The following is a 576,716-nucleotide window of genomic DNA, read 5'->3' as shown; positions in this document are numbered from 1 at the left end:
TATCCCAGAGGGCTTTTTTTCCCCCTTGGTGGGGGAGGTGGGAGCTTCTGGATTGGCTGGTTCAACAGTCTGTTGTCCAGAGTTGGTAGCTAGGAAAAGGGCAGGACCACAGGAGGGATTTCAGAATAAAAAGCCCCCTTCCTACGGGACAAACCAGTAAGTACTGAAGACTGCCTGGGTGGGGATACTTACAAGGCAATGGCTGCCTTCTGACCCTCCTTTGGGGATCTCTTCACTTGTGGTGGAAAAATAAAGAATGCCAATGGCCCTACAGTCCTCTGTAGAAAAGGACTAAGCCTGAGGTTGCTACAGGGGAATGGCCTTGTGGGATGAGTGAGCTTTAGCTGTGTTTTCCAGCCCAAACCCCATTCCCATCCCCTGCACCAAGAAGGGTGGCTCCTGTGGGATTCTACCACTATCAGCTGTCTGGGATGTAACACCTTCCTGTTTACCCACACGAACTTCTGCCCTGCACTGGTGTGTTCACTGCTCCACAGACTTGTTTCGTCCCCACCTCTGGACTTCTGCCTGGGCCAGTCCCCTGCCCGAATGCTCGGCCCACTCCTTACTCCTGTGACTCATCGTGCTCAGGGCCCAGATCCAGGCCTGCCTCCTCAGCCGAGTCTTCCCCAAGGGCCCCGGCCTTCTTGGGTCACTTTCTATTTTCGACTCCAGGGGTATTTGTTGTCTGCTTGGGAGCTGATTGTGGTATTTGCCATACAGCTTCCGGCAGGACTTTGTTTATTGCCTTTTCAGGCAAGCTATGCCAGAATTCCCCATTCTGAGGGCAGGGCGGGCAGGGTGGCTTGCCGGACCATGTAAGGCTCTGGATGAGAGGGAGAGTTGGGAGCCGGCCTGAGAACATGTTCCACACGACACCATGATTCTTGTGCTCATAAAACATCCTCAGAGGATAAGCAGCAGCATGTCAGTGAGCGCTTCTCTCTTTGGAAGGGCCCCCATGAGACAAGAAAGCTATCAACTGCAGACTGTTGGGCACCAGGGACCCTAAAACAGGAGTTGGATGGAGGGAGGGAGGGTCTTCCGAAGTGAACTAAGGATGTTGGGACTGGGGCCACGGCCGTCCGAGTGGCGGCACGCTCATGCTGTCCATACCCGCCGACCTCACTCCGTCACCATGCTCTCGGTCCTTACATTCCTGGGGCCCAATCTCCTGTTTTCCTCTCCTCTCGGTCTGGGTCCGTCCCGTGGGATCTGCCTGTGCTGCCTCCACAGACACACACGGCAGACAGATGCTCTCCCCAACCAGCTTTCCGGGAAGAGCCAGTGTGTCAAAGCGGGTGTGCGGGCCACAGGGAGGGCGGAGGAAGAAGAGGGCCAGGGCAAGCGAGGGTGCGGACTTTAACCACGCACACAGGCTTTTCATAAGAACTTTATTTCTCAAAAAGGGGGAAGAGTCCAAAGTATTAAAATAACCCTCTAATTTTTGTTTTGGAGGAAAAGGGTAGGATGACAAAATAATTTATATAAAAATTTCAAGCATAATTGCTGTAGATACTTCATCCTGGGACTCGCAGCTCCAGGTTCCAACTGTATCCCGGGTCATGCCGAATCTTCTGGGTCCGGAGAGGCACAAGCATCTGAAATGCTGCTTTATCTTTACTCCACAATAAATATAAAAGGTCAATCTTCCCAGTGGAAATGATTCAGTCCACTTTTGTGACTGTTTCTGATGAGAATGCTAAAAAGAAGAGCTGCCCCTCTTCTAAATTCCAAACCTTTCCTTTTTGAAGACGAGTGTGAGCAAAAAGAGATGAAATGTGGAAAGACAGATTAGGTGTGATGGGCCCTAGTGCCAACCAAACATCAGGGGAGACGTTACCTCACTGAGGCGATAAAAAGGTAAAAGCGTCCATGATTTTCCCGTTGGCTTTTTTGTGGGGAAGCTGCACCTTTCTGTTCCTATCATGAGGGGAACTGGACTGTGTGAAGCGAAGTCCCTAACTGCAGCAATTAAGCAAAGTCCCCATTCACAGCGATTATTTTCTAACTATGAAAGAGAAGGGTGAATTGGAATATGCACATTAGCCAAGACTGGTGTAGCCAAATGGAGCCCAGAAGCATCTTGGTGCACTTTCTAACAGGCAGACCCTTCCAGAAGTGGGAGATGAGACCTGGCTCATCCCCTGAGATTCTTAAGACAAGTTTAACTGTGAAGACCTCTTGAATCTTTCCCTGCTCTTCTTGGAATGCTTTCAGTTGGTATTTCTCTGAGGCACAGGGAGGTTCTCGTGAAGGTATTTTAAACTTCCATGCTCTGAGAAATCTGAGACCACGTGGTCCTGCCCTCGCAGCAGCCACTTAGTAGTGAGCAGTCCCTCAAGTCCTACCGGTCCCCGTGCGTGGATCCTCGATGTGCTGATGCCCACTTCGGCTCCTGAGAAAAAGCATGGATGAGGATGCGGGTTTTCCCAGCCCTGCTTCCTGTCCACCCACCAGACCCACAGCTCTTCCTTCTCCCCACGTGGCACCCTCTCATCCTGCCCACTCCTGCTCCATCCTCCCCAGATCAGCTTGGGTTCCACGGTCCCCGTCAACGTGTCCTCCGGTCGCTATGAATCATGACCAGCCCCCTTCTAATGAAACACAATGTGTGGGCTCTCCTCTGCACTCTTATCCCAAATGCATTTTGATAATGCTAGGAGTGCTGGCTGATATCTGCTTAGTGTCTAGACTGTGTATCATAATTTGACATTCAGGCATTTTTTTGAGGTATACAACAATGTCCAGTATTGAGGTTCATCTCCTCAGATATTCTCTAAGTCCCAGAATGGAAGGGCTGGGACATGTTCTCAGTATCCTCCAGAATTCTTAGCACAGAGGCACTCACTAGACAGTTACTGAATACATGAAAAGGGGTCAGTTCATTTTCCTTCCCTCTTGCTCTAAGCTTAGACTTGGGGCGTTAGAGGTTTTCCTGGGTCTGTCTGGATGTTCTGCATGGTATATAGTGGAGGCAGGGTTCCCTTGTCTGTCACAACTTTACTGAGCATGTACTATGTAAGAGGCACCACGCTGGGCCCTGGGGAGGCAGTGGTGAATAACCTATGCAAGGTCGTGTTTTCTTGGACCTCATACTTCTGTGGGCAAGGCAGTCAAAGAACAGTTGAGCAAATAATTTCATGTGGTGATGGGAGCGCAGGGAAGGGTGCTGGGACAGACTGCGTGGGTCGGGGGGACACCACACTGGTAGAGTGGTTAGGGAGAGCCTCCCTGAGGAAGGGCCTTTCCTCTGAACCCTGAACAATGACAAGGATCCAGCCAGCAGAGGGGCAGGTGGAGAGGCGCTGCAGGCAGAGACCAGCAGGGCAGAGGCCCAAGTGGGGACATGCTGGGTAGTAGTGGTTGGCAAGGAGAGTGTGACCACCAGATTCTAATTCTGGTTTAACAGCATAGGGACCACATGACTTTGGGCACATGACCAAACCATCTCCCGTGCTTCAGTTCATTTGGAAAATGAGGAAAAGAACAGAACCCATCATGTAGAACTAAGTGAGACAATGCATGTGATCTGGGAATATGTAAGTGCTCAATAAACACCATCTGTCACGGTTATTAATGCACTTCATAGGAATTTAACTCAGCCAGAGTTTGAGCATTTGCTCTGAGCACGTGATGGAAAGACAATGGAGTGGTCTTTTGCTCTTCCCCAATCCTGGACTTTTGCTTGAAAGCTAGGTAACTCAGCCCTTAAAAGTACGCTGCTATTTCTTCTTCAACAACATGAAAGACAAAAATCAATGCAAGGGATGTGACAATTAAATCAAAACCCCAACATAACAAACAGGTAACCAACAGTAAAGAGTCTAATGACTAAGAATAACTGAGTAAAATTCTCTTTAACAACCTTTACTAATTCAGTGAGAACTATTCTCTAGGCAGATCTATTCAAAAGTTCAGAGTTTTAAAATGTCTTAAGTGGTTGAAATAATTCTCAGATGTGTCATAAATACCTATTGGTGCTCTTTATAATGGTACCCCTGAAAACGAGGGACTGTCTGAAAAATCTCCACACTGGGGAATAGAGATTTTCTTTCTTTCTTTCTTTCTTTCTTTCTTTTTTTTTTAAGATTTTACTTTTAAGTAAGCTCTACACCCAACATGGGGCTCAAACTGACAACCCTGAGATCAAGAGAGTTGTATGCTCCACCTGAGCTAGCCAGGTGCCCCTGGAGATTGTATTTCTAATGATGGAAGGGGAGAAGGGAGGTCTTTCTTTTATTTAAGGGTGCTTTTCTGAAGCTTTTTATTTCAAAGGTGTGCTTTAGAAATAAACCTTGCACCTCTGGGCTTACCTGTTTGTTTTTGATGCTGCCTATTTAAGCCCAGCATATGTATTAAAACCTTCTTTTGTCCTGTCCTCATGGGGAATCCCTCCTCTCAGGCAACCTGGCTTTCTCTTTGAAGAAGTGAGTCTGCAACAGCTCCCGAGGGACCTCGGCACGCACGCCTGTCACGACCTGTGCAGTAGACATGCTGTGCTCTGCCCGTACTGTAGTGGGAGCAACCAGGCTCTGGCCCTGTGTAAGTGTGGGTCTGAGAGACAGCTGGGGGGGCTTTGGGCAAATTACTTCACTTCTCTGAATCTCAAAGATCTATGGAAAAAAAACAACAACAAGCACCTACCTTCTTAATACACAAAATGCTTAGAGCACAGGACTTCTCCCGGCCCAAGGTTGCTCTGAGGATTCTCTCTCATCAACTACCCTCCCATAACTCTTCTATCTTAATCAAGCATGTGACTTCATGTGTCTCCTCCACCCTCACCATGCTCCTTGGACCACACGGTGATTCACAAAGGGACCTCTTTTTCTCCTGACCAGAATCTTTCTTACCCAGTCCGAAGCGGTAGCCATCAGAGAAGCGGGTGCTGGCGTTCCAGAACACACAGGCACTATCTACGTGCTGGAGAAAGAACTCTGCTGTTTTCTCTGCAGCATAAAGAGAAGACACTGAGTTAGGGCGACCCAGGGAAAATATCCCTCCTTCCAGTCACACACTGGTGGCTGACCAGGGCTGAGCCCAGGCCCCTGAAGAGCTTCCCTACACATTAAACATGCAGACTTGTGAAAAATCTGAAGAGGAAGAAGGCTAACCAGCTTCCTCAGCCCTGTTATGGAAAGAGTAGTTGCCTGGGAAAGACTGGGCTGGAACCCAAATCTCCCCCTGTAGACATACCCTTAATGCTGCAATGGCCTGACTATATTATCTCTTTATAAGGCTCCAGAGCCAGAATGCCTAAGTCTGAATCCCAATTCCATACCCACTAGCTAGGTGACCTTGGGCAGGTTTATGAACCTCTCTGTGCCTGAGCAAAATGGGGACTGACAATATTACCTAGCTCACAGGGTTGTGTGGAGGATAAAAGGACTTAACACACATAGAGCACTCACCCCAGAGCCCAGCACACGTAAGTGCTCAGTAAACGTTAGCTATTATTATTGGTGGTGTTGTGACTCCCCAATAAACCGTCTGCAGATCCCTTGAGGGGCCATGCTGGCTGCCTGTCCTGCTGGGCCTCCAGTGCCTGACAGCTCGGTGGTTTCTCGGTACGTATCTGTGCGGTGAATAAATGTATGTGGAGAGCTGCTTCTGCCCTCAACCTCCTAAGCCTGGGTTTCCTCAGCTGTGAATGGGTTTATTCCAATAGCCTGGAGGGACTGTTGTCCGGATTAAATGGTAATCCCTGTGGCACAGAGTGAGTCATCTCCAGAGTGTAGCTAACCATCTCTTCCCTGCCTCCTCCCCTGGGGCCGCAGTGACAATACAATGAGGCAGCAGACGGGAGAGCACTCAGTGAACCCACAAACACAACCGATGCCAGGCATTACCATTAGCCCATTCGGACTATGTTTTCCTGCAGCCAGAGGGGCTGAGAGGAGCAGGACCCCATGGAGACCAGGATGGAAAAGGGCAGGTGCCGTAGGCCTGAGGCACGTGCGCACTGACCATTTTCCGTGACGATGACATCTGTGTGCGAGCTGCCATACTTGTGGATGTGGTCGATGGCCTCCTGGACGCTGTCCACCACTTCAATGCACAATTCCAGGTCCCCATACTCCGTTCGGAGGGACTTCACTTCAGAGGGGCTGAAGGTCAGGTAGGAGGCGAACTTGGGGCCTGCGTGAATTTTCACCTGGAACAGAGGAAGTCGAGCGGTGACAATATAAACCCGGCAGCAGGAAGCCAGCTCGCACTTCTTCCTCTAGGACCAAACAGCCGGATGAGCCTGAAGGTGAGGAGCCTGTGGCTGCCGTGGCACGGACGATTAAACCAGCCCTGCCTTCCTTTCAGAAGCAGCCCACCACCCTCCAGGATGCTCCGCTTTTGAAAACGCCGCCTGGCCACTTGCCGGCCAGGGGCCCTCAGTAAAACTTGAGCAGGGATTTAAGCAGGAAGCCTCTGAATGTTAAGAATGTGCAAGGCATTTAACAGGCTATCGACATAAGCCCTTGACTGCTGGCATCTTGCTGAAATGAACACTTGACTATATAAATCCCGTCCCCTGCAGAGTGGACCCAGACATGGACTCACATGGAAAGGGGGAGATGGCTCATATCTATTTCTACTCCCTGCCCTCCAGAGAAGTCCTAGGTGTGCTTCAGAGGAAAAGAGTATTTAGCTGGTAGCCACCTCAACCCGCGGTTACCTGTCAGACTTCCAACTTTTGTCAGTCAGGCCCCACCTCGAGGCTCAGCTCAGCAACAGACTCTGGGGCTAATCATGCTCCTGGCTGGAGGAATTTAAGTTATAACAAGCAGTGTTTGTCCTGTTCTTGTTGTTCCCGAGGCCCTTTTACCTGGGACCCCGCTTCCTCCAGGCCTGGGGTCCAACCATGCTCCTCAGGGACAGGAAACCCATCCCTGAGCCCTGCTCTGGGCAAGTCACCCTGCTGATTTACTTCCTACAACACAAAAGTGTTACATGAAGTACACATATTGACTGATTTTGATTTAAAGAATTTCAAGGCAATCTTGATAATAACTAAGGATATCATGGGTTTGTCTGAATCAGGATTGGAGTTTTATTCCTGGCTGCTAAAGGAAAATTTTCCTCCTGTCTAGTCCAGTCCAGTGTGGTGTTTGGCATACATAGGTGGCCCATCAAATAGGCCAACAGTGTCAAGGAAGGCCCTAAACATGAGTGATCATGTGAGTGAACTCCATTTTAATTTGTGGGGTGCATTTTCATTTTCAAAACAATCCTTTCAGGTTCTCATTGGGACCGTGCCCACCCATCTATAAGCTGAATGGAGCCTTCCTTTCCAGCTAAAGGATGAAAGCAAAAAGATACACACAGGATCAAAGCAACCAAGGCCAGCAGTCACTTTCTCTAAATGCTGTGCTTGTTTATGTAATTATGAAAGGGTGCCATGACATCAGATGTTAAAGTTTACAATGTGTTCTGCCAGAAAACTTAAGATTGTCCATTTTTGCCTGGAGAGCCTCTATTCTTTTGCAATTAGTAATTTAAGATGGAACATACATTTGTCTGAAACTTACCGGCACTGGTTTTTACAACCTCAACAAAATGGTAATAAAATAATCCAGAGAAAACATTATACAAATTGTTGACTCCCAAATATCATTGTATGAAGTACATTAATACTGGTAATTGAAGACACTGGTGGAGGGGTGGACACATATATATCTCTGTTTGAAAACATTTCTGCACAATTTTTTCAAATCAAATCCAAACAGGAATGTGTGTTCAGAAACAAACTTTAAACTATGCTGCCTGAATAAGAGGTTCCCAGAAACAGGACTGCCACGTCTTATCTTTGACCTCTCTTAGCACTTACCACATTCCACTTTGTAACACAGCTATCTGAGTATGTGACAAGGCAGGGATGTGTCTCACTCTCTGTGTACTTAGCACAGAACTCTGTACACAGTAAATGCTCAAAAACACTGCTTCTTAAATTGCCTTAAATGGTATGGCACTTGCTCCTGGTCTAATCCCACAGGCTTCTAAATCTCAAAATGGAAGACAGGAAGTGATGTAGGAGTCCTGGAACTTGTCATACCTCTTCCACTCTCAGCATGTCAATGATCTGGTCAAATAATGGAGTTCTCAGCAGATCTCGGTGGATTAACAGAGTCTCCAAAGCATTACAGGCAGCTGGATATTCACATTTAGAGTCTCGGACTGAAAGAAGGAAGACAAAGAACTGTTTCTAGTAACATGCTCCCGAGCCACACAGGATCTGATAAATATCCTGCCTGCACAAAGCAGGGGCCCCATCTGGCTCACCCAGTCTGGTGACTTTATCGACGCTGGCCTCTGAATCCACATACATGTGGCAGATCCCCTCACTGTGCCCCATCACTGGGATTCCCTTAGCAGCTTTCTGGATATCTCTGACCAGCTGGGAAGAGCCACGTGGAATGATCAGATCTATCATTTTGTCTAGGCGACAAAGATCTTCCACTTCTTCTCTGGTATTCACCTGAAGAGGTACAGAATAAAAACAAAAATGACATCTGACCTCACAAAATACAAAGTAGCAGCACCCGCAAGTGCTACTGACCACTTCTACCCTGGGATGAAACACTTGTGTCAGGACACTAGGGTGATGGCCTTTTTCCCTCCTCTTGATTTTTAATTTCACCCATATGGTCACGTTACTTACAAAAGAAATACAAATACATACGTACGAGAATTTTCATAGCAACTTTATTCTGTGTAGCCCCGAACCAGAAACAACCCAAAAGTTGGCCAACAGAAGAAAGGATGAACTGTAGCATATACATATAAATGGAATATCACATGGTTATAAAAAAGAGAAAACGACGGCTGGAGGTAAGTAACATCATGGATGACCTTCAGAGACATAAAGATGAACAAAAAAAATACAACACAAAAGAGTGGGGGTGCCTGGGTGGCTCAGCTGGTTAAGCGCCTACCTTCAGCTCAGGTCATGATCTCAGGGATCGAGGCCCTGCATCAGGCTCCCTGCTCAGCAAGGAACCTGCTTCTCCCTCTTCCTCTGCCCCTCCCCCCCTGCTGTCTCTCTCTCTATTTCTCTAATAAATAAATAATAAAAAAAGACCTAACAACACAAACGAGTGTATTTTGTATGATTCCATTTATAATGAAGTTCAAGAATAAGCTAAACAGATTGAATGTGAAAGAAGTAAAGAAGTGGCTATGAGGAAGCATACTGATTAGGAAGGGCACAGGAACCTTCTGGGGTGTGCAAACGTTCTACAGCTGGATATGGCTGGTGGTTACGTACGTGTGTATGTGGATCCAGGAAAAAGTCATAGAGCTGTTCACAAAAGATCTGCATACTTTACTGTATGGATGTGATACAGCAGTAGGAAGAGGGCTGGAAGGACACCTATCTAATTAAGCTAGGATGTGGTAGAGCTGGGATTTGAATCTCTAAAATCTGTGCCCTTTCCACCCCTAACGTTGCCATAAGAAAAAACCCAATTCTTGTCAGTGAGCATATAATGCAGTGGGTTTATACACACTGTCCCAGCAGCCAGCAGAATCCTGGCATGTTGGAGTAAGTGGGCCTCAATGCAAAAAGAGAAGGCTCTGGAGTTAGCTGAGGTTCAAATCTATACTCTGCCACAGAGTGTGGGATTTTAGGTGAGTGACTTTTAGCACTGAGCCTGTTTTTTCCCTAATAATAATGGTACCTTCCCGCTATGGTTGTTTTGAGGACTGAATGAGGCAATAGATGGAAGCTGCCTTGCCTACAGCAGGTGCTCAGTAACCTCTGGCTATTATGGTCTAATTTAATGACTCCACTTGCTGGTTCAGGAGAGTGAGACGATTGAGCACAATAACAATAGTGATAATAGCATGACCTCATACTCACATGCTGCATAATGGCTTCATGTGTTTCATCTGACTTGCCCTAAATCACTCTGCCAGTGAGCAGAGCCCTGACCTCATACTCTAGGTGGGTATGCCCCAAGAATGAAGAGCTAACAGGCATTCTTGTAAATCACAGTGCCAGGACACAGCTGTATGCGAGCGGCCTTCCCAAGCCACTGAAGGCCCACCTGGGCAAAGGAAGCCTCTGGCATCATCCAATGTCAGCAGGTGCACAGGACCTGCCACTCTTCCAGTCAAGCTTGCTTGTACAAGTGGCTTGGACTTAGGTGACCTAAGCTTTGCTTCAAACACCCGAACACCTGACCTGGCGTTCTGGGCCTGATGTGGCTCATTCCCAAGGACCTACCAGCTGTATGGCCTCTTTGACTCCATGGATTGATAGGGCCTCTTGGGCCAAAAGGTGAAGAATCCGATTGCTGTGTGTGGCCTCCTTCCCTCCTTTGAGTAGCAAGCCGTTACCACTTGCAATAGCCAAGGCTGCCACCTGCAGATCAAAGAGGGGAGCAGTTAGCCCAAGGGAAAAAGCAATCACTGGAACAGTCAGCACTCACGGAGCACGCCTCCCGTGCCAAGCACTGTGCTCATCACTTATGAGGCCTAATCCGTTTAATCCTCCAGCACTCCAGTGAATTAAATACTCGTTTCATCCCCTGCTTTGCAGATAAGGACACTGAAGCCCAGAGAAGTTGGTGACTCCCCAAAGACACATAGCTTATAACTGGCAGGGCTAGAAGCCTTGACTCCAGAGCCAAAGCACCCGATCTCAGGAACTAAACTGTACGGCTTGCTCAGCACCATTAGCAAAGTAACCTAAGCGGCCAGCGTCACATGGCCCTGTCCCCACTCTGGCCATGGTGGAGGACAGGCAGTTTGGCTGCCTCTGGCTGAAGCTGGGTGGCATCTCCAACTGTAAAATGTACACCTACTCTGGCCCTGTAACTGTTCTGAGAGTTCTAAATGCCTGGTGCTGAGAACCTGGAGAAGACCAGAGCTCCTGCCAGCCCCCAGACAAGCTGTGGCAGAGACTGCTGGGAAAGGAGCACAAACAGGGCGCATAGGATGAGCATGGGAGTCTGATACGCCCTAAAACCAGCTTGTTCATCAAGGACTCCCATACCACCGAGATACTCCAGTGAAAAGCAGGCCACCCAGGAGGAGGGTTAGCTATCCTCTTAGAGCAAAGAGCTAATGACTTGATCATCCAAGGCCTGAAGCTTAACTTTCTGAATGTTTTTGGGATGAATGAAAATCTTCCCATTTTTATAACGTAATAAAAGAAACTACTAAAACCTTGCCTGAACATGTTAATCTCGATTAGTTTTTAATCCTTTTTTGTTCTTGTTGCTCATGGACCCCTTATAAAATTAATGTAAACCTTCTCTATTTAAATGCACTAGCACACCAGGCTGCATACAACTTTTAGAATACATGGATTCTGTGATGCCATCCAGAGATAAGAACCCAGGCGAGGAACCTCAGCTGTAGTTGGCTAAAGAAGAATCTTTGTCCATGTGAAGTATCAGCTAGTGTGGATGAAAAGGAGCAGAGAAATGTCATGGACCCATTCCTACTAGCAGATTAGGGTTCTACAGTTTCCACTGGAGTATCTCTGCAAACAGGAGTGTGGGCAATGGGGGCAGTGTGCCAGCACCAGGCAGGGCCTGAGGACAGACCCCGATGATATGGGAGTCCTTGATGAACAAGCTGGTTTTAGGTCACGTCAGGGAGTATTCACCAGAAAGCATGTCAGACTCCCATGCTTACCCTGTGCCCTACAGTAAAGAGATGCTGGTTTTTTGTCTGTTGTTTTTAAGTAGAACTTCGGAGACTTTGAGGCTAGTGCAAAGAAAGAGCTGGTATCATCCTGCTGGTCAGTATGGTGGGAAAATGGTCCCAGATTTCTGGAAGAGTGGGTAACCAATGGGGCAACCCTCTAATGCCACCTTGTAAATCAAGGCATGGCTGCTTCAAAAAATCTTTTAACACATGGTTTCTCAATATCAGACAGTGATATGTCAAATTCCTTAAAGAGGGTTGCATTCTAGTTTCCATGAACTACTGAAAGTTCTTTTTCCTGATTTACCTACAGGAGACCATCTGTGACACTAACAATAAAGGGTCTTTTTCACATGGGCAAAACCGGCTACTAGATGAATTACCTTGCAGGAAGCTAGAAGTGGTCAGGGAACAAAGTGCCCCAGTGAGCTAAGACATGGAAAAGTGCTCCTGCATTGTGCTATGGAAGTTTCATCTGGGCTCCAGTCCCAGCTCCACTCTTTACAAGTGATAGGAATAGTAACTTCTATAAGCTTCAGTTTCTTCAACTGTAAAATGTACATATGAATACCTACTTTAGAATCACTGGAAGAATCAGTAACATAAATGACTTTAAGAACAACCTGAAAAGTCTCAAAAATTATCTTTGGGGGAGGAAAAAAGGTAAGACTTTCTCACCAAAAAAAGAGAAAAAAGGAAACTTTCTTTGGGAGACTTATGTCGAATCCTGAAAACACACTCTTCTCCTACCCCAATGGCAGGCACATACCTGGGGCAGACAGTCAGGACGGGACTCAAAGATGACCAGCAGGACTCCAATCGGGACAGTCACTTGTTCTAGTTCCAAGTTTTTGGCAATTCGGGTTCGGCGCAAAACACGCCCCACGCTATCCTGTGAGGAGGCTGCAATCTGTCGCAGACCGATGGCTAGGCTGTTCAATTTGGATGTGGAGAGGCTCAGGCGTTTCAGCAGAGGGGCTGCGAGTCTCCCTGAAGAGGTGTGAAGAACACAAGATAAAGGAGCAGCTCTGGGCAGGCTGCAGCTGCTTTACTAAACACGCGGCACTGTGTTAGGAACAGACATGAACTTAGGGGGTCTCGAGAAGACAACGACATGCCACTTATACGGCTTCTCTAGGGGGCTTTTGGTAGGGTAGCTCATCATGTAAAGGCACGTACGCCAATACCCATTGTGCCGGCAATTTCAGTTCCCGAAATCTGTCATGTGCACGAGCAAACTTGCACGTAATGAGGATACTTGTCACAGCATTTTTACAATAGAATCAAATTCAACTTAAAAATTTAGACAATGAGCTACAATGCAGTTATTACAAATAATAAATCTATACGTACTGATATGGAAAGCTGTCTAGGATATAGTTTGTGAAAAAGGCAAAACTACAAAAAAACATGCATGGTAAGATCCTGTTTATCAAATTTTGCATATATGCATGTGCACACGGAGATATCTGCTGATGATCTCTATCTTTCTGCACTATTTTAATTTTTTGTAATGACTGACTTATTTTTATAATCAGAAGCAATAAAGATGTTTTCTTTTGAAATAAAAACTTAAATAGAATTATTATAATTTCACATATGGCATATTCTTTAAATTTAAATACAACCATTTGCATGGTGTGATTCTCTCTACACACACATACACACACACACACACATATTCCTAATACACATGCATACACACCAGGAAAATCACCTGGAAACACATACCACAAATCATTACTATCGTTAATGTTGAGATGAGATGATAAAAAATTTCCCTTTTTTTCCTTCCCTTTCTTTCTTCCCTTTATAGTCACATCCACCAAGGTAAAATAATAAAAAGTTTTCTACTTAGGAGGGAAGGAACCAATATTATATTAAGAAAAAAAGTTGTATCATCATTTTACCAATAACATCAATCCATTTTCTTCACTTTTCCCTATGTGTTAACAAGTTTTAAACACAGTGTATTAAATGTTGCATTCCAATTTTCCATCTCACAATGCATGTATGTTTTCCATGTTGCCAAAATTGTTGTAATTACTGCTAAATACTCCGCTGAGCTAACATAGCTTAATGCACTTAACCAAACCTATGTATTAAACACTGAGGTTTGCAGTCTTCAGGGTGATAAATAACCCTACTCCAAGAATCTTTGCATACAGAGCAGTTTTCTCTTCTTGAAATAGTTTCTTAGGATACATTTCCTGAAATGGACTTACCTAGTCAAAGGGGACCACCATGCTCATGTATACCCAGGACTTTGTTCTTAAGCCACTGTGTGTCCTTATGAATTTCCAGAGAGATATAACTGGGATCAAAAGTCAGAGGTCTGCCAACAACTAGCTGTGTGACCTTTAGCAAAAGCTTTAACCTTAGTGGATCCTAATTCTTTTACTTTTAAACAACTGGGTAAGATTATCATCAAAGATTTCTTCCATTTCTGAAAATCTATTTTATGACTTTCCAATACGGCAAAAATTCAAAAGACCAGATGTATACTCTAAAGGAAGTTCCAAAGCAATAGCTACAAAATGTTTTAAGAAATCAAAGTAATGTTGATGAACCTTGCAAGGTTTCTTTGAAGGGAACACCACTAATCTGGATGTTTAATTTAAGGCACATTTATTCAAGAGAAAAGGAAATTCAAAACCCCATAAAATCATCCCCCAATTTTTAGGGTGGAGATACAGAGAATTAGGAAGGAGAGAAAGACTGAGGGCTGACTTGACTCTCTACATATTTAGCTATCTGCAATGTGAGTTCGGCCATATCACTCACTCTACCATCTGCATGTTAGGGCATTTGTGGATGGCATCTGTTGCTAACTCTGGACAGCCTATGCACTGATTAATTAACTACGAGATACGCTATCTTTCATCACAGGCCCCACAAACTACTTCCACAACAATTTTATATGCACAGTCCATATGGGTTTGAATCCTGGATCTGTCACTGGCCATATGGTTTTAGGCATATGACAACTTGTTTGTGCTTCAGTTTCCTCCTCTATAAAATAGGGATAATAAATAGTAACTAACTCAAAGGTCCCATGCTATAAAGATAAAATGATATCCTGTCTGTAAAGCCTTTAGCACAATGCCTGGCAACATGGAAAGGCCTCAGTAAGTGTTAGCTGCTATTAGTGGAATGTCTAAAGTGAAGCAGTCCTCAGTCTTTCTTTTTTGTCCTGAAACTGCCATAGAATACATGGCTCATGACCTTGGGTACAGAAAAAGCCCTTTGGAGGGTATCTGGGAAAGGAGCTGGAGATGGTATGTATAAACTGAAAAAGCCCAATGAAGGCTAGCAAGCAACTCTTAATAAAAATGATGTATGATGTATAATTTCTTCTATAACAATCTTGTCTTTCGGCAGACTATAAGAATTATTAGTAAAACAAAGAACAAAAACCAAAACAAAATCCTCCATAACATTGACTCCGAATCACTTGGTCTTTACCCTCTGCCTCCTCCAAGTCTTTTTTGTTGGCTAACAGGATCTCATCACGTTGGTCCGTCAACAGATCAGCCAGATGATGGATAATCTCTGCTCTCTAGGAAGAAAGGTAAAACATTAAACAAACAAGCAAATACATTAATCCAAGAAGAACGCACAGCATATTTTTAAACCTACTCCTCTGAATGAGCCAGGCCTTGCTCCTAAATTCAAGGTCACCATTGACTGAAATCTCCTTACCTCCTATCATTCATTCTCCACCTCGGCTCTCCTCATTTTTCCCTTCCTCTCTCACTACTAATCTTCCTGATGAATGACAGACACAATCTGTTCCCAAGAAAGGGGCCAGCATTTTGAATCAGCATGATACATCCATCTCCACATACTCAAATCACTGGCTGTATAGTTTATTTCCCAGGTAAGTTTTCTTTTACACAATTGTTTATTTAACGAATTCCGCCAAAGAGAGAAAACCCAGTCCTGGATGCTTGAAGAGACCCCAATCCTTACCCACCTAGATTAAGAAGTGTGGCAAATGAGTGTGATTACTGAAGGAGCAGAGGGGAGTGGTTTAAGAGACCAGCTAAGCTCTTCCTTTGCTTCCCTTTCTCTACTTGTAGTTATTTTAAATTCTCTTCTTTCTCAGGCCAAAGTGCTCCCTTGAAGAACCTAAATACACTCTCAAATCCATCCTTAATAACACAAGCCTTGAGAAGCCAATCCCCAGCTTCCACCTGACTGCCTTGCATTTCCAGACTCATCGTGTCTGCCAATTCACTGTGGGCAGGACCCTGACTAGAGAGCAGGCTCCTGAGCTTGCATGTAATAGGGAAGTTAGATGATTCAGATGGGTTAGGACAAGCAGTTTTTCTCCATTTCCATGCCCGGGATGTGGCAGGATTAGGGAGCCTCCTTGGTCTCATCATTTCCATGATGTTTTTGATCAAAACATCATAGTGATGAAAAGCAACCTTAGGCCTCAGGCTACAAAAGACAAAAGGGAAAATAAAATTTGGAGAAAGAACAAAGGCAGAACAAATCTGAATCACACCTGTAACTAGAATAACTCTGTGGGGCCATGAGGAATGAAAGGGGAGACAGGCGTGACTGTGCACTAAACCTTACAGAACGACTCACTTTGAAAACCAACAAAACTATTAGCTAGGGTTATTACCTGCTCAGGTTCCAAAGTGGCCAACATTCTTCCTCCTGATCGAGCCATTTCTCCCTGCTGCTCAACGGTAGGACCTGTAAGAATATTTGCAAACATCAGATCATGGACAGCTACCCCAGCATGTGCACAGAACAAATGCTCAGTATCTTGGTATGCTTGTTTCCCAGAGAATCACTTGGACCAATAAAATGGCAAAAGAATATACTAGATTAACTCAGGCATAAATATAAGAAACGTCTATATTTCTAAAGTGGACAACATAATTTACATCTTGTAGAGTTCTTTCAATTCCACTTTGGCTTATATTCTCTAATGTGTTTGCGTTTCTGAATGTAAATTATATGGCAATTCTATTTTTGTGAACAATTGAGAGTACATATCATATCTTATGCATCTTTGCATCTCTAGGCATCCAGCATGGGCCTAGCAAATGTTTCTTAAGAAAATGGATGCTTATATTCTTTAAATTAGTGGTTTTAGAGAAAACAGGAAGCCTAGTTGGGCAGGTTAGCTAAATTTTACAGAAGCAAAGCAAAATCCAATTTTAAACAAAGAGTGTTTGAAACAATACCAGAATTCAGGATATCAACACATTGATTTTGTGATCTCTATTCCTAGAGACGAGCTCAGTCTTCAGTCTCATCTAGGCCATGGTGTGGCTACCTATCATCCACAGACCATGCGACTCTATGAAGAACTACTTACCTGCAGGCTTTACTTCGGAAAAGAAGGTGCCAACTTTCTTTCCCTCCACGATGTCTGTGATGACATGCCCAGACACCTTTGGGTGGGTTCCGTTGGCAATAACCACAGAAGTGCCACCTTGCAAAGCCCAGAGGGCCGCTTTCACCTAATAGGAGAGGTTAGATTCAGACCTTTGCAGGGTCTAGTCATCCACACTTTAAAGTTGCAAAAACAGAGAATACAATGTAATATTGAGCAATCAACTGTTTCCAACAGCTCAGAAGCTCTGAAAACACACCCAGCCCGTGCCCTCTTTCCAGCCCAACTTCAGCGTGTGCTGCCTGACAACGAGCCAATCTGCCCTTTGTGCTCAGTGTTCTAAGACTCTCTAGTACCGGGACTCATAACTTCTACGTTTGACTTACTGTGCCTCAACTTAGTGTCCAGTCTGGTGTTTGGTCTGACCAGAGTCTGATCCTGAGTTCTTTTAGCCTCTGCTTGCGTATCTCTTTTGTATGTCTCTGCCATTGCCACATATGATGATGTATCTTAAGGGTATCACTTCTTAGAATAACGAGAGGGAAGAATTTCTCAAAGATTTCATAAATATTTGAGCTGGGGCACCTGGCTGCCTCAGTCAGTGGAGTGTACGACTCTTGATCTCAGGGTTGTGTTTAAGCCCCATGTCAGGTGTAGAGATTACTTAAAAAAAAAAAAACAAACTTTTGAGCTGATAACATTAGAGGGTTTATGAATTATTAAAAATATATAGACCCTGCCCTTCACAAGTTTACAGCATGACTGCACTATGTAATCTTAGTAAAGAGAATACATACACAGACACGACTAAACATAGGTAAACAATATGCATTAAACCCATATTTAGACGTACACATTTAAGTACGTATGTGCTTAGTATCGTAACCATTAGTCCCCAAACACTCACAAAGTAAAAAGGGTAAAATACTGTTTGGTTTTACATCTGTTATAGGCAGTAAGAGCATCAAACCCTTACCTTGGCTTCCATGCCACCCATTCCTACTCTTGACTTGGTTCCAAAGGTCACAGACTGCTGATCTCCGGGATAAAATATATCAATGAGCTTTGCATCATCTGACCCTGGAGGACTGTCAAAAAGACCTAAAAAGCAGACAAGAGTCAGTAATGTTGCTGTAATGGAAGTGAGTGTCCCCTAATACAGACCCCCTGGGCACCTGCCAACCACTCTGTACGTGACTGATGAAATGAATTCTGTGTTCTACCAGCTCTAACCAGAAAAGGGAAGAAGGGATCTGTACAGTCTACCCATGCTGAAAATCAGCAACAGGAGGGCTCTCCTTACATACTTTTATAACCTGGCTTAATGAATGAATGCTTGCCAGCGTCATGGCATGACCATATCCTTGGCACAAAACTTACCAGCCCTGCCCATTGTCTACTGGGAAGCTGTCCTCACTTCTGCCACTGCTACTTATGATGCTGAATTAAGGAAGTAACTGAAAAGGATGAGTAGCCACTGCAGAAAACACACAGCAGCTGTATACTATAATGTGATTGTCTCCACGTGGGATGAAATGGGAGACAGGTTTTCATTAACTCTCACAGCACCCTCTGAAACAGCCACTGACTACACTCTCCATATTATGGGTAAGCCAATGTGAAGGTTAGGCTGAGTCAGCAGAAGAGCACACGACTCTCAGTATTCAGTCTGGATTTATCACCACAAAGCATATGTCCCTTTTATAACTGAATAGAATAACATAAAATATGAGTTACATGAAATGTTATATGCATACAATCCATGATTAAAAATCTTCACAATTTGGCGCCTGGGTGGCTCAGTTGGTTAAGCGACTGCCTTCGGCTCAGGTCATGATCCTGGAGTCCCAGGATCGAGTCCCGCATCGGGCTCCCTGCTCGGCGAGGAGCCTGCTTCTCCCTCTAAAACCCTCCCCCCTCTCGTGTACACTCTCTCTCTTCTCTCATTCTCACTCTCTCAAATGAATAAATAAATCTTTAAAAAAAAAAAAAAAAATCTTCACAATTTCACTTGTAAAAAGAGCAAGTTGGAGGCTTGGAAAGAAAAGTCATGGGTCTGTGAAAATGGAATCACTTTAAGGCCTTAGTGGGACACAGAGAGGAACTGCCCAGGGTTGGGGACTGGCTCAAGGACATCTAGGCAGTGATGTTTTTAAGTTACTGCTTTTCCTGTGTGAAAATACAGCCTTCTCTGCTTCATTATTCCAAATCTCTAACACAACCCTGCTATAAACGTCCTCTCTAGGAGAAAGGAATCAGAGGAGTGAGGAAAACGGTGTCCGGTATAGAATGAAGCAGGGCTAACCATGGCAGCAATTACAGGGAGAGAAAAACCACCTCTCACAACCTCTGTCCACCATAGCCCAGCACTCCACAGCTCCTGGATTCAGGGCTGGAGTCTTCTCAGAAGGCACTATGCTATGAGATCACAAATTTGGATTGTGAGGCTGTTTTGGTTTCATACAAAAACAGCATGGGCAAGGTTGTACAATTCTAAGCCAGACCTCCAGAGACACTGAGGAGCGCCTAGCATTCTGATATTCTGCCTACTCCTCTTTTTCCCTTATGGCAGCTTCTCAAACCCATCAAGAGCATATTTAAAATTCTAAAATTGTGCTAAAAATCAACATTCAGTGGATAACTAATCAGGGTTAATAGCCCAAGCTTGTTTTATGTACATGAATGTTCATAGCAGGGTTAGTTATAATAGCTCAAGTGTCTACCAAATGATGAATGGGCAACTAAAATGCGGTATATCTACAGAGTGGAATATTATTTGGCAATAACAAGAAAAGTACTGATATATGCTATCACATTGATGACCAATTTTGGTGTTTGAGGCTGCATTAAAAATGTTTACTAGAGTCTAGTTCAAATTGGGCTTTATATATTGATCTTTTAAACTCATGTCCTTTACCTTGCCAGGCAGCATAGAAGAGAGGGAAGAGTATAGATTTTTAAACTGAACAGTTTTAGTTTTAAAATTGGCTTCTGCTAAGTACTGTGTGACTTTGGATATACCATTTAACTGGTATGAACTTAATTTTTAATTTCTTCATCTGAATAGCAGAGCTAACCTACCTACTTTGCAAGATTGCTATAAGGATTCAAAAAATTGACCTTTATAAAGCACCTAACACAGTATTTGTGCATAGTAGAAATTTAATAAATATCTGCTGATTAACTGAAAAGCCTTCTTCTCTAGAGTGGCTCACTCTTATCCCAACCTAGCTGTTCCTGTACTGAGATTTCAAATTTACAGTGGATAAACATGGTACCAAGACTTCTTGCAGGTAAAGAAACTGATACATACGTATGATATATCAGACTTCCCACATGGGCAGAAGACAGCTCAATCAATCTATATCTGCCCCTGCCTCCACTCGGTAGCTCCCTGCTCTTAATCTTACACCACGGGTGTGTAAATGGAAAACAAGTCCTGCCAAAGGAGCCTGCCCTGGGTGTGGGCTGGGAACAAAATAGGTTTTTCTGATCTCCTGGGAATGTAATGGGGGACTTTTGGGATCCTGTTAGGTTTGGCCTATTTTAGACACAGTTACCATATTCCTTATGGGTCAAAATGTAAAATGGGAACAGCTTAAGAGAGTGAGAAGAGTGAACCAAGAGGGACCCCTCTGAGGAAGGTAAAAGCAGGGAAGAATAGATTAACATATAGGACCATGGTGGCCACATAGCCTGGACTTCTGCAGTGTGGCTCCAATTTAATATCATCGGTCTCATGATTTACATTAAAAACTGAATGTGATCAAAACCACAATGAAATAGCACTTCACTCGAATGGCTATCAGCGAAAAGGCAGATTGTAAGAGGTAAGTGTCGGCAAGGATGTGGAGAAACTAGAACCCTCATACAGAGCTGACAGGGATGTAAAATGATGCAGCTGCTTTGGAAACCAGTCTGGCACTTCTTCAAAAGGCTAAACATACATAGAATTACCAAATGATCCAGCAATTCTACACCTAGGTAAAACAAAAACATGTTCGCACAAAAATGTAGACATGAATGTTAGAGCAGCATAAGTCTATCCCCCGATGAACGGGTAAACACAATGTGGTACGTGTGCACAATGGAGTAGTAGTTGGCAATAAAAAGAAAAGGAGTACTGACAGATGCTGTAACGTCCATCAATGAACCCTGAAAACATGATGCTAAATGAAAGAAAGAGGTTTCTTTCATTTAGCACACATATTGTGTGATTCCACTTTGAAAGAACGTCCAGAACAGGCAACTCCATAGAGACTGAAGGTAGACGAGAGGTTGCCTGGGGCTGGAGAGTGGAAGTGAGGAGTGATCGCTAATGGGTATGGGGTTTCCTACTGGGGTGATAAAAATGTTCTAAAATTGTTGTCAGGGTTGAGCAACTGTATGAATATACTAAAAATCAATGAACTGAATTATAAATCTTAAATAGGTGAGCTGTATGGTACTTGAATTATATCTGTATGAGGCTGTTCTAAAAAAACAAACCTGAAATGCCTGGAAATTACAACATTTTAGCATTCAAACTGCATCTCCCAGATTCCCTCACCTTCTTTTGAGCCATAAAATCCCTTTGTTAGACCATATGGATCAGAATATAATGGTCCATAGTAAAAAAAAAAATCAAAAGGACTCAAAGAGGGGAATTCATGTGCTCACCCATTTAGTATTTAAAGCAAAGGTTAGATAAAAGGAAAGGGCATTACTTTGTACCTTCTACATCTGAAAGAACAATCAGGAGGTCAGTTTTCATTTCCACAGCCAGACGCGCAGCCAGACTATCATTATCTTTAACACTAATAACCTGGAATGCAGGTAAAAAGTCAAAAGTGAGTGAACTAGGCAGTTCAAGGTGTTCACAGCATTCTGCTAGGTTCTGGCAGGCAAAATTAATGACCGAGTGCATGGATGACAGCTTTTATAGGCCCCTTCTGTCTGCAAAACACTGTGCCTACTGGCCACCCCATTTCCAAACACGCACCCTTCGCTCCACTGCCATGCCCAAGCCATGCTCACAGCACCACCTGAAATCACTGTGGCACCTCACCCTGTTAAACGAGACCCCCCTGACTTCAGAGGAGCTTATGCAGCCACTGCTCCGTGAGGCCAGCTTCTGTCCCAATTTCTCCATCTTGTTTATGCCAAACTTCCGGTGTTAGTACATGCAGCATAGCATTAGTCTCCAGCATGCTCAACCCTTAGGAATACTTTACCCACATTTACCCCCTGGAGATCACTATTGGGCTCAGCTGGGGGCACGACAGCATCATTTGTGTTGACAATGGGGACGATGTTCATTCGGAGGAGCTCATGAAGTGTCCCATTAAGGTTCCGGCGCTTCTGCTCGTCGTGGAAATCCAAGTTGGTCACCAAAATCTGTAAGTTATTAAATGGATTGAAAATGCAGAAGGGAGGGAAATTATGAACATCACAGCAACAACATACAAAAGATGCTAAGAAGAGAGGAGTTAAACTCTAGGTTTCTGGATCCCATACAGATCGGAATGGAATACACATCTCTGGATACTTATCTAATTCATTTAGAGACGGGAAAAAAATACATCACTTGGAATATTTAAGGATGCTCAAGACTTCTTGTAAAAGTACTTTAATTCTCAAAGAGCTACTAAATCTCTTCTATTTACAGAATTAAGAAAATTAATGTATGAACTTTAGAGAGATACACTTTGGAGGAAGTGATGGCCATCCATTAATTTCTAAAATATCTCTGTATCCTAGCATTGGATTCAGGGGCTAGCCACAGTAGGCACTGAAACATGAGGTGCGTGAGCGAAAGAACAGTTTGTCCTGCCCAGAGAAGTGTAGGAGACAGAACGGAAGAGGGCTGTGCTGTCCCCATGGCTCCGGTCAGCAAAGACTGTCTGAGCGTGTGGGATTGGTCTGAGAGGTTTATGAAGGCGAGTCTTCAGTCAGAAACTGAAAGAAGGGCTAGACATAACTTAGTTCAGGGGAGGCGATGAACATAAGCTACTCAAAGGTCCAGGGGAGAGCTGGATGTGGGCAGACAGCTCCACTTCCTTGTTTAAATCAGAGTATTAGGCAATGGTTAGCAGGAGAAGGTAACTGAGGATAGCAAGAAACTAATGGTAATAAGCCCTGAAGCTCATGAATAAATGTTTCAATGAAATCTCTCTGATGTTTAAGGAAAAAGGTTCTTGCAATGTGGCTGAAGTAGGAAAGGCGGCAGGCAGATGGTCAAGAAAGAAGGTACCCAGACAGTGAAAGTAGGCATAGTTAAGCACTGAGGGTCTGGTTATGGTAACTGAGAAGATAACAGCAGCCTTAATGATACACAAAATGGAGGTAAGGAAGACAACATGATAACACAACTAAAGGAAATAATCTACTCATAAATTGGGAAAAAATTTATTCAGTACTTCAGAAATGTCAGGCCCTATATGAGCTGCTGAGATAGAGAATAAAACTGTTGATGGTTTGGGGAAGGTGGAATGGGGCACATTTTTTGTAAGGCTAGATCACGAACTCTTTTTCAGGAAAGTCAGTCCTGTAGGAAACAGGACCAGGTCAAAGGCAAGCATATAGATTCTAGCCATGGGGGGTGAAAGGTCAAATGATAAAATAAACATGTGTGTAGGATAGGCAAGCAGGAGGTATTAAGGTCTAGTGAAAATACCTGTTGCTCAAACAGTTTAACAAAGAAGGAGTAGAAGACAAGAGCCCTAAGAGAAAAGTATATGCGTGGAGAAGGGCAGTCTGTTAGGATGCAAATCAATTTCATTTTTATGAAGAAAAAATAAGCTGCATTACTCGTTTAAGTCTTTAACCTGACAAACAACTTGGTGGAGATTTCTAAAAGCCACTGATAACCGTCTTTATTTTTTTTTAGATTTTATTAATTTGGGGCACCTGGGTGGCTCAGTCGTTAAGCATCTGCCTTTGGCTCAGGTCATGATCCCAGGGTCCTGGGATCGAGCCCCGCATAGGGCTCCCTGCTCAGTGGGAAGCCTGCTTCTCCCTCTCCCACTCCCCCTGCTTGTGTTCCCTCTTTTGCTGTGTCTCTGTCAAATAAATAAATAAAATATTTAAGAAAAAGATTTTATTAATTTATTTTTAGAGGAGAGAGAGAGAAAGAGAGAGAGAGCATGCGCGTGCACACAAGCGGCGGGGGGGGGGGGGGGGGAGGGAGAGACTTCCAAGCAGACTCTGCTAAGTGTGGAGCCCGATGCAGGGCTCAATCCCATGACCCCAAGATCATGACCTGAGCTGAAATGAAGAGTCCGATGCTCAACCGCTGAGCACCCAGGTGCCCCTGATAATAATCTTTAATACAGGATTACTAAAGACAAAAAGGAACCACAGGAAAAGGTACGAAGGGCAAAGATCAAAGATTTCTTGCAGATAAGATCCTAGGGAAGGCAAACGTGTGAGATGGACCCATGGATGGATGCCTGTTGCAAACTGGAGGGGACAGAGCTCTTTCACGTCAATATTAATGGAAGCCACGGCTGATGTGCAGCGACTTTCAATGCTACTTTCATTAAAACCAAACCAAAAAAAAAAAAAAAAAACCCCTCAAAAAACATCATACCCAGGAAAAAACAAAACAAAAGTATAGTTACTAGACCTAAGTTTCCTCATCTGGCTCCAGATACTTTTAAAAAAATTAAAGGCTGAAATTGCCACTGGATTGTGGAGAAGAGGAGAGCTGATAATAGTGGCTGACAGAAATTGAGATTTCTATTATATTTATGCTAACAGGAAGAAAAAAATCTAAGAGAGTGGGGTCCCCAGCTACAGACAACAGGTGGACAAGTCCATGCCTTTCTGCTGCAGTTCACCTACTCAAGGACACTTTGGAACAATACCACAACGTCACTGTGGATAACACTGTGAGAATTATGAAGAAACAGAAAAGCAGTAGGAAATGAAAGACCAAAATCTGAAAGGATGTATATATAACAACATCAAATATGTAAAATAACATCTGTGTAAATGGTAGGATCAGGGACAGCAAACGAGTTGGAAGACAATAACTTGGGGAATTCAATTTTTTTCAACTATTTTGTGAAATGACTTAGTTGTCTTGTGATATTTACGTGTTTCTAGTGTGTAGTTGTATTGATGATCAAAGATACAATTGAAAAAATTCTGGAAATTTAGGTAAAAAACAATGTGGAAAGAAAGTTCTAGAACATTCAGGGGCAACCACTAAAAATGTACACGTTTCATAAGGCCTGGAACCATGGTTGATTTGTTTATCACAGCATCTCCAATGACTAACATACTTCTTGGTATACCATAAGTGCTCAATAAATATTTGCTGAATGAATGAAAACCAATGATAAGCACTCCTCTCTCTTTTCAATGCTTGGTAGAAATTTATTATATAAGGCAACCAGGTACAAAGAGAAGCAAGCTGCCTGAGGTCAAAGAAGACAATGAAATAAAGATATCTAACTTTCCTGGGGTGCCTGGGTGGCTCAGTTGTTAAGCGTCTGCCTTCGGCTCAGGTCATGATCCTGGGGTCCTGGGATCGAGCCCTGCATCGGGTTCCCCGCTCCGCGGGAAGCCTGCTTCTCCCTCTCCCACTCCCCCTGCTTGTGTTCCCTCTCTCACTGTGTCTTTCCCTGTCAAATAAATAAATAAAATCTTAAAAAAAAAAAAGATATCTAACTTCCCTGTCTTCAGGAGAAGGATAAACACTTAAAGTAGTACCCATAACAGTTACTAGCACAATTCCAAGTGCTAATAATTACTGGAAACAACGCTACATTAAATGCTTTTCCTATATTTTCTCACTGACTTCTTCCGAAAACCCTCTCAAGTAGGCACTGATATTATCTTCTTTTTTCAGATGAGGAGACTGAGGCACAAAAAGGTTAGACCTAAAGACTTTCTCTAAATTTCCCAGCTAGCAAGTGGTGAAGTTAAGGCAGTCTAGCTCTAGAGCCTTGCTCATCACCCCTCTGCTCCACGGGAATCACCTTCACAGGTCCCACACCTCTCTGCAATGGCGAGCCTCTCACCTGGGCAGCACAGATGCTGTACTGGGTAAACATGGCCTCATACAAGGCCATCAGTCCACTCTGTCCGGCAGCTGCGCAGGCTCGTGCTTCTAAGACTGGAATTGCCTGTAACACACAAATAGATATGGTGTGGTTGGGAATGAGGGGAAGAGGCCTGCTGACCAGTTACAAGGGCTGGGGAAGCAGCACTCACCATCTCTTTCAGCTGGTTCTGCCCCGAGTGCAGGGCCTGCCGGACGCTCTGAGACAGAAGGATCTCATGGCGCAAGCGCTGCTTGCCAAAGGCTACGGCTCCACTGGTCACCAGGATCATCTCTCGGCCTTGATTCTGGAGCACTGACACCTGACATTGAGGAGGGAAAAGGCATGAGTCACTGGATCATCTCTTTCCTCTCTTCACAAGAGATTCAGGTAGGGTAGATAACTGAGTGGATCCCAAATGCCGGTTTATGGACCAGCACTAGGCTGGCTCTGGAAGAATCACCCAGGTTGTCTGGTAAAAATACAGATTCCTACACGCTACTCAAATCTGATAAATAGAGAATAGACAGAGATCAGAATTCTGAATACGGGGATTCTGGTGTGCAGGCAGCTTTGACATCCACAGCACTTGATGGTATCTGTGGGAGTCTAGAATGCAGAAGGTCTAGCAGTTCCAGAAAAAGAAGTCTGGAGCTAAGAACTGCAGTGTAAACTTAGCAGATGGCTTCTCAGGTTCTAAGGCATGATGTGGAAGATTGAGGCTCTTTCTGAGTTATACTGATCCCTATGGGTCACTTTAGCTAGACCAAGGACAGATGCTGACCCTGTTCTGCTCTGTCTGCCCAGATACAGCTGTGGTCACTTTGTTCCCTACTTTGGACAGATCTACATTGAAAGAATCAAAGATTCAAGCTGCAAATAGAGTCCATATTCCTAAGATGTCCGTTCCTCCTGATGTTTGAGCCCTAGAAGCTGGCTCATTCAGAGGAGCATGCGACTCCTGATCTCGGGTTGTGAGTTCGAGCCCTACGTTGGGTATAGAGATTACTTAAAACGAATGAATGAATGAATGAATGAATGAATGAATAAATAACTTACTTTAAAAAATAGAAACAAATGTACCACGGAAAAAAAAAGAAAATTTCATACTTAACCACAGTGCTAAGAATAGTATTATAAATCGCCATGTACCCAACACCCAGCTTCAACGACTATCTCTCATGCCAATTTCCCAGTCTCTAGTACTGCCTGTACAGTAGCCCTGCCATTATTTTAATACAAATCCCAGTCCCCAGACATACTGTTTCATCTATAAATATTTCAGCAGTAATTGCGAAAAGACAGAATATATATGCATACATCCAAAAACCTAAAACATTTCGGGTGCCTGGGTGGCTCAGTTGGTTAAGCAACTGCCTTTGGCTCAGGTCATGATCCTGGAGTCCTGGGATCGAGTCCCGCATCGGGCTCCCTGCTCAGCGGGGAGTCTGCTTCTCCCTCTGACCCTCCCCCCTCTCATGCTCTCTCTATCTCATTCTCTCTCTCAAATAAATAAATAAAATCTTTAAAAAAAAAAAAAAAAACAAAAAAAAAACAAAAACCTAAAACATTTCAATAACTCCTTAACATAAAAGATCTAATCAGTTATAACACTGCTCCAATTTTTTCAGCTTGCCAAATGACAGTGACTGAGAGGTCCAAAGATGGGAAAGTCAAATCAGAGTGTAGTTATTCTTGAGGCCTCCTCGGAGAGAGCTGGGACTCAGCCTGGGCTTCCAGGACTGAGAGGATTTGCAACTGCTGCTAAGTACACGGTGTGAATGGTGCCCCTGGAGTTGTGCAACCAAGGGGTTCTGAGGAAGAGGAGGCTCTAAGAGTGAATTCCAGGTGGGGGACAAGGAAAGGAATGAGTATGACATGCTGGTGGGCCAGGGAGGAAGTAAGCTTGAAAGCAGTAGTGGTGGTCTCACCAGGGAGAATGGGAAATAAAGTAGGTCATTCCCTGAGGCAGTTACATGTCAATGAAGTCTCTCTCTTTTATAAATATCAGCAGAGTCAAATCTCACCTGCACCTGGTTTTGTAAATAAAGTTTTACTTGAACACAGCTATGCCCATTCATTTACATATTGTCTATGGTTACTTTTGTGCTACAATGGTAGAGACAAGTAGCTGAGACAGAGACCATCTGGCCTACAAAGCCTAAAATATTTACTATTTGGCCTTTCATAAAAAAAAAAGTTTACTGATACCTGCTCTTGGCAAAGATAGGTAGTGGGATCTGTAATATGATGTTTAAAGTCTAAAACTCCCATGTCACCCCTTAAGGTCAGTTTCTTTAGTGATAGTCTACAGTCAGCCTTGCTTGCTCGCATCCAGTGGGGCATAAAATCCCCACTGGAAACTTCTGCTTTGAGCCCTTCCAAAGGTAAGATTCCCTGCACAGATCTCTTAGTAATTCAGTCTCGAGACAGACTGCGGTCCCTGTGCAAATAAAAACATTGGAGTGCTTGTGCATACATGTCTCTCAGACCCCCAATGCCTGCTTGCACTCTCTCTCTTGCTGCCTGGTATCCTCTGCCTTTAAATGAAAGTCTTATATGGGTATTCTCTGTGGAGTCTGCTGAATCCTTTCAAATATCTGAACTTGGAAAATCTTTGCAATGATAGCTCATATTTATTTCAATATTACTGGCCTAATTAAAAAAGGAAAAGCCTAGCAAAACAGGAACAAAAAAAGCTCAATATTCACAAACATCCATCTGGATACTCAACCTTGGGTGCTCAACTCAACATACCAGTCACCTGGGGAACTTTAAAAATCCAGGTGCTTGAGCCCCATCCCAGAGACTGAGTGTGAAGCCTAGGAATCTCTACACCCCTCCAGACAATTTTAATGTGTAGCCAGGATTAAGAATCACTGACATATGTAACACCTTATCACTAAGAAGCCTGAGGGATGAACTGCATGAAATCAACTTTACTCCTTGACATCCCCTTTGCTTGCCCTGGGATGCTAGGTCCACTTGTACCTTTACTGGAAAGGTAATTTTCAGATTGGGTTACATCTATTGTACTCAAATTATTTTTACGAGCTGATAAACCTGAACTGATGGTTAGGGTGGGTTAGGGATAAAATTAGGGTTGAAAAAAAGCCAAACAAACCTGAACTGACAGCTTAAAAACTCCGTATTATTTTTGTTCACCAGAATCTTCCATCTTGGCAATTACCTGCTCAACAATAGATGCGAGGCGCCCCAGGGCAAGGCCACACTCATCCCCCCGGGTTACTACAGCACTTCCGAGTTTCACCACGATTCTCTTGGCATGCTTCAGCTCACTGCGGTGGGCAAAAGACTTGCCATGTGTACGATTGAGGGGTACAGTGATAAAGGGGATGTTGCTCCAAGAACGAACATGTCTGATGGCTGAAGGCTGGACACGATCTGTAGCTCCCAAACAAAGTCAAATGCAAGAAAAAAGAGAAATATTTAGTATAAATTTCTCATTAAAAAGATACACATACAATATTAACCAGTTTAGCCAAAAAATAGTTTTATCATTCTTAACTGACTAAAACCAGTAAATCAGAAGCCAGTATATCCAGCATGTTCTTATTCTAGTATTACACCCAGTACATAGGTCCCAGATACACTCAAACACTGTGAAGAGTTTAAACACAACAATCTTTCCTCAAGACAAGCTGGCAAAATATATCAAAAGTCTTAAAAATGTTCACATCTTTTGATCCAGTAATTCTTTGTTCGGAAATTTATTCTAAGAAACTAATTAGAGATGGAAACAAAAAGATTTATCAGAAGGCTTTTCATCAGTGTTATTTGTAACAGGAAAAATACAAGCAGAGTAAACATCCAAAAAAGGCAGGATTAATTAACTTTTTCATAATTTTTAATAACAGGAAAATGCTCATGAAGTTTCCTATGTGTCTAAATGCACAGAAAAAAGATGAAAATAAATCAAAATGTTAATGTTTTATTTTTGATGGAATCACAAGTGATTTCAATTTTCTTCCTTATTCTTGTCTATGTCTTCCAAATTTAAGCAATAGAAATACACTGCTTTTATCATCAAAAAAATGTGTGCTTTTAAAGAAACCACACCACTATAAAAAGAGAGTGAGCCTGACTAGCAAAGACAATAAACAGCGAAGTAATTGGTATGAGTAGTAAAAAATCATGACTAACCCACCTACAAATTTTCTCTCTGACATGGTAGCATGATTCCAGATGTCTGTTAACAATGGTTAAAAAAAACGGGATAGCTTTCTGAAGGACAAGGAATGTTGGAGTCAGATATTTTCAATCCTTCTGGATATCTGCCTCTAAGCAATCCTTTCCTGATTCTTTTTTCTTGCAATGCTATACAGGATTTCTAAGGAAGCAAATATTATCTATGTATATATACCCACACATACACACACACACTCATATATAGGTATACACAGTCTTGATTAAAAAGCTAAAGATTTATCTACATAAAGCCAAAAGTAAAACAGTAGAAGCTGAATGTCAGCCACTTCTCAAGGGTCCAACTCCTCCTGCTGGCTGCTTACGAATTATGCATTAGCCCTTTCTCTCACAAATGAAGAGACTTTTCTACTTTGAGCAGGGCACACCGCCGCCAGTCAAAAGACTACATTTCCCAGACTTTTTGTGCAGCTAGACATGGCCATGGGACTTAAGTTCTGGTTAGTGATATACATGTGAAAATGTTATGTGGGACTTCTAGGAATTTCATTCAAAAGAGAAGTGCTTCCTTCTTCCCTTCATCCATCCTGCTGCCTAGAACATGGGTATGAGGCAGGAGCTCAAACATAATTTTAGACTACAAGGAAAACATCAAGAACTTTGGAGTAACAAGAAAGGAGGAGTGTGGATGCCTCATGATTTCACAGAGCTATTCTGAAAGCCCTGGACTGCCTCCCTTCTTAGAGAACCCCAGGTTCCTTTTAAAAGAGAGAGAGGGATGCTTGGCTGGCTCCATGGGTAGAGCATGCAACTCCTGATCTCAGGGTTGTGGGTTCGAGCCCCACATTCGGTGTAGAGATTACTTAAAAATAAAAATCTTTTTAAAAAAGAGAGAAATAGACTTCTATCCTGTTTGAGCCATTATTATTTTGGAGTTTATTACACACACCTGACCTAACTGTAACTGATACAGCAGAAAGAGTGCCCAGGCAGAGGGGCAGGTGAGGCCTTGCTAATGGACGGTCTCACTCACAACAAATGGACCTTCTCTTGGAGGGATTCCCTGATTGCAAGAAGCAAGTCAAGATGAGTAGTACAGGCCCTCAGCGGGACTAAACTTTAGGTACTTCCTCCTCAAAGAGTTCTCTATGTGTCATTACAGGCAATTAATAAATACTTGAATGAATTACTATAGTAATCATTCCAAGCCACTACTCTACACTGGTACTATTGCAGAGTAACTTCCTCCACTCGGATCAACCATTATCACCTCCCTTTATATTTACGGACAGATTTCCCAGATTTCTCTAGAGCCACTACCTCTAACTCCTGACCACTAACTCCTCTAACTTTAATGTAGCTTCTATTGTTTTCTCTATGCTGTAACAATGGAGGGTAAAGTGAGCAGAATCTTATTCTCATGGACCAGAAGATCATTGTGTGTTCTCCTCCCTGCCTCCTTCACACACAAATCTTAGAATGAATATTTTTAATGAAGCAGTAAAGAGTCCTTTCTTCCCTCTCTTAAATGACCACTTTAAAAAGTGATTATGGGGCGCCTGGGTGGCTCAGTCGTTAAGCGTCTGCCTTCGGCTCAGGTCATGATCCCAGGGTCCTGGGATCGAGCCCCGCATCGGGCTCCCTGCTCCGCGGGAAGCCTGCTTCTCCCTCTTCCACTCCCCCTGTTTGTGTTCCCTCTCTCGCTGTGTCTCTCTCTGTCAAATAAATAAATAAAATCTTTAAAAAAAATAAAAATAAAAAGTGATTATGTTTCAGGTTTGTGGAGACACAAGAAAGATGATATGGTCTTTTCTTCACAACAGGCTTGCAGTCCAGTTCCTCGCACAAAGTAAGTCCATCTTCTGGGATGGAACTGGGACCTGCCACCCTTGCTGGACCCACAGATGGGTTGTCTCTTCCTGCTGGGGGAGTCCCAGGGACTACCAGGCTGGTTTGTTGTCGGGGCTAAGTTCTGTGGAGAGTTCCCTTTCTTCAATAAGTTCATCAGTCTTCAGTGATATTATTATAAGCAATATATACACCTCAGTCTAAGCTTAAAAGTTGTATACATAGTAATTCTGGCCTCATTGACCTGATAGAAAGAGGGGTGGCAGAGGGAGAGACTTACTCCCCTAAGGTTTGGACCTGGGATCTTGGTGGCTATTTGCAAAGCTCAGAGCTACACCCAAGTACCAAGTATCCCTTTGATAGCTGTCAGGACTAGGCCTGATAGCCATTTTCCTTTCCTGTCCCTGCAGGCCTTACCCTGTCCTGGAGAGTGCTAAGCATGGGTGGAGCAGGGTAAGACACAGATAGTGGCAAGCATGTCAGTCCAGGTGATCAAATGGCAGAAACCAATCAGAATCTAGCAGGCCAGGTTAGCATGAAATAGGCTCCTGATCCACAGTCTTTATCAGCAAAGATACCAGCACACCTGGGCGCCAGGCAGTCAAGGGTCATTCTGGCTATAGGCAAATGGATAACAGCAGACCAGGGCTGACAAGGTTCAAGAGGAAACAACTATGAATAAGGTTTCAAGCAAGTAAAGGATCAGTTACATCCAGTGGATTCTAGCACCAGGGAGAGTTCTATGGGATCCACGGCTTTTTGGGCTTCCTGTTCAACAATGCAGAGGACCTGTATTACTCCCAGATTGATCCTACCTTTCTTGGGGGCATTTTTTTTTTTTAATGTTTTACAGTGTTTCATACTTTTTAGAGTCCATATTGAGGACTGAAAAGGCCTTGATTAGTCAGGAAAAATCCAAGGCTTCTGGAGGGGCAATCTCTTCCCATCTTCTAGTGAACCTTTAGGCTCTAAGTCCCACAGAAAAGCTATCTCCTCCTGGTTAGTATGAGAGGTATGTGTGCGCACCGTATTGGGGGTGGGGGTGAGAAGAGGGTTGTCCATATTCCTCAAAAATGCCATGCACCGTACTCCAAGGGAGAAGTCTGTTACCTTTTCAGCATCAGAGTCCTTATGCTCAGCAATCAATGAGCCTGTGTTCCAGGCCTGAACAAGAGAGGACCCTGACAGGATTTCTATCTCCCTTCCTGGCCTTCCATTTTCTTCTGTGTTTATATGTATATGCTTTCTCCTTGGCCTTTCTAGGGCTCCAGAATCTAGAGAAATCTGGATACAAAAATTGAAAAATCTAGAGAAAAGATCAGAAAGTACCTCTTTCTGTGAATTAGACTAATAAGAATAAACAATAATAACAATAAAAATACTGAATACTTACTATATACTAAGAGCTGTGTTAGGTATTCACACATCTTTTACAGAGGCAGAGGATATACAAAAGGACAGGTGTAGGTTCTGGAGCTAGACTATCTGGGTTGGAATCTCAATCCTTCTGCTTATTTGCTGTTACCTTACCTATCTCATAAGGTTGCTGTAGGGGATAAAATGAATTGATGCATGAACAAAAATTGGCACAAAATAAACACTCAATAAGTATTAGCTGATATTATAAAAAAAAGTGTCCACTATTGCTGTCATCATACTGAATTCTCATGACTTAAGTCTCATGAGTTAGGTATCAGTTAGTTGGTGTTATTATTAGACTCATTTTATAAATAAGGAAACTGAGGCCAGAGAAGCTGAGTAACTTGCTAACATTACCAGACTGCAAAAATGGCCACAATACTTTGAAGCTTCTTCCACCAACAGGTAGAATCTGTTCTCCCACCCCTTGAATCTGGGCCAGCCCTATGACTTCTTTTATTTTTTTATTTTATTTATTTATTTATTTTAAAGATTTTATTTATTCAACAGAGAGAGACATAGCGAGAGAGGGAACACAAGCAGGGGGAGTGGCAGAGGGAGAAGCAGGCCTCCCGCGGAGCAGGGAGCCTGATGTGGGGCTCGATCCCAGGACCCTGGGATCACGACCTGAGCCGAAGGCAGCCGCTTAACCGACTGAGCCACCCAGGTGCCCCTCTATGACTTCTTTTAACTAATAAAATGTAGCAGAAGTAACACTGCATAAATTCTGAGCTTAGGCCTCAAGAGGCCTTGTGGCTTCCATGCATGCTCTATTTGGGAACCCTGAAAGCATCCTATGAAGAAGCCATGTTTAGTCTGCTGGAGGATGAGAGACCACATGGAACAGAGATGATCCATCATCCCAGCAGAGGTCGCCCAGCCCCCAACAATCAGCCCTGAGCCAAAGAGTTCTGACACAGACATAGAACCACTGTGCAGCTGAGCCGGGTCCAACATAGAATTGTTACTTAAATCTATAGTTGTTTTAAGTCACTAAAGTTACTTAGTAAGTAAGTAGCACAGCTAATTTTAAAACCCAGGGCCCCTGGCTCCAGACCTTGATCTTTTCTCATATTCTTTATGTGAATGGGAAATAGAAATTTTTTTCTATTATGATGATGATGATAAGCTTCATTAGTTGATAAGCAAGTTCTCTTACAATAAGGTCTGGAGACAGACTATTGGTAAGATTTAATTGCTATCAAGGAGACAGCCACTCAAAACATGATACACAGCCTTTCAACAAATGCTGCTGAATAACTAGATGTCCACAGGCAAAACCATGAATTTTGACCTAAACCCTACACCTTATACAAAAATTAACTCAAAATGGATCACACACTTAAATGTAAAATGTAAAGCTATAAAACTTTTAGAAAAAACATAGGAGGAAATCTTCAGGATGTAGGGCTACACAAAGCTCTTAGATTTGACCCCAAATGTACAATCAATGAAAGAAAATATTGATAAATGGGACGTCATCAAAAAAAAAAACTTTCCTCTGTGAAAAATCCTGTTAAAGGAATGAAATGATAAGCTATAAATTGGGAGAAAATACTTTCAAACCACATATCTGTAAAGGACTAGTATTTAGAAGAGAAAGAACTCTAAAAATCCAAAGGTAAAAAAACAATCTAATTAAAAATGAGAAAGAGACATTTCACTAAAGAGGATATGAAGATGGCCAACTAGCATAGGAAAAGATGTTCAACATTATTAGCCATTAGGGAAAAGCAAGTTAAAACCACACTGAGGTATCATTACACACTTATCACAATGGCTAAAATTAAAGAGTGACAACATCAAATGTTGATGAGGATGAAGTGAAAGCGGATTGCTCATACACCACTGGGGTGAATGTAAAATGGTACAGCCATTCTGCAAAAACAGTTTGGTAGTTTCTTATATAACTAAACATGCAACTGCCATATGATCCAGCAACTGAACTTCTTTGGCATTTATCCCAGAGAAATGCAAACTTTGTCCACACAAAATCCTACACACAAATGCTCATAGCAGCCTTATTCATACCAGTAAAAAATAAACAACCAGATGCCCTTCAATGGGTGAATAGTTACACTAACTGTGGTATACCCAGTAATAAAAAGGAACCAACCGAGGGCGCCTGGGTGGCTCAGTTGGTTAAGCGACTGCCTTCGGCTCAGGTCATGATCCTGGAGTCCCGGGATCGAGTCCCACATCGGGCTCCCCGCTTCGCGGGGAGTCTGCTTCTCCCTCTGACCCTCCCCCCCCTCACGCTCTATCTCATTCTCTCTCTCAAATAAATAAATAAAATCTTAAAAAAAAAAAAAAAAAAAAGGAACCAACCGATACACACAACAACTTGGATGAATCTCCAGGGAATTATGTTGAGTAAAAACACCCAACCCCAAAGATCACATACTGTATAACTTCATTTATATAACATTTTTTGAAATGACAAAATTATAGAAATGGAGAACAGATTAGTGGTTGCCAGGGCTAGGGATGGGGAAGAGGGGGACAGCCATAAAAGAGAAAAGTGAGGGATCTTGTAGTAGTAGAAACGTTCTTATCTTGACTATATCAATGTCAATATCTGGATTGAGAAACTGGAAAAACATGTAAAGGGCATAAGGAATCTCTCTGTATTAGTTCCTACTATAGCACATGAATCTACAATGGTCTCAAAATTAAAACTAACTACAAAAAAAAGGTAATGAACAAAAATAGCCTGTAAAAAACCTTGGAAAACAAATATAGGTAACATCTTACTTGAAAAATTTTTAAATTTTAAATTAATTAGGCTTACAAAAAGCTGTACAAAATTAATGTGTACAACTTGATGATTCTGTAAGTAAGTATACACCTGTGAAACCATCACCACAGTTGATGCCATAAAGCTATCACCTCCAAAAGTTTCACTTTATTGATAAATACAAACATTCAGAACATTTCACCACTGGCTGCTTCCTTGCTTACTGTCTTTGTCCGATTCTGCCAAATTATGTTTTTTTCTCCTTTAAAACCTTGCTTGAAACACTTCCAAACTTCCCACATCCTTCTAAGTTTCCTACGGTACATACGAGATCTGGAGAGGGCTGTGGATTGGACCCAGGGCAGGAGACGCTGGCGGAAGGGCTGGGACCCGGAGCAGTAGACTTGACTCAACATGCTGCGATGTGGTCAATGATCAAAGTATCTGTAGAACGCATTTTTAAAAGATGAAAATGAAAATAATAGGCAATTAACTTTATTTTCTTCCACGTCCTCATACTCTCAGAGTAAAAGCTTGACTCTTCTGCTCCAAACTCCTTTGTATTAGGGACACTCCCACCTGCTCTGTATATAGAAAAGAGAGAGACAAGAAATGGCTCCTTCCCAGGTCCCACCTCATCCTTCCTTTCCTAGAACCTCCTTAGTTTCTATGCAAGCAAATGACAATTAAGGATTATAAATATTCTGAGTGACAAAAAAAGTTAAAGTACGGTGTTTCTGTATGGATACTAAATCTTCACTACAATTCCTACACCATTAGGGAGTCTCAAACAAATCAAAAACAGATCCAACATCCAATAAGCGGCCATCTCCACCTTCCTGCTATCACCTCCCCAAAGAGCTCTGAAAACCACATATTTGAAATGTCTGTTTGACCCCTGCTGACACAAGAAGAGGATGGAAAGGCCAAAGGCTACTGTCATCTTTCTTCTTGCTGCCCACAGGAATCTAAAGCATACTCTTGCATGCCTGGAAGGAGTGCAATGCCTGCAAATGGTTGGCATCTTAAATGACTACAGGCATATCCTGTAGAGGATGAGTACATGGCTAGAGACCTGAGCTGCGAATATGGTGGTTATGGGCATTTTCCGGCCCTGGGTCAAACCTGAGGCTTTAGATAAAGAATAGTTTATTTCACAAAAAGTTAGGGGGCTCCCTCCTATACATGCACAGAGAATAAGCCATTCATTATTGCAGCTCTCATGCTACAGGGACATTGCTGTTTTCACAAGATAAGAAAAACACTGCACCCTCTTTGCCTGCAAGCTTCTTTTTAACTTTTGCTCTATGGATTGGTGAATATATTCCAACCCTCTTAAATGTGTCTCAAAAGACTAGCAATTAGCCCCATAGTGAAGAGAAACAAGGAGTGGCATGTATGGCTCTTCAATTTATATTGCACAAAGGCACAGAAAGGGGAGAGAAGAGATTGGCAGGATACATCTGCTGTAAAAGATATGTCATCCAATAGGCAACAGAAAGTGTTAAGTGCTGTCTTTGTTGACTTCAGTTTGTGACAGTCTGGAAGATCCCAAGAGAAAATTATCTGCATAACATTTAAGGAGGACATAAGCCCATGGTCTTTGTGTGCTGCTTATATAAATTCCTTTGGTAATTGTTTGTTTTTTAAGGATTTTATTTATTTGTCAGAGAGAAGGAGAGAGAGAAAGAGCACGTGTGCACAAGCAGGGGGAGCAGCAGAGGGAGAGGGAGAAGCAGGCTCCCCGCCGAGCAAGGAGCCGGATGCGGGACTCGATCCCAGGACCCCGGGGTCATGACCTGAGCCGAAGGCAGATGCTTGATGCTTAAGCAACAGAGGCACCCAGGCATGCCTCCTTCAGTAATTGTTGCTAAACAATTATTTACATATGAATTCTCTAACAGGAATGCCAAGAGGGTAAAAAAATCAAATTGAGACACTAAAATTCTAGTTCTGTCTCCTTCATGAAAACTTTCTCAGCAGCTCTAGCATTCAAAATTAGATATAATCCTACAGGTTAGCTTTTAACTGGTTTATGTGTTACTGTTGCTTTTTCCACCTGGATTATAAACTTCCCACTGACAGCATGGTAAACTGGAGAGGGAACATGGACTGTGGAGTTGGACAGATGGGGTTTCAGCTCTGCGCTTGCTATGCTAGCTGTGTGCCTTTTGGAAGGTTACTGAATCTTTCAAAGCCTCAGTTTCCTCTTTTGTAAATAAGGGACGGTAACAGGAAGAACCTCTCGGGATTATTGTGAGAATTAAATTAGACAGTGCATGGAATCTTGGGTACAACAGATGCTCAACAAATGTCAGGTGTGCTTCTTTTAGGCACTAATGATGTCCTACAACTTTCTCTTTATTTCCTTCAGGATGTGCCACAGGCATAAGAATTCAATAAATATTCTCTGATGGATATAATCACGAAATATACTTATGGATTGCTTACCTCTCTCTTATCTAAGAATAAGTGAAAGCTCTTAATGTTCAAGGTCACTAACTTGTTAGGTTCAAGACTGACCTAGAAACCAAGCCTTCCTGGCCTCTCCCCTATACCACACCTCTGATTGACTGCAATGAATGGTTCTCCTGTCAGAGTTTATTACGCTCTTAAAAAGCAGACAGCTGATTCCAGGGAGCAAAGGGTATGTGTGCGTCTAGACTCAAGCGCCGTCGGTTAAAAAAAAGTTTCCATGTTTTGACTCAGGCCATTTCTCAAGTACCTCTTTTACTCGTCTTAAACAGAATGCCTTTATCTTACTGATTTGGTCAAAGAACTGAACTTTAGTCCCAACAAACTTCACCCAGAAACACAGGCTTGGTAGATGGTTCACTATCCAAAGGCAAAGACGGTGCGATAAATCTCGCCGCCTCAGAGAGCAGGGGATAATGATGGGGGGCGGGGGAGTCTAGGTGCTCCCTGCTGTGCCACGGAGGTACTACTCACAGACCGTGTGCCACACTGCAAAGGGCGGTCGTGAGCGAACTCCCCCGCTGCTGGGGGCCTGGTTTTGAAAAAGAGGGTCACGAAAGCCCGGGGGGGGGGGAGCGCAGGGGACCACTCACACAGGCCGCCGAGAGTCGGCGTGTGGCCGGTTATAAACCAGGGTACATCACCAGCAGCGAGGCAGATGCCCTGGAAGCTGACTCCGGACTCCCGGAGAGGGGTCCGCTGAGCCCTCAGGCCTCCACCTGGACCAGTTCCTCCACGTGGGAGTAACCAAGGGCGGCCGCGGAGGTCAGGTGCCCCAAGCCCCTCGGACCGTGGAGCCTCCCGCCCAGGCGTATGGGACCACAAGGGGGGCCAGGGCGACCTGGGCCGCCCAGCCAGCCGCCATCGGTCGCCGCGAGCCCACCCCCCAGTCGCGGGCCCGGCTTCCCGCCCGGCCGGCGCCCCCGCAGCCCCCTGGGTAGCCCGCGGGCCGGCGTGCACCCCTTCCTCCGCCGCGGCCCGCGCGCCCCATCAGCCCCCGCGGAGGCGCCAGCGCCGCGCCATCCCCGCCGCCATCCCCGCCGCGTACCTGCTTCACGCCGCCGCCAGACCTCACTGCCCGGCCCCGCCGCCTGGTCCACACTCCACGCCGGGCAGATTCTGGCGCCGGCTTACTCTCCTTTTTCTTCCGTCCACGTCCCGCAAGATGACGTTACGTCAGCGGCGTTGGAGTAAACGCAGGCCGCGGAGCCTCCGCTGCTGACGTGGGGCAAAGGGCCGAGTCGGAGCTACGTCGCGGCAACAGCGTAGGCGCCTTGGAGAATCTGGTCTGCGCTCCACGTGGCGGGCCCCGCCCGCCCAGGCCCGGGCAGACGTCGGGAGGCGGGGCTCGACATCTCGGGGTGCACATCCACGTCCCGCTAGGGGACAGGGGCCCCACCAGTCTTCACAGGGAGGCGGGAAATATGCCTCGCTCCCGTAGCTGCTGGTAGATGCCATAAGGTGTGTCTGTCAGTGTTGAGCATTATATCCCAGGCGCGCCTCAGAAATAGGTTGGTGCAACTTGCACGTACTTGTATTTACAGAATCCACATTTCGGCAAATTTCTGCTGTTTAAATGCGAACATTTTGTCACTGCGATAAAATGATTTACCCCCTAGTCGTCTGGAGGTTTCCCCAAAGGTCCCAGCCCAACTCTTGTTCGGCAAGCGCATTGGTGAGAGTATTGCATTTAAAAATAGTTGTATTAAAAAAAAAAAGTTGTATTTAATCCCTGACAATTGGAACTATTCCAAAGGTGAATGCAGATCCACCCTTAAAATTAGAACTCAGAGGGGCGCCTGGTGGCTCAGTCGTTAAGCGTCTGCCTTCCGCTCAGGTCATGGTCCCAGGGTCCTGGGGTCCAGGCCCGCATCGGGCTCCCTGCTCCGCGGGAAGCCTGCTTCTCCCTCTCCCACTCCCCCTGCTTGTGTTCCCTCTCTCGCTGTGTCTCTCCCTGTCAAATAAATAAATAAAATTTAAAAAAAATAAAAAAAATTATAACTCATTGTCTCCTCCCTCTTTCCTACTTGTATTTTCCTCAGAGGGCACGTTTTGTATAGGCACAGGCAGGGCTGAGCAGGTGTGGGGGTGGGGAGCTGCACAGCACTTGACTGGAGGTCAGTGACAAAGTGTCTTCCTCTTCTTGAGAACATTGCTGGGCCTACTTACTCATTTCCTCGTTCATTAACATTGCCTACTTTACATGCCAGGCATTCCCTAGATGTGGAGGAAGACATTGTCCCTTCCCTAAATGAATTCACAGCCTTATGGGAGAGACAGATATGTGAGCAAATGATTACAATGCAATATGATTAATGCTAGAGGAGGGGGTGCCCAGGGATTCAGGCAAGGCTTTAAAAAGAGAGTAGACATTTGAATTGTGCTTTGAAGGACAAAAAATAAGTCGTTCACCTAGAAATGGGAAGAAGGATCATATGAGGAAGAAAAGATGCAATAAGCAAAGCCATGAGATGTCCTATGAGAAGAGGCTGCATGCAGGACATGACAGGAGAGGTGTTTGGTGGGGGGCCACCTTGCAAGAGGATTTCCGTGCCACACCAAAGAGCTTGAATTTTATCATCCTCAAAGATAGAGAACCATGACTTTTAAAGTACTGGAATGGCACAATGATAAGATTTGTGTGTCTGAAATCAGTTAAGAAGGGTAGAAGCTGGGAGGCTGTTTAGCCTAGTGCAAAGGCCCAAGTAAGAAATGATGACTGGAAAGGAGGCTCCAGCAGTGGGCATGGGGAGCATAAAGTGGGGAGAGCTGACATCACTTACTACTTCAAAGTTGGTGGGGATGGTGGTGAGAGAAGAAGAGGGATACTTGCAAATCTGGTGATGTTGTACTATAGTAAGTTAGGAAACAGATGAAGGGAGTTCTTTGAGGTGAACGATGGGAACACTGAACATGGGTTGAGTTGTCAGCTCTTTGGGTTTGAAGTAGGCTGGAGGATACAAAAGTAATGAAAGTGCTTTCCAGTAACTTTCATCTGGTACTTCAGCTTTTAAGATTCTTACCATGAACTGTGGTAACTGTTGGGGATAGCCAAAGCCATTAGAGACAGGCCTTCTCCACTTGGGAAATCCTTTCCTAGTTCTTCTCTTAAACCACACATCGCCTTAGGTAATTGCTTGTCTGCCTTCCCTGCTAGAATATAAGCTCTTGAGTGTAGAGAAGTATGTTCCTGGCACATAATAGACAATAAATATTTGATAAATGAATGAATTTAATTCCTTTGGGTTTAGTTTTCTCAAATAAGAAATGGACTAATAACACTGCCATTGTCTATTCCATAGGGGTTAAGAGGAACAAATATAGAAATCTTTTAACACTGTACATTTTCTTTTTTATTACTGTTATTTTTTATTACTATTTTACTATTAATATTCTACCCCACCAGTGAGGAGAAAGGAGTGGGATATGTGACTATGGATTGGGAGAAACCAAATCCAGAAATATAAGCTAGTTTGTGCCTCTGCAGAAATAGAGGAAATAGCCATGGTATTCTTCCTCCATATGATTTTAAAAATGATTTTTTTTTTTTATTGGAGGGACCTAAATTTTGTTTCAGCAAATGGAAATAGAGCTGGCCATGACTAGAAAGTCACATAGAAAGTGGATTATTTAGAATTGGGCTATAGGAATACAGGATTGAAGACTACTTCTTTACATGCTATGGAGTATTGGTTTGTTATCTTAGTTTCGGGTTCTTTGATTGATGATAAACATTCAAATAAGGCAATTTACTAGAAGGAGTAACTTACAGTCTCCAAGAGCAAGAGGTAAAACCGAATCTCATGAGAGATGGGTACAAGGCACTGGAAGTTGAGAACCAAAACTACCCTTCCTCTCTGGGTGTCTTATTTACACTTCTCTCTGCACATCTGTTTCTTTCTTTCCCCCTTTTAAGGTAGGCTCTTCATCAGTGAACACTTGGTGGAAAATGGCTTCCTCAGCCCTCAAATATCCTTAGTTAGTGCTGGCTCCTGATTGACTTCCCGTCTTAGTCCCAGTTCCAAAGTCCTAGGAGAGAAAAATCTTACTGGCCTAACTTGGTCCAGGACTCCACTTTTGGACTGGTCAGCTGTGGCAAGGAGAGGCAGGATCATGCAGGTAACGTGAGCCTGGAGGCTGGGCCCACCCTTGGCAGAACTCTGAATGATGGGAATTCTTAGAGAAAAGGCAGTAGGCTAGGCTGATGGACATATCACATGAGTTGGCAATGACAGGACAGATGCTTTCAATGAAATCCATTTCAGCCACACTATGCAACATCACTTTGTAGTTTTGCAACCCAGGCTGCACATCAGAAGTACCAGGAAAGCCTTTTAAACATACAGATTCTTAGAATCTCCTTTTCCCACCAGTGAACCAGAATCTCTAGGGGTAGGGCCCAGAAATCAGTATTTTTATAAAGTACCACAGAAGATTATGATGTGACTGGCATTTCAGAACCCCTGATTCCAAAGACAGGCCGAGAATCCCAAATAAATCTATCAATAGAAAAGGGAAGTTACTCATAAATATAGAACATTCTTACATACACTAAACAGGGAGGTTCCTTTTGGAGAGCATATATTTTCTTCAAAATATACTTTTATTTTCTCTCATTATAAAAATCACGAATGCATTTATTTTTTTAAAAATCTGCATTTTGACATGCTAGCTTTCTAGACTTTTTTGTTTGCCTAAGTATACATGTATAGCTTTTGTTTAAAAAAAATGAGATCACAGAATATGCCCTACTTTGTAGTCTGTTGTGTTCACTTAAAAATAGATCATATTGTAATTAAGGTAAGTCTACTCAATTTTCAGTGGTTGTACAACATTGCAATTTATGGATATATTATATTTACTTCTCCACTGTTGGATATTTTTCCCTCCTTGAAAATGTCCAATAAGTGGAATTGTTGGAACAAAGTTTATGAACATTTTTAAGGCTTTTGATATATATTACCAAATAGTTATCTGCCCTTCTCTCCAAGTTTCTACCAGTTTATAATTCCCCAAAAAGCTTTTGAGAGTACTTGTTTCTCCACACCTGCAATGTCTGCCTAGGATTTCAATTTCATTCTATCCAAATTGTACATACCCCTTTACAATAAAACTTGTTCCTTAAATTGAATACATGGTTACAATACAGACCTTTTGTGCAGTAAGTCAAAGAGCTGATAACCTGTATAGATAAAAGGGAGGGAACTAAGAAGACTGCATTGTTCTATAGATGGTTTAAAAAATGTATTGGAGGTCTATTACAAGGAGAGTGACTAGAGATAACCATAAAATCTTATTTAAGGTATATTAAGTAGTCTTGTAATGGAAACTTGGTTTACAAGCTAATGAAATTAGCAGAGAGGTAGAGAGGAAGAGAACACTTGAGGTATTCCTATCTTGGAAGAACAGATATGCTGATTTCTGGGGTTTAAAAGGGCATGGTAGAGCACATGAGATGCCACTGCACACCCCCTAGGATGGCTAAAATAAGAAAGACAATAACAGGTGTTGGCAAAGATGTGGAGAATTGGAATACTCACACACTACTGGTGGGATTTCCACTTTGGAAAGTACTTCGGCAGTTTTTCAACAAGTTAAATACAGAGTTACCATATTACCCAGAAATTCCACTCCTAGGTATATACTCAAAATAATAAAAATCCTAAGTCCACAGAAAAGCTTGTACATGAATGTTCAAAGCAGCATTAATCATAACTTCCAAAAAGTAGGAACAACCCAAATGTCCATCAAGTGATGAATAAATAAAATGTGGTGTAATTATACACTGGAGTTTTATTCATCTATGCTACAACAGGAACCTTGAAAATATTATGCTAAGTAAAAGAAGTACAGACACAAAAGGTCACATATTGTAGGATTCCATTTATATGAGACGTCCAGAACAGGCAAATTTATATGGAGACAAAATAGATTAGTAACTGCTAGGAACTCAGGGGAAAGGGGAAATGGGAAGTGACTGCCAATCAGTACGGGCTTTCTTCTTAGGGTGATGAAAATGTTCTGGAATTAGTGGTGATGGTTACATAAATCTGAATATATTAAAAACCACTGAATTGTATACTTTAAAAGGGTGACTTATGGTGTATGAGTTATATTTAAATTTTTTTGGTAGAGGCATAGAATAGTTTCATAGCACCCGGGCATGGGAATAAGCATGTAAATGAAGAAATAGAGGGACCAGATTCTAAGGACTTGTAGGCTGTTGGGAGTAAATTAGATGTCTCCTACGCCGTAATATAGGGTTAATTGTCACATAAGTTTATTCCCCTTTAAGAAGCTCAAACTGGAGACCCTAAATAGTAGCTTTGTGGTCTGTTTTGGTACAGGCCTCTTTGGAGGCAGGGTTGCTGAATTCACATTAAAATCTACATAATGGACTCTAGTGGGAACCATGCCATCAGCTTCCCAGGTCCCAACTCCCCCTGTGCAGAATCTCCCCTGTACAGAAGCACTTCCTCCTCGTTTGGTAGTAACTGCTACAAGAACCTTGCCACTTTCTTCCAGGGAGGTAGGTTACTTTCAGGGTACTTTGGAGCAGGCAAAATGATAAACCCGTCAGAGATGGCTTTTACAATTAGCATTTTCTGCTCATGAAGTAGAATTTATTACAACTAAGTGTATGTTTTATTAAAAGGCAGTTCTAGATTCAGATAATTAATACGCTGTGGAAAAAAACAGACGATCTCCCAGTTCTCTCTGCCTAGCTTTCAAGTCCTCATATAATGAGCTCCCATGTTACTCCCCATCTTAGCACCTATTTTGCCCATTCAGTGTTTCTACTACAGTCACTTTAGGCTCCCAACCCTCTGGCTCCTGGTATCACCTCCACCTTTCCACGCTCCCTCCCAATCTTACCTATCCTGCTATATTTAGCTCCAATCCCAGGAAAAGAACCCAAGTACTTAGATTTGAATGCTATTGTGCTATGTATGAAAGGTTTTTTTCCCCCTCTTTTTAAGCCTCATGCACATAGATAATCATGAGGTGATCACGTCAGCTTCTGTGTGCTGCTGGAATTAGTACAACAAAGCTCTCAATCAGTTTTATTTCTCTCACCACAATGGAAGGGAGGAAAAATACAGAAATGACTGGTAGGATCATTTGCTAGTAAAAAGGGGAGGCTGGGATTCCACATTCATTTTGGAAACTGACTAGAAAGAACTGCTCTCCTCACTCATGCTCCAGCAGAGTGTGGCCCAAGGGAGTGGGGAGAAGCCAGATGAAATCCTTAGCCAGCAGTTTTCTGTTCCCAATAGTCAGCTCCTCTTAAGTCCAGAGGGCATCTATTCCCAAGTTCATCCGGAGGACAGCAGGAGCATGTTCCTTTCTATGCTGGGTCTAACTGTGCCTGTAAGCAGATGGATGAAGATCTTGCAAAACTTTAGTGAGGCATAACACAACCTGAAGGGCTGCAGGAAGGGCTCTTTGTGTTCTTCCTAGCTTGAGAAGAACCTAATGTGTACTTGGTGGTCTGCAGAGTCCTAAGCAGACAGCCATGACAAAGAAGATATTTTTATTGCTTTTTGAAAAATCCCTTCTTTCACATACAAACATTCCTTCAGTTAGGTCCTCTGTTATCTTAAAATACTCACCTCTGGTCATGAGCAGGTATGGACCTATTTAGCCAAGATAAGTAGGCTGTCTCAGAACTTCCCACAGGGAAAATTAAAATCTGATTCTTCTTGTTTCACTTGGTTTCTAGCTTGAGAACTCCAAGTACTAAGAGACACAGGATAAGGATGGGAGAAGCTGAGCCTTTCTGAGAGTCTACTCCTCTGCTGAATGCCACTTTGAAGGGAAAAAAGAAGTCGAATGGCAGTTTCCAGTCTATTCTAGGTTGGCCCCTTGGAGGCTCTGGCTTCTGGGTAATGTCCACAAAGGTCACAACAGTTGTCAAAGGTATTTCTGTTACTTGTTGGGAACCCTGCAGGAAGAAAGTCCATGACAGGTCAGTGCTTGGTACCCATTCATATAGCTCTCTAACTTGACTGTGATTATTACTTTCCCTGAAAAAAGACCAAAACCAATTTGCTCTAAGCAGAATATGCCTTTTTCTCATATTGGTCCTATGTAGTTCTCATTCTATGATACACAGAAAAAGAATTTCTTAGCAGCAGTCCATGACACTAGAACTGTGAACAGTTACACCTACCGCAAGCTGAAAGACTGACTCTAGCTTCCCCCAAATGGGGAGTTGGCTGGTATCAGAGAGGCCAGATGGGGAAACTGTGCTGTTACGTGCTTAGCAGCTTTACCTTATCAAGTCCCAGAAGGCTCCAGGCTCTGAAGCAGCACACATGTGCAAGTAGTAGTGGCAATTCTATTCCATCTTCAATTGCAGAAAGAAACGTGAAACTTCATGGAAAAACAAAGAACTCCGTAATGTAGATAAAAAGCCCATCAGATTCACAGAATCTCGGGGTTAGAAAGGATCCTCTCAACCACCCAATTCAAGTCAAATGAAACAGATGCTCCAGGAAGAAGGGACCTCGTCAAGCTGACTCAAGTATCTGATCGAATAACATGCACAGCTTTTGGCAGGTACAGTTGTAGCCTGATGACTGAGACAAGTTTACGTAAAATAAATTCCTTTTGTTCTGACTCTGTGCTTACCAATCAGACTTCTGATTATAATTTGGCAGTAAATAACATCTTGTTGAACCACAAAGGAGTATTTTCTCCACTCAACTTTGTTTACCCTGGTGCTATATACTATCTGCTGTGGTCTTTGGCAACAACAAATACCAGCCTCTGGGAACACAACTTTGCCTGGAATAACCTTTCTAGGTACTTAAAAAAATGGGTATGGGGCCAGTGCTGTGATAATCTTGCATGTCATATTAACTCTTTGGAATCTTTTTTTTAAAACAGTGAAGTTCCTGAGGGACTTTGCACAGAAGTAATGTAACTTCTGAGGCACTGAAAGAACCACATGCATTCCAGGACAGCCTGCCTAGGCTAAGGCTGAAAAGGCAACCTTGACTCCAGCCAGGCATGGAAGGCTGGCTGAGACTAACCAGACAAAGAAAATGGGGAGGATAGGATATAACATGGTGGCAGGCATGAGGTAGGGACAGAAAGTGCTTACTGAATGATACCCCCTCAGTGTGATCAGGCAACTACCCCTTCCCCACCTCAACAAGAGATTGGACAATTTAAATAAGAGAAATTCTGGATTTAGGGACATTGGGCATAAAGAAGGGCAGAATGATGTATGGGACTAAAAATGGGAAAATTATTCTGTATAATGAAATCTCTTCCCTCATCTAGCTCCAAAATGCTGACAGATGGCCTTATATCCACACCCGTCAGTCAGGAATCAGGAGGGTCTTTTCTGGAGAAAATGATGAGTTTCAGCAACAAGTTCCATAACCCCAATAGCAACTGCACCTAACTGCCCTACTATGAAGGCCACCAGTCAGCAAGTCTCATTCATGAGCACAGAGCTTTCAATTAGCTTGACAGCTTACTCTTATGTTGGACAGACAGCTAGGGACTGCCAGATGTATGGGGGAAGCTTCTCACATTAAAGAGAAAAACTGTACCAAGTGAGCAGAATAAATAAGCTCAGAAAAAACAGAGAAGGAAAGATAAAGATGAAAAGTTAAGATCTTTATTTTTTATTTTATTTTTTTAAAGTTTTATTTAAGTAATCTCTACACCCAAGGTGGGGCTTGAACTCATGACCCGGAGATCAAGAGTCACGAGCTCTTCTGACTGAGCCAGCCAGGTGCCCCAGATCTTTTTTTTTTTTTTTTTTTTAAAGATTTTATTTATTTATTTGACAGAGAGAGAGATAGCGAGAGCAGGAACACAAGCAGGGGGAGTGGGAGAGGGAGAAGCAGGCTTCCCGCTGAGCAGGGAGCCCGATGTGGGACTCGATCCCAGGACCCTGGGATCATGACCTGAGCCGAAGGCAGACGCTTAACGACTGAGCCACCCAGGCGCCCCAGATCTTTAAATATATATAAAAAAGGATATTATGAAATGAAATAGAAAGTAAGAGCTCTTAGATTTTAAAAATGGATAGTCAGAAAAAATCAGTAAAAAGGTTAAAAAAGAAAGGTAAGGAACTCTTCTAGAAAGAACAAAAAGGTAAAGAAAGAGATAGACAAAATGAGAGAAAAGAAAAAAAATTAGAGAACCAATCTAGTGACCCTGTAACAGATTAACAAGAGTTACAAAAAGAACAGAGAAAATTGTGTGTGTGTGTGTGTGTGTGATTATTAAACAAATAATAAGAACTGAAAATTCTCAGAGGTTTCAGAGTAAAAAAATCCCCAAAATTGTTTGGTATAATGAAAAAAAGAATGCAGAAAAAAACCTACCCAAGGCATAATATTGCAGAAGCTTCAGACTACTAGGAGCAAAAGATCTTAAAATAGCTTCTGAACAGGGTGCCTGGGTGGCTCAGATGGTTAAGCGTCTGCTTTCGGCTCAGGTCATGATCCCGGGGTCCTGGGATCGAGCCCCGCATCGGGCTCCCGCTCAGCGGGGAGCCTGCTTCTCCCTCTGCCTCTGCCTCTCTCTCTCATTCCCTGTCTCTCATGAATAAATAAATAAATAAAATCTTTAAAAAAAAAAAAAACTTCTGTACAATATTGAAAACTAGAAGACAATGGAAGAATGCCTTCAAATTGTGAGTGAAAATCATTTCCAATTTAGAATTCAATCTAGAATGCCCGGTCAAATGATCAATCATAATTGATATGATAATGACAATGATGATGGTTGAATAAAGCTATCCTTAGACATGTGAACTAAAGTAAAAATGTACTTTACATGTGCCTTCTTTTCAAAGAGGTTATTAGATTTTGAGCTCCATCAAAACAAGAGAATCAACCAAGAAGGAAAAAGTAGTGTCTAGTAAACAGTGAATCTAACAGAAGAAGCAAGAGGAATTAGGATGACAGGAAAGTTCCATAACAACTGGTGGGCAATACATAGTTTATACTACACCAGGTAATAGAGGTCACTATGAGGAAAATACATAGGAAAAAGTAGAATTGATAATATCGCATAGCAAGTTCAACTGTTCAGAAAACTGCATTAAGAGAAACTTTAGATTGGAGAGTGTGAGACGTCTTAGCCCTTAGCTCAAAGAAAACTAAAGAAACGAAATATGAGGTAATTATTAATTTCAGAAATGAAAAATTTTGCAAAAATTTAACGACCTGGCTTAGCATATTTATATAATCATAATAATGAAACACTGAATATTGATTTAATAAAGTATTTTGATGTAACTATATTGGGAGAGTGGTAGGAGGAGAGAAACAGGCTAAACTCATCTACAAAAATAGGAAGTCAATAAATAACCTATAAACTCATGATTCAAGAGGTAACTGTTCAATATTGCTTAGAATCAAGGCGATAGGGGATATCGCATTTTATTTTTTGTTAAGAGATCCTCTTTTCTGGTATTTTTTACTTTAAAAAACATATATATGTATTGTTTCGATAAATTATGCAATTATTAATTAATTTGATGAATTATACCATTATCTAGCATTAGTCAAATCTGTAGGGGAACTCTGAAATATAAGGTAGGTTTCACAGTCCCAACAAGTTGTGTTGTCCTAACCCAAAGCAAGGGGGTTGGGCTTTTCTATTCCTGCATCCTTCAGGCATTGGTTAAGGGCCATTTGGGAAGAGGTATATTTCCAGGCACTTTACAGGCAAAGTGGGTTCTAGTAGGGTGAAGGCAGTCTTCCACAAAGACATAACAAAACAAAACAGAAAGGGGAAGGAAACCTCAGGCATACCCACCAAATTAAAAAAAGGAGAGGGTGAAAAACAGAAAGGTAACTGCAAAAAGCAAAATTATAGTTGGTAGTCAACAGGGTATTTATCACGTGTAGGATATAAAATAAATGAATGAAATGCCCAAACTGAAAACCTATCTATTATCCTTGACTCATTCTCTCTCAACTTCCACATCCTAGCAGTCAGGTCCTATCTGTGACACCCCTAAATCTCCTGAACTCTGTCTACTTCCTGCAGCCCTCACAGCCCCCACCTGGGCCCAGGCTATCAGTATCTCCTGATGATTTCTGTAACAGTGTTCTAAATTTTATCTCAGTATTGCCCTATACCTTCCATAAGGGCAGGGATGATGTCTATCTTGTTTACCATGCATCATACCTAGAGCATCCACCATAGTACTTGGCACAAAATAGGCACTCAATAAAGATTTTTTTTTTTTTGACAAATGAGTACAGGTATTTTTGGAGATAGGGCACTAATACAAAATAGCAAGAGATAATACAACACAAGGAAGAAAGTATGCCACAGCTATTTATTTATTTTTTAAAAATATTTTACTTATTTGAGAGAGAGAGAGCAAGCAGGATGAGGATGAGCAGAGAGGAGGGGCAGAGGGAGAAGCAGACTCCCCGCAGAGTGGGGAGCCCAATGTGGGACTTGTTCTTAGGAGCCTGGTATCATGAGCAGAGCCGAAGGCAGATGCTTAACCAACTGAGCCACCCAGGTGCCCTGCCATAGCTATTTAATAGTCAGCAATTACAGATCACTTTGACCCGTTATTCTCCCCACAACACTGTAATTAGGATCCCTAAAAGTTGTTCTTCCTTCCTTCCTTCCTTATTTATTTATAAATTAATATTTCAAATGAAATACTTTTCTTCATATATTAAGAATATTGCCTCCATAGTTGTGTGGAGGTTTAGAAAAAATACAATCTAGTAGACAGTCCATAATTAAAAGGAACCTGAGGGGCGCCTGGGTGTCTCAGTCGTTGTGTCTCTTCGGCTCAGGTCATGATCCCAGGGTCCTGGGATTGGGCCTGCATCGGGCTCCCTGCTCAGCGGGGAGCCTGCTTCTCCCTCTCCTTCTGCCTGCAGCTCCCCCCACTTGTGTTCCCTCTTTCACTGTGTCTCTCTCTCTCACATAAATAAATAAAATCTTTAAAAAAAAAAAAAGGAACTTGAATGCACTTGCCAGGTCGCTGGATAATACTGAATGTTATTGACCCATTTTAGAATTTGTGTTTTAGTACCACATGAAGAAAAAGGTTTTTAAGTTCAGTGTGTTATACATAAAATCTGAAGACTCAAGTTTTTCTATTTGCATTTTAAAAGTTATGTATAAAAGTTATGTATAAGCAAAATTAGAGAATTCACTCTTTAATGAATGTGTAGGAAGAACATTGGGAAAAAAAAACCCACCCTCAAAGTCTGGTCATCTCATTTCTTTTATCAAAACAAACAAAAGATAGACAGCCAAGTCAGCACATTTCTTTTACTGTGGATCCGGTTCTGTTATGTATGGTTGATTTAATTTATTTCTACCTTAAACTATAATATTTTATGATGTTTATTTCCGAAATCACTACCAATAATTCTGTTTTAACACTTTGTGAGGTTTAGGGGCTTTATTTGTTTCAATCCAGCTTACATGCAGCAAAATCCTTTGTCCCCAAATATGATTTACTTTGTAACAACATGAAAAGTCTGGATTAGGTTTCATTTGGCTTTGGTAATAATAAATACACCTGATATATTACTATATTACAACTTTATAATCACAAATTTTAAAACATTATATGTTAATTCTCTATGTCAAATCATTACAAATGAAAAGAAAAAAACTATCATTATTAGAGGAAGAGCCATGGATACCATCTCTTAGATTTACGTTTTTGTAGCTGCACATTTCATGAACTAGAACAATCCATCTTTGCTCAAGTATATAACTCATAACTGAGCTCTGAAAGCTCCCTATTTTACATACAAGAGCTTTGTTAGATACAGGTATTGCAAGTATTTCCCCTTAATCAGTGCCTTTCATTTTCATTTTCCCTGTGTATTTTCGTTTTAGCTTTTTATTGAGGTATAATTCATATACAATACCATGTATACATCTTCAGTGTTCAGTTCAATGAGTTTTGACAATTGTCTATGCTATACAGACAACACCCAAAACAAGATCTGGAATATATCCATCATTTCAGAGGGTCCTTTGTGCCTCTTTCCAGTCTATTCCCTCTCTCCCAGAAGCAACCACTTTCTGATTTTTATGACTAAAGATTTATTTTTGCCTGTTCTTAAACTTTGTATAAATGGAATCTTAAAGTGTTATTTGTGTGTGTTTAGATTCTTTCATTCAAGACAAATGTTTCTGAGATTCATCCATACTGTTTTGTGTATCAGTAATTCAGTGTTTTGTTGTGAGAATTCCAATATGTGAATATACCACAATTTACCCATTCTCCTGATGATGGATGTTTGGGTTGTTTCCAGTTTTGTGCTATTATGAATAAGGCTGCTATGAACATTCTTTACAGGTCTTGTTTTGGATAGGTTTCAATTTCCTTTGGATAAATACTCAGGAGTAGAAGTGCTGGGTCACAGGGAAGATGATTATGTAAAAGACTAAATGGTTGTAACATTTTTCATTCCCATTAGCAATGTATGAAAACTGAGATTTCATGTAATCAGTCTTTTTGATTTTAGTTATTCTAGTAAATATTCTATTGAATTCCTAGTGGGTGGTATCTCATGGTTCTGATTTGCATATCACTGATGACTAAAGACTTTGAGCACCTTTTCACATTTATTGGCCATTTGTTTATCTCCTTTTGTATAGTTATCTGCTCAAATCTTTCCATTTTCAGTTTGTTTATTTGTTTATTTATTTTTGGGTCCTTGCATTATTTATTTGTAGGCATTCTTTTTATATTTTGGATATTAATATTTTGTCAGATAATGCATTGAAAAGTATTTTCTCACAAACTATAGCCTGCATTTTCACTTTCAAAGAGGTGTCTTTTGATTAGCAGATATTTTAAATTTCGATAAAGACCAATTTATCAAATTTTTAGTTTTATGGTTTATGATTTTTGTTTATCTAAAAAATATTTACCGACTTCAAATTTGCAAAGATATTCTCCTATATTTCTTTTAGAAGTTTTGTGACTCTGGGTTTCATATATAGGTTTATGATGCCAGCCTAAGTACTTTTTGTGTATGGAATCAATTCATTTTTTTCCCCAATATTTATCTAGTAGTTCTAGTTTTATCCAGTTATTTTAGCACCCACTGTTTTTTAAAAAGTCCTTTTCTCGTTGAATTGATTTGTGGATCTATCTTTGGGCTGTATTTCTCCTCATTGGTACAAATGTCTACCTTTATACCAGCACCACACTGTCTGAGATTCAGAGTAGATCCTGAAATCAACAGAGTAAGCCCTCCAACTTTGTTCTTCTTTTTCAAAGTTGTTTTGGTTAGTCTAAGTCCTTTGCATTTTCATGTAAATCTTAGAATCAGGCTGTCAATTCCCACAAAAATGCCTGCTAGGATTTTCTGGGGTTTGCTATTCATTCCATAAATCCATTTGGGAACAGATATCTTAATGTTGAGTCTTCTCCACGAACACGGTATATTGCTTCATTTCTTTAGGTCTCCTGGAATTTCTCTCTATAATGTTTTATAGTGAACAGGCTTTTTGCTCTTTTGCTAAATTGGTTCCTAAGTATTTTATGTTTTTCATGCTACTGTAAATGAAACTGAATAAATTCATCTTTAAAGTCACATCTAGTTATTTCTAGTGACCTTAAGAAAGTTTATCACACAAGCAGTAAATCATAATGTAAAAAGTTAAGACTATTGGTAAGTAAAACTGAGAAATAAAAACACCATTATTTCCACCTCTAAGAATACCACTACTAACATTTATATCTTGACCTATACACACAGACATCCATGTGAAATCATATTGTGCAGGCTGTTTACTAACCTACTTAAAAAAAAAAAAAACCTCTACCTTTTCCTGTTAATAATATTTCTTTCTAAAATATAGTCCATACTCAAGTTTCCCAACTATCCCAAAATGTGATTTACATTTGTCCAAATCAGAATCCTATGCAAAAAAATGAACTGCATCTGACTGTTTTATTCATGAGTCTCTTTAAATCTAACACAATCAGGTATGATGATTTCTATTATGATGATTAGAACTTACTTAACTATAAAGCATATTGTAAAGGCCCATGTAAAAGTAATTTTTCCTCATGTAAGTACATGATCTTTAGGAAGTTAGGTGATATCTGATATTGACACTATAACTTTAGGAGAACTGATGACTTAAATAAAGTGAAATTAAGGAGAACAATAATTTCTGGGGGAAAAAAAGAATTCTTTATGTACAATATTCTGCTAGATAATGTACACATTATTTCTCCATATTTTCTTAGGGCCAAACACATATTTGAGGGAGAAACCAATGAAAAATTATAAATTTCCTCAGTATTTTAAAGATGTCAATGAAATTACCAAGATTTTCAAATGAGTCAAAAAGAACAAATATGTTAAAGAAAAAATGCGGTTAAACATCATGTATCAGGGAGATATCTCAAGTGGTTATATATTTTAACATATGGAACAATGAGCATAACTTTCACAATTCTTTTTTTTTTTTAAAGATTTTATTTATTTATTTGACAGAGAGAGACGGAGAGAGAGGGAACACAAGCAGGCAGAGTGGGAGAGGGAGAAGCAGGCTCTCCGCTGAGCAGAGAGCCCGATGGCGGGGCTCGATCCCAGGACCCGGGGACCATGACCTGAGCCGAAGGCAGATGCTTAACGACTGAGCCACCCAGGCGCCCCCAACTTTCACAATTCTTAACAACAACAAAAAAGAGGTAAAAAGAAAACAACCCAGTGAACTAAGTAAAGTTCTTCTATAAAGGCTATTAAGAACTATAGAAGGGGGTCAAGTACTTCTATAGTCTTATCATTCATTAAGAAATAGAAGCAAACAGTGGTTGATTGACCCTTGATAAAGGAAGACTTTAATGACAAACTTTACAGACTGTCACAATGACCCAATGGTGGTGATCCAATCCAGCCACTTCCTAGCCCTTTCCCTTATAGCAATTATTTCTAAAATCAGTAAATTTCATTCTTATTTTATTTAGTTTTCTTTATCTTTCTTAGTATAGTTCTTAGTCTGGCTTTAAGAAATCAATAAATCCCTTGAAACTATATAAAGAATATTATGTGTCTGTGCATTTTTCTAGTAGGTGAATAGCTTCCAACAGATTCTCAGTGGGGTCCATAAGATTAAAAACCACTATGACAGATTGGGAGCTAGATTGGCAATCATTCTAGCATATGCTATGATTGATATATAAAACACTGCCAACCCTCAGTTATAATAAATAAGAGGAATTATTAAATAATATAATTAGCTTTAAAATGTAGTCACAGATGCATTTTCTCCAAGTGTTTTTCAAATTGCAAATTGTGACCCATTAGTGTCTAGCATTAAACAAAGAACAGAATCAACAATAGAATAGACAATATCACACAGTGCATTGCATAAAATACTGTTTCCTAAAACTTTTGTTTCAGCTTTATATATGTGTGTGCTATAATGTGGGTTGTACTGTAAAATATATTTCTTACCATGGGTGATGGCCAACAAAGACTGAAAAATACTGCTCTAATGCTTGCTTATCTCTTTGGTTTTTTGCTTTAAACCTTCTTGATATGCTACTTCTATGCAAATTTGGAACCAAAAAAGTTATGATGATAAAAATAATGATGATATGATGAGCAATATTTACTGAGTATTCACTATGTGCCAGGAAATATGTTTTACTTTTATGATCTCATTTAATCTGTATAATCCAATGAAATATTATTAATCTCCACTTTATAGATGACAAAACTTAGATTTAGAGAAATAAAATAACTTGATTTAGACCTATGTCTCACTGACTCAACACCCATGCTCCCTAAACTGCAAAAAATAGGTCTCCTAGATAATCTAAAAAGCTTGATAATCCATTTAAAGATAAAGATGAATTGAATATTATAATTCTATAAAGGTTCAGAGCCTTGATCCTGTGATGCTACATTGTTCTTGTCACTCACTTATTGTTTTGGTTTTGACTGATCTAGAATATTCTGCAAAAGTAGTTGTTTCTTTCTAGAGATAATTTTCTTTTTAAACTAAAAAAGTTTCTATTCAGGGGCGCCTGGGTGGCTCAGTCGTTAAGCGTCTGCCTTCAGCTCAGGTCGTGATCCCAGGGTCCTGGGATCGAGCCCCGCATCGGTGGGAAGCCTGCTCAGCGGAAGCCTGCTTCTCCCTCTCCCACTCCCTCTACTTGTGTTCCCTCTCTCGCTGTGTCTCTGTCAAATAAATAAATAAAATTAAAAAAAAAAAAGTTTCTGTTCAGAGAGCAGACATATTATATTTTATTAATTCCCAAACTTAAAGATCCCTTTAAATGCTCAATTAGTACAAAATTATAAGCAGCAAAGTACCATGTAAGTAAATCCTATTTACTTCATGGGTTTGTTGTGAGGATGCAACATTTATTAAAAAAAAATTGTAAAAAACACTACCAGTAACTATCACTAAGTAAATGAAAATAAATGTTTAGCTATTATTATCATACAAGAAGACAGGGAAGTCTACACAGTGTTTTGCTTAAATTCTTCCGTGCTTTGTAGTTTGTCCCTGGGGACTTTCCAAAATTTTGCTACTTCACTTTCTATAGTGAGAGGAATTTAAAGTGTTTCTAAAGCAACATCTGTACAATGAAGTCATTCAGACAGCTCAGTTCAAAATTTAACTGACCACCTAGCAGCTTCATCCGAAGCGTCATAAACACAAATGCTTACCGCTCTAAGCAGATAACCGCAATGAAAGTGGGATGGCTAAAGGTGGGTAGGCGCAGGTTGTGTGAAAGGGGCACTCTATTTAAAAGTGGAAACCACCATTCAGTGACAAGAGATTTTATGCCACGCAGGACTGCAGGATCACTATTGCTAGATTTTCAAGAGAAGTCAGAAATCTGGATGTCAACATGAAATTTCCTCATTTTTAAATGTGGCACAAATTTAAACAAAACACTGTGGGCAAAACGAAACAAGTGTACAGGCTAACTCTAGCCCACAGCCTACAGTTTGCCACCCAGCTTTACTTTTATGCCATCACTCAGATACACCAAGCTGACTGACACAGCCTACGTGAGACTGCTATCAACTATGTGGCCAGTGGGTAGGGAGAAAATCATAGAACATTTATCTTCTGAAAGTTTAACTCTTCTTTTTCCTTTAGAAGCTTTGGGAACATGTACACTAGCTTTCTCACAATAGTCTCTTGCTATTCTAAGAAAAAAATTTCACAGGAAGTCCTGAGAAACAAGCCTGTGTGGATAAGGGTTTAAAGTTAAGGACAAATATGGGGCGCCTAGGTGGCTCAGTCATCAAGCGTCTGCCTTTGGCTTGGGTCATGATCCCAGGGTCCTGGGATTGAGCCCCGCATCGGGCTCCCTGCCTGCTTCTCCCTCTCCCGCTACCCCTGCTTGTGTTCCCTCTCTTGCTGTCTCTCTGTCAAATAAAAATAAAATCTTAAAAAAAAAAAATCTTTAAAGTTAAGAATAATCAAAATATAAACACATAAAGAGAAAAGTGAGTATGTTTATAGGACTTCAGGAGAAAATTTCCACTCATGACTGAAGAAGTAAAAAAGTCTTTCAATACAGATGGTAAGTCTCTTTATTATAGAAATAAATATTCGTATTTGCTTAACTTTTTCTGATATGACACTATTGTTTCACAACTCCTTTTATGTTTACAGGGGCATGGCAACTTTCATGAGGGCGAGTTTCTCAAGTCAGCCCTTAAAGTGAAAATTTTTGTATAGTCAAAATTACCTTTGTACATCCTTTAAATTGTCATAAGTAAAGGCACATGATTTTGTATATCCCATACCACTTCTCAGTAAGTTCAACACAGTTAATTTTTGCTCCATGATTGGAATAGATACTGTCTTGTTACACATGAATGAAGCACAGCTGAAATTCTCAATTGTCAACCATTCAGGCCAGTTAGATGTGAATGACTGTAAAGTGTGATTTTGTAGAGGGGGAAAACTAACCCAAAAAGCTAACCTCTACTAAGTAGTAGAATAAGATAATGATTAAAATATCTACATAAGAGAGAAGAACTGGGTCGCTTCCATGCCTAAGAGAACCACAGATTCAGAGAAAAAAGAATAGTCCTGTGGGTATCTTCCCAAACTACATAGGTACTTGCAAATAAAGATACAGTTTAGAAAAATAAAACAACATATTCGGTGTAGGATCTGTAACAGATTAAAAGAGTCTTACAGAAATAGTGCTATTTTATTCAGTAAACCAATACAGAGAAAAAATGGAGTGCTCTCACTAACAATTTCTGGTAACCTGAGTTTTAACCCCATTTGTAGGCAAAGAGAGCTAAGGTACTCAACCCTGTTGTGAGAAGGAGCTAAAGATATTTTATTTCTGGCCTAAATGTAGTCTCTAGTTTCTTTCTTTTCTGGGATGTAAATGCAATGACATATAGGTAATAATTTCAATTAGTTTTAATTTTCATTAAAAGTTAATAAACTAGCATGCAATTTAAATGTGAATCAGTTCACTGGGACTTAATCATTTTTGTTTTCACAATTCTAAAGCTAAGGATTAGATACTAAAATCAAGGCAGATGTGTTAAAGGTGAGCTAACACACATCATAAACAACAGGTATATGTTTACTACATAGTAAAATTATTTATTTTAATGGAGTGCAACCAATCAAGAATTGATGACTACCAACTAGCCCCAGAAATATCTTTAAGCAATCAACGGGCTCAGAGACTCTGATAAGTATGTGACTGTCACACTGAATGCACAGTTATGGAAAATGTTTTCTGTAGTTAAATCAACTGGTATAGTAACACTGGTATGATAATTGAAAAGAAATTAACCTATACTATAGCCTGGGTTCAGGAAATTAGAAGAGAAAACAAACTGGGGAAAAGGATATAGATTGTGTTTATCATGACAACATGCTAATTTCAATAAGCAGGCAGGTAGGATTGACTTAAAAGCTGTGTCAGCTCACTAAAACCAAATGTTGGCTGGTAGCATAAATTGGCTCTCACTGTCAAAAGCTTATCATACAGCTTATAAGACAACTAAGCATTGCAAGGTAAGCCACTGCCAGGTAAGCCAGGACTTACCTTTATGGACTGGCACTGGTATAGGAACCGGGCTCCTGACACATGAGCTTGTGGGTTGGACTGGAGGCCTACATATGCCCACAACACCTGGACCTCCAGGGAAACGGGTAGGACACAGCAGGAAGTACAGCGTACAGCCTGTAGAAGGGTAAAGAAGCATCTGGTGAATTGCTGATGGTCGCCTAGTCAGTTACCATGCATTAAGTAGCCACTGCTTCTTAAACATTATATATAACAGAGAAGGTAATATGACTTAAGAGAAAGAACACAAAAGTTCACAATAGATCATACCATTGTCCTGGATCTTAAAAAATTAATATTCTAAAATGGAAATGGGAAATGACTAACACAGAGATTAATAAAATGTAATAAAATGTACAATGGCTGTAAGAAGTGCTCTATGAGTGATGCATAGTCAGTGCTGTGGAATGCCAGAAGAAACAGCCACTTCTGGTTGAGGATGGCTTCATGGGCCTGGGATGAGTAATATGTGACTGGAAGGAATGGTGATGATAAAGGAAATTCAGGTAGAGAGATGGCATATAAAAAGGTGTGCAAGTAGAACAGCACATGATGCCACAGAGGGACATTCATTGATTAACCTGCGTAACAGTGACTGAGTGTCTTCTATGTGCTAGGTGTGACGGAGGCATGGCCTTGAGTAGACCACTTGAGTGAAGCAAAGGATTTGGACACGGAAGCAGCGAAAGGTTAAGGAAGACATTTCAGGATTAGATTATGACATCCAACCAAGCAGTCTGACTCCAGGAGGATTAATTCTAAGAGGTAAGAAGGATTGACGGAAGTGAGTTACTATAACTTAGCAAATACAAACTATCCTCAAATATGCCTTGTGCTTTTCCAGCTTCATACCTTTTTACAGTAAAGCTCAGACACTGGCAATAACATATATAAACTAGGAATGGGGGAGACAGAACATATTTAAGTTTACTTTATTCAGGAATTATCAAACTGTTTTCCAAAGCGGCCGCACCATCTGCAGTCCCATCAACAATGTCTGAGGGTTCCAGTTTCTCCACATCCTTGACAACACTTGTTGGTGTCTATCTTTTTAAGTATAGCCATCCTAGTGGGTGTGAAGTGGTATCTCACTGTGATTTTGCATTTCCTTAATGGCTAACGGTGTTCAGCTTTTCATGTGTTTGTTCCAAATATTTTTAAACATCTTTCTTTTCATTTATTCTATGTTAGGAATACTTTTCTATGTTGACAAATCTTCTTTGAAAATGTGATTTTAAAATATAAATAGTAGGTTAAAGAAAAAAAAAAGAATAAAGAATAGTTCCAGTATAATCTCAACCTTGTCACTAACCATCCTCTTCCTACTATGCTCAGTCACAATCACCCCAAACCACAATTCCTTTGTAGGGCTATACTGGAGGTTTAAGAGAATTCAATTTGACTTCAGTTGCCCAAAGGCTGGATCAAGTACATGTGTTTACTTATCCCTCCCATCTTCTTAAGAGGAACAAAGTATATAAGGAATAAAGTCATAATAGTGCTGAGGAAGGGAAAAAGGGCACTTCCAAAATAATTGCTAAGGAGAAAGGCCTTTCGAAGTCTGAACCAAAACTCAAAAGTTAAAAAAAAAAAATTGGTTATCTTTCACAATATAAAAATCAGTGTCTGCATGGCAAAAAACCATAACAAAACAAAACAAAAAACCCAACAGAAATGAAGTCAAAAGACTAATGACAAACTGGGAAAAAATATCTACAAATCATACCACAGAAAAAGGTCCATTTCTCAAATTTGCAAAGATTTCCTATAAGTCATAAGACCAATAATTCAATAAAAATAGGCAAGGAATATAAATAAATAATAGTGAATAAAATACAAATTGTTCAACCATGTATCAAAATATAGTGAGAGAAAAATAAAACTCTCTTACTCATAGTGAGAGAAAAATGAACTATACTGGGATACTATTTTTCACTTATGAAAAAAGATTAAAGTTTCATAACACTGTTGCTGAGAGTAAGGGGAAAAAGCAGTCTCACAGATGAATGATGGGACTGGATACTGTATGTATGGGGAATAAATTGACATTATTAAAATTTTAAATGCATATACCTTTGATCTAGCAATTCTACTTCTAGAAGTTATCATATAGGCTTATTCTCTCATGTACAAAATGGTGCCTGAGCCAGGTTACAAAATGCCACATTGTATATAATAGCAAAAGACTGAAAACAAACTGAATGTCCACCAAAAACTCTGGCTAAATGAATTCTGGTTCATCCATTTAATGGAATACTATGCAGCTATATTTCCCAAAGAATGAGGAAGCATATTATGTACTGATAAGGAAGAAACTCTAAGATCAAGTGAAAAAAGGAAGGTGCAGAGCAGTGTTTATGATATTATACCATTTGGATTAAAAAAAAAAGTACAAGAGTATTTACTTGTGTGAGCATGCAGGATCTGTGGAAGGAAAGAAACTAGTAACTTCAGTTGCCTGTGTGGAAGGGAAGAACTGTCTGAGAGATTTTTATTTTGTACTTTTTGAATTTTGAGCCAAGTGTATACATTACTTATACAGAAAAATAAACAATTGAAAATTAGAAAAGAAAATTAAAGGTATGGCTGACTACAGTGAGGAGATAGGGGGTAGGCAAGAGGAAGAAGACAGACTAGCACAGCAGATTTACTTATTTCACCTGGGTTGGAGTCAAGAGATACACCCGTTGGCACTGATCTAGGAGGCCACCAGGAAAAGTAAAAACAGAAATAGCTATGTGCGGTTCCTTCCAGGGCAGGGGTTGTTGGGATTTTTACTTTGCATTTAATACCATTATACATAGTTTGAATTTTTAACCTGTTAATGTATTTTTTTTTTTTTTTTTTTTAAAGATTTTATTTATTTATTTGACAGAGAGAGAGAGATAGCGAGAGCAGGAACACAAGCAGGGGGAGTGGGAGAGGGAGAAGCAGGCTTCCTGCTGAGCAGGGAGCCCGATGTGGGACTCGATCCCAGGACCCTGGGATCATGACCTGAGCCGAAGGCAGACGCTTAACGACTGAGCCACCCAGGCGCCCCCTGTTAATGTATTTTTATTAAATGTAAATATGTAAACTTTTATAACAGAAAGAACACAATTTCAACCTGAAAGAATCTATGTTGACCAAACATTCAAGAATATAAGAGAATATTTGAAATATATATGAAATAAATACATTTATTTTTCTCTTACTATGAGTAGGTTGATTGTGAACCACAGAACAATCTCTACCTTCAAATATTTTTCTACCTTCAAATTTTTTTTCCAAGTAAGGAAAATAAGTTAGGTATAAACCTAACCTGAAATAATGACTTTAAATGGGCATGATTTCTTGTACTCTTCCTTTTATGACTACATTATCTTCCTTCTATGAGAGTCCCATCATCTATAGAAACAGGGCTGGTTTTAATTCTGATATCCATAATTTACACACAAAACGGGAAGTGAGTTTTTGTGAGAACATGTATTTCTCTCCTTACTGAAACACTGCAGTTCCTGCTGAGAATCCTTGTCCACTCTCTCTTCTGGGCTGGGACAGCATTACCAAAGATGGCAACATGTTCTGGGCTGGTCTTTCCATGAAGAGTCTCATAAACCTCCTGCTGTAAGTGGCTGCAGTCCACCTTTTTCAGCCTGAAATGAAACACCACGGAGGCTGGAGTCCAATGCTAACATATTAATCCAAAGTTTAAAAATGATATTATAAAATAAATAGAGGAAATAATCCTTATTATTAGATATAGAACACTGTCAGAAAACTTTCAGCAATATTAACATTATTTAGATTATAAAACTACTCCTAACTAGCATTGTCATTCAAAATATAAAAGTTGTCATATCGACATATTCCCTAGAGAGACAAAATTGTGGGAAATGATGTGGAAGCAAAGAGTTACCTGAGCTTGCATCCAGATACTGCATTCACTCCAAATTGTACTTCATATCTCTTAACAGAGCAAATTCCATCACCCTGGCTCTGTAAGAGGGTCATCTGAGGTAGAAAGCGATGGTCAAGGAGAGTGTAACAGAATAAAAAGAAGGCAGGTTGGAAAATTTATGCTCTTGTTTCCTTAACACTATATTTGACCAATGTCACGACACTGTTCAAGTCATAAATACGTTTTTTTCCTCTAGTAATTAAAAAACACACAGAGGCGGTAACTATTTTCCCAAAAAATGGCTAACCACATAGCAGTATAAAAATGTTTCATTAAAACAAACAGAAATGAGTCATGATCCTTACCTTCATCAGTTTAACACATTTTAAAGCCTTTGGTAGCAACAACTTTGAGAACATAATGTATTAATGGTTCAGTAAAGAAAGTCCTGAATACCTAAAAAAATCAGGGGACCTCAGAATTGGGAAACCCAAAACATCAGTAGCCACAGCTTTTCTCATTAGGCTGTAACAGGCTACACAGCTCCAGAAAAGGATACAGAGTGACTTATATCGCCAGTTAGGACCAAAAGTGGCTTCCCAACAATATAGCCAGGATTCCCACTTCTAGGACCAGGAGGAGAAGCAGCTGTGCTCTGTTGAAAAGCCTGCAGAAAGAGTGAAGGAAAGTCACCTACAGAGAAAAGCATGCTCTCACACCTTCCACTGCTTGGCTTCATACCCTTCTTTATGGCAATGCAGTAAGTTAGCTGCACCAAACAATCTGGCTCCCTTCCACAGTGGAGCATTTTGCAGAAGTTTCTTGCAAAACTTCCGTGTTTTACTTTTTATTCACTAAAATAGGTGCTGAGTGATCTAAAAATTGAAATTCACTACATGCTACTTCTACCAAGGATTACAACCAAGGATCGACCAACCCTGTTTCTCAAAAATTACTATCAGTTGATGCTATGTTCAGCCTAGCTGAAATGAGAGGAATTTAAACATAATTTAGAAATATCTTTTAATTAACTACAGATGTTCCAGAGATAAACTGAGAGGCATGAGACTTGGTTGATCACTTGAGGGCAGAGTGGAGAAGAAACATGATTCTGCTGGGTTCAAAAAGAAGAAAGTAGTAGAAGAAAGCCAGAAGATGGTGATCAAGATTGGAAAGTTAGATTAAGTGGGAAATGAGTAAAATGCTGAATGCTGTCACATTATATTTTGACATGTTCATAAATATATACAAGTAAAAATTCATTATAAGTATATAAACTCAAATAATGCAGAAATATAGAGTAAAAGTGAAAAACAAACAAAAATCTGCTGAATGCCCAGAAATATGAGAAAAGCTAGTTAAAGAATTTCTGTGGGAGGTAGGCTGAGTTTATGATTCAAAGTGACTATTCAAAAAAAGAGTTTGGATTTGAGACAAAAGTCCTGCTTCACTGGGGAGCCAGATAATGTGAGAAAATGCTACTGAATAAACATTGCTGAATCTCTGTCATTTGTAGTTAAATTATGAAATACGAAATGTTGAGGCCTCAACTGACAGATTGAACTAGGCCTTCATGTTCTTTCTTTTTTTTTTTTAGGCTGGTTGTGGAACCCTAGGCCTTCATATTCTTAATCTATTTTGCATGTATCACAGAAGCACGGGCACTATTTCTAATCCAGTATTTCCTCCCCTCTCAATCCCCTATAGCAGAAGGGCTCTAACCCTGAAGCGAATGAGAAAGTGTTGTTGTAAGGAAGTGCCTGGCTCGACAGTCAGGTTGGTTTGTCCAAAACTGACAGAGACTTTCTGGATTCCAAAAGTCCCATTGGTCTCTATCTCATAGATGACCTGAAATACAAAAGTAGAATTAATAAAAATTATTTAATGGGCCAATTATACCGAAGATTTTCTGTCTTAATAAGAGTTTTATTATAAGTGAATGAGGGTACAGCATAGTGACTAGTTTATTGTATATTTGAAAGTTAAGAGAGTAGATCTTAAAAGTTCTCATTGCAAGGAAAAATGTGTAACCGTGCGGTGATGAATATCAACTAAACTTACTGTGGTAATCATTTCACTATATATGTGTGTGTATATATATATGTATATATGAAAAGATGTTGTACACCTAAAACTAGTGATATTATATCTCAATAAAAAAAATAACTGAATGAGGGAGACTAAACAAGTAATCTTAAAAATGCCAAACACAAATACCATGAAAAGACAGAATTCATAATCTATCTACACATGCAAAGAGACTGGATAGAGCTCTTTGAAAGGGTTCATGGGAGAAGTAAGTTTATGGTAAGGATTGAAAGGGAAGAAAAATGAGTTTTGAAGATGTGCAGAGGACGTGAGTAGAGAAGGAGCATGGAATGGACACCCGGTTTACTTGGCTCTCCCAATGTCTGAGGATGAATGAAGATAATAGCTGGAGATGGAATTCATAAGCAATTGAAGGTAACCTTAGATTTCTGAGCAGTCTTTACAATGATGTTTAAGATAATTCTTCCTTCTGTAGGGTGATCAAAAGGGAGAATGGAGGAAAAGAAGTTGACTCTTCTATTTTAGATTTTCAGATGATACTGATTTTGTCAACAGAAGAAAATGTGGTAAGAACTATAATAAACCACAAGTGGGTAAAGAAAGAGGAGTCAGAAGTAACTGTAATCTTTTGTACATGAAATACTAGAGGATGGTAGTAATGGAAACTGAAATATGGTAGGGAGGAAGGTGATGGGCTCAATTCTTGACATGTTAAGTTCCATGCACAAAAATTCATGTGGGGTTGGTCTGGTACTTAATGGAAGATGAGGCACCTTTGGTAATGTTGATCAACAAACATCAGTCCAGAATCTGAGGTCAGCGTCCTCACCTGGTAAACCACATTCTGACAAGTGTTTCCAGACAAGAGAGGAGAACCAGCTTGTGAGATAAGGGTTACAGGAACCTGGAACTAGCAAGGGAAAGAAGCAAATCAACTGAAATGAAAGCAGTATTTTCTCTTCTAGCTACGTATTATGCTGAAATGAGTATTTTTCATTTTTGACCACCTTCCTCTTTCCTTCCATTGCCAGCCTACAACTTAAGATCAAAAATCATTTTAAATCAGCACTTCTCAAAACATATTTCTCAGAACATTAATTCCACTAGATATAAAATAAAGGTTCCGTGGTCAAATAAATTTTACAAATTTGTGTGTTTTTTTTTTTTTTTAAGTTTTTATTTCCTTTAAGTAATCTCTACACCCAGTGCGGGGCTTGAACTCACAACCCCAAGATCAAGAGTTGCAAGCTCTACTGAACCAGCAAGATGCCCCCAAATAAATTTTAGAAATATTATATTTGGTATTCCCCTCTTAGAGAGTACCAAGTCCCTTCAGCACATTAAAGACTCTAAGAAGTCCACTCTAAATATAGTATTTAACTTTACTTAACCCAACGTTTCCCAAACTTATCTAACACCTTATGAATTCGTATTTCATGTGATGCTTATTAATCATATAGAACATACACGGGAAAACAATGTTTTAGATTCACACTTAAGAGTTTGATACATCACACATAGATTTCCTTTCACAATTAGTCTAGATTGAAATTGCCTCAGATGCAAAAGGACCAAATAGTCTCCTTCCTTTTCCGTGATAAACAGTGTCATACCTTCATATTCTGCAGATCAGTCATACCTTTTGGAACCTAGAAAAAGAGAAGAGCAAGAACCGTGAGTGTGCATACACCCTCAGAGAAAATCTCCAGGAGCTTGTGGTTTCACGTGTGGGGAGGAAAAATCAACATATTAGAATGATTCTTCTCTTCTACCTGACTCTTCTTTATACTAAATGCTATGAGTAAAGCTGAGGAGAGGCTGGGCTATGACACACCTACTCTGTGCAGAGCTCTACTGAACAGCAAAAGCAAGAGGTTTTGGTGAGATAGTGAAATGTCATCCCTTGTCACCCTCCCAAGCCAATCCCATTATCCAGGAGGGTAGAATCTCTTATCCTGGATATATCCCCCAACTCTTTCATCTTTCTTCAGAGGGTAGAGTTTCTGGGCCCTCTGTTTTTTATGTAGTTCTTAGGCATTCTGACTTTCAGTTCAGTGCTTCATCCACAACCCAATAGCAGGAAGCATGCTGACTTTATATCCACAACAGTGACAGTGGGGAGGGAAGGGATACCACCTTCAAGACTGAGAAATTATAGTAAGAGGCAGCATTGAGGGCTGGATCCAAGGTGCAGCTACTTGTCAGGTTCTTGAAGAAACGAGCACAGGTTGTACTTTTACTCTCCAGGAAACCTTAGAACACAAAGAATTAAGGGAGTGATAAAAGAAAAAGCCCATTTTATTTTTGTGAAAAACAATTTTTTTTAGGTTTTTTTAAAGTGATTTCTAAGAAAGCCCATTTTAATTTTTTTTAAAAGATTTTATTTATTTATTTGACAGAGAGACATAGCAAGAGAGGGAACACAAGCAGGGGGAGTGGGAGAGGGAGAAGCAGGCTTCCTGCGGAGCAGGGAGCCTGATGTGGGGCTCGATCCCAGGACTCTGGGATCATGACCTGAGCCAAAGGCAGACGCTTAACGACTGAGCCACCCAGGCGCCCCAGAAAGCCTATTTTAAATGGAACAAAAACATTGGCACTTCTGTTTTGGACTCACCTGCAGGATTGCTCTCGGCACAGAGCCCCCCAGCTCCAACTCCCGCAGGCTGCCTCAGCAAGCTGATTACAGACCACTTGGGGAAGTAAGTCAAAATGGGGTCCCCAGCCTGAACAAAGTATAGTAGAAATTTATTCAAAGTGAGATTGGACTGAACTCCACCAGCAAAGAAAAAGTAGAAACAAAAATTAACTCAAGGGCTTGTGAATGTGCATAATACTGTCTTCTAAAAGAGCTTGACAGTGGTTGACCCAGTTGCAGGGGTGTACCTTAAAGATACCTGGTCAACTGTCAGCCATGAGGGAGAAACCACACCAAACAATCCCATCCCTATCCCCAGGCTCACCCTGTAATGAGGTGGTGGCAACTGGGTTTGGAATGTTGAAGTGAATGATCCACCTCCAAACTCTGTAGCCAGGGTCTCGAAGTGGGTTGCATTGACCTTTTGGAGCTTCTGGAAATAGTTTAATTTTGCTAAAATGTTTTTTAAAAGATAAGGGGTTTAGATAAAAGAAAAATATTTATTTAAAAATATCTGGCACACCAAGTAACTGCTTTTTTTTTTTAATTTTTTATTGTTATGTTAATCCCCATACATTACATCATTAGTTTTAGATATAGTGTTCCATGATTCATTGTTTGTGCATAACACCCAGTGCTCCATGCAGCAAGTAACTGCTTTTAAAAAGTATTCTTATTGGGGCATAATACATACACAGCAAAGTTTGTAAATGCACTCATCTTAAGTGTAAACTCAAAAAAATTTTTACACATTGCTATACTTTTATTCCTACTACTCAGATTACGTTATAGAACATTTTCCCAGAAGACTCACAATCAATAATACTCCACTTTTAAAGATAATAATTCTGATTTTTATCACCTTCTACTGCATGTATATTCTGTTAAAAGAACTACTGTTTTATTATTAAGATCTAAGGTAAGAATATGGCCAATGAATGCCAGGCAGTTCCAAGTCCCTGATGCCAGGAATGTGAGTGATTAGCAATCTGTGATGAAAACAGGAGGTTCAATAATGCTCACATTTGCCCCATACCAGATTAGTCTCTAGCGCAATAAAATGGTACTGTTTCTGTTGGAACATGGCAAAGTTAGAGATAACATTAAATTTGTCCTCTCCTTCCTGTTTCTTCTAAACTTCAACTGACCAGTCCTAATAATAATGTTTCCATCTCTCAAGTATATGAATTTGTTATGTTTCCCTCCTTTCACTTCATAATTTCTACATTTAAATTTTCAGACACTCCAAAGAGGTATATTCTCTAATAAGTCTATAATTTATATTATAACAATATAGAAATCTATTCAAGTTCCTGCAGCCATGTCCTTACGGCTAACAAGGATGACTGAAATTAAAGTTCTGTATGGGTTTTCTGTTCCACAGCCAAGAGGGCATAAGAAATTGCAAATGTTCACTAATAAGAGAGAGGGGGCAAGTAGAGAGGTAGAAAAGGGCAGATGATAGAAATTCAACAGACAAAAGAAAAGTTTAAAAACAAAAGTTCAGACACAAAGCCAATTTTCAACAAATGTTAGGTAACAAGAATAGCCAACACATTTCTACTCACAGTTGTTCACATGGACACAAAACTGCCTAATTCCACTTGAATCCATGAAAACTCTTGAAGGAAATGGGGAATTACTCCTGAAGATAAGAGAGTTGTCCACGCACATCCAACTTGAAGACCTGAGAGGAAACAGGATGAAGAACAGATTAGAAGCGGAGGGTTAGGTCCAAAAAGGTGCTGCACGGATGTCAGTCAATGCCTAAGAGAGGCCTCCTTGGGCGGCCACAGGCCAACACAAAAGTCCTCTTCTATTGGACTGCCCTGCTCTAGAGAATTCGAGGAGGAAGTTCAGTCCTGGGAAAACCAAGGTAATTCCACTTATAGAAATGGAAGTGGGGGCTGAAGGCAGGAAAGGTAACTCTTCCTACTTCCAAATATGACCTATTCTAGGGTCCCAGTTTTCTTAGGATTCAACCGGCACACGGCAGCTCACCTCACGCTGCCTGGAAGGCAGAAGGAAAAAACCGTCCTCGGATGGAGAAGATAGCAGTCCTTGTCGCAGCAGCAATTTATGTCGCAGGTACCAGGAGTCAAGTCACAGACACAGATCGGTAAGACTATGAAGATAAAGCAGAGCGAACGGGATGAGGATTCCCAAACTTCCAAGCGCGAATTCCCCTCTTCCGATAGCCCCACTCCTCACTTTGTGGAAATCCCCTTTGCTCACAGAATTTTAAGATCCAAGTCAGTGGTTTCCATCCCCACATCTCCTCTCCTCACCTGGGAAGAGGTCTGCGGTCCCATTCCCAGGTGCAGAGGGGGTCAGGACCGTAGGGCCCACCGTAGAGATCCCAGACACAGGCCAGGGAGTTTCAGACCCCTCCGTGGAGGACTGAAGGGTCCCGCCCGGCGACGCTGGCCCCACGTCCGAAGGGGTGGGCACAGCCCCTAACGGGGAGAAAGAGGGCTGAGGCCAGATGCCCTCGGGGACCATCAGGAAGAACACCTGCAGTAGCGCGAGCTGCGAGGTGCACATGGGGCGAGATGAACATGGGGAAGTCAAGACCCCTAGGAGATCAAAGCCGGTTTCAGCGGTCGCCAGGCGCTTCGCTAGAAGGTGGATGGGAGGAGTCGCATCTCGTCTGACGTCATCCGCATGCATCTGCTCATTGGCTCAAGGCGATGGCTGAGAGCTCTCCAGCCAATAGAAAGCGGCGTTGTTACACTCTTTCCAGCAGCTTTTAGTGTGCGCCCTCCTCCTTAGGCCAGGCCGCGCACCGCCTCCGTCGCTTGGTAACGGCCAAACTCGCGGAGGAGCTCTTGCCTCTTCTCTCCGCTAGGTGACAGTAGAAGGTCAGCGGAACGAGAGGGGCCGCGGAGCGCCGCGCGGGAGTAGCGGCCCAAGGACCGAGCCCTTCCTCCAAGAGGGAAGCCCCAGAGGCTGGAACGAGAATTGCTTATCTTTTCCACCCCGGATTCTAAAGGTGAGAAACTCTAAGGAAGGATAATGATCTCGGGGAGGAAAATACACAGAAGGTCATATACACCTAAAAAAAAAAAGAAGAAAAGAAAAAAAAAAATCTCCCTCTAAATATTGTATTTTTTTGGAAACAGAAAGATTAAATTTTAACGTTGAGAAATATCAAAGAATATAAACCTCAATAAATGCTGCAGTCATTAACTGTGGACTGCATAGTTGTTATTAGAGAAAATAGAGAAGGGGGTGAGAAATGGGGTAGGAAAAAATGTGAGAAGCTAGGGAGAGAAAGAGTAAGGAAAGGAGAAGACAGATTTTCTAGGAGCTGAAGGGAAAATAAGACGCAGGGATGGAAATAGCCAAGGGATAGAGAAGAAAACTTATCTTTTTGCCATTATAATCGCCACCTGTTGTAACCCTTTTCGGGAAGTTTTGGTCCTTCCCAGGAGTGGCGGCGTTTTCTCCTGATTCTCTGGAGCCGCGCTGTCTTCCTGCAGCGTTGGAGACGTTCTCCGCCTGCACCGTTCAGCATGGCAGCCGCCGGCTCTACGTGGCTACCGCGCCCTGGAAACGTGGCTCCTGTGACTAAGGAGCTGAATTTAAAATTTTTGGGTAATTCAGAGTTGAATAACTACATGTGACTAGCAGCTACCATATTGGACAGTACAACTCTGGATGATCAAAATCTTGCTCCCGCTAGACCCAGTGTTTTCCTCAGGCCGTACAGGTCCGACATCTGGATTATTTCAGTTGCTTAGTTCAGAGATATAAATGGAGATCTGTTAAGAGTTGTCTAAAATCTGGTATACTTACCTAAAATCTAGCCAAGTGAATCACTTAGGCAGATAAATTTTAGGACCCCTGACCTTTCTCACATTTTCTGACAAGGTATTGACTTCTAATGTTTTAAAGTCAGTAGCTAAATGTATTTCTGTGTTATAAATGTTCTCAAACATATTTATTGATTTAATTTTTATTGAAGCATGAGTAACATAAATGTTTCAGGTGTACAGCGTATTGATTCAACAATTCTGTATATTACCCCATGCTCACTATGGTAAATGTAATCACCATCTGTCACCCAACGACATTATTATGATATTATTATTATTTTTTTAAAGAATTTATTTATTTGACAGAGAGAGAGCGAGCACAAGCAGGGGGCGCAGCAGAGGGAGAGGGAGAAGCAGGCTCCCCGCTGAGCAGGGATCCCAACGTCGGGCTCGATCCCAGGACCTTGGGATCATGACCTGAGCCGAAGGCAGCCGCTTAACCAACTGAACCACCAGGCGCCCCTACGATGTTATTGACTATATTCCCTATGCTATACTTTTCGTCTCTGTGACTTATTTATTTTATAGCTGGAAGTCAAACATATTTCCATATGATTGTATGATGGACTGCTATAAGAGATATGTATATTTGTGTTTGGGCGTAAAACATTTATCTACTTTATTAGTAATTTCTGTAGGAAAGGACCAAATTGAAGTTATTCAAATTATATATATTGACTAGAATATAAACTCCACAAACCAGGGGATTTTGTCTGTTTTATTCACTGATATGTCCCATGCCTAGAACAGTACCTAGGACATGTTAGATGTGCATTAAATATTTTTCAAAAGATTGTTTTGTGAACTCTTTGGGTTTAACTCAAGAATATTTAGAGTTTATATTATTTCAGGATTGCATTTATTTATATAAAATTTCTATTGTACAATCACCTGGAGATTATTTTAGATTTAAAAATTTAGAATTTACACTGTAACAATCAAGGTAGATCAATGATAAATTATTCCTGAATTTATTAGTGTTGGCAAAAGAGTCTGTTGATTGAAGTAATTTTAGGGCTGAGTACAAGGAAATAACATCTCAGGATCTTTTTTTTTTTTTTTCATCTCAGGATCTTTCTGAATTGCTTTATCTTATTTTTAACTTTAGCACTTAACAAATTTTTTAAAATAGTTACTTTTCCCCTCATTTTTGTTATAGTTGAGCAATAATACTCTTTCTGTTGTTGCTGTTGTTATGTTTGTAGGAATCTATGATACAGAACTCTCAATTCTTTTGAGATCTAATATTAAAATCTAAAAGGTAATTTTGATGAGGGAGAATGGAATTTATTCACATATGTCCTGCAGATGCCAGTTTTAACATGGAAACCATGTCTTAAATTGAAATAGCTTAATATGACATCACTTCAGAGGCAAAGATTTCCAAATTAGATCATATGATACTAGCAGCTGTCTGTGTTTGGTATTAAAAGAGTTCAATATGTACTTAAAAATTTAACTGAGATTGAATCAGAATGGCCAACTGAGAGCAAGTTCTAGCCTCTAGCCTCTCCCAAATCCTCCCCTCTTTCCCAAATCTAAAAATTACAAAAAAAGTTACATGGGTACACAAACTCATATGCATCCATGCATGTACCTTAATATCGAAAAACACGAAGGGGTGCTCTCAGTGGACCAGGCATTATGAGAATCCTTGAAAAATAGGAAGCAGATGGGATTGGATTGAAGGTAGACAAACAAAAGTTGCATAACAGAGGCTTAATGCAAAAATGCAGGTGGCTCTTGGGGACATTCTAAGTACACAGGAAAAAAAAAAGATTGACATCAGTAGGGCCCTTGGACAACGTGTGAGTTATTGATTGAGGTATTGCTATAAGAAGAGACAGTCTGCCTCTCAGCCTTACTCCCACTTGCTCATGCAGTGGGTAGCAAAAGAACTTGCTCTAAGGGGGGCAGGGGCAGTCCATGTAGGTACTTTTGCTGAAAAGCTGTGATGGCTTTTGATATCTGGGAGGAAGAGAGAGACTTCATATCTTGAAGACTGATACTAGTTCACCTTGTGAAGCTGCACATGCAGCATTCCTCCTTCAAAACACTCAAGGCAGAATGAAAAAGAGAAAATCCACAAAAAATATAGGTTAAAAGACATTACCTTAAACAGAGAATAATAAGACTTGAACTTTTTTTTTTTTAAGATTTTATTTATTTATTTGAGAGAGAGAGAGCATGAGCGGGGGAAGGGGCAGAGGGAGAAGGAGAGGGAGAAGCAGACTCTCCGCTGAGCATGGAGCCCGACGCGGGACTTGATCCCAGGACCCCAAGATCATGACCTGAGCTGAAGGCAGACACTTAACCAACTAAACGCCCCATTGAACTTGACTTTTTAACAGAAATGAGGAAAGCCAGGGCGCCTGGGTGGCTCAGTCTGTTAAGCATCTGCCTTGGGTTCAGGTCCTGATCCCAGGGCCCTGGGATCGAGCCCCGCGTTGGGCTCCTTGCTCAGCGGAGAGCCTGCTTCTCCCTCTTCCTTTGCTACTCCCCCTGCTCGTGCTTGCTCACTTGTTCTCACTCTATCTCAAATAAATAAATACAATCTTAAAAAAAAAAAAAAGAAATGAGGAAAACCATAAAAAGTTGAGTAAGGTCTTAGAAGAAGCTACACTATAATTCTATACCTAGCGAAAAATCCTTCAGAAATGAAGATAAGATAAAAATGTGTTTAGAAAACAAGCATTGAGAAAGAAGATCACCACCAACAAACCCACACAAAGAATTGCTAAAGGGAGTTATTCAGGCTAAAGGGAAAATGATCCCAGATGGAAGCACAGAAATGCAGGAATAAGAGCAATGAGAAAGATAAACACAAGGTCAATATATAAACTCAATTGTATTATAAATATCACCTAAAGTTTTAGATGGTAAAATTTATAATAAAAAATTAAATACCTAGGAATAAATCTATGATAGTGCAAGATCTCTGCATATCAAGCCGTATATGATTTCTGAGAGGAAATTAAATAAAACCTAAATAAATGGAGAGCTGCACGAAATTAATGGCTAGGAAGACTTATGAGTGAAAACATGTCAGTTCTTCCCAAATTGATGTATAGATTCATTGCAGTCCTAGTAAAAATCCCAGCATTTTTTGGTAAAAATGGAGAAGCTGATTTCAAATGTCATATGTAATTGCAAAAGACCAAGAATAGCCAAGAGAATCTTGAAGAAGAACAAAGTTGGAGGGCCTGTTCCTACTATATATTACCTCTTATTATTAAGATTAAATAATTACTAGAACAAAATGGTATGGCTTTGGCTGTAAGATAGACAGACCAATGGAAAAGAACGGAGTCCAGAAACAGACCTACACATATGTGGTCACTTGATCTATGACAAAAATGATACTACAGTGCAGTGAGGGAAGGGTAATCTTGTCAGTAAGTTGTGCTGGATATCAATTGGATATTCATACAGACAACAGTGTATCTTGACTCCTAGCTATACATACCCAAACGTTAATTTCATATGGACTGTAGACAATAAAACAATAAAACTGCTACAAGATAACATCGGAGAATATTCTTATGATCTTAGGGTAGGCAAATATTTCTTAAACTGGACAGAAGAAGGGGCACCTGGGTGGCTCAGTTGGTTAAGCAGCCAACCCTTGATTTCAGCTCAGTCATGATCTTAGGGTCCTGAGATGGTCCTGTTTTTGGCTGAGCACAAGGTAGACAAAAGATGATATTTCCCAGCCTCCTTTGCAGCTAGGTGGGGATATGCATACAGTTCTGACCAATGAGATATACATTAAAGAACAGATGGGACTTTGGGGGAAATCTCTTGGGAAATGAATGCTATTCCTCTTTTTCCTCCCTTCTCCATCCTGCTGCTTAAATTCTGAGTGAGATGGCTGAAGCTTGAGCTGTCATTTTAGAACATGAGAAGACATATTCATCATCTAAGCCATAGGGAATGGGTTCCCCATGATAAATAAGAATTCTGTTACCAGGGTATGGGGAAAGAGATGCTGAACAAAAAACAACATATATCCACACATAACCCAATAGAAAAGCTATTGTAGGTAATGGATATGAACAAACAAACAATCCTAATAAAACTATAGATGGCCAATAAACATGAAAATAACTTCAACCTCACCATTAATCAGGGAAATGCAAGATGATTCTTTTTTTTTCTTTCTTGCCCATCAAATAAAAATTATCAAATGTAGGTAAGGCTTGTGGGGAAATGAGCACTTTCCATACACTTGCTGAAAGTAGAAACTTATGCAGACCTTTGGGAAAGCTAAGATGGGTCTGTCAGAAAGCACATCCTTTGACCCAACAATCTACCTTATACAACTCCATCCAAAGAAGTTCACACACATGCCCACAAATATATGAAAAAGATGTTTACTTTGGCAATGCAATAGCAAGAGAAAAAATAATAGTTAAATATTGGGTTTTTCATAGTACTGAATCCTATTTTTAAGAATGAAGGGGGGAAATCAGAGGGGGAGATGAACCATGAGAGACTATGGACTCTGAAAAACAAACTGAGGGTTCTAGAGGGGAGGGGGGTGGGAGGATGGGTTAGCCTGGTGATGGGTATTAAAGAGGGCACGTTCTGCATGGAGCACTGGGTGTTATATGCAAACAATGAATCATGGAACACTACATCAAAAACTAATGATGTAATGTATGGTGATTAACATAACATAAAAAAAAAGCAAGCTGTGGAACAGTACATAAAAATGATCCTATTTATATAAAAATAGTATTTATATATGTATGTATATTCATATGGAAATGTATGGAAAGGGACTAAATGGATGTACATAAAACTGTGGGCGGTGGAATGTAATTGGAAGCGTTGGAGAAAAGTGTCTCTCTTTGCTCTTATACGAGTGTATCACTTAAGTTTTGTACAATGAGATGGTAGTCATTTATAATTTCATAATTAAAAAAAGAAAAACAGGCAAATGCAATTCACAATAGGAAATGCAAATGGACAATAAACATATGAAAAGATGTCCCCCCTTATCAGTAATCAAAGAAAAGAAAGATAAGCTTTGTCTATCTGAGTGGTACAATTATTTAAGGATTCAGGATTGGTGGGAGTGTAGGCAAACAGTCACTCTATTGATGGGGCTGTACGTTAGCATCATCTTTTTGGTGATATTTCTCAAAATGTTAAATGTGCACATTCTGTCATGCAATAAATCTATTTCTAGCTATTTATACTATAGAAATACCCACATAGGCAGCAAAATATATCTAAAAGGATGTTAACTATGCTTTTATCTATAATCAAAAATTGGAAAGAACCTAATTATCCATCAATAAGGGGTTGGTTAAATGAATTATAGTATATTCATGCAATGGAATGGTACATAGCCATAATCAGCAATGTCTCTCTACATCAAAGTGGATTGGAAGGCAAGTTTCAGTGCAGTGAAAACAGTTGGTGTCTTTTATAAAATTATTTCTCCTACCTATAAAGGAAGTTCAGAGGTAGGAAGCCCTAGGCAGCCTTGGAGTTTCCATGGCTGTCAGAAATCCAAGTTTCTTCCATTTTGCTGCTTACCTTTGTTTAGCATGTCTTCTCATGTTCTAAAATGACAGCTCAAGCTTCAGCCATCTCACTCAGAATTTAAGCAGCAGGATGGAGAAGGGAGGAAAAAGAGGAATAGCATTCATTTCCCAAGAGATTTCCCCCAAAGTCCCATCTGTTCTTTAATGTATATCTCATTGGTCAGAACTGTATGCATATCCCCACCTAGCTGCAAAGGAGGCTGGGAAATATCATCTTTTGTCTACCTTGTGCTCAGCAAAAAACAGGCTCTGTGTATCTGAGAGAGAAGGAAGAATGGATAGTGGTCAGCAATTAGCAGCCTCTGCCTAGAGTAAAACTTACAGTCAGACTGGAGAAAAGATGGGACTACAGAACAGTCTCCAGAGGATGAAATGAGGTAGAAAAGGGGGAGGGGGGAAGAAAAGAAAAGAAGTAGATACCCCCCTCTTATATTAAAGAAAAAGATAGCATCACAAATGAGTTTTTTTTTTTTTAAGATTTTTAAAAAATTAATTCATTTGAGACATAGATATACAGAGAGCATGAGCAGGGGGAGAGGCAGAGGGAAAGGGAGAAGTAGGCTCCCTGCTGAGCCAGGAGCCCGATGTGGGGCTCGATCCTAGGACCCCGGGATCGTGACCTGAGCCAAAGGCAGACGCTTAGCCATCTGAGCCACTCAGGCGCCCCTACAAATGAGTTTCTATTGAGGAATGGTAATCAATGTCTAATTAGTACAGTGCTTATGACTCAGGTCTTCCTGAGTCCCGCAGCTCCTTAGCCACAGTGGTGAAAGAATGGGCATGTAATTCAAGGCAGGCTAAAAAGAGCTTTCAACAGAACTTCTACAGGGACTATTGGTAAGAAGCTTCTGCAGAGATCCCACAAACTAAGGACTATGTAAGCCTGAATTTGTACCATGTGCAGAGTCTGAGGAGAAACTCAGAGGCTAGCAGAAAGCAATGAGAACTAAGTTCTGTTGTCATTTTTCTGGAGGCCCTAGATCCAGCTGTGCCTAAAGCCTGCCCTGCTTCTGAACTTTAAAGTTTTGAGAGCCAATAAAGTCCCTTTCTTGTTTAAGATAATTGAATTGGGTTCCTGTCCTGATTAATACAGGTTATTTGTATTTTCTTACTGATTTCTAGAAAAGTTTGTGATTTTAAATTCTAGACTTACACTTTATGTATTATATAGATTAATAAAATTAGCATGGCCTTCCAAAAAAAAAAAAAAAAAGACACCAGCTATTTAAATCATAACATATTTTAGTGGCTTACTTTTACTTACATACTAATTAGAACTCTTAAAGACCAATTCACATGATAACTTTAAATATAGTTAGAACAGGGGCATCTGGGTGGCTCAGTTGGTTAAGTGGCCGACTCTTGATTTCGGCCCCGGTCAAGATCTCGGGGTCCCTGTGCACAGCTCTGCACTCAGCAGGGAATCTGCTTCAGAATTCTCTCTTACCCTCTGCCCCTCCCCCCCATGCTCTTTCTCTTTCTAAAATAAATAAGTAAATCTTAAAAGAAAAAGAAGGCACATAGTGTCACTTCCACTGTACTCTGTTGGTTAAGGCAGTTATAAGCCCATCCAGAGAGTATATGGACCCCCTATCTCTCTATGGGAGATATGTCAAAAAATTTGAGGCCAACTTTTACAACTGCCACAAAAAATATATAAAATTTGAATATCTTGTTATGCAAAGTATATCAATTTAAGTAAATGTAAAAATCTTTGAAATTCAGTGTCTTCCCTCACTGATATGAGGAATTCTTAATCTCAGGAAACAAACTGAGGGTTGCTGGAGTGGGGGGTGGGGTGGGAGGGATGGGGTGACTGGGTGATGGACACTGGGGAGGGTATGTGTTCTGGTAAGTGCTGTGAATTGTGCAAGACTGTTGAATCTCAGATCTGTACCTCTGAAACAAATAATGCAATATATGTTAAGAAAGAAAAAAAGAAGAAGAATGTAGCAGGAGGGGGAGAATGAAGGGGGGGAATCGGAGGGGGAGAAGAACCATGAGAGACGATGGACTCTGAAAAACAAACTGAGGGTTCTAGAGGGGAGGGGGGTGGGAGGATGGGTTAGCCTGGTGATGGGTATTGAGGAGGGCACGTTCTGCATGGAGCACTGGGTGTTATGCACAAACAATGAATCATGGAACACTATATCTAAAACTAATGATGTAATGTATGGGGATTAACATAACAATAAAAAAAATAAAAAAAAAAAGTATGGCATCAATGATTTCTTTCAATGTTGAATTTAAAAATTATGTGGTTATACTAGAATAAATTTATTTTATCCTGATTAAAAAAAAAAAAAGAAATTCAGTGTCTTCAAGAAATTACTTTTCTTCTAATATATTAAAAATTACCTGCCAAATTTAAAGGCAAGGCAAAGCATAAATAATAATGAATATCAAAATTTAAATTTATTTAAATGTAGTTGAAAATTTTAACTCAGTTTTTAAAAGCTTAATTAGGTCTTGTTAAATATTTTTATAAACCTGAAACTATTTATAATTGTAGTTGCCAATGAGAAGAACAGGTGCTGTGTCTCATATATGTTATACCTAGACTTACATGTGTACAAATTTAGGATATAACTGTTTAATATCACAAATTGTTCCTCAGCTGCCACGTGCAACTGTTGTAAAAAACTGTGCTAAATTTTGAATGGTGGATATAAGGAGTTCAAGAAAATGAACACTTTGCTCTATTGGCAAATATTTCATTATTCAAAAACTCTACTGCAGTTTTTTAATTTGAGAGGAAAGATATGATGATTTAATTTTTTTTCCTAATTATTTCTCTAACTCAAATTCTCCCCACACTCTGAAACAATGCCCATCTCTGATACCAGCAGTGCCTCAGTCTTCAATTCTTCATTTGGATACAGTCATCTTTTCTTCATGGACACAAGGCAAGAGATATGCAGAGCTTTTTTTCTGGGGCTTGAACTGTGTGAATCACAGCAGCAAATGTGTAACGTTGTGAGTTGTCCAGTGCCATCACTGAGCACTGGTCTCCTGAGTGACAGAAGTGTCCGTGTGATTTTCACGAAATTCATCATTTTGGGTTTCTGGTTTATGGGTCCCTATAAGATGTAGGAATAGGGCAGGGGCCTCTTACCTCGTTTGGAAGGTGGTTCCACTTCTCTGGGAGCATGACCTTTTAAATTTTGTCTGTCTGATCACTCTCACTGCTAGCTCTAGTTCAGAGTTTATAATCCAGGAAGCTTCCAAGAAATGTGAAATTCCTTCAACAGTGTTTCCACAATAAATTATGGCCAGTTCAGGTTCAAAAGTTGATGGGCTGCCAATTTGTCCCCTATAGTGCTTAGTCCAACAAATCCAGTCAAATGGTGGGATTTGTTTGGGCAAAACATGGAGCTCCAACATCTGGAGATGTGATCACACTTGTACTCACAATGTTTCCTGACCTTTAGATTTGAGTAATAGTTTTGGTTCATTGAATTTTCTTATTTATTTAAGAGGGAAAAAGGGACTTGTTTAACCAAGAGAAACCCTTGTATCAATGGGCCTAGACAACCTCCAAAAGATGAAGCCTCCATTTACATTTACCTTCTAGAAATTTCCTCTCCATATCTGAGAATTGTAGTCAGAATTCATTCTAGAGATGATTCAAGATCTTTACCTCCTATTTGCAAGTTGTTTAGAAATTTCCTCTGGTTAACTGTATGCAATTTGTACTTCATATTTTTAATTAATACCCATTTCTTTGTGGAAAGATTCTCTCACTAGTCAATCAGCCATAAGGAGGATTCAAAATGTGTTGTGGGGAGAATGCAATCTCTCTACCCCCTCTTTCACCATTTATTGGTCAAATTGATATTTATATTCAATGTCAATATTTGTTTATTTGTTTTTTAGAAGGGTGGAGGGGAGAGGGAGAGGGAGAGAGAGAGAATCTTAAGCAGGCTCCATGCCTGATGCAGGGCTTGATCTCACAACCCTGAGATCATAGCCTGAGCTGAAATCAAGAGTCAGACACTTAACCAACTGAGTCACCCAGGTACCTCTCAATATCAATATTTATAATTCATTTAAATGCAGACATTTCCTTCTATTTTAAACCTAGAATCTGTTGTTACTTTTCTCATGGCTATTTACAACTAATTGTGGAATAAAATAACTTGTCCCCATTCATAGTTAAGGAAATCTAAGATATTAGCAGCCATGTGGTAAACATATTTTTATTTTGATTGGGTCTCTCTTAGCAGTGATGAGAGCAAAACTCTCCAAGGCTTGATATATATGGGAAACTATAAGATCTTAGATTTCTTTCTAAGTCAGTATGAGTGTACATAAACTTTGTTTAAATCAAAAGCCTGACTTATGGCCCACCAAGCATACATTGTACACCTGCTTTGTAAATGAATAGCCTAAAGGAAAACTGTCTTGTCCTTAAGATATTGATCAACACTCCTACCCTGTGCATTCCTTGTTAAAACTCATGATTCCTGCCTGTATGTTAATCTATAATCTTTTAAGCTTTTACAAGTTGCTCATACAGGAATTCAGTAAAGTGGCAAGATACAAAATCAATGCACAGAAATCAGTTGCATTTCTATACACCAACAACGAGAGAGAAGAAAGAAAAATTAAGGAGTCGGTCCCATTTACAATTGCACCCAAAACCATAAGATACCTAGGAATAAATCTAACCAAAGAGGCAAAGGATCTGTACTCAGAAAACTATAGAATACTGATGAAAGAAATTGAGGAAGACACAAAGAAAAGGAAAAATGTTCCATGCTCATGGATCCCAAGAACAAATATTGTTAAAATGTCTATGCTACCTAGAGCAATCTACACATTCAATGCAATCTCTATCAAAATACTATCAACTTTTTTCACAGAAATGGAACAAATAATCCTAAAATTTGTATGGAACCAGAAAAGACCCCAAATAGCCAAAGGAATGTTAAAAAAGAAAAGCAAAGCTGGTGGCATCACAATTCTGGACTTCAAGCTCTATTACAAAGCTGTCATCATCAAGACAGTATGGTACTGGCACAAAAACAGACACATAGATCAATGGAACAGAATAGAGAACCCAGAAATGGACCCTCAACTATTTGGTCAACTAATCTTCGACAAAGCAGGAAAGAATATCCAATGGAAAAAAGACAGTTTCTTCAACAAATGGTGTTGGGGAAATTGAACAGTCACATGCAGAAGAATGAAACTGGACCATTTCCTTACACCATATACAAAAATAGACTCAAAATGGATGAAAGACCTAAATGTGAGACAGGAATCCATCAAAATCCTTGTGGAGAACACAGGCAGCAACTTCTTCGACCTCGGCCGCAGCAACTGCTTGCTACACACGTCTCCAAAGACAAGGGAAACAGAAGCAAAAATGAACTATTGGGACTTCATCAAGATGAAAAGCTTTTGCACAGCAAAGGAAACAGTTGACAAAACCAAAAGACACTAGAGAGAATGGGAGAAGATATTTGCAAATGACATATCAGACAAAGGGCTAGTATCCAAAATCTATAAAGAACTTATCAAACTCAACACCCAAAGAACAAATAATCCAATCAAGAAATGGGCAGAAGACATGAACAGACATTTCTGCAAAGAATACATCCAAATGGCCAATAGACACATGAAAAAGTGCTCAACATCACTCAGCATCAGGGAAATCCAAATCAAAACCTCAATGAGATACCACCTCACACCAGTCAGAATGGCTAAAATTAAAAAGTCAGGAAATGACAGATGTGAGGATGCAGAGAAAGGGGAACCCTCCTACACTGTTGGTGGGAATGCAAGTTGGTGCATTCACTCTGGAAAACAGTATGGAGGTTCCTCAAAAAGTTGAAAATAGAGCTACGACCCAGTAATTGCACTACTGGGTATTTCCTCCAAAGATACAAATGTCGTGATCCAAATGGGCACGTGCACCCCAATGTTTATAGCAGCCATGTCCACAATAGCCAAACTATGGAAAGAGCCCATATGTCCACTGACAGATAAATGGATAAAGAAGATGTGATATATATATACAATGGAATATTATGCAGCCATCAAAAAATTGAAATCTTGCCATTTGCAATGACGTGGACAGAACTAGAGGGTATTATTCTAAGTGAAGTAAGTCAACAGAGAAAGACAATTATCATATGACCTCACTGATATGTGGGATTTAAGAAACAAGGCAGAGGATCATAGGTGAAGAGAGGAAAAAATGAAACAAGATGAAACCAGAGAGGGAGACAAACCATAAGAGACTCTTAATCTTAGGAATCAAACTGAGGTTTGCTGGTGGGGAGGAGGGTAGGGGGATGGGGTGGCTGGGTGATGGACATTGGGGAGGGTATGTGTTGTGGTGAGGGCTGGGTGTTGGTAAGACTGATGAATCACAGACCTGTACCCCTGAAACAAATAATACATTATATGCTAATTAAAAAAAAGGAAATAAAACCAATTGGAAATTAAAAAAAAAAAAAGTTGTAAAAAAGGACCTACGCCTGCAAAAACCATTCATTCTCTGGAGCACTTTCTTCCCTGTGAAGAGTGTGTTCCCTCGAATAAAACTCTTGAATAAAACTCTTTTTTTCTTTTAGAGATTCTAAAAGGTTTGTTCATGTTGTATTGACAGCAGCACCCTAAAAATAACACCAAAAAACCATTATCTATTTGATTACTCTTAGCGGTCTGATGCCAAAACCCAAACAAATTTAAAATTTCCGTACTGGAGTGACAGTTGTATAAATATCAGAGAATTCACAAAAATATTATGTGTAAATTAAGTTATTTGAGTATCCATTCCACAACCCCCCCATTTTTTTTAAATCCTAATGTAAGTTTATTGTTGTTTAGGTATTACAAACCAGAGCAATCTTTAGCAGGTTTAGGAATATAAAAGTAGTAACTTACTAAGGCTATCTATCACTGAATATATTTAATTTTATTTGAATTCTCAGTTCTCCTCCAGTATTTCTCTCTCCCCCCCCCCTTCTCTCTCTTTCTAAACACATATTGGATATTCTAGCATTTTAAATGGAGTTCCTACCAATTGTATTTCAGAGAAACACAAATACGGACAATGAAAATTACCTACATGGAAAATGGCTTGTCAAGTCCTAGAGAGTTTTAAAAATTCGTTTCCTTTAGCCTTACAGGGAGGAGGGTCTATGCAAAAACTTTCTTTGAGTAGTCAGTCCTGAGCTGTTAGGCTTCTCACCAGAGTTCAGGAGGGCAATATCTGTTTCCTCAAGATGGTGTGATAATGGGGTATTACAAAGTTCCTGGTGTGAAGTAAAGAGATAACAGCCAGGAAGTTAACTAAAAAGAGTAGATTTGCTTTAAGGAAAAGGGCAAAGTCTTTTCCTTCCCTACACTTTAAAATCTTCTGTCTCCCACCTACACAAAGACTTGAAACAATAGAGTCAACAGTAAGAATGACACCTTTATGTTAACTCTTATGAAATATCTTCTTTTGTTTCCTTAATGAAACATTTGTCTCCATCTTCCTGTACCTTCTCCCTTGGGTAAGAACTGACTAATGCATTTTCTCAGTGGTGGTACATTTAAAAACAAATCATCTCCTCTCCCCCAAAGTTCCTTTTGTTAAAAACTTTAGGCTGGCCAAGTGAGGGACTACACTGCTATACTGTTTGGGATCTTTTTTTTTTTTTTTTTTTTTTTTTAAATATTTTATTTATTTATTTGAGAGAGACAGAGATAGTGAGAGAGAGCTCGAGCAGGAAGGAGGGGGAGAAGCCGGCTTCCCGCGGAGCGGGGAGCCCGATGCGGGGCTCGATCCCAGGACCCCGGGATCATGACCTGAGCCAAAGGCAGAGGCTTAACCATCTGAGCCACCCAGGCGCCCCTACTGTTTGGGATCTTAAGGCAGTAACAGTGTAACAGTAACAATATAGCCCTTAAAGAAATACTGTCTTTTGTTAGGATTAGGGATATCATAATTCCTGATTTGTAACAAGGCAGAACCTCTGAAATCCCCATTTAGGAACAATAACTATAATTTTATTAATTCCTTGAATTTGGTGATTTCACATAGAAGATGTTCTGCCTAGCATTCCTCACTATAACCTAGCGGTATCCTGTCATTAGGCTTATTTTCTACATTAGAAGGGAAGTGAAAAGAGAAAGGACAAAGAATCGTGATCTTTGGCATAATTACTGGATCATCAGAAATGTTGAATCATATAAGGATAAAAGAGGAAGTGGTTAAAAGAGTGAAACACACTGTCAAAAATAAAAGGAAATAACTAGGGGAAGAAATGACTATTTGTTAGAAACTGATATGTAATTAATTGAATATAGTTTTTTGGTGAGGGATTAGTGGTCAGAAAATACTTGTATATAAATACATGTTATTTATTTATGCGCTTTCTCATTTAAAAAAAATCGTAGTAGCAGATATTTGTGTAAATGTCTTCTTAATTGAAAAAACACAGTGAAATAAAAATAGTGGCCTTTCCTTCCTGAATGTGTTTAGAAGTGGCATTGCTTCTCATCTGTCTGGAGCAGTGTGGGCATACTAACACCTCACATTCGTAATTACAATAATCTTTGTAATTACAGAGCATTCACATTCTTTTGATTTTTACAATAGCTTCGTTAGATGTTAGATCGATGACCTAACAAGGAACACTCTGAACTAAGTGACTTGTTTAAAGTGGTATCATTCCTAATTATTAGACTGAAATCTCTTCTCATTCAGGTAGTGCTGGAACTCATTTCTGCTGCTTGAACTCAAGAGAGAAGTTTTCCAAGGTCCTTTCCAGTTACAAGGTCTTTTCTTTGGTTTTAGCAAATATACAAATGTATCACAATATTTTTATTTTTATATTTTTATAGTGCTCTTATAGTCAAATAGTGTAATATTTTATAGTCAAGCAGTGCTTTTAAATATAGAAATTTGGAAACAGTGGAAAGCAGATGTCCTGACTACTCGTGGCCCCACAGATCTGCTGTTCATTCTCCTCCACCCTGCTCTGTGTCCAGAGAGTGGACTGCATCAGTGGGCTTCTGGTTAGGTTCAGCAGGAGATGGGAGAGTAGGGAGAGCAAGGTTGGGTATTTATTCCTCAGCTTCTTTCCCTGCTGGGCCAGATTGGCAGTAGCTATCCTCTTTAACTGAAGGTGTACCCTGTGGGGCCCCCACCCATGTACCCTCAGTCCTCACCACTCCTCATACATGGTGGTGGCTCTTTCCTGTGTAAACATCTGCCACTCTCTGCCTGAGGCCCTTTGTGGCATGGGAGCATGCCCAGCCCATGCCCAGAGCAGGTCAGTGGTGCGAGACGGTTGATCCCCAAGGAGCAGCTCTTAACCAATGATGTTTGGGAATAGGTGGATAAACACTGTGGCTTCCTCTCCCCTAGGTCAGGACAACTGTGAGCTGTATTCTTTATCATCTCCCAGGGGTTCCTATCAAGACTGAGCCCCAGCTGCACTCAGTGGTGATCTACTGATCAGTGCACCCTGTCCTGTCTCACTTACCCAGCCCCTTCCAGTGCCTCCTGGGATTGCCTCCTAAATAAACTACTTGTGGTGGAATCTGAGCTTCAAGGTCGGCTTCTGGGTGACCCCAACCCAATAAAGAAGCCACAGTTCTTATCAGGCAGCTGTCTCCTACAACCACAGCTTACTCTTTGGGTTCCAAGGACCTCTTCCTTCCTTCCTCTCCTTGCCCCTTCAGGCCAGACTTAGTCATGGACACCCATTGTCGCCAGCCCCAAGGTGATTCACCATCCTATGTACACACAGCTGCCAGACAGGCTGGGCACTGTAGTCTTTATGATGGGCAGCTAAACAATAGGTATTCTTTTAGTTAAGAAGAAAATTAGAATAAGAAGAGTGAACACCCAGCAGCCACAGAGGCACACTTCAAATTCTAAAAATTTTTGAGACATATTGTGTGAGAAAATCAAATGATTCAAAGCAACACTAATCAGGCCAGCAAAAATTTCAATGCAATGGCCACCATAATGTCAATAAAAGCACCACGGTTATCTACAGGTTACTCTTGAGGATGATTGCTGTTTGAGAAACTCTGGTTCTGCTTCGGCTGTGCTCTTCCTCTTGGAGGCAGAGTTCTTGCAATGTCTCTGTGGTGCTGACCTGATAATGTTGATAATGTGCTAACCTAATACTCTTAGTTACAGCAAAGCTGTTCCCACATCCAGCTGCCTGATGTGCTTAGTTTCGTATGTCAGGCATTGCTGTGACAGTATTTGTACCTAATTGTGGCAAAAATAAATTTTTTTACATATCAAGAAAAATTTGAGGGCTTTGATTTCTTGAGCACAGTGGGTAAAAATCCCCATGTTAGGTATTTTAGAGGAATGAAATGAGTAATAAACAGTCCCTTCCCTCCAGAACTCTAGCTCTTAATAGTGATGGAGGGTGGGGTGAAGACTGAAGGGAAATTTGGGGTGGGAAGAAATGATCACCAGCATTAAGTGGCGGGATACTTCGTTAAGATGTTAATTATAGCAGGTTCCCAATCTTACCTTCACTTGTTGAAATTACCCAAGGTGCTCTGAAGCATAGAGTAGTGAGGAAGAGATAAAGGGGTACCCTTGAGGGCCAGGAAAGAGCAGAAATTCTGGAGCACTGGGAAGGGGATGGAGGTCGGGGGGCCATGGGTAGGAGGGACTCTTGCTTGTTCTGTGGTTGTGTCCTGGTAGGTAAGACCTCAGAAAAGGAGGCTGTATGGTGCCTTGGGGAGGCTCCACACTAGGTACCAGGGCTTCTAGCTGAGGCAAAGCCCCCTCTCAGCCCTATCCCATTCAGGCTTAGCATTGGAACAGAAAGCCTGTCACATTTCAAGTTGGGCAGTGAGAATATCACTAGTGATTAAGGCAGGTGAGAGATTAGAAGTCCTTCCCCCATTTTCTGATACATGCGCTTCTCCCAAATTCTGGTGTAAACCACAATTACGATTGTGATGGACTTTCTTGCCAGCTCAGAGGGAGCTAATATTGGCCTTAAACTGATATAAAGAAAATAAAGACAAGAAAAATATTTGGACACCTAAGTGTCATGGCGTAAGATTGAATCTGTCCCATGCATAAATGAGACAAAAAGAAGAATATGACAAGGTTTCTGCAGGAGCCCAAGCAATGTAACATAGCTATAATAAATCATGGCACATTATTAGCTGTCTGGGAGCATTGCTGTCTCTTTTTCACAGTTTTTTTTCCAGGCTAGGGCAGTTAAATAGAGGAGGGGGAAATAATTATTTTCCTCATTGATTCTGTTCTGGCTTGCTCCCATTTCATAACACAAAGCATAGTAACAAATAATTGTACATGTGGTAAAAATTTATGTATAAGTCAAGTATTAATGAAGTATTCTCTGGTAATTCCTTCTGCCTTGCCCTAATCATATATATCATTTGAGCATATTCTGCAAAATCCATGTTATTCATCCTCTGGATTAGAGAGGCAGAAAAAGATTAGTTTGTGAGGCATTATGGCACACAGAGTACGGATCCTTTTGCTCCCCCATCCCTTCCTCCCACAGACACCTTTCTTAACTGGCAGCTTTCTCTTTGTCATTCCAGAGGCTTCCGAGCAGAGACCTCTATGCAATTTCTGTTTTTCCTCAAGAAATTATGGCGAACAGTCGAGTGGGTAGGCTTAGAGACATTTTCTATATATAGTCTGTATATCCTTGATTCTAAAACACTGGATAAAAACAGATTTTTATGTTTTGAAATTCAGAATGGGTCTTGCAATCAATGTCAAAAGCAATCTGTCTGTTTCCAGGCAGAACTGTGAGTTACGCTGTGTTTGTCCTTGTGCACGAGCATGCTTAGTGTTGTGTGGAAGCTCTCTTTTCGTCTGATTGCCAGCTCAGATGAGTTATTTGTAATGGTATTTAATGCAGATGATTTTTATTTTTTACATTTTATTTTATCTGATTAAATAATTTTTATTTTTTACCATAGGTATTCACATTTTTTTTTTCATTTTATCTTTTCACTCATCCCCCACCTCCCACCCCTAGCCTCTGGCAACCACCTATCTCTTCTCTGTATTTATGAGTTTGGTTTTTTGTTTTATTTTAGATTCCACATACAAGAGAGATCATACAGTATTTGTCTTTCTCTGTCTAACTTATTTCATTTAGCATAATGCCTTCGAGGTCCATCCATGTTGTCACAAATGGCAATATCCCATTCTTTTTTTTATGGCTGAATAATATTCCATTGTATTCTTTATCCATTCATCCATTGATGGATACTTATGTTGCTTTCATATCTTGGCTATTGTAAATAGTGGTGCAATGAACATGGGGTTGCAGATATCCTTTTAAGGATATCCTTTTCATTTTCTTCAGATAAATACCTAGAAGTAGAATTGCTGGATCACATGGTAGTTCTATTTTTTATTTTTTGAGCAATCTCCCTACTGTTTTCCATGGTGGCTGCACCAATTTACATTCCTACCAACGGCGTGAACAAGGATTCCCTTTTCTCCACACCTTTTCCAACACTTGTCATTTCTTACATTTTTTATAAGAGCCATTCCAACAGGCATGAGGTGATGTCTCACTGTGGTTTTGATTTGCATTTCCCTGGTGATTAAAAGATGCTCTTTTCATGTACCTGTTGTCCATTTGTATATCTTCTTGGGAAAAATGTTTATTCAGATCTTCTGCCATTTTAAAATCACATTGTTTTTTGCTGTTGAGTTGTATGAGTTCTTTATATATTTTGGATATCAGCCCTCTATCAGATATATGATTTGCAAATATTTTCTCTCATTTGATAGGTTGCCTTTTCATTTTGTGGATGGTTTCCTTTGCTGTGCAGAAGCTTTTTAGTTTGCTGTTGTCCCACTTGTTTATTTTTGGTTTTGTTGCCTTTGCTTTTAGTGGCACACTCAAAAAATCATCACCAAGGCCAATGTCAAGGAGCTTACTGCCTATGTTTTCTTCTAGGATTTTTATGATTTCAGGTCTTGCATTCAAGTCTTTCACCCATTTTGAGTTAATTTTTGTGTATGTTGTAAGATAATGAATGAATTTCCTTCTTTTGCATGTGGCTGTCCAGTTTTACGAACAATTTCAGGTGAATTTTCATTTAATTCTAGACTCCCAATTGGCTTTTAAAGATTATAATTCATAAACCTAAACTCGTTTTTTTTTTTTAATGTGGAAGATTGCCTGTTATATGTCAAGCCATGAATTTAAAAAAGGGGATTGTCATATACTTTGGATTGGATCAGAAAACTTTCAGAGTTGGGAGAGATTTGTGTGACCAGTTCATGTGCTGACGAGTTTTACTTGGGAATGGTACATCTGTTGAAGCATTCTAGCTAACCTTTTCCCCTAAAGTTTTTATGAAAATGTTTAATATTTACTGGAAACAATATAAAAATGTATAAAGAAAAGTCAGTAAATGAATGCACAGATGATGCTCATTGGGGTAAATTGTGCATGAACTGATCAGCGGCCTCACAGGAAAAGGAAAGGTGCTATTTTGCATCAGGCCCTGGACTCTCTATGTGAGCATAACAATCTAATGATTAGAATTTTTTCTGGTAATTCCTGTGCCTGCCTGGGTTTCCAAATGCTAACGGCTCAGGTAAGAATACATACCATCCTTTCTCAAGATGGGGGAGGTATCAGATATGAATGAGATGGGGGGAGTGGGGAAACCCAGGGCCCTGGCAGGGGTGAGGCTGGGACTGAGCTTCCAGGGTTGGGTTCATTTTGCTGGATCAGACCAGGGGTTACTGTCTGGAGGCTGATAACATCATTTTCCTGCACCAAAACCAGATGCAGCAGTCAGTTGTCTGGGAACCAAGGAGTATTGTGTAAGCAGAATTGTGAAAGACCAGTTTGGGCAGGGAAATGCATAATCCTGTTGGTGACTGCCAGAAGACCTATTTCTTCTCACCTCAAACCAAGTCTCACCATAAGTAGGCTGAACATAATCATGACAACCTTCTGGCTATTTTGAGTGGCTATCCAGAAGGATAAGATATAAAAAGGATCTGATTTATATTTAATGTTTTTAATGGCAATTTGAGGGAGATCAGAATAGCCACTCAAAATCAGCTATTTATTAAGCATATATGCAAAACACTGGAGGAGGTGCTATGGGATATGAAAGGATATGGATGGGGAGGAGAGAAAAAGAATTTGCAGTCAGATTCAAGAATTTGAAGTCAATTCTAGGCTATATATACAAGATGTATTACATATGAAAAGAAGCCAGCAATGCAAAGCATTAAGCAAGTGCCAAGCAACTTGACATTTGTGAGAAGAGAATTGTGCTCTCAGAATTTGGAGGAGGGAGGCTTAGCTGGAAGACTAAAAATTTAAGGTTTGAAATAGACCTTGAAGGATGAACTGGCAGAACCACCTAGGCTAAGTAGTGCTGTCAAAAGTCTGAAAACCACTATTATCTTTTCCTGCTCTCCTATTTATTCAGATTCAGGAACCTGCTGTCAAAAGTCTGAAAACCACTATTATCTTTTCCTGCTCTCCTATTTATTCAGGTTCACTATTATCTTTTCCTGCTCTCCTATTTATTCAGGTCCTGCTCTCCTATTTATTTATCTCATCCACCCAGTGGATGAGGGACCTAAAGTAAAGGAGAGCAGGATACCTGACTTTGGCTTTGTCCCCAGGGTTTGTCACCCCTGGCTGATCTCTGCAAAGGCGGAGGCAACATGCAAGCTTCCTGCTATGGACTGGCCTGGTATTGTGGGCTATTATTGTCTTCAAAAACTGGGCGTGTGAGCCATGCTGTGAAAGTGTTGAGCATAAAATTCTAGAGGCCATGTGCTCTTTAAAAATTTCCCCTGCCCCCTAGGACCAGTGATGTCCAGAATTCAAAGACAGAGACTTACGCCCTTTGGAGTCTTGATTGCCTAGCAAGTACAATCCTGGGCACTTAGGGTTGGTAAAGTGTGGTAAATTTTTCTTAACTCCAACTTTTCTCCTTTTCAGAGCTACTTTAAGTTCTCTGGCAGTGTTCCCATTTAAGGGTGGCCCTCTGGAGAAACAGGCATTTTCCTTCCTTTTATTATTATTATTTTTTCAAATCTGGAATCAGCCGTCACTATTCCTTCCTGCCCTCCCCTGGTCCCAGAGTTTCTGACTTCAGCCTTCAGACATTTGGAAACTTTTTGAGTCAGTGGAGAATCAACTTAGAGGCTTTTTTACTTTTAGACCAATGGGAATATTGTGTGTCAGGGATAGAAAGATTTGAGTAATACAATTATCACATTGAGTCTATATAACAAGGCTATTTCCATGTCTTGGCATACAGCCCGAGTTAACTTTGCTTTGCTGGATGTAGATACAATGAATTTTGTTTGAACAAGAAATCATGTGTAACAAATGTTTTTGCAAAACTATGTCCATTTAGCAGTTACTTTAATAAATATGTTCTTCAGCAACGGGTTTTTGTACAACAGCTGGGTTTTTAAACACCTATACAGTGTTTAACTTAACATTTTTAAAAATGAATATTTATTTTATTTTTTAAGATTTTATTTATTTATTTGAGAGAGAGAGAGAGAGCACAAGCGTGGGTGAGGGGAGAGGGAGAGGGAGAAGCAGACTCTCCGCTGAGCAGGGAGCCCGATGTGGGGCTTGATCCCAAGACCCTGAGATCATGACCTGAGCCGGAGGCAGATGCTTAACTGACTGAGCCACCCAGGTGCCCCTGAACTTTTAGAGTAGTTTTTGATTTACAGCGAAGTTGTGAAGGTAGTATAGAAAGTTCCCGTACACTTCATACCCAGTTCCCCCTGTTATTCACATCTTAAATTAGTGTGATACATTTGTTACAATCAATGAACCAATATGATACATTATTATTACTAAAGTTCATACTTTATTCAGATTTCCTTAGTTTTTATACAATGTCCCTTTTCTGTTCCAGGATCTCATATTTCATTCAATCCTCATGTCTTCTTAGGCTCCTCTCGGTTGTGATATTTTCTCAGACTTTCCTTGTTTTTGATGACCTTGACAGTTTTGAAAAGTAGTGATCAGGTATTGTATAGAATGTTCCTCAGTGGGGATTTGTCTGATGCCTTTCTCGTAATTATACTGGGCTTATACAGTTTTACCACAGAGGCAAAGTGCCATTTTTAACACATCACACCAAGGGCGTGCCCTCTCATCAGCATGACCTATAGCTGTTGATGTTCTCTTGGTCACCTGCCTGAGGTAGTGTTTGTCAGGTTTCTCCACTGTGAAATCACTCTTTCTTCTTCCCTTCCCACAGTCCATTCTTTGGAAGGTAGTAACCATGTATAGCGCATGCTTAAGGAGTATTAGGCTCTACCTCCTAGAAGGCAGCATATCTACATAAATTATTTGGAATTCTTCTTGTCAGGAGATGTGTCTATTCTCCCTCATTTATTTATTCAATAATTTATATCAGTATAAACTCAGGGATATTTATTGTATACTTTGGGTTATAATTGAATGCTATTTTATTTTGTTGCTCACATTCTTCCAGTTTTGGCTATTGGCTCCTGTGTCAGTTTGATCTACTATATCACTGTGCGTTTTTTGATCACTCCCTTACTTCCTGGCACTACGAGACACTCCAGGCTCGCCTTGTATATTTCCTGCCCCAGTCCTAGAATCAGCCATTTTTCTTCAGGGAGTCCTGGTTCCTTTTATTGGAGAATGGTTTTAGAACAGAAAGATCTAGGGGCACCTGGGTGGCTCAGTCGTTAAGCGTCTGCCTTTGGCTCAGGTCATGATCCCAGGGTCCTGGGATCGAGCCCCGCATCGGGCTCCCTGCTCAGCGGGAAGCCTGCTTCTCTCTCTTCCACTCCCCCTGCTCGTGTTCCCTCTCTCGCTGTGTCTCTCTCTGTCAAATAAATAAATAAAATCTTTAAAAAAAAAAAAAAAAGAACAGAAAGATCTAGGGGCCGGCCGTGTTTATTGCTACTTGAGTATCATTGCTTAGAGGCCCTTTCAGCTGCCCCAGCAAGGAAGTACTTATGTACTCTAAGTATTTATGTACTCTAAACCTTGTATATACACGTGACTAAATATTGCTTTATTAAGCAATCTGCATATTAAAGTAAATATGAGTTCATACTGAGGTCTCCAGCTGTAGCGCATTACCAAGTGGGTCATTCCAGCCACTTCCCCTTGCCTTTGTAACCTTCCACTCCAACAGTGAGAACATCGACTCCCACTGTCATCCATTTACTTGTTTTATCCTAGTATGTATAGTGGCCTCAGAATTATGAACCTGTAGCCCCATGGGAAGCTTTATCAAGTAATGCACTTTTGTACAGTTCCTCTTGCTTTTAGTCTTGCAAACTTCACTTCTTTCCAAATTTAGCACTCCTTTTCCCTTCCTCCTTCAGTGAGGTTTTTCTTTCTTTCAGTTTTTAAGATTTATTTATTTATTTGAGAGAGAGAGAGAGAGAACATATGTGCATGTGAGTGGGAGAGGGTGGGGCAGAGGGAGGGGAAGAGGGAGAATCTCAAGCAGAAACCCTGCTAAGCGGGGAACCTGATGCAGGGCTCAATCTCAGGACTCTGAGATCATAACCTGAGCCAAAATCAAGAGTCAGATGCTTAACTGACTAAGCCACCCAGGTGCCCCCAGTGAGGTTTTTCCATGCATTTGTAATACCTTTGGTACATTAGATTCCTTTGTTACAATCTACATTCCATTCTGGGTTCTTAACCTCCTGAATGATTTTTTTTTTTTAATTTGTATACATTAAGTTTCATTCTTTGTCCTCTAAAGTTCTGTGAGTTTTGACAAATGCATATTGTCATGTATCTACCACTACATATTATACTGAGTAGTTTCACGTATGGTATGCGTGAGGGGAGGGAGAGGGAGAAGCAGGCTTCCTGCTGAGCAGGGAGCCTGATGAGGGGCTCCATCCCAGGACCTTAAAATCCCCTATGTTTCACGTATTTAACACTTTCTCCACCCCCAGTGAATTTCTGGCAACCACTGATCTATTTACCATCTCTATTTAAATTTAATGTTTAAAAAATATTTAAATTAAAAAATTTTTTAAGTTGGAACTTTTATAAACTGATTAGACTTTCATAGGTAAGGAGTACTTTTTTAGAAATGAACCTCTTTCACCTAAAAGAAGTTATAGCTGTTATTAGTTATCATACCTGATTTGGGGGACTGCCTCTTAAAGTAGCCATAAAATCTTATCCTTGTAATAAAGTGACAGTTCACTCATTGTTTCTGCAGACCTCTGAGATGTTTAGAGGAATCAGGACACTTGGTATTAGGGTAATAGGATGAAGGAGGTAAACAGGATGTTTCCACAGAAAATGTAAGAAATTTCAATTCATGCAGGGGAAGAGAGGGGTAGTTCTTGTAGCTCAGATAAGGGTGGTTATGAGTCAATTGTGAGATAGTTGATGTAAACTATGATAATCCCTGTGCCACAGGCTCCATCGAGCCCTGGGGTCAGGTTACACATTGACCTGTAGTTTAGGATCTTCCTTTCAATTCTGCAAACTCCTTCTTGAGTATCTGCTCTGCTTGCAGTTGCTGTGATGTGTGCTTGAGGCCTGCCTTTTTCTGGTGCTACTGTTTGGCCACATACTTCCCTTTTGGAAAAGATGGACATTCTGCATCATGCAAGGGTTTTCTCTAGCTCAGGGTTCAGGACATTCCTCCCTGACTATTAAGGCTTATCCTGGAAAGCCATGGGTCATCTCAGGTCATTCTTCACTACCCATTCCCCTCTCTCAACATGGCCCCAGTCCCACAGCTGCTCTTGAATATATAGCATTGCTTTAAATTTGGGGAAGGGGAGGATGGGGAGATTCTTTGTGCTATAGGATGGAGGCCCAACTGAGCCACCCAGGCATCCCATGTGTTTCTGTTTGATAAGCCATGTTTGATAGATTATCAAAGCATGATGTCAAATAGTGTCAAGAAAATTTCATATGATTTTCTGGATGCCTGGGTGGCTCAGTCGGTTAAGTGTCTGCCTTCGGCTCAGGTCATGATCCCAGGGTCCTGGGATGGAGCCCCTCATCAGGCTCCCTGCTCAGCAGGAAGCCTGCTTCTCCCTCTCCCTCTGCCTCTGCCTGACGCTCCCCCTGCTTGTGCTCTCTCTCTGTCAAATAAATAAATAAAATCTTTTTTTAAGAAAAAGAAAATTTCATATGATTTTCAAAATGTGCTGGCAAATTTTGTTTGCTGAATATTCATACACCAACACCAAATAGTACTGACTTAATATCTTGGTTTATATGGAGTGAAAGAAGATGGAGCTTGGGTCTATTGCTGGTGGAAAAAAAATGTATGAGTTCCTGAATTAGATCTGTCAATTGCCATATAAGATGTAACATTTTACCCCATGATTCTTAAAGTATTATGATTTACCATGCCTCTGGCATCCCTATCAATTATAAAAACCCATTCTTTTATAGTCTCCTTTTAGCCTTGAAAGCAACCACAAGCAAGGACTGTTTAAAAAATATCAAAAGGACATTACATTACATCAAAATGACACGTTAGATATTATGAAGAACATTTTAGTATATTCAAATATAACAAGAGCTAAATGGATAAATACAGACATTCTTGGAATTGGAAAAATGTCATTTTTTACAATAGTTACCCATGGCATTTATTTTAAGATACATAAAACCAGAGTACCTCTTTTCATGAATTTTATCAATAGACTTCTGTTTTAATGAAGAATTAGAAACAGTGTAGAGACCAGAATGCCCCTCCCCCACCCCATCCTACCAGCTACCTTCCCAATCATGATCCACCAGTGATGCAGATGCTACCAACCCTACTCTGTCCGAGTTACGTGATTCCTGCCTGCTGGGTCATTGTTGGGTATATAGAGAGTCCTTCAAGTTGTCAAACCACACTGTGGATATTGCACATTGGAGAGAGTGCCTGATTATTGCACTACAAACTGCACAGTGAATATATTTTTCTGGCTTACACTGGTGTAACAGCTTTTTAGTTTTGACCAGTTTGTTGTTCAATTGCTTTTATCTGTCTTGCAGATGATCTCTTTCATCTGATTATTTGCTCCTTAAATGAAATGCTCAGCCTATTTTGTGATCATCATCTTGCCAGATCATAGCAATTTTTTTCATTGAACCTTGTCATCTTTCAGCCCCAAGCCAGTTTTGCATATGGCTTACTGACTCAGTGAGTATTCATCCGTGTTCTTTAAGTCCCTGGAGCAATTCCCTCATATAACTATTGCATATTATCAGATAATCTCCCACTTTTTGCCTGAGATTTTTTTTTATCAGAAAATTTCAAACACACGAAGTAGAGAAAATAGTAAATCAAATCCCCATGTACACATCATCCAATTTCAGCAATGATCACCTTATCCCCACTCTTGTTTTAGCTGGGCCTTACCGCCGTCTCTTCTTTTTGATGCTCCTCCCAGATTTCTTTTGAACATATTTCAGTATATATCTTCAAAAGATACGGGTTTCTGAAAAATTATAGACACAATACTATTAAACACCTTTAAAAATGAATAGTTTTTTAATATTATAAAATACTATTCAAGTAGTGTTCAAATGTCTTCAGTTGTGAAGTTTCTTTTAAACTGGTTGAATCAGAATTTCATGGTCCAGATAGTACATTTGCTTAGTATATGTTTTAAATCTCTTTTATCCTATAGGTACCCCATCCTCTTTTGTCTTCCCTGACATTTATTTGTTAAAGAACTTGAATTGTTTTGTAGTATTTCCTCCAGACTAAATTTTACTGATTGTGTTCCTCAAGTGTCTTCTAACTTGGTTTTCTGTGTCCTATATTTTCTGTAAACTGGTAGTTAGATTTAGAGGCTTCAGTTTTTTGGCAAAACTACTTCAGAAGGTGTGTGTGTGTGCTTCCCTCAGAAGGCCTTCAGTGAATGCTTGTACCTCCTTTTGTGACGTCAGCAGCCATTGACGATTATTACTCAGCTTCAGCACTTTATCTGGTGTTTGTACAACAGTGATACTCTAATGCTATCAATTTTATGCCTTCATTATTAAGCCTGGGAATAACATTATCAGGTATACACTTCAGAAAGATCATCTGGGCAGTTCAGTGAGAGAGATTGGAGGTATAAAAAAATGAACCTTCAATCATTCTAAGAATTTATCAAAGATCCTTTTATCATTAAAAGAAAGGTAAATATCTTCACCCCTTTCTAAGAACTCCCTCTGTCCTTCTGAGTATAGTTTTTATTTTCTACTTCCTATTACAAATAACAATAACATGAATAATGATGATGATAATTTTTTGTTCAGAAATACGGTTTATTTTTTAAGATACATTTTCAGGCCTTTAAAAGACACACATAAACCCCATCTGTTTTGTAATTATTCTTGGATGAATGAGAGGCAATATTTACTTAACTATATAGTGTTTTCATATGCCAAGGAGGATGTGAACACCAGACAGTATGTTTTAACTGTAGCACAGAACATGTTACCATAAGAAGCATTTGACATTTAGTCAAAAGCTTCTCATAATTTGAGTTGGAGGCTAAAACCATGATTCTATTACTGTATATTCAACTCGAGTGAACTTCAAATCTTTATGAGGTACTAGTTAATATAATGAGATTTTATCTCTTCTGGTTGAACCAGAAGTTGAGTACTTTACTCTTGATAGCTTCTCTCTCTGTGATGACATTGAAAGAGAAATGAGTCAGTTGTCAAAGTAACCTTTAGTCAATAATATGATGTCAGAATAGAACATGGTAGGAGTTGCTTTGAATTTTATTTTATTTTATTATTTTGAATTTTATTTTTGTTTGAAATAGAGAACTATTGCCTCAGTGCCCAGTGTGGGTGCTTGAGATGTTCGGTGCTTGTTGTTTGTTTCTCCCACCTAAACCTTCATCCGCTATGATCTTCCACTTGATCATTCTTTTCTCCTTCTAGCATTGACAGTCTGTTTTCCATTCTGTAGTTCACAGGGTATTTTGGGGACATGCTGTTTTTCAAATTTTTCTCCAAAACAGTGATGCCAAGACAGTCTTAACCCATTATAAAAATTGTTGATATTTACAAATATCTCATTATCTTACTTAAAAATAATTTTACCACAATAAGATAAATATCAAACCAATACTCTTTATTAGAGATGGAATCTAAACTGGCTCTGGAGAAGGCATCCATTGGATTTTTCATTTAGCATAATTAATTGTTAGTATAAAGGTAAAATCCTGTAACTATGAACCACATAGTAAGATAAAAGAAGAATTTTGTTGTACAGACTCAGATTTATTAAAACATCAAACATTTATTGAGCACATACTTGTGCCAGTCACTGTGCAAGTTAACAGAGATGCCCGAACTGAAAAGTCAGCCCCTGCCTTTATTAAAGTATCATGGAGAATATATTTTCTATATAGAGTCAAAAACAATTTGTAATGGTCACTAATTTAATGGTTTATATGAAGGGAAATGTCTTATGGTATAACTGGCTTTAGACACAAATTCTCACGTTAGAGAGGCAATGTAGAAAAAGCATGAAGTAAGAATCAGAAAACCATATCTACACCCCTGCTTTGCTGCTATTTATTCATTAATTCAAACATTTATTGAGAGCCTACACAGTGGAGCAACTGTATTAGGTGCTGGGGAGCATGATAGCAAATAAGAGAGACCATGGTCCTCCCTGCTGGCACTCTCTTTCTCTCTCTCTGTGAACATGAGCAGATGGCTTAACTTTTCCTCGCCTCTAACCTTGGTTAGACTAGATGTCTGTGTCTCTTCCCAAATCTAAAATGCTAAGGTTTGTTATAGCTTCGTGGAGGGAGAATCTGCCCAAGGGGCCTTGGGTCTTGAGTACTTACCTTCCTCTGGGAGGATTAGGTCTTGTCCCAATTTCAAAATAACATCGAATATACACAGTTTGAAAATGTTTTGGTCAGCCTCTCATCTGCATTTGGGTCATCTTGGCAAAGCCTGGGTGTGGCAATTCATGTTCATTAAGACTTCAGAGGTAGGAGGTTAAAGTTCGGGAAAGGTGGACGACTTGCATCAGCACAGCTGGATAGCTGTTCCCAGCGAGCAGCCTCCTCTGCCTTTCCGCCAATAATGCAGCTCCTCCTGCCACAGCGCCCATCCGTGACAGGACCTGTTGCTCTTCTGGTCTAAATGAGCCTCGAAAAGGGATTGCTCATCAGAGGACCAGAGGGAATCGGCTTTCAGGGGCGGGAAGGACTGTTCTTGAGTCCCACAGTTTTTCCAGTGAGTATCAGGAAACAAGCTTCTTGTTATCTGGTCTCAAAACTGCAATAAATAAATAGCTTTTTTTTTCCTTTTTTTTTCTTGCAGCCAAGATACATATCTCAAGGAGAAAAATGATTTCTGTAGCAAAGAGAGAGGGAAAGAGACATACTTGAACATACATTGCTTTAAGAATTACAACCGGGCAACTCTTCGTGGTCTTTAGGGAAATGAGCAGCTGGACTCAGCCAATCTCTTCTTTCGAGTCGAGTCAATGAAAGAGACATAGGGTTTGAGGTTCCTTCCGAAACGGGGCCGGCTAATTTAGCCCCTCCCATGAGCCCGAGGGTCTGTTATATCTCGGTTCCTTGAGTACCTCTCTCACTGAGACCGACCACAGCAAGCAGAGGCTGAAAAAAATAAAGAGCAAAGAGGAAGAAAACAAAAGCTGCCAATTATGGAAGATAGAAAGGGTAAGAGCAAATTGATTTGATCTAAATCCTTAAGGACAACAAAAACAAAAAAAAAAGAGAAAAAAAAAAAAGCCAAAAAACAAAACTCCCGAAAAGCCCAGACCAAAAGCAAGTACTTGAAAGAGCAAGAGGGATAAATCCCCAAATGAACTTTCCCACCCTCTCCTTCTGAGAGGAGGCAGAGAAAGAACTTTGGGAAACTTTTTAGGAAGCAAAGCCGGGGGGTTTTAGTCAAGGGTGGCTCTTGAGCAAGCTGGAGGGGCTCATGCATATTCATAATCAATTTGCATTCGGATCTGGTGTTTTAGCGGCAAATGACTTCTTCCGTCCCTTTGCAGTTTAAGAAGGAGCTGCCTCATTTATAGTCCAGAGTCATCTTGCTTCGGGTCTGTACCTCAGTGAGTTTGCTTGAAGATGCTGGGCTCTGTGTGTAGGAGATTTGTTTTGTTCTCGAATTTCCTGCATGCTTTCCTGTTGTGAAATTAGCAAAGGCTTCTCGGCCAGGAGTTAGATAGAGAAGTTAATGTGGCAAGAGGCTGTCATAACAGGACCCCGGAGTATGTCCTGCAAAAGACTGAATGTTTCTTGGATTGTGTGGGCGGGGGGGGTGGGGGGGGGCAAGTGAAGGGTTGGAGGGATGAACAGTTTTATCTTGAAAAAGCAAGGCATATCTGAGTGACTATATTTAGATTTTGTCTAAAAACTGTAAGAGCAGCCTGGTTTTTACAGATGGTGTGCCGTCTCTGTCTTTTACCTCTTTTGGGCATTTTCTGCCACTGCGGAGAGCCAGCTGCTTGCCAGCCCATGGGAGCCAGGAAGAGTCTCCACAGCAGTGTGGCTGTGTAGGGTTGTAAACCTTCTTCATCATCTCCAATTTCTGATATCCCCACACGTTTTTATCACATAGAATGCAGAGCAATGGGATGAGTAGCCAACAGATTCTTAATAATGATAGCAGTCGTAGCTGTTAATGTTTACTAAGTCTCTACTCTGTGCCGGGAGCTGTTCTAAGCACGTTACCCATATTATTTATTCCTCGCATCGACTTAAGAGGTGAGTGCTATCAGTATCATTCCCATTTTCCAGGTGGTGGAGTTGATATACTGAGCGACTGGCTTGCCTTGGGATCCCACGAGGGTGGTTGGACACAGGGTTTGTGGGCCTTTCTTTCTGTATGCTGCCACACTGTTACTCCACCTGAAGCTCTGGCTACTGCTCTGACACGGTTGATTCTGGGTTTCAAAGCCTTGAAGCTACTGGGGAAATGATACTTACTGAAATCTCAAGTCTGAGAAGGAATTTGTGCTTTGCTGTCGGATCACGTTCATTTTTCTCATTTGGTGCTCACGGCCATTTTCTACGGTAGAGCTCAGCTATTGTTATTTTTACCCTTTTACAAAAGGAAGAGACTTTGGCTAGGAGGGGTTCGGTGACAGTAATCACGCAGACCAGAAATCCCCTGCCTCTGGTTTCTCTTCTAACCTGCAGAGTAAGCCCAGTCATCTCAACTTCTAACCCCACCCCCAGCCACTTTCATTTCCCCAAGTGACCTCGCTCCTTTCCTCCCCCTCAGACTGTTGCATGGCACTTGCCTCTGCCCTGAAGGCCTGTCTGGCCTTCTCCTTCCCCTTCAATCTGGAGCCATGCTGCCTAGGTTTGAATCCCAGCTCCACTACCTACTAACTGTGTGCCTCAGTTTCTTCATCTGTAAAATGAAGAGAATAATAATATCTACTTCATAGGGTTATTATAAGGACTAAATGAGGGATTCATGCAAAATTCTCAGAACAGGGTCTGATGCATAGTGTATGTGCTCAATAAATGTTAGCTGTTGCAATCATTCCTTCAGGCTTCATCTTGGTTGTTAATCCCTGCGTTAAGCTTTCTCCAACCCTTTGAGCCTTAGATTAGCTCCTGTCTTGGATGTTTCTACAACACCTCACTGTTTACTCCTAAACTGTTGCTCATCACACTCATCCACATTCCTGTCGTCTGAATTGCTTCCCCCTTACCCTGACTATAATTTCTTTATCCACCTTCGGATCGGCAGTGTCTAGTGCAACAAATACTTAATAAACTAAGTATTATTATTTTAGTTGATGTTTATCCAAGAATCAGGAGGCTGGTTTCAAAGGGGACCTGTGACTTCTCTGGTTATTGCGGTGCAGGGCACCATGAGCAGCAGTGTCCCACGACACCCTGTATGAGCAGTGCAGGTGCTGGAAGATTTTGAAGACAGTGGAGCTGCAGCTCAGCTTGAAGAGCTATGACTCTTTGAAGGACATACACTTCTCAGGCACCGTCTGGCTTAAGTCTCCTCCCCGCCCAAGTTCTCCATATGTGTTTTGGGGGACCGGCAGCACTGTGATGAGGCCAAGGCTGTGGATATTCCCCACGTGGACATTAAGGTGCTGAAGAAACTCAACAAAAATAAAAAATTAATCAAGAAGCTAGCTAAGAAGTATGATGCCTTTTTTGGCTTCAGAATTTCTGATCAAGAAGATCTCACAAATCCTGGGCCCAGGCCTGAATAAGCCTGGCATGTTCTCTTCCTTGCTGACCCACAATGAGAACATGGTGGCCAAAGTGGATGAAGTAAAGTCCACAATCAAATTCCAGATGAAGAAGGTGCTGTGTCTGGCAGTGGCCATTGGCCTGTGAAGATAACACATGATGAGCTTGTGTACAACATCTGCTTGGCTGTCAATTTCCTGGTGTCATTGCTCAAGAAGAATTGGCAGAGTGTCCGGGCTTTATACATCAAGAGCACCATTGGCAATTCCCAGCATCTGTACTAAGGCACAATTTAATAAATCCTAGTGCTACGAAAACAAACAAATGAGAACTAAAAGGGGACCTATGAATATGTAATAGAGTTCCCACTGGTACGTACTGTTCTTTTATGCACTCTAGTAAGACATCCCTCTAAGTGAATACACTGAGAAACGAGATGCATCCCTTCTCGTGGATGGGCTTCAGAGCTGATGTGGTACCCATGCCAGAGTACCCAGTTCAGCCAGTCCAGCTCTGGCAGAACTTCAGCCCCCACTCCCCATTCAGCCAGGGGCCAAACTGGAGATTTCAGATGCCTCCTAGTACAACCTTGCTATCTCTGAACAGAACATCTGGTTCCAGAAATAGTGCCTCCCCAACCCCATTAAATAGCAACCTTATAGTCTGAGACAATGTACTCTGGTAATAGAAGAAAAACATACACTGCAGAGGTTGGCCCTGGGTAAAATCATAAAGTACATTAAATTTGTTTCCAGCACCCTCCCTTTCCTCTTCCTGGCATACCTTCAAAGCAATTTGACAAATATTGTATGTCTACCATTATGTCCCTATGCCAGATGTGTGGGGTATAAACAGTTTGCTCACAGTCTAGTGAGGAAGACAGATTTATATACAACCAACTCTAATCGAAACCAGACTCTCTGAAATGCTAATAATAACAGCTAACATTGATTATTATGTGCCAGGCATTGTCTCATATAATCTTTACAACAAAGCTGTGATACAGGTTTCTGCTTCTTATAGCTGTGGAGAGAATGACTTGGCCAATGTCACAGAGCTAGTATAGGAAGAGGGAGAATTTATTTTATTTATTCAAGTGTCATTAACATATAGTGTTATATTAGTTTCAGGTGTACAATATAATGATTCAACAATTCTATTTTTTTAAAAGATTTTATTTATTCATTTTTAGGGGAGAGGGGCAGAAGGGGAGGGAGAGGGACAAGCAGACTCTGTGCTAAGTGCAGAGCCTGACATGGGGTTCGATCTCATGACCCTGAGATTGTGACCTGAGCCAAAATCAAGAGTCAGATGCTTAACAGACTAAGCCACCCAGGTGCCCCAACAATTCAACAATTCTGTACATTACTTAGTGCTCATCATAAGTATATTCTTAATCCCCTTCACCTATTTCACCCATCCTCCCACCCACCACCCCTGTGGCAATTACCAGTTTGTTCTTTGTATTTAAGAGTCTATTTTTGTCTCTTTTTCTTTGTTTCTTTGTTTTATTTCTTAAATTCCACATGAGTGAAATCATACGGTGTTTGTCTTTCTCTGACTGACTTATTTCATAGCGTTATACCCTCTGGATCCATCTATGTTGTTACAAACAGCAAGATCTTATTCTTTATTATTTTTTTATGGTTGAGTAGTATTCCATTGAATATATATACCACCTCTTCTTTATTTATTTTATTTTTTTAAGTAAGCTCCACACCCAGTGCAGGACTTGAACTCACAACTCTGAGATCAAGAGTTGCATGCTTCACCAACTGAGCCAGCCAGGTGCCCCTACCACCTCTTCTTTATCCATTCATCTATCAGTGGATGCTTGGGTTGCTTCCGTATCTTGGCTTCTGTAAATAATGCTACAGTAAATTTAAGGGGGCATATACTTTTTAAATTAGTTTTTTTGTTTCCTTTGGGTAAATATTCAGTAGTGGAATTATTAGGTCATATGGTAGTGTTTTTATTTTTTGAGGAAGCTCCATCCTGTTTTCTACATTGGCTGTACCAGCTTGCATTCCCACCAACAGTGCATGAGGATTTCTTTTTCTCTACATCATCCCCAACACTTATTATTTCTTATGTTTTTGGTTTTAGCTAATCTGACAGGTGTGAGGTGGTATCTTATTGTGGTTGTGATTTGCATTTTCCTGATGATGAGTGATTTTGAGCATCTTTTCATGTGTCAATTGGCCGTCTGTATGTCTTTGAAAAAATGCCTATTCATGTCCTCTGTCCATTTTTTAATTGGATTATTTAGGTTTTTTGATGTATAAATTCTTTATATATTTTGGATATTAACCACTTGTCAGATGTGTCATTTGCAAATATCTTCTCCCATTCAGTAGGTTGTCTTTTTGTTTTCTTGATGTGTGGAAAAGCTTTTTATTTTGGTATAGTATCAATAGTTTAATATTGCTTTTGTTTCCTTTGCCAGAGGAGACATATCTAGAAAACTATTTCTAAGGCCGATGTCAAAGAAATTACTGCTTGTGTTTTCTTTTAGGAATTTTATGGGTTCAAGTATCACATGTAGGTCTTCAATGTATTTTGGGTTTATTTTTGTGTATGGTGTAAGGAAGTAGTCTAGTTTCATTCTTTTGCATGTGGCTGTCCAGTTTTCCCAATATCATTTGTTGAAGAGACCGTCTTTTTTCCTTTGGATATTCTTGCCTCCTTTGTCATAGATCAATTGACCATAAAAGTATGGGTTTCTTTCTGGGCTCTCTGTTCTATTCTCTTGATCTATGTATCTATTTTTGTGCCAGTAGCATATTGCTTATAGTACCACAGCTTTGTAGTATATCTTGAAATTTAAGATTGTGATACCTCAGTTTTATTTTTCTTTTTCAAGATTGCTTTGGGTATTTGGAATCTTTTATGGTTTCATACAGATTTTAGGATTGTTTGTTATAGTTCTGTGAAAAATACTTTTGGTGACTGCATTAAATTTGTAAATCTGGGTAGTATGGATGTTTTAACAATATTGGTTCTCCCAATCCATGAGTATGGGATATCTTTCCATTTGTTTGTGTCATCTTCAATTTCTTCCATCAATATTTTATAGTTTTCAGAGTACAGGTTTTTTTGCCTCCTTGGTTAAGTTTATTCCTAGGTATCTTATTCTTTTTGGTGCAATTGTAAATGGGATTGTTTTCTTAATTTCTCTTTACGCTATTTGATTATTAGTGTATAAAAATGCAACAGATATCTGTATATTAATTTTGTATCCTGCAACTAAACTGAATTCATTCATCAATTTTAGTAGTTTTTTGGTAGAGTCTTTAGGGTTTTCTATATATAGTATGATGTCATCTGCAAATAGTGAAAGTTTTTCTTCTTCTTTACCAATTTGGATGCCTTTTATTTCTATTTCTTGTCTGATTGCTGTGGCCAGGACTTCCAGTACTATGTTGAATAAAAGTGATAAGAGTGGACATTTTTGTCTTGTTCCTGATCTTAGAGGAAAAGCTTTCAGTTTTCCACCATTATGATGTTAGCTGTGCTTTATTTTATATATGGCCTTTGTTATGTTGAGGTATGTTTTCTCTAAACCTACTTTGTTGTGTTTTTATCATGAATGGATTTTGTACTTTGTCAAATGCTTTTTCTGGATCCATTGAGATGATCATATGATTTCTATCCTTTCTCTTGTTAATGTGATGTATCATGTTTATTGATTTGCAAATATTGAACCAGTCTTGCATCCCTAAAATAAATTTTGCTTGATTGTGGTGAATGATTTTTTAAATATGTTGTTGGACTTGGTTTGCTAATATTTGTTGAAGACTTTGCATCTATGTTCATCAGAGATATTGGCTTGTAGTTCTCTTTTTTTGTAGTATTTTTATCTGGTTTTGGTATTAGGGTAATACTGGCCTCATAGAATGCATTTGGAATCTTTCCTTCAGCAGAGGGGGAATCTAGACCCACATATTTATGCTGCAAAGCCTGGATTCCTAATGGATAAATTCTCTTACCTCCCTAAGAGCTGTAATAGAAGTCTAAATAAAATGCCATGAGAAACAGAATAGGGAGTGATGATTTCTGGGAAAACTTCTCAAAGGATGGGAACTTCATTTGGACCTAGAAAGATGAGTAGTCTGGTGTGCACAACAATCTCCTTTCAAGTCCCAGCAGTGCTTAAAGACCTTTTCTCTCTCTTTTACCAAAACTACAGCCTATATTTAAGAGTAAAAAGCTCTTTTACCTTTTTTAAGTTCCAAGCAGGGAACCTATTTTCATGTCCATCCTGGAGATTTGAAGGCAGAAGTCCAAAGTGTGGTCTTGAATGTGAGGTTGGGATTACTTGTAATGTAATCAAATAAACCTTTGCAAAGTAATCAGCTGCATATTAAATGATTTCCTTAATCATGATTGTCTTCCATGGTCATTAGGCACATGTGATAAAGAGGTTTTACAAATGATCGTGATTGGTCCTACTTTTACTTGGCCATACCACATTTTAAGAGCATTTTCTTCTTTGTGTTGTCTTATTGGTTGCCTCTGCACTTTAAAACAGTGATTGTGCCTAGGAGCATTGGCATTTAATTCCACCTGCCATGAGGTTGAGCAGTAGTGCTGAGCTCAAGCCTGTGCAGAGTGAAGGTGAGGCCTGGGGAAAATCATACGGTCTGTTCTTTGTGAGTCTTTGGAGGGAGGCTGGAATTGAGGGAAGCTCCTGTGGTAAAGAATCATCAAACCTCTTGATGGTTTGATGGAAGTACAGAAGAGCAGAGGCACTAGCTCTATCTTGGTGAATGAGTATGTGTGTGTTCTAAGGCAGTATTTCTCATACTCTAACGTACATGTGCTACATTGGGGATCTTGTTAAAATGCACATTCTGATCCAGTAGCCCTGGGGTGGGGCTTGAGATCCTGCATTTCTAACAAGCTCCCAGGTGATGGTAATGGTGCCCTCCATAGACCACACTTCAGCTAGCTGTATCATAAGATCACTGCATGCCTTAGTCTCAGGGCTTATTTTGGTACCAATGACCAACCCCTTCCTCCCTCAGTGCCACCTCACCCCCACCAAGCTGCCACTTTGGGTCCCTGCTATATGTCATTGCAGGATCATGGGAAATCGAATTCACTCATTCATTCATTCATTCATTCATTCAGTATATATCCTATAACAGGAAGTTGAGGCCTCCAATTTGCCATAAAAGAAAGAAGTCTGAATCTTTATTGCACACAAACTATTATTACACAAAAAGGCCCTGTGTTGGAGTTCCTAAACATCTCCCACCTTTTCTCCATGGATCCAAGTTTCCCTAAGCTGCTTTCATTCCTTGCCTTCAACCTGAGAAGTATCGGAGCAGAACATTTGGCTGTCTTTAGAACCCTTTGCTGGGTGTTTGGAGTGCCAGGGACCTGGGGTAGGACTCAGGGCTCTGAGACTGGGAACAGCGTGCCTGGGCATTGTCTCCACTCTATAGAAGTGAGGTAGGAATGACTCCAGGTGCAAAGGGAGGAAGTGGGTGCAGAGAGGACTAATGGAATTCCTTTAGTTTGAAAAATTTAGGGAATATGAGGAAAAAGGAAGCTGGTGGAGAAAAGAAGGCAGAGAGTTTGTGTAACATGCTTCCATGTTGCCAAGTTACTTTCCCTAAGGGTAGACCCTTCCTGCTCCTGCAAGCAGTTCCTGTTAAGCATTCCTGACAGCTTCCATGTTTTTTTTTTTTAAATAATCTTATCTACTTTTATGTTGTTTTAATTTGTATTTCTTTAATTACCAGTAAATTCAACATTTTTCACATAATATATGCTTCTTATTTTGTATACTATTTCTATCCTTTGCCCATTTATTACTTATTTGGATTTTATGTTTTCAAATTAATTTATGTGAGTTCTTCATCAAATAAAGATACTCAAGTTTTTCTGCCATATCCACAGCAGTTTTTCTGAATCTTCCCTTAGTGTCTTTTATACAAAGACTTATAGCTATAAATAGATCCAATATACTTTTATCTGTGGTCCTGTGGTTTGGTTTTCAAAGTAATTTAATATTGTGTTTTTATTGTCTCTTTAATGCAGGATAATATATACTTTTTTAGTTTCAAGTGATTTTTTTTTTTGTTTAAACCATTAATTTTAATTGATCTTTCATTTTATTTCACAATGGTTAGAGAATATGGCTTTATAATCTCTGAGATTTCTTGTGCTTAAGCATGTAGTGAAGTTTTATAAATCTATGAATACTTATAAAGAAGATATATTCTGTTTTTAAGATATAAAAATGAGTATTTACAAGTCTATCCAGCCATTTCAATCATATGGCAATCTCTCCCCAACTATAATTTTCTGCTATGTGAAATTATAGTCTATATCCATTATTTTCAGTTCAAGGGGGAAAAAATGTGATGTGAGTCATTTTTATTGTAGCTTATTAGAAAAGTGGGGGCTGGATGGAAAGTTGGGAATACGGAAGGAAGGTAAAGTAGATGCAGAGAAGGAGTAATGCAGTGTTGGGAAAGAGAAGGAAGGTGAGAGGAAGTTCTCAGATGGCTTCTGAGGCAGCTGAGCCTTGCGTGGCGACCTAACTTTAGGAAGTACAGAATGGGTGTGAGAATTACCAAGCCTTTCCCTTCCAACTAACGATGGCAGGCCCCAGGAGGCCGGAACCAGGCCCTGGGTCTGGTTGGCAGGATTTAAGAGGTGGGGTCAGAATCGCTGAACCATAAATTGAAACAGTATTGCTTAAGTGGATAAAGACTCAGACACATACACAAAAAGACATCTGAAGCAATGTGTCATCAGCAAAATAATTCTTTTAGGCTTTATGCTGAAAAGGCAGGGTAGGGAGTACCTGAACACCCTGGTTCCCAGTGAACAGGGTTAGTTAACAGAAATTAATAGTGCAGTACTCACATTTTCTAATTTAAGCTATGTAAAAACGTTGTTGATACCATCTTTTGCTTAATGTCTTCTTTTTATTGCTTTATTTTGGTGAACTTAGAAAGATTTCTTTCATAGAAATAGAGCTTTTTCATAGATTTACTTTCTTTTTCTTCTTTTTTGGTCAATATAGTAACTAAGGTAGGCTGCAAGATTACAGCTCCTAATCCCTAGAATTCATGTATGTTATCTTATATTGAAAAAAAGTCTTTGCAGATGTGATTACCTTAAGGATCTTGAACTGGGGTGGGGGGCGCCTGGGTGGCTCAGTCTGTTAAGCATCTGTCTTCGGCTCAGGTCATGATCCCAGGGTTCTGGGATCGAATCCTGCATCGGGCTTCCTGCTCAGTGGGAAGTCTGCTTCTCCCTCTGCCCCTCCACCTGCTTGTACTCTCTCTCTCTCACAAAAATAAATAAATAAAATATTTTTTAAAAAAAGGATCTTGGGGTGCCTGGGTGGCTCAGTTGTTAAGCGTCTGCCTTCGGCTCAGGTCATGATCCCAGGGTCCTGGGATCGAGCCCTACATTGGGCTCCCTGCTCAGGGGGGAGCCTGCTTCTCCCTCTCCCTCTGCCTCTGCCTGCCACTCTGCCTACTTGTGCTCTCTCTCTCTGTATCAAATAAATAAATAAAATCTTTTTTAAAAAAAAAGGATCTTGAATTGGGGAGATTATCCTGGATTATCCAGATGGGCCCTAAATGCAATCACAAATGTCCTTGTAAGAGGGAGGGAGTGGGAGATTTGACATAGAAGGCAATGTAACCACTGAAGCAAGATGCTACTCTGCTGGCTTTGAATATGGGGGAGGGGGCCACAAGCCAAGGAATGCATGGAATGTAGTTTGGAAAAAGATGGAAAAGAAAGAGCGGCCCTGCCAACACCTTGATTTCAGCCCAGTGAAACAGAGTTCAGACTTTGGACCTGTAGAACTGTAATAAGAGAGTAAATGAGTATTTTGCTTTAAGCCACCAAGTTTGTGGTAACTTGTTATGGCAGCCATAGGAAACTAATGCATTAACTTTTTAATAAATGGAAGTGGTGGTGGCTTTAGTTAGTTTATCTACAGGTTTAGTGTGTATTGGGCCACCTCCTGCTCTTACAGATGTTAACTCAGTTCTCAAATAAGTGTTTGAAATTGGTACTGTTTACTCTCCCTATCTTACAAATGAGAAACTGAAGAATGAGTAGTTAAGTCACTTACCTAAAGTCTCTCCATTAGTAAGTGTTGAAGTTGAGATTTGAGCCCGTAGTTGTTGATCCTATTATTATTTTGAGATATAATTCATATACTACATAATTCACCCATTTAAAATCTACTTTTCGGTGGTTTTTTTAGTATATTCACAGAATGGTGCAGTCATCACCTCAATCAATTTTAGAACATTTTATCACCCCAAAAAGAAACCCTATATCCATTAGCAGTCACGTCTATTTCCTCTCTATGCACCCTTTCTTCTTCACAGCCCTTGGCAAACACCAATCTACTTTCTGCTATAGTTTTGCCTATTCTCAACATTTCATATCACATATTCCACGGTGTGGATAAACTACATTTTATCCATTCATCAGTTGATAGATATGTGGGGTGTTTCTACTTTTTGACATTATGAATAATGCTGCTCTGAGCATTCATGTATAAGTTTTTGTGTGGACCTATGTTCTTAATTTCTCTTGGATATATACCTAGAAATGGAATTGCTGGGTCATGTGTCTATGCTTAACCATTTGAGGAACTGCCAGACTGCTTCTCAAAGTAGCTGCATCATTTTACATTTCCACCAGCAGTGTATAACCATCCTTACCTAAACCTTTTATAATTGATCTTTGATTATAGTTATCCCATTGAGTGTGAAGTGGTATCTCGTGGCTTAGATTTGCATTTCCTTGATGGCTATTGATTTGAACATCTATTCATGTGTTTAATGGCTATTTGTGTATCTTCTTTGGGGAAGAAACCTTTGCCTAATCCAAAGTCATGAAGACTTGCACTTATGTTTTTTTCAAACAGTTTTGTAGTTTCAGCCCTCACATTTAGGTCTTTGATCCATTTTGAGTAATTTTTGTATGTGCTGTGAGGTAGGGGCCTAACTTCATGTGAATATCCAGTTGTCCCAGCACCATTTGTTGGAAAGACTGTTCTTTTCCTCAGTGAATTTTCTTGGCATCCTTGTTGAAAATCAATTGACTATAAATGTGAGGACTCTCAGCTTTATTCTGTTGATCTGTATGTCTATCTCTGTGTCAGTTCCACACTGTCTTGATTACTATAACTTCGAAGTAAGTTTTGAAATCAGAAAGTGTGAGTCTTTCAATTCTGTTTCTTTTTCAAGATTGTTTTTACTATTTTGGGTCCCTTGAATTTCCTTATGAATTTTAGGATCAGCTTGTCAATTTCTGCAAAGAACTCAGCTGGAATTTTCATTTTGTTTTCCATGTATCCTCTTTTAAAATCCAAGTTGAGTCTGTTTTCATGTAGGAATTTAAATATATTAGTTCACATTTATTTTACTTGCCATTCTTGTTTTATTCTCCCTGGTATTTAATGTTTTCTCATATTATGCTTTTTGCTATACAGACTCTGCACTTCTGCTTTATTTGTTTTTATCTATATTTCTACAAAGCTGTGGATAACAGGCATCTTATTTTTATTTTTATCTGTGGCTATCTTAAAAGAAAAATATTCCTGAGCTTAAGTTTATCTTCATATCAAAGTAAAAACAAGAGTAATTTTGACTGTGTCATGAAAGATAAGAATTTAAGAGCTTTTGCTTCCCTGGGTCCTCCTTTCTTATTTTAATTATTTAATCTGATAATATTATTAATTCCAATATTGAAAACTCTATTAGTCATTTATTTCATATATTTTTCCTTTTTATTTAGATATTAATAATTATACTCATCCCTCCATGAATTTAATTGGTTTCAATATAGTTTTTTTCTCACTATGCCTTTAAATCCCATCCTTGAGTTCTTAATTTTGCTTCCCTTCACAATCTAGTATGCATACCAAAGTAATTTTTTAGAAAGGGCAATTGTGTGGTAGGAGAGTGACAACTTGTCTAAATATAGAAATCTTATCCCCCTCAAGTAATTGGAGATATTCTTCCATTGTCTTGAGATGTTCTGATGCTGAAAAGAAGTTTGGACAAACAGGACAGCTGTTTTTCAGCCCAAACTTTTTTCTGTTCTCTATTCCTGACATTTATACTTCTTACAATAAGACAACTGAGTATAGACTTCCTTTCATAGATTTTTGCCTAGCATATGGTAAACCCTCTTGATTTCCAAATTCAAGACCTCTTTAGGAGCAAGAAAGATTTCTCTTGTCATAACTCTGATCAGTGTTCCTGCTTTGTTTATCTTTTCCTTCAGGGACGTATTATTTGGATCTCTAATCTCTGAACACCATCTACCTTTCCCTCCTCCCCCCTTCATTTGTTTTTCTTTGTATTCTGAGAATATTTTCCTAAGACTGTGTTCTACATCACTGATTCAATTTTCCTTAATTATCTCCAATATAAACTTTCATTCAGCTGCAATATTTTTGGTTACCATGAAATCTTTTATCTTAGTCTGTTCTCTTCTCATAGCAACATCCTCTTGTATCCAACTAAAAAAATAAACAAAGAGAATTTCTTTCTCTTTCCTGCATCATATCTATTTTAGAGACAAGCTTTTCCTTCATTAGTCTTTCTATTTTACTGCAAAATTTATTTAACCTGAGGCCTTACCCTTAAAAAAAAAGAGATTCCTTTTGTATGTGTGTACAAATGAATGTGTGTATTTTTCACTTTATTCTAAAAAGAATTTAAAGAAGTGTTAGGGGAAATTCATCCTAGTCCAATGTTAGAGATGATTGGAATGCATGGTCTACCCTTGGCTTTCCCTCAGATTCCCTTTGGATCCTGGAAGAATGCAGTCACCAAGTGTTAGATCCCCTTCTATGTGTGGGATGACATTTTAATCCTCTAGCCAAAATAACCTCACTCAGATCCAGGGAAGAAGGCAAAAGTCCTGTTGCCATATAGTCATGTTTGAGAGGATAGTCTACAGTTGTCAGAATTCTCCCAATATTGTTGTCCAGAGGCATAAAGACATCCAGGAAGGACCCGTCTCAAGACCCATTTTCTTGCTTTTGTCCCTTCCCCACTGAGAGCAAATTTATGTTGAGCTGGAGAGTGAGCTGAGTAATGCATTTTTATGGAGATCAATTCTAAGGTCTCTTTATATTCATGATAGACACATGGCTGCCAACTCACAGATGCAAAAGCAAACTCAAACAAACAAAACAAAGCAAGACAAAACAACACACCTGGGGCTTCCCAAAGAATTCCCTCCCCCCGCCCCACCTCTCCCATCACACCCTGCTGTTCTTCTCCCATAATGCTCATTTTTTTGTTTCCAAGTTAATGGGTGTTGGGAGGGCCAACTAAGGCCTCTGCTTACTTGCCCCTGGTTATGCTGCCATGTGTCAGAAGAGATGATCCTGGCCATTAGTGTCATGTCTTTTTTTTTTTTTTTTAAGATTTTATTTATTTATTTGAGAGAGAGAGAGCACAGGCAGGGGTGGAGTGGGAGATGGAGAAACAGGCTTCCCGCTGAGCAGGGAGCGCAATGCAGGGCTGGATCCCAGGAACCTGGGATCATGACCTGAGCTGAAAGCAGATGCTTTAACCAACTGAGCCACCCAGACATCCCCATTAGTGTCATGTCTTAATTCTAATGCATTCGCATTTCATTTGGGGGAAAAGACCCATTTCTTTAGGGAATAGAGATTTTCACAAGAATGTGGTGAAATGTATTTTCACTTATGCTACCATCATGCTCAGTGGCCATAAGACTTGGCTTTGTGAGATCACCCTGACAGCAGTCTAGGGAATGAACCAAGAAGCTGGTGAGCAATGGGGGGAGACTAGTACTGGTTTTCTGCAGTAGTTTAGTAGGTGAGAGATGATGGGGATTTGCACTAAGGCATTGATGGTGCAAGGTGTGGGGGCAGGGGAAGGATAGGAGGAGCTGGATTTAGACAATATTTCTGAGGTAGAGTCTGAAGTAGAGGGCTAGGTGGTTTTTTGGGAGAAAAGGGAGATATCAAGAGTTATCCTAAAGTTTAGATTTGAATAATTGGGTTAATAAATGTTTATAAAGTAAGGCTGGGAAGGGGGCGGGAAGGAGAGTAGATTTGGCAGGGGAAGAGAGAGATAACAAGTTCATCCTGGCACGTGCTAAACATGAGATGTTAATGACATCAAGGCAGACATATTCTGTTGGTTGCTAGAAATTTGGATCTAGAGTTTGGAGAGGTCTGGCTGAAATCCAGAGATAATGAGAGTTGGAGTTGGAGCATGGAATCAGTGGCTGAAAGTATGGGCATGAATAAATCTCCTGGGAAAATGTCGAGAATGAAAACAGAAGAGGATTAAGAATGGGACCTAAGAAACACCAATATTAACAAAGGGATGGGAAGAGAAAGGATTTAAGAAAAGAGATTCAGAATTTCTTCTGGTATTTGTGCTTACACTGCTAATTTAGATGTTATTCTGTTATTTATTTTGGTAGCTGAGTACTTTGCTTTCTTATATTCCTGCAGGGGTGCCTTCTCCACACCATCCCTGTATATGATACCACAAGTTTTGGTTAAATTAATATCCAATGTTTCCTTTAGCATGACTAGGTAAGTATTGTTTGTGCCTTAGATTTTCTTTCCTATATGATTTTTTTTGTTTTTACTGGCATTAATAAGGCCTCATTTCTTTATCTGCTTAGTTTTCTATGTTTCTATATTACTAGTTCTTTTTTGCAAACCTGTGATATAATTTCTTAGTCAATAATTTTTCTTTTTGTCTTTCTTTTCTTGTCTGTTCTTTTTTTAAAACCTCCTTTCTGTACCTGCTGTCCAATCCCTGTCTAAGGTGGTTGCTCTCCTGGTCTGCTGCATAGCTGTCTTCCTGGGCTTCACCTGACCTTTCTCCTGTGTTGATTCTCCATTTGTACTACATCTCTTCCTTTTCCTTGGTTCACTACCTCATTTGCATGGAGCACATCCTTTGGTAACTTCCTGAGAAAAGGTGCATTGGAGTAAAAATATTGAGGCTTTTGTGTCTTTTGGATTTTTGAGATCTGATGCTATTCTATTCCCAATTATTTGTATGTCACTTGTTACTCCCACCCAGCCTCTGTTTTCTAGGAAGGATTTAGGATTTTTTCTTTATCCCTTAGGTACTAAACATTTATGGTGATGTACTTTGGTGTTTGTTTATTTTCATCTATTGTGTTGGGCACTCAGCCCCTCCCATCTGGCAACTCAGATCCTTCATTTCTGGGAGGTTTTCTCATATGGTTTCTTGGATAATTTCCTTTCCATGGTTTTCTCTGATCTTTCTTTCTGGAAGGTATATTAGTCAGATGTTGTCTCTCTTGTATTAATAATTTTAATTTCTTATGTTTTCTCGCCATACTCTTTGACAGTTGGCTCTATCTTCTAGGATATTTTCTCAACTTTATCTTTCAAATTTCAAAGAAATTTGTTAATTTCTTTTTTTCAGTTATTATAAATGTTTAAATACTAAAAACTTGTTTTTATTTTCTGATGCTTAATTTAAACAAAACTGTACACACTTTTGGTCTCATAGATGCCATATTTTCTCATCTCTATGAGGACAGTAATTGAAGATTTCTTCTCTGTTTCCTCTGGGTTTGTTTGTTTTCATTTCAGTCTTTCCTGTTGAAAGAAGACTTGTCCCACAAATTATTTTTATCTTTACACTATTCTGTCAGGTTGATATTATTATTATCTTCATTTTATGGTTAATGTGTCTTAGAAAGCATATCATTGTTTTATTTTTCTTACAATGGATGTCTGAAAAAGTTATCACAAATCAGCCAAATCCACAGTCCAGCTTCTTGATCAAGTTGCATTCTCTGTTGAATCCTAAAGTCTCTTCTTACCTTCCTATACACCTTCCCCAACCCCCAGAGACAATTGTCTTACATATTAGACAGCTCCATTTGAAAGATTTGCTCTTTTTAAAGTTTAATGGAAATATTTCTTCTTCCCTGCATCTTCCTTCTGCTATTCGCTATTCTGTTCTTCCCTCTGAGCCATAGATATGGACAGTTCTGAATCCCTTTCCATAGGATAGTCCCTCAGATATTTGAAAGGTATTATCATGACTCCTCCATGTCTGCCATTCCCCAACTGAAGAGGCCTTGGCTTTCCCACTGTATTTCACTGTTTTGTCAAGCTCCCATTGGCTAACATTTTTAGAAAGCTTCGGATCAGCTCCTGGCTGTCAAGACCTCACTTTAAGTGTGTTGTCTGTAACTTAATACAGAGTCCAGATGTGCATTGAAAGCCCGAGCCTTGAGTGGGAGTACTGTCACTTTATTAATGTGTCTTGAAGCTTAGGTTTAACCTACAAAGTTTCCGTGCTCTAACATCTTTTCCTAGTAGGCAATAGTTTTGATAAGTTTCACACAAATTTTAATTTCTAGGACTCTGGGCTGCTTACTTCTACTTACTTGCTGCTTTTTTTTTTTTTTAAAGAGAGAGAGAGCATGCGTGAGGGGTGGTGTGGGGAGCACAGAGGGAGAGGGAGAGAGAGAGAATCTCAAGCAGACTCTGTGCTGAGCGCAGAGCCTGATGTAGGGCTTGATCTCACAATCCTGAGATCATGACCTGAGCTGAAATCAGGAGTCGAACACTTAGCCGATTGAGACACCCAGGCATCCCTACTTACTTTTTGATTATGGTTATGGTTGTGTTGTTCTTCTTGGTTACTGCTTTTACTTCTTAGGATCTCCTTTACAAGGCCATTTGCTCTTGACCTTAGATATTAACTCCAAATTGAGGTGGTAAGGTGATATTGAAAAATGGAAAGATCTTGTTAATGTAAAGTACACAAATAAAAACTAACATAGGCATATTGGAAAAGGAAGATACAATGTAAACAGGGGTTTTCTAGGCACCATGTTAACCACTTTGTACACATTACCTCATTTGACCTTTATGACAAACTTATGGTATGAGAAATACTGATTTTCCCATTTTAAAGCTGAGGAAGTGAGGCCAATGCCATATAACTAGGAGGACCAATGGTGTGATGCAGTCCTAGGAACGCCAGACTAAAGGGTGACAGTGCTGTTACCTAGAGAATTGAAGTGCACACATTATATTTTGTGCTAATTATAGCTAATATTATTGAATGGAATTATTTTATATAACCTACTGGGGTGTATTGCATCTTTCTCTTTCTTTTAACAGAGCATACCAAGTATAAAATGTTTTATTTGAGGGGTACCAGGGTGGCTCAGTTAAGTGTCTACCTTCATCTCAGGTCATGATCCCAGGATCTTGGGATTGGGAGCCCATGTCAGGCTCCCTGCTCAGTGGGGAGTCTGCTTCTCCCTCTGCCCCCCCCGCCCCGGCTCATGCTCTCTCTCTCTCTGTCTGAAATAAATAAAATCTTTAAAAATAAATAAATAAATAAATAAATAAATAAATAAAATAAAAAAGTTTTATTTGATACGTCAAGGTGATGACATTGACATTCTGAACATGAATTCTTTTTTTTTTTTTTTAAGACAGAGAGAGAGACAGTGAGAGAGGGAACACAAGCAGGGGGAGTGGGAAAGGGAGAAGCAGGCTTCCCGCCAACCAGGGGGCTCGATGCGGGGCTCGATCCCAGGACCTTGGGATCATGACCTGAGCCAAAGGCAGACGCTTAATGACTGAGCCACCCAGGCTCCCCATCTGAACATTAATTCTTATGGTTCTTTAAGAGCAGGGATTAGGTATTATTCATATTTATATATCCAGTATCAAGCACATTCCAGACAATTGTTACTCAAATCAGTGCAAGTATGAATATATGAATGAGTACATAATGAATGAATGAAATTATAAAATAGCAGTGACTATTAAAGTTTTTAGGCCTATTAAACTTTTTAGACCTGTTTGCCCCTATACTAAATCTTCAACAGACTGCTTTGCTTTATGAGCTCATATGTTTGCTCTTTGTAATATTTTTCATTCCTCATAGTCAGTGTACTAAATGGAACATCCATAGATACGAGATGTGCCTGAAGCTCTTTGTAGATGGGGGAGAGTAAAAGGACGTTGCCCTAGGTAGTCCAGATCATTGTGTCCAAGCGAGACAAATAAACTCATGTTTGATCCAGGCCATGGTTATATTCAAGGGCTTTGATCCAAGGTGTGGGGTCCAGCTGCAGGGGCATCTGAGAAGTACATTCTTGGTCTGTTGCCAAGTCATTGGGCAGGAGGTCTGCCTGAGAGTCACTAGAAACTGAATTCAGATCCTACATGAGAGGAGTGGACTGAAACCAGTAAAGGAAGTCAGCCTCCTACCAATTTGGTCAACATTTGTGGTCTGACTCTAGTCCTAGAGTGGAGATGAAACAAGGACCAGGACTTGGGTAGCTAGACAGACTCTTATATACTCTGGGATGGATTTAGCTAAGGAGGTTTTCCCAGATTCTCCCAAAGTGGGGGTTAAATTCCTTCCAGGACACTTGACCCAAGGCATGGAAGCAATCATAGATTTTCAGATGCTCTCCCATTAGGGTGAAGAAGTTTCTAATATACTGCAGGAATTAGGTAGAGTTGATCCTCAGGAGATAAACCTATTATGTCTTCACCAGAGCAGGGCAAAGCTGGATAGGCACAGAGAGGGACAAATTGCTGATGGAAGTTCTATGAGTAGGAGTTTCTTTCTCTCCTTTCAACCTTCTGCCCTCCAATTTAATGTCTCTCTCAAAATACACTGCTCTGGACTGAAGATAATACTGCAGAGCAAGTGCCATGAAGGCATTGATTTGCAGTGGTCCATAAAGGACTTATATTGTGCTAGGCCCCATCCTAAGTGCTTGACTCTCACTATCTCATTTATCTCTACGATACTTTTTGTCCTCATCAAGCTATAGAGCATTTCCACCACCCCAGAAAAGTTCCCTCAGGATTCAATACTTATTTGTTTACTTTTTGTTGATTCATTGAGTGAAGAACTGGAAATCACCATGGGTGGTACATTCCCTTTCTGCATCACACTGGAAGTAAGATATTGACAAACTGGGTGAGTGGGTATGTCCAGAATGGGAAAGGATTCAGAGATCATGATGTATAAGGAAGCAGTGACATGAATGTGACTGGTACTAATATGGTAGTTCTAAGAAAAATTGGAAACTTGCTCCTGGTCAGTTAGGAAGATTAGCCAAGTATTTTAAGAGACTATCCAATATTGGAGGAAAGGGTTATTAAAGGGCCATTTGGGAGAAGTCCTATGTCTTAGGACAGACAGTCATGAGCAGTGAGGATGTGAAGGAAGGAGTGAGAACTTTCCGTGTTGCCTTAGTGACTACATCCTGCATTAGTTCATCTCAGCTCTTCCTGTTTTCTCTTTTTTTCCCCCCCACAGTCGTTTCATTATTTTATCTATTTATGAATCGATGCTCTAAAGCTCTAAGTCTGTTTTCTTGACTCCTGGTCTTCTGTATTACAAATTCTACTGGTTTCAGGATTCTTGGATGATAGTGCGGATGGTGAGGTGGAGGCATAAAGAATATCTAGGATAAAAAGACACGAGACTGGAAGTAGAAAGCTTGGTTGAATTGGACACCCAGCCACAGACAGGTTGAGCAAGTTCCCTTGCTCTTTAGCCTCAGCTTTCATATACCTGTAAAATGGGATTGTGTGTGTGTGTGTGTGTGTGTGTGTGTGTGTGTGTGTGTGTGTATCCTCTGTGTCCTAGGGAGTTTCTCTGAGGATCAAAAAGAGAGGAGACATAAATCTGTTTGCAAAGTGTTGTTGAGACCATTGAAATGTAAAGTTTTCTATCACTATTGCTATTGTGACACTACCATTTGCAGGATCTCCTTTAAATTAGAAGCCCCCTGAGCCACAATGACTTGTGTAGTGGGGTCATTACTATGTTGGAATCTTAAATGGAGACTTTATCCATGATTCTGAAAGGTCATCCACTCCAGAGTCACAGGAGAACAGAAAGCAAAGCTTGTTAATTGGTTTCAAGTTCTGTCAGCTTCAAATGGAGGTCTCTGGGAGTCCTTGGCTGGCACATCAAGGGGGCATTTCGAAGGAAAGAGGCTAAATCCTGACAAGACCTCAGAACAAATAGGCACTCTGCTATTGCCTTTATAAAAAGGAAAACAAATTCTACTTGTTTGGGTGCATGTGAGCATATATGTACCAGCTTGTTCGAATCCTTTTCCCCACATGCCTTCCTTTGCTTGTTTCATTTTAAAGGTAGAATAATCTAACACTGCACCTTTTATATAATCTTCTACTTTAGAACTTTCACAGCATTCCTGGACATTTTGCCTAAGTAACATTACACATTCTTTATTTCACAGGTATGCATAAAAAAAATATCCATATACATTCTTCATGGCATTTTGATGGTAGGAAAAATATCTGAGTTTATTTTTAGGGGAAATCACATGGCAGAAAGAATAACAAATATTTGTGGTTGCCTTGGGAACTCAGCTTCTAGATATTACTGACTATGGAAAGGAGGAACAGATTTGGAGCTGGGGCAACTGGTGACCAAGTAATAAAACAGCTGGAGGCCCTGAAAGAGAGGTGGAAAGAAGTAGGTCTGTGTAAAAAACGGGTGCCTCATCAATTTTTTCTTTTTGTCTGTTTCTGATTACTAATATTCTGCCTCCTGAGGGAGGAATATGATGAGATGCTTAATATAACCAAATGATTTTTTTGTTCTCTTTGTGTGTGTGTGTGTGTGTGTGTGTGTGTGTGTGTGTGTGTGTGTGTAAAGATCAGGGTAGCAATTTGACCTTCTGCCAAATTGTCCTCATAAGACAGGGTTTCAAAGGGAAGACAACGAAGCCAGGAAATCCAGCTTTTTATATTCCTGGATCTTTCTTGGAATAGCCTCATATGTGTGACATTACAACGTCAGCTGCTCATGGCTGTAAGTTCCTCAGAATACACAGACTTTATGGGAGCACTAAAAATGTCCTCTGTGGCTCCTTGCCAGCATTTCCAATACTGACTACTTACCAGCAGCTTGTTGCTCTGACCACCCTCTAGACAAGGGGATTTCTGTGAGCTCTGATGTCTCTTGTAAACAGTGGGGCTAACTGAAGAGTATGAAGACCTGGAAAAAGATTCTGGCTTCATTCCCTACTCACTTCAAGGCCTTGGTGGACCCAGGACATGGAAGTTCTGTACTTGTATGACCTTCTGAGTTGCACACTGCATATGACTTGCTGTTCCCCCAGAAAATATTTGATGTACACCCCAAACACTCAGGGCCTGTTGGAAAGCACCCTTAGGCCTAATACTCCTTCCCCTAGAGCTGGCAGACAATGAAGGAGGGGAAGAATTACTTGTTGGAGAAAGAAGTAATGCTGGAGGTCATAGTGGGGGTAGGACTCAAGCATCAGAGCCTACAAAGCTCCAAGGCTCTCACCACTCCATTCCAACAGGCCAAGATAGTGATGGGGTATGTTACTGGGAGTTTAAGCCTATGGGGAGTGTGTATGTGTGAGGCAAAAGTGACAAGAACTGGGTTAAGTTATTTGAGGTGAGAGGGGTTGACAGGCCCATTTGGAGAAGTTAGAAAACAGGTAACAGTTTCTATTGCCGCCTATCAGCTGGCAGGGCCCCTTTGATGAGGGCATCGCATGACTAGCTTGCATGACTAGACAGCCACTGTGGAAGTCATCCCTCTGACCCCTGTTCCGTTGCCTGAACTCAGACCTTCTTTGATTCTGTACTCTGGTCTGTATCTCCCGCGGCAGTGGCTGGACAACTCCCTTCTGTTGTCACAAATTGCATTTAGGAGAGTCTCTTATTCCAGAACGACTCCACTGATCTCCCAAGAAAAAGATGTAGAGCAGAATGTTCAAGCATTTGGATGAACCAACCTTCCAATCCTAGTTCTGCTCTTACTAGCTGTATCACCTCAGGCAGGTAACTTAACTTCTCTGCGTCAGTGTTCCCACCAGTACAATGCAATTAATATTGTATTGATTTGTTAAGAGGATTAAGTGAGGTAATGCAAGCCCAACCCTGGCTTTGGCTCAAGCAGCAGTTGCTGGAACAATCTATTGTGGCCAAGATCATGAGGTCACAGGACTTGAAAGGCAGCCATAAAACCCAATCTAGAAACTTATGAGGCAGAAACCACCTGTGGTGACCTTCCTAGAAGATGGCTATGTAAACTGGCCACACTTGACCGAAGGAAGCGGATAGGTGGGTAGGTGGGGGAGGATAGGGGAAAGTAGAAAAGGGAAGTTAAATGAGTGTCAGTTCCTCCTAATAACTAAGAGCATAGAGTTCCCAGCATCAGACACGCTTGTGTTCACATTTCAGCTCTTCACTTACTGTGTGACCATGAGCACATTATTAAATGTTCTGACCCCAATGCTCCTCAAGTGCAAATTGGGCTAATGATATCTACAGTGTTGTGCGGATTCCATGGATAATGCATGCAGTGTTTAGCACAGTGCCTGGTACCCAGCAACCACATAACAAATGATGACTGTGAGGATGACAGTTTTTCTGGTCTAGAGTCTTGCGGTGCTGCTCTTTCCATCCAGGGAGGCAGGAAGGAGACAGCATGGGTACTTGGTAAAACTGGGTGCTGGTAAAGTAGATATGGTATCTGAGGGTTTCATTTATGGGCCTCTCTTCTACCTCCTGAGTCTTATGTCCTTCCACACTACTGCCCGGTGCCTGGGCGTTGCCTAAGGCCCTTTGCTCCAAACCATCCCAAGGGATAGTACGCCCCCTGCTCCCTTCCTATGCTGCCTCCAAAGCCATGTTCTTTCTTTGAAGCTTTGCTGCAGCCAGGTTTTGGGAACATTTCACTTTAAGATGTGAAGAACCGTATAACTCCCTTCTACTTTTAAGGCCACCAGAAGTATTTCTTCTTTACTCCCCTGAATGGGAAATGAGTGAGAAGTAGTGGAGTAGAGAGGGTACTTTGAGCCCAAGGACTTCAATATTGCCCTGAAAGACAAGCCTGGAGGAAGGGCAGGATCAGCAGGGGAGGAAAACGGTGTGGGTTTCCCCAGCCTCCCTGTAGCATCCCCCTTCTTTGCCTGAGAAGGTGAACCCTGATTCTAGAACCTGAAGGTGATGTTGCTCCCCAAGGAATAGGGTGACTCAGGACTGAGAGCCACCAAGCTAGGTTCAGTCCTGGATTCTGGCTCCCAACACCCACTGTCAGCAGCAAAACCTGGCTCCTAGGGGTGCCTGGGGGGCTCAGTCGTTCAGCGTCTGCCTTCGGCTCAGGTCATGATCCCAGGGTCCTGGGATCGAGCCCCGCATCGAGCCCCGCATCGGGCTCTCTGCTCTGTGGGAAGCCTGCTTCTCCCTCCCCCACTCCCCCTGCTTGTGTTCCCTCTCTCACTGTGTCTCTCTGTCAAATAAATAAATAAAAATCTTAAAAACAAAAACAAAAACAAAAAACCTGGCTCCTAAAACACCAAATCTAGTAGGGAAAAGTATCAGCAAAAACTGAAATGACAGGAATCTTCTCATCCTAGACTTTTCTATCATGAGAAAAAGAAGAACGTTGGAAATTTGGGAAATTTTAAAAATTTCCAACACCATTTACAGCTGTAAAAAAAAAAAAAGCCTCTGGGAGCACCTGGGCGGCTCAGTTTGTTAAGCATCTGCTTTCTGCCCAGGTCATGATCCTGGGGTCCCGGGATTGAGCCCCATGACAACAACTGGGCTCCCTGCTCAGCGGGGAGTCTGCTTCTCCCTCACCCTCTGCCCTTCCTCCTACCCTCCTCCTCGTGCGTGCTTTCTCTCTCTCTCTCCTTCTCTCTCAAATAAATAAATAAAATCTTAAAAAAAAAAAAGAAAAAAAACCTCTGGTTACTTGGGTATTACACATTTGTATATTTGATTTTATACATTGATTAAAAATGAAGTTTTGGCCTTGCAAACTATAATTATCATTATCATAATAATCATAATCATTGGATTTACAGTTCATATAGCAGTTTCTGCTTTTAGCAGCCCCATCAAATAGGTATTACCGTTAATCCTTCTTTTATAGTTGAAGAAACAAAGGCTGAGAATGTGACTTACTCAAGATCCCAGATCTAGTAACTTCTAGGTGTTGTTTTGCTGTTGCTTTTCCATTTAGGTAATGAGCTACCATCATGAGAATGATGCAATGATGCATGGAAAGGTCTGGGCTATGGATTTTGCCTCTCCTAATGTGAAGCATAAGCTGCATTAATTTTCAGGAAAAGAGCTGAGAGAGAAAAAAGGAGAATAAACCTATGATTCATTGATACAACTTTTAAGGAAATTTGATCCAGAATTCCAGGCTTTATTTTGGTCATTTTTTTTTTCCAAATCAAAGTTTAACCTATTGAAATTATTGCTTCTTCCACTGTACATAAACACAAGGATGGGTCTCCTAATTGATTGGAGGCAATGAATTCTATTTCTTATTCAAAGTTAAACATTTTAGGAGAGGGAGGGAATGTTAAGATATTGTTTGTATGAATATACAGAAGCATGAGATTGGCAGCTCGATGCAGGGCTTTGGGTGAGGCTACAAAGGAGGGAGAGTGAAAAGGACACTGTTGTATGAGTATAAGATAAACAACCAAAGGCAAGTGGAGGCTTTGGATGAAGTGTTTCTAATACAAATTACAAATCAAGGACAGAAGCAAAATAAATGATAAATGGAGTTTTTCAACTAAAGGAGGACTTTGCAAATTGGATATGCTAGTTAACATTTGAAAGATACTATACCACCTAGTCTTGGGGAAGTTGCTTAACCTATCTTATTTGTATTTTCCTTATCTGTAAAACAGGAACTAAAACAGTACTTAACTTATAGTTCCTTTGAGAGTATTAAATGAGAGAAGACATGAACAGACATTTCTCCAAAGAAGACATCCAAATGGCCAACAGACAGATGAAAAAATGCTCAACATCACTCAGCATCAGGGAAATACAAATCAAAACCACAATGAGATACCACCTCACACCAGTCAGAATGGCTAAAATTAGCAAGTCAGCAAACAACAGATGTTGGCGAGGATGCAGAGAAAGGGGAACCCTCCTACGCTGTTGGTGGGAATGCAAGCTGGTACAGCCAGTCTGGAAAACAGTATGGAGGTTCCTCAAAAAGTTGAAAATAGAGCTACCCTATGACTCAGCAATTGCACTACTAGGTATTTACCCAAAAGATACAAACATAGTGACCCGAAGGGGCACGTGCACACCAATTTTTACAGCAGCAATGTCCATCATAGCCAAACTATGGAAAGAGCCCAGATGTCCATCAACAAATGAATAGATAAAGAAGATGTGGTATATATACAACGGAATATTACCAGCCATCAAAAAAAAAAAAAAAAAAAAAGAAATCTTACCATTTGCAACGATGTGGGTGGAACTAGAGGGTATTATGCTAAGTGAAATAAGTCAATTGGAGAAAGAAAATTATCATATGATTTCACTCGTTTGTGGAATTAAAGAAACAAAACAGAGGATCATAGGGGAAGGGAGGGAAAAATAAAATAAGATGAAATCAGAGAGGGAGACAAACCATAAGAGACTCTTAACTATAGGAAACAAGTTTGCTGGAGTGGGGGGGGATGGGGTAACTGGGTCATGGGCATTAAGGAGGGCATGTGATGTAATGAGGACTAGGTGTTATATACAACTGATGAATCACTGAACTCTACCTCTAGAACTAATAATTTACTATACATTACTTAATTGAATTTAAATAAAATAAAACTTTAAAAAAGAGTATTCAATGAGAAAAAAAAAAATTACATGATGTGCCTAGTACAGTGCCTGGCATGAAGAAGGTCACAATAGATGTTGGCAACATTTTCCTCCATTACCCCCACCCAACCCCTTTCAATTATGAAATTCTGAAACATTTACTAGAAATCTAATTTTCCAAAAATGGAACATGTGGAAAATTCTTGATATTCCTTGCAGATACTTTTTGCAACTTAGAGAAAGATTTTAGTGCCCTTCTTCCTTGATTTAACTCTGGTTCAAAAGAAAGATATGGTTTAGAAGTAGGAGAAATGACTAGTTCATTTAGGCATTAATAATCCTGAAGGAGGAAAACATAAGGCAACCAGACACAATAAAGAAAAAATCAGAAAGATGATAGGTGAGATCTCATGGTCAGATTTACCAAAGAATATGGCTCAAAAAGGATAAGAGTCTAAAAGTGAAATAACCAACTATGTGAGAAATCTGATTATGTGACCCTAAGTAATCTTAATGGGTAAGAAAAGCGAAAGGCATTTAAAATACTTATTTGACCTGAGGGACTTTTGAGAAGGAGCTTAGAAATTATGGGTGAGTTTAATTCTATTTTATATATTTCTCTATTTTCTAAAAATGTCTATGATGACTATGGCTTTTATAAAATAAAATTTCCCCTCAAGGATTTGTACAATAGAGAAAAAAGATGGCAGGTAGTTGAGAAGAATGTTTAGGAGCTAGATTCTTTTAAAGGTAGCATCCCTTGGGCTAAGTATCACTTGGAGATGAGGTGTGCAGGAAAAAATGCTAAAGATAACAAAAAAAATTATTTTGATTACGGTTCAGTGCAAGACATGAACAGGAAGAGGGATTCACAATGATAATGGATTATGCAAAGGAATTGGCACCTCTGAACTTCTATTTTGCTTCAATCTAGAAAAAGCAGTTCAATCAATTCAAAGTAAAATATGCATCATTAAGAAGTCATTGAAACAGATAGGAAGTTATTAAGAGAGTCCATGACTTTTCTAAATGAGTTTAAGGAACTTTACAGATGAAGGGGTGCTTGGGTGGCTTAGTCTTTAAGTGTCTGCCTTCGGCTCAGGTCATGATCCCAGGGTCCTGGGATGGAGCCCTGCATCGGGCTCCCTGCTCCGCGGGAAGCCTGCTTCTCCCTCTGCTGCCCCCCCCCCACTTGTGTTCCCTCTCTCGCTGTGTCTCTGTCAAATAAATAAATAAAATCTTAAAAAAAAAATAAAGAACTTTACAGACATGATGGTCTTTAAGTTCTAAGAGTTAGTAATCTAAGTCACAAAATATGGGAGAGGATGGATTCAGGAAACTTCACATGAGGTTGATTCTTGGCAAAATCTTTAAAATAAATATGGAAGATTTGTTAGCACCTAGAAAAGAAAGCCCCAATCACTTGAAACTGGCATGGATTTATTAAGTCAAGTTATATCAAATTACCCCAATTTGGAAAATGTGTAGGAGGGTTGTTAGAGTTAGTAACTTTTGACAGTCTCTCAAATTCATAGAAATAGTGTATTTTATTTCAGCAAAAGGTTCATCATGCTTTTTATAGAAATTTTGAAACAAACCCAAAAAGAATAATATGATATACCTCTATATACCCATTACCCATCTTTAACAACTACTAGTATTCTGAGATTTTTGTTTTCCCTATTACTCTCCCCTCTACCAGGTGTTTTTATTGTTGGTATTGGAATACTTTAAAGCAAATCCCAGGTATTATATCATTTGTAAGTACTTCACTATGAGAAAAATGTATAACATACAACAGGATGAGAAAGATGTATAACAAAATCTTTCATGATATGTTTAAAGATGAGTTGGATAAACATGGACTGGATAAGAATGAACTTAGAGGATTGGCATTAATGTGAATCATGGCTAAATCATGTCAACAAATGGTTTGAGATCACCTTGAGGCAAGGTTATAGGGGAATATACCACAAAGTTCTGTCCTTGTGTTCCGGAACTTGGACTGGATCGCCTGACGGAAGAACCAAGCGGCACCTGGAGATCTTGGAGGATAGGAGGTTTATTTAACGCCGGTGGGCTCAGAGGAGAGTGGTCTCCAAAGGCCGAGCACAAAGGGGGCAATTTATACACTTCTACTTCCACATACTTGGCACTTTTGGCATGTGCATGAAGCGGGGCAGGGAGAAGAACCAGATTGGTGTGCGTGGGAAGCAGAGCAGGGAGAAGAACCTGGAAGAGCCCTGGGGCAATGACTGGGACTCTCGCTGGCTCGGTGGGCCATCTTAGGACACAGATTTTCCTTATCAGTTGTCACAGTCTTATTTGGCACATTTTATCAATGATTTGGATGAAACCATTGGAAGCATGGTTAGCAAATTTGCCAAAAATACATAGCTTTTAGTGAGAGTGCAATATATTACATGAAAGATTTTTTAAGTATTATCAAACTGGAAAGATGGGCTGGAGCTACAAGGCTGACATTTAAATGATACACACATAGAGAGAATCCTGACTTGGAGATTATTTGAAAAAGATCTATAGGTTTTACTGGACCACAATTCTCAATATGAGTATCTAAAATAACTAGTCATATTAGGTGGCATCAATTAAAGTTAACTTTCCAGATAAAGGATGTAATAACTTCACTCTCTGCAGTATTATCCTCAGTTCATAGCAGTGTGTTTTGAGAGCGATATTAACAAATGGGAGGACATCTAGTGGTGGGTAACTAGGGTGACATGAGATCTAACTATCATGATATGTAAAGAATGGTTAATGGAACTGGGGCTATTTATCCTCAAGAATGGGAAACTGGAGGATGGGATTTGTATACTGGCTATCTTTGAGGATTTGGAAGGAAATTTGTTAATGTAGAAGAAGTAAACATACTACATTGTGTTGTAGCTTAAAGCTGAGGTCAATGGGTGGGAGTTAGAATGAAACAAAATTTGGATCGCGATAAGAGCTTCCTAGCAATTACAAATGTCTGGCAATGGCCTGGACTACATGGACGTGCACTTCTTTCAGTGGAGAAGGATACTGCAAAGGTTAAATACCCAGCTTTGAGAATTCCGTAGAAGTAGGTTTGCTGCTTAGAAGAAGTTCGAAACCTTGGCTGCACATTAGAATCACCTGAAGGGCTTTAAAAATGACCAGTGCCTGAGCCCTGTCCCCAATTCTGATTCGGTTGCTCTGGATGGGATTGAAAAAAGTCTCAGGTGATTCTCCTGTAAAATTGGGGCTGGGAACCTCGCAGTGCGTGGACTCTAGGATTCTTTCGACTTAGAGATTTTTTTGATCTGAAGAAGACGTACCACATTCATGGCATATTAAAAAGTCAAAATGGTGGAAAGCCTGAAGATGACAGTGAAATCAACTACAAAACTGAGCTCAGGGAAGAAAAGAGAATTGTTTAAGTGAGACTAAAAGTGCCAGAGGTTACCAGGAGAGACTGCATCTTAGAAGGGGGGGTGCCTGTGTCTTCAGGAAAAAGGTAGGAATGAGGCTGAGTGGGAATGGTAGAGGGGAAGAAAGCATGACTGAAGAATGTGGGGGTCTGAAGAAGATGCCAAATCCAGGACAGTCCCAGGCAAACTGGGATGGTTGGTCCCCCTAAGAAGGCTCCACAGGCCCCTAAATGAGGATAGTACAGGAAACGTTTTGTTATCCTAGTCCCTCCCCCTGCAGAGTGAAGCTGTGTATGTTGGGTTTTTTTTTTTTTTTTAAGATTTTATTTATTTATTTGACAGAGAGAGACACAGCGAGAGAGGGAACACAAGCAGGGGGAGTGGAAGAGGGAGAAGCAGGCTCCCCGCTGAGCAGGGATCCTGATGCAGGGCTTGATCCCAGGACCCTGGGATCATGACCTGAGCCGAAGGCAGACGCTTAACAAGTGAAGCCACCCAGGCGCCCCTAAAGCTGTGTTTTGTATACACCTGAGTGCCTCACATTGGCACAGTGAACAACAGGAGAGGTTACAATTCATGCTCCTCTAGCTGTTGGTTCCAGTGATGGGGACTTGCTTGCTCGCTGGGCATCTTGTCAGGGTGCACCCCCTTTGGGGTGCCTGGGAATCCCTTACCCTACCTCTCTCTGAAGCTCCTGCTGAAACCTCTTAGAGATTTTGAAGCTTGTTTCTTTGAAGAGCTTCCTAGTAGTTCTCTCACTGTTATTTCAATCCCCCTCCCACCATGGTGTTAAATAGTCTTGAAGGTGACTTCACAAAGCTAGCTGGCTTCAGGGAGAGTGCAAGGTCTACCTTTAAAAACTAGGCTAGACACATGCAGAAGAATGAAACCGGGCCATTCCCTTACACCATACACAAAAATAGACTCAAAATGGATGAAAGACCTAAATGTGAGACAGGAATCCATCAAAATCCTGGAGGAAAACACAGGCAGCAACCTCTTTGACCTTGGCCGCAGCAACTTCTTGCTACACACGTCTCCAAAGGCAAGAGAAACAAAGGCAAAAATGAACTAGTGGCACTTCATCAAGATAAAAAGCTTTTGCACAGCAAAGGAAACAGTCGACAAAACCAAAAGACACCAGACAGAATGGGAGAAGATATTTGCGAATGACATATCAGATAAAGGGCTAGTATCCAAAATCTATAAAGAACTTATCAAACTCAACACCCAAAGAACAAATAATCTAATCAAGAAATGGGTAGAAGACATGAACAGACATTTCTCCAAAGAAGACATCCAAATGGCCAATAGACACATGAAAAAATGCTCAACATCACTCAGCATCAGGAAATACAAATCAAAACCACCATGAGATACCACCTCACACCAGTCAGAATGGCTGAAATTAACAAGTCAGGAAACGACAGATGTTGGCGGGGATGCGGAGAAAGGGGAACCCTCCTACACTGTTGGTGGGAATGCAAGCTGGGGCAGCTACTCTGGAAAACAGTATGGAGCTTCCTCAGAAAGTTGAAAATAGAGCTACCGTATGACCCAGCAATTGTACTACTGGGTATTTACCCAAAAAACACAAATGTAGTGATCCGAAGGGGCACGTGCACCCCAATGTTTATAGCAGCAATGTCTGCACTAGCCAAACTATGGAAAGAGCCCAGATGTCCATCGAGAGATGAATGGATTAAGGAGATGTGGTACACACACACACACACACACACACACACACAATGGAATATTAGTCATCAAAAAAATGAAATCTTGCCATTTGCAATGACGTGGATGGAACTAGAGGGTATTATGCTAAGCAAAATAAGTCAACCAGAGAAAGAAAATTATCATATGATTTCACTCATTTGTGGAATTAAAGAAACAAAGCAGAGGATCATAGGGGAAGAGAGGAAAAAATAAAACAAGACAAAACCAGAGAGGGAGACAAACCATAAGAGACTCTTAATCATAGGAAACAAACTGAGAGTTGCTGGAGGGGAGGGGGGGTTGAGGGATGGGTAACTGGGTGATAGGCATTAAGGAGAGCACGTGATGTAATGACCACTGGGTATTATGTAAGACTGATGAATTACAGACCTGTACCTCTGAAACCAATATACATTATATGTTAATTAGTTGAATTTAAATAATAAAAAAAACCCTAGGCTAGAGCTGGCTGAGGGATGGCCTATTAGGAACAGGCTAGGGGCAGGCAGCCTCCACATACTTTCACAATATCTTTCTCATAAAAAGAGAAGTATGGGTGGGATATGTTGAGTTGTTTGCAAAAATAGCACAGAGAAAATCCCTCTGAAATCATAAGAGACGTGCCCATGGTCGTGCTTTAAATATAAAGAATAAATTGTATAGTCTTCACTCACTGTATCCCTGAAAGGCCTCACAAGTTCTCTGCTCTTTTTTTTTTTTTTTAATATCAGTCATTAACTAGGAAGTAGTTAAAGTGCATTATGAATTAAAGCAGTAGTTTTCCAAGTATGGTCCCTGGACCAGCAGCAGCAGTATTACCTGGCAACTTGTTAGAAATGCAAATTCTCTGGCCTTAACGCAGATGTAGTGAATCAGAAACTCTGAGGACGGGGTCCAGCAGTTTTGTTTTAACAAGCCACCTAGGTGATTCTGAGCAGGTTTATGGTTGAGAACTGGATTACAGAAACTGTGTCTTTAAAAGGTTCTCTAAAGGATTTGTCCAGAGCCTGCTCTTTGACACAGGGCTGAACTCGAAGACTGCAAACCGAAGCAACTTCAGTTCTAACCACTGAGCCAGGGTGGGGAGTGGGGTTGACATTTGCTTAGTATAATAGGTCATGTGATAGGAGAGAAAAACTAACAGGGAAGAGTAAAATCAACTAGAATCAGAGTGACAAAACAGTGGCCAATCCAATTAATTCATGTCATTACGAAATTACAAATTACATTATTCAAGTGACTATAATTAATAATACATACTACATAAAAAGGAATTGTATAATATGAACTGAATTTTTAAATATGTTGTATTTTGTTTCACCTTGGAGATGTGGCTTATTGTGAGAACATTATGTCTTGTAGGTTCTAGTAGGTTCCTTAATTAAAGCCCTATGTTGACAGGAAAATAGAAACTCGCTGAATTTTAAGAAGAGAATTTGGGTGCTATAGGTTTATTTTCTTGGAGTTAGGTAGTAAAGAATCACAGATAACAAAAATGTGAAAAAATTATGATCATAATCATAACCATATCAGCCATAACAATAACAATCACAACTACCATTTACTGAGTGCCTACTGTATGCACACACTGCTGTGTGCTTGGCACTAGGGATGAAGTTGTGGATAAGCCAACTTGGTCCTTGCCCTCCGAACCAGTGGTTCCCAACCTTGGCTGCACGTTGGATGCACCAGGGAGCCATTAAATAACAGCAACGTCCAGGCCCCACCTCTCACATTTCTGATTTAATTAGTCTGGGGTGGAACTCAGGAGTTGGTATTTTCACAGAGTTCTCCAGTGAATCTAATATATAGCCAGAATTGAGGCTGGTGTGATGGAAGACCCAAGAGTGGAGATAAATAATTACGAAGCTTTAAGTGATAGAAAAAGTTTAGAGTGCCGTGCAGAGTGCCAGCTAGTGTGGAGTTCATAGAAGGGGTCTCTGAGGCGTCCTTGAGGAAGTGACTTTCAGTTGGGATCTGAAGGCTGAGTAAAAAATAGCTAAACAAAGGGAGTGGGAGGAAAATGTTCGAGGCAGAATAAAAAAATTGTGCTTGGGGGCTGCAGCAGGGGCAGAGTGGTGCAGTGAGGCTGAAGGGAGGCAGAGTGAGGGGAGGGTGGTGATAAGAGAGGCTGGAAGCCCGGGAGGGTAGAGCATGTGGGACCTATGGTATACAAGAAGGGCTTTGGCTTTTATTCAAAAGCTCTGAAGTGTTTGAAGTAACTAGTGGGTGATGTGATCATACAGGCACTTTGAAAAGATCACTCTGGCTTTAATGTGGAAAGTAAATTGTTGAGAGGCAAAAGTGAATGCAGGGAGATCAGTTAGGAGCCTGCTATGGGAGGTGGTGGTGGTTGGACTAGGGAGGCAGCAGTGTGATGGAAGGGGATGGGTAGGCATCAGAATCTTTGGGAAGCAGGACCCAGGACAACACACAAGGTCTCAGAAATATTTCCTGAATGAGTGTGTTGCTTGGATGTGAAGGATGAGGGTGAAAAAGAAATTGAGGATGATGCTGTTGTTCTTGATATCACAAATGGATGAGCTGTGGAGATGTTCACTGAGCTGTGGATGTTGAACTATGGGAAGCTGGAGGAGGACCAGGTTTGGGGGAAGGCGGGGCGAAGCATGCATTCTGTTTGGATTGAATAGGTTTGAGGTGTCTATGAGTCATCCAAGCTGAAAGGGCAAGGAGGCAGCTGTAAATTAAAGAATACATGTTTCTGGACTAAATAGAAGTTAGACTATTTCCCACATATGGACAGTAGTAACTGAGGCCACAGGGCGAATTGGGATCACTCTAATCACTCTTTTCATACAGAGCTCACTACATCGTCACATCAGCTTCCCAAAGTAAGTGACAGATGTTTTAAAAACTTTAGTCTAGAAAATGAAGATTTAGAAAGTTAACTTGCCCAAGTCAAACAGCTAGTAAGAGTCAGGGTTGAGAGTCCATCCTATGAGATTATTACATACTCATAAATAAGAAGATGCATTACTACTTAATCATACCGTAACCTCTCTTTAATCAGAATGACTCATTCCCAGAGACAATGTAGAGTTAACTGTGTGTGCTTAGAAAGAACTAGCTAAATGTGGAGTTCCTTCTATTATAAACCTATCATTCGGGGCTATTATTCTTTGTAATTCAGTGGGAAAATATTCCATGGAGTTTATGACTAAGCCCTGGGATCCAGATTTGGGATTTACTACCCAAACATTTGTCCTCTTGCTTCCCACAGTACATGCAGACTAAAGCTGAGGTTTCCTGGCAGCTCACTAGAAATAGAACCATGGAGTTGAGAAGTTAAAACACATTTGAAATAATCAAGTCCCCTACCCCTTTTCTTGATGGAAAACATTGTATACTAAAAATTCAAATCAATCTTATCCATTCATTTATTCAGCTGACATATGGAGTACTGACATAGGCCAGACCCCTTTGCTGGTTTCTGGAGATCTAAAAGATACACTGTGTTCTCAAAGTACTTGTTCTCACAGAGGACACTGACACAGGTTAAAGGCCATTGCAGCACTGTGGGCAGGTGCCATGAGACAGATGCAAAGGAGGGTATTTATATTTTATCCATCATTAGAGGAGGGGCAAGAGGCTTTCTGGAAGACTTTCTGGAAACAATGACACATAAACTGCTTATTCTCAGCCTTAATTTCCTCATAAGGTAGAGTTACAAGAAGGGAGGAAGGAAGAGTGTTTTAGGCAGAAGTAAGAAGCAGAAACATTGTGCAAGGCATGAGGATATGAAAAAGAAGGGCCAAAGTAGAGACTAACACCTTGAATTGTACCTGGGGACATGTACACAAAATTGTTGTTAAAGAGTGTTACTTTTATTTTGAGACACATTGCTCAGAGAATCAGAAGTTCACACTGGTAGGGCTGTAGAATCAGGTTTGCATTTTTAGGATGATCATGCTAGCTCTGAAGTAGAGAATGAATTGGAAGGGAAAGAGCCCAGATGTGGGAGCCTTTCCGAAAGCTGTCATAGGAGTCTGGGCAAGGAATAAGGAGATAAATGAAAGGATTTGAGAGCTATTTAGTGGGTAGAATCAATAAAACTTAGAGGTTTTTGTTTGTTTGTTTGTTTTTGAGTTTGATTGGAGGGAGAAGGAGGAGTTTAGGGAGACTGGTGGTATGGTGGTGACCTTCACTGAGCAGATTATGCAGAAAAGTTAGGAAAGAAAAAGTTAAGTTTTAGACATGGTGATTTTGGCTGTAGAACATCAAAGCAAATATGTCTAGTAGGTGACTAGAATTATAGATTTGGAGCTCAAGAGAAAGTTCTGGACTGGAAATAGAAATGAAAGCATCATCACCATAGAGATTAGGGAGTCATTTTCATACAGATTAGGGAGTCATCACCATTGAGTTGGAAATATGTGTATGAAATGAGATGAACCAGGGTTCCAAGATGGAGCACTGTGGAATGTTCCTATTTAAAAGGTATGATGAGAAAGAGAAGCCAGCAAAGCAGGGGTCAGAGAAATAGGAGGACTATTACAAGAGCCTGGTGTTATGGAAGCCAAGAAAGAAGAGACTGTGTGTAGTAAGAAATTAACTGTGTCAAATTCTATAGGAAATGCAAATACTGAAAAGCATCCATTGGCTATTTCTGTGAGTGGCTTTAGTGGACTGGTGGGACAGAAGCCAGGTGTGGTAGATCAAGGAGGGATGCATTGTGAGGAGGTGGAATTTAGGAATACACGGAGTATAAGGAGGAAAAAAAACAAGTTAGAGGAAGTCAGAGCTTAGGAACTGCTGTGGCCTGGGTCAGCTCACTGGGGATGCTGGAGGGGGAGAGCTGGATGCTAGAGAAGTGGAATGAACATACCAGTTTCATAGAAAGTTCTAAGAAGAGAGGAAGTGGCCTTTCCCCACCCAGTCCTGAGAGAATAGGTGGAGGGTGGGCCTAATAGTGTCTTTGTTATCTAAACTATCCCATCCTTAAAGATGGGTCTACCAGTGTGTCATTCCCAGAGGTCAGTTCTATGCAACAAAGACTTTCCCAGAAGGTGGAGTAAAATTTTCCTCTTCAACTCATGTGTTCCCCAGAGCCTTTGGGTTTGCAGGAATTTCTGTAAAGAATTTGAACTATTTTAGCCATCATTTCCAAGGACCCTAACGTATGTTTCCTTTTGTGTGGAATCCTGAGCTTTTGCTGAGGTGGAGACACTTTCCCTTCCACTCAGAACAATATTATAATTCCAAAGAAGATAAGGCATATGGAATCACTCTTGTCTGCTTTGGCCCCCCAAGTCTGTTTCCTTCTTTGGCTGTACCCCTCCTACCTCTGTGTGTCTGAGCAAGTAAAATAGCAGACTGTCTGGCTGTGAGCAAGAAGTGCATGGAATGTGCTTCACACATTGCTCTTGTGGTCTCCACATTGCATAGTATTCTACAGGTGGCCTCTGTCTTTAAGGGAAAGACAATCTATTTCACCTAGTGGGATAAAAAGAATGAGAATCCTATGAAACTAAACATGCAAAAGATGAGTATATAAGGCATAATAACCACTTATTGTTTAACAATGATCAGCTTATTTTTACCCTGTTAGAAAAATCATGGCAATTGGGGCGCCTGGGTGGCTCAGTTGTTAAGTGTCTGCCTTCGGCTCAGGTCACGATCCTGGGGTCCTTGATCGAGCCCCGCATGGGGCTTCCTGCTCGGCGGGAAGCCTGCTTCTCCCTCTCCCACTCCCCCTGCTTGTGTTCCCTCTCTCGCTGTGTCTTTCTCTGTCAAATTAAAAAAAAGAAAGAAAAATCATGGCAAGACAGCTCAGTGGACATGAAATCACAGTTGGGGGAGTTAGTCTTGTTATCTTAGAGAGGACATCCTTCATTACTCTGGAGAAAGAACTTTCAGGGAAATGGCATACTTGATTCCATGGGCCAAGGCATCTTTACCCCTAGACCATGCTAGAGACACACACCACACTGTTCACTTCTTTTAGTTCCCTTTCCACTCCATGCAGATGACCCCCCTCACCGTATTTACACATTCTCTCTTCACTCAGCGTGCAAAACTGAGTAGGACACTACATTCTTAGTTGTATTCTGGATTTGAGGAAATACTCAAGTCACAGTGATGCAGGCAAGACATTTGTGTTCAAAGCCGACAGCCAAGAAAGGATTCTTGATATGTCTTTGGTACAAAAAGGTGGTTTTATGAAAGTATGGGACAGGACCTGTGGGCAGAACAAGCTGCACCAGGGTCATGGGGAGTGGCCCATTATATACTTTCAAGTTGGGTGGGAGTTAGGGATAGCAGAAGCCTCCCAGGTATTTTGAAAACAAGGTTTCCAGGGTCCTGAGGGGGCTAGCTATTGTTAGGAAAAGATCATTTATTACTATTTAGTAAAAACTCAGTCATGAGACTCTTCAGATGTATATCAGTGGGTCATATGCTTGGAAGATGATTGCCAACATGTATCTTAGGGGGTAGAGATAAAGGAAGTTTCCAAAGGAATTTTTTTTTTAAAGATTTTATTTATTTATTTGACAGAGAGAGCACAAGCAGAGGGAGCAGCAGCAGAGGGAGAGGGAGAAGAGGACTCCCTGCTGAGCAGGGAGCCCGATGTGGGGCTCGATCCCAGGACCCTGGGATCATGACCTGAGCCGAAGGCAGACACTTAACCAACTGAGGCACCCAGGCGTCCCCCAAAGGAATTTTTATATGTTAAAGTAGACTTACAGGATCCTGGGGATTGGGCTAAGATTGCCTTTTGCCCTTCGCGAAGTATTAACATTGAGGCAGCTGAGTTCCTAGAGGAATGTCACTCTGCCTGGTTCAAGGACTTGTCAATGGGCTGTAGGTAGTAAGGACATTCAATAATTTTTCTTCTGCCTTTGTTTCCCACATCAACAGGACTGAACACACATTTTTTAAAAAGTGTGGGCAATGTTGGTAGGAGCTGCTCTCATCTGTTATGTGTTGATCTCACTAGTTTTGCTCTAGGAGGACACCCCTTTCTCCAAGGTCCAGGGACCTTTCTTTAACCCCTCCTTCCTTCCACCACACTAAATGAATACAGAAAATAAGCTAAAAAATCTAGGGGATTTTTAGATTGTCCTTCCCAAATATCAATTGTGTCTGTTACACCCTTGACAGGAACTAGATACTGATCAACTTAAGGTTGAGTTCTCACGTAAGTATCTAAAGTGCAAATACTCTGTGTTGATCGTTAAAGAGAAAGAGCCAGCTGTTCAGTTACTGATGATCTATGACAAAGTTACCATGGGCATTTAGAAACTTGACTGTATCTCATCCAGAGAGCTCTTCCCTCTTGTTTTGTTACATAACAGCAGAGGTGCCTGAGAGGAGATGCCAAATTTCCCTCAGAATAAAGCTCCGAATCCACCCAAAGTCTGGCCCAGTGACACCTGACGATTCTGCCCCAAAGAATGCAAAAGAGATTACACTGACCTAGGAAGAATGAATGAGTGGGTACCCAGAGATGGCTGCTTGGCCTTATCAGGTTGGTGAGTGGGTAGAAGGGTGGCAGAGCGGGCAGAGAATCAGCAAAGTCCGCATCAAACTACCATCAAACATACCAAACTTTCTATTTACCCATTCCCTACCTTCTGGGTTCCCAGTGTCTTTGCCCCTTTACTCTAAACTGGAAACCCTCTGTAAATTTTTCTTCTTCAGCACAAAGCCTTTGGGTTTTTAGGAATTTCTATTAAGAATTTTAAATTATTCAGAGAATCAGTAAGGAAGGAAGGAGGGAAGGGAGAAAGGAAGGAGGAGAAAGGAGGGAGGGAAAAAAGGGAGAGAGTAAGGATGGTCACGTGGTAAAATATTTTAAGAATTGCTCAGTGCAGAAGGGAATCAACATGCAAGCCTGGGACTTCTATCCTTGAGGGGACCTGCTTGCTGGGTTAGCCCTTGGATGTATCTGGATTTCAGAAGGGTTCTCACCATTCTGAGGATTGGTGGGGATGGCTCACTGTGTTGGGACTGTGCAGGTAGTGTGGTTTGTGCTGGGTACCTGCTTTCCTTCTGAGAGTGGAATATTGCTGAATGCTGAATGGAAGGTGCCTTTGTAGCTGCCCCCCAGTGAAATCCCTGGGCACCGGGTCTCTGGTGAGCTTCCCTGATAGACAATATTTCACATGTGTTGTCCCAACTCACTGCTGGGGGAATTAAGTATGTCCTGTGGTCTCCACTGGGAGAAGACCCTTGAAAGCTTGTGCCTGGTTTCCTCCAGACTTAGTCCCATGCTTTTTTTCCCTCTTAGCTGATGCTTCATATCCTTTCCCTGTAATAAATCTTAGTTGTGAGTATGACCATGTGCTGAGTCCTGAGTCCTAGCAAATCCATATTCTTCTAGAGATGTCTATGCCTTTACCCAATGAGAACACACTGTATATATTATTTCACATTTTGCTTTTCACATATAAAATATTTCAAAGACAATCTGTATCAACATTCATAAATCAAAATCTTTTTCATGTCTGCATATTATCTATAGTGTATTACAATTTATATATCCAGACCCCAATTAATGGACCTTTAGTCATTTTTAGTCTAGCTATTACAAATAATGCTGTACCAAACATCCCTATACGTGCATCTTTTTGTACATTCATAAGTATTATCAGGAGGTTAAATCTTCAGGAGTAGAATTCTTGGGTCAAAAGATATATGTACTTTACTCTTTCATAGGTATTACAAAGTTGCCACCCACCAAAGAGGTTATATGAATTTTTACTCCCACCAACATGTAAGAAATGCCTGTTTCCCCACATCATTGTTGATAAATAGAATTTCTTTACTGAATTTCCTTCCTGAAAATTCACCCTTCTTAGATGTACAGTTCTATGGATTTTAACAAATGTATATAGTCATCTAACTACCATCACAATCAAAATATAGAGTATTTCCATCATCTCTGAAAGTTCCCTTGTGATCTTTGGTAGTCAGTCCTCTGTCTCTGAACCTCTACCCACTGGTCTGATTTCTGTCCTTAGTTTTGCCTTTTCCAGAATGTCATATAAATGAAATCATGCAGTATATAACCTTTTGAGTCTGGCTTCTTTCACTTAGTGTAATGCTTTTGAGATTCATCCATGTTGTGGCAATTATCAGTAGTTTATTCCTTTTTTGTTGCTAACTAGAATTCCACTGTATGGTTGTGTCACAATTTGGGTACATTCACTAGTTGATGGGCATTTGGGTTATTTTGAGTTTTGTGTAGGCATATGTCTTAACTTTCCTTGGATAAATCCTCAAGAGTGGGATTGCCTGGTCATATGGCAAGTATATGCTTAACTTCATGAGAGACTGCCAAACTCTTTCGAAAGTGGCTGTGCCATTTTGCGTCCCCAGTAGCAACATATGAGAGTTCCAGTTGCTCCACATCCTTGCCAACATTTGGTATTGTCAGTATTTTTTTTTAAATTTTGGCCATTCTAATAAGTATGTAGTAATATTATACATTTATCAAATTAAAAAAAAAATTTTGCTATTCTGGTAAGTGATAAAAGCTATCTCATTTTTTCATTTACATTTCTTTAATTAAGGACATTACAATACACTTAATATGTTAAGAATATATGTTTTTCTTCAAATTGCCTATTCATGTTTTTTGCTTATTTTTCTATTAGGTAGGTTGATCATATTCTTAATGATTTTTAATGACTCTATATGTTAAGGAAACCAACTGGTTCATAGTTGTTGCAAACATTTTCCTTAGTTTGTAATTTTTTACTTTTTAAAAAATTTTATTTTATTATGTTATGTTAATCACCATACATTATATACATTACAAATGGTGTTGGGAAAATTGGACAGCCACATGCAGAAGAATGAAATTGGACCATTTCCTTACACCACACACAAAAATAGACTCAAAATGGATGAAAGACCTAAATGTGAGACAGGAGTCCATCAAAATCCTAGAGGAGAACACAGGCAGCAACCTCTTCGACCTCAGCCGCAGCAACTTCTTCCTAGAAACATTGCCAAAGGCAAGGGAAGCAAGGGCAAAAATGAACTAGTGGGACTTCATCAAGATAAAAAGCTTTTGCACAGCAAAGGAAACAGTCAACAAAACCAAAAGACACCAGACAGAATGGGAGAAGATATTTGCAAATGACATATCAGATAAAGGGCTAGTATCCAAAATCTATAAAGAACTTATCAAACTCAACACCCAAAGAACAAATGATCCAATCAAGAAATGGGCAGAAGACATGAACAGACATTTTTCCAAAGAAGACATCCAAATGGCCAACAGACACATGAAAAAATGCTCAACATCGCTTGGCATCAGGGAAATCCAAATCAAAACCTCAATGAAATACCACCTCACACCAGTCAGAATGGCTAAAATTAACAAGTCAGGAAATGACAGATGTTGGCGAGGATGCAGAGAAAGGGGAACCCTCCTACACTGTTGGTGGGAATGCAAGCTGGTGTAGCCACTCTGGAAAACAGTATGGAGGTTCCTCAAAAAGTTGAAAATAGAGCTACCATATGACCCAGCAATTTCACTACTGGGTATTTACCCCAAAGATACAAATGCAGTGATCTGAAGGGGTACGTGCACCCCAATGTTTATAGCAGCAATGTCCACAATAGCCAAACTATGGAAAGAACCCAGATGTCCACTGACAGATGAATGAATAAAGAAGATGTGATATATATATATATACAATGGAATATTATGCAGCCATCAAAAGGAATGAAATCTTGCCATTTGCAACAATGTGGATAGAACTAGAGGGTATTATGCTAAGCGAAATAAGTCAATCAGAGAAAGACATGTATCATATGATCTCACTGATATGAGGAATTCTTAATCTCAGGAAACAAACTGAGGGTTGCTGGAATGGTGGGGGGTGGGAAGGATGGGGTGGCTGGGTGACAGACATTGGGGAGGGTATGTGCTATGGTGAGTGCTGTGAATTGTGTAAGACTGATGAATCACAGACCTGTACCTCTGAAACAAATAATACATTATATGTTAAAAAAAAAAAAAAAGAAGATAGTAGGAAGGGAAAAATGAAGGGGGGGAAATCGGAGGGGGAGACGAACCATGAGAGACTATGGACTCTGAGAAACAAATTGTAATTTTTTACCTTTTTAATGGCATATTTTGCTGCAGAAATATTTTTATGTTTTATATTAAATATATCTCATGGTGCAAAGATGTGGAAGTAGAAATGAGAGAATTTATGAATGGAAGGTATAGAACACAGGGGACTATAAGGCCAGGCAACCTGGGTGAGTCAGTTTACCCCACCTTGGCTGCGACCCCCATACTAGTGATATGTGGCCAGTACAGATTTTCTTAGTCTGTCTCACTGGCTACAAAGAACCAAAGCTTATTGACAAATGCAGCTGCTTTGAGAAAGGGTAGAATCTTGAGGGTGCAATTCTTCGATTCAGATGTGGAAGAGGATTCATTTAGTGGAAGCAATGTACTTATTGCAGAGACCATCAATACATGAGATTGTTACGCGTGTTGGCTGGGACACAGGGAATTCCTGTCTGCAGTCTCAGTGATATTTTGCTGGAAACAACCCTCCTCCTTGCCAGCCCTATACTTGAATATGGAATTCCATGATGACCACAAAGACTTATTGTGCTCCATGCAGTCTATGGGCAAAATAATGCAGGAGAAGCCAGAAGGGGTATGGGTGAGGAGGTAGATGGTATGGTGGGAGGAAGTAAGGAGAACGAGAGTGAGGAAGGGACTCCTTTGCTTCCTTGTTTCCCACACACAGAGCCCCTGTTGGCATTTGATTTTTGCAGTCATTAACATTTTTAGAGTCAGGCATACCAAGTGCAAAGTCAGTTACTTGCTGCTAATCTGAAAAGAGCACAGCTCACAGCAAGAACTGTGGGGTGGGGAGCATGGGATTGGCAGAATCTGATTTGCAGGAAGAGCTTGTTCTGCACCCCTACTCCCATTTCCACTGCCTGGTATCCCTAGATGGGCTCATCCCACCCAAAGCTGAATCTCTGAAGGGGTTCACTCAGGATCAGCCAGGCTACTTTGTTAAGATAAATGCACTCCTTTTCTAAAGAGCTGTGAACTGAGATTAACAAGCTAATTAACATTTCAAAGAGTAGGAATAAAAGATCATAAATAAAAGCAAATGACTTCCTCTGAAGTCTGTGGTTCAAGAGATCAGTGGGACAGGACGTGGTTAATCTACTCAATTATCCATCTCTACCTCTCTTTCCATTCCATCTTCCACCTTTCCCTTCCCCTCTTATTCTGTCTTCTTGCACGTGTCTCCCAAGCCTGAGTAAATCATGTTTTCCCTCCCTCTCATTTGCCTTTTGCCCTGTAACTGACTGGCCTTGCAGTTTATTTTTAGCATTTGTGTACTTAGTGACATTGTACAGACTTCCTTGACTTAAAAACACAGGCAGGAAAAAACCCCACCAAATTAAAGTGCTCTGTCCTCAAACTTGACTCTGGATTTATTAATTGGAAAAATATGGGTGGGGGTGTGAGATGGAGTAAGATCTTTCCATTTGAACAGAACTTGGGGTGAATTCTTTTGCATTGAGTCGAGGAACAAAGCTGAGTAATTTCTACACGTCCCTAATGCAGAGCAATGGCTGAGGCAGTGGAGCGGGCGTGAGAGACCCAGATTGGATTCCTCCCTGCTGTTTGCAAGATGTATGACTTTGAGCAAGTCCCTTTACCTCTTGGGGAATTATAATGTCAGCCTCTGTTACTTAGCTCCAAGCTTCTATCATGGACCGAAGACTCTGTTTTAAAAGGTACAACATTGTCTGGTGTCATCTGTGACAACATCCCGACAACCCCTCCAGCCAAATCCTCAAAGTCAGTCACTTTTCACTTCTGGATGATGGGATTGGCTCCCGCATACAGCACTATTACTGTGTGCCAGGCACTGTACTAAGCCTTAGTCATGTGGTCCAGGATGGGGCAGTGGTTAAAAGCCTGGCCTCTGGGTCCAGAATACCTGTGCTTGCTTCTACATCAGTGTAACTCTGAGCAACTTCCTTAACCTGTGACTTAGTTTCCTCATCTGTAAAATGACAATAATGAAGATGATAATAGTACCTGTAATTCTGACCTTATTTAGAAAGGTCTTTGCCAGTGTAATTAAAGATCTTGAGATGAGATCATTCTGGACTTCGGGTGGGCCCTAAATTCAATGACTAATGTCCTGATAAGAGAAAAGAGAGGGAAATGTGACATACACAGACATAGGGAGAAAGGCTGGATGCAGACAGTGATTAGAGAGATGCCCCCCAAGCCAAAGAATGCCAGCAGAAGCTGGAAGAGGCAAGAAAGGAATCATCTCCAGAGACTTTGGCCCTGCTGACACCTTGATTCTGGACTGCCAAAATTGTGAGAGAATAAATTTCTGTTGTTTTAAGTCACCAAGTTTGTGGTAGTTTGTTGTGGTAGCCCTAGGAAGCTGATGCAGATGATAATAGTACATCTACCTCCCAGGATTGTTGGGTTAAATGAGTGGTTATATTTAAAGTGCTAAGAGTACAAGGCGCCTGGGTGGCTCAGTCAGTTGAGCATCTGCCTTCGGCTTGGGTCATGATCCCAGGGTCCTGGGATCAAGTCCCGCATTGGGCTCCCTGCTCAGCAGGGAGTCTGCTTCTCCCTCTGCCTGCTGCCCCCTCTGCTTGTGCTCTCTCTCATATAAATAAATAAAATCTTTAAAAAAATGGAGTGCTAAGAGCAGAATCTGGAATACATGAAGTAAAATTTTAAGGTATTACATCTTTGGTATCATGAAGTGAGATGGCTGGGATTTCTCTGGCAGAATTTTGATCTTCACTTTAATAGGATGCTATTATGTCTAGATGTCAGGATGACTGTATAAGAATCAAAAGATCATTTTTTCTTTTTTGTTCTTTTCCTCTGACATAGCTAGTTGGCTTGAAATCAATCTGTTTTCTCAAAGCTTGGGTTTCCTTCAGTTTTGTCTCTCAGGTGAAGAGCTGAACTTTCTACCTGACTCTCACCTTAAATAGAAACATTTTCTCACTTGTCATATGAAAGGGAAAAAACGGGAGGGAAGTGGTAGTCTTAATTCTCCAGTATAGTGAGACAATTCAAAAGAAAACAAACACAACACTTTGCCATTAGATATTTTGATAAAAAGTGCTTCTCGAAATTGTTTTTGGAAATGCCATTTCACATTGTGTGATAGAAACCGAATTTCTGTTATCCACAAGGCAAATGAAGGGCTCTCAGGGAAGTAGGGGAGAGACAGTCACTGTGAATTTTCCATAACAGAATTTGACTATAGCAGTCATGGCATCTGAAAGAGCTCTGGGGACCAGAGAAGAGGGGGCAGTGACCTAAGTGGTTCCCTTTTTATAAGTACATCCCAGCTAAGTCCCCCCCGTACCCCCACATCTAGTGGTATGGCCAGTACCACCTCCTAAGAAGAGTCTGGCTTCCTGCATGTATAGGGCTTTTGAAAACTACCTGCCTTAAGCCATAGAAAACATGGTAGTATTTTAATTACTCCTCCCTGGTAATCTAGCCAGTTATATGAAAAACAAACTTAGCCATTATTATTATTATTATTATTTTGGTAATAAAGCTTTTAAAAATTGTGTATGAAAAATTCCTAAAGTTTCTCTCCCATCTAAGTTCTTTTTCTCGTCATATCTGTAATAAGAATATGATGAAAGTCTTCAATAAATTCTGATAATACGGATGTCATTGCAAAAGTTGGGCAAATGTGGAAAAGTATATTTCCAACTGTTCAGGAATAATAATGTTAGCAAATAATCTCATTAGGAAATGGAAGAGACAGAGTCATGTCAGGCTATTTCCCACCTCAGGGCTTTTGCAGCTGCTGTTCCTTCTTTCTGGAATGTTCTTACTCCTTCTCATAGCTGGTGTTTTCTCATCATCCAGGTCTCAGTCAAATGTCACCTTCTCGGAGAGGCTTTCCTGACCCTCAGTTGAATCCTTCACCCCAACTCTGCTGCATATCCCATTCCTTGGTTCTAATTTCCATTAAACTGTATAACATCCCTTAGTTTTAATTTCTTCTTAGTATGTATCATGACCTGGATTCACTAATTTATGACTTCTGTTCTGGCTTATTTATCTTCCCAGTCAGATTGTGAACTCCAAAGAGCAGGTATCTTGTTGGTCTTTGTCACTACTAAGATTAGTGTCCAAATAGATGTGGAAGGAAAATGAGGTCGCAAAATTGTCATATTTATGAAAACAACTAGATTTTTTTTTTAACAGCTTGAGAGAGTAAAGCATTCAAAATTCAATTAAAATAGAAACTGCTGCAATGTGCTGCCCTTGGATATTAGATTTGTAATTGTTCATCCAAAGTGCTGCTTGTTATGAGCTGTGTTTGTCAACAGCATCACTTTGGGAACTGAGGCAGGTAGTACCTAGGGCGATTCTTTTCCACATTCCAGAGCCCTGGCATCAAACAGGAGACTTCTGGTATACCAGTTATATCAGGATATTTTGGCTTCAAAGTATTAAAATCCAGACTCTAACTGGGTCAAAGCATAAGTCTCCTGGGAAGATTGGAGCAAGGATTATTCTTTTAGCAGTTCAAAATGGTATCAAATACTCAAGTTCTGTCCATCTCTCTGTTCTGCCATCACTGAATGTCATCTTACCCAGGCAGGGCAATGTCTGAGGAAGACGAGAATGCTGCCTTTCTTTTCCTAGACTTGCTCCAACAGACTTCCTCCAGGGTCTCATGGGCCATTTTTGGGTACATACCCATTGTTGAACTAATCATTGGTGAGGGAATGAGATTGTGCACAACAATAAGGCCTGACCCTGAGCCAGGGGCTGGTGGGGTGGGGGGGCGTGGGTGGTGGTGGAGTGTATCCTTTTCCCATGAGGTGTGTGGACTGCTTGGGGAGTGGCAGTCATCTGAACAAAATTGAGGTTCTTTTGGGCGGGGAGAAGGAGGGGAAGTGCTGTATATTTCATCTATTGTTCCTATGTTTGGAAGCAGTAGCTAATGGTGTTGCTAAAACTTTTCTCCTAAGTTTTGTACTGTTTGGTCTGATGAGTAAAGACTGGTTCAAGATTCTAGAGGTTGATGAGCAGACTGGAGACCCATACAGTTACAGTCCTTTGGATTAAGTCCAAGCTTCTGCTCAAGAGCTTGCAGAAGAGCTCCTGTTTCAGCATGCAGTGGGGGCTACTGCTGTTCAAGAAGGAGACCTAGAGGGGGAGAGTCAGTTGGGCTCCTCTTTCAGCTGCTTTAATCCCATGCCCTGTCTTTAGAGAAGTGCAATCTGTTCTGCAGAGCCCATCTCATTCCATGTGTTTCTTTATTGCTTTATCCTATCCTTCTTCCCCAAAGCCTAAGAAAAAAGTTTAGGGATAGTTTGGGAAGTTGAGAGAGGAAGAGAGTGAGTTGTCAGAATGGAGGGCGTGGGGCAGCTTTCCATTTCTTGTTTATTTCTGCTATATGCTCTGTTTGTAATGATCAAAGTAACTTGTGCCTTTTATATAATTCTCTGCTTGGAGCTTTATTATGTTCCACAACAGGATGAGACTAAGAATAGATGAGATAATGTGAATGTTGAAATGTTCAAAACTCCACAGCCTCTACACCATTACCAATTACAACATATAAGTGTGGTTGAAATGCAAGGGGTATGTCAAGCCAGAAAATGGCATGGAATGTTGGGACTTTGATGTTTGATGATATATTCTGAATACTTTTTAACATCTTAAACATTTTGTGGTAGATTTGAAAAATGAGGGCAATCCTTTTTTGTTGTTGCTTGTACCCTCATAGACCGGTATGACCTATTAAACTGCCAATTTGGGATTCTTCCCTGTTCTCATTCCTTATGTGGTCATTGACCTAATTCTGTCCATTCTCCTTACCACAGGCACTAACTCAGTCTTGGCCCTTATCACAGGACAGACAAATCCTTTTGTTCTTGAATTATTTCCCTATTACTTTGCAAGTGTTGTATGGATAAAGATGAACTTTTACCTATCTTTGATGTCTTCAGATAGCTATCACAAGACCTTATGGAAAGTGGAGGAAAATCAATGTTTGTTGATTTCTTGTTGATATTTCCTTTTCTGCTTTTGGTTTTAGAGTCTGAACTGAAGAATTTTTGTTCCAGAAATATACTGATCATCCTTGGCTTCTCCTCTATCATGGCTGTGATTGCCTTGATTGCTGTGGGGCTGACCCAGAACAAACCATTGCCAGAAAATTTTAAGGTAACTCAAATCTGAGAGGTTCTGGCTGGAGTGTGGTGGGGGAGGGGAAAGAGGTTGTGGTAAATCAGAGCAATACAGGAGGGGTGGAGGTTCTGGCAGCCCAGGAGCAAGTCAATATCCACTGAATTAGGGAGGTAAAATGGAATGATGCTCATTCTGGAAGAGGAAATGTCTTGAATCAATTAGTGGTAGGAAGATAATTGTCTTTATGCTTGTTCAGCAATAATTATTGTTAATACTTTAACAGAAACAAATACTTTATGGGGCGCCTGGGGGGCTCAGTTGTTAAGCATCTGCCTTCGGCTCAGGTCATGATCCCAGGGTCCTGGGATCGAGCCCCACATCAGGCTCCCTGCTCCGTGGGAAGCCTGCTTCTCCCTCTCCCACTCCCCCTGCTTGTGTTCCCTCTCTCGCTGTGTCTCTCTCTGTCAAATAAATAAAATCTTAAAAAAAAAAAAAGAAACAAATACTTTATTCACTACATCCAGATATGTGCTGATACCATGTGGTGATATTTTGTGCTGATATTCTATGATCTAGCACTATCTCTCCTTCTTATTCATTGTTTCACTGTGGATGTGTCACAACATTGCACTCTTTGATCTTCTTAATCATTATTACTATCACGAAAATAATAAAATTTATTAGAGAACATTGTACAAAGCACTTTGAAAGTCAAAGATTGTGGAGAAGACTTGTTCCTCATCTTCAAAATATTAAAGAAAGTGGGGCGCCTGGGTGGCTCAGTCGTTAAGCGTCTGCCTTTGGCTCATGTCATGATGCCAGGGTCCTGGGATCCAGTCCCGCATTGGGCTCCCTGCTCAGCGGGAAGCCTGCTTCCCCTGCTTCCCACTTGCCCTGCTTCCCACTCCCCCTGCTTGTGTTCCCTCTCTCGCTGTGTTTCTCTCTCTGTCAAATAAATAAATAAATAAAATCTTAAAAAAAAAACAAAAAAAAAAAACCTCCAAAATATTAAAGAAAGCAGCAAAATCCATGGAAAAAAAAAACAGAGCACATACATGTATCAAATATAGTGATTTGAAATGAATTCATGGGTGGACAGATTTCTTGGAAATTTCCACATTTGAACAGATAGTTAATATCATTAAAAATAATTAGGATCGTTAACTCTGCTGTGATTTCTGCTTCCTTTCAAATTCATCAAAGTAAAATTTCAAAGACATGAATATCTTACAGATAGCTTTTAATATCATTATTTTAATCTGTTAATTAAAAAGCATGTGGAAAATTTAGATTTATGTTGTAAGTACACCATTTTAAACTTTCATTGAAATTAAATAAATGTATAAGTAAATAAATCTAAAAGGGCCCAGAATATGCCAATATGCTAATGTTGTACATATTGGCACATATGTACACATAGACGATGCCTTATCCAGAAGTTAACTTGACCATGGAGGCTCTGAAATACATGGGCAGAAGTTTATTTTCTTGTACTCGAAGATACTAAACTGTGAGACTGGGAAGATGGATGCATATGCCAGGCTTCTAAAACTTTTGCCACCCACCCAAATCAGTTGCTATATAGCGGAGGCCTGGAGTTACATCAGCATCCCTTTGCGACATGAACTCAACTCAGTGTTGCTGTGCACAGCAACCCCTTTGTCAGCTCAGAAGGCCGATATTATCTCATTGTCAATGGTCTCTTGCCTTTTAATGTTGGGTGATGTTGGCTCTCTTGGCAAAACTTCACTCACAGTTGAAGCCTCGTGACATCTTGGTTCTGCTATTTGTTTACCAGCTGCTAAAGTCATGATTGCCTTCTTGATTTGACCTTTTTACATGTTCATTATTGCATCATTGGAGAGGGGCACTGCCTAGGAGGCAAAATCCATGACAGACTTGAGCTCTGTGTTCCCCGTGAATACTTCTGGTCATGGGTGACCTTCCTGCATTCACAGTGGTCATCATTTACTCTGTTGTGATTCTGTGTTGTGCTGGCCCCACAAAATGGAACAGGTCTTTAAATAAGAGGTATGAGTATTTGAAGAGTAGACAATGGCATATGAAATGAATCTTCATAGCAATATCACTGGTTTATTTTACACAAAGATCATTTTATATATGCAAACTAGTCATTTATTAAGGTCATACACTAATCTTAATAAGATTGCTGGCATATATTGAGGGCAAAAATATTTTAGGAACTTGTCTTTGGTGATGGCTTTAAGCTGTGTATGCTGCCCAATATAATAGTCACTAGCCATATGTAGCTATTTCAACTTAATTAAAATAAAATAAAATAAAATAAAATAAAATAACTTTGTTCCTTAATTGCACTAGCCACATTCCAAGCAGTCAATAGCCTCATGTGGCTGGTGGATACTAAACTGGACAATGAAGACACAGAACATTTCCACTGCTGAAGAAAGTTCAATTGGACATTGCTGCTTTAGAGCATACTCTTTGATAATATCTCTGAAATCATTTAAAACTAAGTTTGAGGAATAAGGTATATGATAAAACATTATAAAATCTAAAATAAGGAACAAGAAATGAGACTTTTTCTTATGTGGTTTATAAACTAATACCAGGACCATCCCAGATATCCTGGGCTACTAAAGTGCTTTGAGTAGTTTGTTGGAATAAATTGATTTTCTTTCAAAAATTATGATTTAAAGGATAACACTTATTTCGATATTTGTACATTTGTTTTAAAAACATAACATCGAACTTCCAGGGAAGATGGTGGAGTAGGAGGATCCTAAGCTCACCTCATCCCATGGAACAAGGTAACACCCACATCCATGTATATAACCCAGAAAACGATCTGAAGACTGACAGAACGGACTCTTCACAGCTAAATGAAGAGAAGAGGCCATATCAAAGAGGGTAGGAAGGGTGGAGACATATTTGGAAGCTAAATGGACCTGTCTGTAGGAGGGAGGAACAATACAGGCATGGAAAGGGGAGAGGACCAGACTGTCACACCAAGCACCCCACGCGCACAGGGATCCTACATGAAACCAGAGGGGCCTAATTTCCCAAGTTCTTATAGTCAGCAGGGATTAATGCCTGGAAATTTGAAAATTAGTGGGGTCAGTTCTGGAAGAGCCAGGAGGGTGAGAGGAAACGGAGTCCCCACCCTTAAAGAGATAGCACCCTTAAACAAACAGCCCTGTGGAGATACAGCATAGAAGCAGCAGTTTGAAAAGCATCTGGGGTGAGCAGGAGGGAGATTTGTTTACTAATCTCAGAGCATGTGCTTGGAGGGGCAGGGATCATTGGGAGACTTCTCTAAGAACAAAGGAGCTGGTGGATGCCATTTCCTTTCCCCACCCTCCAGCATAAACACATGGACACCTGTGAACCAGCACTTCTCCAACACTACCTAACTTGCTAACAGCATGCCTCGCCCTTGTGTTCTCCTGTGGACATGCTGGCTCCAGCCAGGCCTCACTCCAGGTCTTCTATCACAACAGACCTTACTAATACCACCCACCCTGCCCCCAAGTGCTTCTTGGGATCCACCCCCTCCAATCCAGCCACCCTTGGTTCTGGTGGCTACCGGTCCCCTTTCACAACAGACGTAAACAAACCTTGCTAACGCTGTGTGCCCCACCCCCCCATCCCTGCTTTCTCCTGTGTACCTGCCCCCTCCAGTATGCCCTTGGCCAAAGCCCATCCAAAGTGGTGCCACAAGCCTGGCAGTGGGCAAGCAGCCCTGACAGGCCAGCACCACTCCAAAGTGACTCCTGTCCTGGGGAGAGTGGAAGATAACCACACACACCTATCTGACTGCAACCCCAGCAGTGGGCTGGCAGCAGATGTCTGGTCTGACTGCAGGTCCTGCCCACCTGTGAAAGGCTCTCAGAAGACAACACCAAGGAAAGTGCCCTACAGTTTGGTGTTACTGCATCTCTGGCAAATTCCTGGTCTGACTCAACTCAAGCTGAAAGTGGCCCTATACTGGCCCACTAACAACACATGGACCAAACTCTGCCCACAACAGGCAAAGAGAGCCATCACAAACAACTGGACTGAAGGCAAAAGCGGCTAAGCCACAACAGCAGGACACATGCATCACACAAAGGAGATACCCCTGAAGCGCCAGGTGAACAGGGGACACTGCGTGGCAGGGCACTACGGGACCTCTTCTTCATAAGGCTATTACTGTCAAGTACATGAGACATAGCCGTCTTTCTTAACACAGAGAAACAGATGCAGAGAGTTAGACAAAATGAGGAGACAGAGGAATATATCCCAAATGAAAGGACAGGACAAAATCACAGCAAGAGAGCTAACAAATGGAGATAAGTAATATGCTTGTAGAGAATTTGAAGTAATGGTCATAAAGATACTCACTGGGCTTGAGAAAAGAGTGACCCTCTTAACAAAGAGAGAAAACAAAAAAGAGGGTCACCTGGGCGGCTCAATTGGTTGAGCAACCAGCTCTTGGTTTTGATTCACGTTGTGATCTCAGGGTTGTGGGATCAAGCCCTGTGTCAGGCTCTGTGCTCAGCTCAGAATCTGCTTAGGATTCTCTCTCTCCTTCTCCCTCTGCCCTTCCCCCTGTTCTCTCTCTCTTTCTCTCTCTCTCTTTCAATAAATAAATAAAATCTTTGGGAAAAAAAAAAGGAAAACAAAAACAAACCAATCAGAGATGAAGTACTCAATAACTCAAATTAAACCTACACTAGATGGAATAAATAGTAGACTGGAGGAAGAAGAAGAATGGATCAGTGACTGGAGGACAGAGTAATGGAAAGCAATCAAGCTGAACAGGAGCAAATAAAGAAATAATAAAAAAATAAAACCAGGGAATTCACCGATACTGTCAAGCATAAAAACATTCGCATTACAGTGATCCCAGAAGGAGAAAAGAGAGAAAGGGGGGCAGAAAATTTATTTGAAGAAATAATAGCTGAAAACTTCCTGAATCAGGGGAAGGAAACAGAAATCCAGATCCGGGAGGCACAGAGAGCCCTCAACAAAATCAACCCAAGGAGGTCCACACCAAGACATATAGTAATTAAAATGGCAAAAAGTAGTGATAAAGAGAATTTTAAAAGCAGCAAGAGAAAATAATTACTTATAAGGGAAATCCCATAAGGCTGTAGCTAATTTTTTAGCAAAAACTTTGCAGGCCAAAAGGGAGTGGCATGGTACATTCAAAGTGCTGAAAGAAAAAAACCTGCAGCCAAGAATACTCTATCCAGCAAGGCTGTCATTCAAAATAGAAGAAGAGATAGTTTCCCAGACAAACAAAAGTTAAAGGAATTCATGACCACTACCAGAAATGTTAAAGGGGACTCTTGAGTGGAAAGGAAAGACCATAAGCAGGAGTAAGAAAAATAGGAAGCACAAAGGCAGTTAAAATAAGTATATCTATAAAAATCAGTCAAGGGATTCACAAAGTAAAAGGATGTAAAGTATGACACCATATACTTAAAACATGGGGGAGAAAGGAATAAAGAATGGATTCAAACTTAAGCAACCATCAATTTAACATAGATTGCTATATGTATAAGATGTTATATATAAAGGTAATGGTAACCACAAATCAAAAACCAGTAATAGATATGTGGAAAATAAAGAGAAAGGAATCCAAGTATATCACTAAAGAAAGCCAGGAAACCATGAGAGAAAGCAGCAAGAGAAGAAAAGAAGAACTACAAAAACAACCATAAAGCAAGTAACAAAATGGCAATATGTACATATCTATCAATAATCAGTTTGAATGTAAATGAACTAAATGCTACAACCAAAAGACATAGGGTGACAGAATGGATAAAAAAGCAAGACCGATCTATATGCTGCCCACAAGAAATTCATTTCAGACCTAAAGACATATGCAGATTGAAAGTGAGGGGATGGAAATGCATTTATCATACAAATCGAAGTGAAAAGAAAGCTGGGGTAGCAATACTTATATTGTACAAAATGAACTTTAGAATAAAGACTGTAACAAGAGACAAAGAAGGATGCTATATAATCATAAAGGGAACAATCCAACAAGAAGATATAACAGTTATAAATATGCACCCAATATGGGAGCACCCAAATACATAAAGCAGCTAATAACAAACATAAAGTAATCAATAGTAACATAATAATAGTAGGGGATTTTAACACTCCACTTACATCAATGGATAGATCATCCAAACCGAAAATCAACAAGGAAACAGTGACTTTGAATGATACATTGGACCAGAATAATCTAACAGATATATTCACAATATTCCATCCTAAAACAGTAGAATACATATTCTTTTCAAGTGCACATGGAACATTCTCCAGAATAGATCACATATTGGCCACAAAACAAGTCTCAACAAATTCAAAAAGATTGAAATCATACCAGGCATCTTTTCTGACTACAACACTGTGAAACTAGAAATCAACCACAAACAAAAATCTGTTAAGAGCATGGAGATTAAATAACATGCTACTAAACAATGCACAGGTCAACCAAGAAATCAAAGAGGAAATAAAAAAATACATGTAGACAAATGCAAATGAAAACATAATGGTCCAAAATCTTTGGGATGCAGCAAAGCTGTTCTAAGAGGGAACTTCATAGCAATGCAGGCCTACCTCAAGAAGCAAGAAAAATCTTAAACAACCTAACCTTATACCTAAAGGAGCTAGAAGAAGAAGAACAAACAAAACCCAAAACCACTAGAAGGAAGGAAATAATAAAGATTAGAGCAGAAATAAATGAAGTAGAAACTAAATAGACAATAGAACAGATCAATGAAACCAGGAGCTGGTTCTTTGAAAAGATAAACCAAATTGGTAAACCTGTGGCCAGACTCATTAAAAAAAAAAAAGAGAGCTGACTCAAACAAAATTAGAAATGAAAGAGGAGAAATAACAACTAATACCACAGAAGTACAAAGGATTATAAGAGACTATTATGAAAAATTATATGCCAACAAACTGGACAACCTAGAAGACATGGGTAAATTCCGAGAGACATATAACCTCCCAAATCTGAATCAGGAAGAAATAGAAACATTGAGTAGACCTATTATCAGCAATGAAATTGAATCAGTAATAAAAAAAACTACCAACAAACAAAAATCCAGGACCTGACCGCTTCCTTGGTGAATTCTACCAAACATTTAAAGAAGAGCTAATACCTAGTCTTCTTTAACTATCCCAAAAAATAGAAGAGGAAGGAAAACTTCCAATTTCATTCTATGAGGGCAACATTACCCTGATGCCAAAACCAGATAAAGAAAAAAAGAGAACTACAGGCCAATAACTCTGATGAACATAGATGCAAAAATCCTCAACAAAATATTAGCAAACCAAATCCAACAATACATTAAAAAAATTATTCACCACGATCAAGTGGGATTTATTCCTGAGACACAAGGGTGGTTCAATATTTGCAAATCAATCAACATGATACATCACATTAACAAGAGAAAGGATAGAAATCATATGATCATCTCAATAGATGCAGAAAAAGCATTTGACAAAGTACAAAATTCATTCATGACAAAAACTCTCAACAAAGTAGGTTTAGAGGAAATACACCTCAACATAACAAAGGCCATATATTAAAAAACCCCACAGCTAACATCATAATGGTGAAAACTGAAAACTTTTCCTTTAAGATCAGAAAAAGACAAAAATGCCCACTCTTACCACTTCTATTCAACATAGTACTAGAAGTCCTGGCCACAGCAATCAGACAAGAAATAGAAATGAAAGGCATCCAAATCGGTAAGGAAGAAGGAAAATTTTCACTATTTGCAGAGGATATCATACTGTATATAGAAAACCCTAAAAGCTCCACCAAAAAAACTACCAAAACTGATAAATGAATTTAGTAAGGTCAGAGGATAAAAAATCAATATATAGAAATCCATTGCATATCTATACACTATACATCTATAATGAAATAACAGAAAAAGAATGTAAGTAAACAATCCCATGGGGTGCTGGGGTGGCTCAGTTAAGCATCTGCCTTCAGCTCAGGTCATGAACCTGAGGTCCTGGGATCGAACCCCATGTCGGGCTCCCTGCTCAACAGGGAGTCTGCTTCTCCTTCTCTCTCTCTGCTTCCCCCATCCCCACTGGTGCTCTCTCTCTCTCTTGCTTGGTCTCTCTCTTTCAAATAAAGAAATAAAATCTTAAAATTAAAAAAAAAAAGAAAGAAAACAATCCCATTTACAATTGTACCAAAAAGAATAAAATGCCTAGGAATAAACTTTCTTTCACCTTTCAAGGAGGTAAAAGACTTGTACTCTGAAAACTATAAAACACTGATGAAAGAAATTGAAGATGACATAAACAAATGAAAGATATTCCATGCTCATGGATTGGGAGATGTCCATACTACCCAAAGCAGTCTATGGATTTAATGCAATCCCTATCAAAATACCAAGAGTATTTTTCACAGAACTAGAACAAACAATCCTAAAATGTATATGGATCCAAAAAGACCTTGAGTAGCCAAAGCAGTCTTGAAAAAGAAAAACAAAACTGGAGATACCACAATCCTAGATTTCAAGATATACTACAAAGCTATAGTACTATAAACAGTGTTGTACTGGCACAAAAATAAATGCACAGATCAACAGAACACAATTATATGGTCAGTTAATCTTTGACAAAGGTGGCAAGAATGTGCAATGGGAAAAAGATAGTCTCTTCAACAAATGGTGTTGGGACAACTGGACAGCTACATGCAAAAGAATGAAATTGGACTGCTTTCTTACACCATACACAAAAATAAACTCAAAATGGGTTAAGGACGTAAATGTGAGACCTGAAACCATAAAAATCCTAGAAGAGCATAGGCGGTAATTTCTTTGTTGTCAAGTGTAGCAACATTTTTCTAGATATGTCTCCTGAGGCAAGGGAAACAAAAGCAAAAATAGTCCATTAGCTTCTGCACAGCAAAGGAAATGATCAACAAAACTAAAAGACAGCCTACTGAGTGGGAGATGATATTTTCAAATGACATAGCCAATAAAGGGTTAGTATTCAAAATATATAAAGAACTTACACAGCACAACAAAAAAAACAAATAATCCAAATAAAAAATGGACAAAAGACATGAACAGACGTTTCTCCAAAGAAGACATACAGATGGCCAGAAGACACAAGATGCTCAACATCACTCATCATCAGGGAAATGCAAATAAAAACCACAGTGAGATATTACCTCACACCTGTCAGAATGGCTAGACTAAAAAACACAAGAAACAGTTAAGTGTTGGTGAGGATGTGGAAAAAAGGGAACTGTTGTGCACTGTTGGTGGGAATGCAAATTGATGTGGCCACTGTGGAAAACAGTATGGAGCTTCCTCAAAAATTAAAAATAGAACTACCGTATGATCCAGTAATTCTATCCTGGGTATTTACCCAAAGAACACAAAAACATTAATTTGAAAAGATATATGCACCCCTGTGTTTATTGCAGCAGTATTTACAATAACCAAATTGTGGAAGCAACCCAAGCATCCACTGATAGGTGAATGGATAAAGAAGATGTGGTACATATATACAATGGAATATTATTCAGCCATAAAGAAGAATGAAATGTTGCCATTTGCAACAACATGGATAGAGCTAGAGAATATAATGCTAAGTGAAATAAGTCAGAGAAAGACAAATACCATAGGTTTTTACTCATATGTGGAATTTAAGAAACAAAACAAGCAAAAAAAGAGACAAACCTAAAAACAGATTCAACTATAGAGAACAAATTGATGGTTACCAGAGGGCAAGTGGGTGGGGGAATGGGTGAAATAAGTGCAGTATACTTACCATGATGAGAACTGAGTAATATATAGAATTGTGGAATCACTATGTTGTACACCTGAAACTAATATAACATTGTATGTAACTATACTGGAATTAAAATAAATAAAAACTTATCATCTCTTTATGACCATACCTCATTCAGCAGCTCTTCATTTGTTCACAAATTCATGTATCAACAATTATGTATTAAGTATCTGTATTAGGTACTGTATTTTAGCTACAGAATTGGGAAGCCAGTATAGATATGATTGAGCTTACTATTAAACACATTTAATAGATGATACAAATTATTAATTATAGTTGTGATGGGTGCCACCAAGTAAAAGTTTTGGGAGCTAGGGAGTCTTCCCTGAAAGAAATGACATTTACAGTAAAATTTGAAGTATGATTAGAAGTTAGCCGAGATAGAGAATGATAGAGAGTATTCCAGGCAAAAAGAAAGCAAGTCCAAGAATCTCACAGATAAAGATGGTGAGGGAGGTGGTTCAGTCAGAGTCTTGCAAGTCAGGTTGAGGATTTTAATTTTAATCCTAAGAGCAATGAGAAGACAGTAACTTGATCAGATTTGTGTTTTGAAAAGATCACTCTGGCTGCAATGAAGTAGAGGGTGGGGTGATAAGAGCAGATATAGGAGAGTAGGCTATTACAGTAGTTTGGAAGGAGGAGAAAGTTTGGAGTTAAATTTTTGAAGAAAATTTTTTTGTTTTTGAGGTATTGGATATCCAAGGAGAAATGTCAAACAAGCAGTTGGATAATCAGATCTGGACCTCATAGAAGAGGTACAGACCCACAGTGCTCCTTAGAAATATAATGCAAGTCACATTTTAATTTTTCCAGGAGCCACATTTTTAAAAAGTAGAAAGAGATTAAATTAATTTTATTTTTTTATTTTTTTAAAAGATTTTATTTATTTGTTTTGAAAGAGAGACAGAGAGAGAGGGAACACAAGCAGGGGGAGTGGGAGAGGGAGAAGCAGGCTTCCCGCAGAGCAGAGAGCCTGATGTGGGGCTCGATCCCAGGACCCTGGGATCATGACCTGAGCCAAAGGCAGACGCTTAATGACTGAGCTACAGGTGCCCCTGAAATTAATTTTAATAACATATTTAATGCAATTCATTACATCCAAAATATTATTTCAATATTTCATCAAGATAAAGAATTATTAATGAAATATTTTCCATTATTTTTTTATGCTATCCTCAAATTCCAGTGTGATTTTTTAACTTAAATCACATCTCAATTCAGACTACAGTTGGCCCTTGAACAACATGAGGGTTAGGAGAGCCACCCCCACCACATAGTCAAAAATCCACATATAACTTTTGACTCCCTCAAAACTTAATTGCCTACTATTGACCAGGAGCCTTACCAATAACATAAACCATTGATTCTCACATTTTTTGTATGTTATATGTATTATATACTGTATTCTTACAATAAAGTGAGCTACAGAAAAGAAAATGTTAAGAAAATCATAAGGAGAAAAAATACATTTATAGGACTCTACTGCATTTATCGAAAAGAATCCATGTATAAACGGGCCTGCACAATTCAAACCTGTGTTGTTCAAGGGTCAATTGCCATTAACATTTCAGGTGCTCAATAGCCACATGTGGCTAGTGGCTGCCTTATTGGAGAGTACAGGTCTAGACTAAAGATATGTCTCTGATGCCTTGATGTATTGAAGCCCTAGACATGGATGAGATTAGAGGAAGAGGGTTAAAAGCAACAAGAGGGCAAGGATCAAGTCCTGAGGAATTCTAGCATTCAAATATAGTGCTTGCAGTTTATAAATCATTTATATTTTTTCTTTCCAGGAATACTGTGAGGAATGAAAGATTATCCTCATCTTATGTAGATAAGCAAAATGAAGGCCTTTGAGGTTCTCTTGCTCAAGGCTCAATATCTCATAGATTACTACAAGAATTAAGTAGGATTAATAAATGCAAATGTGAAGTGATGAGCAGGTGTCCTGGTCCACTGTGGACACTCAGTGATTGATAGCTCATATGTTACCATCTTTGCAGCCTGTCTGCCTGGTCACAAGTTGCCATTTTATCCCCCCTTCTTCCCATCGAACTCACCCTTGTCTAACCCAGCTCGGGTCAGTCCTCCCATCCTGATGATCCAGTCCTGTCATCTTGCTGCCTGATCCAGTTTGGGTTCAGCCTTGCTGGGGTGGTGGTGGCCTCATGCCCAGGCCATATCTAGCAAAACACAAGAACTCCTTATTGTACTGATGTGTTGTTTACTTGCCCAGCTACTGAGATGGTAAGGGTATTGAGGATAGGGCCTGGGTTTCATTTGTCTTTGTATGCATTTTATTATTCATTCACTCAACTTACTCAACAAATAGTCATTGACCATCTACTCTTATTTTAGGTCCTAGGTATATAGCAATGAGCAAAACTGGCAAAGTCCTTACCTTCATGGAACTTAAGGTCTAGTGGAAGAGATAATCATTAATCAAATAATCACAAAATAAATATTAAATTACAACCAGCAATCTGACTTGGCTGGTTGCCTCATGGAAGTTTGCTGACTCAGTGAATAGAGTAACATCTTGAACAGGTAAAACTGCCCCCTCCTTGGATGTGAAAAGCATGTGAAGGACCAGCCTGATGACAGAATTTGTCAATGTGGAAGGCAGGACCCTGCCTCCAAATCCCCTGGAGACCAGGTTCCCTATTCTCACCCCCAGGCCCTAATCAGTTTGAACCTCCAGATTGTAGGGTCTGAGAATCTACACATTGAACAGGCATTCTGGGACATTCTCGTGCCATTGAAGTCTGGGAACCACTATCCTATAGATATGCGATGAACACTTTAAAAAAAAAAAAAAGGCCTTAATGAACTGAAGAGTCATTTAGCTATACCTAAGTGTCCCCTTGGAAACTGCCTTTGTCCTGGTGAACCCAGGTGGGGAGGTAGCTTTCAGATCTGTTCAGTTCATCACTTCCTTAATTTTCTGCTCATTAGTGAACACTGGCATTTAGTGAGTTGTCAGATACTCCTTTTAGCACAAACATTCCACATTCTGGCACACACAGATCCCCACAAGGTTCTCTCGAAGGCACCAGACTGACCCAATACCAAACTACATGCCTTCATTAACAGCTGCCACTTCTGTGGAATGCCTGTTGGCTCAGGGACCAGATGATTTTGATTTCAGTCCCAGATCTGCTACTTTCTGCTATGAGACTTGGGCAAGTAAGTCTCTCTCTCTATCCCTCAGCTTCCTCATATGTCAGATGGAAGTGGTTGTGAGGATTACATGGAATGATACTAGTGACTCCCTTATCAGAGTATACAGCACATCGGAAGCCCTCAGTGGAGACCAGCTGTCCACACTGCTTTGAGGGAGATGAGTTTTAGGGAAGGCTCTTTGCTGCAAATGTGTTAAGGTCCCCGAGCTGGTGCTCCCAGGATTTCCAGCTGCGGCTAAAGGGTAGTGACCTGTCTCCATACATCTGCTTTTTCACAAGGAACTAAAGTGCTATTCTTCGTTAAGCATTTGTGATTGTATCTTTTTATGGAGAATTTGGAAGGACATGCTCCAATTTTCAACCTCAAATACTCCTGGAAAATATCTGTATTATTTTTACTTCACTGGATTTTAATGTTGTCTTGTTTAAAAAACAATACCTGGAGAGGTGCCTGGGTGGCACATTTGGTTAAGTGGCTGACTCTTGGTTTTGGCTCGGGTCATGATCTCATGTTCGCGGGATTGAGCCCCACGTCGGGCTGTGCTCTCAGCGTGGAGCCTACTTGACATTCTCTCCCCCTCTCCCTCTGCTCCTCCTGCTTGTGCTCTCTCTCTCTCTGAAATAAATAAATCTTAAAAAAAAAAACAAAACCTGGAGCTGGATGGTGGTGATGGTTGCACAAAGTGTGAATGTACTTAATGCCACTGAACTGTACATTGAACTGTACACTTGAAATGGTAAATTTATGTTTGGTGTATTTCACCACAATTAACAAACCAATAGCAATAAAACTGTGGTTTGTATTGAAGGTCTAGTAATTCCAGTTAAAGAAAAAAGAAAAGCAGAAAATGATCTCTAACTGTTTATAGGCCCTGCCAGCATTGCTGTAGCTAATGGAGACCTGATTTGTTTATAGAGTACTGGAGTCAAATTCGAAAGGATTAGCTTTGTTTATTCAAAAGGACTCACTGAGACAAACTGGTGACGTTGCTAAAAGTACAGTTAAAGCTACAGGTACTTTTAAGAAAGATTCTGAAGAACCAATATGTCTGAAGTGACTGAGAGAAGTTAATTATCTTACTGTTGCCTGTGTTCCCTGGCTTCTGGGGTTTTTTTTTGGGTGGTGGTAGTGGTGATGGTGGAACGCAACCCCGATGGTACTACTTTATATTAGACTGTGAGTATTAAGTTCTTTTGGACTGGAAGGAGTTCAGGAATCATACAGTTCTAACCCCCTCATTCATTCATTTGATTCAACAATTGTCTGTTGAATTTCTTCTTCGTGCCTAACATGTGGTAGGATATCCTGTGGTGGAGGCTGGATATACCATGGTAAGCAAAACAGACCTGCCCTAATAATGTAGCTCACATCCTATGGGGAAGACAGATATTAATCAAATAGCCACATAGACATGTAGTTATGCATCATGGTAAGTGCTGTCTTTAGAGCAAAAATACAGGTACTCTGAGCCATGGATTAGGAGGGTAGAGTCAAATCTGAAAAGGTCAGAGAAGACTGGGATCTCAGGTGAAGGGCATTCTGGGCTAAGGCTCTGGAACAGAAGCTATGTGGCTTATAGGGAACTGAGAGCTGGCCAGTGTCAGGGGAGGAATTTTCTGAATGAGAAGACTCACAGGGTTGAACATCCCACTTCTGCAGAGCCAGGAATAGAAGTAGATCATATGATGCTCAAGTTTTCTATTTCTTTCCACATCTAGGGAGATTTACTCAGATGCCTGGACCTATGACATTTATGCAGGTAGAATTACTTCCATCTTAGATTTTTATTTTATTTTATTTATTTGACAGAGAGAGAGAGACTGCGAGAGAGGGAACACAAGCAGGGGGAGTGGGAGAGGGAGAAGCAGGCTTCCTGCGGAGCAGGGAGCCCGAAATGGGGCTCCATCCCAGGACCCTGAGATCATGTCCTGAGCCGAAGGCAGACGCTTAATGACTGAGCCACCCAGGCACCCCTAGAATTACTTCCATCTTAAGGAGAGTCTTGGCCCACCTCCCCATGGCCTCCAGTCTCTGTGAGCTCAGGGTCTGTGGCCACCCACATCTCCAGGTCTACACCAAAGGCCCTACATTGGTGTCTCCATGAACCAAGCAAGGTCATTTTTATTGTTCCTTTTCCTGGAACACTGCTTCTGTTCACTCAACCATAGCTTATGAAGATCAGTTATGATTGCTAAAATCATGTGCATGATCAAAAACGAGCTTAGGATAAAGTTGTATATACACAGTAAGATTGCAGCCATATAAAAATTTATTTAGGAAAGACTGGAAGGAGATAAATCAAAATAACAGTGATGTCTAGTTGGTAGGATCTTAAATGCCTTTTTTTCCCCTTTTCCCTTCATTTTATAGATGCTATTTAGTAAATTTTTAGTAGTCTTAAAATAGAAAGTAATATTGAAATAATATTAGGGGAATGTCTTATCTCTTCATCACCACACATCTTTGATTTTTCTTTAATGTGAAGAATGTACTCACAGGGGCTTTTAGCAGTGTTTTAAATATGAGCTACAGAGAAACACTGGATAGGAGTGATAGCATGGTGCAAAGCACAGCATTGGTCAAAGCATTTCTGTTGGGTAGAGATTTTTATTTTAGACAGAATTCTGTTGTCATGGAGTCTGGGGAATGCTGGCTCAAACAAAGGCAAGTTTCTCCACTGCCAGACTCTCTGAAGCATTCACTACCTAATGGGTTTGTGAGCCCAGGAGAGAGAGAGAGAGAGAGAGCGAGGGATCGAGAGAGTGAGAGCACTCGGCATCCCCCAAACTCCTGGGAAGGCTTATTTGCCTAGATCCTTGCAGGCTTAGTGTTCTCTGGAACATGATTGGAAAATGCTGGTATGGTGAAAAGGAACAAAAGATGGTGGCTGCCCGGGCTCCAGATGGGTCTTTGAAGGCTTTCACCATCTGTACCTTTAGTTAGATCCTTTAACTATACTGGACACAATCTCTCAGCTCTCAAATAAGATTACATGGAATGAACTTATAGCTCTATGATGGGCCAGCTAGGAAAATGAGTAAATATGCTGACAGTTCTGTAACAATGAAAGGCAAACTTCCAAAATGCTCAAACAGAATTTTCACACGATCAAGCTTTTATCTGTCCCTCAAGCTGCAAACCATTTCCGAAGAGAGAAAATATTTGGCACATTTGGGCAGGTTAGCATTCGTGCCCTCAGTTCCTGGGTCACAGTATACACTGCCTCCCCCTCAAACACTTGCCAAACCAAATGGAGCGAAACTTTGATTTCGCAACCACCTGTGTAAGGCCTTCGAGAAACAGGCTGATAGAAGCAAGTCTGATTCCTTTGCTCTGAGGGAAGAGTGGCTTTCATGTCAACAAAGACAGACTAGAATGTCCTGATCCCAGATAAAGGCTGCTTGCTGCTGCTGTCTCAGATTTTATCATAGGCCGCTGTGGTTGGAACATTTTCTGGCAGGAAGAATTCACTGACCCTGCTAGGGAACAACAGAATTTTCTGCTGTGTAACCCCTGAGCCTCTCTCTCCACCCCAGGAGGCTGCCCATGGTTCCAAAAGCCCCAGACCCCAGGCATTCCCCAACGGGCCTGCGATAGTCACTACCTAAGTCAGTTCCTGGTTTCCTCTCACTGCAAGCCTGTTTGCAGAGGAGTCCGTCCAGCTTGCTTTCTTGCCAAGTATACAGGCCTTTTTCTTTTTAAGGTCATAATGCTCATTGCCATAGGGAGTCCTGCTGTGCCTAACTAGGCCGAGGACATGAGGTTACAGAAGGCCAAGGATCTGCCCCCTGCTGCACACTGATACTCTCCTAATCTGGAGAAACAGAATAAAGCTGGACGCCTCAGCAGACTCAGCTTTTAGCTATTGCCAGTGGTCCAGGGCGGTCTCTTGAATCCTCATTCTTGTCTTCTTTCCTCCCTGGAAGTTCTTAGGTTCTTACCAGGTATTAAGACGGTATGGAAGGATATATATCAAACAACTGCTGAGTTAAGTATTATCAAGAGGCAGATGGCACTTTGAGGTCCACAGCAGTGAAGTGTGGTGAAGAGTGGTTGGCTCACATTTTAGACGTGCCTCCTTTTTCTCTTCCTTCTGCTTCCCCGTTTACTTTCCTCCATGTTTCTCTCTAGTAGAGGGATGATAAATTAAAGTACAGGTACCATCATGCTCTCCTCACAAGCCCATGGCAGACACTTGTTACTCAACCATGGCATTTTTCCTGTTTAAACTTAGGGATGTAACCAAAGATGAACATCAAATGATCAAAAGGGGCATTCGGCAGTCTACTCCTAGGTAAATACCCAAAATAAATGAGAGCTTATATCCACAGAATGACATGTGCAAGGATGTTCCTGGTGACTATATTCCCAATAGTCCCAAACTGGAAGCAACTCAAATGTCCATCAACAGTAGAATGGATAAAAACACAGTGCATATAATAAAATAGGAAATATTCTACAGCAACAGAAAGGGATGAACTATGGCTGCTTCACACAGTCTGGAGGCATCTAAGAGATAGGGTAGAGCAAAAGAAGCTAGACATAAAGGAGGTACACTGTGTGAGTCCCTTTTTGCAGCTCAAAGATAGGCACAACTCAGCCGTGGTGATAGAAATCAAGACAATGGTTACCCTCAGGAGGAACTGACTGAGAGGGGCAGTAGAAAATGTTCTGGATCTTGATCTTGATCTTGGTGGTGTGGTGTATATGGGCGTGCACATATGCAAAAATTCACTGGGATGCACTTTGCTGTAGTTATCCCTCATTAAAAGTCTTTAAAAATGATTGTTCTGCCCTTGGTATATGGAGCATAAGGTCTTGGGTCTGACTCTGATCCAAATCCAGGCTCTGTCACTTATTAGCTGTGTATCTTGAGTAAACTACTTAACCTCTTTGTACTTTAATTTCTCACCTATATAGCAGGGATGAACAGAGTACCTACCCTACAGCACTGTTTTGAGGGTTACATCAGATAATTCTCATGAAAAGCCTGGTACATTTAATGTTCTCGTGAAATGTGTTGTGGGGACTTGGTTCTTTCCCCTTTCCCCTCTGACCAATGAGTTCTTTCTCATACTGTCTTTCCCCTTCTTTCTTCCCACCTTCTTTTTTCCTTTATTCTTCCTTTCATCCCCCCTCAGTCATAAGAGCCCTGACCATGAAAATACATATCTTTTAAAATTTATTCAATACAATGATTAGTTACATTCATAATGAAAAAGCAAGCATGCTTAGTATTTTCCATGTCTCTCTTCCAGCCCAGGCCACATACCAGACCAATTAAATCCCGTGTCTGGCAGAACACAGGCATCTCTAGCTTTGGGGGCTCTCCAGGTGATTCTGACGATTCCAGTGTGCACCCAAGTTTGGGAACTACTGCATTCATGACTTTCTATTCCCTCCATGTTGTCTCAGCTGCTTCAGCATCTGGTTCTGATTCCTGGCTGCCCATCAGAATCACCTGAGAAGCTTCTAATCAGTAGTGAGGCTCAAGCCCCACTGTGGGTAAGGCCTGGCTATTTCTAATGTGCTGCCAGCACTAAGAGCCACTATTCTAGAGGGATTGGTGTCCTGGTAGTTCTTGTGATCAGGGCGACACCAGGCAACCCCTCCTCTCTCCACATGTTCCTCTTGAATTAAAATACGTCTCCTCATGTTTTTGAAGACTCTTGTCTTTGTTTCCTTTCTGTTGCAAGCTGAGTATGGAGAAGCATAATGTAATCCTGATAAGTTCTTGATTTGTTGTTTTACCCTCAGTACGGGATTGTGCTCGACGCAGGCTCTTCTCACACAAGTTTGTACATCTATAAGTGGCCAGCAGAAAAGGAGAATGACACAGGGGTGGTGCATCAGATAACAGAGTGCAAGCTGAGAGGTAAGATGAAGGAAAAGGGGAGGGAGACAGTGGGGCATGAGAGGAACATATGTGAGAACATGTATGGCAGGTGGGGGAACACATGAGAAAAAGGAAGTTCAGTGAAGAACATAGTGGAGCAGCTGCTCCTGTTATTTTATTGTCACTGTACAAATAATATTGAAATCAGTCCTGAATGATGGAGCCCTTGAAGAAGAAACAAATGTAAAAGTCGTCGAGTCATAGTGGCTCCCGTCAACAGGACACATCTGTGGGCCATGCACCAAGTACTGAAAATACATGATTTCATCTTCACAGTCTCCCTGGAAAGTATGTCTTACTATTCCCATTTTTTAAAAATGAGGGCACTGATGTAGAGGGAGGTTATGCCACTCGTTAAGGTTACTTGAGCTAGTAAGTGATGGAACTGGGGTTCAAATTGCTAAGGAGACACAGATTCTATACCTGTTTATTCTAACAAAGGAAGAAACTCCACTTCAGAAATTTCAGGGGACTGCCATGATCACATAGCTAGTTAGCAGCAGTTACTGTTTCTTCAGTGTGCCTGGTGCTTATTTTAATTTCTGTTCTAAATTTCTTATTTCTCCTTTTAGGTCTTCTAGGAATTAGTGGTGTTAGTTACAGTTTTGTAGAAGAAACATGAAAAAGCAGATATATAGGGTAACTATAAGATCCCCATTTAATTTTTTTAATTCAATTTTTAATTTAAATTTTAGTTATCCCCCTTAAAATGTGAGAGAACCTGTTAGGGAGGTTATGCAATTAAATGTGAAAATTGCGCCATCCAGCGGCAAAATTATTGAACGGTGGACAGACCCAGCCTGAGGTCTGAAAATAGATCCTACCAAGGCCAGGTTCAGAGAGTTACCCTCTAAGTATAGCAACCTAATCTATATCACATCAAGAAATTGTCTTCTTTGATTTTTCTCAGAAAACACCAGTATTTTGCTCTAATATTGTCCAGGTGTGTCCTGTACTTTTAAAAAAGATTGTCATCTGCTTCTACATCTTTCCTTAGGTCCTGGAATCTCAAGATATGCTCAAAAATTAAGCGAAATAGACATTTATCTGACTGCATGCATGGTAAGAGCCACTCAAGTGGTTCCAAAGTCCCAGCACCAAGAGACCCCTGTTTACCTGGGAGCTACGGCAGGCATGCGCTTGCTCAGGTACAGCACGTGGGCACACAGAGCGGCTGGGGGTTAGGTGGGTAGTGAGAGCCTTTGAGGTTACGGGATAGCACCACGCTTCCCTAACACCCCACATTCTAAACATCCTAACGGTCCACACTTCAGAAAGAAAATCTCAGTAAGTGGGTAAAACTCCCAAACATTTGGTATGTGTAATGGTGGGAGTTTAAGTATATTAAAAAAAAAAAGTCTTCTTGCCCATCTCCCCACAGAGAATTCAAGGGGGAAGGGGCACAAAGAGAAATGTTGAGCCTATGTACTCTGGGATTTGAGGCTACCAATTTAGCCATCCAGTATCTGGGAGGAGAAAGACCAGAGGAGACCCACAGATGTCCCAAGACACAACTAATCACAACTAGCACATCTTCACCGGTCACCACTTAGTACCTGTGTGCATAATTTGTTTCTTTGTTCATTCATTCATTCAGCTTGTATTGACTGCCTACTCCGTCCTAGGACATGAAAGTAGGCGACTCAGCTCTCAAGGAGATCAGAGTTTCAATACAGGCCATCAATTCTTTAACAGAGGAGTGCTCAGAGCTGCTATGGGAGCATACTTGGCCCTGCCCAGAATGGGGGGAGAGAACATATGAGCTGAATCACAAAGGAGGAGTTGGAGGGCGGAGGAAGGGCATGTTAGAGGCAGAGAAGACGTCATGCATTCCATTACCTATGAACTTCCTATAGTTCTTCCAGAACTATAAATAGTTCTGCATGAATAGAACATAGGCTACATATACTAAAAAAAATAATAATAAAATGATGAAGCAGCTTGTATTTGTTGAGCCCTTACTATGTTGTTAGCACTGTGCTTTAGTCATCATAATTCTATGAAGAGTTATTATTAACTTTTATTAACCAGATAAGGAAGCCGTGGCTTACAAATGTTGAGTAAGTCACCCCAAGGTCAGTCACATGCCTGGTAAAGTGGTAGAGCCAGGATTCTGAGTGGAATTCAGAAGAGGCAGGGTCCAGCTCACAAAGTGCTTTGTGTGCCACGCTGGGAATTTGGTGTTCATCTGAGAGATAATGGGAAGCTCTTATAGGATGGTACACAAATGGTCACATTGGGAGAGAGGTGGATTGGGGGTAGGGGATGGGGGAAGAAAACTGGGGATAGGGAAGCCAGGGGTAGGGTGTGGAGCTATTCAGATGAGTGGTGAGAGGGTTCAACGCTGGTTGGAAGACAGCATCCTCTGACCCGGAGGCTCTCAATGTTGGAAGTAATTGCATCCCATATTCACTAGGACAACCCTGGAAGATTCCTTCTTTAGGTCTCAACATCTCAGACAGACCCAAGAACTGAGATACAATATGAGGAAGATTTTTTTCCCAGTCTGGCCCCCCAGTGGAAGTTGGGTATCTGTCCCAGGACACTTGCCACCTGGTATCTGCTACAGCCATAATTAAAAACCTCAAGCAGAGCCTGACTCTGGAACCAGCTGGAAGCCACCAGTGATGGCTAATGTAGCATTCGTCATCTCTAGGTGTAGCATTCATCATCTCTAGGTGTGATGATTAAATAACATCCAGCCACCACCACCACAAAAATGAACATTACTTAGATAATATTTTGGAGCCAGGGAGCAACAACAAAAATGGTATTTTAGGAAGAGCAGCCTATGTAGGGACTGGAAGGATTTGGACTTGGAGAAGAGGGCCAAAAGACTAGTTCTGCCTCACCCAAAAGGAGGGCTCCTCAGACAGCCATGTGTGGGAATCTCCACGTCTCTGTTTATTCCAGGGAGTTATGATTCGCTTGCTAGGAGAACTGCTGGAAGCTGAGTACTTGTAGTTATTCAAACGAAACTGGTAAATGCAGCTCTTCCTTCGTGCAGGATAGAAAATGAACAGTTGGCAGACAAGGTCCTGGCTGCGGTGGCGAGGAGCCTCAGGAATTACCACTTTGATTTCCAGGGCGCCAGAATCATCACCGGCCAAGAGGAGGGTGCCTACGGCTGGATTACTATCAACTATCTGCTGGGCAAATTCACGCAGGTGATTATCTCGAAGCACCCAGGGAGGGAGCTGGCTCCCTGGGGGTCAATGCCATTGCTGTCTCAGGCAGTATTTGGATCTGTAGCCAGAATGAATGTTGGATGAATGGACAAATTAATTTATCCCCACATTTGCAAGAACTTTATTACAAGAACTTTTCTTATTGAAGAAGAAGGAAGTCATATCTTCCCCTTAGGGAGACATAGAGGAAATTAAAAATCTATCATGTAAGAAAGAAGGGGGGGAAAGGAAAGAAAATATATATGTATCTTACTCATTTTTGCAAAAAGAAACACAGGAAGGAGAAACCATACTAAAGAGATTGGTTACCTGGTAGGGGGAAGGAGTAGAAAGGAGCAAAGGAATGAGAGGGGAGGGGGATATCTGACAGGCCTTTTATAAAGTTTTCTTTCTTTTAAGGGGCACCTGGGTGGCTCAGTCAGGTAAGCGTCTGCCTTCAGCTCGGGTCATGGTCCCGGGATCAGGCACTGCATCGGGCTTCCTGCTCAGTGGGGAGTCTGCGTCTCCCTCTGCCCGCCACGCTCCCTGTTCATGCCCTCTCTCTCTCTCTCAGTCAAATAAATAAATAAAATCTTAGGAAAAAAAATAACAAAAAAAAAATAAGAATAGCTAATATTTGCCTAGTGCTATGTGTCTTGTGTTGTGCTAAGCACTTCTCATTACTGCCTGATTTCATCTTCAGGACAACGACATGAGGAATTCTCTCATTTTCAAGTCTCAAATTGAGGCCTAGAGAAGGTAGTTATCTGCTCAGGGTCACATGGCTATTGAGCGAATGAGTGGAGATTTGAACTTGAGTCTTTTTAGCCCAGACTCCTTGTTTGTGAACACTGGCTGTGCCAATTCTCTGTTGCCGCAGTCTGAGCTCCATCTTTGAAGCCCCTCTTTTCCTGCTGATCGGAGGTTTCTTGTTGATCTGATGCAGACTCAGGAGCATCCAGTGAGCTTTGTGTCACCTTATGCCCCCCTTCCTTCACCTTAGCAAGTCCCCGAGTCCAAGATATAGTGTGAAGCGGGTGTCCAGAGACAGCTACCACTGGTGACTGTACTCTCTTTCAGAAAGTGAGTTGGCTCAACCTGAAGCCAAATGAAGACAGTGATCTTGAAACCTACGGGGCTTTAGACCTTGGGGGAGCCTCTACACAAATCACTTTTGTGCCCCCAAACAAGAAGATCGAGTCTCCAAGCAACAGTCTGCACTTCCGCCTTTATGGCAGGGACTACAGCGTGTACACGCACAGCTTCTTGTGCTATGGGAAGGATCAAGCCCTCAGGCAGAGACTGGCCAAGGACATTCAGGCAAGTATAACTGAATCCAGACCCACCCTCCCCATATCTGGGCCACCAGCCCCCACATCCTGTTGTTGTTTCTTTCTACTTCAGTAATTGGTCTGAACTTGGTTACTGTACTTTCCAAACCTTTACAAGCAGAATATCTAACTACATCTGGTCAACCCCTGTGAATTGTCCCATCCAGACATCACCTCCTGTGTTTGTGTACTGCACTGTCTCCAAGGACACGACTCAAATCCTTTCTTGCAAATAATTTCTCACCCCTGTGGGCTTGACAGTGAAAATTACATGCTCGAGTATTGTTGGGATGGGTGTGTAATTTATAAGCTCTTTAGCACTTTTTAGTCTCCATTTCCTACAACTGCAGAAAACAGGGTTGTTAGAAGCAACCTGGAGGGGAGGAGAAAACACTCAGGGAAAACGCAGAGTTTATCCATCAACACTTCATGTCTTGTCCCCAGATGCTTTTTGTCTTCTGAAGATAAGAAAAGTTAAACACACTCAAAATCATGTGAGCACCAGGCACACCCTGACAAACACACACAGAGGAAGGCTGTCACATCCAGCTGTTCCCTGTCTCCACTGAAAGGACAACCAGTTCTCTGCTCTCCTCCGAAGTTCCTGCTCTGGTTCTCAGAAGCACTGTCAGTAGGTGACCCCCACTGGAGTAGGCGATGCTGAGAGATGCCTACTGAGCCCCAAGGCTCCATGAAGCCTTTTATCCACAGCAGCCCCCTTTCTTCTCTTGAACATATTAGGTTGTGGGTTAAAAATCATTTTGATACTCCTGGGTTAAGGCACTTTCAAGGCATGTTGCTTCTGATTTTTTGCTTGGAGGTGGGGTTGGGGTATGGGCAGACTCCTCCTGGAGAACTACCCCCGGCTCAGACTTGTGAGAGCCTTGAGAGTGTTCCTTGTGAATCTGCTTCTGACCTATGTATTTCATTCGTACTAAGCACTAGTGGACATTCCAAACTAATGGCATTTCTGCCAGCTTAAGCTCTATTAGCTTTCTATGAATAGCGAAAGTTGATTCACATTTGATACCATTTCTGGTGGCTATTATACAAATCTGACTGTTCCCAAGGGTGAAAAAGGCATGGCAGGGGCATACTGATGCCAAAGCTATTATAAAATTCCTACACATTAAGGAAGTCAGAGTGGTGCTTTTTGTATCCAACACGTTTGCACATGATGTCTTCAAGTGATTTTTCCATTCAGGGTACAAACGGAATCCTCAGGGACCCATGCTTTCACCCTGGATACGAGACAGTAATGAATGTAAGTGATCTCTACAGCAGCCCCTGCACCAAGAGATTTGAGATGACTCTTCCATTCGATCAGTTTCAAATCCAGGGCACTGGAAACTATCAACAATGCCGGCAAAGCATTCTTCAACTCTTCAACACCAGTTACTGCCCTTACTCTCACTGTTCCTTCAATGGGATTTTCTTGCCACCAGTTCACGGGGATTTTGGGGTAAGTTTGTAAAATAATAAGGTATATTGGTTAGGATGATTTGGGTTGCAAGTTGTAGAGCAGATGCCTACAAAGGGTTTAAATAATAGGATTTATTTTTCTCTCATATGATAATAAGCCTTGAGGTAGATAATTCAGGGTTAGTTCTTTGATTTAACAATGTCAGGACTTGGGATCAGCTTTTCCATTATCTTCTTGGCCTTTTTTTGTGGTGCTAAGATGGCAGCTACTGTTTCACATGCAAAAAAAGAAAGAAGTTTCTCTTGCATACATTTCTGTCCAATTTTTCAGTAGTGCCAACAAAAAGATGCCATTGGCCAGAATTTGGTGAAATACACCCACTTCTAAACCAACCTGTGATAAAGGGGAATGGATTACTATGTTTGGTTTAGACTAATAACTGTTCATCCCTGGAACTGGGGAGTCTTTCCTACACATATTGCTTTCCTCTACATGGGTGAGATCAGGAATCTGTAAGCCAGAAGAAGGAGCTGGCTGTTGGGTAGGTGCACCCATTGGGATCTGCCATAGTTGGCTTCTTAATGTCAGAAGAAGGAGAGGCAGCAGTTAGATGTCTCTGCTAAAGGCTTTCCTCTATAAACTGGTTAGAAATTCAAGAAATCCCAAGGAAATATTGAAGATAGCATCATTTACATTACATTTTGAACAGCTGGGGGACTCTTTGAATCCCAGTGCCAGTTTCTTCTTAATTACTCTAGAATAAGATAAAATATTTGAGCAGAGGTAGAAGAGACCCCTTGATCTACTCATAATTCAGATTTCATATTTTGGTCCTGGAGATGAAGCATTATTGTAATCATAGTTTAGTAGTATATTGCAAAATTAGCTACCATCAGTCAAGAGGCAGTTATTGACTAAATAATGTATATATATTATCTCATTAATTACTTAAGATATCATGCATAGAAACAAGGGCTTTTGTCTGCCTTCACACTCCTTCTCCCTTTTTCAGAAAACAGATCAGCATGTGAGAAGGGAGGTTCGACTCTCCTATGGGACCCCAGCAGGAGAGTTTCTCCCAAGTCTCCTGGCTCAGCCCAGTGTCACAGAAATAGCTCCCTGGATAGAGCACAGGGCCTGTAGTAATTGCACCTGGTTTAAAATCTGGCTTTGCCACTTGTAAACAATACAAGCTCTTCATTCCTGTCATCTCTGGGAAAACAACAATGGGCGGTACCGTGGATCCAGGCTAACCTTTACCGTGGCCCAGACCACAGTTACTCCTCCCCTCAAGGTTCCTGAGGGAAACAACATGCCAGGACAATGCCTGGCAGAGTAATACTTGGTTATTTAGCTCCAAACCTAAATTCAGAACAAACTAGAAATTCACCTGGTTGCCCTATAGCTGAGCTGGCACTTAAAGCCCATATTGGACTTTTTTGGGCCAACGCCCTTGCCCTGGATCTAACTGCTGGAAGATAAAAGAGGGGGCCACAAAAGGGAGGAAGGTGTCTAGGGGTGCTGGGGACAGCCAAGAGCCCTTTTCATTCCAGTCCTTGATAGGAAGTACCTCTGAAGGAAAAGAAATATACTGTTGTGTATTGACTTTTTAACTTTTCTGAAAGCTTCACCTCCTGGGAAACATAGCCCAATTCTTGTCTTCAAGCTTGAGCAAACCCTTTCTACTTGAGGGTGGCAGTGGTGGAATTTCTTACCTTTGAAAGTGATCCCTCCAACCTAGGTAGGGAGAAGTGGAGAGTTGGAAGGGGTGAAGGAGACTTGCGCTCTCCTTGGATGCCTTTTTGTTTGGTCTCTTAGCCCCTCACTGAAATTGTTCTCTTCACAGCCTTCTGCACCTCAGCTTGGCAATCTCCTTACATCAGCTCATCGCTTTCCTCTGAGTGGGATCTTTCCCCTCTGAATACAGCCCCCAGGGTTCGCAGTGTACTTGTACCCACTCCTGCTTTGGCAGTTTCTGTTACAGAATTGTTTCCCCCTCTGTAATTTCTCCCTAAAGCCTGAAGATTTTTTTTGGGGGGGGGGTCTATTTCCTCATTTATAAAATGAGGACAGAAATGCCTATCTCCTTGCTAATTTTGAGTAATAATCCAGACAATGGTGGTGGACAGGTGTTTACCAACCAGCTCTCTGGGGATGTAGGGGCTGGTTTGTGACATTTGCCAATTGACGTGGTATAAGTACTCCTACTGTGGTCTAGTTTAATCAACATAACATCAGCTGGCTCACAAAACTCTTGAAATTTTAACAGTTAGCTCTTGTGAGTGGGTAAGAGCCACCTCCAGCATATGACTGTCAGTAGCAGAAAGCTAACATACCCTAGCACCAGGTGGGCCCTTAGTAAGGTTAGTTCTTTCTCCTAACAGTCCTTTTTCTAGGCTGTTATACCTGCAGAAGTTCCCACTGCCCAGTCCTGCATCTGGAAGCATAACTATTTGCAACACAAAAATCCAGTTGCATTCCAATTATTTCCAGGACCAGTTAGCCTGGGTATTCTCAAGCCACAGAGAATTTGCAGGGAAGGAAGGTTTGCCACAATTGCATTCAGCACTGGTGATTTAATTCTTACTCTGTAAATAGAATATTAAAAACTGTCAATTTTTTTTCTCAGTTTGGCTACATTGGTTGCTAGACAGAATCCAATTTGTAGGCAAATTAGAAACACCCAAAAGGAAGAGGGAACATCTGCAGGGAATTATTTATGAGGTAATTTAGGAAATTTTTAAAAGTTCACATCGTATCATTTATACAAACAAGAAAGAATATAAAACAAATTCAAGAAGGAACTGGAATTAAAGAACATTAAAAACTTGTTTGTTTCCATATGTATACATATACTTGTGTGTGTGTATGTGTGTGTGTGTTTAGCTCTGAGCTTCCTAGTAGCCAAGGGGAGAAAATCAGATATAGTTTTTATTATGCATAGCATGCCAGGTCCCAGGGCAAAGCAGAGCTATTCAAAAATTGTTTCTCAAGGATATTTTATAAAGGAGATTTTATTAGACAATGTCTTTGACCATATTTCTTAAAATCACAATTTCTTATAGCAACTGTCACCTAGAGGCATGATATTAAAAAAACGACTCAGTCACAGCAATTCTGTGATGCACTGAGGCAGTATAGGTCTTTGATAGACATTCAACTTGATAGAAAGAAAGAATTCAGAGTGGCTGAAAAAGGGGGAGACAAATATCTTTCATCTTCCATAAATATTAATTATCTAAGCCGGAAATTGGAAGATGAGGAGCTGAACTTTTGAGGCTCTATGTTCTCTAAAGATGGCCTAGAGTGTTACTATTCTCAGTTGCTGCTTAAATATGGGACCACAGGTTATAGATACCAATCAAGTAAAGGTTTATATGGTAAGGTTAATCCCTAATATGGAAATTAAGAAGCTGATCACAAATTTTGACCTCAGTAGTTATAGGGCATCTCCCCAGTACTGAAAGGCAAGGTCAGGGATTCTTAGAGCTGAGTCAGCATTTCCCTCGAGAATCACCATTGGGTCCATTTTGGCAACAGAATATCTGATGTATTGAGTCTCCCAAGTCACACCCCAAGAACAGAATCAGGATGATTTTTTTTTCTTCAAGACTTTCAAAGAGTCATCTACCACAGCCATAGGAAGAAACTTGGTGATGTGTCCTTGAACCATCTGATTTTGATCAGTGTATCCTTATGAGGTATTAAGAGAAGAAGGTGGGTTTTGTCATTCAGTATCATTCTTGGGATTAAAAATAGAAGCATTCTAAATAGGGTTAAGGTTTCTTTTTCATCACATAATATAAATAAATCAAGGAAAAAATATTCATCCTAAACCTCATCATCCCATCCCATTAACACTTAATTTTTCTGGGTTCAGTTCTACTGCATGTTAGTGTAAACAATATTCCACCCTAGAAAAGACCTTTCCAAGGGATTTAAGAGGCCACATTAGATATTAAACTCAATTGAGTGTGTTTCTGAAGAGCATATACAGACAGGAAGACTATCAGGCCTCGACACATGGAAGACTTTCAGAAAGATTGACAGGTAGATAAAATGAAAAAATAAATATGAATATGAGTATGAATGGACTGGTTCTGGAGCAGGGGAAGAGAAATAGATGACCTTATTCTGGAGCACAACTGTCCAAGAAAGAAAGATGAATAGACACATTCCCAGCTCAGACAACAAGCAGGATTTGCCCTTGATTCTAATTCTAAGACTTGATCTCTACTGTGGCTACAGAGAAATAGTCATTTCTATATGGAATAGAAAAGTAACATTATTATCTGAGAAATTTTTAAAAATCTATAAAGGAGAGAGTTTTAAAACATTACTTCAAATTTGATTCAGGTGTTTGTAATAGTTAGAAGGGCATATTTGTATTTTTTTTAAAGATTTTATTTATTTATTTGAGAGAGAGAGAGTGAGAGAGAGCACGAGCAGGGTGAAGGGCAGAGGGAGAAGCAGATTCGCCATGGAGCAGGGAGCCCAACACGGGGCAGGATCCCAGGACCCCAGGATCGTGACCTGAGCCGAAGGCAGACACCCAATTGACTGAGCCACCCAGGCGCCCTGGCATATTTGTATTTATTTTGTTTTCTATTCCTTATATAATGGCATTATTCTCCAGTTGCATATTGCTTATTTGATTCTCTTTTGAGAGAGGACCTAAACCTTAACCTGCACAATCAAGGCAACACCTGGGAGCAAAATATCCAGGTTGTCTGGACAGCCATCCGTGTGTGTGTGTGTGTGTGGTGTGTGTGGTGTGTGTGTGTGGTGTGTGTGTGGTGTGTGTGTGTGGTGTGTGTGTGGTGTGTGTGCGTGTGTGTGGTGTGTGTGGTGTGTGTGTGTGTGCGTGTGTGTGGTGTGTGTGTGTGTGGTGTGTGTGTGTGGTGTGTGTGTGTGGTGTGTGTGCGTGTGTGTGGTGTGTGTGTGGTGTGTGTGTGTGGTGTGTGTGCGTGTGTGTGGTGTGTGTGGTGTGTGTGTGTGTGTGTGGTGTGTGTGTGGTGTGTGTGTGGTGTGTGTGCGTGTGTGTGTGGTGTGTGTGTGGTGTGTGTGTGTGGTGTGTGTGTGGTGTGTGTGCGTGTGTGTGGTGTGTGTGTGGTGTGTGTGTGTGTGGTGTGTGTGTGGTGTGTGTGCGTGTGTGTGGTGTGTGTGCGTGTGTGTGGTGTGTGTGTGGTGTGTGTGTGTGGTGTGTGTGCGTGTGTGTGGTGTGTGTGGTGTGTGTGTGGTGTGTGTGTGTGGTGTGTGTGTGGTGTGTGTGTGTGTGTGTGGTGTGTGTGTGTGGTGTGTGTGTGTGTGGTGTGTGTGTGGTGTGTGTGTGTGGTGTGTGTGTGTGTGGTGTGTGTGTGGTGTGTGTGTGTGTGGTGTGTGTGTGGTGTGTGTGTGTGTGTGTGTGGTGTGTGTGTGTGTGGTAAAATATGCATAATAGAAAATTGGCCATTTTCACTACTTTTAAGAGTATAGTTTTGTGGCATTACATACATTTAACACTGTTGTACATCCATCACCACCATCTACCTCCAAGACTTTTTTGTCTTCCCAAACAGAAACTCCATCATTAAAGAAAACACTAATTCCCAACTCCTCTTCCCCCCAGTCCCTGACAATCACCATTCTACTTTCAGTCGCTATGAATTTGACTATTCCAGGTATCTCATATAAGTGGAATCATATATTTGTCTTTTTGTGATTGGTTTATTTCACTTAGCATAATGTCTTCAATAGACCAGTCATTCTTAGCTCTTCAAGGGATAACAAGACTCTGGAGAATGTGTTGAAAGCTAAGGATCGTCTAAACAGAAAAATAGACATTTAAAGGCGTGCTGAAATTTTTGCATACAATTTAAAAGACATCATGATTCCTTGAGATGGACCTGTAAGCCCCATGTTAAGAGCCCTTAATCTAGAACAAAAGGTACACATAAAGTAGAGATTAAAGTAGAACCATGAGCCCAAGTAGGGCAATGGCTGGGATTAAACACCACACAAATGTTAGAGGTCAGTCTCTTTACGAGTATGGAAAGCAAATGCAGACACATGTGCCAGAGACAGATGACCCTGAAACTGATGCCACATCTGCCTCTGAGATGCATCCTGCCAGGGCAGAGCAAACCGAGTATCTAGTAATAAAAGCAGGCAGGCCATGCTAGAGAAGCGAGTTAGCATGAGTAATGAAGTTAGATGGGGGAGGGGAGGGGAACATGTCAAGTGGTCAGTTTGGGGCAGAACGTGGGGCTGGACTGTAATACTTGTCCCTTCTGTGACTATGAGGGCTTCATTTAGTCTTTACTCCAAAGAGCTAGAAATATGTTTTTGATTGGATCTTTGGTAAATGACTTGACAAACCCCCTTTCTTCCTTTACAGACAAATTTGGCTTTGGGTTACTTTTCTGGATTTGTTTCCCTGGAAACGTGATAAAGATGGGACTGTCAGTTGTATTACTAGGCAACAGTTCTTATGGAAAAAAAAATGACCCCTGAAATTAATTGTATCTGGATTGGAAGAAATTAATGAACCATGCCTATTCTGTGGACTTCTCTAATCTGAATAAAGGCTCTATATATGTAGAGTATGTAACGAAAGGCTTTATTTTTATAGAACTTATTTATCTGTCCATCATACCATCTGTTACTTGTTTGAGTTGCGCTGTCTTCCACTAGAGGGTGGGGATTCTCATATGTTCCACTTCTTGGAACATAGTTGTTATTCAGCCAATAGTTTTTGAACGAATGAATGCATGCATGATATGCAGCCAAAAGTCAAGGAAGCGGTGGAATGAAAAAAAAATGGCTATTGATTTTGCCAATTAGGAGGTTACTGGTGATTTTAATGAGCATAGTTTTAGAAGCCATGTGAAAGTAAACAACTCCCTGGGAGATGTTCTAAAGTTGGGGGAGCAGGGAGGAGAGTGGGCAATTGATACTACAAAAACAAGAAAATTTTGAGAGAGGATAGATGCTGCACTGAAACCAGCTCAGTTAAATTGAACAGGAATGCCTGTATTGCATTCTGTGTAGGTTAAAAGTTGCACAAAATTTGGCTGGCAAGAATGGGTATTGTCTTTATAGGTTGATATATCTGTCTCCCCAACTATGTCCTGAGGCCCTGGAAGGCAGGGATGGTGTACATATCATCTTTTCATTTTTAGGCCTGCTAGGTATATTACTGCTAGGGTGCCTGGAATATTGTATATTCTCAGTAAAAGAACTTCAGTATTTGGAATATTCTAGTGAGATGTCCAGCGTGCACAGAAGCCTGGAGGTGGGAAAACATGAAGTGTGTTCCGAGACCCAAAAGTAGTTCAATGGGTTTTTCCATGTGGGCAGTCCAGAGACTTGCCTCTGGTATTTTAGAAGCTTTCTCCCCTAAGCTTAAAGATCACCCTTGTGATCATTAGATGCCTTTGTTTGAGGTTTATGATCTATAAACTCAGAGATTCCTATAGTACAGGAAAATGGTGGTAATTTTAGGAAGAGTAAAGATGAAGATATGATTCAGGGGTTTGGAAAGAAATGATTCCAGGTTTTGGAAGAAATGAATAACGCTGTTTGAGGGGCATATAATGGACCATTTGTGGGACTCACAGAAAATAGAACATATTTTAAGCTTTAGGGAGAAATTACCTCCTACAGTTATAAAGCGATCCAACATTTTTGAAAGAAGAGTCAGATGCTTAACCAACTGAGCCACCCAGGTGCCCCACTGGGGAAAACTTTCAAGAGTCCATGGCATGCAGGGCTATGGGGGTACGCGGTAGCACAGACCAGCAGTTCCTGCTGACAAGCTATGTATCCCACTGAAGGCTCGATATTTTGCTATATCTGCCTACACAAATTTTCTGTTTGTTAATTTTTTTTTTTTAAAGATTTTATTTACTTATTTGAGAGGGATCACAGAGGGAAAGGGAGAAGCAGGCTTCCCGCTGAGCAGGGAGCCTGATGTGGGACTCGATCCCAGGACCCTGGGATCATGACCTGAGCCGAAGGCAAACGCCTAATGACTGAGCCACCCAGGCGTCCCTGTTTGTTAATGTTTTTAAAATAATTTTTATTTCTTTAAAAAGCACATGTCACACCTTAGCAAAAGCAAGAGAATTTCTAGGTGCTTAACTCATTCAGCCCTTTGCTGGTAGAATGAGCTCTAGGAGTAATATCAGGAAGTCTTTTGAAATGTAACAATTTAAGGAAATGTTTATTATAAAAATTAAGACATGCTCATTATAAAAAAATCAAACTGTACAAAAAGTTTAAAGACCCAACCATATGTTCCACAAGAAACTCACTTTAGATTTAAGGAACTCACATAGGCCAAAAGTGAAGTGATGGAAAAGATATTCCATGCAAGCGCCAACCAAAAGAAAACAAGGGTGGTCATATTATATCAGACAAAATATACTTTAAGTCATAAATTGTCACAAGAGGCCAAGAAGGACATTATATAACGATAAAGAGTTAATTTATCAGGAAGATACATTAATCAAAAGTATATATGTACCCCAAATCAGAGCCCCTGAATCTTTGAAGCAAACATTGACAGGAGTGATGGAGGAAGAGACGGCAATGCCAGAATGGTAGGAGACTTTGGTGCCTCACTGTCAGTACCGGATAGAACAATCACAGATTCGAACCACACTGTAGACCAAATAGATCTAACAGACAAATATAGAACATTCCACCCAAGAGCAGCAGAACATATACTCTTCTCAAGTGCACATGGAATATTCTCTAAGACAGATTACATCTTAGGTCATAAAACAAGTCTCAACAAATTTAAGACGACAAATTATACCAGGTATCTTTTCTTTTCTTTTTTTTTTTTAAAGATTTTATTTATTTTTTTGACAGAGAGAGACAGCTAGAGAGGAAACACAAGCAGGGGGAGTGGGAGAGGGAGAAGCAGGCTTCCCGTGGAGCAGGGAGCCGATGCGGGGCTTGATCCCAGGACCCTGGGATCATGACCTGAGCCGAAGGCAGACGCTTAACGACTGAGCCACCCAGGTGCCCCATCAGGTATCTTTTCTAACCACAGTAGAATGAAACTAGAAATCAATAGCGGAAGGAGACTGGAAAATTCACAAGTATGTGGAAATGAAAGAACACACTTTGGAACAACCAAAATAAACAAAAGACTGGCAAGCTGAATTCAACAGTCCATTAAAAGGATAATATACCATGACTAAGTGGAATTTATCCCTGGGATGCAATGATGGCTCCACATACAAAATCAATTAGTGTGATACACCATATTAACAGGAAGGACGAAAACCACACATCTCAATAGATGCAGAAAAAGCATTTGATAAAATTGAACACTCATTTATGATAATAAGTTTCAACAAAGTAGAAACAGAAAGAAGTTGCATCAACACAATAAAAGCCATATGTAAAAACCACACAGCTACCATCATACTCAGTGGTGAGAACTGTAAGCTTTTCCTCTGAGATCAAGACTCAGGCAGGGACGCCCACTCTCACCACTTCTATTCAGCATAGTACTGGAAGGACTCACCAGAGCAATTAGGCAAGGAGAAATAAAAGGCATCCACATCAGAAAGAAAGAGGTATAATGATCTCTGTTTACAGATGACAAGACTTGTACATAACGAAAACCCTGAAGTCTACACACACAGCAAAAGAAACCTGTTAGGCTCATAAATACAGAGAATAAACTTGGTGGTTGCCTTCACCAAAATGGGTGAAGGAGAATGGGAGATAGAGGCTTCTAGTTATGGCACAGCATAGGGAATACAGTCAATGGTATGGTGATAGTGTTGTACGGTGATGGATGGGAGCTAACGTGCGGTGGGCCTAAGGTAATGTACAGACGCACTGAATCACTGTTGTACACATGCAACTGATGTAAAGTTGTGTGTCAGCTGTACTTCAATTAAAAAAAAAAAGAAAAAGAAGAAAGCTGTTAGAACTAATAAATGAATTCAGTAAAGTTGCAGGGTACAAAATCAGCATCCAAAGATCAGTTGCATTTCTATACATTAACAATGAACTATCTGAAAAGGAAACTAGGAGAACAATCTCATTTACAATAACCTCAAAAGGAATAAAATACTTACTAATAACCTTAACTAAGGACGAGAAAGACCTGTACACTGAAAACTACAAAACAGCGATGAAAGAAATTAAAGACAAATGCAAAGACACCCCATGTGTTCAGTGAATAGAATGGTGGCCAAGGAACGGAGGAATGGGGGGTTGCTAATTAACAGGCGTAAAGTTTCAGTTATTCAGGGTGATTCAGTTCTAGAGATCTGTCCTCTAGATCTGTCCTCACTGTCCTTAGAGTTAACAATACCGAATGGTACATTTAAAAATTTGTTAAGAAGGTAGATCGCCTGTTAAAAGCTCTTACACAACAACGTCAACAAAATTAAAAGTACACCCTAAAAGTCCTCCTCTCCCTCCTGGCCCACGGTCAGTTCACTAGAGGAAAATGCTCTGCGTGGTTTTAATTAATAGGGGGGAACATTTCTGGGCATTAGCTATGCATACTGGAGCTATCCAGTCTCTGGAGCTATCCAGTTTCTCAGTCAACAGAGATCCACCCAGCGTCTCTTACATTCGAGGCCGCGCTCTAGGAATTCGAGAGAGAGCGGTTTTCTGCCACTTACACATCTGTAGCGCTCCCCAGTGTGCCAAGTGCCATGCCGGTGCAGCAGATTCAGCCGAGAACAAGGCAGCGGTGGTCCCTGCCATTGTGGAGCTGGCATTCTAGAAGGCAGGCAGACGGAAGACCGGAAACACAAACAAAAGCGAATTAGACTGTGGCAACCACAGGGAAGAAAGCAGCAGGGTCCCGTGAGAGGGAATAAGACAGCATCCTAGTCCAGGGCGATGATTAGAGCACCTCTCTGAGTCAACGTGAAGGGAATTGCAACAGCTGGGAGAGCAGGAGTGCCCCGCTGGGGAAGCAAACCTTGGCAGTGACCCAAGGCCTGGGGGGTGGCGTGTGCAGGTGGGGGGGTAGGAGGTGGGATTGGCAAGGTGGGAAGGGTTGGAGCATGCCTGGCTTTGAGAGACCTGGTAGAGTTTGGACTTACTCTACGTATAATTAGGAGTCATTGAAGCTTTTAAGTAGAGGAGTAATCTGATCCACATTGTTTCTAAGTGGGTAGGTTAGTGGAGGAAGGGCACGAAAGTTCAACTGAAGGGTTAGAAAAGGAGTGGGAAGTGAAGACATGGAACTCAGTATTGTAGAAAACGCTTCCAAGCACCTATCCTGTGAAATTTAATTGAATATTTTCCTTTTTACTCATTTGTACCCTTTTCCACAGTTCTCAGGTATGGTCATAATAATGATTTTTAAAAAACATTTCAGTTGTTCTTAGTTCATGATAGATTTCAATAAATATTTGTTAAATAAAGATTGACTATTTAAAGAAAGCAGTGCATGGACATTCTAGAAATAGGCCAAAAAAGCAGAACTAAAAAGGAAAACGCCTTACAATTGCCATTCAGAGATAACTCTTAATATCTTTGTATAGAAGTTCCCAGTTTTTGTTTATTAAAAGCTCATATATAATACACAGTTTTTTAAAGATGGGATTTTTTTTAACCTCTCTCTCTCTTTTTTCTCCCCCCTCATTTTTTTTTCCTCCCTGACTCTTCCATTAAAATTATAGAGACAGTTAGTGACCAGGTGGCTCAGAAATGCAGGTCAGCGGTAAAGCAACAGCAACAAAGTGACACGTCTTCCAGGAAAGAAACAACTTTTGGGTCTGGAATATTACTTGGTTCATTAATTCAACAGAGATGTCCAGGCACCTTCACCAGGAGTTCAGCCTTCTGGACAGTGAGTCAGTGTCCCTCTGTGTTGGACACAGTGCAAAACTGCATTTTCTCTTGCAGGCATTTTCGGCTTATTACTATGTGATGGAATTTTTAAATTTTACATCAGAGGAAACCCCCTCGCAGGAAGAGATGACGGAGACTATGGAAAAGTTCTGCTCTCAGCCTTGGGAGGAGGTAAGTGATGAGAAAGAGCAGCTGTGCCCTTGGCGGCACGGAGGACGGGAGTCTGCTCGCCAAGTCCTGCGACCCGGACCGAGATCCAGCAAACAGGGTAGAGGAGCCCAGAGGGTGTACTCGGTCCGGAGTGAGCGCACGGGCCTTTCTTGGTAAGTGGGCATACACCGGCCGAAGCCAACACGGTCTTACTTTCCTCACCTGACACCGAGCCTGGCAGCCCGCGGCTGCTCGTGGGAGGTTAGCAGCTTGACTCTGTCTCAGCCATTCCTTCTTCAATTCTGTCGTTAGGCCTGTTTTCTTCACGGACACAAGATGTGGCTTCAGAGATCACTTATGTTCCAGGTCAGAAGAAGGGTAGAGCCAGATACATCTGTTCCATTTAACAAGAAAGCATAAGCTACCCCAGAAGCTCCGTAGCAGTCTTTCTCTTACGTCTCATTGGCCGGGACTGGCTGGGAAAGCAGGCTGCGGGATTTTAGGACTGGTTAGAGCCTTAGATCCAGCCTGAGCTACTCTCTGGGGCTGGGTACATTGTCGCACATTCCTCTCCCCAAGCCCCCAATCAGAGTTTTATTAGCAAGGAAGACCGGCAGTTCAGAGTCTGCTATAAACACCATCGTGGTAAGACCCTTTCTCCCCGCCTAGGTCCCAGGTACCTCCTACTTGTTCATAAATTTGAAGCACAACTGTTTCTTGTCTGAGGCACTGAGTCATTCAAGATCTAGTACTACCTGATGGAAGTTTCCAGGGAGGAGCGAGGTATGAGGTCTACCCTAATCAAAACAGATCAGCTAGGGGTGGCTCCCAACGGCAGCTGTTTTAAGTCGACAGCATTGCCCACATGAGTGGTACTTTCATTCTGAGGAGGTGTAATTAACTAGAAATGGATGCGGTCTCCTTGGCGCTGACAGAGGAAGGAAGGTTGTGCAAGAGCCAGAGGCATGGACTTCTCCCTCTGTATTTTGTCTGCGTTAGAACAGGAAGGAAGAAGATTCAGGGCTTTCCAAAAGAGCCCCTCGAAATGCCGCAGCACTTGACAGTTTGCAAAACACTCGGGGGAGGCTTTTTGCAGCTGGTAGTGATCTATGGAGGAAGGTGAGCATCTTGGAGCCGAGGCAACTTGAAACAACCCCAGTGTATGCCTGTGAAGGAGGTAGATTTAAGCGGCTTTTTGGAAAAAATTCTTTCTTTTTTTTTAAGTAAGCTTCACGCCCAGCGTGGAGCCCAATGCAGGGCCCAGACCCATGACCCTGAGATTAAGGCCTGAGCTGAAATCAAGAGTCGGACACTTCACTCACTGAGCCACCCAGGTGCCCCGGGAAAAAAATTACTTCTCGTTCAGAGTGAAAGCTCTATCACATTTTTTTTCCCTAACCCTCGTCTGTTTTTTTGTTTTGTTTTGTTTTAATTTCATCAGGTTACATTAGGTTGGCAATGCCTATATGCAGACCTGTACGGGTCCTGGAAGTAGACTCATTAGGGCCTGCACCGGGGAGAAATTCTGAAATCTTTGGCAGGGGGTGGGGGGAGGTGCAGGGTGAGACCTAGACCTCACCCAGAGCCTTGATGTTGAGGTGGGTGTTATGACCCAGGGTTCATTTTCCCCAACTGCATTATCCGTCCATATGGAATGCATAGGTTTCAAGTATGCTCTTACAGGGCAACTCTTTTCCTGCTACTCCTGTGTGACTGGAGTTTGGGAAGGTCCTTTCTAGACATCTTTGGCCAAGAGAGAATTGACAATTTTTAGGCATATATTATGTGCTGAAAAGTGAGCTAGAAGCTTTATACATATTATATCGCGCTGCCTGTCCCTGCTTTGGCAGGAGAAATAAAATGCAAACTACACCTACTGATGTCTTTCAAATCCTTGCGGGTGCCCCCAGTCCTTGGATCCCTGAGGAGGAGAGGTTAAGAAAGCAAGTGAAAGGGACATTTCATGCTTGTCTTCTAATAGGTTTATTAGAGGGTTGGTAACCCTCTAATTTTGACAACTGGAATAATCACTTCTCCACTCAGAAGATATGTTCGCTCAAGATCTCTGGTCAGCCTACAATGCTGTAAGATTCTGTGTATACTACTAACTAGGGTTTCTCTATACATTATGGGTCCTGACATTCAACCTCATGGACTTTTACCCTTTCTAGGGAAATGCATCCCGTTCTTGAAGACTTGCCATGCCCCTTCATATGGGGGAGTGGTAAGGGGCAATGGGCGAGGAGGAGAGAAGCTGGTACTGTCCCACTGCCCTAGGAATAGAAGGGAGAGAGGAGAGAGACACAGAGAGAGGAGTATGAGAGAGAAAGGCAAACCATCCCCCATATGGAGAGAACATAGTGTTGAGTCCACACAGCATTAAGACAATCAGATCTGGACTGATGAACCAGGTAGATGCCTTTGGCTTCCATATTTTTTGGCTATTATCATAATTAATCCTCAGCAGATCAGACTGCTTGGCAATGTACACCTTTCCAGGAGGAGGAGGGGGTAGGACTGTATAGAATTCAGGAAAATTAGACCAAAATGGCATTCCCCCAAGGGATAGGCCAGCTTTTAAGGACCTGTGGGTTGCAGCAGTTTCAAGTCTGGCCTGAGTGGATTCTTGGACTTTCATAGCGGTTTTTTGTTTGATGGGCCTGCTGAGACTACATTAAATAGGAGAAGTCTTTCCATGAAGGAAAAAAAGAGTGCAGTTACTGTAAGAAGGGGGTAGGATCTGGATAAGCACTGATGTTACACTAAGGTCTTGGGAGAATGTCCCATGCAGAGGAGTTGATCAAAGAGTAGTTTCTAGGACTGTGAGAAAAAGACAAGTTCCAGGTTGGGTCATTCAGAGAACTCCATCAGAGCAGGCCAAGGCAGGCTAGGTGTGGACTTAGCCTTCCGGAGATTGGGGGCTGGCAAAAACCAAGTGAGATGGGGTGTTTCTTGAGAAGAGAGAGAAATCTGGGCAAAAGTGGGGTGGTGGTGGTGGGTGGGCATGTAGCCAGGAGGTCCTACATATAAGACATCTGGCCTGATTCTTAGCCCTTGATATATGCTTAACAAATGTTAGTTCTTTCTCTGCCCAGGGTGCCCAGGAGGGAATGCCTATTTCAAGGGCTGAGGAATAGGGCAGCAGACAACTCTGGGCTGAGCTAGAGGTGTTCTGGCCTGTTGTTCTCTTACTGACGGTCAGAGAGGAACAGAGCAAGCTGTGGGCATCTGGGCATATATTTACAACAGGAGGAGAGGTAAGGGTCAACAGGCAGCCTTCGTTTGGGAGTAGGATGAGCAAACACATGAAGGACTCAAGAAGACCCCTTTGCATGACTCATAAGCAAAAAAAGAGGTCAGGTAAGGGCTGAGGGCAGAAGGTGAGATGTTGGCACTGTTAGCAGTCCTGAGCAAAATGCATCCTAAACTGTGTTGTAGAGTTTCTCAACCTTTACTGTGCATGTGATCACCTGGGGATCGCATTAAACAGCACATTCTGCATTGGTAGTTCTGGAGCGAGGACTAACAAGCTCCTGGGAGACCCCGACGCTGCTAGTCCAAGTGCTAAACCGAATGCAAGGCTTTTTTTTTTTTTTTTAAGATTTTATTTATTTATTTGAGACAGAAAGAGCATGAGTTGGGGTAGGGGCAGAGGGAGAGGGAGAAGCAGACTCCCCGCTGAGCAGGGAGCCTGATGTGGGGCTCCATCCCAGGACCCTGGGGTCATGATGTGAGCTGAAGGCAGATGTTTAACCTTCTGAGCCACCCAGGCGCCCCAGGAGTGGCAAGGCTTTTTATGACACTCTTTCCTTAACATGCGTCAGATGCACTAGTTCCTTCAGAGGCTCTGAACTCAGACTCTGGTAAAGAACATACAAAAGTCAGGGGCGTCTGGGTGGCTCAGTCGTTAAGCGTCTGCCTTCAGCTCGGGTCATGATCCCAGGGTCCTGGGATCAAGCCCCATGTCGGGCTCGCTGCAGAGCAGGGAGCCTGCTTCTCCCTCTCCCTCTGCCTGCCGCTCTGCCTACTTGTGCACACGTGCTCTCTCTCTCTGACAAATAAATAAAATCTTAAAAAGAGAACATAGAAAATCTTTTAAACAGACTGATGGATTTCTTTCATGCAAGATTTTTCAGTTTTTAAAATGCTAACGTGAACGGCAGTTTCAGAAGGGGTGAAGCGGTATCCTGCAAGTCCGTGTTTCGGAACCTACTAGGTCACGGAAACCACTGTTTTCCTGGAGCACTTGTTAAGGTCCCACAGAACCCAGTGGAGGAAAAGTTTCCTTAACAGACCCTAAACTATAGCCCTGCCCCCACTGAAGGAGTGCAGCCCCACCGCCAGGGCTCTCTGGAGAAGCCCGCGCTCGCGCCTGGGTGAGCTGGGCCTTCTCGTCTTGATCAGCTCTAATGGCGAAGAGGGCCGTGAGGAGGTGACTGTTGTACATGTGTGAGATTTCCTTCCCTTCCCTTCCAGCTGAAGACCTATTTTGGTGACGTGAAGGAGAAGTACCTGAGTGAATACTGCTTTTCCGGAGCCTACATCTTATCTCTCCTTCTGAGTGGCTATCATTTCACAGCTGAGTCCTGGAAGAATATTCATTTCATGGGCAAGGTAATTTGGGTACTTGTTGGGTTGTGGGGAGATTGGGTGACGGAGGCAGCTTTGGGCTTGAAAGAGGTAGGAGTCAGCCTGATGTCCTGTTCTACCATTTCACCTCTAACCCAAGCGGACATTGTGTGTCAAGCCTTCCTATGTTGAGGATATCCTGTCAAAGGAGAGCTACCTGCCTTCTCAGCCTCGCCTTTCTGCTCATGTAACAGTGACTAGTTCCTTATGAAACGAACAGTGAGATATTAAACGTAACCGTATTTCAGTAGCCTCAATGATTCTGTTCGCTGACTTCAACATCCATCCCAAAGGCCTCTTCCATGATCCGGAACTGATTATTATGGCTTCTCATAAGGGCTGACGGCCTTGTTGGTTGTAGCTTCAAGGTTCACTAATCTGAAAGCTTAGCATAAAGAAGGAGATGAGTGACTGTGAGTGGGGGGTCTTTGCTTAGAAGTCAGGTTTAGCTGGAGCCTTACACAAGCAACCTCACTGCGGTGCTTTGCCATAGCGCCACCTGCAGGCATCCAGGCGTAGAGAAACATTTACATTGATGAGCAACTCCTGCTTGAAAAGTATCCAGAGCAGTGCTTCTCTGCCTTTTAAACCCATACCCACTAATGGCAAAAACAATTAACTCCCTTTATTAAATATGGTGACTTCAAGCAAAGCAAAATATTGAGGCAGAGGGCTGTAGCAGGCTAAAGGATACTATTTTCATTACACTCTTGTTGATATTGACCTTGCTAATCCAAATACTAATCTTTTCCTTGATTTAATCCTTAGTCTTCCTTTCATCACAATTTTTTTTCTCTGAAGGATATGTCTATGTCAAATTTGCGAGTGACTTATATTCTTTGGACTTCAGTGAATGATCTAGTATTTCTAAACCATAGGTGGTAACTCCTCTAACTCTGGAGCTTTCCTTGATACAAGACGTCAGATAAGGTTCCTGCCCCCTATAAAGGGAAGTGGACCTTTCACAAATTATTAATTCCCGGTACTGGTAAGGGTTTAGGGGAGAGGAGCATTTCCACACGGAAACTGGTTGGAATGTAAATTGGCACAACCTTTGGGGAGACTGTTTTGGCAATATGTGCTAAAAGCCTTAGAATATGAATGTCATTTTATCCAATTACTTCATTTCTAGGATTTATAAATAATTGGATAAAGTGAGTAAAAATAAACATAGAAGGCAGTTCATGCAGTGATTATCCTTTGAGACATGAGATGATGTTTAGAAAGGTATTGTTAAGTGAATAATTCTACATATAACATGCACAGAGAAGACTGGAAGGATGTGTCACAAAAAGATAATAGCAGTGACTTCTGTCTGAGTGGCGAAATACAGCTGGTTTTTATTTTCTTTTTTAGGATTATCTGTATGTCCTAATTTTTCTACCATGACCATGCACAACTCATGTAATAAAAACACTTTCAAAATTATTTATTATTCACAGACTATCTACATTCTAATATGTTTGGAGGTGACTGGAAAATACTCCTAGGAAGATGGCAGGGCCAGAGCATGTCTTATCATTTAGGAAGAATCCTTTCTCAAACATGAGTACAGTCATCCAACTTCCATAAAGTAACACTGACTTGCTGGGATTATTTCCCAGTCTTCCCTCATTGAATCATAAAGACGTCCTGGTTACATAAGGATGAGATTCCTGGGCCTGACGTAGACGTAAGAGACCAGGGACAATCATTATTCTCTTATCCTTTGCCTGCTTTCTGTCACCACCCTGCCTTCTACACTTTTCCCTCCACATTCACTCTAACAACCAAAGAGGAATGCAAATCTCCAAAGGCCGTTTGAAGTAAGTTCTTCTAGGCAGAGGCAGGAGACTTGGGCAGTTATTCACCAAATTCCTCTGAATTTCGGGAATAGAGCAGCGAGACTCCAAACTCTCCTTCATCACTTGCTCGGGCTCCATCTTCCCCACAACCATATTCCCAGCTTAGAATGTAAAAGTAATGCAGTTAGAGAACTGAACGTGGTGCTCTCCACCTCCTGTTGCTCAGTGTTATGGATGCGATTGCATGAAAGCTCATTTCATCTTCAAACCAGAAACAACAGCCTCTCCCCACTGTTTGCAGATCCAGAGCAGCAATGTCGGGTGGACTCTGGGCTACATGCTGAACCTGACCAACATGATCCCAGCTGAGCAGCCGTTGCCCACACCTCTCTCCCACTCCACCTATGTCTTCCTCATGGTCCTCTTCTCCCTGATCCTGGTTGCAGTGGCCATTGTTGGTTTGTTTATCTTTCACAAGCCTTCATATTTCTGGAAAGACATGGTATAGCAGGAGCAGCTGAAATCTGCTGGCTAGAGTGAGAAAAAAACTTGCCCAGGGAGCACTTTCCTCCACAGTGGTGTACAAGATCATCCTTCCTTGCTCACCAAGGCCAGTCTTGACCAGCATGAAGCTTCCTTGGCTTTTGCTGAAGCCTTTCCATGGAAGGTATTCACCACCTTCTGCCTCAAGGACTACCCGGAAGACATCGTCTCTTTTGTGAGTCCTTCCCAACTCCCCTTTTCTCTTTTGTACTCTGTGCTTGTGTAGGTCTTAAAGACCTGTTACCTTTCATGATCTCTGCTTTATAAAAAAACAATCATGACTTTGTCCCGAAGAACTCAAGAGTCCTGAGTCCTGCACTGGCAAGTTGTGCCGGCTAAAAGAAGATCTCAGGAACTGGTTCAGTTGTACTTATACAGACCCTTTCTTTCTCCCTTTGCCCATTTATTAAGAATGCCATACAATGCCTTTGGAGAGGGCAGACACACATCTCATTCCCATCCTGCTGTTTGCACAGGAGAATTTTCTAGACTAGACAAATATGTGCTAGGGCCAAAGAGTCTTGCAAGGGAATTTATGTGCTTGTATCGTTAATACAATACTCAATCCAATCCAAAACAGGGATGTGGATTAGTTATATATTCCTCAGTGATGCCAAAATGCTATGGAGTGGGACCCCCCCGCCCCCACCCCAGACCAGAGATTTCTTTAAAAGCTGATGTAACATATAGGCATTCAGCTATCAGGGCATACTACATGGTAGGTATACATGTCAGGAAGAAAAATACAATTATAATGAAGAGTTTGGAAAATGCATCCTTCAATGCATCTATTGGGGTTTTATTTTTATTGTAGTCATACATATATAACATAAAGTCCACCATTTTAATGTGTACAGTTCAGCCGCCTTTCGCATATTCGCAGTGTTGTGCAACCATCACCACTGTCTAATTCCGGAATATTTTCCCCACCAAGAAATTAGCTGGAGACAAGACCATCCCTGGGTGGGTTCAAACCACCAAACTTTCAGTTAACAGCCAAATATGCTCATCAGTTGTACCACAAAGATGCCCATTGAGTTTTAAAGCCATGCCATATCTTTTTGTCCCAGGGTTTAATGTAGTGGGAGAGCTGCAACATGCCTTTCCACTGTCATGGTGTTTGCTCATCAAAGTGTGCCAGGAACCAGATCTGAAAGTGTGCTTGCCACCCCTGTCACACAAGTGTGGGCTCTATTTACTTATTCCATGAACTATTTGGTGGGAGAAGCAGCAGCTATGGACCTTGTCACAGAAACATGAAGAGACCCTATACTTTCTTCCTTTAATGACTGCTGTGAGCAGGTGGAGTGGTGATGTGTCAGTCTGAAGTTGTCCCAAGCTCCCCATCTCTGGATCTGAGGACTGACTGCTGAGCTGATTGATGTAGGGTGGGACTGGGGTGAGGAAGGAAAAGCTTTCCCACAAACTGGAAGCCAAATGTCCTAACACTCTTGAATAACCAAGTCATTTTTTTACAACATCCAGGTGAATACAAGCTAATAAAGCTGTGGGCAGGAAGTTTTCCTTTTCTGCTACTCACAGTTGAACTTGTTGTACTTGGATTAGGAACCGGAAGCCAAATTTGAACATGTTTAAACTCTTTCTACTAGTGCTAGTGGTTATATTGTTACACTTAGTATTTATTGAGCGTTTTGTAGTGTCCCATGCTCTGTGCTCAAGTGCATTACATTCATTTTCTCATTTAAATCCTTACAACAGTCTGAAGGGAGCTACGACCCTTCCCACTTCATAGAACCAGAAACTGAGGCTCAGAGAGGTTAAGTCACTTGCCCAAGTGGCTGACCTAAAAGCCTGCAATGCACTTAACCATTATTTTCTTTCCCAAATATACTAGACTGTCTCCTTGTAACTTCTAAGCACACACTGAACTCTGTATGAGTACAGGGCTGATGGGCATGGGAGAGAGGGAAGTAGACAGATGACCTGTTCCCTGATGGACCCAGTGATTTAATATTGCTTTAAGTCCACAAAGGCTGTCATGGCAACACTGATCTTCTGTTCACATACTGTGGTAACCATGGCGTAGGATGCTAATCAAGGATTTCCCCACATTCCTGGTTTCTTATTTATAGTGCTTGCTCCCTGCACAGCAATTCTGCATCAAATAAAAATGAAAATAAAAGGTCAAAAAATAGAGCCAACAGCAGCTCCTTTCTTCCTTATGTCTACATGTACAAAGCACTGTCATGCACATTCTCTATTCTGATTCTAATAAAACCCCATGAGGGTGTAAGTACTATTTCCATTTTATGAATGAGGGTCACACAAACTAGTAGATGATCGAGTAGATATGCAAATTCATGTCTTTTGCCCCAAGTTTATTGTTTTGTCTTTTCCAAACACTGCCCCTCAGGAAGTTAGAATTAGAATTCACCAGTTTCCTTCAATAAACTGAATTCTTATTCCATTTTTGTCTTGCAGCCTGGGTCCAAAAAAAAAAAAAAAATCCATTAAGGTATTTGGGAGTCAAATTCCACTTGTTTTAAGTCTCAACTCATGGAGATGACCACCTGGCACAACCTAATCTCATTTCCTTTGGAGGGAAACATGGTTTTGTGTCAGATTCAGGAATCTGCTTTGAGCCATTCTAGATGAGAAGGGCCAAATAAAATGGGTCACTGTCAACTGATTTTAATATTGAATTGGCCACTGGTTATAAATGATCACCATTCCTTCCTGGCCATTCACCTAAACTTGGTTCCACCATTCCTTTAGAAGGTGGGAAACTTTTTTCTATGAACCCATAAGGGGAAAACATCAGAAATGGTTACTTCTGTAGACAAAAGAATGAAGTTACTTAAGTAGGCTGTGTGTGTGTGTGTGTGTGTGTGAAAGAGAGAGAGAGAGAGAGAGACAATTTTCACCTTACCCAATTCTTAAATTAATAAGAAATATAAAATGTAATATAAATAAAAGTTTTTAAAAGTATACTTTATTCTGGGGCGCCTGGGTGGCTCAGTCAGTTAAGCGGCTGCCTTTGGCTCAGGTCATGATCTCAGGGTCCTCGGATCAGGAGGGAGTCTGCTTCTCCCTCTCCCTCTGCCCCACCCCACCCCACTCGTGCTCACTCTCTCTCTCTCACTCACTCTCTCTTTCAAATAAATAAAATCTTTTAAAAAAGTATATTTCATTCTAATGTTGTATCAGTCAACAAGTAAAAGAAGGTGCAGTCAAACCAGAGAACTAAGAAGAGTTTAAGAAAGTGACTATATCCGGGGCGCCTGGGTGGCTCAGTCAGTTAAGTGTCTGCCTTCAGCTCAGGTCATGATCCCGGGGTCCTGGGATCGAGCCCCGCATCAGCTCCCTGGTCAGCAGAGAGTCTGCTTCTCCCTTTCCCTCTGCCTGCCGCTCTGCCTACTTGTGCTCTCTATCTCTCTGTCAAATAAATAAATAAATAAATATCTTAAAAAAAAAAGTGACTATATCCAAGGCATTATCATTTCAACATGTAGTTTACATAAAAACTATTAATATTTGTTTTTCATATTAAGTTTTGAAAGCTGTTGCATATATTGCAGTTACAGCACATCTTAATCAGGACTAGCTACATTGCAAGTGATGGAGAGCCATGTATGACTAGTCACTACTACACTGGACAGCACGTGTCTAAAAACACATTCAAAGCTAAAAAGACACAGGCAATATTTTGTCTTTCTATTGAGGGGAAATTAAAAAAAAACAGCTATAGATACTGTAACATCTTGCTATTATTTATTATATATGAAGTTAAAATATTCTTAGACATTATTCTTCTTTAAGATCTCAGCTCAAAATTTCACTTTATTCCTCAGGTTTTGTTGCCTTTTTTGTGAAGGCAGAGATGCCTGTTATTCAGGTCAAGACGCCTGATGAAAGACCTTTGGAAAATGCAATCTGGATTCAAAGATGATACAAGATAATTTTGATGATTATATTCTATAATCAAATTGTAAATTTGAATATTAAAATAAATATTAGTTTCTTAATAGCTCACAAAGATTACCATATTGTTATATTAAAATTACTATTAAAATATATTCTCATTTATTGTCAGTTTGAAAGATGAGCTGAATTTCACCCAGATTGGTCTGGTCCCTCTCTGATTCAGATTCTAATAGTTCCTATCTTGTTAGAATAGGACAGTTGCTTATGGTTAGTTGTGCTCACTAACCATATTTCTTTTCAGTTTGTGTGAGTTTTATCTTTTAAATTTATTATAACAACCTTAGAGTTTCAGTGGCTTACCACAATCAACTTTGATTTTCATGTTCATGGATCTGCGTCAGCTGGGTAGTGCTCCTTCAGGTGGTAGGTCTAGTTCAGGCCTGCTCCTGTATCTTGCATCTCTAACAAAAAATGAATGGCAAGGACACCAGAGAGGAAGACAGAACAGGATGCGTCTTACAGCCTTGGCCAGGACAGGCCCCTGTCACTCTCATCTACATTCTACTGACCAAAATAAGTCATACGACCAAGCCCAACAATTAGCAAGTTGGAGAAACACTGGAAGGAATGGCTAGGTCATATGGCAAAGGACAGGGATGACTCATTCTAATACAGAAGAGGAGTGAAACAATGGGCACAGTGATTGAACCTACCACAGTGTCTCATTAACTAAAACATAAAGGGTGTTTTCTATCAATTACAGTCCACGTATCTTGCCAAGGAGTATTCTTTTTTAAAAATGTCATTACTTCCAAGATGTCATCAGTCTGCATTTCTTTCCACAGCCTTCATCTGGATGATGTAGCAGCTCACAAATTAGCCTCATATTCTAAGAAAGCCTCTCTATTCTGGATTTCCTGAGAGAACATAGATCTGTTTAAATTATTTTGTGTGTTTAGGACAATGTGTAGTTAACTACCCAAGTTTTTATTTGTACATGAATCTAATACAACTGAGTACATTTGGTTTTATCACAGGGAGAATGGATTTTTTAATAATGGGGAAAGGAGTATCTCCATGAACCTTCTCTAGAAAAGTAGCATTTAAGACTGTACATGTGATAGAAGCATTGCTATACCTTTTGCATTTATCTATTTTAAATAAATGTCTAAATTTAAATTGATGATACAGCGATGGCATCACCCTCATCAACACCTGAGTTGACTTTTTGTTTTTATATCCCTATTGAATGTATAGTGAATAGCAAAGCTCACCAGAGAACATGGATCAGTCAATGACAAATGAGATACGGTCTCCTAAGAAACAGCATCGCTCCTTACAATGAAGTTCTAAGAAGAAAGGGGAGGCAACCCTGGGAGCTAGCTGGGGAACAGTGTGTATTTAGAATGACCTAAACCAAACTCTATTTTTCCTCCTAAACCTGCCCCGCCTTAATGCCACCACGGTGTCAAGTAACCAGGACTTCATCCACTTCATCAACAGCACCTGTGTATTATGCCTTTGCAACAGTTTTCATTTTGATTCCCCTTTCCAATCTTACCATTATCACCCCAGTAAAGACCTGACACCAGGAATGGTGGTTGTGTCTCCAATCTATTAATGCCAGAATAAGCTTTATAAAAAACAGGCTTTAGGGCACCTGGGTGGCTCCCAGTCCGTTAAACGTCCGATTCTTAATTTCGGCTCAGGTCATGATCTCAGGGTTGTGAGACGGAGCCCTGCATCAGGCTCCATGCTCAGTGCAGAGTCTGCTTGTCCCTCTCCCTCTGCTCTGTCTCAAATAAATAAATAAAATCTTAAAAAAAAAAAAATGCAGGCTTTATCACATTGCCCCCTAACTAAAATTGCCAGTCGCTTTCCATTGCCTACAAAATAAGGTCAAACTCTCCAAGAATTTAAGCTTTTTGAGCCATGCCTGTAAGCTCTCTCCAGGCTTCATCCCACTCCACCCCTCTGATGTTACCTACACTCCAGACAGGGCAGACTGCTTCTTCACCCAACACTGTTCAGGTTATTTGCTCCACTTAGAACACCTCTGCCCCACTCTACCTCAGCTCAAATGCCTGTAGTGAAGCCTTGGTTCACATCTCCAAGTCATGTGCTATTGCAGCCCTTGGCCTGGGCCTGCATTAGACCTCAGACCCTTCTATTCCGTGTCTGGCTTAAGCTCCTCAGAGAAAGATAAGTGACTTATTTCTTTCTGAAAAGTTGGCCTCATGGGGTATTTTAGCAGGAACTAAGGTAATAGTCCTAGTTAATCTCCCTCTCCACTGCAGGAAGGCTGGTCCCTACCACTATTTCTACTTTGGTATACTCATTTCATTATCTCTTGACATGACCTGTATCTTCCTCCAGCTCTTCAGGACCAGCTCAAATCCTGGTTCCTCAATGATACCTCCTTGCATTACCTACATTGAATGTTTCCTTCTTGGACCATGCATTAATTTCTGTATAGTTCACCACACAGCACTTGATCACACATATTATTTAAGTAGAATTTTAAGGATAAGAATATACCTTAAACGGTCATGCTTATCAGAGCACACGGGTGGCTCAGTGGGTTAAGCATCTGCCTTCGGCTCAGATCATCTCAGGGTCCTGGGATCGAGCCCTGCATTGGGCTCCCTGCTCAGCGGGGAGCCTGCTTCTCCCACTCCCACTTCCCCTGCATTTGTTCCTGCTTTCGCTATCTCTCTCTCTCTCAAATAAGTAAAATCTTTAAAAAAAAATGGGTCATGCTTATCAAAATTTAATGTGTATGTAACTCACCTAGGAATCTTGTTGAAACAGAAATTAATTTTAATTAATAAAAAATGATTCAGTAGGTGTGGGGTGAGGCTGAGGTTCTCCATTTCCAACAGGCGGCCTGGTAATGCCAGTGCTGCTGTCCAGGCACACTTTGAGTATCAAAGGCCTAGACTACTTAGCATCCCATGGAGTTCCTTCTACCAGCTCTCAGGTAAGTGGTCATCTTCCGCCTGACTGCCATACGTCATTTGGCAGCCTGTTCCAGGGGCCAACTCAAGGGCAATTTACAAAGCTTCCTCTTTCTCTTACACAACATTCCTCAAGGGTTTCTTTTTTTGTCAGTTTTCTGTGCCTCAGGAGATTTCTGTCTGCCTTTAGGGAGTCACTGCCTAGCACTCAGTGACAATCTGGTGGGCCTCAGAGGGATTTCTCCCAGCTCTTCTGCCAGGGTATTGTGCTTTTGGTAGAAACCCATGGGAAAGAGCTGGTAGGTGACCCATAATGCAAGCCTACATGGAAACTTTAAAAAATTCTATAAAGTTCAGGTGCTTTCTTATTCCGTCTATGATGGATTTTTCCTTCTCCTGTCACTACCAGGGATAAAAGAGTTATTGACTTAAAAATTTAGTTCTGATGGGTTTTTGAACTCTATGATTTTGTAGCTTAACCAAGTAGGTGAAAGCTATAATCTCTTGCTATACGCACACAAAAACTACTTGTAAAAGGAATAAAAAAATCATAAGGGAATTATTTATTTTTTATAAAGTTTGCAACCAGAAATGCAATTCATTAGCATATATAACTAAAAATAGAGCTTCAATAAATCAAATTTTCAGTTCTGAAAAAGCAGTAATTATATATATTCCACATTATAGTTTCCTTATATTTATAAATACTCTTACAAAAAATTGAAAGATGTAAATGGCTAATTTTGTAATAACATAGGTTGCCTTTTGACATACAACTTACTATGAAATGATTTTTGGCCCAGTAATAATGCAAAGGGGGCAAATATAGATAAGCAGTGGGCAGTTTTTAAAGTGAACTACTCAGTACCATTTGCAGTTTTTTCTAATGGTAAGTCATAATGCTCTCCAGCTCTGCAATTGACAGGCATACTATAATTATAAGCAGCAGCTTAAAAATATGACCTCTTGTGCTGTTCCATATCTCTTGGATATCTGCCTCTACAATAGTCAATTGGATTATGTTCTTGGAATACACATGGAGATGGAAGTTCCTGTGAAGAATGTGTTGTCAGTCTGCTCTGTCTCCTGCAGTTAAATCCATGTGAAGAATGTATTCTTCGATCATCTTCTGGATACACCAGTCTAATAATGTAACAGAAAGTTATTTTTAATTTTTTATTATTAGAGTTTTCAAACATAAACAACAGTAGGATAATACACATCCATGTGCCCATTATAGAACTTCATCCAACTCTTGTCATCACTTTGCCAGTGTTGAGAAACAGTGTTAATTATAATCACAGAACAGGATTCAAACTTTATGGGGGTCACTGTGCTAAAAGAAGTGAGTGTACCCTTTTACCAACAGTCAAATGGTGAAGGGGGGCAGAATCCCTGCATGATGCAACATGGTAAAAGTAAACAGAGGGCTCCGGTCCTTAAATGCATGAAAGAATGCACCTCACATGAAAGGAGGTAGGCCCCTCTTCACCCTGCAGAGAATTAGGACCACAGCAGCTATATCTGCCTGTTCCTTTTTATATTATGAAGTTAAGAGAGATTAGCAGAATCATTTTGGTGTAGCAGCAAATCAGTGGGTTATGTAACTTATAGTCTCTTTTAGAATATTTCTTTGACACCGAGAACCTGAAGGCTAATGACTCACCTGTTTTAAATTGTTAAGTTTTGCTTTTCATATATGTTTAAACCTAAAATCTTTCAGTTAACCTCTACTAAAATATACATTTGTGGGATAATTCCAGCAGATTTTTAATGTAAATATTTGATAGTGTTTGTAAAGAACTCTTATTTTTTTCCTACTACAGTCCCTTCTTCTCCAAGTTGCTAATATGCTGTGTTATACTTGGGCCTGTCAGTAGTGGGTAAGTGGAAAGGAAGAGGACAGGTGGAATCTTGTCTTGGCTGTCATCTGCCCCTTCTTCCCCTCAAATCAAGGTCTCTTTTGGTCTATCTCAATTTTCCCTTTAGGTCTCTCCATTTGATCAGAATACCTTTGAGCCATTTTAATCCTGTTAACAGCTGAAGAAGTTAGTAAATTAAGAAAAACTACGTAATTTAAAACAAAAACTCCAATCTGATTTCTGTTGAGTAGTTTAACATAAATCAGTATGGAATATCCTTTTATACTGAAACTTATATTCTTTCACATAGGATGCTTATAATCCTGACCCCAAATTTGGTACTAAGTGACAAGATGGGAGAAAAAGTAAGCCTAACAAAGGCCTTTTCTTTTAAATGCCCTCTTTTGAATACTATAATCCTCCTAAACTGTCATCAGTATTAGAGAAGCTGTCCTAAGGGGAGTGAGAGATTTCTATTGACCAATCTTGTCTTTTATCTTGTCCAATGGAAGACAGTGGGCTGGGGTTAGGTGTAGACTGATAATCATGGAATAGAGCAAAATTATTATAAAGGAAATGAAACAAATTTCTAGCTTAGCTGGTAGCCACTGGTAACCCAGGTGCAGATGAACTGATTAACTGGTTTTGCAACCCCCAAACCACAAGGGAGACAGTGACAGTCATTTCCAGAGGCAGTGGCCAGGATGTGCAGAGGTGGTATATAAACCCTGCATACATGTGGATTCATGAAATGCGTGTTTTCTAACGTGTTTACATGTCACTGGTAGCAATCAGGGATAGGATTGAAAAGGATGGTTTCGCGGCTAAATCAGTATTTCCTCAGGCCCTGTGATGTGAGGAAAGTGAGGAAGGCAGGAGAGAAAAAAAGAAAAGTTTCTGAAGAAAACCAGGATAGCCAATAGCCCACAGGTGGAAATTCACATCTCTCCAAGTACGTGTAGAATAATGTTGTACAATTGGAGGAAACATTCTGAATTGAAAGGGGAGGCACATAATAACTTTCTAGTCTTCATCTCCTTTCTCAAACCTTTCCCCTTTTCTATAGCCTTATTCTCCAACCCAGCACACTGCTCTCTTTTCCTGGCTTGGCTTTTTATTTCTAACCCTTTTTCTCTGCTTTCTTATCTTGTTCTTTCCCTTTCGGATGTCAGGCTTCCCCTCTCTCCTTCCTGCCTTGCGCTTCAGGGTCACTGTGCTCCCTGCTCTTCCGATGACGCTCCCATCTAACGGCACCAAGAGACGATTATTGCGTGGCAGAGAGAGGACTACTGGTGCGTGTATATGAAAAAATAATTTGTAGCAAACAAAGACAAACCAAAAAACAGAGAACAAACTGATGGTTACCAGAGGGGAGGTGGGTAGGGGACAGGTGAAATCGGTGATGGGGATTAAAAGTACTAAACTTAAACCTGATGAGCAGGTTAAGGGTAATATATATTATTCCTGTATATTACTCAGTATATTACAAGAGGAAACAGATTTCAATAACAAGATACATGGAATAAGACCGAGACCATTTCATGATCACCAGCCTCACAGTGGTGAGGGTAATATACTGAGTAATATACAGAATCGCTGAATCACTTTATTGTACACCTGAAACAAATTTAACACTGCATGTTAACCATAATGGAATTAAAATTAAAGAAAAAATAATTTGTAGCACATCTAAAAGGAATACAGTTGACCCTTGAACAATCTGGAGGTTAGGGGCGCTGATCCCTGTGTAGTCGAAAATGCACGTGTAACTTTTGACTTCCCCAAAACTTAACTACTAACAGCCTGCTGTTTACCAGAAGCCTTACTGGTAGCATAAACAGTTGATTAACATGTGGTCCTATGCTATATGTGTTATATACTGTGTTCTTACGATAAGCTAGAGAAAAGAAAACGTTATTCAAAATCATAAGAGAAAATATATTTACAGTATTATACTGTAAAACATCCACATATAAATGAACCCACACAGTTTAAACCCATGTTTAAAAATCCTTATCTAAAAGTCATGGTATTTCTGTGAAAAATCTGTTTGTTTTTTTACTACTAGCTTACAGTGAAGGGTTAAACCATTTAAATCTAATTTGTATATTTACTGCAATCTTGGGAAATAAAGGTAAATTTATAATTCACAGCATCAGAAATAAACTTTGATTATAAATTGAATCTATAAAAGAATAAATCTGAATTTTAGCTTTGGGTGATAATTTATACCACTTTTATACAAATACCTAATTTGAAAGAAGTCTGAGTGTTTTGTTGGAGTCAAGTACTGTTCCTTACTGTGCAAAATAAAATGACTCACTTATCTAAATGCCAATCAGGATTTATGTTATCAGGAAGTGGGGAGTCCCGAAAAGATCGTGGCCTTTGCAAGGATGTTTCCTGTTCAAAATCCAAGTCTTCCAATAGAATCTGTTCTTGTGGATCATGAGGTGGGTGATTACAGGAAGATATTTGCCATGGTCCTGTTCCACTGTTGAAATCAAAATTACTTGACTGCCTTTGTTTTTGAAACTTTGGAAAAGGTGGTAGTCTTTGTCCACGACCTCTATTAACATATTTTTTCAATGACATTTTCTCTGAGAAATCATTGTTGGAATGATCACGTAGAGATCCTCGTGTGTGCGCTGATACTTCATCAGTATATTCTAAATCTTCCAAATTCATTTCATCATGAAAATAGTCCTGGTGGGAAGGTTTTTGCCTTTGAAAACCACCACCTCTGTTGAGAAAATGAGAACTTTGTACAAGTAACTGGTCCTGAAAATCACCATGAAGTGGGTACTCACGGTGGTTATAGAAAGGTCGTCGTTTTTGTCCCCAGCTTCTGTTAATAAAACCAGAATCTTTCGTTGGAAATGGTTCCCAACAGTTACTATAGGCCTGGTATTTCTGAATGGAATGTCCCCTTTGTCCACCAACTTTGCTAACAAAATCAAAATCATCTCCAGCATCTGGTTCATGGCAGTCACTGTGAGGCTGGTGATCATGAAATGGTCTTGGTCTTGTTCCATGTATCTTGTTATTGAAATCTGTTTCCTCTTGGAAGACATCATAACACTGGTGATTAGCAAAGAATGAACATCTTGGTCCTGGTCGTTTGTTACCCAAATCCCAATTTCTCAGGTGTCTCTCTTCTGGCATGCTGTCACTACACTGGTGTTTATAAAAATCCCCATGCTTCTGGGCAGGTCCATTGTTGACATAATCATAATCCTTTATTTGTACATCATTTCGAGGGTGCTGGTCATTAAGAAGCCTTGACCTTTTCCCAGTCCTGCTGGGGGGAAAATATGCTATAAATCCTAAGTATTTGAACAATAAAGGATAAATGCTGTGCCATTAGCAAAATCTCCCTTTGTTCAGTTCAACAGGACATAAATTGTTGTGATGTCCCCTGAACTGAATTGTGCCACATTTTCATTTTTCTCCTTTGTTTGTGCTTATGAGCCCCAAACTCTCTCCTGCAACTATTAACTTGTAAATTTCCAAACAAAAGTGTGTTGGTGTTAAAGAGTAATTTTTTCCCCTAAAAACTAGAGCACAACTCATTTCACAGCACCTTTTCATCTAGAGGAATGTCATAATCAGATCACTTTTATCATAATCTGTCTGAAGGGTTAAACAAGTAATCTTATAAATATGGCTGATGACATGCTGGATTATTGTACTGACTTCATGTCAGAAAAAGTAAAAAACATATATTGATTTTTACGTAATTACTCCTAAAAACTATTAATGGAGTTTATAATATAAAATAGTTTGGTATAAATAATATATTTTGGCTACTTCCAGTTTTTTACTTTTATAAATAAAGCTGCTATGAGCATTCATGTTATTTCTGTGTGAACAAGTTTTCAGTTCTCTGGGATAAATGCTCAAGAGTGCAAATGCTGGGTTGTATGCTAAATCCATTTTTAGTTTCATAAGGAACTGCCAAACTTCTATAACATAAAAAACACACCAATTTGAAAGAGTTGAAAAGAGGAACAGACAGCATTTAGAATAGAAATAACTATTTAAAAACCCAGGATGAGATACTATAATTGACTACAAAGCTAGAACTTTGTTTCCTAGCAACAAGAAAAGGAAAGTTTCATAAAAACAAAACATAACCTAAACAAAAATAAACAATGAAACCTCTCAATGTCTGAAAACAAAATTTCTGGCACCAAATTCTGAGAGACTTTCACAAGGATTTTATTCATTGAAGATAAACAAATGCTTCCTTGGAATGGGGGTGCAGACATTATGTGCAGGAAGAGCCTGTTTCAGAGCAGACGGGAACTGCCCTGGTAAGTGGAAGAGCTCCGTACAACCCCTCATGTGGTTCATGCACATCCTGTGATGTTAGCTAACGACTAACACGGGGCCTGGCCCTGCTCAAGTAAGGACTCCTTCTTGGCGGGTGGGGGTGGAGAGAAAAAGCAGTACCACTCAGGTGGCAAAATGCTTCATGTTTTTTTTGGGGTGAGATTTGAAGCTAGAAGGAAAAGTAGGAGAACAGGAGAATATTGTCTAGTCTAGCTTGTATTAAATCAGTTCACAGTAGATCATTTCAATTTATTGCTACATAATATTTCAGGTTAAAAATACAAGTACCAATTATTCCTCTTGATTTAAAATAGTATTGTGTATCCTGTGATTAGTTTATAGAGAAAAATGCTAACAGCAGAGAAGTCTAATTTTTTTTAAAGAGAAAAAAAGATTTTAAGATAATTGTTAAATTCTCTCCTATCAGTTTATAAAGATACACACACACAGATATATATGTAGATATGTAAGTTATAGAAGAAATTCTAGTACCATTTGATAACCTTAATCTACTTTCTGATATATTGGTAGAATAAATACAAATTATTACTTAGAATCATAGCATTTTAAACTTTGAAGGGATCACAGAGATTACCTAGTTCAATATTTGCCAAATAGCTTGGAGAATATTAGTTTCCCATATCATGTTAATGCTTGTTCTGTCAGGGGGAAAAAACAGTTTTGTGCTTGAATAAGTTAGGGAAATGTTGGGTTCAACAAAATTTAATAAATTTCTTTACTTCAGGAATTCTAAGGGCTTTTATTTTATTTTATTTTAAAGATTTTGTTTATTTATTTGACAGAGAGAAAGCAAGAGAGGGAACACAAGCAGGGGGAGTGGGAGAGGGAGAAGCAGGCTTCCATCAGAGCAGGGAGCCCGATGTGGGGCTCAATCCCAGGACCCTGGGATCATGACCTGAGCCGAAGGCAGACGCTTAACGACTGAGCCACCCAGGTGCCCCTAAGGGCTTTTAATAAGCTAGTGTTCATGGTGACATCAGCTTGCATTTCCAAAATTTATTTGACTTAACACTTTTTATTCCTGTAAAACTAATAATACTTCATAAAATACTAGTTACCTATCTCCTTAGAATACAACTTAAGAAGAGCTAACTGATCTTGTCCAATGTTTTATGTTATAAATTAAACAACACTGGCCTGAAAAGGTTATGTCACTGGCTCTATATTGCCTATAATTTATAAGTGGCAGAATCAAGATTTGAATGCAGACTTCCTGATTGCCAGTCCTGTGGATTTTTCCCCCTACTGTATCACTATTAATATGTATCTGAACTTTCATAAAATATTCATCTACAATCATGTTGCTTTTACCCACGAAAGTCTTCATTTGGGGACCAATCTCCAGATTCTTCCAAAGAATTAGATGGGGGATTTACATCTTCATCAGAATCCCAGACATCCATTCCAAGATTACTAGAGGAAAAATATCAATAAAAAAATTTTAAATTCTATCAGAAACAAGGTCATATGCTTTTTGACACATAAGTTAAGCACAAAATAAGGAAGAAAAAAGGCGTATCTGCACACCATTTGCATCTTGGAAAAATCTGTGGATATTCTGCCATTTTGCCTTAGTGAAAAGAATAAAGCTTAAGAACGATGAGGTTAGAGGTCATCAGTCAAGCAAAATTTTAGGATGTTAGGATTTTCAACTTTGAGGATGTAAACAGTATCTCCTGCGGCCAAGAGATCATAAAAATTAAGGGCTTCAGGCATACGCACTGTGAGGAAGGGTTAATGGGAGAGATAAAGGGGGTGCGGGAATAAGGTCAGGGGTACTAAAGTACTAGACATCAGACTTCCCTAACTCTCCCCTTCTGTACACCTCCTCTGATTACCCACACTTCCACTATCTGAAATTACCTTATTTGTTAATGCCTTTCTCCAGTACCATGCAGCCAATCATTGACTCTTCCATTCAGCAAATATTTGTGAGGTGCCCAAAATGTGCCAGGCACCGTTCAAACACTTAGACGTATGGTAATGATCAAATCAGGCAAGTCCCTGCTCTCAAAGGAGGAGTAGACCATAAACAAGTACATAAATGATATCATTTCTGATAGTAATAAGTGCTTTGTAGGAACTCCAAGGTAGTATAATAGACAGTGACTGGGAGAGAGGGACAATATTAAATAAGAGAGGAAAAGCTGACTCTCTGAGGTGGTGACATTTGAACAAAGAAGTCAGCATGCAAAGATAGAGCATTCCAAGTAGAGAAAATAGCAGTGCAAAATTCCCTCACATATGGCCTTGTGAGACTGCACAGAGACTTAGAAGCTTCATGAGGAAAGGGAAAGAGTCTTGTCTTATTCACTGTTGACTTCTCAGAGCCAAACAGAGTGCCAGGACACAGTAGGTACTCCATAAATACTTGTGGAATGGAAAAGGATGGGTAGTGTGTTCTGTATCGTAACACCTAACCCTTTGTTATATATGAGGGCTTTACTCACTGCTCTTCCCAGCCTCTACAGCTGTTTAGCACTATGCCTGGCATATAGAAATGCTTAACAGAATTCCTGAGCAGTATATCAGAGATGTTGAATGAATACTGTATCTTTACTGGAGAAGATAAAATTAAATGGGAGGTATTCTTTAGGAATACCTCACTGAATTTATGCTAAAAGACACTTAAGATTTTTGTACTGTTACAATGTTGTTTAGTTTCAAAAAGTAGAAAAATGACATCTGAACATGCTATAAAGGCAATCTTCTCAGAGATAAAGGCCAGAGAAGACGGCAAGAAGAGTTATATCTTAGTGTCTATAAATGACAATCACTACCTTAGGAGAATATTAATATTGAGTTCAAAAATTATTTTTCTGAATTCTAGTAAAAAGGATGCTAGCGTTGTTATGGTACATACGTTATCTATTGGGAATAACATTTCCTCAGGTAAAGCCTATAAAAAGCACCAGGAAAAGATTTCAAATGGAAGAAAAGCACAAGAGAGAAAACTTAATTGAATAGCTCCTGTAAGAAATAAGAAATGAATAACCAGTAAATTTTCCTCCCAGAGTACTTGAATAAATACTAAGAAGGAAATCCCTAGCTCTCAGGCCAAATTCAGTTTTTGGTTAAATTTTATTTAGCCTCTTAAACTCTGAAAGAAGATAATGCTTTAGTGCATTATAAAACAGATGTCATCTTTAAAAAACAAATATAAAAGCCATTCTTTTTATAAGCTATTATATAAACTTTCCCAAACACCTATGATTTGAAAAGAAAATGTTCCCTACATAAGGGTGAGATTTTGTATGAAGTTCAGGTGTGAGAAAGATTTGGGGGTCATATGGTAAAAATAAGAGCTGAAATGACAAGAAAATGGAGTACAGGAATAAAAGCCAAAGACAAAAGACAGTCTTATCAAACATCTACAATAGGAAGAAGAAGAGGAGACAACTAAGGTGAATGGAGCTATGAGAATATTAAGAGGCAAACTTAGTATTTTTTCCAAAATAAAACATTTAAAGTATATGTAGAGAGTGGTTAATGATGCCAGATGTTGCAGAGAAAAGCTGGTAGGAGGTGGCTAGGTTGTTGTTGATCTCTGAGAAGGAGATTTTAATTAAGTAGTAAAAACAAACTGGATACATTTAAGCAGAGAATAAGAAGGTACAGAAATGGAGGCAGTGATCCCAGACAAGTGTTTTTAAAAATTGGATAATGGATCAAGAGAATAGAATGGTAGTTTGTACAAGATGGAGAAAACAATAGAACACTTCTAGGTATTTTTAAAATTCTGTATACCTAAGGTATAAAATGTGATGATTTTTTTTTTTTTAAAGATTTATTTATTTGACAGAGAGACACAGCGAGAGAGGGAACACAAGCAGGGGGAGTGGGAGAGGGAGAAGCAGGCTTCCCGCCGAGCAGGGAGCCCGATGAGGGGCTCGATCCCAGGACCCTGGGATCACAACCTGAGCCGAAGGCAGACGCTTAACGGCTGAGCCACCCAGGCGCCCCTAAAATGTGATGATTTGATATACATATACACTGTGAAATAATTGTTATAATTTAGGCAATTAACACATGCATCACTTTCACATGTGTGTACGCGCGTGTTAAGAATTTCAAGTATACAGTACGTTATGGTTATCTATAGTCACTATGCCATATGATAGATCTCTAGAAATTACTCATCTTACCTAACTGAAACTTTGTACCCCTTGACTGACAACTCCCTATTCCCTTGCCCCCAACTCAGCCCCTGATGACCATTCTACGCCCCGCTTCTATGAGTCTATTTTAGATTACACATTTAAGTGAGACCAACAGCATTTGTCTTTGTGTGTCTGGCTTATTTCACTTAACATAATGTGCTCCATGGGGTCCATCTATGTTACCGTGAATGGCAGATTTTTTTTTAAGGCTGAATAATATTCTACTGTGTGTATGTACTGCATTTTCTTTGTCTATTAATCTGTTGATGGACATTTAGGTTGTTTCCATATCTGAGCTATTGGGAATAATGCTTCAGTGAACATAGGAGTGCAGGTACCTCTTCCAGATCCTGATTTCAATTCCTGATTTTCAATACCCAGAGGTGGGATTGCTGGGTCATATGGGTAGTTCTATTTTTAATTTTTTAAAGTAATCTGTGTGCCCGATGTGGGGCTCAAACTCATAACTCCTGAGATCAAGAGTTGCATGCTCTACCAACTGAGGCAGCCAAGCACCCCCATTCTTAATTTTTTGAGGAACTTCCATACTGTTTTCCATAATGATTGTGCCCATTTACATTCTAACCAACAGTGTACAAGGGTTCCCTTTTCTCCATATCCTGAGTTTTTTTTTTTAATAATGGCCATCCTAACAGATGTGAGGTAATATCTAATTGTTGTTTAATTTGCATTTCTCTGATGATTATTGACATCAAGCATCTTTTCATATACCTAATGGCCCATTTATGTGTCTTCTTTTTTTTTTTTTTTTTTTTTTTTAAAGATTTTTTATTTATTTATTTGAGAGAGAGAGAATGAGAGAGAGCAAGCACATGAGAGGGGGAGGGTCAGAGGGAGAAGCAGACTCCCCGCCGAGCAGGGAGCCCGATGCGGGACTCGATCCAGGGACTCCAGGATCACGACCTGAGCCGAAGGCAGTCGCTTAACCAACTGAGCCACCCAGGCGCCCCCATTTATGTGTCTTCTTTAGAGAAATGTCTATTCAGGTCCTTTGCCCATTAAAGATTTTTTTTTTTGCTACTGAGTTTGCAAATATTTTCTCCTATTCTTAAATTGCCTTTTCAATTTATTATTTCCTTTACTGTGCAGAAGCTTTTTAGTTTGATATAGTCCCACTTGTTTATTTTTGCTTTTGCTGCCTGAGCTCTTGGTGCCTTATCAAAGAAATCACTGCCAAGACTAATGTCAAGGAGCTTTTCCCCTATGTTTTCTTCTAGGAATTTTATGATTTAGTGACTTATATTTAAGTCTTCAATCTATTTTGAGTTTATTTTTGTGAGTGGTGTAAGACAGGGGTCTACTTTCATTCTTTTGCATGTGGATACCCATTTTCCCAGCATTGTTTATTAAAGAGACTATCCTTTCCTCATTGTGTATTCTTGACACCCTTGTCAAAAATTAGTTCACTGTATATGCAGGAGTTTCTGCGCTCTCTATTCTGTTCCATTGGTCTATATGTTTGCCTTTATGCCAGCACCATATTGCTTTAATTACAGTAGCTTTGTAATACAATTTGAAATCAGGAAGTGCAGTGACTCTGACTTTATTCTTCTTTCGCAGGACTGCTTTGACTATTTGAGGTCTTTTATGGTGCCATATAAGTTTTAGGATTATTTTTTTCTATTTCTGTGAAAAATGCCATTGAAATTTTAATAGGGACTGCACTCAATCTAGTATGTTTGAAAGCAAGAGAAAAGTGGCAAGGGAGGTTTAAGATATGAGAGGGGAAAGGGACGGTGACAATGAGATCCTACAGTTAGAGGAATCATATTCTGTAAAGATGGAAGTTTAAAAAAAAAGGAAACTTTTTTTCTAAGAATGAGGTAGAGACTATTAAAAAGAGAAGGGGGTAGTAAGTCATATATGAGAGTGACAATTAGACTCTATTGCTGATAATCATAAACCCTATCATACGAAAGCAATCTGAATGAGGTAAAACAAACAGAAAGCCACTCTTAATTTAGGAACACAAAATGTATTATGTCTATTAATCATTGGGAAATGTAAATTAGGGGCGCCTGGGTGGCTTAGTGAGTTAAGTGTCTGCCTTCGGCTCAGGTTATGATCTTGAGGTCCTGGGATCGGAGTCCCGTGTCGGGCTGCCTACTCAGCGGGGGACTGCTTCTCCCTCTCCTACGCTCCCTGCTTGTGCTCTCTCTTTCTCTCTGTCAAATAAATAAATAAAATCTTAAAAAAAAAAAAAAGGAAATGTAAATTAAAACCACAATGAGATACCATTTCACACCCACTAAAACAATAAATAAAAAAGATAGACAGTAAGTACTGGCAAGAAAGTAGAGTAACAGGAATCCTTATTTGGGAAAACAGTTGAGCAGTTTCTTAAAAAGTTAAGCATGATCCTGTCATTTGTGGCAAAACAGATCTTAAGGGCATTATACTAGTGAAATAAGTCAGACAAAGACGTGTATGATCTCACTTATATGTGGAATCTAAAAAAGTCTAATTCATAGAAAGACAGTATAATGGTCATTGCCAGCAGCTGGGTAGTGGAGTGGGTAGATGGGGAGATGTGGGTCAGAGGGTACAAACTTATAAAATGAAGAAGTTCTGGAGATCCAATGCACAGTAATATGACTATAGTTAACAATCCTATATACTACTTGAAAGTTGCTAAGAGAGTAGATCTTAGATGTTCTCACCACAAAAAAAAAAGCAAATATAGAAGGCCTGAAGACAACAGAATTTAAGCATTTAAGGGAGCTTCAGAGTTTGATCCAAATCGTTCAGTTTACCCCCGAAGTAACTGCCAGGAAAAAGGAAGACTTGACCAAGGTCACATGACAAGTTAGTGGCAGAACTAGACAATAACTCAGCTCTCCTAACTTTCAATCTAATATTTTTTTCATTATACTCTGCAACCTCCCGCATTTCACAACAGAACTGAGAAAAATTAGGAGAAAAATAACCCAAATTCATGGTGCTGTATATTTTGGCATTGATACAAATATTCTTTTTTTTTTTTTAAAGATTTTATTTATTTGACAGAGAGAGACACAGTGGGAGAGGGAACACAAGCAGGAGGAGTGAGAGAGGGAGAAGCAGGCTCCCTGCTGAGCAGAGAGCCCCATGCGGGGCTCGATCCCAGGACCCTGAGATCATGACCTGAGCCGAAGGCAGACGCTTAATGACTGAGCCACCCAGGCGCCCCTTGATACAAATATTCTTGAGCTTTGTTTTAGGAGGCAGATAAATTACTTGGAAATAATTTGATCCTTTTACATGTTGCTTTTAAGAATTATTAGACGGGGCGCCTGAGTGGCTCAGTTGGTTAAGCGACTGCCTTCGGCTCAGGTCATGATCCTGGAGTCCCTGGATCGAGTCCCGCATCGGGCTCCCTGCTCGGCAGGGAGTCTGCTTCTCCCTCTGACCCTCCCCCTCTCATGTGCTCTCTCTCTCATTCTCTCTCTCTCAAATAAATAAATAAAAAATCTTTAAAAAAAAAGAATTATTAGATAAACTAAGAGTAGTGTTCAGTCTAGGGCTAATTATTCCCCATCAGTGAGACAAGACCCTTTTGACTAGTAACCTGTATTCTATCAACTAGGCCATTTTCCAATCTGGCTGGTGGGAAAAAGCACTACTCCTGGCTCTGTGTGAAAACCATTCCCTCTAATCTTCCAATAGTTCTTACCCTGGCCTCAGGTAGTTTCCTTATATGCAGGCACCTCTCTGCTGATCTAGAGAATTCTCTCTCTGTGCAGCTCTCTGCTCTCCAGCATAGCTGCGTTGGTCTCTCTGATCATTCTGTCTCCTTAACTTAGGGTATCCATCTGGCTCTGCCATGACTCCCCCTTTCCTGTGCCATGGCCTGGAAACTCTAAGGCAGTAACCTGGAGCAATCCTAGGTCATCTATGTCCATGGTTTGCCATTTCTCAGAGATAACTGTCTTTTATGCCTGATATCCAACTTCTTAAAAATTGTCTTTTCATATATTTTCTCTGCTTTTTAAGTTGTTTAGTTATTTAACTGTTAGTTAGGTGGGAGAGTAAATCTGGTTCCTGTTACTCTATCATGGCTGAAAACAGAAAGTCTGGTGCTATCATTTTTTTCCTGCTCTGAAATCTTGAGTCTAAGAACTCTCCTACTTTACGAATTGGCTAAGAAAATTTCCTCTTTTTTAATAGCCTTTTGTTTTACTTTTATCTTTTTTAAATTTTTTAAAAAGATTTTATTTATTTATTTGACAGAGAAAGAGCACAAGCAGGGGGAGAGGCAGAGGGAGAAGCAGGCTCCCCACTGAGCAGGGGGGCCTGATGCAGGGCTCGAACCCTGGACCCTGGGATCATGACCTGAGCTGAAGGCAGACACTTAGCTAACTGAGCCACCCAGGTGCCCCTACTTTTATCTTTCAATAATCAGAAGCACAATTAAACTCTTAGTGTACAATGCCTAACCTACTGAGCCACCCAGGCACCCCTCTTATAAATTCTTAAATATAAATAGTTCAGTAAGAAATACTTGGCAAAAGTAAATACTGGATTTAAGTATGGTGACTACTATGTCCAGTTTTACATAAAAATCCCTTTATAATAGCACACATAGAAATTGTATTATAAACATCTAAGCTGGAAACAGTCTTTCATCCCTTAAAATTAATATTGTATAGAGGTGTTATGTCAGCAAGATGGAGGGCTAGGAGGTGCCAATGGTCATCTCTCCCCAAAACAACAAAACAATAACTGACTACAAACTGATGAAAATGGCCTGAGAAAGCTCTGGACTACACTGAGGAAGCAGGAGAAACCTTGTGGAGCTCAGAAAACCAAGGATGGCCACATAGAAAAGCCTAGAAAGCATTTTACCTGCATCACCCCATCCCCCATTTCAGAGCAGCTCGGTGCCAGGAGGGATCCCTTTGGAAGGATTTCACCCCACGAGGGAAAAGGAGAGCAGCAGAACCCCAGCAAACCTTATCTATGTAGTTGTTTGTGCACTATGGTGGGAATGTAAATTGGTACAACCATTACGGAAAACAGTGTTGTGGTTCCTAGAATAATTAAAAATAGAATTACCATCTAATCCAGCAATCCTACTCCTTGGTATTTATCCAAAGGAATTGAGATCATCATTTTGAAGAGATCTCTGCACCCCATGTTCACTGCAGCATTATTCACAATAGCCAAGATATGAAAACAATCTAAAAGTCTTTCAATGTATGAATATAAAGAAAAGCTGGCAAACACACACACACAGGAATATTAGCCATAAGAAAGAAATCTTGCTATTTGCAACAACATGGATGAATCTGAAGGGCATTATGCCAACTGAAATAAGCCAAACAGAGAAAGACAAACACTTTCTGTGGAATCTAAAAATAGCCCAAAAAACAAAAAACCCCAGCTCATTTCAAAGAATAGAATTGTGGTTGCCAGGGGAGATAGTGGCAGAGGAAATAGGGAAAACGCAGTTCAAAGGGTACAAACTGTCAGTTATAAGAAGCATAAGTTCCAAGATTTAATGTAAAGCATGATGAATATAGTTAACAATATGGTATTGTAAACTTAAAAGATGCTGAGAGTAGATCTTAAGCATTCTTACCACAAAAAAAGAGTTAAGTGAGGTGGTGGATGTGTTGTTTTGTTCTTAGTAATCATTCCACAATATATACATACATCAAATCACTATGCTGTACACTTTAAATATATACAAGTATTTGAAAAGTATTGCTCAATAAAGTTGGAAAAATATTATATAAATATTGAATTTTATAAATTGTTAAAGTCTTGCTGCCTTTGGCTCTAATTTTAGGCTCTGGAGCTACATCTCTACCTGTGTGCTTCAAAAAACAAACACCTGATGTGTTTATGTCCCATTTAACACTTCCCACACTCCCTTCTTGTACGCTGGGAATTCATTTCTATAAAAGCAATAACCAGGGTCAATGAAAATTTTGTTCATTGCATTTGGGAGCCGAAGGGCACCTGAAAAATCTATTACTAATTTCTCTCTTTGTGGAGGTCAAAAACCAAAGTGCTGAGAGAACTTAACTGCCCAGTGCTATGTTACAGGAGAGCTGAGACTCGGTTATCACTCACCTTTGGTTTCTCAGTGATTTAAAATTGTGATCTATAGAATTGAACTCAATACTTGAAATGAGGCAGAACCATATGTATAGTAAAACTACTATCTCCTTTGACCTCAATCTGAAACGTTAAATGCCAACCTTTAAAGTACATTGGCTTTTTAATCAGCTGCATCATACTACATCAAGTAAAATTCCTCTTTTTATCATCTGAACTACTAAGGCCTCCACATCTTGTCAGTGCAATTTAAAAAAAATCAACAATTGTAGGATTATACCTCTTTTTCCATAAATCTCATCATATTGGTTTTAGCTCAGCAATTTGGCCTATTAATTTCAATTCTGAAACCTAAGCTTGTTATTATAGTGATTCTCAAATGTGACCTATTGGCAACAGAAATCATTCTGAATGCATTAAAAAAACATAAAAAATTCCTAGGTCCTTCTTCAGACATTCTGATTCACCACCAGATATAGGTGAGCTAAAGAAGTCTACATCTAACAAGCCCTCAAGTAACCCCCAAATAGCCATATTTGAGAATCACTGGTCTCTCATACCCATTAATCCAAAAATTGAAGACAGGTACTCAAATAAATACATATACACATATATTCATAGTAGCACTATTCACAATAGCAAAAAGGTGGAAACAGATGGGGTAAACTGGGTGATGGACATTTAGGAGGGCACGTGATGTAATGAGCACTGGGTATTATATAAGACTGATGGATCACTGACCTCTACCTCTAAAACTAATAATACATTATATGTTAATTAATTGAATTTAAACAAAAAAATAATTATCACAAAAAAATAAATAAAAAGTGAGGTTTAAAAGGTGGAAACAGCCCAAATGTCCATCAACAGATGAATAAACAGATTGTAGTACATATACAATGGAACATTACTCAGCCATAACAAGAAATGAAGTACCGATATATGCTATACATAGATGAATCTTAAAAACATGATGCTAAGTGAAAGAAGCCAGTCTATTGTATGACTCCATTTACAGGAATTATCAATAGGTAAACCCATAGAGACAGAACACAGATCAGTAGCTGTCAGGAGTTGGGGAAAGGGGTTAATGGTAAGCAGATGCTTTATGGATATGGGGTTTCTTTTGGGGTGATGAAGATGTTTTTCATTCAATAAAGGTGGTGGTCACACAACACTGTAAAAGTACTAAACACCATGCAATCATTCACTTTAAACTGGTTAACTTCATGTTTTACGAATCTCAACTCAAAAAAAAAAAAAAAAAGATAATGTGAGCCAGGTATTTAAGACATCTAGAAGGTTCAGGTAGATACCAGGAGAGTAACCTGGAGAAAGTGACAGTATAGCATATTCTTCATGTTATAACAAGACAAAGTGCAGATGTATTTTATTCCAGCACCAAGGGAAGGAAATAAAATTAACCCACAGCAAATGGGAACAGTTTAGAACAGGGGTTAGGAAGCTAAGCAATTTGTTTTTGTAAACAGGTTTTACTGGAACACAGCCTATTTGTTTATGTTGTCTATGGCTGTTTTAAGGCTACCGTGGCAGATATGTAACAGAGACAACATGGCCTGCAAGCCTACAGTATTTACTATCTGGCTCTTTAAGAAACAGTTTGCTGCCCTTTACAGAATGTACAATCTTTAGGGCCAAGCCAGGTTCACACTGAAGCAAAGACCCAAATGGAAAAGGCAAGAAAAAATAATAAGCCCATAGTCATGATGCCCTGTGAAGAGTTTCTGAAGTATTCAAAGCTTAAGCTTTGAAGGGTGGAGTAGACAATGATTAGGTGTTTGTGAATCTAATGAGAAAAACATCAAGTGAGCACTCACACCCACAACAGGGAGGTATTTAGCTGTAATCTAGTTGGCTACAAAAACTTTACTAAAGCTTTGGAAGAAAGTTCTTACTTTCTCCAAGTCTAAAGTTCTCAATAAATACAATCCTTTGGGAGGGTAGTAGGTAGAATTTTCTGTGAGCCAGCTGAATTCTGGATAGTTAAAAGAAGTTGAACGAGAGATACCTTCTTTTTACGAGTGACTAATCATAATGAGACTATTTTTTAAAAAGAATTAGCAATTAGCTCAAAGGGAAGCAGAAAACTTTCAGATTTTGTTTTCATCTTCATTCATAAGAAGTATCTTCAGGGGCACCTGGGTGGCTCAGTCGTTAAGCATCTGCCTTCTGCTCAGATGGAGCCCTGCACTGGGCTCCCTGCTCAGCGGGAAGCCTGCTTCTGCCTCTCCAACTCCCCCTGCTTGTGTTCCCTCTCTCGGTGTCTCTCTATCAGATAAATAAATAAAATCTTAAAAAAAAAAAAAAAAAGAAATATCTTCAGACTCTGAATTTATTCATAGGAATTTTATAAGAAATTACCTTCAGACTCTGAATTTAGTTAGTCTCTAAAGACAAGGATATAAGTAAATAATGTCTACTTTCCCTATTTGGTACATGAATTTCAAGAGTCTTACAAATCACGATCAGATCAAAGAATTTTCAGGAAAAAGGTAAAGGTGGCAGCAAATTCTCTCCAAAAAAATTCTCTCTAATCCACACTGCTTTCTCCTTATATGGATGTGAACAGTTATAGTGCTGGGTTAAGGAGAGGGATGGAACTACAAATAGGAAGGGACTTTGGGTCTTTATTTCAAATTTAGAATTTACAAAGTCTTTCCAAAAGTAACTTCCTCTTGCATCGGTTCAGTCTGGGCACAGCTTTACATCTCTTGTTTTTTGCAACCAGTAGTCTCTGGCTTAAATTTACATACGTTATCCTAGGATCTTAAGGGCCAAGGCTCTGGGGAAGTAGGTCACAGTCAGTTGGTTGTTTTTATAAGATGGCAATGTTGCTTAGTCTCGTATTTGCAGACAATCTGCAAAGGACTTTAAAGCACAGAATAGCAGATATTATATTATTGCTTAAATTCTGGAATGGTTAGTCAGAGTATCACTCACATTTGTTGTATGGTCATAGTAATGAGCAAATAGATCCTACAGTTTCCTATGGATGTTTTTCCTCTTTCCATTTCTTGCCAAATTTCTTTAGCAAGTGGTCTCTAACTGCCCATTTTCTTACCTTTGCATTTTCTCTCCACTTACTTTTCTTTAATCTGTCTAGTTTAACAAACATCAGCAGTAAAGGAGTATTACATAATTTTAATTTATAGCTAAACTTAATATAGTTTGACTATGATACTTATCAGCTCAGGAAGGGAAGCTGTTGAAAATTCCCCAAATTGGGAATTACCATACTGGCCAAATGGAAAGTCAATGGAATGAACAAATCTAGGGTCCTGGTAAGGACATTGAAGATGGCTGACAACGGGGTCCACGCTGGGTAGGGTCAAAAGTCAAACCTAATCATAGGGATTGCTCCCTTTCTCCCTTCAGGGCTTTAGTCACATGTCACCTTTTTAGTGAGGCCTTCCTTGGTGATCCTTCTAAATCTCAACCTTCCCCACCATCACCTTGACATCCTCCATTCCCTTTTCCAGGTTTACTTTCTTCCATAGTAATGAACACTGAATCACAAGCTACATATTTTACTTATTTAAATTGTTTATTGTTTGCCTCCAACTAGAATATAAGCTCTATATTTTACTCTGTTCTGTTCGCTGCTATGTCCCCAGCATCCAGAATGGTGCCTAGAATATATCAGATATTCGATGAATATTTGTTGAATTACTAAATTTCACTCTCAAAGTGAATAAACAAGCAAGTTGTATCCTGGCCCATCTTAAATTTTTTGTCTAGGTAACTTGCTTGGTGTAGTTTTTTTTAAGATTTATTTATTTGAGAGAAAGAGAGACAGAGACAGAGAGAGCATGAGCAGGGGCGGAAGGGGCAGAGGAAGAGAGAGAAGCAGACTCCCCGCTGAGCAGGGAGCCTGATTCAGGGCTCGATCCCAGGACCCCAAGATCATGACCTGAGCCAAAGGCAGACACTTAACCAACTGAGCCACTCAGGTGCCCCTGCTTGATGTGGGTTTTTTTGTCTGTCTGTTTAAGTAGGCTCTGCCCAATGTGGGGCCTCAACTCACGACCCTGATCAAGACCTGAGCTGAGATCAAGAGTCAGACGCTTATCGACTGAGCCACCCAGGTGTCCTGCTTGAGGTAGTTTTTAAAGTGGGCAAAGGATTTCTTACCAAAGAAAAATATGTTCCTCTGTGATGATACATAGTCTTAGTACCATGAATCAGTATAGACCTCAAGAAGCAAATGCATCTTTTATCTATTTACTATTAAAATAAACTGTGCTATTTCTATTTTTTCTAAGATTCCTTTATTTATTTGAGAGAGAGAGTGAGAGCGTGAGCACGCGTGAGGCAGGGAGGGGCAGAGGAAGAGGGAGAGAGAAACTTTAGCAGACTCCACACTCAGCACAGAGCCCCATGTGAGCCTCAACTCACGACCCTGAGATCACGACCTCAGCTGAAACCAAGAGTCAGACCCAGGTGCCCCTGAGCTGCTATTTCTAAAAGGCAATCTCAAACTATTATAATAGATGATGATCAAGAGTTCTATCAAGGAAGTCAAATCATTTACTTACTTTTTTTTTTTTTTTTACTTACATTTACTTACATTACTAAAGGGTACATTTTTCAGTTTACTAAGGTTCGCAGTCCATGAATTACTTAGTCAATGTATATGGTCTAGCACATTGGCTCCCATTCATGAGAATCTTTTAAAAATCAAATTCCTGACACTTCTCTCCCTAAACACCACACTAAACCTATTAAATTAGTAGCTTAAATGGTGGGCCCTAGGAATCTGTCTTTTTAAAACATTCTCCAGTTATATCTACTATATCGCCAAGTCAAAGACTACCATTTTAGGAGAGGCATCTCAAGGCTCCTCTGATATGGTAAAGGTGACTGACTGGTAATACCTGTATACTTAAAGCTTTTCCAGTTCAAAATAATTTCTTCCATGCCCTATGATGCTCAATTTAGGAGATGACAAAGTCTGAATTTTTTGACAGGGTAACAATGGTAGATTTTAACTATGATTAACATTCTTTAGGATAATTTCCTAAAACTTCTGAATATATTTAACACAAAAATCAGTTATGGCCAGCAGAGTGTCCTAATGATATGCATATTAGTTTTCTTTTGGTTTTTATATTTAACAATGAGAGTGTAACAAAGGTTTTAATTTAAGAAACCTGCAAAGGATAAGAAAGAAATCTACTAAAGGAATAAGATCCTTGGATAAGATACAACTCACAGTCCAGTTTAAAATTTACCTTCTCATGGGTCGAGTTTTGAGATCCTTTAAGTACACACATCCATCTATTCGATGACCACGGGCCTCACCAAAAGCTAAGAATAATCAATGAAGGATTAATGTTGATCAAATAAAATTAATGAGATAAATTTTTTGACAAGATCCTTGGATTTCGCTCACCAACTAACAGATTATGTAATAAAATGATTTATTATGGTAGCAGTGATGAGATCCTAAAAATGTATAGATATTTTAATATAAAAACATTACTACCTTAATTTTTAATGTTCCCATGTTTTCTTTTCTTTTTTTTTTTTGAGTAAATAGCTATACGAAAAATCTAGTTAAAATGTATTAAGTTGAAAAGGTATTAACGGAAAGGCAGTAACTAGAATAAAAAAGAAAAAATCATTATTATCCATATTTTAATCCATATTCATTTACATGGCACTAGACATTTTCATAACATTGGTCCTCGCTTTTAGCTGAACTTTCTAAAAATACCTTGAATTGCTGTATCTGGATCCCAGCCTTCAACATCGATAAGGTACCTGAATTAAAAATATCATTTTAATTTTACAGGATAAGTAAGCCTGAATTTTAAAATCTTCTTCTCAAGAAGACAGACTTGAAAATTTAGCGCCTATATCATTCTTACCTACATATCAGGTATCCTGTTCTGTTAATTCCATTGGTACAATGAACTCCAATGAGTTTATCTATAAAATGTAAAGAAACATTAAAAAGTATGAAAAAAATTAAGATGAGAAAAGCATAATAAAATAACATGTTTTATAAACAATTTATAATATAATTTTAAATAAAAATTCTACCACTAGTAGGATTCTTAGTCATTAAATTTAAATCTACTATGTTAAAGGGACACTATGAAAGATTCAGGAAAGACACAGGCTTTCCGTGTTGACCCTGTCATATTAAAAGGTGAATTTTTAAGGATAATCAAATGAAGGACAAAGTTTATAACATGATCATGAATAATGTTTTAAACATTATTCAGAAAGAAATAATTTTAAACTTACTTCTTTGATCTTAATTAATTGCCTCTGCATTCAATGAAATGTACTAAGACTTTCTGATTAATAGAAATACCTATGACACCATTTCTACTGTAAGGCACATTATTTGAAACCACAGTTGAAGAATTAAAAGTAAGATGAATCTACTGACCTGTGTGGATGGGCCAGGAACATTTTTCTGCATGGTGGAAATGACCTATCTTAAAGAGTTTCCCTACTGTGAGGTTAAAGATTGAGTACTTCCCTAGAGAAGATGGATTTTGAGAGTCATATTCAAATTGGGTATCAATTCTGAGGAAATTTTTCAGTAAGATTCATGCTCTAGATGTTTTTTTCTTCACTTGTATTTACCTTACATTCACCTTTCCTATCCTGTCAATCACCAGAACTTCTCAAAAGAGCTGATTTGCCACCTCTCTTCAGGACCATGTGTGAAGGAAGATTCAGGAAGCATTCATTTAGTGTTTGTTAGGACATTGTTTTCAACTGACACTGAGTTAAAAGCCACATTTCCAAGTCTTTAAATTATTTTCAAATACCATAAATTTCTGGGTGAACATATTTAGAATCAGTTACAATAAGAGATTTTAGAAACCCGTTTTCATTATTTTGTAGTTTGAATGAAATGGAATTCATTTTTGTAAATAATAGAACTAATTTATGGCCTTTTTATATTAGAAGGATGATTGCTATCTGAAACACTTTTCCTGATATGTACATATTTTTTTCAAATATCTCCATATGGCTTTACACACACACACACACACACACACACACACACACACACACACACACTCACACAAGGGTGAGGTTTTCATTTGAGCAATGATAGCTGAGGTAATTCCAGCTGAATCTATCTGGCACCTCAGAGTTCAGAGTCTAGTAGGGGAAGAGCCATAAGTAAACAAAGCATTTATCATAATACATGATGAATGCACACCAATGTGTTATGAGAGTACATAAGAAAGAGCCCTTAAATTTACATTGGGGCAGAGGAGGTTTCAGAGTAGTTTGAAAGAAACACTGAGATAATCTTGAGAAATGAGAGGAAGTTCATCAAAAACAAGATGGGAAAACATTTCAAGAGAGTTGAGTGTGCAAATGCTAGGAGGATAGCACTTGTGTGGGAAATAGACATGTGAAACATATGTGAAAAAAATGTAGGAGGTTTTTAGAGGGGCACTGACTGGCTCAGTCAGAAGACTGTGCAACTTATGATCTCAGAGTCATGAGTTTGAGCACCATGTTGGGTGCAGAGATTACAAAAAACAATAAACTTATATAAAAAAGAGGTTTTTAGAAAGGAAGCCAAGAATCAGGTCATGAAGCATCATGTTAAGGAATCTGGTGCTTATTAGATGGGATACCACTGAAGGATTTTAAGCAAGAAAATGACCTAATCAGATGTGCATTTTACTTTTATTTTATTTTTATTTATTCATTTGAGAGAGAGAGAGAGAAAGCACAAGGAGAGAAAGCTGCAGAGGGAGAGGGAGAAGCAGGCTGCCCGCTGAGCAGGGAGACCCACGTGGGGCTCGATCGCAGGACCCCGAGATCATGACCTGAGCTGAAGGCAGTCACTTAACCGACTGAGCCACCCAGGTGCCCCAGATGTGCATTTTAGAAAGATAAATTCATGGACGTCTGGAGGCATGACCAGTGGGAGGAGAGGCAAGAAATCTATGCAGGAGGCCATCATAATAACCCAGATCAGAGAGGGTGAGAGTAGATGTGGGGAGGTAGGGGCAGAAGAAGGAAGATTAAGAGTTCAGTTTTGACGTGTTCAGTTTACTGGTGCCAGATGAACCCCTTGGTGGATACAAGGTACATGTGAACAGTGACATGGAGCTCAGGAGAAAGGTCTGTGCTAGAGATACAGATTTAGGGGGCCAAAGTTGAAAATAGGAAAAGATGAGGAAAAGTGAAGTGAAAGACTTCTTTTTTTTTTAACAAACCATTTTATTGAGGGGATTGGGGAAGGAGTGGAAGGACTGGGAGGACAATGAGATCTGACGTCCAGGATCTCCCCAGCTTTGCAGTTGCCAAAAGCAGGACAGATTCTTAAGAACAGTAGGCATCAAGGATTTGAGTAGAACAAAAGGCAGAGAGGAAGCGGGGGGTGGGGGGGGGAGGTGGATTATTAGCAAAGAAAAGAAAACTTGAAAAAGGAAATTATTAGTTAGAAAACTGAAAAACACTTAGGTAGGAAAAAAAATGAGGAAAACAATATCATAGAAGCCAAAAGGAAAATTTTAAGGAAGGAATGAACAGCAGAAGTTAAGCTTACAGAGATTGAAGCAAGATAGGGATGGAAAACTATTCTTTGAATTTCTACAATCTTCCAATTGAACTACAATTAGAGAGCTGTAGAAATCAGATTATGGGTGGTCAATAAAAATCTCTTTAGTGAACAGTAATGGAATGGACACAATGAGTGGGGACAACTCTTCTAAAAGTGTAATCAGCAAAGGAAGGAAACAGAGAATGAAAGAAAGAATTAAAGTTGCAAGATGGAGAAGAGAGGATGATTTTAAGATACAGGAGAGGCCCGTGCTTGTTTATATGTTGGTATTACAGAGTTGAGAATAAATGAAGAAAATGTCCTGAAGAAGGCAGGATTGGAGGAGAGGTAGGGGTCTGGTCTGCTACTCCTAGGAAAGCAGAAGGAAGATTATGCGAGTATGGATACAGGTGAGAGTAAGAAAGGGACCTCTGAGAATCGGGGAGATATGCCACCTGAGTTGAGGAAGGAATGTGATGTAGGCAAGATTCAAAAACAGAAGAGCGAGCTGGCTGGGGACAGGGAGAGGACTGCCAAGCAGCAGTAAGAACCCAGCTGAAACCCTTAACCATTGACCCATGGTGGCACCCAGCCAACACTGTGGAGGTATTTTCTCTAACATGCGGAGAAGGGAAGGACTGTTGAATTAAACTAGGGTTGAGTATTTTTGCATTAGAATTTAGAAAATATTTCTTAAAGATCTACTGGTGACTAACTTTTGGAATAAAGACAAAAAAGGGATATGTACTGTTAAAAAGGAGACAGCAGGCCCAAACTGGAATCACTTATGCTAAACTCCACCAAGATTTAATACCTAGCCTAAGTGCAGCTTCAGCTTCTCCAAGAAATGTGACTTTTCACCAGTCAACTTGGAATTTCCTGGGCAGCACAAGGAGATAATCTGATAGACCCTTTGCGTTCCCTATAGGAGGGTGGCCTTACCTAAAACCATGTGTTCTTTGCTAATAATTTCCTCTCTGCATTTAAAAACCTCTCCTTTTCTGGATGGAGCTCCTTTCTATTTGCTAGATGGGATGCTGCCCATTTCATGAATCATTGAATAAGGCCAATTTGCTCTTTAATTTACTCAGTTGAATTTTTGTTATTTAATAGTATCTTTTCAGTCTATATATGAAATCTTTTTACAGATTTTTTTTCTGCACTTGGTTTTTAAAATCAAGAACTTAAGATCATATCAATGTTCTAGTACCCAAAGCATCACAAACTTTTGGTACCACAGACTAAAATGTAACTTTACACTGCTCAGTAGTATCTAGATTCATTAAATCTGCCTTCCTAAGATAAACAGTTTAACTAATAGCAATTAGCCCCTCTCCCCTCTGCCTAGTCTTTGGGGAAAATAAGCTTATGAAGCTGTTTTTGATTTGTTGGGACAGACGCAGTAAGAAGTAGAACCTGGAGGCTCAGATTAAGGCTGCTGTGCGCAGCTGGCACTGTAACCATTCCCATCAGCCTGAAACCCTGAAATCAGTTCTACTTCTCAGGCTCTTACTGTACAGCTGGTTCAAGGGGAGCCGTGAGCAACGCATCACAAATAAGCCACTTCCCAAGAAGAAGTAGGCCTTGTCTCCTGAAATTCTTCCCTAAGTCCAGGAAACTAGGTAGGCAATACCAACCTCATTCTTTTCTTTCTGTTCATTTACCCCCAAAATGGGTTTCTTGTCCTTTTTATATTTCTGGGTGTAAAAGATTTGCTTAATTCAGAAGACTGATGCAGGAAAGTAAAGGAAAATTGGTATTTATTGTAATTACTTAGCTCGGGTACAAGGAAAGGACAATGAGAAGAGAGAAGTTAGGAAAACTAGAAGTGTTGGGAAAACAGAGTTGATTTTATCAGCCAGTGGGCCAGGCAGGGTAAGAGACATAAAAGAAACCAGAAGGACTAATAGGCAGGGAGAGAAAGGAAGGAGTCCAGAGAGAATTAGATCTAGTGGGAGTAAGAGAATGAGAAATCTGAAGGGTGTAGGTGTCATCAGAGAAATCTACGCTATAGCCATGCTATCCATAAGTAGCATCTACGAGCCACTGAGACTAATCCTAGGTACACTCTAGTTTACGAATTTTGAAGTTTAGTAGCTCTTATGACCCAGACAAACAGGAAATCACTAGAGTGAAGATGTTCATGTGGCCGGATCACCTCTGAGGTCTTCCAGTCTACGAGGAAGCCTCTACCAGAGTTAAAGGTAAGTCCTTGACCACTAAGCATTAAGAACACTTGGATAACACTTTGTTTTTTTAAAGCAACCTTTTAAAACTATGAAATACATTTCCATTATAAAAAAACACCTGAAACATAGGAAGTATAAATATGAAGACAAAAATCACAATCAGATGCCACTATTAACATTGTGATGTTTATCCTTTTGGATATGTTTGCTCATGTTATTTATAAATATAATTATACAGTGACATTGTCATTTAAAAATATCTCACAAGCATTTTGCCAAATCACTGAATATTTTTCTTTTACTTGGTTTTTAACAACTGCCTATTATTCCATGTGTATGTAAATGCCATAATTTAATCAATTTCATGTTAATGATCCTTTAGGTGTCTTCCAATATTTCAATATTATAAACATATCAGTGAACATTCTTGTTCACATGTTTACATATACTTCTGTTTATTTAGGGAAGACATTCCCCAAAATACATTCATGGAGTTAAAAGTTTTCCAAAAGACTTTTAAGTTTTATCTTTCTTTTCTATATGAAGCCAAACTGTACACCAAAAACACTAAGATGTACCTTACTTTATGCTACATATTCTTTCAAGAAAAGTTATTTCTAAGTCAATTTTAAAATACTGAGTTATATTTTTATCTGTCCTGAGAGTGTCAGCATTTAAGGAATGCTGTAGGGAATCCATTTGTAAAGCAAAGAATCATCCTCCAATGTACCTTTTCTGTATGCTTTACTTTCTCCAAACCAAGTTTTCTTTAAGTGAGGGGCATGCATACATTGCAATCTAAAGGGAAATCTTTGATAATGTCCTTTTAACTAGAAGTATTTAAGTGAAATATGTATATTATATCATCTTTAAGTGGTCTACAATAATTTCTATTAAAATAATCTTTGTCAATTAAATAAAAACATTTTGATTACATTAAAGGTTATTAATTACCATTTTCTGCATTTTCCCACAGGAACTTTCTGACCCACTTTTTGAACTGCAGAATAGTAGCATTGTCAGGGACTTCAAGTCCAACAGTATAAAGTTTTTTATAATGAATACTTTTAGGTAAATCCTAGAAACAAAGGATATAGAATACAACAATTATAAGTTATTAAAAACAAATTCTTCAACCTAATGAAACTTACCATTCCGTATTTTTTAAATCAGGCACAATGATTTTACTGAAGGCACACTTTAGATCAATTTGTGTAGAACTCTCTTGTTTTTTTATTAAAGATTTTATTTATTTATTCTGAGAGAGAAAAAGAGAGGGTGAGCGCTTCTGCGCAAGTGGGGGCACAGGCAGAGGGAGAAAGAGAATCTCAAGCAGACTCCCCGCTAAACATGGAGTCTGACATGGGGCTCAAGCTCATGACCTTGAGATGGTGACCTGAGCTGAAATCAAGAGTTGGAAGCTCAACCGACTGAGCTATCCACGTGCCCCTATTTTTGTGGAACTCTTTTGTAGTCTACACGAAAAGAGGCTATAAAAGAAGCCCAATTCCTACTGGCCAATGACAGTCATGAGTTAAGGATTCAAATGATTAAGCAGACACAGGTTCAACCTAATATACAAGCTTAAAGTGTAAACTCCAGGGGCGCCTGGGTGGCTCAGATGGTTAGGCATCTGCCTTTGGCTCAGGTCATGATCTCCAGGTCCTGGGATTGAGCCCCACGTCAGGCTCCCTCCTCAGTGGGGAGTCTGCTTCTCCCTCTCCCTCTGCCTCTCCCCCTGCTTGTGCTGTCTCTCTCCCTCTCTCAAATGAATAAATAAAAAATCTTAAAAAAAAAAAAAGTGTTAACTCCATAGTTGGTGTTACGATTCTAGATATCAGCTTAGGCTATGTAGTAAGCCTGTTTGAATGTTTCCCTGACTCATTCTTAAGTTTGCAAGGGAGTCTAAAGTGGAGACCCTAAAAAGAGAAGGGCTAATTTCATCATTTAAGTAAAATCAATTAATCAACTAACAATATTCATCTAAAGAATATCAAGGTTGGTGATGAGTATAAATGCATATGGTCAGATCCTAGGAGCGGATAATAGTTTTGGAAAAATAAGGATAATGACCTCTGAACAGTTATATGTCAAAAAATATGGATAACAGTCCAGGAGAAGCTGTAAATGTTAGGCCTTGAAGAATAGGTAGAGTTTTGGACAGGGAGGGAAAGAAAAAAAATTCCAAGTATCTGGAATAACTTGAGGCACAGAATCAAGAATGTTCACGAGATAGTGAAGAGATGGTTTGTGTAAGAAACAGAAGAGCATGATGAGAAGGGGGTCAGATTAAATTGGGCCTTGAAAAACAGAGAGAGGAGTTTAGATGTGATGTATTCAAACAGTGGGGAGGGCAGGGAGAACTGAGATGTTTTTTTAGGAAGGACCTGGAATGGGCATGAAAATTATGTTTAGGCACAACTGGTCAAAGAAGGATAAAAAAGGCTAGCTATTGAATAATGAGGTAAAAGATCTGGAGAATATGAGACACATTTAAGAAGAAAAAAATCTACAGGGTTTAGTCCTTGACCTGATGTAGGGTACCCAGAAGACAGAGGACTCAGGTGATTTGAACCTGACTGATAGGCTCAATAGTGGTGCTTTCAGGAGAAACAGGAAAGCTGAAGAGATTGCGAATTTGTATTTTTGGGAAGGAGTGGTGTGGAAGTAAAGAAATGATGGTGTGGGGGTGCCTGGGTGGCTCAGTCATTAAGCGTCTACCTTTGACTCGGGTCATGATCCCAGGGTCCTGGGATCGAGCCCCGCGTCGGGCTCCCTGTTCAGTGGGAGGCCTACTTCTCCCTCTCCCACTCCCCCTGCTTGTGTTCCCTCTCTCACTGTCTCTCTCTCTGTCAAATAAATAAATAAATAAATCTTTAAAAAAAAAAGGGAAGAAATGATGGTGTGTTTAGTTATATGTATGTTGAAATTTGACAGGGCAGCAAGATATCCAAGACTAAATGTCACCTAATCAGGGCAGGAACGAGAGATGACATCTTTGATGGCACTAATCCAATTAAATAGCAAGGCTCAAGAGTTATTCTCCTCTAGAACAAGGTTTTAAAATTCTCTTGCTCTCCACAGCCCTTAGGTAAGTCATGTTGCTAAGACTCAGGACAGGGAGGGTAGGACTGGAGGATGAGGAGGCCTAGTGGATCTTAATATCCTGCTTCAGCCAGCACAATTCCCTGTTTATCTGCTTTATATAATGGGCTTCAGAACAAGAATTAATTGAAAAGATTTTGCTGCAAAAAAAAGTTCAAAAAACGCTGTTGAACAGTAATATGCATCTCATGTTTTTTCTTTTATCATTTTTCTGTTGCTTTCTTTTCCATCATGCTACTCTTTCCCTCTGTTTCCTTACTCCCTTGGTGCTTTTCTTTTTTTATTTCTATCTACAATCATTTATTCTATATACTTGTTCTCTCAGAAGAAAAACATTCCATTTTTTTTCCTCTCTGCACAATCCATGATTTTAGAAAAAAAGGTATTATATGATTATGTGAAGAATTAAGAAGATTTCTAAGAAATTACACATGGGAAATTCTGAAATTTATATTAAAATAACCATGAGAGTTACTTTCTAAATGCAGTATTAAAAAATCTTTTCTATTTCAAGACATACCTATGATAACAAAATACATCTGTAACTTTACCTTAACTTCATAATATCTTGTGGTGTATGTTAGATCGATAATTAATCCAAGCTCCACATTTAATGCTTTTATTGCACTAATCAAATCCTTTGGTGTAAACTTCTGGGTTGGAGTAAGTCTCTGATTAACTGCCTATAATGAAAAATGAACAGTAAGGTTACGAAATACAGGTAAAATGTACTTAACATAAAACAAACAAGGAAGAGAAAAAACATAAGAAGACAAAAAGAATCAGTGAAAACTGTCATAGCTTTAAGAACACTGGCAAAGCTCATAATGAATTGGAGCTGTGAAAAGAGCCTAAACATATTTACATCATTTGCTTCAGTGATTTTACATATGTCCTGTCACCAAGGACTCAGAACACTTCAAAAATGGACTGTCCTGCTTGGATCCACTGGAATTTTCTTGCACCAAATTCAGTTTGAATAAATTATTAACCACGAGTGAAAAATACTTTTGTAGTAGAGTTCTCATTTGAACTGAGGCTTTGAAAAGTTAAATTACTTGTCCAACGTCACAGTCTAGATGGCAGTCAAGATTTTAACCAGAAATTTTTACCTTATCCAGCTCATGATACCAGTCTGACTCGTTTGATTAAATGTTCGTTTTTCTCCCAGATATAAAGGTTCTAAGTTTCCATGTTTATATTAAACAGAGTGTAGAATTTTTAAAACGTTATCAGATGTTATATATGGATTGTCTGGAGATAAATCTATAGTTTTGGTCAATGTCTATAAACTTAGAGGCATTCTTCTAGACTGCTGTATTTGTTATTGCTCTCAGTGGTGTGTGCTGATTGTACAACAGATTTGATTTTTGTATTATATGATTAATAAAAACAATTAGTTAACATAATGTACTACAGAGCCAAATATAAACAATTTTAAAAAATTAATTCAATATAGCACTGGGTGTTATACGCAATCAATTTGAAATAAAAAGCAATGAACTGTATGCTACAACATGAATGAATCTTGAAAACATCTAAGTTAAAGTAGCTAGTCACAAAAGGCTGCAGACTTTATGATTCCATTAAATGAAATGTCCAGAATAGGCAAATCTACACAGAAAGTAGATTAGTGGTTGCCAGGGGCCAGGGGGAGGGGAAATGGGGAATGACTACCAATGGTTACAGGGCTTCTTTTTGAGGGGATGAAAATGATCTGGAATTAATGTCATTGATTACACAACTCTGTGAATATATTTAAAAAACTACTAAATTATATACTTTAAAAAGGTGAATTTTATGGTATGTGAATTAAAGTATTAATTATATTAAGCATATTTAAAAAGTAACTTAAAGTTACTTCTCAATATATTAAGGAAGTAACTTAAAGACTTGTGAAAGAGAAAAATCTGAGTTAAATTAGGAGGCCAGTATAAAAGATTCTGAACTATGTGCTCACACATTCCCAATGTCAAAGCAAGTAGGAGAAACTAAAGCTGTCATGGATCTGAGGCCATATAAAACATGGCATGGGTTTCAAGTATCTTTTGATTTTTTTAGGAAATGCTATGCAAAGGATTTGACGAATTAGTAAAGGAATGCTGATTTTTGCGGGGGGAGGTACGCAAAAGTTATCTATCTTTATCTTTGAACCAGAGCATTATATAACTTTTAAATAGGTCAAAATACAAAAAGCAGAAATAACATTAGGATTCAAGATACTTTCTTTCAAAAAGTATTTAATCTTGTTAAATGCTTTTAATAAAGTAAGTTGAACCGTTAAAAAATTCAACTTGGCAATAGAAAGAAATGAAGTATGATACACACTACAACATGGGTAAACCTTGAAAACATTATGCTAAAGAAGCCAGTCACAATATTATATCATTCCATCTATATGAAATGTCCAGAACAGTCAAATCTATGAAGACAGAAAGGAGATTATTGGTTGTCTAGGAGGTGGGGGGTGGGAATGAGGGATAAAGGGGAGTGACTGCCACTGTCCATGGGTTTTTGGGAGGAAGTGAGGGTGATGAAAACGTTCTAAACTTGTAGTGACAGCTGCCCAACTCCGTGAATATACTAAAAACCACTGTATACTTTAAATAGGTGAATGTGAATAGGTGAATTACATACCAATAAAGCTGTTATTAAAAAATTAATCCAAAACTACTCCCTTACACTAGCATGAACAATTAATAATTACATGTGTGAAAAAGTTTACTGTTACTTCCATAATGTCAAACGTTTGCTGGAAATTTCACATATTTTCATGAAAAACAGCATAACATTAAGTAAACATGGATCACATTAGTCCCAATTCTCCTTATAAAATAGATGAGAAAATAATATACATACTCCCTTTAAAGGAACTTTAAAAGCAATAAATCGTGTTCCAGGTAGAGGATGTCCAATTGGCGTCACAGTCCTCCACCTGAAATGAAAATAAACAACTACAATTATAATAAAAATATTTTAATGACTCAAGATGGTAAATAAAGAAACTATTTTTTTTAATAAATAGAGCCTCATTTGTTGGTTAGTTGCTTTTTGAGTGCTATCATGCATGAATTTTAATTTACTGCTTCCTCCCTCAAAAAACACAAAAACAATGGAAGATTTTACATATGTACGACACTTCTACAGTAAATAAGGTAGCATTCATTCCTGATATAAACTTCCAATACCCAAAACAATATTGTCTTTATTTTTCTTGGGCAACAGTAAGAGAAGGAAAATAGTGTCACAGATTATATATTAAATAAAAAGTGGTAACAGGTATTTAATGTGGGAATAATAAAAGTAAAGTATGAAAACCTACAGTGTTTTAGTAAGTAGGAAACAAATCATTTTCACGACATGATTATTTTGGAGATGTCTTGTTTTAATTTCTGATTAATCTTGAATTAAGAACTATAGTTCATTAGCTTTAAACATCTTGATTTATCTATGATGACTTTTTATGAATAACAAAGAGAAATCTGGTATTAAAAATAACTTTGTCATATAATTATTTCCAACTTATTTTTGATAAATTCCAATTATAACATATGAAGATTTCTTAAAATGAGCATTTTAATTCCCTGCTTACTTCTCCAGCTTCATTTCTGTACCATCCTTTCCTTCACCAGGCTCTGGCTTCACACTGTTTCCTTTCCTTAGTCCTTCCAATGCTCCATGCTATTCCTTCAGCCCCCTTCTCCCATTTCACTCCTTCAGTCACCCTCAGCTTGCAGCTCCAGTATCAGTTCTAAGGAACGTGTCTGTCATTCATCACCGAATCCCATTAGACATAACTTTCACTTTCTTTCCTGGCACTTAACAGTTTGTAACTATACACATGATTATGTAATTTTTTTTTTGACAAATCGTGGTTTCTCTCTTGATCATAAACTGTGAGAATGACCATGTCTGTCTTTCCTCACAGTACAATGCCTGCCACACCACACATATGCCATAAATATTAAATAATATTGAGTAAGTTTGGTTTCATAAAATCACTATTTAATGTACTGATTATACATGATTAACAGCTGATTTCTCATTAGGAATAATGAAGGTCAGAGGTAGTAGGATGACATTCAAATGCTGAAAAAAATATATAGCCAACCAAGAATTCTATATCCAGCAAAACTATCCTTCAAAAAAGGAGTGATAGGGGTGCCTGGGTGGCTCAGTCATTAAGTGTCTGCCTTTGGCTCAGGTCATGATCCCAGGGTCCTGGACTGAGCCCTCCATCAGGCTCCGTGCTTCACGAGAAGCCTGCTTCTCCCTCTCCCACTCCCCCTGCTTGTGTTCCCTCTCTCACTGTGTCTCTCTGTCAAATAAATAAATAAAACCTTAAAAAAAAAAAAAGAGTGATAACTATGTTCCAGTAGTCTTTTGCTCTGTAAGAACAGAAATTTGATTTTGATAATTTATCTGAAGTTGAAAAATATAGTTTCTCAAGTTCTTAAATACAATCCAAATGCTACCAAAATCCAATAACAAAGCAATGATGTTGGACTAGGTTTCTTTCTCTTTAAAAATTAGAAAATGAGGGGAGTCTGGGTGGCTTAGTCATTAAATGTCTGTCTTTGGCTCAGGTCATGATCCCAGGCTCCTGGGATCAAGCCCCACATTGGGCTCCCTGCTCCGCAGGAAGCCTGCTTCTCCCTCTCCCACTCCCCCTGCTTGTGTTCCTGCTCTGACTGTCTCTCTCTCTGTCAAATAAATAAAATCTTTAAAAAGAAATTTTTTTTAAATAAAAAAAATAAAAATTAGAAAATGATTTCTAGCATAATAAAAGGCTTCATTTCTAAATAAAAGGCCTCATTTTTACCTTTAAATAACTCATTAACTCTTAGATTTTTGCTTGTGACATTTTTAAAAGATCATTTCTTTGATGGAATTCTTCACTTGTGGAATAAGATGCCCTTGAATACTTAACATTTATCCTTTCCTCGACAGCACATATAATTCCACTATTATGAATGACATTCAATTATGACTATGATAATTCTATAAACATGTTCATCTTTGGTTTTGACATCCAGTTGGAAGCTGTTCTTTTTGTATTAACAATATAAAGGAACCATATGGAAGCAATTTTGGACCATTTGCTAATATTGCCAACATTATTACATATATTACATATATTACTATAATATGCACTTTTTTCAATCCATTTATTTCAGCAACTAATGTTTCCACAATGACATAAATGATGGTATCTAAATAAACTAGTACTTCATTTAAATGATCTATTCAGCTACTTTAAAAAAAAAAAAGTAAGTGAATCTATATACATTCCCAGCATTTGCTTCTGGAATGCAATACTTCTGGGGGTCTGGTTTTCAGACAAATAAAATTTTATTAAGCTCCGAGAGAAGACAGAAATCTTTAGAGTATTCTATATAAATAAATTTAAAAAAAACTTGCTTACAGAATTCTTGGACACAGTGTAAGATAAAAGACAATTACCATTGCAAAATTAAACAAATAAATAAAAAGTAGAGACTGTATGGAGAAAACCTATAATGTTCTGACTGCTACCAACAGATCAATAAGTTGTTAAGCTATCAATCATTCCAGCCATGTGAATGGATGAAGATACTAATTTAGGATTAATAGAAGCAGGAACAGAAGAATGTTACAGACAATGTCTACTAGAAAAATCTTTCCACCTATTCAAATACTACCCTATCCTTGAGGATTAGTTTAAAACATCATTTCTTTCATGAAGTCATCCTTTATTACAAAACGCCCCCATGACTTAACATCACAAAGAAGAGGACAAACTGACCTCATGTGTCTCCTGATGTAGTATATGAGAAGGCTACAACAATACCAATGTAGTGTTGTTGCCAAAAAAACACAAAAAAACAAAACAAAAAGTTCAACCTGAATATAATTAAAGAAACAATCAGCAAACTCAAAAAGAGGGTCATACATAACCAACTGCCTAGATTAGGGATCAACAAACTTCCTAAAAGTCAGGTAGTAAACATTTTAGGCTTATGGGCCACACAATCTCTGTTGCAACTACACAACTCTGCCCCTGTAGTGCAAAAGCAGCTAGAGGCAAAATGTGCATCATGAGTATAGCTATTTTTCAAAAACACTTTATTTATAGAAACAGTTGGTCAGCCCATGGGCCATATTTTGCCAACCACTGGCCTAGACTGAATAAATGACAATGTCATGAAAGACCAAAAAAAGACTATTGTAGATGGAGACTAAAGAGACAACTAAATATATGCAAGACCTTCTTGGGATAAAAAACAAACTCCATCATAATTATATTGGGAAATCTGGATATGGACTATAAGAATATTGTGTCAATGTTTAATTTTCAAAGTTTGATTATTATGTGTGGTTAAACAGGGAATTATCTTGTTTTTAGGACATACATGCTGAAGTATTCAGGAGTGTACTGTCATGGCCTCTGTAACTAAATCAAATGGCTAAAAAAAAAGTGGGTTAAGTGTATATGTATACATATGAAGATCAAGCAAATGTGGCAAATTAGATTCTAGGCAAAGATTACAAAATATTTACTGTATTATTCCTACTTTTCTGAAGTTCTGAAATTTTTAAAAAACAAAAACAAAAAACAAATGATGGCACAATAAAAAATGTAATTAGTAATACTCTACCCTAAAAAAAAATCTCCTTTGAGTTCTTTCTTCTCTGAACTGCCATTTCTATTTACTCAATGAACCATAGAGTTCAGCAAGCTATTATTATGTCTTAGTCTCTATAAATTTTTTCTGGTAAGTCTTATCCTCACAAAGCACTTGGCATGGCAGTATGTACATAGTGTATGTTCAATAAACTCTCTGTTAATAAAAGATTAGGATGGGGCCATAAAAACAAACGAACAAGTATTTCCCTGAGCCATAAACCCCACTAAAAAATGACAAGTAGCAATATCTTACTTAACTGAAATAATATCTGTACCACACACCAAATAAGTAACAAATAAATACAGTAATCCTAATAGAAATTAGACAGAAAGTTGTAGAAAAGTAAATGAAATTACAGATAACTGTGGTAATTTTACTAATACTGATTAGCCTTTCTGGAACCAGAGTTGAACCATATTCTGGTGATAATTACAAGGTAGTAGTAATAACAATTTACATTCCCAGACTTCAAATTTTTTCAGAAACTTTCATTAATATTATCTCATTTGTTCCTCATATGACTCTGTATGAGATAGATAGAACAGACATTTTTTAAGGTATTTTTTAAGGTATTTATCCTCACTTGATAAATGAAAAAAATGAGGCCAAGAGTTGGAGTTGCCTAGTATCCCAGTATACTAATGGTAAAGTCAAGACTTGAAGCTAGGTCTTGTTGCTTCTCCTCTAAGGCACATTCTATATTTGAGGCAAAAGACGCAGGAGAGCATAAGCAACTTTTAGTTTAGGAACCAAAGGCAAGGGGGGTAGTTTACACTCGAGTTTTTAGCTTTTTAAAGAGAACAGTGTACTCTACAGGCAATGAGTAGGAACTAAAAAAGATGAAGCCTCCACCCCACGGTGGGAATTTAAGCTTTTTAGAGTTTCTTCTTGATTCCTATGCTATTTTCTTAGGACTCTGCGCTTGATTCTATTTTTATTTTTTTAAAGATTTTATTTATTTATTTATTTAAGAAAGAGAGAGAAAGTATGGGCAGGTGGGAGGGACAGAGGGAGAGGGAGAAACAGACTCCTCATTGAGCAGGGAGCCCTCCTCATTGAGCAGGGAGCCCAAGACCCTGATATCATGACCTAAGCTGAGGGCAGACACTTGGACTGAGCCTCCCAGGTGTCCCTTGATTCTATTTTTTAAAAATCCCCCACACCACAATCTTATTACGGACCCCTATGAAAATAAAATTTGGTTATAATTTGCATTCATAAACAATGTGTGTATATATATATATACACACACACATACACACATATATATAAAGGATATATATTTTTGAATAAATTTTTACCTACCTTGCTAGATCGATCTCATCACATACTTATGCTTAAATAAGCACATATTTTTTCCCATTCTACAGAAAAGGAAACTAAAGCTAATTACTATATAAAATTATTTATCCAAAGTTATACACCTCACTAGTTGGAGAGAGAAGATAAAACAGAATCCAAAGTACTCCCATTTCAATGGTGTCCAAATTCTAGGCCGTAACATAAAAATAAAAAATTTTCTTAACCATTCTATCCTATAGGAATAGCTATACTTTTTTTTAGATTTATTTATTTGAGAGAGAGTGTGTGTGTGTGTAGGATGGAGCAGGGAGGGAAAGAGGGAGAGGGAGAGGGAATCTTAAGCAGACTCCCCACTGAGCATGGAGCCCAAGGTGGGGCTCGATCTTAGGACCCTGGGATCATGACCTGAGCTGAAATCAAGAGTCGGACACTTAACTTACTGGGTCACCCAAGTGCTCCCCAAGTAGCTATACTTTTAAAAGAGGATAAGAGGGCAACTGGGTGGCTCAGTCAGTTAAGGGTCTGCCTTCAGCTCAGGTCATGATCTCAGGGTCCTGGGATCAAGCCCCGCATCGGGCTCCCTGCTCAGCGGGGAGTCTGCTCCTCCCTCTCCCTCTGCCCCTCCCCAGGCTTGTGGTCTGCTCTCTCTCGCTCACTCTCTCTCAAATAAATAAATAAAATCTTTAAAAATAAATAAAAGAGGATAAGAACTACTAAGATCTTTTTCCTCAAATATCCTACCCAAATCGCTAGTAATTTAGTGCATAAAGAAATCAATTTTCCATCTCAACAGACATTGGGTCACTGGTAGGAAGGGATGTTTTCAAAGAAGGCAGAAAACCAGTCTTAACATCAAAACTTTACCTGCCAAGTTTTGAATCCCTCTTGAAACCGTACATTTTTAGTCTGTACCACCTCCTTGGTTAAAATGTTCCATAAGTTTTCTACTCAGTGGATAAAGGAGTAGGTGGACAAAGAGAAGGTTAGTCATAGAACAGAAATAGCAGCTGCAATGACACAGATGATGTATTAGAGAGGGATGGATGGGGAAATTCAGTGATTAGAGCACTAGAAAGTGGCTTGAGATCAAAAGAAAAGTCACTTAGGTCCCCTTCCTTTCCTTAAACTCTCAAGTGCCATTGTTAACCTTAGCTGTTGAAACAAATTTACATCTAGCTCTTCCTTTCTGTTCCTACCACTGTGCTCTCTACTTATCACTTCATCACTGAGTAACTGCAACAGTCTCCCATAGTGTGTCTCCTTTGCCTTTCAGATTCTCCCCCATTTATCCCTTCCTACATGTCACTGTTATAGAATCTTTCTGTAAATACTATCATTACAGGATAAATTTCAAATCTGTTTTTTAGACTCTTTCAAGGCCATATCATACAGCCTTATCCTATATATTGAATCTTACCTTTCACCACAGAGCCCACCTGGAAATTGTGTCTCAGTCCAGCAGATCTCCTTAGAATCCCACAAATACAGAAGTTCATTTCTCTTTCTGGGTTTTTGCCTTTCCTTAGGCTCTTTGGCCATCTAAATCATGGTTTCTCAACTGAGCACTAATGACATTTGGGGCTGAATAATTCTTGTTGTGGGGAGCTGTCTTGTGCATTACAGGATGTTTAGCAGTATGTCTGGCCTTATCCACTAAATGCCAGTAGCACCCCCTACCCCAAGTTGTGATAGCCAAATATAACTCCAAATAACCAAACATTTCTTGAAGGACAAAATCACCCCTGGCTGAGAACCAATGATCAAAATCCGAGTCTTGCTTCAAGCCCTAACTCAACCCTGTAAGAAACCTCCAATCAATACAGCCCATAGTCACCTCTCCCTTTTCTAAACCTATATGAAATGCTTTGTTTGCAAGGGACTAATTTTTTTAATGTTTCTTGATGACAGGTTCCATCAAAACTAGATTTCACGTATATTATGTCTTTACAACTGAAATCATTAGGCCTGAAAATAGGTCATTACTAATAAATCCAAGTGTAGAACATGCCCAAATATCCTCAGAATACAACTATGTGAAAAGTATTCTTTTAAAGCTCCCGAGAAAGTTGAAAATTAACTCATCAGCTATTGCAGTAATTCAGGTAAAAAGTGAATAATCAGACAGAGGCATCAGATCTTAACTCCATTTAAAAAAATTTATTCTAAGCCATTTCAAACATAGGATTTCATTTTACTTCCCATCCCACTCTACAATCCAATTATCAAAACTTTTGTTTAATGCTGCAGTAATTTGTATCTTACGATGAACTGAAGTGCCAGACATTTAACTTAATGTAGATACACTTATTTCACAAAGAATTTTAAAGAATTGTACTTAAAGTACAAATAAAACATAAGTAGAAAATCAAGAACATGTAAACATCAAAACATACAGATCATAAAAGCCAGATTCAATGTTAACTAAATTTCACATTCACCTCTCAGCTTCTAAGAAACAAAAGCAAAAGAAGTGAAATAATTTATACATTACATATTGATAAAATATCAAAAAGAGACAACAGCAAAAAGGAAACAATGTCTATTACTGAGTCCTAAAATAAATCATTCACATGACTGGACATGACATTTAACATGACTGGGCATGACTCAGTGAAAATAATTCTTCAAGGAATTAAGGCACTATAGTCCAAGCACCTAAATTCCAAGTGGTTCAGCTTGATCCACTGGAAGAAATGGATGGACTACAGACCCTTGAAATGATCTTCTCTTGGTCAACTTCTTTTAGTCAAGCTTTTGAGAAGAAGTAAAGAAAGGACAATTCTGGATTCTACTGTCTCATAAGAATCTGGAGTGCTGGTGTTTTATATTTCTTGTTGGTAACAGATGTATATAAGCTAGAGGCTTTACGTGTACACCACAGATATAAAGACCCAAACCCATTAGCATTAAGCACATGGTGGTAATTAATCACTATTTTTTCTTAAATACAGACAGACAATAAAATTGGTACCTTACTGAGCAAGTAAAGGAGGTAGAACTCTTGCCTAGATAGAGGAAAAACCCACCTAAATGTAAATGCTTAAATAAGTACTTGATTGGGGTCTTTCCCTTTAAAGAGTGGATCTCTACCACAGGTATACATAAAAATTTCAAAAATTCTTTATAGAAATATTAGATGTCTTGGTCCCAATCTACGCATGCTAAATCAGAATTTCCAAAGGTTGGGCCTACTAGAATTAAAAGTAGTTAAAAGTAGTTTTGGCCTGGAAAAATTTCAGTTACCAGTCATAGTATTTATTTATTCCCCCTTTCCAGTTAGTCAACCTAACATTCACTTTTCCATAGTAATCAGCAGCCTCTGTTCACACCTTCTGTAGAGTGCCATTATATCTTTAAGTTAGGGGAGATAACTACCTGTTAGGGCACTTCCAATCTCATGGAGAAATGTCAGCAATTGGCTGGGCCTCCTTCTCTTCTGAAACCTTAACATGTTCTCACCTTCAACCACTAAATGTAAAAGAACCCTTTTGAAAATCATCACCCTCTCCTTCTGTCTCTCTCATAGACACACGCAACAATCTCACTGAAAAATTCTGAACTTCAAGAGTACTTTTTAGGAGAGAAGTCTTGCTAGGAAATGAGCAACAGCAAATTTGAACTTCAATTAGTTTTTGTTCTGATTACTATGTAAATTGGTGTCAGTTTGCTTTTATTTTTTAAGTAACAAAGATGAAAATCATAAAAGATGTATTGAAAGCTTGTGATTGGCAGTTTACTAAAACAGTTCCTTTCTCATCTTAGAAAGAATATTTTTCTTCTCCCCTCTCTCTCTCTCTCACACACACACACACACACACTCTTTGTGTGCTTGTTTTATAGAGGAAGAGTATGGGCGGGGGGGAAGTAGAGACTAGTTTCTTAGGTTAGTAGGGTGAAACTGCAATTAAAATAGATTTCTTGGATTCCCTTACAGAGACGGACTGAGAAATTCTGTGATGGCGGCCAGGAATCTACATTTTATTTTATTTTATTTTATTTTAAGATTTTATTTATTTATTTGACAGAGAGAGATAGCAAGAGAAGGAACACAAGCAGGGGGAGAGGGAGAGGGAGAAGGAGGCTTCCTGCCGAGCAGGGAGCCCGATGCGGGGCTCGATCTCAGGACCCTGGGATCATGACCTGAGCCAAAGGCAGACGCTTAACGACTGAGCCACCCAGGTGCCCCAGGAGTCTACATTTTAAATAAGCATTCCTGGGCGCCTGGGTGGCTCAGTTGGTTAAGCGACTGCCTTCGGCTCAGGTCATGATCCTGGAGTCCCGGGATCGAGTCCCACATCAGGCTCCCTGCTTGGTAGGGAGTCTGCTTCTCCCTCTGACCCTCTCATGCTCTATCTCATTCTCTCTCTCAAATAAATAAATAAAATCTTTAAAATAAATAAATAAATAAATAAATAAATAAATAAATAAATAAGCATTCCTGGTAATTCTGATGCTGGTAGTCCAAGTACAACCCTGAAATAACAAGATCCATAGACAAGTAGCACATGGCCAGGTAGAACAGTCCATTCTAGGCAGAGGGAAGAGCAAAAACAAGATATGAAGGCATCCATGCATATGCTATGCCTGAGGAACAGGTGCTTCGGTCCTTACTGGTCCTCAGTTTCTATATCTGATAAATGAAGAGCTGGACCACATTGTCTCTGGGGGTCCTTCCCAAAGTTAATATTTGATCATCACCCAAACTATCCAGGAATCATGGTTCACTGTTACCTGAAGATACTGTGCTCATTGCTATTCATTTATTCATTCAACAAGTTTATTAAGTACTAATGAATGGAGAAATTCAGTGTTAGCCCTCAAACAATGTTTAAGTCTGGTGGAGAGAGAGACAATTACCATAAAGTGCCATGAAAGAGTGAATTAGGGATGGCATCACAAAGAAAGCTTGAGTAGAAACTTTATGGAGGAAAAGGGGTGGCATTCCAGGAAGGAATGGCACATGAAAAGGCATGCAGGCATGATGCCACATGCTAGGCCTACGATACAGTGAGCAGTTCGGTATGGTTTTAGTATAATATGCATGCTGGAGAGTAATTAAAAAAAAATGAAGCTTATGGGGTGCCTGGGTGGCTCAGTCGTTAAGCGTCTGCCTTCGGCTCAGGTCATGATCCCGGGGTCCTGGGATCGAGCCCCACATCAGGCTCCCTGCTCAGCGGGAAGCCTGCTTTTCCCTCTCCCACCCCCCTGCTTGTGTTCCTGCTCTCGTTCTCTCTGTCAAATAAATAAAATCTTAAAAAAAAAAAAAAAATGAAGCTTAGAAAGAAAGAAGACAGTTCATATATGCCATGTAAAGAGCTCAGATTTTACCAGATGGAGGAAATGAAAATAGGGAATCAGGCCTGCATTTTAGGAAGACCGTTTGGTGAGAGTATAAAGAATGAACCAGAGATATCACCCTATACCTATCAGAATGGCTAGAATCAATAAGACAAGAAAGAGTGAGTGTTGGTGAGAATGTGGAGAAAAGGGAGCCCTTGGTGGAAATGAAAATTGGTACAGCCACTATACAAAACAATATGGAAAAAAAAATTAAAAATAGAAACACCATATGTTCCAGTAATTCTACTACCAGGTATTTACCCAAAGAAAACAAAAACATTAATTCAAAAAGATATATGAACCCCTATGTTTATTGCAACATTAATACAATAGCCAAGATATGGACCAAGTGTCCATCAATAGACGAATGGATAAAAAAAAAGATGTGGTATAAAAATGTACAGACTTGTCCAATCACTATGTTGTATACTCGAAATTAATGTAACATTGTGTGTCAACCATACTTCATTACTTAAAAGATGTAATATATATATGTATTTTGTATATATACAATGGATATTACTCAGCCATTAAAAAGGATGAGATCTTGTCATTTTCAATAACATGGATAAACCTGGAGGATATTATACTAAGTGAAATAAGTCAGAGAAACCCGAATACCATAGATGGTATATGTGGAATCTAAAAAACAAAACAAATGAATAAACAAACAAAAAGCAGAAACAGACCCATAAATACAGAGAACAAAGTGATGGTTGCCAGAGGAGAGGGGCGTGAGTGGATGGGCAAAATGGGTAAAGAGGAGTGGGAGATACAAGTTTCTAGTTATGGAATGAATAACATGGGGATAAAAGGTACAGCACAGGCAAAAGTCAATAATACTATAATAGTGTTGTACGGTGACAGATGGTAGCTATACTTGTGGTAAGCATGGCATAATGTATAGACTTGTTGAATCACTATGTTTTATAACTGAAACTAATGTAATATTGTGTCAACTATACTTCAATTTAAAAATTTTTAATTAGTGGCACCTGGGTGGCTCAGTCGTTAAGCATCTGCCTTTGGCTCAGGTCATGATCCCAGGGTTCTGGGATCGAGCCCCACATCGGGCTCCCTGCTCTGCGGGAAGCCTGCTTCTCCCTCTCCCACTCCCCCTGCTTGTGTTCCCTCTCTCGCTGTGTCTCCCTCTGTCAAATAAATAAATAAAATCTTTAAAATTTTTTTTAATTAATTAATTTAATTTTTAAAATGAACCAGAAAAGGACAACTTGGAGACAAACACATCAATTAAGAAGCTACTATGAAGAGATGATGGCTGCTAAAGCAGAACAATAAGGAGAAAAGTAGGCTCCAAAGAGCAGCTATTTAGGAGATAGAATCAAATGACCTGCAACTGTGTGTGGGATGTTAAAAAAAAAAAAAAATGGAATTTCAGAATTGTTCTTAGTTTTAACTTGGGTGACTGAATACTGGCTTCATTCAAAAAACAGGAAATAAAGAGAATAAGTTTTGTGAGGCAAGGTTGGTTTTAAACTCTGCATATTCAGAGTTTTAGAAATTGGGGTAAGGGTATCCATAGTCAGTCTGGAGCTCAGGTAAGGAGTGTGGGCTAAGTATAGATTTGGAATTTATTATCCTACAGATGGTAGTTGAGGCTATGAGACTAATCAAGAGAACAAGATAAAGGACAAAACCCTAGAAAGCAACAGTCAATGTTTGTTTTTTTGTTTTATTTTTTGCTTTTCTTAAGATGAACTTGAACACGTTCATATGCCAAAGAGAAGAAAATGACTAAAAAGGGCGCCTGGGTGGCTCAGTTGGTTAAGCGACTGCCTTCGGCTCAGGTCATGATCCTGGAGTCCCCGGATCGAGTCCCGCATCGGGCTCCCTGCTCAGCAGGGAGTCTGCTTCTCCCTCTGACCCTCCCCCCTCTCATGTGCTCTCTCTCTCATTCTCTCTCTCAAATAAATAAATAAAATCTTTTAATAAAAAAAAAAAGAAAATGACTAAAAAATCATAGAAAGAAGGGATTAGAGTGAGATCCCAGAGGAACGAGTATAGAAAATTTAAAATGCTCTAAGAGATGGGAGAAGAAAAGTAGAATCTGATGTTAGAGAAACCAAAGAAGGAAAGTTCAAGACTGGGCAATGGTCTACAGAACCAAGTGCATTTAAGAGGTCTAAGAAGATACACTGGGTTTGTCAATTATAAAGTCCTTAATGGCAGGTAAGTGATAGAAGCCAGAACACTGCAAGTGGAAGAGTTAATAGACTTGGGGAGTGGGAGATTACTCTTTCCACAAATTTGATAGTAAGGGAGAGGAAAGAGAGAGCAGAAATCAGAGGATAATCCAAGTGGAGGCATTTTGTTGTTGTTGTTGTTTTGTTGTTGAACAGGGAAGATGAAGCTGGTGCAGGTGGGTGAGAAAAGGTATACTGAAGATAAAAGAAAAGGTTAAATGATGAAGCAAGGGCCCCGGGGGAGACAGAATGGATGGGATCTAGCATACATATAGGATCAGTTGTGGATAGAAAAAAAGCGTACCTCTTTAGCTGAGATAGGAGAGAAGGATATCTGCTGATGAATTTAAGTTGTCCTGGCGGTCACTGTTACAAATTCACTTCTGAGAGTCTATTTCCTCTGAAAAAGCAAAACCAGCTGCTGAAAGTACAAGGTCAAAGATGGGATAGAAGGTTTAAACAGTGATAAAAATTAGAATAGTAGCTGTAGGTGGAAAAGGAAAAGAATGGCTGAGCTCTATTATGGACTGTGACATATCGTCATGATGATAATCTGGTTTTGTAAATTTCAGTACTAGAACTTAATTATCTTTAAATATATGAGTTGAAAAAACAAATGACTAAACTGAACTAGAGCAGAGAGCAAAAGCAGAGAAAGACAAAAGGCAGGGAAATTTGAGTAAATAATGAACCAAGTAGTGTGGCTAGACAAGGAAGAAAGTTAATCTAGGTAGAGGCTGATGATGATAAAACAGTAGTCGAAGGACAGGGTCTTTATGAGGTCACAGATTAAATATAGAAAAATAAGGAAGAGGGAGAGATGAATAAACAGAAATATGAGAGGAGAATGCTAGAATTTAGGATTTTTAATATGGAATAGTCTTAGACATTAAGGTCCCACAGACAGTCATTTCAGGTGCTGGAACTGTGATGCACATGACTGCTTTAGTCCCACCATGGTCTTGTAGGACTTGAGTAATGAAAACTGAGTTGGGTGCTAAATTCTTTTTAAAAAGTGAGGGAGTGACCAGGGAGCTGATAAATGATGAAGAGGAAGGTAAACGGTAATTACACAAGGGTTTCCATTATGTTTTACAAGGGTAGGATGGAGTGGCCTAGCAATGGCAATGAGGAGATGGAGCATATCAATGCCCCTGTGGTATGTGGGGCATGACTTCCAATGTAGTGAGCTGCTGGGAAAGCAGTGGCCTTATGGGAGAGTCAGGCTCCAAATATCAGGAGGAAGAATGTTATGTAAGAAGAAGGGGATAAAGAGGAGTTTATTTATATCACGTATGGGGAGTCCAGAGAAAGAGTTAATGTCTCTGGAAGAAGGCTGATGATCAAGAGAGAGAGAAACTGTGGGCATAAGGCTATGAAAAATTATCAGTGTGGTTCCACGTATGACAGAAACTAGAAGTAGAATGGGATTTATTGATCTCCGATCTTAAATGAAACTCTCATAATACTCTTCCAGTATCAAGCTGCCCAAAACACTAGGACTTTATTTGGTTGCTGAGGTTAAACAACAGTGTTAGTTTTGGTGACTATATTATTAAAAAGTAAAAAGAATTTCAAAAAACCCAGGCAATCAATGAAACTCGGAATAAAATTAATGATGTTTACACTCATCTGTCATTAATATGGACATTCAGAAAATAAAATTAAAGCTTAAAATCTCATAAGAAACTCACAAATTTCAAAGGAGAACTAAAGGATATCCCTAGAAGCATGAAAGAGATAGTTTGGAACGTAAGGCAGTATTTTGACCTCCAGATAGTATGTTTATAGAATACTGCTTGAAAATACAAATCCATTCTGAATATTTACATTACACAGTGGTCCCAGCTTAAATTCACTCAATGTTTGGCAAGAATCAATATGATAGTAGTCCGCTCCCAATTTCAGGATTCAGGGACTTTGTCCCTCCACCCCCATACATACAGCTGTCCTTCTCACAGCAGACCCTCTGGTTTTGTGACAGAAAAGCTCTGAAAAATGGGCAAATGGGTGGAGGAAGACATAGTGGTGTTGGATTGAGGATCCAAATTATTTTGAATACAAATATAGTGGAATGAGGGATAAAAATCCTCAGTGTGATTACTTTGTCACAACATATATAATACCTACTAGGATTCATATAGCAATGAACAGCATTTTACTTGGGAAAAAAAAACTAGATCCAAAATGTAATCACCAGGAACTGACCTTCTAACAGAGGGAAATTTCTCAAAGAAAAAAATAATAAGGCAGAGAACTTAATAAAAGAGTATTCCAATCGGATCAAATAAAGAGAGCATTTCTGAAAAACTCATGTTAAAATCCTGTGTAATTTAAAGGGGCAACTGCACATTTAAAAAATTTTTTTAAGGTTTATTTGTTTTAGAGAGGTGAGGAGGGGCAAAGGGAGAGGGAGAGAGAGAATCTCAAGCAGACTCCCCGTTGAGCGTACAGAGCCTGACTTGGGGCTTGGTATCACCACTCTGAGATCATGACCTGAGATGAAATCAAGAGTTGGATGCTTAATCAACTGAACCACCCAGGTGCCCCATTTTTAAACTCTTTTCCAAATCAATCCCAATTAGAGTATCTCTTGTTTGTAGCCATATATCTTTTCTTTCTTTAAAAACAAAAAACAACAACAAAAACCAAAACAAGTTTGGGAAGAGAGATCATTGGAAGATAAAAGTAAATCTATACCTCCAGATAAGAAAATTGCTATTTTAGAGTTATTGCAACTAGTTTGTTTAGAGGCTCTTCAGTTTACAAGTACTTTCCTATTTCACTGTCACGTTTCACCATCCTCCCAGGTAGGAGGTAGAACCGGGAATACTACGATCACCCAGACTATTCAGATGCCAAAACTGCAACTCACCAAGTTAAAGGACTGTAGGGATATTTGAAGTGGTGTCATCTTCTGGGGCTCACAATATGGAAGGTAACCATGCTTTTTTTTTTTTTAATTTTTTTTTTAAAGATTTATTTACTTGACAGAGAGAGACACAGCGAGAGAGGGAACACAAGCAGGGGGAGCGGGAGAGGGAGAAGCAGGCTTCCTGCGGAGCAAGGAGCCTGATGCGGGGCTCGAGCCCAGGACCCTGGGATCATGACCTGAGCTGAGGGCAGACGCTTAACGACTGAGCCACCCAGCAGGCGCCCCGTAACCATGCTTTTTGACAAAACAGTCCACAGCACTGCCCGGCAGCACTCAAAATGACATTTTGGAAACAAGTAATATAATAAACTAAGTTCCTTCCTCCCATTTACCCTCTACAGCTGGACTTACAAAATCAAATGCCAGGCCGGTTGACATACCTAAGAAAAACGTGTCCCAAATTAAAAAAATGATAAAATAATAAAGTCAATCAACTCTAAGTCTCAGTGCTTCGGAGGCTAAAGGGGGATGGGAAACTGGAGAGGCTTACTCTTTATAGAAAAGACAGCTGCAAATCACTTACTATTGCCATGTACAGATCTGGTTTCCTAAATCTGATTTTTCAAGAAATCTAGATTTTCATGTGAAAGCTCTGGACCTTTAAATGACAACAACTTAAAAAAAAAAAAAAAGAACTGAAGCAAAACACTTTGGCAAGTGAGATGTGGATGACCAATCTGAGTGAGATATCTGCTGGACTGAGACGATTTTCCTTTAAACTTGAAAATATTTAGGGTTGGTTTTTTTTTAGCTCTTTAAACTACAAAATGTCCAATATTAGATTTCAAATCCTACACTACTTCACTTTAGCCTGTTCATTATTCGGGCCTACATACTTTATAACACATATGAAAGTGTAATTATAACAGTATATCTCAGTAAATACATGCTATATGTATTTTTAAAAACACTACCCCTGTTGGGGCGCCTGGGTGGTTAAGTCCGTTAAGCTTCCCACTCTTGATTATCTCTCTGGTCATGATCTCAGGGTCATGATCTCAGGGTCCTGAGATGGAGCCCTGCATCAGGCTCCCAGCTCAGCAGAGGGTTGGCTTCAGATGTTCCCTTCCATCTCCTTCTGTCCCTCCCCCAACCCCTCTCTAAAATAAATTAATAAATCTTAAAAAAAAAAAAAAACCCCACAAAAAACAAAAACAGTACCCCTGTGTGATAATTATTCCAGAAATTAAGTGAATTTAAGGAACAGCACAGATTACATATTATTTGCACATGCACTCCTATTCTATTTAGCTTATAACATTGCTATTTACTCAAGTATTGCTTGACTTTGTCCTTCTTTCACCACTATCATTGTTCCTAAATTCCCATAGCAGAAGAGCCGTAGAAATTCAAGATGGGAGACCCGGCAAGGATTTTACTCAGAATAACAACATGGCCAAATGATTTCGAGGCTCGGACACATTTAGCGATATGCAGTTATCTCAGATGAGAAAGCGAGCAGAACTTCCGAGTTCTATTTCTACGTATGCCACAATGTACCAACGTATCCTGGAACATTATTTTTGCAGCAGTTTCTTCACTTCCACATCTCCCCTTTCCCAAATATACAAGGCTGTCAGAAGTCTGAACCCCCTTCTAAGATTCCCTGGGGTCCAAGCGCCAAGCACAAAGCCTGGCGCAGAGAGCAGCTAGAAAACATCTGCCGAATGTCTGAATGAATGAAAGCCTCCCTCACACCGCAGAGCTGCTTTCCTTACTAGCAAGTTTCCTAACTTCATGCCCGCCAGTTTCCCAGGACAAGTTTCAAAACAGAACATTTTCACTTAACTCATTATTTTAACTCGGGGTGAGTCACTGGGAAAAGAAATGTAAGCTGTTTCGTTTATGAAGCAAAGATGACACGACACGAGTGAGCATGTCCTGCGTGCCCTACTTCAAGGCTTTTAAAAGTATTAAATTGGTTACACTCATACCAAGCGCCGGAAAGAAAAAGAACCCCTGGCATCTTTAGGACGCCCCTTGGGATGCCACCCCCAAAGCACCCGAAATCAAAGAAGCCCTCTACTCCCGGCGCGGTCGAAGCGGCGGGTCGCGCGGGCGCCCGGAGCGCCACCATCCCCGCCGCCCGCCCCACAGCCGCCCAAGACCACAGGGCGCACCTGGACCGCGGACAGCGGGCTCGCGAGCGTGTCCTCCGGGACGCCTGCCACTCCGGTTGTCGCCGCGGGCCCGCGTCCGCCGGGGAGCTCACGGCCGGTACTCACCCGTTGGGGATACTATTCTTCTTCACCATGACGCGAGAGGTGCGGGGCTTCCACGCGCCAGGACACCGCGCTCCCAGCTCTCTCCCTCGGGCAGCTGCGGCCACTGAGGCACACACCCAGACCGCAGGTGATCAGAGCCAGCGCTCCCGCAGGCGCTATAGGCCCAGGCCAGGGCGGGAGTGACAGGCTCCGACGCCTCAATTCTAGTCAGAAGCCCAAGCAGCGGGTGAACAGACGTAGCGCACCGAAGATTCCCGAGGGCGCACGCTCTGCGCTCGCCGGGGACCCAGCCGGCTCAGGGGCCGCACCGCGCATGCTCCCGGACGGCCTTGACGTCAATCCCCGAGGAGGGAGCGCTAGGCGGGCGGCGGGATGTGACCGCGCTCGTGAGGAACCTTGCGGGGCGGTTAATGACCTCTCAGAGTCCGCGGTAAATGGTGCGTCCTGCCTTAGCTGTTCATAAGTAGCAAGAGAGCCCTGTCCATCCAGGTGAATGTCATACTGCCTGTTAAAGCCCCCTGACCCTTCCCTGTCAGACACCCCGGTATCTTGGCTGGTTGGAGCCCTGCTCTCTGGACTAAAACTAGCGGCAGCCCCCTGGAACCGGACACAAACCCGCACAGGCCGCTGGGACTTGTAGTCCCCAGAACCTGGCCGACCCGTCAGTCATTCCCTTGGGAAATTAAGTGGGTTGAGAACTACTCCATTTTGCAGCATTCGAGAGTAGTGCTTGATTTGCATCAAATCCAAGACCATGTTATTTATTGAGTGCCTATTTTGTGCTGAACATCTTGCTAGGATTGGTGGAGGATAGATGAGTTTGGATCCCAGCTCTCGTCCTCTCTTTAGGGTAGGCAGAAAGATGAACTTGCAGAGTAGGATGTAATGAACAAAAATAATGCTTTTGGAGGTCACAGAAGGGCCAGAGTCAGGGAAAAAAAAAAAAAAAAATCCCGGAAGATGTGGGATTTGAATCAGGCTTTGAGACGTGGAATGCTCTAGGTGAGAGGAAAGTTGCAAAAATCCAAGGATGGATGTGGCAGGGAGTATAAAGAAGGTTGATCAGGCTATAGGCAAAGGTTTATGTTGGAGAGTAGTGAGCAGGGCTTAGGTGGGAGAGTAGACACGGCGGTCTTTTGGCCTCACTTTTCAGGAAGGGCCTCGTTTTGACTTTCTCTCCAGTTGAGACTCTAAGTACAGGCACTGAGATACGTCAGGTTTAAATAAAAGGCAACATCACAGGATTTACCTGTGTCCAGTTTCTGGACATCATGGCCCGTGTTGCTCTATGAATTAATACATTTTTATAAATCCCGTAATTAACTTGAGAGTGGCAAAATTACATTACATCGTGTGTGTGTGTGTGTGTGTGTGTGTGTGTGTGTTAGATATAACCTTTCAAAATATACCACAGTTTTTGTAACCTGTTTTGGCATTAATCGATCTCTATGTACCTAAGCTCTCAAGGGAAGTGAACCCAAATCTTTCTTGACCTATAAGAGCAGGTTATGGTGATTTGGGGGCTTAGTCCTGTATGCAGTGGATGATTTCGTTTTGATGCCTTTTGAAGACATATATAAATTCACAGAAAATCCTAAGAGCAGGTTATGGTGATTTGGGGGCTTAGTCCTGTGTGCAGTGGATGATTTCGTTTTGATGCCTTTTGAAGACTTATATATAAATTCACAGAAAATCCTTTGTCAGGCCACTGTTCGTAGTTTTTTTATTTTAGAAAATAAGATTATAGTTAACTAAAAGGTATTCATTTTCAAATTTGTCAGGTAATGAAACACCTGGAAGTCATGATGCTCTCTGGAAAACATTGTGAAATAATGCTATTATATTTACCTAATTGTAGAATTTCTTTTTGTTAAATTCCACCTTTTCCATACCTTAGAACCAGTATATTTGCCATATATTTAATAAATTTTGATTTTGGCAAAATGCTATCCATTGCCTTAATTTTATCATAACTTTGAGTGAGACTTTAAGTTTTTTGTACAACATCACAATGCAAATCAAAGAAGTGTGGAAAAGCATGATTTAAGAAACACTGCTATAAGGGAGTTCAGAAGGAACTGATCATACTATGTGACAATAGATGACCTAAAATAAAGTTGGATTTGGGCCTGAATTCAGTTCCGCTAAGGAAGGAAGGTGGATTAATACATTTGGAAAGATTTCCAAGAGCTGGGAAAAAACGAAAAGAGAAACAAATTCCTAGTTAGTTCGTAATTAACCAAAGAAATATTACTAGATATCAGAATATGCATGTTGTGACCATTCCATATGTTAGAGATTTTTCTGTAGTTTTATTCTGCTAACGCTCCTGAAACCAAATGGCATATGACAGAAGTAATCAAGGTAATTTAATGTTAAATTTACACACAGCATAAAATTTAATTTCAGGAATCACCATAGTGATAAAGGCACAACTGGATAAATTTGCAGAACCTAGAGATTTCTAAATGCTACACGAGAGGCAAACATTTATACACATAAACTGCCTTCTGTTTGCTGTGAATCAGAAAAGGCTGAATGAACTACTTGACTTTAATTCTCAGGTTTTGACTATGGACCTCCAGGTCATCTGATACAAAAATAGCTAATCCTCAATTTCCTTACCCTTTAGAAAGAGCTTTAACTGCAAGAATTGCAAATTAGCAATAGCCTTGAAGAGAAGATTGGGTTTAACTGTTGGATCGAGTTTTTCAATAAAGAGAGTTGAATTCTGTAAGAAGGTAAAAGTCTGAGTCACAATTTTTCCTTACTTCTGCAAGATTTTCAAAAAAGCAAATGCAATTTTCTTCCACATCTTCAATTTTATTTATTATTTTGTTTTATTATTTTGTCTATAATCATTTATCTTATATCATTTATGGAATGATAAATGAACCAGGTTAGAAACATCTCCAGATCTACAAAACAGTACCTTGTTAAAAATTTTTAAAATTTATTATAATTTAACTATCTATGGGATGTGCTGTCACTAAAGTTTCCCCTAGTGTAGCAGATAAAATTTTAGATGTACATATCAGCAAGCTAGGTATTGATTTGAAGGTTATTTTAGATGTTCTTGCAGAGTGCAAAATAAATTAAAAACTCTCTTTTCCTGGCATTATATTCCTGTTGTGCCTAATTTTGGTATGTTAGTAGGAAGAATCTTAAAGATATTTTAAAGAGTCTTAAATCAACTTCCTAAATGTCTGTTTACTGATTAAACAAAGAATTTAGTTAACTTAGACCTGATTTTCTTCTGTTTTCTGTTCTCTTCTATTACAGTATTTTTAATCATCTGGATTTCTCACCTGAATGTCCCATAAAGATCCATTAGCAACATCCAAAAACTGAACTTATTGATCCCTACCCCAACTACATTCCTACTTTGACAATACTTGAAATGACGCTACTTCTCAGTGACTCAAACCAAAAACCTGGTTTGGTTCTTCCCTCACTTTGTCTTCTCCATGTAATTGCTCATGAAATCTTGTGATTTTTATCTTTTAAATGAAGCTCTTTCCACTCTCCATTCCCACTTCCATTTTTGATTCAGATCTCTAGCGTCTCTCTTTGAGACTATTATAATGGCCTCCTAACCAATCTTCCTGCCTCTGGTATATATCTCCATGTTTAATGAGATATTTTTTCTCACTAAAGTTTTATAGTTCTCAGAGAGTTTCCACATATTTTAACTGAAGTTATTCCTAAGTATTTTGAAAATGTTTTTGTTGTATTGCTATTATGAAAGTGATCTTTCTCTATTATATTAACATATAGGGAAGCTATTAGCTTTGACATATATTCCTCTTGTATTCTGCCACCTAACTTTCTAATTGTGTCTAAACTTTTTGATTGAGTGTCTTGGCTTTTCTATGTATAAAAACCTATCCTCTACAAACAATGATAACTTTGTCTTCTCTTTTCTAATAATTATACTTCTTACTTCTTTGATGTGTCTTATTACATTAACTGGAATTTTTACTATATACTAAAGGTGATAGCGTATTTCTTTGTTTAATTTCTAGTTAAATTTAAAAAATTAAGTAGCATACCTTTAAGTATAACATCATACTTTCAGTAATATATCATCCTTAAGACTATTTCTTATTTATTTAGGAAGTGGAAATGAAAGAACCATCATGAAAAAGATCTCAAAGAGGAAAGAAGATATGAAAAAAAAGGTAAGGTATTAATGGAGATTATAAGGATCTTGATTATACTAATAGCCCAATTATAAATATAGGATAGTCCTGAACAATGTGATATATTTGGTTCTATATTCAAATCACATAGTTCGCATGTTAAAAAAAATAATAAGCTTAAGAATGAATTATACTCTTTGGTGTGTTAGTTATGCCATAGTATTAGAGGTGAGTTATTTATTTATTCCCTTATGTAAATATTAATTCATTTACCTGTTCTCTCAGCCAGTGGTCCATTTTCTGCTTTGCTCCAAAAAAAAAAAAAGTTTTTCTTTTTTTAGTGAATAAATAAAACATATATAGGACCAATATCTACAGGTCTTTTAGAGTAACTCTAGTTAAGATTCATATTTTATCCCTTTTGGGGGATGGGAAGTTATGAAGAAGTGTGCAGAATCCTGGGAATGCTGGTTGAGATTATTGGAAACTAAAGGGAGACCTCTATCAATCACTTACTGTCCCTTGGTCCAGAATTGAATTAGGTATTTTTAATTGTGTTGAGGAAGATGCTGAACATCTTAGTTTATGTTCTTAATAGTTCTTAAGTGTGATACAGTAAGCACTGGTGGATTTTGAAGTTCTTTCAGGAAGTCTGTAGACGAGACTCTTATTGTGATAATGTCTTTTACTTTAGTTGTTAGTTAAGGAGTCTTTTGCTATTGTATTTAAACTTAAAATGAAAAACTCATAATCTATATTGTTCTAAAAACAGACTTGACATTGCTAGTATGGTTTAATTTCAGAATATTGAAGCTTAAAAAACTTAAAAGGAAGTTTGAACATATCGAGTTTTTTTATAATGGTAGGATATTCAATTAGAAATACCAATAGGCAACTAGAAATATGGTATTCAGGATAGCAGTCAAGGTTGGAAGCCTTGGAAGCAAGATTTGGGAAGCCCTGGGAATACATCCACTCTCCAAAGCCTTGGAATGTGCCTGCATGTAAGCTATGAAGAGAAGTGTGACCATTGAAGAACACAGGGAATAAGTGGCCAGAGAAGTAGAAGAGTAGAGAGCAATGATATAGAAAGTTTTCAGAAAATAAAGGTACCCAACATTATCAGATGCTACGGAGTAATCAAGTAGTAGCTAACATGGATAGAGTGTTGAGTTTCAAAGTATTTTCATATGTCTGGTCTTATTTGGCCCTCCTAAAAGATGTGTAAAGTTGACAGTATACCAACACTAACAACTAACCATTGGATTTTATCATTAAAAGGTCCTTTTTGATATTACAGAGAGAAATTTCTTAATTTAAAAATTCACTGTATTTAAAGAGTTTATACCAATTGATAAAAAGATGAAACTTAGGAAAACAGGCAAAGGACATGAATTGGCATTTTAAAGGTGATGACTTTCAAAGGGCTGATGAACATATGAAAAGATGTTCAATGCCAAAACAAAAAGATATAAGGTAACCTGCTCTCCACAACTTTTTTGCAGATGTCAGAAGATAACAGTGCAGAAGAAAATGTAAACAAGCATCTCCAAAAAGGTTCTCAATAAGTATACCACAACTCTGATACTGCTGGTTTCTATTTTTTAAAGATATAAATGACTAATCCTATCCTAGGGTTTCAACTGGGAACACAAGTTTCTTAAGAAATGCGTTCAAACAGAAACTAAACTTCCTAGATAATATAAGACGGGCATAAGAAAATACATAGTAAAGTCAACACATGTAATAAAACCAAATTTTGTTTTCTCTCCCTTTCTACAAACATGAAGAAGCCACTAGTGCTTGAGACTGTGTTAGTCCATAAACAAGCATAGATACGGAACCTGCTTCAGGAAGCTCCAGATCTCAGGGAGAAACATATATAAATATGGTTGAAACCTGGTTCATTCATCCACCAAATATTTATTGAGACCCGACTTTGTGGCATCTGCCATTCTAAATTCTGGGAGTAGAGTATAAATAAACCAACTAGTAATTTTTAAACTTACCAAGGAATACTGCAATTAAGAATGAAGATTCTTGGGGCGCCTGGGTGGCTCAGTTGGTTAAGCATCTGCCTTCGGCTCAGGTCATGATCCCGGGGTTCCAGGATCGAACCCCTCATCAGGCTCCCTGCTCAGCAGGGAGCCCGCTTCTCCCTCTGCTCTTCACCCCGTTCATGCTCTCGCTGTCTCTCAAATAAATAAATAAAATATTAAAAAAAAAAGAATGAAAATTCTCATTACCTGTAGTGATTTAGTTTTATATTTACCCTTTATTTCCATTAGCCTCTATGCAACCTTTGAGTACTCAAAGAAGAAAAAGAAAAATGCAAGGCAGAATAACCAATAGGCCCTCCACTTTCTACTGTACATAGGACTGCACAACCCCTCTCTTTCTCAGTCCCATCTGGTGGATTGTCTGGTGGATGAGCAGAAAATAACACATAACTTGGAGTGTACACACTACCTGGAACCTTGTTTATGCTCTATGTTTCATATCCTTTAAGAGCTGGCAAAAGGAGGGGTTGGCAGTATTGTACTGATTTTTCAGAACTGACATAAGTAGTTAAAATGGGTACCTAGAGACTTCTCTCTATTCCTTTCTCTCCAGTTTAATCAGATTGAAGTAACCTGGCTTTGTTATTTGTATACTCTGCAGAACAATCTACATAGAATATGACTGTTCAGATGCTTATCTGAGCTTGCTTTTTTCTTTTTTTTCTTTTTTTTTGACTGACTGTAAAGGACTGTCTCCAATAGCTGAGGATATAGAAGGTAGGGGAAAAAGTCAAAAAAGAAGCAAGTTTCAGTCCTATTTAGTCCAGATTGGAAAAGAGGGAAGGGACAGCAGCCACTGGTCTTAGGTTCTAAGCTCACATGGGGCAATGACCCAGCCTTTGTAATTGTCATGATCTTTAGAAATCCATGCAGTTTAGCTATTTAAGCACTTTTGCCGCTATTGCTATTTTATTATAAGAAAGTGTCATGAACTCTGTATTATGTTGACTTCTTGATAGATTTAGATGCAGAAGAAAATCAAAATGTAATAGGAACGTTGAGAGGCAAAGTAAGAGAGAAGCTAAAAAATGCTAAGGTAATGCTTCTTTTTTCTTTCCTGTTTTCATATTTACTGTTTACTGCAATATGTATGATAATAAACTTTTCTTTGTCAAAAAAGAGTGAAAATTCAGCCTTAACGTAGCTCCTTAAGTCCCAAAAGCTTCAAGTTCTTTTCCATACTTTTTTTTCCAAACCTAAAGCCTAGAAAAGTTGAGTTGGTCATGGTAACTATATATGACATCTCAAGGGAAAACATGTATATAACTAGTTAAAAGAAAAGCATTGAGAAATCTTGATTTTTATCCATTTTGAATAAAAGACTTATGAGCACAAATATGTCTATATTTGTGAAGATTAAATTTTCCATACCATTTACTTATGTTGTGTTTCAGATTAATCAAGGTGAAAAATCCTCACCTCAGCTACTCATTGATGAGAAGATATATCAGTGGCCTAAGGTAAATAATTTTTTATATTTTTTAGAACAGCTTTATTGAGGTATACTTTATATAGCAGAATATCACTCATTTCAAGTGTATGATTTAATGATTTTTAGTAAACTTACAGAATGATGCAGTCAACACTATAATCCGTTATTCTCACTCCACAAAGATCCCTCATACCGATTTGCAGCATTCTCTATTTGTACCTGACATTTTTTTTATCCTAAAAAAATTATAATAAAATATTATAGGTGATCCCCGACTTACAGATTTTGTTTTACAGCTCAATGTGTAATCACATTTTGAAACTTGAAATGACAAAACAACTCTGTTTTGGCAAACTATCTTATTTAGGGTAAAGGTTGCTGAGCACCTTTAGCCAAAAGATTCCAAGTAAAATGTCTTAATTAGGATCGAGGTTTCATTTCTCTCTAGTTGTAAAAGGTAAGTAGTCTAAACTGCTAGGAGAGTTCTGCCATCTTCAGCAGATGGTTTCTATCTCAGAGTCCAGTGGGAAAGCTTCAGTGCCTTTATTTGCTGGCCACAGGGAAAGAAGGAAAGAGCCAGAGTGTTGCAGATTGATCTCTTACAGGATAAGACCTGCAAGCTGCACACATTACTTCCCTTAAAGGAATGTGGGGAAAATATTTAGGTCCCCCACTAAAAGTAGATTCTGTTATTAGAAATGGGGGAAGACAATAATGGACAATTAGTCATTTCTTCCATAAGCAACGAGACTAACTCTACAAATTTTAAAATGCAAGGAATTTTTAAAAAATCATCTTTGTCTCCCCCACAATGCTCTTCTTGGGTGTTTAGTAAGAATTAAATTTAAAAATAAAAGCAGACTAAAAAAAAAAATGTGTATCTGTGCTATTCATTCAACAAAAGAAGTGTGCCTAATTTGGATTTATGTAACTGTGAATAATAAAAAATTGGAAGCTTGTCAAAGTTGGTCCAGGAGTGTCAAGAAAAGAGGTGAAAAAGAAGAGATATTGGCTTCTAAGACTCCCCATACCAACTGCTAGATAAGAGTATCTGCTTAGCAAGTGGTTTTGTAATGAGCAGAGATAAAGGGAAGTAAAGTACATACTGACAATTTTGATATGCAGCGTTGTTGCAGGGTGAATAACTTTTAAAGTTAATGTGATAGCTAAATTGTAGATACAAACAGGATATAAGATAAGCTTTGTATTTTATATATTTTTAAATTCTTTGACTTCTAGTAACTATGAGTTTTACTTTTTATTATAGAATTAATTCCTTCCCAAATCTCCCTAAAAACAGTTCATTTTTAATATGTGTGTGAGAAGGAAGTGGTAAGTGATTTACATTTAAAAGATTCAGACTTGACAGTACTGAAAAATGAAAGCTTATTTATCAGCAAATTTATAACTAAGGATATGCCCCCTTTAATACCTCTTTTTTTTTTTTTAAAGATTTTATTTATTTATTTGGCAGAGAGACACACAGCAAGAGAGGGAACACAAGCAAGGGGAGTGGGAGAGGGAGAAGCAGGCTTCCCCCTGAGCAGGGAGCCTGATGTGGAGCTCCATCCCAGGACCCTGGGATCATGACCCGAGCGGAAGGCAGACACTTAACTGACTGAGCCACCCAGGCAACCCCCCCCCCCTTTTAATGCTTTTAACTGTCTATAACCACAAAAGAATGTAGGTGGACTGGGTGGTACTTGTGTGTGAGCGCACACATCCATGAGAGCATCCAAAAACAGGGAGAGAAAAGAAAGATTTGCCCTGAGCCCCCATTTTGATCACACTGTAAAGTAATACTCTTAGTACTCTGGCTAGAGTGAAGAGATAGTTTGGGAGGCAGAGCATTTGGGCTTTACTTTATTCTGTTTCTTATTGTAGTTACCAGAACCTTCAAAACAAAACCCAAAAAACGTAATGAACCGAACAGACTCTTGCTGCTCCTTGCTCATGAATAAGATGACAGTTACTGTTTACCATATTACAGAAAAGTATTTCTTCCACTGATAAGCAGAAAAAATACTCTTTTCCACCCTAAACACTGGTCTACTGTTGTTTACTCCACAGATTGAAGTCTCCCTGGATGAAGGTCTTTGGTTTTTCATGCCAAGTGGTGAAGAAGGCTCAGCTGTGGGCCGGTGTTCAGAGCAGGTCAGATCTGTTCCCTTCCTCTCATGTCCCAGGCAAATTAGCTCTTTATTAAAGGCATAGAATGAAATACTTGGATGGGAGATGAAATTTTTATTATTGAGCCACCCTCTTCTCTTTGAATTAAGAATCTGTTCAAAATGATAATTCCAAACATTTATTGAGTACTTACTGGATGCCCAATGTTGTACTAAATTTTTAATACGGATTACATCATTCAATCCTTATAGTAATCGCATGAGGCAGGTGTTACTATAATGTCTACTTTAAACGTGAGGAAGCTCAGGGATAGAGGGTGAAACATCAGTAGAGCTGGAAGCATTGGCTGTCAGCTCCAAAGCCTGTATCTTCTTTTTCTTTTGTTGTTCCTGTCCTTCTCTCCAAGTGCCTCCCCCCACCCCGCCCCGTTCTCCGTAATCTCCATTACTCTCCATAGATGCCTCATTCTTCATCCCTCCCAGTCGGATCCCAGACCCTTCTAATTTCTAGCAGTTCTTCCCCATGCCTCCCAAACTCCTCAGCCCCCTGTTATTCCCTGGTGGTCCTCTCCTCCCATACCAGTCGGTCTCATGGGTCTTTTCCATGACCGTCCATCCCTCTGGTCTCCCCGTCTGCTCCTGTTCCTCTACAGTTTCTCCAGGTCCTCTCTGCCTTAAGTCTCTGCACGGTTTCCTTGGTCCCCTCCCCCAGTGCTACTATCCCCTGGAGTTCTACCCAGTATCTTCTGACGCAGCTTAGCCTTGCCTAATCCCTCAGGCCTCCTGAGTCCCTCTTGGACACCCAATTTACTTTCCAGTCCTTTCCATCCCCCTTTCTTTGCAACCTGCCCAGTCCTTTCATTCCTTCTTTGTTATTGTTGGTTTTTCTACGATAAAAAGAGCTTTATCTTTTAAAAGTTTAAGGTAAGTATATACATTATTTCTTAAAATGCAGAAAACCATGTGAAGAACCGAAAAATCACATGAAATTCCACTGCTCTGAGATAAACCACTATCATTTTTCACACATTTCTCAGTGCTTATGCCCAGACTTGCACATACATGGACTTTTATATGAATAGAATCATATTTGTAAATGGCAATTCCAGTTTTCCAGTTGCTCCGCCAAACCCTCGTGTCATCCTTGGATCCTCTTTTACTAACAGACCTCATATATAATTCATCACAAATCCTGTCGGTTCTACCTTCAAAGTATTCCAGAATCTGACCCACTTTTCACTACTTCCACTGGTATAACCCTAGTCTAAGCCACCATAACCTCTCATCTGGATCATTGCCAGTGTCTCCCTCTGTTTTCACTAGTGCCCCAACAGTCTCTTTTCTATATCATACAGTGGTCAGAGTGCTCCTGTTAAAATCTAAGACAGATCATTCTTTTGCTTACACCTTCTAATAATTTCCTATCTCACTTAAAATAAAAGCTAACGTCCTCCAAAGCCTATGTGACCTGACCTCCTTGGTACCTCTCTGACCTCATTTCTTACCACTTTGCCCTTCTCCCACCAAACTCCAGCCAGATTGGCCTCCTTCCTATTCCTCACAACATGCAAAGGACTTTGCACCTTTTGTTTGTCTAAAAAGCTCTTCCCTTATCCTCATGCTCTCTCTCTCTCTCACTACCTTTGGGTCTCTGTTCAAATGACACATCATCATTTAAGATACTGTATCTGACAACCCTATCTACAGTAGTACCCCCCCCCCCCCACCTAGCCTGGTATTCTCTATCCTTTTGTGTTGCTTTTTTTTTTTCCTTCAACACACTTATCACCACCGAGCATATATTTCTATATCTTTTTGTTTATTTTCTTCCTGAAGCATATTAGGCACTCAATGAATATTCCAATGAATATTGAATAAATGAGTTTCAAACATGTGCATGCTCTGCCAAGTCATCTGACCTCCTGGAGTCTCACAATATGGGTTAAGGAATGAGCTTCTCTGGGAAAACAAGAGAAGATCCACCCAGCGGATACCAGGGTCAGGTACTGTGGTTATGGCTGCTTTTCCTTCCCAGAGGGCAGGCATGAGAGAAATTAGATCAGTGAGGCAAATAGGCTATTTGGGCTTTAGTAAGTCAGGTTTAGATGTGGGTTGTTTAGAGGCTTTGTCTTAAAAAGCCATTGCCCTGTACCTGGTGACTTTGAGGTCCATAGGAAACTATTGTCCTCATCACAGGAGAAAACCACTGTTTGTGAGGCTGAGTTTCTTCCTGCTGGGAGAAAGGGGAGTCCTGGTCCCAAATATGTTGTCTGGGCAGCCCAGAGTGAGGTCCAAGGTTATTTTCTGACAGTTCTACTTACACCACAATTAGCAAGGTGTGTTCCTGCGACATGGGGGGGGGGGTAATATCTCTTTTTTACCACACCATGCTCAGGTGTATCCATCTAGAGTTATGAATGGAAAGTTAGATGGATGCCTTCTGGCCTCATACTACCTGTCACACAACACCTAATAGCACAGACACTGCTTTGCTGTGAGCTGCATAGTACAGACCAGGAAGGTGATCTGGGAGAGCAGCTAGCCTTAGATTAAATGAGGAATAGTCGGTCAGATGGGGCTTATATTGGTTGAAATCACAGTTTGTCTCAGGCTAAAAATATAGGCCAATTGAATAGAGTAAGGTTTATAAAAGTGACTTGTTTGGTCACAAATAAAAGGCTGGGATCCAAGATGAGGGCTGACCTACTCAGCCTTCAGGACAAACCTTAGCTCTGAAGGCCTGTTGTAAGCCCTGGTCCACACAAGGGGTATTATGAGGATGCCTGATAATGGGAGCTCAAGCCCCTTTTTGTAGGTGATTGGAATCTTCAGAGATCCTCTGTGTAGAGATCCCTCAAATCTTGCTTCTAGATGTCAGTGTCATACCTGGTTTGAATTCTGGAAAAGATGTCACAAAGGTTTTTAGATATAAAATACTTTCTTGATTTCATGATGGGGATAAGAGAGAGGGTGCGATGTTGTGATGACTTGTATGAACCTAAGTGTTGATTAACTATGTTAATTTCTTAATTTTGTCAGAGCTGGTCAAAGCCATGTAAGGCTCTCTACTCAAAGGAATTCTGTGATTATTTTTTAATTTAATTATTTATCCACAAATGTATGTTTTGGAAAATTGAGGGATTTTATTTGCATGACACATACACTTTCTGTCTCCTTCTGTTTTTCAATATATATAGATTTCAAATTAGATAAGTAAAGTCAATCAAGAATAAATTGGTGAGGGGCGCCTGGGTGGCTCAGTCATTAAGCGTCTGCCTTCGGCTCAGGTCGTGATCCCAGGGTCCTGGGATCAAGCCCCGCATCAGGCTCCCTGCTCAGTGGGAAGCCTGCTTCTCCCTCTCCCACTCCCCCTGCTTGTGTTCCCTCACTTGCTGTGTGTCTCTCTGTCAAATAAATAAATAAAATCTTAAAAAAAAAAAAAAAGAATAAATTGGTGATTTTTTTGTGTGTGAAGAGACTCATATAGAATTTCTGATCCTGATATAAAAGTATCCATTTTTATATTTAGTAATACATGTGTTTTGATACCTATATTCAGATTGTTTATAGTTTTTATAGTATCTATCATATTTCAGAATTTCACTATAATAACTCTGCCATAGACTTCTATGTTGAATCTTTTTTTTTTTCTTTTAAATACCATCCAGAGGGCACCTGGGTGGCTCAGTTGGTTAAGCGACTGCCTTCGGCTCAGGTCATGATCCTGGAGTCCCGGGATCGAGTCCCACATCGGGCTCCCTGCTCAGCAGGGGGTCTGCTTCTCCCTCTGACCCTCTTCCCTCTCGTGTTCTCTGTCTCTCATTCTCTCTCTCTCAAATAAATAAATAAAATCTTTAAAATAAATAAATAAATAAATAAATACATACATACCATCCAGAAACCAGCATGACTGCTCCATATAATTTTAGGTAATACTGCTTTCTGAATGGTGAAAAAAAAATGCAGTTTAAGACTGCATGGCCTGATGTCTCTGGGCTTTGCCTTACACTGTGAATTCTCAGTGGTTGAAATGCCATAGTCCAATATCTCAGGTCATTTTCCATGGGCGAGGAGGGACTTGAACTGTAGTTCTATTTCAGTTAGTCCTTTATTGTGAATTGCAAAGAAAGGTTATAGAAAAATCATACTGTATACTATTAAGCCTTAAATGAGTTCTTCCTATGTTCAATGAAATTTTATTATAACAGTTTCAGCTTGAACTTGAACTAGGTGGCATGGCTCAGAAAGACAATTCACAGTAAGGTCCCATCTCACTTATCTATATATAATCATGGGGACAACATATTTACTTATTTTTTTCTTTTTGTATTCAACAGAGATCAGTAAATGATAGTTATCCCAAACATTTTTCACTTGGTGATAATTTACAAAATTTTGCTGAAGGCCAAGATGAAGATTTTATGGAGGAAATCATTTTCCTGGATTTACTTGAAGTAAAAGCTGCTGAATATGAAGATGATCAAGAACAAATAAAAAAACAACAGGCAAACATTTTTGTACCAAGTAGTTCTCCAGGTAAAATTCTTTACAACAAAATATTTAAGTCATTAATGAATCATATTATAGAATAATAGCTTCTTTGTATGTTGGATAGATAAAAAGTACTGATCTAAAATTACAGAAAGTTTTATTTGTTCTTCAAATCTTCTCTGACTTTAAGGAAACTGGTTAAAAGAAATCATTTATCATATATATATATTTAGACTTCCTACTAAACTTTAGTAGTAGGGTATATGATAGTTACCTTTTTTTCCTTGTTTTGTCAATACCAGTTTAATAATTTGGACTTCAAAGTAATATCTAGGTTTTGTTGTTAAGTGGTCAACCAGCGTAAACTGCCAAAAGATATGATTCCACGCATTTTAGAAGATGAAGGATTCTATATTCAGAGAAAGCCACAAATACATAAAAAGACCTGCAACAAAATGGAAAATCGCCTGCTTACCCTAGAAGAGGCAAGTGCGCCAGCTAATAAGTTACACCACTCATTGCTAGTATGTGACATTTGTTTTTAGTGAAATATTTTATTACACTATTTCTTGAATATTTTTGATAGGGAAAGTGTTGGTTTGAAGAAAGTGGAGAAATTATGTCATTACCTTCACCCATTAGACAGTCATGGAATTTCAGGCTAACCACAAGCAAGGGATCTTTAAATCCAGCGCTAAAGACCATATACAGAAAGGTAACCAACAACAGTTTATTTGTGATTATGGTTAGAAGAATTCTTATAATATCAGGTATAACTTATGTGTTTCTGGTGTTAATTCACCCTGTAAAGATATTAGTAAATCTAGTAATGTAATGGCAAAACTATGATGAAATGTAAAATAGCCATTAAAATTATGTTTTTGAAGAATATTCAGAGATATGGGAAATACTCAAAATGCAAAGTGAAAAAGCAGAATGCAAATCATATATGATCCTAATTTTATAAAACAGATAATGAATGAATTAATCAGTGAATGAATAAATACATACATATATGGGTAGATAGATTAAAAGAGTGGGAAAATATATCAAATAATTATCTCTGGATAGTAGGACATAGGATTATTTTATTTTCTTCTTTCTTTCTTTCTCTATTTTCTAAATTTCAAAAATGAATGTATATTATACTCATAATCAAGAAACAAAGTTTATATGTATTCTAAGACATTATGAAAATTAACAGTCCATTAACCTAATGAGAAGAAATATTTAGACAGAAATAGTTATATTTAAAAATTGGCTTGAAAAATTTAAATCAGAACTATGTACAAAAACTCAATTGCCCATTCATTTGCCTTAACCATTCCATACATAAGAAATATGGCTGTAAGTAGATATAAAGTGGAAAAATACCTACTAAAAGTACTTATAGGATGTTATTCTTTATTCCCTCTGTTGCTTTGAACCTGTGAGTTACTTCTGCTCTCCCCAGTAATTATATGCCTTCCATCTGTAGTTAATGCTTCTTCTTTATAATTGTTACTGTTAGTTCTTGCATATTCCAATAGCAGGGACATATTAATAGCAAGGGCACTTAGGTTGATACTTCTCAGCCTGAGGAAATGAGGGCTCTCCCTCAACTGAAGAGATTAATAGTTTTAGGAGTCTCCTTGTCTTTCTGTAACATGTAAGGATCTTCTTTATATATGATATATGCTCTTTTCTTCCCTAGTTTCTATTTCTTTCCCAGAGAATTCAGGAAATCAAAAAATTTTTTCTTATATTGTGATATGTTTTTCATATCTTTATACTGCTTATAAATTGTTCTCAGGACCTTCTAAAAATATACCAACACTTTGTGCTGCTAAGAAAACCTTTTGTCATTTTACTATATAAAATGCATTTAAGTTTTAATTTTCCCACTTTTATAAATTACAGACATATACAGTTGTCTACCAGAACTTCTGATCATTTGATGAGCAGAATTCTACCCAACCAGAAGCAAAGAAACTCAATGATGAGGATGTATAATTAGGTCCTTGGTCTTTTTATGTTCTTTTTCTTCATGCTCTTTGCCTGATAATCCCAACTTCCATGGCTGCTACTACCATGTACTTGCTGGTGACTCCCAAACATGTATCTTTCCCAGATCTCTGTCCTGATCCTCAATTGCATATACAGAATTGCTTTTAGAAAGCTCAATCTGGTGTCTTTTTTTTAAGATTTATTTATTTTAGAGGGGGGAGGGGCAGCAGGAGAGAGAGAGAGAGAGAATCTCCAGCAGACTCCCCACTGTGTGCAGAGCCTGATGTGGGGCTCTGTTCTTACGACCCTGAGATCATGACCTGAACCAAAACCAAGAGTTGGATGCTCAACCGACTGAGCCACTCAGGGGCCCCTTAATCTGGTGTCTTAAGATCAGTACACCTAAAAGAGAATTGCCATTGCCTCAATCAGAGGCAGTTTTGCTGTGAAACTAATGAATTTTAAGGTTAGGGTCCCTAACTTTGCAGAAGTCCCTTTCCAAGGCTCTGAGAGGGATATTAGCAATGTGTTCATTTAGTTATCTTTACATACAGAAATATAAATATATCCAGTATATTAGCTTGGTCAATTTACATGAAGTCAACAAACCTGTGTAATCACCATTGAGATCAAGGATAGAATATTACCAGCATTCCAGACGGCCCCCTCATGTCCTTTTCCAGTAACTATTTCCCCTCAAGGTAACTACTATTATAACTTCTACCACTGTAGATTACTCTTACCTGCTACTTTGCCTGTTTTACATAAATGTAATAATAGAGTAGGTATTCTATGTTGCTGCATGCAATAATAATTTGCTTAATCTTCTTGCTATATAGAACTCCATTGTATGAAAAATATATTTTCTTTTTCTCTTCTCTGGGGAGAATTGTACAATATTGGTGTTATTTATTTCTTAAGTGTTTGGAAGAATTCACTGATGAATCCATTTTGGCCTGGAAATTTATTTGTGGGATTGTTTTTAATTATAGTTTCTTTAAAAAAATAAAAGACTGTCTCATGGAAAGAATCACATGTTCATGGATTGGAAAACTTAATATTGTTAAAATATCCATACTACCCAAAGCAGTCTACAAATTCAATGCAATCTCTATCAAAATCCCAATGGTATTTTTCAAAGAAACAGAAAAACAATCTTAAAATTCATATGGAACCACAAAGGACCCTGAATAGCCAAAACAATCTTGATAAAGAAGAATAAAGCTAGAAAGAATGGTATCATCATAATGGCAGAATAAGAGTTTTCTGTTGTCTTCCTCCCCAAAGTACACTGATTCTGACAATCGCCCATGGACAAGAGTGCCTTTGTGGAAGTTCACAAGTCCAGTGGAGAATTCTAGCACACCCCTGAAGAAAAAATAAATATATAAAATAAAAATCTGAGATGGGGTATTTTTTGTTAGGTCTAGAGTTCTAGATTGGATGTTATTTTGCTTTTAGCACTTTGAAGAGAGCTTTCCACTCTCTTTTGAATCTCATTGTTTCTATTGCAAAGCCATCTTTTTAAAAAAGTATTTATTTATTTAAGGGGGGGCTGCTGAGGGAGAGGGAGGAGAGAATCTTAAGCAAATCTATTCTCTGAACGGAATCAGACATGGAGCTTGATCTCACAATCCTGAGATCGTGACCTGAGGTAAAATCAAGAGTCAGACACTTAACTGAGCCACCCAGGTACCCTTTGAAAAGCCATCTTAAAGTCTTATTTGCATTTTCAGTTTTTCTCTTTGGTTTTCAATAATTTCCACTGTAATGTGTTAAGCTGTGAGTTTTTCAATATTTATTCTGCTTTAGGGTATTAGAACTTCCTGAATGTATGATTCCATGTCATCCATCAGTTTTAGAAAAATTCTCAGTCATTTTCTTAGCAAATATGTCTGATACCTCGGTCTCCTCTTTTTGTTCTGGGACTTTAAGTACACATGTCCCTTGTGTCTTATTTTGCTTTTATTTTTAATTTTTTATTCCTTGTCTTCTCTCTGATCCTTTAGACTGAATATTTTTTATTTGATCTGTCTTCTAGTTCACTTATCTAATTTTCTGCTCTGTTTTATCTCCTGCTAAATCCATCCAATGAATTCTTTCTCTTTATTCATTTCTTTTTTATTTAGAAAGATTTCCCCCTCTTCACCTTAAGAAAAAGTCCATTTTTGTGGTGTTTCTTTGCCCTTGTGCTCCTTCTATTTTAGGCTTAATTTCTAAAATATTTTTTATTTTTAATTCTTTCTGTCACTTTCTGTCACCTCATTTCTCAGTTTTTCTAATTCTGATTTATGTTCTTAAATGTCATAAAAATTTTCTCAATGTCTTTTAGCTCATTCGACAGTACATTTCTACTTTTTAAAAAATATTTTATTTATTCATTTGAGACACAGAGATACAGAAAGAGAGAGAGCATGAGCAGGGGGAGAGGCAGAGGAACAGGGAGAAGCAGGCTCCCCGCTGAGCCAGGAGCCCAGTGTGGGGCTCAATCCCAGGACCCTGGGATCATGACCGGAGCCAAAGGCAGACACTTAACCATCTAAGTCACCCAGGCACCCCCATTTCTATTTTTTTTATCTGTTTTTTAGATTTCTTTCTGCTGTACTTTATGGGAATATTTTTTTGCTGTCTATTCATTTTTCTTATTTCTTTCTTTTTTTTTTTTAAAGATTTATCCATTTATTTGAGAGAGAGCGTGCACACAGGGGGAGGGGCAGAGGGAAATGGAGAGAGAGAATGTCAAGCAGACTCCCTGCTGAGCAGGGAGCCTGATGCAAGGCTCCATCCCAGGACCCAGAGATCATGACCTAAGCTGAAATCAAGAGCTTTTGGGTGCCTGGATGGCTCAGTCATTAAGCATCTGCCTTCGGCTCAGGTCATGATCCCAGGGTCCTGGGATCGAGTGCCACATCGGGCTCCCTGCTCGGCAGGAAGCCTGCTTCTCCCTCTCCCACTCCCCCTGCTTGTGTTCCTGCTCTTGCTATCTCTCTGTCAAATAAATAAATAAAATCTTTAAAAAAAAAAAAAAAAGAGTCAGACGCTTAACCAACTGAGCCACCCAGGCCCCCCCGATAACTTTTCTAATAATGTCACAGAACTATGTTGTTTTTGTGTAGTGTTAAAAATATATAGTGGCTGGATTTCTGAAATTTCTTGGCTGTATTTCCCTTCCCGGATATTTTTTTGTATCTTCTCTTCGCTTAATCTCTGTGATCCCTGGCCTTCTCAATTTTTATTCCACTCCTAGCAGTTTCTCTTTAGTGTGAAGACTTGTCCTAAAAATTCTGAGGGAGTAGGTTCCTCTAAGCCCCTTTAGTCCTCTCCAAAAGCCCTTGCACTCCCCACAGTTGGAGTAGACAAAACCTCTTCCAGTTTTAGCTGCTGTTTTTGAGTTGGCATGCTGCACTTTCTGATGAGCAACTAACTGTTGTCTCTTTGGGGTTCTCCTGCTGTCAGGACCTTCAGATGCTTCACTGCTTCTCTGATTTCTTCCAAACAATCACCAACACTATGCAAGCTTTCTACTGTTGGTGGTTTGTCTCCATCCACTTGTATTTTGGGTTTCACAAAGGATTCTTGGAGATGTAGTTTTGTTATGGATCTTGTCCATGGATTTTTGGCTTTGCTATCTAGTTGCTCTGCATGCTTTAATGGTAGAGATTTGGGACTATCTAAAACTATAGTGCCATCATATTCCCAGAATCACCTGTCTAATGAATTCTTAATTTAAAATGTTGATTTGACATTTGATTCTTATGTATATATTCCAGTTTCCTCCTAGAATATGCCATGTTTTCATGTATTTTCTCTTTTACTCTGTTTTTTAAAACACATTAATGATAGCCACTTTAAAGTCCATATCTAGTAACTACAATATCTGGGTTCCTGAGAGTCTGTTTTTATTTTTTTTTTCCTCTTCATTTTGCTCATTTAGACTTGTCTTTTATTATGGTCGATGACTATTGTATTGCAAATATTACATATGAAAAGTTATAAAAGCTCTAAAGATACTTTCTTTCAGAAAGGTTCTGTCCTTTGCTTTGTTAGGCATATTGAGTGGGGATAATCATTTTAATCCAATTAGGGACTTAACTGATTTCAGCTGGGTTGCAGTTCTGTCAAGGCTCAGTCTGTATGTCTTCTGTTTTCCTAATCTCTTTACTGCTTGACTGCAGAGTAGGGTCTTTCTTTCTTTCTTTCTTTCTTTCTTTCTTTCTTTCTTTCTTTCTTTCTTTCAATTGCTAACACATATCCAAATGCTTAGCATATAGTAGACACTCAATGAGTGCTTATATTATCTGTAATGCGACTTTTATGGTCCTAGTATACATTAGAAGAGAAAGACCTCAGTTGACTGGCATAATCTTAGAAAAGATTATTTTTTGCATGGTGCCTGTCATACCATGAGAAACTGGCAATGTCTCTGCCCCATCCTAATTTATAATATAACACATTCACTGACATTTTGTAAATGAGCCCCCCCTCCCCAATACACATACACACCCAACATTGCAATATCTTTCTGTTTTCTCCAGTTTGGTTACAAAAAACACCCATCTCCATTAAAAATAAAAATAAAAGAATGAAAGAGGGAGGAGAGAAAATCCCTAGTATTTATCTTATCTTGTTCTTTGCTATTATGTGGCATAACTTTTATACCTTATGGTGACAATATGTTTCATCTAAATTTTGCTGAAGATAAAGCACAGATATTCTAACAAAATTATATAACTGAGACCATTCTTAGGGAGAGAGATCCTTGAAACAATGGCAGTTTGTTGAATGAATGAATAAATGCATGCATGCATGCGTGAATGAATGAACAATTGTGAATGAATGATAACAAATAAATGCAAAATATACAATTTTTGGAGAAATATTAACCACCATCCGGATTGACCTTTGTAACCACCAGAATCCCAAACTAGAAACCACTGGGCTGAACAAGTACCTTTTTCCTTAAGTGCATCTGTTCTGGCTTCATCCAAGCATAATTTCAGTATTTCATGGACTTTTAGACTTGGAAATAAATGGAAATGTCACTCACCAAGCATCTAAACTGAGTATTAAAATTCATTCTGTAGCATCCTTAACAGACGATGTTCTGGAATTTGCATCAGACAAATGCTTCTGCCTGCTTTTCCCTTTTATCTTCTCCACATTTGTTACTCTGTCCAGCTAGCCTTAGAGGCAAGGCTCATTTGGGGTTTCTCACCAGAATAAATGAAATATAAAGGCGACTGAAGCACAGGTAAGAGCTGCCCGAGTACCAAAGTCCTCTCTTTGCGGTTGCCTCTGCCACGTTCCTCTGCCCCAGGTCTTATTTGCCTGTGTGAGTTTTACCTGACCATTTGACTATGCCCTTTACTCCCTCTTCTAACATTCTCTTATGTGTTTACGTAGATTTTACACTTGTCATCAGCTTGGATGTTTTTGTGCGTTTATCTGGCCTTTGACTTATTATTCCTAGATCTTTGTGCTTTTAGTCTAACTTAGTTCTAGAAGTTCACTTAATCCCCTCACTTAACTGATCAGTGCAGAATCTGCTCAATAAGACAGTCCTCTCTAGCTTAGGAACTTTAATTTTTAAAAGTTTATAATTTGGTTGCTTAATACCAAAACTGTTTATTTCGTTGGTGTTTATGCCTGGTAAATGACCATTTTACTACCAATTGACTAAATCCTATAAGTGGAATCAAGAGCAGGTTTTCCCCTCTGAGTTGGTCCTTCCGTAGAGAATAGAAATTTATAAAGTAAGGATGAAACAAAAACAAATTTTATGACTCTTCTCTTGCCTTCCCTCAAAGCAGTGAGAAAATGGGAAGATTCTTAGCTCAGGAGAGAGTAGGGAGGGAGAAATGCAGGCATCATACTGTGACCTGCTGTCCTTGAGAATCTGCCATGCCAGGCAGAGGTGGGACAGCAGTTTTTCAGTGTGACAGCAGCTGTAATAGCAATGGCACAGACAGGAAATCATGTTCTATTACACCAGACTGGTACAGAGAGAGGGCTTGTGCTCTCTTTTTCAGGGGGATTCAGTCATGGATCTTACTGGGAGTGGCTAGGCATTCATAAACTAGACTGTACATGCTAAGTGACCCATTAGCCGTCTCAAATTATATCGCTAAAAACAAGTCACATACATATTCAAACAAATGTGCTTAAATTCAGAATAGGGTACTAAAACATAATTGAATCATTTTGTATATAATTTAAGGCCCACAGACTTCAACTAATTTAGGGGCAATCTGTCAATTGCTAACACATATCCAAATGCTTAGCATATAGTAGACACTCAATGAGTGCTTATATTATTTATATTTTTTGTATTATAAGTGGAGACAGTCTCATGTATAAAGAAAGATGGTCTCCTTAGCACTTGCTTGGAGGGTCCGAGCCCCTCCAAGGAATTTTCCAGGGGATTACCAATATATTCACATAGGAACAGCGTTTTAGTAAGGGTTTACCACTTAACACTGGCCCATAGATGACTATTAGACCATAAGATAGTTGGAACTATTGACCCAACAGATCTAAACACCATTTGTCATAGTGTTGCTATAGGAAATCGTTGCAGGGCTTATAACTTGAAAGTCTAAACTCTACCAGCACACAACAGTAAAGTATCTGATAATAATTCATAGCAAGATGATTAAAGTGGATGTAATATAAATATATTTTATGAAATCAAGGGCCATAATCAATTTCAAGGAAGGATAAAATTATTGTTTATTGCTTTCTATATCCCTTAATTTTCTTTCTTTCTTTTTCTTATTAACATATAATGTATTATTTGTTTCAGGGGTACAGGTCTGTGATTCATCAGTCTTACACAATTCACAGCGCTCACCATATCCCTTAATTTTCTTACAATTAATGTGTTACTTTTACAAGGAAATTTATAATTTCAAAAGAAAGAATCAACATTGTGTACATATTTTTCTTTAAAAGGCAGTGAAACCTGATCTGGAAAGCTCTATTAGGAACAAAATGGAAGGTCAAAGGGAAATGTACCAATTAGATCTCAACATTGTGGGTTTCCAATTCAGCCATCATCCTCTCTTCAATCAAGAACAAGTATTATGTGCTAGGCTGCTTCAACTTTATGAGTGTTTCCAGGACAGACAGCAACAGAATTTATCTCAGCTGCTTTATGAGAAGGTGAGAATGGCTTTCATTATATTTATAGAGCTGAACATTTAATATCGAAAGGGAAAACAAATAATACAGAGCAAGCTATCCTAGAACATATTCCCTTAGCATTTTAAATATTTAACCAATTAGAACAATAGTTGCTTTCAGTTTTTCTAAAAAGAAACTCTGGGTGTTGACTGGCCAGGGAGGTAGCCTCAAACATATCCTGCAGGACATTTAGTACTTACAAATGGTTCACTAATCAGTGGTATTCTTGGTCCTATGATTCAAGAAGAGTATTTGAAAAGATTAAAAGAGCCATATGGTTGTTTTAAGTCTTCTAATAAAGTATTTTTGGTAAAAATATTAGAGATCTTGATGGGGCGCCTGGGTGGCTCAGTCGTTAAGCGTCTGCCTTCGGCTTGGGTCATGATCTCAGGGTCCTGGGATCAAGCCCCACATCGGGTTCCCTGCTCCGCGGGAAGCCTGCTTCTCCCTCTCCCACTCCCCCTGTTCCCTTTCTCCCTGTGTCTCTCTCTCTGTCAAATAAATAAATAAAATCTTAAAAAAAAATATTAGAGATCTTGAATCTCATATAAAATGTGAAAAGTCTTGGTCTGAGAATGATTAACCCAGTCATCCAATGACAGCATAAAGGGTACATAAAAGTTTGGAAAAAGAAAAAAGAAAAAAAGAAATCAAATGAGTGCCCACTGATTATTTTTATGAATTCGTACCTCTCATTTACTTGCTTTTTTAGTTTCATTTTTTGTGTCTGTTGGCAAACATTAAAATTTTTCTGAGATCAAATCTTTCAGTCTTTTCCCTTGTGTATATTAGGTTTTGTCATTTGCTTCCTAAGACCTTCTCTACCCCAAGTGTATCAGTCAGCATGCCTTTGGTTGCAATTCACAGAAAACGCTCTCTCAATTGCTTTAAACAATAAGGAAAACGTATTACCTCCTACATCACAAGTCCCAAGTTAGGGCAACTTTAGGGTTGGCTGATTTGGTGGCTCAACAATATCATCAACAACCCTAGCTTTTTTCCTCTCTTTCTAATGTTCATCTTCAGCAAATTGACTTGGTTAGCTCCTGTCAGGTGAACTAACTGGCTGTTCCAGTTCAAGGCATGCTGACCAGACACACAGTATGCATAGTATCTCGCTTTGAGAACCCTCTTCAGCCTCTCCCCCACGTATGGGCGATTTCCCCTCCTGTCTCTTTGGCTAGAACTATATCACATGATTATGCCTAAACCAGCACTAGCAAAAAGAATGAAATTGCTACAAATGGCTAATCAGGGTTTACCTCTGAAACACGTGGAAGATGATTAAGCAATTGAACAAAATTGGGGTTCTGCCAAGCAAAAAAAAAAATGACCTTTCAAGGGCAACCAGTAGTGTCTAGAAGACCAAAATTATAGTTATCTTCTTATATATTCTTCTAATAATATACATGTGTGTGTATGTATAATTTCTAGGCTTTTATTCGGTCTAGAGTTTATATTTGTGTCTTGTGGATTGGGCTCCAATTCAGTTTCTTTCCCCCAAAAGGTTAGCCTAATATCCAAACATCATAATTTCCTACTAATTTAAGATTCTGCCTTTATTATAAACTGGCTTCACATATTTACATAGATTAAGGACTATTTATTCCATTGACATATGGCCTAGTCCTGCCCTGTTTTAATTACTATATTATTAAATTATAATGTAGTAGAACAAAGGACTCCTCGTTTTTTCTAGAATGTTTTTGTATGCTCTTAAAGATTTGATCGTCCATATGAACTTTAGAATTAGCCTGTCAACTTCTATTTTTAAAATTCTATTACCATATTTACTGTGATTACATTATATTATTATATTAATTTTGAAGGAAATTTTATCTTTATAAAAATTGTGTTCCCTCATTCAGAACTATAGTATGTCTTCCTATTTGTTGAGGTCTTCTCTGATTTCTTCCAGTAAAAGTTTATATTAATTGACTCTAGTCTTGGAGTTCCTACAAACTGTTCCTAACTATGACAGATTTCTCCTACATATGTTTTAGGGTACAGGTTCCTCCAGTTTTATTTCTGTATGGACATTCTCTGAGGATATTTCTATCTTATGCTTTCCTCAGCATATCATTTTCTCTTGATTTTATTTTTTCTTATTTTCCTATGTTACGCATTCATTTTTATAGACAGATATAGATATAAACACAGTTATAAATATACATGTATAGATATGGATGTAATGTTGGTAGTGGATATGGATAAAGACAGATAAACAGCTATTTTTTCTGTAACCATGGGATTTTAGGGGAAAGATAAGGTAGATTCCTGGGCTCAATCTGCCGTCTTGATTGACTCGCATTTTTTACATTAATTGAGGAACTGATTACCTAGAAAGTTCTAGGTATAATGTTTATTTCTTAGATATTGAGGCTCTTCTCAGTTCTACCCCAAGGTGCTTATATGAAATATATTTTGGAAGATAAGACAGTAATACACAAAAAGTTATACAGTTGTGCTTCTGCTGCACACACCTAGACCTTTGGAGAAATTGGAGTGCGAGTAACAGTGAATGGAATATACGAAAAGCTCTTTTCTTTGTTGTAGCTGAAAGCACTGACAGATGCTACCAAATTAGCAAACGAAAATTTGGAAATAAGCCAACTGACCAGAAAATCTTTACAAGATTATTATTGGCAGATAAGGTAGGTTTGGGACCATTAATGTATTTATCAAGCATTTATCGAGTAACTTCTTTAAACTGAGTATTGCACTTGCTATGGAGGATATAAAATAAGAAAAAGAGAAGGTCCCTACTCTTTAGGCAATTACAGAAATGGCTCCAACCTTTCCTTTAGACCCAGTTTTGTGTAAAAATATTTCATAGAAGTGTCACATGAAAGTAGTTGTAATTTTAATATCAATTGATTTAAAAAACCACAGGTTGGGGCACCTGGGTGGCTCAGTTGTTAAGCATCTGCCTTTGGCTCAGGTCATGATCCCAGGGTCCTGGGATCGAGCCCCACATCGGGCTCCCTGCTCAGCAGGAAGCCTGCTTCTCCCTCTCCCACTCCCTCTGCTTGTGTTCCCTCTCTCGCTGCGTCTCTCTGTCAAATAAATAAATAAAATCTTTGAAAAAAAAAAGAAAAAAGATATATGTCTCAAATCAATATAAGAGGAAAATGAGACAATATAGAAATATTCAAACAATCGAAAGGAAAGCAAGAAAAGAGAGAAAAAGGAACATAGAAGCAGATGAGACAAATAGAAAACATAAAAGAAAATGGAGTTAAACCTAAATATATCTAAATGGGCTGAGTGCTCCATTTTTGTCTAGATTGATAGACTGGATTAAAATTTTAAAAAAGCCATATGGAAGCAACCTAAGTGTCCATCATTAGATGAGTGAATAAATAAGATGTGGTATATATACAGAATGGAATATTACTCAGCCATAAAAAAGAATGAGATTTTGCCATTTGTGACAACATGGATGGACCTAGAGGGTATTATGCTAAGTGAAGTAAGTCTAATGGAGAAACACAAATACCACGACTTCACTTATATGTGGACTCTAAAAACAAAACAAATAAATGGAGCGCCTGATTGGCTCAGTCGTTAAGCATCTGCCTTCAGCTCAGGTCATGGGGATCGAGCCCCGCATCGGGCTCTCTGCTCAGTGGGAAGCCTGCTTCTCCCTCTCCCACTCCCCCTGCTTGTGTTCCCTCTCTCGCTATCTCTCTGTCAAATAAATAAATAAAATCTTTAAAATATATATATTTTATGATTGAACAAAATATGATTGAACAAAAAATATTTTATGAATGAACCAAAAAGCAGAAAGAGACCCATAAATCTAGACAATAAACCGGTGGTTGCCAGAGGGGAGGGGGGTGGGGAGTTGAGGAAGATGAGTGAAGGGGAGTGGGAGTTCTAGGCATCTAGTTATGGAATGAATAAGTCATGCGGGGAAAAGGTGAAGCATGGGGAATATAGTCCATGGTATTGTACTAGTGTTGTATGGTGACAGCTATACTTGGGGTAAGCATAGTATAACTTCTAGAATTGTAGAATCATTATGTTGTACACCTGAAACTAATGTAACATTGTGTGCTAACTATACTTCAATAACAAAATTTTTAAAAGGAGAAAAAAAATCCCAAACCAAAATCCAGTTATATGTTATCTATAAGAGACTTATCTAGATCATAAGGATATAAAAAGTTAGAGAATAGAAATAATGGGAAAAAAAATCACACAAACACTGACAAAATAAAGATGGCATAGCTATATCAATATAAGGTAAAATAGATCTTTAAAGGCAAAAAGCTTTACTAGATATAAAGAGGGCCACATCAAAATGATGCAGTTTAATTAACATGTATTCATATATATGCATATACACATATATACATATATGCATACAATAAAATGGCTTCAAAATAAATAAAGCGGGTGCCTGGGTGGCTCAGATGGTTAAGTGTCTGCCTTCAGCTCAGGTCATGATCCCAGGGTCCTGGGATCAAGTCCCGCATCAGGCTCCCTGCTCAGCGGGGAGCCTGCTTCTCCCTCTGCCTCTCTCTCTGTCTCTTATGAAGAAATAAATAAAAAAAATAAATAAATAAAGCAAAACTGATAGAAGTGCAAGGAGAAATAACAAATTCATAAACATACTGGGCAATATTTACACACTCCTCTCAGTAAATGATGGGACAAGTAGACCAAAAAATTCAGTATGTATATAAAAGATTTGAACAACATGATGAATAAACTTGACTTAATATATAGTTAGAGAACGTTGTACCCAACAACTGCAAAATGCCACTCTCTTCAAGAACATGGGGAACATTTACAAAAGTTGATATTCTGTTATTTCAATAAATCTCAAGGTCTCAATATATTCAACAGATTTAAATCATTCAATGCAGAAAGAAATCTAATACAAAAGTATAGCTAGGAAATCTATATGATTGGAAATTAAGAAATGCATGTCTAAATAATCTATTTTTCAAAGAAGATATCATATTGATAATTAGGATTTTTAATTTACTGATTAAAAACTAATATATATGAAAACTTGTGGTACAGTTAAAATAGTACTTAGAGGAAAATTTGTTTATTTAAATACACATGAGAGAAAAAGGAAAGGTTGAAAATTAATGAGCTAAGCATTCTTAAGTTAGGAAAAAGAATAGAAGGAAATAAAGAGCAGAAATTAAGAGAGCTATGATAGAATCAGTAAACTCAACTGTTTGGTAAAAATTGATAAACTTTGGCAAAGCTGATCAAGAAAAGAAACAGCATGGGGTGCCTGGGCGGTTCAATTGGTTAAGCATCTGCCTTCAGCCCAGGTCATGATCCCAGGGCCCTGGGATCGAGCCCTACATCGGGCTCCCTGCTTGGTGGGGAGTCTGCTTCTCCCTCTTCCTCTGCCCCTCCCCCTGCTTGTGCTCTCTCTCACTCTCTCTCAAATAAATAAAATCTTTTTTAAAAAAACAAAAGAAAAGAAACAGTACAAATATACAATATACAATATCAGGAAGGAAAGGGGGACATTATTACCCATGCTGTATACTTTGAAAAACTTCATGCCTAAGAATGTGAACATTTACATGGAAAGGACAAATCTGTACAAAAATACAACCAGAATTGGGGTGCACGGGTGGCTCAGTCAGTTGAGCATTGACTCTCGATCTTGGCTTAGGTCTTGATCTTAGGGTCATGAGATAGAGCCCCATGTTGGGCTCTACGCTCAGCGGGGAGTCTGCTTGAGAATTCTCTCTCCCTCTCCCTCTGCTCCTCCCGCTTGTGCTGTCTCTTTCTCGCTCTCTAAAATAAATAAATAAAATCTTAAAAAAAATACCCATACATCCAACAAGTGAAAGAAGAAGAAGAAGAAGAAGAAGCAGCAGCAGAAGAAAAACCCTAAGTAGTTCAATCATTGTTAAAGAAATCAAATCGGTAATTTGAAATCTTTCTGCAAAGAAAACTTGAGGTTCAGATGACAAAATTAGGATTCTGTAGAACATTTAAAACAGTGATTCTCAAAATGTGGTTCCCCAGACCAGCAGCATCAGCTTCATCTGGAAACCTGTTAAAAATGCAAATTACCAGGTCCACCACAGCCTTACTGAATCTGAAATTCTGGGGGTGGGGCTTGGCAATCTGTGTTCAGCAGGCCCTCTGGTGATTCTGATATAGGAAAGGTTGGGAGCCTCTGATTTAAAGATAACTTCTATTTTCACAAATTCAAAGAATAAAAAAAAAAAAAGGCCACATTCTTAACTTCATTTCTGAGGTTGTTTTATCCTTGAAATTAAAACTTGATAACAATACAAAAACTGTTGCAACCCAATTTCATTCATAAACATAGTTACAGATATGCTAAGCAGAATTCTATCAAAAAATACAGTGAAGTTGGGATCATTCCAGGAGTGCAAGGATGATTTAACATTAGAAAGTCAATTAGTGTAATTTGTCATACTAATAGTGTGTTTGTAAAGTCATGAAACAGAATAAGCATCTTTTAAAACAGTATATTACCTCAATATCCAAATAATATGATCACTACCCCATCCAGCAAAGTACCTCTAAATTTGAAGCAATGGTTTCAGTCGTTAATCTGAAAAAAATATAATAAATACACTCCAGAATGACCAGATCATCTGGAAAAGTCTGGATTTTAGCAGAGCACTTTTGAATAGTGAAAAATCTTCAAGTCATAAAGGAATTAATTAATGGAATTTCAGTAGCTATACCAAGATGTGGGTAAAATGAAAAAAAAATCATAAGGTGGGGGTATCCAGAAGAGTTAGTTACATTCTCCTAGGCCATTTTTAATGATTTATAGTTCTAATCCACCAATGTATTTTTGATCTACCTTTATTGTTGTAGTAATACAAAACAGCTCTATGACTTAGAAAGGGGAAAAGACTTCTCTCTATTACACAGTATATTACGGACTTGGAAACAAATAAAATCCCTTCGACAACGGCAAGGGTTTACAAGCACCCCAGTAAAGTTACAGTTTCAAAGGTGAGTGGCTTGTCTATTTGTTCTGATAGGACTCCTGAGGAACTGCCCACGAATAACTGGGAATTCACAGTCACTGGGAGAAAATCCAGAAGCTAGACAGCTATTTAATGTAGTCAACAAAGGACCTGTACCTTGAATATATGAATAATTCTTATAACTTAATAAGACAACTCAATTTTTAAAACTGAACAGACACATCACTAAAGAAGGCATATGGATGGAAAATGCAAACATGAGAAGAAGTTCAGCATCAAATCCTGTCAATAAAGAAATGTAAATTAAAACCACAATGTGAGGGGTGCCTGGGTGGCTCAGTCATTAAGCGTCTGCCTTCGGCTCAGCTCAGGTCATGATCCCAGGGTCCTGGGATCGAGCCCCACATCGGGCTCTGTGCTCTGCGGGAAGCCTGCTTCTCCCTCTGCCACTCCCCCTGCTTGTGTTCCCTCTCTCGCTGTGTCTCTGTCAGATAAATAAATAAAATCTTAAAATAAAATAAATAAATAAATAAATAAAACCACAATGTGAATATACCATACACCATTTAGAATGACTAAAATCCAAAACAAAACGAAATTTAAAAGACAATAACAAATACTGACAAGGATATTGAGCAACAGGAACTCTCATTGATTGCTGATGGGAATGCAAATGCTACAGCCATTTGAAAACAGTGTGGCACTTTTTATAAAGCTGCACATAGACCCATCATACTTCTGGGTGAAACATACAGTCATAAAAACATGGTTAGTGGAGAAGATGGTTACAATTAAAAACTGTACTTGTTAATCACTTAAGCTGTTTGTGAACTCAGTGAAATAACTGGTTTCCTCCCCACAACCCATGGTCTTTTTTCAAAACTGTAGATTAGTGTAACTTCAGCCTATTAAGAAAGATGTTTACTTTGTTGACTTTTTTTCCCACTGCAGTGGTTTTTAACGAAAGTGCTTCTGACAATTTTTAAACCTACCCAGCATGAAACTTTATATGGTAGAGTCCTGAATTCATGTAAACCTGCTTACTTCCCTCCATTTCTTTAAACGAGTCTGATACACACATGCATTCTGAACCCCTGAGCAGAAAAGGAGAGCCATGGATGCCATAAGCTTGTTCAGAACCATAGCTCTGGACCTGTGCCTGCTCACCACTCACTCTTATTCTCACTACGATCGTCCTTGGGATGTAGAATTGTTTGTTGTAAGCGATTGGTCGTATGTGTATATGTGTGTTAGCAACACCAGTAACAAATCTCAAATACTTCCACTATTTCTGCTTCAAATAATTATATTTATTATTAATTAGGATAAAAATGAATAAATGTGATGAACAAAACCAAGAAGAACTGTTAGAAATGTCTGAAACTGAGAAGAAAACTGAAGGAAAAGCATTTAAGAATGGGGAAAAACAGGAGGTATTTATATTGCAAAATAACATTCAACTCCTCTTAACTGGTTATAATATTTAATTGCTTGGTAGAATAGGAAGTCTTGGTATTTGTAACAGTTACCCAACAAAATGACCATAAGAAATAAAAGTTTAATTTTAAGAATGGTTGTCTTAAGCAATGAACTTACATTGTATATTAAATATTTATATTTTGGCTTCTAGAGCTTCTCATATTTAGCTTCAGAACTTGAAGAATCAGATATTAAAAGAATAAGGCCAATTACCTTGATGCCACAACTCTCTTTCACTGCAGAATTAACAAACTTATCCAAGTGTTCACTGTAAGCATTTTAAAGGATTATTTCTTCATTATATAGTATCTCTTTATTGTATTGTTTTAATAATAGTGTTAGATTTCTTGAGTGAGTCCCATAGCTGGGCACTTTACTAAGTTTTTAAATACATTTGCACATTTAATTGCAACCATAGCTCTGTGGTATTATCCTCATCTTAGATATGGGGGAATTTGTGCTTATGGAAGGGTAAATTGTCCAGGGTCACACTTCTAATTCATGACTGAGGTAGGACATAAACCTGTTTGGTTTAATGATTGTTTTTTTGTTTTGTTTTGTTTTGCTATGGCAGTAATTTTTGTTCAGATATAGATAGGTAGGATATAAAGCCACTGTAAAAAATAAGGTTATGTGGTTGCCCTTGCTTACTAAGGGGACCTCTTGCTTTCATAAAAAGTATTCTGTATCTGGAGGATCCTCTGGGCAGTTTTCTACTTTGACACAAACTTCTTTCCTTCCCAGTTGTGACTTTTTCCTTGAGCTGTTTTCTCCCTATTCCTAGGACTTTCATGCAAAAACAGATCTAATATAGATCCCCATTTCTCCCATCTCTGGGCCTACGGATCTCATCTCCTTTAAAGAAGATATGACAACTTAGAACACGGAACTTAAGTCCAACTTTTCGACATCCCTGTCCCATGGGACACTTTGTACCAATTCATCTTTGAGTATTGTGAATGTGCATCATTTAGCACAGTGTTGGAGGGTAGTAAATGCCCCCAAAATATTCATATTTATGAAATGATTGGATGGATGATTACATTTAAAATGACATAAAGAGTGGCAGACACAAAAGCACAATTACCACTGCTCTCTTTCTGACCAGCAAAGTACAGCAGTGGAGGAAAGCTTTGTTTGTTCTACACCTACTTCCCAAGAGTGCCTGAGATAATTATTATGTGAGACATGCATCCAAAAGGACCACCTACATGAGGATAAGAAAACAAGAGCCATAAAATGGAAGTTAGAAGTAAGAGAAGGAGGAAGATAAATGGAGGTTAAAACTTAGTGGAAGTCAAGGCAAAAGGAAATGGGATGTGTTCTGTCTTTTCAAAGTTATTGCTGTTGTGAGGCGTTGCTGTCTTTATCCATTTAAAATGTCTGGTTGAATAAGGATCGATTCTCTAGGAAAGAAGAATATACTGATGGCAAGGATAGAGATGAAGGGAATACAGGGATTAAAGAAGAATTATAAAGAGTTTATAGGTGATGAAAAAGGCAAGATTTCCTGAGGATAAATATAATCCTGAATTAATGAATTTTCATAATCAGTTCATGAGCTCATTATTAAAACTACTTTCAGAGGGCAACATAAAGGGGAAATGTACCTAACATATTTCTTTAGAGTTAATTGAGAAGATGGTTAGAAGAGGCCAACAGGGAGATAGGAAAAATAAGTAATCTTTCGGGGTGCCTGGGTGTCTCAGTCATTAAGCGTCTGCTTTCGGCTCGGGTCGTGATATTGGGGTCTTGGGATTGAGCCCCGCATCGGGCTCCCTGCTCCGCAGGAAGCCTGCTTCTCCCTCTCCCACTCCCCCTGCTTGTGTTCCCTCTCTCGCTGTGTTTCTCTCTGTCAAATGGATAAATAAAATCTTTAAAAAGGGAAAAAAAAAGTAATCTTTTGTCTCCTAACCCTCTGAAAAGGTTACAGAGAATGTGGGCAGATTTGGGCGCCAGGAGATACTGGATGCCTAGGACAATTAGGGTGGAGAACAGAAGGGCATGTTATGTTTCAACCTAAAGCTTATCTTTCTGAAAAAGAGAAGTCCTAAACATCATTAGGTCAGTTGCCTTGCAGCTGAGAAGGTATTCAATAAATGTTGGGTGAATGAGCAAATGAATGAATGGCTAGAAGACTCTCTTCAGGAGTTTCATATCACTTAAGGGATCAGTTTATTTCCCAGCAAGTGTTTCATAGAAACCCTGGGGAATCTGGCTTGCCTCTCTGATCTTTGTGGTTAGAGAAAGAATGTCCTGGAGAAAAAGAGTGTACAACCTAAAGCCTAAAGGGATTTTTAAAGACCTTAAAGAGGATACAACAAGCCTGTTGACTGAGAGCCACCTCAGTGAGGTTATTGAAAACATGGCATATTTCTTTTAAAAGTGTGTCTTTCTTCTAGAAGTTAGAAAATATTTTCAAATTTTAAATTCAAGCTCCCCCCCATTCCTAAGTCCCTCAGTTTTCTCCTTTTATAAGACATCTTATGATGGGTAAGTGCCAGAATCTCTTTAAGTTTCAATTTAGTAAAATAAATTGCTGAGTGATTTATAGTACCTAAATTAATTCTCTTTCTATTTTTGAGTAAATATCTTCTTTAAAAAAACATTAGAGTAGGAGAGGCTTTTATCCACACATAGGCAAGCGTTATTGGGCTTTAAGATAGCATTTGTCCTCTAAAATGGTCATACTTTAACATGCTTAGGTGTATTTTGAAAAGAACAATATTTTGTATCCATTTTGTTTTTCAAGGATCCTTTAAAGATTTATTTAATTTTTAGGCACGAACAAAAGAGGAGAGCCAAAATTCAGAAGCTTAAGTATTTTATTAAAATATTATACAACAATAAACAGGTTTCTTGCACTTCAGTATCTCCTCTTCAGTTTGATTTTAAAGTCATATTTCAGCAAATTTTCAATATTCAGTTAATATACTGGCCTGAAACAATTTGCTTGGAGGTATGCCATTGTCATTTACTTTTGTATCTTATTTTATGCCATTTGTAATTTTAAATTTCTCATTAGTTACTGTTATATGTGACAAGTAATTTCTATTTAGAGATGACTGATCTATATGGGTAGGCAAGATACTTATAAATAATGTATTTATAACTCAGCAATAGTCTTTTATGCTACAAGTACAAAATTATTTGATTTGTGGTTGTTCTAAATACTTCCATTCTCTCCTGCTAAAATTCTTATCAACCCTGGATGTGCAGCACTACTGTTCATTTGCTAGTGTGATGGAAGAGGGTTATTTAAACTATAACGTGTAGCATAGCTATTGTTAGTGTTGAATGATTTCTCCAAATTGTCTCAGCCCTGACTTAGTGATTTCAGTATCTTGCTGAATTTGTATGTATATATGTGTGTATTTCATTCATTCATTCATTCATTCATTCATTCATCTATTTGTTCATTTATGTTTTGTATCACTTTAAGAATCTGATGAAAGAACATACACGTAACAGACTACTGATCCCTATCAAAAGACCCCACCATAAGAACCCCGGCACTAAAGGAAGGAAAAATAGGACAATGGAAAAAAATTAGAGACATTAAAGGAGTCTAGATAAGAAGTCTTGATGGCTAACATAGGGGCTAAACTTGCAATTAGACCTGAAAGGAAAGTTAGGAGGGAATAAAGATAGAGTGAGGTTTGGGGAGTAGGGAGAGAATTATAATTACAAATCTAAATCAAAGGTATTTTTACAATACCTAAAATAATTTTTTTCTATCCCTGATCAGAGGCTACATTCATTTTGTTCATGTATACTATCAAGTTTCTGTCATCTTACAATGTGCCTCTGTTGAAATTCCTATTTAAAAAATATACTGAATATACTTTCCTGTTGTACCTAAAATAAATTGTGATGTAATAATCCAACCACTTGAAGTATAAAACTTGCCTTAACTCCAAGGAGACAAATGTGTATTTTGAATCCTTCATCATCCTACCACTTAGAACATGATCGTAGCAAACTAAGAGGCAGGGAAAGAAAGGAATCTAGCTAGGGATAAAGTACACCATGAGCAACTGCAGAAATTACAAAATAAATCTATATGCCCTAACCTAACAGATTCTGACCTACGTTTTGAATTTACTCCTTATCATTCCTCTTTATTCATTTTTCACTTTAGCCAAACTGAACTGCTTGACTTTTTTTCCCCATACATCCTTGCAATTACCTGCTTCTGAGCTTTTGAACATTCTAGTTCTCCCACTTACAAGGCCCATTTTCATTCTTGACACTCCATTCCAGCCACACAATGGTTTTGAGAGCTGCCATCAGGGGACAAGGCTCTCCCAGGAGACTTCACTTACGGAGGTGGAATTCTCTACCTTTACATTTACTATCCAGGATTGGGCCTCCAGCCCTGCGGTCCCAGAAACCAGATTTGACTGGATTTGATGGAATGGTAGTTGAAAGAACAGCATACAGAATCAGAAGACCTGGGTTTAGTATCCAGTAGACATCTATGGAGCTGTCTACTCAGCCCCTCCCTTACTCCTTCTTCCGGGACTCTTTCTCCCTCCCCTGCCTCCCACGGCTTGTTTAACTTCTCCTCTGATTCTATGAGCCAATGAATCTCCCCTTTTCCTAAACAATTCAACCTGAATTTCTATGAATGTAGTTTCATATAGAGACTCAATTTCTTCATTTATAAAATTAGAGAAGTAATACCTATTTCCTAATCATTTTTATCAGGCTTAAATGAGATAAAGAACTTTAAAAGTGCTATACAAAAGTAAGTTTTTTGGGTATTGTGTTATATGTACCTATATGCTCAGAATATATTTGTTATCCTTTAATTCAACTTATTTTCTTTGAAACCAGTAAAAGGCATTATATTTTTAAGGACTTAGGATTATCTCCTTTCTCATAATCATGTGGATGAAATGCTCTAGAAAAATACCTATTTTATATGCTAGTATTTTTAAAAAGCAATAAAAATGTGTTAATTGAGGGTTCTCATTTTAGCTCCCCCCCATTTTGTACGTTCAGTGACCTATCAACCATTTCTTTTATATTTAGGTTTATGAGATAAGTAAAAGGACAAGCTTACTGGCAAAACTATATTTACCTTTACCTAACAACACAGAGTTGAAAAGCAAAACTGTTTTGGAATATGTAGAGTTTAGCTCTGATGAGCTGGTCATACCTGCTTATGGAGAAGTAGGAAGCAGTAAGTTTATTTAACATGTCCCCCTCCCCACCTTCATTCTCTTCATGAGTTCCATGTCATACCTAACCCTGGGTCATTTATGTGAGTAAAGAGCATTGTGTTTACAGTATTAGGTTTAAAGTGTATTAAATTCTCCTTTCAGATGTTAAACTAACATTTTTAAAACTGTCTTGAATCAGATCTTTGGGAAATCTAAAATTTGGAATTGGCACCTGTGCTTTTCCTAAATCACCTGAGATAAGAGCACTACACTCTCTGGAACAGGAGCTCTGCTTCTGAGTAGAGAGACTGCTCTGCTTCTGCCTGTCCTTTAGCGAAGCCCAAAGATGCTCTGGGATGGGACGGGATGGGACGTTTTGATGCATCTTTGAGCTGAATAGAGAAGGGAGGTAGAGGAGGAGTGAAAGAAAAAGAGAAAAGGAGAGAAGGAAGAAGGCATGTTTCTGTTCACTTGTCTTTCAATTGATTTCACTCCTCATGCAATGAAATTCAAGTTAGCATGTGTGTGAGAACACTTCCATTCCTCTCCTTCTCCCCCAGATACCTTCTTTCACCTTCCTAAATAGGAGTTTCACAGCTGCTTGTGTATGAACAAGTGAAAAGGAAGTATGAACAAATGAGCAATGAGGAGAGAGAAGGAAATAAGTAGGCAAAAAAGCCTGAGAAGGGCAGGAATAAGACAGGAATGTAGTTTGCTTAGTCCAGCTGAAGCGAGAAAATAGGGTTGTGGGAACCCAGGAGAAAAGACTTAGGGCAAAAAATTTAAGGAGCCCCAGGAACTCAGCAGAAGTTTCGAGGAGTATTGTTAAGCTCTCTGGAGATTAAGAAAGAAAATGGATAGAGGGGGAAGACTCAGGACGATAGGGAAAGAGGACAGAGTAGTAGCTGGTTTGCCCCTAGTTCTGCAGCCAGCAGTCCTTTCCTGCTGGAAGCCACTTCCAGAAAGAATGGTTAAAAAAGCTTCTAGTAGTAAGAAGAGCATCATAGAGGTGTCCATCCCTAGGTCTTCAGATCAGTATTTTCCTCTCTGTTTTGTAGTCTGTTTGAAGTGGTCTGCCTTGAGGTACCATAGATGGAAAATGAGAGAGAGTTTTGAGATTAGAGCCTGAGGTCACCACAGAACAGCCTGGGGTTTCACAAGTAAAGTCAGGGAGAAAAAATCTACAATGTGTCACATTCTATGCCTTATTAAAAATTCATGTTTTAATGCTTTTTATAAACAGATGTACCTTTTCTTCTTGAGGGAAATGGAACTGAGGAACTTTGTCTTTTGACGTCAGGAAAACTGAGCTACTCTCTATCGTGGGCTTTAGATGAAAATGGTATTCCTCGGACACCCATGTCACAGTCATTAAGATCTGCTTACTGCAGGTAATAAATTTTTATGCTTGAAAAATAATGCCAGTCCTCAGCAAACCATCACACAGAAGCTGTGTCTGTAAAAGGGAAAACTCTAGCAGTGGTAAGAGCAGTCTAGTTGATTTGGACTATTTATTTTCATTTGGATTTACATGTAAGTGAATGTATCTCTTCAATGCTTAGGTTTATAGTTACATGGATGATGGGAGAAGTGGTTCCATAGCTCTTGCAGGCAGAGGCCGAGACTCCCAAGGATTTTATTTCTGGATCCTTTGTATCTCCCAACCATTCTGGATTATGAAAGAATCATTTATGCATTATCAATTTGCTAGAAGAAAAATCCTAGAAATCTTACTCTATGCCCTAGGACTTCTTAGAGAACTTGGGATTAATTTCTAGAGCATACCACAAGTAGGATTACTAGAATTAAGTACAGTAAAAATCTATAAAAATGGTAATACTGGTTTATATATTGTGCTGTGTTTGAATAAAACAGTAAATATAAAGGGCTAAGTAGATTCCATCATTTAAAAATTAAAGAATGATGATAACAAAAAGATGGTTCTCCCTCCCCATCTAAACACATATTTTTTGATGTGGTCCATATATACAATGGAGTATTACTCAGCCATCAGAAAGGATGAATACCCAACTTTTACATCAACATGGATGGGACTGGAGATTATGCTAAGTGAAATAAGTCAAGCAGAGAAAGTCAATTATCATATGGTTTCACTTATTTGTGGAACATAAGGAATAACATGGAGGACATTAGGAGAAGGAAGGGAAAAATGAAGGGGGGGGGAATTGGAGGGAGAGATGAACCATGAGAGACTATGGACTCTGAGAAACAAACAGGGTTTTAGAGGGGAGGGGGGAGGGGGATGGGTGAGCCTGGTGGTGGGTATTAAGGAGGGCACGTACTGCATGGAGTACTGGGTGTTATACGAAAACAATGAATCATGGATCACTACATCAAAAACTAATGATGTATGGTGACTAACATAACATATTAAAATTAAATTAAATTAAAAAAAAACATTGTTGTACCCAAACTATATGACATTATGGAAAAGTCAGAACTATGGAGACAGTAAAATATCAGTGGTTGCCGGGCGTTAGGAAGAAACAGGGATGGATAGGCAGAACACACAGGATTTTTAGGGCAGTGAAACTACTATCTGTATGATACTATAATTATAGATACATGTCATTATGTATTTGTCAAAACCCATAGAATGTACAACACCAAGAGTAAACCCTAATGTAAACTGTGGATTTTGAGTGCTGATGATGTGTCAGTCGTTGATTATAACAAATGCAACTCTTTTATTGCAATGAATGTAATAAATTATAACTGGTACAAGATATTGATAGTAGAGTAGACTGCAGGTTGGAGGCGGGTAGGGGACATATGGAAACTGCACTTTCTGATCAGTCTTGCTCTGAAAAAAAATAATTTTTAAAATTTAAAACATTGCTATAAATAACTTGGATTAAACAGGAAATCAAAACTGAAATTAGAGACTATTTTAAAAATAACAGTGAGAACACTATAAAGCCAGTGGCAAACGGCCAGATCCATAGTAAGTGTTCATAAATGCTTTTCTTGGCAATAGTTTTAGAGGAAAAAAACAAAGTGTCAGTAGTACTCAGCAATTGATGTTGAAGAGGCTAAGGTATTTGTAGATTACTTACCAAGAAGTTTTAAAAAGAGGCTGAAAATAAGAGAGACAATAGAATCAAAGTATAGGTTTCTAATTTTTATCTTCTTAGAATAAGTGATGAAATCCATAGAAAAAGAGCCAGAATGTATTAGAAAGAGTATGAGATCCTTCAGAGTCAAGAAGATATCGAACCAGAACGCGAGTGATAGCTTGGCTCTGTAGAAGAGGAAATACCTCTTTAAATCAGAGAAGGAAACGGAAATCACTGTGTAGACAGGAACGCAATTTTGATGATGTCCTTGTTTTGCTAAGTAAACAAGGTCATCTTCTTAGAGACCTGAATAAACGCATTTAGAGAAAAATGGACAATTAATAAAGATAATCCATTTTGGTGCTAGTGAATAAGCTTTTAAAACTCTGAACCATTATTTGCTTGTATTTCTTCATTTTTCTCCAGCATTGTCCCCACTGCAGCTATTTCCAATCTTTGTCTCCTCATACTATTCTTCACTTTCTTTTTGGAGTCAAATATTTGTTCTTCTTACTCTAAAGCTAACTTTTATACAGGTAATTAGGCACTTTTCTTTGTCTCCTTTAGGATCTTGATGACGTATTTATATCCTTTTCTTACATTATCTTTAACTCTTCCATTTCCCTAAGCTGTTCGTCTTTTGTATTCAAGAAGCCTTCTTTGTTTTAAAACAAAGAAAAACCCAAGCATTTGATTAAACCCTGAAAACCTGTCTTGGCTGTTTTTCCTGTCCAAGTCCTCATTTGTGTGGTCTACTGATCTGTGTACAAAGCCTCCACTTTTTATTCACACATTCCCTCCCTAACTCAACCCCTTTATTCCTGAACACTACCAGTGACCTTCTGGCCAGATTCATTGGCTTATCCTCATCATTTTGCTTCTTGAAGTCCTTTCTCTAACGGCTTCTGTGATGCTGCAGTTAGCAGTTCCACCTACTTGGGAACTCAGGTTTACAAAAGATTGAGAGCAGTTCTGTGAAAGATTGGGACAGATGCCAGATTTCAAGAGGCAGTGAATTGCAAAGGAGGTTTCAAAGTCCAGAGCACTCTCTAATGAAGTTAACTTGAAGTAAAACTTTAGAGTTGGGGCCTCCGTGATGGGAGTGGTTGGTTCCAGAACTCTCTTCTACAGTTGTGGGTGCTCAAGGGCTGGTGCTGAGCCCGGGTTCCAGGAACCTGGGATGGGTGCTCCAAAAGGCAGGGCTGACTTGTGAGAGTCGGAGCTTGGAGCTATCCTTCAGAGCAAGAAGATCCAAAAGAAAGTATTCATGTAATTCTCTGATTTACTCATTCATTTATTCATTCATCGATGAGCTTGAGATGAAGCAGTGAACCAAAAGATCTTGGAATACTTTAATACCACATTGAGCACACTTCTCGAATCTCAGTGATTATTGTCCAGAGTTTTCATTTAACACATTTTTAAAATATAAACCATTTTCTTATGCTCACTAGTTAATGAAATTTTCTGACATAGTTAGTTGACTTTTGTGTTTGCACCTCTTTATCTTCCACACTTTCATTCTACATTTACTTTTCCTGATGAAAATCTGCTCCTTTATTGATTCTTTCAGTCAGCCTCTGTGGCTAGCAAATTTGTTTAGTTTTTGTATATCTGAAAATATCTTTATTTTGTCCTCATTCTTGAATAATAGTTTGGGTGTAACATCTGAGGTTGATACTTATTTTCCCTTGACACTTTGAAGCTATAATTGCATAATCTTCTGGGATTTATCATTCCTGTTTAAAAGTCTGCCATGTTGGTGTTTTGTAGACAGTCTGTCTTTCCTCTCTAATAACTTTACTTTTTTTCCCCCTTAATTCATAGAGATACAAAGCCAGCAGTTGGGGGTAGGGAGGAATGGGGAGCTGTTGTTTAACAGAGTTTCTGTTTGGAATGATAAAAATTCTGGAAATAGGGTAGCGATGGTGGTTGTACAACACTGTGAGTATACTTAATGCCACTGAATTGTGTTCCTTGCTTGGCATTTGGTTGTGGAGAAGGGAGTCCAGGTGACAGAGGGATTTCACCGTAGCCCATAGCTGAACACCTATAGGGGTGGCTGGAGGAATCATTGTAGCAAAGGCCGGAGATGTTCTGAGGTCTTTATTACCTTCCCTAAGGCAGAAATCGTGGGAGTACATTGAAATCCATTTACAACTTCTTTTTTATTTTAAGGCTATAACTGGATAAGTTTCCCTCCCTGATCTGTTAATTAACATGTAAGCTTTGCCTCAGGCTTTGTGACCTGGGCTAGGACTCTTCCTATGAGAAGGAAAATTTCTTACATGATGGTGTAAGAAATCAGATCTCAGGCCCTAGAGATCTCTTGTGACAAAGATATCAAAAACAGTTCAAATATAAGGACAGAAATAGGAATTAAAGAAAGGAAGAATACTCATACTTCACCTATTTGTAATTTTGCTTATATCCTGTCATACCAGGCATTGGCTTTGTTAGCAATAGCTTTCCAAGATTCATCATAGGAATATGAATAGATGCTGACGGAAAGTAGACAGTATAAGATAGTGTCCACGTTTGGGTTAAGACATTATTGAATCTGAGTCAGAACTGTATTTCTGGACTCCCAGTTTATGGACTGGAATGTTTCTTGAATTAATTTATAGAAAGGATCTTGGAGATTTTCTAGTCCAAGTCCCTGTAATTACACATGATGAGGCAAATTTTCTATGAAGAGAGAGACTAAATAACTGGGATAATTGATGATTTTCAAGAAATCCTTACTGTTTAGGGTTGAATTTCTTCTTCACTTAGCCTATAGCTGAGGTCCCACCAAGGATGAATTATGAGTCTAGGCTCTTGCAGCTCTCCAACTTCTCAAGGCGGCCACATGTGACCAAACAGAGATATTCTTCTGGCAGAATACTTCCCAGTTAATTGTATTACTCTGTATTATGTTTCAATTGTATAGATCGAGCCTGAAGATTCTTTTTATGTTGTGGACTTTATTAATTTTGCCAGAGCTAACATCTTGATTAAATTGCAATATTGTACATCCTATGGAAAGAAAATATTTAACAAGTTACTATCCTCAGGGTTTACAAAGTACATTCAGCAAGCACTATTCCCTTCAGCATCTACTATGTTTTAGCTACTACACCAGGTGGAGATGGCAAAGATGGATATTTACAGACTTTACCCTTAAGAAGCTTACTGTCTCTTAAGGGTGGGGGTAGACATTTATGAAAAAGCTAGGATACAAATTAGAATGTGAGAAGAACCAAGAGTGATATCACATCTAAATCTTCTGTTTTATCCTGAAATGCAGAGGATGCATAGGTTTTATCTTTAACTACCTGAAATGGGTAGGTTTTACCCTGTATAATAGATGTATAACTTGGATATTGTATGCAAATTCACAAGATATTTTTCTCTATGTTAGTGTGTTAAGGAATGTAGATGCAAGAGGGGTTCCTGGAATTCCATGGTTCATTAATGCACAGAAGCTTTTTGAGTGGGCAAATGAAGTAAAAATTGATCCAAATAATCCAGAATATTCTGATTTAATGGAATTTCTTATGGTAAGTTATAGCAAATATCAGTACTGTATATTCTATTTCCTAAGCTCTACCCCCTTATACTTCAGTTTTTCTAGGCACCAGGAGGCATATAAAGATAAATCTGAGGACAGATACGATTTTCAACCAGTTTTACAGTATTGTAAAGGCAGTTAGAATTTCAACAACTGAAATAATTGCTACTTTAGGCCTGATGGTTGGTACTCTGCCGTTACTTAGCAACCTGCAGGGCATCCTATAGGCTAAACTCCAGGCTAGCATCTCTTGTACAACTACAGAGTACCCATGGTATTATAGATGCTAGGGATATAAAGATGATTTATAGACACATTCCTTCCCTCAGTGACTCCATTAACTGTTCACTTCTCCTATTCTTTTTTATAACCACCTGAACTGCTCTGTGTGCTTCAAACATGCATTCTTCATACCTTTATTCATGTCATTCCCTCTGCCTAGAAGGGCACCCTAGGTGGCTATCTTGGTAGCCTGCAAGTCTGATAAAGGTTTCCCTGAGAACCTCAGTTAGATATGGGCCCTTCTTTCCATTCCTTCCTGTTAACTTTTTTTCTTTTTATAACTTCTATGACTCTGATATCATTCTGCCCTTTACTGTAGCTATTCATTCTGTGTTTTATCTTTCCTTTTAGAACTACAGTGAATAAATCTTTGGTAGCTAGCACTCTTCCTGGCATGCATGTACCGTGTACGCACATTTGCATTTATTGAATAAAACAATGCATAGATTATTGCAGTTAAGCTTCCCTAGATCACAGCTTCCCAACTAGAGTGTTCTGTTTGTTACAAGTATACAGAAATATTGATCCTTTCTCAACATTTATGGTAAACAGATACGAATAGTCTCATCTTTTAACCCAGTGTGCAATATAAATATTTTCATTTTTCATTTTAGTCATGACCAGGAAAATGTTGGAAAGCTATGTAGGCTGGATTCTATTTTTTCTTTTCTTTTCTTTTTTTTTCCAGATTCTATCTCTGTATAGATTCACTGCTCCTTTTCCTACATATATGGCAACTCTAACATCTCACAGTTGAGGGGAAAAAAGTGTTTTGAAATAATTCCCAAATTTAAAAAAATTAATATTTTAAGTAAAGGCTATATTATTTATGTTTTATAGTACATGAAACATAAAGGACAGGATATTCCAAAATATTTTCGTCTTGAACAGTTGCAAGATGAATTTAACTTTGTTTCTGAAGAAGAAATGAAAAAGAGTAAACGTTTCCAGCTATTGCAACTTAGAAATGCAGGTCAATTAGACATTTTCCTTCTGCAGCAAATACCCCTTTACGACAAAGATATTCCAGATTTAGACTTCCAGGTATGTGGCTTCTATTTGAATATTGCTTATTGTATGATAAATTAATATTTTTGCTGCTTTAAATCTATCTTAATTTTTTAACTAATAAGTTTATATTAAAAAACCTATTTTAAAAGAACACTTTTAAAAATAGGTTATAATAGACTTATTAATTTAACTTTGGTTATTATCAATAAGAAAGAAATGGATAAAATCTTCGATATTTGTCTTCATTTTATTCGGGACTGAAAGTAAATTGCAATAAGCCACTTAATAGTAAATAAAAATTGTTTTAAAAAATAGTGTGTGTTTGTTTTTATTGTTGCCACACAGCCATCCTTTAGCTTGTAAACCCTAATTTAGAGGATACACAAACAAAACTATACAGGACTCATTACGTTTAAAACTCAAGGACACTCATGTTCTGAACCAAATGGACTGTCTGGAGACTCTTTTGGTGTGGCTCAGAGGTGAAAGGGGAAATGCAAATTAATGATTTTTCAATGACAATGTCCTAGCACCACCAGTTAGCACATTTGACTATTATAGTCATATAACAATAGGATTTGCAGATAATTTATGACTTCCACAAACATGGGTGAGTAGAAATATATGTAATCACAAACTGGCCAATTGGTATTCGGCTTCGGAAAACATTTCCCAACTTTTAATTATGGTCAGTCTCCTGTTTTGAGACCTTAGGAACTTCAGTTAGCAAACTGCAGTGGGAAGGCCTGAGAATAGCTTAGAATAGCTAGAAAGTTATTCAGTTTCCTCCTGCTGCTTCTCTCAGTGATTGAATTCAATTCTACAGTTCCATAAACTGCGACAGGCAAAGCACAAGGCTCAGCATAATCGGGAATATAACATCATAAAAGAGGAACAGTTTCTGCTCTTGAAACTAGGAGCTTTCCTTATCTTATTCGAACTATTCAGAGAACAGAAAAGAAAGTAATCCTACTCATTTTCTGAGTCTGATATAACTTTCATACCAAAATTGGGCAAGGAGAGCAGGAAATGATCATTTTAGATCATTTTACTTGTGAGCATAGTTGTAAAATTACTAATAAAAATTCAACAAATTGGAAAGCAATGTGTTGTATATAAATATGTAATTATACTTTATAATCTAAGAGGATTTGTTTTCACATAACAAAGCTAATTTAATTAGGGAATCAATTAATATAATTTATCACATTAACATAATTAAGGAAGGAAAAATACGCTCCTCTTGATAAATGCCCAAAAGGCATTTAATAAAATCAGTGCTCATTCATGATGAAAGCTCTTAGTATACTAGAATTAAAAGGGAATTTCTTCTTTTTTTAGTTTTTATTTTAATTCCAGTTAGTTAACATATAGTGTTATATTAGTTTCAGATGTACAATATAGTGATTCAGTAGTTCCATACAATACCCGGTGCTCATCACAAGTGCACTGTTAATCTCTATCACCTATTTCACCCATCCCCCTCACCCCCCCTCCTCTGGTAATCATCAGTTTGTTCTCTATAGTTAAGAGTCTGTTTCTTGGTTTGTGTGTGTGTGTGTGTCTCTCTCTCTCCCCTTTGCTTGTTTGTTTTGTTTCTTAAATTCCACATATGAGTGAAATCATATGGTATTTGTCTTTTTCTGACTGACTTATTTCACTTAGCATTATACTCTCTAGCTCCATCCATGTTGTTGCAAATGGCAAGATTTCATTCTTTTTATGGCTGAATAATATTTCATTGTATACATATACCCCATCTTTATCCATTTATCAATCAATGGGTACTTGGGTTGCTTCCATATCTTGGCTATTGTAAATAATGTTCCTATAAACATAGGGTGCATGTATCCTTTTGAATTAGTGTTTTTGTATTCTTTGGGTAAATACCCAGTAGTGCAAATGCTGGATCGTAGGGTAGTCCTATTTTTAACTTTTTGAGCAACCTCCATACTGTTTTCCAGAGTGGCTATACCATTTTGCATTCCCACCAACAGTGCAAGAGGGCTCCCCTCTCTCCAGAACCTTGCCAGCACCTGTTGTTTCTTGTGTTGTTGATGTTAACCATTCTGACAAGTGTGAGGTGATATCTCATTGTAGTTTTGATTTGCCTTTCCCTGATGATAAGTGATGATGAGCATCTTTTCATGTGTCTGTTGGCCATCTGTTTGTCTTCTTTGGATAAATGTCTGTTCATGTCTTCTGCCCATTTTTTAATTGGATTTGGGGGGGTTGAGTTTTATAAGTTCTTTATATATTTTGGATACTAACCCTTTATTGGATATGTCATTTACAAATATCTTCTCCCATTCTTTAGGTTGCCTTTTAGTTTTGTTGATTGTTTCCTTAGAAGAGAACTTCTTTAAACTGATTAAGAATGTTACAACATTTTGGGTTTTTCTGCTGATGTGAACTGCATTGAAAGAAGTGCTTCTTCTAAATTGTGGAATTGAGAGGGTGGGAGGAGAGACAAGAAGGTACCACATACCCACTGGCTGATTACATTGAGTTTTAGATGTAATTAGCTAGTAATGCAGAAACATACAGAAAGCAGAGCAGAACACAGGACAGGACAGCTGCAACAAATTAGATGCTGGTTTTTCCTGGACTTTGGTACCGTAATGGGGGGTAAGCTTCTTGTGACCTGTCCACACAGAACAGGGTTTTGCCAGAGTTAATAAAACAAACAAAAAATCAATTAAACAAACAAAAAACCCCTGTACACAATAGGCAAGGTTTACCTAACTACTCCAGGAGAATTAATACTTACATGGTAAATGCACTTCCATTTAAGGGAATGTTTACAAACATTGGCCTCCTTTGGTTCTTGATCCCAAGTCAAGGTCACTAAGGCCATATTTTCCTTCAAGAAAAGAAATAGAGCCAGTACCCAGGTGTCCCTGAACAAAATCTCTGTTTCCAGCTTTTCAGCATTCTGGAAAACCTATTCCTTATAATCTGCCTCTTGACTGTGATTCAATACCCTATTAATTGTATGGCTCTGAACTGAGTTGGTGTAAGGAACATGATCCGAAATCCATTTCCTCATAGGCTCCTATGCAAACATTATACTTAGTGGATAGACAATAATTTTCCCATTAATCTGAACAACGGAAGGATGCCCGCCAACATCTCTACCACTAAGAGCCAATGCATTAAGACAGAAAGAAGAAAATTAGAATTAGAAAAGACAAATTGCCCTTGTTTACAGAAAATACATTTGTCTACATAGAAAACATAAGAGAAACTACAGCAAACTGTCACAACTAGTAAATTTGTTCACTATAATATCCATATTTAAAATGACTAATTTTTTATTGCAAAAGGAACATTGTACCTCTACAATGGAGATATCTAGCTGTCTTGACTCAGTGATCCAACTTAATCTTATTAATAGTGGTAGGCTGAATAATGGCCCCCTAAAGATGTCCATTCCCTAATCCCCAGAACCTGTGAATATGTTGTGTTACATTGTTTAAAATAGGGAGATTATCCTGCATTATCTGGGTGGGACCTAATCTAATTACATGAGCCTTTAAAAGCAGAGACATTTTTCCAGCTGGAAGCAAAAACTGCAGCAAGAGAAATCAGAGAGATTTGTCATGAGAAGGATTAAACATGTAGTTGCTGGCTCAGAGACTTAGAGGACCACCTGCAGAGACTGGAGAGAGGTCCCTGGAAGCTAAGAGTGGTCCCTAGCTGACGGCAGCAAGGGAAGGAGACCTCAGTCGCAAAGCTGCAGGGTACTGGATTCTGCCAACAACGTCAAGGAGCTTGGAAACAGATCCTTCCCAGATCTTCCTGATAAGAACCCAGCTGGCCTACAATTTGACATCAACCTTGTGAAACCTGGAGCAAGAAACCAGCTGAGACAACTGGAACTTCTCACCTACAGAACTGTGAGATACTAAATTTGTGTTGTTTGAAGCAACTTGATTTGTGATAATTTGTTACAGCAGGAAGAGAAAACTAATGCACTAATAAAAGACATTATTGCCCTTTATATGACACAGTATGAAATATACAACATTATGTATGAAGTATCCTTGCCACAAATGTGTAATCTGAATCAAATTAAGACTTTAGATTAATTTGTTTAACAAGAAGTATGAGGAATAGAGAAACAAGTTAAATGGCACCGCAAGGAAACAATCAAATTTGGAATGTGGGACAACTGGCTAGCAAGGACTTAATGGAGAAAATTATAAAACATTTTGAATGATGTAAAAAAAAATCTGAGTAAATGTTCACTGATAGGAAGTTGTAAGGTGCCAGCATTGTAGGATGCCAGTTCTCCCCAAGTTATTTTGTAAATGTAGTTATGCAATTCCAAACCAGTGAAATAGAACAGAGGGCCTCAAAACAGACTTACTATGCATATGTGGAAACTTTATATTTGATAGGTATAATCACAAATCAGTTGGAAAAGAATGGGCTTTTGGGGCACCTGGGTGGATCAGTGGGTTAAGCCATTGCCTTTGGCTCAGGTCACGATCTCGGGGTTCTGGGACCGAGCCCCCGAGTCAGGCTCTCTGTTCAGTGGGGAGTCTGCTTCTCCCTTTCCCTCTGCCCTTCCCCCCTGCTCATGCTCTCACTCACTCTCTCTGTCTCTCTCAAATGAATAAATAAAAAAAATCTTTAAAAAGGGGCACCTGGGTGGCTCAGTTGGTTGAGCGTCTGCCTTCAGCTCAGATCATGATCCCGGGGTCCTGGGATGGAGTCTTGCATGGGGCTCCCTGCTCAGCAGGGAGCCTGCTTCTCCCTCTGCCTACCACTTCCCCTACTTGTGCTCACTCGCTCTCTGATAAATAAATACAATCTTTAAATTAAAAAAATATCTTAAGAAAAAAAGATGGACTATCTGTTAAGCAGTTCTGGTCATCTGTCTAGAAAGAAATAAAATTAGATTCAGACCTCACAAAAGGAATAAATACCATGTGTAATGAAGACTACATGTGAATTATGTTAATTATGCTGGAATTAAAATAAAAAACTTAATAAGAAAAGGGTTACATGTGAAAAGCAAAACTTTAAATGGATATCTTAATCTTGGGGTAAGAAAGTATTTCTTAGGGCACCTGGGTGGCTCATTCGTTAAGCGTCTGCCTTCGGCTCAGGTCATGATCCCGGGGTCCTGGGATTGAGCCCCGCATCGGGCTCCCTGCTCACCGGGGAGCCTGCTTCTCCCTCTCCCACTCCGCCTGCTTGTGTTCCCTCTCTCCTGTCTCTCTCTCTCTCTGTCAAATAAATAAATAAAATCTTAAAAAAAAAAAAAGAAAGTATTTCTTAAAACACAAAAAGTATAAATTTAAAAAAAGGTTAATGAATTTGATATTAAAATTAAACCCTACAGATTAAGACAATATATTTGCAACACATATAACAAAAAATTAATATCTAGATATTATAATATTTAAGTAGCTCCTATAAATTAATAAAGAGTAAAGTGATATGAAATATTAATATATCTTTAAGTAAAAGTTGTTACTTACCAACAGAACTAAATTCAAGATTTCTTGCAGATAATCAGAAGAACAAATAAATTACTTTCGGATGAAAGAATGTTCGTTGTAACATGGCTAAAAGTTCTAAAGTATCTACTTCATTATTTTTGTGTAGTCATTAGTGTTATCCATAATGTAAAACAATTTCCATGTGCACTAGGGATGTATCCCACAAATGCAGATTTAACAGATGCAGATTTATTCTGAATTATATAGATGAAGCAGCCTGACAAATAATCTTATACCAACTGCTGGATGCAAAATTAATGTTATTGATAAACTTTTTAAAGTTAGAAGTTAAGGGGCACCTGGCTGGTTCAGTTGGTGGAGACTGCAACTTTTGATCTTGGGGTTGTGAATTCGAGTCCCACATTGGGTGTGGAGATTACTTAAAAAACACTTAAAAAAATAAAGTTAGAAGTTAAAAATTAAAGTTATTGATACTATACTACTTCACATATGTTTTCTTTTCAGTGATTGCCAGGTAAATGCATGCATAAAGAATATTTTGCCGTCATTTTCACATTTTCTCATAATTTTCTCAATCATAATTTTTTCTCAACGTTATACTGTTTTAATTTTTCTATGTTTTTTTAAAGATTTTATTTATTTATTAGAGAGAGAGTGAGTGTGAGAGAGAGAGAGCACAAGATGCAGGGAGGGGCAGAGGGAGAGGGAGAAGCGGACTCCCCGCTGAGCAGGGAGCTCGATGTGGGGCTTGATCCCAGGACTCTGGGATCATGACCTGAGCTGAAGGCAGACACTTAACTGACTGAGCCACCCAGGCACCCCAACATTATCTATTTTAAAAGATGAATGGACCTCATCCTAGAAACAAATGAAATATGGACAAAAGCTGTTCTTAGCTAATGCTCAGTAGGAGAATCTGAAAGAAATGTTTTCTTCTCTTATGCCAGAGTGTTGCCAGTGTCTCCCACACATGAACTGAATATTTAATATTTTATATCTTATTGCAGTGCATCATACTCTGAACTCTGTTACATTGAAGAGGTAAAACTAACTTAATTCTCTGTTTAGGAATATGAAAGTCAGACAGAGAAGGATATCTCCATTTCAGATGTCAATTCTATTACTGCACAAAGGATTAATTCTGCCAATTTTCTGAAAAAGGTAACAATAACAAAATAGTATTATCAGTATGTTTGCATTTACTTTTGTGAAATCCTCCTAATCTCCCTTTACATTCATTGCTTGCAAAAATTAAGACTAAAAAAATGGTGGCACCAATAGCATTGTAAATACTTAATCTTCAAATATTAACTATTCTTTCTTTAAATATATTTTTTGTAGATAAGAAGGTTGATAATGAAAAGAATTGTCAAAGTTAGCAAATTTAACTTATCAGATGTTGTGGCTGATTATGAAGAAATTGTATCTGCAAGGTACATTGTAAAAATTATTATTTTTTAAATATGAAATATAAAGCTTTAAGCTAATGCCCTCAAAGTTCTCTGTTTTAATATTAAGTTACATGTCAGAGGATGCCTTTACAAGGCATAAAGTGAAATATAGTGACTTAAAATATATTTGCTTATTTTAAAATTGCATTTTGGACATACCTATATGATGGGTGTTTTCAGTTGCATAGTACTGGTTTTTAACCCTCTCCTTATTGATAGTTTTTAGGGCAGGAAAGAAAAAGAAAAGAAATACCTTTGTCCCAAATTAGTTTTGTCCTAAGATTTTCCTGTCCTGGAGCCGCTCCTGGAAAAGTTGCTGGCAGCACCGCATACTAAGCCTATAATCTCTCCCTTTCAAAAATCCTCAGCCATCCGTGGGTGCTACAACCCACAGGCAGCAGGTGGGGGAGCCTTTGGCTCAACTCAATTCTCATACTGTTCTATCTCTGAACCTTAGGGGTAGGACTAGGAGTAGGGATGCCATGTTTCTGGGAATCCTCCCTGGGGCCACTTGCAGATTCCTAGTGTGACCAATATGGTTTTAATTGGCTTGGATGCTGAAATCTATTGTATTTTATTTTCATTTTTTGAGGGGGTGGAAATGAGTGTGACCATAAAGCTGTAATTCCATGGATTTGTGGAATTACAGCTTGTGTTACTAACTCCTGTTTCAGAGCCTGTAGAAAAGTTGAGTATCTAATCACTTTCAAGAGAGTGATTCCTGAAAAATGAATAATATTCTGAAAGAACATCATGTCTTTGTGGAATGATGTCTCCATGCCCTTGTCTCTTCTTGGACCATGTACCCAAAGGGCATGGGGCAATCGCATCTTCTCACAACATGATAGTGAGCACAGAATCTCTTCTGTGCTCAGAGAAAGGTTCTTTCCTTGGGCTTAAGACAACTCTGTCTCCCCTCCACAATGGAGAGAATATGGTTCCGAATAATGGCCTTATTCACAATAATTCACTTTAAAATTTGATGTCTTTGGGGCGCCTGGGTGGCGCAGTCGTTAAGCGTCTGCCTTTGGCTCAGGTCATGATCCCAGGGTCCTGGGATCGAGTCCCGCATCGGGCTCCCTGCTCGGCAGGAAGCCTGCTTCTCCCTCTCCCACTCCCCCTGCTTGTGTTCCCTCTCTCGCTGTGTCTCTCTCTGTCAAATAAATAAATAAAATTGTAAAATAAAATAAAAAATAAAAATTGATGTCTTTTAAAACAAAGTTATCTTGGGTATATGCAGCTGATCACTTTCTTACTCTTTAGCCAGTTGACACATGCAATTTGTAAGCTTGTTGAACGACGAAAGAAGTTAAAGCCTCAGAGGAAAGAAAGAAAAAAGGTGGCAGCGCACACTGTCTGTGATGGAGATATTAAGATTCTTGTCAGAATATTGCGAGCTTATAACATTCCTACCAGGAACACAACAGTTAATAGGTAAGACAGTGTGCACCAATGTTTACAGTTGCAAAAGCTCTTTTTTTTAAATTTTTTTTTGCAAAAGCTCTATCTTAAATGTAAATTTCCATGCTGTCCTTTGTGTGAAACTTGGCACTTTATTAATGCTCCGTATAAAGAAATGGAAGGAAAGTTGAAATCTTCATTTGGATAGTCATACCATCATTGCCATGTATTAAGAATTTTCAGAAGTTTGCGATGACCACAGTAACTTTACCGTGTGTATTTTGGGGTGCCGTATCATATAAATGCCTTTTGACCTTGTTCCCTATTGTGAGCACTTGTGACCCTGCTGTCACCACCTGCATTGTTCTCTGCCACTGACCCCTCTCAGGACTGCAGGTAGAACACAGGAGAGAGTAGGCTGTTTCAGACTTGTTATTTTAGTTGACCTCTGCAAAAATCAGATCTTACTCAGCTCTTCTGCAGGCACTCCATGAGTTTTATGTTTTTGAGCAGAGGATATGTGGGGCTAGAATGGAGATCACTGTTTAGTGGCCAAATTAAGGCATCATGAATAATAAATGCTCATGTATATTTAGTGTGTCCTGAATATCGAGTGTCTCTGTATTTAGTCTCATGTATGAATCCTATATTATCGGTATTTAGAACCCAGGTATCTCAGGAATATTAAGTATCCCCCCCTGTGTTTAGCACATAATGTGCTCTACTTATCTTATGTTTACCACATCCAGTGAATTCTACATATGAAAAATATTTTGCTTACTAGGTACTAATCTATGGTTAAAACCTCTTGAAAGTTTTTCCTATGTTTGATAAACAACAACTTTATTTATCTAATAGAATTGATGTTCTCAAAACAAATGCACATTCCAAAAGCTAACTTTTATGAAGTAAGGACATCATAAAATCACCACCATTTTCTATAATCATCAATTTGTAAAAGAAAGAATATTGTAACACCCAAAATAGAAAGAATATAATCTCAAAGTATCACTGGCCTTATTTTTCTACTTTGCTGAGGACTATTGAAAACTTTACCACAGACTGAATCCAATCCATGATTCAGCATTTAGAAGATACTCTACCAGAGTGGTGATTATTAAATGTTTAGCTCTAGCCACCTATGATAAGAAGATCCAAAGCAAACTATCTAAGATCTAGGGTAACTGAATTATTTATCACCATGAACATAGGCAAAACTCTGCCTATTCCCACCAAAACTAATGTTAAAATAATTTATTTAAAAATTGTTTTATTTAAATTCAATTTAGTTAACATATAGTGTATTATTAGTTTCAGGGGTAGAATTTAGTGATTCATCAGTTGCATAGAACACTTAGTGCTCACTACATCAAGTGCCCTCCTTAATGCCCATCACCCAGTTACCCCCATCCCCCCACCCACCCCCCTCTAGCAATCCTCAGTTTGTTCCCTATAATTAAGAGTCTCTTATGGTTTGCCTCCCTCTGTTTTTATCTCATTTTCTTTTTCCTTCCATTCCCCTATGTTCATCTGTTTTGTTTCTTAAATTCCACATATGAGTGATATCATATGGTATTTGTCTTTCTCTGGCTGACTTATTTCCCTTAGCATAAAACCCTCTAGTCCCATCCACATCATTGCAAATGGCAGGATTTCATTCTTTTTGATGGCCAAGTAATATTATATATATATATATATATATATATATATATATACACATACATACATACTACTTCTTTGTTCATCTGTCGATGGACATCTCGGCTCTTTCCATATTTTGACTGTTGTGGACATTGCTGCTATAGACATTGGGGGGCAGGTGCCCCTTCAAATCATTATTTTTGTATCCTTTGGATAAATACCTAGTAGTGCAATTGCTGGATTGTAGGGTAGCTCTATTTTTAAGTTTTTGAGGAGCCTCTATGCTGTTTTCCAGAATGGCTGTACCAGTTTGCATTCCCACCAACAGTGTGAGAAGGTTCCCCTTTCTTTGCATCCCCGCCAACATCCGTTGTTTCCTGACTTGTTAATTTCAACCATTCTGACTGGTGTGAGGTGGTATCTCATGGTGGTTTTGATTTGTATTTCCCTGATGATGAGTGATGTTGAGCATTTTTTCATGTGTCTGTTGGCCATTTGGATGTCTTCTTTGGAGAAATGTCTGTTCATGTCTTCCACCCAATTCTTGACTGGATTATTTGTGTTTTGGGTGTTGAGTTTGGTGAGTTCTTTATAGATTTTGGATACTAGCCCTTTATCTTATATGTCATTTGCAAATATCTTCTCCCATTCTTTAGGTTGTGTTTTAGTTTTGTTGATTGTTTCCTTTACTGTGCAAAAGCTTTTTATTTTGATGAAGTCCCAATAGTTCATTTTTGCCTTTGTTTCCCTTGCCTCTGGAGACGTGTCTACTAAGAAGTTCCTGTGGCTGAGGTCAAAGAGGTTGCTGCCTGTGTTCTTCTCTAGGATTTCGATGGATTCCTGTCTCACGTTTAGGTCTTTCATCCATTTTAATTTATTTTTGCATATGGTGTAAGAAAGTGGTCCAGTTTCACTCTTCTGCATGTGGCTGTCCAATTTTCCCGAAACCATTTGTTGAAGAAGCAGTCTTTTTGCCATTGGATATTCTTTCCTGCTTTGTCGAAGATTAGTTGACCATAGAGTTGTGGGTCCATTTCTGGATTCTCTCTTCTGTTCCATTGATCTATGTGTCTGTTTTTGTGCCAGTACCATACTGTCTTGATGATGACAGCTTTGTAATAGAGCTTGAAGTCCGGAATTGTGATGCCTACAGCTTTGGTTTTCTTTTTCAACATTACTTTGGCTATTTCGGGGTCTTTTCTGGTTCCATACAAATTTTAGGATTGTTTATTCCAGCTCTGTGAAAAATGCTGATGGTATTTTGATAGGGATCGCATTGAATGTGTAGAATGCTTTGGGTAGCATAGACATTTTAATAATATTTGTTCTTCCAATTCATGAACATGGAATGTTTTTCCATTTATTTGTGTCTTCCTCAATTTCTTTCATAAGTGTTCTATAGTTTTCAGAGAACAGATCCTTTACATCTTTGGTTAGGTTTATTCCTAGGTATCTTATGGTTTTTGGTGCAATTTAAATGGGATCGATTCCTTGATTTCTCTTTCTACTGCTTCATTGTTAGTGTATAGAAATGCAACAGACTTCTGTGTGTTAACTTTATATCCTGCGGGGGTGCCTGGGTGGCTCAGTCAGTTAAGCTTCTGCCTTAGGCTCAGGTCATGGTCCCGGGGTCCTGGGATCGAGCCCCATGTCAGGCTCTCTGCTCAGTGGGGAGCCTGCTTCTCTCTCTCCCTCTGCCTGCTGCTCCCGCCTGTGTGTGCACTCTCTTTCTCTCTCTCTCTCTGTCAAATAAATAAATAAAAAATCTTTAAAAAAATTTTTTATATCCTGTGACTTTGCTGAATTCTTGTATCAGTTCTAACAATTTTTTGGTGGAGCCTTACAGGTTTTCTGAGTATATGTCATCTGTGAAGAGTGAAAATTTGACTTCTTCTTTGTTGATTTGGAAGCCTTTCATTTCTTTTTGCTGTCTGATTGCTGAGGCTAGGACTTCCAGTACTATGTTGAACAACAGTGGTGAGGGTGGACATCCCTGTCGTGTTCCTTACCTTAGGGGAAAAGCTCGCAGTTTTTCCCTGTTGAGGATGATATTAGCTGTGGGCCTTTAATAAATGGCCTTTGTGATGTTTAAGTCTGTTCCCTCTATTCCTACATTGTGGAGGGTTTTTATTAAGAAAGGATGTTGTATTTTGTCAAATGCTTTTTCTGCATTTTTCTATTGAGAGGATCATATGGTTCTTATCCTTTATTAATGTGATGTATCACATTGATTGATTTGTGGATGTTGAACCACCCCTGCAGCCCAGGAATAATTCCCACTTGGTTGTGGTGAATAATCTTTTTAATGTACTGTTGGATCCAATTAGCTGGTATCTTGTTGAGAATTTTTGCATCCATGTTCATCAGGGATATTGGTCTGTAATTCTCCTTTTTAGTGGGGTCTTTGTCTGGTTTTGGGATCAAGGTAAGGCTGGCTTCATAGAATGAGTTTGGAAGTTTTCCTTTTATTTCTATCTTTTCAGAAGAATAGGTATTAATTCTTTTTTAAATGTTTGGTAGAATTCCCCTGGAAGCCACTGAGCCCTGGACTCTTGTTGGGAGATTTTTGATTATTGATTCAATTTCTTTGCTAGTTATGGGTCTGTTCAGGTTTTCTATTTCTTCCTGTTTCAGTTTTGGTAGTTTATATGTTTCTAGGAATTTATCCATTTCTTCCAGATTGCCTAATTTGTTGGCATATAATTGCTCATAATATTCCCTTATAATTGTTTATATTTCTTTGGTGTTGGTTGCCATGTCTTCTCTTTCATTCATGATTTTATTTATTTGGGTGTTTTCTCTTTTCTTTTTGATAAGTCTGGCTAGGGGTTTATCAATCTTGTTAATTCTTTCAAAGAATCAACTCCTAGTTTCATTGATCTGTTTTTTTTTTAATTTCTCTATCGTTGATTTCTGCTCTTAAGTTTATTATTTCTCTTATCCTGCTGAATTTATGCTTCATTTTCTGTTCTTTTTCCAGCTCCATTAGGTATAAGGTTAGACTGTATATTTGAGATGTTTCTTACTTCTTGAGGAAGTCCTGTATTGCTATATACTTCCCTCTTAACCATCTTTGCTACATCCCAAACGTTTTGAACTGTTGTGTTTTCATTTGCTTCCATAAATTTTTTAAATTCTTCTTTGATTTCCTGGTTGACACATTCATTCTTTAGCAGGACGTTCATTAACCTCCATGTATTTGTGGTCCTTCCAAATTTTTTCTCGTGGTTCACTTCGAGCTTCATAGGATTTGGTCTGAAAATATGCATGGTATGATCTCAATCTTTTTGTTCCAGCTGAGTCCCGATCTATGTGATCTATTCTGGAGAATGTTCCATGTGTACTTGAAAAGAATGTGTATTCTGGTGCTTTAGGATGAAATGCTCTGAATATATCTGGTAAGTCCATCTGGTCCAGTGTGTCATTCAAAGCCCTTGTTTCCTTGTTGATTTTCTGCTTAGATGATCTGTCCATTGCTGTGAATGAGGTGTTAAAGTTCCCTACTATTATTGTATTATTATCAATGAGTTTCTTTAAGTTTGTTATTCATTGGTTTATATATTTGGCTGCTCCCAAGTTAGGGGCATAAATATTTACAATTGTTAGATCTTCTTGTTGGATAGACCCCTTTATTATGATATAGTGTCCTTTTTCATCTCTTATTACAGTCTTTGCTTTAAACTCTAGTTTGTCTGATATAAGGATGGTTACTCCAGCTTTCTTTACATGTCCATTAGCATGATAAATCGTTCTCCATCCCCTCACTTTCAATCCTGAGGTGTCTTTGGATCTAAAATGAGTCTCTTGTAAGCAGGATATTGATGGATCTTGTTTTTTTATCCATTCTGATACTCTGTGTCTTTTCATGGGAGCATTTAGTCCATTTACATTCAGAGTAATTATTGAAAGATATGAATTGAGAGCCATTGTATTACCTGGAAAGTCGCTGTTCCTGTAGATTGTCTCTGTTCCTTTCTAGTCTTTGTTGCTTTTGGTCTCTCTTTCCTGCTCTAAGGGTCCCCTTTTATATTTCTTGCAGGGCTGGTTTAGTGTTCATGAATTCCTTTAGTTTTTGTTTGTCTTGGAAATTCTTTATCTCTCCTTCTATTCTGAATGACAGCCGTGCTGGATAAAGTATTCTTGGCTGCATATTTTCCCGACTTAGCACATTGGCTATATCATGCCAGTCCTTTCTGGCCTGCCAGGTCTCTGTGGACAGGTCTGCTGCCAGCTTTATGTGTCTATGCTTTTAGGTTAAGGAACTCGTCCCAAGTTGCTTTTAGAATTTTCTCTTCATCTTTGTAATTTGCAAGTTTCACTATAATATGTCGTGGTGTTGGCCTATTTTTGTTAATTGTGAGGGGAGTTCTCTGTGCCTCTTAGACTTGAATGCTTGTTGTCTTCCCCAGATTAGGGAAGTTCTCAGCTATAATTTGTTCAAATAAACCTTCTACTCCTTTTTCCTGCTCTTCTTCTTCTGAGACTCCTATAATTGGATATTCCCTTTATGGAATCACTGAGTTCCCTAAGTTTGTTGTCGTGATCTAATAGTTTTCTTTCCTTCTTTTCAGCTTCATTATTTTCCATAATTTTATCTTCTATATCACTGATTTTCTCTTCTGCTTCATTCATCCTCATTTTTATGGCTTTCACTTGGGACTGCATCTCGGTTATAGGATTTTTATTTCAATCTGACTAGATTTTAGTTTTTTTGTCTCTACAGTAAGGGATTATCTAGTGTCTTCTATGCTTTTTTCAAGCCCAGCTAGTATTCTTATAATCATTGTTTTAAATTCTAATTCAGATGTCTTACTTATATCCGTATTTATTAAATCCTTGGCTATGAGTATTACCTCCTGTTCTTTCTTTTGGGGTGAATTTCTCCATCTCGTCATTTTGTCCAGAAGAAAAAAGAAGAAAGGAAAAAAAACAACAACAAAAACAACAACAGCCTTAACAACAACAAAACCTAAATCCTGTGTGTGTTTTGGTCTGCTTATTAAAAGAAACAAGATCTTAAAATAAGGGAGGAAGGAAGGAAGGAAGGGAGGAAGGAAGGAAATAAAATACAGTGAAAGGAAACAAAAAATAAAAAATATAAAGTATATATAAAAATAAAAATTAACGAATTAAAGAATTGAAAAAATAAGATAACTGAAAAAATAATTAAAAATTAAAGAATAAAAGTACAAAAGGTTCTAGATACTATTTTCCCCTAGAGCTGAAACTTTGCAGCCGTCTATGACCAGTAAACCTGGTGCCAGTGAGTTGTTTCTTCTGGTCTTCTGGGGGAGTGCCTGAAGCCCTGATTCTCAAGTGGACTTGCCCTAATGGAAATGTGCCTTAGGGTGCAGGGAGGCAGGGCTTGGTGTAAGTGGCTCTGGACTCCACTAGGTGGCGCTGTTCTGCTCCCTGAGGGCTTTCAGCGCTGATGGGTTGAATGAATATGGTGGCCCCTCGCTCTCTAGCCCTGGAGCTGAAAATTCGTGGCCCCCCGCTCTTCAGTGAGCCCTCACAAAAGAGAAATCAATCACACTTGTCTCCGTGGTTTCCATCAGAACTCTATGTTCACCCTGCCTGTGTCCAAGGTTTTTTAGCTCAGGCATGCGACTGAGTTTCAAAACTCCAAATTTTAGGGAGTCCCGTGGGGCAAACCCACGATGTTCCTCCCAGGGAGTGTCTCACCACGCTTCTGCCTTTTGTTGGACCCCTCCCAGCAAAGTGGTCCCACGACCATGCCACAGTTCTCAGTTTATGGCAAGACAGAGCAGAAAGCCGGCATCTACACTCGGTGTTCTTGGCCAGCTTCCATGCTCCTATGTCTGGGAACAGTGCATCACTTAGGTGCCACCCATTCTTCTTGTGTCACGGGGGATCCTCAGAACACAGTGTCACACCTGGGATTCTGTCCCACTTCACCACCTGAGCACCTTTAAGCCAGGCACAGCCCCCACTGTAGCAGATTTCTAAAACTTCCGATTTTGCACTCTGCTGCTTATAATACTTTGCAGTGGCCTCCTAAAACAGGCTCCCTCCCCACCGCCATATCCTCAGTTCTATCACACCAGATTCAAGGCTCCGCACCTCCTACCTTCCAAAAGGTGGTGGCTTTTCTACTTTTAGACTTGCCATCCAATTGATTTCTCAGGTGCTCAGAATGATTTGATAACTATCTCGTTGTATTCGAGGGATGAGACAAACTTAGGGTCCCCCTACTCCTCTGCCATCTTAATTCCTCCTCTCTGTTACAATTATCTGAAGTGTATATCTCTATATTGTTTTTCCTGAAGAGCCTTGGATCTGCCTACCAATTTGAAATCATCAATATCTTACCTCAGACATAAAGAAACAATTGAATCAGTAGCTTCGGATGAAATCTTAAATGAGGTAAGTATTTAACACTTCTATAAAGTGCAATTTTGATTATGTTTGCCCTGAATTACAACTGGCTCCTAATTGGTCTCTCCATCTCTAGAGTCTTAAGCTTCCAGTTGATTTTCTATAACACAATGAAGGTATTCTTTATAAGATGTAATCCTAACCAATTCATTCCCTGCTCCCCTGTTCTCAGGGCATAAGAATAAGGTACAAGCTCTTTTAGGATGCTTACAAAAATCTATGATGATCTGGCCCTTACCTACCAATCAGCCACATCTCTCTCCCCCTCAAGACAGTATCATATCAAACCTCTACTTTTAGAAGGCCTCTTTCCCTTTCGTTTGTCTGGAATGGCCTCCACACAGTTCCATATTATTGGCCACATGAAACTTACTACTTAATATTTAAAAGCTCAAGGTCAATCAGTGTTTTCTCTCTGAAACTCTCCTTGTCCTTACTCCAGAAAATCATTGGCTCTCCTGAGTAACTATTATACCTTGAATATATTTCTTTTCTTTTTTACATTTCGTTGCAATTATATGTTTACCTGTTTATTTTCCCCTGGTAGACTTTAAAGTCCTTAAGGGTCAGTTCCATTTATCTTTTGATCCTAGAAAAGTATCTGATATTGAGTAGGACCAATAAATGTTTATTAAATGAGTGAACGAATAATAGCTGTTTGAAAAACTAGAAAAAGTAAGCCATCCAGTTGTCAGCCAGTAAACAAGTAATTTCCTGGCCTTCTACCTTTCATCAACTATATGAAATAGCACAAAAATCTAGTCAGTATTTATTATGTGTTTCAGGATACTGTACAACCTTTCGTGGAAGTTTCTTTTCAACACACTGTATACCAAACCAGTACAGCAAGTGGATCTCATCCATGCTGGAATGAAGAAATTAAAGTAGATTTTATGTAAGTTGGAATCTATTTTTCCTCAGCTTCTAAAAATAGAGCAATAACACAATTGTTTTCTTGAGCCATTGCTTGAAATTAACGATTGAGATAGGCTTTATTTTTTAAGCTTTTAAATTATGAAATAGTTCTTACATAGGTATTGATATATATAATGTATATGCAAATATAAGTTCTGAGGAAAAGTAATAATATGAATACCTGTGTATCTACCATCCAGCTTAAAAAATAGAATATTACCATTACTTTCAAAGGCCAATACCTAGCTGTCACTAAGCCAGTACCTAATTATATTCCCTTTCTTTCCCCCTAGAGGTAGCAACCACTAATTTGTGTTTAACATTCCCTCTATGATTTTATATCATAAGTATTTATCCCTAACCATGTATTATTCACTTGTGGATGTTTCAACTTTGTATAAATTGAATCATCTTTTGCAATCTTGTTTATTTACTCTTAATTATTTTGAGAGATTCATCTGTGTTCCTACTCATAACTTTCTTCCCTCCCATCCTTCCTCCCTTTTTTTCTTTCCTATTTTCCTACCTTTTCTCCCCTCTTCCTCCTTTCTTTCCTTCTTTTATTTTCACTTCTGTATAGTATTCTTCTACTGGACTAAAATGCCGTAATTAATACAACATTTTACTAAAATGCCGTAACTTTTTCCTGTTGATGTCCATTTGGCTTGTTTTAACCTTTTGTTATTGCAAATAACGTTGCTCTGGACATTCTTGTACTTTCTTCTGGAGCACACATGCAAGAGTTTGTTTTTAAGACAGTAGCTCTCAAACTTTTTTGTACATTAGAATCACTTATATGGCTTCTTAAAACATTGCTGGGCCCACCTTCATAGTTTCTAATTCACTAGGTCTGGGGTAGGTCTTGATAATTCCATTTCTCACAAGTTCCCAGGTGTTACTGATGCTACTTAGTCAGGGGATACTTTGAGAACCTCTGCTCTAGGATATATGTCCAGGAGTAGAATTGCTAGGTTGTAATTGAATTCAGCTTCAATTTTACTAGATAATACCAAACTGTTTTCTAGTGACTGTACCAATATACACTCCCAACACAATATATATTGTGCCGTATCTTCAATAATATTTTGTATTTTTAAAATTATTTTTTCTAATATGATAGATCTAAAATGATATTCTTATTGTGGTTTAATTTACCTTCCCTGATTTCTAATGAGATTGAGTTTTTTCTCGTTTAAAAAAACTGATGGGGCACTTGGGTGGCTCAGTCGGCTAAGCGTCTGACTTTGGCTTGGGTCATGATCCAAGGGTCCTGGGATCAAGTCCTGCATCAGGCTCCTTGCTCAGCAGGGAGCCTGCTTCTCCCTCTCCCTTTGCCTGCTGCTCCCCCTGCTTGTATTCTCTCTCTGTCAAATAAATAAATAAAATCTTTAAAAAAATAATTAAAAAATTGATAGACTTTATTTTTTAGAACAGTTTTAGTCTCACAGTAAATTGAGTAGAAAGTACAGAGAGTTCTTATATCTTTCTCACAATACACACACAGCCTCCCTCAGCATCAGTGTGGTATGTTTGTTACAATCCATGAACCAATGTTGATGCATCATTATCAACCATTACTTCAGAGTTCACTCTCGTGTTATACATTTTATGGGTTTTGACAAATGTATAATGACATGTACCCACCACTATATCATACAGCATTGTTTTACTGACCTAAAAATAGTCTCTGCTTCATCTATTTATCCCTTCATCCTTCCCCTGGGACCTAGCAACCACTGATGTTTTTATTGTCTCCATGGTTTTCCCTTTTCCAGAATGTCATTGCATTAATCATGGTTTTCCAGAGAAACAGAATCAATAGGGTGTGTGTGTGTGTGTGTGTGTGTGTGTGTGTGTGTGTCTATCTTTGTGTATGTATCTTTGTATCTTGTCTTTCTCTCTCTCTTACCCTTTAGAATATGGGTAGGCCTCATCTAATCAGTTGAAGGCTTAATGGAAAAAAGACTTACCTCCCCTCGGGAAGACTTGAACAGCAACTCTTCCCTGGGCCTCCAGCCTGCTGGTCTACCTGGCAGGTTTTGGACTTGGCTGCCTCATAATCACGTGAGCCAGTACTACAGAGGGTAATTTGCTTTACTCAGGTCTACTCATTTTTTGTTAACTTGGAAAGAACACTTAACATGATATCTACCCTATTAATAGATTTTAAAGTGTGCAGTATATTATTATTGGCTATAGGTACAATGTTACACAGCAGACCTCTAGAGCTTATTCATCTTGCTTAACTGAAACTTTATGCCTGTTGATGAGAAACTCCCCGTTTCCCTTTTTCCAGCCCCTGGCAACTAATATTCCATTCTTTGATTTAATGAATTTGACTAATTTAGATGTCTCATGTAAGTGGAATTATGCAGTATTTGTCTTTCTGTGACTGGCTTATTGGTTTATTTAACTTGGCATAATGTCCTCAAGGTTCATCTGTGTTGTCATATACTGCAGAATTTTCTTATTTTGTAAGGGTAAATAGAATTTATTTCATTGTATGTGTATACCACATTATCTTTATCCATTCATCTGTCAACAGACATTTAAGATGTTCCATCTTGACGATTGTGAATAGTGCTACCAATGAACATAGGACTACTAACATCTCTTTGAGATCCTGATTCAATTCTTTTGGGTAGATTCCCAGAAATGGGATTGCCAGATCAGATGGTAAATCTGTTTTTAATTTTTTGAGGAACCTCCATACTGTTTTCCATAGCAGCTGCACTATTTTGCATTCCTGCCAACAGTGTACAAGGATTCCAGTTTTCCACACCTTTACTAACACTTTTCATCTTTTGTTTTTTTGGTAATAGTCATTCTGACAGGTGTGAGGTGGTACCTCACCGTTGTTTTGATTTGCCTTTCCCTGATAATTAGTGAGCATTTTTTATTAGTTAGCAATTATTGAGCATTTTTTTTTTTTGTTAAAGATTTTATTTATTTATTTGACAGAGAGAGACAACACAAGCAAGGAGAGTGGGAGAGGGAGAAGCAGGCTCCCCGCAGAGCAGGGAGCCCGATGTGGGACTCGATCCCAGGACCCTGGGATCATGACCTGAGCCGAAAGCAGTCGCTTAACCGACTGAGCCACCCAGGCGCCCGCAATTATTGAGCATTTTTAAAAAAGATTTTATTAAGTAATCTCTGCACTCAACGTGGAGCTCAAACTTACAACCCCGAGATCAAGAGTCACGTGCTCTACTGAATGAGCCAGCCAGGGGCCTAGAACATTTTTTCAAATACATGTCAGTCATTGTAGATCTTCTTTGGAAAATGTCTATTCAAGTTTCAGCATATTTTAAAAATTGGTTTGTTAACTTTTTTACTATTGAATGTTGTATGAGTTCCTCGTATATTTTGGAGATTAGCCCTTTATAATATATATGGTTTGCAAAAATTTGCTCTCATTCCATAGGCTTCCCTTTCACTCTGTTGATTGTTTGCTGTGCAGAAGATTTAGAGTTTGATATAGTTCTACTTGTTATTTTTGCTTTTGTTGCCCATGCTTTGGTGTCATATCTGTGAAATGAAATCATTGCCACAACCTATCCCGTGAAGCTTTTCCCTTGTGTTTTCTTCTAGGAGCTATATAGTTTCGGGTCTTACTTACATTTTAAGTCTTTAGTCCATTTTGAATTGATTTTTGTGTATGGTGTAAAATGAGGGCCGATTTGAATATTTTTGCATGTTGATAGTTTTACCGACACCATTTGTTGAAGAGACTATTCCTTCCACGTTGTATATGCTTGACATCCTTGTCAAAGACCAGTTGTCCTGATGTAGATGCAGGGATTTATCTGGGCTCTCTATTCTATACCATTGGTCTACATGTCTATCTTTATCCCAGTACCATCCTATTTTGATTACTGTAGCTTTGTAATATATTTTGAAATCAGGAAATTGGATGCCTCCAGCTTTGTTCTTCTTTCTCAAGATTTATATTTGATACTATAGCTGTATAAATAGGTTTTTGTTATTGGAAATAAAGTACATTGATCAAGACAAATTTGAAACCTAGAACTTAAAATTGTTCTCTAAACTCAATTAGCCATTTCCAGTTATCACTTCCTAAATATCTTTAGCTCTCACTGGTGTGAAAGAATATAAAGAACTGTCAACCACATCCATTATCAAAGTCCTTTCTCTTGTCCTGGTGTCCTTTCCCCCTTCTCCTGCCAATCTTGTTCAGCTCCCTCAAGTTCTGCAGATCATGTGGTTCCTATTTGCATTATTCTTTGATGGTGTCTCTGTATTAAATAAATGGATTTAGGAGAACACAAAATAGTTGATAAGATAAATAAACTTATAAGTGAACTAAAGAGAAGGAGGCTGTAGAGTATTTGCATTCTCGCAGTTATAGCAGCAAGATACGCCAAGAACACATTTAGAGTACAACCAAGAAGATCAGAGGGTTCAGCTAAGGCACACCATTCAGTACCACTTTTGGTTCCCTGAGATTCAAGAGCTCTATTCCCTTCTCCACATGACATTTTAATGAATGAAAACCACATGCAAATGGGATAGAGAGTAATAATAAATAAATAGTGTATAGTAATTAGCCTCATGAGCTCTACTTTGGAGGAGAAATTGTGGTGAAATTTGAATAAGGTTTTAGTAGAATACAAAATGCAAGATGATGCAGGACTTGAGAGATTTAAGAGACATTCTAAGTTGATACACTCAAAAATGTCTGGAGGATGACAGTTATCATTTCTCCTGCCAGCATAGTGTTGTAAGTATTCATTGCCTCCTCTGTCTTGTCTTAAGCCTTTGCAACACAAAGGGGAACTCTTGAAGAACAGGGTAGGGAGCTTAGCTTATGACTTAAAAATATAAGGAAACTTCAACTTAAAATTGTTCTGTAATCTCAGCTAACATTTTTCAGTTGCCACTGACTGTAGGTCTCAAAAGTTATACAAACTTTTGGAGATCCTTTGAAATAGTAGTTGCTTCCTTAGCAACAAGCTTTAATAAGTAATATCAGTGGCAGTTGGTATAGTGAAAAGTGCCTGGCCTTTTGAGTCAGCCAGAATTGAGTTCACATACAGCTCTGTTATTTGCTGGTGGCATTACCTTAAGCAAGTTATTTAACTTCTCTGAGCTGTTAGAAGTTTGATCAAGGTTCAAGGTTCCATGTACAAGCTGGAGCTAAGAGTGAAGCAAGTAATAGGCTTGTGGTATACTACACTATCCTTTCAGCTACCTCCAAAAACGTATCCAATCAAGTAAGCCATCAACAGACAGCTTGCAAAATGCATTCCACTATCCCAATTTCTAGTTGGAGAAAATAAATGTGGGAAAAAGAATAAGTTCTGTGGTTAAACAGTCATCTCTTAGCTGAGAGCAAAAGAGCAGTTTAACTACATATGGGAACTAGCAGAAAGTAGCAGAGTTTAAGGTATTTGGAAAATCTTAATACGCCATACTTTGGATAATTTGTTTGCAATGGATGGCTGTAGTGAAAGTCTTTCTGCTTGAAATTTAAACATTCTTATTTTTCATGCAAATTACTTTAAGAGAGATATAAGGTAATTTACAAAGCACATACTGGCTTTAGTGAAAGATAACACTCATCTGCAAAACACGTAGCTTTTTCTTAGCTTATACTTTATAAAAGAAAAGAACAGGTAATTTTATGGTTCTTTATGTACAATACTCTTATAAAATAAGTTAAGCATTTACATGTTTTTCTTATTTACAGCTCACCAGGACATGACTATAGCTTCTCAAGCTTATCTAAAATGAAAGATAATATATATATCAACATTTTTGATGAAATGATTATTGAAAAACATGAGGTAAATTAGAATAATTATAATAATGGTGAACTGATTCTAAAGTCAAACTGAATGAAATCTAGTAACATATTTGTAAATTTGCTTTTATTTTTTTATTCGTTTTTTTTATTATGTTATGTTAATCACCATACATTGCATCATTAGTTTTTGGTGTAGTGTTCCATGATTCATTGTTTGCATATAACACCCAGTGCTCCATTCAATATGTGCCCTCTTTAATACCCATCACCAGGCTAACCCATCCCCCCATCCCCCTCTGCTCTAGAACCCTCAGTTTGTTTCTCAGAGTCCATAGTCTCTCATGGTTCGTCTCCCCCTCCGATTTCCCCCCCTTCATTTTCCCCTTCCTACTATCTTCTTTTTTTTAACATATAATGTATTATTTGTTTCAGAGGTTCAGGTCTGTGATTCAACAGTCTTACACAATTCACAGGGCTCACCATAATGAGGAATTCTTAATCTCAGGAAACAAACTGAGGGTTGCTAGAGTGATGGGGGGTGGGAGGGAAGGGGTGGCTGGATGATAGACATTGGGGAGGGTATGTGCTAGGGTAAATTTGCTTTTAGATGCAATGTCTACTTCCAGCATTTTCTAAAAAGGATTTGGGGTAACTTGAAATAAAATCAGACATGTGACAAGTCAGTTAAAAAATAAGAGATCATAAACCACATATAGGAGGAGGAGGGGTAAATATACCAAGAATTTGGGACAAGTAGGTTTCTACAATTAAACATAACATTTAAATGTGAGCTCCCTGGTAGCCAAGATAAATGAAACAAAATGAAAATGGGTTATATATTTCTCACTGTCTGATCCTAGAAGATACACCACTTCTGCAGAAGACACCAAATTATTCGTAGGATTAAAACCCAGTTCTATTCAATCAGATTTTATTTATTTATTTATTTATTTATTTATTTATTTATTTATTTGAGAGAGAGAGCACACACATGTACATGTGCATGAGCAGGGGGAGGTAGAGAGAGGGGGGGATCCCAGACACACATTCTTATTAAAACGTTTTCTATCAATTCTTCATAAAGGCTGAAGGTAAAAATATTGAAGAGTAATTTGGTGATGGTTCTTTTTTTTTAAGATTTTATTTATTTATTTGACAGAGAGCGAGAGCGCACAAGAGGAGAGAGCAGCAGAGGGAAGAGGGAGAAGCAGAGGGAGAGGGAAAAGCAGGCTCTCCACTGAGCAGGGATCATGACCTGAGCCGAAGGCAGGTGCTTAACGGACTGAGCCACCCAGGCGCCCCAGTGATGGCTATTCTCCAAGGAGTTAAACTGAGTAGTTTCTGAATATCTAAACTAATAATGGGTAGAACTTGGGAAACCCAAAAGAATGCCTAACCGACTTTCTCTCTCAGAAGTGAATTATCTCAATGATCAGTTTGACCAGAATTGAATAGTAATTGATTAATAGTTCAATTCTTTTAAGTGCTTATGTTGTTAGTGAATGGAATCCACATGCTTCAGGTATCAAACATCTGTGACAACATTGGCATGCTCTTTAGCAAAGGAAAGGGCCTGGCCTATATTCTTGCCTTCATCTCATGCACTGGGTTACAAGGTAACTATAGGCCCAAACATTCCATTTTTTCATAAAAGACCAGACCTAGGATGAGCCCCAAGTTGACCACCCAGTTGAAAGAAGGTTTTAGTTTATCATCGATCACTATTCTTTAGAAAAGTTTCTTTCCATGCCTCGATTTTCCTCTTTTCCCTGTGTATTTTTTCTTCCTGCTATCAACTGTTCTTACTTCCTGTGGGTCTCCCCTTCGTTAGCAGGAAGCTGAGGACTCGAAGTCTCACAGACGTGGTGTGGCCTATTTTTAGCACTGGGGGTGAAAGAGCTGGGCTGAGATGAATTTGGAATCAATCTCTCTCTCATAGTAGTGGTAATATTTTGAGACCATGAATTTATCTCTAAAATATCTTAGACTAGATCTTTTATATTAGATTATTTTTATTTTGTGTTATTTTCTATGTATTTTTATTACATTTATCTTTCTTGACCTACAAGGTATTTAATATTATGTTTTTATATTTTCAAATGTTTGAGTGACTCTAGTGTAAAGTTTTGATTTTAAATTCTAGTTTTAGGGGCCCTGGGTGGGTTAAGTGTCTACCTTCAGCTCAGGTTATGATCCTGGGGTCCTGGAATTGAACCCTGGGTTGGGGGCTCCCTGCTCAGCGGGGAGTCTGCTTCTCCCTCTCCCTCTGCTACTCTGCCTGCTTGTGCCCTCACTCTTTCTCTCAAATAAATAAATAAAATCTTAAAAAAATAAATTCTAGTTTTATTGCATTTGTAGCCAAAGTGCTTTGTGAATTTTTAATAATTGGTACTATGATTTTTGAAAAACATAACTCTTTAAAACATTTTATTTTTGAAGATTAATTTTAATTATATGCTTTTTCTAGAGTTTACAGACCACTTCAGATAAGTTTAGATTATTCAGATGCAAGAGACTCAACTCCAGGTTTCTTAATTAAATTTGTATTGACAAACTTATTCTGGCAAACATTTTGCTTTCTATCCAAGGGAAAATAAATAGTAGAGACAAAAGGCTAAAAAGGAAAAAATGTCATTGCTTCAGAACATGAAACCAAATATTGCTAGTATCACCCTAGAAACATCTTTTGTGCTCTCTCCAAGTTACTTCCTCCCCATGAGTAACTATCCTAGCTTCTTTTTTAAAAATTTAAATTCAATTAATTAACATATGATGTATTATTTGTTTCGGGGTACAGGTCTGTGATTCATCAGTCTTATATAATACCCAGTGCTCATTACAACACATACCTTCCCCAATGTCCATCACGCAGTTACCCCATCCCCCACCCCCATCCCCTCCAGCAACCCTCAGTTTGTTTCCTAAGATTAAGAGTCTCTTATGGTTTGTCTCCCTCTCTGGTTTCGTCTTGTTTCATTTTTTTCTCTCTTCCCCTATGATCCTATGCCTTGTTTCTTAAATTCCACATCAGTGAGATCATATGATAATTGTCTTTCTCTGATTGACTTATTTCACTTAACATAATACCCTCTAGTTCCATCCATGTTGTTGCAAATGGCAAGATTTTATTTTTTGATGGCTGATTAATATTCCATTGTATATATATACCACATCTTCTTTATCCATTCATCTGTCGATGGACACTATCCTAGCTTCTAACATGTATTAGGTATTACTTATTTTTGAACTTTGTATGGTTGAAATCTCATACAGTATGCATCCATCTGTGAGTGGCTTATTTCTACTCTACTTTGTGGGAGTCATCTGTAATGTTACTCATTGATTCTCATAGCTGTATGGTATATTATTATAGGAATATACAACTTTTTTATTCATTCTATGACTGATGGATCATTTGCTTCTTTCTAGTTGTCAGCTCTTACATTTAAAACTGATATAAATGTAATTGGACATGTCTTAGGGAAATTAATGCATTTCTGTTGGGAATGTACTTAAGAGTAAAATTGCTAGCTCTTGGACTGTGCATATGCTCAGCTTTAGTAGTTTAATGCCAGGCAGTTTCCAAAATGGTTATGTCGATTCATATTTCCACCACCAGTTTATGAGATTGATCCACATCCTTGTTGTTACCTAGCATTGTCTGATTTTTTCATTTCAAACGTACTAATGAAAGTAATCATATCACCTTATGGTTTTAAGTTGCATTTTAATGATAATTCATGAAATTGAGCACCATTTTCTATGTTTATTGGCCATTTTGATATCCTCTTTTGTGAAAGATGTGTTCAGGTATTTTGCCCATTTTTTCCCATTGATTTTTAACAGCTCTGTGTATACTCTGGATATGAGTACTTTGTCAGATATACATTTTATAAGTATTTTTCCCACACTGGCTTGTCTTTTTCACTTTTTAATGTGTCTTTCAATGAACAGAAAATGATTTAATATAGTGCAATGCAGTGGTGGTGCTTTTTTGGGTCCTATTTAAGAAATATTGCCCACTTAAGTTCATGAAGATATTATCCTGTGGATGCTTCTAAAAGTTGAATCATTTTATCTTTCACATTTAGATCTAAAATCCAACCAGAATTGATTTTTATGTGTCTGTGAGCTAGAGGTTCAAGATTACTTTTTTTGCCATAAGGCTATTCAGTTGACCCAGCACCACTTATGGAAAGGATCATCCCCTCCCCCACTGCACTACAGAATCACTTTGTAAATCTGCTGACTGTATAAATGTGGGTTTATTTCTGGACTCTATTATGATCTATTGGTCTGTTATCTCTATTATGTTCTATTGGTCTATTATCTATCCTTACATGGATACCACACTGTCTTAATTACTAAACCTTTGTTATAAATCTCAATATCTAGAAACCTAAGTTTTTCAGCTTTGTTTTTCTTCCTCAAGATTGCTTTGCCTATTCTTAGCTCTTTGTATTTCCATATAAATATTAGAATCAGCTTGTTGATTTCCAAAAACAAGACAAAACCTGCTAGGACTTTTATTAGGATGGATTGAATACATAGATCAATTCGATTAGAATTGACATCTTTATAATATTGATCTTTCCAATCCCACATACATGGTATATATCCCTTCTTCCCCTTTAATTATCTTTGTAGTAGTATTCAGAGAAACAGAATCAATTATATATATGATATATATATGAGGAGATTTATTGTGGGAATTGGCTCACGGGATTATAGAAGCTGAGATATGCCACAATATGCCATTTGCAAGCTGGAGAACCAGAAAAGCAAGCACTATAATTCAGTTTGAGTACAAAGGCCTGAGGACACGGAAACTGCTGGTGTAAGTCCAAGAGCCCTTGAGAACCAGGAGCTCCGAAGTCCGAGAGCAGGAGAAGTTGGATGTCCCAACTCAAGAAGAAATAATTTGCCTTTCCTCCACCTTTTTGTTCTATTCAGGCCCTCCGAAGGATTGGATGATTTCTGCCACATTGGTGAGGGCTGATTTTTTACTTAGTCTACTGATTCAAGTGCTGATCTCTTCAGTAACACCCTCACAGACATACCCAGAGAAAGTGTTTTACTGTATCTGGGCATCCCTTAGCTCAGTCAAGTTGACATGACTATCACAATTTCCTTTTCCCAGTTTGCAACCTTATGGGGCTTAAGCATGCCTAGAATCAATCCTAATATTCTAAACAGGCCAAAATGATTAATTTCTCTTTGTACACAGATGGATGGTTTACTTTAACAGGATGGCCTGTTGTTTACTTCTTTAATGACAAGGTCTTGGAAGTGTAAGGCCAGCTCTATCCAAGGCTAAATTGAGGATAGGAAAGAAAGGAAATCAAACCAATCTTGCAAATCTGAAATTCCCATGATACAGGTGATCAGGACCTTAGGGAAAATAAACAATCTGTCAGCTAGCATAAGAAACATAACATACCAAGCAGTCAGAATTGGTCTATCAGTGCAATCACTTCTCCACAGAGAAACCTTTCTTAGAAACTGAACTGGGCTCAGAAGACTGCTTGGTAAATCAGAGAAAACTGAATCACATGGTTTTAAGGGCTTAATGAGGTAGCCTTGGGGGTCACCTGTTTCCAATAGACATGTCATGCACTTAAATTACTTAGCCATGTCAACAAACCTGCTTCTTTTTGACCATGTTATATCAACCATCAAACTTCTATTCTAAGTCTACTTTTCTCACTGACCCAGCATCCATGATGCTACTCTTCTCTTTGAGGGTGTCCTCATCATTTCGACATATTTTCACTACCATTTAATATCTTAAAATGTTGTTAATGGTGGTGATGTCTTCAGGGTTGAGTTAAGGTAAGTTTTATTCTTTGTATTCTTTATTTTTTTTAAAAGGTTTTATTTATTTATTTGACAGAGAGACAGCGAGAGAGGGAACACAAGCAGGGGAAGTGGGAGAGGGAGAAGCAGGCTTCCCGCTGAGTGGAGAGCCCAATGTGAGGCTCGATCCCAGGACCCTGGGATCATGACCTGAGCTGAAGGCAGATGTTTAACCACTGAGCCACCCAGGTGCCCCAATTCTTTTTATTCTTTAGTGTATTTTCAAAGTTTGCTGCACAGAGCATATCTACTACAATAATGTAAATAGCCATACATAGGCCATAAACTCCACAATAGGTCATTATTTTGCTTTAAATAATCAATTATCTTGGGATGCCTGGGTGGCTCGGTCGGTTAAGTGTCTGCCTTTGGCTCAGGTCATGATCCCAGGGTCCTGGGATCGAGTCTCGCATCTGGCTCCTTGTTTGGCGGGGAGCCTGCTTCTCCCTCTGCCTGATGCTCTGCCTGCTTGTGCACACGCTCTCTCTCTCTCTCTATTGGACAAATAAATAAATAAAATCTTTTAAAAAAATAGTCAATTATCTTTTAAAGAGAGAAAAATATTCTTTCTGCTTACTCTGGTTTCTTTTTAAAAAGAAAAAATGATTTTTTATAATTATTTGCAAGTTTGTGAAATTACTCATCACATGGTATACAGTAAGTAATAGAAAAATTATTCATATTAATAGGATCCCTATTTCAAGAGCTGCAGTAGTCATTCACATATAAGAAAGAATTGGCTTGGATCCATTGTCTTCCCTTTCTCTGCTCTTCTGCAACAATCTGAGGTAATAGAAAGTGATTATTTGCTAATTATTCTGAGTTTTTACCTCTGGTTAATAGAAATGTACTGTTTGTTGTCTTTGAATCAGATTCTGTGATTGACATATTGGTAGGTCAGTTAAAACAATCTTGTATTTGAGTGCCATTAGGATGTTGCAGAATTTAAATGTTTTAGCTGTCTCTAGAACAGGAGACACCCATAAATTTATTTCTTATATCTTTAGCGTGTTCACTGATAAAGAATAGCAAAGCTAGGGGCACCTTGGTGGCTCAGTCGTTAAGCGTCTGCCTTTGGCTCAGGTCATGATCCCAGCGTCCTGGGATAGAGCCCGCATCCAGCTCTCTGCTCCTCAGGAAGCCTGCTTCTCCCTCTCCCTCCCCCTGCTTGTGTTCCTGCTCTCTCTCTCTCTCTCTGTGTCAAATAAATAAGTAAAATCTTAAAAAAAAAAAAAAAAAAAAAAAGAATAGGAAAGCTACCCTTAGGTCTTAAAGCAACACTTACATTTGCATATAATAGTTTTTTAGGACCAGATTCACGAATGTTCTTTGATTAATGATAAATGATGTTGCTTTGTGACCATGGGTTCCAGGAGTTTCAGCTCCTCGGGATTGTTTGTTGATAATGGTGAGACTGATGATTAGCACCTGTCTCTGTGATATCCCCACAGGGCTCTCCTGTTGAGTTATGTAGCACAAATATGCCTTCGTGGCCAGCAAAATATAAAAACCTCAGCCTAGACTCCATTTTAGGCTTTGTTTCTTTCTTACAGAGCTATGCCAGACACAGAAGTTTCAGAAATGAATTTTCTACCTCAAGGAGCTCACTGTCTATAGAAGAAAACTAACACTTTAGTACAACCTAATAATGCTGTAGTGCTTTGATAGGTGCACGAGATAGTACTATGAGAACATACAGTAGGGAGTACCTTACTCTTCCTGGCTTGGAGGAGGAGTGTGGGGTATTCAGAGGAGTCAGGGCTGAGTCGGAGGGGTATGAGGAGGAGAATGAAAGGTCAGGAAAGTATTTACAGAAGAGATAACTTTTGAATCAAGTCCTTAAAGATGGTTTGTCAAACAAAAGAGGGTATTTGACCCAGAAGGAATTATGTGTGTATCAGTATTGCATTCAGCCATTTGCCACAGAAAATCTAACAGTGATGCAAGGGGTCTATTTATCTCACCTAAAAAGGAGTCTAGATGACAGGCAGCAGCTCGAGAATATCATCACATCACATAAATATCATGTACCTTTCATCCTCATAATTGCAAATTGGTCAATGCAGCTCCAGCCTCATATCCATGTTGTAGAAAAGAGCAGGGTGAAGCAGAAGGGGCCGGACCTGTATCAGGAGGACAGACACTTTTCAGAAAACCCTGGCAGACTTCTCACACTTATGTGAGTTGGCCACTGCGTGGCTGTCGTGTTGCTGCTAAAACCACTGGTGAGAAAGGAGGACAGAATGGATCTTAGGGAGGAGAGGAGAAATGTCTGCATAATGTGTCATCAAGAGGGATGTCACACGGGAGCATGTTGCAAGTACGAGGGCTGCAAATAAAGAGCAATAGAGATTTATTATTTTTTTAAAGATTATATTTATTTATTTGAGTGACCAAGAGCCAGAGAGCACGAGCAGAGGGCGGGGAGTGAGAGAGCATGAGTGGGGTGAAGGGCAGAGGGAGAAGCAGACTCCCCTCTGAGCAGGGAGCCCAGTGTTGATGCTGGGCTTGATTCCAGGACTCCGGGGACTCCAGGGACTCTGGGATCATGACCTGAGCCAAAGGCAGACACTTAACCGACTGAGCCACCCAGGCACCCCAGCAATAGAGATTTAAGTTGTTAGAGGTACAGGGATTCCTATATCTGTAAATCTCTCGATATCTCTCGGTCTCAGGCCAGACTCTAGGGTAGAAAGGTAGTTGACAATGTGAACTTCAAAAGTGGACAGACCTCATTAGCTGTCTGAGTTTGCACAAATTACTTAAATTTTGTGAGCCTCAGTTTCCTTATCTGTAAGATGGAGATAAGAGCCATATCTACTTCATTGAATGATATGATCTATATCAAGTATTTGGCACAGTGCCTTGTACATAGTAAGTCCTCAATAACTATTAGCTATTATTATTAGTTGTTATTATTGTAAATCAGCTCCTACCTACACACACACACACACACACACACAAGATCCCTCCTCCTGTGGACCTGTGGGTTGTCCTTCCTGCTGTTATATTTTTTCTTCTCTTTCTAGACCGAATATAAAACATAATATGGTCTTTTAGCATCTTCTCTGAGCCTGAATTGGATCTTCTAAGAACTGTCATTCTGTTAGGGTAACCTGCATCCTCGTGTCATCCCTTTCTAACATATGCCCTCTCCACACAGTGCATATTAATGAGGGACCCAGAGTGTCAAGGGTGCCTGTGAATAGACCACCATGGAGAATGTGATCATCCTTGTGCAGATGCATAGAACCAGCACATACGTACCCATGCAAGCCTGTTTCTTCCTCTGGAGAAGACTGAAATGGGCTGTACTGTATTTGCTGATGTGTATTTTCTTCATGTGGAATCTATTATATTGATATATTCTTTCAGATTAGTGGAACATTTCAAGTAAATATTCCACCAGTTTTGCTTGGGTATACTTGGAGTAAGACTTATGTGTCTCCTAAAGAAGATTATAATGGGCAGAATTTAAAAGAACGTACCTTCTTAAATATTTTTGCTACCATCGAACCTCAGATATCACATGTCACCTGTAATCCAGAACTAGACAAGGTAGGTTTTACATTGAATTGTTTTACGTGTACTTCTAAAGAAGTATAAACTCTTTTAAAAACTAGTAATAATAATTTCAAAGCTGGTAAAAATGAACATTGGTTCTTGATATTTTCCTGTGGGAACAACACGGTACCATGTCAAAATATTTTGAACTCTATTCTAGTTTTCAGATCAAACAGATGTTTTGGAGAGAGCACAGATTTTTAATAAAACTTGTAAGGCGATGTTTCCCAACCGAAGAATCACGACGACTGTCTTTAATGGTGAAGGGTTACAGATCTTAGTAACCAGATACATCAAGGCGCTAAATCCACCTCAGCAACTCCTGGATATGTTTCTTCATGATTCTAATGCAACGCTTGTAAGATACGTATTTTAGTAGCTTTACTGATGTATAATTCACATTGCATAGAATTCACCCACCTAAGGTGTAAAATTCAACGGTTTTTAGTATATTCACAGAGTCGTGCAGCCATCACCATAGTAAATTTTAGAATATTTTTGTCAATCTTAATTTACATTTATTTTGTTTACTTTTTTATATTAACTTTGAGCATAACTTTCTTACTAAAAATTGTTTTGCTCTCAAAGACAGCTTCCTGAGAGAGAAACCATCTGTGTTGTAGTAGGTCCTCCCGAGCCCCAGGTGGGGGAGAGTATTTCTTCTAGATTCCTTTCATTTCTGCCCCCTTGGACTAGAGTTACTATGGCTATAGCAGTTCACGTGACCACACTGGCTTTGTAACATTTCTACCAAACTTTGAAAAATTCCTTTGACTTCCAGGCAAAATTAAAAGTTACATTTCTAAAGGGGTTTTGTCCTTCTCAGGATAGCTTTTTGCCGTATGTGGGAATGAAGAAACTGTGTTATATTTTTCTTTGTAAACTGCCAACGTAACACCTCCCACTCATCCCTATGTGACTTTTTCTTTATGCATATCTATTTACCAGCTGACAAGAGAGACATATGTTCAAAATTGAATTTCATATAAAATGAAGATTTATTCACTATGGACTCAAAACCTTCTACTCTGAGAAAGGAAAATATGAAATCAGAAATTTAAGTCTCCTTTTTGAGAAAAAAATTAGCTTTGCTTAAAGGGCATCCGTGAACAATGGTTTATATCTTTTGTTTATTCAGGTTTGATTGAGTCAGTTGGCTTACTTCAGAATATTTATATTATTTGTCCACTATAAAGCTCCCTTAGTTGGACTCTTTAGGATAAAATCAAAAGTCCTAATTTAGGTTGCCTCTGTCTACACTCTACCTTTCCATCACAAGTTTCTTCCCGTCTGTTTCCTATCACCCAAAGTCCAAGGAGTTAATAATGCTCTAGATTTATTTCAAAGACAATCTCTGTCTTTTTAAAAAAATATATAACTCTTAGCAACTTTGCTTATGAAGGACTATGAACCATGTTTAATTAATTGCATGAAGTCAGAAATGTGACCAATGTAGGAGGTCATTAGTGCCTAAGTGATGGCTATTATAAATCAGTGAAAATATCAGTAAACTTTCTGTGTGGACTCATTACTTGTATCCCTTTCTCCTTTCCTACTTTAGTCTGAGCCCTTGTCTCCAGCACCAACATTTTCCAGCTTCAACAGCTTGTAACAAGCTTATATTAATAAGAATAATTCTGATCGATTCGGAAAAAGCAAATCAAACTTTTGCTATTCTTCAGTATCTTTCTAAAAAATTCTTAGCAGTTGTAATTTGAGGTATATATGTAATATATATCATGTTTAACACTTTAATAATTTATTACAGTGAAGTGTTATGGTTAACAGGCATTCTCTGGAGTCAGGCTAACTTGGGCTTATTCCCAGAGACTCCATACATTGTGTTAGCTCTGTGATCCTGGGCAAGTTATCTTAGCACTCTATACTTGTTTCCTCTTATGTAAAACAAAAGTAATAATAGTATGTACTTGATGGGCTTGTGGGATACACTAAATGTGATGATATTGCATGTAAAACACTGTGCTTGGTGATGGGCATGTAGTATGCACTTAATAAATGTTAGTTAATATTATTCTAGGACCTCATTGCTCGCTTTGTATCTTTGATTCCTATTGTGCCTGATATTCTGGATGAAAATGATGGTTTTGACATATGGATGACATCAGAGGTAACGAATTATGTTTTATTTATTTATTTGAGAGAAAGTGTGTGCGTGCATGAGTGGGGGGTGGGCAGAGGGTGAGAATTTCAAGCCGACTCCCCGCTGAGCACAGAGCCCTGCATGGGGCTCGATCGCAACAACCCATGAGATCAAGACCTGAGTGAAAACCAAGAGTCGGACCTTAACCAACTGAGCCACTCAAGTGCCCCCATTATGTTTTATAATTGAAATATATAGTATTTCTTACCTTTCTCCTAAAGAAACATTTATGCACTTATGAAATACTTTGTCTTACGAAATTTGAAAGCATTTGATAATTTAATACATCATTTTTAGCTCTATAACAATCCATAGAAATAATTCTTAAAGAGGAACAATCTTATTCAATATTATAAGTGGTAGCTCATGAATATTTTAATTCGATGGGAATCCCAGGAGTACAATATTATGACATCCTCCAGGGAGAAATATGGCTTGTCACTATGGAGCTGGACAGATGCTGTGTCTAGGACAAATACCACCACTTCTCAGAAGCTTTGCCCAGCCTCCCCACATCTGAATGAAGAGCTTACACAGCAATGCTCTTCCTTAGCACTTGGATTAAAGTTCTCTTTAGATTCGTTGCCAACTAGAATACAAGCCCCATGCAATATCTGAGACATATTTATACTAAACATTTGTTTATGTGAAGTGCAGATTTAGTTAGTCATCTACTTTTTCCCCCAAATCTGGCAACCCTAATTAGAGCAGTTTTTTCATTCCACCCTAAATTATATTTAGTTGCTTATATATTGACCCTACACCCACACTCTGTACATATATATATCCCAAGTTTAACCTCTGAATGAAGAAGTAGACTTGATTATTTATTTTTATATTTTTACGTAAATGTAGCAAGCATTCAATAAGTACTATTAATTGAAAATTACTAGTATGACAGGAGCCTAAGAGAGGGACACTTTCCGTCTGGAACCAATGGTCCTGGCACTTAATCTAGAATGTTTTAGAGGCTAGAGTGGAGCTGAAACGGATTTAGGGGGCACAGGGCTAACTTAATTAGTCAGCTACCCTGTCTTCTTCTGCAAAGGGAGACACAAGCATGTGGTTCTAGTGATTCAGTGATTCAAATCTAGTAGCACTCAAAGAGTTGTCATTAACTTTAGACTCTTCTGAGACTCTTTGACCTAATCAGAATATGTTCATGGGTATTATGATCCTGCAGAACATTGAAAGAGCCTCTAAAATATCTAAAAAATAACCATTCAGGTAAATACTAGTACTCCTGAGTCTCCCCCCACCCCGCTCTTCCAGTTGAAGAAGTTTCAATCATCTTCCTGATGGGGCTTCAACTCCATCCTCTTCCTCTCTTTGAGTTGAGAGCACTATATTGGTATTGGACAGAGTGAAGCTCCATTGACCAAAGGATCCTTTCCTCTAAAAACTCTATGTGACTTCCTATCAGATGAGGTTTCTTAAAACATCAGTCTGTCTGTCCCTGTTTTCCAAGGGCAGTTTAATATTTGTCCTAAACAGAAATATCCTATTTTTGGATGATGAACTATTTGGTCACTTACGCAGTATCCACATTAATTGTCCCATAGTAAGGGTGACCCCTATATTCCAAGTTAGTGTTCTCCCCAGTGTTTTCCCAGACAGAGGTATCAGAGCTTTGAACCTGGAGGGAACAGAGAGGCTCTAAATCTGTTGGCTGCTTATATTATTCATCTTTCTCTTCTGTTTTCTTTTGGCCTTGTTGCTTTTGCTTTGCCTCAGCGCTGCATCAGTTTGGCTATTGGAAATAAGGAAGAGCATGCCATACTACTCTGTAATTTCTTTCTGTATTTTGGAAAGAAAGCTTTGGTCCTCCTGGGGACCTCAATGTTGGAAGTAAGTGCTGGAGTTAATACTTAAATAGTGTAAACAAAACTAATCAGCCTTCAGCTGCAAGTTTAAAAGACACCAAACCCAGTTTTCTGCCTTTTCACAAGCTAATTGGGGAATTTCATGTGCAACCAGTTATTTAGTTAAGAGGATACTCTTGGCTCATCAAAATGACCACCATGTAAAGAAAGGCTTTCCTTCACTTTTCTTTGTAAAGCTGTACTAATAATAGTGCTACTTCATGGGGTTACTAAGATATTAAATTACATAGTGAATATGTGACACTGAGAACGGCACCTTGGTTCATAGCAAATACTCAGTAAATGGTGGTTATGGTGGTGGTGGTTGTGGTGATGTAACAATAGTCATAGCAGTAGTTGTAGGGGTTGTTAACTATCAACCACCATCATCTTTATAACTTTCTAATAATAGATTTAAAGATCCTTAAGAAATACTTCTCCCTATTCTTCCTTCCTCAGTTTTTAGTCATACAAGATGTGGGTCTGAAATTTGTGTTTACCTACCTGAAATTTTTACAACTTAAATATGCTCCTGCATTCATACCTCCAGAAAGCTATTGTCTTTTGGATTGTTTCTATTTCTACCATGAATATCTTGATAAGGGTCAAGATTTCCAGTCCGGTTTTAGGCTTTGTGTTATGATCACTTATTTCTCTATATTTCCTTGGCATGGCTTATTATTTTTGTCACATTCGCAAGCTAAAAGCCGGTGGTTGATCTCCCCCCTTGCCATCCCCCTGTGTAGTTTTAAGTGCCACTAGATGGCAGTAAACAGTCGACAATATTTCAACAAACGTTTGCTTTTGTGCCTGTGAGTCAACATGGTGGGTGGCACCTCAGCTGTGTGGCTGAGGTGAGGCCTCCTCTTTATTGTAAAGAAGATGAGCACAGTGATAAAGAACAAGAGCTTTGGAGAGACCAGGCTGCACGGCCCAGTGTTAAGAATTTGTGTTTGGGAGTCAGTCAAAGAAGGGTTTAAAACCCAGCAATGCCGTTTACTAACTGTGTGATCTTAGCTTGTTTACTTCTCTGAGCTTCAGTTATCCTCTCCCTAAACAGGACTAATGCCATTTACTGTTACGCTAGACAAGCCCCTCAACCTCTGACTCTATCTGGAAGATGGGCATAATGATCACCCCATCTCAAAGAACTTGAAGTGAATGCAAGTGAAAAAATTTCGTGTGAATGTTGAGCACGATACCTGGTGCACGTAAATTCCCAATAAATGTTCAATAGTCTTTATTATTATTACCTGAAATTGTTATTCTTTTCTAAGAAAACTTTGAACTTAAAAAGGTATGTTCAGAACAGAATAATAACATAATGACTACTTTTATTCCTCAGATGGTTTCCTATATACTTTCTCTCTAGCCTCTAACTTCAGATCTTGTTCTCAAAATTAACTTAATGGCCTTTTAACTTCACTTGGCTTTTTCAGAACCTTAGGCAAGTGTCCATTTCCTAACTCTGCGTGGTGTTCCCCTTCAGTCCCCAAGTATATTCCACTCAAAGCAGGGCTAGTCCATATAGTGCCTTTGTGTGAATTAGGCCAAAGTATCCCTACCTCAAAACATTTCAGTGCTAGCTGTTGTCAGAGTATACAGATTTTTCTAGAACAACATGTTTTACTGCTGCAAGGGTACACCCTACAGGGCTGTACATGGCAGCACCAGCTCAAAAGTTCTCTTCTTTGAATCTTCATGCTAGCCTGGGCCTGAGGATTTCTGGAGCTTTGGCTTTTTTGCTTTTCAAAAAGACTTTGAAGACCCTAAAAAAGACTTTTAGAAATCAAAGATATCACATACTTACATTATAATTTCCACATAGAAAAATGAGTTAAGTCAACCACCCACCAAACATGACTGTAGCTCTTTTTCCTCATATAGGGGCAAGTGGCGTATGTATTAACTCAAGAAACTGATGAATATTTGCTTTGGAATCCATTAACTGGGCAATGTCATAAGCAGTTTGACCCATTTTGTCCCTTACAAAGTGTAGACTGTTTGTTTGATGATCGAAATGTAAGTATATGGCGGGGGTGGGGGGCGCGGAATCTTATTTTGAGTTATCGCCTGAGAGTCAAACAGTGGACCTCTACCCTGGCTCTACATTAGAATTGTGTGGAAAACTCTGAGGAAACTACAGATGTTCAGTTAGAATCCCTGGGATATGGAGCCAGGGAAAACTTTTATCCATAAAGTTCCTCAGGTGATTCTGTAGTGCCTCCAAGATTGAGCACCAGTAATCAGTCTAATGTTCACATACCCCTAGAATTGCTTTACTTCCGACCTCAGAACCTCCTTTGGCTTCTACCACTTCATTTGGTAGTAGGACTGTAAAATTTTGCTCCATCCTAACCAGGTAGAGCCTTTGTGCTCCCATGTGCCTATACTGATTTTATGTTTATGTTTTAATAGGTCTGGTTTAATATTCAACAAAATAATACACCGATGGCTGTACATTTTGACTATTCAAAGGAAAGTTTCTGGAAACAGTTGCTTCCAAAAAATTTCCAAGGGACAAAAGCACATACCATACAGGTAAATTATATTTTTCCAGGTGTGTCTGTATGAAAGTTACCATTTGTTCTAATCTTTGCCAGTCATACCAGCTCTTGTTATGTTTATATAGCTGGTTGCATGTTGATTTACCTGGCAATATTAATAAAATCTAGTTTTCTTCGCCATCCAGCCTGAGTTTGGGCTAGTCTAACCATACTCCTCTGCTTGCAGAAAAGAAGAGTTGAGAAGAAGCTATCATCTTAAATGTGAATTTAGATTTTAAAGTAAAAATGTTTAAATATTTATTCTAAAACTGAAAATACAATGTTAAGATGGTGCAGTAAGTTTACTTTGACCTAGTCCTTCTGTTCCACATCCGTGGCAATGGTAAAATATAAAAATTGAAAAATAGAAGGCTTATCTGGGCTCCAAACCATGACGATTGTCTCATGGAATAGAAACAGGACAGAAATACTAGCAGTGAGTAGGGCCAAACAGGCGACAGCAGCAAGGTCTGAAAATGGTTCATGAAATCCAGGGAATCAGAGCTAGTCCCACTTTTTGGAGTCAGGGGTTGTGATGGGGCTTCCTACTTCACTACTCTTGAAAGAAGATGGGGAAGGAACGCTGCAGACTCACTGCCTGGGGCATAAGAGGCAGGAGGAGGAAGCACCTCACACCTGAGGTCAAGAACATCCTAATGACCAGAGATGGCTCAGCCAGTGGATCTGCGATGGACTCAGTGTCACTTTGTGAGGGCACCCCAAATTTCACTTTGGTGGCTGTTTCTGGATTGAGGGCCAGGGCACGGCAGGGTGCAAGCAACGGCAAAATCCATAAACTAAGAGCTACGAGCCCAGAGAAAGTGAGAGGGGAAAAAAAAGTAGAAAAATAGGCAGAAAACCGTTCATAGAAGCAGAAACTTGAATGCTCAATCTCACTCACAATCAGAGAAATACAATTTAAAACAATAAAACACTACTTCACATGTATAAGATTGACAAAAGAAATTTTAAGTGTGATCATACCAAGTGTTGGCAAAGAAGCAGAGAAATGGTGGGAAGGTAAATTGCTATAAATACTTTGGAAAGCATTATGATGATATCTGATAAAATTGAAGATGCTCCATCTTTGATCCCCCAATTCAACTTCTAAGTATGTACCATAAAGGAGCAAGCACAGGGAGACAAGTACAATAATGTTCATTATAGAATTGCTTGAAATAGCAAAAAAAGATTAAAAAAAAAAGAAAGAGGGGCACCTGGGTGGCTCAGTCATTAATCGTCTGCCTTTGGCTCAGGTCATGGTCCCAGGGTCCTGGGATCGAGCCCCACATCGGGTTCCCTGCTCTGCGGGAAGCCTGCTTCTCCCTCTCCCACTCCCCCTGCTTGTGTTCCCTCTCTCGCTGTGTCTCTCTCTCTGTCAAATAAATCAATAAAATATTAAAAAAAAAAAGAAAGAAACAATTCATCCACCAGAAAAAGAATACATGAGTTATGAAGTACTCATACTATGAAATCTTCTATATAGTAGTAAAAAAAATAATAAAACAATTTACACTAGTTCTCAACTTGGACTGTGTATCAATTACATCAGAATCTCTGAGGGTGGAACTCGCACACCTGTATTATTATTTAAAGCTCCCCAGGTGATTCCAATGTGCCGCCGAGGTTGAGAACGACTGGTCTAGAGCCATGCACATCAACATGAATGAATATTAAAAAAGTAATGTTAAGCAAAACAAAGAATATGTGAAATGACACATAGAGTACAAAATCACTTATATAATAAAAGTTTGAAAACTATGTGTTGTTTATGTATATATAGACACATAGTGATAATGTAAAAGCATTCATAGGAATGATAAATACCAAATTTAGGTGAAAGGCTACCTTTGGAGACAAAAAACAGAATGAGATCTTGGAGCAACATACAAAGTACTTCAAGTCTATCTGTAATGTTTTACTTCTTTTTAAAAAATCTAAAACAAATATAGAAGAATGCAAATATTAGATATAGCTAAGTGGAAGGTATGTTGAGTGGATGTTCATTACGTTATTCTCAATGCTTGTCTGTGTATTTGAGGCATTTGACAATACCAAAAAGAATGCATGGAGGTTGCAGGGAAGGGATCAAGCAGTACTAAACTGTATAAAGAATGTCCCCCCCCTTCAGCATTTTTCCTCACTAAGAAATAACCACTCTTAGTAGTAACTTGTGCGTCCTTCTAAACGTTCTCCACATGTTGCAAGCATATATATATTTTTTATATTTCCTGTTTGTAAAGTCATTTTAAAGCAGGGGAAATGCGCTTATCTCTCTTGAGCAAGCACTTTCAGCATCCATAGGCCATGCCTTACTCTTGCCCTCCCAAAGTTGTGACTGATGCCTTGCTGCCCCCTAGGGAGGAGAACGGTACATTTAGAGATGAGGTTTTATGCGTTCTATTAATCAGTCTATTAGGCGTTTAGTGAGCGTGTCTCGCATGCCTGCTGAGCCAGGGCTGTGTCAGGCATGGGTTCCACAAGGAAAAGACATGTCTCAGTAGTCTGGGGGTTTGTGTTCTCAAGGAGCAAAGAGAAGGAAGCAAGCCCTTGCAGGACAGAGTGGTAAATGTGATTACAGAAGAAATGAGTGTGCTTTGGGAGCACGCAGCAGGAGGACCTGAGGGGAAGGACAGTTGCTGGGCTTCCTGGGAAAAAGGGATGAGGGGCAAAGGGAGGAAGGTGAGCAGGAGCCGGCCGAGGGGAAACTCAGGGTGGACAACCACGCAGCAGAGCGAGGGTACAGCAAGCACGAAGATGTGCGGGGCATGGAGGGATCTGGGGAGCAGCTGAAAGGCAGCTTGGCCGTTGCCAGGGAGCGAGCAAGACAAGCTCAGGGTTGAGCAGAGTCCTGCTAAGGATGTGGCCCTGTGTCTCAGGGCAGTCAGAAGCCAACAGCACTAAGGCAAGGCTGCCATGATCACAGCTGTAGTTTCTAAAAGCCACTCTGCCTGAGCGTGGAAACGAAACCTTTGCCAAGTTGAATCTATAAATATAAAACTCAGAATTGCGTTTGGCTTGTATCTCTACTGATTTCTTTCCTGTGGGTTAATGGCCCTCAATCTTCTGTCTTGCCACACACATCCCAAAATAAACTGCTATCTGTAGTGAACACTTCCGTATCGTGATCGCAGACACAAATTTAAGCGTGTAAGATGAGTATGTGGGTATGCAGAGATGAAGTTAACAGGGAAATCCTCTTGAAGTTTTAAAAGATAGGAATTCCCGGAAAGAAAGGGGACTTTGCCAAAAAAGGAAAGTGGACAAATAACCTTTATGAGGTATTTGTACCGAGTTAACATAACCCAGGCCTGTTTTTCGGGCCTGAAGTTGGCCTCACTAATCCATAAGAGTTACGTGCCGGGGAGAAGGCGCGGGGGAGGGGAGTGGAGGTGTTGGAGGGTTGCACAGTGGTTGGTGGCAGCAATAAAGGTATTCGGCTTACCTGTCCTGTCTGGGAGAGCTGGTGGCCCTGCAACGTGACGCTGGAGTTCATAGTTCCCTTTCTGCAGTGCCTCCCACCTCCTGCCGGGATCTGTTGTGGGGAAGCTCCCTGTGCCTGGGCCTGTTGTCACATCTGTCCACGGCAGGCACAGAACCCTGGAGGGCTTGCCGAAACACGGAGCGCTCAGCCTTGCCCTCGGAGTTTCTGATTCAGTGGGTCCCATGTGGGGACTGAGAAGTTGTATCTAACGGCTTCCCAGGTGTGAGGTTGCTGGTCTGGGGTGGGGGTGGGGGGCACACTTCAAGAACCACTGGCTTAGATCACCACGTGACAGACTGAATCTTCTCGATCACTCCTGAGATATTCTAGCACCTAGAGGTCTAAGAACTGTTGCCGTCTTTTTGCACAACCCTCCTTCCACTCGTGTCCCTGTCTCTACAGCTTTCTCTGTTTCTCAGTTCAGGAATGCCCAAAGTAAAAATGTCTAAACCCAGCCTTCTTGTCCACGTGAGCCCTGCGAGATAGGGCGGGGAGGGCTGGTTTGGGTGGTAGACTTAAAGAGTCCTCTCTCCTCGCAGCAAATCCCATAGGGCAGGGAAGGGAATATGGGGAACGTGGTAGAGCATTGCTCTCTGCTGTTTTTACAATGGCTTGGAGACAGGGGAAATTGAAATGGACCACACACACAGACACACAGACACAACACACACAGACACACACACACACACACACACACACACACACATGCATGCAAACAGAAAGACCCAGCTCCTGCAAGCTGAAAGAAAAGGATACTCAAAAAAGGAAGATGATAAACCATGTTAAAGGAGTAGTAATAATAATAATACCTGATTTTATTGAACAATATGTGCCAGGCTCTGCGTGTATTACTTTATTTCAAAATCTTCACAAGACCCTAGGGAAGTCAGTACTATTATTGTCCCTCTTTTAAAGATGTGGTAACTGAGACTCAGGTTAAGTAACTTCACCTAGACCCCAGTTAATCAGTGGAAGAGACTAAAGCAGCTTGCCAAAGGCTATCTGGTCTCATCGATAAATATGGCAAATGCTTGTTTGAATAAATGAATGTGGGCAGCAGCTCCGTCTCATCTAGGAAAAATACCCTAATTCCTCATCCTGTGCTCTGGTAAAGTAGTACTAAAATCAAAGGAAGCACTGTGATCTGTTTGACCTTGGTGCCTCTGTAGTGGAGTGATTTTGCCACATGAAAGGGGTTTGGGTTCCCCTTGTTACAGTTCGCACTCCAGGGGTGACCGCGATGTAAAGGTTGTCTCCCTAGAATCTTTTTTTACTTTCAATTGTCTGTATATTTCAGCCTGAAGAAATAATTTATTGTGAGACTAATAAAAGCATGATAGAAGATCTAAAGAACAGGTATCACCTTTATTTATATCTTACAATTACTATGTTTTCTCCCGAATCTTTCATTCCTCCTTCCACCTTTCAGTCCTCTAACCCAGTCTCTCAAAATACCTCTGCGATTCTGCAACAGAAGCAGGAAATGGAGTTTATAATAGTCTCTTCCACTGAGTCAGCTGTCTTTTGGTCTGTGCATCGAAAAGCAGCCCCTCTGCCATTCCAGAACACTCCTTAAAAAGACCATCGAAGTAAAAAAATGGTTGCCTCTGGAAACATTGTGGGGCTGCTGTTGGGAAGTTCTCAACACAGACACCTGTTGATGTTAGAGTAATAATAATAATGTGGTAGCTAATACTTCTTGAAAGGACATGAAGGTAAATGGCCCACCACTTGGAGTATGGAAAAAACATCCAAGTTGGATAGTAACATCAATACTGTCCCACACCCACCCCCAGCACTACCCCCTTCCCTTACACACACACACACACACACACACACACACACACACACACACACACACGTGCCCTAAGGAGTTACTCAGTCAAGCTGAACAAGTTTGTCAAAGTCACAAACTTTGCAGCAGGCCTTACTCCTACTCCAGATGTGTCAGAAGATTCTAGATCTTACTGCCTCCAGTGACTCATGCCGACACAGTAGGCTGCCACATAAGCTGCTACCAACTGATCAAAACAAAGCATGACAAAAATAATTTTGCTACTCTCTTATCTCACTAGCACACAACTCCCACTTCTTATTCCCTTCCTTTTTCCTCAATTCTTAACAAAAAAAGGGAAGAAATGGGCTAGAGAAATGATTCCCAGCTTCTGGTTTTTTATCAGAATCAGATTCATAGATTCTAGAACTATTTAAAAATACAGATGCCAGGGTCCCAGACCAGGCCTGTTGAATCGGTATCTGGAGGTAAAATATGTTGATAAAGCCCTATTAGTGATTCTGATGCTTAGCTACTCTACTGAGACAGCAAACTCCAAACTGCTTGGTTACACCACGGACTCAGCCAAGAGGAGACTCCCAGTGGCTTTTTTTTAGAGCACACACTGATTCTGTGCAGAGATGAGGCTTCCCAAGTGGGCCCCATCAATCCAACTGGCACTGTCCCTGGAACAGTCTACCAGCAGGCACTGTTCTAGGGGCTGAATATACAGGCACAAATCCCTGCCCTTACGTAGGGTACATTCTAGTAGGGGAACCTGATCATCATACTTATCAGTCTGTGCCTATTTCCTTCCAACTCTGCTTGCTGAATTAACTGATCTAATAAATCCATCCCTGCTAACATCACCCAGACCAGATATCTGAACTTTGGTAAATGTAGTTCCTTGGAAACACAATGTTTTATGGCAGGGGAGGGTCCTGGAGAATGGGGATGTCAGTCCAGTGACCAGACAGTAGATGGTTGTCACATCACACCCAGTAGGCAGCTGCCTACACACAGGTAACTGGAAAAGAGCTGTGCCCCTGAGATCTCATTGCTGGCTACCCCAGGAAGCTTCTTGCTTTCCCAAGCCAAGCAAGAGCTGCTTCTCCCCAACTTAATAATGTGAATGATGGCAGATAACCTTAGCCATAGAGGTTTGGTTCAACCTAAATAAAAAAAATACCATTCTCATACTTGAGCAAAGTGCCGAAACTCTTACACATTTATTAAACAAATTGTAATTTGTCATAAACTAATCTTTGCATTCTTATGTTAGGATTGAAAGGACTCTGAAATGTAAAATGATGGAATGGCGACCTAAACAGCCAACACGTTGGAATCGACAATGCACTTATATTTTGCGAAAAATCCTTCCTAAACTAGAACTTGGCACTGGAAGCTTTGTTTCATCTGAAGAAGAGAGTGAATTTGAAAGACTACTACAATTTTATTGGGTGTGTATATGATTTAGTGCATTAATAACATTTGTTTTATCTATGTTGTTCATTACTAGGTAATAGTAGCCTTAAATATCCCTGAAATGCTTTTATCTTGATCCTAGATGATGGATGATATGACATTAAAATACATTTATTTATAGACTAAGAAATTTCAGATATACTGAACAGCTATTACCATGACCACACTGCATGACATTTTCTTGGAATCGGTCATATGTTGTATGTTATATAAACCACAACCTCTGGAAAGAGATGACCAAAAGGAAATCACCTGCAACTGAGAAATTGAAAAATGATCCCTTGGTGGTAGTAATAGAATAGATTCCCTGTCCTTGGTTCTGGGCAAGAGGACTCCAGGCAAGCTTTAATATCTTTTATATGCAAAATACTCCAAATGTATGTACCCAGCCTGGACTTCTCTCCTGACCTCCTCTCTTATATATTTACCAACACATTTGACATCATCCTGGATGGTTAAAAGGCATCTCAAACTCAACAAGTTCATAACCAAACATGGTGGGCATTTGGTATATTGCTAGGGTCCTTCTTCTTTTCCTCTACCTACCCCCAGCTCTGGATATCCTCTCACTGACTCTTCCCTATGAACTGGTCCGGTGGGTTTTTGAAAGCCCCAGCCTCCCAAAAGTGAGATTCTTTCCCCCTACTATCCCATAGACTAGGAGATATCTCCTAGGGAAACCCTATGAGAGAAGAAAGGAAAGAATCTGTTGGGAGTTCAGTACTTAGACTGTCAGGTCGCGGGGAGCTGCAGGTGCTATTTATTCACGAATAGGGAGGAATTGTTTTGTTTTGCATTAAAAAAACAGAATTAGGGGTAAACAGGTAAGCAAAGCAATATAAGCCAAGGTTTAAAACTTAGAATTTCTTTGTAAAATTATCTATTTAATAACACACAATCATAAACCTGAGCTGAATCCTGTGTCTTGGATTCAAACCCTGGTTCAACCACTCACTAGCGTTGACCAAGTAACCTAACTTCTCTATACTTTCCACCCCACTGGGCGAGATAAACAGGGTTAAAAATAGTTATCTGGTTTGTGGTTATGGTGAGGATTAACCACAGCACCCAGCACTCAGCAAGTGTTTAACAAATGTTAATTATTATTTGTATTTTATGTGCCAGGCATTGTGTTAGGCACTGGGGTTATGACCATAAACAAGGCAGATACAATCTTGTGCATTCACAGAGACTATAGGCTAATGAAACAGACCAGAAAACATATAATTGCAATATATTTTATTAAGTAACATAGGAAAGGATAGCATCCTATTGCAACCACATGGGAAGGACACATGAACAGATTTAAGGATCAAGAAAAGCCTCCTGAAGTAAGTAATCTAAGGTTTGAAAGAGGTGTATGATTGTTGTCCGTGTATTATTAAATAGATAATTTTACGTAGGACCGTATACCATAATCCTTTAATCCCATCACATGGTTGTCACTTAAGAAATATGAACTGGATCAGTGTTAAATAAATTCTCCCATAATGCTCACTTAAATACCTCATTTGTAGGACCAGGTAATTTTTTCGTTGGCAGTTTGCTATTCTAGAAAGGGTGCAAGTATGTGGAGTGTTGAGTGTGCAGGCTCTGCTTTCAGCTCTGGCTCTGCTCCTCTCTCTCTAGAAAGTGGGGATTATAGTAGAACCTACTTCATAAGGTTGTTTGAGGATTAAATATGTATGTGAAGCATTTAGTACTGTTCCTAGAACATCATAAGCACCTGTAAAATAACTGTTATTATTTTATGACTATCATTTTTTGAGGCTTTTGTAATATTTTTGCATACGGTGATTCCTGATTACCTACATAATTATAGCATGGGTTTACACGTCATTCTGTCTTTTGTCCAGGTCACAGGATCTCCTATCCAGATGCCATACACTGATGTACAGTCAATTATTGATGCTGTGTATCAAACTGGAATTCATTCTTCTGAGTTTCCCCAGACGGAATTTGCTCTGGCTGTGTACATTCACCCATACCCAAACAACGTGTTGTCTGTGTGGGTCTATTTGGCTTCCTTAGCTCAACATCAGTGAAAAGGAAGAAGGGAAAAGGAAAAAAAATGTGCTATGGGCCCCTTGCCCAGAACAATCAAGACTTTTCTGATACTTTAGGACTTTGCTACTTATCCTCAAGTCCAGCCAAGTATGAACCCAAGTTTTGGTTCTTTTATAGAGTTGGGCACCATGGAGACTCACTCCCTGAGCCTTTGAGAATGAGTGTAGATGACCTCCCCACTGGAGACCTCTTCAAGGAGAACACTTTGGTTAGTCTGGTGGCCTTGGGTCACTGTCTACAGTAGGTCTTATTATGGGAAAGAAGTGATTCTGGCCCCTCTCTCTGAAGCCAGTATTACTCAGGTTGTAGGCCTCACACCACCTCCGTCACATCGCCTGGGGAGGCTTGTTGAAAATGCAGACTCCCACATCCCACCTAAGACCTACTGAATCGGAACCTCTGGGAGTGAAGCTCCAGAACCCACGTTATTGTAAACAAGACCCCCAGATCATTCTGATGACCTGTTAAGAGTGAGAACCCTGCCTTACAGAATGTTGTCATTACCAATGTGAGCTTGGCACGTTTGATGCTGGTTCTGATGCCATTCCAAGTGGAAGGTATTCCAGTACGAACATGAGGTCGTTGCCTCTCATAAGATAAAAGATTATTGCACTGGTGAAGTCAGAGGAAAATCTGCCACGTTGGGCTGAGGGCTGAGGCCAGCTTCTGGGGGCTTCCTAAAAGTTTTCACTTGGGATGCTACTGACCTGAAGTTCTTCCAGCTCCAACTATTTGGAAGGGTCTCCCAAGAAGCTCTGTTTGATATGCTTTCCTGATTCTGTGAGAAAGGGAGAAAATGGTCTTACTAAATCTCAAGGCTCCTTTTTCCCTTAGTGAACAGCCTGCCCATCCTGCCTCTGGCAATTTTCTGCTGCTTTCCTTTCCCTGTGGAGGGGGGGCCAAGGAGGCCCATCTAGATCCTAGGAGCCTCGAGAGAGAGAGTGGACAGGGACCTGAGTCAGAAGCACTGCACTTTCTTCTCTTTAATTGTTCTGTGCTTCACAGAAAAAAATATACACTTTACTTAAATGTTACAGAACAACTTATTTTAGAAAAACCAAAGGATACAGATTTCCAAAGGTTGATGAGAGCACTTTTATAGGAGGTAAAAACAGGAGAAAGAAAATTGACCTCTCCCAGTGCAGAAGTGTGGGAGCTTCTTGGGTCACTCTCATAAGCAGAGACCCCAAGTTCATCTCTGGGGAATCCTCAATCTGAATTCTCTCCTGCAATGCGCCTTCATGGGCTGATGCCGGAGAAGACCTCATTTATTTTCAGTGATGTTCATCTTGGACCAAACTTAAGATTACTAGAAGAGTAAAATAGTAGGGATGTGGGTGAAGAGAATGCTTTCTCTCCAAGGTTAAAACCTAATCGTGTGTGTTCTCTGGCACACATATGAAAATTAATTAGAATTTTTGTTCTTATTTGAATGTGTTTAAATGCTATGTGAAGTTTTGTTATTAACAAGTCTCCCACGTTGATTGGGGTAGCACAAAATGATGTCAATGGAAAGACAAGGTTACCAAAAAAATACTGAACTCATGCAGTTCATTTCTGCGGCAACTTCAATATTTACATTACTATTTTGCTAGTTGTTTATGGTTTTTGAATTGTTAGGCCACTCATGAGTAAGGGAGAAAGTGTTCATAGGCAAGCATAGAGGACCCTTCCGTATCATATGCATTTTTTTTTTACAGGTGTATGGATTTCTCAACTAAAATTTTTTCCTTAAAATTTTGAAATTGTAATGAACCATTTTTTGTCTACTTTAAAAATACATGATTTTATTCTTAAGTTTTTAATTCCAATTAGTTAACATACAGTGTTATATTGTTAGTTTCAGATGTACAATATAGTGATTCAGCAATTCCATCCATCACCCTGTGCTCATGACAGTACCCTCCTTAATCCCCATCCCCTCACTCACCTGCCCTCTGCTAACCATCGGTTTGTTCTCTATAGTTAAGAGTCTATTTCTTGGCTTCTCTCTCTCTCTCTCCCTTCCTCCCCTTTGTTAATTTGTTTTTTTCCTTAAATTCTACATATGAATGAAATCATATGGTATTTGTCTTTCTCTGACTTATTTCACTTGGCATTACACTAGCTCCATCCATGTTGTTGCAAATGACAAGATTTCATTCTTTTTTTATGGCTGTATAATAAATATTCCACTATATATATATATATACACACACACACATATATATACCACATCTTCCTTATCCATTCATCAAGCTGCTTCCATATCTTGGCTATTGTAAATAATGCTGCTATAAACATAGGGGTGCATGTATCCCTTTGAATTAGTATTTTTGTATTTTTTGGGTAAAAACCCAGTAGTGTGATTGCTGAATTGTAGGGTAGTTCTATTTTTAACTTAAAAATACATGATTTTAAATGTGACGTCTAATTTTAAAGTTCTTTAAATCATTCCACAAATAATAATGGGGCATCCATTATGTACCAGACACGTCAGTATGTGCTAGAGTACAGCAGTGAAAAGACAAAGGTCCTGCCCCTGTGAAGCTTACATTCCTCAGGGGAAATGGACCATAAGCAAATAAACAATAACTGAGATCATTTCAGTGTGTACTGAGTGCTATAAAGAAAATAAACAGGATGGCATGATAGAGAAGGACTTTGGTGGGGATAGAGGGTATAAGCAGAGTAGTTAAGGAAGTCCTCTCTAAAGAGACAATGTTAGAGCCGAGGTTTAGATGATTTATCAACTAGAATTGCATTCAGTTGCATGTAACAGAAACCTAATCATAGTAGCTTAACCAAATAGGGATTACTTTTTCACATAACTGCCAAGTTTAGAGGAGGCAGTCAAGTCTGATGCAGTGGATCTGTGATTTTATAGGTGTACTAGTCTTCATCCATCCTCAGTGGGTCTGGGGCGGGGCCCAGTGATTTGCATTTATAACGAGCTCCCAGGTGATGCCTGGACTGCTGATCTGTGGACCACACCTTGAGAACCTTTGCTTTAGCCTCACATAACTGTTTCCATGGTAAGAAAACGCAGAAAGAGAAGGGGGAGGTAAAGGACGCAGCTGGTGTAGCTCTTTTAAAAAGCTTCCCAGGAGGCCATGCCTAGTAACTTCCACTTATCTGCCATCGACCAGAATTGTATCACTCCTAGCTACGGGCAAGCTGGGAGGTCAAGTATTGTAAATGAGGTTTTGCTGTTCCAATAAAATCAGTGTTCTATTGGTAAGGAAGAAGGTGAGGGTGGCTTATGGGGTAGGCACCTGTGGCTTCCACAGATGAGGGGAAGCCAGTAGTGCAAACCTACAGCAAAAGCCTAGCAGGCAGAGAAAACTGCAATTGCAAAGGGCTTGAGTCCAGAAAGAGACACAAGGAGGGGACAGTAGAGGCACGTAAAATTGGAGAGGTAGACAAAGATCAGAGCACATCAGTCATGGTAAGGAATTCAGATTTTATTTCAAGTACAATAACAAATCATTGAAAGGTGTTAAGTAACTGAGTAAAATATTTTTCATATTTAAGACTACTTTAAAAATTACTTCTACAGATACTCATTATTTTGTGTAAGTGCATAAATGTGATATTTTTTAAGTGCAGCTAATTTTTTCTTTTTCTTTCTTTTTTTTTGTTTGGGTCCCTATCCCACTGTTCTCTCCCCTCCTCCATCTGTATTATTCACCTCACTCACCTGCTTACCAACCAAGTATGCATCCTTCCACTTACCATCATTCTCAAATATACATATGTACATATGTGTGTGTGTATATGTTCCTGTTTGCTTTATAAAAATGGGACCATATTATGTATGCTTTTCTGTATGTTGCTTTTCTCCTTCGAAAATAGTAGAAATACCTCCAAGTGAACTAATCCTTATTTCTTAAAGGATCCATAGTATTCTAAAGCGTGGGCAGAACCACTACATACACTTAAGCAGTCCATGCACCACACAACTCATAATTTATGTGCAAGGACCCCTGGAGTTGTGTAGTATGTGGTGGCCTTGGTTGTGAATATGTTAGGGTTTATTCAACCATTCTCTTATTGATAAGAATATCTTTTGATCCAGTTGGTCAAAGTGTTGTTTAGTTTTTCTATACCCTTGCTGTCTTCTGTCTACTAGTTCTGTCAGTTACTGAGAGAAGTGTATTTAAGTTGACAACTGTAATTATGGGTTTGTCTGTTGTTTCTTTGAGTCCTGTCAGGTTTTGCTTCATGTATTTTGAAGCTCTGTTGTTAACTGCACATACATTTAGGATTTATGTCTTGGTTATTTAACCCTTTTATCATTATGCAATGTCCCTCTTTATCCTTATTAATTTTCTTTGCTCTGAAGTCTATTTTGTCTGATGTTTGTATACTACTCAGCTTTCTTTGGATTCATGTTTACTTGGTATATGTATTTTTTTCATCTTTTTATTTTTAATGTACCTATATAATTTTATTTGAAGTGAGTTTTTTATAAATAGCACATAGTTGGGTTATTTTTTTAAAAACCTTCTGACAATCTCTTTTTTAATTGGCATATTTAGTCATTGGCATGACTTAAGGTCATTATTTATGTTTGGACTTAGGTCTACCATTTTATTATTTGTATTCCATTTTTCCTCTCTGTTTTTGTTCCATTGTTTTTTCTTTGCTACTTTATTAGGTTATTTGAGCATTTCTTAGTATTTCATTTTAATGTATATATTTTTTGCTATTATCTTTTTGTATATTTTTAAAGGGTTCTCTGGGGATTGTCTATACATAATTTTTCACAGTCTACTTAAAATCTACCACTTTAAGTAGATTGTAGAACTATCACCACCATATAGATTTCTTTACCTTTCCTCCTTTATATATATATATGTAGAAAGATATAATTAAGATGAGGTCATCCTGGATTAGGGTGGGCCCTAAATCCAACGATTACTATCCTTTCAAGAAGAGGAGAGGACACAGACACCAGAGGAGGAGGTCCCGTGAAGAGGAAGGCAGAGATTAGAATGATGTAGTTACAAGCAGGGAGCACCAAGGATTTGCCAGGAGCCACCACAAGCTAGGAAGAGGCAAGGAAGGATCCTTCCTTAGAGCTTTCAGAGGAGCCTGCTGACAACTTTATTTCAGACTTCTAGCTTCCAGAACAGTGAGAGAATGAATCTCTGTTGTTTTGAGCCACTCAATTTCTGGTAGTTTGTTATGGCAGTCTTGGGAAACCTAAAACAGTAGTAGACCAATTTAAGATATATTTTGGAGGTAGAACCAACAGAGCTGTAGTTATGAAACATACTTCTGAAATATCAAAAAAAGTCAAGAACGAAATATAAGACTTTTACTGGAAATAATTCAACTTCAAGTTAAATATAGCAGATTGAACACAGAATTTATTCTACTCCCTCTCAAGTGGACCACAAGAGTGAATAAAAGTTTAGAAACTAGAAAGTAGATAGATCCATGATAACCAAGTTACCAGAGCAGAGAAAGTTGAAAATAAAGTGGCTATAGATTCAGGGGTGTTGGGACTTTCCAAAGTCAACAAGAACCTCCGAAAACTCAGGACCTGCGACATCTTTCTTTTAAAGATTTTATTTATTTGAGAGAGCACAAGCGGGGGGAGGGGTAGAGGGAGAAGCAGACTCCCCACTGAGGAGGAGCCTGACACGAGGCTCGATCCATGGACCCTGAGATCATGACCATCCATGGACCCTGAGATTATGACTGGAACAAAATTAGACACTTAACAGACTGAGACACCCAGATACCCCAGGACCTGTGATACTTTAAAGATGGAGGCAGGGGTAGAGATACTAGGTGAATTAAAAATAGGATGATTGGTGGGCGCCTGGGTGGCTCAGTTGGTTAAGCAACTGCCTTCGGCTCAGGTCATGATCCTAGAGTCCCGGGATCGAGTTCCGCATCAGGCTCCCTGCTCAGCAGGGAGTCTGCTTCTCCCTCTCCCGCTCCCCCCTCTTGTGCTCTCTCTCTCTCTCAAATAAATAAATAAAATCTTTAAAAAAAAAAAAAAAGATGATTGGTTAAAAGTCTTTAAAAGGAATGACTAAACTGTAAGATCTCCCTCCTCATCCTTTGTAGCCAGGCAACTCTACTTACCAACACTAGAAGTCTGAAAGCTTATATTCTAAAGAGGTTGAACTGTAGGAAGGAGAAAGGGGTTCTACTGAGAACAGAGAAATCATGTGAAAGTCTGTTTATAGTGAGGACAGTCTTCTAGGCTGCTTTTCAATGTAGCCTCCAAAACATTATCAGCCAGTCTTACACCATCTCCCTATTCCCTTGGCAGAAAATGAGAGGGCTAGAAGGCATTAATTAGAGCATAAATGCAAAATTATGAGGGGAAGTGGTTTCTAGGTTAGAATTTCGTATCTAGGCAAACAACCAAGGATGAGGGGGAGATTAAGGATATTTTCAGATATACTGGGTCTCAAAGATTTGCCTCCCAGGTACCCTTTCTCAGAAAGCTACTGGGCTCTGTAAACTCAGGAAAAGAATGACATGGGATCCTGGGAACAGGAATCTATCCCAGGATAGGCAGCTAGATAGAGCTCTAGAGAGAAGCCATCAATATTGGAGCTGGAGTATCAGGGTAGATGGATCCAGGAGGATAAATCAAGAGCAGAAAGATAAAACTAATAAATTATCTGAAGGTTTGACTATTTTGAAAGCTGAATGGAGACATTTTACAGAGCTATTGGAGAATGTAGAAAACTTAAGATACAGGCTTAAAGAAAGCTAAGGAAAAAAAGTCCAGGAAAATGAAAAGGAAAGTATAATTATAGGACACCATGTGGCTCAACAGTGAACATGTTTGTGTAGTCATAACAATGAAAGCAACTGAAAGTAGATGTAACCAAAAATATCTTAAAATTATATATTGGGGAGATGGAGGAAGGGGGAAATGTGTGTGTGAAAGGTAACGTATAGCATCTAAATCTTTATTTTCCAGGACAATATGTAAATATATCTAAAAATGACAAATTGAAATCATAATATAAACATGACAGTTTGAAAGATGATAGCAAACACCATGAGAAATAGCTAAAAGAGATCAAAGTGGTTACCTTTTGGAATGGGAATTGGGAGTGAGGAGGGAGTGGAACAAGGAATGGTTGCTTTCCATTATATGCCTTTTAGAAATATTTGACTTTTAATGGGTGTATAGACATGAATTGCCAGGAAACATTTTAAATTTAAAACCTTTAAAACTGGATAATGATCAGAGCTTTATGGCTAGTGTCAGGTCTCTTTCCCCACAGAAGACTTTGTCATGTGTGTGGCAAGAGCAAAGAACCTAAAATGTTAAAGTCAGAAGCAATCTCAGCCATCATCTAGTTCACTTTATAGATAGGAACCTGAGTCTCAGAGGAGATAAAATACCAGTACTCTAACTGGAAGCAATAAATCCAGAACTGAGAACCAGAGCTCAGGGCTTCTGGCTTCTAGTCCTTTGCATCCAGTGGAATACAATGTAGCCATTGAAAGGAATCCTGGATGTTCTATTATTGAATGTTCACCAGAATATATTGTATGACAAAACTAGGTACACAACAGAGAGTGTAAAGTGTGATTATTTGTGCACAAAATGAGGCATGCACTATGTATATGCATGGTTTTAAGTACCTGGATATCCCTAGAATGGTACAAAAGAAAATGGTATTAATGTTGCCTGTAGGAAGAACTGAGATTAGAGGAGAGAGGGAGATTTGCCAGTCACAGTATACAGTTTTCAGGTTGAATGTATTACCTTTTGCATGCATTCATTAAAAAAAAATTTTTTTTAAAACAATTTAACATCAGTTGCTTTTCACTACCTAAAGTTCATGAGTTTTAAAAGCTTTCCGGAGAATCTGGTCCTGCCCTCATCTTTTGCCTAATCCGTTTTGTGCCTTATGCAGCAGGCACAACAGACCCTTTGCGAGTTCTCTACTCTGCTCATTGTGTAGAAGTTCTGTCTTTTTTTTACTTCCATCCTTTCATACCTTTGCTGGCTGCTGATTCCAAGACTTCCAAGTGCTTCCTATCTCTTCACTCCAGGCAGACACTGACCTCCATGTTCATTCCAAACATGCCTTCTCCTTAGGGCTGTTGAATCTGCTGTTCCCTCTGCCTGGAACACTCAGCCACCAGATATCTGCATGCTTCCTCACCTCCCTCAGGCCTTTGCACACCTCACTTTATGGTAAAACAATGTCTGCTCACTGTCACTTTCTATTCTCTTTCTATTCTCTATTTCTGTTTATTTTTCTTCACAGCACTTGTCACCATGTGACTTTTTGTTGTTGCTCACTTACTGTGTTTCTCTCTCCCCATTAGAATATAAACTCTATGAAACCAGACTTCATTAAGGAATTAAGTAAATACCTAATTGTGTCCAGCTTGCCCGAAAGGAATTAATGAGGAAATCATAATAAACCTGAGTTTTACACTTTACGGATTTATAATCTAAGACATAACTAGGGCAAATTCATATATATATATATATATATATATATATATAAAGTGTATATATACATATACACACACATATATATGTGTGTATATATACCCACACACAAATTTATAAAATGAATGAACATTAAGGTCCTTTCATAATAGGTAAATCCAGAAAATCTGAGAATTCTTTGTGAACAAATATCTCCCAGTGAATAACATCTTCAAAGTAAGCCATGAGAGACAACCTACTTATTATACTGATGATTACAGTCTGTGACCTATTTTTCTGAAAGGGTTCTTAACTAGACCCTGCACATTTAAGTTATTGGGATGCCAAATTATTGTCATAAAGTTGCTTAGTGCACATGAATTAGAACCTAAGGAGGTAGGTACTATTTAAACACCATTATAAATGGCATGGAGGTTTTGGCCTGGATGTGTTCCTCTCCTCTCTAGGGAAACCCTGCAACTGAGATAGGCCTGGGCAGCCTCTCCCTGGACAACACTGGGCTAGGCTGGGTTCTGCCGAGCTCTGCTTCTGAGTTTTCCTTGTCTTGCCATTAGTTCCTGTAGCCCTGCTCTCCTGGCTTAAGCATTGTCTCACATACATATCTGCAGCTGTTCTTCAAATATATCAAGATGTCATTGTGATAATAAGACTGATTTATGTAACATACATTCATCACTTTATAGGAGCTATAAGCATGCCTCTTTTGGGACAAAGAATTCTAAGTAAAAGGGGGAAGTTTCCATGATTCATTTTTAAATATTAAATGAGGTTGATCCACATTCTCAAAAAGCAAGCATCACTGTCCTGCGTTGACCATGCACTTCTGTTGTGATATTCCACCAAAAAGGTTAAAATACAATTGATTAGATTTCTGCGAATCATATTCCAGGTTCCACATCACCTTACTTGATGTTGGAGTGTTTCCACAGTTTTGTAGTTTCCTGATTTAAGACCACAGATGGCAAATTACATCCACTTTGGATTTGACAAACTAGGTTACTAAAGGTAATCTCTACTCAAAGCTCTTGGGGATCTCTAAAGCAAAGGAAATAAAGAGGGGGAATGATAAATTACGTTTCTAGAAGCAGGAATAGGTTTTGAGGTGGAACTTAGAGACAGCAGAATTTCAAAGAGCAAGCCCGTTTAGGAGCTTCGGAAACGGCTAAAGCATTTGTGGAGGGATTAATAATCCCACAGAGCAGCCCCTAGGACGTATACGGGGCTGTTGTGATGTGAGATAAAGCAGACTCAATCCACACTGTAAAGAGTTTTAAACGCCAAACTGAGGCTTCAGAACTTTCCTCTGCGGGCATCGGGAGCCATCGAAGGTTCTCAGCAGGTGAGTGGCATGACCAGATTGGCCCGCGGAATGATGATCAACGTTGTAATTTGTAGGGCGCCCTCCTCCGACCTCTGCCCGCCCCTCGGGCCGGCTTCCCGGTAGGCGGTGGCGGAGCTGTCGGGCAACGCCAAGCACCGGATCGCGCCGAGGCGGCGCGGGTTGTTGCCACCGGGTCCCGACCAGGGCCGCCGAGCCGCCGCCGACCGCTGCACCTGGGCCCGGCCCGGCCGCCGATTGGACGGCTCAGGGTGACCCGGCTGTATCGCGAGACGAGATTGGCAGCAGCGGGGCCGCATGTGCCCCCGCGCTGGCTTTGTACGCGGAGCCGCCTGCCGGTCCTTTAACAATGGGCGGCGCGAGCGCCCCGGCGCTGGGCCCGAGCTGAGGCCGGCGCTTCGCGGCCGACTGTCCGCATCATGAGCGGGGCCGGCGTCCCAGGCACGCCGGCGGAGCTGGGGCTGTGAGGGCCGCGGTTCCGGGTAAGGGAGGCCGCCGTGGGGACCGGCAGGCCTGTGCTGGGCGCGGGACACCGGACCCGCCCGGCCCGGCCTTTTGTTCGCCTTTCTGGGGCCGCGCGATCCCCTGCGCTGCTCCGGACGAGGAGGCGGCGGCCTGGGTGTGCGCCGCCCCGGCGGGACCGCGGGGAGGCCCCCCGGGAGGAACGAGCGCCCGGGCGCCTGCAGCCGGGACCCGGAGCCAGGCGGGCTTTCGTCCGTCGGTTTGTCCGCGGGAGGTGTTCTCCTCAGGGGGTCTGCGACTGGTGTCAGTCTCTCGGCTCCCCGGGGCCGACGGGAGAATTCGAACCCGGGACGGGGAGCCCTCAGCCGGGCCTCCGCCTCCAGCTTCCCGTGCGCGCAGCCGGGGCCGCGCCTTGGGAACTCGGGCCCAAGTTGGACCCCTTTGCCCGGCACCCAGGCCGGCAGTTCTCAGCGTGAGCCCGCTCCTCCTGACTGGGGCCTTATGCGCGGCGTCGGGGAATTGGTTTGCATCGGTGCTAGCTTTAGGTCGAGGCGGGTGAAGAGGAACAGCCACCCAGGGTGGCCTGAGGTCACACCCCTCGGGGAGGGGGCGCGGAGGGTCGTGTGGAGGGTGCTGGCCGTGACCGCGTCTGGGGTGTGTCTTACAGACTGAAGTTGCCGCGTCTGGCCAGGCGCGCCGCCCGGTCCCATGGAGCTGGAGGGACAGTGGTGGCGGGGACAGCTGGCCGCAGACATTCATCAAGCGCTTCGATACAAGGTAGCCCCGATCCCGGACTTTTCCTTGCAGTGTTTTGTGCCAATTTGTATAAATCGCAGCTCCCTGGGAAGTGCGGTCGCTAGTTTCCAGACCAGAAAGGGCGCGTTTGTTTATTTGCTCGAGGTTAATTAACTTCTTAGTTTCTTCCTTTGGATGTATCAGAAGAACCTGCAACTTAAATGAGGAAGGGGGTGGGGCGCGGTATTTGGGAGAGGGAAGGTGGAACATGACTTTGATCCTGTGTTTAAACAGATCTGTGTGCTGCCTTTCTCTTGGGCAGAGTAGCCCTCCTTGTTCTGTAGTTGCTGTTACATTAGGCTGTTATGTCACATCTGTACATTAACTCCCCAGCCTGTCCACTAACTTGCTGTAAGTCAGACTTTGGACAAGTTACTTAATTTTCCTGTTTCCCAATTTCCTCATCTGTAGAATGAATAATAATAATGGAACGTGCCTTGTGGGGGCGGGGATTGTGAGATTAATGAGCTGATACTGTACATGAGCTTTAGAACAGGGCTTGGTGTATAGAAGCACTAAGGCATAACTTATTTTCCCTGAGACTGTCAGATTCGCGGGCTGTTCAGAATGCTTTAAGGTAGGAATTAACTGCTTCTTCCAGCTAATGTAAGGCAGAAAGTACACTTAATATATTTAATAGATGTTGGTAGGGAGAATTCACTTTTCTGGCACAATGCAAAGTCTGCGTATTGTTGCTCTTAAGTAACAGTTTTACTCTGTCACATCCCAGCTTAAGGATTTATCTCTGATAACCAGAAGAGAGATCAGATCAAAACTATCCCTAACTTGACTCATTTTCACCAAGGATGGAGATAGCCATTTGTTATGTATAGAAAATGAGAGAGAAGCAAAGCACTGACTCTTTAATAAAAGGGATGCTGACTGTTGGAGTTGGGAGATCCTGGGATGATAATGAACTTGTATCTTGATTTTTTTCTTTTTTTAAGCCAGGTTAACTAGATTAGAAAACCTAATTCTAACTTTAATTGTTCCAACTGTACCCTTTTCTGAGGTTTAAGATTTCTAAATGGTACGTATTAATTCTGACATTCAGCCTCTTAGATGGACACCTCAGCCACCTAAGAGGTTTTTCCTATCACAAAAAAGTCTCAACTGTGGAATGGTTCTCTGGAATGTTAGGAAGAGAGTTTCAGGTTTTCCACTTTGAAAATTGTCCATATATATATTTTTTTAAGATGTGGTCTTTTATTTTTATTTTTTATTTTTATTTTTTTAAAGATTTTATTTATTTGAGAGCGAGAAAGTGAGTGAGAGAGAGAAGGAGCAGTGGGAGGGGCAGAGGGAGAGGGAGAAGCAGACTCCACTGAGCAGGGAGCCCAATGTGGGGCTCCATCCCAGGACCCCTGGATCATGACCTGAGCTGAAGGCAGACTGAGCCACCCAGGGGCCCCTCAAAAGATTTTTCTTAATGGACTTCCATGGTTTTCAATTATTTTATGTGTAATTTTAATCCTGAATGATTTCCTGAATTAATTTTGTCAGTTGAGGTTGGAAGTGGATTTTTTTTTTTTCCACAGACTTGTTGAATACTTTTTGTGTATTAGGCTCTGGGGAGGATTGAAGGAATAAGACACAACCCTGTACTAAAGTTGCTTACGAACTATCAAGAGGATGAGCTAGCACAGGGTCTGAGGGAATGGCACTGAAAATTACCTTGGGCCACCTGTGGCATGCTACCCTGGGTTGTCTTTATTTTATCTTTAAGCACTGTGTAAGCCACATTTGACACAAAGGCCACACTTTTTTGAATAATTTATGTTAGTCAGTAAACTTGAGCATCGTAGAACTGGAAAGAACCCTGGTTGTAGTACACTGAAGTCAAGGAAAGTTAAAATGAACTTTTCTCATAAAAAAAAAAAATACATGTTAATTCCAAGCTGTTAATTAGGTGGTTTAGTTGGATAGTCATATGCTTATTTATTCAACATATATGAGTACCTGCAGTGTACAAGGTGCTATGCCAGGTGTTAAAATGGTAATAGTGAATGAGACAGGCATAATCCACCTTTACGTGGTCTAATCTCCTATAACTCAGAGCATCTCAATTTAGGTCTTCCTTTGGGCAGGTGCCATTCAGACACTATGGAAGGAATTCTGTGTTTAGATCCAAGGTGTATAGAGAAATAATTGCTTCAGCCAGCATTGTATCTACTAGAGAAGGGTAAAAATGACAACAAATGGAAATTCTCTTCAACCCCAAAAGCCAGATGTATTGTTTTTGTAAAATATAATTACACTCCCCCCCCCCCCAAAAACCCTACAAAACAACTGTCTTCTTAGACCTGTGTCTTCTCCTCTGTCTTCTCATTGTTTTGCTGTATATACTAGTGCCTTAGGATGCTTGGGAAGTATTTTCAGGAGTCTTTATGACAGATGCGAACAATGCTAGCTTGTGAGAAACATTCAGAAAATATCCCACAGAGTTGTATTTACATTTGTTAGTATTCCTTCTATGCCTTTATTTCCATCCTGGCTGGACAGTAATCTGTTCTGGGAAAGGGATGGCATTTGGGGTGGGGAGCTGACTGGTACTTGAGACTGGAGATGGAGATGACAAGTCCAGGTCTCAGTGCTTTGGTCCTATGGGATTCCGAGAAGCAGGGAGGAAGAAGAGTGTAAAATTCTGGAGGATCAGGAATAGATAGTAGAAAAACCTTGTAAGCTGAGAGAAGCACAGGTTATTTCCTCAGCTTGCCTAACTGCCAGGCAGTACCTGGACAAGGAGAACTAAATCTGACAGCCATCTGGTAGGCACTTGTACTTTACCATTTAAAATGACAGAAGAAGAATGTATTCGTTAAAAATCTCCTGTTGGTCTTTGGTGTTCTTGCCTTTGTTTTGTCCACATTTAATAAAGTTAATATAGTGAAAAATAAAGTCCACCAAATACAGTGTTTTCCAGCTGTGTTTCCCAGTGAGCTTTAACATCTTGTTCAGGCCTCTTTTATTTATTTTTATTTATTTATTTTTTTAAAGATTTTATTTATTTCAGAGAGAGAGACACAGTGAGAGAGGGAGCACAGGCAGGGGGAGTGGGAGAGGGAGAAGCAGGCTTCCTGCTAAGCAGGGAGCCCGATTTGGGGCTCAATCCCAGGACTCTGGGATCATGACCTGAGCTGAAGGCAGACGCTTAACAACTGAGCCACCCAGGCGCCCCTCAGGCCTCTTTTAAAGAAAGCCTAACCTGACTTTGTTTTTTCCCAGCACTCCATCCCCTGAGCTGGGTTAGATCTTCCGTCTCAGTGTTCCTGTAATACCCTGTGGTTACTATATTATATCCTAATCATCTCTGTGTTTTGGTTTACCTGCCCAAGAGAGGCTTGAGACTGTTTTCCAGCTTTTATCCCTGGGGTTAACACAGTATCTGCTACATAAGAGATGCTCAATAAATGTCATGTGACGACAGCAAAGAAAGGTGAAGTTTAAAATTGTAACTCATTTACACCATTCTAAAGATCTACAGAAATGGTAAAAGAGGAGATCCTGGGGGCTGCATGAGAAATCGGCATGTTCCTTTTATTGGGGGAAGTTAATATTTTTTTTCTCTTCAAAGAACCAAGCAAGCCTAAGCCAGTAGTTTTTTTCCTAAATAGCATTTGTTTATGCTTTTCTCACATGTACAAAAATTTGAAATGGCCTATTAGTCTATCTACCAAGTAACTCTTATTAATATTTTTTAGAAAAAAAAATTTTTTTTAAAGATTTTATTTATTTGAGAGAGAGAGAATGAGAGACAGAGAGCACAAGAGGGAAGAGGGCAGAGGGAGAAGGAGACCCCCTGCTGAGCAGGGAGCCCGATGTGGGACTCGATCCCGGGACTCCAGGATCATGACCTGAGCCGAAGGCAGTCGCTTAACCAACTGAGCCACCCAGGCGCCCCTATTTTTTAGAAATTTTAAGTGATACATGCATATGGTTAAAAAAAATTCCATTAGTATAAGGTTTAAAATGAGCTTTTTCCAACCCTCACTGTTCCCTGATCCCCTAAGGTTACCACCATTGTTGTTTTTTTCCTGAAAAGATACCCAATAAATTAGTATATATGCAAATATTTTTTGTTGTTGATACAAGAGGTCAGAATATATATTCGCTGTTCTGTACCATCCTTCCACCCCAACATCATTCAACTCATTCTATTTATGTTTTTTTTCCTGTATCAACACATTTAGATCAACTGCCCTTTATTTTAATGTCCACATTGAATTGATGTCCTATGGTTTATCAGTTCCCTGTTGATGAATGCCAAGCTTTTTTTTTATTGTACTTTTTTTTTTTTGAGATAATTGTAGATTTACATACAGTTGTAAGAAATGATACAGAGAGATCCTCTATACCCTTTACCCAGTTTCCCTCAGTGGTACATCTACAGAACTTTAGTATAATTTTCACAACCAGGATATTAATATTGATATAGTCAAAGATACAGAATATTTTTTTATCACCACAAGAATCTCTTATGATTTGTAGCCACACCCTCTTCTCTCCCACCCTTATTCTCCCCCTTAACCCCTGGCAACCACTAATTTGTCCTTCATGTCTGTAATTTTGTCCTTTTAAGAATGTTATGTATGTGGAATTACGAGTATGTGACCTGGGATTGGCTCTATATACTCAGCAATAAATCTCTGTAGATTCATTCAGATTTTTGGATATCAAGCTTTTCCCACTATTTTGCTATAAAAACAATGTTGCAAAGGACCTTCTTATATGTAGGGTAAATTGCTAGGTTGAAAGGTATTTGCAGTCTGCATTTTAAAAAATTTATATTACCTAATTTCCCTCCAAAAGGTTATGTCAGTTGTCAACCTGACCTATTAAATACATGGTAGTTCCTATTTCCACTCTTGAAAGCATAAGCGAAAGTTAATAAAATATAATCTGGGAAGTGAAAAAGTATGTAATTCTTTAGTTTTGAATGAGAATAGCCATCTTTTTATATGTTTTTGGCCATATTTAATTTTCCTATAAACTGTTTATAAATGTTGCCTTTTTCTTTTTAAGATTTTATTTATTTACTTGACAGAGAGAGACACAGCGAGAGAGGGAACACAAGCAGGGGGAGTGGGAGAGGGAGAAGCAGGCTTCCTGCTGAGTAGGGAGCCCGATGCGGGGCTTGATCCCAGGACCCTGGGATCATGACCTGAGCCAAAGGCAGATGCTTAACGACTGAGCTACCCAGGCGCCCCTAAATGTTGCCTTTTTCTTATCGATGTGTATGTGTAGGATTTCTCTAAATAATAGAGAAATTCACTCTGTCCTATGTGTCAGAAACATTTATTAAATTCATCTCTTCTCCTGATTTGAAATGCCATTGTTATCAAATCGATTTCTTTATCCAAGAAAAATGGGAGTCGTGAGATGGAGTATGTATGCAAGTCTTCCATACTCGTTTAGAATTTTAATGTTACCTTCATAGAGTGCTGAAATATAAATATTTTTTCTAGGTGTTTTAATTTTTATAGTTACTTTGTATGGAATCTTCTGTTTTCTAACCAGTTAATATACAAGTAGGCTATTGTTGTTTTTGTTTTTTTTTTAAGATTTTATTTGACAGAGCACAAGCAGGGAGAGCGGCAGGCAGAGGGAGAGGGAGAAGCGATGCTGGGCTCCATCCCAGGACCCTGGGATCGTGACCTGAGCCAAAGGTGCCCCCAGGCTATTGATTTTTTAAATATTAATTTTGTGCACAGCCGTCTTACTGAATACTGTTTATTTTTTCTGTTGGTTTTCTTGGATATAAATTCTATCATCTAAAAAGTATTTTTATTCCTATTATTGACTTTTGATTCTCCTTTTCCAGTCATTAAACCTTTTCTTTCTTTTTTCTATTTGGATTAGTTAGTGTTCACGGAATAATGTTAAGTAATATTGCAATAGCAGGCACTAGAATGCTAATCCTTCTACTGTTTTATCTTCAAGTGAGATGCTGGCTCTTTAATTTGAGATTTTTTTTTTTTACCTTCCTTCATCAAAGAAATATACATCTGATATTATTTCTCCCAGGGTCACCTTTGTCCACATGCTATTTTGGCATCTATCAAGATGATTGTGAATATTCATGTGTGATTTTTAAATTATGATTTATAGTAGTAGATTTCCTGATATCAAACCATCTTTGAATTCCTGGGATGTACTACAATTGATGATATTCTTTGGATATACTATTAAATTACATTGGCTAACATTTTATCTAAAGTTTTATACCTTACTAAGTTAGACATATAACTTCGGTTTTTGGTGTTTGTTTATTGTAAAATGTCCACAACATAAAACTTTAACCATATTTAAGTGTACAGTTCAGTGACTTTTGGTACATTTACATTCTGCTACTTTCACCACTCTCCATCTTCAGAACTTTTTCATCTTTTTTTTTTTTCAAGATTTTATTTATTTATTTGACAGACAGCGAGAGAGGGAACACAAGCAGGGGGAGTGGGAGAGGGTGAAGCAGGCTTCCCGCTGAGCAGGGAGCCCGATGTGGGGCTCGATCCCAGGACCCTGGGATCATGACCTGAGCCGAAGGCAGACGCTTAACGACTGAGCCACCCAGGCGCCCTGTCGTCTTCTTAAACTAAAATACATTTTTTTTTTTTGTTTTGTTTTGTTTTTAAAGATTTTATTTATTTGACAGAGAGAGACACAGCGCGAGAGGGAACACAAGCAGGGGGAGTGGGAGGGAGAAGCAGGCTTCCCGCGGAGCAGGGAGCCCGATGTGGGGCTCGATCCCAGGACCCTGGGATCATGACCTGAGCTGAAGGCAGACGCCTAACGACTGAGCCACCCAGGCGCCCTGTCGTCTTCTTAAACTAAAATACATTTTGTTTATCCATTCATATGTTGATGGATTGTTTCCACCTTTTGGCTTTTGTGAATAATGCTGCTGTCAATATATATACAAATATCTGAGTCCCTTCTTCAGTTCTTCTTGGTGTATACTAAAAGTGAATTGCTGGATCATATAGTGATTCTGTGTTTAATTTTTTTGAGGAATTGCAATACCATTGTTCAGTGTCTGTGCAATTTTATATTCCCACCATTACACAAGGCTTCCAGTTTTTCACATTCTTATCAACACTTGTTAATTTTGTTTTCTGTTTCTGTGGTTATTTTGCTTTGTTGAGAGAAAGAGAGGGCTAGAGGGAGAGGGAAAGAATCTCAAGCAGGCTCCACACCCGGCATGGAGCACAATGCAGAGCTCCATCTCATGACTCCCATCTCACAACTCCCAGACCGGAGCCAAAATCAAGTCGGATGCTTAACCAACTGAGCCACCCAGGTGCCCCTGTGTTTATTTTGATAATAGCAATCCCAGTGGGTGTGAAATGTTATCTCATAATGGTTTTGATTTGCATTTCCCTAATGATTAGTAATGTTGAGCATCTTTATACGTGTTTATTGGCCATTTATATATCTTCTTTGGAGAAATGATTTTTCAAGTCTTTTACCCATTTTTAAGCAAGTTGTTTTTTTGTTGTTGGATTGCATGTATAAAAGAATTCTTTATATAATCTGGATATTAACCTCTTGCCCGAATATGATTTGCAAATATTTTCTCCCATTCTGTGGATTGCCTTTTCCCTCTATTGAAAAGAATGAACTTTGATACACAAAAGTTTTAAATTTTGATGAAGTCTCATTTATCTTTTTTTGCCTGTGCTTTTGGGGTCATATCTGTGTAATTTCCTGCTATTGTGATACCTGTTGGGTTTAGTTTTAGTATTATGCTGATCTCATGAAATAATTTAGAACCTGTCTTTCTCTATGCTGTGGAAATACTTTAGTACTATAGAAAATTTCTAACTTGAAAAAAATGGGTTCATACAATTCTGAGATTGAACAGCAATGAGGGGAGAAATTTTAGGTATATGAAAAGGTAATGGCAAAGGAGAGCATCATAAAACTGCTAAAAGGGAAACATGCTTAGAAGATACTAGTGGATGAATACTAGTCTCTACCTTCCATACCTCTGCAAGTGTAGTAAAGCATGTGACATACCAGGAGCATATTCACTTCCCTGTTACCTTCTGATCCAAAGCTTTGAGCTTTCTGGAAGGGGTGTGTATGTGTTGTGTGGTTGGGATTTTGATAAGGATGTTTTTCTGAAAACACCTGGTAAGGAAAATAAGATACAAAAATCTTGCTGGAATATATCCATTCTGTAATGCAAGAAACACAATTTTTCACATCAGAGATGGTTAAAAATGAAGGAGAAAAGTTTGGTTTTAAATTTTAAATCAAGTGCTGTTAATTAATACTGTTCATTATCCTTCCAATCAACTTTTCCATGTTTGTGTTTCTTTCAAGAAAAGTGTTCTAGGCACTTGTTAACACTAATATATTGGGGGGGGTCGTCTTTGCATTGTGCAGGTATACTGCTCCTACAGGCTGTGTTAGACTAAATACTGTTCCTCTTGATACAGGAGCTGAAGTTGCCTTCCTACAAAGGCCAGTCCCCTCAACTAAGTCTCAGAAGGTATTTTGCTGACCTGATTGCCATTGTGAGCAATCGCTTCACCCTCTGCCCTTCTGCCCGACATCTTGCTGTCTATTTGCTGGACTTATTTATGGATCGATATGACATATCTATCCAGCAGCTGCATTTAGTTGCACTTTCCTGTCTGCTTTTAGCAAGTAAGTATGAATCTCATGTATATGACTGGAAATTTCCATTGTTTATAATAAAGAAAATTTATGTAGAGCTCAGTGAAATATCACCAAATTCCATTCATTCCAATTTACTAATATCAGAAAGTTTATGTTGAAAGTGCTTCTTGGCATAATAATTTTTAACTAGACATTAAAAAGTGGCTCTGAAGTCTTTTGAAAACATGTCCTTAAGCCCTACATCCTGAAGATTCTGCTACAAAAGTCTAGGCCACTCCAGATCTACTGACTCAGAATCTGTATCATGGGGCTCGAGTTCCAGAGGTGATTCTGATGTACTTTTCCAATTGAGAACCATTGCCTTAAAGTTCTCAACTGCGAAAAACTGTGCCCCACAAGAAATAGTTGGCTTTGGGTGAAGCCGGTTTTGGTTGTTGTCACAACCTGGGAGGATGCTGCTAGGATCTAGTGAGTAGAGGTCTGGGATGCTACTAAATACCTACAATATACAGGACAGCCCCCAATAAGGAATTACTGGCCCAAAATATCAGTGGAACTAGGTTGAGAAACTCTGTCTACAAGATACTGTACTCTTGTATTGTTAGAATACCTTCTACTGACTACATAATGAGTTGGCTTAATGAACTAGAGGTTCACAGGCCTCTGCTACAAATGGGGAGGACTTTGCTTCTGCAGTAGGCACAGTTCCGTGGTCGGCTGCAAGGTAGACTCTGATAAACCGTAGTTGTTACCTGAGGCAGAATGTACTGGTGGGTCTTTTGGTGCTCTTTCTTTTAGCTTCTTCCTGTAAATCATTTCATTGTTAGTACCTTGACCAAAGAGAAAGAGGATGAGTAAAGGAATTGAAATTGGGTTTTTCTCCTTTTAGTAATGTGAGAAAGATTGTATATAATATTGAAATTGAATTCATTACTCTTTATATTATTTATGACATTACAATAGGAACGTAAACCCCACTTTAAAGTAGGATGTAGAAATACCTACTGCCTTCATCTCTAACCCCCACTTGAGGGTTTGGGATCTTGTATGGCTGCTGTCTAAGGAACATTCCCCCTATACCCTGCCACCAGAGTTCTTTCTAGAACAACTTTGTTCTTAGACTGCAAGTAAACCTAAAACCAAATGCAGGCCTGTGTAATCATTTCTAGGGCAGATTTCTTTTTCTACCCTTATTATTCCTTTGATCTGATTTTGTCTCCTTGGAGGTCTTTTTTAAGTTATTTCAAATCCTTTGTGGACCCGGCTGAATATAAATAAACACAGCCCCAGTAATGATTTCCCACTCCCTGTGGGTTAAGGTAGAAACTCCTTAATGTAACATTTAGAACCTTTCGTCTAGACCCTGCCACCTTTCCAGTCTTATCGTCCCACCCTATTCCCATGCACCTTGAGCCAAAGTCTTACCAGAATACCATCTATTTCCTGAAAATCTGTATTTCTCCTTTAATCTGTTGTCCTCTAAGATTCAGACACATCACCTGTTCTTCTCCCCTCTACCCAGAAAGCTGGAGAGGTAATACTTCCATTTATAATTAACCTTTAACCTTTAATCAGAGTGTCATTCTCATAAGCAATCTCATGTACAATTCTGTATATGTTTCATCACTGTCTGTGAAGCCCTTTGTGGTTTCATAGTTTGCATAGGACTAGAAAAACCCATACTTGACGTATCGGATGTGTGAGAATCCACGCATGGAATGGTTTCTTGTTATCCTACAAAATGTTAGTTTATAATAGGATCAGTTTATAGAAGAGAGATACTGGAAATCACATACACAAGTTAGGTTATTTTAAAAACTTCGGATCATTAATGAAAAATGATTTTTGCCTGTTTTGGCTGTCACTGTGCTTTTACCACTACCAAGTCACATTTGCTCTATGCCTGAGATTCTTAAAAGTGTGGTGCAGACCAAGTGGGAGATTCTTGCTGGTGGACTGTGAAATTATGAATGATGTAGAGTTCATGGACCGACTTATATTTGTGACTTACGTTTACTTACTGATAACTTATCAAAGAATTAGGGGATACTAAACTAGATACTCATAAACCACATGTTATTGCCAAAGTTCACTGGGGACTCTAGTCAAATAATCTAGTAAGATTTCTGGCCACCATGCAGTGCTTGGCGTTGGTGCCAAGTTTCTGCAATTTGTACAATTTGGGGGAAGGATACTTTATTTGCACACCATCTTAGGTTGATTGGAATGGAGTTTTCAGCTGTTCTTTTTTTAATTATTGTTAGTTTAAGATTATGATCAATTTATTTTATTGAAGATGATTTTGCACATTTTCCAGGAACTAGGCTTTGGGATTTGTATTTGCTGTGGTTCAAATATGAATTGTTAATTAGCTGTTACTGAAAGAGTCAGATACCTCCTCCTTTTGTTCTACTGACACCCCTTACCCTCTCTTTCCCTGAGAGAGAATTGTTTTTCCATTGTTCCTTTCCCACTGGAGAATGGAAGAGTATGAGGTAGGTGTCTCCCAGGGTCTCAGCCCCTCCAGGTAGGTGGTGGGCAAGAGTTCAAGCTATCAGGGTTGTAAGTTCAAGCCCCATGTTGGGTGTAGAGATTACTTAAAAATAAAATCTTTCTTTAAAAAAAAAAAAAAAGTTCAAGCTGTCAGCTCTGTGCTTGGGTAAGGAATCAAAGAGGCTGGCTCTTAGTAGTTGGCTACAATCTCTCCTGCCTCTGCTCTCTAACTTTACTACAACAAAAGCACTTAAGGTGCTTATAAACTAGTAGCCTGTTTTTAGTATCTAATGTCTGTTTTTAATTTGTGGAATACATTCTAGTGTTTTTTACATTCTTACACTCTTCTTACCTTTGGCAGCTCTCCAGTTAGGTTTCATAAACTTTAAGTAATGCTTCTCTCCTCCCAGAATGATTGAACTTTGTATGTCCTTCTCCAGCTGCTACCTGCTTTAGGATGGGCAGCCTGTTGCGTAAAAGTGAAGAGCAGCTTACAGCTGACAGGACTGGGTGACAGTTGGATTCCACTTATTAAGTAGGATGGGAGGCTGTCTCTCGTTTGGCCAAAGATAGAGCACAGGGCATAAGTTCCAGGTAATATGCGTACCCAGCTGCCTGTGTCTGCACTGTTGGAAGTAGGAAGAAAGGACCTACAGACTGTCCTTGATTGGAGAGGAGGGGTATGCAGTGTTTTTAGAGTAGGGATTACAGTGATGAATTTCCTAGGTTTGTATGTCTTGTCAGCAATATGAATTTCAACAACCCTTAAGTCTGAAGTTACTTGTCCATAAAATGAAAATAAAGACATTTAACTGACAAAGTTGTTGTGAGGATCAAGTGGGTAAGATGTTTAAAAGCACATAGGAAATTGAAACAAAAGTCAGCATCGTAATGATTAATTCTGCCATAATCTGTTCTGTAATCTTTAATCTGGCTCCCTAGCCCTAAAGATTCTGGCTCTTTCCAGAAAAGTCTCCGATTATCCTGGGAAATTCTGAAATTCCAACTCTTTGTCATGTATACCCTGGCCTCCCTTGGCTTCTTTGATCAGCACTGAACTTGTGGAGAACATGAAAGCAGTCTTGGAGATGAGGCTTTTGATAATTTGTGTAACTAAGAAATGATCTCAGAATCAAGATGAAGCCAAAGTAAGATTATAGGCTGTTAGTAGAAAAATCTGTGATAAGTGCTTGTTTCTCCTTGCTTACCAGTAATGGGTTGACAGAGCTTTTTACTTAATTAACTGAAAGGTCAGAATTTTATCTCATAGTTGATTTGATTTACATCTCAATTTTTAATGAGAATAGAACCTTTTATTCCCCCCTATGAATTGTCTTTTCCTGTTCCTTACCTGTTTTTCCATTAGATTGGTAGTCTTACAAATTTGTGAAAATCCTTAGTATATATTAAGGATGACTTTTTTCCTCCTCGGTACTAACAGAATCAAATGTGGATTGGCAGAGCTTACAGTATGACATTTGATCCTTGCCTTTCTGCCACATACCTGCCGTTCACTGCTGGCTTTGAAAATGTGCTCATTTCCATGGCTGATCTGAGCATTTCCTATAAAGGAAAGAAAGTCTGATGTTTTGTTTCTGTGGCGTCTAATTCCTTATTTTCTGGGAAGCAGATGTGAATTTCCTGTGCCCTTATTTCCTGTTTGAGGCCTTTATCAATATAATCACATGGCTTCTGGTATTTCCTTTCAATTGAAGAAACTGATGTTTGTGATCTGTATGTGGTATTACAGATAAGTAGATTTAAAATACCCATGCACATAGCTTTCAGCACAACAAAAACTATGGATACGAATGCAGGTACTCACTGACACTGTCACACATTTTGAAATCCTTTAGCTTCCGTGATTCTGAATATTTATATCACTATATATAATGAAAAAGTTCCAAAAAACATAAGCCTGAATAAAATCCCAAGTATGGTTATTTATGTAGTCAAGGTTATTTTTAACTCTGCATGTCAAGTTGCAAAGGCTTTCACACTTGTAATAGCCAAGTACTTTATAAATACAGAAACCACGTAGATGTTTAATAATATTGACATCTTGTCTGTTTTGATAGTTGTTGTTCCCATATAACCCAGTGCAATACTTTGATCTAGAAGTACAGATTTGGGAATTCAAACATAAGTCTTCCTTTTTGGCTTCCATTTTTTATTTGATTCAGCTTACTTGACCTTAAATGAATTGGCCAACCTCACTATATTGGTTTTTTTGAGCTTTGAAATTAGTCATATACAATTTTGTTTTCAATGTTGAAAGTTTCAGGAAGATAATATGGAACATTCTTGATCCTTGAGTTAAACAGTGAATTATGGTGTATTAGTTTCTTCAAAGGAACTTCAAGCATGATATAAATAAACACATTAGTTTTTACGATGTTCCTTTGAAGTATACTGCTAGTGTCACTGCTGCACAAATGGCAGGGTACTTACTTTAAGGACCTTCATGATTCATCCAGAGGGACTGAACTAAATTCCCGGGACATTCTCCACTCTGACACTGAGAGCAGTGGTTCCTTTCCTGTATCTTTATGCAGTGATGATGCTGGATGACCATGTTCTAAAGACCACGTTAGTGCATTTGGCTGTACTAAGTATATCATATCGGAAAAACTTGGGAAATTCTTCTCTATGTGATTTGAATTGGGCAGGGCTATCTAGATTCTTTAAAAGTCTGAATTGTGTACTTTTTTTTAAATCAACTCCTACCCACAGCAATATTTAGTGTTAAGAATAATTTAGATCTAAAGAAGGTCAGAATTTCTGAGGCGGGAGAGGAATTCTCTTTGGGCTCCGACTCTTCTTCAAGTCATGAGCTTTGACTCTCCTGGCATAGGAGACACAGCCTTCTACTCCAGTTCTCCCACCCTCCAAGCAAAGACCCAAGTAGTCAGCAGTGCTTTTTCCCCAGCCCTGAGGCAGGCCCACTGGGTCCAGTCCATGGAACATCTGTCCCGAGGGCCACTGCCGTTTGCTGTAGTACCTCCAGTGGGTGATACAAACCCAGCCCTTCTGGAAGAGAAATTTCCCAGGGAAGCCTGCCTGGTTTCTACTGCTTGGCAGTCTTTCTGGCTCTTCTCCAAAGTATGTTTTTAATGGATAAAATAAAATTAGAAGATTTCCAAGGAAACCAAGTATGTTGAAAAAGTTACCAAAATAGTAAAACAAAAAATTTTATACAGTAATATATAACATAGTCTAACAACTGTAATTTTGAGCAAGTATAAAAGCTGTTGTGAGAAATCTGTATGGTAGATTGTGTTTCATACAATTAGGAATAATTGCAATATAATATGACTGTTTTAAACTTTAATGTAAAATAGAACATAATACTAGAAGGTAGAAGGTTTTAGTTAATTTCCCTTCTTCTATGGACCACTGTGGAATGAACCCAAAGAAACTTGAAGACAATTCTTTGGTTCTATTGCTGCATCTGGAAAACCATACTGGTACTTGATAGTTTGAATTTTCTCCAGCCATAAGTTCTAGAGATACCTAAAATGAATGATTTTTGTATAGTTAAGATTAAAGTGTAAGATGGTACAAAACCTATAGGAACATTATTCTGGGGCTAGAATTCTGAGGGAATTCTGTTTCTCAGCTGTACATATGGATGAATATTTCCTGAAAAGAAGTTAATGCCTTAGAATAATGAAGTCCAGCCATCTGATTGTCTACTTCTATTCTGCTTTCAGGAAGAGGATATAAAAGTAAATAAAAAGTATCCTCCCCTCCCTTTTTTGGTAACAGATTTAGCTAGGTTTCTGTTTTGAATTCTGAAGAGGAGGTTGCTCTGTGGAATGAGAAGGCTTATTAGATATTCACCCAGTTTTTTTCTCCTGCTGTCTCTCTAGAATTGAGATTGTTCTGAAAAATACACCAAGATGAAACACTTGAAGCTTAGCTACTTTTGATTTCAGATAACTCAGTATTTTCAGATAATGAAGTTAATTCATTTCAGATAACTTCAGACATTAAATTCTTTACACTTTCTTCTATTCTAAAATAAACTAATTTTCTTCCACTAACCACTACCTGTTCCCCCTCCCCAAAAGAAATTTCCTGGAAATATTCGGCTGGTGAGATCTGAGAGAGTTATTTTTTCATTGGCACATAGGACTATTTTCATTATGTAGTGTCACATAGATCAGCATGTTTACATGTTCCATTTTTTTTAGAGGAGGGTGAGGGGCAGGGGATGGAGGCAGGAGGAAAGAAAACATGCAGAATATGAGAGCCAGAGTTCTGGCACAATTGTATCGGCCCAAGGTAGGAGAAAGAATGTCTTTGCATCTAAATCTTTGCAGTGAGACAGCAAATCCCAGTTAAGTGACTGGACCTATAATGATCGCTTGTGTAACCTTTCTCTCTCTCTCTCCCCCCCCCCCCTTTGCTTATAAGGTAAATTTGAAGAAAAAGAAGATAGTGTGCCTAAGCTGGAACAGCTCAACAGCCTGGGTTGTATGACTAATATGAATCTAGTATTAACAAAGCAAAATTTGCTACATATGGAACTGTTACTATTAGAAACCTTTCAGTGGAACCTCTGCCTTCCAACAGCTGCCCATTTCATTGAGTATTATCTCTCTGAAGCAGTACACGAAACAGATCTTCATGATGGCTGGCCGATGATTTGCTTGGAAAAAACGAAACTCTACATGGCCAAGTATGCAGATTATTTCCTGGAAGTATCTTTGCAAGGTGAGTCATTGTGGATGCCAGTAGGTGACATGTGAGCTGGTGACTTGTGTATTCTGTTGCTTAAGTTCATTTTTGATGTCTCCACAGATTATGCCTTTCTAAATTATGCACCTTCTTTAGTAGCTGCTGCATGTGTGGCTTCTTCAAGGATTATACTTCGTCTTTCTCCAACGTGGCCTACAAGACTGCATCGTCTTACTGCTTACTCCTGGGATTTTTTAGTGCAGTGCATTGAACGGCTATTGATGTAAGCCTCCTTAATCTTGTGTTTGTGATTGCTCAGTATTTTTCTTCATGGATAAGGGGCCCTACAAACAACTTCTCGCAAGCCCAGAGCTTTTAGGACACCGGCCCTGACCGTTGCCGGCTGCCGTGAGCAGTGCTTGGTGGGAGGCTGCACCTGGGCTGTTTCCTGGGGAGAGGCTGTCGCTGCCGTCACGATTCTGGGTACACGGTATGCTCTGCGTGAGTGAGCCCGTAACCCAGATCACTCCGGGCAGCTCTTGCCCTGCTCCTTCTTTCCACACCTTTGAATTGTGGGGCCACCAGGGTGTCACCAAAGGGGCAGCGGTGTTCAAGTGCTTATTGTGGATATATTTCCCAAGCAGGAAATAGGCCTCCAGGCTACCAGCAGCGAGTTCCCAAGGTTTGTGCCAAAGGAAGGAGCTTTTTAGAAGGATAAGAGTGAGATCTCAGCGTTGTCGGAATTCCGGTTACAGTGACTGCTGTGTAGGCAGTGGGGCCGTCCGCGGAGTCAGCCGTTGAAGAGTGGAAGTACCGTTATTAACAGTTTTCTCTCTCTCCATACAGCGCGCATGATAACGACGTGAAAGAGGCCAACAAACAGAGAGGCCAGGCGGGGGCCCAGCCGGCGCAGCTCAGTGTGCTGCAGTCAGCCTCCCAGGCCTCGCGGCCAGTTCACTTTCAGCAGCCCCACTATCTCCATCAGACGCACCACACCCCGCTGCAGTACCGCCATCCTGTCGCCGAGCAGCCAAGCTGCCCGCAGATTGCATCTACCACACACACCTCGTCTTACACACTACAGACGTGTCCTGCTGGCTTCCAGACCAGTGTGCAGGGCCTCGGGCACGTGCAGACTGGTGTCGGGATGTCCCTGGCAATACCAGTAGAAGTTAAGCCCTGTCTGAATGTTTCTTATAACCGGAGTTATCAGATAAATGAACATTACCCTTGCATCACTCCCTGCTTTGAAAGGTGATGTTATGTGAAGGTAATTCCTGACCCAGACTGTTCTGTGACTTGAAGCTCTGGGGCAAGCTTTTTGTAAAGTTCTCTTCAAAAGGAAAGGGATCCAGATTGCATCAGAATGCTTCGGATACCAGCACCAGGAAGACAGAATATCCCTTTCAGTGCGCCACGAATACCGGGGAGGACTGAACCAACACTGCAAACACTTTAACAGTATGTATATCAAATCCTGTTAAAACACATCCTTATATGACAAAAACTTTCAAGCCCTGGCTGATGGTCCAAATATTTCAAAAATATTCAATACAACAGAAAATTTGGACAGACTCTAAATCGCCATTTTGAGATTTGATCTTGGTGGGCTCTGGGCCTAATGTTGGCTTATATATCAGAGACTAATGTTTATCTGTGGACTTGCCAAATGGTCTTTTTATGAAGGAAAGTTACAGTATTAATTTTTGAAGAGGTCCTTTTTTTTTATTCTGCAGTTTTGAGTTACATTTTTGGTCTATAAATGAATTTTTGACTGAGTTTAAACTCATGAATTGCTATGCTCTACCAATCTGTGCAGTAAAAAAAAAAAATTTTTTTTTTTAGATGAGTCTCTATAACTTCCTATCTCAATATATAGGTATCTGGATTTATGTACTAAAATTAAGGGTGGAGTAGATCTCTTAAAATCATGGTCATAAATTTTTGTTGTTTTTTTGCCCTAAGTGATCAACCTCAAATCTTTAGGATTAAAACACATTTAACTCAGGGAATTTGTACTACTTGGAAACACTTAACTGTAATGCAACATGCTTTGGGAATGTTATAGTATGAACTACCTTTATAACATAGGTTAAAATACTCTTGCTAGGATGTGTTTTCAACTGAGAACCTAATTGTAGCTTAGAATGAATGAAGTGGTTCCTATCATTCATAATCCATATATAGGTTTTGCATTTCTCAGTGCAATCAATGATTTATACTCAGATTTGATGTTACTCTAGAAGTTTTTTCAAGGGAAGGTGTAACGGTAAAATGTCAGTACTAGAATGAAGTCCTGTAGGTTTATTTTGAAGTGGAATGTGGCCAGGGTAGTTCTCAGGTTGTGCTAGAGCAGCACTTTGTCACGTGGAGGGCAAGTTTTACAAGCAGCCTTGCAATCCAAGCCCGTCTGTGTATCAGCGAAGGAACCCAGTACTAGATTGCAGCAGCCACTTGCATTACATTAGCCCCAGAACGGCCCTGGGACATTTCACTGTGTCGGTAATGAGTGAAAACAGCAATAAGTCGTCATTACAGCGAGGGCAATTGGGGGGAGAGAGTTCGGAGGGAATAAAAAGTAAAAAAGAAAGCATTGTAATAACTGAAACTATACATTGTGCTCTTATCTGTGGGAGAAGAGAGATTTGGTGGAGGGAAGCTTTCTGATTTAAAAATTAGTGAGGTGTGTCTTTTTGTTTGTGTTTTTTTAAAGATAGCACTTGAATAGAAGGGAAACTGCATGGCAGGTGTGTGACTGCCACAATATGCATTGAAGACAAACTTATTATAAAAACGTTGTGGGTATGCAGCCGGAGTCTCAGTAATCACGCCGATGGCTTTTGTTAGGAAGGGAAGGGACTCAACGCAGTAGTGGATTGATCCAGATGGCTCCAGTGGATAAATGTGGGTGGGTGGCTTCTGCCAGCGTGAATTCCTAGAGAATGTCCTCTCCTTAAAAGAATGGTAACTTTTATAATTAGAGTACATAGGGCATGATGTGGATTTATTAGTCTGGTAGATAAAAAACCACTCAGGTAAGAACACTCACTCATGGCAGTTTTCAACCCTGAAAATTGTTTTTCTGAAAGTATAATCACTTTTCCTCTTACAGAAGGCTGCTAATTGGATTTTGGTAGTTCTTACCTCAAAGAGAGCTTGAATTATTTGGGGGAAAGTGGGTTCAAAAGAGAATATATCTTTCACATTCACATTCAGAACCCAGCATCTGGAGTCCAATTTTCAGTATTTTAACTACCTCAATAATGCTATGAATGTAAGATATTGGGATAGAGATCCCAACTTGAAACAACAACCGGTGCCTATGGTAATTTAATGTCTTGTCAAATGCTTTTATTGATTGGTTTAAATGTCATTCTTGTTATAGAAGAATATGCCTTTTTAAAAAGCTTATAACACTTTCCCAGTTTGTATTTAAAAAAGCTAAAGAACACTGGATTAATTTTGTGGGGGGTAGAATAAAATAATTAATTGGTTACTATTGCTGCATACCCAGGGTGGGGTGGGATGGGGTGGTTGGAGAATCAGAACTATTTTTAAAACATTAAGTTTCAATATAAATAATAGCTCACAACTGCTAGCCTTGCGGGATGGGGGTGGGGGGAGTTGTGTGGGTTTTGTTTTGTTTAATTTATTGGTTAGTCTTTAAAGTAGGTCTTTTTTTTTTTTTTTTGAGATTACTGGACCATCATTAAATGTGTACTGTGAAGAGATTAATGATATGTATAAAGGGCTTTACCAAAGTCCACTAAATAAACACTACTCAAGTACAGACTGCAAACCAAAATGTATCTGTGTTGTGACATTAATTGCAAATAGCGAGTATGGTGCTAAATTCTACACCAATGGAATTAGATGAGTGCTATGCACTTAATTTTAAAATAAAACTAGTTTTCAGTAAAATGGCTTTAGCGTTTTGTTTTAAATATATTTGACATATATTTGTAGCTTCAGTGAACCATGTCATCGTATTAGTCAGACTTGGAATCCTAATTATATTTACTAAAAGCCATCCAGATGTAGAGTATAACTGAAGTGGTAGGAAACTCTTGTCCATTGATTATGTATTCATACTGAGCATCAAAGCCCACGAAAGTATGTTGGACACAGCTTCTGGCCTTTTGAGCCTAAAATCAATATATTAGCAATTGCAGCATCTGATTTCTCAAACAACAGAAAATTTGAAGTCTGATCTCAGAAAAGTAGGGGCACAAGATGGTCAAGGGTGTGAGAGGAAGCAGGGTCAACAGTGAGTGAGAATGGTCTGTTCACCTAAGTATATGTATCATTTGCCACTTAAAACTCAACAGATAGAAATTGTTTTGAAGAGTAAAATTTTAACATTTTACTAATGTACTAAGAAGCATTTTTAAAATTAGTCCTCTGTAGTGTCCCTTGCTCTGGCACAGTGCCAGGGTTTAGCAACAGACCTCGAGTCAGTTACTATACAATGTTCTTTAAGGCTGAATTTAAGAAAACAACGAGCATTCTAGACCAGGGCAGGTAGCTTTACGTGGAGGCAGTTCTGAACCCCATGTAACAAGTTTATATCCATCATTTGTCTTCAAGCACATGGTGAAAGACTTAACCTCCCTAACCTCAAGCAGCTTATATTTAGCTTGATACGACTTTCACATTGGAGCAGTTAACAGTGGTATAGTCTGGAACTCAGTTTAATATTATCTTCATTTAGGAATCACCCAACATCCATTTTAAAATCCCTTAGATTAAAAAAAAAAAAAGTAAAAAATACAGTAGGTGGAAAGCATGAAGACCAAGCTCCAGCTTTCCAATGGAAAAGTAGGGGTAGGCTGCTACCCTATCCCTACCCAGCTGCCATTCTTTTTATTATTATTTTAAAGACTTTTTTTCTGGGCGCTTGGGTGGCTCAGTCGTTAAGCGTCTGCCTTCGGCTCAGGTCATGATCCCAGGGTCCTGGGATCGAGCCCCGCATCGGGCTCTCTGCCGAGCAGGGAGCCTGCTTCTCCCTCTCCCACTCCTCCTGCTTGTGTTCCCTCTCTGTCAAATAAATAAAACCTTTAAAATAAATAAATAAATAAAAATAAAGACTTTTTTTCTTTAAAGATTCTATTTATCTATTAGAGAACAAGAGGGGGAGGGAGAAAGATGCTCCCCGCTGAGCAGGAAGCCTGACACGGGGCTCGGTCCCAGGACCCCGGGATCGTGACCGAGCCAAAGGCAGGCGCCCAACTGACTAAGCCAAGCCGGTGCCCCTTTAAAGACTTTTTTTTAAAGCAGTTTTAGAATTTTTAGAGCAAAATTCAGAAGGTACAGAAATTTCCCATGTGCCCCCTACCCCATACATGCACGTTCTCCCCCATTATCAACGTCCTGCCCCAGAGTGGTATATTTATTACAACTGATGAATCTACACTAACACATCATAATCACTCAAAGTCCATAGTTTACATTATGGTTCACTCTTGGTGGTGGACATTCTATGGGTTTAGACAAAAGTATAATGGCATGTACCCATCATTACGGTATCATACTATGTATTTTCACTGCTAAAAATCCTCTGTAATCTGTTTATTCATCCCTCCCCATGCCGTCCCTTTCCCCCATCCCCAACCCCTGGCAACCACTAATCTTTTTATTGTCTCCACAGTTTCTCCTTTTCCAGAATGTCATATAGTTGGGGCCATACAGTACATAGCCTTTTCGGATTGGCTTCTTTCACTTAGTGATATGTGTAAATTTACATTATGTCTTTTCATAGCTTGTTAGCTCTTTTTAGTGCTGAATATTCCGTTGTCTGGGTGGATCACAGTTTATCCACTCACCTACTGAAGGACATCTTGGCTGCTTCCAAGTTTCAACAGTTATGAGTAAAACTGCTATCAACATGTGTGCAGGTTTTACTGTGGATGTCAGTTTTCAGCTCTTTGGGGTAAGTACCAAAGAAGTGAGATTCCTGGGTTGTGTGGTTAAGAGTATGTTTAATTTTGTAAGAAACCACCAAACTGTCTTCCAAAGTGGTAGTACATTTGCATTCCCACCAGCAGTGAATGGGAGTTCCTGTCGCTCCACATCCTCATCAGCATTTGGTGGTGTCAGTGGGATTTTGGCTGTTCTGTAAGTGTGTAGTGTGTGTAGGGGTATATAGTCTATAGTATCTCATTGTTTTGATTTGCATTTCCCTGATGATAAATGATGTGGAGCAACTTTTCTTATGTTTACTTGCCATCTGTATATCTGGGGAGGTATCTTAAGGTCTTTAGCCCAATTTTTAACCAGGTATTTTTTATGGTGTTTTTTTTTTAGTTTTATTCACTCATTTTAGAGAGTGCTTATGTGCGAGTCGGGGGAGGAGCAGAGGGAGAGGGAGAGAATCTCCAGCAGACTCAGTGCTGAGCACAGAGCCCGACACGGGGCTCAATCTCACAACCCTGCGATCATGACCTGAGCCGAAATCAGGAGTAAGATGCCCAAGCAACTGAGCCACCCAGGGTCCCCTCAGGTTATTTTTGTATTGTCAATTTTATGAGTTTTTTGTATATTTTGGGTATTCCACTTTTTTTTTTATTTTAAGTAATCTCTATCCCCAACGTGGGGCTCAGACTCAAAACCCTGAGATTACGAGTTGAATACTTATGGACTGAGCCAGCAAGGTGCCCCTCTTTGTATATTTTGTATAACAATCCTTTCTTAGATGTGTCTTTGCCAGTCTGTGGCTTTCCTCATTCTCTTGACATTGTCTTTCACAGAGCCTAAGTTTTTTATCTGAATGAAATCCAGCTGATTATTTGTTATTACTTATGGGAGGGAATTACAAATACTGAAAGTCTGGCTGAATAAATACAGAACTGAGGCTGTTATACAATCAAGATATTACAAAGGTAACTATTGGAACAAACCTTCCTAATTATCAAAAGAAATACAGAAAACAAAGCAAGCAGTCTATATAGTAAAATATTTATAGATGGTATAAATACAAAAAAGTATAACAATAGAACAGAAGTAAGACCAAACATACAAATAAATAAATATAAAAGGGCTAAACTCATTTCTTAAAAAGAATTTTAAACTGAATCACAAAGCAAAACTCAAATCTATGCTATATAACAGAGCTACAACAAAAATAAAATGATTCTGAAGGGTTGAAAACACAGGATGAGTAAAGAGATACCAAAAAAAAAACCCTCAAAAAGCAACATCTTAATAACATACAAGGCTGAATTCAGGCCCAAATGTATTAAACCAACCAGAAAAAAGGGGGCTAAAGATTATAATTCACAGTAAAGATGAACAGTTAATGAATATCTGTGAATCAAATAATTTTGCAACAATATTATGTGAAAGCAACAGAGGATATAAGGAGAAATGAAAGAAAAACCTAGGTAGTAGGAAACTGTAATTCATCTCTTTTGGTCCGTGGCAGATTGGTAATTTAAAAAATAAGTAAAGCTCTAGAAGATCATAATAACATTATGATCTAACTGTCATATATGGAGAGGTTCTGAGAAGGGAGATGGTACGGACCTGGTGGACAAGATCACAGAGGACACTGACAGCGTCACCTGTGCCAATAGCAAAACTCTCAGTCTTCTCAAAAGTTTTTAACAACTGGAATTGCTTCCTTTGTTGACCCATCTGGGTGCCTACGATCACAATGCCTTGACTTGGCCTCTTTGCTAGCTGCCAGCTAATCTGCAGCTCACCCAAAGAAGAGAAAATCCGTGGTTTCCAAACTGCAAAAATATTCCCATTTTTGCCTTCATTAGATGAAATTAACCCATTACTGGTTTCCTTTGAACAAGTAAATAGTGTACTAATAATTATTATATCTAAGTTTTCTTTGATAATATTAAACTCTAATGTGAACTTTCACAAAACTTGACTATATATTAATCCATAAAGAAAACAGCAATCAATTCCAAAATGTAGAATTAACATTGTATAGTCATGGTAGAAAACATACTTCCATGAAAATTCGATGAAAAAAATATAGATAATAGGACCAAAACCAAAAGAAAGTCAAAATGCCAACAAGAACAAGTAAACCAAGCAAAAACAGAAGGAAAGAAATAAGATAAATGCAGAAATTAAAGAATTATAAAAGAAAAAAAAACCTGATACATGCCTGCAGTGCAGCTAGACAAAAGAAAACAGTTTAAAAACTGAAAAGAAGGGGGCGCCTGGGTGGCTCAGTCGGTTGGGTGTCTGCCTTCGGTTCAGGTCATGATCTCCAGGTCCTGGGATCAAGTCCTGCAGGACTCCTTGCTCAGTGGCAAGTCTGCTTCTCCCTCTCCTTCTGTGATTTCTGTCGCTCTCACTCTCTCTCTCATAAATAAATAAATACATTTTTAAAAATTGAAAAGGAGGAGGTAAAACTGCCACTATTTGCAGATACGATTGTACACCTGGAAACTCCAAGATAACCAACTGAAAAAATACTACAGACAATAAGCGAATTCAGTAAATTGACTGGGTGCATAATTAAAATAGCTTTCATATATACAAACAGCCACCAGTTAGATTTAATGAAAGATATATTCAATTATAATGGCCACCAAAAGAAGATAAAATGCCTAGCAATAAACATAAGAAATGTGGAAGATCAACATGAAGAAAACTTTAAATACTTGTGAGTGACACAAAAGAATACTTGAACAAGTCATGCCATATTTTTTTAAGATTTTATTTATTGAGAGAGAGAGCACAAGCGGCACAGAGGGGCAGAGAGAGGGAGAAGCAGGCTCCCCACTGAGCAGGGAGCTCGACATGGGGCTTGATCCGAGGATCCTGAGATCATGACCTGAGCCGAAGACAGACGCTTAACTGGCTGAGCCACCCAGGCACCCCAGTCATGCCATATTCTTAGAGAGGAAGCATCAACATCATAAAGATGGCAATTCTTATATTCATCTATAAATTAAACAACCTCACAAGCCAATTTTTAAAAAACGAACTAAACAAGAATAAACAGGAAAATTCTGAACAAGGAAAATGAGGGGAGATGAGCTCTCTGACATATTAAAATATATTACAAACCTGCAATAAATAAGTCACTGTGCTACGGGCAAATGAGTTGACAATTCAATGAAACAACAGAAATTCCAAAAATAAACCTAAACCTATATGGAATTTAATATGTGATAAAGGTAGCATCTCAAGTCAGTGGAGGAAAAGTATGGATTATTCAATAAATTGAGTTGGGTCATCTGGGGTAGCCATCTGGAAAAATAAAATTGATCCCCATCAAAAATTTAAATTTTGATCAAAGAGAAACCATGGAAGAATTATTTTATAACCTCAAGGAGGGATTACCTTTCTAAGTATGTATACGAAATCTAGAAGCAATAAAATTTAACTATATAATTTTTTTCTGCATGACAAAAATCACCATAATCAAAAGACAAATAACAACATGGGTCAAGTATTTGCAATTAATCTCCAGGCAAGAGCAAATTTTCTTAACATAAACACGGAATGATTTAAACAGGCAGTTCCCAGAAAAAGAAATACTGATGTCTCTGAAGAAAAGATGCCTAACTTCATTTTGAAGTTTGATAACAGTGTTGGTGAGGTGGTAGGCCTTATCCTACTTTACTAATTGGGAGTGTCTGATGAAGCAAGTTCTAGGAAGGGCAGTTTGGCAATATGTGTCATGATTACAAATGCAAAAATACTTTAACTCAGAAATTCCACTTCTAGGATTTTATCCTGCGTGTAAAGTTATATATATTGAATGTGATAGGTACAAATTATTTATTTCGTCATTGCTGGTAAGAACAAAAGATTATAAACAACTTAAATGTTCATCCATTGGGGACTTTGTTTTACTATTACAGTGGCATTTAAAAGAACAAAGTATTTATATAAACTGATACAGGCAGTCTCCAAGATATATCAAAGCATAGAATAATGCTACCATTATACCAATGCTTACAGGGTCTTATGAGGAGTCTTTTTTGTCTATCAGTGTGCACTTGGAAAATGAAAAATATAAAGCAGAATGGCATAACTAATCATTTCTTTGGCACCTTTACACACATACATATTTACATCATCAGTATATTGAATATGTAACTTTCTACTCCACAATACATCAACAATTTTTCATGAAATTAAAATATATTCAAATTAAAGTATATCCAAATATATGTTAGAAGAGTTTAGTATTAAATTATATGAATACAATATATTTTAACCATTTTGCAATGTTTTGAAATGATTAAAAAAATGCTCTAATGAACATGTATTTTACCACTTTCCCAACAATGACCGGGGGGTGTTGGTTATGAGGCTTAAAAACATATCTCAGAGGGGCGCCTGGGCGGCTTAGTCAGTTAAGCCTCTGACTCTTGGTTTCTTCTCAGGTCATGACCCTGGGGTCATGAGATCAAGCCCCCATGTCTTGCTCTGTGCTCAGCGGGGAGCCTGCTCAAGATTTTCTCTTCCTCTGTCTCTCCCCTGTGCTCGCTCGCTCGCTCTCTCTAAAAATAAATAAATATTAAAAAAAAAAAAACATATCTCAGAGACCAAAAAAGATCTAGATGGCTCTCCCAGGTGTGTTTTTTCAGGACATTTTCTCTTGTATGAAAGCAACTAAGAATGTAAGAGCAAGAACCAAATATTTGCATCAACATTCACATGATTTCTGCAGTGCCTTTTCCTCTAAAGCCCAGCCACCAGGGATCAAGGAGAGTGTAAGTTATGACCAGAAAGCAACAGGTGTTATGAGAGGGGTGCCCTGATGTCCAAACATTTTCAAGTTTACAATTAATGTAAAAGGACATAATTACATTAATTGCATTACATTGATGTATTACAATTAATTAATGTCTTATATCAATGTATGCATTAAGAGTTCACAGAGCTTCCTCATAGTTTGAATCTCATTAAAGAGATTTTATTTATTTATTGAGGAAGAGAGAGAGCGCGCAAGTGGGGGAAGGGAGAGGGACAAGCAGACTCCTCGCTGAGCGCACAACCCGTTCCGGGGCTCAGTCCCACGACACTGAGATCATGACCTGAGCTGAAATCAAGAGTCGGATGCTTAACCAACTGAGCCACCCAGGCACCCCTCTCATTTGAGAGTTTTTAAGAATGTAAAGGGGAATATTAGCTTCCTGTTATAGATGATGAAAACTGAAGCCCAAAGATTTTGACTGTTCAGTTCCAAGAGAGTAAAGCCCAGGTATATCATCTGCTGTGCTTCTATGAATTTTGACAATCTTCATATTGGCTACAATCTGAAAAGAGAAAAAAAAAGATGACATTTTATCTTTTTTATTTTTTATATTTACATTTATTTTTATTTTCTGTATGCTGTTCAATTCTTCCTAGTTAGAGAATGTTTAATGTTGAAACACTAAAAGTCATTGAATCCAATTTCCTACTTCAGCATTAGTGGGTCATGAAATCAACTTAGTGGATCAGACTCAGCAAACTGAATAGAAAAGAATGGAGTAGAATATATAATGTACTGCCCTAGTAGGAATAAGTATTTTATTAAACATTTCTAACTCTGCGTCACAGTCAAAAACTTGAAAACACTACTTAACCCCATGTTCTCAAACAATAGGGTGCATAAGAATCATTTAGACCTCAAGTCCAAGGGATTCTGATTCAGTAAATCTGGACTGGGAATCAAGAACCGGCATTTTTAGAAGGCATTACAGGCAGTTTTGATGCCGATAGGAGGGTGTGCTGCTGCCAAACAAAGCACTTTTACTGTACATGCATGTCTTCTCCAGAAGGTTCCCAAGATGGAGACATCCTTTTGCTGCAGAAAGCCACCTCGGTACAGACGTGCAGGGCTAGGTGGCATGTGCCCGCAGATTACAGCCTGTCCTCATGTCTGTCTGCAGATCCTTCCTGTACCTGCCTCCATTCTTAGGTATTAATTTACTGGGCCAGCGACATGTCTGAGAAGGGTGACAACCATGGCTAAGATCTGGATCTCTTACATGGTTAAGTGGTATATGTGATGTGAGCTGGTGTCAGTATGTGTCCTCAAGTGCTCTTTGACCTTGATTATTCTTAACACAACTGTGAATACTTTTACTTACGAGGCTACAGGCTCTGTGCTTGGCATTAGAGGGATTACAAAGATGTCTGCCCTGGAAGTCTTCTTAGTCAGCTACCACCACTACCCCATGCCAACACACAGAAAGCAAGAAAGTGGCTCAGCAAATATTTTGTCTTTGCTTCTTGCAGAGGTGCCTCACGGTTTTCAGATGCCAGGAAGTGGCTAATAATCTGAGATGATGGGATTGTATCCTCCAACTGTACCCCTTTCTTCCTTCTTTCACACAGCCAAGGGAAACACTGTTCATGCACTTAAGGAAATAGAACCTCTGCTGGTCCTATTATCAAGGCATCACAAAATAATGCGTCATCCTAGAAACCATGTTCTCCAAAAGGTCTTGAGAAATACATAAAGGATTGTTTGGGTATGTGCTGCATATCAGCAATTAGTCCACTTAGGAAGAGTCACGTTTTACAAATATTTCTCCCAGTGAGGTGCTAAGTGAAAGCAGTCTTTGGGTTATAGAGAGGCTCAAAATTCCCTTAATCACAAATCACTTTAGGGTGGGCCCCTGGGTAAGTCTTAACCGGTTCAAAGACAACTAACTTAATTTGATCATCTCAAAGGATGTTTGTAAAAGGGTTTAACATAGTTATTGTTGGGTAGTGGGACTGTGGATGATTTCCATTTTTTCCTTGGTAACTGTGTTCTTTTTCTACAGTAAATATGGATTATTTTTACAATTGGGAAAAATACATTTTATTTTATTTTTTTACCGATAATAAAAATCTCAGATCAAGTAGACTGACTTCTTCACCCCATGCTTCAAAGAGGTTCTAGATGAAAGCCGTAGTAAGTACTCATGCAGGTTTCTTTTTAATAGGATCCCATTCTCAGTGCCCAAAGATGTTACTGAGCAGCAAACAAAAAACCAGCAGGCTTTCAAGAATGGTCATTTACTGATTCAAAAATTGTAATACATCAACTTCACAATAAATCAATTCGTTCTATAACTATAGACAACTCTAGGTGACCCCAAACACTTATATTAAAACCCAGAGGTCTCTTGCTAACATATAACACCCTCAAACAGAGCCCTCAAGAAGATGGTGATGGTTTTCCACTTTGAAGAGGATACATTTTCAGCATAAGATGGCTTTAGGAGGAGGGGATTCCAACAGACAAACATGTGCTTGCACTGTTTCCACAAAAGCAAAGCAGTTTTGCCAACTGTTAGAAACATGATAAAATCATAGTATATAAACTGTAAATAAAACATGTTCTGTCTGTTCCATAACAGTATAAAAGCATGTTATTTTAATCCAAACAGAAAGGCTTAGCCATCTAAATCCAAATAATCTAAGGCCCCCACTTCCACCCTAATATTTTTAATTTGCCTAAACCTTCGGGATGCCCTCTTCTGTGGACATTTGAAGAGGAGTGTGCTCTGTGGAAGCCATTCCTGCATGACTGTTTCTATGACTTTGGAAGAGTTTCCCACATATCTGTTATATAAATAATAGGAAGTCAAAGATCTTGAATAAGATTAAGATCAATCATGAAATCCTCTGGAGATGGCCAACAAAGACTTCCTCCACTCAAATGTTACCACTATCAATTTCTTAAAATCTCAGGTGCTGTGGAGACAAGCATTTAGGGGAGGGAAAAAAAAAAAACCCAAAGCAAAATATTTAAAATACTTATTATACCTGCTTATTTTGAATGTTTACCGAATAGCAGGGTAGAAAAAGTCCATGCTGACATTTTGTTCACCAAAGCATTGTCATCACCAGAAATAGAAGAAACCTCAGAATCTGATCCAGAACTTGGAAGAGTATGGAAAATAGAACATCACAAGAGAGATCTGAAATGGTAACATTCTAAAGATTTGGGGGATGACATTTTTGTCCATACTAACAGGAGTTTTCACTGATTGTACTGAGCATCACTGGACTTGAAAATCTGTTGTTTTTTTTCATTGTAACTTAACAGACATCATTGCTCCACAAGGCAACTCCCACGCAGGTAGCCGTGACTGAGGGTAGTGTCTAGTTTCATTCAGGAGCCTATTCTAGGGCTCAGAGAATATCTGGATAGGGCTGTGGACAAGGCGTGTATGGCACAGACTGCGTTACCTACCCCAAAACCAATTCAGCCTCTGTAACAGAACCCAAAATTTTAGCTGGGCACATGGTCAGGTAGCTAAGATGACTTTCCCACCCTAACTTCCAGTTAGGCATGGCCATGTGACTAAGTTTCGGCCAACGAAATATAAGTGGAAGCATTGTTTGGGACTTCCAGAAAGTCTCCTTTAAAAGTGAGGGCGACAGAGATGCCCAAGGACACAGACCAGTAAGTGGGGAGCTGGACTCAAACTCCTCTAACTGTGTGACTACTGCACGCTAAGGACAGGGTGAGAGCGTGTGAACCATCCAGAGCAGAGTTTGGCAAGCTTAGGTCTGCAAGCTAAGAATAATTTTTATCTTTTTAAATGGTTGAAAAACAATCTAAAGATGGTTTGGGGGATTTCAGGGTCTATAAGTAAAGGTTCATTGGCACACAGCCACATTCATTCACTTACATGTTGTCTCTGGCTGCTTTTAAGCAGAGCTGAAGAGTTGTGACATGACCTACAAAGCCTAAACTATTGATTATCGGGCCCTTACAAAATAAGTTTATTGATCCCCGACCTAGAGAAAGGGAGGAGGTACGGCTCCAAGAGGGTGTGTGGCTGGGTAGGGACAGTGCAACTCTGGTACCCATACTAGAAGTTCAAGTGGCCAGGAGATGAGGTGTCACACTGCCTAGTAAAATCAGTTGCTCATCAATATTTGTGCACTTGACAAAAGAAGATGCAAGTATGGCCAATAAGCACAGAAAAAAGATCCTCAGCACCAGTAGTCATCAAAGAAATGCAAATTAAAACCACGATGAGATACTACTACACACCCACTACAATGGCTATAATTAAAACGACTACATATTGGTGAGAATGTGGAGGAACTAGAGCTCTCAGATATTGCTGGTGGAAATATAAAATAACACAATCACTCTGGGAAAACAGTTTGGCAGTTTACTATAAATTTAAGGATCCACTTACCACATGACCTAGCCGTTCCACTCCTTGGTATTTACGCACGACAAATGAAAACATATGTCCAAACAAAAGCTAGCCCCAAATGAGAAACAATCCAAATGTCCATCAATAGGTGAATGGACAAATTGTGGGATATCCACACAGTGGAATAATACTCAGCAATAAAAAGAGACAAACTACAGATATATAAACAACATGGATGAACCTCTAAAACATGCTGAATGAAAGAAGCCAGACCCAAAGGAACACATTCTATACATGTCTCCCACTTTTTGAGTTTGTGTTACACTGCTTTGCTTTTAGGAAAGACCCACAGGAGTACCTGTTTTCCCTAACCAAAAGAAATCCAGAGAGGATATTCACTTTTGATGGAAACGTGTAAGGCAAAAATAGCATCCAGTGCTTGTTTTGCAGCAAGCCATTACAGGGGCAGCCCGAACCCCAAGTAGCAAGAGCAGCCAGCCCCACGAAGCTCCCTCCCCAGGAACTACACTCAGCATCTCAGCATCAAGCTGCCATAGCTCTGAACTGTGTCTGTGAGCATGTTCTTTATCCTGATTTATTTTGTGCATTCGTTAGCAAGATGCATCTCTTTTTGGGTCTGGGAACACTCAATCTGCCATATAAATTAAGGGTAAATGCTACTTTGCTTTACACCATTTTGGCTTATGAAGGTTTCATAGGAATGCTTTCAGATAGTGGGGTTATCCATAACTCTAGGAAAGACAGGTTTATTTCACACTGATAGAGCCTCATCTCATGGGTGTTACTTCCAATGGCTGCTTGGGCCGGGGACTTGGGTGGGGGAGGATTCAGTGGGAAAGGACACACCGAGACCTTTTAGGGTAATGCTAATGTTCTGTATCTTGACTGTGGTGGTTATACAGGTGTATGTATTTGTGTATTTTGTTGTATGAATATTAATGAGTTTGATTTTAAAAAAGGGTGCCCATGTCTTCAGGACCCATTAACAGGGTGAAGCACTGATGCTGAGTATCGCCGTGAGTCCATGCAGCCATACGAAATCCACAACAGAGATGAAAAGCTTACTTGCCAGATTTTTCTGATCCTACAAAGAAGTGGTCCCAAACAAAGTCCTCTTTGTAGGCTCCTTGCCATGGGGCATCTTTGAGCCAGGAAAGGCCAAACTTTTGTCCTACATCAACGGTTGCAAAGCTCCTGGAAGTGAGGCCTTCAATACTTGGACCTCTGGATTTCTTTAAACTGAATAAAAATCTTGCATACCCTCTTATTCAGTTCCTCTGAAGGTGCCAATCAGCAAGTTGCCCACTTGGATTCTTCAACTGGCAAAAGAAACACATTTACCAGCACCAAAAATGAAGTCACTTGGTTTGATCTAAGTCCCTGGGGGAAACCTGATCCACCAAGGTAACTGGACCTGATCAGTTGGAAGTTGAGGATGTGGTTGCTGGCAATTAAGTCGGCTTTAGTCTCCGCTAAGTCAAAGTGGTCATCCTTCCTCGTAAGAAACATAGTTGTTCAGAGTTGAAAGAGTAACAGTCCAGCCAATCTGAGGCACAGGGACAAAGCTCAATAAAATCAGCATCTGCATTCTCCTTTGAGGTAAAACATGGATGATGGGGAGTTTGTGCTCTGGCCACCGAACTTACGTGGAGATGGAGGCAGAATGGTTTTGTCTGGGGAGGGCAGATGGCGGGACAGTTCTTAAGGAATAACAGAAAAGCTTCTCTGAGGCTCCTTCCACAGGAAACCTGAAGCAATACCCAGGAGACGAGGATTGTTGAGGGAGCCAAGGAGGGGTTCAGGTAACAAAGCGATCTGTTTTTGCAAGCCTTACTAGAGCAGAGAAAGGGGAGGCCGCTTCATTTTGCCTCTCAATGGAGTTAGAATTTAAACAAATTTTTGTTTAATACCAGTTTCAAATAACAACCAAGATAAACCTCTCAGAGAAATCACAACATAGTATAAGGACTCTAGGGGGTGCCTGGGTGGCTCAGTCAGTTAAGCGTGTGCTTTCTGCTCAGGTCATGATCCCAGGGTCCTGAGATCGAGCCCCACCTCAGGCTCCCTGCTCAGTGGGGAGTCTGATTCTCCCTCTTCCTCTGCCCCTGCTCTCTCTCTCTCTCTCTCTCTCTCACGCGCTAATAAATAAAAAAATCTTAAAAAAAAAAAAAAAAAGACTATAAGGACTCTAGTCCTAAGACAATGAGACAGGTAAGGAAAACACCTTCAAAGAAAGGTACTTAGGAAAATGGGAACAATAGGGAAATTTATGTTTGATCTAGGCTCTTTGAGCCAATTACGCAAGTCCAGGATAAAGGGTGGGACCCTTATCAGTGATCTGTGGTGGGTGGGAGGAAAGAAGAAAAGGGCCTTAATGTGAAGCCTCTCAGGAGACACAACCGCCGAAGAGAACGGAATTTATAAAGCTATCAATTCAATCTATTCAGTCTAGAATTCTACTGGTGAGGGTTTCCGGTCCCGGGGCAAGTCCTCAGAAGTAGCCAACGACGAATGAAGAACGCGTTCATAGTCAAGAGAGGCTCTGGCGATCCCGGGCAGTATGCGATGGACAGCCAGGGCAGAGGCCATCTCAAAGGAGAGTGCGAAGCTTGTAAGAAGCCAGGTCAGTCTGCAGACCGCTGCGAACTGTGGGAGCAGCCGTGGCAGAGCTCTGGGTGTGATGCCCGCAGCTGCCGCAGCAATCTTGCTCCGGCTTGACCCTGGCGTCATAATTACACACTTTCCCACACAACACAACACAAAAGGTGGCAGAAAGAGCTGGAAAGAGCCTGTGTCCTTGATGACATCACGGGGCCGATGAGCAGAGGCTACCAACCCTGAAGCCTGCCCTGCAGTTGGACACAAAATAAAAATTACGCTAATTACACCAACGCACCCGGTGCTGTATGTAATCTAGGACTGTCCTATTCCAATTAGTCTGAAGCAACTGCACATCCGACAAGCTCAGATGTGTGGCCGTAGTAAGTGGCCGTAGTAAGGCAGTTGCTTAACCAACTGAGCCACCCAGGTGCCCTTAACCAGTAATTCTTATTTCACTGCCAAAAGGAATAATCAAAATTTAGTTTCTGCTTAACTATTAGCAAAATTTATATCCAATCTAATCCAGTATTCGTACTCAAGATGAATTACCAAATACAATCAACTTCTTCCCTTTCGTTTCCTCCTCCGCCCTCTCCCTCATCCCCTCCCCTTCCCCCCCGCACTCTCTCTCTCTTTCTCAAATAAATAAAATTAGTTTTATTCTTAAAATTGTAGAGATACTTTTCAATCTGGAGGCTGAATCTCGAAGGTCCACGACTCAATTTTCTCCAATTTGGGGCTTTAGTTGTTCATATTCAGTGTATATAATAAGCTTCAAGGAGGGCCTAACCTGTGTCCCAGTGTGGTCTTCCGTAACTTTTTGAAAGCATATATATATATATATATATTTTAACCTGTAATTCTTTTTTTTTAAAAGATTTTATTAATTTATTTGAGAGAGAGAGAGAGAGAGCACAAGAGGGGCAAGGGTCAGAGGGAGAAGCAGACTCCCTGGACGTGGGACTCGATCCCGGGACTCCAGGATCATGACCTGAGCCGAAGGCAGTCGCTTAACCAACTGAGCCACCCAGGTGCCCTTAACCAGTAATTCTTATTTCACTGCCAAAAGGAATAATCAAAATTTAGTTTCTGCTTAGCTATTAGCAAAATTTATATCCAATCTAATCCAGTATTCGTACTCAAGATGATTTACCAAATACAATCAACTTCTTCCCTTTCGCTTCCATCCCCAGCACCCATCATCTCACACCTGGGTGATTGGTCTTCTCTCCTGCACTCTGCCCCACTCTCGTCCTTTCTTCAACCTCAGCCAAGGAGATCCTCTCAAAACTCAAATATGACCCCAAGCCTCATCTCCTCCTCACTCTCTCCCCTGTGCCACCCAACCTTTCTTCTGCCTCTTTCCTGAATGTTCTCTCCTATCAGAGATTCTTACACATTCAAGCCCTTTTATCTGGGGAACACTTTCCTTCCTTTTTCACCTAGATAACATTTAGTCAGTCTTCAGCCTGAGCATCATTTTAAGACTTCCCTACCATAGTCAAATTCTCTTGTTATATAGACTCTCATATAACCTTATACTTCTTCCTACTACCTGTTAAATTTGCATTTTTATATTTCTGTGTGGTTATCTGGTTACTGGTGATCTGTTACACTAAACTATAAGCTTTATGAGCAGGGGTTTTATCTGTTTTTACTCATCATTACATGACCAGAGTTGAGCACAGCAGTGGATGCCTACTATATGCGCTGGATGAAAAAAAAAATGTTGGCAAACAGTTTATCTCATACACAATAGTCCCAAAAGAAACGTGAATCTTACCATTTGTTTGTTTTTCCTGGTTGTTTCCAGTGATCAAAGGAACTCCAATATGGAATCTGTGACTAAAAGATTCTTCCTTTAAAAACATGTAATGAGAAGACAGAGGTGGATCTTCTCAGCACCCACATGTTTTGGAGGCTGGTGGGAGACAATGGATGGCATAAAAAGATAGTGCCCAGAATGCAAATGTCCTATTACTGTGACCACAAGATATCAACACCAGCACCATTTCCTTCTCTTGTCACTAGAAATAGCTTCATCAAGTGAGGAATTACTCAGCCTTCTGCTTGCCCCATTCTCTGAAGTTGACATCCTACACATCGCTTGAACCATAGTAGAAACTAGAATCCTATTCAATCTAATTTCAAAGTAATGATACCAACTCTATCACTTCGTTTTCTCCTTTTTAAGGATGAGTTAAGACTCTTTCCTGAATTTTATTCTTGTGACACCAATCAAGGCATAGAGGAGTGGGGGTTGGAGGGGAGGGAAACAGTAGCTTGTCCACAAATGTTAGGTTGGAGGAACTGGTTTAATCTTAACATCTTAGAGGAAGTATCCAATGGTTATAAAATCTTCTGGGAAAAACTGACTTCATTTTCATTTTCTGAGCCCCCCCGCCACTTTTTTTTTTTTTAATTTAATTAGGTTGTTTTGTTTTTTAATGTTTTTGTAAAAGCTTCTACTAAGGAAATTGGAAGTTCCAAGGCAAGGTCTCTTAATCTACAGTGATAAACAAGTATTTAGTGATCATGAAACGCTCGAAAACATTTGCTAAATGTTTGTCTGAGCGTATGTTTGGGAGTGCATTTTTCTGGAGAAAGACTCGATTTTATGTCAAATTGTTGCCAGCGCCTGGTACAGTGCCCGGCATGTAACAGATGCTTAGTAAATATCTGAGTAAGAGAATGAGAAAATGAATGAATAGATACCCTTAAAGACACTGAGAAAAAATGGCTGGACAAGTAAGTTATCTGATACCAGGAAAACAATGGTGTCACAGAAGCTAAGGAAGAGATTTCAAGGAGCGAGAGTGGTTCAACTGTCATTTGTTGAATAAAGGTCGTCAGATAAGGTCTGAAAAGTGCACAGTGGATTTAGAAATGCAGTGGTAGTTGGAGACCTTTAAAACTGATAGTTTCAGTTGGGGTAAAATATCGCAGTTGGTTGGAGAATGACTAGGAATACAAAGCAAGGAACAGTGTATAGAGACAACTCTTTCATAAACCATGTCTGTAAAGAAGTAAAAAACAGAATGGAAAATGAGGAGTTCCTATAGGAAGGTTTTATTTTTTTAAGATAGAAAAGACTTGAAAATACCTAAATGCCAATGGGAAGGAGCCACAGATAGGTAAAGGAACAAAGGTACTAGGAAGCAGGACTGGGAAGGGATCCAGAGCCTTGCATCAGAAAAGGGTTACCTTTTCCATTGCGAAAGGAGGGAAGGACAAAGAATGGGTACCAATTAAGTAAGTTTGAAGGTTTGGTGGTACTAATTTGAGAAAGATTCCATCTTATGGTTTTTCTTTTCTCTGAGAAAATGAGAAGTAAAATAATCTCCTGAGTGAAGGGGTACAGGGGATGGTGGACACAAAAGGGAAGGTCTTAGGGGAGCAGAAGTTTAAAACAGCTCCTGTGAAGAATGCGAGACAGGGAAGAATTGCCAGGCAAAGTCGTGAATATAAATTTGTTGTGCTACTGATGTCCTCCGATGTGTGGTTTTTCTCTAGAAAGTCTTTTAAGCAGAAAGGGGTTTCTAAGAAAATCCCTACTTCACTAGAGGCTACCTTCTCTCTTGAAATTGAGTAACTTAAATTCAGGTTCAGAATTGTGGTGAAGATAAAATTTCTGTATATAATACAGAAATTATGGTGCATTTAATATTAAAGGTAAGAAGTCATTGGTATTATTTTAAATACATAGAAAATAAAAGTTTGCCTTTTAAGTACCTAAGAATGGCAACAGGCAAGGTTTTTTTGTACAGGGAACCAAAAATCACCGTCAAAACCAAAGCCCTAAAATAACTACTTACAGGGCCACCCAGGTAGGTCCAATTAACTGGAACAATCAGCTCTCAAGAGCTTTATCCTGTTACTTAAGGCGATAATGTCAGGGTCAACAAATCCATGACAAAAAGAGGGACCTCTAGGGGCGCCTGGGTGGTTCAGTCATTAAGCGTCTGCCTTCTGCTCAGGTCATGATCCCGGGATCCCGGGATCGGCCCGCATCGGGCTCCCTGCTCCGCGGGAAGCCTGCTTCTCCCTCTCCCACTCCCTCTGCCTGTGTTCCCTCTCTCGCTGTGTCTCTTCAAAAAAAAAAAGAGGGACGTCTAGAGAAAGAAATCCAGAAGAAAAACTGGTGAGAATGACTGTTCTAAAAACAGACGGACTCTCTCCTGTCTACTCCGTTGCAGATAAAGCCAAGTTCAGTCTCTCCAGTTCAGTAGTTACCTGGTCATCAAGCAGAGGTGACATGTCATGTCCAGCCCCCAAACTGATGCATATTCTCTTTAGTTTTCCCCTCCCTCTAGCCAGCAGACACCCAAAAGTAGCTGAGGGCATTAAATACCTAATCACTGTTACTTCCCTCTATGCTTCCTGGCTTGGCTTGAAACTTACCACGAGGGGTAGTTAAGGAACCAAGGGCTAAGGTGAGTACTTTCAACACTCTCCATCTAGCCAAACCCACTCTGTCCCTAAAACAGCTCAGCAGTCCAAGCATGGAAGCACAGAAGACAGCTGCTTTGGAAGGTAGTCTAAAGTGGTCGGGAAGAGCACGGTTTCTAGGGGCAAACTGCTTGGGTTCATATTCTAGAGACCTACTTAGTAGACAGAAACTGTGTTTTAGTTTCTTCATCTGCAAAATGAAAATAATGATAATGCCTATCTCATAGGGCTATTATGAAGATTAAAGGAGACAATCCAGGTCAACTGAAGAAGGTTTGGAATACAATAAGCAAACAGTGTATGTTAGCTACTATTATCGTTTCTGACCTATGGTTGCGTTTTCTTGAATAGGTTTAACAGAAGAACAAGATTGCAAGAGTCTTGTGCAGTGGTTGAAGTGATGGGAAGCGAAAAGAAACTGATAGGGGAGAGTAGCACAGTTAAGGGCCTGGAGTTCTTGAAGTATAGATGCACTGGAAGTCATTCAGTTAGGAAGCTGGGAAAATGGGCACAAAGTAGAAGAGTTTATTTTAAGCTTTTAAGGGTGAAGTTGACATTAAGTGATGACAAGGTCCAGGGAGTGGGTGGCTTTATAGAAAAGGTAAAGGTCACTGAATTTGAGAAGTTGAAGCAATCAAGAGACCAGGATATCGCCTGGGTTACCCACATGGAATTTTATGTAACCTGGCTTAAAGGTGGGACTCAGGGCAGGGAGAGAAACTGTGAGTCAGGTACCAAAGTCTTTGGAGAATGCAAGGAATGAATGAGAATGACACACATGGACAGAAAGCATCCGAAAGCAATGCAGTCCGTGTAAGCATGCGTAACGATCAGAACTGAGAAGCAAGGAAGCCAACTGCTCCTCATGATGCCAACTGAGGCTAGTTGGTGGGAAAAGACCATAGAGCCAAGGATGTATTTTATATCGCTTAGGAGTCCAGTACAGTGATAAACTGTCCTATCCTATGTTAATACTATCCCTGTTAAGAAACACAGCCACCAAATTATTTAGAGTGCTTTCTCAAAGGATCCTGACTATCCAAGGTATCACAGTTCTATGAAGCCCCTCTCCCCCTTTTAACATGCTCTCCAGACCTCAGGAAGGATCACCTGTGTCTCTCTCTACCCTGTACATACTTTCACCATAGTACAGGTCATCCTTCCTCGCACTTATGTTTAAATGTCACTCTCATACAGGTACTTCCAGGGTTGTGGCAAGGTGTAGATCTTTTCATGTCTCTCTCTCAACCACGTAGGCATGCATTAATAAATGTCATTTGTTAAACAAAGACTTCTCACAATCACCAAATTAGAAGGCAGAGCATAAAAAGAATTTTCTGCCTATGAAAATGGGTCATCAAGACTTTAAGTTTTGACTATAAAGAATGATTTTCTGGGGTCCCTGGCTGGCTCAGTCGGTGGAGCATCTGACTCTTGATCTTGGGGTTGTGAGTTCAAGCCCCGCGATGAGTGGGAGATTACTTTAAAAAAATGATTTTCGAATAAGTATTAGAAAGGAGATGCAGTACTTCTTCACCAACTTGCAGCATAACATTTCTAAACACCCTCTATTAAAAGAAGTCATGGTTGAGACCTCAAAGGGAAAAAAATCAAAATTTGAAGAATAAGGTTGCTACGTGAACTTGCAAAATCTTTTACCTTCAATGTACCAAACTAAAAACAATAATGAATTAGCAACATTCCATTTGTATTCCTTTTCTAAAAACTTTTGAGGGATTTACTTGCCCCAGAGTTTAAATGTGATACTTATAAATAACCAGAGAAGGTTTTAAAATTTTGTTTCTGGTTTACTTTCAAGTGTCCCATGACTTTCTGATTTTATTATTTTGATTTATATTTATTTTATCCAAATGTCAGATTTTCCAAATCATATATATTTGACATAAATTCTTAAACAGGTGGAGTATACAAAACAAAATGAATGTATCCTAGGGTTTTATCCAGATGAAGTCATATGAAATCATAGCTGGCAGGAGGTTAGGGAGGTTGGCAGCCCAGGAAGGGGGAGGGGGTTTACTGATTTATTTATAGGGAAACAAAAAGATGAAGAAAAAAAAGATGTGAAAATAGTAGAAGTTTTAAAGAAAAAGTTTTTTGAGGTGGTACAAAGCACTACCATTAGGTACTTAAAAAAATTCTTTTTTTTTTTTGAACACGTTTTGATGAACATATATTTGTCCCAAATTTAATGATAAATATCACTCCTCCTTCACTTCTCCAAAACTGTAGAGGAATAAGCCTTTAATCAATACACATAAACTTCTGTAAAAGCCTCGTAAATTGAATTATTTCATTTGAACTTATAATGTCTCTTGGGCCCTTGGCCTTATTCTCCTTTGAGTATGGGGCTTCAGGAAAGGATACATTTACACAGCCGGTGCAAGGGAATAAGCACTAAGAGAAGTGAACACCTCTCCCTCCTCATTATTGCACAGGCTGTGACTTACAAAAGAAGAAAAAACTGTGTTTTCTATGAAAAGGTGCCCTGAGAAAAGCAAACTGATAGTGGAAATTCAGAGTAGTGGTTAATGTTCATCCAGTAATAATATGCTGTAATGTGATACAGAGCTTTATTCTAGTGGCAGAAATTTTAGTAGCTATGTAAATTTTACTAGCTATGTATTTTAGTCTTTAAAAGGTGGGTATGTAGGCATATAGCTTTTCCAGAATTAAGTGAGGAAAACAATATCTATAGTCATATTTAAGAATTAAAAGGATTTTGAACATTCTAGATCTATCCATCATGAATGTAAAATAACTGCCTGTCCCTTCATGTTTAGATAGACCATTGTGTTGTTCAGGGTAAGATATTTTTTGTTGATTTTCCCCAAATCCTTTTTTGATGATAACTCACAGGTTGTTGGCTTTTCTGGCCACAGCAGAACACTTAGCTGATTATCACCAGAAAATAGTCTAGAACTCTGTATAATTACTGTGTCCCCTTCCTGGGTTCTAACTGAAAGTACAGACCTCATCAGACATACTATAAATATAGCTGGGATAATCTCTTTACTTACATTATCTTACACTTAGTCACCCCAAAACTTGAATACTTTTCTGCCCATTCAGAGTTTCAAAATATCTTTCAATTATAGTTTATTTTCATCATTGATAACTCAGTCATATTTAATATTATTTGTATATTTGGAAGGATGGTGTTTAATCACCTCCAGAATACACATGAAAATTAATAAAGATATCAAATAACATTTTCCAACTTTTGTTAAAATGAAAATCTCTACATAATTAATCAGTGTTTCCATACTTTTGCTAGTTTAAAAAAAAAAGTTTGATGCCTTATTAAAAAGTCTATGCCAGCATTTCGATTTTTACTATACCTCTTCAAGGAACAAAATGTACCACACACTTGATGACAATCAATAACAATGCACAGAAAAGATGTTTGGAAACAAAGACGACTGTTTTCTAACAGTACACTCCTGAACCCAAAAAATGTTAGCAAAATATTTTTGCACTGTTGATACTATTCTGTTTTATGTCAAATTCAAGTCAAACACAATTTTTTAAGATGTTGTATTTGTAATGTAAAATGAAGATTTGCTTAATTAATTCAACAAATATTTACTGAGCATTTACTACATGCCAGGCATTGTTCTGGGTATTGAAGATTTAGCAATGAAAAAGACAGGAATGGTTCCAACTTTTCCACTACCAAGAAGCTTGTTTTATCTTGAATCATTCATATTAAAAAATACATAAACCAGCAATAAGTTAGATAGTCACGTCATAGAATTGGGGTTGAAAGGAGCTCAGAGATCATTTATTATACGTTATCAATTCCAAGATGCACATTATTTTACAATTGGACACATCTTACAATATAGTCAGACCAGGCTGCACTCAAGGGAGAGTTGTCACTCCTGTGCATATGCAACAAAACTCATGGAACAGTGTCAGACGCTTGGAAGAAAATAGGGGAGACAATGGTGAAAGCACTCTTAAGGATTCTTGATGATTCAAGATTCAATAAAAATATAATAGTTGAAAGTGTTCATTTCTTGTAGGAGAGGAAAACGAAATTCAGAGAGATTAAATGACTTGCCCTAATTTACAAAGCAGGGTAGGTGGTAGTACCAGAGCCCAGCTCCTAACTTCTATTCTTATTCTTTTACCAAAGTCCTCAAATATATGGAAAGAAAGCCTCTAGAATATGGCTCTAGTTTTGGGACCATGGACAAGGAACTTAATCCCTCTTTGCCTCAGCTTCTCCATCTGTAAAAAAAAAGGAGTTCCAACAGACCGAACTCATGATACCGTATTAAGATAATGTATGTATAGGACTTAACACAGAGTTTGGCATATAGTTACTGCTCTGTAAAACTTAACTATTTGAGATCAAATTTTACATTTGGGAAGAAATTTAAAGTGACCAACTATCCTACAAATATTGCTCACTATTATGAAGCCCACATCTAGTTATTTGACTAAAATGCTGGAAAATAAATAGACTGGTCAAATGTTTGAACTGATTAATACAATAAAAATTTCCACCTTAACAATGCTTTGTCCAGGTCCATATGGTACTGTGCCAAGAACCCAGTAGACCTACCTGCAAAAAACCATACAAAAAACTATGATTATCAAGTTACTAAGGACTCTACTGTGTACAAATGCATTTATAAATACAATCTGAAACAACATATAAACAAGAAAAAATATTCAAAATGTGTAAACAGTTCATTTATTTTTGTTTTCTATAAAATATGATTACAACCCTGTATATTAATACTTGTACAAGAACCACAAGTTTGGGAGGTTAAAATGTACCATAAGGAGACATGATTTGGTCAGAAGTGAGAGTATTAACTGTTCATGATCGGTAGATTACTTTATATGTTGTAAAGCACTTTTTTTATCCATTATCAACTCAGTACCTTGCACATAGTATAACTGTAAAAATAAATCCCAGGTGCTTTCCAATGTCATTTTGTTTTCTGTTCAAACGACGGCATGTTTAGAGAAGGGGTAAATGTCTACATTTCTTTTTTAAGCATTTCTGGTCAGCTCTTCTAATTTTGAGAGTTTAAGTGAAAACTCAAATTATATTCAAAATATAAAACTATGTTTTATGGGGTCAACTTGCTTTACATATTAGTTACTATATTTTTGTTATAACATTCTGTATGTATTTTTACATTATGAGTTCATTACATATTTCAGACAAATAAAAATGGTTTCAACTGAGGTTCTGAATGCAACTGATACACAGTTAAGCACTTAAAAAGTCGTTTTAACTACTAGGAAATGTTAACCAATCAACTCACATTTGTTCCTGTTTCACTTGAAGACAAAACCTATAGGCCACTGTGCAAAGAGAACTAACTGAAATGAATACATCTGTATTTAGAATTACTGTATTTGCAGAAGCCTCTCGCAATTAAAGTCTTATCCTGAGGTACAATTCTGGTGTCTTCGTGTTTCATCATGACAACTGCGCAGTAGCAAAGTGCAACAATTTTCTGAATATTTTAAATATTAGCATGTTTTCTCATACCAGTTACTTTAAGAGCTTTTGTTAAAAAATCTCACAAGCACTAACATGTTATCCAAATTTAAACCTTAAAAGAAAACCAACCCCATACTCAACATGTATAGTTCCCCTATTAATTCTGAAACTTAAAACTAACATTATTAGTTTGCTTATGTTTGGGATTTTTAAAAAACCAATCGCATACTTCATTATACACATCCTGGATATTATTCGAGGATCAAAGTCTAATGCTGAGTACGGTTGGGTCAGCAGGGAAGAGCCCTATGGCCAAATATGAGAGCCCCACGGCAAGGTGTATGTCGGCCAAAAACACAGGAACCAGACTCCAATGGGGCAGCAGCTTGACGCTGCCTGCATTTAGTGGGGCGCCCCAAACCTCTGCTACCCCAAATTTCCCACCGCGCCCCACTCTCTCCGTCCTAGCCTCTGCCCCGCCCCTTCCTCCCCGGCCAGCGCCCGCATTGCCCACGCAATTCCAGGGCTAAGCGGGGTGACGGAAACCAAAACCCGGCACACAAGGAAGGCCCAAGCAAGAAGTGAGGCCCCACCCTGCCTAAAGGAGCGACTCCTCTAGAAAAACTTGGCGGCAAACTAACAGGAAACGCGGAAGCGCAGTTCCTAGGACGTTTGGGGCACCCTGCCGCCCAGTAATCTCATCTTTTGTCCTTTGACAGGCCTCCTTGAAGCCCCAACTCTGAGCGATTTCCGGGCAGCTCTTGACTCGATCTCCCTTGCGGTCTCTCACTGATGGCAGCCATGATAGTTGCATCCGGGTATTTCGAGGAGTCGCCGCCAGAGTCTCCCGGAAGTGACGCGAGCGCGGAGGGATTTGCGTTCGGCTGAGGTGAAAGGGCTCCGGAAGCGGGTCCGGTAGAGACGCTGGCGGTGGCGGGGAAGGGTTGGGAGTTTTATTTATTACCACCTTCTTGTAACAGATTTTGCGTGTCATGTATTGTACCCAACACCAGCATTACCATGCCATTTGAATCCTTTCTTCACAACAGGTCCAGGAGGAAGAAATGGTATCGTTTCCATTACGGGGAAATTAAGGCCAGGAGAGGGCGAGTGATTTGTCTAAGATAATACAGCTCGTATTGGAGCTGCTCTAATCCCCTCAGTTTGTCTGTGGAGCCAGTGCTTTACATTTCCTCTGTAATGCTTCCATTTAGAAAAACCCCAAAGCCCTGGTGCTTGCACCTGGCAGGCCACTTGTGCAAGGGCGTTCACCCTCCGCTCGGCATTGTTGCCCTTGGAGGAGTAGGGCTAAGCCGCAGCCACCGTGGTCTTGGCGGTGGACAAAGCCACCTTCGCTAGCCCAGGGTCTTGCGATTTCACTTGGTCTCCTGCCCCTTGACTCTGCACACGGAGGGTTCTTGCTGCCCTCAACCGCCGGTTAACTGAGGGAACTGGCACTGACTGTTGGGCGCTGGGAAACCTTTTAACTCCTGTCAAGCACTTGTAAAGTCAAGACTTCGGACAGCTCGAGGCCTGTCATCATTGGCAAATAGTCTCTGGCCGTAATAAAGGCCTGACAACTATTATCTTGGACTTTCCACCAAATCAGTTGTTTGTCCTGGTTTCCATTCCCTTAGAGTATGAGTGAGAACCAATACTTTGCTCTTATGTCAGCGTTAACTATAACCAGCCCTCAAATGATAAAGTGTGAATAGCCACTCAGTCATTTTTTTCTTGTTTTTTTTTTTTTTTTTTTTCACAGAGGCTATCAGGTGGGGAAATAGCCACACACCCCAGCACTTCCCCAGAATAGGACCTCTCAGACCCCTGGGTGTCAGAGGTCCCAGGGGCACCACATCCTCAGGGGAGGTCAGAGCCCAGTGCTAGACATCATGGGGGTGAAGTAATATTTTTGTAAAAACAAATTATGCATAGTAAAAAACAAATACATCAGAATTAAGAATGATACTATTTGAAGCGTGGCCATTTATTTTCTTCTCTCTTTATTTTCCACATCTGCTACAATTCTTTTTAATATGGGGAAATAAATTGACCACAGTAAACCTTTCTTAATTCCCTCATATTAATAATGATGACAAAGGCATGTTGTCATATTTTGACAATTGACAGTCCTTGATACAAATTACAGAGAGGAATTCTTTTGCTTGGAAAAGCATTGGGTTTTTGTCAGGATATTATCAAAGTACAGTTTTGGTATTGATGTTTTTCACACACCTTTGTATAAAAATATACTACAGTCAGAAGTTTTTCTTCTAAAAAAGGAGTGGAGGATTTGGGACACTTGAAATTCTGGAGAACAAGTATAAAAAGCTACTTTTATTCTGCCTTCTTTGGGGTACACTTTTAAACAACTTCCCAGGTTCAATAAAAGCAAAATAAAGGCTTCTCTATTCTATTTCTGTATTCTACTTCCACTATTGCTTGTTAGCAACATCTCAAGCAGTGGCACTACAAGAAATACAGTGAAAAGATAGAAGAGAAAAATGAGAAGGGATTGGGGAGGAAGAAAATGTAAAGGAATAAAGGAAAATGCTGATACTGGGGTTGAGGTTGCTTTGCAATTCCAAGGTAGCATGTAACAACCCTTTCATCCAAGTCCTGGCCCAAGACCAGTTGCCCACTCAGATTTACATATACAGTGTTCTCACTCACACATTGAGCACCCACTATGATAATTCTTACCAAAATTTCAGCTTTATACTCATACAAATTAGACCTATATTTTAACAAAACCTAGAGTGGATTGAACAACAAGAACTGTAAAGTAAAATCCCATAGTTTTCCTGGTGTTCCCTCTTACCATATCATTCATTCATCCTATGATTAGTAGCATAAGTGGATATCGAACTGGAAGTGTTGCCTGCTGCATTATGATACAACAACTATGAAACACCAAGTGAGGTCCTGGCAAGATGCATGTTTTCAAAGGAAGTATCTTCATGTTAGTCTGGGCCCTCTAAAAAGCAGTTGTTAAGATGACATTAAACATTCAAGAATTTTATTAGAGGAAACACTTGTGAGAGAGAATGGGGAGGGAGCCAGGGAAGGCTGGGAGAACCATCAGACTGATGGAAGTCAAATGCAGTGAAGGGGGTGGGGGGAGGTTGGTGGAAGTGTCCTAGACTGCGGTACAGTCTAAGGAAGATTTGGCAAAGGCTGCTGGGACTGCTTAAGCCAAAATTGCCACCAGAGGGTCCTCCTAGGAAGAAGCTTGCCTTATGATCTGTGTTGCACTCAGTCACTGGCTGGAGCAGCCCATGGAAATCTTGGTTCTTGGTGCAAATGTGGCAGAAGATTTCAGAGTGCCGCAGCATCTGGGGCCCTTAGGCAATTTTGCTCCCTATATTTGGTTACCACAGTCCAAAAACTGGCTTTTCAATTATTGGAACTTTTCGCCAGTTTCAAGCTTAGAAGAAGATTATAAAAGAGGTGATTTCATGAGGAGGATCTTTGGAGAGAGCCGTTGTTATGCTTCCTCACGCCCCTTCAAGTCTACTGAGTGGGACTTCAGTGGCACTGCTTAGGGAGATTGATATGTGTCCCATGGGTTTTGAGAAGTACAATAGTGCCTGACTCACATCTGAGAAATCCCAGGGTAGGGGAAATGGGCCAGTGAGAAGTTTGGGCAGAGGAGTAAAGGAGTGTTGCTATATTAGGATCAGCTGCGATTCCCATAGTTTGTCAGGGCAAGTCATGTTTGAGTGTTTCTTGTGCACCAAATTTGTACCATATGCGAGAAAAGCTGGCCTGGAGCTCTTTTGACTCTTGGCCAAGAGGACTTCCCGGAAGGGAAATGGGACTCCAACCGAAAAAGTCTGTGTTGTGTGGTTTATCAGAAAATCTGATGCTGTAGAAGGAGCAGTAACTGGGGAAAGAGAATGTGTTGCCCATCTAGGATGACCAACTTGCTCACGTTTGCCTGGAACTCTCCGTTTTAGTACTGAAAGTCCTGAGTCTCAGGAATCCCTCAGTCCCAGGCAACTCAGGGTGGTTGGTCATTGGGCCTGTCACAGGAGTTGCAGTCAGAAGGCACTCCAGCAGGGAACCTCCAAAATCCACCAAGTCACCCATGAGAATAAGAGTCAAGTTGAAATATCAAGCGGGTTCAGAATATGTGAAGCCAGCTTATGACTATATCAGTATTATAGTGGATTTTATCAAGGGGTAATTGGAAAATGATGCTGAAGCAGGACCTTCTTTTCCACACCATCCTTACAGAGTGGGTATAGTGTGCTCAGGCTGCCATAACAAAATATCACAGATGGGATGCTTAAATTACAAAACTTTATTTTCTCACAAGTCCAAGATCAAGGGTCTGGCCAATTCAGTTTCTGTTGAGAACTCTCTTCCTAGCTTGCAGATGGCCATCTTCTTGCTATATCCTCACATGACCTTTCCTCAGTGCCTATGTGAGGAGAGAGGAGGGGGTCGGAGGTATTGCTGATGTTTTTTCTTATAAAGACACTAATTTTATAGGATCAGGGCCCCACCCTTGTGACCTTATTTAACCTTAAATCTCCAAAGGCCTCATCTCCAAATATAGCAACATTTGGGGGTTAGGGCTTCAACATATGAATTTTAAGGGGATACAAACATTCAATACCTACCAGGGTAACTCTGGAACACAGAGATACTTTATTGGGGAGGGGATCATGAAGATATTAGGTCTGTTTCATGCCTCACACCCTTATGGAGAAGATACACTATCCTGACTCTGAAGCCCTATATCTTTTTATGAACAGAAGTAAACATTATATTGTATTTAGATATCATTTGTGACACTTTTAGGGCTCTTCGTACATTATCTTAATCATGTCAAGGTAAAGTTGAACCCCACCAGAGGCCTGTGCTGGTGTTTTTTTGTTTGTTTGTTTTGTTTGGGTTGTTTTTTTGTTTTGTTTTGTTTTTCTGTCCTGTAGAGCAGAGGAGGTGACAAGCTCATGTTCACATTACTGGACTTATAGAGAAACCCACAATAGACTGTGCACATGGTGATCGGGACTTGGACAGAAGAGGGATTTAATAAACAGTGGAACTGTTCTATATGGTGTTGCCTGTATTTATGACATTTTTTAAAAAGTTACAAAAGATTGGATAATCAGAGAATGTATTCTCCTGTATCTTTCTTACAGGTATGAACCCAAGTAGTTGCAAGACACTGGATCAAAAGGCCAGTAAAATCAGAATGAAGTGCTATAATCAATTCTTGGCCTTTAGGCTAAGAGCAAATGTAGGAATGAAATGCTGTTAAAAAACACACACACATAGAATTGGATGATAATGCCCATAGAATTGGGTATTGGATGTCCCTAATATCTACTTGAATCCCTTTAGGAAGCAGAGTTGGTTTTTAATTCCTTGAGGGTTTAGTAGTAGGAACTAAGTTCATTTTGGCACCTGGGTGGCTCAGTTGTTAAGTGACTGCCTTCGGCTCAGGTCATGATCCTGGAGTCCGTGCATTGAGTCCCACATCGGACTTCCTGCTCAGCGGGGAGTCTCCTTCTCCTTCTGACCCTTCCCCCTTTCATGGTATCTCTCTCTCTCTCTCATTCTCTCTCTCTCTCAAATAAATGAGAGAGAGCGAGAAAGAGAGAGAGCACGAGCGGGGGGTGGTGGGGAAGGGGAGAGGCAGACTACCCGACGAGCAAGGAGCCCTATGTGGAACTCGATCCCAGGACGCTGGGATCATAACCTGATCCGAAGGCAGATGCTTAACCGACTGAGCCATCCAGGCGCCCCAGTAGGAACTAAGTTTAGCTGTGAGCACAGAGTAACAGAAAGCACCAAAATAAAAGTTATTTATTATGCTTTTTATATGATATAAACTTATTTTTTTCTTTCAAGAAATCTGGTGAAATTAGCTCGGGGTTAGAATGGTCATTCGTGGGTAAGGATTCCAGGCTCCTGCTAGCTTGTTGCCCCACTGTGTGTGATTACCATTTTCCAAAGTCATTTCCTGGTCCAAGATGGCTGCTAGAGTTCTAGTCTTCTAGTGAACAGAGGATGGAGATATGTAAAGAGTAGCACACTTGTTCCATTTAAAGACAATTCCCGGAAGTTGTACACAAGCTTCTACAAGAGAGGCTGGGAAAGGCAATACTTTTTTTCCTCGTAAGTCAGTACCCAGCTAAAAGTTATGAGATTTTACTACCCTAGAACAGAGATCAGCAAACTATGGCCCACGGACCAGCCACCTATTTTTATAAATAAAATTTATTGAAATACAGCACTGCCAATTTTACCTATTGTCTATGGATACATGTTTTGTTTTGTTTTGTTTTAACAAAAACTCTATATTTTTTATTTTAATTCCAGGGTAGTTAACATACAGGGTTATTTTAGTTTCAGGTTTACAATATAGTGATTCAAAAATCCAGTATATTACTCAGTGCTCATCAAAATAAATGTACTCTTAGTCCATTTCACCTTTTACCCATCCCCCCACCAACCTCCCTTCTGGTAACCATCAGTTCTCCATAGTTAAGCATCTGTTCCTTGGTTTGCCCCTTTCTTTTTGCCCCCATGATCTTTTTTTATTTCTTAAATTCCACATATGAGTGAAATCATATGGTATTTGTCTTTCTCTGACTTATTTCACTTAGCATTATACTCTCTAGCTTCATCCATGTCACTGCAAATGACAAGATTTCATTCTTTTTTATGGCTGAATAATATTGCATTGCCTATATATACCACATCTTCTTTATCCATTCATTAATTGATGGACACTTGGACTGCTTCCATATCTTGGCTATTGTAAATAATGCTGCTATAAAAATAGGGGTGCATGTATCCTTTTGAATTAGTGTTCTTGTATTCTTTGGGTAAATACCCAGTAGTGAAATTGTTGGATCATAGGGTAGTTCTATTTTTAACTTTTTGAGGGACCTCCGTACTGTTTTCCACAGTGGCTGCCCCAGTTTGCATGTCCACCAACAGTGCAGGAGGGTTCCTTTTTCTCCATACCCTTGCCAACACCTTGTTTCTTGTGTTGTTGATTTTAGCCCTTCTGAAAGGTGTGAGGTGATATCTCATTGTAGTTTTGATTTGCATTTCCCTGATGATGAGTGATGTTGAGCATCTTTTCATGTGTCTGTTGGCCACCTGTATGTTTTCTTTGGAGAAATGTCTGTTCATGTGCTCTGCCCATTCTTTAGTTGGATTATTTGTTTTTTGGCTGTTGAGTTTTATAAGTTCTTTCTATATTTTGTATGGATACATTTTTTAAACAGCTTTATTGATATATAATTCACATGTTATAAAATTCAGTCATTTAAAGTATACAATTCACTGGCTTTCAGTATCTTCACAGAATCATGCATCTAGCACCCAAATCAATTTAGACCATTTTCATTGCCATGAAAAGAAACCCACACCACTTAGCTGTTGTCCTTGAATTCCCCATTTCTGCTCCCCACCCAGGATCTAGGCAACTAGTAATTACTTTCTGTTTATATAGATTTACCTCTTCTAGACTTTTCATATCAATGGAATCATACAATATGTGGTCCTTTGTGCCTGGCTTCTTTCACTTCACATAATGTTTTTAAGGTAGCATGTATTAGTACTCCGTTCCTTTTTATGGCCAAATAATATTCCATTGTATGGATGTGCCCATATTGTTTATCCATTCATTAGTTGATTGACATTTGATTTGCTTTGAGAAAGCAATAATCCTTTATTCTTTTAAGACACTGAAATAAAACAAACCAGGTAGCATGTATTAGTACTTCATTCCTTTTTATGGCCAAATAATAGTCCATTGTATGGATGTGCCCATATTGTTTATCCATTCATCAGTTGATTGACATTTGAGTTGCTTTGAGAAAGCAATAATCCTTTATTCTTTTAAGACACTGAAATAAAACAAACCAGCAGGTAGTCTATTCTAATACATCAGCAGTTTTAAAACTTTACCTTGTGTATTTTGATGGGACTGACTGATTTGGGCAAAAATATTTTGTAAAAATATCAACAATCTAAATAAATGTGATTAAGATTTAACCAAGGTTTATAAGAACTGATTTAGTACTGCAACTATTGACAGTCCCTATCCAAGTTACATATGGCTCCCACATTGTTTGTGGAAGGCTTCTCAACAATGCTTAAAGATGAGCTGTTGCCTACAGATTGTGTGAAGATAAAGGCATTGGTGATCTAGAAGACAGACTCAATTATCCTAATGACAAGGTAAACGTTCTCAACATGTATGTCCAACACTGGAAACTTGCATCATTTACATTATTCTAAATGTATTCTGTGGAGGCAAGACAGTTCAGAGTACCAGTTTCAATGTCAGATTGGTGGGTTTTTTTACAAAACATCTCCCTTACTACTTCCTCTTTCACCTAGGACAAACTTGCAGGTAAGTGCATAGGCTCTATGATGGTTCTAAGAAATCTTCAATAAAGCTGAAGAGGGCAGCTTTCTCTAGTGTTTAACCACCATCCCCAGCTTGAGACTCGGGTAGCAGAAGTATAGCAGTAAGATAGAGTGAAGCTGAGATGCATATAGAGAAGCTGAGGTAGGAGACTGGTGGAAAGATCTGAAAAGTTTTACGTCTCTGTTTCTGGGAGTTTCTGAGACCCAGTATCATTTCTGCCCTTTCAGTAGTTGTGTGTTCAACTTTTCCTTTCATTACAAAGGATATCAAAGCTTAATATTTTTGTAATAAATCTATTTTTTCAGACAGTTTGTTTAAAACCAAAAGAAAGACTCAATGCATGTATGATTGTTGCAATAATTAATTAAGCAAGAAGTGGTAGGTTTCTTTTTCTACCTTAGAATTCCCATTTTACTGAGTTAACTATTCTTAACAGTTTGTTTAGTATCTTCCCATATTATTTCTAGGCATTTTATACATATGAAATATCACCTTATATTTACTTTCATTTACGTTTAACTGTTTTACTTAGCAGTGTTATAGAATTCTTTCCATGTTAAGATATAGAAATAGAAAAAACCTTTTTAATAGGTACATGATATTCTATTGCATTGCGTGCCCCAGTTATTTAACTAATTTCCTATTGATGAATATTCAAAGGATTTCCCAATTTCATAAGTATTACAAGACAAAGATATAAAATTCTTTCATTCATTTTGCAAATATTATTGTCCCCACACTGTGTGTGTCAGGCACTTTTCCAGGCGAGATAATTTTTGCAGTTTCTTTTTGTGGGGAGGAGAAGAAATAAACAAGAAAACAAATATATGTGAACTAAATAATTTCACCTAGTAGTAAGTTCTGTGAATAAAATAAAACATAGATATTTGATAAAGAATGAAAAGTGTGTAGAACTTCTTTAGATGGGGGATCTCAGCTGTTTCTACAAGGTGACATTTGCCTAAATCCTGAGGGATACAAAGGAACCAGCCCCGTGAGATCAGGGCAGAGGGGACACCAGGAGCAAAGGTCCTAAGGCAATAACAACTTGGCAATTTACAGGAAAAGAAATGAGGCCAGTGTATCAGTTACAGTTCTTAGTTACACTCAGTAGAAACAAGTGTAACCATTTAAGGAGAAAAGGAATTCACTGAAAAATACAGGGCAACTCACAGAATCTCTGGGATGGCCAGAGAAGCTATCTTGGAGACTATCTGGTAAGATGAACTCCCCAAATCCCACCATAGATCTGGTCTAGTGGGGTCTTTGCTGCTGCAGCTGCTGCTTGTTGACACTCGGCTTGCACCAACGACAATATTAACCACCGCTGGCTCTGAAATTTAAACCTACCTGCCACCATCCCCCATCCTTATTTGCAGCACCAGTGTCTAATTTAAAGCCTGTAGAAGTGACCCACTAATGTAGACCTTATATGTGTATCTTTGCACATTTGTACTAATATTTCTAAAACTAAACTCCTGGAAGTGTTGGGTTTAAACAGAAGCACATCTATTTTTTTTTTACTAAATCACATTCCCTAAAATGTGGTAGTGATTTACACTCCCACAACACAGTTGATGAGTAGGCCAATGTCCTCAAAGCCTTGTCAGTTCCGTATTTGTGTTTTAGAGTAGTTTTGTAAAGCTGGATACACCTGGGCTTGAGTCTGGCTCCATGACTTAATAATTGTGTGTCATTGGGCAAATTAGTCCATTCCCTAGGTTTCATTTACCTTGTATATATGGTATGGAAGTGATAACCATGTTATCACTGCTAGCTGTCCCCTAATATCCCATTCTCCCCTTCTATATTCGTAAGACCCCAATTTTTAGTTAGATCCATGGCTGTCCAGACTCAGTACCAAGCTACTAGCTTCTCTTAGTCATAGTCAGCGTCAAACTCTGCCGGATGGGTGTTGCCTGTTTTTAAGACAATACTAGGGATAATAGTGAGGCACTTTTTCTTTTTTTTTTTTTTTTTTGAGGAGGCTCCACACCCAGCACGGAGCCCAATGCAGGGCTTGAACTCATGACTTTTGAGATTGAGACCTGATCGGAAATCAAGAGTCAGACACTTAACCGACTGAGCCACCCAGGCACCCCAAATAGTGAGGCACTTTTTAAAGAAATGCTATGTCACAAGCATTCTTTATGGTACAGAGGATAACACTGTGTAGAAAAATTCAGATATTTATGCTTCTGAGTTAAGGGGATTGAGAATAGTCAGACTCTGAATGTGAAGAAAAATTTTAAGTATCTTAAATGATTTATTTTTTGCTTACATATCTCTTTTTTTATAAAGATTTTATTTATTTATTTTAGAGAGAGAGAGAGAGAGAGAGAGAGTGAGAGAGCATGAGAGGGGGGAGGGTCAGAGGGAGAAGCAGACTCCCTGCTGAGCAGGGAGCCCAATGCGGGACTCGATCCTGGGACTCCAGGATCATGACCTGAGCCGTAGGCAGTCGCTTAACCAAGAGCCACGCAGCGGCCCGTTACATATCCCTTTTTATGTATGGACAGAAGTGATATATAATTCAGCTAATGTCTAAATTAATCAAAAAGTTATGTTTCAATAAATACACAATAAAAATTCTAAGTGATAAGAAAGTATAGTCACAATTTAATTGGAAGTGGTTTTTTGTATTCTTAGATTCATTTAAAATATAAACAGTAATGGTCTCCAATCTTCATTCCTACCATCTTCTATAGTAACAGAACTCTCCAATGTAGTAGGGCACCGGACCGCCAAAAATAAAGATTCAGGCTCCTTTGCGGTTAGATCATGTGACTTAGTTCCAGCTAATGACACATGAACATAAGCAATGTGTGCGCTCTCAAGTCATGCTTTTAAAAGGAAAAGTTGTGCCCTTTCCTTCTCCCTCTCCCATCCTTACTGATTAGAATCAAGATACAGTGATGGTCATGTTAGGCCATAAACCAGGGGTAGCAAACTCAAAATGACTGAGCAATGAGACAGAAGGAGTTTAGTTCCCTGACACTGTAAGTCACCATAACAATCCCAGATTGCTTAAATCTAGGTTGTTACATAAGGGAGAAATAAATTCCTATCAGGTATCGGCTGCTGTATCCTGGGTCTCTATAACAGGAGCTGAACTTACATCCTAATGAATACAATTCTCTTCACTGAATTGTGGTGAATATTATTAAACTAGGTAATGTATATAAAATATTTAGCAGAGGCATGTAATAAATGTGTGTTAAAGTAACTTGCTTTAAAGTCTCAAAACATGCCATGGCAGGTTTTAAAATTTAATTAACTTTCTGTTTTTCCTTTCTTTGTGCATTTAATAAACACTAACTGAGCATTTACTATGGGCCATTTACTGTGTTGGGCCCTGGTTCCAGAATTGGGAACAGATACAATAATATAGAGTAATAAAATACAATGGAAACCAGTTGTTACAGTACAAGTGTTTATTCTCCAGGAGCAGGTCTTGAGATGAAGGAAATGTCTGATGTAACTGGGTAAGAGTGAGGAGCAACCAGACATAGGGAACTCAGATACCAAAACTGGCAGTCCATCTTCACCCCACGGCCCTTCGTATAACACAGACAATAACCCTGAGCAACTTGCTTTCATCTCTCCTACCAAGAAGGCTGCACTGAGAACTAGCAGGATATCATAACCGCAAGGATGAGTTCATAGTAAATTATCACTAGCTACTTAAGGGCTGTAAACTCTGAAAGAAAAACCAAATAGGAAAACTCACACTCAGTGAAACAACTAATAACTAATATGTAAAAGTAATATTCTCAGATAGGAGGGTATTTGATACATAAAGCAAGAACAAATGACTTTTCAAAAAAAACCCCAAAGATTTTAGAAATGAAAAATATAATTGCTGAGAATAAAGGCTCGGTACATGGGCTGAACAGCAGAGTAGACATAGCTGAAGATTGGTGTAGAGCGTTAGTCCATTGGGCAGCAGGAGGGAATGATAATAAGAAGAGTGGCTTACTATATATAGGGCTTACTGTCTTCAGAACATTGTTCCAAGCTATTTACAGATCTAAAACTCATATAATTCTCATAACAACCCTGTCAGGAACGCACTAGGATTAGTCCCATGGTACTGATGGGAAGCATATGGCACAGAAAGGATTATAACTCACCCAATGTCACACATCTAGTAATTAGGAGGACCAGGCTTCGAACCCAGGGGCTGTTCCAGAGTCTTTTAAACACTAGGCTATACTGGGATGATGGAATGTTTAAAAGAAATATTGAGACATGTAAAGAATCAATCCAAAAGCATTAACATCCATGAATTCCAGGAGGAGAGAATACAGGGAATAGAGGGGAAGAAATAACAGATAAAAGATACAGATCCTTAAATTGAAAGCATCCTTCCTAGTAGAATAAATGGGAGACATCGAACATAGTATGGTGATGTTTGAACAATTTATAGTGCAATTTTAGAGACTCAAGAATGAAAAACAATCCTGAGAGAGTAGATCTTAATTGTGTGCTTGCAGAAAAACAAAAAGTAACTATTATTTGGGGTGTAGAGTTGTTAATCAGCTTCTTTGTAGTAAACAATTCACAATGTATACATATATCAAAACTTCATGTTGTACACTATATACAATTTGATTTGTCAATTATACCTCAAAGCTTGGAAAAGAAGAGGCAGTCCAAAAAGTTATCAGATATAACCTACAAAAGGAATGAGAATTATTGAAGTCAGATTTTCATCAGCAATACTGAAATCAAGAAAAAAAAAATGAGTATCTTCAAAATGTTAAGAAAAAGAATTTTGAACCCAGAATTCTATAGTTACCCAAAGCATCATCCAAATTCAGTGGTGAAAAAAGAATATTTTAAGACATCTCAACGCCTCAAAAATTGATCCCCTCTGAGCAAACTGACAAAGGAGCACTTCTACAAAGGAAAGGCAGTGAAATACAAGAAAAAAAAAGGTGTACATATCATTGGTAAAATTTATTGTTAAGTAAATATTATTTGTAAAATGCTTCTCAGTAGCACTCTGGCATATATACTCTAAATGATATTGATGTCAGATTCTATTTTCCAAAAATGGACATAGGAATGCTTTCAGTTCCACATCCTTTTCCAGAAACTTGTCACTCTTCATCAAGAGGTGTAATTTATTTTCCCTCCCTTTGAAGGTGGGCAGGCTTGTGACTGCTCTGACCAATAGAGTGCACAGAAGTAATGCTATGTGACTTCTGAGAGTAGGTCATAAGCATAGAGCTTTACCCTAGCTCTCTCTGTTTGGGAAGTTCGCTTTGGCAAAACCAGCCACCGTGCAGCGAGGAAGCCCAAATTAGTTTACAAAGACGTTGTACAGAGAAGCCAATGTGGAAAGGCAATGCACCTCCCGGCCAGCAGCCACCACCAGACTTCTGAGTAAAGTCACCATCAGATGATTCTAGTGCCCAGCCTTTGAGTCTTCCAACTGAGACATGAGACATTATAGAGCAGAGGCAAGCCATCCCCTCTGTGTCCTTTCTGAATTTCTGAACCACAAAATTCATAAACATAAAAATTTGTTGTTTTATAACATTATGTTCTGGGGTAAGTTTTTCACAATCGTAGCGACTGAAACAGATATCAGTGTGGTAGGTACTATATATAGGAAAGGATACGAGGGAAGTAAAACATGATTTTTTTTTGTCATTTTGGGGAATGAAATAAATGTTGATGAACTCTAGACATGATAGAAAGAGGAATAAGCTTAATAAAGTGTTTGATAATAAGGATAGTTATTAAGGGAAAAGATGCAGATTTAATTTTTTTTAAATCAGTTTTATTCTGTTTATAAGAGACAGCTGAAAAAAATACCATAATGAAAGGTTAAATGTGAAGAAATAGTGATAAATATACCAGAGACCTAGTCTAGGAAAAGATAATATCAGACAAAATAGAGTTTAATGTGAAATTATTAACAACAAAAAAATAATTTCTTAATGATAAAGGTAATAATCCATCATCAAAATCATGACCTTTGTTTTGTCCAGCTTTATAACTCCGCATACATGTAGAAAAACTGATGTAATTATGGGGAAGAATAGACAATTTCAAACCACGGATAAAGATTTAACATACTCTGTTTCAGAAACTGATTGCTCAGCCAGAAAAAAAAGGTTATAAAAATGCTGATCTAAATTTATATGTAAATTTAAATAAATATATGTAATACTTTGAATCCAACAAAGAAAATATATTCTTTGCAAGCATGCACAAAATATTTACAAAATTATGTATTGAGACACAACAGAATCTTCAACAAACACTTTAAAAACTGATAATATAGAAACAATGTTCTCTGACCAACATGAAGTGAAATTAAAAATTACTGCAAAAAGATAGTTTAAAAATTAATTTGGAAAACAAAATCCTCACTTCTAAATAACCCAAGGTCCAAATAAGAAATCAAAATGGAAATTATGAAATTTTTAGAAATGGAAGGTAATGAAATCACTACTTATAAATAAATAGTGAGATGCAGCTAGTTAAAGAGGAGCTTAGAGGGAAATTTATGGTCTTTACATATTAGAACACAAGAAATACAAAAATAAATACAGTGAACACTTAATTCACAAAGCTAAAAATAATATAGCATAAGCCCAGAGAATATAGAAGAAAATAATAAATATGAAAATGGGATTTAATTATTTAACAAACAAAACAACAAGAGAAAAAAAATAATACCACCAGAAGGTTTTTTTGAAATAATAAATAAATCAATATAAAAAGGTAGAGAAAGAGAGGGGAGGCAGACATAAAGGATCAAATGAAAAAATAGCTATAATGGAGCTAAAAGTCCTAAAAGAGTAAAATGAATGGCTATATTCAAGAAATTTGTAAAAGCTACATGAAATATATTATTTTCTGGGAAAATATAAATCAAACAAGCTTAAAAAATCTGGTCAAATAATCATTCAAAAGTCATTATCAGTATTCAAATTTCTTCTTTCTACAATAAAGATGACATTTCTAGGTAGGTTTAAAGTAGTTCTAGCAAACTTTCAAGGAACAACTAATCACTATCTTACACAAACTGTTGAAAACATTACTTTTAAAAAAAGAGGAAACTGTTCAATATTCATGAGGCCATACAAAGTCAATGAAAAAAGTTATAGCCAAATTTCACTTTGGGTGTGGATGTAAACACACTATATCAACAAATTGAATCAAACACCATATTAAAAAATATATACAGACCAAGTTTACATCAGACATGCAACAATGGTTCAACAACTAAAAATTCTACCAATGTAACTCACCATATTAACCAATCAAATTAAAAATAGGACAATTTAAGTAGTCAGTGAATGAGGGAAACTGTTTATGATATTCAAAATCTATTCATGATTTTAAAAAATGACCCTTTAACAAAGTAGGATAAGAGGTAACTCCTTAATGTTGTAACTGATGTCAATGCAAAACCTCAAAAAAACATATTAATGATTAAATTTAGAAGTATTTGCATCAAAGTTAAGACATGGTATGGATGGCTTTTTGTTTTTTTGTTGTTGTTGCTGTTGTTTTACCACAACTACCACTCAGCATTCTACTGGAGACCTTAACCATCTTCAAATTGCCTTCACATGCATTTAAAATTCTCCCAGGTCTTTCTGGCTTGATAGTTCATTTCTTTTTATTGCTGAATAACATTCTACTACATGAATATACTATGGTTTGTTCATCAGCTTATTCATCTTTTGAAAGCATCTTGGTTGTTTCCAGTTTTTGGCAATTATAAATAAGGCGGATATAAACGTTCAAATGTAGACTTTGTGTGAATATAACCCTTCAATTTATTTGGGTAAATACCTAGGAGGGCAATTCCCGGATTGTATTATAAGACTATGTTTAGCTTTGTAAAAAACTGCCAAATGGTCTTGTATAGTGCTATTTACATTCCCATCAACAATAAATGAGAGTTCCTGTTGCTCCTCATCTTCCCCAGTATTTGGTATTGTCAGTGTTTTGGGTTTGAGCAATTCTAACAAGCATGTAGTAGTATCTTATTGTTGTTTTAATTTTGTATTTCCCTAATGACATATGATGATGAAAATCTTCTGTGCTTATTTGCCATCTGTATCTGCTCTGGTGAGGTATTTGTTCAGATTTTAGCTCATTTTTTATTTGAGTTGTTTTCTTATTATTCAACTTTAAGACTTCTTTGTATATTTGAATAAAAGTCTCTTATCAGACTTTTATAAAAATTTTTTGGCAAATATTTTGCAAATATTTTCTCACAGACTGTGGATTTTTTTCATTTTTTTTTTAAACAGTGTATTTCACAGAGTAGAAGTTTCAAATTTTAATGAAGTCCAACTTACCAAGTTTTTCTTTCATGGATCATGCTTTTGGTGTTGTATCTAAAAAGTCATTGCCAAACGCAATGTCAACTAGATTTTCTCCTGGATCATCTTCTAGAGTTTTTATACTTTCAAATTTTGTATTTAGATCTATTATGTATTTTGATTTGTAAGTCGTGAAAGGTATAAGCATCTTTGAGGCTAAAGAGTGGAACAGAGATTCAGAAGCTGCAGGGTACTAGGGAGACAGGATGGAGTTAGAGACTGGTACGTGGAGAAACTATCTAAATACAATGAACTTTTAGAAGAAACCACAGGAAAGCCATATCCAAGGAGTATGGACAAAAAAGTAAATCATCTTTAACAAAGCCTTAAACCAAGCCTAGACAGTATTAAGATGATCTACTTGTACTATATCTGCCTGCCAGGAGAAAATTTAACTGGCTCAAGAAAAAGATAGTGTCATTCAAAACATTTACATTTTAATACACAATGTCTGGCATCCAGTAAAAATTATGAGGCATGTTATAAAAGGGTCCACATAACCAAAAAACAGATTAAAAACAGATGGCAGAAATATCCCCACAGATGATTTATATATTGGAGTTATTAGAGAACTTAAAAACAATAATTAATATAGTCAAGAAAATGGTGAAAAATATAGAGAATTTCAATGGACACTTAAAGCCTGTTAAAAGGATCAACTGGTGATCTGGGACTGAAGTTATAACTAAAATTATGAAGTAAATAGACGGATTTAATAAGAGATTGAACACATCAAAACAGGTTAACTAGAAGACATGTAAGTAGAAAGTTTCAAGATTAAAGTACGAAGAGAAAAGAATGAAAAATACAGAACAAGGGTAAGAATACATAGAACATGGTGAAGGGTTCTAACTTGGGTGTATATCTCAGAAGAGGAGAGAATAGAATAGTAGCAATATTTCAGAACATATTGACTGAGATTTTTCCAAAATTGATAAGGTATTAAATCACAGATTTGAGAAGCTCCAAGAATCTTAGTAGAATAATTAAAAAGAATATGATACCTGGGATCATCAGAGTCAAAGACCCCCTTCACCCCGCATAAAGAATCCTAAAAGCAACCTGAGAAAAATAAGATGTTATTTTCAAAGGAGCAGCAAATGACTTTCCAATGGAACCAATGGAAGTCAGAAGGAATGGATTGAAACCTTTAAGTTGTTAAAAAAAAACTATCTATAAAGCTAGAATTCTATAACCAGCAAAAATATTCTTCAAAAGTAAAGCAAAGTAACAAAATTAAACCAAAATAAAGACTTTTTTAGCCTTTCTCTCCCAAAGCTGAGAGAATGTATTGCAGGCAGACTTTCAGCACAAGAAATACTGAAGGGAGTTGTTTAGAGAAAAGAAAAATGGCCCAAAAGGAATAACAGAAATGCAGAAATAGTTCTGAGGAGGATAAATATGTGGTTATATAAAAGTGAATGTTGACTTTATAAAATAACAATAATAAATCTTTGGGTTTAAAATACATAGAGGGGCACCTGGGTGGCTCAGTGGGTTGAGCATTGGACTCTTGATCTCAGCTTGATCTCATGGTTGTGAGTTTGAGCCTTGCATCAGGCTCCTTGCCATGTATGGAGCAAGGAAAAAAAAAAAAATGAAAAAAAATTTAAATATATAGAGAATGAAAACTATCACAACAAAAGGACACAATGGGAGAGTAAATGGATATAAAATGTAAAAAGTGCTTTCATTGTTTGTGAAGAGGTAAATTTCAGAGATACTCTAATCACTCTAATCAGTCCAGAGGGCATAATGTAATCTCTGTGATAAACACTAAATGACTGATTAGAAGCTGTATAATCAGGAAAGTAATAAGAAAGAATAAATAATAAAAACACTTGAGTCATGTAAAAGAAGAAAAGAATTAGTAAATGAATTAGTAAACTGTGAGGAAAGAATGAGGTACAGAGAGGTGCCTGGCTGGCTCAGTCAGTAGAGCATGAGACTCTTGATCTTGGGGTTGTGAGTTCGAGCCCCATGTTGGGTGTAGAGATTACTTAAAAATAGAATCTTTAAAAAATAATGAGGTACAGAGAGGCAAAAAGATACAAATGTATATAAGAGTATAAGAGACATTTATTTACTAATAAAGTGGAAAGGTATTACATATTGTCTAATATACGTGTAATTGTAGTTGTAATTCCAGAAAGAGGGGCAAGAGAGAATGGGACAGAAACAGCGCTTGGAGAGATCACGGCTGAGATTTTCCCAAGGTGAAAAGTCGTTCCCAGCCTCAGAGCAGTCTCCACTGATTTCCTCCTTTTGGTATTCTCCTCCCATGTGTGGTTTCCTCCCGCATTGTAGAGGGCTGATCTGCATAACCAATAAGATTGTGGAAATGATGGAGTGGGACTTCAAGGCAAGGCCATAAAAGACATGTGTTTTCTCTCTTGCTCTCTCAGATCACTTTCTCTGCGAAACTACCATGTCATGAAGACGTTCAAGCAGCTCTATGGTGACACGTGTGGCAAGGGCCTGAGGTCCACTGTCAGCAACCCGTATGCACTTGGTAGACATGAGCAAGCTACGTTGGGAGCAGATCTTCCAGGCCTCATTAAACTTTCAGATAACTACATTCCTGGCTGACATCTTATATTTAACCCCGGGAGAGACCCTGAGTTAAAACCATCAAGCTAGGCCACTTCCAGATTTCTCACCCACATGAACTATATGAGATCATAAATGTTGATTGAATTATGCCACTAAGTTTGGGGTAATTTGCTACACAGAAACAAACAACACATACAGATTGCTGAGGCCAGGAAGTGGAGTTTTGCTGTAATGAAAACATAAAATATGGAGTGGCTTTGGAACTAGGCAGTCAGGGGTACCTGGGTTAGGGAAAGCAGGAAGAGCCTTTATATGTCTGTTGGTAGAAGCCTGATGGCCTTCATGGAGACAGCAGGCAGGGACTTAACTGAAAGTGACCTGATGTCTACTGAATGTTGAAAAAAGTGGATCCTAGCTATGTAGAAATAAAGTTTAGCAAACAAGTGCGTGTAGTAACATGGAAGTTAGAAAACATATCAAATAAGCTGGGTGATCTAGCTAAGGAGAAATTTCAGGCCAAGAATTGAGAGTGCCTTATTTCTTCTTTTTTCTTATAGTAAAATATAAAAGGGGAGACATAAACCAAAGGTAAACTGTTTTAAAAAGTGGGTGAGGAGAGTCAGAAATCATTGAATTAAAAATTCCCAGCCTCTCCAAATGACACATAATGCTAAAATTAAGAAATCGCTTCCAAGCAAAGTTCAAACCCAAGGCACTTTCAGAAAACATGGTATAATAATGAAGTTAAAAGTATTACAGTAAGGGATGCCTGGGTGGCTCAGTCAGTTAAGTGTCTGACTTTGGCTCAGGTCATGGTCACGGGGTCCTGGGAATTGAGTCCTGCTTGGCAGGGAGGCTGCTTGTCCCTCTTCCTCTGCCCCCTGCTCATGCTCTCTTTCAGTCTCTCTCTCAAATAAATAAATAAATAAATAAATAAATAAATATTTTTTAAAAAAGTATTACTGTAAAATCCTTTTGAAGGTCTCAGAATGATGCAAGGTGATGTCTTAGTGACATTCAGGCAGAGAAAAGGGATTATATGAAGCTTCAGTGTGTTTCTCCTTAGCAGTATTAGTAGAAGCCCAAGGTAAAGAAGGGCTTACTTCAAAGAGATTTGTGGTGTATCCTTTGTCTAATGGAGTAAACTCCAATAGCATCCACAGCATATCCACAAAGATGAAAAGGAACAGTACTCAAGGAGACCCATGTATACCTGGACCTGATCTAGGTATAGAATTTTGGACTTTGAACTCATGCTGTAATGGGATGAGTCTTTTGAGGATGAGTGTGTGTTGCATATGAGAGGGAGAGGGGGTAGAATGTGGTAACCAGCCACCAAGATGGCCTCTAGTGATTCTTGTCTCTCAGTATTAACACACTTGTGTAGTCCCCTCCCACATTGAATATAGTTGAATATATAACCAATAGGATATTGTAGAAATGAGGAAGTGTGACTTCTGAGACTGTGTCATGAAACACAATGCACCTTCCATCTTGTGTTCTCTTGGATCACTTGCTTTAGTGGAAGCTTGCTGCCATGCAGGGAAGGGCACTTAACTGGCCCTATGGACAGGTCCATGTGACATTGCATTGAGTACTGTTCTTTTTCATCTGAAGCTATGTGAACTAAAGAGATAAGTTATCTGCCCCTTCCATGCCAAACATAGAATGGTTGTTACAGCAGAGGTTAAGTGCTATAAATGCTCTTGTTCAGAAAGGAGAAAATGGGCACAACACATGGTCCACAGCAATTCTGAAATCAAATTGGCCAGAAGATAGTCTGAAAACAGACTACATTCATGTGGACACTTGACTTATGAAAAAAAAAAAAGTTCTATAGAACAGTAATGAAAGGTCTGTCTTTTCAATAAATAATGTTGGGCAAATTGGAAATCTCCATGGCAAACAAATGAAGCAACTTCTACTTCTAAATGTGAAAAGTAAGCAATAACACTTCTAGAAGGTAATACATGAAAAACATTTTCTTTCTTGGGCTGGGGACACAATTCTTTCGTTAAAAAATTGAGATATAATTGACATATAACATTATGTTAGTTTCAGGTGTATAATATAATGATTTGATATATGTATATACAGTGAAATGATCACCACAATAAGTCTAATTAACATTTATTACTACACATAGTTACAAATTTTTTTCTTTTGATGAAAACTTTTAGGATCTACTCTCTTAGAAACTTTCGAATATATAATACAGTATTATTAACTGCAGTTGTGCTGTATATTACATCCCCAGGGCTTATTTATGTTTTAACTTGAAGTTTGTACCCTTTGACCACTTTCACCTATTTCACCCAAACCCCCGGCCCCCATCTCTGACAACCACAATACATTGTTTGTATCTATGAGTTCAGTGGATTCTTTTTAATTCTACATGTAAGTGAGATTATACAGTATTTGTCTTTCTCTGTCTGACTTACTTCACTCAGCATAATGCCCTCAAAGTTCACCCACATTGTCACAAATGGCAGGATTCCCTTCTTTTTAATGGCTGAATAATATTCCATTGTATATGTATACCACATTTTCTTTATCCATTCATCCATTAATGGACACTTAGGTTGTCTCCATGTCTTGGCTATTGTCAATAATGCTGCAATGAACATGAGGGTGAAGATATCTTTTTGAGTTAATGTTTTCATTTCTTTCAGATAAATACTCAGAAGAGGAATTGCTGGGTCATATGGTAGTTCTGAATTTCATCTTTTGGGGAACCTCCATACTGCTTTCCACAGTGGCTACAGCGAATTACATTCCCAACAACAGTGCACTAGTGTTCCCCTTTCTCCACATCCTCACATAATTCTTAAACAACATAAAAAAAGACCCTAACTCTGAAAGAAAATATCAGTAAGTTGGACTATGTTAAAATTTAAAAGTTCTATTCATCAAAAGATATCACTAAAGGAAATCCTACCATTTTTAACAACATGAATGAACCTGAAAGACATTATGTTAAGTGAAATAAATCAGTCACAGAAGGACAAATACTGCCTGGTTCCTCTTATAAGAGACATCTAAGGGGCGCCTGGGTGGCTCAGTCAGTTAAGCGTCTGCCTTCGGCTCAGGTCATGATCCCGGGGTCCTGGGATCGAACCCTGCGTTGGGCTCCCTGCTCCACGGGGAGCCTGCTTCTCTCTCTCCCTCTGCCTGCTGCTCTGCCTACCTGTGCTCTTTCTCTGTCTGTCAAATAAATAAATAAAATCTTTAAAAAAAAGAGAGAGAGAGATCTAAAACAGTCAAATATATAGAATTAGACAGAATGGTGGTTACCATGGGATGAGGGGAGGGAGTTGTTCAATGAGTACAAAGCTATACAGTTATACAAGATGTGTAAGTTCCAGAGATCTGCTGCACAACATAGTGGCTATAGTTGACAATATGGTGTTAAAAATTTGTTGAGAGTAGATATCATGTTGAGTGTTCTTAAAACAAACTACAAAAGAATGTAGGGAAACCTTTGAAGGTGATGGATATGTTCATTACTTTGATTGTGGTGATAGTAACATGAGTGTATACATAATGTCTGAAGTCACCAAATTGTATACATACGTTGTGTGCGGTTTTTTGTATACCAGTTATACTTCAATAAAGCTGTGGGGAAAAGGAGATTGAAAATAATCCATGAAGGATGAGAATATATTTATAACACATTTAATCTACAAAGAACTCATATCCAAAATACTGTATAAAGAACTCCGATAAATCAGTAAGACATACAACCAAATAAAAAAGTGGGCAAAAACTTAGACATCTCACAAAAGAGAATCCAGCTAGCGAATAAATATATATAAAGATGCTCAATCTCATAATTAAAGAGTAGAATACAAATCCAAGCACAATGACAAATATTAATGTACATATGAAACCATTAGTACTCTCATACATTCCTAGTCAGAATGCAAATTAGTGGAATCATTTGGTGATGATTTGGCAAAGTATGCTAAAAATAAATATACACAATCATATCATGTAGCCAGTCCACGCCTAGGTATATATATCCCACATAAATATATGCACATATGCAACAGAAGACATGTATAAGAATGTTTATTGCAACGTTATTTGTGATTATTCCGTATTGGAAGCTGTCTAACTGTCCATCAGCAGGAAGAAGGATAAATATAACACGATATATTCATACACTATAATACTTCACAGTTATTTAAAATTGTTATCTATTGCTACACAAGAAAATGGATGACATGTTGAATGAACAAATACATACAAGCACAGATCATACTGTATGATAACATTTATATAAGGTTACAAAACAAGCTGAACTAATTTATGGGGACTGTAAGTCAGGAAAATGATTACCTCTCGGGAGGGGGAAGTGTGTGGAGATTAGGAGAGGGCATGAGGGAGCTTCTTGGATGCTGACAATTTTTTTTACTTCTGTGGTGATTACATGGGTGTTTTTGCTTTGAGAAAATTCGTTGCACTATACATATGAGATTTTTCCACTTCTCTATATTAGAAAAAACATTTCATTAAAAATTTTTTTTTTAAAGATTTTATTTATTTATTTGACAGAGAGAGATAGTGAGAGTAGGAACACAAGCAGGGGGAGTGGGAGAGGGAGAAGCAGGCTTCCCGCTGAGCAGGGAGCCCAATGTGGGGCTCGATCCCAGGACCCTGGGATCATGACCCGAGCCCGGAGCGAAGGTGGACGCTTAAAGACTGAGCCACCCAGGCGCCCCTCATTAAAATGTTTTAAATGAACTCACTCTTCCTAGGACAACAACTACATAAAAACACCAATTCTTGGCAGCCATGTCATGGCAGATGCCCTGATAATAGTTGCTGGTTCTGCTATTTGCTTGTCCCTGAGGAATCATGTTTTCCCTGGTCTCCAGTTGAGTTTCTTACTTTTCCACCAGATCAGCAATATTTTAAAAACATTTTTAAATCTAAGTAGCATTTTTCAGGACTTGGTACTGGGAGATGTTTCTCTACACATATAATCTATAAAAATTTTTTTCAGAAGATATTAAATTACTTGAATTCAACAATCTATTTTCTCTGAAGTCAGATTCAATACCTTTAGGAAAACATTGGTGTTTCTTCTGGAAAAGCTGGCCATTGAAGCATGATTCTATCAAAATACAACTCTCCTACAAATGTGACTATGAGGATGACCATGAAAACACTGGCTCTGCAAAAATCCTCTCTTTCCAGATAAATATGCTGCATTAAGATATTGAATTAAACAAATGTTTTTGTAGTCGCCATATTCCTCCCAAAGAGAAAGAAAAAGACAATTAACAAGCAAAGTTTCTATTTTAAGATTATTTATTATTCCAGGTCAAAGACTTTTCTAACAACTGGAATATGAACAGGGCAGCATTAAAATGGATATAGTTAACTTTCTGTGGAATCTTATTTACTGGAGATGAATTAAAGAATATTAAAACTTACTGGAAGTGTTTTCTTTGAAGCAAGACTGTAACAGTTTACTACTGATGAAAAATACAGTCTGAGTCATCAAAAAGAGATGGAATTATTTGGCAATGTAGGAGGATAGAAGAAAAGATTTGATATGACTTACAACTTACCCTTCTCACTGTTTCCCCATCCTCATATAAAATCAGAGATATTTAAACAGCTGGAAAAAATGTACACAGAATAAACATACAACTTAATGATGGCACCATTGACACATGGTTTTTAAGATTTCACTTTCTAGAAATCATTAAACATTACTTCATTTTCTGTTTTTTATTTTAAATCAAATTTGATCCATTTTGGGGTAGTGTTTAGGTATTTTTCAATAGCTTATTATCACTTACTACTCAAAGATTTATATCCATATGATAGGCAGCTTAAATGTTTATATATTTTTGAAATTGTGCTTTGCATGCTGTTTTGTGACATATGATAAATGTTTAATATTTAATGTTCCTGTTTTCAAAATTTCATTGATCTTGAAAATTTTAAAGAAAATACTCATCCTAATACCCATATTTCAATACTATGTGAAGTGAAATGCAATCCTATTTATAGGGTCATTTTGTCCTGGTTTTGGAATCATTAGATTGTATGGTATTGGTTCTAGGAAATGTGTTAAGACTTTCTTTATGTCTTAAGTTGTGTTCAAGTTTTGTAAACACTCCATTTGTTTATTCTTAGCTCTTAAGTGCAGGAATGTATAAATTAGATCAAGCCTGCTGATATCCTTACTAATTTTTTTCTGCTTGTCCTATCAGTTTCTTAAATATTTGTATTTATTTGTCAGAGAGAGAGAGAGAGGGCACAAGCTGGGGGAGAAGCAGGCAGAGGGAGAAACAGGCTCTCTGCTGAGCAAGGAACCCAGTGTGGGACTTGATCCCAGCATCCTGAGATCATGACCTGAGCTGAAGGCAGACCCTTAACCCACTGAGCCACCCAGGCCCTGCTTGCCCTATCAGTTTCTGATATAGATGTATTAAAACCTCCTTTTATGATTGTGGATTTCTCAATGTTTTGTTTTTTTTTTTCATTTTTTTATTTGTTCTGTCCCTTGATTTTATTTTATTGTTCTTTTTTTTTATTAATAAGTTTCAGAGGTAGAATTTAGTGATTCATCAGTTACATATAATACCCAGTGCTCATTACATCAAGTGCCCTCCTTAATGCCCATCACCCAGTTACCCCATCCCCCCACCCACCTCCTCTCCAGCAACCCTCAGTTTGTTTCCTAGAGTTCAGCATCTCTTATGGTTTGCCTCCCTCTCAATTTTCATCTTATTTTATTTTTCCTTCCCTTCCCCTATGTTCATCTGACTTTTGTTTCTTTAATTCCACATATGAGTGAAATCATATGGTATTTGTCTTTCTCTGACTCAGTGTTTTTCTTTTAATTGTTAGCTTTTGCTTTATAAATTCTAACCTTACGTTGTTAGGTATAAGTAAGTTCAGGATTGTGACATCTTCTTAGCTGGTTGTTCCTTTTACTATTAATATGTAGTGACTCTTTTAAATTTCTATTATAGCTTCTGTCTTTAAATTCTATTTTGGGCTCAATATTTTAAACCTATCTTCCTTTAGTATTTTCTTGGTGTATCTTCCTATTCTTTACTTTCAAACTTTATGATTTTAAGTTTTCTCTTGTAAGCAGCATAGAGATGGAATTTATTTTTGTGATGTATTCTGAAAATCTGTCTTCCAATATCTAAGCTTAATCTACTGAAATGATTATTGATATATTTGGACTTATTTTTGTTTACCCTAGTACTTGCATTTTCGATTTATCAACTTTTACCATTGTATCTCTCTCTCTTTTTTTATGTTGGATTGAAAAAATTTACTGTCTTTTTATTCTTTTCTTGGTTTGGAAACTATAGCATATTTGTCTATTCTTTTAATAGTGGCTTTCATTTTTATTTTTATTTTTATTTTTTTTAAAAGATTTTATTTATTTTTTGACAGAGACAGAGACAGCGAGAGAGGGAACACAAGCAGGGGGAGTGGGAGAGGGAGAAGCAAGTAGCCTTCATTTTTAAAGTACATACATATGTACATATGTATAAAATTTTCTGACAATGTCTAGAATTACTCAATATTTCCATCTTCTGAATACAACATGACCTTATTCATTGAACACCAAATCCAACTCCAAACCCTGTAATTCTTGTATAAATTTTCAGCTTCAACTTTTTTCAAAGATAAGAAATTGTTTTTTTGAAGAGTTCATTAATTTATAGACATATTTTGTAAGTTTCAGAACTCACCATTTTGTTAAATCTCATACCTCCTCTACTTACCTTCTGGCTAAAGTTCATTCTTTGAATAGTACTTTTAAGGAGTAAATTAACTTAATCTTCATATGATGGCAATTATTTTTATTTTGCCCTCATTATAATAGTTTACCTAGTTATGAAGCCCTAGGTTGATAGTCAATGTCTCTCAATACTTCAAAAGATTAAGCTATTGTCTTATGGCATCTACTATAGAAATGAAAAGTTTGTTTTTAGTATGTCATTTATATTTAATCTGTCTTTTCTAGCTGAAAATTTTAAACAATTTTCTCTGTACTTTTGACATTCTTAAATTTCACTATGGTGTGCCTCGGTATGTTTTTATTTATCCTACTGACTGCTTGTAGCATATTTTAAAATGAAGGACTCTTAGATATGTTCAATTAAAAAAAAAGTTTAGCTTTTGTCTGTTCAAATGCTGCTTTTCCACCATTAACACACTTGTATACTTCTGGTGCTTTTCTAATGGATGTATGTTGGAGATTTTATTTATTTATTTGACAGAGAGAGGACAAGCAGGGGGAGCTGCAGGCAGAGGAAAGCTGTCTGCTGAGCAAGGAGCCCCATGTGGGACTCGGTCCCAGGACCCTGGGATCATGACCTAAGCTGAAGGCAGACACTTACCCCACTGAGCCACCCAGGCATCCCTGTTGGGGACAATCAATCTCCATGTGTGTTAACTGCTCTTTCATGTATTTTAATGTATTTATCTCCCTTTGCTGCATTTTGGGAAAATTCCTCAGGGCTATCTTCACATTTATTCTCTTTTCTGTTGTAGCCACTGTAGACTTTATCCAGGCTGTAACATACATTTCAGTGGCTGTTCCAGGATTTTCTCATTGTATTTTTAAAAAAGATTTATTAATTTATTTGAGAGAGAGAGAGAGAGAGCATGAGCAGGAGGGGCAGAGGGAGAGGGTAAGAGAACCTCAAGCAGACTCCCCACTGAGTGCAGAGCCCCACTCTAGATGGCCTGATGCGGGGCTTGATCCCAGGACCCTGAGATCAGGACCTGAGCTGAAGTTGGATGCTTAACTGACTGAACCACCCAGGTGCCCCTGCCTGTTCTTTTTAATAACATCATTTCTTCGTTTACTTTTGTGAGGTAGTTCATTTCCTTCCAGAGTGAATTGACGTTCTAAAATTTGATTTTGTATGTTAATGTCATAGCATTAGATTACTTTACGGAATTTAGAATTTAATTTAAATCAGTGGGAAGTTTATCTTTTGTTATTCCCCTCCCCTCTCCTCTCTCTCTCTTCTCTGTCTAGTTATTTTGAAGCTGTCTTTCTGAGCCTACCCCAGCCCATGGGGAAGCAAGAGTTTATATTACAGGTTGTGGGTCTTCTGTTCCAGAGTAAGTTGAGGCTATCACAGTTCCCCATAGAGCCAATGGATGATTTTGTTTTGTTCTTGGAACTTCCTGGATTTTCTTGTTCTTTCTTACGTTTAGGACTTACATTTCCTATTTCCTAGTTTCTATGTCTTCCTCTTTATTGTGAGGAAGCATTATTTTAGTGAAGCATCACTTTCTTGGTAAAGAGTACAAGCGAGGTAAATTTTGGAGAATTTGCCTTGATTCCACTCTTATGTTTAATTGATAGTTTGATTATAGAACCCTGTGTTGGAAAAAAAATGTTAAAGGTATTTAGAATTTGAAGGTATTACTCCATTATGGACTAGCTATTTGTGTTATTGTTGAGAAGACTGATTCTATTTTTATTCACAGTCTTTTGCATGTGACCTGCTTTTTCTCTCAGAAAGATTTTAGGCTTTTCATATCCTGAATTTTACAGTGATGTATCTTGGTGTGTCATTGTGGTGGGCATTCAGTGAGTAAATTCAGGATGGAAATTCATGTCCTTCAGTTCTGAGACATTTTCTTGTATTATTTATTTAATCATTTTTTCTTATTTCTCTTTTTTCATTTTCTAGAACTTCTATTAATTGAATGTTAGATTTTAATTTTTTATGTTTTCTACTTTTTAATTCTTTTTTTTTTAAGATTTTATTTATTTATTTGACAGAGAGAGACACAGTGAGAGAAGGAACACAAGCAGGGGGAGTGGGAGAGGGAGAAACAGGCTTCCCTCTGAGCAGGGAGCCCAATGTGGGGCTCGATCCCACGACCCTGGGATCATGACCTGAGCTGAAGGCAGACTCTTAACAACTGAGCCACTCAGGCGCCACCATCTACTTTTTAATTCTTAATTTTTTTCTATTTGGGGGAGACTTTTTTACAATTTTATTGTCAAAACTGATTATTGACTATTTTACAGCATACTTTAAATTTTCAAGAGCTGGGGCACCTGGGTGGCTCAGTCGTTAAGCATCTGCCTTTGGCTCAAGTCATGATCCCAGGGTCCTGGGATCGAGCCCCGCCTCAGGCTCCCTGCTCTATGGGAGGTTGGGGAGGGAGAAGCAGGCTACCCGCAGAGCAGGGAGCCCAACGCAGGGCTCGATCCCACGACCCTGGGATCATAACCTGAGCCGAAGGCAGACGCTTAACAACTGAGCCTCCCAGGGGCCCCAATAAATAAAAATTAAAAAAAAATTTTTTTTCAAGAGCTCCTTCTTAGCCTCAGGATATCCCCTTCTCACAGTATTTCTGTTCTTCTTTCATAGATGCAATATCTTTTCTTATCTATCTGGGGATATTATACTTGCTTTTGTTTTGTTTTGCTTTCTTCTGCTTGCTGCACCAACTTTCTTCAGTTACTTTCTTGTTTGTGTGTTTGTTTTTTTACAAAAAAAAGTCTATATTTTTTAGAGCCTTTTCTTGAATTCCTGGTTATCTTTGGCTCCCAACAGTTTATATTTAAAAGTGAGGCAATTAGTTAAACATTGATTGGATTGATTATTAACTAATAGGCTTTATTGTGGAGTCCTAGAGTTTTATTGGCAGATCCCTAAATATCAATCTCTGCAAGTATTTTTCTTGAATTCTTTCATTTAACCTGAGAGGAAAAGGGCAGTGGTATGATTTCATATGGGCATCTTTTTCATTTAAATCTCATGGATCTTTGCCTTTTGTCCTAAGAATCAATTTGCATATCCTTGGTTTCTTGGGTTTGAGGAACATTGGCCATCTTGGTGATAGGATGAGTTAAAGTGAAGACCTGTGTTCCATGGACACATCTCTTACTCTCAGTTGACTTATTTGGTAAATGCAAAACTGTTTGTCAAGATAGCGTCTCCCTTTTCTGTTGTGGTCCAGTTGTCCCTCCAGGTTTCCTCACCTGTTAGGAACTCTATTAAATAAAAAATGGCTAGTTATGGGGTCACCTTCAGTTTCCCTCTCTTCACTTTATGCCAACTTTAAAAAATACTTTACTCTGGAAAATGTAGAAATATAATGCTATAACTACTTTTATTGTATGTATTAAACTTACAGAATTCTACTGTTTTTTCTCAGATGGCAATTTACCCAATCCCAGAGTATAAATCATGATTGGTTTAAATCAATCACAACAATCCTGTTTTCCTTTGTCATTCCCTTTGTTCTAAAGGGGAGTATGTGACTCAATCTTGGCCAATGAAATATAAGAAGTTTATTGGAAGTGATTCTCCTCCCTGATAAGAGAAGACAGATATTTTTTGCTTCTGTCTTTTAATATTTCTACATTTTTTCAATGATTTCTTGTTCTTGCTTTGGATACTAACTTCCCTCATATCTTTAAATATAGTTAGCATGTTTATTTTAAAGTCTAGTCTGTTTTAATTATTCTTTTTCAGATGGTATATGTGATTTGCTTTGATACATTTCTTCCTGTTAATTTTTCTTCTCACAGGTCTTGGGAGCTTATGTTCCTCTTTCAGGTGATGTGTATTTGGGTCAGATTGAAAACCAGGCCCTAGTTAATGTGTTCCCACTACTGAGTGTCACTTGTTGTGTGTTTTAAAGTGAGAGGAATGGAAGAACCCAGAGCTGAGAATCAGGTGCCCAAAGCCACTGCTGAGCACTGTTGCCAACCCATTAAGCCCATTACATCATGAACAACTATTTCCTTTTTGCTGATTAGCCTTAAGTTCACCACAATAATTCTTGTTACTGCCTTTCTTTCTTACTAATAAAGAATTCTTTGTTTTTTCTGAGCAACAGCAAGGCAGGTCAAACATTTCTGAGATTATTTGCTCTTAACAGATAAGATTTCTATCAGTTTTCTTTTATCATTACAGTGATCATGCAATTATCATCCAAATTGAGATACTTTTGACTGAAAAAGTAAGAGCTAGGGAAAATAGGTATAAATCAGGGCTTTTTTTGGCAAACTGAGTTGCCTGGTCCCTCTATTCAACATTGATAAACCTCGTGTCTGAGGACAGAGGCAAGTATTTGTACCTTAGAGCACTTAGAAGACATTCCAAAATGTTTATTGAACTCTGGGCCACTCTTGTGATTTATATTGTGATAGTATCACTTGTCTCGTCCATCTGTCTGAGGCATTCTGAATCTATTCTTATATCAAGCCTAGCTGTGTTTTTGTGTACCTTTATATTCACCCACATGCTCTCCTCTGTGTGTTCAGCTTCCAGTCAAAACCTTTCTCTATATATCTATAAAGTTTTAGAATAGAGCTTTCCCTTCTTCCTTGCATTTAATATTTTCCTCTTAAACAAGTTATGCTCTTCCTATTGCTATAGTATACTCTTAAATCCTAGTCTATCCTGGCCATCCAGGATTGCCTCACTCCCTTGAAATATCCTAATGTCAGCAGGAACAAGGCATGTGAAACTAAATGAAATGAGTTGTTGGTTCTTTTCTATTTCATAATTGTTTCTCATTACTCCATCAGGCATTCTAGGATATACTGCAGGGAGCTGGATATCCCTTTGCTTCCCACTCCCCCAACAAACAACATTAACAAAACACGAACATCAGTATTAATATAACTTCAGGACCTCTGAGATACTATATATAGCAGTATTAAGGAATATGATTATTTAAAACAAGAAAATCTAGGTTTTTGTTTTTGTTTGAAGGGAGAAGTTAGAAAAATTTGCAGGTGGATGCAACTTGGAAACTTTAATGAGCCATAATGATCTACTCTTACAAGTTCTTAAGTGTAATTTATTGATATTAACATGGTCCAATGTCACTGGTCTCACAGAAATTAGAGTTACCCTTTTAAAAAAACTTTCCAAAAGAATCATATTAATTTAGGTAGCATTTAATCTCTATCAAATAGCACACACACACACACACACATGCACACACAAAAGCCTTATGCTTTTTTATTCTTTTAAAACGTCAAATAATGAAATGTACTATACATATGAAAGAGTATACAAAAAAGTATATATAACATATGTGTGTACCAGATATGTTCTTTTTTTTTTTTTAAAGATTTTATTTATTTGACAGAGAGAGAGAGAGCGAGAGCAGGAACAGAAGCAGGGGGAGTGGGAGAGGGAGAAGCAGGCCTCCCGCCGAGCAGGGAGCCCGATGCAGGGCTCGATCCCAGGACTCTGGGATCACGACCCCAGCCGAAGGCAGACGCCTAACCACTGAGCCACCCAGGCGCCCTACCAGATATGTTCTTAAAAGAAATATAATTAACAAGGATTACATTTCCTCATTTTCTTCTTTTTTTTTTTAAAGATTATATTGATTTATTTGAGAGAGAGAGAGCAAACATGAGGGGGGGAGGGAGGAGGGGCAGAGGGAGAGGGGAGGGAGCAGAAGGAGAAGGGGGAGGGGCAGAGGGAGAAGGAGAAGCAGACTCCCCACTGAGCAGAGCAGGGAGCCTTACACAGGGCTCAACCAGGACCCCAAGATCATCACCTGAACCGAAGGTAGATGCTTAACCAATTAAGCCACCCAGGCGCCCCCCTCTTTTTATTCTTCTAAGGACTTGAATTATCTGTGCCACCTGTTCTCTTGCCCTCAGGATACAGGGATTCTTTTAAAGAATTTGATGTGACTGGGGAGAGGGAGAGATACCCTAAAATATTTAGGGAAGGCCAATATAGTTTATATGGTTTAATGTTCTTCATAATTGAATATAGTATCCACTGAGAGAACTAAGAGAAAGTGACTATATCTTTAATAACAACTGAATAAAAATAGCAGCATATCTAAAGTCTTAATCATCTAGGAAGTTTGAGTTGAGAGGAAACTGGCAGGGATACCTATCCTAAAAAGATCTTTCTCATCACCTGTTACAGTGTCTGAAATCCCATTTTTGGAATTGCTCTGTTGAATCATGAAATCTTTTAGATATTAGGAATCTCCTATTGAACTAGTTACTCCTTGAGGGATCACATCTTATTTATTACTAGCACAGTTTCTGGCACATAATAAGTGTTCAAGAACATGTCTGCTGAATGAATATTAAATAACATCCATGCAGAGGACATTGGGAAGGATAGTTTTTGAAGCTCGTGTTCAACTAACAATTGTTTGATAGCTTGAAGAGAGTAATCAACCTATAGTATTCTTGACCAAGAAGTGGGACCATTTAAAGCTACATTACCAGGCTCTTGGTATCTTTATTTTTCCAATTCTGGTTGTATTTGATTATATTATTGGAAGTAGGAGCTTGGGACTTGAGTTGAGAGATCAGCAAAAAGGAGAGAGACATTTTTCGGAGAAACTCTTCAAATTAAATTATTTAATTCTTTAATTAGAATTGTAACAGTTATCATCTATATAATATCATATAATACTTATGATATACCAAGCTATCTATGACTAAAAGTATACTGTTTTTGTAAATATATATACTTACATAAATATATAATAAATATTTCAAATATTATATATGTATATATAGGTTTGTTGTAACTTTATTATGATATGGTGTTACCTATGATTCAGAGGTGTGAATCCCTAGAGTGAAATGTAATTCCCACTTATATATTATTTTTAGGAGAAAATTTCACTGTCTTGAAGTGATCTGCTTCATGATTCAATGACCATGAATTATATCTTGAAAAGGAGAAAGAGGTTTGTAATCAAGATGGAAACTTTGTGACTATCACCACCATCATCACTTCTACCATTTATTTACACAGTGGGTGCAATGGGGTTGATTACTCTCTACAGTCTATCAACTGTTAGTTATGTATTGCATAATTCTGTGAAGCTCAGACATTAAATGCTCTCAGCTAGTAAATAGTAGATTCAGGTGTTCAGAAGAATCAACTATTTAAAGCATTAAATTAGGTGCCCTATCCCCACTAACTATCCTTCTCAAGTACAAAATATCCTCTTAAGCTATGATTCCACTTTCTCTCCTTTGTATTTTTTCTTTCTCTCTCTTCTAACATCTTCTTTTCTTCCTTTCCATTTCACTCCCTTTTCCTGTGCTAACTTAATGTTCAAAATCCAAAAAGAGGGCAAGAAAGTGGGTGGAGGTTGTATGAAATAGATGGAGAAAGAAAAGAGGGAAGAGAGAAGTTTGTGGCTGAATAATACCTTATTTACTTAAAAAACAAAACAAAACACCCTGGGGTGCCTGGGTGGCTCAGTTGTTAAGCATTTGCCTTTGGCTCATCAGGCTCCCTGCTCAGTGGGAAGCCTGCTTCTCCTTCTCCTACTCCCCCTGCTTGTGTTCCCTCTCTCACTATGTCTCTCTCTGTCAAATAAATAAATAAAATCTTAAAAAAAAAATTAAAAAAACCACCCACACACACTCCAATTCTTCCATATCATATATGCAGGTTTGTAATGTTTTTAGGTGAACATATATGTATAAGTAAAAATGAAGTTATGATGCAAATACTGTGGAGGAGAGGGGTGCAATTTCTTAATCTGAAAAACAAAAAACAAAAATTGCATCAAAACACAAACCAAACAACTCTGTGCACATTCCCAACCATCATCTTTTTTTGCAATTAAAAAAAAAAATACAAAAAAAGCTCTTATCCTCTCTTTACTCGGTGATGTGTGTGTGTGTGTGTGTGTGTGTGTGTGTGACTTGCATGCAAAGGAAGACCAGAGACAGGGGGATGATGTTTAATGCAAAATAAAATCCATTTTGTAAACATGTTTTTTATTTTATAATAGGCTCCCTTTTGGTATTTACAGAAGATTTCTCCTTGTGTATTTTTTATACAGGCATAAGAGTACAAGATATAGGAGTACATCTAATGTGGATTACTGCTCATTTGCCTTTTCCAGGAGGCATCGTGTAGACCAATAGACACAGTGATAAGAAAGCTCCCTAAGGACAGTGAGGATTTCTCAGTGTGCTTTTATTAAAGGATGCAGAAAATCTTGTGTCTGGCTACAGATTGATATTTTCAAAAGCATACTCTTAAGACAATAAAAAATATTTATGATAAGCATTAATTTTTTTCAATTATAAACACCATATATACTACATAAGACAATAAGAAACACAAAAAAAACTGAAGACAACAATTCGATTTAGTTCCATTTTTAATAATTTGATGTATCCCTCCCCCTCCGTCGGTTTTTTTTACACACTTTTCGCCATATATATACACATATGAAAGTATATAATATGTCAAATACATAAAAAGTGAGATTAATAAGTTGGCTTCCAGAAATGCTCTACAAGAGAGGAGGGGAGCCATACTGGCCTTTGGGAGAAACCCATAGTACTAAATGACCTCTTTGTCCAGCCCAGTTCTGTGATGTTGCGGAAGGATTCCTTTGATGGGGATGAAAGCCTCCCTTGTTGTAACGACAGTTTTCTGATCAATTATTAAATATGTACACGTCTGGAGTTCAGTAGGTCTTCCTGAGGGACTTGGGACAGCTTCCTTCATTGACGTGGGTTGCAATGGCTTCTAAAACCTGGGAGTCAAAAGCAACGGGGCGGAGGGGGGGGGACGCCATTTGCAAAGCCGGAAATGATTAAAATCACAGGGCTGAGACCATTTCCAGTCAGTAAGGGCTTGCCAAGACCACAGTTCCTGCTTCTGGTGTCTACTCTGCATAGAGTAGAGGTCTGTCTACCATAACATTGGCAGTAAGATCTCTCCAGCTGCTGGAGAGCACAGGGGAAGAGTGAGTCACTGGCGTGGCAGGGATCGGGGAAGCGCGCTAATTTGAGAGGTCAGCGGCGAGTCCAGCTCAATGGCCTAGTCTCGCTAGGCTGAGGCGCGGACCCTCCCGGCCTCCGTCCTCTTCCGCTCGCCTCAGGTACAGCCCGGCGGATCCCTCCGCCGCAGCGTGCGCTCCCGGTAGCGCCGCGATCGGCTTTTCGGCAATACCCGGATGGAAGCGTAATGGCCGCCATCAGGGACTCGCAAGCAATGGGGACCACGACAGGTATTCCCTATGAGCGGGGCCCCCCAGACTTGTTAGGATGCCGGGACTTCTAGATGGCCAGCCAGGGGGCAAAATGCGAGTTTGTGGGGGTGTCAGGATCCCCTGAACCGGCTCAGGGATCCGCCTCTTGTGATAGGAAGCGCCTGCTAAATAGTCCCGGCTATTCAGCGCTTCCGCCTAACTTGCCGCAAAGTTTTTCTAGAGAAGTCGGCTCTTTTACTCGGCGCTCCTGCAGGCTGCTAGCGCTAACCTCCCGCTTCTTAGCTGGGTTTGCACTGCGTTCGGGCTTTTTGAACTCAACATTCTCCCACAGCCTAGGAGCTGGAGCGGGAGCGCGGCGACAGTGTGCCTCCGCGCGCCCGAGGGGAGCCGAACCCCGGAGGAAGGGGCGGATCGGGCGCGGTGTTTGGGACGGAGCGGGGCGCGCGGCGCTCGAAGCACCCACTCGGCGCATTCCGGGGCTGGTGGAGACAGCATGGGTACTGCTGCGACCGCACCCCTCGAGCTGTAGATTCGCAGGCCCACGGCAGTCCGACTCGACGGCGTCCCCATTGTGGGTCCAGTCTCTGGTCATTGGAGGTCTTTTCTTGCAGATACGCTCAGCTCTCTGGCGCGCGCTCCCTCCTCCACAGAGTTGGCCAAAGGCGCCCTTCTTGCAGACCCCAACCACACCCAGTGGCAGATGGATTTCTTTGTAACTGGCTTTCTCACTTGTAGGGTCCATTTTGAGTCTGTTCTTAACATGGTGTCCTCATTGTCAAGTAGACAGTCTCTTCCTAGATGGATATGGTAATGGAAAATATATAGGGTGAATGTATATAAGGTAAAATGTTGTAACTTTTAAGTAGACCAACGAAACAGATATGGTAGCTTTAAGGTTCAGAATAGAAAAGTTTAGGTTCAGTTTTCTTTTTAGGCTTAAATTTGGGGGCGTTTAGTATTTGTGAGCTATTTTAGCCAAAACATTCGTAGAGTGTGTTTGGATATCAAAAGTCTGTAAACACCAGAAAAATAAAATAAGTCAATATTTAAGGAATTCGTAAGAATGCTGAACTTTGTGTGGTGGTAGCAACGGTGAAACAAGACACCAAACTGTACATCAGGGTAGGAATTTCATTAACTTGAGTGACTCTGTGTTAGGCCTAGTTTACTGTTTTTTGTTTTTTTTTATGCAGCCAGGGATCTGATTTGAGTGTACCTTAAAGTTAGTATTCTCGGGTTGAACAGATAGAAACCATTTAAATTGAGGGAGTGAAATACCCTGACATCTTTCAGAGTTTTAACTGCAAATCCATAGAAATGGATTCATTATCTTTTAGCAAAACTCTGTGTTTCTGATATTCATAAAGACATTGCATTGTGTTAACATTTTTCAGGGCGTTAGCATTTCATGAGGATGGTAAGCATAGTAGACCACGTTCATTTTTCTTAAAATTCTTATAAGTAAGATGAGCCTTAGGTTTGTTAGAAAATTGTTAACAAAAGGGGAGGGAGGGATATAATGCAGTATCTGACTTGTTTTGCACATCCAAATTACTCATTGTTGCAGTGAAAATAAGGATAGCTATCAGTTCAAAACGTTATATCTGGTTTTATGGAAGGGTAAAAGGATAACAACCACAATGAATACCTACTATGTGCATTGATAATGTATGAGCTTTTAAATGGTTGAGTATTTTTTTTTTATCATCACATTTTAAATCCTATCCTATTCTTTCTTACTAGTATATGTGGTCCCAAGTTTTTGTATCTTGAAGCATTCCAGAGGTTATGTTTTAGCATAAATATACAATTTGACTTTAGAATATATTTTAAACATGTCCTTTAATGTCCTTTTATTGTTTATTTTTCTGTTTGCAATTGTTCTTATGGAAGCATTGTTTGCTTTAGATCACTTAATACAACTTTTTTTTTTTTTTTTGATGGTAAAAGACTTGAGTCTTGTTCAGTTTCATTCAGGGACTCTACTAAAGTTTTGTGATAAAACACTATAAGCAGAAGAAAAGAATTGTGATGAAGTTGAAATTTTTATTAATTATCTGATTTCAGGTGTGTGTAGGCTATGAGTGTTTTAGTTCTGTATGGGGGTATTGGCTTCACACGGTGAGCAATTTTCATGGGATGTTAGCACAAGTCAGTATAAAGAGGTAGTATTGTGGTGGTAGGCTATCTGGCTTAGAATCAGATCTAGATTGTTCTGGGTTTGTGATTTTGGCAAGATTCATTTTCCTGATCTTGAAATAAACAAAGAGAGTGAATTAGATTGAGCCTAAGCTCCCCTCTAAGCTTTGAGTTTTGTGATTTTTATAAATTTATGACATGTTATCATGGAGTAACGATGAACGGTTATTCACCAAAATTGCAGAGAGGTTTTTTTTTTTTCCTCTTAAAGTTAAACACATAAGTTGAATATGAAGCATAATTGAATCAAAAGTATAAAAACATTTTACTAACAGGTTTTGGTCAGTTTTAAAATCTTGGTCTTCATTTCCAGATATCGTCTCTTCTTTTGATCACTGTTCCTGATTGTGGCTTTGTCCAAGCATTAAATTGCGTGCCTTTTGTTCCTTGAAGAAGGAGGTATGGTAAAGATTGAAGTATTACAGCATGTAGTCTATTAAGCAGTAAGTTAATACGTTTTGATATTGGACAAAATAAAGTAACCTAGTTCTGTATACATAAGTTTTCATAAATTATAGTTTTATTTTTGGCCTAATACTTATAGGTTTTCTTTTAATGTAAGCAAAAAGGATCATTTTGGTTTCATAGTTGATTATTTAATACTTCATTAGCTATCTAAAGATAATTTTAACTATATTCTTCTAAACATAAAGACAGCATTAAGGGCTTCTGGGTAATGAACGATGGAGTTATATATGGTTGGAAGATGTTTTGAAGTTGTATAAATGACCAGAAGAGTGTTTCTGTTTTGCTCTAATAGGTGCAAAGTAATGCACCTAAAGAAAAACTGAAATATATTTATATCATGATTAATGGCATCAACATTATGAGTCAGAAAAGGTACTTGAGAATCACTGTGGAGTTATGACTGGTTTCCTGAAGACAATCTTCTGAATATCTTGGTGTGAACAAAATGAAGGAAAAAAAAATCTGCCATCAAATCCATGGTATTACAAGGGAAGCTTTGCAGACTCAGTGGAAAATATTGTACCCTTGTACAAAAACATGGTTTATCTACTCTTGAAACATGAGTCTCGCTTACTGTTTGTTTTGAATAGGTACTGGGATACCACAGTATCATTTAATTCCTCTCACCAAATACAATAAGTATACCCATAAATATAACCCTAAATTAGAAATAAGATTGTTTACATAACTACTAAAATAGCTGAAGTAGACTGTATGAACTTAAATTATTACTTCAGTAATCATAACCATGTTTTGCCATGAGTTTTACTACTAGATGGCTTTGTTTTCAGGGCCATTTTTCACAAAGGCAGAAATGTTTTATTTTATTAGAAGTTAATGTCTAACAACTACAGTGAGTAAGGAGCAACAAAGCTTAGATACTTGGTAATTACTTATGTTCATTTATATGTCTTATTGTTTCCTACATAACATTTGTTTGCCCTCTTACTGAATTAGGTTCACAGGGGTACTGTGTTATTCCTGAATAAAGTAAATGCTGAGTGCTAAGAATTTTCTTTACTGTGTTTGATCCAAAATTCTCAGAAAAAGTAATATGATGAAGAATGAAAACTTCAAATGTAATGAAGTGAACAAGAGGCTGCTATATGATGACTGACCAAAATGATTTGGATTATTCCATCTTGAAAAATTGTGAGCAAAGTCTGACTAAATTTTAAAATCATGATTGGTATGACTGCATGAAAGAGATATCAGAATATCAGAATGAAGTTGCATGACTTGAAGCTTATGATAAGTAGGTCTCACATGGGTCTCATTTCAAGAAATGGTAATAGCTGAAAAATACTGGCTTCATGGAGGGTCAAGTAATTTCACAATGTGGTAAAATCATCACGAATTCCTAATTAAAATTGGGTTGTTAAAGGTTATAGCTGGTAGAAAAAAAAATGTATTTGTTGACCTTGAACAATGCAGGGGTTAGGGAAACTGACCCACCACACAATTGAAAATCTGCATGTATTCTTTTGATTCCCCTAAAATTTAACTACTATAAGCCTTCTGTTGACTGGAAGCCTTACTGATAGCATGAATAGTTGATTAACATATATCTGTGTTATATGTATTAGATACTATATTCTTAATAACAGATGATAATAAAGTAGGCAAGAGAAGAGAAAATGTTATTAAAATCATAAGGAAGAGAAAAATACATTTACAGTACTGTACTGTGTCAAAAAAAAATCCAGGTATAAGTGGACCTCCATGGTTCAAAGCTGTTTTGTTCAAGGGTCAGCTGTATATTAATTTGTCAACTCAGTATCTCTTCGTCTGGGGAGCCATCTCTCCCCTATTATGAGTGGTTAGTGGCCAATCATATAGTCTTATAACCCAAGCCTAGTCATCCCTATTGCAACAGAGATTGCCTGTTAATCAAGCAGAATCTTGTTAATCAAGAACCCTTCTTTGAAATTGATATATGAATGCTGGAGAAAGATGCTCCCTTTTCTCTAAAGTGATTAATCTGGTAGGGTGTTAGTGACATTCTTTCCCACAAGTATGAGAACCCCATCTGTAGTAGGAGAAAGTGAGGCCATATGGAAATGGGAGATGGGTGGAGATAGCATGCCAGTTTCAGTTCTAGGGACCATGGTAAGAGGTATCTATGGTTTTCTTTTGATCCTGTCAGTTACCCTGGTGTCCTTCCCAGTCCCATGTCCCAAAATTTTGTATATAAATTAGTTTGAATTGGATTGCAGCAGAAAATGATCTGAGGGGGGCGCCTGGGTGGCTCAGTTGTTAAGCATCTGCCTTCTGCTCAGGTCATGATCCCCGGGTCCTGGGATCGAGCCCCACATCGGGCTCTCTGCTCAGCGGGAAGCCTGCTTCTCCCTCTCCCACTCCCCCTGCTTGTGTTCCCTCTCTCGCTGTGTCTCCCTCTGTCAAATAAATAAATAAAATCTTTAAAAAAAAAAAAAATCCGATGGATATTTGGCCCTTATGAATTTAAGATCTATAGCTTCAAGTTGATCACATCCATCTACAGTTTGCTGTTTTCTTCCACCTTATGAAAGATGCTCATTGTTCATCATTCATGTATACATTCAGTCCTTCATTCAACCTACAAACATTTGTTGAGTGTCTACTATGTACAAGTATGTGCAACTCTCTGGATAGTCAAGGATTATACCTACTAGCTGAGTGCATGATGGACTTCCTTTAATGTAGCACGTTTTTATATATTTAGGTTATACTGATCAATAAGAATGTGTTGAGAATAATCAGTGCTATGCTCAGCATTTTAGTGATATGAAAGAACAAAAGGAATTCTTTGCCTTCAAGGAACCCAGATTAACATATATGAAACAGTACAAACAGCAGATAAATGAATGCGTGATTGTATGGTATAGATTTTAAGCCTGAGTTCTGATAGAAAGGAAATTAGTGAGGGCTGGCAGGTTTCTTGAAGGAGGTATCACTGCAAATGTGTTTTAACTTAGGAGTTGAGTTTTGTTAGGCACAGAATAATTGAGGAAAGGATGGAGTTGAAAATGGCTAAGGGCTGATCCAAGATGGGGAGGAGGTTGGTTTGACTGTAACAATTTGTATTTTGGGGGAATGAGAGGTAGTGAGATACGAGGTTGAATATTTTAGGTAAATCCATGTATGAGGCGTTTGGAAAGCCAAACACATTTTATTTTCTGCTAAGGTGGGGATTTCTTTGAATAAAATGTTTATATTTCTTTTAGTGTGATGCCACTTGGTGATGCTAAGATACAAAATAAGTGTAATCAAGTGATGGAAATTTATTTGTGGAAAAGACCTTGTTATATTCCTCTGCTTTGAAAATTTTTAAAAAACAGTCATTAATCTGCAATGCTATTGTGTTTTATACATGTTATATAGGTATATATAAAATTAGTTTCTTTCTTCTTATTTCCCCCTTTTTTGAGAGATCTCATAGTAATACTGTCAAAACCATACCCTTCCTCTAGAGATACAGCCAGTTCAAAACTAATGTTGCAATAGATATAAAAACATTCTGAGAGAGATAAGGAATGAAATTAATGTTGGATTACTCATATAGTATTTGTTTTGAGCTCCAGATACTAGGAATGATGTATAGGTTAATTCTTTCATTAAATGCTGTTGTTTACTTAACCTTCTTTCTTCAATAACCAGTTAGCTGATCCTCAACTCAAGAGAGTATATAGGAACATTCCTATATTCCAGGGTTGGCAAACTCTTGCTGTAAATGGCCAGATAGTAAATATTTTAGGCTTTGTGGGCAATATGGTTTCTTTGCACCCCATCAGCTGCTGTTGCAACATGATAGCAGCCATGGAATGGAAATCAACGAATGTGGCCATGTTCTAATGAAACTTAATTTATTAAAAAAAGGCAGCAGGCAACATTTGGCCCACAGGCTGTTGGCTGTGGACCACCTATCATAGACTTACTGAGGCATTTCATTCCACAGTTTCTCATACTCATATCTTCCCATTATCCTCTTCTCTGGTAACTAAAGATGAGTTATCTTTATTATTTTCTAAGTTCACCTCTTCCACTTGTTCACTAGATTCCACCCCTTCTCACCCAGTGAAGGACATTGCTACTGCATCTCTGTTTTTTTCTCCCTCATCATCAGTTTTTCCATTTTTGTTGGATGATTTTCATAAGCATGCAATCATACTGTAATTTCTCCCAGTTTTAAAAAACAAAACAAAATAACTCTACTTCAGTTCTTCTTTTGGTCTTTTATACTAAAACTCCTTAAAAGAGTTGTCTGTACTACATCTCCACTTCTCTTCATCCCATTTCCTCTTAAATCCATGCTAGTCAGCCCTTTTATGGGGCTAATCAAAGTCACCAGCGGTCTTGACATTTAGTCCAGTGGTCATTTCTCAGTCCTAGTCTTGCTTGACAGATTGATCAATCCCTGATCCTGGAAACTCTTTCTTTACTTTGCTTTCAGGACACCACTCTCCTAAATTACCTCACTGGTCATTCCTTTCATGCTTACTAGCTGGCTTTTCCTCCTCTTTTTTACTCTAAATGTTGTAGTATCTCGAGGCTTAGGCCTTGGACTTCTCTTTGTGTACTTACTCCTTGGTGATTTTGTTCAGTTCTGTATACATAGATACATATACACACACCAGTGACTCCCAGAATTTTACCCCTAGATCTCTGTATTCTGTATTCATCTACACATCCGCATTTCCACTTGGATATCAACTAGATATCTCAAATTCTGTATGGCTAAAACTGAACTCTTGGTATACTTTCTATACTTAACTGTTCCCACACAATCTTTCTATATTAATAAATAGCAACTCATTTCTTCCAGTTGCTGAGGTTAGGACTTTCAGAGTTAATCCTTGACATACTCTTTCTCTTCACAGACCAAACGTAGTCTGTCAGCATATCCTTTGGCTCTCTTGTCACCACATGTCCACGGTCTAACCATGCCTCATTGTCTCCACCAATGTCTCCCTTCTGGCAGTTGTAATATACTTACCTCCAAACTGGTCTTCTGGCTCTCTCTCTTACCTCCTTCCCAGATACTCTATTCTTAACATTGCCCCCAAAGTGATCTCTAAAAAATCATTCAGCTTATGTTATTTCTCTACCCCAAATGCTCCTGTAGCTTCCCATCTCATTTATAGTAAAACCAAAGTCCTCTTGGTGTCCCTCAGGCCTTGTTTAGTTCCAGTACTTCTTTGACTTCATCTCCTACTGCTTTCCCTCTGGTGTTTTCTGTTTCAGTCATCCTGACGGTCTTCTTTCTAGTCTCTGAACATGTTAGGCACACTCTGCGCGAGGTGTCAGCACTTACTCTTCTTTTCTTGGAACGCGTTCTGCCTCCACTTCTTAGGATCTTGGCTCAAATAAGACTTTTTCAAATGAGGGCTACCTGACTTCACATTTAAAATTGCAACTCTCTAGTTCTGCCTGTTTTTCTGTGCAGCACTTGTGATGTTTGAATATATTAAATAATTTACTTACTTTCTTTATCATCTAAATAACTAGCAGAGTGTTATGTCCATGAGGGAGGGATTTTTGTCTGTTTTATTCACTGCTGTATTCTCAGTGTTTAGAACAAAGACTGGCACAGATTTGGTGCTAGCTACATGCCCAGAACTATGCCAGATGCTGGTGATATAGCAAAAAACATGACAGATGTGTTCTTATGCTTATGCACCTTTTATTACAGTGGTAGAGACAGATAGAAAATAACTTGGCAATATATAAAATATTGCTGAAGTGTTACAAAAAAGAAATATAAGGGGTTTAGATAGAGAATGATTTTTTGTTTGATAAGTGATGCTTTATAGGTTGGGGAAGGCCTTTCTGAGGTGATGATATTTTTTTTTTAAGATTTTATTTATTTGACAGACACAGTGAGAGAGGGAACACAAGCAGGGGGAGTGGGAGAGGGAGAAGCAGGCTTCCCGCAGAGCAGGGAGCCCGACGCGGGGCTGGATTCCAGGACCCTGGGATCATGACCTGAGCCGAAGGCAGATGCTTAACGACTGAGCCACCCAGGCACCCCAGAGGTGATGATATTTGAGCTGAGACCTAAAAGATGAGAAAGATTTAGCCATTTGAAGAATAGGAGAAGGAATAATTCAAGCAGGGAACAGCAGGTGCAAAGGCCTGAGATAGGAAAGGAGTATTTGAGGAACTGAGAGACTATCTATGGTAGCTTGCTGGAGTATATTTACAGATGAGAGTGGGGTGAGGTGAAGTTTAAGAAAGAGGTACAGTACCAGATGTCACTGCTCCTTGTAAGCCTTGGCAGAGATTAATTTTATTTTAAGTGCTTTGGGAAGCCACTGCAGATTTTAAAGCAGGGAGCATTGTGATCTATTTTATATTAAGATCATGTTTGCTCCTGTGTGGAGAATGGATTCAGAGGAAGGTGGTGGGCAAGAGAGAAGCGTGAATGCCAGTTAGAAGGTTATTTTAATCCAAGTTATAGATGACAGTGGACTGAGATGATGACAGTAGAGATGGAGAGAAGAATTCAAGATGTATTTTGGAGATAGAATTGACAGGTCTTGCTTATGGATTAGCGTGGGAGTAGGGGAAAGAGGATACAGGATGATTCGTTGATTTCTGGGATGAGTAACTGGGTGGATTGTGGTGCTCTAAGGTGGGAAGCCTGGGAAATAGAATTTGCTTCTGTCATAAAGACAGGTGCTTTACAGAGCCAGAGAAAAATTGAATAGTTTATATTATTTTGGGAAGCTGAGGGTAAATGGGTTACATGTTGATGCATGTTGTCCCAATCAAGTAGCCATAAATCTTTTCATTCCCCCCCAGCATGTGTTCCAAAATCTTAAGTAAAATCTACATCACTGCCACAGCAAAATGACAAAAGAAGAAAAGCACAAGAGATGAAATACTCTTTCTCCTTCCCATACTAAATTTAGTGGTTTCTATTTCACTTTGGGTAGAATAATTCTGATTTTCCTCCCAATTTCCACATATTGAAAATGTGATTTCTGACCGTGTGATAGAGAGAGAGAGTGTGTTTTAAATCAAATTCCATTGCAGCAAAAAAGTTTACATGATCTGTAGCATTTGCTATAAAATAATTTAATCTAAAATCACAGGAGGTCAGGTATTTGGGTTGCAAATAAAAGAATAAATGAGTCAAGAGTGTGTTAGGACCCTGTGTACCAATTGTCTTGGTTTTTGTGTGGGATAAGTGAAAAATATAAAATAGAACTTGTCTTTAAGAAGATTATGAATAACCTTGGGAGGTAAAACTCAAACATGAAATGATGTAACTATAAAGAAGTGTAATGGAGTGGTGAGCAATGGCTGTACTTTAAATGGATATTCAGAGAGGGAGAGATTAGTGTGTATTGCAGGTTTCATGTCTCTATAGGAGATAGAATTAGAAAGGAAGTTTGACCAGTATTGAGAAGATAGAAGGGGATGACAAGCCTGGTGAAAGGAAATAGGATGAACAAATAAATAAAGGTGTATGTGTAGGGGAGCGGAAAGCATCTTAGATATTGGGCACTGTACATTATATATATAGTCATCGTGTCAGTAATAAGAAAGAAGATTAACCTGAACCAGGAACTGGTTCTATATTTTAATTTTTGATTTTGGACTCCTTCATAATTGTATACCAACCAGTGTCACCAACCTACCTGAGTGGTACATGGCTCACATGTATACTAGCATTTTGAATCTTTCTAGATCTGTACTTAATTACATTAGCATATTTAACTCTTCATTTCTCTTTTCTGCGTTTAAGTTGATTAGGCCATGATTTGGAGGGAGCTGCTTTTTATTATATATATTAATTCTACAAAATTTATTCTTTCACTTATTTAAAATACGATAGGTATTAGCCCTACAGGTAAACTTTTTAAAAACTTAAAGCAGCTACAAAAAAATGTAAGCCTAGAATGTGTGTTTCAAGTCATGAAAAGATTATTATTTTGAAGGCACTATAAGGTTCTGCTTTTAAAATAAGTTCTAGGGGTTTTTTGTAATTTTCTTCTAGATCCCTTTTAGGCACAATCTTAGGTTTTTTTCAGTAAGTTCTTCTTGCTGCATGCTTCTTTTGTTTTCTTTCTAGTTATATATTCATATGACTTTTGAATTCAGTTATCTCTAGAAAAAAATTTGATGACTCAAGGAATGAAATTGTTATACAAAATAATTACTAATTATATTAGTCTATTTGTGTGATGTGACAAGTTAGGTTACAGAGCTACATGCTGAGTTACAAATGAGGGGAAGCTAAAATCAGAGTTTTTTTAGTTCTTTAATGCTTAAGCAACTAAAATAAAGAGCATATAGATTCTTTTTATATCATTTCAGTAAAGATAAAAACTGTAGAATGTCTTTGCTTTTTAATCTGTTGTAGAAAGCAAACAAGACTCTAGGAATGGTGCTTTTTGATTTACTCTATTCAGGTGTTTCTTATCCTTGGCATTTTACTTTGGGAATCATCTTTTTAAAACTTCTCTGTGCGATTCCTAACCTATGCTAACATTGCCAGTTCTCTGGTTCCTCACTTTTTATTTGGATTGTCAGTCCTCTAATTTTCTGACCTCTATTTTTAATGTTTCCAATATATCTTGCTTTCTAGTACCATTCTAATAATATTTCTACAATACTGCTTTTATAACTTCTCTTTGCTCATGAATTCACCATGGCTCCTGGTTACCTTTCATTTCAAGTTCAGATCTGTCCTCTGTAGTCTGTTCTCACTTAACCTCACTATTATATATTTTCTCTGTGATCTAGATCCTACAGTGCCATGGGAGAAAAATGCTTTTCTTCCAGTGTTACTGTTTTTCTGGTCTAGATAGCTTTTGCTCCTTTTTTTGCAAGTTTAAGTCTACTGCTCTTTAAAGGATCATCACAAAACCTGCCTTTTTGTGAATTAAATGCAGTCAGCATTGATCTATCAACTTAATGTCTTAAGAGTCTGGTTACAAGTAATAAAACTAGCTTAAAGTAGTTTAAGTCAGGGTAAGCTGAAAAGGAGGAATTATTTTAAGGATACAAGATTTCCTAGAATTTAAGGGAAGGAATAGACGCAAGCCTCAGTAAAGACTTGTGGTAGTAACATTGTCCTCTTGGTTTCACTCAGAGTACTTAGGAGAGTTGATGATTCTCTCCCTGCTGTTCGCATACGTTTGTCTTTTGCTCTGCGGTGCTGTCATTCCCTAAGAAAATTAACTTGTTGTCAGTAGTTCGGGAGGTATCTTTCTATAGATTTGTCTATGCTTCTACAAACATAGCCCTATAGTATCTTTGCTCCTGACATGAAAATGAGGATCCTTCCCCTAATATAAAAATGTATTACATGCTTTCATCTGTAACTTCCTTTTTTAAAAACGAAAAAAAAAGTTCACAATGAAATCTAAGTCAATTTAATACGTAAACCTTTTTGTTTATATAATTTACTTAATCATTCCCAACTCATGGACGTTTAAGTGATACTGTTATATATGTTGTGCTTTTATTTCTGTAGGATAGATTGTTAAAAGTGAGGTTTATTTATAGGAGTATACTTAGACAATGTGAAGGAAATTGGTTATTTTCAAGGAAAATATAAATTGCAAAAAATAACTCAAGCAGTAGAAACCCCTAAGAGCCCAGAAACCATAGAAGAGCTTTTAAAGGTTTGTAAGGGCTAAAATCCAAAGAGGTATCAAGCCTATATGGTATTTTTGGTACAGTTATGTAATTTTAAGAAGTGGGCAATTCTCGTGTTTAGTGAACTATTCCAGAGGAGATGAAATGGTGGAAATTACTCCAATTCATTTTATGTATTCTCCATAATGCCAGTATTAAAACTATTAAAGACAGCATCAAAAAATAAAATTCTGAATAAAATTTTGTCAGATGAAAACCAGTACTTTATTAAAGAATAACATGCTTAACTGATGTAAAAATAGTTCAGCATTATTCTTTTTTTTTTTTAAAGATTTTTTTTTTATTTATTTATTTGAGAGAGACAGAATGAGAGAGAGCAAGCGCATGAGAGGGGGGAGGGTCAGAGGGAGAAGCAGACTCCCTGCCGAGCAGGGAGCCCGATGCGGGACTCGATCCAGGGACTCCAGGATCATGACCTGAGCCGAAGGCAGTCGCTTAACCAACTGAGCCACCCAGGCGCCCCAGCATTATTCTTGCTGTTCGTTTCTTTGTATGGTATAAAGGTTTCCCCCACTAATGTGAAAATAGAGCATTCTTATGAAACCTTTTGTAAGTTGAAATGGTATAAAGCAAAGAAGCAGTTACCACTAATTCATGTGGAAATTTTTTGAGTGTTCTCAGACCCCCAAAATAACCTTAGTCTTAGGCTTTTCTGATATCTTAGGGGGCACATCTTGCTGGTGGAGGCATAAAATAATTGAGATAAAGCACAGATGCCCACAGATACAGTTGGAAGCTATGGCCTCTTAATGCTGACATACTGAATTGTAGTTCCTGGGGAGGGAGCTTGGCTGTACCATTCTCACTGCTTGGGCTCCGTGCTGCCGCTGTAACAGATCGCTGCAAAACAAAGGTTGAACACTGATTTAGTTCTTTACTTTTTTTGTAAAAACAGAAACCCTCTTTGGATCTCTTTTGGTTAGCAAAAAACAACTAATGTAGGTTTGTAAGTGAAGTGGTATAATGAGAGCTTTTGAAAAGCAGACTTTCATAAAGCAGGGGATACCTGTATAGAAAAATAGTAGTCAAATTTAGATCAGTGTTACAGTTTTTCTTATTTCTTTATCTTTTTAAAAAAGTTTTAATTTTTTATTTAAAAATTCTTTTCTTTTAACGATGTACTAAGATCAAGAAGCATATTAGTTGAATAGCATTTGTTTTCTATATAAAATACAGTTTTGTATTTATATAACAACACTGTTATTCATAACTTTGGTAGTGCCAACTTCCTTTACTTACTTTTTAAGGTAACCTCATGACTCACAAATTAACTATTAAATAAGCAAAAAAATTACCTCTCAGTAGCATGAATTTATGTACCATGAGTAACATAGCATAATTTTATTCTCTGAGTATAATGTTTGCCAGTAACTTCATGGCTGTTGTACAGTCTTTTCTGCATGGGTATGATTGAGTACCTGTGTACTGATGCGAGGAGTGTAATGTTGAATGGATACCTATTTTGTTTTGATTTCTACTTTTAGTGTCAACATTCTTCAGCTTTGTGCTGGCATCAGTTTTACTATTTTAAGTTTGTTCAGAAAAAACTCAAGTTGGTTTACCACAGAATTCACTTGCTTTGCTTGAGAATTTCAAATTTTCATGGCTTCATGCCATTTTTTCATAAAGTTTCACAACAGTATGGTCTAGAGGCAAAGAGGTGATTTTCATTACATCCAAATGTCAGCTCTTTGCTTGTGCTGTGATAAGGAAGTCTGCCAGTGTGGAGGCCGTAGTGATCCAAGGACAACATTTTAAGAAGCACTGACCTAAGGATAACCAGTAATCACTGTAAACATTTTTATATGTGTACTCTTGACTTTTTACTATGAGTTTGTGTGGGCCCATGTGTTTGTTTGCTTATCCATCTATTCTCTATACACCTGTCAATTTTTGAACAGATTAACTCCTAATATGTCTACTATTTATTTTCTGGGTTTTTTTTTCATTGAATACATCTTGGATATCTTCCTATTAATAAATGTAGTTTTACAGTATTGTTTTTAAAATTGAATAATATTCCATTGAATGAAAATACCATAATTTATTTATTGGTGGATATTTTGTTATTTTTGATTTTGTGATTTTTTGTAGGCAGTGTTTCAGTGAACCTGATTATTACCTTTAGGATACATTTCTAGAAGTAAATCAGAAGTTACATACTTTCTTCCTGGTCATGTATAGATTTATATTTTATGAATTATAAAATATATATATATTATATATAATTATATATGTAATTATAATATGATTTATGTTATATTAAATGTAAGTATATATAGCAAACTGTTCTTTATAAAGATTGTATCATTAGTATACCATAGTGCCTCTATTACTAGAAAATGAAATTTTAAAAATGAAGGCATACAAAATACAAGTCCACATTTTTATTGTTCGATTCAACAGATAGAAACTTAACTCTGTAAAGTTGCTATAGTAGTTTCTAAATGCTTAACTCTCAGTTTCTGTACCTACGTTGTCATGGACTGGTGACAAATGTTTCATGGACCATTAGCAGACCATATTTTTAGTAGCACTATTTTAGCCTAGGAGCCAGTGTAGAAGGGGGAATAGGGGAGACTGGGGTGGGGTTTGTGTCTCATCCATATATGGTCATTTAATCCTCTTGCTTTTGGTATGGTACCCACTCTCAGCTGTGTCTGGTATCCCCGATTAAGAGAGTCTGTGTACCTTCTGCAGAGAATAAACCTGCAGGCATTTGCTATGGTGGGGAAATAGCAGTAACCTAGCGTATGGAGTGGGGAAGGGAATCTTAGCATCTAACCAGAGCTCAAGCAATTTTCTCCAAATTTCTCTTTGTTTTAGTTTTCTCCTCCCTTCTTCATAGTTACTTGGTACTGCCAGTTCCTAAGCCTTTCAAAGATTCAGAGTGTAAAATAGGTTAGTTCTTAGCTTTCCCCACTCTGTCTGGGATTAAGTTTTCTTGGGTCTGCAGGGTCATTTACTAATTTATCTGCTTTCCAGCATCTAGAAATTTGTTGCTATTGTCATGTCTCCTGTTTCCTATTGTTAATTTTTTTTTAAGGACCTCTTACAAATATATTTGTTGTGTTATAAATGTGTTCTCCTCCAGTCTTTTCTGCTTTTCTTAACTGTATTAACAGAATATTTGCTTTTATTTCTATTTCATGGATTTTATTGTTGACAGATATTTCTTCTATAACACATTATTTCCTTTTTAAGTTCTTTTTTTCTGATTGAAATTTGATTTTGCTAAAGTATTTACTTGAAACTTTATTCCAGAAAGAGTACATATGTAGTATAGTCTCTAAATCTTTGTACATCTAAAATTGTGTTTCTCCTTTACATATGAATTTTCCTGTGTATAGAATTAATTCTTGGATTAATCTGTTTTCCTCAGAACTCTGTGTCATTCCATTGTCTTCTAGCATTTAGAATTGTGAGTAAAATGCCTGATTAATATTGATTTCTGATTAAAGGTGGCATTGCTGATGAAAAATCAAATACCTTTTTAGGTAACTCTCCCTCTCTACCTATTTTTTTTTTTTTTGTAGCATTTCATTTTTTTTTAAGGATTTCATTTATTTATTTGACACAGAGAGAGAGACAGCGAGAGAGGGAACACAAGCAGGGGGAGTGGGAGAGGGAGAAGAGGCTTCCTGCTGAGCAGGGAGCCCGATGTGGGGCTCGATCCCAGGACCCTGGGATCATGACCTGAGCCGAAGGCCGATGCTTAACAACTGAACCACCCAGGCACCCCCGTAGCATTTCATTTTTATTTTTTAAACCCAAAAATTTGACTAGGATAAGTTGTAAACATTGAGTCTTATATTCTCTTCTCACTAGTAATCTTGCCTGGCATTTGAGGAGCCTTTGATTTTGAAAATTCAGGTCTTTAAAAAAAACCCAAAACTCAAATGTTATTTTTTTCTTGTTTTCAAAATCATTATTTCTCTCCCATCTACTTTGTTCTTTCATGGCAGTATGTTCTTAGTTTTTGTGGGGTTTTTTTTGTATATTATCTCAGGTCTTACTGAAATTGCCAATTACTACTTGATTTATTTTTTCCCCCCTAAGCTTTCTCCTTTTTCTGGTAGTAGTAACTTTTGTGTAGTTACTATTTTTCATTGCTGGATGGGGGAATGGGGAGGGGTTTCTCCGAGTGTTCAGGTTATTTTCTCTTTGTTGAGCTGCTGCAGCTAGTGATGTTTCTGCCTACTTAACTTTTGATGGCCTTGGTAGTTGAGATGAATTCTTAAAGAATGAACCAAGATTTTTTTTCAGTTTTTTTAGTTAAAAGGAGGGGGGAAGTTAATGTAACTTTTTCCTGACAACTTAGAGATAATTTACTTATGTGGATAAAGGACAGAACTATTAAACAGAAGATAGGCATGGATATAGGAAGATTTATCTTTGCTCAGAAATAATTTCCTCTTTATATTTTTTCCCAACAGCTGGTGCTAACAAGTCTCAACTCGGCCCCTGGACCCAGCTCAAAACTCTGGATTCATTCTCTTCCTTCCCATACCTCAGCTCAAGCTTTCTATCTCCCCAAAAGGTACCACGTGATCTTCCTCTCAAGTCCTCACTTTCTAGAATCTCAAGATATGTTCACGGAGGGAGTGGGCAGATTTATGTCCTTTACTTTCTTACTTAGGGCATAAGAGATGCTTATTAAATGCTTTTTAAATGAATGTCTGCTAGTCAAATTCCTCTTTAAAAGTGGTGCTTGGCAGTGGGTTAGCATTTTTTTTCACTCTTCTCTCTCTGGACTGTTTCTTACCAAACACCTTGCAGTATGTGTATGGAATGTTTTTCTAGTTTCTAGTTATTTTGTAGGACTTTATTTTTTGGTTTGTGTTTCATTGGGCAGTTGGAAGAAGGAAATCAGATGGCTTAAGTTGCCACCTTGATGCGGGCAGTTCTCCAGGTTACTTGGAAGGGCTGGGCGCGCTTGATGCAAAGTGTGTTCTCTCAGGGCTTGAGGAGATGTTGGTTAAGTCTTAGGAGGTAATAATACGTAGAGAAAGGGCAGTAGTTTAAATGGGAGATTTAAAATCAGTAATCCTTGTTGGTGGGGTAAAGAGAGAACTGTAGTGAAAAGAGCATTAGCTAGTAGGTTGGAAGATGAAAATTAGAGTAAAATTCCTCTTTCCTTTTTTTGTTATCTGAGAAATTCACAACACATTTTTTGCCCATAAGTGGCAACCCCAGTATAATTTGCTACCAGATGTCATCACTGATTGCTTCCACATACTACAGGTTCAACATAGTTGAAGATAAAATAGATTCTCCACATTTAAAATTTGAGGGTGAATAACAAACCCCAAACTACCTAAAATATACAAACTCCCCTAATACTGTATTGTACATGCCATTCATTAAATGTAAAAAATACTGATGTTCAATATTAATTATTTAGCAGTTACCAAACTTAAGTAAAAGCTAAGTGGATTTCTTAGTAAGGTCCCTTTTATTAACATTGTTTTGCCTGTGTTGAAAGGACATGCACTTTAATGGGTGACCTTTGTGACATCTCTTTTGGCTGCCATGCATCCTACTTAATTATTTTCTATTCTTCATGTCCTGGAAGGGTGAGGTTGCTGAATGGTCAACTCTGAATAAGCAGTGTATTAATGTATATGTCCTGCCTCTCTCCTTCAGATTGTAAGCTGTAGTAGGGTGGGGACCATGTTTTTGAATCTTTCCACAGCACCCATCAAAATGCCTCACATTCATAGTAGGCATTTATTAGTGTTAGTTGATTGAGTTATTTAAAATCCTATTTTTATACTGGTCGTCAGACTCTGGGGTATGTGTTATCTTATAAGAAAAATTTTAAATTGTGTAGATATTTTGAAATGGAATTGATATTTAAAAATAGTATCAATCTATTTTTAGCATTACACATATATTTTTGAACACATGTAATATTACTACAAGGAGCAATTTCCCTTTTGTAATAAAACCCATGATATAGTTTCTTGATTATGTGTATAATAGAAAGGCTTGAGTATGGTTAACCCAGAATGACCACAATATGGTATTCAGGCAAATGGAGAACCTTTATAGGTGTGCTTAAAAGTTTCACCTCTTTGAACCTCACCTTCAGATTCTGGTATGGTGAAATCTCCATCGGTGATTATAATACAGAATGTGACACTGTAGGGAATCTTCTTAGTTGGTGTGGAATATCCACCAGGTGTCATTGAACTTTATTCTAGCCATTTATTTAGTTTTTCTTACTTGTGAAGAAAAAGTATTTACATTTTGCTTTAAATAATACAGTAAAACGTTTTAAGTAAAAATTTTAATATTTTACTGAATTAGACATAGTATATAAAACCAGTGCGTGCTTCGGCAGCACATACACTAAAATTGGAACAACACAGAGATTAGCATGGCCCCCGTGCAAAGGATTACACGCAAATTTGTGAAGCATTCCATATTTTGTGCAGTTTCTGAGCATCCTGCCACCCTTTGCAGATGAACTCTGAAGAAATGATATGAGTCAGAGCACAGTGTGTGGCACTGAATAATGAAATTGTGATTTTTCACTACTAAAAAAAAATTTCAGTAAACTGGTACCCTGCTAATGAATTCATTATCAGTTTAGCATATATATACTTAAAGACTATTAAAGGATGTGTTTTTTAGACCCAACCAAAATTACTGAGTGTGAGAGAGATTAAAAGTCTCTTAATACGTAATTTAACTTTTAATTGTATTCCCCTAATAGAGGATTTCTGAAACAGTAAAGTATCTAGTTACTTAGATTCATTGAAATTTTTTTTTTTTTAAGTTTTTATTTATTTAAGTAATTTCCTCTGCCCAGCATGGGGCTAGAACTGAAAACCCAAGATCGAGTCACATGCTCTACCAGCTGAGCCAGCCGGGCGTCCCTAGATTAATTGAAATGTAAAGCTGAGACCTTTGACTAGACATTATAGATGAAGTTCAATGTGATTTATACTTATTTTCTTTAGCTTATCTAATTTTGTTTATTATTCATACATATATATTTAAGATCACAAAGGTACGAAAACATAATTCCTCTAATACACATTTTGATATTTTACTGAACCTTCAGTACTCAGATTCCAATCTCAATAATATATTATCACATCTTATTACTTTACTATTTTTTATACCTTTGCAGTTGAACTCATAATGTGTCATTTCATGGTAATCACATACAGTAATGATAGCTACAATTTATATAGCACTGTACAGGATACTGTTCATATGTTTTCTCATTTAATCTTTACAATAACCCTGTGAAAGGTAGGGAAAGTACCAATTTTTCTTTTTCACTTTGTAGATGAAGAAACGAAGACAGAGATTGAGACTTGTCTAGAGTAACACAAACCAGTAAGTGTTGGAATTAATGGTGGCAGATAGTAATGGGTGCATTCTCATATGCCAGGAGCTTTCCTTGCTGCCTTCTGCCTGAGTTCTAGGGACAAAAAATCAAATAGCCAAAAGGTTGGGAACCAAAAAGGTAGTAGGTAGACTTTAACAGTACCCCAGCAAAATGTGCTATTCCTTTTCATTTCTTTTTCTTTTTCTTTTTTTTTAATTAGTAATGATAACTTGAAAGAGCAGATAATCTTCTGTTATTGTTGTTGTTAGATAAATGAAACTTATATTTTAAATATAAATTATCTCTGAAGCACTAAAGAAATAGAAAAACTGGAGAGAAGCCTGTTGAATTTCTCACAAGGTAATAGCCAGAGGGTCAGCTAAGGAGGTGAGGAAGTTAATAGTTCATGTGTATAATTGGAGACATGTGTAATTGGAACTTAAATTTTTGTGGTTCTCATTAAGATTTTGTAAATCCTGCTTAAAAATTTTAATATCAACTTAATATAAAAATCTTAGAGCTTAAGGGTGCTTATCCAGTTGTGGTTTTCTTTAGATGACAAAACAGGTTCAGAGAAGTTGAAGCTTGTCCAGTGTCACAGAGCAGAGCTGGAAGTAAAACTTGTATTTCCTGACTTCCAGATTAGTATTATTTCTCCATCAAGCTATTACTTCTTGGTAAGCTGTTCTTAAAATACTTAACAGGTCTTTTATATCTTTTATGGTTGTGTTTGATCAACATTCCTATTTTGTATCAAAATGAACTTTAAAATATGAAATTTACTGATATAAAAATTCAATTCTTTGTTTGATTTTAGGTGAGTTAATGTGGGAAAAATTCTGGTATTTTGAAGATGTCTCGGCACAGTATTGTTTCCTGTTTAAATTACAAGTAACTTCAGTTTTTAGAGAAAAAAGAAGTTGGGATTTTTTTGTAAAATCATGCCATCTGAACAGAAACCGTTATTTTTTGATGAAAAACAAACTACTTTAAGAAAAGATTATGATGTGAAAAATGAGATAGTAGATACTATCAGATCAGTACCTAGACCAAAAATTTCAGAAAGTAGTTTTCATTATGAACTAAAAAATGTGAAAATTGATTTGCCGAAGATAAATATTCCAAATGAAGTCTTTTTGAACCATGAAGTTGACAAATACAGAAAATTATTTCAGCATCAACCACAGACTGCAAGAAAATCTATCAGCGTAAAGACTGTAAGCTGTGTAGAGGAGTGTATGTTGCTCCATAAGTCTGAGCGAGTTGAAGAAGAGGGTTTAAAAATGTCTGCAAAAATACTCAATTTCAACTGTTTAAAATGCCGAGATAGCACTCGATACAGTCCAAATGATTTGCAGAAACACTTTCAAATGTGGCACCATGGTGAATTACCTTCATATCCTTGTGAAATGTGCAGTTTTTCAGCAAATGACTTCCAGATATTTAAACAACACAGACGGACACATAGAAGCACTTTAGTAAAATGTGACATTTGTAACAATGAGAGTGTATATACTTTATTAGACTTGACAAAACATTTTGCATCCACACATTGTGTAAATGGTAGTTTTCAATGTGAAAAGTGCAAATTCTCCACCCAGGATGTTGGCACATTTGTTCAGCACATTCATAGACATAACGAAATCCATTATAAATGTGGTAAGTGCCATCATGTGTGTTTTACCAAAGGAGAGCTTCAGAAGCACCTTCACGTTCATTCTGGTACGTTTCCCTTCACTTGTCAATATTGTAGCTATGGTGCCACTCGGAGAGAGCACCTGGTAAGACATGTTATAACTTTGCACAAGGAACACTTATATGCGAAAGAGAAACTGGAAAAAGACAAGTATGAAAAGAGGATGGCAAAGACTTCAGCAGGACTTAAGCTGATACTGAAAAGATACAGAATAGATGCATCAAGGAAGACGTTCTGGAAACGCAAGAAGATCAACAATGGAAGTGACAGGAGTATAGAAAAAAACACTCAAGTGCTTAAAAAAGTGAACAAAACACAGGCTAAATCTGAAGACCAGAGCCATCTTGTTCAAGAGCATTTAAACAAAGAAAAGGATGAAAGACCACACCGTGAGAATAATGATAAACCTGCTGAGTCCGAGTCAGAAAAGCCAACTCTTCTGTCCACTGGGCAATGTAATAGAGCTGAAGAAGGATCAAATTCTACTCTAGGTTTCTTGAAGACTGCTGTACAAGGACCTACAGTGTTAATGGTGAAAAATAATAGAATAACAATTCCTGCTAACTACAGTGCTGATTTTATGGGATTTAAGATGGTGGATGGAAAACAACATATTGTAATAAAATTGTTACCTACCAATAAACAGAATTTATATTTACCAGGCTCACAGTCAGATGCTGCAAAGGACAGTACTGCCAATTTGCAGCCCCAGACTTTGGACACTACTGGATTTTTAGCAGGAGTAACAGCTGAATTAAGTGACACAGTTTACATGAAAGCAAATACTCCATTTTCATGTTCATCTCCTATACTTTCAGGGAAACTAACGTCAGAAAAAGAAATGGCTTTGCTATCTCAAACGAGTAATATGCTTCAAACAATGGATGATGAAAAAAATGTGTCTTCTTTGTCAGCATCAGAATTGGTTTCAGCATCAGTGAATTTGACCACAAAAGTTGAAACAAAAGATAATATTGACCTATGGGGAAGTTATATTACTCAGAGTCACCCTGAGATACCAGGTGCTGCCATTAAAAGTCCAGATAAAGTCAACTCTACTACCAAACAAAATGCATACAACAGTGGAGATATGCATAACTATTGCATTAATTATGTCAACTCTGAGTTACCTGTTGAATCTTCCAACCAAGGATCATTGCCCTTTCATAATTACTCAAAAGTAAATAATTCTAATAAACGTCGTAGGTTTTCAGGAACAGGAATGTGTGAAAACCCTCAAAAAGAACCTTCATCAAGCAAGACATTTGTTCAACAACCAATAAGTGAATCGGTTTTATCACTGGTGAGGAAGGAGAGCTCAAATCCAGATAGCATGTTAGCATCTCTTAGCCTTTTAAATACTAAAGATGGAACTTCAAAAATGCAAACTGAAATTGAAGAACAGTGTGTTTTAGAGAAAGGAGAAAACATTGATGGACAGAACTTATACACTAATGAAAATCAGAATTTAGAGAGCATGACTGAGAAATCTAAGTGGGATGACATTTCTAATGTTGAGTCACCTATGATGCCTAGAATCACATCTGTTTTCTCTCTCCAGAGTAAACAGGCATCAGAATTTTTGCCACCTGAAGTGAACCAGTTACTTCAGGATGGATTAAAAACAAAATCTGAGGTAAAACAAGACTCTAGTAATAGTAACACTCCTGATAAAGGCCTGCCACTTCATTGTGACCAGTCATTTCAGAAACTTGAGGGAGAAGGCAAAATAGTTGAATCTTCAAAAGACTTCAAAGTACAAGGCATCTTCCCAATCCCATCTGGTGGTATAGGGATTAATGTGCCTACAAATGATCTGAATTTAAAATTTAGTGGAAAAGAAAAACAAAATGTGTCAATATCACAAGATGTGAGAGATTCAGAAAAGACACCCAGAATTTCAGGTATTGGCACATTACTTAAGACTCAGTCAGATGCAATAATAACACAGCAGCTCGTAAAAGATAAACTACGAGCCACTACACAAAATTTAGGTTCTTTATATAGGCAGAGTCCACTTCTGAATTCAGAACCAAAAAAGGCTATATTTGTTCAGACTCCAAAAGGCTTTTTTGTACCATTGCACATTGCTAACAAGCCTGGATTACATGTTGTTTCAGGAAGACCACTTCCATTGGTTAATACACAAGGTGTACCTGCTTCTCTTCTTTTAAATAAGAAACCTGGGATGATTTTAACATTTAATAATGGGAAACTTGAAGGTATTTCCACTGTCAAAATTGAGAGTTCTCAAGCTTGTGGAACTACAGCTAAGGAGCCCTGCAGAACACCTTTTTTAAAGGTAGAACCAAACAGTAATTGTCTGACACCTGCACTTTGTTCCAGCATTGGCAGTTGTTTGAGCATGAAAAGTAGCTCAGAAAATACTTTGCCATTAAAAGGCCCTTACATTATCAAAACATCAGCAAATTCTTCAGTGAAAGCTGTTCCTACTCCTAATACAGTATCTGAGCATCAGGGCACCAAGTTGAATAACTTAGACTCAGTAAAACAGCAGAATGAGATTTTTCCAAAACCACCTCTTTATACCCTCTTGCCTGATGGCAAACAAGCTGTTTTTTTAAAGTGTGTGATGCCAAATAAGACTGAGCTGCTTAAGCCTAAATTAGTCCAAAATAGTACGTATTATCAAAACATACAGCCAAAGAAACCTGAAGGAACACCACAAAAAATATTACTGAAAATTTTTAACCCTGTTTTAAATGTGACTGCTGCTAACAATCTGTCTGTAAGCACCTCTGCATCCTCATTGCAGAAAGACAAGGTACCATCTAATCAGACTACAGGAGGAGAGCAGAGAGAGCCAGAATCTTCTAGAGATGCCTTACCCTTCTTACTAGATGATATGATGCCAGCAAATGAAATTGTGATAACTTCTACTGCAACATGCCCAGAATCTTCTGAGGAGCCAATGTGTTTCACTGACCGTTCAGACACCAGGGTATTAAGGTGTAAAACAAATTGTACAATCGAGAGAAACTTCAATAGAAAAAAGACTTCGAAAAAAAAATTCTCAAGAATTAAAACTCATGTAAGAAGTAAAGATTCTGAAACTGCCTTTGTATCTAGAAACAGAAACTGTAAACGAAAGTGTAGGGATAGTTACGAAGAACCTCCAAGAAAAAAAGCAACATTACATAGAAAGTGTAAAGAAAAGTCTAAACCTGAAGATGCCCGTGAATCGTTCGATTTTAGCAGACCAAGGCTTTCAAGAGATTCGGTCCGAACTTTGCGGCTTTTCCCCTTTAGTTCCAAACAGCTTGTGAAATGTCCGAGGAGAAACCAGCCAGTTGTAGTTTTGAATCATCCTGATGCGGATGCACCAGAAGTAGTAAGTGTGATGAAAACTATTGCTAAATTCAATGGACGTGTACTTAAGGTTTCATTGTCAAAAAGAACTATCAGTGCTTTACTGAAGCCAGTTTGTGATAATGCCCCAAAAACAATTTATGGTGATTTTTCCAAAAGACATAAAACATTGAAACCTGTTAGTTCTGTGAAAGAAAGATTTGTGCTAAAATTAACACTCAAAAAGACAAGCAAAAACAATTACCAGATCGTGAAAACTACCTCTGAAAATGTTCTGAAAGCTAAATTTAACTGTTGGTTTTGTGGTAGAGTATTTGACAATCAGGATGCTTGGGCTGGTCATGGGCAGAGACATTTAATGGAGGCCACTCGTGATTGGAATATGTTAGAATAATTTACTGTAGTTACCAAGGAAAAGAAAAGTAAAATTATCTTAGAAGAAAACATGGGTTGGATTACCTTAAGGCAGACATTTTCTACTTCAGTATAGTACCTAAAATTGAGCATCTGAAAGTTGGCTATATTTCCATGGGAGACAAAAAAAGTTTTATGTGTGATACTTGAAAATGCTATCACTGCACACATAAGTTTTGCAAGAAACTCATTGCAGCACAGATGTATCTTGATTTAATTTTTTTAAATGTGTTCTTGGGAAGTTAGGGCTAAAGAAAATTTTGATAAAAGTTTTCCCAATTTAGTTATATAGTGACTCTTAGTAGAGGGTAACGGCTGACAGCTCCATTCCCTCTCTTCTCCCACCAGCCTTATGAATCTGATAAGTGTAGAGCTCTTTCACCATGGAGCTGAAGGAGTTTCTCCTCATCTGTGAAGATACACTAAGAGCTTGAGTAAAGAACTTAACTTTATATCTGCTGAATCTAGTTCTTTTGAAGGGTGTTAGGCTCCTCTGAGAGTACATTTAACTAACTACAGTTGCAGCTCATGGCGCTTGAAAAAGAGTTTTTCACAAGTAAATCTTTTTTCTCTTATGCTGTGTCCCATGTCAGGAATTGGAATGCCTTCCCAAGGTGATTTTCTTTTTCTAAATGGCTAGGTCAAGCATTGCAGTAGATGGGCAGCCTCAAAAGAAGAATTAAACTCTCTTGGTCCAGTTTAAAGTCTGATTAAAGAACTTGAACATTTTTCTGAATTTGATGATAATCTCCAGTGATTCTCTTGCACAGAACTATGCTTATTAAATTGTTTGTACCCCATAAATCAAGTAGCCAATATTTATCTTGGTTTCCATCCATTTGAAAAGTGGAACATAGAAGCACTTCCATGGGAATGGCTTTTCTTGAAAATTAAGAATCACTCTACAGGAAAAATATTTTGAAGCAAGATTAGCAAAGCAAATCAGATTTTTGCTGTTTAATTACTGTTAGGTGTCTGAACATGTACACATTGGGACAAACCATTTTTGTTAGCACCTTTTCAGTCTCACTGACAACCCAAAGCAGATTATTTTACTGATTGTTGGCAGTTGAAATGAAGAAGCATTAGTAGTGGACTCAGTGGCAGGGCATAAAACTTCAGGACCGATTCCTAGGGGATAGACCCAGCAGGTAGAGTTTTAAAGTGGATATTTTCATGACGACAACAGAATCATCAACTGAAACTTCACCGTGTAAGTTTGGGTCAAATTTTGTTGGATTATTGGATAATGGAGTTCTTGTATTACAAATTACTGTATAATTTTTGTTATATTGTTACTACAAGTGTTAAAACATTTTCATTGATTGAAAACTTCAGGGCTTCTTTTCTGTATATAAGAAAGAATTTAAACCTGTACATATTTTTGTACTTTTCAGTTTGTTATGTAAATTTTGCACAGAAGATTTTTGACATAAAAAGTTTATTTTCTTTCCATTTAGTTCTGTGCATGCACTAATAAAACTGGTTGTTTAATTTAAAAGGAATATGTAAGACTTTACCCATGTTATTTTCTTGGTTTTTATTTTAGATGTAGAATTTTTTTTTTTTTTTTTTTTTGGGTAAATTCATTTTTCAGGGATTGAACACTATTGTTAGCAAGTGCCTAAAAGATGTGAAACAGTTTACATATGTCAACTGTAACAGTAGGTCCCAAATGGGCCCATTCCCCCAAAAGTTTTATTTTAAAGAAAGCCATACATAGATGCTTCAAGCTATCTTGCTATGCACATTATACGTGTACTTTTTTGTGCAGTTTGTCTACTTTCCTAGTGAAGTATTTTTTGTATAAAACCTGTTACAATTGTGTTTCTTAAATTGAGCCTAAGAATGGAGTTGATTGGAAATACACAGTATATATTAATAATGTATAAGGTGTTTAAAGAATGGTAAGCAATGTTAATTTCTGTATATGTGCTGCCGAAGCGAGCACAGCAATGTTAATTTCTGTAATGAACATTTTCTTCAATTAAATTTATCTTAAGTTTGTGTTTACACAATAATTTTTTTACTGTACTAAAATCAAACGGGAATTCTAATGGGAAATATTTATATTTCAAAGATGTTTTTTCTTTAAATGCTAGGGAACTATGTAAAGTGTGGGTTTTTCCCCCCCAAAATCATAGGTAAAATTTTGAAATTTTGAGAAGGGTAACATTTATCATGAAGTTACTGTAGTTAGGCTGATAAGGAAAGTCATAGGCTAATGCTCTTTAGTATCCTAACAGCAATAAAATTGAAATGCTCTGCTTTTATGGGTAGATTTATTATAATTCCTTGCCTTCCATGAATAGAGGAGAGAGAAGCAGCAATCTTGGCAATGTTTGCAGCATTATAAAAATACATTACAGAATAGCCATACCAGTAGAAATATATTTAATGTTGTGATACATACCTTTTGCCTTAAAGTTTTAAAAGCCATTTTAAAAAGCTTCATGCCCCAGGTACTCTGGTTAGTACCTTTTCTGATTTGTTAGGTTATTCTAAAGAAGGCAAACCTGCTTTGGAGCCTCTTTATTGCCATAGTGAAAAATCCAGAACCCAAACCCTCCATCCATTTTTTTTCTCCTGGCTGAAACTGAATTAAAGATGGTTCTCTAAAATATGAGTATGCAGTGGTTTGAGGTTGTTACTACAACTGGAAGAGTTTTATTTTTGCAATCCAACTTCTTGGTCAGGAATGTGTTCTCATTTTTTCATACTTGTCCATCTCCATTGGAAATGGGCCTCTCTATTTGGCTTTCAATTAAAAAAAATAATTTAATTTTAAAAACGTTTACCTTTCTATCTTACTAAGCACTCAGTAGATTGAAATGTAATACATATATTTTTTAATGAAAAATTGTGATTTTGTTAAGGGGTCAGTAAAGTTTATCAGTAAAGAGTAAGTTAAGTTAGTAAATAACTTAGGCTTTCTAGGCCATTTAGCCTCTGTCATAACGTCTTAATTTTGTCATATTGCAGAAGCAGCCCTAGACTGTACATAAATCAATGAGTATGTGTATGTTTTAATAAAACTTCATTTAAAGAAATGAGCCATGGGCTGAATTTGGCCCACCACATTGTTTACTAACCCTTGGTTTAGTTCTCTCAAAGGTCTCCTCTTAGAATGGGATTTTTTAAATTAAAAAGTTTGATACAGTTTTTTTTTTATGATGTATAACAGCTGTACAAAACAAAGTATAAAAACTAAAATAAGCATGTAAGTTATCAGTGTAGATATGTTTAAAAGTGAAGAGAATGTAAATGTAATGAAAAGGATTAGTGGGTAAAGTAGATGGGTCATTTGTGTGCAAAGGATAATGCATCTTATGGAGGGATTAAAAGTTAAACAGGTGCTGTGGGAATTTCTGTCCAGGTTAGATGAGAAATAGATACTAGTTCTTTAAGTGATTTGAAATAGCTGTTAAGAAAAGTAATAAGAGTTCTTGGGATGGGGGAGAATGGAGGTGAGGTGAAAACAATATTAATTCCATACATATGCTGATTTATTGATTTTCCCCCCACTGTTGACATCTTATTTAACTTGGGATATGTCCCCTTTTCATTGCATAGCAATTTGTTAGGATTCTTGTTTTCAACAAAGTGCCTTGACTCCATTGAGGATCTTATCTAGTGAAACTTGCTGGAGGAATTTTCAGGACATTATTTGTTGCTAGTTGAGAATGTAGCAGTAGCAGAAAAATTTTCCTATAATGCAGAGTTGAAATAGGATCTGTTTGGTTGATTTTGGTGTTCATTGATTTAAGTATGCTCTTAATTGGATAATTGAGAAGTAGTCAATATCTTGGAAGAGGTGTTCGACAAAGTCTTCTTTGAATTATTATTTTTTTTTAGTTCTGTCTTTTGAGCTTCTGTTAGTAAGTGCCCCAAATTTAAAAATCTTTCTTTGAAAAGTACATACATTATTGTGATAGTGCAAATATTTGAGTAAATAGTGTAGGAAGAATGTTAAGTACATCAATTTCAAAAATCGTGATTTTAGTCAATGTTAAGAACGTACTTACTAAAAAAATACTCATTCCTAGTAAAGTCATTTTTAATATGTTAGAAGAATTCTTCCTTAATATTTCAGAGTCCTTTAACCAAAAGTGAAGCTAATGTTTGGGGTTGTGACTGAAATTGCTTCTTTCCGTTAAGGTGCCTGCTATCATCAATTACTTCATAAGTTACTGCTAATGTAAAAAGATAAGAAAACAAAATGAAAAACTTGGGTAGAGATCAAAATACTATTTGCAAATGACTTGATTTCAATATTTTGAAAATCCAAAGAAGTACACTGAAAATTAGCTTTTCTGAACACTTAATAGTAATCATTTGGCAAACAGTAAAAGAAGACCCATTTATAGTAAGAGCCACAAAATAATAAATTTGAAAGTTATGTGAAGCTGCCAAAGGAAACACCACAAAACCTAACTGGGAGATACACAGCTTGGGTGTAAGATTAAATATATCCCTGTTTGGTAGGTCCCATTTTCCACACAGGTGTTCCACAGAAGGCTTATAACAAATGGGAGATGGCTGCTGATTAGCCATTGTATGACTCCAAATCCTGCAGTATAAGGAGAATCAGGGCAGGACAACTCCTCTTAATAGTGCAAGTCCCCTTTCCCACACAACCGTGTTGCAAGAGACCTGCTCTGGTGGGCTTGGCATCAAAATGGCAGCTTATATCTGTCCCAGCTTTCTGGGGACAGAAGAGCTATTCTGTGTACATTCTGCCGCTGGTGAACATTAGCAGATTCCATCCTCCCTGATTCTGGGCTATGGAAGATCCATACTGGGAGGTGATAGAAAATTATCCCCCATGCCCTCTAACCCCTGACACAGCTGCTCTGCAGGGAGGATCTGGGAGACATTCAATAAGAGCCGGTTTCCCATACTCAACCTCCCCCCCCCCCCCCACCCCAAACATGCTCCATAGCACAAAGGCAAAGGGGTTCTGTTCAGGGGAAGGTTTGAAGTGAGCTTCAAAGACTTGACAGCACACTTCCCATTACTAGGGGCCTAACTTTACCTGGAACAGACTGGAGCAGTTTGTACCCCTGAATATTGTTGAAAACTATAGGACAATCAGCTACCAATAAATAGAGGCTAACAGTTGCTGGTGATACCAATAGATACCAGCCAGAAAGCTTAAAGACAAGATCAGGGAGAGAGACCAAGAGAGTGGGTAAAACTACAGACATCCCTTGTAATCAGAAGTAATGTGTGTAGGTTCAAGGGTATAGCTGCTTAGGAGCAACCAGAGGGGGAATGTGAGTTACAAGTCTCTGACAGAATGTAGGGCAAAACTTGGAAACTCCCTAAATAGTGAAAAAACGCCAAGCCCCACACAGTGGTGAAGGGTGTTAATCTCCCTAATTCAGGGGGCTTAAACACAACCTCTTATTAATTGGTGGCTAGTCATTAAATGATGCTGACTCAGAAGCAACCACTTGCTGACCCAACAAGCATAACAGCATATACAGAATGGGAGTCTCAGGGGGAAAGAAGAAAAAGAAAGCATTAAAAAGACTATTTGAAGAAAACCTCCCAAATCTGATGAAGGAAATCAGGCTTAAAAATGAGGGAGAAACAAGTTGAGCCGTAACAGAGGCAGACTTCATGAATTAGTCAAGCCAAGTCACTAAATAAAAATAAGCCCAGAGTGGACAGGAGAACCAACATGGAGAGATTCTATATTACCTAAAATGTTCTGTTTTCAACACAAAATTATGAGATGTTCAAAGAAACAGGAAAGTGTGACACAGGCAGAAGCAGGCAATAGAAACTTCCTTTGAGGGATACCAGATACAGGATAAGTGTTATGCCACAATTGTAAATATGTTCAAAGACCTCAAGGAAACCAAGTTTAAAGAATTAAAAGAAAGTATGCTGACAGTGACTCATCAAATGAAAATAAAAAGATGGGAAATAAAAGAACAATGAAAATTTTGGAGTTGAAAATTTCAATAACCAAAGTGGAACTTTTGCTAAGGAGGCTCAACAGTACATTTGAGCTGGCAGAAGAATCAGCAAACCTGAAGGTAGTTGGGGAGAGATTACAAAATCTGAAGCACAGATGGAAAAAAAAGAATGAAAAAAAAAGTCTTCCTCACACTACATGCACAAAAGTTAACTCAAAATGGATCACGAACCAAAATGTAAGCAAAACTATAAAACTCACGGAAGTAAATATTGTGACCTTTGTTTATATAGTCTTCTTAGATATGACACCAAAATTACAAATGAAAAAATAAGAAATAGACAATTTAAAACGTATAGAATTTTTATTAGAAAAGATTGAGCTGATCTATTTTACCTAGTTAAATATCAATAATAAAAACTTTGCTTTACACAACTTCATTCCTTCCCTCATGCTGTTATTATCACAAATTATATTATTAGAAGTTAGGTGCCCATCAATTATTGCTTTATGCATTTGACTTTTAAATTGAGGGGGAAAAAGTTATAAATAAAAAATACATTTACTCTCTTTTATAATTACCATTATCAGTTCTGTCTGTCTTTGTGTGTGTCTGTCTTTGAGTTAGTATCTAGTGTCCTTTCAGCCTAAAGGACTCCCTTTTGCATGTCTTTGTAGGACAGGTCTGCTAGTGATGTTTATCAGTGTTTTCTTTCTTTTTGAAGGGTAGTTTTGCTGACTATAAAATTGGTTGACAGTTTTTTTCCATTCAGCACCTTGCCTATGCCATCACTGCTACTGGCCTCCATGGTTTCTGTAAAGAAGTCAGCTGTTAATCTTACTGAGGACCCCTCGTATGTGATGAGTCACTTCCCTTGCTGCATTCAAGATTCTCCCTTGTTGTTTAAATAGTGTGATTATAATATGTCTGGTATACATATCTTTGAGAACTTGGAGTTCCTGGAGTTTCATGGATTTGTAGGTTAATATTTTTCATCAGATTTGGGAAGTTTTCTTCAAATATTCTTTTTAATGCTTTCTTTTTCTTCTCTCCCCCTGGGATTCCCATTATATATATGCTGTTAATGCATGTTGGCTCTATTCTCATAGGCTCTGTTCATTTTTCTCCATTTTTTTTCCTGTTCCTTAAACTGGACAATGTCAGTTGATCCATCTTTAAGTTTATAGATTTTCTCTTCTGCTTGCTCAATCTGTTGCTGAGCCCCTCAAGTGAAATTTTCATTTGTTATTATACTTTTCAATTCTGTAATTGAAAGTTTTAGAATTAAAAGTTCTTTTCACTACTTCTATTTATATTTATTTGGTTAAGACATACTTTCCTTTCATTCTTTAAACATGGTTTCATTAAAGTCTTTGCTTAGAAAATCCAGTGCCTGGGCTTTCTCAGGATTTCCATTGATTGCTTTTCCCCCTGTGTATGAGCCATACTTTTCTCTTTCTTTGCATGCCTTGTAATCTTTGGTGAAAACAGAACATTTAAAATGTTACAATGTGGCAACTCTGAAAATCAGATTCTCCACCCCCACTTCGATCCCAGGGTTTGTTGTTGCTGCTTGTTGTACTTGTTTGTCTAGTAACTTTTCTGAACTAATTTTGTAAAGTCTGTATTATTTGTCGTGTGTGGCCACTGAAGTATCTGTTATGTTAGCTCATTGGCCAGCTAATGATTGGACAGAGATTTCCTTAAACACCCCAGAATGAAAAAATCTCCCAGTGTTTGCTAGGGACTCTGTGTGTTTTTGTGGTGCACCTCCAACACTCAGCCAGGCAATTTACAACTGTGCCTTAGCCTCCACTTTCTACTTTGGCAGAACCTCCAGGTCAGTCAGAGATGACAGCATGAGGCCTTCTCAGAGCTTTCCTTAGCACACACACAGCCCTGACTCTGTATGTGGTCTTCTAGATTCCCAGGAATATGTTGTAACTTTACAAAGCCCTTACGGACATCATTCATTCCCCATCCTGTCCCCCCTAGTTTTTGGTCAGTCTGTTGCTTGCCTCAAATGTTACCTATCACCTTAGGCAGCAGTAACCAAAACATTTGCCTGTTAATGTTTCAACATTGCCCCTAGGTAGCAGCTTTAGCTCCAGGCAAGCTTCAAGTCAGACAAAAACCAGTGTTCCAGGAAGCCACCAGACTAGTCAAAACAAATGATTACAATTCTTTGTGATTGAGGTCTGTTCTATCTATTGCCAGGAATGGGACTTTTATCTTCAGGGCTACTGCTAACGTCAAATTTAAAGGTGAAAGACTGAAAACCTTCCCCTTAAGATCAGGAACAAGAAAGGATGTCTACTCTCACTGTTTCCATTAAACATTATACTAGTCATTCTAGTCAGGGCAATTAGCAAATAAAAGAAAAAACATCCAGATAGGAAACGAAAAATTAAAAATATCTGTAATTTTAAATGACATGATCTTGTATGTGGAAAATCCTAAGGAATCCACTAAAATTTTTTTTATAATCAATACATGAGATCAGTAAGGGTGCAGAATACAAGATCAGTAGAAAAACCAGTTCTACTTGATCTTAGATTTTAGCAATGAACAGTCCTAAATTGAGGGAAAAAGATCTAAAGTGTCATCTAAAGGACTAAAAATAAATTTGACAAAAGAAATGCAAGACTTTTACATTGAAACTACAAATCATTGTTGACAAATTAAGACCTAAATAAATGTAGAGACATCCCATGTTCATGGATCAGAAGACTTAATATTGTTAAGATTGAAAGACTTCCCAAATTGACCACAGGTTCAACACAATCCCTCTCAGAATTTCAGCTGTCTTTGTTTGCAAAAATTGACAAACTGATTCTAAAATTTCATGTGGAAATGCAGGGGGTTCAGAATAACAAATAGCTAAAACAATTTTGAAGAGAAGAATAAAGTTCTACAAAGCTACTGTAATCAAGACAGTTGAGTACTGACATAATAGACATGTAGATCAATGGAATAGAGTTGAGAGTCCAAAAATAAACCCATCTATGGTCAATTAACTTTTGAAAAGAATGCCAAGACATTTCAATATGGAAAGAATAGTCTTAACAAATGTTGCTGGGACAACTGGATATCCATGTGCAAAAGAATGCATTTGTACGCTACCTTACATTGTACATAAAAGTTAATTCAAAATAGATCAAAGACATATATGTTAGAGATAAAACTATAAAAGGCACACAGGTGTAAATCTCTATGATCTTGGTTTAGAAAATCTTAAATAAGACACCAAGAGCACAGAAATAAAAAAGTAGGTTTTTTTAGAAAATAAAAATTCATTAAAATGAAAAAATTGGGTTTCAAAGAACTCAAGAAAGTGAAAAGACAACCCACACAATGGAAGAAATATTTTCAAGTCATATATCTAATAAGGGAATTGTACCCAAAATATATTAAAATGATTATAACTCAATAATAAAAAGACAATTACATTAGAAAGTGGTCAAAGGATTTGAATAGATAGATACTTCTTCAAAGAAGATATACAAATAACTAATAATCACATGAGAATATGCTTAACATCTTCATTCATTAGGGAAATGCAAATCAAAACCACAATGAGATAGTAATTCACACCCTTTAAAATGGATATAATAAAAAAGACAATAACAAGTGCTGGTGAGTATGTGGCAAAACTGAAACTCTCATACATTGTTGGTCAGAATGTAAAGTGGTGCAGAATGTAATAGTTGGGCGTTCCTGAAACTGTTAAACATGGTTACCATATGACACAGCAATTCCATTTGTAGATATATACCCAAAAGAAAGAAAACATATATTCACCTAAAAACTTGTACACAAGTGTTTAGAGCAGTATTTTTTTTTTTTTAAAGATTTTGTTTATTTATTTGACAGAGAGAGAGAAACAGCATGAGAGGGGATAGGGTCAGAGGGAGAAGCAGGCTCCCCGCTGAGCCGGGAGCCCGATGTGGGACTCGATCCCAGGACTCCGGGATCATGACCTGAGCCGAAGGCAGTCGCTTAACCAACTGAGCCACCCAGGCGCCCGTTTAGAGCAGTATTATCCATAATAGCCAAAAGTGGAAACAACTCAAATGTCCATCAACCAATGAATGAAAAAAATGTGGTATATCTGTATTATATATTACTAGAGATAAAGAGAAATGGAGTATTGGTACATGCTGTAATGTGGATGAACCTTGAAAATATGCTACATGAAAGAAGCCAGTCATAAAGGACCACATATTGTATGATTCCATTCATATGAAATGTCAAGAATATGCAAGGTTATAGAGACACAGTAGATTAGAAGTTAACTGTGATGGGAGTTGATGGAGAATAGAGAGTGTCTGCTTATGGGTATGGAGTTTCTTTTTGAAGTGAAAATGTTCGAAACAGATTGTGGTAATGGTTGCACAACTCTCAATATAGTAAAACCCACTGAATCATATAGTTTTAAGTGGGTAAATTTTATAGTATGTGAATTATATATCGATAATGCCATTAGAATTAGCACCCAGTAAAAGTTGGTTAACCATTAGAAGGGGTAAATCGGATGCTAAGGAACACAGCAATGGCAAATGTAGAAATCACTATTATTTTTAGGAGTGAAAAAGAATAAGGAGGAAACTAAGCACTTAGAATAGGGCTCCCAATCCCTACTCTGAGATTCAGACCTTATTGAAGAGGTTGTAGCTGCCACAGGTACATTCAGCTGGCTAACAGTAAAGAAATTTGTCAGATGGTGCAGACCTCAGCTTGTCTGTAGGAGTAGTCAATTCAGTAGCTGTGAAACTCATTGGAGGATGCCGGTCAACTAGAGCTCTTCTGTTGTAAAAAGCCTGCCGAGTGTTATAGAAACTCACTGGAAGGCAATGGTAGCCTTAGGCTGGTCCATAGGTAGTTGCCGCACTGAGTGGCAGAGAAACTCACTAGAGGGTGTGGCCAAGCTGGAGCCTACTAGGTGGCTGAGAGAAATTGGCTACGAGCACTGATGGGCTAGAGCCAGTTAGCAGAAATTGGCCTGTAGGGCAGCAGAAAAGCTCAGTGGATGATGTCACAGGCTAGAATTGGACCTGCTAGGTGGCTGAGAAACTCACCGAAGAGTGATTGTCACTGGACATCCCTAATCCACTGATGGGAAAAATCACACTGGAACCAGGAAGGGACTACCAGTGAACTTCTTAGTGATGTTTCTTACCCTCTTACCAGTGCATTTCTGATGGCCTTGGTGAATACATTTGTTCCCTGGAACATAATTTTCTGGTGGGTCTTCTGCCCTCACACAATACATCCACACTAGCATGCTTACTTCCCTGTGTCTTAAATTTTTTCCTCCACTATCTTCCATAGCAACTTAGACATTCCATCCTCAATTAGTGAAAATCATCACTTTCTCTAGTCCTGCAGGAGCCACCTAGTGAATTTATACCATCTCCTAGGGGTCTTGCCAGGGTGTTAAATTCTGTATCCTGAAGTTAATAAATTATTTCTTATCCAGTCTTATATTCTGGCTCCTTTGCTTAGGCATTTTCAAAATCTAGTCCTATGGTACTTCCTCAGCTCCTACCAGTACATTGTGCCTAATTCTTTAATCTCTTTCAGAATTTATTCTTTTCTTACCTCAGCAGGCCTAGCACATCCATAGCTGGTTTGTGCTGTAATTTAACTTTAGTTATTGGTCTAGCAGCCAGGAGATGGGGCATATCCTAAAGGAAATTTCTGTTGTCTTGCAGGGGAGAGGCCTCTGCAATGTCTTCCTACACAGACAGGGTCATAATTCTTAATGAGAGGGACACCTCTGTAGACTCTCAGGGTTTAGAGGAGTCTGGGAAACCAAATAATTGGTGGCATTCACCACCAACAATGAATTCACTACCATTCATCACCAGATATACTCAACCCAACTGTCAGGGTCTCAGGTTTTCTGAACTAGGACTCTGACACTGGCAAAACAGACCTGTCTTGGTTTAGAATTAAATTATCTTTGCAATTCAGCAACTCTATTAAATCCTGAGTTTGTTCTTCAGCTTTTTCTTAGCTCTCAGCAGGAGATTAACAATTGGGTTGCCACTTTATACCAGGGATGGTCTATGCCTCAAATACCCCCAAGATGAGGTCCTCATTACCAGCTGGGTGGTTAATAATCTGGTCCAAAGATCTATCTTACTGCCTATATTCTTGGACTACTCCTGGTACTAACCTTGTCAATTGGGTTTTCTGAGGAGAAGATGCTGAGTTTGGAAAGCAAGAGGTTTATTGAGCAGTGATGCCTGGGAAAAATTAAAGGGGAGGGAACAAGATTGAATAAGAAAAACCTTGAAACCATAGTACAGACACTGGTGGGAAAAAAAAGGGTTTGTGAGTAGAAGCAGGATTGGGTATAGAAAGCCTCAGTCCACCATGCATTGCTGATAAAATCAGCCAACTCAATGAATGCATTGGGTCAAAGACTTCTCATTAGAGTTCCCTGTTAGGCAGAAATGGCCAGAGTGAAGACTGTCAAGGAAGAGCATGGACTTGGCTCAAAACCCAAGGTAGATTATAAAGGCACTAACAGCTGAAGGCTGTCAGCTAATTGCATTCCTCACAGTTGAATGCCAAGTTTTTTCTGGATGGGAAATCCAAGCAGTACACCTCCATGGCTGCCATACTGTGGGGTAATGTCAAGTAGTATGACATTTGTGTCCCTGGAGTCCCAGAAGGGGAGGAGAAGAAGGAGGACAGGCAAAATATTTGAAGAGTAATGATTGAATTTTTTCCTAAATTTGATGAAAACTATAGATCCCAAGATCCAAGAAGCAACATGAAGCTTAAGCAGGAAAAGAACAAAGAAAACCACACTAAGACATACCATAATCACATTCTCATAATCACAAGTGATAGAAAATGTTAAGAGTGGCCAGAGAAGAAAAAGCACACATATGTACTCCGAATCAAAGAGAAGAATTACTACATACTTGTCATCAGAAGCTACACAAGCCAGAAGACAGTGGAATGATATCTATAAGGTACTGAAGGGAAAAAGTCGTTCTTGAATTCTTTAGCAAAATTATTCTTCAAAAATGAAGATAAAGAATTTCACATAAGAGAAATCTAAGAAAAGTCATCACCAGCAAAACTGCACTATCTTAAATGTTAAGAGAAAGGCTTCAGGTGACAGGAAAATGATGCCAGATGGATATTTGATCTATACAAAGGAATTAAGACCACTGGAAATGTGAGTAAATGAATAAATATTAAAAGACTTTACCTGCTTTGTTTAGGTTCTTTTAAGGAGAATTCAACATTTAAGGCAAAAAATAACATCACGATATTTATAATGTGTAGAAGTAAAATGTATAACAGTAGTACAAAGGCAGGGAAAGAGAAATGGAGATACACTATTGTATTTGAAGATAAATTGTGGTAAGTAAAAGATGTATATTGTAAACCCTAGAACAACCATTAAAAAGAACAAAGAGATATAGCTAATAAGTCAATAGTGAAGATAGAGTTGATTTTAAAAACTTCAACCCACCAGAAGGCAGGGAAAAAAGGATGGAAAAACTGGTGGGATTATATAGAAAACAAATAGATATAGTAGATTTAAACCCAATCATCAATGACTGCATTAAATGTAAATAGTATAAACACTCCCATTAAAAGTCAGAAATTGTGGAGGTGCCTGGGTGACTCAGTAATTAAGCGTCTGCCTTTGACTCAGGACATGATCCCAGGGTCCTGGGATCGAGCCCCATATCGGGCTCCCTGCTCCGCGGGAAGCCTGCTTCTCCCTCTCCCATTCCCCCTGCTTGTGTTCCCTCTCTCGCTGTGTCTCTCTCTGTCAAATAAATAAATAAAATCTTTAAAAAGAAAATTGTGAGAGGATAAAAATATGTAGACTTGAGAGCAAAAAATAATGCTAGGGATAAAAAGAAAACTTATGATAAAGAGATCTGTTCACTAAGAAGATATAACAATTCTAAAGGCCTATGCACATAATACCAAAGCTTCAAAATATATGAAGCAAAACTGACAGAATTACAAAGAGAAATCCACAAATACACAAGCATAGTTAGATATTTCCACACTCTCAGTAATTGATATAACAAGTAGGCAAAAAAAAAAAAAAAAAAAAAAATCAGATCAGTAAGGACATAAAAGACTTGAGCAACATTACCAATCAACTTGAGCTAAATGAAATTTTATAACACTGCACCCTGTACCTTCTTTACAGGTATATGTGGGACATCCACTGGATCATTCCAATTTTCAGTAAATTTAAAAGAATTGAATTCATACAGACCGTATTTTCTGTCTACAACAGAATTCAATCAGAAATGAATCTCAGAAAAAGATTTGGAAAATTGCCAGATGTTCAGAAATTGAATAGCAATTTTCTGATCAACCAATGGTTTAAAGAAAAGAAATCACAAAATTTGAAAATGTTTGAAGTGAATGAAACGGAGCAGAAAATTATATTAAAATTTGTGGGATGTTCTAAAGCTGTGCTTGGAAGGAAACTTTCAGCTTTAAATAGTTATATTAGAAAACAATAATGTTTTAAACTCATTTATGTAAGTTTCCATCTTCAGAAAGCATATAAAGAAGAGCAAATTAAACCCAAAATAAGTAGAAGGAAGGAAATAATAAGGGCATCTGTGGAAATTAATGAATAGAAGACAGACAAAGAATAGAATCAATGAAAGCAAAATATGGTTCTTTGGAAAGATCATAAAAATGATCTTTAGCTGGACTGAAGAAAATAAGATATATATTACCAACATCAGGACTGAAAGAGGGGATATTATTCCAGACCCCACAGACCTTAAAAGGATATGAGAATATTAGTATCAACTTTATATAAATTTAACATTCTATTTGAATTAGACAAATTATTTGGAAGACATTAATTAACAAAACACATAGAAAAAATAGAAAGTCTCAATAGCCTTTATCTATTAAACAAATTGAATTCATAATTAAAAACCTTCACACACCAGCCCAGACGGCCTTATTGGTGAATTCTATCAAACATATTAGGAAGCAATAATATCAGTGCTATACAAATTCTTTCAGAAAGTAGAAAAGAGAACATTTTTCATGTCATTTTATGAGTCCATCATTCCCCTGATACTAAAACCTGACAGACATTATAAGAAAAGAATACTACATACCAACATCCCTTATGAATGTATGTAAAAATCCTTAACACTGTATTAGGAAATCAAATCAGCAATATATAAAAAGGATGATACATCATGATCAAATAGAGTTTACTCCAGGGAAGGAAAGTAATGTATTTAAAATACATGTATTTGTCAAGGGACTTATATCCAGAATATATAATGTATTCTTATAATTTAATAAAAAGAAGACAACCCAATTTTTTAAATGGGCAAAAGATTTGAACAGACATTTCAAAAAAGGAAGATATATACACATGACAAGATGTTCATAGCATTAGTCATCAAGAAAACACAAAGCCACAGTGAAATACTACTACATACCTCCTAGAATGATTAAAATTAAAATACTGATAATATTAAGTACTGTTTAGAGTGTGGATCAACAGAACTCTCATATACTGCTAATGTCACTGTAAAATGGGACATCTACTTTGGAAACATTTTGGCAGTTTCTTACAAAGTTAAATATACACTTCCCATGTGACCCAGGATTACCACTCCTAGGTATTTACGTAAGAGAAATGAAAACAGATGTTCACATAGACTTCCACACAAACGTTCATAGCAACTTCCATCATTTAAAAACCAGAAACAATCAAATTCCATCAATGAGTGAATAGAAAAACAAATTGATGTATATCCATATACCAGCATACTACTCAGCAACAAAAAGAAACAACTAGGGATCCACATAATACACATAACAATATGGATGAATCTCAAACACATTGTGCCAACTTCCAAGTCCTGGAGTGTCCTTTTCTGGATTCTCCTCCCTTTCCCTTCTTGCTCCCATCATACTAGTCTGAGGCCTCACCACTTCAGGCCTCAGTTAATCCAATGGCCACTCTGTCTGCCTCCAGCCTTTTGATTTTCTGCACCTTGTCAGAACAATCTTCATAAAACGCTATTTCCTTATGTCATTATGAAAACCAAACAAAAATGTAAAACAACCAGTATCGTGTTAACATTTAATGCAGTTCTTCTAATGCCCCAGCTTCTAGAATATTTTCTAAGATTTCTTACCAGACCAATACAATAAATTTTCCTATTAATGAGTCTATATGTGAATGGAAGTCTTCTGACTTGTTCTGATATCCTATTCAATGTCTTTGAGACTCTTACCTTAGAACTACATGGTCAAGGATGTAATACAGGTCAGCTCTCCCTTCAGACTTTTTTCTCTCAGAGGCAGTTCCAGTCTTCCAGTTATCCAGGCTTGAATCAATGGAGTCAGTGTGGACTCATATTTCACCCTATTTCCCATATGTGGTCAGTTAACGTTCCCTGTTAGTCCTTAGACATTTCCCTTATATCTGTTTCTTTATGGGGCCCTGGTCACTACCAGAGTTTAGGCCCATATGTTCTCACAACGGCTTTCTTGCAATAATCTTCAAATTGTGTCTTTTGCCTCTAGACTTGCAAGTAGGTATTTGAGACTTCAGCTATGGTGATAGCATTTGTGGAGGCTTACTATGCCCTAGGTATTTGTATATATTATTCTCATAAAAACCCTGCAAGGGAAATAAGAAAAACAAGTTCATTGAGTACTTTGTTCAAGATGATACAGCTAGTAAAGGACAGAGCCAGCAGGATTAAAACCTAGGTCTAAGTGGCCCATTTAGAGGTAAGAAAAAGATAATAGATAAAATTTAAAAGTTCTACATTTGTCTAGGGAAAAAAAAGTGGGGAGAGACATTGCACTTAAGATAACAGGCAAGTGCTTTTAAGTAGGGACTTTTATTCCACTTACATTATTTTCTTCAAGGGTTATTTTAATTGTCCGCCATTATTTTAAGTATAGTTACCATCCTGGATAGAAGTTCTGCTTGATATTTTTATAAAGTGATGACTCTGATTTTAAAAGATATTTGGGTGGGGGCGCCTGGGTGGCTCAGTCGGTTGAGCGTCTGCCTTCGGCTTGGGTCACGATCTCAGGGTCCTGGGATCAAGCTCCACATCGGACTCCCTGCTCAGTGGGGAGCCTGCTTTTCCCTCTTTCCCCCTGCTTGTGCTCACTTGCTCTCTCTCTCTCTCAAATAAATAAATAAAATATAAAAAAAAAAAGATATTTGGGTGGCTGTTTGGTTACCTTTGAGGACTTGAGATTATTTGTGCATTTCCTGTGCCTGACATACAGCAGGCTCAGTAAATGTTGGCTGGTTGAATGAAAGAATAATAATTAACATTTTCAAGTTTTACAATATTTAATACACTCATTTAACAACCCCATAAAGTTGGTTGCATTATCATCTCCATTTTACAAATGAGGAAACTAAGACACATAACTTGGCCAAATTCACACAATCTATTATGGGTGGAGCATGGATTACAAGCAGAGACTGAGGCAACTCACTCTCAAGCCCTTGCACTAAACCACAGTAGCATCCTGCTTCTTGGTTCATGGAAGAGTTACTTTGAGGGTCATTCAGGTCCTTAGTAGAATAATATATGCATTTTGATGCTTCACATTTTAAGATATAGGGCAATGGTCCTTAGCCTTGGATCTTTGGACCTGTGGTCCATGGACAGGCCCTAGGGGACCATGTATCTCATGAAATTTGATTAGAGTTTGTGTGTATGCATAACCACATTTTTCCCTTGGGGCAAAGGCCCATAGCACTCATCAAATTCTCAAAGAATTTTGCAATAACTAAAAGATTAATAACCATGGACATAGAGAAATATTTGGGATTTTCCTGAGACAAAATTAAAATTATTAAATCTTCAAAAATACTTATAGGTTGGTTTATTTGAAGGATTGTCCACTGACTACATTTTATCTCTGCAAAGGAGATTTTGGTTAGTGGGCTAGAAATTAATACTTATTAGGCACAACTAATTGTCAGGTATTTAACATATACTAGCTTATCTTAAATCTTGTATCATTACCAGAAAGATATCACTTTACAAATGTATAAACTGAGGCTTACACTGGTAAGAACATGCCTGATAACATACTCATAAATGGTAGGACTAGGGTACCCGGACCTAACTCTGAAGCTGCTACCACCTCACCTTGTGTTTAGACACAGCTGCTAAATGCCAAGGGCATTCAGTGCAACTAACCTTGCTGGGAGGCAAGTCTTCCAGTGGCTTCCTGCAACACTGCCTGGAAATAGAGGCTGAGTTATAGGGCATCTTAGGGCCATTTTGAAGGACAGGAATTCAGCCTGGCTTAAGATGATGTCTCATTCACATCTCTACACTCTGTTCCCTGCGACTCCCTTGTAGGCAAGTCTGTCATGGCTGCAGTGGGACTGGTTTAGCTCCAAGACTGCAGGTTTATCTTAACCATTGCTCTGGCTGACTCATTATGGCACGCTTCAGGCTTCTGGTGGCCCCAGCCTCCTCTTCCCATCTCTCGTGTACATTTGAACAAAGGAACAGTCCTCCTCCTACTGCAGCTGCAATGGAGTTTGCAACATCCTTGATGCACAAAACAGGAAGTGTAGTGGTTTGTTTCCTTGAGCTGCTACGCAATGTACTTCTCCTTGACTAGCAACTTTTATTCTACCACATAGCTTGCCTGAAAATCTCCTGCAAAACCACTTGTTTGTCAGGTACTGCAAGTCAGAGACAGGGCCTTTGAGATCTCTTGAAAGCTTTTCTAGTTTCACGGAGTAGCCTAGGAAGGTTTTAGAGAAGTAGGTAGGGCCATCCTCTTGTAACAGGTAGGGGGAAAAGACTGCTATCTTGGATAGGGTGTTTCTCCAGCTTTGGGGAGAAGTGGATTCCTCAGCAGAGACTGGCTTATCTCCCAGCAATTTTCCCAGCCTCTGCTCCAAGAAACATACCCTAGCAGTGCTGAATATCAGTTGACTGGATTAGTATTATCTCACGGCTGTTCTCCTCCATCTAGCTGGAATAGGCTACCTGGGGGAGGAGAACAGGGATGGATCCAAAGAGGTTGCTATGGAGCCAGGATCACTGTGGTAGCAGAAGGAATTAGTGAGAATTTACTCAAGTAGAAAATAATTCCATATAACACTGAGGAAAACTGAAACAGAAGCCTCATACTTTACAAATAGATGCTTTGCTTTACAAAAGATAAACCCAGTTTTCTTTAAATTGTGAATTACCTAACATTTTAAATGATTCCATTGTTTTCCTAAAAGGAAAAAAGAACCTTTCCATACAAGATTTCCAAAACCCATTTATATTTGATTTCACTGTCAAAAATGTATACAGATTATACTAGTTTCCTAGGGCTACCATAACAAAGTATTATACATTGAATGACTTAAAAAAAAAACCCAGAAATTCATTGTCTCCCAGTTCTAGAGGCTAGAAATACAATTATCTTTACAAGTGGGTCTGTGTGTTACTCTGAAATATTGCCTTCTAGTTTTTCAAAATCTTTTCAGATTTTGCTATCTTATTCAGTGATCAAGTGTATTCCTCACTTAATTATTAGATTTATCTTAATTAGTTGCTTTATCATTTAAGTACCTGTTTAAAGTACATAGTAGAATGAAAAGCTTTGATATAACAAAGTATATTACATTTCTGGGGTGATCTAAGACCTTGGATATGACTGTTCATAATGGTATCTCTTTCATTCCTTAGTGTTCATCAATGTCTGCTTTCCTGCTCTTGGTCTGTGGGATGTTTCCCTAGTTTTTCTCTCATCTCCCTTTGAACCTCATATCAAGCTTAGGGCCCATTTAATAGACATGCAGATCAAAGAGGGTGTAATTATTTTTAATAAGCAAAGCTAACAACATAATTGTGGACAAGAACTTCTAGAAAGTTCATATCTAACAACATAATTGTGGACAAGAACTTCTAGAAAGTTCATATCTATATACATCTCCTATGGCTTAGTTGCAGTTTCCCACTCACAAAATGGACATCCCCCTTAATCTGTACTTATAAATTTTGCACATTATCTATATTTTATTTTCTATACATTACAATTTCAACCAAGACATAATTGTCAAGCATTGGCAGTAGACATTACATTAGTGTACCGGTGACCATTGTGGTGACCCAAATTTCCAGCAGCTTTGTTTTAATCCAAGAGTATTATTTTCTTATTTTGAAAATAGAGTGTTATTTTCTTACATGACTAAAAAGACTTTACACCTATTTCTTTTAAATAAAGACGTTTATTTGGAGAATATTAGTAGCATGATAACTCAACCTCACCAAATATTCACAGTTCATCAGGTCAGGCAATAGAACAAGTCCATGTGAGCTTCTTATAAAGAAATGGATGACCACCTCAGTAGCTGCCTCCATCTTCTATCCTATTACTGGATGATTCAGAATCCAAAATATGAAGTTTGGGGACTTTTTCTCAAAAGTAGAAATAAGTAAAATGCCTGAAGCAATGATGTTGACCTTTTTCAAAAAAATCTATGAAACTTTAACTGCATATTTCAGTCTTGTTGAATCTTTTGTATTATTCTGACTGTCGATAAGAACCAGAGGGCTATGTTGATGATTCTTGATAATTTCAGCAACACTTCCAAAGTACTAGAGCAAGAAAACATAGATGAATTAAACATTGGAATTTATGTTAACTTTAAGCTCTGCTCCTCCAATCTTCTCCCACTTTCTCAAGTTAGTCAACGTTACAGCTGACATTCTACCCAAAAAAGTTTCAGCTGACATTCTACCCAAAAAAGTCTAATTTAACAAAGGCTGGAATCTTCGAGGTGGCCGACTCTGGCCTTGCCTGTATTCAGTTACACTAAAAACACTGGCAGCCTCAATTAGTGTAACCACTTAGAGAAATTACTTCGAGTTATGCTGTAATATTTTAATGACTTTTTATTTAGTAACAGGTGTAAAACTGTCACACACTGAATTTCTCTACATTCCTTACAAAATATAGATTATCTGTTATGTTGCACAAGTATTAGATACAAGAACTGATGTAATAAATTAGCCCTAGAATTGAGTATCAGAAAAGAGTTATTTCCCAGATTAATTCATGCTTGTTTTGTTTTTGTTTTCCTTTTTAATAAATAAAGAAAGCTTTATAAATTCTCATATTTCAAAAAAAATAAATTCTCATATTTTCATTTTTGCTCTAGCTCCCAGAGCTAATTAATAATTAGTTTAGATTTAATTAATAATGGAATCCATACTAGGCTTTTACCATACATATTTATTTTCCTGTGTGCTAATTCCTATTGTCTATGGATTTTAATTTAAGGTTATCACAAATATTCTCCTGAAAAATTATCAAAATTTTAAATGAAAGAGAAAATAAATATAACACAGAACAAGAAATGCATTGATTATATAAAAGTGCTACAAGCTCATAATCATAAATAAGTGCATCTAGAGTCATTTTCAAAAAAGCAGTAATTATTTTGCAACACTGCCATAAATTTAGCAATTATCACCAATTGATGTATGGTCTTTTAATTTTTCATACAAAGACAAATGTCTAGAATAAAAGTTTTTTAATCCTTTAATTAATTATTTGGAAAGCTTCCACATATCTATATGCGGAATCAAATATTCAGAATACTGGTCAAATTTTTCAAATGAAATACCAGTTGTCTTTTAGATAATTGGCTATCTGAATATTAGGTTAGGGAGGAGAGATGAGAGACATGGACCTTCGAGTATCTTTACTCTTTATTTCTGAACTTGCTCTTCAATCATTCAGCCCTTTTGGAATTGCCAATGAAATTCTTTTACGATATTCATAAAGATATTCATCCTGTTTGCTTGGGATAACATGTTGTTAACTTGAATGCAGTTGGAAGTTAAGTTGATGGACTAAAGAACTAGGAAATGAAATGGCATGGCCTCTTTGAAGTGGATTCCAAGCGAAAAAGTGTTTTCTGAACCCAGGAAACACAGTAGAGAGTTGCTATACTTACACAAACAAACATCTCATTCTGTCATTCCAGTCCCTGAATATTTTTGAATATTTCTTTGTTGGAGTGTTTGCAGATTGAAATGTTTGAATAGGGAGTTGAGTGGAGTTGAAATGTGTGAAGTAGGGAGCAGAGTTGAGGCATACTGAATGTAGAACTGAGCATAACTTAGTTGCAGTTTCCCCTCAGTGCTTTTTTAAAAAAAGAAATTACAGTAATTCATTGTACTTGAGATATTCATACATAGACAGAAAAACAACTTGTTTGATAACTCAAAATCTCATGGTCCATAAAATAAAGCAAACATATATCAAAGCTATAAAATTACTTAATACCATATTTACATAATGCCAAAACAACTGCATAAAATTGTTAAAAAATTAATCAATTGGTTTCTTTTTCTAACCATATACACCCAAACACAAATACAGGGAAAGAGACTTTTCACGATATCCACATTGTTGATATCATGTAACCAGAGTTTTCATTTTCCATTCAAATGTTCAGTATATGGGAGAAATAACCTCTTTATTATGTATATAAATAAGAGTTTTAATGGCCCCTGTCAGCACTTCCAGATACCATTATAATAATATGCTATTTGTTTTGGTATCTATAGGCTGGATATGTGGGGAGTGGGCTGAAGCTCTATTCATCCTGTCGTAGGGACAAAGACTCTTTAGGCCAGAGGAATCACTGTTTACCAGAGTTTCCTTAGCAGGACAAGAGTCCAGAGCCCCTACGGGAGCTCAAAACTTAAGAGAATTTCAGGACCTCTAAACAGGACAGCTCCTTCTCCCACCCTTAAGCTTCGTCTAGAAGTACTGGACCCCTGCCTGGGGAAGCTTAGAATGAAACCATCCATCCAAAGTCACTCTGTCCTAAGAGGATCACCACTATCTATTACACTGATTACTACTGAAGAGCATTTATTTTAAAGATTTGTCAGATAAAGGTTTCAGTGAGAATGAAGGTTTTTGTGAGTAGGGAAAAAAAGCAGACAGTTCTGTTAAAGTTTAACTGGTATTAAATGATAATGCAATCTATATTTTAAAACCCAAGTTTGGTCTTGATCTGAGTTTTTGTGATTTCAGATTCAAGAGTTTTGCATATTCTAATTATCTTAGACTTTATTAAAAGCAAAATAAAACCCCAGACTATAAAACTCCTAGAAGAAAACAGGGGGAAATCTTCATGAGATTGTATTTAGCAATGATTTCTTGGGTATGACACCAAAAGCACAGGTAACAAAAACAAAAATAGACCAATAGGACTACATTAAATTTAAAAACTTCTGTTCATCAAAAGTCACAATCAATAGAATGAAAAAGCAGTTCATGGAATGGGGGAAAATATTTGCAAATCATCTATCTGATAATGGGTTAATATCTAGAATATATAAAGAACTCTTACAACACAAAACCAAAAGATCAAATAACCCAATTTAAAAATGGACAAAGGACTCAAATAGACATTTCTCCAGAGATGATATACAAATGGCCAACAAACATATGAAAAGATGCTCAAAATCACTAATCATCACAGAAATGCAAATCAAATTGCAATGAAATATCACCTCTTACCCATTAGGATAGCTACTATTTAAAAATCCCAGAAAATAACAAGTGTTGGTGGGCATATGGAAAAGTTGGAACCCTTGTGCACTGTTGGTAGGATTGTAAAATGAAGCAATCATTATGGAAGGCAATATGGCAGTTCCTCAAAATTTTAAGATAGAACTACCATATGATCCAGCAATCCCACTTCTGGATATATATCCAGAAAAACTGAAAGCAAGGGTCTCAAAGAGATATCTGCACACCCATGTTCATAGCAGCACTATTTACAGTAGTCATCAACCATAACCAAAAGTCTATCGACAGATGAATGGATAAACAGAATGTGGTGTACAGTACAAAGGAATGCTATGAAGCCTCACAAAGGAAAGAAATTCTGTCACATACTACACAATATGGATGAACCTTGAGTACATAATGCTGCATGGAATAAGCCAGTCACAAAAGGACAAGCATGGTATGATCCCACTTATATGAGGTATCTGAAGTAGTCAAATTCATAGAAATAGAAAATAGAATGGTGATTGCCAGGGACTGGGAGAGAGTGGAAAAGGGGAGCTGTTTTCAATGAGCATAGAATTTCAGATATGCAAGATGAAAAGTTCTGGAGATCTGTTTTACAGCGTTGTAAATATACTTAATACTACTAAACTATACACTTAAAAATGGTTAATATGGTAAATTTTAAGATATGAGTTTTTTTTAACCACAATTAGAAAAAAGCGAAATAAAGAATACACTCATTGACATAGACCTTACCAGTTTGTTTTACAAATGCAACTCTCCTGCCTGTAATCACTCAATCAACAAATAAATTCATTCATTTAATAAGTACTAATCAAGTATCCACAGAAGGCAGCCATTCAGCTATGGTTCTGGAAATACAGAGATGAGCAAGACCTAGTCTAGTCCCTGGTATCACCTAGTGGAGAGGACAAACACTTCAGCAATTACGATGCTTTCTAACAATTCAAACACTTTCTAACAAGTGCTGGGTTTGGAATGAGTATAGTTCTTTCTGAAAGAGTATTGAAAATAAATATTTACTAACTTGAATTTTTTAAATGCTATCTCCTCTGCTTAGATTGTTCCTTCCACTTTCCTCCTTCTCATCTTTAACTTTCATTCTACCTACTCAAACTCAATCCATCATTCAAGGCCAGAACAAGTTTCACTCCCTTTCTGACCATTTATGGATTATTCCAGCCCATATTTCAGGGTTTTCTTATCAAAACAAGCTGGCTAAACAGAGATATGGTAAGCATTGAGTTTGGTCCAGATTAAAGAGGAGTTGGAATTCATATTTGGTTAGTATTCAAGACCTACTGTAATGCTTTTCTCTTGCTACAGGCCCCAAAACTCATTCTGGTCCAAGGGCTATAGTCTAATATTTCAACACAAGTTTCTGTACCTCCTCTGATCCTTCCCTGGTCATCTACTTTGGTACTTGAGTTGAGATCCTAGTTCTTGACTTAGGAGCTCTGGACACTGACCTTGATTCTACTTGACACTTCAACTTTGACTTCTATGTTTCACTGAACCAAAATACTGAATCAGAGTGCACTAAGTAACAGGATAAAGGGACTAAGATGCAGCCTTTATGCCATACAAGTCTTTCCTCCTTTCTGTTTTCTCATAGAATATGCTGCCTGAGCACAGTATTTTATCTTGTACTCTTTTCTTTTCATGACATGTATGCAAGCCTTGCACCAAGTACTCTTGTATCCTTTCTCCCCATCTCTAGCACGTAATACACTATGATACCATTGTGCTGAATACATAGTTATAGAGTTGGATTAAAAGAGAAGTTACTGACCTCTTCACCATTTTTCTTTCTGCCCAAGGCATACTGCTTTGTTGCCTCAATAAATCTCACAGGGATATTATATACTCGTTTATTAAAGAATACAACTAGTGTATATGGCTGTTTGGAATCATGGCCAGAGCTTTTCCGAATAAGAAATGATCCATCCTGTTTATTAAAAGAAAAACACATTATGGTGAGTATTACTTAGGTTTTCACAGGTTATAAATCAGTTTATACCTATGTTATATTCAAAAGGTAATTATTGAGCTATATGATTTTTATTATTGAATACGGTTTATTATTTTCCAAGAAAATACTTCAGTAAAATATATACTTATAGAAAATCCTGAGTGAAGTCAATGCTAGCTTTTTGATGCATTTATATATTTAGAAATGTATGAAGGGACACAGTAAGATTAAATGTAGAGAGCACTCTTGAACTAGGAACCATGTCTACAAGTTACCTATGAATAAAAAAATATGAAACAAATTCCATTCAAAAGTACTATGAGAAGAAAGCTGAAATTGGGAATCAAAACATTTCAGCTGATGAAAACTCTCTTCCCTAAAACTTATATTGAAGCAGAAAAAAAACTGTAACACAACATACCAATTTAAATAAATATTTTATAAAATATTCTAGGGGTGCTTGGCTGGCTCAGTCAGAAGAGCATGTGACTCTTGATCTTGGGGTCCTGAGTTTGAACCTCATGTTTGGTGTAGAGATTACTTAAAATGAATAAATGAATTTAAAAACTTAAAAAATAGATTAAATGTTCTAGAATCATAAATCCAAAAATTATGAACAAAAAATGGATGAAAAGCAGAAAGAAGAAATACAACAAGAGTTGATCAAACTCAGGAAGGAAACTGAAGAGAAAGGCAAACCTATTTCAGAAATGAAGAAATTATAAGATGCCCAAGGGACAATACCTTTAAATGAAGATATGATAAATGACTGAAGGAAGGCAAGGAAGCAACCCAGACGGGGGGAAAAAAGGAGATTAAAAAAAAAAAAAGAAATAAAATAGAGTCAGAGTGGTTGGAATGAAAGAAAGACAAAAAAGGTCCAAAATGTATGTAATTTGAGTTCTTAAAGAAGAAAAATAAAATAATAGAACAGAACTACTTTTTAAGACTGGAATTTAAGAAAATGTATTGGAAATAAGAGGAAACTTAAATCTATATATATTGAGAAGGGTTCCATCTATCTGAAAAAATTGACCTGAAAGTCAACTCAGAGACATATTCTGGAAAACTATTAGACTTTAAGAACAAAAGGTCTGCAGTCTTCTGACTAAAATATGAAATTATATATAAGGGCAAGAAAATAACATTAGCATCAGACTTTTCAAAAGCATACTATAAAACAAGGCAATCCAGTGGAGCAACACTTAAAAACTCAAGACAAGGATTTTATAACCAGCCAAGATATCCTCCAGGTTATCAGATTATGAACAGCTTTGAATGTGCAAGAACTCAGGGAATAATGTAAATATAGTCCTTCCTGAGAATCTATTAAAAGGTGAGCTTTGTCAAACAAAAAGAGATAACTGGGGAAGCCAGCAAAGGGATTGATGGGAAAGCATTTAACATGTTTAATTGTAGAGCTAGGACTAAAGCAAAGGTAGCAAAAATTAGTATATAAATGTTATATATTCCAGCAAGTAGGGTGCAAGTGAAGAAAAATGGAAGGAGGAAAGAGAAAGAAAGGGAGAAGTGGCATTTTAACTTTGGGTTTTCCAAACTGCTCCTAGTGTTCCTACATGATTGGGCTTAGTTTCTCCAAAAATTTACTTATAGGTATTTTTTGCCATCTTGACCTCAATCTTTTAACCCATGCATTGATCCAAAATAGCCTGTTACTTCTCACTCCTGAATGGATCTCATGTAGCACCAAACCTTACAGAGATCTCCCCCTGGAGCCTTCTTCTCTCCCACTGAGTGGAGAACAGTGGGGCTTACAGATCCTTGCAGAGAAAGGACAAGCAGAAATGAGATGGAAGAACAAAGAGGGAGATGCTAGAGAGAGGAGAGGATGGCAATTGCTCTTGAATAAGTAAATTTAAAAAAGGCCTGCATCCATAATTGTTGCAATTCTTTAGTCAGCCAATTGTTGGGAGGACAGCTGTGCCTATTATAGGCTGAGAGCAGAATATGGGACTTAAAAATGGTCAAACCTTGTTTGATCTGTATAAAGCCTCTTCAGCAGACTTCCGATCGCAGGCACCAGCATACCATTGCTTGCAATGAAGGTCCGCTTCCTGTGAAATGGAGGGCATTGCTAAGCATGAGATGGTCCTTCAATAACACGGCACCTTCTGTGCACTGAAAACAAAGTCCCATTTTGCGTTACCAAGACAGACCTAACTATATTTGGACCAGCGATTTAAAAATGAGTTTTCTGCTTCCTTTGATCAGTCACAGGATTATATAAATGACTTTTTTCTCATTTGGCCTTAGCTGCTAACTTTAGTACTTGAGCATTATTATCAATCAATCAATCAAACAATCCTGCTAGATTCCTGAGTCATTTACTCCTTTCTCCTAAATAAGTTATAAGCTCCCTGTCTATCATGAGCTTACGGTTGTTGCTTTGTGGAGTGCTTCCAATTTCCGAAGCGTTTTCACCAAATATTATTTTACTGGATTCTTTTAACTACTCTGAAGGCAAGAAGGATACATGCTCTCATCCCTCTCTACATTTGAGAAAGCTTAGAGAGACTTGCCCAAGGGCACACAGAGTTCTTTCTCTGTCTTTTTAAAAACTGTGCTGCTTTATGTGTTTTAATATCATATGCCTCCACAGATCTATTCTGAGAAAATTACACAGTTTAAATAGAATCTATGTGAGAGGAAGAACAATAAAAACAACACACTTCTTTGCTAGTTTTGAAGAAACACAAATTGTTACTTAGGGCATCTAGAATACAAATTGGAATACATGGAGCAGGGTCTTAATCCCTGAAAACAAAATGCATTCTGTACCCATCAGCAAATGACAACTCGCAAGCTGACCTAAAATATAGTCTGTCCTCAAGCTTCACCCCAAACTCCTCATAAGACATTAGAAGACGTTGCCTTTCCTGCAGTTTAATGGTAACAATAAGAGTACATTCATACCTGTTCTGACAAATGGGGGTTAGATGAAAATAGGCCATCCACAGTTGAGCCTCCCCCTTCTGGAAATCCTGAAAGGGATTTGAAAAATCAATGGTCTTCAGCGTATCTTGAGCAGTTAGTGTGCCCAGACTCCGACACCGTGCTAGGTGCTGCAGGGGTCACTCGGCACTGAAAAATCACACACACGCCAACAAGTCCCTAAAAGCAGTGGTTCTCAAAGCATGGAAAGAAAAAATCCCCAGGATTCTTTCAGGGAGGTTGTGAGGTCTTTTCCAAATCACTATCTCTGTGAAGCCCCATTTTCTTCATATACTTCAGCCAGAAAAACATTGGAACAGCTTGAATATAGAAGCAGATATGAGAATCAGCTGTCTCTATTACTCTAGGTATTAAAGAGATTTTATTTTATTTTTTTTAAGATTTTATTTATTTGACAGAGAGAGCACAAGCAAAGGGCGAGAGAGGGAGAAGCAGGCTCCCCGCTGAGCAAGGAGCCCGATGTGGGACTCGATCCCAGGACCCTGAGATCATGACCCAGGCCGAAGGCAGCCGCTTAACCAACTGAGCCACCCAGACGTCCCTTAAAGAGATTTTAAAAATGTAAAACAAGGCCACTCTTCCCACTAAAGTGTTTTTGTTTGGAAAATATAGTAATTTTTCATAAAAAATATGTTATTTATGTTAACATATAACAAGTTTAATATTTTATTTATCTATTTTTTTTAAAGATTTTATTTATTTATTTGACAGAGAGAGACACAGCGAGAGAGGGAACACAAGCAGGGGGGGTGGGAGAGGGAGAAGCAGGCTTCCCGCTGAGCCGGGAGCCCGATGTGGGGCTCGATCCCAGGACCCTGGTATCATGACCCAAGCCGAAGGCAGACGCCTAACAACTGAGCCACCCAGGTGCCCCAAGTTTAATATTTTAAATGAAAAAATAAAAGTTTTAATTAAAAATGGATTAATAAATGTTTTAATTGTCTGTTTTTAATTAATACATTAAATATCAATAGAAAGAAACGTGTGAACCAAAGTTCTTTGGGTCTGCAATGATTTTAAGAGTGTTAACATGGCCCTGAGACCAAAACATTTGATAATTACTGCCTTATGGCATAAACTTCTTCAAGGAGTTTATAGTCTGTATGTGGAGACACATGAAATAGAGAAAATACTTCACTGCATTCATTCATTCATTCATTTGTTCATCATTGTGTGCCTGCCATGGATCAAAACACTGGGGATAGATATACAGCAGTCAAACAAAACAGCAAAATGCCCTGCCCTTCTGGAGCTTAAATTTTAATGGAATGAGTGAGATAGACAATAAAGACATAAGTAAATATATACACAATATTACAGAGTCATATACATGGAGAAAAATAAGCAGGGAAGGGGTTGGGGACTAGTCTTGGATAAACAGTATGTTTAAATAGGCTGATCAGGAAGGCCTCACTGGGGTGACACTCGGGTAAGATCTGCAGGAAGGGAGGGAGGAGGCATGTGGCTATCTCAGGAAAAAATGTTCCAGGTAGAAGTAATAGCAACACGCAAGGGCCTAGCATATTTGAAGGATAGACAGGGGGCCACTGTGCCTGGAGTGTGGAGGGAAAAGGGGAGAACAAAGGATGGAGTCAGCCAGCAGGTAAGGAAGGGACCAGATGTGTAGGATCTGGTGGACCCCTTAGCATGACTTGAGCTTTAACTTAAATAGCTATCATCTACTGCAGACCTTCTGTATTCAAAGCACTAGACCAGGTACTTAATCTTCTTATTTTGAAAACAGTTTTTATTAAAAAATTAAATGTAAAAGATGACCAGTATGACCAGTGAAATATTCAATCAATATTAAAAAAGAAGTAAAAATTATCCCAAATTTATTTACTTTTGAAAATAACTCTATGAAATAAATATTCCTGGCTCCATTTAACAGAAAAGGAAACAAGCCAGAGAGGAGCCAACCTCCTCCAGATGGACATGTTGCTCAGACACAAGGATCCAGCCTTACCCACAACCTGATAGTACTTTCCATGACTTCATTGTACTTACTTGGCAGAGGTATGGGTTTGTGATGGATTTGTCTGAAAGGAAGAAGTCCAGATTAATTAAAGAGCAAAGCACAAGATGAGTAAGTTTGACATTTTGTTTGCACCAAAGATGCTCTGAGCAGGGGCATCACCCAGGAGTCAACACAAATGGCCAGTAAAACATATCTAAAGATAGGAAAGGCATCAAAACCTTCAAGGTAAGTAAAACTGGCCCTTTAGTTTTGAAAAAGGAAGAGACTTGACTGAAGTGTTAGATTTTGGTTAAGACCTATAATTAACCCAAATATTACATCTTTGTGATTCTAAGCAGTTCTTTTAAAGTTTTCTTCCTATTCAACACCTTTTAAAATTTAATGAGCACTGGATGTTATATGCAACTGATGAGTCACTGAACTCTACCTCTGATACTAATAATACACTATATGTTAATTAATTGAATGTAAATTAAATTAAAATTTAAAAAATTTAATTGCAGTGCAATGAAATGTCAGATCTTTACCAAGCCAGTGTCACTATGCAGTGTGACAAAACAGGTGTTAGGGAAACTTATTTTTAAAGGAAAAGATTCTTACTTCTGGGCAGGAGGAAACATTGATGGCTGCATATTTTCTTGTCTGTGGCTAGCTGTTCGGTGGCGCTCAGCAGGTATAGGTTTTTCTGCATTAAGAAAATGCTCATATTAGGCTAGAATGAAATGTCTGTCTCCATGTCCAAACCCAGCAACATCATCTGAGAAGAACCGGATTCAGTCTGATGTCTTCCCGTGAACATGTCTTTCACCAGGATGCCATCTGTTTATGCACCTGACCGTCTGGTGATGTGTCTGCACGATCAGGAGCAGGACTCCTACCAAGCAAAGTTACAGGCACACCTTCCCATTCTGTAGCAATACCCATGGGGACTGAGCCTATGGGGTGGCCCTTTAAGTGTGGGAGTATAGTTGGAAGCCAGAGACAAACCAGTTTGAACCATGCTGGTGTCCCCCACACAGGTGTTCCAATACCCTGGCATATCTTCATTAGTCACAAGAGGTGGTATAAATAATTTTTACTGGTAAGAAGTAAAATATCAGAGTTTGCAAATAATCGACTCTTTTTGAAAAATTACCCGAGCAAATTCAAGGTCAGCCCTATAATAATGTTCATCTCACTTGCATTTCACTGTGTTTTCCTGAGTGGGAGAGGAAGGGGTGGAGTTATAACCGGTACGCAGGGAAATGGGTGTAACCTGAAATGTAAGAAATTTATGTTGAATTAAAAAAAAAAAAAAGAAATTTATGTTGAACACAGTGAACCTTACTGCTGAACCATTGATGAATGTGATTATAAATTATTTTAATGCTTTATTCTTCCTCAAATTTGGTCCAGGGTGTGTTAAAATCTGGGTGTGTCTATGGGTGTGTGTCCCACATGGAAGAAAGGTGAACTCTTGGTCTTCCATTACAGGAACCCAAAAAGAATAAAAGTCGTATCAACTCAAAGATCCAAATAAATGGTAAGACAGACTTCGGGGTTTCTTGTAATGCAGCGAAATTCGGAAGCCTTGAATCCCTGAAGGATGTTTTAAGTCTAGGTCAAGTTACTTTGAGCGACCATGTGAGGTATTTTGTTCATGACATTACAGCTTGGTAATTTCAGAAGGAGAAACAGTAAACACACTTGGTTCCCACTCCGCTTTGCCTCTGCAGTCCCGGAGGCTTCCTTCCTTCCTTCCTTCCTTCCTTCCTTCCTTCCTTCCTTCCTTCCTTCCTTCCTCCCTAGGTGAGAAGAGGCTGCTTACCTGCACTGGGTTTGGACGATGGTTGCCTTTGTTCTTGAAACAAGTCACAAAACTGATGGCATGCCAAGCTCTTGCCCTAGGAGCCCTTTGGCAACAAGGACACCCAAGCTGCATGCCATGAGCTCCTTCTCTGCTGGTTTTCAAAGGCCCCTGAAGCCAGTGGAATCTGCACAGGGTCGAGCTTACTTCCTGCAGAAGCTCACCCTAAGATTCCACTATTACTTGAGCTCCCTGCTCAGCAGGCATGGAAGACTGTAAGGAATGGAAGGACAGCAAGGCAAAAGCCTCAAAGGACAGGCAGATGAAAGAAAGCAAGACAGCAGAAAGGGAGGGATACCTCAGAAATAGCCTGGAGAAAAAAAGATGTGGGAAACAGATATAAATAACCCCCAGTGGAGCAGTTAAAGCAGACAGGCAAGTTGTAGGACACATTCAGAAAATGTCCACCGTCCATCATCAGAGAAACCAGGACATTTTATGGAGATGTGCCCCGTGAACTCAGAAAATGGGGAGAACACTCATTAGTGTTAGAGTTAGATGGGTTCAGGATTCTAACTTCTTTATAGTGTTTTAAGTGTTGAGATTATGGGTAATTCTTACTTCTTTCTGTTTTATTCCCCCCCACCAGTATTTTTCAAATACGAGTATTTTTTTAAATGGGAAAATTCTAATTAAAAGTATATGTAAGATTTTTAGGCTATGGTAAGACAAAGGAAAACATTTGGAGATGTATTAAAACAGATATTTGAATTCAGAAAACATTATTTTGAAAACTTAGCAAAAGAACTTGTTCAAATAAACAGATTTTTAAAAATTTCATTACCTTAACTAAGCTATTAGTTCTAAGATATGTGAATAGCTCTGAATAAGGCTTCATATCTTTGTAAGGCCATGGCACTGTTTCTGGCGAGTCATATGTCTACAGACAGGCAGGTTTGGGGCGTGTAGACTATAGCCTTGCCCCAAAGACACTGCCACGAAAGCTCGGGTCCTTACTACTCTTTGCAAAGTGAAGGCCATTTTGTTTAGAAAACTGAGTTTCATATATACAATTGCCTTTTAAATAGTGAAAGCAATTTAGAAACACACTTATGTACAAATCCTTAATTCAAATAACTTTAAGAGGACACCCTCGTCCTTCAGAATAATATAGATTTACCTTCACAAACACTTGTGGCATTCTGTGGAGAGGCAACTGAAGTCTATTAAAAAAAAAAAAAGCAAGGATATTCAATACAATGGAGTGTAGAAATAAATGTCAAAGCAATATTATTAAAATAAATATTTGGGGAGGACATTTCTTTGATGCATAGCTCTTCTTTCAATCACAAGAACAACAATAAAAAACACCAGTTCCCAGCCCAACCTTTGCATTCCACGACAATGGATTAGGAGTGGGTCAGGGAAGGATCAGTGTCATCCTGGTGTAGGGACTTCTCTGCTCAGTCAACAGGGCTGATGGATACTGTGACCCCCAGGAGCTGCTGACCAGTAGGTCTTGCACAGTGGGGAAGAGGCATCTGGCTTTGGGCTTAGGGCCCCACCTCAGTGTTTGCTAAGTGACTGTAAATGTCAGGCTAGGGAGTAGGTACTAGGTCAAGGTGGGCTTCCTCAAATAGTGGGCTGGCCCAGGTTTCCCGCATTCTGGCCAGAATCTGAGTTTAGTCAGGCCTATATGCACCTGCTACACCATTAGCCTCCCAGGCCAGCAGATGGAAAACAGGCTCAGGGGCTCCCCGTGGGGAAGGCAGATGTCAGGGGAGGCAGGGAGCCTGGCTTCCACCTTGGATCTGCCGCTTGCCCTCAGTGAAGCCACGCTGAGTCAAGTGAGGATGAACTCCTCCCCTGCAGCATCTTCCCTGGCTCACCAAGAATGCAGAATTTCTCTTGGACTGTCTGGGCAGCAACTTCAGTTGCTAAAATTGCTGCGTTCACCTTAGCCGGAAGCATTGTCAACTTTAAATAAGGGAATAAGCATAAGCATTGCAGGAAATATGAAACACATTTAAATGCAAAATTAACTTACTGTCTTCAGGGGTGTAGCTGGTTTTTTCCTGGGGGATAAAAAGATGGGGCTTTGTTAAAGCATAATAAAGATAAAGTGGAGCTGACTACTTATCATTTTACTCTCCAATTTAAACTAGAATAATAAACGTGATATGAGTGTGTTGGACAACTGTCCTTGAAGGGCAGAGGGGGATGGAAACAGGATTTAGCCGTGATCCTCCTAGCTTCAGATAGGGTCCACTGACAGATGGCAAAGAGTTAACTGGGGATAAAGAGAAGTGCCAGTTGCCAGGGAGTCGGGAAACTGAATTCTTCTTCCAGTTCTGCGGCTGATTACTCTGTGACCTCAGGCCTCTTTCTCTCCCTGCGAGGCCTGGTGGAGCTTTAAGTTTCCTTGTCTGTAAAATGAGTACTACCATCAGTATTTTCAAAGCGTGTATGCAGAGCCCTCCCAGCCTCCAAGGGCACCCTCGGGCTACTGCCTGGGGCCGCGGGTGGAGATAGGAGGATGGCCCAGCAGGGGAGGCAGCCCCCAGCACCTCCTTGGCCAACTGCTGCCCTGCTCAAGTGACTTACTCTCTACTAGGATTTCATCCTGAACAGGGAAATCCAAGACCAACACACGTGTGAAACCACCGTGATCTGTGGTCCTGAAGCGGTTTTCTGAGCTAACGCTCTGATTTGCCTTGGTTCCGGTAGAGACTGTAATCTAATATTTTAAGGGTATATGCTTCTCTTCTGTATTTATTTTAAAGACTCTCTCTCACCTTCTCTCTCCCTCTCTCTTGCTTTGTTTTTGGCTGAGAGCTGGAAGACTGGGGGAAGAACACTAAATTCCTAAGTGCACTGGGTTAGACTTTTCATCTGTTATTTAAACCTCACAGTGACCTCTAAAAATGGATATTATTGTTACATTTTAGAGATTAGGAAACTGAGGCTCAGAGAGATTAAGTGACTTGTGCAAAGTGATAAAGCTGAGCCAAGGGAGAACTTTTGGTTAATAGACCCTTGAACTTAAGAATGTCTTTGCTTTGGGGCGTCTGGGTGGTTCAGTCGGTTAAGTGTCCGACTTTTGGTTTTGGCACAGGTCTTGATCTCAGGGTCGTGAGATGAAGCCCTGCTTCAGGCTCCAAGCTCAGTGTGGAGTCTGCTTAAGTTTTTGTCTCTGCCCCTCTCCTTGACGTGCTCTCTCACCCTCTCTCTCGAAAATAAATCAATAAATCTTTAAAAAATGTCTTTGCTTTACACAGAAGCAGAATTAAGATTATAATCATGCAGGCCAGCTTTGCACATATTTAAGCGTGCTTTTAAAAATATCCTATTGAATCAGTATAAAATTATGGGGTCACTGTGATATTAACTCATCTCCTAACAGTTTACAAAGCTCTTTTAAATTCAATAAGGAAGAATGACTCTCTTATTTCACCTTTGAAAGGAACCTCGGCAGTGTGGCTTGGATCAAACCATCCAGTGCATGCGGTTGGGTGTACATGTGTTTGTTTACGGATCATTCCCTACTTGAAAGAGAAGTGGAGGAGGAGAAAGCAAAGATGAAACCTGCTCGTGGGTTTCAAAATTATTCAGGTGCTGGAGCTTCTGTCTGAATGAACACAAATCATTGAACTCAAGATTTAACTAAAAATTTAGGGGAGGAAAGGCTGCTAGTCTTATTTTCAGCAGGGGACCCCTCGTCCAACTTGAAGCATGCCATGGGGGTGGAGGAGGAGAACAGAGCAGCGGGGCTTCATTTCCACACTCTTTAGGAACACACCTGTTGTGATGTGAGGTGCACCTGTCTGAGCTTGGGCTGGGGCGCTCTTCTGGATGGAAATAGCAGAAAAGCACCCGCTTCCCCCCAGGTTCTCAGCCAGGACCCCTTTGTGGATCGCAGGCAGGCCCTGCCCACAGCAGTGGTGGAGACCATGCACTCACATCTCACAGAGCTGGCCCTGCACAGCAGGTACTCACCCGGCCCTGGGCAGCGGGGATGGCGCAGCAGGAGAAGGTGACTTAGCGTCCCAGGCCCCGCTCTTACGACCTGCACAAACACACACACAGGTCAGTCCCCAACTCCTGAACCTGGCGCCGATGGTCACAGTGAGGCTGGCCTTCCCGAGAAGCTCAGAAATACAGGCACATTTTTGGCTTCTTTCAGTTAAGCATGTATAGGTGGTTACATTGATGCTATTGGGGAAAATCTGTAGGCAAAGGTGATGGCATATTTATATAATGTCAATTTATAAGCTCAGAACCAGGATGTGAATTAGGGACTCCATCCTAACATTTCTAAATGACTTTCTCTTTTTCCCAATGGGACAAGTGCAGAGCCCCTTGATTTTATGGGTTCAGTGAAGGGCCCCCAGGCCCCCAGCCAAGAGCACCCACTTGCATCTATATCCGCTGCACAGGCGGGCACACTAGCGGTGCCTAGAGACGGAAAGACACGGACCCACCTCTCCTGCTACGTGCCTCTAGCCATTGCTTTTGCATGATCACACTGACTTATACTCTACACACCTAACCTCCCAACCAGAGGCTCTTCATTCACCTCTGAATTCTCAGGACCTCTGCCCATTGCCAGATAGGCACATAGAGACAAATGACAAGCTACTGCCCAAATTTCATCTTCCAAAGTTACAGAAGGGACCCAGAGGGCCTTGTCCACTGTACCTCATTTCCCCCCAAGACAGAAAGCAGACAATCACGAGGGAGGAACTGAGAGACAGGCAGATCTTCACCGCTGGGACAGAGCAGGCCTGGAGGGGAGCGCCAGACCCTGGGCCAGCTCCCCAAGCGTCTCCTGCCTGCCTCCTCTCAGGCTGATGCTCGCCTGCCTGGACATTACAGCTCCGTAAGACAAAGCTCTTTATTGCCTTAGAACGAACCGAAGATCTATTTTATTAGGAACCTACTACATTTCTAAGTCCACAATTCCTATTGGACCTACAGGGGTACTCTGTAAATAGAGGTTGGACCTGCCCTCGGTATGTCTTATTTTAGTTTGCAAGATAAAGCACAAATAGGTGAGCACAGAGACATAATCACATACGAGGAATTACTGAGAAGCTGGTACATGAAGAGCACTGTGTTGGGGGTTGTGGAAGAGCTGGAGAAGCAGGGATACGCCTCTGCCCCCTCGGGATTTATAACCTGAGGGCACGCACACACTGTGCCCCCTCAGCTGACAGGACCACCTATCCCAAACACAAGAAAGGGGCCTCAAGAACTATTGAAAATAGAGCTCATGGGGCGCCTGGGTGGCTCAGTCATTAAGCGTCTGCCTTCGGCTCGGGTCATGATCCCAGGGTCCTGGGATCGAGCCCCGCATCGGGCTCCCTGCTTGGTGGGAAGCCTGCTTCTCCCTCTCCCACTTCCCCTGCTTGTGTTCCTGCTTTCCCTCTCTCTCTCTCTCTGTCAAATAAAATCTTTAAAAAAAAAAAGAAAGAAAGAAAATAGAGCTCATAAAGCTCATTCTCATGTACTTTACTAGAGAGAGGCTTTCAGGCCTTCACTCAGAGCCCATCCACCCGTCTTCTACATTCAGTTAATACACGGGGCCAATTTCCATGAACGCTCACAAATGAGAAGAACAGCCAAGAGTGCGTGGTGTCACCTCCCCAGCGCTCCCCACCCCTCCATGTGACTCCCACTTAGATGTTATCTGACCTTGATGTGACTTTGGAAAATATTTTGGAAACCTTTTGAAAAAGAGACCACATTTGGAATTTTTAATATTTCACATGACGATAAACTGAAATGTCATCTGGAGTATGCGTCCAACTGTGTTTCATCAGCTAGTGGACCAAATTGATGCTGTTCTTCGAATTCTTAATACCTGATTGACCCTATTAAAATACCTCTGGCTATTCATAGATTTTGATGGAAGATCTCAGGGAAGGGGGGAAAAAAAAACCACCCTTGTCTGAAAAATAAGGAAGTAGAAAGAAGGCCTAAGTCAGAATTTCCTCCCAAGGGTTTTCCCTCTTTTTCAATGCCACGGGCTCATCTGGCCTGGGTACATTGCTGTTGTCATATTTACTGCCTGGCTTCTCTACTAAGCTTCCCTTCCCTTCATATCTTTAGTCTGCCAACATGTTCCTTCCCCCTTCCTTGCTCATAAATCACTTCTGTGATCAGAGGGAGGGGCACGCCACTCCCTCTGTGGTGGTAATCCAAGCATGGGTGGAAAACCCATGGTCTCTCATCAGGAAGATGGGGTTCTAGTTACTTCTTTGCCACCAAACTGGCTGGTGGCCTCTTATAAGCCACTGTGCTTCAGTGTTCCCCTCTGTGAAATGAGGACACAACCACCTACCTTACCTAACTCAGAGTTATTGTTGCAAGACAGTAGGAGAACTTTGAAAATGTAAAGAATTAGCCAAATATAAACTAATACTGCTGGAAAGGGACTGAAAGTATTTGAGGTTAAAAACATTACGCTAAATGAAAAGAGCCAGATGGAGAAGGCTTTATACTGTATGCTTCCATCTATATGAGATGTCCAGAAAAGGCAAATTTATAGCAACTGGAAGCAGATCAGCAGTTGCCTAGGGCTGGGGGTGGGAAGAACATTCACCAAAAACAGGCATAAAGGATCTTTTGGATTTGGGGTGGGCATGGAAATTTTCTAAAACTGGATTGTAGTGATGGTGAAAAAAAACTCTGTAAATGTAATGATTTATAAAAAATACTGCATTATACATGTAAAACGAGTGAGCTTTATGATATGTAAATTATAACTCATAAAGGATCTCGGTAAATGTGATTATCGCTATTTTTGTTTTAGCATCTTGTTATCAACCATCACAGTGTCTCCAGGTGCTGGGCTCTATGCCGGGTACTTTAAATGTGCCATCACCAAGCCTCATATCACATCATGTGGAGCAAACGGAGGCTCAGAGAGGTTAAGTGGCAGGGCTGGGTTTGAACAGCAAGGCTAGCTGAGTTTAAACCCAGGTGGACATTTTCCTCTCCAGACAATGCCTCCTAATGTTACTCTGGGGCGTGATTTGGCAGGTCAGATTCACTTGCTGTTTCTCCCTTATATGGGGAAAGATTAGTGAAAGAGAGGCGGGCTTTTGTGGATGCCCATGGGAAGATGGAGAATGACTCTCTTATCTCATAGGCCGGTGACCCTCTCTGCTGTTCTGGGCCTGAAGTCAGACCCAGGGGCACGGCTGAGGTAGGACAACCTGGTCCCCTCTTCGTGACCAGGATCCTTGCTTTCTGGCAAAGCCAAATTCTTGGCTGGAATACTCCAAAGGAGAAATTGGGAATGTGATAGAGACGTGTCCAAAAGAATAATAAAAGAAAAATCAGCTTTATTTTAATTGTATTGAGCAAAAAATGATGTTAATGTTTGCACAACTGGTGCTTACCAAAGTTTCTCAACTAGGAAAATGACCTACTCTTCATTTTTCCTTCTATCACATGTATTTTATGCATCATCCTCTCTTCAGTTTTACATACAATGTTGGTTAAGTTTCCTTATCCTTAACAATCTCAATGTTGGCATAGTAAGCCCTTGGGATTTCACTGTCTTCTAGAAACTCTATTATTATTGGGGCTTGCGCACCAGCTGGGGCGTCCCTTACTCTCAGGCTCTTACCAAATAAAAAGATTTTTAACAGCTTCAGAACAATTTGGCTTATAGGTAAAATTCAACTTGCAGGTTGGCAGGGAATTATAAATTCCCAAACTCCTCCCCCATTTTAGGAAATAAGGAGAGAGAACACTTTCTAAAGGCTACCTACTTAGAGGAAGTGCAGAAATGCATGCCCTGTCTACCTCTTCTGACAAAAGCTACAAATAAATCAGCCAGGGGCTGCACGAGCTTACTTCCAAATCACATTTAGAGATAAATCACCAAAACACTTGAGTCTTTCAGTTTGTTTAGACCAGTGGTTTTTAACTGGGAGTATTTTGTACCACCCTCCCCCCCGGGGGTCATTTGGCGATGTCTGGAGACATCTCTGCTTATCGTTACTGGAGAGGGGTTGGTATTGGCACCTAGTGGGCAGAAGCACCCAAGGATGCTGCTAAACATCGCACGGTGCACAGGACAGAGGGGACAACAAAGAATTATCGAGCCCCAAATGCCAGTTGTGCGGAGGTCGAGACACCCTGACTTAGGGTAAAACTCTATGCAGAAAGGAAGACACAACTGTCCCCTGAGATGTGTCCAGGGCCCTCCGCCAGACTGGTCATGAATCAAGGCACGCAAAACAAAGGATTTGGAATAACGGCACAAAGAGCTATCACTTTAGGAGTGGGATTCCTATATGTTTACTCAACTTAATCCCCTCCCTTCCAAGGAGCAGGTGCCACTTTCTTCTCCATGTTGTCAGAGGAGGAGACTAAGAAACGTAGAGATCGCTCAGCCTGTCGGGAGCCTGGCACCTAGCGCACGTCAGAGCCAAGCCCTCTGGCTTTGGAGTCTGTGCGGCCCTGAAACTGCGCTTCTCCATGTGGAGCACGGAGCACAGGCAGAGGCCGCCCCTGCACCTAATCCACTGTGTAGTACTCGGCAAGCACCCTATGAGCCGTCAAAGAGCCAAAAGCAATATCCATTAACCAGAGGCCGGTGCCCGGGTGCACTGCTCGGACAGGAACACCGACCGGAAGCCTTAGCACTTCCATGATGCCTATCCAGGCACCGTCGAAGTCTTTAAAGGCTAGTAGATGGTTATACAAAGACACAGGCAAGTAGTCTGATTATTCCTTTTATCAAAATCATCTCTGAAAACTGCACACTCAGAAACTCATTCTAACTGTTCAGGTTTGTCCCTTCCAAATTATCTCACTTCCTCTCTCCTCCTGTACTTCCTCCCATCTGTATCCAACAATCACATAACCAGGAAATTATTTTCTTGTTCAGGTTTGGTTCCTTCTGATGCCTCCAGTATTAAAATATAGCTACGCTAGATTAATAGGAAATCAATGAATAATAAATCCAATGGGCTAATGCCTTCATGGTGGTGCCACGTGATTCCTTAAATACAGCCAGTACTGGGGGACTCATTCACTCTCAACCAACTGACTAAATCACCATTTCAGCACCTACTCTGATCCAGGTCCTGTCTAGGCCCTGGAAACACAGCTATTAGCAAGACATGGAGCTGAGGGTCTTACAGGAACGACAGGCAGAGATCTCGGGGGAGATTAAAGGGGCAGTGTGGGGACTACAGGGGTGCACGCCAAAGGGGTCCACCCCTATGTGCGGTCAGGAAAGGCCTCCTGAACACGTGAGATTTAAGGCAACATCTTCAAGGAGCTTGTAATGTACTTAAGGAGATTAGACTGAGACCCAGCATAATCAGAGAATAGGTATGGGCTGAGCGTAGGTGGGACGAGACTTAGAGCAAAGGAGAGCTCTCTGCAGGCTACAGAAAACACAGGAGGTTTCCTAGAGGGGAGACCTCAAGCTGGGCCCTGAGGATGGGTAGGGTTTGGTGTCATAAAAGTGAGAACATAAACAAAGACCACAAGGCACAACCCGTGATGAACAGCTGATTGGAATAGCGGGGGTGTTTTACGAAGAAGAGGTCCTTGCAAAGTAAGAAGAACACGAAAAGGCAAACACCAGAGATTATTAAGCTATCATTCTAAAGGAGGGCTTAGGCCTTCATGTATGTTTCAGGGAAAGGTTTTCTGTTCTGGTCATAACAACCCTTCTCCCGAGTTATCAGGAGTCAGGCGTCACCACTCCGGCTGGGACCAAAGCAACCTTGCCATGACCTTTTAGGTTGTTGTGTTGACATGTGTTCCCAGAAGTTAAGATGAGCTGGAAAAGGTGGCTCTGACCTCTTCCCCCCACACATAAAGAGCCTGTGGGTTTTGGGGGAGAGAATAAATAAGACAAGAACTTGTGAGGAAGGTGAACAATTGCTCAGGAAATGAGTCTGTGGCCTATAAAGAAAATAATTTTCTTTCATTTTCTCTCGAGGAGCATGTCCCTCGAAGCAGAGCTCAGTCTCCCAATATCTGTGTTCAGCCTTCAGTGCTGGGAGGAAAGGGAGTGTGTGTGTGTGTGTGTGTGATAGATATGGGCTGAGTGGGGGAAGAAGGAGGGAAGGCTGGAGAGGAGGCCCCTGCCCCTCTCTGCTGGAACAGGGTGGGGTGTGGGCACCACCCAGCATCGCAGGCCTTGGCCTTGGGGCTGCCAATCTGGACAGCAGACAACTAGGAACCATGGGGTGCATGGTTTGGGTATGGGTGACATGGTAAAAACTAACTTTGAAGTGGAATAAAAATGGCAACATCTGGAGGCTTTCAGAAACTCATCTTCGTGACGGAGGAGAAAGCCTAGAGGCAAGGGTATGGCTAGTGGACTCTCGAAGACAGGAGATAGGAGGTGTGAAGTGACAATGTAATAGACCAGGGTGGTCACAACTAAAATGGAAGCGCGGATTCCGGGAAAAGACATAGCAGAGGCTTTGGAAAGAACCCAGGCCCTCAGACAAGTGGCCTGCAGGCTAACAGGCACAGAGGACTAGGTCCACCCTACATGGAGGGAGGCCATGAATGCACTGAGCGTGAGGCCGTGGGAATGTCAAGTGGTTCAGAAGAAAAATCAGGTCAAAAGCTGGACACCAGGAAGTTATTGGCTTAGACAAGAGAAGTGAAACCAGAAAAATGGATGAACCCCAAAGATGTGAAAGATAATATTCTTTCCTGAGCATTTGCTGTGCTAGGCATGCGTGAAAGCTTTCCCATGCACAATTCCAGAATTCTCCTGTCACAGGGCAGGGACTCTTACCTCCATGTACAGAGGAGAAAATCTGGAGAGTGGAGAGGCAAAGGACGGCCCAGAGTGGCACAGCTGGCAACTGGGAGTACTGGGATTCCAACCCAGGTCTGTCTGGTCCCAAACTCAAGCTCTTAACCACCACACTATTCTGAAGGGAGTGGAGGGCTGAGGGCCAAACGGTGCAGACATCCTCAGTCAGCGCAGGGGCGAAGGAGGAGAAGCCAGCGAAGTGCCAAGTGAGGTAGGAGAAAAACCAGGACTTGGCTAACAGAGGCCCAGGGGTCTGGGGGGGGAGCGGCGCAGGGTCCCTCAACATAGTGGCCACCAGAAAATGGAGGAGGACAAGACCTCCTGTCACAACTTATTAAGAAATTTGGAAAGACAAGTGATTCTTTCTTAATATTTGGTCTGAGTTGTTTATCTTATTTGGAAAAGACTGAAAAACCAAGCCCCCAAACATAATCATTTCACACACACAAAACCCAAACACCAAATCATGCATGTACTTTACCTGCAGCTGTCCCTGGAGGAGGGGCTGGCTTCGAGGAGTTATTTGGCTTGATGGATCTATTCACCATGGGAGCTTAAACACACAAACATACATACATATAACAATCATAGATACAGTTCATTGTGGGAGATTCACACTTACAGAAAAATGCATCGTGGGAACAATGGGGTCAGAGCAGGGACTTTGTAAAGAATGGGAAAGACACTTGTTAAATACATAAGCCATGAAAGAAGTCTTCTCAGAAGAAACGTCTTTGATTAAAGGGATAATCAGATTATTTTATGATAGGGATTTTGTTAAAGTGAACGCAGGCTTGGAATTTCACCGGCCAAACTGGCGGTCCAGGAGATGAAAGAGTTTTTGTTTTCCTCATCAGGAGAAGTATATCGAACCAATAGTGGAGGGACCAAATTCCCACCTCTCCTGCCACATGCAACACACAGCATTTCTCTTGGATTTTCTGGGGTTTCGGAGTGGGGAGCAATTTAATGCCTATTTATGGTTTCATGGTGATGGGTGGCTGAGGAATTCAGGTGGGTCTTGAAGCTGCGGGTGCTATCTGGGGAAGCCGGGAGAGGGCTGCTACAGAACGGCAGAGGAAAAACGGAGTAGGACTGCTTCAGAGTCGAGTTTGTGAGATGACGAACGTTACTTGAAGAGGTATCCTTTCCACAGGATCCTAGTGTCCACAGCAACCTGATCCAGAGTGAACATGCCCTGCTCCACTCCCGGCCTGAGGGTACGTGGCTTTTAGAGATCATTCACCATCACATTTGTTATTCCTCGAAGGGCTTTACCAACAGGTGTCTCCCTTCGCCTGAGAGAGCACTACATTTAAAGAGTCAGGACACAGAGAGGCTTTCGCTCCCTCATGTCTTCCGTCCTCTGTGGACATTGTTCCGATGCAATAGTTTTGAGGCCAACACGGTGGCCTATGGCTTTGTGAGGATTAAGTTTTATGAGAAATCCGTCCTAAGTGAGGACAGTTAAATAAGAACCTAGATGCTTTCCGAACTTGAGATGGGAGTATTAAAGCACGGGAGGGGCTGGAGGAAGAAGGGTGTGAAGGGTGTGACTGAGATGGGTCTGCATGGATGCTCTGCCCCCCCACCCCTCGCCAGGGAGGCAGATGGGAGAAGGGGGGGCCCGGACTTTGTGTGCCCCCTGCTGCTTGCTACCCAATAGTCTCCTGTGCCCCTCCCTCAACTGCTACAATTTTCAGGTGCTCAAAACTACAAACTCTTGCCTTGTTCAGCTGGAAATGAACTGTCTTCTGTGGGGTGAATGTAGTTCTCATCTTCATCGTCCACAGGGACCACGTAATCAACCTGAAAGAAATACAGACGTGAATGAGGAGGAAGCTGTCCACTCCGGGCTTGCTGTCTGGGAAGGAGTGGTTGTTGTTGTTGTTGTTGTTGTTATTTAAAGATTTTATTTATTTATTAGACAGAGAGAGAGAGCGCGCGCACAAGCAGGGAGAACGGGCAGGCAGACTCTTTTGCCCATTTTTAATTGGGTTGTCTTTTTTATTACTAGGTTGGAAGAGTTCTTTAAATGCTCTAGATAGAAGCCTCTTATCAGATATATAGTTCGCAAATTTTTTTCTCCCATTCTGTAGGTTGTCTTCTTACATCCTTGGTGGTGTCACTTGCAGCACAAAAGTTTGACATTGTGAAGCCCATTTTAACTCTTTTTTCTGTTGTTGCTTGCTGCCCTAAGACACCCCTGTCTAACACAAGGTCATAGAGATTTATACCTTTGTTCTCTTCTAAGAATGTTATAGTTTTAGTTCTCACATTTAGGTCTAGGATCTATTTTTGGCTAGTTTTTGTCTTTGGTGGGAGAGGGGTCCTCATGTTTTTGCATGTGGATAGACAGTTATCCTGGCACCATTTGTCCAAAAACCATTCTCTCCCCACTGAATGGTCTTGGCAACTTTGTCAATAATCAATTGACCATAAACTGGGGGAGGAAGTGATTTTATATTGCTAGGAAACAAAGGAGATAATCAGATCCCAAATGTGGTTTTTGCAACCCATCTTGGTGGGTAGCCCAGATGGATTCTAGAGAAACGAAAACCAAACATTTATTGAGCACTTATTGGCAAGTGCTCTCCATGTGTTATTTCACTCCATCCTTATAACAGTCCAGTAAGGTAGGTGCTGCTGTCAGCTCCATATCAAGATGAAGAAACTTGAAGAACCCGAGGCACAGAGAAGCGGAGTAGCTTGCTCATGTCCCCATAGTTAAAAAGTAGTAGAGTCTGGGATTCAAGAATCAGTTCAAGGATCCATACTCTTAGCCACGACATTCTATGACCTTCCTGCCTTCCCCTTCTCTTTCTATCTTATTTCTACCCTCTCTTCACTTAATTGCTATTTCTCATCTCTTCACCTCCAAACCTGGCCTCTATGACCTTGGATAAGTTTTTCAACCCCTTTGCCCCTCATCTGTGCCATTTCCTTATCTGTAAAATGGGGATGATAGTACCCATTTCATAGGGTTCTTGGGAGGGCTTAATGGGATAAATACAAAGTCCTCAGAACACCAGCTGATTGCTAGCACTCATCAAGTGTCCGCCACTCTTGTCCCTGTAGCACAGATGCTCCTTCCTCCTAGGTTTTGCTCCCTCCCCAACTATAGTTAGTCTATACCCCTATACTGTTCCTGGAACCTGCACAGCAGAGCTAACTATTTTTAGTTATTTATGCTTGTGCTTGACTTCTTCTTTTCCTATCTAATGGTTCAGCCAGATCTTAATGTTGGCCTATTTTTTTCTTTTTTAACCTCTTTCTTTATCTTGACTGTCCATCTGCCCATTCCAGAATGCAGCCTCTTCCATACTTCTCCTTTTCCTACTGGTTCAGACTTGCCTGAGCCACCTCCACAAGGCTGCTATTAGCAAAACTCTGCCTCTCCCCACGGGAGTCCACTCTCAGCTACTCACAGAAATGGAGAGCCTTATATAACGCACCATATTCATTTGTATTCTGGGTCTGAATTTGTATCTTCATATAGATTTGCCAAATGCTGAAAGAATTCACAGTGAGCTCCTAACAGCCAGTCTCCACGTCCTGTCTCCTGCTCAGCTTCTTCCTGCCAGCCCCTTCTCACCCCAAAAGGTCAGCACCACCTCTCAGACAGACAGACAGACAGACAACTGGCCAACCATCCTTTCTCTGTCAGCGGACTTTCTGACGTAAACTAGCACTACAGTAGAGGTCATAAATGGAAAAGCTTACAGAGGCAGGCAGGGAACAGCCATGGTGACGAGTGCAGAAGAAGGCTGGGCGCACACCTCATAGGAGTGGTGGGGACTATGACCAGTGCAGACAAGGGTCAGGGACTCAGAGCTGAGCTGGAGGGTTGCCGTGAGGCTCGGCTGCTTTGAGGCTGTGACTGTTTTCAGGAGAAACTACAAAATGGGGTTTTGTAAAGAATCTAGAATATGCTAGAAAGGAACATATGACACACGGAATCCTTCCATGTGAGAAGCACTGTATTTAGTGCTGTATATGTGTTCTCTTACTAAATCCTTAAAAATAACCTGAAGAGATTAAAAACTGAGGCTCAGAGAGGTTACCTGGTTTGCCCAAAGTCACACAGCTAGTAAGGGTCAAAGCAGGACTTTGGGCCTAAATGCTGCCTCTATCTTATTAAAAAGTTTCTCTTTTCCATCTCCTGCTGGGCTACAAATTATATTAAGGTGGAAATGTGGGTCGTTTTACAACATGTTTGTACACTTTAGGTTTTATCACCTTTGGCATTTAGAAATAGTTATTTCTGGGGCGCCTGGGTGGTTCAGTGGGTTAAGAGTCTACCTTCAGCTTAGGTCATGATCTCGGGGTCCTGGGATAGAGCCTCACGTCAGGCTCCCTGCTCAGCCGAGAATCTGCTTCTCCCTCCCCCTCTGCCCCTCCCTCCCCTGCTCGTGCTCTCTCTCTCACACAGATAAATAAAATCTTAAAAAAAACAAAACAAAAAACCCCACAAGTTATTTCTTCAAAAGCTGCTGTAAGATTATGTCCAGGGATGGTTAAGAGTTGCCTTTATTGTTATTTTGCTTCTGAGACCGTTATACTTGTAGGGTTGTTCTAATGGCTAAGTTTGAGGGCTTGCCTTTGTCCTTATTTAAAATACAAGTACCTCTGGGAGGTATTAGGTATTAGGCCTTATTAGTCATTCCTACAACAGTCTGAATGAGTTTATCAGCACCTTTTCAAACAGGAGCTATTCCATAGGGAATGAGACTCATAAAACCTGGGTGCTGACAGACGGGAGATGATGAGATAAACCGAGACTGGAGCCCCGGACAGTCTGTCAAGGTGGGTCCCTGGATAGCAGGCGCTGAGGGAAAAGGGAGTGAGAAGCAAGAGGTGCCAAAGGGAAGTGAGGGGCCACCTTCTCCACAGGCTGAGCAGAGGCCTCCCCACCACTAGGGGTCTCCATTCGTGTCCCACCACACACCTCTGCGTCTCACAGGAGAAATGTGGAGAAGTGGAGAGAAAAGGGGGAGGAAAGAAAGCAAGGCAGACGGAGCAGATAAGCAAAGGAGTATAAGGATAGGGAAATCTCTTACGGAGGAAGGAGAAGTTTCACAGGAAACCAAGGAGACAGATCTGGAGGCTAAAAAGAGGGTCCACAGATCCAGTGCTGGTATTACCCATGCGCTCTGGAAATGAAAATGCTTAAAAGAAGGCCACATATACCATTTTTTGAGAGGAAAACCTCCTTTTGGTTTACCAGTGGGGAGTTAGAGGGGTGGGTGGTTAGTGCTGCCTGGGAGAGAGGGGCACGGAGGAGGAGGCCAGACCATCCCGGCCCCTGCCCCCTTCTCCCCTCCCCCTTTCCCCATCCCTCCTTCCCCTTCCCCCCTGCATCCTGCTTTCCACTTGGACTGGGAAGCCTTTGGGACAGATTTACGTTACCTCATCCTCCAGTTCTTTGGGTTTGGGTGGGACTTGAGGTTTCTGAAGAGAAGTCAGGGCCGGCAGAGTGGAGGTCAGCCTGGCTTTTGCTTTTGCCGAAGGCCAGTCGGGCTTACTAGGAAGTGTCTTGCTGAAGGGCGGAGACTGCCTCTGGCTTGACCGATTGTCTTGAAAGGAACAACAAAGTGTAAGATGAAAGGGGCTCTGGATCATTCCCTGAGCCGAAGTATCACAAATGATTAATCCGGGCATTCCTTAAAAGTGTAGAATGACATTTGGGCAAAAAATCAACTGCCCATTGACTTACATTATAAAAACCAAAAGAATGTCATCAAAAACATCCTCCCAGGGGAGTGATGGAGATCCAGGGACTCTGGAGAGCAAGGCAGATGGAGCAGATAAGCAAAGGAGTATAAGGATAGGGGAATCAGCCCAGCGCTCTGCCAGACAGAGTGGATGGATGCCCTTGGCAGCAGAGAGGCCTAAAAGGGGTGTGCTCCTCGAAGGTTCACTGTGCGCTATGAACACTTAAGGGCAGTGATTCTCAATCCTGCTTTCACATAAGAACCCCCCCCGGGAACTTTTTTTTAAACTAAAAAAAAATTTTTTTTTTTTTTAAGATTTTATTTATTTATTTGACAGAGAGTGAGAGAGGGAACACGAGCAGGGGGAGTGGGAGAGGGAGAAGCAGGCTCCCCACTGAGCAGGGAGCCCGATGCGGGGCTCGATCCCAGGATCCTGGGATCATGACCTGAGCCGAAGGCAGACGCTGAAACAACTGAACCACCCAGGCGCCTCAACACATTCCTCATTTTTAAAGTGAGGATCATAAGATCCACCTTAGAAGGGTTTTGTAGGGCTTAGGAAGAAAACAGTGGGAGCAGTGTGTCTGGAAGAGCGGATGCCTAATAAACAGGACTAATATACGGATGTGACATGGTGTAGGGGCTAGACAATGGGGAGTCTGCACAGTGGAATCTGAGCACGGATTCAGACTGACACATTGTAGGAAAATCTTAGCATAGGAGTAACCTGGCGTGTCCCCATCCTGGGAACAGCCCAGGGGCTCACACTGGCTTGTGCCCCCCCCGTGCACCCTTAGCTTCTTGCCACTGCCCCCCCCGCCACGCCCCCACCTGCTCTCCCCCTGGTGCTGGCTCCCGCCTTGTGGAAGGTGTGTGGTTCACTTCATGCTGGAAGCCTCCTCGGAAGCCTCCTTCTGGGTGGTGGAGTTGTGCTCAGGCTCTAGGGCATCTGCTTTGCTGTGCCGATAACTCTGTTAGGATTTCTAGTTTTATTTGCAGCTCTTGGAGTTTACTGGGATTTCTTAATGTAAGACCGAAGCCCATCAGAAGTAGCAAAACACAGAAGACAGGCTTTGAAGAGCATGGCCTTGAATGAGCTGCTACACCACCCTGAATGGTAGTTTCCTAACCTATAAAATGGGCCCACTGCAGCCTCTTCCTTCTCAGGGCTGTGATGCTTGAACAAGGTCACAAATCTGGTGGGCGGTGTGCGAAGCAGAGCGGTGAAGAGCATGGGCTTTGAGGGCTGAGAAGCCCAGCATGCATCCTAGCCCTGCCACTTACAAGAGCTGGGCCCTGTTAGTTCACTCCTCTGAACCTCACTTTCTTCCTTTGTAAAGTGAGGATGACTATCTCTTCCATAAGCTTCTTTTTTTTTTTTTTTTTAAAGGTTTTATTTATTTATTTGACAGAGAGAGACACAGCGAGAGAGGGAACACAAGCAGGGGGAGCAGGAGAGGGAGAAGCAGGCTTCCCGCCGAGCCGGGAGCCTGATGTGGGGCTCGACCCCAGGACCCTGGGATCATGACCCGAGCCAAAGGCAGACGCTTAACGACTGAGCCACCTAGGCGCCCCTCTTCCATAAGATTCTTGAGAGGGTGAAGTAGGCCACGACTGAAAAGCACTACACTGTTAACTATAAAAACTCTGGCAGTACGTCTGTCCTGCTTGCTGCTGAATGCTCAGGGCTCAGCATAGCTCTGTACGCAGCAGGTGCCCAGTAGGTTAATTGTGGCACAAAGCAAGGGGCTGTGCCCGGCGCCCTGTGAGGAGGCAGTTAATGGCAATGACAATGGACAGGGAGCCTTTTACACGTAGGGACACTGCACAAATGTTAGCATCACGTGATCATCACCAACACGCTCCCCCCGCCCCGCCTCTGCTGAACTTAGTCACCTGGAACACAGGCTTCTTTTCGGGAGACACTAAAAACCACATCGGGCCTGGAGGCTACATCTGAGCTGCGCCCATTTAACCTACAGCTAACTCCAGACTTAGAGCAGACTAAGACTCCTCACCCTCACCAACACAGTCCCCAACAAGGGGTAACCCATGGGCTCCCCAGCTGAAAATCCACAGTCTAGACTCAGAGTGTGACCTGCCTGCGAGGGGGTGGGCGTGAAGGAGGGAGGGGCGTTAGCAGATACCGGGATGCTTGAAGATCATCCGTGTTCTGTACAGACATCTCAAGAGAAATTCCAGAGCCTTGTGTGCAGGAAGACCAAAAAGAAGCGGGGACTGACCTCGGGGTTGATTTCTCATGGGACTATCTGGAGTTGGGGTGGGGTAGGGGTGGGAGCAACCATCAGGGTTTGCTCCTTTTATCTTTTACCTCTTTTCAGCATTGGCAATTTAGGAAGAGTACCTTTCCCCCTCGAATGGGCAAGTTTTCCATTTGGGGCCCCGTGGTTTCTGAGTGAGCAGATGACCCATGTGGAGGTGGTGGGAGTGGGAGGTGCCCATCATCCTGCCAGCCCGGCTTGCCCGCCTTCCCCTGCCTGGCAGGCTGAGCACCCAGGGCCTGGGGGGGGCGGGCTGCCTCACCTATATACTCGCCCCTGGCGAAGGGCAGGGCTGGGTGAACTGTTCTTGTCTCCTGCTCGGCAGGCGGCGGCTCGTAACTGTCGTCCCCAGTCTCCTCGGCGGGTAGCACGTACATCTCTGAGTCCGAGTGTTCATCTGGGTGTTCGTAGTCGCTGTCCTGCAAGTGCAGACCCCAGGCTCAGTGCCCCAACTGGGCTCGGTCATCAGAACAGCTCGGGCTTTAGGAGGCAAGAGCTGCTCCCCCCGCGTAGGCACCAGAGAGCGAGGCTTGGAAGGGGTGGCTAAGCAAGGTTGGGCGGCCATGAGAGGCAAAGCTGGGGTTGAGGCCAGGCCTTTCTGCCTCCAGAATTTATCACCTGAACCACTATCCTGGGGGAGCATGTGGGCCATTTAACAGGAAGGGTGGCTGAAACTCTGCGTGTCTGCAAAGAAGAGCAGTCGGAGATAAAAATACATTTTTTTAGAAGGCAGAAAAAGGACCCAATACAATAGAATAACCAATAGGTGTCATTTATCATGGATGCTGAGGGTTGAGGGAAAAGATTAATAAGGAGAGGGTAAGGGGATGCACAGAGTATAAATTTTATTTAAGTCTCTATTGAAATTATCGAATACTGAATATTCAATGTATATTGCAAATACATTGGCACAGTAACAGTTCAAAAGGATGTAAACAAAGTCTCCTTCCCGGGGGGCACCATTCCTAGCTTCCCATGCATTTTGTTCAGAGATCACTTAGCTATCCTCCACACGTACATATATTCATGCGCAGGAAATATTTGATCCAGGACTTAAGAGGTCCTCTGCCCACACTGCCTGACACACTGCGTGATCCATACAGGACTTGCCAAGGAACGCCCGGTGCACCTGCCTTTCGGCCGGCCTCCTTCCCCTGCAGTCCCGCCCCGCGCAGGTGTGGTGCGGCGCGAGCCCAGGGCTGGCTTCGCTGCTGTCTCCTCGGGGCCCATAGCAGGGCCAGCACAGGACGGGAGTGCTGGGTGTTTGCAGTGAATGATGCGGGAGGGAGTGAGGGCTGCTCCCTTGCTCAGTCTGTGGGGGATGAGGGAGAGGGGAGGAGTGGGGTGAATAGCAGGAGACGGACAGAGAAAGGCAGCTGAAAAGAGAGCTTTCCCGGGGTGGCGGAGGAGCCCTGGGAGAGAAGAGAAGGAGGTCCTTGTCCTTGTCTTAAACCCGAAGAGTCAGGAAGGGACAAGGAGGGGCGAGGTGAGAAAAGCCTTGTAGGGGGATTTCCCCACACCCCCATTTCGATAACAGCAGATAGGGAGGCTCAGCAATCCTTCCTGACTGTGAGTGCAGAATTCGGCTGAATAGAATAATGGCAATGATAATTATTATCACAACTGACATTTCTATGCACTTGCCTCCCTCATGTGTCCCGTACCACAATGCTAGGAGAGTTTTTTTAGGCCCTCAGAGAAACTGAGGCACGAGGAGTTGAGTAATTCGAGTCTGTGATCTGTGTTCTGGAGAAGCCAGAGCTGTTCTCAAACAGCCGGCCTGGGAGGTGGGGTGGGAGCCAAAGGGCAGCCGGGGGCGAGAGCGGGCTTGGCAAGGCTCCTCCCGCCCAGCCTGAGGCTGTTGGGACCCTCCTCATCCTGGCCAAGGAGAGGACGTGATCCCTGTTGTTGGGCATCCCAGGGAGACATCAGTGACCTTTAATAACCATCTGGAAAGTGAAAGAAGCCATAGGCACGCAGACGCACGTGCCCGGGCGGGAGCAGGCATGAGGCTTCCTAGACCTGATCACCCGGAGGCTGGGGAGCAGTGTGCATCCTGGGGAGGACACGGGGGTCCTCACAGCCCCTTGGGCAGAGCAGCCTGACTGAGAGGACCAGGCCGGCCGAGGAGGCAGAGAAGGTAGAGGAAGAGCGACTCCCCGTCAGCTGCTCTTGGCAGCCCGATGCTGACACTGGGCTGCCTACCGGACTGTAACCCCCATGAGGCCCGGGCTGAGACAGTGTGCCCAGGCCCCGGCCTGGAATGAATGAATGAGCTGAGCTGCTGCCCTGAGCTCTGAAGGGACTGAAGAGGAGGAAAGGGGTGCTCAGAGGTGCTGAGCTACCCCTTCATTTGGAAGATCTTTTCTGTGGGAGATGTACTATGAGCCCCTCCTATTTCCAGCATAGTGAAATGATTGAATGCCTTTTAATTAGGAAGGAGTCTATTCAAACTTCTGAAGGAACAGTTTAAAAAAAACCTCCCCTCAAATTATTCTATATTCTGGCAAACAAAATTCTTTCATTCATTCATTTAATCCTTGAGCAAGCGCAGTACGTTGGACAGTGGGATGGAAACTTTGAAGAAGGGAATGTGTGATCAGGCAAAAAACCTTCTCAAATTGTCCATTCATTCATTCAGTTAATATTTATTGAGCACCTACTGCGTGCCGGCCATCGTGCTTGACTCTGAGCATAGTCCCTGCCCTCATAGAACTTACATTTTAGCAGGGGAAACCAACAGTAACCAAATAGTAAATAACAGATAATAAGTAGATAATCAGCCATAAAATAGTTATCACTCATGATAGATGCACTTGAGGAACTGTTCAGGGTCCTGAGACAGAGAGCAATGGGAGGAGGGATTCTACCTCGGGTGCAAAAAAGGCTTTCCTGGGAAGTAGACAGTGAGGCCAAAGCCTGAAGGACAAGAAGGAGCAGAGCAAGTGAGGAAGGATGGGGACGCTCTTTGGTTTCTCCTCTCTTCCCTTCTTCCTTCTCCTGCCCAAGGTCCGTGAGTCTGAAATCACTGAGCAGGCATGATATTGACCTGTTGTTGTAGGACCGAGGGCAGACCTGCGCACCTGGGCCGTGGTAGACAAGGCCCCGGCAAGGGGTTGCAAGGAAGGCTGGACAGGTCCACAGGGGCCCGATCTCATCTGGCCTGAAGATTTCCTTCTGTGTACAATGGGAATCCAAGAAGGTCAAAATAATTGTGAATGAAGGTTTACTCAATCCTTATTACAGCTGGGACCTTAACTTTGGTTGTTTGGCTTTGGGACACAAATCATCCCCTCCTCTCCAGGCTGATTTTATTTGTGTTTTCTAAGTCCCCACCATGTGCTCTTTTTATTCAGCCAGCGAGCTCAATTTTCGTGGCCTCCCTGTGGATGCAGACCAGCTCTCAACTTTGTTTCAGCTGTGCCTGATCGTGGGCAGCCAGCAGGGGGCGCCGCTGCAGTGCTTCTGAGGGATCCGCCGCTGCCAGGCCCTGGGAGGAACTCCACACCCAAGTGACCTGCACAGGGGCCTTCTCATCCCCTCTTTCTACAAATCTTTTCTCTGCAGTTGAGAAGGGAGGTACTCCTGGCTCATAATACTCTGAATAAACTCCAGGTGGTATACCCAGTGTGGGGCTGGGCTCCGGCTCAGGGGACGGGAGTCCTGGGCTCTTGTTCCACTGGGCCACTGAGTAACTGAGTGGCCGTGGGCAAGTCCTTTTCATTCTCTGAGCCTTGGTTTCCTTATCTGTAAAATGGCCTTCTTGGATCCTGTCCAGATAAAACACACACAGAACGGAGCAGGCTAACATTCTGGATGAATTTGATATAGATGAGGAAAAATTGTTGTGTATAAAGTTTTTAGGATGTCTTGTCCCTACAAGACTTCACCCAAGAGAGAAGTGTCCACGGGGCCCTGTGGGCTGCAGAGCCACCTTGAAGCGGGTGATGGCTGACTCTGACACATCACCCTCCACGTCCTCAGGGCCGGGTCCCTCGCTCACTCTGTGGTCCCCAGCACCTGCTACGGTCCTCTTGGTCACAGCAAGCACCGTGGAGTTTAAAAGCCTGGTTTTGAGATCTGAGGGCCTGGCTTTGAATTTTGAAACTGCAAGTCACTTAAACTCTCCATGCCTTGGTTTCTTTACCAGTAAAATGAGCAGGGCTGATACTCAAATTGTTTGACAACTGGCATGGCTCAGGGGCTGACCTAAGAGTGGCCCAGAGGCCCCCTGATGTGCCAGGCATTCACTCTTTGGGGTTGGTTTGTTTAGGGCTCCTAGATAAGGCCCAGGCAGTGATGGGGCGCTGGGGAATTCAGGGCAGAGGCCTTTGTCAACTGATACGGAAGTATTTAAAAACATTTCCCATTTGTTATGGCTGTGCTGGTGAGTGTTCCGGACAACAGCATTGAAGATGGGGCTAGGGATGCCTACACAGAGGTGCTGGGGGGGGATGTGGATGAAGCACTTAGCCTGGTACACACCGGTGCCAGGTCAAGTCAGCCACTGTGGGGTTCTTGCTGCTTCGTCTGTCTGTAGGGGGCCCCTCCAGCCCAGCCATCTCCCCGCTGTGATGTGCGGCTGACCAGCAGCACGTCCTTCAGAAACAAGCCCTTGCAAAGGCCTCCCATGGACCCTGGTGGAAACAACACCCTGCTGGTCCCAGGAGCGAATACTTACGAAGTCATCGGACCACTGCTCTTCTTCGTCAGCAGGGTTCTCTGCAACGGCAAGTGGGAAGCAGAAGGCATGAGCTTGAATCTCAGCTGGCCAGCCCCACCCTGGCCACCACTATCCCGCGCCTGCCTTCCTTGCCCTTGGGCTCCCCGGTCCTGTTTACTTGGCCTTGAACAGTTATTACACTTATCTCATGTCCATCCACTTACAACTCCTTTTTTTTTTTAAAAAATCCATTCTCAAAGCATAAAGGGAAGTCCCACTGAGGCAGAGCCATGGTACATCTGAACCATGTCTGTCTTTGCTAAGGAGCATTTGTAGGACTTAAGAATAACCCAGGAGGCGCCTGCACTTCATACCATGTTGCTTCTCAGGATTTCTATGAATCAGTATGTGGATGGTGTAGTAGGAAGAGCACTGGACTGGGAGTCACATAGACCAAAATTCCCATGAGGCTGTGCTCCTAACAAGTCGGAGAGTGGACAAGACAGCTAACATCTCTGGGCCTCAGTCTCAAGATCTGTAAGATAACAGATCACTTCTGGGATTTTCTGTGGCTCTAACTTTGTCTTTCTTATTGAAAAGCATTTACCTGGTGCTTTACTACATGCCAGGCAAGATTTTCAGAGTTTTGCCCTCATGTAGCTCTCTCAAAAACCTTATGAGGAAGCTGAGGCCTAGTGAAAATAAGTCATTTGCCCAACGTCAGATAGCAAATAATAGAGCCAGGAGTTGAACCTGCAAGCTGACTTCCAAGAGTATGCTCTGGACTCCAAGGCCACGCTACCTCCCTGCCTTTGAATGCCAGCGTGTAGGCACTGTTCTTGGCTCCGCAGCCAGGATAAAAGTGGATATAACAGGTCTCAAGGAGCTTAGGATCTTGAAGAATAAAATAGATCTGAATTATGGACAGCCAAGGAGAATATCTGACCCTCTTTTCTCCAAAACACATTTAGAGTATGAGAAGCTTAGCATCCATCACATAAACTGACATTAGATGTTAAATACAATTCGCTCAGCTAGGTAGGAGATCAACCAGGCACAGGTTCACATGGCAGAGTGGTTCCAGCGACTGTACCAGGGAGGCTCCCAGCTCTTCTCGCATCCCACTGAGCAGCCAGGGTAAGGAGGCCCAGTGGATGGTCCCCGAATCCTCCAGAGCCTCAGCAGAACCTTTTCTTGCCATTTCTGGCCCTTGCCATGGCAGACCACTGACTCCAGCTCTAGGAGGACCCCAACGAGGCACAGGGAAAGGAATTACAGAGAAAAAAATGGGGGCCTGAAGGAGGGGTTTAGATCAGAGTGGCCAGATTTTAAGCTACAGCAGCAACAGCGCCCTCTCTTGGGAAAAACATGATAGGCACTAAGAAGGAGCTTTATTTTATGAGCCAAATAATGGGCCTAACTTTGACATTCACAGAAGATAATTCTTATTACGTTATGATTTGGGCTAACTTATACCACATTAGAGTGTACTGCAGTCACTGGGGTTTTGCAAGAAACTCGAGAAGACTAGGTGAATAAGTCCCCTTCTCAATATACCAATACCGGGCACTGAGGGGGATACGTTTCTAATACCTTAAGTTTGGGGATAATTGAAGATCAGCACTTAAGGTGGCAAGATGTTTTTGTTTCAACCTTTAAAATAGAAACCTTTATAAAATGCCTTTATAAAACACACTTCCCTGCCTTGCTGAGCTGTATTTGCTGAGCCTTTCCTCAGGGAGCCGGGGCCCACTCTCTGGTCAGTCACTGCTGAAAGTACTTGCAGAAGCTCTCTAACTACTTTTCCTGTCCCCATTATCTTTCCTCTCCAACACATACTGTGGACTGTTTCTAGTGATTTTCTTAGAATAAAGTTTGGAGCATGCTGCTCCTTTCCTCAAGAATCATCAGCGGCTCCCTATGGAGTAAAGCCGAGGCTCTGTGTCCACACATTCGGATGCCTGCCCCTCCTGTCCCTCCCTGGACCTCTCTTGCCGTCGTCCATGTTCACTCAGTGATACTGGGCATCGCGTTCCTCCCAGCCTGCACTTTTGATCGTTCTCTGCTCTGCCCGGGCTACTCCCCAGCCCATCTTCCTTCTTTGCGTGGAAGTTCCTGTTACAGCTCTGCCATTCGGTCTTGCCCAGTGCCTCGGGTTCTGACCCATGACTCCTTCCTCTGGGCCCTCGCAGGTGCTGCTGGCACCTTGATGACACGTGTGGGCCATTCTGCCCTGTGCTATGATCATTTGTTTGTGCCTCTCGGTACTGAAAACCAAGGCCTATTTAATTTATCTTTGTATCTGGATGACATTTGGCATTTGTAATCTGTGCAGTAATAAAAGTATGAACCAACAAATGAGTTGAAGGAACGGAAATTAGGATACTAATAATAGATTCCATTTATTAAACACTTCCTGTGTGCCCTGGGCTGGGATAAGTATATTTTCTCAATTTTCCTCAAAATGGTGCTTTCTGGTATGCCCTTATGATCTCAATTTTATAGTCGAGGTGCCGTTATGATCTCAATTTTATAGTCGAGGAAACCGGTGCTAAGAGACGTTTCAAAACCTGTGTGAGGCCACATGGCTGGTGAGTATGGGGGCGGGTTGGAGGCCAGGCTCCCTGTCTTGGCCCCTGTAGCTGAAATCTCATGTAAACTGCCTGGCCCTCTACTGAGCCTTCGGATAAAACCTAGAAGAAACAAGAATGGCCCAATTCAGGCATCGTAGAGCGCCGAGGCAGAAAAAAGAGAAAAGCATCACCGTTTGGGAGAAGTTGCCTGATGGCACCCTTCCCTCCCCCAGCTACACCCATCTGCTGGTCCTGCAAGCAACTCACAACATCCTGCTCTTAAAGTCACAGCCTGCAGGCCATTTCCCAAACTAAACAGCAGGACGGTCCAAAGTACTAGATCCAAAGTACTGGTTGTCCAGCATCTCAGGGAGCTTCCTAAAGTGGGTGGGTTGTGATTTTAGAATCAGGCTCCCTGGGTTCAAATCCTGGCTCTGCTCTTTACTACCTGCTTGGCAGTGGACCAGGACTTTAATTGTTTAAAGCTCACTTTCTCACCTGTGAAACAAGGGTAAGAATAGTGCCTGCCTCATGTGTTTATGACAGTCAAGTAATACAATACATGTGAAGTGCTTCCCAAAGCCTGGCCCACAGTAAATGCTGCATTAATGTTACTTATTGTTGCCTTGGGTATTGACAATGTCTTAATAAACCCTCAAAACAATACCAATTCTATTTCACTCCAATGGCAACCGCACAATATGGCTACCATAAAGAAATGGGCCCAAGAGAGCCTCTAGTGTAGAGGGTGATGCTTTCGGGAGGGTAAGTTCAAGTTTAGTATGGGCCAGGTGGTTTCACTAGGGATGTAAGTTTGCACGCCCCTGGCAGGAAGCTGAGATGCGGGTTGGGCCTCCTTATTAGGGAGAGCCTTTCCAATTGTGTCGTGTACCTGGTTTGGGGCTTATGTTCCATTTACGGAGTCACAGTCGCATGCCACAGAATAGAGGAGCTCCTCCCCTTGCCTGGCCCAGGCTCTGTGATTCACACGGCTCCCCAAGCCTGGGAGCGCAGCAGCTGTACTGTGAGGCCCATGCCGATGCCATGACGGCCCCGCCTCCACGGCCGCTCCGGGGTTTGGAGCTTGGGCTCTGGGATCAGGCTGCCTTGATCAAAATCCTGATTCTGCCACTAGCTCGCAGCATGAACAGGCAAATTGCTTAACCTCTGGGCACCTGTCTTCTCACCACTGAAATGGATATGATAAGTAGAGCCTGTGTCATGGGGTTTTGTGAGAATGAAATGAAATAGCCCAGGGAAAGTGAGTAGAAGGGCGCCTGACACCCATCTATCGAGTAAGAGCTCAGTGGACGCTGCTGGTTACTATTAATCTACTTTCATAACGACCTGAAGGATAGATCAGCACTCTCATCTCCAAGCAGGAAGCTGAGGCTCAGGGAAGTTATAAAACTTTTCTAGGCTTACAGTGTTTAGGGGTCAAAGCCAGGATTCTAACTCAGGCTAGAGGACCCCAAAGTCCAAGATCTTCTCACCCAGCCATGGAGGTAATAGACCTAGAGTCTAGAAGAACAGCCACGTATCACACGGAGGACAATCCAGGGCGGTGTAGGCTTTCCTGACAAATGTCTCAACACCTGGAATCATGGCCAGGTGCTGGGAAAGTTCTGCGAAGGGTACGCTCAGCAAGGGCTGAAGGGTTACATGAGGCTGTGTGGTGAAGGTGGGACTGAACGGGGCCTTGAAGGATGGCAGGACCCGAGTGAGAGAATGAAGATGAAGGAGGGCACCCTCCTTCCACCCCCTAAGGCTGGGACCTGTGTGTCAGCCCCAGAAGCAGGGCCTGGCTGATGGCTGGAAGGGGCATCCATAAGGCTCCAGAGATGTGCCTGGAATGAACAAGCTGTTCCGGAGAGTCAGGGGAGAAAACAAAGCCAGATGTGTTGCCAGCCAAGGGGGTGATCCAGCCACAGAGGCCACTGTAGGTCCCAGTGACAAACTTGAGGCAGGGAGGCTGATGAGGATGGTGTTTGAGAGGTTCAGGCATGAAATGACAAAGGCCAAACCAGACCAGGGGGCTTGGGAATGGGACGGGATGGCTGGAAAGACAGTAAAAGATTCTGTGGTGAGAGCTTGAGTGAAGCAGTGAAGGGAAGGGTGTGAATGGAGCATCCCTGTTCTGGGTCACGAGCAGCACCAGAGACCCTGGGCATTGCGGGATGCCCTCCATGCTGCGTGTCTGATGCACGCTCAGTTGTGGCCCTGATTCAGCTCTGGAGGCCCTGCTCTGGGCCACTGGGCCTGCCAGTTTCTCCTCTTAGAGAGCCGGAGGTGGGATGTGGGGAAGCAGTGGGACGGCCACAGTGGGATGCAGGAAGGAAAGAAGGAAGGAGGCTCAGTTAGATGTGGTGGCGGAGGCAGATGCAGGGAGGGAATAGAAAGAAGAACTACAGAGGCTGCGGGGGAGGCAGCCCGTGGACAGTCCCCCTGGGTCTGTCCCAAGAAGAGAAAGGGATGTGACAGTGTGGGGAGCAGATCTGAGCCAGCTAGGAGAGGTGATTTGCATCTAAATACTTCACATCTTAAAAAGTCCCTTAGCCTGTCCCTTCCTCCTTTCTCAGAGCCCTATTAATGGGGGGTGGGAGGACTGAGTCCTGACTTGGCCATCGCCTGGCTGTATGACATTGGGCAGCCTTGGGGCCTGTCTGGTCTCCAGCTAGCGCTAACACGAGAAGCTAGGGGTGAGTGGTCTTTCAGGACTTTCCAGGCTTTCAAATACCTTCGAGTCCAAGTTTCATTCCTCTATTCTTAGTTCCATGAGGCGGGGCTGATGGTGAATGCAGCTCTCCCCGAGTCAGCCTTGCTGGTACCACCAGTCAGAGTGGAGACAGGGAGACAAAAAATCAAGTGAATACTGGCGTCAGTAAGGACACCAGGGCAAGGGCGAAGCAGGGTTACAGTTCACTTCTCTAGTGGACGGAGGGTTGCTATGCATTCCCTGTGCTTCTTACAACAGCCCCTGGGTATTAGGGCCCAAGGGTCCCAGGAGAGAGGTCTCGTCCAGTTCTGACCACTCAGGGGTGTGTGGAGCGGCCAGGGGAGTTTCTCTCCACAACAGTGTGACCTTAGGCAAATATTGACCTGTTTGCCTTCTCATTTATTATCAGACACCCCATTAGTCATGAAGCACCTGAAGGTCAGGGCTATCTTTTCTTCCCCACTCCATATTTAGTAGATTCAGTGTCACACAAGATGTACTGTGTCATATTTGTCAAATGAGTCAAAGAACATGTGAAACAGCAGAAGCACGTCGAGATATTGATTCCAGAGAAGAAACTATTCCAATGACCTAATTTCTTAATTTTATCCTTGAAGTTGCACAGAACACCTCTATCTCTGTTTTCTTGAATGTTTAAAGACTTGTGCTGTGTGGCCATGAGGACAGACTTAGGAAGCCATCAGGAAATGGACTGACTGCATCTCTGTCCTGCCAGGGCTGTCGGTCCTTGACAGGACCGGAGAGGCTTGGGAAGTCATCACAGGAAATGTCCAAACAGAAAGTGGGCCTCATTTGTGGTGCATGGTGGTGGTGGGGGCGGGGGGTTAAGCACTGGGTTGGATGTTAGGCTGTTGGATCTTTGGGGTTCCTTATAGACCTGGGACTCTATGATTCTATAATTTTCCATCAAAACTCGGGGTACTTAGCAGATGTCATTTGCTTTGTTTTCTTTTCTTTTTTAGAACTTAGGAGAGAAGGATGAATTTGTTCTCATTTGTTAACTAAGCAGCTTGCTTGAGTTTTGGGGTTTTTTTTCCCCCTTGGCTTTTGATCAGATAGATTTTAAAGGTCAGGACAGGGTCTTTATTTTTATTTTTATTTTTTTTATCTTTTCACTGCAAAGGAATCTCCTGGTCAACTGTTGAGACTTGCTGACTGATTGGCAAGGTGAAGTTAATAAGTACTCTGTAACCTAGGGAGTTCTGGAAAGTGGTCCAACAGGTCAGTCACCAGACTTGATATGTTGGTCAGCATTTCTTAGTGTGATAAGATTTAATTAGTGCCTAAGAGGAACTCAACTGTCTGATTTATTGCTATCTTGATCAGCGACAGAAAAAAATAGTAAGCATCCGTGAAGGTTGTGATTTTGTTTTGGTTGTTGCGCTGTAGAGGAAGATACGTCATTGATGTCTGTAGCCCTGTGGTTTTCATTAAGGGCTATATAGGTCTGTCCATGTCCAGGAAATCATTATATTTAGGCCAGTAGAAAGAGATTTTAGATTTATCTTCCCAAGGCATTTCTTCTAGAAAAGGGAAGTATGTTGGATAATTTATTTTGCTCACCACTGCCATAAACAATACCAATCTCAAGATTACCCTCCGCTGACAAAATTGATCCTAGTTGGAATGGGTAGCAGGGCTAAAGTCAGAGAGGACTGAGTAACCATGCACCATCATAATTTATCTTCCCCCTCTTCCTCACCCCCACTGACCCTCAAGTATCCATTTTAACAATTCTCTATCCAGGAAGCCTTCCCTTCCCCGATTCCTCCACACCCTCCACCTCAGATTAGATTAGACATTGCTGTATGGACTTTCATAGAACGTTGTGCTTCCCCATCACCCTGAACTCTAATTGCTTTTATATCATTGTATCTTCTTTTCTTCACTATAAATACTGTTGAGTATGGAGACTATATCTGTCTTGTTTAGCCCTATATCTCTACCTAAAACTGTGTATGTGCCTGGCACATGGAAGATACTTAATAAATGTCTGATAAATAGATGAGTGGATGGATGGATGGATGGATGGATGGATGGATGGAATATCACATCTCCAATGTAGTCAAATGCTTAATGGATTTGGGCATTCTTTTTTTTTTTTTTTTTAAAGATTTTATTTATTTATTTGACACAGAAAGACAGCTAGAAAGGGAACACAAGCAGGGGGAGTGGGAGAGGGAGAAGCAGGCTCCCTGCTGAGCAGGGAGCCCGATGCGGGGCTCGATCCCAGGACCCTGGGATCATGACCTGAGCCGAAGGCAGACGCTTAACGACTGAGCCACCCAGGTGCCCCTGGATTTGGGCATTCTTAAAATTAGGATGGGCACTCTTATTTTCAAATGAGTAGAACATCGTTCCCTTTTCAAGAAGTAAACATGAACATGAGATTAGTCAAGAGTCCAAGTATTTTAGAAATACTCTTACCTGAGGCATAATCCCTTTGAGGAACACTCGGAGGTGCTTTGACTTTCAGCCTATAGAGAACAACCATTAGACAAATGGTCAGTGAGTAGGACAACTGTTGTCAAGGCCCATAACAGAAGCAGAGATAGAGATAACAGACAGATAACTAATAGAATAATGGCTTCTTTTGGACCCATCACATTGAAAGGCTAAATGTATTGTAAATGGAGTGAAGCCATTAACCAGAGGTCTCCCACCTCCCTCATCTCCTCAGTGTGTGATGGGGCTGTCACTTGGCAAAGGTGAAGTTCAGTGGTGGAAGGGTTCTGAGAGGTCAGAATACTAGAAAGCACAGAGTTCAGAGGTTCAAGGAAGAGAAATGTTGATTGGTTGATAGGACGGTAGAGAAGATGAATTCTATTTTAATAAATAATAAATGCTTTAAATATCAAGAAAAATTTTAGCTATAACAGAGCACTTGGTTGTAGGTTGGACTGAGATTATTTAGGCACTATTTAAAAAGTGCCAAATAAGTGAGCAGTGAGCATCTCCAAGTTGGGGATTGTGATACTTGGCTTATTTAGAAGTTGAACTGTTTCAAGCAATCTCAAAACTACTTTAGTATCTTTATGCATGTATAAAATGTTTGAATATTCACAATCCTTCCCCCTCACTAAAAGAAGAAAGTTAAAATTACATTTTAAAAATGTTTCCCAATTTTTAGGCTTACTATAAGTTCTGATAACACCTCCCATCCTATTATTTGAAATGGGTAAGTTTTCTAGTAAATTATTATTCTTAACAATAGTTGCCCATTTTATTTAAGAATGATTTGCTTAATGAAATTTACAATATATATAAATAAAACCTACATCCAGTAGCCTTTATTTACTAAAACATCACATCCTTTTTTAGAAGCAGGGCATAGGTTAACCATTACATGCAAAACATATTTCATTTCTTGTGGGAAAAAAGCAGTACAGAAATTCATGTCTGATTACAAAAAAATTAGCCTGATAAACCAGAATTTTAATGTTGCAAAAATAACAATATTTATATTTGCATAGAAATTCTGCTTTTTGTTTCCCCAAAGGTTCTCAGATCGATTATTTCATTCAATTCTCATAGCAAGCCAGCATGGGCTGGGAAGATATTATCATTAGATTTCTGATGAGGTCCAGAGAGAAAGATTAGCCACGGTGTTATGGGGGGAAAAAGCACAAAAACAAACAAGGAATGGTGCCAGGTCTGTTCCCGGACCAGTACAATTTCGAGAAACACAAACCAACCATTACCCATTATTGCCATCATTTCATAAGAGAAAAGAAAGGGTATTTTAATACCCAAAATGTCTTAAGGTTATCATCTCGGGATAAAAGACAGACTCAGGAAGGGACTGGTGGTCACTGAACACCGACCAGGAATAAAAGCTGTGGTTTGGGCCTCACTCAGCAGCCAGCAGCTGCATGCTAACCCCCAACGCTTCAAGGTCCTTATTTTCTCATTTGGCCATGGACCAGTGACAACTCTGTCACGGTCTTGTGTTAGGAAACCAGTATGTTCAACCGTGCTTCCTCCTTTCAAGGTAGCACCTGTTGCCTGGCAACGAGTAAGAGGGTAACAGCAGGGCACTCAGAAGCAAAGGGCCACTGACTTCACCCAGGGTAACGACTATGGCAGCCATATTTTCCAAGCTGAGAGGAAACATGGTTTGTCAAGTATAAGTGTATTTTGGGAACAATGGGCATAATAAAATAGAAACTGTCTGAAAAACTTTGAGCTCCGTGGCTACTCTAAGTATGCCTGACCATGGAATAGAGAGACGTTTTACACAGAGGCTTCATATTATTGAGAAAACTGGTGTATTGTAAGACTGACAACTGTGGGATAATTAATCTAGAATTGCTAGCGATTAAAACAATGACTAGCAGGGTTATCTCATTTCAATGAGATTCTGCATGTGTCAGAAATACTAAATGAGAATAATCACACAGCTCTCTCCACCACAGGACAGAACATGAGGACAAATTCTCCTCCTCTAGGAGATGCCCCACAAGCAGAAAACCATTTTAACTATTTTATGATAATCACTTATACATATTGAGACTCATTTGCATTTTATAGTCTAAAAACACCATAAAATATGATTTCTTACTTTCAAATTTAACAAAGACCAAAAAGAATGAAGACACTGTTCTGAAGGCATAGGGAAATGAACTTCTATACACTATTAATGGTACAAAATTTTTGGAAAGCAATTTGATAATATCAATAAAAATTTCAATGGCATAAATTCTTCCATCTAGAAATTTCATTTTAGGAGTTTAGCTTTCTGGTATACTCAAAATATGTAAAAATTATTTATTGAAATGTTATTTATGAGAGTTAAGCTGAAAGAAATGGCCACAAAATTTTTAGTGATCTTATCAAATTGTCCTCCAAGAATATGTCAGTTTAAACTCCCACATTTCTTTCCGATATCTGGTTAAATGAAGGATAATACATTTATAGCAGACTATTAATAAGCTGTTCAAAAAAAAATATGCCCTATTTTTACATACCATCAAACAAAGACGTCCATGATATAGCATTAAGTAAAACCACTAAGCAAAGCAAGTTGGTAGAATGGTTTATGAAGTATGACGCCATTCATGATGAAAATGTATGTGTGTATAGGTATGTACTATATCACATACATACAGATATATATACCAGACTCACTCATGACAATGTCTATTTCCCTGGAGTTGGTTGAGGTGGGAATATGGAGAAGTGGGAGATTTTGACTTTATGCGATTCTGAACTCTTTGATTTTTTTTCCTGGTGAATCTCTACTTCTTTCACTTTCTGAATAAAAGAACGTAAACAAAAACTTAATGGAATACCATTTCCTCTTTCCTCTTAGATTTTGAGTGGCAAATACAGGTATGTACAATTTTTATTTTTTTAAAAAAAAAAAGCTTAAGAGTTTTTGATGTGCAGGAAGATTTGAAATTCTAGCTTTCCCTCTCCAAGTACTAATTGAAAACACTATTTTAAGGCTATAATTGAAAAAGCAAAAATTGAAATATGGAAAACAGGTATGGCATCCTAAAAATGCTAAGACTGTGTTCTTCTGACTTCTCTTTTGGATTTCTCGAAGCGTGTCCTAGTGGACTTTAACTAAATAGTTATAGAAACTGATTATCCTGTTTCTATAAACATCTTTGTTGACATTTGCTGGCACCTTGAATGGTAGAGCTCACTTTTACTGCAGTGAGAGGAAAAAGCAAAGTGTCCTGAGTATCACCCCATTCATTTTCCATGTTTCCTGAATATGGATCTTACTACCATGGACTCTAGCCATGAGTAAGAAAGGGTTACATGCTAAAGAGGCTGCAACTCCTCACTTGGGTAACAGAGAACTTTGTTCTCTTCCACCTAGCACAGGCTAGAATAATGTGTTATTTATATAAACGAGTGCTTATATAGTGCTATGGAGTTTAACTTACTTTTTGATTTTGTTCATTATTCCACCTTCATTGTTCTTGATATCGTGGACCATCTTTTGAAGTTGCCTGCAAGAAACAAATTAAACATAAAATATTAATAACTAGGTTGATTTAAAAAAAAAAGTCTTCTGTCCTTCTTGAATACAAAAAGAAAAAAGACCTACAATAAACCCCTCAAACGGTGTGAATCGTATTATATTTAATTAAGTTGACCATCTGCTACTTGAGTAAAGGGAAAGTGTGACTGATTCTGTAAGGAACGTGGTCATTGGGCCATGTCCCTGTCCCTGCCCATTGGATATCTGGGCCAGGCTCAGGCTCTGAAGACAAATTGTGGTTTCCAGATCTGTCCATTCTGAGGACACACATGAGGCAAAAGCCCTCTGATAAACCTCACTATTCACCACTGATTGTCCTTAGAGCATTCACATTGCAAGATGGAGCTACCTTGAAGGACACATGAGCTGAAATCAGGTCCAAGATTTTTTTTTGGTGAACTTTACTAGGTAGAATCTGGAAAAACTGTCACCAAAAAGTTGTACATACACAGAAGCTATAAAGAAAATGATTAATGAATCTGGCTGCATACACATTTGGAAACTCTGTAGAACAAAAAGTAATATGCGCAAGATCAAAAGATAAATGATGTGCTGGAAGAAATATTTGTGACACAATAATAATAATGACTCCGTGTTTTGATTGACAGAGAAATCTTATGACTCAGCAAAGTAATTATTAATAATTTAATAGGAAATGGGCAAAAGATGTGAACACATAGCAAACAGAAAAGGACAAGTGGCCAACAGACTAATGAGAAGATATTTAACATTACTTATATTTAAAGAAATCTAAATCAAAGCAACAATGAGACATGTTCTACTTATCAGATTGGCAGAACTTAACGTGATAATACCCTGGGTAGAGGGGGTTACAAGAATACAGATATTCTTGGGAATGCACATTGTTAGAATCAATACCTGTTAAATTTTAAAACCTGCATGCCTTTTGACCCAGAAATTCTACTGCTAGCAATTTACCATTATAAACATGGTCATAAAACCATACCATTATGTACATATAAGCCTTTTGCATAATAACCATAATCCTTCCTGCCTCCCCACTGAAAAAACCTGGAAACAACCTAAATGCCCATCAATCATTAAAAGGGAACTAGTTACGTAGACTTTGATAAAGCCATACAATGGACTACCACAGAACCTTAAAAAAAAGAAAAAAAAGAAACACATACCCGTATTGCTGACACATAAAAAAAATCCCCAACACATACTAAGTTGAACAAAACGGTGAAGGAGAAAAAAGCAAAAAAGGAAGAAAGGAACGGAAGTTCAGAATAATGTGTATCACATATTTTTTTCTGTGGGATGCGAAAGGACACGTACATTCCTATGAGCCAGTACATGCATAGCTTTTTAGAAGGATATACAAGCTGTTATTCAAAGATTGTTTTCCAAGGCAATGGAGTGTCCTCATACAAATTAGAAAAAGGTACCCCTTTCTTCTGGGTGGGCACCTGCGTGGCGGCAGGGCACACAGCCTGGCAAACAGTCAAGGAAGGAATAGATTTCAGCCTCTGCTTGTCCTCATAGCTGAGCGCCCTTGTATCGACTGTGGAGTGAAAGCTGGCGGCTCGAGGGGGGATGGGGGCTTCCGTTTTATAAAAAGGAGACTTCCTCTTTACAATGAAGATTTTTTCTATATGATTTGAATGTTCATAGCTTGTGCATATATCATTTCTATCATGTTTTATATGGATATATAAAGAAAAATGTTAACAGGGTCGGAGTACAGGGCCATGGTTTTTCTCTTCATAATAACTTTCTGACTTAAAAATATGTACTTATATTTATATATATTTACATGTAAATATATATTCATGTGTCATGTACGAAATATACATACTTAATTTTATATTATATATAAAAAATGATGTATATAAATATATAAAATATATTTCTTATTTATATTTATATACACCTAAATTATATATATAATAAATTATATATATATATATATAATTTCACATGGTTCTGTCCTCAAAGAGTAAGATAGTTGAATTCAGTTTTCAGGCAAGCCTTTCCTTTGTTCTGAGGAAACAATGTGCTTGGGCCCTATAGTTAACAAAATGTAAATCTCGTACACAGCCATTGTTCTTGGAGAAAATTGTGATTTCCCATAAACCTGATCGCAGATTTCTCTAACTCTGGGAGATAGGCCTTGCATTGGGTAATATGAACAGTGGTGCACAATTAAGTTTGGCAGAGGTCTATGAAACCCTGTTGACTAGGGGGAATCTGGAGGAACATTCCCTGGCTCTGCATGGATTTAGGACGCGCGTGTTGCCAAGCTCTTCAGCGTGGATGGAGCAGTTAGAGCATGGGAGGCAGCTTGCTGGAGGAGTGCTGCCTGGCCTGCCTGTTGGTGTCTCTGCTGCTGAGTTTAATTTAAGGCTAACTAACCCACCGAGGCTGATGTTCTGCTGTAGTTGTTGACTGAGAGCCGTTGGGCACTGAGGGGTGGGGTGAGATTTACTGGGTAGGGATAGACCCTCCTCCCCTCAACCATTCTGGCAAAAGGAAGACTCTCAAATAAGGAAAGGGAACTTGCACTGGGGATTTTAGGGAGCTCTCTCCCCTTCCAGGTCTAATGGACTGTTAGGAGCTAATCCTGAAGAGCATAGACCAACCTGAAGGATATTCATTGGTGGGCAGGTGGGGAGGGATACAAGAGTGGCTGGGTTTGGGCTCCATCTCTGAGAAGAGCCCTACCTGGCACCATCACTAGCCATTTGCAATGAGAGAATTCCTCCAATTGCCCCTGAATGTTCAGTGGTATCCTGGCGGTTGTTGTACCCTGGCCTCAGCCGGGCTGTGGGGAAAGGTGTGCTCCATGGGCTTGGAGGAGCGAAGCGCAGAGGGAAGACAGGCTGGAGGGTGGAGTAGAAGGATAAGAGAAACTTCTTTCAGGACAACCTTAAGCTGCATCTTGGGAAATTGTCTACAAAACTGGGGGACCCACTGAGGGGCCCATGTTGGGATGTGGGGAGAGGTCAGTGCCAAGTGGTAATTTGTATAACAGAGGAAATGAGACCATATTTTATATCCCGAGTTAGGGAGGCTGCACTCACTAATTCCATTCATATGAGAACTCATCAAAGCCCCAGGTTCAGCAGCAGAGAAGAAAGAATGGATGAGGGAGAAGGGGGACCACCTGCCCATCTGAGACACACAGAGGGATCCTAGAGCTGGACGCTTGAGTTGCCTCAGGATGCCACAGGATTCTAGAGTTTGTTCACATATATCTTGCACCAAACCCCTATCTCCTTTTCCTGCAGAACTCTAGGGAATCTCTGAGACAGAGGAATGAGGGAAAATGAAAGATAAGAGGTCTGGGCGTGGAGAGAAGGAGAGATTGAGAGACAGAGAGAAGTTGGAATGGTTTGATTGGGAGGCAATTTAATAATTTCCAGTGCAGAACAGAAGGCAACTCTGGCTGTAAGCTGACTGTAATCGAAAAAAACACCTTCAGGCTGAATTAATCCTTAACTAGGTTCAAGGACAAAAGGAGTCAGAATAAAGGATGCTCTCTGAAGTTTGTCAAGAATGGGACACAGAGTAAGGGGTGGATTTGTATAAGTAACTTTGCTGCAGGTGTAGATAAACAGATGTAAACTGTTGCGAAAGAGTTTGATGTGATTTTGTCATTTGCTCAACTTGGTATCTGATGCTTTTTGGCCCTTCCTAATTTCTTTTCATTATATATTATTAAAATAATTATAATTATAATTTGTAATTATGGCACATTGTTGAATTGTTTCATAAACTATACATTTTGTGTGCAAAATTTTTCTTCTCCCTCCTCCTCTCGTTCACACAAATCCTGATGCCCACAGACTGTCAGTTACAGCCACCAAACTTCTGTTACCTGGAAAAACACAGTGTCCCCCCAAACCAAGATGTGATGATGCTCTCAGCTCATTTTATCAACTAGTCTGGGTGATGCACATCAACTGTGTGATGCACACCTTTCCTCCTCTCTGGCATCCACTTTGGAGCATTTTTTTGCTCTACTACAACATAAAGCATATGCAAAAGGAATGTACAGGTGGACTGTTCCCAGATTTAAATACCAGCTGTCTCACTGTGATAAGTCATGGTTAGGTGAAAATAAGCATAAAACAGCTTCTCTTTGATTAGTCCTTTCAGAGATATCCTTCCATGGATGGCAGAGAATAATAGGATCACAATTTAATTTTTAAAATTGTGAAGACACAGCCATGTTCATGTAACAAAAATAAAATTAAGAACAAAACTTACCTGATATATGTTTTAAAAAGATGTTAATATGGTAATCCCTACCAAAATAACGCCAGCATTTCTCACAGAGCTAGAACAAACAATTCTAAAATTTGTATGGAACCAGAAAAGACCCCGAATAGCCAAAGGAAAATTGAAAAAGAAAAGCAAAACAGAAGGCATCACAATTTTGGACTTCAAGTTTGTATGACAAAGCTGTAATCATCAAGATAGTATGGTACCGGCACAAAATAGACACATAGATCGATGGAAGAGAATAGGGAACCTAGAAATGGACCCATAACTATATGGACAACTAATCTTCAATGAAACAGGAAAGAATATCCAATGGGAAAAAGACTGTGTCTTCAACAAATGGTGTTGGGAAAATTGGACAGCCACATGCAGAAGAATGAAACTGGACCACTTTCATACACCATACACAAAAATAAAGTAAAAATGGATGAAAGACCTAAATGTGAGACAGGAATCCATCAAAATCCTAGAGGAGAACACAGGCAGCAACCTCTTTGACCTCGGCTGCAACAGCTTCTCACTAGACACGTCTCCAAAGGCAAGAGAAACAAAAGCAAAAATGAACTATTGGGACTTCATCAAGATAAAAAGTTTCTGCACAGCAAAGGAAACAATCAACAAAACTAAAAGGCAACCCACGGAATGGAAGAAGACATTTGCAAATGATATATCAGATAAAGGGCTAGATCCAAAATCTATAAAAAATTTATCAAACTCAACACCCCCAAAATAAACAATCCCATCAAGAAATGGGCAGAAGACACGAACAGACATTTATCCAAAGAAGACATACAAATGGCCAACAGACACATGAAAAATGCTCAACATCACTCATTATCAGGGAAATACAAATCAAAACCACAATGAGATATCACCTCACACCAGTCAGAATGGCTCAAATTAACAACTCAGGAAGCATCAGATGTTGAGGATGCAGAGAAAGGGGAACCCTCTTACACTGTTGGTGGTAATGAAAAATGGTGCAGCCACTCTGAAGGACAGTATGGAGGTTCCTCAAAAAGTTAAAAATAGGACAACCATAAGACTCAGCGATTGCACTATTAGGTATTTATAAAGAGGATATAAACATAGTGATTCAAAGGGACACACATACACCCCAATGTTTATCGCAGCAATGTCCACAATAGCCAAAATATGGAAAAAGCCCAGATGTCCATCAACAGATAAATGGATAAAGAAGATGTGGTATATATATAAATGGAATATTATTCAGTCATCTAAAAGAATGAAATCTTGCCATTTGCAATGATGTGGATGGAACAAGAGAGTATTATGCTAAGTGAAATAATACTTGGTCAGAGAAAGACACCATATGATTTCACTCATATGTGGAATTTAAGAAACAAAGCAGATGAACATAGAAGAAAGGAAGGAAGAATAAAATAAGATGAAAACAGAGAGGGAGGCAAATCATAAGAGACTCTTAACTCTAAGGAACAAACTGAGGGTTGCTGGAGGGGAGGGGGGTGGGGGGATGGGGGAACTGGGTGATGGGCATTAAGGAGGGCACTTGATGGAATGAGCACTGGGTGTTATATGCAACTGATGAATCACTAAATTCTACCCTTGAAACTAGAACTAACTTGAATTTAAATAAAATCTGAAAAAAAGAAAAGAAACAAAAGATGTTAATACATATTTTTAAGCCGCATGGCATTTCAGCATTTTAAAATAGTAAGCTAATTATACAAATAATTATAATTTAGTATATAAAATATAATACTCATATAAACCAAATCATACATTCACTCCTTTGTCACTGATTTAAAAATTTTTTCAAGCTGTTGAATTAATGTCAACAAGCTTAGTTTTTAACAGCACCCTGAAGCTGTGTGCCCCAGGCTGAGCCTGGATCTCAAAAGATTTAGATCCCACAAGTTCTGAGTTGGACAAATCTTTGTTTGAAAGTTCCCAGCAGTTTTTTGCCTTCAAAGAAGCGGCTTCCCACCTTCAACTGCACCTGAATCCCGGAGAGGGCTATTGAATCGCAGAAGATGGGCCCCGCCCCCAGAGCTTCTGATTGGGTAGGTCCAGGGCGTGTCGGATAATTTGCATTTCTAACCATTTGCTTGGGGCTGACTTTACTGGTCAGGAGGCGACCCTCCACACCCTTTTGTGCTGTGGGCCTTTCAGTTGTGCCTAAGTTAAGCAAATAGATGCTTGGGGAAAACTCCTGAATCCCAGTGTGAAGTTTCAGACAGTGAAGCTGAGCGGTCAGTTCAACAACCTCACTGGGGCGTGGGTTTTCCTGGGCTGTCCCTCCTTTGTGGGACTCTGGGCTTTTCTCTGTGTGGATTTAGACTACCCTCTGCCTGTATATTTTTATTTATTTGAGAGTCATGTGCTTTCTTCTTGAGCCATAGTCTGCGGAAGCAGCAGAGTGGTGATGGGCGTGGGGGGGGGGCGGTGAAGGATGAAAGTGCCCCTCCCATTTGCAACAGTGAAAAAGGGACTGGACCTGCTTGGCGCAGAGCCGCATGGTAGGGACCATTTGGTGACCTTGGGCCTGAGACATGACCATATCCCTGTCTGTGAGAAACGGGCTGTCACTCAGTCTGCAAAGACTCTCCTCCAGAACAGGATTCGAGGAAGATGAGCATGTGGGGCACAGGACTTGGGCTTTGCTACCTGGATGTTTCCCGTCTTCCTGGGCCTCCTGGTTGTTGGTCCCTCCACAGGTTGACCTCTAGAAGGATTTCTACAGTGCAGAGGTGAGCTGGCCTTTAGAATGGTCTATGGCTGGGAGCAAAGCTGGGAAGACCTGAAGAAGGATCCAGGACATTGAGCGAAGCCTTGTCTAGTAGTAAATATAGATCATTCTCTGTGTTATGCTTCCTTTCTGTTATTCCCCAAATTTCAGCAGAGACTTACTATGTGTTAATAAGTCTGTTGGGTTGTGTGGAAATGAGGAAAGGGCCTGTGGCCAAAGGTGGAAGGAGCCTCAGGATGCCATCTGGGAGGGGGGGAATGGCTCCAAGAAGACGGGCTCATGGATCTGGAGACAAGCAAGAGCCAGGATGGAGCAGTGTGGGTTGTGTAAGCAGCCCTGGGACTCCCAGCATTCCAACGGCAGGAAATCTGGTAAAAGTGGTTATAGGGGTACTGTATTTCGAATGGCGAAAAGGAATGTGACCTTTTTTTTCTTTGGAGTCCCAGGTAAGTATGGCTGGTTACATAGGTTGTACAGTTTTTAATTTTGTGACTTTATTTCTGATAAAAAAAAAAGTAATATATGCTAAGTGAATAATCCTGAAAGGCTAAAAGGGCTACATATGGTATGATTCCAACTGGAATCTGGAAAAGGCAAAACTATGGAAACAGTAGAAAGATCAGTGGTTGTCATGAGTTCGGGAGGAGGAAGGGAAGGATGAATAGGTGGAACAGGGGATTTTTAGGGCAGTGAAACTATCATGGTGGCTACACGTCACAGATGTATCAAAATTTGGAAATAATACTTAAAACTTCACTCTTAATTCCAGCCTCCACTATTAACATTTAATTAAACAGCCTTCCAATGTTTTGCTACACATGTATATAGTAGGTAGAGATTTTACATAATTAAGATCATACTTGACATTTCATAACCTGCATTTCCCACTTATATCTCAAACATTTTTGTAAGTGACCATGATCCTGAGGCTTTGTCTGCTTAGCCAGCCAGTCTTTACCTGTACCTTTCCTCCCCCTGCAAACAGAGGGGCTTTTAATGAGCTGAAACTCCAATCTGGGTGGGTGTGACAGGGAGCAGTGAAATGTCAGGACCCCTATACTTGAGGGAGGGGAGAGAGAAGGCCAGACCAGACCCGAGCAGACCAGGATCAAGAGGTGTGGAGAAGATCTGCTGGAGGCCTTGTTTCTGCGGGCCTTGGATGGGGGGGTTGGGCCCAAGGGGCAGGAGAGAGTCCATCTCAGGTTCCCTCCTGTTCCTTCAAACCCAGATCACTCTGAAACAGTGCTTTCTAGAGGATGGTCTGAAGACTACCTAACGCTAGCAACTGTAAACTGAAGATATCTACCTCGCAGTGTTGCTGTGAAGAGAATAAATAATGGATGTAAAGTGCCTGCCCACGCAGGCCTTTTCAGTTCATCGTAGAGGCTTGTCTTGCAGAAGACCCTTGGAGACCAGTTTAGACCAGGAACAAAGCTCCTATCAGTGATGTGCGCTAGAGATGGGAAGGGGACGCCTTCCCACCAGGGTTGATCTCCTCCAGGCCAGGAGGTGCTCCAGGATTGGGTTTGGGTGCGGGGTGTCTCTGTTATTGTTGTTGTTTTGTCCGTGTCTTTTGGGGGGAGGGTGACGGGTGGTAGCAGGGAGGGTTGGCCGAGAACACTCCCCAGCCTGGCGTGGCTGATTGCTACCAACATGTGGGAATCACCCACTAACCACAGTTCTGCATAAAACGGGGTATTTATGTGCCCTGACATGAGTGGCATTTTGATCTTTAACCTACAGAAATAACCTTTGCAAAAATGAATTATTTTGAGTTCTTAGGGTGCCTTTAGTACTGACAAATGCTTCCATAAAGTTAGCTGTATTCAAGTGTAAGAAGAGAACATTTTAATCAACACTAAGTTTAGTACAAGTAAAAATACTGTGCTTGTCAAAAAATTAAATTAAATTAGAAACAAAAACTCAGATTGCTGGGTCCTCAACCATCCCAATGGAATAAAAATCCCAGGTGGGGCCCAGCAATCTGCATTTTAACAACCTTCTTGGGACTGGTGATTCTTAAGCACACAGGAGGCTGAGAACCTTTATTAAAAGAAGCAAGGTGGGTTTATCTGCTTCTAGGCCAGGCTTAATCGCAAAGAGCACAAGAGAAGCCCCCCCCCCACTCCCAACCTCCAGAGTATTTCCCCATCTGCCTGTATTGCTGAAATATCTTCAAGTCTTTACTCCAAATGGGATGCTGAAGGCTTACACAGACACTCTCTCTCCCCAGGGAACTAACATACTGGCAAATAGGAGTTTTAGTCAATGGTGTGATGTCTGCTCTTAATAGGGAGAACGAGCAGAAAGGATGAACTGTGGGTGCCGACGATCAGGCTTTTACCTTCACGGACACTCAGATCAATACAAATCTGACCCAGAGATACTTTCCGTCTGCCTGCCTTCTGTTCCCTGGCAACCTGGCACGAGAGCGGGGACTCCAGCTCCAGGAGCTGAACACAAACAGCCCAGCCTTGTTCATTGAGTATTTCTGAATTGAAGGTAAGAGATTACATCGATGGGCAGTCTCCATACATCTTCTTCTTGGAGGAGGAGGAGGTCTTGATTTTGGCTACACAATAGAGTCACTTAGGGTGCTTTTAATAGTCCTCATACCCAAGGCTCCCCCCACACCATTGGCTCTCAGGTGATTTTGATGTGTGGCCAAGGCTGAGAACCACCGGCAGCATTACCATTTGGAGATTCCCCAGGAAAGACCCATCAGCTAAGAGAACATGAGGAGAAGAATCCATAGATGCTAACTGCCCTTCAGAAAGGTGTCTGCAGGTTGAGAGCAGCCCCGGGATGGAGAGGGACAGAACAGATGCAGGAAGGATGGATTGGTGGACGCAGGGCTCCATCAGAACCAAGGGAGCACTGGGAAGGCGGCTGCATGTGGATAGTTTGGCCAGATCACCAAAAACTAGTCTCAGAAAATTCCTATTTTACAAAATACCTTTCCAATAATTTTTATTAAATACAGGAGGTGATTTAAAAGATGGCATTAGGGCGCCTGGGTGGCTCCGTTGGTTAAGCATCTGCCTTTGGCTCAGGTCATGATCCTGGGGTCCTGGGATTGAGCCCCGCATTGGGCTCCCCCTGCTCTGTGGGGAGCCTGCTTCTCCCTCTCCCTCTGCCTGCCACTCCCCCTGCTTGTGCTCTCTCTCTGTCAAATAAATAAATAAAATCTTAAAAAAAAAAAAGATGAGGAAACCTATTTAAAAAAAATAAAATAAAAGATGGTATTATCTGCAAGAAGTATATTTTTTGAAATGTAGTAGAAAAAAATAAAAGGATCAGAAAACATCTTGCTTTCCTTTTAGCTCCTTAATGCATTCATAGAGGACCCTGAAAGGCAGGTTTTAGAAGGTTTTTGCACTTAGATCTCTCCAGGAAAGGTGGAATGCAAAGCAGTGTTAATCAGAGAAAATCCTTGCTTAATCTGGATTTAGGAATGGATTAAAGAGGGTCTTAGACAAAAGAGACTCTTGCAAACAAAAAGAGCAGATAAATCCTTCCTTCTTCTTCCTCCCCAAATCTTAACCGAGGTTGGGGCTGGAGCTTTATCTTTTCAGTATCCGTGGGGCTGGTCCTCTGTGTGTGAGGGCTTGTCAGGGCCCTTCTCAGCTCCTGTTCCTAAACCCCAGCTTGCACCAGGCCACACCCTCCTCAAGAGCCTGTGGCAGCTCCACGGTGTCTCCCGAATAATCCTGCTTTTTCCTTTGGCTCAGAGTTACTCACTCACTCAGAGCTCCTGGCACCCTGCTGACGGCCGGCTCTTTCCTGTGAATTATCTACATCTACTTGGTTCCGTACCTTAGAACATCTGTGCTCTCCTCACATCTGGCTGGTACCTCCAACATATATGTTCCTAAGATCATTCTGGAGTAGCAATCTCTCTAACATTTTCCTTGATATATATATATATATATAGAAGCAAAGAAGACATCCATTCTCTTAACTACTTTACACGATGAAGGAATTTTTAAAAACATAAAGATCATCACTAGGTCTGCTGATCCTTTATCTGACTTTCTCCTTTCTTAGGTGTTTAAATGATCTCCTATTATTGACTCTGGATTTCTTTTTAAGATGCTACTCATCATTTCTGTAGTATCTTTTATTTTTGCTGTTGAAATTTCAACACAAGCATATTATAGAAAGTTGAAGACTTCTGATAAGGAAGAGACTAAGAAGACAATACAATTTATAATCTGGTACCCTTATCCTTAGGCTTGAAACCTCTGGGCTTTTTTTGGACCCTTTCTTTCTGTCTGACTCTCTGTGTCCCATCATCAGTTGTGTCAGTTCACCTCTGGATGACCTTACCTGTCTCTGTCTCCTCATGCCCGCTCCTGTGGTCACAGCCATTGTGATCCTGCGGGCAATGGACAACGCCCGTGGCCGCCCCCTGGTCTCCCTCCTTCCATCTCTCCCCTCCTCCAAATGCATTTTCTTACATTGCCCCTCTTCATCGTGCCACCCCACGCATGAGGGGTCTTCAAGGTCTCCCCATTTCCCACGTGATGAAATACAAACTCATTTGCTTGGCATTCAAAGACCTTCATAATTTGGATCCAACAGACATTTTTAGACATAATTAACCCACAGTTAATTATGGTTAACTGTTAATCATAACAACTGCTATGAACCCACAGTTGTTCTCATTCCATCCCCTCAGTCCAAGGCCCAGCTTAAGTGGCTCCTTCCCTCTTCCAGATAATTTCTCGGGCACAGGAAGGAGGCCACTTAGGACCAGAGTCCAGAGAGGTCGATTCTACTCTAATCTCTGCTGCTTCCTGGCTGTGCCCATCTGAGCAATTTTTGTTGCCACTCAGTGCCTCATTTTCTCTTATAAACTGAGAAGACTGGATTCCAGGGATGCTCAGGTCTTCCGAAGCTCTGCATTTTACTTCTGTCTACCCTGGATTTCTAGCACTTCCGACAGTACTATGGATTGGTCGTGTCATCTCCAGGGCTAACAGCTACTTCTGAACTGTGATCTGGTTCATGGGACATCTTTTCTATGCTGTAGCTTAAACTTTCTTTCCTAAACTCAAAATAGTTTTGTTGCTTCAGTTTATGGAAGGAATCCACGTGGATCTCTAGAAATTCATATGATACATACATGTAAAAATAGAAAGTATCCTTTGCTGGGCATGGGGCAGATCAGAGGCCTCTGAGGACCTGGCTGACTTGAGGTCTTAAGCTGAAGTGTCCTGGGAGCTGGACCCTGCTGGGAAAATGGGAATCCACCAAGCAGAAGAGTGAGGAAGAGCAGCTGCGGGCAGGAACCGCAAGGGCAAAGGCTGAGATGTGAGACTTCCTGCCATGTTTGGGGACTGGTGAAAAGCTGAGAGCAGCAGGATATGGGGTGTTGGGGAAGGGTGTGATCAAAGATGAGGCTGGAGGCTGGGGACAGGGAGTCAAGGGCCTTGTTAGGTCAAGGAGATGGGTTATAGGCAGCAGGAAACCCATGAAAACCCACCCTGATTAGGGGCGGAGAATGGAGCAGCGCCTCAGGGTGGGGACACTGGTGGCCAGGCGACCAGTAGGAAAGCCCAGCCCGAGGTAGGGGGATACCAAAGGGATGACATCAAGATGCCCTTTAGGGCCTCAGCTGGGCAGAAGGAAGAACTGATGACTGCAAGGTGGACCGTCCTGGGGTCTGAGGCAAAATAAATCGGCAGTACTTGTCCTGTCTTCATTTAAAATGTCAACATCTTGTTCATCATGAACTTTTTTTTTTTTTTTGGTCCTTCATTTTGATTTTTAAAATATTATCTTAAAATACTATTTATCTTGGGGCACCTGGGTGGCTCAGTTGTTAAGTATCTGCCTTCGGCTCAGGTCATGATCCCAGGGTCCTGGAATCGAGCCCCGCATCAGGCTCCCTGCTCAGCGGGAAGCCTGCTTCTCCCTCTCCCACTCCCCCTGCTTGTGTTCCCTCTCTCAAATAAATAAATAAAATCTTTAAAAAAAAATACTATTTATCTTAATTTACAGATGGGGGACCTGCATTTGTTTTCTTTAGTCCACAAGTACTCCGTGAATACACACTGAGAAAGGCACGTGCAGGACAGAGCTAATGAAACTGAACACAGATCCTTCCCTCTGTAAATGCAGGAAAGGGATCCCTTCTGCCCCCAAATCACATGACAAATACCTTCTGACTTATGTGAAACCAGAGGACTGGGGGATTCTCCGATTCACACAAAATATCTTCCTTTTGGATAATTTCTGTCTCAAAGCTGAAGTCTCTGGTTACAAATCGTCAACTTGAAACACAATGCCTCTTTTTAGTGACTGTTCTGCTATTTGCATGCAGCAGAGCCTGTCCAATTGGGGCTCCCCTCCTCTGCCTCGCCACAGCCTCTGCTAGTCCCGGCTCGGGGTTCTAGTCCCGGCTCAGCATCCTCATGCCCCTCCTTCCTGTGTTATCGTTGCTGCTATATTTAGATTTGCAAATTCAGCAGCCGAGGGGTCCACGCTGAAGATGGCACGGAAGTTCTGACAGCCCCTTCCATGGTGGAGGAAGCCTCCCAAGGCGGAGGTAACACCCCCCTCCCCCATGTCCCAGATGCAGATCCTCAGGCCCAGAGAGATCATGATGCTTGTCTCAGACCACACAGCTTGGGAACTCCGACTCCTAGGTTTACCTGTCATTAAGGTAGTCACAGATACTTGGCAGTGGGAAAGACTTTAGGAATATCCTGGGTCAATCCCCTCTTGTTATAAGGGAGGAAACTAAGTTCTAGAGAAATGTTGCCTTTGCCCCAAGATTGATTAGCTAAAGATTCCCCCAGTCCTTTCCATCACACCCTGTTCTTTCCCTTTCCACACACTGCTGGAGGCTCCTGCCAGAGGCTCAGCTTTTCCATGGCAGGGACTGTTCTACATTTTTGTGCCTCGGTTACAGTGCAAGCCCAGGAAGCAGGGCCGGTGTCAGACTCGGATCATCAACAGCAGCAGCAGGAGAAGCCAGCGTTTAGTGAGCATGTATTATGTGCCCGGTGCTTTGCACGCATTACCTCAGCTAGCCCTCACAACCCTGTGAGGTAGGTCCTTTATTATCCTCATTGCTTCTTGTGGTGAAAAAATAACCACATGACATAAGATGGATCATCTTAATTACTTCTAAGTGTCTAGATCTGTACTGTATTCACATAGACATTGTATATTCACATGGTTGTGATGATCTCAGTTTTTGTAGATGAGAAAATATTTGCTCAGAGAAGTTAAGTAATTTGCCCCAGGTCCTACACTTAGTAAATGACAGCTGGGATTGAAAACCAGGGCTTTTGACTCCAGAGCCCATGCTCCCAACCAGCCCTGGATAACCTGTGCTGGCCTGTTTCAGCCTGACCCCTCCCGTGGGCTTGTGGTAGGCTGCAGCACGTGCTTCTTTGGGCACTTCTGTCTCTCTGTCCCTAGAGAAGACATCCAATCCCTCTACCAACCAAGCAGTTTTTACTGGGGACACATGTGCCCCACTACTGCCCTGCTGCTGGTCCCCAAGAGCTGACTTGTTGCCAGAGGGGAGTGCGGGCTCCTAGGGGTCTTGTTCGGTCTTTAGGGAGGGGCAGAGAACAAAGAGGAAGGGACAGATGGTAGGAGAAGGGGGAGAGAGTAGTGCAGGCAGGTGAGGGGAGGGCAGGAATGTGGTTGGGGGCCCTCTGGAGGCTGGGCCATGTTGAGAGCCAGAGTGGCTGGACTCACCAGAGCACCATGTCCCCATGAGCCCCTTCTCAGCGCCCTAGTCAGAAAAACCACCTAGGACCCTGGAGTAGAGGACTGCGTGCTCCTACCTGCGAGCATCTCACTGTCAGGGTTCTTAACCAGCCATTAACCAGAGAAAGTAACTTGCAAGTTTCTCCAAACACTCTACCATTTCTTTCTTTCTTTTTCCCACTGAGATCTGCAAATATTTTGTGGTCGTCTTCGGCGTGTCTGAACTGCTGATCTGGGTTATAAGCAGACACAAACTGGGCTGACTTGGCACAAGCAGGAGTAGGGATGATCCTACTAATACCCTGAATCCTTTAAAAAAAAAAAATCGTGACACGCTTTACCCTATCAGAGGCAGCTAGGCGTGGGACGCGGCATCCTGATGAAAATACGCTAAACTAGTTTTAAAAAGTTCTTAGAAGATTTGCCACTTGGTGTGACAGTACAATCTGTCCCAGCTCTTCCCCCTTCTTGGTCTGCGGGGCCTGCAGGGATGCCGCCCTTTCCTTCCTCTGAGCACCGAGGCAACCTTGCTGGTCCCTGCACTCAGCCAGTCATGCAGCAGAGAGGGGCTTGGGTAAAGGGAAATCTCTTCCCCAAAATGATACACAAGAAGATTGCAAAACTCAAAAAAGTTCCAGGAGGCTCCTGTATCCACAGATGACAGACTGTCTGTTTGGAAGAGTCCCCAGAGGTCATGTTATTTAATCCTGTCACCATGCTCGGCTTTGGTATGCTCTTGGTTCTAACATGGTGCACACGGCAGAAATTTTGCTATGTTCACGGTCTCTCCTCCACCAGCATGAAAATTACCACGTGGGACTGATAACTCCCAAACAATAAATCTGTAAGACAACGTGACACATAATTCTAATCACGTTTCGGAAAATGCCGAAAACCTAAGCCTACGTGATGCTAGAGAAGGAATGTGTTTTTAAGAATTTGAGCTTGTTCCTTTAAAGATTAACCTTGATGGGGGAAAAAAATGAGTCTTGCCTATGTCTATGTAGTATAATATAATATTGTCACCCACTTGTCTGGGCATCCATCTCAATAGCTAAAAGCAAAGATATTTTCAGGGAGTAAAGAATGATTTTGAGGGACAGTATTTCCAATACCTTGAAGAAATTAGACTCAGTTAAGCTCATTTCACTGAGATCTGAGTAAAAGAGATATTGGGGAATATCAGGTGTAGGGACTGAAGTGGAAAGAAGCATTGCAATTCTTAAAAACCATCCAGAAGTGCTTATTAATAATACATTTAAAAACACTTCAAAACAATATCTAATTGGTCAAACAAAAATATGATCAGGGGCCCCCGAAATATAGTATTTTATGGTAAGTATGGAAAATAATTTCATTATCACTTTTTTTATTGTGGTAGAACACACATAATGAAAAATTCACAGCCTTCAGGAAATTCACAATGCTTGCAACCACCATCACTGTCTAGTTGCAGAAGGTTTGCATCACCCCAAAAGGAAACCTCGTACTCGTAAAATGGTTAATAGCAGTTTTTTTCTTTTTTTTTTTTTAAAGATTTTATTAATTTATTTGTCAGAGAGAGAGAGCACACAAGCAGGGGGAGCGGCAGGCAGAGGGAGAAGTGGGTTCCTTGCTCAGCAGGACTCGATCCCAGGACCCCGGGATCATGACCTGAGCGGAAGGCAGAAGCTTAACCGACTGAGCCACCCAGGCGCCCCTCATTAGCAGTTTCAAAGTAGATTTTCTGGGCTCCTGGGTGGCTCAGTCGTTAAGCGTCTGCCTTCGGCTCAGCTCATGATCCCAGGGTCCTGGGATCGAGCCCCGCATCGGGCTCCCTGCTCGGCGGGGAGCCTGCTTCTCTCTCTCCCACTCCCCCTGCTTGTGTTCCCTCTCTCGCTGTGTCTCTCTCTGTCGAAAAAATAAATAAAATCTTAAAAAAAAAAAAAAAGCAGATTTTCCCCCATTTTATTTGGAGGTATTTGCTGAAATTGCTTTTGTTTCAATCGTATCAAGAGGTTGTTTTCAGCATTCATCAGGTTTATTAGGCCCAGTCATCTGTAACTGGTTTGCAAATGTGATCATTTTTGAATGTGGAGAGGATAGGAAATGAAAAGACCTTCTATTGTTAAAAAAAAAAAAAAAGAACTTTGACCCTGAAAAGGCCGTAAAGACTGTTTAAAAGGCAAAGTAGTCACATAGACATTCAGGCCCCAGTTTTCCAAGGATTTGGTATTACATTTGACATTTTCTTTGTGAAAGTATATTTCTCATGTTTGTATTTTATTCTATCATAGTGGTTTGCGCTAGAATAAAATGACCGTTTCCTTCCTGCCAGGGATCAACTGTGGACATTACGACGCTTCACGTGTTTAAGAGATTATTCTTCCACCTGCAGCTTTTTACACTTTGAACCCAGTGAAGTTAAAAAGTCAACAGCAAAAATAACAAATTGGATGGGGAGGACACTTCTTTCCACCTTTGAGCTCAGGTCTCCACCCTCCAAGGAACACCCTTAGCCACAGCTCCCCACCCCCAACTCCCTTGGCTTAGGTATGGTTTCCCTCCTCCAATCTTTCCCTCCTTCTTATCACCAGTCTCTTCCTGAACAGTGTTCCATTCTCTCAGCCCAACAACTGTTGATTGAGCCACTTCTGTGTGGGATACAAGAGCCCAGCAATCTGCCCTCCAGCCCGCAGGGGCATTGGGTATGGATAGCGCCTTTATGCCTTAACCTATTACCCTTCGCGAGGTTTAATTTTGAACCAGGACTCTGAGACATACTGCCTTATCCCATGTGGGTGCCTCTCCAATGACACAATCTGGGGATTTGGGGAAAGGAAGCATCCATTGAGCTCTTCCTCTCTGTCTAACACATTCACTGCTACAACACCCCTATTATGTTGTATATTATTATAATATAGGATATTACTTTCCAGATGGAAAAGCTGAGGCGAAAAGGGATTAAGTGACCTTCTCAAAGACCACGAGCTAGGAAGTACAGAGAAGCGTTCAAACCCAGGCCTGCCTGATTTCAAAGATCATCTTCTTTCTAGTACAGCAAAAACACCTTTCTTCAATTATGCCACACTGGTCCTCTATGCTCAGTCTATGTGCAAAATCAACTCTTCTCTTTATAATTACAGCTCCCTCTCAGTTGACATAAACTATTGTGGGAGCGTTCTTTGAAAAATATGTATCTGTAGATACCAGACGTGCCTGGGTCAGCATGGAATTCAAGTCTGGACCAGGAAACACGTCAAAGCCTGAAATCCCGACGGGCATGGTTCTGCAGGGCTTCACTGGGGTTTCTCACCAGCGAATTAGTTGCCTTTTAGTTAAAAAAAAAATGCCTAGGGAAAATACAGAATACAGACTAAGCTAGACTAAGCTTTATTGGCCAGTAAATGACACAGGGTTAATAAAGGGGGGTGGGTGGGAGCTCTCCCTTCTCCTCACAGGCAAACAGGGAGATGTGGTTCTGGATCAGGCTCTGCTGGTGTGAGCTTGGATAGTAACTTCCCCTCTCTGGGCCTCAGCTTTCTTGCCTCCAAAATAATGGAGCTAAAGAGATGACCTCTCAGGTGCTTGCCAGGAAACCTCTGTGACCTGGTGGGAGCTTCCCCACTGATGATGTCTGTGTCCTTGCATAGAGCAGGGGGAGCAGGCTCAGGGAACCTGTGGCCAGCACCGGCTACATAATTTCTGGGGCCCAGTGCAAACTGAAAATGCAGGGTCCCTTGTTCAAAATTATTAAGACTTGTAGGACTGCAAGAGCAGAGCGTTAAACCAGGCAGGGTCTCTGGGAGCATGGGGCCTGTGTGGCTGCATGACCACCCATCTCAGGAGCTCAGGGCTCTCTGCTGCACGTTCCCTCCACGGTGGGGATAAAATCGAGAGCTAGCTTGCTGGGAGACAAGGACGCCCCTGGGGTAATGCGATACTTTCTCAGGAAAGTGGCCACACCAGAGAAGTGTGGCTCATCAAGGAGAAGCAACATGCTCCTTAAGCCACTTCCTCGTCTGGCTTTTGAAGCGAGCCCTGAAAGAGCCACGAGGGACTGGGGAAAATGGCCAGCTTGGGGGTCGAGACCAGAATGCTGTTAAAGCATAAACACACCCAGTCGAAAATAAGCTGCCCGCGGACGTCCTTTCAAAAGGGAGGTGAGGCAGGAGCAGCAGGAGGATGTGGGTCCACCCCAGAGGAGCAGGGACTTGCAGGAGAAGCTCCGTGGGAGCAGCCAGCCCTCAGCTGGAGAACACGGTACAGGCTGGGAAGGAAGACTAGCCTGCTCCCGGATGTGTGTAGAACTAGGCACGAGAACACACGAGCCAAGCGGGAGGCTCACACACAGCAGAAGTGATGGACCCGAGGTATGACTCCCCAAGAGAGGGTTTGCACTGCTGGCATCAGAGCTTGGCACAAAAACCACTTCCCTACAACGTGCTGGGAGCCTTGAGGCCCCGGGACCCGGAAGCCTGTAAGCCGGGGTCCCACTTCAAGGGTTCACCTCTCCCTTGATCTGGAGGCGAGACTCACGCGGGGGCTGGAATTCTACCCCACAGCAGGTAGGGCCCATTTCTGGAGCAACAGGTGTGCCATCATCTGAACCTCTGATCCTGGGCTGGTCCCTGGGGGGCCCAGGAAGTCCAGCAAGTGTGTGCAATGAGAAAACTAAAGATGTCCCTGAGGCTTAGACATCAACAACCCTGAGCTAATAGACACAAGATCACCTGAAAGAAGCAGAATGACCCTAGGTCAGTGAGATTTAAGGGGGGCTGGCAGATGGGAATCACAAAGCCAACGACATAATGTGTCTGACGGGGAAACAGTGGCAGCCCCTCTGACCACTATCCTACAGAGACAGAGTCTGGGTAAGCCGATTCAAATGGTTTCCTTGGCAAGGTCACATCTACAGGGGGCAAGAGCGTTGTCGCCCCTTTGGCTCGGAAGCAGGATCTAGGGTCACCCAGGAGGCTTGAGCATCTGACATTACCGCATACGGCAGCCCCCCGCATACATATCCTCTCACCGTTTCCAATAGCATAAGAGAATCAGGCAAACTGTTCCCCTCTGCATAAGAGCGACATGAACTTAAAGAGTCGCAGGAGGCTGGATATAGGATTACTTTACAATAGAGCGGGCATAAACTCTTTTAAGAAAAAGTTGCCTCCTCAACACCCATCCATCAGTTTCACAAAATATACACCCGTGGCCCCAGGGAGAGACCAGGCAAGAAAGGCTGACTACCACAGCAACAGCACTAACTACCCCAGGGGATGGCAGAGCTATTCCGATCTGAGCCGTGCAGACTCCGCTGCAGGATCTTCACATGGGACTGAGAAGACGGTTAAAGGGCAGACAGGTACAGATCATCTCCCCTCCACCCCTCGATCTTTTATCCCATAACACTCTACACATGGACCTCAGGACAACACATTCTGCTCTAGGACCAGCACAGCATATCCACCTCTGTTCAGAGTTTGGCTGTAGGATCAGCTCCATAATCCCTTGGACAGCCTAAGAGCTATGTTATCACTTAATTTGCTTTTTATCCCAACTCTAAGGATTTCCACTCATGGTTTACCCAGTTTGCTTACAGAGGTAGAAACAGAGACTATTCCAAGATGACCTTATGTCTGGAGATCTTTCCTGCTCTTATTTCTCTGCCTAGGAGAGAACAACATATACCCCAATGGTTCACGTAGGTTGTGGAATCAAGTTTCGTTTGACACGAATTTTTTCTTTTTTTAAAACAACAACTCATTGAAATATAGGCCCAAACACCTCTGGCCCTTCTCCTTGGCAACCCCTCACCCAAACCATCCTGGATAGAGGAAAATCAGCCCAGTGAGCAGAGGCCCATCAATTGCAAAGATATCTACGACATATTCTAAACATTGACTGCATACCAGCTCCGTAAGAACAGACAAATGAAGAAGTGCTTCCAGTGCCAGACAGGACGCATTTACTTAGTCTGAATCAGTTTCTCAACAGCCGCACTAGTGACATTTTAGGGCAGGTAGTTCTTCACTGGGAGCACTGCTCTGTAAATGCAGGATGTTTAGCAGCACCCCTGGAGTCTACCTCCTCAGTGCCAGTGGCACCCCCAATGGTGACAATCAATTGTCCCCTGGAGGGCAAAAGTGCCCCTGGTGGAGAAGCACTGATCTAAATGATGCAGCCATGCCTTCGGGGAGGGCAGCAGAAGGATGCTTCTAAGGGGTTACTAAAAAGCCGCTGAGAGCTCTGCTTCCCTGCAGCAAGCTGTCATTCAATTTTTCTTTTTTTTTTAAGATTATTTATTGATTGATTGATTTGACAGACAGAGAGAGAGAGAGCACACAAGAAGGGGGAGCGGCAAACAGAGGGAGAGGAAGAAGCAGGCTCCCCGCTGAGCAGGGAGCCCGATGCGGGACTCGATCCCAGGACCCTGGGATCATGACCTGAGCTGAAGGCAGACGATTAACTGACTGAGCCACCCAGGCACCCCCATTCAATTTTTCTTATTCATATTCTTTGACAAGCCTAGATTCCTTGCTGCTACTGCATGAGGGCAGTAGAAAGATCCTCTTTGAAAATGAACCAAAGAGTAAATTCTCCACCTAACAGACAAGGTTAGTCATCTGTGGGGGAAAAATCAAGAGACTATCTGTAAACGAGCGCCCTGAAGCATCTGATACCAGCCCAGACTCCTCCAGGCCACTGATGTAGGAGGCCTGGCTGCAATGTAATCGTGGTTCGGTTCTTGAAAACCTAATTAAGTGTATCGCAGCCCACTGGGAGGCCAGTTGCATGAAAAGAAGGGGGTTGTTCAGCTATGGCATGCAGGCAACCACTGGATCCAGGAGAGAGGGTGCCTTGGACGTGTGGACTCTGGTTTCGGGTTTTCCTGGCGGAACCATGCCCAGAGTAGGTGAGGAAAAGTGCCTTGAGTTTTCTTAGCTGATGATCCCGAAAGCTACAAACGCTAAGCAAATTCTAGTAATGTGGCTCCAGTCAGCTTGCCCACAAGGAGAAAGAGGTCTTGTCTGAGGATTCCGTCCATTGGTGTGACACAGGATGTCCCAGGTGAGCAGATTCTCAGCTGACATAATGCAGCTGGGCAGTGTGAAGAGAAGTACTTCCTGGAAAGTCTGTCTTATCTCTACCATTAGATGCTGTGCTTTCTTTTCACCCTCCCACTTTACCACTGGCCTTTGCCCTAAGCTTATAAAGAATGAGAAGAGAAATGCTCCCAGACACATATATATTCAAGAGCTGCTCCACCATGAGCCCCTGGGCAGCTTCCTGCTCTGCTTGCCCCTCCAGTTAAAGGGGCTTGGATCCATTACCATGAGTAGGAAGAGAGACACCAAATGGTCATTCATGATGTGTGGGTTGAAGTACTGATTATTGTGTTTCCTTTTTATTTACTTGTTACACTGACCATGAGGCAGATTTCATTCTGGGCCCTTCAGCCCATGTTGTCTTACTTGGTCTTCATAATGAGCCTGTGAGGAAGACATCTCTAGTTTTATTTGACTATTGAGGAAACAAGCTTACAGAAGCTGAGTGACTTCCTCGGGACCCATAGCTAATAACTGGCAATTAAAATTCAACCCTTTTGGGCTCCAACTGCATTGTCCTTCTAAATACATCACAGCAACCAGACGTCTAGGACCTCCTTGGCTGCTGTCTAGTTGTGTTCTCTGACCCCACTGTCTAGGCATGGACAGCTTTCAAAGACTGATGATTCAATCAGGAAATATTTCCTGAGGGCCTTGGGATAAAATCTTTAAAAGCTGCCCATCTCTAAACAGTGGGGTCAGAGAATGGTCTCCATGCCTGAAGGATCACAGCATCAGAGCTGAGAGGGACTTTGGAAACTGTCTGGTCCAAACTCCTCATTTTGTAGATGGGGGACACAGGGGAGAGGAGGACCTATCCAGGATGATGTGACAGGAAAGCCATATATAGAATATATGGAAGTATCATAAAAGAAAGACTACAGGGCGTGGGAGGTGAATGGAGGTGCAGACAGGGATGAACCAGAGTTAGGGCTGATGATGATACCATTGATGGAAACAGGGAATATCAGAGAAGGAGCTAGTGGCAGAAAGGTGAAAAGAAGGTGAATTTGTTTCTTTTTTTAAAAGTGATTTCTACCCAAACATGGGGCTCAAACTCACTACCCTGAGATCAAGAGTCACATGCTCTACCACTTGAGCTGGCCAGACACCCCAGTGAATTTGTCTCTGAAGAACTGAACTTGAAAAATCAAGTAACTGGAAATTCCAATTGAGGATTCCAAGACCTGAGAAGATAAGTCATGTCCCAGAACCTGTGAAATTAGATCTCCAAGTGAGAGCCTAGCGGTGAGACCCAGACACCCAAAACAGGGTTCTGCTGTGCTCAACAGTTGTATTAGCCACTTGGAATAAGGCAGAAGAGGGGTGTTTGTCATGTCTACGGCCCTTGCAAAGCTAAATGCCGCAGGTGTCACAATCCACAAGAAACACAACCAAAAGAGCTAAAAAGAAGAACTGAAATGAACATAAATTTTATCAAGGATTAATGTTTATGGTATCAATTGTGCCCTATGGAATTTATAAGAAAGAATAACAATGATATTAATGACTACCATTTTTAAGCCAATAATTGTTAATGTGCCAGGATCATGAAGTGCCCTTGATGGACACTCACTATTTCTCTATTTTTGTGGCTAAGAATTTATGCAAATCCTCATATAAATTTTGATAAACCTAAGAATATAAACACAGCTCTTCACTTCTACTGTCACCTGGTGCCAAATAATTGCAGTTAGGCAACCTTCTGAACTGGTGTTAACTAGTCAGGACAGAGGATGCAAACCACAGGGATCAAGGACTTCATTTCCTTATTCCTCGTCATCCCATCTAATTACAGAAAAGATTTAAGGTGGTGCTTCAAGTCCATTGTGTTTACAATTTCATTTCTTTGAAAAGTTCCACGTCAACAGTGCATATTTTACCAAAACAGGCCAATTCTGTAAAGACAACTGAGTAACCAAATGGAAAAAAAAAAGTTACTTCTGCCTAAGCAGATGAGTGTAGGGTATGATTATCCACAATATAATTTTGGTTTCCTACCCTATAATCTATGGTTGCATCTTGCCTATTGACCACTCTGGGATTAAGCTGCACTTTGTCCCGAGGGGATTGGGGGGGGGCAGATCATAAAGTGATTCAGGTTCTATTGCCTTTCTTTATTTAAATTCCCATATGGATTTCCTAAAAGGGGTTCTAAGACTTCCTATGGCTCCAGGTTATGGAATGTTTGGAAAGGACTTTGTGAAACCCTCTTGCTCATTTGAGGGAAGCCATAATATCCATGCCTTGTTAGTTGCTTTGGCATGTCTTTCCTACTGCTCCTTTCCTTTCCCTTCTCACTGTTGTGTCCCAAGTCCAGGCCCATAATGCTAGATGTTCATGTTCCTGAACTGCCCCCATTACAGAATATCCCTGCCCCCAGCTCCCTGCTCCTCTAGTCCATCCTGTCACCTGTGACATCTCTAACCCTATAAACCATTCTCTAACCTCCCATGGGTAGAGCCCTCACCGTCCTTTGTGAGCGGGCCCCACCCTACACATCCTACCTTATCAGGACCTTCTGGTCCCATATACCCTACTCCATAGTCTCTGTTGGACAGAATACTTTCATCATCCCACCAATAAACTGTGCTCAAGGCCAGCCCCAAGTGTCAGTTTCTCTATTTCCTTTCTCCCAGCTCATTGCTTTTCCTCCAGTTCTTACACTACTTTTGTCTCACCCACCTCTCAAACCTAGCTCTTGAAGTATCTTCTCCATGAAATCTTTCCTGGCCACTCCAATTCCTTTCTTACACTCATTCAGTCACTTACTACTTTCATTGATTCACCTGCCCCCCTCCCATGAGGGTGTAGTGACTCCAGACCAAGAGAAAGCCTGAGCTGCCTTCTTGTCCCCTGTCGGTGTAGGTCATACCACAGCACTCACCAACACGCCCTTGAAATGGCTGACCAAGCCAACAGAGCTTACCCGTCCCAGATCAGCAGTTCATTTCAAACCACCATTTACCAAGCACCTACCAGGTGTAAGATCCATATTCTCACTGTGAAGGGCAGTCTCGCCGCCAATTCCAGACTCATTTCTCTTACATTTTGCCTCAAAATCTCTAATTCCCTGGCACCTTATTGTTTGTGAAAACGTACTTGTTGCATGTGTCACATCACCCATTGGAAACTGAAGTGTAAACGGTAGCTGGAATATGAGACACTCATTGAACATTTAAAAGTTCCAATCTTCAAAAACTATGATACTGTTACAATGAGAAAAAAAGATCTTCAAAATCAAAATTTGGGACATTGTCTTTTCCATAGCTCAGAGGAGTTTTTTGATTCTTGCTCCTTGGGCCACTTGTGGGCTTTTCTTTCTAAGTGGCTTTTTATAGATCATTATTATACTGACATAAGAACACTGGAAAAATAGATCTCATGTCCCCAAGCACTTGTGATATACACCCACAAAATAAATAAGAGATAGTACAACTACAATGAACACAAACGGTTACAACATTCCTTAACATTAAACATTCAATATTAATCCACAAGGAAATAGTTAAGGATTCAGATTAGACAAACCCTTTCTTAGGCTAGTTTGTTGTATTCAGACTCCGAAAGCTGACCTTTAGTAGAATCTCAGCCCTTGGCTTTTTTTTTTTTTTTTTTTTTACTGTTTCTCCAGAATTTTCTACCTTAATCTTTCAAAGGCAAAAGCCAGCTAGAATAAGCCCACTTGTTCTTACATATTTCTTTAAAAACTCAGTCTACTTCCCTATAGCAATTGCCACCCACTGCCTTCCAACTAGCAAAGTATTCCAGGATTTCAGTATTTCTCACATGCAGTAAGAGCATTTTAAAAAAAAGGAGAAGAAGAAGCAGCAGAAGAAGGAGAAGTATTGGATTGGGGAAAATCTTACCTCAACTTCTGACTGGCAGGGACAGTTATTTTATTAAGCTTGTCCATTCTTTTTGTTAATTATAAGAGCCACGAATAACAGTCAGTGGTCACGTCAGCAGTCCCTGGCCCTCCTAGGGAGAAGCATGGTAAGCCTTTGATCTCAAGGGTCCCAGTCACTTGAGTCTGATTTCCGAGAGTGCAGGCTTCTGGCAAACGCCCTACACTAGGGAGAAGTAAAACTTGCTCGAGCACATAGTCAAGTTTCATGTTTCTACATAATCATGTGATCTGGGTAGCCAGCCAGCTTGGCTGATTACTCCACGTTGTGTAAACTTTAATAGTGAAACCTATTGGACATGCAAATTTCTTTGCAGCTGCTTTCTTTTATAACCAGATTTGTAACCAGACCAGGACTGGCTTCTGGCTGGTCACTACTTCCTGTTGTCTCAAACACATATAGTCCCTGTTTTCAGCAGGTGTCATTCTGTCCCCAGTAGCTTCCTGGGCTCAAGGAAAAGCAGAATAATCAATTCCATCAGAAGGTCTCTTTGGGACTTTCTGCTCATTTGCATAAATCCATGGATAAACTTTTCCACTTAAAGAACCGTGATACCAAAATGGCATTTCTGTACCGTCATTTAGAGAGCAGAAGGGAGTTTAAGGTCAGGGAGGAGGAAAATGAGAGGGACAGTTCCTTTTATGTCTGGGCACACGTCCCTGTGGCCAGCAAGAAAACCATGCTCGTCTTTGTGAAGAAGATGCACACTTACTACATTTATTCAGGTGACCAGCCCTCTCCTGGGTCTGAAGAATACAGAGAAAGGACATAGTAGAGACTCCGAGTACTCCTCCTGTTACTCCAGGCCTGGCTGAAGATAGAGGGGGAAATGGGAGGCAGAGACAAAAGGAGAGACCTGAAGGAGGTGGGGTGGGGGGAGTGAAGAGGAGAAGGGGAAAGAGGAGGAGGGGAAGGGGGGTAGCGAAGAGAAGAGGGAAGGAAGTGGGGGAAGGCAGCAGTGGCTCTGGCAGGGGTGGAAGTGGTAGATGGATTTCTTCCCCTCTGTATCTCTTCTTTGTACAAACAGAGGTTCTGTATTTCTCTAGGTAAATCTGGATTATTCACATACATGTACTGCCTCTGAATTTCTAGTTCGACCAGATGTTCAGGAGCAGAATCCTCAGAGCTATTAAAGGGTGGGGCCCTTCTGCTTGGCCAAGCCACTGAGTTGGCCAGGCCAGCAAGGGAGCAGACAATCTTCCATGAGAAAAATGCAAGCACTTGCCTCTTCCAATTGTTTATTTTCCCCAAACAAGAAGCTCAGTTTTCTACCCTGGATATCTTGTCGTGCATCCCGAAGGAGTTCTACAGCCTCGCCCACCCTCTCGCCATAGTTCTTAACTGGAAGAAACTAGTAGACCGGAAGGGCGAAGGCTATTACGATGTCATCAAGGATCAAGAAAATCAAGCTTCACTAAATAGGATGATGATAGCCAGCCTGTTTCTTCTAAATTACTGTAAAGTGCACCCCATCAGCCACTTGACTTCTCTCTCAACCAACAAATCTGCTTCACACCTGGACTGGCAACTTCTTATTTCCCCAAAGAAAAAAAAGCAGGGGCAAGAGTTACACTTCTGCTTTTTCTTTTTACAGCCACTTCTTTCTTCTTTTTTACTGTATTTAGTCTGACATAATAAAAATGAGAGTCTGCTTTTCCAGACTGGACATTTTGCCCCATGTGGTGTGTAGCGTGACCGCCATAATGTTCCAGGTCGCCGTGCCTGCTCCGTAGCTATAACCAGCTTCCCAAGAAGATCGGGGCAAGCCTGGAGATTGAGGATACCAGGTCTTAGCTAAAGACTCGTAAAAAGAATGAGGCCGCACGACATGGTTTCCACAACACATGGAGAACAACGTACCATAATAAACAGTCTCAATTTACACAGCACAGTGGACATGAAAATTAATCTCTAGATGAACAGATGAGAAAAGGATAATCCCAACCTTAGAGAAAATTTGGAACTCTATACACTGTTGATAAAAATTCAAGAAAGTACAATCACTCTGGAAACACTTTGGTATTACCAAAGCAATTTGGGCCATAGACGTGACAAAGCAGTACGAAAATACCACGTACACCAAGGTCATGTGCAAGAATTGTTTTGGAAGCACCATTTCTAATAGAAAATTTAAAAACACTGGAAATAACCCAATTGCCCATCAATAGGAGAAAGAACACATTAATTGTGGCATATCGATGTAATGGAGTCCTATTCAACAGTGACAACGAGTAAAGTACAATTGCATCAGTATGGTTAAATAACAAAAATAATTTGTGCAATAAAGGCAGGTTAAAGAAGATTACACATCATGATTCCAGTTATATTAAGGCTAAAGACATGTGAAACTAACGAATATATTATTTAAGACACACACCTGGGATGCCTGGGTGGCTCAGTCAGTTAAGCGTCTGCCTTCGGCTCAGGTCATGATCCCCGGGTCCTGGGATCGAGTCCCGCATTGGGCTCCCTGCTCAGCGGGGAGCCTGCTTCTCCCTCTGCCTGCCGCTCCCCCTGCTTGTGCTCTCTCTCTCTCTGACAAATAAATAAATAAAATCATAAAAAAAAAAAGACACACACCTATATGGTCAAACAGAGGGAGGAATGATAAACGTAAAAATCAGGTGAATGGTCACCAGGGAGAGGGGTTGGAGTGAAGGGGCACACAGGGCTTCAAAGGCAATGGTGGTGTCCTGCTTCTTACGTTGAGTGGCAGGTGTATAGGCACCTACTGTAAGTATCAAATATTTAACAAAAATAAATAAAAGAAGATATGGTCTAGAATTATGGGGCAAAGCCAGGACAGCCTAAGTCTCAGCTCTGTGAGATGTTGAGACTTAAGAACAAGAAGACACTATACTGGAGCTTGGGGATGAGACCCCACCAACCCTGGTTTCTCTTGGGTCTTTCCTTGCATCTATGAATGACAACAAACAACACCATGCCACTGAATGCTTTCCATGTTTCCATGTGATGACACCCATTTCACATGGGAAGAAACTGATCGTAGGGAGGTTAGGTAACTGGCTCCGAGTTCCGCCACTCATTCATGGAAGAGCTGGGACTCAAACCCAAGCCTGTTTCTGTAGTCAAAGCTGAGAATCACAGGGCTTTGCCATCACAAGAGAGGTCTGTGATTCAACAGAGGGTCCTGCTCTGACATAGAGGCAACAACTTATCCATGACCTTGGGTGAATCACTTAGTCTCCCTGACTTCAACCTCTCATCTTTAGAGAACAGAAAAGGGATTCAAGGAGAGCTCAGGCTCCTTTTGACTTGGCATCTGGACACTGGCCCATGTGCACAGAAATCAGATTCCACCAGTGGAAACACCCTCACGGTTTCCAGAAGAGAACCCTGTGATGGTGTTTACTGGATTGCTTCCCAAAGAGGGACTAGGTGGTTGTGGCAGTTTACAGAGCCTTGGCTGGATGTAGTCCAAGCCTTCACCAGAACGGATGGTTCAGCCATTCTGCTCTGCCACCCACCTGCTGATTGCTTTTGTCCTGCAGGGCTGGTTTAGACACACTGCCAAAGTGGGCAAGTGGTGATGTTGGAGCTATGCAGTATGGTTCCTTTTTTTTTTTTTTAGTTTATTTTAGAGAGAGTGCGCATGCATGCAAGCAAGGGGAGGGGCCGAGGCAGAAGGAGAGAGAATCTCAAGCTGACTCCCCACTAAGCACGGAGCCTGACACGTGGATCTCACCACCCCAAGATCATGACCTGAGCCGAAACCAAGAGCTGGAGGCTGAACCAGCTGAGCCACCCAGGTGCCCCGGTTCTGTGGTTCTAACCAAAACCTACTCCCACGATAGTTAGCCTCACAGCAACTATGAGGGGGGCTACTATTATCATTCCCATTCATGACATGGAGGCTGAGCCTCAGAAAGGTGACATAACTTACCCAAGGCCACCTCATCTTGCTGCTCCCTAAGCCAGGCCCCCTAATGCCCAAACCATTCAGTCTTTCTTCCTCTCTTGTGCTGGCTCTCTTTCGTGGGGTGGGCATCCTACAGGAGCAGTGGCCCTGGCAGCTTTGAGACACTGGAGGCTTACGCCTGGTTAACTGGGCTGTGCTCGTGAGGGGCCCAGATGGAGGCAGGCTCAGGAGGAAGCAGAGGGAGGAAGCTTGGCACAGAGAGCAAGTGGGGAAAAATAGCAGAAGAGGCCAGAAAAGGCAGAGAGAGAAAAGGAAGTGTGGCAGATGCTGACAGGCTGTTTTCCTCCTTTGTGGGGAGTGGGGATCAGGAAGGGAGAAAGAAGGAAGAAGAGAGCCCATCGGTGACTTCAGCAAATGGGCACAGGCTCTTTGCAGCTCTAGGCTCCACTTTCTATGAGACAAAGCTGCTCCCTATTTTACCCATTCAGTAAACTTGATGGTTTAGGTCAAATTGGCCTGGAAGGGCAACATCTGTTTCACTAGCAGACTAGCTTGGGCCATAACAGCCTTTACTCTTGTATCGGCCCAAGTCCCTGGTTGGCAGGATGGACAACTCCTGGGCTACGTGCCGTCACCCCCTCCCTTACCTCCAGCCTTCAGAGCCAATCTGCTGACCAGATTCTCCTTTGTAGGATGCGCGCGGTCACCCCGCCCTCATGACAGCCTGGGCGCTCACCAGGATCACGGCTCAGCCTCCCACTGCTTCTTGGTAGCCAACCCTCGTTCCGCATTCCCAGCCCACATTCCCAGCTGATGACTCTTCCTAAGGATTTCAGAGGCTTTTCTCCTAGAACCAAGTACGAATGTCATTCATGTCTCTCTGTGACTGAGCCTTGCCTTAGGATCCATCTTATTCCTCACTACGTCCCAGCAGGGGAGCATCCCTTTGGGGGTTTTCTTATTTATTTATTTATTTACTTATTTGACAGAGAGAGAGACAGCGAGAGAGGGAACACAAGCAGGGGGAGTGGGAGAGGGAGAAGCAGGCTTCCAGCTGAGCAGGGAGCCCGATGCGGGGTTCGATCCCAGGGCCCTGGGACCATGACCTGAGCTGAAGGCAGATGCTTAATCACTGAGCCACCCAGGCGCCCCGCCTTTGGGGGTTTTCAAACATTCTTTTCTCCTCATCAGTCCCACAGCCCAGCCACCAGCCAGGAATAGGATGGGAAGCAGATAGGAAGAGTCTGAGGCAATTGGGAGGCCAGGTTGTTCCCATGAGTCAGGACTGTGATGAAGCCAGAGAACAGGCAAGGGTGGGGATGTGGAGTGCTCTGTGCAAAGGAATGGGAGCTTCAGAGATGTGGAGAGCAAGGTAAGGCGCACAGCCTCCAGGGGTTGAGCTCCCAGAGACCAGAAGTCTTTGGTAGCAGATGCTCTGATTGATTATAATTTTCTGTTATCTTTTATAGAGTGAACTTTGACTAGTTCCTAGTCTTCCAACCCAGGCAGTCCACCTGGATTTAAAGGGCTACAAAACAAAAGCAGACTTGAGCAGATGGGGAGACATTTCATGTTCTTGGGTAGAATGACTCAATATCATGAAGGTGTCCATTATCTCCAATTAATATATAAATTCAATATGATGCCAAAAGATAAAACTAGATTCAAACCTCAAACCACTTACCAAAAGCAACTCCCATGGATCAGAGAGCTAAGTGTAAGAATGAAGAAAACAGTTAAATTTGACAACCTTCTCTCGGACTTAAAATCCAGAGGCAATAAAAGAAAAGATTGATAAATTTAACCAGAGAAACAAAGAAATTTTTCATGGCATAGAAAACATCATAAGCAGCATCAAAAGACAAAGGACAAATTGGGAGTAAAGTGCTGCACTATGCGTCACAGATAACGAATATAGAGATGTCTAGAGACAATTCTAATATTGATACTATGTACAGAGATCATAGAGCTATGTATCCCTAATAGATAAAAAGCTCCTAAAAATTGAGATGGAAAAAAGAAAAACCAAGACAAAAGGCAGCCAAAAACCATGACCAGGAACAGCAAGAGGTCTTTGAACAGATGAAAAGATGCTCACTCACACTTCTATGGAAAGAAAGGCGATCACCATGATGAAGAGATGGCTCACGTATTAGATTGACAAAAATCTAAAAGTCTGATGGCAGGGCGCCCTGAGGACACCGGCACCCTTTGCTGACAGCACGTGACAGTCCTCATGGAGGGGCGCTGGCCATGCCTAACAAAACTGCATGAACTGACCTTCTGACTCAGCCATCTCACCTTTAGGGCCTTCCCCTGCAGATACACATGCATGCCCCCACACACACATACGCGCGCAACGCGCGCGTCACATCTGCGCACAGTTATTACAGTTTTACTTGCACCAGCTAAAGATCGGGAAACCTGAACGGCTATCAGTGGGGTCTGGTTGAACAAATTTTGGTCCATCTTTATAGCAGAGTTCAGTGTAGCCATACCAAAAGGTGTGAGCTCCCAGATTTGGTAGTAGAATACGCAAGGTCTGGACAGTGTCAGCTGCTTTTTTTTTTTTTTTTTTAACAAGAAGATAGAGGAAGTTTATAGACACACACTTACTGCAAAAATAAACATAAACACGGGAAGGATAAACCAGAGGCTAATGAAAATAGTCACCAACAGGAGGCAAAAGGGAGCTGGAAACAGCAGCAGTGATAAGGATGGATACAGATTCTCTGAATCTTTTTATGGAGTTTCGAAATATAAACTAGGTTTGACATATCCTAAAAACAAAAGTACGGCAAACATTTTAAACAGGCAAACCTTACCTATGAAAATAAACAGACACAATGCATGTAAGTGGTAACATATCCCCGAGAAGAGGATTATCTTGAGTCTTGCACACAGTCCTCTCTGTACCATCCTCAATAAAATATATTCTAAGAATGAAAATAACTGCAAAGAAATCTCAAATTCCACTCACTCCTTTTACTTTGAGTAATAACATATGTATGAGGATTTTTGAAATGATGTCAAGCTATGAAAAGACATGGAGGGACCTGAAGTGCACCTGAAATCCCTGAGGGAAAGAAGCCAGTCTGTGAAGGCTACAACCTGTTTGCTTCCAACCAGATGACATTCTTGAAAAGGCAAAATGAGGGAGAGAGTAAAAAGATCAGTGGTCACCAATCCTACAGTCTCTTGCACATTATTGCTCTGCTCCCAGTGGCATGTCTTACCTAACTGCACCCAGAGCCCTGGCCTTCTCGTGCCTCGCCGTTTCCTTTCCTGCTGGCCCCGGGACGGTTCCTCCAGACAGCAGTATCCCACTGCAGTGCAGGACCCAGATTACTGAGACTGCAAAGTGCCTTGAGATTGAGTTACATTTCATGGCCTTACATTCAATCATAATTTCTCAGGTCTGGAACAGGCCTGAGAGAAGGAGTTACCAGATTCAGCAAATAAAAACATAGGATGCCCAGATCATTGTAGATAACCAACAGATACTTTTTTAGTAAAAGCATGTCCCGAATACTGTATCACGCCCTGTATTTTATCTAGCAACCCTAAGATGAAGAAATCAAGGCCCAGAGGGTGAACTGACTTGCAGAAGTCCATTTTAGAAAAACCCCAAACCAGAAAAAAAGCAATAGCAGAAAGAATGAAGATCTCCTTACTCCCAACCGACGTACAGTGTTCGTTCTGTTTTACAAAGACAACAATGTCTGTGGTCAAGACATGTTGAATCAGAACAAGGAATCAGATTGCTTATGAAAAAATGTACGTGCTTTTCTCTTTATTTATTCTATTTACAATTATTTAACCTAATAATTTTGTTCCCAGAGTGAAATGGCTTAAATGGATCTTCACATCTCCAACCTCAGGTTACACCTACCTCATGGAAGAATTCAAATTCCCTTTTAAGAAATGGTATATGAAGGATTGACAGACTGGAGTTATAATGTGAACCAGCATGCATGTGCCAGCCTTAGAGTTATAATGAGAAAACTCAGCGCATCACCATCATCCTCCCAGAGCATGACTTCCTGTCTCCTGTGATTTCAACATTTCCTGTAAGTCAGAGGACCCCTCATGTAAAATGAAACAATTATTAATAGAAAGCCATGTTATATAAAGAAATCTTATGAAACTTCTATAACGTTACTATCTAAAGAGATCTTTCAAATCAATCAATAAATGGCTAATCGCCCAATAGAAAATTGAGCAGAGAGCACAAAAGGTTAACTCACAAAAGAAGAGCTGCAAATGGCTGATAAGGAAGCTCACAATCTCACTAAAGCGAAGAAACAAAATAAAGCGAGTATAAGTACCATCTTTTTAACCTATCAAATTGGTTCAGCTTTTAAGACGTGATCAGCTTCAAGTTTGTCAAAGGCATTGTTAAATGGGTACCCTTGTGGCAGACAGGGCTACAAATTGAAAGAAACATCCTAGAAGGCAATTTGGATTGTAAAATGTTAATATGCTCAAAAGAATAAAATAGAATTTTAGAATTTTTTCCTGAGTGTAGAGTTATTTACAATAGTGCAGAATTAGAAATGATGTAGTCATCTAACAATAATGTAGTAACATTCAAGGTGGCCAGGTGGCTCTGGCTCACTGGGTTGCAGGATCAAGCTCATACCAGCTCTTGAAAGACAATTAAATTTTCAGAAATGTTGTGAAGCTATTGTTAATATAGCCATTACTTGAAAAATAAATTAAATAAGCCTATAATTAAATAAGTTATATTTAAAACAAAGGTAATAGATATTCAAAACTCATCTCTTTCTGGTTATTTTAATACATTTTGCTAGTATCTATGCTCTTGAGATTACTCACCCCTATGGTATCTATCTCTAAGGTAGGATGACGACATAGCAGTTTGCCACTGCACATCTCTTCCCAACTCCACGTTCAGCGACACTGTTGGAGCTTGAAAGCAGCCATGGTCAAAGTATTTACATCACAGGAGTCGGCAGACACTGCAAGTCAGGGCTGTTTGGGCTTTTGTTTGAAGGCTAATTATTAAACATTCACCAACACACCACCACTCTGGCTGCGTCAGCCTCAGGTTCAAGTACAACAGGATGGTGACAGCACCCTCAAAAGTGCGCGATCCACCCCGAGTGGAATATTTTTGCCACATCTCCATCCCTAGAGCCAACACCAAGGCCAGGGAGAAAGTGATACCCACCCTCCATCTTGGAGCTGGGTCAGAGGCCCACCCATGATCCCCACATGAAAGTCAGGGGCTGTCATTGGAAGAAGGGAGAATGGCTACCAGCGTTTGAACGATCAAAATATAGCCCCCATGGCTTGTAAAGCAGTAGCTTACACTTAGTATCTATGTCCCCAACCCACCTCAAGGTCTCCTTCTTCCATTCTTCATGGACAAGAGGCAAGTGGTTCTGGACTAGTGAAGCTCTTGGTACATGGGGAGAGATGGGTAGGTTCTGATCTGAGACCTCTTCCCCACAGTCTCCGATCTTCCCCTGTGGTGGGATGATGTCCCCACTATCTTCCCCTAGTCCCATTTTTTACTGTTCATGGTTCGCTTCCAACATAGACAAAGGAGACATACATTCTTGTGTAGGTTCCTGAGATTTTTAGAAATGAATTTAAATTATTTTTCCTTTAAAGGTTCCTAATCGAGTGGGGGAGACATACAGACAAATAATTATGAACGATGTGAAGTGTGCTTTCACATATATATATATATATATGCCCACTGAGAGCTAGTGGGGAGTTAGGAAAATGGGGACAGCTCCCTAGAGAAAAGGACCTGTGGGCTGGAGCTTGCCATACAAATAGGAAGCTTGTGGAGAGGAACACAGAGGGACTTTCTCTTCCAAGGGAACAACATGAGCTCTGGCACCACAAGGTCACCCAGCTTCGTTTGCTCCCTTTTTCCCAAACTCCAGATACCTCAAGAAAATTTCCCCTCCTCTCTTGCTCTCCTTTCCATTCTGAGCCAAAAATAGAACTCACACATGGGAGTGACACCAAAGCCCTGTGTGGTACACTGTTGTGCGGGGGAGGAAGAGCACCCGGGCTTTAAAGTGGATCGACAAAGTCTCTGGGCCACCGGCATGACCCCCAGGCTCCTCGGGAGCCTCCAGCTGCTTCCACCACCTCCTTACACAGAACCCGTTCCTCTTCCAGAGAGGCACTCAAAGGAAACAAGTTTTACTTCTTTAGCTTTTCTCTTTGGCTCAATTACTGTTATCCCCACAGCAGACATTTCTGTAACAGTCTCTCAAGCCTGGGGACCAAAGCCCAATTTATAGCTTTGCTTCTATGGGAAAAAGTGCTTTCAAGTTCCAAACAACCAACTTACAAATAAATGATTGAACTCAATGAGCTTCCTGTGATCTTTTGCACACTTCAGTGAGAAAGGCTGGTAAGTGTGTGTGTGTCTGAACATTTCTAAATATGGGCTCCAGGTGTTACATTTTCAGACCAACCAAGTGTGACATTTTTTCCCTCTTAAAGCAACAGAACCATCTCTTGGGCGAACACATATCTGTTTAAGGGAAAACTTGGTGAAAGAAATGGCCGGGACCAAAAATATAATATAGCAATGCTGAGAGTTTAGGGAGAGAGGTATGTATTTCCAGAGTATAAGAAAAGAGGCTAACGTATTTTTTAACTTTATTATTACAGGCTCAGGCACCTGCAAGCACGGTGTGGGGGTGGGGAGGCGTCAAAGCCACTGAACAGCTGTTTTACTTTGAGTCTAGAGATCGCCAGGATGAGGTCGCTAGTCCGCTGCAAAACAAATCCAGACTCACCAAAATTTCTAAACCACACAGTGAAGAGAGCACAGTCTGTCTCCCTGAGAAGTCAATAGCATCAGATAATGCACGCATCAGAGGGGGTGACCATGCAAATTGCTTTTTTGCATCGAAAGAAGACTCTTGGGCTCAACACTTGATTCATTTCACTCTCCCACCCTTGCTTCCGCTCTTTGCTACACCCTTGACCTACTCTGTTCAGTCTCTTTATTTCTATAAACATCCCCACATAAATTTCTGCATCCCTGAATGGTAGGCATTTTTTAAATTAACATATGCCGTATTATTAGTTTCAGAGGTAGAATTTAGTGATTCATCAGTCGCATATAACACCCAGTGCTCATTCCATCAAGTGCCCTCCTTAATGCCCATCATCCATTTACCCCATCCCCCCGCCCCCCTCCCCTCCAGCAACCCTCAGTTTGTTCCCTAGAGTTAAGAGTCTCATGATTTGCCTCCCTCTCTGTTTTTGTCTTATTTTATTCTTTCTTCCCTTCCCCTATGTTCATCTGCTTTGTTTCTTAAATTCCACATATGAGTGAAATCATATGATGTCTTTCTCTGACCAACTTATTTCGCTTAGCATAATACCCTCTTGTTCCATCCACATCATTGCAAATGGCAAAATTTCATTCTTTTAGATGGCTCAGTAATACTCTCTTGTATATATATATACCACATCTTCTTTATCCATTCATCTGTTGATGGTCATCTGGGCTTCTTCCCTGTTTTGGCTATTGTGGACATTGCTGCTATAAACATTGGGGTGCATGTGCCCCTTCAAATCACAATGTTTGTATCCTTTGGATAAATACCCAGTAGTGCAATTGCTGGGTCTTAGGGTAGTCCTATTTTTAACTTTTTGAGGAACCTTCATTCTGTTTTCCAGAGTGGCTGCACAATTTTGCATTCCCACCAACAGTGTAAGAGGGTTCCCCTTTCTCTGAATGGTAGGCATTTAAAAAAAATACTGGTAACTACCAAATTAAAAATTAAAAAAAAAAGCTAACTTGCCCTTCTGAGCAGAGTCCAATATTTCATAGTGAGCAGGACTGACTATATATCTTGTGGGATCTGATGCAAAATGAAAATGTGAGGCTCCTTGTTCAAAAATTATTAAGAATTTCAAGACGGTGACAGCAGAACATTGAACCAAGCAGAGGGCTCTTCTGAGGGTGGGGCTCTAGGTGAGGGCGCGGCTGCACACACTCCCACGGAGCTGGCCCTGCTGGAGGGTTTTTATGAATGAGAGTGCGCACGCAGAGACACAGACAATTCCCTAGGCTGGCATAGAATTAACCAGAAATTCACGGTGAAAATGTAATAATGTGACCTCACAAAAAAGTGCCAACATTCTGTGGTGGTTTCCAATACACTTCCTGAGAACTCACTTATTTATAACGACTGACACAGAGAAAATGCTATAATTCGTTACAGCACCTGGGCCAACTGATGAATGGGGTGTTCTGGGTGATCTGGTCTCAGATTTTTGGAACGTAACAAAATACACTTAAAATGTGCCAAACATGGAAGGAATCTTGTCTTTGGAGACGTGCAGCATTTGTTTTCTCAAAAATAGGAAGGCTTCACGAATTTGCGAGTCATCCTTGTGCAGGGGCCATGCTACTCTTCTCTGCATCGCTCCAGTTTTAGTACATGTGCTGCCAAAGCGAGCGAATGGAAGGCCTTTTGAAGTCGCCCTTCCCCCGGGGCTGGAAGCATCTATAATAAGGCATGTGGAAGAGCTCTGTGTGCTGGGAACCGTGATCCGCCTTAGCCACCGCGTCACTGTAACTGATCAACATAAGTGCGGGGTAAAGCCAGGTTTACAGCTGAGTGCATCCTGAAGAACAGGTTTCTCTGGTTCCAACAACTCAAATCACAGTCGCATTTTTCTTCATTAAGTGCCCCACACCTGCTACCCAAATGGTAGTTTCACTCTCTCCTGGCTCTCCTGCTGCTGGTTTCATGGACAACCCCCTCTCCCAACCCCTACCAAGTCCACATCCAGTGTCCCCACCCCCTGTCCTCCTGGGCAATCTCTCTTCCCCTTGTGATAATGGAGTCATTGTCCCATGAAGTTTCTTGCAAACTTGGCAGGATAGCAGTGACATCTTCCTCTGCCCAGACTTCTGCTGGCTTCAAAGTGGGGAGGGGCATTTGTCCCCAGGAACGGGGAAGGGTCATGGCCGGGACTCAGGCACACCTGTCTCCAGCAGGACTGGTTGCAGATGATGCAGCTTGCATTCCCTGCGGGCAAACACAAGCCACCATCACATATTTACACTTTTTCCTCAGTTGCCTACTCCAATCTTCAATCTAGTCTCACGTGAGCATGAGGCCTGCATTTATGCGTGTCGCTGCTTCAGAGATGAGGAAGCTGGGGACACTAAGAAGACAAGGGACTCTGACCAAGCACTGTATTACCTGACGCTCAGCCTTTATTCTGTACTGCCCACAAACCTTTGCTGCAAATTAAATTATAAAGCAGCAAGTGTTAACATTTTCTAGGAAATAATTACATTTACAAGATTGCAAATAAACTCATCCTCTCCCTCCGGTTTTCCCTCCCTCCCCTCACCCCTATGCTGATTCACCTCCTTCTCCCTCAAAACCCAATGGATGATCTAACTTCCTAGTCTTCTCTTCCTTCCTCTACTCAGAGGCTGTCAGAAAACAGACTAATAAGCAAAAAAGCAGCAAACCCACAAAACTCACCAGCAAGGAGAAAGAAACTAACCATCTCCAAAGAAGTTGGAAAGATTTCCAGAAAGTTAATAAATTTAAAAATCTAGAATTGTGTTGTCTAAATTAACTGGCAATGCTGTACCGACCTGTAAAAATTCAAATAACAAATGTGCCACAGACCATTATAGTTTATAAAGCTTTTTCACATATACTAATGCACTTTAACTTCACAATATAGTATGACATGGATGCTATTATTAGACCCACTTTACAGAGGAGAAAACTGAGGCACAGAGCAGTTAAGTGACTGGCCCACAATTACTCAACAGGAGAAGTGAAGTCAGGTTTTCTGACCTGGGAGTCTGTGTTCTTTCCACTCTCCCACACAGTTGGTTGTTGAACTACATTTTCAGAACAATGCACCTGTATTTCTTCTTTTTCCAAATGACAAGAGACACAATTCAGAAAGAGCTACAAGCGTAGTCTAAAGTCTTGCAGCTTGGAAATTCTACTGCTGCCAAATTTAGAAGTCTCTGACCTTCTTTCAAAACTTAAGTAGGTTTCAAATCAGTGGAGAAAATATGGATTATTTAATAAAAGAATCTAGGACAACTAGGAAGCTACTTGGGGGAAAGAGACTTGGATCCCATACCCCACTTTGTACACAAAAATAAATTCCAAGCAGATTAAAGATGTAACCATGAAAATAAAACCATAAAAAAACCTAAAGGAGAACACGGATTTAGTTTTCCTTTCAGAGTCTCAGAGTGGAAAAGGGCTTTCCAAGTCTGACACAAAATGTAGAAGTCATAAAAGAGATCAATATATTGGCTACATAAAAAAATCCGTATGTTTATTTTTTTTTATTTTTTATTTTTTAAAGATTTTATTTATTTATTCATGAGAGACAGAGAGAGAGAGAGAGAGAGAGGCAGAGGGAGAAGCAGGCTCCCAAGGGGCAGGGAGCCCGATGCGGGACTGGATCCCAGGACCCTGAGATCATGACCTGAGCTGAAGGCAGACGCTTAACCATCTGAGCCACCCAGGCGCCCCAAAAATCCGTATGTTTAAAAGGCAGCACCATTAACCAAATCGAAAGTCAGAGGACAAATATGAGCAAGTATTTGCAACCTATATGCAGGAAAAAGCTAAATTTGTAATAGGTAACCAAATCCCAGAAATCAATAAGAAAAATACAACACACCTAGTGGAAAAATGGGCACAAGATATAAACGGATGGTTTGCAGAATTAGAGCACTTAAAGAGACGGAAAAGATGCACGAACTCACTCATATTAAGGGGAATGCAAATAAAAACTCCACTGAGATACCTTTTTCCGCATGTCCGATTGGCAAAGATCCCAAAGTCTGATAATACACTGGGTGTTAAGAGGATGAGGAAATGGGTCCATTCCCACCTCTCTGCTGTATGATCTAAGTGTAAATTAGTATATCCTCAATGGAGAACAATTTGCAGATGGGCAAGATCTATAAAAATTGGGCGCCTGGGTGGCTCAGTTGGTTAAGCGACTGCCTTCGGCTCAGGTCATGATCCTGGAGTCCCTGGATCGAGTCCCCCATCGGGCTCCCTGCTCGGCAGGGAGTCTGCCTCTCCCTCTGACCCTCCCCCCCTCTCATGTGCTCTCTCTCATTCTCTCTCTCTCAAATAAATAAATAAAATCTTCTAAAAAAAAAAGATCTATAAAAATTTAAAGGCACATATGGGGGATTTCCACCAATTACCTGTCACCAAGGACGGATGGTGAACCTAAACTTGGCTCCAAACCCCATGATGTCGCTCAGCACCAGAGCTGAGGAGGCCAAGGCCAGAGCAGCCCCTGCCTACATGCTAAACAGACATTTAGTGAGTACCTGTGAGCATGAGTAACCCTTAATGGTGAACTGGAAGAAATTGTATAATATACATGTTTTACGTACAGGAGACTGTGGCCCTGAGAAGTTAAGTTTCTTGCCCAAGGCCACACAGCTGCTAAGTGGCAAAGCCAGAACCCACCTCTTTCCCTACAGAACCGCTGCCTCCAGCAGCTTCCTCTGCCCCTTTATGATGCCATCGGCAATCCCAAAAGCTCCATAAAAGGAGGGACTCACGTGACACAATGCTGATCCTTATAATTTGTTGATCCAATGAATGAATGGGGTAATCCTACACTAGCCTTTGCAGATAAAGAAGATGCCGCCTTTTCTCTGCACAGAGAAAAAAAAAATTACAAAGCAGGAAACGAAGGAGTGAGTTTCAGGAAAATACGAATATTCAGTCCATAACAATGGGCAACAAACAAAAGCAAAAGCAAAAACCCGGCTCACTTGCTACATGTGTACATTGCTACATAACTATTCGTTCTCTGCGGAAAACTTTGGTTCAGGTCCCTGGCCACACAGAACAACTACCTGAGTTTTTAAAACATTAGGGATCAGGCTCCATCCCAGGCAAAAGGATGCTGAATCTCCGAGGCCAATGGTAGGGCTGAGCATCCGTGGTTTTCCCAAGCACCACAGTTACCTTCCTGCGCTGCCCAAGTTGTGAAACCACGGGAAGCATAGGAAACATTTTTTTTTTAATAAAGTAATTTATTCACAACCAAATGCTCCAGACTTTCTTCAACAGGAACTTTGCTTAATTTTTACCCAGAGACCTTTTAAGGTAGAAAATACTGACACCAAGTGGAAACAACTAGAACTTCCATGCATGGGGCAACGGTCCTTAGAAATGAACCTCGGGCTGTGTCTGGTCAGCTCCCTAAACAGCTGTGGGAGCTCCCAGCAAATTGGCTCCTTAATAGTACCACTGATGGGTTTTATTTTGCAGCATTTCACATATGTGTGTGTCACGATTTGCCTGCAAGAAGCTGGCCTTCCTTCTCTGACGCCAGAATCCCAGACCCTGCCAGGTGCTGCCCACTGCCGGCCTGTTCTTCTAGGATCTTGTTCACACTGCCTTGCTTTAGCTTGCCTTACAGTGTGTGGATGTGTATGTACCCAGGGCCATACGCAAATGGATTTATAAGCTCATGTGTCAGGATGCAACATCGCTTACCTTGTGTGTACAGAGAAAATGTGAGCTTTGTTATTTTGTCTATAGAAGAGCTGATTTTCCTTCTTCTTGCTGTAATGTGGGAAAAGAACTAAAGTTTAGTCCCATCTGACCATGTCAGTCCAATCTAAATTGTCCCACTAAGTAGCTCTCTTTCTGCTTGGATAACTCCAGAAAATGTACTACTCCCAAGATGGCGCCTGGGTATATGGGAGAAGCATGTGGCCGTGTGTCCTGTGGCATTGGGGAGCTCTGTCTCATGTGGTGCTGACACAGTGGAGCTATGACTCAAAGGACGAGAGTGCCTTCTCCCAAAGCCCTGCTTGTGCTGGATGGAGCAGTTTGAGTTGTAAGGAATCTTGAGGAAAACATTAAAAGTAATGATTTCACAACAGATGTTGGTGAGGATGCGGAGAAAGGGGAGCCCTCCTACACTGTTGGTGGGAATGCAAGCAGGTGCAGCCACTCTGGAAAAACAGTATGGAGTTTCCTCAAAAAGTTGAAAATATTGCTACCCTACGACCCAGCAATTGCACTACTGGGTATTTACCACAAAAATACAAATGTAGGGATCCAAAGGGGCACCTGCACCCCAATGTTCATAGCAGCAATGTCCACAATAGCCAAGCTATGGAAAGAGCCTAGATGTCCATTGACAGATGAATAGATAAAGAAGATGTGGTATATATACACAATGGAATATTACACAGCCATCAAAAAATGAAATCTTGTCATTTGCAATGACATGGATGGAACAGAGAGTATTATGCTAAGTGAAATAAGTCAATCAGAGAAAGACAAGTATCATATCTCACTGATATGAGGAATTTGAGAAACAAGACAGAGGATCATTCGGGAAGGGAGGGAAAAATGAAACAAGATGAAACCGGAGAGGGAGACAAACCATAAGAGACTCTTAAACTCAGGAAACAAGCTGAGGGCTGCTGGAGTGGAGGGGGGTGGGAGGGATGGGGTGGCTGGGTGATAGACATTGGGGAGGGTATGTGTTGTGGTGAGCGCTGTGAATTGTGTAAGACTAATGAATCACAGACCTGTGCCTCTGAAACCAATGATACCTTATATGTCAATTAAAAAAAAAAAAAGAAAAGTAGTGATTTCATGTAACAAGTCCAAATATCAAAAGGGAGTAAGAAAGGAGTCTATGTTTCCATATCTTTTTAGCTTGCTACGAAGGCGGACAAAGTAGGGTTGGCGATGGCGCCCATCCACAGTGAGATTCTAAACCAGCAGTTGCATCAGCCTTGGAGGCACAAAAGGATAACTGGTGCTTGGTGAAAACCACGGATGCTTAGCCTCACCACCGCCCTCTGAGATTCAGCCTGCATTTGCCTGGGATGGAGCCTGGTCCCCGATATTTTAAAAACTTAGATAGTTTGGGGCACCTGGGTAGTACAATTGGTTAAGAGTCAGACTCTTGGTTTTGGCTCAGGTCATGATCTCAGGGTCGTGAGATCGAGCCTGGCGTTGGGCTCTGCTCTCAGTGCGGACTCTACTTAAGACTCTCGCTCCCTCTGCCCCTCCCCCCACTCTCTCTCTCTCAAATAAATAAATAAATCTTTAAAAAAACAAAAACAAAAATACCTCAGGTAGTTCTACCCTGTAGCCAGGGATATGAACGAAAGTTCTCAGTAGAGAACAAATATTTATGTAGCAGTGTTTGCATGTAACAAGTAAATGGTGTTTTTTTGGCTTTACTTTTATTTTTTACCCATTGTTGTGGACCTAATGTTTGTGTCTACCCAAAATTTACATGCTGAAGCCCTAATCCCCAGTGTGGTGGTATTTGGAGGTGAGGCCTTTGGGAGGCCATTAGGTCATGGAGGTGGAACCCTCATGAAGGGCGTTAGTGCCCTTATGAGGAGAGACATTAGAGGCAAGATCTCTCTGCCATGTGAAGATAGAGTGAGAAGGCAGCCATCTGCAAACCAGGAAGTGGGTTTTCACCAGGAACCACCAGGAACTGTATTGGCCAGCACCTTGACCTCGGACTTTCTAGCCTCCAGAACTGTGAGAAATTAATTTCTGTTTTTTAAGCTGTCCAGTCTATGGTATTTTTATTATAAGCAGCCCAAACTGACTAAGACACCCACCATGCCCCGGTATCCCAGGAGACTCTAAAATCTAGAATTTAGTGAGTTTCCCTCTCAGAGCTGCTGGGCTTTTCTTGGATTTTTTTCTGGAACTCTCCCTGTTCTCTCCCCATGTCCTCCTCCCAAGCTGTCTGAAGCAAACTCCAGCTGTAGTTCTCTAAGCTGGACACTCTTCTGCCTTTTTTAACAGAGCTCAGACAAAGGTGTATTTCCTCTGAGACTAAGTAACCTGCCACCTCAGAAAACTTTTGAAAGGAACCAGGCTCTTTTGCACCACAAGAGCATAAAGTTATACAAGTTAAAACACTTTGGTCCAATATAATTGCATCATTTAGCACATAACTAGAAGCCAAACTATAGTCTCCATAATTTTAAAACATTGAATATAAAATTTTCTGTTATTTTTAGAAAGTAAACAATTGCTCACAAACCTTCATGAAAAAAAATTAACGTGGCAAAAGTGAGTGCCTACTCCCCTCCCCCTAAATTATTCTCTTTGAGAAACCCACATTCAGTATAAATTTCTCAAACTTGTTGCATCCAGAACCGAGCTTCCTACCCTATTCACCAATGTAAGATTGTTTCTACTGAGCCTGAGCGGTTGAACCCCTTTTTCCTCCCAGGTGGTGATAAAAGACTTTCACTTCCTGGCAGGGAATAAAAGGGTTTTGGCTGCATCCCCAGCAAAACCAGCTTTAGAGAAATGGTTTGGCACAAACACTTGTGGGCCTGAGCTGTTCTCTTCTGCGTACCAGGTCTCATGGGCCTCTCTGGATGGAAGCTGAAAGCTTCCTAAGCCTGTCATAAGGGACGGTTTTGACCTCAGTAGGAAGATAAGCACAGCTTGTCTTAAAGAAAGGTAGAAGACTATCAAAATAGGTTAAGTGGCAAAGGTGTGTTCTTAGGACGAGTTTGTGGGAAGCTGATCCTGAAATGGGGATTTGTGTGCAGGAAGCCTTTCGGGGATGCTGATGGGATCAACGTCTGTTGGGGGTGAAGGAAGTGACCCAAGTAGAGGGAACAGTTGTTCCACAGTGTGTAGACAGAACACAGGCCTCAGCCGATCCCACAGGATGCTCTAGAGCTGGAGGGGGGGGCGGGACGGGTGACTTCAGAGTTGTCACCCCTTGAAACAAGATGATCTGGCCTTCATAACCGACTCCCCACCCCACTACCAGTAACTGGATGTGGCTGTCCCCCGGGAGGGTTCTGCCCTTAGGCCAGGTGGCTCCCTTTGGCAGTGAGCCACCAGCTCTAAGTACTCCCTGCAGGGGAGGAAACGTGTGCCTCAGTCCTGAAAGGGGGCTGTAGGCAGTACAGCTAGCAGCCAAGGGTGGGACATCTGCGACCCTGGTGATGTTTACGGCAGGACGGAGCAACAGCCCATTCCTAAGCGACGAGGAGCATCCGGGAATTTGAAGCGTATTACTAACATCAACCCCTGCTTCTCCTCTCCTCTGACCTGAGACCATCTCAAACCCCTAGAGTTACAAATACTGCTACAGCATAGAATTGGCCCCATAAAATCTGGTAAAGAATAACTGAAATCTTCAAATGACTCTTTTCAAACATAAGGGCCAAACACATTCCAAATTTGGTTTAAATCTATTTACAGTTTTGGTTGTGATCCTATTGTTCTCCAGTTCACTGTCTAAATGACTCCAGATCCTTTCTTTTCAAAGTTGTTCCTTCCTGATTTGCCTCCTTCTGTCCCATTAACCCCCAGTCTCCAGCCCCACTGCCATTAGCTTCTTTCAGGCCTTTGCCCAAATGTCATCTCCTCAGTGAGTCCTTCTGATTGTCCTAGTTAAAATTGCACCCCAACTGCCCCTCCCCATCCATTTGATTCTTTCCATAGCACTTACCACCATCTGGCCTACTCGTTCATTATTAATTGTATGTATTGTCTGTTTCTCTTTAATAAAATGTAAGTTCCATGAGACCAGGGATAATCTGGTTTATTGACTTTGTTTTCTTATTGAGTAGAAGAGTTCCTGGAACAGAGTAGCCAAACAATAAATATTGGTGAATGAACGAATGAATGAGTGGCCCCAGTTTCGGCTTTCGTTAGCTCTCTACTGGCTGATTGCAATGGTCTCCCAGCTGGAGTCAGAGCTCTGGATCTCCACCTGTCTGAGGACTCCCCTCTCTGATGCTCTACACCTCACACGGGGCTGACTTGTTCCTGCTACTGTCCTGCTCAGAAACTCTCCCAGCTTCCTGGTGCCCGGTGCCGACTCAGGTGTTCAGTGCTCTCAGAGATCTGGTGCATGCCTCCTCACCCTGGAACAGTGGGCTCCCTCCTCTGTGAGCACCATTCCTGAGCCTCCCCGCCCCTCTCTTCCTCGAATTCTGCCAATGGGGAGATTTTAAGAGGGGCAGCTTAAATACCCTCCAGGTGCTCTGAAGAGTGAGCATGAGGATGGCCGTTGAATCCCTTCATAAAGCATGACACCTTTACAGATGACCGTGATTGCTACTCCATCATCATAACGTGATGATATCATAAAACTTCTCAATGACATTATAGGGTCCCAAAGGTAGGAGCTAAAGAATCAAGCCCCATTCTCCTGTTTACTAGAAATGAAGCTCATCTAGTGACTCAGGTCATGTGGCATGGTGGAGCCAGTCAGTGCCCGCTGACCAAAGCCAAAGGCTAAATGTTCTGGAACTTTGCCAGCCTGCTGTCTAACATTCATCCCGGCTGCCTACCTGCCCCCCGTGCTTATTGCTGGTGTGTCATGCAGAAGGGACAGAGATGTTACTGGTTATCTCAGGAACACCATCAAGTGACAAGGAGACAACTAAAAGGATCTGGGGAAGAGATGGAAGGAGAAGTTTGGGGAGTGTGGGCCCGTAGTTCTGCTTTAGGCATTTTGAGTAAGACCTGTAAGAGGAACCTAAATGGGCCTGGCACTCAAGAGAGTGGAATGGGCTGGAGATAAAGACTTGGAAATCATCTGGGGACTGGCACTACTGGAGGACTTCTCGCCAGGTGTCCTGGGGCCATTACTGACCCTGGTCGCCCCATCCAGTGGCCAACGACACAGTCATCAGCTCCTGTGGCTCTCCTTTCAGGTTCTGTTCAGACTTCCTTCAGCTACCCCAGTTCAGCCTTCGGTTACCTTGCACCTAGATTATCACCATGTCTCCTAATTTCTTCCCTTCCATTTATCCATTCATTACTGCCCGATTAATTTCCCTAAGGCACCATTTTGTCACAGTCTGCCTTTGCTCAAACAGCTCCCAATTCTTTGCAAGTAAAATCCTAACTCTCCTTTCAAACTCTCCATTGAGGCAAATACCCATGCTTTCTCTCCTCCACACCTGATACCCATGCTTTCACCCACCATCCTGTGCACAGCTTGAGTTTAATAAATATCTTTGAATAAATACTAGAACAAATAAGCTGCTGTTTCCATCAACTTCCTTGTTCTTTCCATCCTTTCTCACCTTGTGGACAAAGGTGAAACCCCAAGTCATAACTGAAATACAGTTTTCTTATATTTACTAGCATGAAGGATCCATAGCTAGAAATTGCTTCTCAGGGACAAGAAGCACATTTTCTAAGATTTTTGTCATCCCAGGGAGGCACTTCGAAACTCCAGAAAACATTTGCTGCCAAGAACCAAGCACAGCTGTTGAAGCAGCAGAGGAAACTGGTGTTCGGTAAAAAACCAAACCAAAACAGAACGCTGCTGCACATTTGGGGATGGCAGAGTTCCCAGATCTACAGCTGAAATGAGTAGATGATACAAGATATTTGATATATAAAAGAAAATAAAACTACCGGAAGCAGAAGTTTTCTCTCGCAAACTGACTTCTTCTAAAGCACAAAAATAGAGCAACGGGACTGCTAGGGATAAAAATACTGTTGTTGATGAGAAGAGGCCCACTTCTCCATCAAACCAGGGTAAACCAGCCACCCTCTCCCTTCTTTCCTGCCCCATATGCTCACACTCGTAAAGGTCTCTAAGAATGATCATAAGGAGATCAAGTATTATCCAAAATGGAAGAACAAGTCAACATTAAACTGAGAAGGGCAACGATTGCATAGGGGTGTGACAATGGCAGTCAACGACCAGGTGTGTTCCTTCTGGCATCCTGGCATCGCCTACCCAAGCCAGGAGCACCGGCCATGTCTGCTGGCACCTGGGAGAGGCAGGGTGAAGGCGAGAGTAGAATAGGGACAAGCCCCCCAGGGGGCCAGGCGGGTATGTTTATGTTCTCTTATCCCTCACTTACAGTGCAATGAAGCTGGCACCAGAATTGCCATTTTTACAAGTCAGAGGCTGAGGATCCCGTAGGTTAAGTGACTTGCCCCAGATCACATACCTGGTGAGTGGCAGGTGGTTACCAGGCCTAACTCCAGGCCCCCAGGCTTAGTGCATATGTGGTTGTCAACACTTGTTGTGTTCAAGAAGATGCTACAAGTGTTTAGAGAACAAGCAAACAAAAGTACAAGCGAGTTGGGAATACATGGGGCTAAACAAAATTTAAAAGATTTCTTGACTGCAAGGCTTCTCAAAAACTTTCATGTTCTAACACAAATTGTATAGTTTGTCTGGCTTTCCTAAATTTAATTCACTACAGAACTTGTTTTGCCCAGAACACTTCATGAGACTAGCGTTCCTCGGAACCCATGTTGGGAATTATGGCAGGCACTCCTTTAGTCTCTTTGAGATCTGAGTCTGTTCCTCACTGGGCCTGACACCACTTTTGGAAGAGTCTAGGGACATCAAAAGGCCAGTGGGAAGTACTCTGAGGAAATACCTCTCAAGTGTATGGGGACTGAGGGGAAGGACAGGGAGGGGAACAAGAAGGGCTGTTACAGGAACAGTGAATACTTCTGAGGACTTTCTGCATGCCAGGACCCTTTGAAGTGTTTAATCCTCCTAACCACTTGTAAGATAGAAATCATTATAATCCCCATTGCACAGATGAGGGAATTGAGGCATAGAGAGGTTTGGTAACTTGCCCAAGGTCACACAGCTCATAAATGTCTGGGTGTTGAATTCAGGTAGTCTGGTTCCTTAGCAACTGTATTATACTTGCTCATATTGAAGAGACATTTAGTTGGGAACGTGTGGAGTGGAGAAGGGTAATCATGGCAGAAGATTCATATCATAGTTACCCAAACAGCATAGAAGCTTAATAATAATAATATTAAGTTATGTTTGGTTTCTAGCTTCTTCTACCTTAACTGGTGTCTACCATACAAGGTGCTGTGTTAGGAACTGGGGATTCCGATGTAAATACAACCTACATGAGTCCTGCCCCAACAGGAGGTACACGCAGGGGATTAGAGCACTGCAATACAGAGTGACACATGCTCTCATGGGCAAGGAAGCACAGAAGATTGTGCAAGCAGGGAGGACACCTGACTCAAATTTAGGATAGACTTTGACACTGATAAAGGACTTTCCCCTTTATATACTGCTTGAAAGGAGGAACAGT

At 39.9% G+C, this 576,716-nt stretch overlaps 8 protein-coding genes, 1 long non-coding RNA gene and 3 other non-coding genes across 34 annotated transcripts; 5 read left to right on the top strand and 7 right to left on the bottom strand.

Moving 5' to 3' along the window:
- Positions 1 to 1,377: 1,377 nt before the first annotated feature.
- ALDH18A1 (aldehyde dehydrogenase 18 family member A1) lies at positions 1,378 to 36,652 on the bottom strand. Of its 2 annotated transcripts, none has more exons than XM_036111646.2 (17): positions 36,537 to 36,652; positions 29,228 to 29,442; positions 26,210 to 26,359; positions 26,017 to 26,121; positions 22,226 to 22,384; positions 21,722 to 21,812; positions 17,985 to 18,109; positions 16,991 to 17,135; positions 16,286 to 16,359; positions 15,115 to 15,208; positions 12,419 to 12,639; positions 10,220 to 10,357; positions 8,275 to 8,470; positions 8,048 to 8,169; positions 5,971 to 6,157; positions 4,857 to 4,952; positions 1,378 to 2,398 (listed from the first exon to the last, which is right to left on the bottom strand). In XM_036111646.2, the coding sequence occupies exons 1-17, from the start codon at positions 36,622 to 36,624 to the stop codon at positions 2,217 to 2,219; spliced, it is 2,388 nt and encodes a 795-aa protein (XP_035967539.1). In that variant the 5' UTR covers positions 36,625 to 36,652; the 3' UTR covers positions 1,378 to 2,216. The 2 variants fall into 2 exon arrangements, with proteins under 2 accessions (XP_035967539.1, XP_035967540.1); XM_036111647.2 differs by having other exon boundaries at positions 22,232 to 22,384.
- TCTN3 (tectonic family member 3) lies at positions 36,552 to 71,341 on the bottom strand. Of its 6 annotated transcripts, none has more exons than XR_013449668.1 (15): positions 70,597 to 71,335; positions 70,310 to 70,433; positions 69,877 to 69,995; positions 68,634 to 68,761; positions 68,288 to 68,396; positions 67,810 to 67,925; positions 67,287 to 67,322; positions 66,503 to 66,583; positions 65,347 to 65,472; positions 64,184 to 64,291; positions 63,643 to 63,737; positions 63,226 to 63,379; positions 59,724 to 59,861; positions 46,297 to 46,628; positions 45,736 to 46,185 (listed from the first exon to the last, which is right to left on the bottom strand). XR_013449668.1 is itself a non-coding variant. In XM_078077315.1 (14 exons), the coding sequence occupies exons 1-14, from the start codon at positions 70,976 to 70,978 to the stop codon at positions 36,644 to 36,646; spliced, it is 1,725 nt and encodes a 574-aa protein (XP_077933441.1). In that variant the 5' UTR covers positions 70,979 to 71,339; the 3' UTR covers positions 36,552 to 36,643. The 6 variants fall into 6 exon arrangements, 4 of the variants coding, with proteins under 4 accessions (XP_077933441.1, XP_035967541.1, XP_035967544.1 ...); XR_004923353.2 differs by lacking the exon at positions 45,736 to 46,185 and adding an exon at positions 46,960 to 47,059 and having other exon boundaries at positions 46,500 to 46,628; positions 70,597 to 71,340; XM_078077315.1 differs by lacking the exons at positions 45,736 to 46,185; positions 46,297 to 46,628 and adding an exon at positions 36,552 to 36,652 and having other exon boundaries at positions 70,597 to 71,339.
- Positions 71,342 to 101,220: 29,879 nt separating this feature from the next.
- On the top strand, positions 101,221 to 198,659 carry ENTPD1 (ectonucleoside triphosphate diphosphohydrolase 1). Of its 4 annotated transcripts, none has more exons than XM_036111652.2 (10): positions 101,257 to 101,340; positions 149,736 to 149,863; positions 168,575 to 168,692; positions 169,711 to 169,861; positions 171,721 to 171,880; positions 172,961 to 173,200; positions 174,416 to 174,673; positions 186,509 to 186,625; positions 191,081 to 191,218; positions 193,319 to 198,659. In XM_036111652.2, exons 1-10 carry the CDS (start codon positions 101,325 to 101,327, stop codon positions 193,523 to 193,525), a joined length of 1,533 nt encoding a protein of 510 aa, XP_035967545.1. In that variant the 5' UTR covers positions 101,257 to 101,324; the 3' UTR covers positions 193,526 to 198,659. The 4 variants fall into 4 exon arrangements, with proteins under 4 accessions (XP_077933442.1, XP_035967545.1, XP_077933443.1 ...); XM_078077317.1 differs by lacking the exon at positions 101,257 to 101,340 and adding an exon at positions 101,707 to 101,726; XM_036111653.2 differs by lacking the exon at positions 101,257 to 101,340 and adding an exon at positions 102,074 to 102,393.
- A 2,237-nt stretch (positions 198,660 to 200,896) lies between these two features.
- On the bottom strand, positions 200,897 to 251,644 carry LOC118547926 (uncharacterized). Of its 2 annotated transcripts, none has more exons than XM_036111644.2 (10): positions 251,363 to 251,644; positions 233,548 to 233,623; positions 231,240 to 231,371; positions 228,538 to 228,661; positions 222,735 to 222,795; positions 222,581 to 222,627; positions 222,096 to 222,171; positions 207,932 to 208,033; positions 204,588 to 205,565; positions 200,897 to 201,545 (listed from the first exon to the last, which is right to left on the bottom strand). In XM_036111644.2, exons 1-10 carry the CDS (start codon positions 251,389 to 251,391, stop codon positions 201,353 to 201,355), a joined length of 1,818 nt encoding a protein of 605 aa, XP_035967537.1. In that variant the 5' UTR covers positions 251,392 to 251,644; the 3' UTR covers positions 200,897 to 201,352. The 2 variants fall into 2 exon arrangements, with proteins under 2 accessions (XP_035967537.1, XP_035967538.1); XM_036111645.2 differs by having other exon boundaries at positions 204,588 to 205,562; positions 251,363 to 251,643.
- A 16-nt stretch (positions 251,645 to 251,660) lies between these two features.
- On the top strand, positions 251,661 to 344,534 carry CC2D2B (coiled-coil and C2 domain containing 2B). Of its 2 annotated transcripts, XM_036111641.2 has the most exons (35): positions 251,661 to 251,799; positions 255,479 to 255,543; positions 257,010 to 257,061; positions 258,524 to 258,600; positions 258,959 to 259,025; positions 261,056 to 261,150; positions 265,463 to 265,661; positions 265,965 to 266,101; positions 266,203 to 266,331; positions 274,554 to 274,763; positions 277,341 to 277,438; positions 281,628 to 281,768; positions 283,068 to 283,176; positions 283,374 to 283,492; positions 286,004 to 286,181; positions 288,260 to 288,410; positions 289,634 to 289,781; positions 294,871 to 295,009; positions 296,143 to 296,346; positions 302,856 to 302,948; positions 303,129 to 303,220; positions 304,502 to 304,672; positions 312,571 to 312,667; positions 313,465 to 313,574; positions 319,305 to 319,401; positions 325,907 to 326,005; positions 328,593 to 328,775; positions 328,942 to 329,139; positions 330,820 to 330,909; positions 332,677 to 332,790; positions 334,692 to 334,826; positions 335,223 to 335,345; positions 340,132 to 340,190; positions 341,891 to 342,068; positions 343,950 to 344,534. In XM_036111641.2, exons 1-35 carry the CDS (start codon positions 251,676 to 251,678, stop codon positions 344,136 to 344,138), a joined length of 4,470 nt encoding a protein of 1,489 aa, XP_035967534.2. In that variant the 5' UTR covers positions 251,661 to 251,675; the 3' UTR covers positions 344,139 to 344,534. The 2 variants fall into 2 exon arrangements, 1 of the variants encoding a protein (XP_035967534.2); XR_013449667.1 differs by lacking the exons at positions 274,554 to 274,763; positions 277,341 to 277,438; positions 281,628 to 281,768; ... (21 more) ...; positions 341,891 to 342,068; positions 343,950 to 344,534 and adding an exon at positions 267,516 to 268,653 and having other exon boundaries at positions 258,959 to 259,024; positions 261,067 to 261,150; positions 265,965 to 266,331.
- Positions 344,535 to 354,026: 9,492 nt separating this feature from the next.
- CCNJ (cyclin J) lies at positions 354,027 to 374,909 on the top strand. Of its 2 annotated transcripts, none has more exons than XM_036111640.2 (6): positions 354,027 to 354,412; positions 355,060 to 355,169; positions 363,629 to 363,839; positions 370,725 to 371,024; positions 371,148 to 371,271; positions 371,835 to 374,909. In XM_036111640.2, exons 2-6 carry the CDS (start codon positions 355,101 to 355,103, stop codon positions 372,244 to 372,246), a joined length of 1,116 nt encoding a protein of 371 aa, XP_035967533.1. In that variant the 5' UTR covers positions 354,027 to 354,412; positions 355,060 to 355,100; the 3' UTR covers positions 372,247 to 374,909. The 2 variants fall into 2 exon arrangements, with proteins under 2 accessions (XP_035967533.1, XP_035967532.1); XM_036111639.2 differs by having other exon boundaries at positions 354,037 to 354,412; positions 371,112 to 371,271.
- Positions 374,910 to 380,787: 5,878 nt separating this feature from the next.
- Positions 380,788 to 399,454, bottom strand: LOC118547921 (uncharacterized). Of its 2 annotated transcripts, XR_013449666.1 has the most exons (5): positions 398,443 to 399,454; positions 397,670 to 397,727; positions 390,471 to 390,608; positions 387,152 to 388,935; positions 380,788 to 382,225 (listed from the first exon to the last, which is right to left on the bottom strand). It is a non-coding gene; the product is annotated as an uncharacterized LOC118547921 (long non-coding RNA). The 2 variants fall into 2 exon arrangements; XR_004923333.2 differs by lacking the exon at positions 380,788 to 382,225 and having other exon boundaries at positions 386,056 to 388,935.
- Positions 399,455 to 400,436: 982 nt separating this feature from the next.
- LOC118547952 (small nucleolar RNA SNORD88) lies at positions 400,437 to 400,526 on the bottom strand. The gene has a single exon (XR_004923362.1). It is a non-coding gene; the product is annotated as a small nucleolar RNA SNORD88 (small nucleolar RNA).
- A 34,279-nt stretch (positions 400,527 to 434,805) lies between these two features.
- Positions 434,806 to 462,048, top strand: ZNF518A (zinc finger protein 518A). 5 transcript variants are annotated; one of them, XM_036111628.2, is made up of 7 exons: positions 434,806 to 434,942; positions 437,437 to 437,522; positions 438,636 to 438,743; positions 451,679 to 451,782; positions 454,546 to 454,595; positions 455,143 to 455,264; positions 455,405 to 462,048. In XM_036111628.2, the coding sequence occupies exon 7, from the start codon at positions 455,529 to 455,531 to the stop codon at positions 460,005 to 460,007; it is 4,479 nt and encodes a 1,492-aa protein (XP_035967521.1). In that variant the 5' UTR covers positions 434,806 to 434,942; positions 437,437 to 437,522; positions 438,636 to 438,743; positions 451,679 to 451,782; positions 454,546 to 454,595; positions 455,143 to 455,264; positions 455,405 to 455,528; the 3' UTR covers positions 460,008 to 462,048. The 5 variants fall into 5 exon arrangements, with proteins under 5 accessions (XP_035967521.1, XP_035967523.1, XP_035967528.1 ...); XM_036111630.2 differs by having other exon boundaries at positions 437,437 to 437,566; XM_036111626.2 differs by lacking the exon at positions 434,806 to 434,942 and adding an exon at positions 435,141 to 435,495 and having other exon boundaries at positions 437,437 to 437,566.
- On the top strand, positions 453,577 to 453,677 carry LOC118547951 (U6 spliceosomal RNA). Its single transcript, XR_004923361.1, has one exon. It is a non-coding gene; the product is annotated as a U6 spliceosomal RNA (small nuclear RNA).
- An 18,146-nt stretch (positions 462,049 to 480,194) lies between the features above and the next one.
- BLNK (B cell linker) lies at positions 480,195 to 552,929 on the bottom strand. 6 transcript variants are annotated; one of them, XM_036111622.2, is made up of 19 exons: positions 552,697 to 552,929; positions 526,929 to 526,994; positions 523,459 to 523,508; positions 521,032 to 521,115; positions 515,740 to 515,780; positions 511,677 to 511,742; positions 511,321 to 511,477; positions 508,472 to 508,638; positions 504,790 to 504,871; positions 503,544 to 503,615; positions 496,252 to 496,321; positions 494,303 to 494,330; positions 493,436 to 493,478; positions 491,070 to 491,154; positions 490,499 to 490,530; positions 488,453 to 488,520; positions 487,510 to 487,593; positions 485,339 to 485,494; positions 480,195 to 480,584 (listed from the first exon to the last, which is right to left on the bottom strand). In XM_036111622.2, the coding sequence occupies exons 1-19, from the start codon at positions 552,741 to 552,743 to the stop codon at positions 480,465 to 480,467; spliced, it is 1,518 nt and encodes a 505-aa protein (XP_035967515.1). In that variant the 5' UTR covers positions 552,744 to 552,929; the 3' UTR covers positions 480,195 to 480,464. The 6 variants fall into 6 exon arrangements, with proteins under 6 accessions (XP_035967515.1, XP_077933438.1, XP_077933437.1 ...); XM_078077312.1 differs by lacking the exon at positions 552,697 to 552,929 and adding an exon at positions 528,439 to 528,512; XM_078077311.1 differs by lacking the exon at positions 552,697 to 552,929 and adding an exon at positions 528,329 to 528,381.
- Positions 552,930 to 564,979: 12,050 nt separating this feature from the next.
- LOC118547950 (U6 spliceosomal RNA) lies at positions 564,980 to 565,082 on the bottom strand. Its single transcript, XR_004923360.2, has one exon. It is a non-coding gene; the product is annotated as a U6 spliceosomal RNA (small nuclear RNA).
- Between the last annotated feature and the right edge of the window lie 11,634 nt (positions 565,083 to 576,716).

Source organism: Halichoerus grypus, chromosome 7 (genome assembly GCF_964656455.1).
Source record: "Halichoerus grypus chromosome 7, mHalGry1.hap1.1, whole genome shotgun sequence".
NCBI classification, from domain to species: Eukaryota; Metazoa; Chordata; class Mammalia; order Carnivora; family Phocidae; genus Halichoerus; species Halichoerus grypus.
This window is presented reverse-complemented; position numbering and strand designations above follow the sequence as displayed.

What these genes read in the sequence shown, in the direction of transcription:
- ALDH18A1 (XM_036111646.2), bottom strand. Translation starts at nt 36,624, where the DNA reads ATGTTGAGTCAAGTCTACTGCTCCGGGTCCCAGCCCTTCCGCCAGCGT. An exon ending in CCACTTTGGAACCTGAGCAG is followed by an intron (nt 15,209 to 16,285) that starts GTAATAACCCTA and finishes CTTTCTTCCTAG; the next exon opens with AGAGCAGAGATTATCCATCA. An exon ending in AGACTTGGAGGAGGCAGAGG is followed by an intron (nt 12,640 to 15,114) that starts GTAAAGACCAAG and finishes ACACCTCTTCAG; the next exon opens with GGAGACTCGCAGCCCCTCTG.
- TCTN3 (XM_036111648.2), bottom strand. Translation starts at nt 70,978, where the DNA reads ATGCATGCGGATGACGTCAGACGAGATGCGACTCCTCCCATCCACCTT. An exon ending in TTGTGTCCATGTGAACAACT is followed by an intron (nt 68,762 to 69,876) that starts GTGAGTAGAAAT and finishes AAAACATTTTAG; the next exon opens with CAAAATTAAACTATTTCCAG. An exon ending in ACCAGTGCCAGTCCATAAAG is followed by an intron (nt 46,629 to 59,723) that starts GTAAGTCCTGGC and finishes TTCTTCCTGCAG; the next exon opens with GGTTCCCAACAAGTAACAGA.
- ENTPD1 (XM_036111652.2), top strand. An exon ending in GACTGGCCAAGGACATTCAG is followed by an intron (nt 173,201 to 174,415) that starts GCAAGTATAACT and finishes TTTTCCATTCAG; the next exon opens with GGTACAAACGGAATCCTCAG. An exon ending in GCTCTCAGCCTTGGGAGGAG is followed by an intron (nt 186,626 to 191,080) that starts GTAAGTGATGAG and finishes CTTCCCTTCCAG; the next exon opens with CTGAAGACCTATTTTGGTGA.
- LOC118547926 (XM_036111644.2), bottom strand. Translation starts at nt 251,391, where the DNA reads ATGGTGAAGAAGAATAGTATCCCCAACGG. An exon ending in TTAAAGTTCCTTTAAAGGGA is followed by an intron (nt 231,372 to 233,547) that starts GTATGTATATTA and finishes TTTTCATTATAG; the next exon opens with GCAGTTAATCAGAGACTTAC. An exon ending in GTGGGAAAATGCAGAAAATG is followed by an intron (nt 222,796 to 228,537) that starts GTAATTAATAAC and finishes TACATTTTATAG; the next exon opens with ATAAACTCATTGGAGTTCAT.
- CC2D2B (XM_036111641.2), top strand. Translation starts at nt 251,676, where the DNA reads ATGCTCCCGGACGGCCTTGACGTCAATCCCCGAGGAGGGAGCGCTAGG. An exon ending in CGGATGAAATCTTAAATGAG is followed by an intron (nt 312,668 to 313,464) that starts GTAAGTATTTAA and finishes TATGTGTTTCAG; the next exon opens with GATACTGTACAACCTTTCGT. An exon ending in ATAGAAGATCTAAAGAACAG is followed by an intron (nt 340,191 to 341,890) that starts GTATCACCTTTA and finishes TTCTTATGTTAG; the next exon opens with GATTGAAAGGACTCTGAAAT.
- CCNJ (XM_036111639.2), top strand. Translation starts at nt 355,101, where the DNA reads ATGGAGCTGGAGGGACAGTGGTGGCGGGGACAGCTGGCCGCAGACATT. An exon ending in ATCAAGCGCTTCGATACAAG is followed by an intron (nt 355,170 to 363,628) that starts GTAGCCCCGATC and finishes CTCTTGATACAG; the next exon opens with GAGCTGAAGTTGCCTTCCTA. An exon ending in TTCCTGTCTGCTTTTAGCAA is followed by an intron (nt 363,840 to 370,724) that starts GTAAGTATGAAT and finishes TTTGCTTATAAG; the next exon opens with GTAAATTTGAAGAAAAAGAA.
- ZNF518A (XM_036111635.2), top strand. Translation starts at nt 455,529, where the DNA reads ATGCCATCTGAACAGAAACCGTTATTTTTTGATGAAAAACAAACTACT.
- BLNK (XM_036111622.2), bottom strand. Translation starts at nt 552,743, where the DNA reads ATGGACAAGCTTAATAAAATAACTGTCCCTGCCAGTCAGAAGTTGAG. An exon ending in CAGCTACACCCCTGAAGACA is followed by an intron (nt 493,479 to 494,302) that starts GTAAGTTAATTT and finishes TTTTTTTAATAG; the next exon opens with ACTTCAGTTGCCTCTCCACA. An exon ending in TGCCACAAGTGTTTGTGAAG is followed by an intron (nt 491,155 to 493,435) that starts GTAAATCTATAT and finishes TTCTTAATGCAG; the next exon opens with AAAAACCTATACCTGCTGAG.